At 43.8% G+C, this 538,890-nt stretch overlaps 21 protein-coding genes and 2 long non-coding RNA genes across 57 annotated transcripts in view; 14 read left to right on the top strand and 9 right to left on the bottom strand.

Moving 5' to 3' along the window:
• Positions 1-18,784: 18,784 nt before the first annotated feature.
• RIMKLB (ribosomal modification protein rimK like family member B) lies at positions 18,785-69,184 on the bottom strand. 7 transcript variants are annotated; one of them, XR_005626561.1, is made up of 10 exons: positions 68,980-69,183; positions 67,543-68,042; positions 61,213-61,433; positions 36,894-37,124; positions 34,894-34,980; positions 31,823-32,026; positions 25,892-30,428; positions 23,447-25,500; positions 19,225-19,290; positions 18,785-18,976 (listed from the first exon to the last, which is right to left on the bottom strand). XR_005626561.1 is itself a non-coding variant. In XM_039699614.1 (8 exons), exons 4-8 carry the CDS (start codon positions 61,385-61,387, stop codon positions 29,965-29,967), a joined length of 1,161 nt encoding a protein of 386 aa, XP_039555548.1. In that variant the 5' UTR covers positions 61,388-61,433; positions 66,603-66,681; positions 67,543-68,042; positions 68,980-69,184; the 3' UTR covers positions 28,535-29,964. The 7 variants fall into 7 exon arrangements, 6 of the variants coding, with proteins under 6 accessions (XP_039555548.1, XP_039555549.1, XP_039555547.1 ...); XM_039699614.1 differs by lacking the exons at positions 18,785-18,976; positions 19,225-19,290; positions 23,447-25,500 and adding an exon at positions 66,603-66,681 and having other exon boundaries at positions 28,535-30,428; positions 68,980-69,184; XM_039699615.1 differs by lacking the exons at positions 18,785-18,976; positions 19,225-19,290; positions 23,447-25,500 and adding an exon at positions 66,603-66,681 and having other exon boundaries at positions 28,535-30,428; positions 61,213-61,430; positions 68,980-69,184.
• Positions 69,185-82,186: 13,002 nt separating this feature from the next.
• MFAP5 (microfibril associated protein 5) lies at positions 82,187-95,132 on the top strand. Of its 2 annotated transcripts, none has more exons than XM_039699656.1 (9): positions 82,187-82,862; positions 83,241-83,303; positions 85,970-86,017; positions 86,878-86,904; positions 89,130-89,165; positions 89,942-89,977; positions 90,706-90,793; positions 91,481-91,554; positions 92,163-95,132. In XM_039699656.1, the coding sequence occupies exons 1-9, from the start codon at positions 82,556-82,558 to the stop codon at positions 92,279-92,281; spliced, it is 798 nt and encodes a 265-aa protein (XP_039555590.1). In that variant the 5' UTR covers positions 82,187-82,555; the 3' UTR covers positions 92,282-95,132. The 2 variants fall into 2 exon arrangements, with proteins under 2 accessions (XP_039555590.1, XP_039555591.1); XM_039699657.1 differs by lacking the exon at positions 82,187-82,862 and adding an exon at positions 82,881-82,971.
• Positions 95,133-106,741: 11,609 nt separating this feature from the next.
• AICDA (activation induced cytidine deaminase) lies at positions 106,742-109,103 on the top strand. Its single transcript, XM_039699638.1, has 4 exons — positions 106,742-106,927; positions 107,390-107,660; positions 107,813-107,928; positions 108,219-109,103. Exons 1-4 carry the CDS (start codon positions 106,742-106,744, stop codon positions 108,270-108,272), a joined length of 627 nt encoding a protein of 208 aa, XP_039555572.1. The 3' UTR covers positions 108,273-109,103.
• A 4,902-nt stretch (positions 109,104-114,005) lies between these two features.
• LOC120497750 (DNA dC->dU-editing enzyme APOBEC-3F-like) lies at positions 114,006-134,370 on the bottom strand. The gene is made up of 10 exons (XM_039699637.1): positions 134,115-134,370; positions 130,171-130,571; positions 129,524-129,639; positions 127,993-128,004; positions 120,320-120,356; positions 120,134-120,235; positions 118,728-118,755; positions 117,992-118,380; positions 116,729-116,847; positions 114,006-114,434 (listed from the first exon to the last, which is right to left on the bottom strand). Exons 1-10 carry the CDS (start codon positions 134,318-134,320, stop codon positions 114,408-114,410), a joined length of 1,437 nt encoding a protein of 478 aa, XP_039555571.1. The 5' UTR covers positions 134,321-134,370; the 3' UTR covers positions 114,006-114,407.
• Positions 134,371-158,815: 24,445 nt separating this feature from the next.
• Positions 158,816-162,805, top strand: LOC120497754 (homeobox protein NANOG-like). Of its 2 annotated transcripts, XM_039699643.1 has the most exons (6): positions 158,816-158,884; positions 158,984-159,050; positions 160,040-160,123; positions 160,426-160,700; positions 161,450-161,539; positions 161,910-162,805. In XM_039699643.1, the coding sequence occupies exons 3-6, from the start codon at positions 160,045-160,047 to the stop codon at positions 162,330-162,332; spliced, it is 867 nt and encodes a 288-aa protein (XP_039555577.1). In that variant the 5' UTR covers positions 158,816-158,884; positions 158,984-159,050; positions 160,040-160,044; the 3' UTR covers positions 162,333-162,805. The 2 variants fall into 2 exon arrangements, with proteins under 2 accessions (XP_039555577.1, XP_039555576.1); XM_039699642.1 differs by lacking the exons at positions 158,816-158,884; positions 158,984-159,050 and having other exon boundaries at positions 159,928-160,123.
• A 5,332-nt stretch (positions 162,806-168,137) lies between these two features.
• LOC120497780 (homeobox protein NANOG-like) lies at positions 168,138-175,473 on the bottom strand. The gene is made up of 4 exons (XM_039699696.1): positions 175,293-175,473; positions 170,317-170,591; positions 168,925-169,014; positions 168,138-168,500 (listed from the first exon to the last, which is right to left on the bottom strand). The coding sequence occupies exons 1-4, from the start codon at positions 175,471-175,473 to the stop codon at positions 168,138-168,140; spliced, it is 909 nt and encodes a 302-aa protein (XP_039555630.1).
• A 19,805-nt stretch (positions 175,474-195,278) lies between these two features.
• LOC120497763 (solute carrier family 2, facilitated glucose transporter member 3) lies at positions 195,279-206,208 on the bottom strand. The gene is made up of 10 exons (XM_039699658.1): positions 206,050-206,208; positions 203,089-203,184; positions 201,666-201,826; positions 201,135-201,375; positions 200,799-200,961; positions 199,966-200,153; positions 199,493-199,597; positions 198,958-199,059; positions 198,533-198,736; positions 195,279-198,019 (listed from the first exon to the last, which is right to left on the bottom strand). Exons 1-10 carry the CDS (start codon positions 206,062-206,064, stop codon positions 197,825-197,827), a joined length of 1,470 nt encoding a protein of 489 aa, XP_039555592.1. The 5' UTR covers positions 206,065-206,208; the 3' UTR covers positions 195,279-197,824.
• Positions 206,209-236,559: 30,351 nt separating this feature from the next.
• Positions 236,560-237,917, top strand: LOC120497749. Its single transcript, XR_005626562.1, has 2 exons — positions 236,560-236,880; positions 237,104-237,917. It is a non-coding gene; the product is annotated as an uncharacterized LOC120497749 (long non-coding RNA).
• Positions 237,918-240,613: 2,696 nt separating this feature from the next.
• FOXJ2 (forkhead box J2) lies at positions 240,614-267,760 on the top strand. 4 transcript variants are annotated; one of them, XM_039699675.1, is made up of 12 exons: positions 240,614-240,755; positions 240,868-241,816; positions 256,351-256,703; positions 257,260-257,334; positions 259,284-259,352; positions 259,690-259,830; positions 260,231-260,429; positions 262,257-262,577; positions 262,976-263,077; positions 263,539-263,739; positions 264,475-264,573; positions 265,159-267,760. In XM_039699675.1, exons 3-12 carry the CDS (start codon positions 256,371-256,373, stop codon positions 265,245-265,247), a joined length of 1,629 nt encoding a protein of 542 aa, XP_039555609.1. In that variant the 5' UTR covers positions 240,614-240,755; positions 240,868-241,816; positions 256,351-256,370; the 3' UTR covers positions 265,248-267,760. The 4 variants fall into 4 exon arrangements, with proteins under 4 accessions (XP_039555609.1, XP_039555608.1, XP_039555610.1 ...); XM_039699674.1 differs by lacking the exon at positions 240,614-240,755 and having other exon boundaries at positions 240,824-241,016; positions 241,692-241,816; XM_039699676.1 differs by lacking the exon at positions 240,614-240,755 and having other exon boundaries at positions 240,824-241,816; positions 260,234-260,429.
• Positions 250,522-257,371, bottom strand: LOC120497779. The gene is made up of 3 exons (XR_005626568.1): positions 257,236-257,371; positions 251,087-251,128; positions 250,522-250,998 (listed from the first exon to the last, which is right to left on the bottom strand). It is a non-coding gene; the product is annotated as an uncharacterized LOC120497779 (long non-coding RNA).
• A 312-nt stretch (positions 267,761-268,072) lies between the features above and the next one.
• Positions 268,073-277,244, bottom strand: C3AR1 (complement C3a receptor 1). 2 transcript variants are annotated; one of them, XM_039699683.1, is made up of 3 exons: positions 274,594-276,474; positions 270,098-270,262; positions 268,073-269,932 (listed from the first exon to the last, which is right to left on the bottom strand). In XM_039699683.1, exons 2-3 carry the CDS (start codon positions 270,253-270,255, stop codon positions 269,137-269,139), a joined length of 954 nt encoding a protein of 317 aa, XP_039555617.1. In that variant the 5' UTR covers positions 270,256-270,262; positions 274,594-276,474; the 3' UTR covers positions 268,073-269,136. The 2 variants fall into 2 exon arrangements, with proteins under 2 accessions (XP_039555617.1, XP_039555616.1); XM_039699682.1 differs by lacking the exon at positions 274,594-276,474 and adding an exon at positions 276,701-277,244 and having other exon boundaries at positions 268,075-270,262.
• A 267-nt stretch (positions 277,245-277,511) lies between these two features.
• Positions 277,512-284,326, top strand: NECAP1 (NECAP endocytosis associated 1). Its single transcript, XM_039699684.1, has 8 exons — positions 277,512-277,702; positions 279,023-279,123; positions 279,274-279,378; positions 279,771-279,852; positions 280,255-280,363; positions 280,450-280,636; positions 281,903-281,996; positions 282,112-284,326. Exons 1-8 carry the CDS (start codon positions 277,605-277,607, stop codon positions 282,158-282,160), a joined length of 825 nt encoding a protein of 274 aa, XP_039555618.1. The 5' UTR covers positions 277,512-277,604; the 3' UTR covers positions 282,161-284,326.
• Positions 284,017-341,543, bottom strand: TCAF2 (TRPM8 channel associated factor 2). 3 transcript variants are annotated; one of them, XM_039699670.1, is made up of 10 exons: positions 340,979-341,433; positions 333,192-333,311; positions 331,738-332,371; positions 328,346-329,316; positions 326,321-326,415; positions 325,164-325,377; positions 323,510-323,749; positions 321,306-321,643; positions 319,624-319,746; positions 284,017-284,451 (listed from the first exon to the last, which is right to left on the bottom strand). In XM_039699670.1, exons 3-10 carry the CDS (start codon positions 332,352-332,354, stop codon positions 284,374-284,376), a joined length of 2,676 nt encoding a protein of 891 aa, XP_039555604.1. In that variant the 5' UTR covers positions 332,355-332,371; positions 333,192-333,311; positions 340,979-341,433; the 3' UTR covers positions 284,017-284,373. The 3 variants fall into 3 exon arrangements, with proteins under 3 accessions (XP_039555604.1, XP_039555602.1, XP_039555603.1); XM_039699668.1 differs by lacking the exons at positions 284,017-284,451; positions 340,979-341,433 and adding an exon at positions 341,447-341,543 and having other exon boundaries at positions 318,175-319,746; XM_039699669.1 differs by lacking the exons at positions 284,017-284,451; positions 340,979-341,433 and adding an exon at positions 335,806-335,897 and having other exon boundaries at positions 318,175-319,746.
• Positions 291,978-301,597, top strand: LOC120497777 (C-type lectin domain family 4 member A-like). Of its 2 annotated transcripts, XM_039699692.1 has the most exons (7): positions 291,978-292,236; positions 294,085-294,388; positions 297,062-297,178; positions 299,708-299,800; positions 300,125-300,276; positions 300,504-300,625; positions 301,331-301,597. In XM_039699692.1, the coding sequence occupies exons 2-7, from the start codon at positions 294,322-294,324 to the stop codon at positions 301,476-301,478; spliced, it is 699 nt and encodes a 232-aa protein (XP_039555626.1). In that variant the 5' UTR covers positions 291,978-292,236; positions 294,085-294,321; the 3' UTR covers positions 301,479-301,597. The 2 variants fall into 2 exon arrangements, with proteins under 2 accessions (XP_039555626.1, XP_039555627.1); XM_039699693.1 differs by lacking the exon at positions 299,708-299,800 and having other exon boundaries at positions 291,991-292,236.
• LOC120497778 (C-type lectin domain family 4 member E-like) lies at positions 305,823-324,989 on the top strand. Of its 4 annotated transcripts, none has more exons than XR_005626567.1 (7): positions 305,823-306,096; positions 307,002-307,097; positions 307,938-308,030; positions 308,990-309,141; positions 309,362-309,492; positions 312,913-313,109; positions 324,071-324,989. XR_005626567.1 is itself a non-coding variant. In XM_039699695.1 (6 exons), exons 1-6 carry the CDS (start codon positions 306,057-306,059, stop codon positions 312,953-312,955), a joined length of 555 nt encoding a protein of 184 aa, XP_039555629.1. In that variant the 5' UTR covers positions 305,823-306,056; the 3' UTR covers positions 312,956-314,197. The 4 variants fall into 4 exon arrangements, 2 of the variants coding, with proteins under 2 accessions (XP_039555629.1, XP_039555628.1); XR_005626566.1 differs by lacking the exon at positions 324,071-324,989 and adding an exon at positions 315,384-316,522; XM_039699695.1 differs by lacking the exon at positions 324,071-324,989 and having other exon boundaries at positions 312,913-314,197.
• A 51-nt stretch (positions 341,544-341,594) lies between the features above and the next one.
• On the top strand, positions 341,595-361,471 carry FKBP4 (FKBP prolyl isomerase 4). Of its 2 annotated transcripts, XM_039699679.1 has the most exons (10): positions 341,595-341,845; positions 345,253-345,397; positions 346,601-346,743; positions 350,382-350,502; positions 351,077-351,233; positions 352,277-352,367; positions 352,714-352,797; positions 353,375-353,560; positions 354,087-354,326; positions 357,547-361,471. In XM_039699679.1, exons 1-10 carry the CDS (start codon positions 341,762-341,764, stop codon positions 357,643-357,645), a joined length of 1,350 nt encoding a protein of 449 aa, XP_039555613.1. In that variant the 5' UTR covers positions 341,595-341,761; the 3' UTR covers positions 357,646-361,471. The 2 variants fall into 2 exon arrangements, with proteins under 2 accessions (XP_039555613.1, XP_039555614.1); XM_039699680.1 differs by lacking the exon at positions 352,714-352,797.
• Positions 361,472-361,539: 68 nt separating this feature from the next.
• On the top strand, positions 361,540-375,874 carry ITFG2 (integrin alpha FG-GAP repeat containing 2). 3 transcript variants are annotated; one of them, XR_005626564.1, is made up of 13 exons: positions 361,540-361,681; positions 362,909-363,004; positions 363,437-363,478; positions 364,307-364,478; positions 364,782-364,921; positions 365,328-365,476; positions 366,537-366,631; positions 368,390-368,440; positions 368,936-369,027; positions 369,531-369,648; positions 370,233-370,406; positions 370,554-373,814; positions 374,183-375,874. XR_005626564.1 is itself a non-coding variant. In XM_039699677.1 (12 exons), exons 1-12 carry the CDS (start codon positions 361,568-361,570, stop codon positions 370,706-370,708), a joined length of 1,398 nt encoding a protein of 465 aa, XP_039555611.1. In that variant the 5' UTR covers positions 361,540-361,567; the 3' UTR covers positions 370,709-375,874. The 3 variants fall into 3 exon arrangements, 2 of the variants coding, with proteins under 2 accessions (XP_039555611.1, XP_039555612.1); XM_039699677.1 differs by having other exon boundaries at positions 370,554-375,874; XM_039699678.1 differs by lacking the exon at positions 362,909-363,004 and having other exon boundaries at positions 370,554-375,874.
• NRIP2 (nuclear receptor interacting protein 2) lies at positions 374,915-391,413 on the bottom strand. Of its 3 annotated transcripts, XR_005626565.1 has the most exons (7): positions 391,144-391,413; positions 386,449-386,625; positions 381,947-382,029; positions 381,386-381,513; positions 379,460-379,512; positions 378,502-378,646; positions 374,915-375,048 (listed from the first exon to the last, which is right to left on the bottom strand). XR_005626565.1 is itself a non-coding variant. In XM_039699689.1 (6 exons), the coding sequence occupies exons 1-6, from the start codon at positions 391,372-391,374 to the stop codon at positions 378,554-378,556; spliced, it is 765 nt and encodes a 254-aa protein (XP_039555623.1). In that variant the 5' UTR covers positions 391,375-391,413; the 3' UTR covers positions 376,019-378,553. The 3 variants fall into 3 exon arrangements, 2 of the variants coding, with proteins under 2 accessions (XP_039555623.1, XP_039555625.1); XM_039699689.1 differs by lacking the exon at positions 374,915-375,048 and having other exon boundaries at positions 376,019-378,646; XM_039699691.1 differs by lacking the exons at positions 374,915-375,048; positions 378,502-378,646; positions 379,460-379,512 and adding an exon at positions 379,551-379,584.
• A 635-nt stretch (positions 391,414-392,048) lies between these two features.
• On the top strand, positions 392,049-420,373 carry RHNO1 (RAD9-HUS1-RAD1 interacting nuclear orphan 1). Of its 4 annotated transcripts, XM_039699686.1 has the most exons (4): positions 392,049-392,180; positions 396,571-396,686; positions 417,151-417,419; positions 419,579-420,373. In XM_039699686.1, the coding sequence occupies exons 3-4, from the start codon at positions 417,252-417,254 to the stop codon at positions 420,227-420,229; spliced, it is 819 nt and encodes a 272-aa protein (XP_039555620.1). In that variant the 5' UTR covers positions 392,049-392,180; positions 396,571-396,686; positions 417,151-417,251; the 3' UTR covers positions 420,230-420,373. The 4 variants fall into 4 exon arrangements, with proteins under 4 accessions (XP_039555620.1, XP_039555621.1, XP_039555619.1 ...); XM_039699687.1 differs by lacking the exon at positions 396,571-396,686 and having other exon boundaries at positions 392,066-392,180; XM_039699685.1 differs by lacking the exons at positions 392,049-392,180; positions 396,571-396,686 and adding an exon at positions 415,533-415,783.
• FOXM1 (forkhead box M1) lies at positions 405,435-415,357 on the bottom strand. The gene is made up of 9 exons (XM_039699671.1): positions 415,188-415,357; positions 413,303-413,900; positions 411,476-411,624; positions 411,052-411,270; positions 410,523-410,651; positions 409,890-409,934; positions 408,878-408,944; positions 408,267-408,448; positions 405,435-407,069 (listed from the first exon to the last, which is right to left on the bottom strand). The coding sequence occupies exons 2-9, from the start codon at positions 413,850-413,852 to the stop codon at positions 406,020-406,022; spliced, it is 2,391 nt and encodes a 796-aa protein (XP_039555605.1). The 5' UTR covers positions 413,853-413,900; positions 415,188-415,357; the 3' UTR covers positions 405,435-406,019.
• Positions 420,374-420,405: 32 nt separating the features above from the next.
• Positions 420,406-453,002, top strand: TULP3 (TUB like protein 3). The gene is made up of 11 exons (XM_039699667.1): positions 420,406-420,706; positions 433,937-433,988; positions 438,748-438,910; positions 440,806-440,982; positions 443,054-443,184; positions 444,946-445,140; positions 445,652-445,764; positions 446,146-446,260; positions 448,135-448,233; positions 450,120-450,291; positions 450,829-453,002. Exons 1-11 carry the CDS (start codon positions 420,666-420,668, stop codon positions 450,960-450,962), a joined length of 1,392 nt encoding a protein of 463 aa, XP_039555601.1. The 5' UTR covers positions 420,406-420,665; the 3' UTR covers positions 450,963-453,002.
• Positions 453,003-456,573: 3,571 nt separating this feature from the next.
• Positions 456,574-507,561, top strand: TEAD4 (TEA domain transcription factor 4). 3 transcript variants are annotated; one of them, XM_039699628.1, is made up of 13 exons: positions 456,574-456,786; positions 457,124-457,196; positions 470,829-471,083; positions 487,284-487,348; positions 487,972-488,034; positions 491,871-492,005; positions 492,805-492,848; positions 493,399-493,454; positions 494,173-494,303; positions 495,252-495,425; positions 503,023-503,163; positions 504,563-504,715; positions 507,320-507,561. In XM_039699628.1, exons 3-13 carry the CDS (start codon positions 471,077-471,079, stop codon positions 507,431-507,433), a joined length of 1,083 nt encoding a protein of 360 aa, XP_039555562.1. In that variant the 5' UTR covers positions 456,574-456,786; positions 457,124-457,196; positions 470,829-471,076; the 3' UTR covers positions 507,434-507,561. The 3 variants fall into 3 exon arrangements, with proteins under 3 accessions (XP_039555562.1, XP_039555563.1, XP_039555561.1); XM_039699629.1 differs by lacking the exon at positions 457,124-457,196; XM_039699627.1 differs by lacking the exon at positions 456,574-456,786 and having other exon boundaries at positions 456,890-457,196.
• A 7,014-nt stretch (positions 507,562-514,575) lies between these two features.
• The window catches only part of TSPAN9 (tetraspanin 9), a 169,034-nt gene continuing 144,719 nt past the window's right edge, over positions 514,576-538,890 (top strand). For 2 of the 7 annotated variants that reach the window (XM_039699625.1, XM_039699621.1), the window contains exons 1-3: positions 514,576-514,693; positions 520,987-521,131; positions 524,489-524,532. Coding sequence is in view for 1 of the 7 variants with exons in the window: in XM_039699619.1 (XP_039555553.1) it covers positions 515,079-515,186; positions 524,489-524,532 (152 nt within the window). In the remaining 6 variants the exon portion in view is untranslated. Of the gene's footprint in view, positions 514,694-515,032; positions 515,187-520,983; positions 521,132-524,488; positions 524,533-538,890 lie in introns of those variants that run through there. The other 5 variants (XM_039699622.1, XM_039699620.1, XM_039699623.1 and 2 more) reach the window with 5 other exon arrangements.

The following is a 538,890-nucleotide window of genomic DNA, read 5'->3' as shown; positions in this document are numbered from 1 at the left end:
CTCTTTTCCTATTTCTGAGCACTACTAAAAAGACTCTGCCAGGCAAACTTACAAATCTATGTCTAAAACCAGATTTTCCTACAAAAAGCATGATCCGGATCAATCACAAATCACAGCCAGAGAGGTCCAGATGCTGGCAGATTTCTGGCAGGAGCTGCACCTGCAGGGGCCAGCACTGGGGAGATCTCTCTGACCCTGTCCCACCATGCCCTCCTACCATGTTTGCCCAGGTGTGCTCTCTATTCCTTGTTTAGCATTGGCAAACCTGGCTTTTGGTCACATGAACATACATTTGAAGCATCTGCATCAGAGGCAGTGACTGACAACCACACAAGTGTCACGAACTCAAAGTCTCTGCAACAGAGAAAACAAAGCAAGGCTGTGCAGCCTTTCTAGTTCTTCATTTTCTTTCTCTAAATGGACTCCAAGAAGGCCTTTGTGACAGAATTGTTGAGCCATGATTCCCATGGGGAGTAAGAATCTATTCCTCCTGAAAACACACTTCAGCTGGAGCAAAGAACATAGTCCATTCTGGCAATACAAAACCATATAGAAACCTCTTCTCCACAGTTAACTGAATCAAAAACTGAAAAGGAAGAAGATAAGTCTTAGTAAAGGTCATACATATGATAAATTGATAACATTGTCCATGGTTCAGAATATGGAAAAGGACCTTGGAAACCACTCCTGTGTTCTAATATCTTTGAAGAAAATAAAAAGGCCGTGGTCTCAATGAACTGCATGAGAAGAGTATCAGAGAAGTACGGATGTCTGCAGAGCACTTTGATAGGAGACTGTGCAGAGAAGAGGAAGTCCTCACTTTCTTTGAAGAATCACATCTGTTGGGGAGCCTGTTGTGCAGAGTAGTTCATCAAAGCAACTGAAGCACTCTTCATCCTTCTCTAGACACTTATCACCAATCTCATACAGGCCTTAGGCCTCCTCTGTTGTTACCTCCTTTCCAATCACAAATTTCATGCTCCTCATCACTGACATTTCCAACTCACCTCTTACACACAGGCTCACTCCTCCATAACTGCTGTGTATCATTTTCAAAGACAGTGAGATTTGTTATCCTTGAGTTCTGATAGTGAAGTAAACTTTTGCATTAAGGATATTTCATAGCCAACTCACCTCTTACACACAGGCTCACTCCTCCATAACTGCTGTGTATCATTTTCAAAGACAGTGAGATTCATAAGGTGAGATTCGTGTAAGGTTCATAAAAATCTGCCAGGCCTTAGTGTTTCAGCAACCTGACTAGTATCCATAACATAATGGAATTCCTTTAAAGAATCTCTCCACAATGGTAAGGTAGACTGCTGCACTCTCTTTCTTCTGCCTTGACAGCAGATTTGTCCATTGCACCAAAACCAAGCAAGGAATTGAGAACACACCTGGACAAACACAGCAGAAGGAGCAGGAGCTGACTGGGTCAGAAAGCTTGAAGGCAACATAGTGTAAACTGTTCTATGCTTTTCTCAATGCTTGGCCCCTATACTAAAATAATTCAAAAAGCTGCAAATCTCTTTTCTTTTTTTTTTCTTTTTTTTCTTTTTTTTTTCCCTTTTTTTTTTCTGTTTTTTCTTTCTTTTTTTTTTCACCAGTTTTTAGACTGTAGGCTTTAATTTCTTTACTTGGAATTCAGTTTGGGCAAATTTCAAAATTATGCCCAAGGAATTTTGGAAACTGTCATAAGAAAGTACTCAAACCACGGGCAAGGCATGGATCTCTCTTCAAAGGATGCATGTGAACCCTGAGATCTGCAACTTTGCGTACTTCTCACAAAGGGAGCAGTAATTAGTGCACCAGCTAATACTCAGAAAATCCACACATGCCATTGAAAGAATCTATTCCCTTCTGAACCTTCTTGGCCCAACACCAAACCCCTGGCTCTTGCTTCACCTCTCTTGCCTACCCCATCAAAGGGAAGAAATCTCAGCAGCACTCCAGGCATGGTGACTTCTCTTAACCACAACATCCTGACTTGTCTGGTCATCAAGTAGATAAGCACTCACAGAAGTTGAAAACTGTTTACAAACTGATAAATTGGCTCAGCCAAACCCACAACAATTTCCAGATCTTTACACAGTGGCTTAGGAATCACCTCTAGTCTTAACAAAGAATCAACACCCAAAGTGGACTCTAGTGGTAAAGTCTGGGGTCCTACATAAAGCAAGATCCACCTTGAAAAAGCATGGTGGAGGTTTAACTACTTGTAATGTATTTGTGGGAACATTTGTCAGGTCTTAGGCTAGATTATTAATTTTGACCAAGCCACTTACTTTCTCAATTAACTGGCAGCTTTGATCACATCCATTGAACTCCTCAGCGGAAAAACCTAACAAAATTCATCTTCCATGGAAATAGTTCTAGCAAACTGACCTGAGATATTACAGAGAAGAAAGCAGACCCCAGGATAAAGGCCTACAGAACTAAAAAAAAAAAAAAAAAAAAAAAAAAAAAAAAGCATGCAATTTTACAGGCTCAGGTTCAGACATTAGAACCAGTTTTCCATGTTCACTTGCATTATTCACTGCTCTAGTGACACCCCACCTGGAGTGCTCCATCCAGTTCTGGGGACCCTGGTACAAGAATGACATTCACCTCCTGGCGCGAGTCCAGAGGTATTGGAGGTCACCAAGTTGATCAGAGAGCTGGAGACAGGCTGAGAGAGTTGGGGTTATTCAGCCTGGAGAAGTGAAGGCTCCAGAAAGACCTTAGAGCAGCCTCCCAATACCTAACTGGAGCTTATAAAAAAGGTGGAGACAGACTTTTTAGCAGAGCCTGGAGTGACAGCACAAGGGGCAAAATTTTAAACTGAAAGAGGGCAGATTTAGTTTGGATATAAGGAATAAATTATGTAGCATGAGGAGGGTGAGACACTGTTTTGTTTAAGAATAGAGTCAAGTAATTACAGTAAAATGTTAATAAACCCCTACACCTTTACTACAATGTCTTAAAGGCAGACTATTGAGGAAGCAAAAATCAGTGGTGAATGTCCAGAAAACACTTTACAAAAGTCTTCAGCCAGTTTTTAACAAGAGAGGTCTGTTCGTGCCTCGACAGAATATTTCCTTTTTTTTTTTCTGTTTATTCACCTGGTTCAAAGTACTGACTAGCTTATTCAAATTGAAAAAGCCTTTGGGGACTGCAAAGCATGGAAATTTCTTTTGCCCTCCATATCTGCAAATAGGAAATAGTTATGAGGAGCTAAGCTCTATGATTTCTGAAACACTGAGGAACACATTGACCAGAAAAAGAGAGTGGAAAAAAAATCAATCAGTTAATTATTTTTTGAGATATAAATCTTGCCTTGTTTAAATTGAATCCATGAAAATGTCAAGTCTGTTTAGACAAGCTTACTTTCAGTGAATCCAAAACATCTAAGTTAGCTTTATTTAATGACGAATTTTAGGTGCTGAGGGATTTGTGCAGTAATTGAAGTCTAGATTCCATTAAGCTGTACAGGAATGGATTGTGGAATGAAAAAAAATTATATTTATCTCATTATATTCGTGTCATGAAAAACTATAAAAAGTGCATGCTCTAAAACATTAACCTCGCAGTGTTGATCAAACATGCACAGCCACAGGACACACTTTTGGATAGTAAAAATAGGTTTAAAAGGCAACGTTGACAATATTTGTCCAGTGTGTACTGGTTACCTGCTCAAAATAAGATGAAATTGATTAAATAAAGTCTTCTTATTTGTTTGTTGAAATCTATTTAACCAAATAATTTATAGCACTTCAATTGGCATCAGTTGACCTTGGAAACATGGTAGTCGTGACTCCAGCTCTTTTCCCAGCACTGACACCTGCTGTCCATTGGTGAGGGGCTGACAACAGAGTCAGAGGAGGAAAGAGGGAAGGAGAGAGAGAACTTCAGAGCTAGGACAAAGACAGGAGGAAGGCAGAGTCTAATCAGCCAGACCTACACTATTTCCCCCTCCTTGAATCCTTCCCCAGCCCAGCAAGACATGCCTTCCTAATTATGCCATCTAATTCAGAAGTGTTACTGCATTCAAAAGGATCCAGTGCCCTTCACTTCAGAAGCAAATTTGCATACTTTCAACATCCTTCTCGAGGTCAAGGAGTCTCTGAAGATTCACAACAAGCCTGTCATTCCCACTACCTGGAGAAGAAGTGCAGTGCATGTCCAGTTGAAAACTCCCCTCTCTGAAAATCTTTCCCATTCCTTCATCCTCTATTAATGACACAAAAAATACACTGAGATCAGACAGCAAGAAGTGCAGCAGCAAAGAAATGCACCTGAGGATATCTAAACAATGAGTGCAAAGGTTACAGCTAGTTACTATGCCTGGGAGAAGAGGAGAACCAACAGCTCGAAGGGGTGGAGAGATGCTGTGGGACAGGAGGAGAGCTGACTGCATCCAACAACCACCTCAAGGGTTGTCTGAGCTAAGCACAGAGCACAAAAGCTGCACTCAGGACCACTTTTGCCATTGCCCACAGCATCTTGGCTTTGGCCACCACTGCCTCATACACAAGTCCCCCTCCCACTTCTCCCCAAGAAGAAGTGATCCACAGGGTCAGGATCACAATCCATCCAGAGCCCCTGCTCCAGTCCAGGCCAGCACCCAAAGCACACCCCTGGCTTTGAGGTGCCTCCTGAGGTGCTGCAGTATGGCTGCAGGTGTAAATGGCCCCTCTGACAGTACGACCCCAGCTCATACACGTGATTCCTATGTGCAAACTCCTCTTGAAAAGAAAATGGAGGAAAAGAAATAAAGACAGACAGCTATGCAGTGAGAGCATGACCTGCTGAGTGTGAGATTCATCTTGGCCATCTTTAAGCAGGTGTATCTGAACTAATTCTTTAGGCCTTCTGGGACACTGTGGCAGTGACTAGCTATTCCTTGTAGGGAAAAATCCATGGCAAGTGGGATGAGAGGAGGAGGCTTTCACTATCCCTCTCCTCTGTTTCTACCTTACAAAGAACAGGAAAGAGAGGGTGAAACTGGAGAGGAAAATTGTATCCACTTGAGTAGTTGTATCCGAAGTTTCTCAGCACAAGACTGCTAGTGGCTTTTCAAAACCCCTGCTACAGTCCCCCCAAAACAGTTATGCTAAATCACAAAAATGTCCATCTTCTCCCTCCTGAAGGCCTTTTGGCTGCTCTACCCATGGGGGAAAAAAACACCTCATTACTGCTCTTTGTGGTTCCCATATCACATTATATCCAGCGATGTACACCCACTGGGCACCTACCACATCCTCAACCCCTATGTGAAGAATAATACATGAACACTCAAACCAAGCTGCCAGTCTCCTTCCCTTTCTTCTTCCCATGGTATTCCCTGTTCCTTGGCTATGCTTTTGCCATCAGACCTTTCATCCAACATCTATCCAAAGCTGTAAAGCACTTGAGTAGGAAAAATTCCTGAATATTACCAGGTAGGTGCTCTCAGCTGTTATGAATAGAAAGTTGTAAATTTTTTTGAGTTTCAGAGTTAAAAAAAACAAGTCAGACCTCTTTGGTTTCGCTGCCGGAGAGGGGCTCCTTAATTACCTGTTAATGGCCGGTGATTAACTATTGTTTCCCTGATGCTGGCTGTGTGCCAAGAAGACACCAGGACAGACCCTCCAAGGTAAAGAGAATGGGCAGTGACATCAGAGCCAGTATGCAGATGAGAAATGCATTGCGCCCCGAATTTTTACAGTTTTACAGTTTTTACAAGAAAAACCCCTAAAATCACGAGCCAACAAGTGACTTAAGTGACGTCTAAGGATGGGAGTGTAGTCCCATACCTGCTTGGACCCTTTTGCTTCTCACCCTAACCTGAAAAGATACTGATTAAAGAGACACCCCGGAGTGTTAAACAAACAAGCAGGAATCTACGACTCTCCCGTGAGGACAGAATCCCCAGCTCTGCCTGCAGACCAGCGGACAAAGCTGCATCATCCTCCTTCTCCGTGCCACGCCTGGGAGCAGCAGCGGTGCGGGCGACGGGGCAACCCGTCGATTTCTCCCCACCTGAGCTGATTCTTCTTAATAAAGGCATTAAAAAAGGAGAAAGATCTTCTGCCCAATTTATTTCATCAGCAGACCAAGCTCCTGTCTGAAACTCACCAGCACAGTAGAACAACTGTGCTGTGGCTGCTATTCCCAGTGAGCCTGAAGTGGCAGAAGATCACAGGAGGTATGGAGTTTGACAGCTTATGTGAGATTTAACAGACAGCTCAAAGGTACTGATTGCCTCACCTAGGAAACATGGTTCCATGACACACAGAGCACAGTGTCCTGGGATCTCTCCCAGATACCTTGATTTGAGGGAAATCAAATTGTCACTAGGAATCGATCTGGCCTTACAGCTCCAACTTTTCAAGTATGCCAGTTTGATCCTGGAGAGGCCAGGGCACAGTCTGAGTTTTTGTCACTGGTAGGCACCGCAAGGGGCAGGTGGGACAGACTGAAACCTTTTCAGAAGCTAATCGCTCCCACAAAGACAGCACGATAACAGGGAAAGAAAGGAGTAAACAGCTGAGCAGCTGGATGAACAGCTCGTTTAGCCAGAGGAAAGCAGTTGCTGGAATGAGGCTGTTCAAAGGGGAGGCTGCAAAAAGTTGACAGAGAACAATGGAAACAATTCTCCACTGCTCAGAATGAGCCTTTTCTGAAGATTATCTACAGATTTAAATTTTGGAGAGTCTACTGCTTGCTGAGATTCAGATCGTAAAAGTTCTCTTTTATTGATGTATGCAGGTTATTTTTTATTCATCTGCCTTCTATTAGGTGTTACAGTAGCCTGAAAGTTCCAAGATTCCAACAAAAGTTGCTTATATCCCTCTTTTTGCATGCTGAATGTACTCATATGCCTAGACCTATGATTTCCTTTGTGGCTTTTTTTTTTTTAAGTCTTCTTGCATATTTGCACAGCACTGTAACCTTGAATGACCACTACTGCAATTTTCCAGTCACAAATATTTGGAAATCAAGATGTTATTGGAGTTAATAACAGGGAAGCTCCTCTTTCAACACACTTCAGTCACAGCTAATGAACCAAGGAACACAAGTTTCAGAAATAAGTTATAATTCTTTGTATTGACAACCCCATACCAGCATATTCTGATTTTTCCTGTCCTTGCATAGAGGTAGAGTGATTTCTGGGAAGCACCCCAAGAACCATGGGAAGAGTTCAAGAAAGTTTTTAACCCCATTGCAAGGCTAACAGCCACAGTCCCCACCAGCTGTTGGGTGCTGGTGTTTTTTGTTGTTTGGTTTGGTTTGATTTTGGTTTTAGTTTTGGTTTTGGTTTTAGGGTTTTTTTGGGTGGTTCTTTTTTTGTTTGTTTGTTTTTTAAAAAAGCTTGCAATTAGATATAGGAGACTTTCTCTTTTTAACTTTTAACTACTTTTTAACTACTACTGCCTGATTCTCTCAGCTAAACAAAACTGCATGCTCTGAAAATGGTTCTACTCTTCTCAGTGGCACCCTAAATCCAAACTGTGTTCTCAGTGTGTCTCCAGGCATCTTGTAAAATACAAAGAATGTCTGTCCAGCTGAAATGATCTCTTTTGTTTCAACTTGTGTACAGGGACTTGGCATTCAGGCCCTTAGGACATCAGAGTTTCCATGAAGCCACATTTCACTATTTCATTTATTTTAACATGCAAGCAGCTCTGGCAGAACTGCCTGAGGATTTCCAGTTTAAAGTGAGGCAGGACAGTGAGGAACACAGATAAAAATCAGAAAGGCCAGAGAAGGGCAGATAAAGATTATATCTTTTTACAACACTTTTTTTTTTTTGCCTTGACATGATTTTTTCTTCATAAAAAGAGCATGAATTTCAAGGCAGGGAAGCAGAAACACAACCTAGAAACTATGTGAAAGTTGTTGAGATCAAGGCAGCAGAAAAATGTTTAGAATAAAGCTGAACAGTCAGAGTAGGTAAAGCTGAAGGGTGATGGCAAATTCAGGCTGAACGTCAAGAAATCCCGTTTAGCAATAGGATTTCTCAGCAATACTGATAAGAGCAATAAAAGCTATTAAGAAAACTGCCCCTTCATTTGAGAAGGAGACCCTATCCTGAAGTTTTTTAAAAACATTTGAGTTGAAGTGTGGTCCACTCAAAGACCCTTGTGTTTTATGACAGGTCCCCAAGACCACGTGCCAGGAGCAATAGATGGGATGTTCTTCTTGCATTGTCTCTTTGCACATCTTTTTCCCCAAGCTGCTTTTTCTCATTCTCCAATGTTTTGTCCTTTGCCTTCTCTGCATCTACTTCAGATCTCCTTAGGAGTCAAACCTGGCAGGCAACAGGTGGAATAAAGTTTCTGACAAACTGAGATTCCAAGAAACCTCCACTGAGCACTTAACCTCATATTTTAAGGCAAGAGTCCCACAATGACTGCAAATAAACTCTGGGAACTTGATATCAATTTCCCAGGGCTGTTCCAGCATATGGAGGGAACTGTGGCCATCTTGTGTTACATGTTCAGTCCCCAGCATCTCCAGGTGCTCTTTTCTCTGAAACTGTTCACAACCACCGTAATAGCCATAGGAGGGAGTGGAAAGTGCTTAAATTATTTGCTATTTGCATTGAACACCTTGTCTCCACAAAGTAAGGCAGCCAAAAAGGGGAGGTAAAAAGGACCCAGAGACCCTTCAAAGAGAGCATTCATATACACTTTGCTGCCATCAGTCATGGGTACAAGACATAGAGTTTCATTGCTGACAGGGAACTTGCAGCTGGCATCACTGTCTAGACATCTCTTGTGATGTCTAAAAGCTGCATGTTCCAAGAATAGGTAATTTCTTCAGTAGTTTTCCTTAATTCAGAGAACCTAAGTCCATTGCTTTTCATTCAAGACTTTGCCTAGAACTAACTATTGATAATTTTACAGTTTAATTTTAGTAGGGACTTAGAAACTACAAAGGCATGTTCAGAAATTGCAGACAACAGACTTGGAAGACAGACAGCTCTGAAGGCAAAGCACTTCTCTGCCTCAAAGCAAAATGAGATCAGCTGCAGACAAATAATGAGATGTTGAATCAATTAAGAAGAACAAAAGATATTTTTGAAGTCGGACAACAACATCAGATAATAAAAATCAAGGGAGCATTTTACTATAGAAATCTTTACTGGGCTTTTAGAATCCTCTTTCTCCTCATCTGTGGCCTAAGCAAAATACCTGGCACTTAGGATTTCTGCCCAGAGCTGGCTCCACTCAAATACTGAAATGTGGATAATCAGGAACTGTTGGGCAGTTTGCTCCCTAGGAAACATCTGCTTTCTGGAGAAAAGGAATGTCTAATACAGCTGTGCCTTGCAGGCAAACATGCCCTCTTTACACAAGGGCTGAGCAGTTACTGTTTCAGAAGGGATTACCTAAGGAGATTCCATGATTGTGGCTTCAGCTTTTACTTCTGGGCAAACTTGGGGCTCATTCCACGTGTGCAATAACTATTGGGTGTGTTTGCACACACGTAGGCCCTGCAAAACCTGTTGCTTACACAGGCCAGAAATTACTTGAGAGTCCAGGTTAATTCTAAGCAAAATTGTAGCACCTCATTAAGGTTCCTTCTCTTCACTGTAGCCAGCTGTTTTCAGCTGCAGTTACTGGTCCTGGGTCACATTCTTCAGGGCTGTATTTTCCTTGCACCAAACACTTTGAAAGCTTTTGCCACAAAGTGCAGGCTTTCCCAAGTATGTTACAAGTTCCCAAGAAGGTAGGGAACTGTAACATTGAATTTCAACATCAAAATTTCCTGGAGATCCTTCCTTATACCTGGCTCACGTTGGAACTGCAGCTTGGAAACAAGGACAGGCTCACTCAGAGCATGCTGGATTTTAAGGGGTTGCTGAAGCCCCTCTGCTAGTCCTGACTAACCCACCACATGTACCATCCCCACACAGCAACTTGGCAAATCCCTTTTTAGCACTCCAAAAGTGAGGACAGATGTAGCTTCAATAGCAAGAAGCAAATGCCTGTGTTGAGACAGCTATTGGCCTTGTCTGCTCAAAACCTTCACTTCCTTCTCTGCATTACCACTCAGTAAGTGAAAGGCAGATGATGCTCAGCTGCAGAAGTGTCAAAAGCAGCACCCAGAGGCGCACATAAGGGGTGGATGACTGCAGGACAGTCTGCAAGCAGCAGCTGTGAACTGCTGAACTTGGCCACTGGTTCTTCTCTAAGAACCAGGACCAGCAGGACCAAGACTACATCAAAATCAGGGAAATAAATTATTGGGAAGTTTATATATACAGCCAGAAGCCAAGAAAGTGAAAATCACTGAAAGGTGGGGGACAAGAAGCTCTCAGCCTTGAAACCAGAGGGAACAGGGAAACAATCATGCTGAGCCACCTCTGTGTTCAGCTGCAACTTCTCAAGCGCCTGCAGACACACAGGAGCTGCACACACAGCAGCTTAGAAATATTTCTGTATCAAGGATAATGTGTACCCAACATACTTTTTTTGTCCCACTCCCAAGCAGCAAGGAGTAGAATAACCCCTCCTGTCTTTACTTATTTCTTATTTTTCTAGAATGTTAGTCACAGGCAAAGTACAAGATGTGTCATGGGATTTGTATTTGCCGAAAACCATTAATAGATCATAAGTCTTGGAATTCAAAAACAAACCTTTGTTTTGTGGATCCCACTTATGGTAATGAGCTACAGCTTGGTCTTGGCACTGCACTGAGTTGGGAGTTCACCCTTCCTACAACTGGCAGGTAATGCTTGCAGCAGCTCTGGAAACTGCTTAGGGGACCATGGCATGGAAGATTCCGCTTTTTTATGGAATTAGCTATTCCAGCTGGTTGTGTCTGCTGGCCTTTGCTCCAAATGTTCTGTCAAAAGGAGGTATAATCAAAGAACCTGCTGCTAAGGGATGGTTTTTTGGGGTTTTTTTTGAGTCTTAGGGCTTAGAATTCACAAGGGTGAGACAGTTTTGCTCAATTTCAGAATGATTAGGCTCATTGGGAAAAAACTCAACTACACAAAACAAACTTAAAAGCAAAGGCATTCCTAAATCTTGATCATCATGAAAGTCTGGCACCATTTTTAGATAAACATGGGATTATGTTTTGTGGTTCTGAATAGAATACTTTGGAAATTTTGATTTTGACATACAGTTTGTCTTTGCAAGCTGTAATAATAACCACTAAAAATGCATCTTTGGTAATAAGACTGAAGAAGAAAACAGTGGTCCAAACAGTGTTTTGTAAAGGGTTGAAAGACCTGAAGTGCTATAGGGATGAAATCTTCCTGGCTTGGTCTGAGACACTGGATTTTTATTGCACTGGAAAGTAGCAGGCAGATATTGCTATTGCTGTATTGCTATCTCCTACAATAAAATAAGTTCTAACAAATGACAAAGACTCTGAAGCAACTGAATGTGAAGATTGTCTAAAGAACTTTCTTTTTCAGCTTTGAAAAATATTTCCACTTAACAGTTCTGGCACAGAAGAGCTTTGCTGTAGCAGTGTCTAGGTATCTGTAAAGCAATCTAGTTTTCATAGATGTCCCTCAGAAATACTACACACTATGAGCTGAGGAATATCAGTCTTGATGGAACAGTAATTCTGAATTCTGCACCACACTATGATTTTGAGTAGCAGTAATGACTTCTGATTGTGTGGACAGAGAATATAAAACCCAGAGCTCTCAGGGTTAAACTGAAATTGATACCACTGTGCACTGTCTTCTCTACTCTTTCTCTGAACCCCACTTGCACTGAGAGGTGCTGTGTAACAGCTAAGGAAATCTCTGAATTACCTGCTGTTGATATTGAGCTATTCTGTAAAGAAGAACAAAAGGAAGACAATCTGTGTTGTCTTTGGTCAGAAGGAGGCCCACCTTGGAGGAGATAAGTATCTATGGAATGCCCAGAGTACTACAGGTGCTTTAGGATCAAAATACACCTGCAGAGATCATTCCTGTGCAGAATACAGAGGCTGTCTTGCTTAGATGGTCAAGCCAACAGCTGCCCTCCCTGCAGAGATGCATAGCCAGTGAATGTACTGGATCTATGATATTCAGATCTCAAAACACATTAGCTCTCAAACTTAAATAGTTTCATTCCCTGTGCTTCCTTAATGCTGCCAGACAGTCCAGGCTCTGACACACAGTGCTTTTTTTTTTCAGAGAGCTAACTGTATTCTGGGCTGCACCAAAAGCAGTGTGGGCAGCAGGTCGAGGGAGGAGATTCTCCCCCTTCACTCCACTCTTATGAAACCCCACCTGGAGTGCTGCATCCATCTCTGGTACCCCCAGCATAAGATAGATGTGGACCTGTGTCACAGACATACTGTATGAAAAACCTTTTTGTCAGGATTTTTTCTCCTGAGAAGCTGGGAAGCTTCAGCTTCTCCATGTTTTGCTGCTTTGGAATGTGATTTGGAGAATTGTTTACCCAGCATGTGAAATTGTTTTTACTTGCTGGACAATGACAGCCACCTGTGTCAAGGCTGTGAGCAGCCAGAGGCTTTTATTATCATTCCTTTGTTTTCCTTTCTAGCTTTCTGATGGATCCTTTCTCTCTACTCTTTTTAGTTTAGTTTTAGTAAAGCATTTTAATATAATATCACAATATAATAAATCAGCCTTCTGAAACACGGAATCAAGATTCTCATCTCTTGCCTTGTCCTGGGACCCTCAAACACAACCATAGACCTGCTGTTCAGAGTCCAGAGAATGCCACAAAGCTGATCAGGGGGCTTGAGAGCCTCAGCTGTGAAGACAGGCCAAGAGAGTTTGGATTGTTCAGCCTGGAGAAGAGGAGGCTCCAGAGAGACTTTAGAGCCCCTTCCAGTACCTAGTGGTGCTACAAGAGAGCTGGAGAGGGACTTCTCACAAGGGATAGCATGCAGTGATAGCAAGAGAGGAAATGGCTTTAAACTGAAAGAGATCAGTTTTAGATCAGATATTAGGAAGGAATTATTTAATGTGAGATGGTGAGACACTGGAACAGGACAAGGATCAAAGTTTTAAACTGAAAGAGGGTAGATTTAGATTGGATATAAGGAATAAAATCTTTATTATGAGGTACAAGTTTAAATGTTTCTTGGGATTGTGAGAAAGTAGTAGCTTCAGAAGCTTGGTTTTGAGGGGAAAAAACCATCAGCAGTATTAACTCCACACCAGCAGAGGGAAACACAGCCTCAAGAAAACTAACTCGCCCTCTTGGGAGATGTTTTTTACCATCACATCCACTGAAATGGACTGATTTAGCCAGGGATAAATTAAACCCCTTGTGATGCAGTGGGATATGCTGTCTTGTTTCCTGTATTTACTATATACACCAACAGAAATAAAGAAATCTCTGCTTTAAGATGTATCTGTTAATAATACGTGATTCAGACATCTTGGGCTTGATTTTTTTTCCATGTTTGTGTTTCCAACTCTCCATTAAGTTAATGGGTCCAAAGTGAACTTGGCAAAACAAGATCCAGTCCAGCACAGTGAGAAGTGACTTAAGGACGTTGGAATTCACCTCTTTCACCCCGGAAGATGCCATTCAAGCACCAGTCATTGGTAGGTGCCTGTGACAAAACCACAGCTGGAAACAGACACGATTGGCAGCTCTTCTGACATGCCAGTGAGAAAAACAAACCCTGCTGGCCCACACCCTCTCCATGCAAAAGACAAGTGCAGGGTTAGGATAGGTTTTATCAGAAGTTCAGTGGCAGGGGAGCATTGCTGCCCTGAGGAGGGGTATCCAAAACTCTGTGATGATTTCCAGAAGCAATGGGGAAGATAGGAATTGTAGAAAAAGCTTCCAAGAGTAGCATTGCATATGAGCATGAATTTCACCTCTCTGGAAGCACTTCACCATTCTGGGCTCACAACAGCTGCTTCCAAATCCCTGCGAACCAGCTTGCTTCTCATCCTCACTGTTCCAGCTCCTAAGGGTTACATCTGTTAAAGGACACTTCCAAAAACACGTAATTAAAAGATGCTGAACTCCTCCAGGCAACCAAAGCAACACATTATGACCTGCTTGCCAACTACAAAAACAAAACAATGCACCACAGTGTGTTCTGCTCCAAGGGATACTGAATGCAGTGACATTAAACACCAATCATGTGGGCTAAAGGAAAAGATGGAAATTTAATCAAAAGTTGATGGCTATGACTAGCAATTTTGCAAGACTTGGATGCCTTAAAAACATGCTCAAAAATGGGTCTGCAGTGTCCTCAATGCTAAATTCCTGGTGCTGCATCCTTGCTTTTCTTGCTGGCATCTTCAGCTGCACGTAGTTCACTGGGGGCTCCCTTTGTGACAAGGAAATGCACCTGAGCCTGGGCAGGTGGGTCCCTGCTGCCCTTCCTGCCACTGCACAGTTGCTCAAGAACAAACATTTCTACCTGCAAATGTGGTGTGATTCTGGCAGTAATTCCCTACAAGAAGGTGAAAAACAGGATGCATGCAAAGAACAGTGGCCAGCCAACAGACAGAATCTTGGCTGTTTTTCATCTCTTTCCATCCAATGGACTATATAGCATAATGGATAGCTGCCACTGCACCACAGATGAGTTACAACTCTTAGCTACTGACATGCTCTTTTCCTGTGTCCTGTCACACTTGTCATCTGCTTTGGCTATTTGCCTTCCAGAGCAGGCTCATTTTTGGTTCCGTCTATAGTAAGACATGCTGAATGCCAGCTTCATCTCAATGAGTAAGTAAACTTCCAAGGAAACACAGCTAACTCGGATGGTGCAAAAACCAGCAGGGGCTCCTGCAAAACTGCCTTGCACAAAAGGACATTAACCACAAAACTGAGCAGAAAAATGTAATTCTGTGCCCCAACCCCATCCTTCCAGGTGAGGTAACAGATACACAGATATCTTTAAAACAATGGACAGTCTCGAAACCTTAATTTGCTGGCAGGAGAGAAATCTGCAACAGTTAAAAACTGTCAACCTTGGAAATTAAAATAAAAAAGCCTCCTAGCAAATTACAATGCCAAAAGGTATCTCAGCAGAGCAATGGGAGGAACAGGAATAGAGTTTAGACAGGAAAACATCATTAGGAACCCGTCTTATCCCTTTGCTTCTACACCAAACAGTCACCTGCATCTAACAAAGGCTGGACTCCTTTAACATCTCCCACCTGAAATGGTTCCATGTGACAACTGATGGTATCAGAGCCAGCAGTGTTATAACAGAAAGTTGCACACATACCCCTGACTAAATCTGGAAATTCAGACACTGAAAACACTTTCTTTCCTTCCCTCTACTGGGCCTCCTCTCCTGTTTCAAGGGTTGCTTGTTCCAGAGTGAAGTCTCATAACTGGGCTGCAATTCTTCATTTCCATTCACTGCTCACAAATTCAGCTGGTTTCAAAATACATGAGCTGTTACTAAGACTGGGCTAAGACAAGAGATCCCCAATCCAAGACACAGAAGTATTCAGGCTGCAGAGAGCACTTTGAATGATTCTGAGAGTACTTCTTCCCTGTCTTACCTTGCGTATAGGACTACAGAAAGTTGCGCAAAGGGATGTTATAGGGAAGATTAGGCAGATATTCTTCCCTGTAACACAGCACCATCCACGAGTCTGGAAAGAAGGCACTAGAAAACTGTAGAGATTGTTTTTTTTTATTTTTCCAAAAGCCGAAGTTCTCCCTCATAACCATCCTGCCTCATCTCCACAGAAATGTGACTTCTGGTCCATTAGTGACATCACAACTGTAAGGGATACTGTCCCTTCCTTCCCTGCTTCTTATATCATACTGTTAGAGACAACTGTTGTTACTGCCCAGCTGCTGAACGTGGATGGTTACCAGGAATGTTAGAGAGCAGCCTCCCGATCTTTTCCCTTCAAAGAACATCACTGTATCCCTATCTTTTTCTCTTCAATCTTGGGGGCTGTAGGGAAACAGCTGGTTCTTCCCTAGAGACAGCTCTGGCAGCTGCTATACATGCCCTCCGGGAAGGAAAAGATGAGCAGAACTAGAAGGAAGACTTTTGCCTTCATTAGAAATCTTCAGAAATGTCATTATAAAATATACAAATTATTTTTTTAATTCAAATGCTGAGAAAAATATGGAGGTGTACTCCATCTCTGACAGAAACTCTTCCTAATGTGTTTAACATGATTTTGGAGCCCAATACAGCTTACTCAACTCCCTTGCACCGACTGGGATTGTAGATCCAAAGCAGATGAGGGCAAACATTCAGGAGACCAAGGAGCTTGCCTGAATCTCAGCCCCAGGCACATGCAAAGCACAGAAGAGCACAGCAGCAGTGACCTGGTGATCACTGATGTCCATGACCGGCCATGTCTAGGCTGAAATGCCCAAGCCAGGAAGCAGTATAGGGGTGAGCTTATCAGCCTGTGCTTATCAGACTGGCCTGTGCACCACCAGCTAAACTAAGGGGGTCAATGCAGGGGAAAGAAGCACACAGTGGCAGCCTCTCTCCCAAGGATTCCACCCTTGAGGCTTTTGAGGTGACCCGGTCATTGCACTGCACGTTCTCCCTTCTCAACATTACCATCGCATACTAAAGTGATGACAACATGGGATGAGAGCGGCAGAGAGATGATGATGTGATGTCTGATTCCAAACCTTGATTTTGCAGAGCACCTAGAGGTAAATGCACAGTGATAAACCAAGTTGTCTAGACAGGGAAAGAGTGGATTGGAGAAGCAACCAAGGTGATAAGGCAAAATATAAGGAAAACAACCCAGAAAATAAAAGAGGACAGTGGTCAAGACAGAGCTGTCTGTTTACATCATGCACAACTGGGAATGCAGTCCAGACAAGTTACAGAAGTTTTCCAGATCTAATGCTAAACAAAATTACAACCTCTCTCCAAGTCTGGCCTCAATACAAATACACCCCACCCCAAGATCTCATCACACTAAGCAAAACAGAGTTTTACAAGTATTCCATTTCTGTAGCTGGCATAACAGTGCAATTCCAATTAATAGGAAATGCAGATGTGCAAAAGGAACTGTTTACACCCTGATCATCACAGCACAGGTCAGTATTATCATTACTGAACTATTATTACTGTTTTCACTATACTGTATAAGTAATATCAAAATATTGTATCATGAATGTCCAACTACTATTTAATTGTTGATACCCACTACTTAAATTCAAAGGAAGCTAAAAAAGACAAAGGAAAGCAAAACATTTCATGACACCAACAGATTCTTCACCACAGCTCTTGAATTTGAACTTTTAAGTGAGGTACATGAAGACACAGATTACAGGACCAATCCCTCTCGACAAAGATTGATAAATAAGTGTAAAAGCCAGGAACCTTCTCCTCAGTATTGCAATTTGCTAACTTTCACTCACTACTAAGACATTACACAGTGATAAATTTGTTTTGATTTCTATTTTACTTCTAACACATTCAGGGCTGTGAAATACCAAAAGGAAATGTACTGTAACAGAGCACTTCTCACTCTGAAAAAAGGAAAACACACTTTTAGAGTAATACAAAGAATGGTTATCTGTGGTAGACACTGAGTAAGAAATATTCTTAGGCTACCATATGTGCGTGTGTGCTTGGGACAAGGATAAAAACATGTGGGGCCAGTTAAGAGCAGAAAAAAAGACCAGGGGAAAAAAAGAAGGAAAAAAAAATAAAAGAAAAAAAAAGACTATGAAGGCAGGAGCAAACTTGAGGCAGCAGAACAGAGAACACTGCTGAACGCTCACAAAAAAATAAGAGAAATGAAATACATACAGGGCCGGGAAGCAGCTTAGCAAGATGGGATATATGAAACAAAGAAGGAATTTAGAAAGTTCTCAGCTGTTCTACCTTTTAAGAATAAAATATTAAGGCAGAAAAGCACTTAAGGAAGCATTAGCGTATGCATCAGCACACAAACAGGCACTGAACCACAAGGGATTAAATGGCCATTACTGCGTTGGGGCAGTCATTCCACCTGCTCACAGAGGTGCCAGAGGAACAGCGTGACACACAGATCTACAAAAATCCCAACCATAAACTGCAGCTACTGGAGCAAAGGCATAGCTGCAGACAGGCTACCAGCCACATTGCTAGGTTACATTCACGTGTAAAGTACTAGAACAAGCACAAAGAAAACAGGAATTAAAATATACATGAAATGAATATCCATTAAAGGAACAGGAAGAATGTCAAGGATAAGAGGTGTTTACTGATTATGTACCAACTCAGCATCTTGCTTCCTTTTTTTGCTTCACTTTTATAAATTTTGTACAAATTTCAAGTAGGCACATCATGGAAATGCCATCAGTGTGTGTCTAATTCTTTACAGTCCTTTACTAACAACAAACCAAGAGAGCCATGTGCAAGATCTATAATCCATGGTAAGATTAGCTGTCTTCAGAAACAATAGATAGTAGGAATGTCCATGTCTATAGCAAGACCTGCCACTGTGGCTTCAAAATGCAAAGCCACATTAGCTCTGGCAGGTTAACCAAGTTGCTTCTCTTTTTCTCTAGCAGTCACCAAAGTGACCACAAAGTATAGCATCATCAGTATGGTGACTTCACTTTTGAAACTCAGGAGACTTGTATCCTCAGTGACTTAGGTGAATTTGTAACATGGCTGATAAAACCAAAGGCCTGATGCTGAAGTTTCTAAGGCATTTGGGAAGATTATTCATGTCAATGTAAACATTTAGAACTCTTAGGAATAAAATTCCTGTAGGGAAAAAAAAACGGTTAATAAAGTGAAGAATACCCAATAGGTTTTACTCTTCTGGCTTAGCTGCAGCTTTGATACCTTATCAACAGATTTCTCAAGTTAACCAGCCCTTCAAGAAAGGAGAGAGGGTGCAAAAGGTACCAAAAAGAATCTCATACTCTCATGAATTACAATTCAATTTTTTATTCAATTCTCCAAGTTAGTGGGACAGGGATCATCATGACTGTTAACACCACATGTGGACATCACATCCCTGCTGATCCATCCTTTCTTCCCTTCATTGTGAAGGAGGTATTATCAAAAGGCTAAGTGTTCCCATGAGAGGCAAGAAGATCTGCTGCTGCTGTAGAAAAACCTAAAGAAATAAATCAGTGAAGAAGTTAGTGTTTGCTCCAAAATATGAGTACCAGAAATGCAAGCAGACATCATAAAATCTCTGTATCCAGCACCCATCTGGCTTCCCTCATAGCTGCAAAACAGACATACCAAGGACTAAGGCATGGGTAGCAAACTCCTTTTCTGACCTTGGAAAAGGCCTTTCCAGGTCAAGGAGTGAGATGCAGTGTGGGTTGTTTTCTGAATATAAAATCTAGTTCCTGTTACCTTTACAGTGGGTAGAGTTCAATCTCTGCACCTGGTGATCCAGCATCTTCCACATGCCTTAGATTCCTGTGGAAATATTTCATGTGGAGGAAAAATTGTGTAAAAGTTTAGCAAAGTCAAACTGCAAGATTTTCCTGCCTAGTTCTCCCACTGATAAAACCTCAGTACTTGCCATCCAGTAAACAACCATTTCCATTTGGGCATGTACAAGCATTCCTATATCCATTACAACTGCACTACCCCTTCCATACAATGTTGTAAAGGTCGGTGGGCAGGGTAACCGTAACATTTGTGTTGTTTCTGTTGCCTTGTGTTGGTTAGATGCATGGGAAAATATACACAAAAGCACACCGAGTTTCCTCCCAAAATGCAAGTTTCAGGTCTAATGCACAATACCACTGAACAGAAAGAATCCAGAGAATAAAGACTACCAGGCAGTGCTCTGCACAGTAGCAGCAAGGAGGGGAAACTGCACACACCCTCTTGGACAAACCACACTTGTTGTAAATGAAACATTTACCAATATGAAACATATACTGCTGCACGGTCAGTGTGACACTCCCATTCTTCATGAAGGTGTAACTGAAACATTCATCTGGACTCCTGGCCTCCCACTATATTGGTATGACAGAACCAAAAGAATAATCGTGCATACAGCTACTGCTTAGGCTTCTTTCTCTGCTTCAGAGCACCTTCCCATTCAGTACATGTAACACCATGGACAGTTCTCACCTCTGCAGTTCCTCTCTCCCCAAAATGTAACTGTTTTACAACACAGATGAACTAAGCATCAAGGAAACTCAGCAGTGTCACTGCTTCCAGGAAATCTGCATAGAAGAAATGCATGGCTGGCCAAAGAGGTAGCAACAACTGGGTTACTGGCTTATGTAACATGGATCTTCCCTCCCTGTCCAACAACAAATGATAATTTGTACAAGAGGGATTGTCCTAATAAATTCTGGAAATTAGCACATATGCCTGGAAATTTACAAATGTGATAAATTAATTAATTTATTGTTTAATTTTATATATTACAACAGTGAATGAGGTTCACATTGAATGCAAGAAGGAATTTGTTCACAGAAGGACTGTCAAACATTGAAATGGGCTGCCCAGGGAGGTGATGGAGTCACCATCCCTGGAGGTGTTTAAGAAAAGACTGCATGTGGCACTCAGTGCCATGGTCTACCTGAAAAGATGGTGTTTGTTCAAAGGCTGGGGCATGATGGTCTTAGAGGTCTGTTCCAACCTAACTGATACTGTGATTGTGAAATCAGTTTCTTGCTACTAGAACACTTTATTGAAAAAAATTCCAATGACCTTTTAATAAAACATTTATTTTTCATTTCTGTATTAAAAACCTCAATTATATTGTAATTTGTCTAACACAAAAATGCTTTTTCTTAGCTGTTCTGCTTCCTATTGAAATGGATAACAGTATTATATATTTAACTGCCCACAGTTCCCTCCCTCCAAATAAGCAAAAGTATGTATTACCTTAAGACAAAATACTGTACATAGCTGCATACAGCAACCTACCTCCAAATAAAAAAGCAAACACAGAAATTCACATAAATCTTTTATAAGCCCTTCATGCACAGACTTGGCAGAGCTTAATACAGACATATTACTATGCAGACTGTATATTCTAGTAACACTTGTACTGTTTCTTAAGGGAACAAAGGAGGGACACAGAAATACCTTGAAAATGCCTTGCATGGGTGCAATGTGAATTTTAACTTTTTTATCAGCCTAATCCATCACCTACTATTCAGTCAGCATGAGGAACCTGTTCATTTCCTCCTTTCACAAATGTCACCCCTTGCCTGCCTGTGAAAGTCTATGACAAGAATGGAAAATAATCTGTCTTCTTCAAATCTCTACCACATCAAAACAGCAGAAAACAGGATGCTTTGGGGTATGTCACATCTAAAAGAAAAAAAACCAAAATCAGAACTCTTTTGTACTGACAAACACATGGAGAAGCTTGGAGGATCTGAAAGTGTTCTAAATGCCTTCCTGTTTACAACAAAAAAAATAAAATTCTTTCCTGACCAGTGACTAAGTCACCTTGGTCTCTGCTCATCAAAAAGCTCACATACATTTATGTGCCTCTCTCCTACTGCACTGAGAAGCAGCAGTTACAGGCCCATGTCCAGGGCCAGAGGAACACCCTTCTTCTCAAATGCTACCGTCATGTAAACTCAGTGCAGTAACACCTTTAATCCCTATGACCCCTCATGCAAGTAGGCAGGTGCTACAGTTAGTTTGTGCATCAATGGAACTTTCAGCTCTTCTCCCCAAGATCCAGTTCCCAAAGGCCAGTATGCCTAGCATATATTATGTACGGAAAGTCTGGTGAGATTCCTCCTTACAGCAACAGCTGGGAATGCTCAAGATCAGCAAAAGCTGTTTTCCTGCCTCATTTCTATCTCTGATGACAGACTGACATAGGCTTCAGATTCCTTTGCTTCTACTATCAGAAATTATTTCTCTTCATCACATCTCCAGCCTAACTGGATTTAAAACCCTTTCTCTATGAGCTTCATCTCACATACAGACTTTGCTCATTATTATATTCAACAAGATTCCAATCAATTCTCTATCCAAAATATTTTCCATTTTGCACATGCAATCTCATTTCACTCTGTAAAAATTCAGTTCTGGGATTTTCAGCCTGTGGTCCAGAGAATACTTTCAAAGGCTGTATGGTAACTAAGAAGCTAAAGAGAAAAGCACACCAGTTGTCCACAGTCCTAAGTGGTACCTGATGTGCACTGGACACCATTTAACTGTCTGGATATCAAAATTCAGATCCAGCTTAGCTGCTGTATGTAAGTGTTGTTCCTGATTTTAGTGTGACTAAACATAACAAGAGAAAACAGAATTTGGAATTTTTTGACTAATACTTAGCTGTAAATGAGGTAGAAACATTTATGGAAATACAAAAGCTACTGCTGTATTCTGCATATTAATATATATTTTGACACAATTCCTTTTTCGCAATCCACTTGGACATGTTTCTCCACATTATCAGCTGATCCAGATTCAAACTTCTCCTATGTCAGGCAGTTCATCAGTGCTTCTTCCAGTGCTGCTCTCTCCTCTTACTGTCTTTTCAGAAGGAGCAGTCATCCTACTAGAGAGTCAGCATTTTAGTCTCTATCAGGAGAATTACTTAGCATGGAGGTTTTGTTACAGTGGAACATCCTGATAACATCTGCAACAAAAAGTATTTATAGTGTCTACATCAGTGGTCCCCAAACAGGAGCCCACACTCCCCAGGAAGCTTTGCAAGACAATCTGTAAGGCTGCAGGGTGACAATGGTTTTTTCACCATTAATGAATAGTAAAGTAAATGTTTCAAAAATAGTCTTCATTTAATCTTTACCTCATTCTTTTTTAACTTCTTGGGTTTATGTAAGTTTTACAATGTATGTAGTAATAAATGTACGTAACTTGGGAAAACTATTTATTGGGGTGCATGCTCCAAATGTTTTTTTCTGATAGGAATGTGCAATCAAAGAAGTTTCAGAGCCAGTTAGAACTGAAGAGGTGGCTGAAACTACCAACTCTTAACCACAAACTCAGAAGCATTATATAATTTGCATTTCCCACTTCCAAAAATAATTTTAACTGTTGATGATTCAAACCTTTTTTTGCTACCTTGAGATTTAGGAAATCTCCATAAATAACACTGTTCTTTATTATCATGGCATTTCTAAGGCGTACATATATATACATATGTAAGCACATGTTGCTCCTAAGTAGCAAAAAAAGCAGTTGGGCTCTCAGCCTATGAGGCTGAAATGGTAAGGATGATGGTAAGGATGTTTTTTACCTTCATAAAAAAAAAATTCCATAGGATTGCAGAATCTTCCTCATTTATTCCTTGGTTTTTAAACTAGGTTACAATAAACATTTCACCAATGGCACAAATATGAACAGTCTTCTGTGGAGCACAGAACAACTGATGCATTCAGGGCTAGATGCATTCCTTTCAGCCTTATTTTCCAGTACTCTAAATATGTAATGATTTTGGTGAAATTTCGTTTTTTTAAGACAAATACTGTGTCTTATAAAGGCAGAGGGGAAACTGGAATGTTCAGTCAAAGATGACAATTAGGGCATCAGGTAACCAAACACCAACTGAGACAGATCAATGTGCCTCTTGTATTACAAGCAGTCTTTTGATGGTCAGAATTCTGTAAATCAGACTCACCATTCAAAGGGACAGTTCAGGGACTCTGTCTCTCTTCTCCATTCCCCTTACTCCAGCTAGTACTTTGCAATCCATTTCTCCCAGTACTGGAGGTTTCTCAGGTCACAGTCATGAGTGTCTTCTGCTGCTGCTGCTGTCACCTACCAGTTTTATTATTCTGTTGCAGCAGAAGGGCATATAGAAGAAGTTCTAGTTCAGCATGCACATAATCATCATCCCTTGTCTAAGAAGTCATGGCCTATTCAAGTTCTACATTTCCCCATACACCAGGCAAAACACTGGGCACAACCAAGATCAACACAAGGCTTTGAAAGTCATTCCATAAAGAGGAAGGAGCATGACCTGTTAAAACCACTTTTCAAGCTACAGTAAATATTAAAACTTTAAATATTACAAAATGCAGTAAATTTTGGTAAACTCTCCCCACTAAAGATGAATTGCAGACTCTGCAAAGAACTAGTACTGTATTTCTTTCAAGAAAATGTTCACATAGTAGATATCTAAAGTCAGGTTAGAGATGCAAAACTGTGATCCAACATGAATAAATTAATAAATCTGAGGAAAAGAAATTTTTAATTTAGACATTATTACAAACCCCAAAAAGACACCCAACCACATGCCTGAAAGTGTTACACCCGCGTCCTATAGCAGCTGATGCACAAAAATATACACAAATAAAGGAATAGGCCTGCCCAAAGCTGAGACGCAAGAAGTGGGTGTGTCTGAAAGGAAAAAGCATTGGAAACATAAGTATAACAGGTTTGTAAAATTACCTTGCAAGTAAAATTAAAAGATACAAATTATACACTCAATTATACCAATGAAATCAGATATCACTCTACTGACTTTCACAGAGTGATTCCAGGTTTATTTCAGTGTAATTGAGAGCAAAATTTGGCTCTAAAATGATTCCCTCCTACCTTAATTTGAAGCTACAATTTATTATATTGCTGGTAAGTTTGCTTTCTTTCAGGAAATATAAACTGAGACTATGAAAAATTGACTATTGTATGACGGTATAGAGGAGTAATGAATGTACACAGAAAAATAATCTGAAACAAGAGCTAATTCTTTACAGATGTCATGGGAAATATAATACTGCATTAGGAAAAACTTGGAAGCCTGTTTTTAGGCTAGTATTCCTTAACTTGGAAGAGTATTCCAATTGTCTGATATTTTACCTCTGAGTAAAACACAAGATTCTCCCCCTTAAATTAAGTTAAAAAATATTAAGTACCCCGTACTTTTACATTGTTTGAGATTAAGGGAGAGAGTTACCAAAGAAGGATAAAATGTACAAGCACTTTGATACAGCAGTAAGGGCAAGATAAAATGTGTCACCCCATCCTCCACAAACAGAAATGATCAGCTCAACAGTCTTTTACTGCAGCACACATATTGGTCCATCTGTCCTTTTTACAGGATCCTGCTCTATTGAATTGTAATAGAATTAACATTCTTAGTACTAGTTTTTCATTCCTATGAACTACTTATTTCTGCAGTTATATTTTATGTTCACTTAGCAAATGGAAAGCACTGTATCTTTCAAAAATCTAAGCGACAACGGTACACTTGAAGATAATCTAAAACTGATAAACAGGAAGGGAAATTAATGTATTACAAAACTATCCCTCATACAGTTGCATGGTGGACTCACTTTTGTCTCACCTGAGTAAAGTAAAGCACAATGACAGTTTTCTTAAAAGTCAACAAGTATAAGGAGGAGAAATAAGGAAATAAAGCAGGGTTTTCTCTAAATCCAGTTAAAGAAATCATTCAACAAGTATCACCAAAATGAACTGATGGGAAGAAAGGAAGGCAGACAAGTTAGCAAACTTATGAAGGTTAGAGTAAGAGCAGAAAAGTGTCAATTTACCTGACAATAGGTTGGTTTTGGATGTCACCAAACTGCTGCATTTACCATTTTACCCGCTTGCATTACTGGGGGGAAAAGTTTAGGAAGGAACATTCGCAAGGATTTTTCATAAGTTCTCACTCGTGCCATCGGAAAGGGGAGAAAGGGTTTTCTCTGGATTGTTTGACTTTTTTGGCTCCTGAAAAGTTTTGCAAAGAACAGTAACAAAGTGTGAACTGTTAGAACACATTTCTGTAAAAAAAGGGAGAATAAGTCACCCAAAATAGCACAAAAACAAATCCCACCCAAAATCCACACAGTTAATTTGTGTCATTGTTTTAAACAAATAAACAAAACAAAAGCTTTTCAACTCAAATTAGAAACATGGGAGGCTTGGAGACTTCCAACAGCAGATCCACCATCAGAATGCTCCAAAAGTCACCCTCAAAGGTTAAGAAAGATTTAAAGAAATAAAACAAAGGAAAAGGCAGCAAACATCTGGTTACAAATACTGCAATGTTCAGTTTAAAACAATTCCTAAAACAGTGAAAAAATTAAAAATTAAAAAAGACAGTAGCAACAGAAGTTACCTGTCCAAGCACCTACTATTCCATAGAGAGAACAGGAGTGGGTCGTGTGTCTCACACCAGCCATAAAGCCCATAAACCTTCTCAAAAAGAGTGAGCCATGAGAAAGATACTGTACGATCTGTTTTCAAAGTCTCTCTAAGCCCTTATGGTCCCTTATGTATTTAACTGACAGATTTTTGGAATGAGGGAATTTAGCGAGCGTCACTGGTTTCATTTGCTGGATTGTGCAGTCCGGTATAACATCTGAAGAAGTATCTCCTTTGCGTCTGACACACCCAGATGTTCCAGAGGTTATTTCCCGAGTAAATATCACACAGCAAAGATAGCATACGAAGTGGGAGAAAGTCATCTCAGAACAAAAAATGTAACAGTCAATGTAAACATCAAGCATTGACACTGTTTTACAAATAAGGTGTTGTAACATTACAAGAAAGGATTTTATAAAACACATTAAAGCATTAAATACAAGGATTAAGATACAATCCATACACTGACAGCAAGACATCAATTACAAACACAGTATGCTGAACAGAATAAAATCTCCAGCGTTACAAAGAACAAAATTTCATCAGATGTAGTTTAAAAAACTTATTCTTGCAAACAAGTTTCTAACTGGCTCTTTCAAACATTAAAATATACAAAAATAGTTGTATTACCATCAGCTGTATTGGCACCACTGTAATCCACCACTATGTTGACCATTTTTTCAGCACATTCTTCCAAACCCACATAAGGAGGTAGTGTTAGTGCAACTGTATGGAAGTTTAGCATGTGATTTTCAGCACACTGATCTGAAGAAAATAAAGTGTATAAAGCTGACATCTGTGGAGTTCACCATCAATGGGAAACACTGCCTGGTTACCACAGACTAGCTTTGTTGGTATTTTTCCCTTTGAGTAAAAACAAGATACCCTGCTTTCATCCCCAGGCCATTCTTTGCATTTCACTGTTTCAGGAGCAATGGGTAAGTAGGGAGTAAATACATGAGACAAATGTGCCCATTTGTACAAATGAACTCTCAAGCAAGGTATTCACACAGCATCAATACCGGATATCCAAACACACACACATGATGTTTCAAATCCTGTCTCCCTCTGTGACCACTATGCATAGACTTATCTCCAAACTAGTAATGGAAGCACCAATCAGAGGAGCAACTTATCAGAAGGCAGTCAAACTGCAATTCTCTCAACCCACTTGGGTCTTTTTTTAAAAAATCTTATGTTTACTTCAAGAATTTTACAACTGTGAGGTGTAACCTAGACATTCTGAAAAGGTGCTAGAAATGTAAGGCTCCTGTAAGCTACAAGATACTATAGGGACTCAAAAAAACAATCCAGAATATTCTGTTAACTTTCATCTAAAAGATGTTTCCTGTGATAGAAACACAAAGGCCTTTGTATACCAACTAGCACCTGTTTACTCCCTGCTGTTACTCCACATGTGCTCAACGTATGTCACAGCTAGAAAGGGAAGGATTGATCCTATCAGCCTGTCACGGAATGCAGGCACCTACCAGTAAAAAGGAAGAGACAAAAAAAGGAAAAACAACAACAACAAAAAAAGAGCCACCCTCCACCCCAAATTCCCCTTGGATAAACAAGCAAGGGAAGTAGAGCTCTTGGAAGAGACAGTTTACTGCTCAGTGACTAGATAATTAGGTTACTTTCATGTTCTGTCATTCTGTAACTCTTCACAGAAGCTGAAGACCTTTATATTCTTCAGGTATAACCTGTGCACTTGAAGGCTCAGTAAGAAGAAAATACCTTTAAAATACCTTTACTGCTGAAGATCGTTTTTTTGCTGGACCAGCTGGTCCACCCTCCTGCTTAACACCAACAGTCAACCTTTCACTTGATTTTAATAATAATATTTAATTCTACAAAAAAAAGCCATTTTATTACATTCCTTTTAAAATAAAAAAAAAAACCAAACTGTACAAAGAAGCATGATCAAACCTCCATAAAGTAGGTTAATATTGTTCTGTTTATTGCCTCTTGAAGACTCTCTGCATAGTGTCCGTGAGTTGTGTTTAAGGTCCAAGTGAAGGTAAAACAGCAGAGCAGCAGAGAGGTGAGGAAGGGCCACAGAGGTGGGCAGTGCAGAACCTCAGAGGGTACATGAGACATGCTCCATTAAAGTATCCAGAAAACAGCAGCATTGCACACACACAACCCCCCTCAAACAAACCTAGTTTCACAAGATGATTTTTCAATTGTAAACGTTTTACTTTGTTTTTAAAAAAGAGGCTTATCTTTATATATATATTTATATATATATATATATAGTTCCAGGGCTTTATGAACCCCAAGAATAAGAGGGAATGAAAAGGGAGAAGGAGGAGGAAAAGGAGGAGGAAGACAGGGACTGAAAAATGGACTCAGTATCTGTTTTGGTTATCTGTTTTCCAAACCAGCTCAAGGCTAATGACAAAATGCACAGCCAGAAGGATTAAGGAAAATCAGGAAGTCTGGAAAAAAGTTAGGAGCTAAACAGCCAACACCCTCAAAAAAATAAAGCAAAACAATTGTGCACACACAAACACACACAAGTGTGCACACTCACACCACACACATGTAAGGGTCTAGGATCAATCCCTTAATTGTTTGTGGACCTGGGTTGTTTTCTTTTTTTTCTTTTTTTAAACTCTGGCTGAGCTCTCTCTTTTTTTTTTTTTTTTTTTTTTTTTTTTTTTTTTTTTTTTTTGCCTTTTTCAAATCTGCCACGTTTTCCAAAGCTAAGAAGTGAATTTTTCTCCCCAGTTATACTCTTTGGGTTTATGCCAACATGGTTTTTTTACGTTCAGTGGGGAAAAAGTAAGCCTGGTAAGTATTGTATGAACTGCAGCTTTATTCTAAAAGTCCTCTGGATGACTAATCACTTTTAACCAGCTCTTCCCTCCTCCACACCTTACACATTCCTCCCTCCAAAAAAAAGCAAACAAAAAGAAACAAACAACCCCCCCACCAGTGTACAGGCTAACTCAGTGTTTTCTTAACAAACAGTCTGCGGTGTTTTCACTTTGGCCACTGTTAAAGATGCAGGCATAGAGAAGGGAGTGTTGGACTAGCATGTATTAAAGAAAAAGGAACATTAACATTGCAGATCTCTCTCAGAAAGACTAAAACACTAACAAATACAAGTCGTTGCACGTTTGCTTTAAACTAGTGTAATTCTTTTTCACATTTTTAGATTAAACATCATTTTGTATACCAAACATTACAGTGCTGTTTATCTCCTCCAATCATGCAAAAAATAGTTAAAAACGTGCCATTTCTGCCCACAAATAGATATGACCAATTCCCCTATATACCTTCCAAAATCAGGATTTGAAATGAGAAAAACATAAGTATCCTCCTTTAAAAGCTTTATAAAGGAATTTAGACACAAAAGCTGCCACTTAAAACCAAGATGATACAATTTACAGATTTTTACAGAAAGTTCACATTAAGTTAACTGACACTTCTCACAGCCTCATCATTTGAAAGGCCGTATCCTGCAAGGTCAGAAAGTGATGACTTTAAAAGGATCCTGAACTTACAGCTCCCATCTACAAGAGTAGGAACAGCAGGTGTCCAGAAATTTTGAAATACTTGGTGTTTAACACCTTCAACTCACATAAAGAATTTGAGGCACTCAGCAATTTACAGGATCAAGCCTTACAGAGGTAGAAGAGACTTAACTGGTGCAGTAATTCACAGAAGTTTCTAGAGAGCTGCCAGACAACTTTCTGAAAATCTTCAAGTGTGAATCACGCTTCAATGCTTGCCTGTGAAGACACATGAACTGCAATATATCTGGGACCAAAGCAGCATCCAAATAAAATTGCTGCTTGGTTACGAACTGAGCATCTCCACTGTAAAACTGATGAAGAATTAAGACAATTTAATGTTCTGCAAATGAGTAGGGACAGCAATCACAGCACATGTGCCTTTTACTTTTGCTCTCTCAACTGATATACCCACCCCCCTTTCCTCACTCCTCTGAGTGTTTCTGATAAACAGCATTGCAAGTTGGTTTAAAAAAAAAATTTACAAGAGAGAGTTCTGTTGGTCACCTATTTACACGTGGCATCACTCCACAAGGAGCTTGATCTCATTGGCTAGTAGCTGGTTCATGTTGAAGAGAGCCCCCGGGAGCTTGGTGAGCAACTCTCTCTCCGTGGTCTCAGGGTCGCTGTCGACAGAGCTGGAGCTAGCACTCATGTTGTCGACAGCGGCCCCAGCTGGAGGGCCCAGCTCTGGCTCGCTAGTCTCGCTGGCCGTGGACACCACGGAGAGCAAGGACATGCGCCGCGTCAAGCGGCCGGGGGCCAGCAGGGAAGCGGCATAGTCCGCTATGATACCAGCTACATCTAAATTACAAGCCTTGTCAAAGGCAATGAAACCTACATTTGCATTGGCCTCGCAGACGTAGAATGAGCCGTCGTCCTTCATCAGCAGGTCAATGCCGCACACATCCATGCCCAGGATGTTTGACACTTGGACTGCCAACTGCTTGCCTTGTTCGCTCAGTGAGCACATCATTCCTACGCCACCTGGAAGAAGTGAAAAGAACTTGCTGTCTGCACTCAGGTCACAAGTGACTGACAATCCTTCTCAACCGGGCAGTGCTTTTTGACTGGGAAGCTTCAAAGTCAGCCTGCAAGCACACTGCTCATGACTTAGAAAGCGACCTCCTTTCCACAGTAACTGCTAATGAACTTGATGCCACACCAGGATTTCAAATGATTATGACTTGTTTAAAACAGTTAAGCGATGACTTTTTAGTCAACAAAATACACATTTTTATGATCCCAGGATATTAAAAAAAATGAACTAACAAACCACCCTTGTTCCTTCTAAGGTAGAGGCTTTCCTTACATGTTTGTACGAGATCACAAGAAATATTTCAGCAAAATTAAACCTAGAGCTCTTGGCAAGACTAACTCTAACTGTATATATAATTGAGGGGAATGGGGATTAAGACATCATCTGCTCACATACCTCTCAACTTCCTACCACAGGTTACTGTCTCTAAAGCAAGAATTAGGGAACTTCTGTGTCTGAACCTCAGCTCATCAGGTTGACAGTCCACCAACTAAGTATTAACTGGCTCAGCTTAACCTATCACAATACTTCAATTGAAAAATAACCCAAATAATAAGAGACCAAAAAAAATAGCAGAAAAACCTTTCAGACTATATTTCCTCTGCATGAAGTAGTAACTGAAATCTCTTAGGCATTTTGACTAACCAAAACTGCACTATACATGAACACATTTTATCCCATCCCTGCTCACATTCAGTACAGTTTCAGCCAGGCACCCTCAATCATCCTTCCTCTTTCTACCTGCAGAAACCCTCAAGTCCAACACCCAAACCTATGCAGAATCTCAGTTCTGAGCATGCTACAATCAGTACAGTAACCTACTCTTTCTCCTAGATATGGTCTTGTGTAGCAGGGAGGAACCTGACAGACTTAAGGCAGCACAGAAAATGCACAATGCAATCCAATTGTTTACTGCCTTCAACAGCTTCCTCACTTAACATTTTCTTCTACTCTCTTGCCAAATGACTGACTTCTCCACCTCGCTTAAGTGTTGCTTTCTGTCTTCCTTAATTTTCTGATCCTCTCAACAGGATGAAACAAATGATAACATGGCATTAGCATCACACTGCCATTACCACATCAGTTGCTCCATTTGTGTTCTAGAACTTTCCCCTGCTTGTCATCATCCCATCTATCAAACACTCTGAGCAAAGATCATATCTCCTTCTGTGTTTGTTCAACATGCTTCTTACTTAATCCTTATTCTTGTGTTTCCCCTTTAAACCCCAGGGGTAAGCACAATTAACAAAAAATAACACCCGCAGCTTATTTCAGTCAGCTTTGTGATTTTTCATCTGGGTTGAAATATTCTGATCAAAACTATGAGCAATGCTTTTCCTACCAAGTGAGCAGTTACTCTGCATCCTGCCATCTGTCGAGCAGCGGAGCATGGTGCCCACCACACGGCCTCCCACTACGATGACGCGCACATCCTTCCCATGGGACTCCTTAACGTATTTTTGAAATAAGTAAGGGGCATCATGACGGATCAAATGGCTTAGGTCTGCCAAATGGTGCTTGTCTCGTGCCAGGAACACAGCTTTACCTGTATGGAGGAAAGAACATCGGGGTGTTGAAAGCAGCTACCCATCTGAACTGCATCAATTATTCAGCACATGAAAGTAAAACCTCTGACCAGCACACTGTCCATTCTCAGAGGCCCCATCTGTAGCTTATATCCATTTACAAATTCTTCCATGGACAACAGTGTTCCACTGATTCAGTGCTTTTAAGTGTTCAAGTACTGACAGAGCTGAGGAGACATGAGTTTAAAAAAAAAAAAGAAAAAGAAAGAAGTAAGGAAAAAGAAAAAATCTTTAGATAAAGGAGATGGTCTTGCAGTTTCAACTTCTTTTGGTACAAGTCCTTAGTGAGAGAAAAAAAAAGGAAGAAATACTGAAAGAGCAGCCGACATGTAATTAATAGCAATTTTGTTCATCCAAGAGGACGGGACCCACAGCCTACAGCTTTGACACACAGGAACCAACAACATGAAACTGCTGAACACTGGGCATCTAAGAACTCTGAAGTCTCTGGTGTGCCACTGCAAAACCACCCACTTCTCTTAAAAGGGCTCACAACTCCAGAATGAGGTCTGCAGTGGAACAACTACATTCAGAGGAAAATGTTCCACTTCACAGTATCCAAGATAATTTAGCAGAAGATTCCACGAGACATAAAATGGATAGATTGTCCTTCAACTGAAAAAAAAACCCTCTTGACAAATCACTACATTTTCTGCAAGCAAACATCTCTAGGACTTGGATTTTTTAACCTAAAATAAGTAATTTCATTTCCTTTTATTTTTAGAGCACGCCAAAGACTTCTTTGTTCTTTTCCAGTTGTATTCACACTGGTTAAAGTCATCCCTGAACTACTTTCTATCAAATTTCCAGTCTCAGAAGACTGCATCCCTTTCCATCTTTACCTACATTTCCCAGCTTCTTTTCCCCTTTCTTAAGGGCTCTATGTCATATTAGATTTATGTTTTGCAATAAGGCTGCACACTTTCTCTTGAAGCAGAACTGTCATTCAATTCTGTTATGGTGCTAACAGAGTACAAACATAAGTTCATAAACTGCCCTCCTTAAGTAAGAGAACAGAAATGCAGCAGTAGCAGGACTAGGATAAATAATGTGTAAAGAATTCCACCAAGTGTTCCTATGCCCTACTAGAGTAGTCTCTGTTTAGACAGGATTTAAGGTCTCCATAACACAGAACACTGCTTGAGGAACATGGAATTTCTCATTACAGAGACATGAGAATGCAAGCTTAAAATTCACAAAAAGAAAAAACTTCCATGTTCTTTCTCCCACTTCAAACTTTAACTCTTCTACAGGCAATTAATAATCCTGCTGTATTCCTGAAATGGAAAAGGAAGAATGATGCCTTGGAGACAAACTACTTAGTTCTTGCAAATTATCCAGTATCATGACATCTTGGTAAAACCAGGATTGGCTTGTTTGCTGCAGCAGCAAACTGTGCAGAAAACTGGCCTAGAACAGTATGACTTTTATTCATCAGCCAGTACCTATGACCACATTTGCCTATTTATTTTAAATATAATTTGCAAATGGCTGCTCTTCAATTAATTTGAAAAAATTTTCCCAACTCTCTTAATGTGAAAAGATATGTACTTTGCATAAATTTGCATTAAAATGCTTGGAATTTCAAGTGCTCTAAAGCAAACCTTGTAAACAGATTTACAGGAATCCTAGATAAAAAAGGGAGAAGAAAATCAATAGCTGGAACTCTAAAATTATTTAGTAGATCTTCACTGGAGGCAGTTAAGTCAAATCCACTGTCTCAGATATTCCACAGCTGTCAATTTGACCTTGCTGCAACACCAAATTCCACCTCGGCTTTAGAGCTCCACCCACCCTTTAAAGCCACACTAACAGGTATTGCTGCTAACAGCAGCAGATCTGATCTTCCTCAGCCCCAGCATTTACATCAACACAAGCCATTGTGCGAGTAAGAGCTAGGTCATGTAAGGAATTAATCTGAGTAAAAATAACCCATCTAGATCCATTCGGCATCAGTTCCTGATCCATTTACTACATGGCTACAGAAGCACTCATGCCAGCAAAACAGAAGCATCAGAGCAGCAGAGAGTGAGAGCAAATTGATGGACAGAAAGAAAGAAGTGGTATCCTCTAGTTATGATTTTGTTTGAAGTACCTTCTGGTTTTGTGCCTTAACTTTATTTTTAGTCTCTTTATAGAACAAGTATTTATTAAATTTGTTTTAAAGTATATTAGAAACAAAGCAACTTCCTGTGCAAATAACCTCTGAAATTGATTTAAACATGGTTTCCTTTAGTAACCACTATTTAACACTAAATTAAGTTGATATTTGTTTTATATTCAACATTTAAAACATAAGACTGGTAACAGAGCAATTTAATCTGAACCTGAGGTAATACCACCAGCACTGTCAGAGGTATTTTTCTGAAAAGCAGAGATTCAGTTTTGCAAACAATACATAAGATTTTAATTAAATCAGAATCCTAACTATAGACAAAGTTGAGTAGGAAAAAAGTCACTGAATGAACTGAGATTTCATTTCTTAGGCCTATTTAAAAACTCCCCTAAAATCCATGTAGGCTTCTTTCAACTTCACGAAGGCCAGACCTCCCATTATTCCAGTTCAAAGCTTTCCTCATAGAAGTCATCAATGCACCACAATTCTGAATGCTTTGCCCCCTGCCTTTGCAAGACTGGGTTCTACTAAAACTGTTTCCCAGTGCTGCAGCCTATGCAACATTCAGCATTCAAGAGTGGTAGAATTTAGATGTATTTGAAAGAAGTCCAATACCTAACAGATCTTCTTAACTATCACTCCTTGATGAGACAAAATGTTGGGAGTGCTTCTCAGAACACTCCCTGCCCTCACCCCTGCCCTCACACCCACCTCGATGACCCCGCGTGTTCTTCACCACCATAGGGAACTCCAGCACTTCCGCCTCATCAATCATTTTGGAAAAATTCTCATGACCACCTGGCAAAAAGAAAACCAACAACATTATGTGCCACCAGTCTGCTGTGGCCAAATTTGGGATGTACTTGCCGTACATTCCTCCCACCCTTACAGCTTAGATAATGCAGAGAAATCATCAGTTAGGAGGACCTTGGTCATGAAGCATGATCAGACTTTGAAGGTGTTTGTGACCTGTGGGATACTAAGACCTACTTCCTTTTGAGTTGAAGACACAAATTGACAAAGGCCGCTTGATCACAATCCCAAAAGACTCACTCTAATCTTCCAAATCCAAATGCCCCAATTCTACCATCTTGTTCCAGTTTATCACTTCTACTTTACTTCCATCTTTTCAAATGTCTAACAGGAAAACAGAAGACACATAACACTAGTAACAGTTCCAAACTACTAACCAGGAAAGCAACATGGAACACAATGACAAGGCATAATTCACAGAGCAGCAGCAACCCAGACCTTGTCAGTCCACCTCCCCCTTCTCAAGGCTTAAGTCTCCTGTATCTCATTCTGCCTATATCCTGAAGTAGTTCTTCAACCTTTTAATCTCATTGCATCTGTAAGGACCTTAGAGAGTAGCTTTTAATGGCCATTCACACAATTATGTTTGATACTTCAAGGTTACTTGAGTTCAATTCAAAGAAGGCTGACCACAGCACAAGAAATACAGACGAGAAAAGTCAGCAAACAAAGGTATGAGCCCCCTCTAACACATCATGCAGTAAAGTGCAGAAGTCAAGCCAAGACACAAAGTCACAAAGCCAGCAACAGCCTTCACGACCCTGCCATGGAGTTTAATGCTTGTCATGGAGTAACATCTCAGTCAGCACACGCTGCTTTACTTGGCAAAGTCAGCCCTCACTGATAACTTGATACTTGCAGTTTAAAAAAAACAAAAAGAAAAAAGAAAAGAAGAAAGGAAAGTCATGCTTCTGTCAAATTCCAGAGGCAGACACTAACAGAAGTGGGAAGGCATAATGACCAAAGAGGTATGTTCTGCAATTATTAAGCATCATTCCTGGTCTCCCCTTCCCCCAAAAAATTAAAAACTCATTCCTTTCTCAACAAGTTAAAGCAACCACATCTATAAATAAAGGGTATATTTCTTCTCAAATGTTTTTTCACAGTAATTGATAGAAAAGCCACGGTTTTGTCCATTTTTTTTCTCATTTTGTCACATTCCCATTACAAAAGTCTATTGATGCAATCACACAAAGGGGAGGAAAGCACTGGTATTCCCAGAAGGAACAGAAGGTTGAGAAGTATCTACAGTTCTTTAACAAGTTGTAATTAAAAGCAGAAATAGCATCAGGGTAGCTCAGACAAATGGTTCCTCCAATCTAGCACTCTGTCAGGAACCAGATATACCAGAGATTCAGAGGTAGGCACGATAAACAATAATTAACTGTTTTGGCGGGAAACAAAGCCTAAACTATTGTTAAAAGATGAACACAAGGGCTCATACTCCTTGCTAGTCTTGTCCTTTCACAAAAACTGATGTATTTGCAGACATTTTTATTCATATAGCAGTTTAATCTACTTTCAGGCTGTACCAAAGTCCAGTTTTCTGCAGTACTTATGACACTTAGTACCCCAAGCTCTTGTCTGCTGTTTTGGGCAATTGGAAAAGAACAGAAAGAACAGAAAGTATTATAGCACTAACAGCCAAAGTCGGCTGCTTGGAAGGTTAAGGTACAGCTCAAGTACTCTTTTCAAAGCATCAAAAGCCAGTCAACAAGGACAAAACCAGAATCTGTGTATCACGATTTTAACCTCCTTTTTGGTTACTCAACACTTAGCTGAGGAACTGGCCTCATGCTACTTAAATTTCTATGGATTTCCAAAACCTAAATCTTTTGCACTGCAAAAGCACAAGTTGTCTAGGCAACTATGCTACCCTTTTCATCCAACAGCCTTACCATATGAAAAAGTGTCTGGAAGAGGCACACCATGGCCAGCAAGTTCTTGAAACGTCCAGAACTTGTTGACACAGTTGAGGATGGCTTGAGGACGATTCATCAATCGACAGCCCATCTTCTCTAGGTGGCGAAGGACTGTGATGTCGCTGTCACTCTGGACCCAAGGTGTTGGCACACGCACAACCACCACTTGTGGGTAAGCAGTAATGAGCTCCCCTTTCACCCGGAGACCTAAAGAAGGAAGAGAGAAAACAACCCAGTCTTAAGTCATAAGGTCTCCAAGAGAAGGTAAACAGGCACAGCAATACTGTACTATCTGTGATCAGAGAGATACCAGACTTCAACAGAGTGTTAAAACAGCACAACTCTCCCTAGCACACATCTTGTCAGCTATGCTGTTTCACTCATGTCACTCTTAACTCACTTAAAACTAGGACCAAGCAAAAACCAGACTTAATTAGGGCACACAGTCTTGGGCTCCTTCCCAGGGTGATGGACGTTTGTTTACAGGTTGACACTCCATCCCTTCTACAGTGTAAGCTGTACACTACACTCACATCAGCTGTACCAACAGCTCAGGAGGTTCCTGCCTCCCACTGCTGGTTCTTGCCTACAGGATGCAGTTCATACCTTTCCCAGTCCCAGCTGTATTGATCCCTCTGTTTGTGGCACCACATTACACAACATATTGCCAAAGTAACAGAGACTAGATACGATCCTTAAAAAAACACAAAAAACCAGCAGTATTTTTAACAGGTCATTTCAACAATCTGATTTGTATTAAATTAAGTAGTCAGAAATAATTTTATCAGCTAACAGGGAAGCACCCTGTGACAAAGGCAGGAACTAGAAGGAAAGCCAGCTTTGCCAACAAGATCAATATATTACTTAATCATGACCTATAGTTTTACAGGCTAATTCTCTGAAAAGGAAACACTGAAAGACGAGCTGCAGGAATAGGCATACAACAGAATTGGACAGGAAGGCATCAAGCTCAATGGAGACAGTCTGGCATCTGAGGACTTTCTTTGTTTGAAAAGACAAACAAGGTTTGATATTTACTTTATTTGCCTTATGTTCAAAGCAAAAATTTATGACTTCAGCAAAAAATACTCAGCTCACACTGTTGTCAGCACCTTAAGGGTTAAAAAAATAAAATAAGAAAAAGTGAGCTGAGAAATCACAGTGCCTCTGCAGCTTGTGCCTACCAAAGACCACCTGTAACTTGTGAGATCTAACCACACTTTATTACCTGATTAATATATTTCAAAGATGCTACATTACAAATACAGACTTATATTTACTCTGCATGAAGGCACTGATTGCCAAGCTATATATTGCATTTCAAGGTGCATTAGAATTAAGTGGGGGAGAATTGGGATGGAGAGGGGAGAGAAGAAGTGGGGGTTTCCCCCACTCTGTACTTCCCTTTTTTCTTTTCTTCTCCCAACCAGGATGTATATTAGACTTTGCATTAAACATAATGAAGCAACCACCTAACTCCCAAAATGGAAGTTGAAATGTGCTGCCCAGTCCTCAGGAGAACACAGAACCACACTCTGGAAAGGCCAAAACAGAGCCACATCCAATACAAATCCCTTCTTCCAATCCCCACAGCCATAATTGCACAGAGATGAGCAAACATAAGCAGACGGGTGCTCTGGCTGCTCACCTCATTAGCACCAAGCACTGCCGCATTGCAGCTGACATGACTCGCGTGTTTAAGCAAGCAGGCTTCAGACACACACACACACCCCATTTTAGAGAGGCATCTCAAGCAATATTAAAAACAAGACACTGCTACAAACCTAAGCAGACTGTGAACAGCACAAAATGGACTACCATCTCCTTTAGCCAGAAAAGGAGTACAGATTCAGCAAGCAGAGGATTTTTTTACTTATTAGTCAGATTCCACCTTACACATGTCTTTTTCCATTTAGGTGCATGCCCAATTACACCCACTTTTTGCCAATGTAATTGCATGCACGTCCTGACCCACATGCAAGCTGTGCAACAATCATTCTAAAAAGGACTGCATTTTCTACACAGCCCCAAACTGCCACCGTTATCTGTGTTGTGAACCAAAACGACACAGTTTTCAAATTCGTAATCTCTCAGTCTATTTTGTTGTTTTGCTTTAAAGTCACGCCACATGCTGAAGTTTTGCACCATGGATTCTGAAAAAGAAAAACAGCAGTTTGAGGAGATGTGTTTGTCTCACCTGGAATTCTTCTGAGTACCTCTGTTAGGCTTGACTATCAGACTGGTCACCAGTTAAATTCAGCCAGGTCACCATCCCCCCTGAAAGTGGCTTTGGAAGTACAATGATGTTATCAACAGAACAGTCTGAGCTTTTGTTTCAGATTCAGTCATATTCTCTGGTCTGGATACTGTTCTCCCCAGAACGAAATTCCTCTCCCCTTACAGAAGGCAGTTTACAAACAAAAGAAGAGCTATTCAATGAAATGTATAATGTGAGTCACTACTACTGATATGCACCATAAAAATTAGCTGCAGTCTCCCAGCAACACAGAAACGGAAGCAGCTTTATTACAGTAAAAAGGAGAGGCAGATTCTGCCATTTTGGAACAAGTGTGCCTTCAGCATCTGAGACCCATCAGTTAACAATCAGGTTATTAATGGTCATTATTGCCAAGTGGGCTGATAAAATAATATTTATTCACTATAATGCACTGAAAGCAGTAACACAGAAGATACTAATGCATACGGGTAATTTTTTTGCGAAGAACTGATTCATGAATGCAAAGAATAGGGGAAAAAAGACTACAGAGATGTTGCATAATGGTTAAGAGGTAATTTTTTTTTCTTTTAAAATCATAGATTGTGCTAAGGGACCCACAAGGCTCATCATGTCCAACTCCTATCATTGCACAGAACAGCCCAAATAACCACACCTTGTACCCAGGAGCATTGTCCAAACACTTCTTGAACTCTGTCAGGCTTGGTGCTATGACCACTTTCCTGGGGAGCCTGTTCCAATGCCCAGACACCTCAGTGTGAAAAACTTTCTTCTAATACTCAACCTGAACCTCCCCTGACTCAGCTTCAGGCCATTCCCTCAAGTCCTGTCACTGGTCACCTCAGAGAAGAGATCAGTGCCTGCCGCTCTGCTTCCCCTCATGAGGAAGCTACAGACTACTCAAGGTCTTCCCTCAGCCTCCTCTTCTCCAGGCTGAACAAACCAAGTGACCTTTTTCAGTGTGGTACACAAAACTGCACACAGCTGAGATGAACCCTCTTTTCTTTGTAGTTATAGGGTCATCAGGATCCCAAAACAGAAAAGCAGGTTACACTCACTGTTGCCTATGGACAATGAACTGACCTCACAAATACACAGAAAGCAGACACTCAGATCATACAGAAATACCTTGACAAATAACAAGTTAATCCATTCATTGACATTTTCAGTGGATGCCCATAACATTGCAGACACAGCAAAGAGACAGCTATACAGTCCTTTGAATTACCCATAACATAAGCCAGGAAAGGAAAATTCAAGCTTATCCAACACTGTGAACTTTCTCATCATATAACAACCATTTTACCAGAGCCTGAGGAACAATTTTTTAGGTTATCACAAAATATTTGGTGTTGTTTGGTTCTATGATATAAAGACTCATGAGCTGGAATATCACACAGTAAAAACAGATGTAAACCCTGCTCTTCAACAAGACCTATTCTTTTACTCAGTTCCAGCTGTCTTTGTTCTTTCTCTACAAGACAAAATTCTCCAAAATGGAACATGGTACACCTATAACATTAGACACTAATCACCACAGTATTCAGACAAAGTACAGAAGGAATTTTTGCAATGTGAACTGTAATCACCTGGGAATAAACCTCACCAGTTACACCATACCCCTCAAAGTCAGAGCCTCAAGTTTCTTTCAAAACCAGCTCAAAGTAGCACATGATAGAACTGAGTGGGAAAATTCATGATTATTCATCAGTTGGTCCAGCCACTCCTCCTGCTTTTCACTCTCAAAGAACAGCAGGCAAGCTTAAAATGCAAAGCAGCTGGTCACTGCTAAAAAGGATTATTTTGACCCAAAAGGAGAAGCCATCACATGAACCTGTGAAAACCACAGAAAACAGAGCATTAAACTGTACTGAAGACAGAAGAAAGAGGCAGAGATGACTACTGCTGTTATCTGTGAAATCAGAAGATGTGCATCTACATCCTTAGAAAGCTCCTGAGATACTAACCTCCAGCACAGCAGAGCCTATTTACATAGTAAGATACTCAGGATGACAGCTGTCTCTCAGAAACTGATTATTTAGTACAATTTAGGGTGGACAAACATTCTCTGGACAAACATACTCACAATGATGGCATCATGGATAGCTAAAAAGATCAAGATTTCAAGAAACTGTGTGTGCCTTCTGAACATTTTAATACACATCCAAGCAGTATTTTAAATTGCTTACATTTTTGAAACTCATTATATTCCATTTGCAGCCTACACAAATCCCTTCCAATCTCTACAAGACTCATTCATCAGCAGATTAGTAACTACTGCAAAGCAGTATCTCATGTCCAGTTTGCATGTTACAAACAACTGTACTTTTAGTTGAAACAATGCAAGCGCTTTCACAGAAAAAATGTCATTTCAGAATGTAAGTCTAAAAATTCCAAGACTGCAAGGACATCAAAAATATTTTCAGATGCTTTATATATCTTGATTTAGCAAACATCAGGCACTTTTAACAAAGATTAAACCTCAGTAATATTAAATAAATTTATAAAAGGCAAAGCTTTCCACTGTGCCTGGAGACAGCCGGTGCACTGCCTTGCTACTCATGGAAGCTCATGACCTATCAAATCTATTTCTGACCAAACAGATCAAAAGAGCAGGAATGAGGCACAAAAGGTGCATCTTTCAAATTGACTTCCGGTATACATTTCACAGAATTTGTCTGAGAATTGTGTGGCTATGAGAAGTTCCCAAACATGACAACACAGTTAATGTACACGTAATTCAAAAATCCTCACTGTGTGGCCTCAGCTGCCACAGGCTGCCATTGTAACTTCAGTGACTACCTCTGCCTTTAGCAAAACCCCCAATAAACATCAGCTCTCTGAAATACGTAAGTAAAACAAAGCAGGAAAAAAGTGTTTCAGTATTCAGACAGATCCAGGATGTGAAATACTTTTTCTAACAGGCATACCAGCATATAAGTGGTTGGTCATCATGCATGCAGCACTACAAAAAATAAAATCTAAATCAAATTTCAGTAGCACAAAACATACATCAGCTCCCACCACATTTCCAACAGGAGCTAGCAGGGTCTGGGAACTTCCAGATATATTACCCAGATTTTTCCTCAGAGGCTGTAGGCTACCCCGAAAGTCTCCAGCTCTCAGAACTTTGTTATACAAATTTATTCATCCACCCATCCATGGGGCTGCTAATGTTTCCCAAATGAACAGTCACTCAGCAAGCAGGCTATAATGAATTCAGCTCAGTCAGCTGGGAGAAACAGGCAAGCCTTCTATCACACTAACCTTTCCTCATATTTTGATGATATTGCATCCTGCTACTTGCTCTTCACAATTCACCAGTTGTTCTCACAGACATCACTGAATTTTTCTACAAGCCTGGACTGACTCCTGCTCTCAAATCAGTGCATTCCTATTTCATTTGTCCTCCCAATATCTGTCACCCACAAGACACTGCACAATATTTGCATTAAATCATTATAAAGTGTTTAATAATTACTTACAGTTTACTTGCAGGAAATTAAATGTGTTTCACCGTAATTGCCATGTTAAAGCAAGCTTAAAGCTCAGAAGGGAGATATCCCAAACCTAAACAGCAAATTACTGCAATAACAAGTTATACATTACCTCACTAAACTCCATCACAACTAAATCTCTAAAATTTTCAAAACTTAGCATACTTCAAATATACATTCTGCCAAGACTGTGTCAGAATTAAGGAATAATTAACAGAAGTAGAATTAACGTTAATGAAATACTACTCTATATCTCAAAAGCTTGCTGCTATATTAATTTAACTTTATGTATCTATTTATAACCCAACTATAAACAACATAAAGTTTCCAGAAATTGGATGATAAACATTCTTTTTTTCCAACTTCTTTTTTCAAACCTTCGCTGAAAAACATAACTTTATTGAAATATACAAGCATTTTGGGGCAATTGGCAATTCCTGGGGATTTTGCCAAAGACAGAGGCAGTCACTGAAGTTAAATTCCTCTTCTGAGAAGTGGCTGATTGTGGCAGCTGTATGCTAGATAAAGGATCACACTTCAAATGCAATTTTATTTGAACCAGAACTTAAACCTCTGAAAGGCAGCTAAGCACTGAAATTTTAGAGAATCACCAATTTATTAACACCAAACTTAACTTCCCCCTTTGAAGTTGCACAGGAATTTTGCTATATCACTTATCACCTGACAGCCACAGTTTATTAGTCTGAACATTAAGTTGCCACAATTCCTCCAAAATGTCACTGCCATGTAAAAGCCTCTTTAGTATCTAGTATTACCAAGCTATTTTTGACTCTAGTGTCCACAGAAACAGATTTCTCCAATAGTTCTGTGATGGGTGTTTTAAGTTCAAATTTTCTCCCTTCCTGTCCTGCTCACTAGTTTTTTCAAACCAAATTAACAAGTGCTAATATTCAACCCTATGTGTTTAATATGACTTCATCCTACTTCACTACAAAAACTTAACCAGAAAGGCTTCCCACCAAGACACACTTCCATAGCTCAGCAGCACCAAGGAAATCACACAGAGCAGAGACAAAATTGATCTCTCTAGAAGAGTACTATGTCACTGTATTCAGAAAAAAAAAAGTATTTTGGAAACCAGGAGCTGTAGATTTAGCAAACCCTTTGATGAAACCTTTACCTAAACCCACTGCTCAGCACAGATCACACTTCAAAAGCAGACATCTGTTTATAATCCAGACATGATATTTTAGTTCCTATATGGTTTAGGTGAGGCCTCTTTATATCTCATTAGGACTTTTGTACAATAGTTCCACAAGGTGATCTCAGAACATTCCTGGGTCAAGTAAGCATGATTGACAGAGTTTTAGATGTCTAAAGCATCCTCAACTGAGAGAACATCTACTTTTGGCAGGTCTGTCCTGTATCATCTATCCAGAGCTTACCGACACTAAGAGCCTTAGAAATAACAAGTTCTGGAATCCCTTCCCCAACTCAAATGCAGAAAGTCATAAACACTAAACAATCCCATCCTAATTCAGTGTTACAGAACAAGAACAGAATCATAAAATCATTAAGGCTGTAAAAAACCTGTAAAGTCAAGTCCAACTATTAACACAGAATTGCTAAATATATGTAAACTAACCTTACTGTAAACTAACTCCACTCTTAATACTCAAGTCTTTCCCATGTTTTACAAGTGCTGTTTCTGTTCATTCTGAACAGCAGATGAAGAAAATAAGTTAAGGATACAACTGAAAAAAAAAAAAAGGCTGACTGAAAAAGTCTTTCCAAAAGCAGAAACAACTCCCAAGGAAGGTTTCAAGCAACCCATAATAGGTTCTCCTCCCATCTGGGATCAATCAGATTTGTTTCCTGTAATATCAAAACCTAATAAATACCTTTAAAATGCCTAACATAATGCACCTCATCTCTCTCTGCTACCAAACAATACCTTCTGACACCAGGAGATGCCATTTTTTACTTAAGCAAAGTGCTGAAGCAAAGTGGAGAAGCATCCAATGCAAGTTTCAATTTGTAATGAAGACACAGATCCTTCATATCTGTCTCCAGTAACAGAAAAGATACCTAAAAGAATGTCTACACTGTCAGAAACTTTTAATAAATTCTAACCAATTCCCTGTCCTTTCCAATTTTTCCTACATATATTTAGCTAAGCCTGAATTCCAGCGACTGGAAAGATCCTCTCAGTTTATTGTTTTGACCTGTCACTGCAGTCTAAGGCCTTCCTCATCAAAACTGTATTCAATTTATGAATTGGAAGCACTTATTTTGGAAACAAATGTATCCTTCTTAAAAGAACCGATTTAGCTGTGGTATTTTGGGGAAACAAATAGCATTAAAACTGACTCTAAAGTTTGCAGAGATAGTATCAATTCCTGTCAATTAGGAGAGTCTGTTGTTTTGTGGGGGTTTTTTAATGTGTCAGAGAAAAGTTTGTACTTGGATATACAGTATACAACAGCTCAATTGCCCTTGTGAGTACAGTATTTTCCTCCACTAACACCTTCAGTCCCCTAAAAAAGCTGTTCTAGACCAAAAGCTATAACCCAAAATTTCTTAGTTTTGACAGACATTAACACAGAACCATACACAAATCAAAGGTAGAGAATGAGGAATTCCATTTTTCTTACACCTCTGTAAACAGACTCACTCTCCTCTTTCTGACTTTATAGGGTTAAAACTATACTGCAATAGCTGTACATATGCTCATGCCCATACTGTAATGACAATACAGATATAACACTGCAGCACTATTTTGTACCTGATCTGGATGCAGAAGCTTCCACCTAGTCACAAAAACATGTTAACTAATTAAGATACTTACTTAGTATGCTCCCTAATTAATACGCTCCAAACAATCTATAGCTTTCTTCTAGAAAGAAAATGTTCCTCATTATTACACATTACAGTCCTTCCAACCACTCCAGTCAAATAAGAAAACCGTTAGTGGTAGTACTGTATTCACAGATACCATGCTAAAGCAAGTAGAAGGGACATCCCTCCCATGCAGCTAGTTTTGACCTTTGAAGGTAACACATTTAAGAGATCAGCCAATTTACCACTAATCTCTAGACCGTAAGGGGAATTCTGTGTTTACCAACCCCTACAAGCTGGTAAATATCTTATAAACATTTAGTCTACACTACAAGTTCTGAAGCTCTCTTGTCTTTTCTGAAATAATCACCCTCCCAATTTACAAAGAAATAAAAACTACTAAGGGTCAACAGTTCTCACCACAAACAAGTCAACGGCAGAGAAGAGAAACAAAAGCTTTTTTATCACTTCAGGTATGGTAAGTCTCCTTAGCTCATTTAGCTCTTCCACAGATTACTTAAATAATCGCCTTTAAATATTTGCAGATTACATTTTTCTTCAAGTTCTTCCATTTTACACAACACAATCATAGAATTTCATTACCAAAGGTCACTCTTGATTTGTTCTTAGTTACTGAATTGCAATTTACATTCATTCATAGACTCTGCCTCTAACAACTTAAAAAGATTAAAAACTCTGAAAGGAAAAGGTCTGACAGCATGCTACGAACCTTGGAAGACCTAAGCAAGAAAGTGGAAGAAATGAGCACCTCTTTAGAAATCCCCATGCTGAAGAAAGCACTCACATAAGGTTGTGGTTCTAAGACGATTTTGACTTAAATCCTGTTGCTGCCAACAGTTTTACTCTCCAGCTCCATGCAATCCTACAGTGGCATGTAGTACCACCCACTCTCTATCACTCATACACAGACCCACTGTGAGCTGGTAAGCTTCCCACACCAGCAGGAAACTTCTGCTCTTCTGTGGAATTCAATTTCTTGCAGGTGTTGCAAACTGAACAAGCTCACTGCAGGATCTGATGAATCCAGGTGTCAACTGAAACAGAGAAACCTGGATCACAGCAAGGACAGCAAGGATCCCAACAGTTTAAATTGGCAAGATAGTGCTGTTTTGAGACTAGACTTACCTACAGCGAGGTGGATATTCTTTCTGCATTTACAACTTGACGGTCACTATGCTAGCTCAGCCTCCAACTTGGTAAAACCAAACCAATCAGACTGATTTCTGTTTCTCCAACTCCTGTCCTATGCAGGTAATACATTCTCCAGTGGTTTCCATTCTCTCAGGTTAAGAAAAAATTGCAGCAAAACTGCTACAAAGGCCCAGTTGACAGAGTTGTTTGAGTAGGACTAACAATTACAAGCAATAAGACATGCAGTTTACATGTACAGAATCTTTTCTGCCTGCAACCACTGAACTTATTCAACTCAAAGCATCCACAAAGGGCATGCACTTTCAGAATCCTGCCTCACCTTTAGTCCCAAGCATGTAAGGAGGAGTGCACAAAGAACCATTTCAGTCTTAGGCCAGAATGATCCTGGGAAGATTGACAGAAAAACAAAAGGAAGCAGGATATGAACATGCACATTTCAAAAATTTCCAGTCAATACTAAGTTATTTCTACCTTTCTACCTGCACTTACCATGACTTCAATCCATAATCTCTCCTCAACTGGCAGCTGGATAGTTTGCATGCCTGAGGTACTGTGGTGAATGGATAAAGGCTCCTTTAGAAGGACAGGCTGTGAATATGAGAAGGGTTTGTGTCCCACACAAAGGAGCAGATCACATGCATGCAGCTCTGCTTTGGAGTGCACAGAGCTAGACAAGAGCCCAGCAACCGATACAGCATGCTAACACATTGTGACCATATATTTGGACCACCCACCCATGAGGGTGGTCTAACGTTGTAACAGACTGAGAGGCTGTGGCAGCTTCATCCTTGGAGATATTCAAAACTTGACTTCATACACCCCAAGCAACCTGATCTAACTTCAGAGCTGGCTCCAGCTTTCATGTTGGCCGCTGTAACTAGAAGGTTGCTCCAGACAGCTTTTAAAGGTCCCTTTCAAACTCAATTATCCCTGTGATTCTCTGGGGCCTCCTCCTGCAGTATGCCTGGGGTCTTAAGTTACTTATTGTTATGCCCGGCTGTAACAGTAGGATGCTTGCTCCACAATGCTCTGTTTCATATCTCAAACTAGATATGTGGGTTCACTGGGCAACATCCTTTCTTTTGCACTATCAAGATCATCTGACAAGTTCTTACAATCATTAAAAAAATTAAAGATCAAGTTCTTCATGCTAGAAGTGGAAAGTGCTTTTATAGGTTTGACAGTTGCAGGGGAGAGACAGGACCCAAGGCCTGATTCTCTGACCACAAGGAAACTTGGGAAGACATCAAAGAAGAAATTTAATATATGGTAAAGGCAAATCCTGTCTGGAAAGCAAAATAACAAAGTGGAGAAAAAAGTTGTAAGCTTTTACTGTTAAGTTCTAAAGAAAGAAGTGAAAATGGACCTCACACATCATCGTTTCATTTTCTTAGTGGATGTAGTCATCCAACAAGACAGGCTTCACAGAAAGATGCAGGTGCAGAAAACTGTCAGAGACACAAAGGGTACTCCCCTCTAGGTCCAGAGTTGAGTTTGAATCTAGTTTTGTGGAACAAAAGCTATTTCAAACCTTAAAAGGATTTTTAAGATACACTTACTGAAACTCTGTTTCACTGGGAATAAGCAGAGATGGATTGCACTCCAGACAAAGGAGAGTCAAGCCTTTACTCTGTGTCTACAGGATATTCCTGAATGTTGTCTGAGTCAGGGGAACAAGGACACATAGTAACACTAGCAGGAGAACTTGGTATGGCCTAGTCTGTTATTAACAACAACCTTCACTGAAGAAAAAGACACGACAGAGGAAAGAAAGCTGCCCCACAACACAGAGGGGCAAGATTTGCATGGCTCTGCTTTCTAGAACAGTGTGGTTGGTGCAGGGAATCTGAAGCTCACAAAAAATAATTTCATGATCATAACAACCAGCTGCCTCTGCCACTGCAGGCTCAGCAAGGCTCACTAGTGCTCCCCTCCTACTTCATATTAAGCAAAATCTCAACTCAAAGCAGGGCATCTTGCCTGACCACAGAACTAAGAATGCAGTTCATCCAGTGAATCTGTTCCTCATCCAGGAACAGAAGGCCCAGCACTTCATGTTGATGTCCAAAAGTAATGTATTACTTTTTTATATATATGAAGTTATCCTTAACCATGAAAAACAGCCTGCAAGGCACCTCATAAAATATGAAATATAAACACTGAAAGCAGTGCTGTCACAAGAATGCAAACTGAATTCCAAGAATGGAATAGGCCAATTTCCAGAGTAGCTGAGTACAACAACAATGGGAACATGCCAATTTACATATTCATGAAACAAGTATAAGGGAGAACAAGGTACAAGAGCAACTCCCCCAGGTATTTAAGTAAAATTCCTTGGTCTCACTGACAGAATACATATTATCTTCAAGGTAAATTGATCCATGGACTACTATTCAAAGACAAGAGTACTAGGTCACCCTAGTAATTAGATATCATTCCAGCACTCCTGGTTCCCCTACATCTACATTTTTCAAAACCTGGATAGTAAACAGTATTGATGCACCCAACACAGTCCCTATGTGCACAGACTTTACAAAGAATATAGGCATTCAGTATTACATTCAAAAGCTACATTATGAGAAAACTATTGCAGCCACAAAGTCAAGCACACAAAGGTTAGAAAAAGAACTAAGGATGTCTGTAGCACTGATCTACTACCCCACATTCATACTGTCTTCAGCTGCACAAACAAACATTATTTTTTCCCATAGCATACACCTCATGTGCACAGAAGGTACAGCACCTATTTAACAAGCAGTGACTGAGGACTGTATCTTCTTTTGCATTATTTAGTGTGCAATCCATGGATTGGTATACTGAAATCCTTGCTTAAAACACACCACTCTTTAACTTCTTCTTGAGTTTTATGTATTGTACTTATCACAGTAATATCTAAGTCCTTCACAATCATAATCAATTTTGTTAACACCACGGGAAATCAGTGAATACTATACTGATCTGCCATATGGGGGAGTGAAACCCAGAGATAAGTGTTGACAAAGGAATTCTAGATGCCACATTTGGGACACCATGATTTCTCAGTTGCTCATGCTGTTCTGATTGACTTCATTTGTGGATCTAAGCATTCAGCTCTTTTACAAAGCTGATCCTAGCACCCAAAGTCTGGGCACTCAGAAAATGCAAAAACATGCAATTAAAGGCAATTTCTGAGCAGTTCAATTTAAATCACCAGACTAACATTTTTTCTTTCAGCAATGTTCTGCTTCAATTGTCACAAATTTTTGTAATCACAAAAAGGCATCCTACAAATTGTCCTCTCCACCATACTGCAAGTTACATTTCCAGAGCAGAACACCATATACTTTAAGGAGGCTGACAAAAAAGTAGCAAGTAATTGAGTAATTTAAAATGTAGTAGTGAAAACAAATACACAACAAAGAAGACAAAATTCCAAATATGTTTTTACCAATTTCTAAGCTTAAGTCATTTGCTGCTGCTACTCATAACAGAATTTTATCTTCATACTTGCAGATAATCAAAAGCAAAGTCCATCCTTTGGCACCTAACACCTGACATGGTGGAATAGCATGTGAGGGTGAGACCAGCTTGCTTTGCCCCAAATTCTCACTCCCCACTCACCCTCCCATAGCACTGATCCCCCAAGACATTCCATTTCGTTTCCAAACCATGGATTTCTCCTACTGTCATGTCGTTTCTCTGCCTGCAATTTTGAATACCACTGCAACCACTCACTTGCCTGCCTTGCCTTCAAACTTGTTTCCCACTTGAATCTCCTTGTTCAGTTTTCAAGTTTCAACACAAAACCCATACTCCCAGTTTCAATCTCCAATTTCCTTCGTGAGGGAAGCAACTCCTTATCTAGCAAGAGTTCCTCTGCAATCACTTCCTGTTACTGTTTCTTGTTCCAGCATGTTTGCCAAGTACACTGCCTTCACACCACATTTTTCTTCACTGACTCCTCAGTCCCCAATGCCAAACCAATTTCAATCATCTTAATCATTATATTTGGATGGACCATTCAGATCTTTGTGTCAGAGAGAAGAGGTAATATAAACAATATGAAAGAAGATCCCTAGTTTAAATTGTATGATCAGACCAAACTATACCTTCCATCTCACAGCAGACAGATGGCTACAACACCAGAGGTCCTTTCTTTTCCATAATACACAGCTATGTTTCAAATGTTTTAGCTGTGAAGCTTAAACAAGTCGCTAAGATGCTTAACAGATTATTTTTTGAAATGGTAATAATTTGGGACAAATTTATGCCTACTTTCACTAGCAAAAGCCACTTCAGCCAAACTGAGTTCCTGTTCCAAGCTTGTCCTTCCAAAAAGATACTTAACAGATATGGGGTAAAAAGTTCCTTCTTCCTTGAAGTGCCCTCCTTCCACTGCATGACTTGGCAAAAAATTCACAAGACTCCATCAAAGAGACATTTAAGACTTAAGAGTCAGATGTATTATTAATAAGGAAGGACAAAACCTAAGCAATAAAAATCTGATTCAAAGGTTTAGCCCACTGTTATGTTAAGATGGGTGATTGTGAGACCCATCTGCAATGTCAAAAAATCACCCCTCACTCAATGTTTTATCAGATATAAATACATCATTTAAAACATGATCAGTACTAAAACTCAAAATTTCCTTACTCGAACTAGGCAAAGTAACAGTTTTTACCAGTGTCACCTGTCTGGCCAACAGATGAAACCATGTTTTTATTTTGTTTCATATATAAGATAGAAAGCAAAACAATATGCTCTTCTTACTGGAAAGCAAGGAAGAAGGCATTGTAAATTAGGACACATCATCCATTTACCATCTTGAGTGTCTCAAATTATACTTTTAAATAAATCCTGACTTTACCAGGAAGTAAGCATAATGTCAGGACATCAGCAATTTCAGCAGTTAGGTCACCATTCAGATGTCAAAGCAAGTAACTTTTACTGGGGGTAAAAGTTTTACTATTCATAAATTCAAGACCTTCACAGTACTATCTGGAGCATAACAAGAACCTTGGAAGAAGCAGCTTGACTTTTCACACTAGATTCACAAAGGGATTCTGGCACTTTTCACAGTAAGCTAAATTGCTGGTGAAGACACCCTTTTACCTCATCATTCAAGGACACTTATTTGGATATGGAACCCAAATACTGACACAGACATCAGACCACTGTGAGTCTTCCTAAGCTGATCTCTCGCTGAATCATATAGCTCTGTGTTACATAAAGCACAGAACTAGCACATCAAAGATTAAAATATTCCATCTCCAAGGTCAGAGCACGAATCTGGGAAGAATTGTACTTACTGCTTCAAGCAAAGACAGATGCTAAACAAGTCTAACATTGATGCAAATGCCCCAAACTCCAGATTCTATGTACTCACAGCTCTTTTCTCCATGTGATGGATCAGTAAACTCCTGGGAAGGCTCAGCAGAGATAAGCAAACATTATGTGCCTGTGAAGCTCTGGGAAAATATGGAAAGTGACTGCCCACAGCAGTGGCTAAGCAAGTTAACCTTATATGATGACTAGAGGGGTGGAACACCCTGTCCATTAGGAAAGGCTGAGAGAATTGGGAATGCTCAGCCCAGAGAAAACTTTCAGGTGACCTAATTGCAACCTTTTTGGTACCTGAAAGGATACTACAAGAAAGATGGTGAGTATTTACAAGGGCACGTAGTGACAGGATAATGGCTTTAAACTGAAAGAGGGTAGGTTTGCTTTAGATATTAGGAGGAAATTCTTTATTATGAGGTGATGAAGCAATGGCATAGGTTGCTTAGAGAATTTGTGGCTGTCCCTTCCCTGGAAGTCTTTAAGGGCAGGTTCGACAGGGCTTTGAGGAGCCTGCTCTAGCAGAAGGTGTCCCTGTCAACAGCAGGGAGCATGAAATGAGATGATCTTTAAGGTGTCCCTTCCAACTCAAACCATTCTATGACAAAAGAGACCAAAAGGTGGCTTTTAAGATGAAGGTTTGTAACACTTAGGAGATTGTTTGACTCTCAGCTGAGTGAATCAATTGCATGTGTAAATGTTTGTCCAGGAGAGCAGCAAGAGCCTGAATGTCTTCCCAAAGTAACTAAACCAGCATGGGGGAGTGTATCCAGGGCTTAGCCCAACCTAGAGGATAAAACCAGAACGATTAGCCAAAAGAGTTTTGAAGAGAGCAATGAGCTTGAGTTGACTTAAACCCCCTTTATGCCTTCCCAGGGACTGGGAATGCCCAGTGCTGTGATGGTGAGCATATCAAAAGGACTTGTAATGAGAATCACCTTTGCATTGTGCTCCAACAGCTCTGTCTATGCTCTATTTCTAAATTGCTTCTCAAACAATTCATACCTGTGTATTTTGAACAGCTAAAGAGAACACTTACAAACCTTTTTAGAAAACACTTCTTCTTCTGTCCTTGAAAAAACTTAAATTAAAAGGAAATCATCCCCCTCAAAGTTGCCCAGCATTGTACCAACACAACAAGACAACTGACGTGACACCTAGAGGATACTTTCAAATCAAGTTCTTAGAACTCAAGGGAAATATTTATTGATCTTCTGACTGATGTGTTTCCCTACCAGATCTAATTATTCTTTAGACAGACACTGCCAAGAAACAGGATTTGAGAGCATGGATTTTGAGCATATTATTTCATGGGTGTTACATTACAACTATTATGGTGAACAAAATCTTTGACCCTAATAACTGTGTCAGTGGACTCCAACCTCCTTCTCAGCTAAAAAATCTAAAGCACTGGCATACCTAGTATTTCTACTTGACACCTTAACAAAATGGATCAAATCACTAGTGTGTCTCTTCCAATATCTGTTCTTCCATGCTTTACTCACACATGTGTCAAGATGGGTAACAAACACAGTAAGAGCCCCCAGCTCAATACCTGCCCTATACTGAAGTACAGAGCAAGAAAACCTTTCTGTATAGTAAGAAAGGTTTCCTACAAGTTAACACAATTAACTGGTGTAATTCAAGCAGGGTTCCTCTGACAACAAAAGCAGAATACCTTTGCTGTCAGGTATTCTGCTCAAGTTGTCAGAGCACCTGTAACACATTCTGCTTCAATTTGCTTAACTTTTGACAAATAAAAAGGCATTTTATCAGACTTTTAATCCTAAAATGGACTAGATCTTTAGAGAGATGGAAATCATATAAGCTCTACTACTCAAAGAATAATAATTACAAGGACACCATTACAGATTTTTATGACATTGTAAATGTTAATTATTTACAATACAAGGAAATAAAAAATAATTTATCATTTCAGTAGCGACATTCTTTTTGTTGTTGTTCTGCTCTTTGTTCCACTCTTTCCATGCAGTAAAGGGCAGATATAAAAGGAAACTGTAATTCTTAAAACCAGTATTTCACCAAACTTTACATGCTAGAGTTTTATAAAAATAAGAAAACTAAGTGACTTGTCCACGGACACTGGTACTCCTAGAAGTCCCTGTCAATCCAACACAGGTCTGCACACTGGAAAACCATCTCAATACCGGTCAAGGTTCAGCAGTACCAGTCTCTCTCACATTCATAGTCACTGAGAATCAACTACCCATCATTCATAAATGGACAGCCACCAGACTTGAGAAAAGGTGGACAAAGTCAAAGCCACTGTCCTTAAAGAACAAGTAATAAGAGTACTCCTCTGATCACGAATCTGGGAAAGCAAGCATAGCTGTCAGTTCTATAAAAGAAAGCTTTTCACATCAATACTTGTGCTATCTTCTAATCTCTCCCACTCCAACACACAGTTTACCTTTCTGATTTAAGTGCTGAAGAACTGTTTGTGCAGCCACACTGTTCCCTGACTCGGAGGGCTCATGAAGTCTAAAAAAAACACCTGCCACCAAGAACACACCGGTTTAAAACTACATCAGTATGCAGACCCAGTTCACAATACAACTGCTCAGACAAATGTGCCAGCAAAACTTGCTTAGGTGACACAGCACTGGAACAGGGATTGTTGGAAAAGTGACACAGAAACCCCTAGCCAGTTAAAGACTTGTCTTGTGAAATGTTAGGCTAATTTTCATTTCTCAACTAGGATGTATGGAAACACTTCTTTCATCTTGCTTTTGTCCCTTTTTACATTGTTTTGTTTATCATCCAGATGGTCACTCCTGAGAATTCTTACAACAATTAAAAATCTGGCAATGCTTTCTGTCATTTTCAGATATGATGACATGCACGTATGTTCAAGATGATGTGCCCTACAAGTCTGCTTTTCCTGGCTAGCTGTTCTAGAACACATGCAAATGAAAAACTTCAGGCCTTAACACAGCCCTCTGAAATTAACATAATAAGATATCTCCATGCAGAAACATTCCTACACCTCTACCTTGCCAAGGTGGCTTTGGACTGAGCGCATACCTACAACTGGTGACATATTGAAGAAACAGAACAATTTTGAGGAGACCAAATTCACTGTTACCCTTTGTTATTTTAGCGTCAGTTTAAGATGACAATCATTCACATAAGAATAGAAATCCCTGACAGGAAGGAAGAAAACTGCAAGAACAACCGGGATGGTTACAGAGTATGAATCCTTTCTTTCTATATGCATTATAAGAAATTTGTCTTTGGTGTCATAGTTCTGTAAAAAAAAACCAAACCAGTTCTTCTTAACATACATGGCAGCTGTTGAAAGGCACTGTTATTAAAATATAATAATAAAGCAAATGTTACATTTTTTTCTAGTAGATATGTGTTTGTCTTGGGTATTTAATACTGGAGTGTCACATACTATATTACACTCACCTCTAAACACAGCTACCATTCCAAGATCTCCTCTATATAGCCCACAGCTGCCTAACAGTAATGCTTATGGTTTTAGCACCAATCAGACTGGAAGTGATCAATTTCCACAGTGAAAGAACATAAAAAATGAAGTTTCAAGTGATTCTAAGCCCAGCACTTTCCACAGTACAAAATCCACTTCATGTCTAACTACCTTCCAGTCCTTTGCACACAATGCAGTTCCTTTTCCCACTCTCACTTGAGTCACAAACCAATTTCCCAACTCTGCAGAGGAAGTAATGGCTGCTCTGGATTTAGTTAATAGCAGGAAACAGGCCAACTCTGCAGTGCTCAAAAAGGCACCTTGCCAAGGCTGCCTGCCTCTGTTCCATCACTTCCAAAGCCACTGCTGCATGCTGCAGGAAAAGCTCTGACATTAAGGTGCACTGCTGGACTAACAAATGCCAGGGGACTACCGAAACAGCCAGAAGGAAGAGGACGTGACTATGTTCCCTGTGTAAAGAAGGCAGTCTTTAGGTGACTTACAAAAATATTAAGAGTTTTGTTATTTTGATATGGAAACCATTTTATATATGTAAAAGCCCTCTCTTACCATGGATCTAGCTGATTCAAAGTGTTTTTCTTACCATTACATGAAAACACAAGAATTTGTTATCCACCTTAGTTTTTTCCCCCATCAGCTTTCTCTACTTTACAGAAATGTTTCAACTATGCCAATTCCTCCATGTTTATTTCAAATTATGTCTAATCCAGTGTGTGAAAAAAATCAAAGATCACAATTACTCATTACTAGTTCAAACTAAATAAGAAATGAAGGGCAGATCATACAAAACAAAAGCACATCTTGCAAAATGGAAGACTTAAACAAGACACTGCCTTCTATTGCAAAGTTCAGGCACACACTGGAAACCCTAAATCAGATGCCTAAATCAGGACACCAACCTTCATCAAATTAAAATAATCCGTCTTCTAAGTACTTCCTCTGCAGAAAAAAATGAAGGCAAGAGATCTGTTTCCAGATGCTACCCATCTGATTTAAGAAAAGTCAACTGACTGTGCACAATGTATTACTGTTTTAAAATACATGACTATTATGCCCTTTTTATTCCTCACCTAAGCTGACCATTTGGTTTCACATTCCCGAAAGAAAAGCCAAGGAAGTCTTAGGAAAAATGTTTTATACTTTAGTCACTCCAGCATCTTCAACAGTTCAAAGTTCATGACAGCAACTTTCCTTTATACTATTTTCCTTCACAGGACAGTATCAGAAAATATGGAGATTCCAAAAACCTACAATAAAGGTACAAGTAAATTGCTGACTCAGTTAATTCCAATTCTGGCTGTTCTGGTAGCAAAAAATTTTAATGAAAATATCACTATATATCATTTTACTGGGGGAAGGATCCAAATTTCCCAAACACTTTCTTCACAAAAGAATAGTTCTTGAACCATGCTGCCCTACAGGTAAGGTGTGGAGTCTGTAGGGAAAGGTACTACTCAATCCTAGACACATGGAGGGAAGAAGAAAGAATATTCAGAATGAGGAGACAACCCATGGATATGTTTTGTCTCTTTGTCCACAAAGTCCCCCTATAGGGTGGGATTTTCCTACCAGCTTCCTTCATCTGCACCTCATCCCACACTAAACACTGCTGCTCACAAGCTGTAATTTGTTTAGCAGCAAATTCCTCAAGCCTGTTACATCAGTGCATTAGCAAGCTTAGACATATAGTTTAAAAGTACACATTTTGACAGGACTCACTGCTAAGACTTCAAATAAATGTCTAAAAATGTCCTGCAGAGTTTTGTTGCAATACTTGCTATTTGTATTTGTATTTCAAATAAATATAGGAATTGCCAAACTAGATTAGAAAACTAGACATTTCAGTTTGTAATCCTTACATCTGGTAAATATCAAATGCCATGCACAAACAAAATAATCCTAAAGCTGACACTATCAGACATCCCAACCACAAGAAAATTCCTGTTTTGAAGTATTTCTGGAGTTATAACTAAATCAACATAAATACAAGCCATTCCCTGAAAGAACCCCATTCTTCCTTGCCTGTGAACCAGAGCTAGGAACTGCGTGACCACAAAAAGGGTTAATGCAACAATCTACTCGAACAGAAAACTGTTAATTACTTGGTGGAGTTAATCTTCCATTGGGTTGGCCAACTCAACTCACACAAATGCAAGATCCTGCAAAGTAGCAGACAGTTTGGTAACCTTTTTTTTTAATTAGCTGAGGTACAACATGAAAGCAAGCCAAGAGAGACATGAAGTCCTTTACAAGGCAAGCAGCAACAGCAATGCTGGAAAGGGACAAAAGGAACACAGCTGCTCCACTTGGCAGTAGATTGTCCTAGACTGGTTAGTTTCAAGAATTTAGCTCTTAAGAAACTTAGCATACAGCTACACAGTGCAAGTTTAAATCAAACCAGCCCACTATCACCCTCCACTTTTTTCCACACATGCATTCTTGTCCATTCCTGTGCAACAATGTTGTGCATATCTGATTCAGTAACCATCTCAGCAGGCCTAACCCACCACATAAGCTGAAAAAAAAATACTTATACAGCTCGACTCTTCCTCTTATTTTTTTATCAGCTTTTGCCTTGGAAATCTACAGAGTACTACTGCCACTGTGGAAAAGATAAAGAAGTGTATGGCTTGGGTAAGCAGACACCTATTCAAGCAAGGCATAAACCACAGTTAATTTCAAAAAATACATGTTGAACTTATTTTCAAAATCATTTAAGCAGAAATCAGTTTAAGAACTTCCTTTTAGACTAAAAAGGAAAATCTTTAATTCTACATCTTTTAACTTGCATTTACAATCACTTCTGGACTCATGCTGTGTTGAGGTACCTAATGTGGACCTTGAGCTGCATACAGGTTCATCATGTGGCTGGTAATACGGGACTGCTGTATGGGGTGCTTGGGATTTTGGCTCATCCTGAGTTTCAGCTGTGAAAGAAAAGGAACTATCAGGGATTGCTGGGCCTACACTGTTGGTTTGCTTTGGGCATCCAGCCACACTTGTCATCGGGCCCTGCAGTACTGCAGAGACACACCCCAAGGAGTGGCTGCTGCTGAATCCACTGAGTGAAACAACCCCCCCTCCTCTCCCTTTCTCTTTGGCCATGGCAAATCTTGTAATTTCTGACAGACACAAATTCTGTAAATCTCAGTATCACAAAAGCTTCTGACTTTGGCCTGGGCATCAGTGATACCTGCATCAGTGTGCTCTACTGTTAAGGTATAAACCATGTGGTTTGTGAAAGGGACAATTTTCACATGTATGTATCACATGGTTCTGCTCAATTTTCCTAAATTTAGAAGTGTCTTTTCCACTCTACCCTTATGAAGTAAATAATTTAAGCTTTTGAATATTTTATACTGAACTTTTGGTCTCTGAAGTCTCCAGCCATGTTCCTGACACTCAGCAAGCCCACAAGAAGGATTACTGACTCTATAATCTAAAGAAATACACATTTTTGAGATTTTAAATAGTACCCTGTAGTATCCAACTTAACTGTGTAAATTTAACATCCTTCTAACAATTTACTTAAGAAATTGTCTTGGCTTTAAAGGACCAAAAAAGCTCCAATCAAAGTGTGAATATGTGGAAAAAACCCAACTATTACTTCCTCCAATGTCATGTATTACCTTCAGAGTTTGAGCCTTGAATTGCCAAGCTTTCAAGACAAATAAAAATAGAAAAGAAAGGAAAAGCATGTGATTATCCACTGAAGATACATTCTCTTCATCAACTCCTCCATGTCATAGAAAATTTTACCCAACCTGGATCCCTCATCCAACAGCAGATAACAAAAAGGGTACAGAATGCACTACCTCCTGGATTTTGTTACAGGACACCTTTTCCTAAACCAACTGAGGTTTTTCAAAAGGAAAATGAAACACAAAGCTTTTGCTTGTGTCCTGTAGCAGAAATCTTTATCAAAGCATGTCCAAAAGCTCTAGAAAAAACACAACTGGAAAATTAAGAGGGAAGATTTTTCATTACTCTCCAAGAGAAATAATTGATTAGACAGACCACACTACTTATAAAAAAATTCTATCCACAATCTTTCACCATTCTTATCTCACTCTTTTTCAAATGGTCAGTTATTTACATCATATTGAATGAGCACTTTGTATGAGAATAATTTCCCTTTTCTTGTATTTTGTTCTAGTAATTTTCTTAATTTTTCTTGTTCTTGGACTACACATTCTTCAATATTAGTTTTCCAACTTGTATTACTTTTATCTTTTTCCTTGCAATAGACACAGCGCTACAAGACATTAGACAGAAGAGAGCAGAAAGGTCCACAATTTACACTTGCCCTATTTAATTCCCCAAAATGAGACAGAAAAGAAGAAATCACCAAGAAAACAAAAACAGTACTGAAGTGCTGAAGGACTAATTGTGCATCTCAGAGACTGCAGCTACAGTCCAGGATGGCAGTGTTCCCATTACATGCTGTCCAAAGGAAAGCACACTCAGAGCTAAGACTTTCTGACAAGAAGTTACCTTGATTTGAAGACATCCTACAGAATTTCTATCTGTGATAAAAATCACAAAACTCCTCAGATTAAAAGGCAAAATAAGCAAACAGAAGTTTAGAAATACCAGAATAAAAAACACTGGATTTACCATGCATATGTTTTTGCTTGATTGATTCCTGCCAAAATAGGGTATAAGTTCTGACCAAAGTTCTTCCCCAGGGTCAGTTTTATGATTCCCTTCCCACATATGATTTCCCAAAGAGGAACAAGGTATACATGGCAGCCTGTTCTTCATGGCTGAGGGTACTTTAATATTTTCTTCCCACACAGAATTACTGTAATTCAACTTTCAGAAATATAATTCTTCCCTGGGCCTCCAGAAATACGTTTTTTTGACTGATAAATGGGGAAGAGGAATTAAAGAGTTAAAGGTTAAAAAAAAAAAAAAAAAAAAAAACACTGCAATCTACCTATTTGCTTTAGGAAATCCAAATTAAAAAATGTTGAAACAAAAATAAATTATATGTGTTACACAGCTTGACATTGATGGTATTAGTATCTTCTCATCACATAAGCTTACTATTTACAGTAAAAGATAGTAAGTAATAAGATAGTAATAATCCTTTTACTTAACATTTCTAATGCAACTTAATATTTTAGTTATCCTTTTTAATCACCAAAGGAAAAAAAAAGCTAGAATGAAAATAGAACAGAAATCTTACCATTAAGTTTTAAACACTGTAAATTGTAGTAATAACTCAAATTATTTGATGCCCACACTTTATCAGCACTGCTCTTTTTTAGAATTCACATAACTCCACATCCGTACAGCAGCGTGCTTTAGTTACATCACATTATAACTTCTACTTCCATGACACTTCATACTGTTCATGGAAAATTCCTTTTAGATTATTTCCAGTGTTTTCTATTTTGGAGCCAGAACACAAACAGAAGGAAAAAGTCCCTCTGAAACTCTTAAATGTGACCCACAAAGTTAAGAACTGAAGCAAAAAATGAGCTCCATGATTTCTTATTAATTCAGGGTCTTGTAGTCCTTACCCTGAATTCACCAAAATGAAACAATCCTCTCTTTTCTGCAGAGGGAAAGCAAGAGTGGTTCTAATGCAAATTAGCAAACTGAACAATTATATTTGATTAACATAATACATTCTAAAAAAACCCGTAATGGTGTACATCTACATTATTTAGATGATGAATGGTAGATAGTCTGGCATACATGGAATTTGTTATTAAATAGTATTGATGCTCCATTTTATAATCTTTTCCCATGTACCCCTTCAGCATACTCCCAGCTTTAGTTCATTCTCACCAAGATTTCCATCCTCAATGGTCAGCACCACTTCATCCATCACCAAGGCCCGGAAATCCAGCTCCTCTTCACAGCACTTGGCCTTCAGTGCTCTCAGGATCTCCTGCTGAGGGTAATCTTCTCTGATGCGGCGGTCTGTTAAGAACCACAGCCTGGGAGCAACAGAGCTGCACATCTTGGACTTGTCTTGCAACCTTCAAGGCTTCCTTCCAATGGAACTGCTAGACAGTGGAGAAGATGAGACTCTGTTAGAGTATACAGGCTCTTATCTTCATGATCCCTGCTGTACTAAGTCCCACTTCCTCTGCACAAGCCAGTCCATTTCAACAGACTTCGACTTCCAACCTCCAAGAAGCAAAACAATGTCTACACCTACTCTGCAACCTAAAGTACCAACTACAGAAACAAATCCATTTACATTACATCAATGTTAAATACTAGAAATTAGGTCTTGGTCCTCATCCCAGCCTTCTCCTCAAGAAGTACACAAAGATGTAACTGAAAACAATTTGAACGGCCATGTCTGAAGGCCAGAATTTCAACTTCATGATTAGGATAATTCTTTCTAGTGAAATAACTCCTCCCTTCTCCTAGGCACTGCTGAAATACCCAGCGACAGACTTGATTTGTCTCCTTCCACCATATATGGAAGAGTAGAGTGTGACAAACTCTTTATGTTAAAAAAGCAGACCAGCAGAAGAGAAACTCATTCCCACAGAATCTTCCAGGTTACTATTTTGCTGTTTTGCTCTCACAAATATTTCACATCTGCCATGAGATATACTTAGATATATATTAAGTAGTATCCAGAACACATAATGGAAAAACCAATGGAACAAGGAGCACCAACAAAATGCCAGGAATACAGAACATTAACACATGTAAAATAAAGTAAAATCGAGGCCAGAGTTTCAGTGGTAGCCCTTTCTTGGTTCATATAAATTTTTTTAAATCACCTTTATACATAAAGAGCACTAATGAATTCAGGACCAAGAACCAAAAAAACAGTTCAAAATGAAGAATTTCAATTGGGTTAGAACAGATAATAGCAAGGTACTTCTCCTTTTGCTTTGGAGGACTTGGACTATTTTTGACAGAATATATTTCTACTGAATTATTTTTAAAGCTGTAAACAAGTTACAGGTACGTAAATGGACTACTCCTTTGTGTTCAAGAAAGACAAGCATGGTGTAGGGAATAGGAATTCTGGAGAAAACCAGCAGAGTTTTCTGTGCCACCTTTCCTATTAAAATAAAGAGCCAAAAATCGTAACTTTCACTAATATCACTGACATAAGTTCCTAGCAGAACTGAACTCTGAGTAGAAACAGGAGTTTTGCCTAGTAGTCATAATGACTGCTGCCAGCAGATAATGTAAATACAAAAACACCTTCAGTACGTAATTGCTATCACATGCTATTACAAAAAATTTTTGTTTCTGCAGCAGGTCTTGGGACAAAAGGATTGTTTAGTTACAACCATAAAAACCAGCTAGGTATTTTCTAGCATCAAAAAACCATTTTTTTTCTACCACAACAGCTTTTTCTTAATAAGAAAATAAAATTTTCAGTGGACATATTTATTCCTGGTACTGAGAACCATAGTAACAACACACAAAGACTGTAAGTTTTTTCTCATTGATTTGGTAAATGAGGTACAATAATAAAGCGAAGGACTACAGTTCTTCATACCAACAGACTGGAAAAAGGCAGAAGCTATGGAATCACAATCACAGCTCCAGACCAGCTCTTCAATGCAGTCAAGATGTTCAAGGTAAAGCAGGAAAAGAGTGTTTGCTCCCTGCAGAAAAATGGGTGTGGGAGGTTATAAGTATCTTTTGATCTCTCCAAGAACCTCTTTGTTCTTCAAAGCAGCTCGAAGTGAAAAGGGCAAGATGAGGCTTGGGCAATGGCTGACATCTCTCAGACCCTGCCCCACTTGAGTCTCCCTCAACAATGCATGCCTGGACGGGGTGGTTTACACGGAACTTCCTGGAACAACATGCTGTGCTGGGCAGCGGGACAGACGGCTTGGCAGGAATGCCCCGCCGCGGGCCCGGCCCGGGGGCCGCGGGCACTGCCCCTCAGCGCTGCCATTTGCACGGGGCCGGCGAGGCCCAGCAGCGCCACCTGCCGTCCCTGCCCGGCAGCGCCGCTCCGCCCCGGCCCGCACCCGCGCATCCCACACAACGGCGGGAGGACGCCGAGGCCATGGGCAAACACACCACGCACGCTTCGTCAGCGCTAAACAAAAGGAAAGAAAAAAAAAAAAAAAAAAAAAAAAAAAAAACACATAAATCACAAACCATCATCAGAAACTGTATTTTCTGCCTGTTTGGGGTTTTAGTTTGGGCTTTTGTGGTTTGAGGCTTTTTCCCCCTCAGTACTGGTTCTAATGCTAATACAAGAACCAAGTATTTTCTCCCCATTTTTGCTTTCTTTGCCAGTCTGCTTCAGTTTTTCTCAAATCTCTTCTCTATGAACCCCCACCTCCACCCCCTTAAATACACCATCACCTCTCCCTGACTGTAATTTCAACACTTAATTACTTAAAAATCAGCAAAGGATCAAAGAAGAAAGAAAAAAAGGTATATTCTTCTCTTTCCTCCATCTTCTACTATTGAAAGAAATTACAACATTGCCAAGAAGGGCCATCCATATATATCAATGAGGATATTAAACCAGCATGTGTATAAAAATGCCTTGGATATGGCTATTCATCTCTCTCCTAATACTACATGTCATTTGCTCAAAATCTTAATGGTTTTATAAATGTTTATTTGAAAGCTTCCATCTTATTGTAAGAAAGGAAGGCACCAATCTCAAATCCGCAAGTAAAGACTGAGAAGCTCACTTTAGAATAAGATACAAGACAGCAGCAGAGACAGAAACTAACAGTCCTAAGTCTTGGATCCTTCACCTCCAATCCAATACCATCTTTCTTTTTCTACCCAAAATAATTTCTTTTTCTAACATTCTGCTCCTAAAATCAGAATATATTCATCAGTTTCAGCCTCACCTTAGAATCTATTTTCATTGTGTAAGAAATCTCACATAACAAAACTTGCATTTACCCTATTAATCAAACATCTTAAAAATCCCTTTCACATTCTCAAGAAAATCTCAAGAAAAAGGAAAGCTGGCCTTGCAGTCAGATGCACAAAAGCATTATGCTCTGAATTTGGATCTTACTGCCAGAATTCTTCCCTGAAAACCAGCTCCACCCATTTCAATCTAAAAGACACAGCCTCAGACAATGCTGGGTGTGCAGAGAATACTTCCTAATCCATGAGAGCATCTATTGCAAAGCAACTATGGTATATATAAGGGGAAGAGCAGATGTTTAAATAACTGCAAAATGGCCACTTCAAGTGCACTTTTCACTCAAAGCTACTACAGTCAAAGTAAGTACAATCTTTCCATAACTACTTCACAGATTTATGAAATTAGAAGGCAAAAAATAATCACAAACTTAGTTGCATGTAACAGACTGGAAGAGGGAAAAAGGATGGTATCAAAGTAAAAGGGTCTGTGATAAAAATCAAACTGTCACAGCAGCCAAGCAGACACTGCCACAACTGCTTCAGGAATACACTGCCTGGAACAGACTCCTTGCATTTACAGAGGGAATGAACGCTCACCTCAACTTTCAGCTGTGGCACCCTTACGCTGCTTAAGCCAGGCTTTACTCCAGCAATCACACAGTAGCTTCCTTCCCTCCCTAGCACATGCAAACCTATTTCCTCCCACATTCCTTCAATCTGCAGTACACCTCTAGCAGCTATTCTAACAAAAGCACTCACTGTGCTCCTTTTCAACTTTACATCATATATGAATATGATTTATTGAAATAACAGGGAATTCAGCCAATCAAATCACCTGTCTAGAGAGATCTGGAAATCTCTGAAGACCACTCTTTTTACCTTGAAGGGGGTGCTCTCTTCACAGAGATTAGAGACCTCCCTCTCCCTCCAGGAATGGGAGATTGGTCTCCATGGCTCATTTACTCGTTCTCCTGTCTTCAACACCCAAAAGTACGAGAAAAATAGACTAGTTTCTTTTTCTTTTTCACCACGATGTATTTCCCTTAAGATGAAGCAAGAAACCCATTTTTAGGAGACACTGATTAATTAAGGTATGATTGATGAATGTGTAAGAGAAAAGGCATCTAGTAAGCAAAAAAAAAGTTCAATATTCTTTTTGTTCACAATGCAACTACCCAATGCTTTTGTAAATTAAAAAGTCTAGGTTGTGCCTTCCCTATGGGAATAATAAATGGAATCCCAGATGTTTATAGCATGAAGGATCAATGTGATCTAGCTATTCCACCTGCTTGACCTGTGATCTGATGTTGCAGCACACTGCCACTGCCTACAGTGGGATCAGGAAAACACCTCAGTGGAACAGCCCCTCCCAGAATCACCCCTTTTTTAGAGCTTGGCTCAGACTCCCAGTTACAGCACTGTGCAGATAACACCAACTCCACAGATTGCAGTGTTTAAAAGAGAGGTAAAACACAACCTTAGTTTTAGCAGACCTCTAGACATGTTTAATCCCTACAGCTGAGATACTGACAATAAAAATCTCAGGGAACTGAGAAGGAATAAGCAAGAGACTGACAGTCACAACCGCCATGGGAAATGGAGAACTAGGAAAAACATTGCTCCAAGCACTCACTTCGCTATGAGTAACATTAACACCATTAATGTTTATCCCTTAATACTCATTTTCAGAACAGTGCTATTCAAGCTGCAAAAGGTATTTTGACTTCCTTTTCATCATAAATTAGATAAGGCTTGAAACTGAGTACACATTTCCAATAAACCAATCATCTCTACCATTACAGCGATTTCTAGAATGGCTGGAAGGATGCATTTCAAGATAGTGAAGACCCAAGAATGGTTGGCAGATGCTTGCAAGTTATCTCCTTCAGGAGACACCTCAAGGCAGACCTGAATTATAAAGTCAATCTTAGATAGCAGACCGGTTAAACAGCTAATGAACAGTTGTCCAGCACGTGACCCAGCATGTAATCCATCATACACTGTCATGGAAGTCTCTGTCTCATCTTAATGAGAAGAGAGCAGTATTTGAAACATCCTAGAAATAGGACTTTCTATGTCATAGGGAGAGCAGGTCTGCAAACAGTTCACAGCTGTTTTGAGCATAAAGCACAAGTGATTTTTTTTTTTCCACACAAAGGTACCAGAATGATGATCATTTAAAGAAAATGTTACGAAATATGTATGGATGATGAATATATCACATGGTGAAGGAGAAAAGAACTGACATCTTTAGAAAATAAATCCAAGATAAGTCAACTCGTTCCTGACAATGCTGCTTCATGGTGATGCTTAAGGCCAACATCAAGAAAAATTCCTCTTTTACGTACCAGAAACTAGTTTTCCTAAGACTGTCACATAACTGTTTGAGAATCTTTGGAAAGAACACATTTTTAAAAGCTGAAGAATCTGAAAAATTAAAATATTTATTTAAATGCATTTTATATAATATATTATAAGCTGCACCACAATCTGTCCACTGCTGCTGCATTATCATCCACCCTCTACACATGCATCGGAGAATTGAAAGTCTCTGCAGGCAGGTGAACCCCAAGCACACCTCTTTGAAAGCACATCACAGTATTCACCTCTTTTTCCCTTTGAGATTTGCAGATTGCAACAGCCAAACGATATGGGAATATATTAATTGTTCCCATTCATTCCCACCCCTGCACACGGGCAACTGCACTCCCCATGATGGCTTTCATCTCCTTGTCTCCACCTTTGCACTGAGTGATGTTCAAGATGCTAGCAGCAATCCTCCCAGGCACAGCTGCCTCTGAAAGGCAGACATCCACACCCCCCATCTTTCCTCCTCTGTGTTCATGCTTGCAAGTAGAAGGCAAGATTCCTCATTAACACACCCCACTTCCCGATCACCACCGAATAATCCATTCTCTTTCCTCCCCGCAATGGGAGCCCAGTACTGGTCCAGTATCAGCCATCCTTCTACTTTGGTCTTGGTATTTTTTTCAACAACAGGCTCTCAGCTTTTTCACACCCCTCCACTGTCCCTAGGTGTGCACGCACGCCCGTGTGCAAATAAAACACACCATTTCCTCCCACATCAGCTGCTTTTCCACCTGTGCCAGGTTCCCCTGCAGTGTGGTACAATATACCTCCTCTCTTCCACATCCGATCCGTGTGTACACAGCCAGTTTTCCCTCCTCCCTTCCCCCACCCCACAGCCTCTGTGCATGCCTCTCCCAGCGCCTGGAGTGGGGGAAGGGAAACATGCACTGCGTGAATGAATGGGCTGAAGAGACTTACCAGAAATTTGGTGAGGAAGGAGTGGAAGACGAAAAAGACACTAAAGATGGGTGTTTCCTTCAGCGTGCCAAGTGCTGCTTCAGTTCTGGCTCCCTTAAGGAGGTCACGTGTCTTGCTAGGTACCCCTTTTCCTGGATCCTCTACACTAAGCAAAAAGGGTGGCACGGAAGTCTTCTGCCTCCCTGCACTACACCCCAAAGGAGAAAAGGGTACTACTGAAGCTCCCAAAGCAAGCAAGCAATGATAACGTTCTCCTGGTCCTGTCAGGCACTGTCTAGTGGATGCCTCTGGGACCAGGGCAGATTTCTGAGGGAGGGAAGGGGGAGTAAATGAATGTTTAAAATAATTCCCAAATTGTTCACCCCTACGGAGCAGGGAAGGATGGGAACAAGTAAAAAGAGTACTGGTGAAGAGCTGTAGCTTTCTATGCAAAAGAAACTCAATCCTTGTGTCTCTATTTCCTCAGAACTAAACCCCTAAATGACTGAAGTCACCAACACCTAGGGAGGAAAAAGAAAAAAGAAGAAACATCCCTATTAGACATAAATATGCAAAGGTATGAAATAAACTAAATCCCAAAGGAAGAAAAGGTGCTATTCAAAACACTAAGCAAAGTCAAAAGAAAATGATAACATAAACATAGTTAGGGGAAATGCGCAACTTTAAGTATTTTACACAAATATACTATCACAGAAACCAATTTTAAGGGGAAAAATCCCACATAGCTAAGCAGTTTGTTCTTTTATTTAAGAATGTGTGTTCAATGGATAGAAAAATCTGTACCTACAGGGGAACATATGAGGAAATTAAGTTTCTAAACCAACAAAAACTATTCCTATTTATTTGTGAGCCTCTAAACCTCTCCCCTAGAATAACCCCTAGGATTCAGATGAGACTGGAGAAAAGTACGTTTCAGTTCAGAAGCGTGTATTCCTATGCATTAGGAGCATGTACTCCTCCTATGCATTAAAACCCACGCTGCCACAGAAAACAAACAGCGGTTTACGAACGGTGACAAAAAAAAAAAAAAAAACAAAAAAAAAACCCAAACCAAAATAACATGTCTAGAGGATGCTTGCTTAAATTATGAAATCAATCCAAGATTAACAGAGTGGCACGCTTGGAACACGGAGCCCCTGGTAAGAGCTCAGGCAGTAAAGACACCGATGTGCCACCAGCTCTTTTTGAAACACCGGAAAACAAAAGGGGAGAGAAAACCTAGTTGGGAAGATCTTGCTGCCAGACCCAACGCCAGCCACACACCCCCCGGCTGCATCACGTGAAGATCAGCCCCCACAGCCACCGCCGATCCCCACGGACCCGTGCGGGGACGCGGCCGCCGAGCGAGCCCGCGGGGCGGCGGCCCCCACCCCGCCCTCGCAGCGCGACCGACCCGCCCGCGGAACGGGCTCGCGCCCGCTCAGCCCGACATCTCACCCGCCCCGGGCACCGCCGAGCCTGAGGGGACCCGCGGGGCGCCCACCCCCACCCCCTCCGGCACCGGGCCTGGGAAGGAGGGCGCGGGGCGACGAAGGCTCCGGGGAGACGCGCCCCTTCCTCCCCGCCGGCGGCGCGGTCCTAGAGGGAAGCGAGCGACGCGACGCGACGCTCTGCTCGTCCCCCCCACCACCACCCCGCCTTCCCCCCTACTCGGTGTCCCTCCTCCCCGCGGCTGAGGCGAGGAGGCCGCGGCTGTTCCCTGCACCGAGCCCCCCGCCCGCCGCCGCCTCCCGCGCTCGCTCCCGCCGCCTCACAGCGAAGCGGCGGCGGAGCCGTAACGGCCGGGCCGGGCTTGGCACGCGCGGGGCAGGCACGGGGCAGCGCGAGGGCGGCGGCGCCGGGATGCCTCGGACCGGACCGGGCCGAACCGGACTGGACGGGGCCGAACCGGCTCGGCCCGAACCGGATCGGCCCGAACCGAACTGAGCTCGTGAGCGGCGGCACCACCGCTGAGGTAGCTGAGGCCACTCCTAACGGCTGCGGCCTCCCACAGAATGGGTCAGGTTGGAAGGGACCACAGTGATCATCTGGTCCAATCTGCCTGCTCCAGCAGGCCATCCCAGAGCACGTGGCACAGGATTGCGTCCAGACAGTTCTCAAATATCACCAGTGAGATACTTCTCAAATATTTCCAGTGAGGGAGACTCCACAACCTTTCTGAGCAATCTATTCCAGTGCTTGGTACCTGCACAGCAAAGAAGTTCTTCCTCATATTCAGGTGGAACTTCCAGAGCATCAGTTTCTGCCCATTGCCTCATGACCTAGTGGTTGGCACCATCAAGCAGAGCCTAGCTCCATGCCCTTGGAATCCCCCCTTTAATTGCTTATAGACATTGCTTAGGTCACCCCCTCATCTTGAGGCTGAACAGGCCCCACTCTCTCAGCCTTTCCTTGCAAGAAAGCTGCTCTAGTGCCCCCATCATCGTCATTCCCTCCCTGACCTGCTCCAGGAGCTTCATGTCTCTCCTTACAGAGGATCACAGGCTGGATGCTGCACTCCCAATGCAGCCTCACTAAGGCCAAGTAGAGGGGCAGGATCAGATCCCATGGCCTGCTGACAAAGCTCTTCCTCGTGCTTTTCCTCACACCCACTCCCGCCCTTCTCCCCTGCCCCAGACTGGGCTTCGGTCCAGCTCCTACTGCTCTGGCAGACCCCAGCCCAGGTCCTGCCATACCCACCCGGCTTCTCCTGCAGCTCCACCTTCCAACCCTGGCTGCCCACTGGTACAGGCACCAGGCCACTGCCACAGGTGACCGGCCCCAGCACAGCCCAGGCAGCTGTGCTGTCTGGCAGCGCAGCAAAACATAGAACACCTGTTGTGCGTGTCACTGCTGCTGTTGGCATGTGGTGTGCAAAGCCAGAACCCTTGTACTTTGTGTGACAGGTAAAGGTGTGACAGAACCACAGAATCAATTTGGTTGGAAAAGACCTCTGAGATCACCAAGTCCAACCTATGACCGAACACCACCATGGCAGTAGACCATGGCACTGAGTGCCACATCCAGTCTTTCCTTGAACACCCCCAGGAGCAGTGACTCCACCACCTCCCTGGGCAGATCTTTCCAATATCTAATTACACTTTCAATGAAGAAATTCTTCCTAATGTCCAACCTAAACCACCCCTGGCACAGCTTAAGCCTATGTCCTCTCACCTTATATCCTGTGACATGTGCCCCATGCCACACATCATACAGCATCATGTGCCTGACATGCCCAGCCTGTAGCCAGGGCTGCACCAACCCTTGCTGCTGTCACGTCTCTAAAATAATAACTGCTGGCAGCAAACAAATCTGACACATCCCCTTTATCAACTGACACACCTTGTTGATCAGTTTCTGTGGCACACCTACTCAGTTTCCTTGGTACCACACCCTTTTCATTCACTATATTGTGTCAGCTGCATATTTCACATTTTCCTCTGTGAACTTCACCCAACTTTCAGAACCTCTAGACCCAACACACACACTGCACACCAGGGGAACAACACGTGTGTTCCTCAATAACCTGTGTTGCACTGCCAGCTTTGCAAATATGGGGTACAGCCACTGGTCATTCCCAAACCATCCTACCACAAATGTTCCCATTCAACCTGCTTTCTTCTACCTCTTCAGCATGTGGCAGTTCTCTCCTACCCATCTTAATTCTCTCACCTGAACGCCAGTTTATTCATTTTGTTCTACAAATATCTGGGTCCTACTCTGGAAACCTCACATGTGAGGCAGGTCTTCTGAAAACTATTTGCTTAATGAGTGTGAGGCAAGGCTACCTCACAGATTATGTCAGAGGCCAAAATCCCTATTTAGCAGACATCATCCAATGCTCTCCTGTCTGCTTGGGTTGCTTGCCAAGACTTCTGGCTTTTCACAGCTGCAAGCCAGAGACCACTTCCAAATTCAGGTTCCCCTCCTTCTGACTCTGTACAACAGTATAAGGAAAAAGATACTATCACCCACTTCAAAGCCAACTTGAAAGCACAACTTGAGAGCAGGAGGCAATCGTAGGCAAGTACCAGCAGAGTAAACCAGTAATAGATATTAGATATAGATAAAGAACACCAAAATGCTAGATAGCATTTTTGTTGTTTTGACAGTAACAAAATACTACTTTCTTTGACAGAATTACTACACTCTAAGCCTTCTAGAACAGAGTTCCCATGTGCATGAAGTTTGCACGTTCAAAAGTTGTAATTTCAGGCTGTGAGGTGCACGGGGTTTGTTTACACAGAGAATTTGCTAACAAAGAGCTACTGTGGTATCACTGCTCTGCTGAAGATTGTGCAACAACTGCACATTGCCAGCATGCACACGTATTTCAGAGTAAGAGTTGCATGCTGGTTTTAAGACAGCATAAAGCAAAGAGGAAAGGAAAATGTCTGCATTAGGATTTATATAACTACAGTGACACAGTAATAGCAGAATTTTTTTTTAATATATCAATAAGCAGCCAAGTGGTAAGGCAGGTGCCTCTGCTGCTCAAACACAGTTAGCAGTTTGTGGAAAGAGGAGAATTGCACAGTTGGGGAATTCAGGAGTGTAGATTTTTGGCCATACAAATGCATGTTTAGTTATAAGACATCTGAGAGGAAGTAATTCTACAAGTACAGGAAAAATACTCGTCATGGTAACAGTAAGATATTTGATCTCAAACCATTTGTGATACTTCAGCTGGGTGTTACAATTATCAGTAATAATTTATTCTGCCACTTACCTCTTACCTTACCTCCATAGCGCTCTCTCATGCAAAAATGTAGCTCTGTATCCTTTTAATTACTGTTTGTTGAGCTGCTGGAATTGTAGTATGTTGAGTTTTGTCACAGTTTGGATACCCTATATCTTTAGAACAATTTCCTATCATCTAGAAAATTAAGTTAGTTTGGAATGAGTCATAAGAGTCTTTTGCCCTTTCTTGCAGAGGTAGAACAGAAGAAAGGGTTAATTTATTACTTAGGATGTGCCAACCTAGGATGTGCCTATTGCTGCAGAAGCTTTTCTTTTTTTTTTTTTTTTCTTTTTTTTTTTTTGGCCGGTGAAGGCAAGGTCTCTCCTGTTATCTCTCCTGTTATCCATAAATCTATTCTCAGGACAAAATTCTTACTATTTTATTGTGCAAGAACGATATTGGACAGTGCCCCCAGTGTCAATGCTCCAGAATACCAAACTTCACCCTTTAGTGAAGAATTATAATTGTAGTATCAACAAGGAATGGATGCCTCTGAACACTAACAAATCCTGGCACCTTTCTCTTGAGATTTTTCCCATGCACTCTGTAATGCATAATATAAGGACTGGTCCAAAGCCTTAATGTATGCAAAATCTGATTTCACGGTTGATTCCATGAAACATCTTTTATCACTGAGTTCACTACAACTGCAAACCAGCTGTTTAGTCCTGAAGCCAAAGCCTGCAGGATATTATCCCATTATTCACATTGTAAAGTTTCATATACTGTCTCTGGTTGGGTGTGTGACCTTGTGATGCAACAATGATGGAAAGTCCAGCCTGCAAATGTTGCTAAGCCTAATTATTTATACTCATTTTCCTGTGTGCTGACTGTGTGCTCCCCTGTGTCTTCAGTAGCTACTCATTTGGTCAGCTAAGTCTCAAGCGATGTTTCTGCTTCCCACTTGGATGGCTGAATGGTAAAAAAAAAAATATTTATAAGGCAAGGTATAGGCCTGTGTTCACACATGAATGCTTGGGTTCACATATGACACAGATGGTCCAATGAAGGGAAACAACTTCTGGCCCGTGTTTCAACAGGAAAATGGCCGTATCGTTCTTGTTTCATACCATGTAAAATGAGGACTATGCCAAATGGTGCAAAATCATCTTTAATTTCATACAACCCTAGCTTCTTATTGGTTCTGCTGTTATACTAATTGCTGTTCTGAATTAACTACTGTAAGATAGCAGAAAATGGAGAAACTACTGCGAACACAAAGGACTCGCAGCTAAGGGGACCTGCAGAAAGTTCCAGGTTTCACTAAGCCCCACACCATGCCCTCCAGAATGTGACACCCCAGCTTGCAGGTGGGTCTGTCGCCCGTGTTCCTGACTCCAAGTGGTTCATCACACCAAACCCACCCATGTCTCTGCATAAACACCGTCCATTGCCCTACACATACGGCCTTCCCATGCCAGAGGTGGCCCTTCTCCCCACGTACAGCTCCATGCCCTGCTGCCCGTGGCACCGAGTGCCGAGCTGCTCCTCTGCTCCCACGTTCGGGTGGGCATCAGCCCGGTGGGGACTGCCCGCGGCTGCTGCCGGCACGGACACACCGAGCGGCAGCAGAGGGCTCGGGGGGGGAGGCTGCGGCTCCAGCGGGAGGGTCCAGCCCCAGGCTCGGCCCCGCTGCCCACCCGCACCCGAGCGCGCATCCGCATCCTTCTTGCCCGTGTGCGGGCGCGGGAGAGCGAGGCGCTGTGGGCAGCGGTGGCGGCGCTGGTGGCGGCGGTGCCGAGGAGCCCAGCCCTGCCCATGGCAGTCGGCTGCGACGGCGAGGTCTCTGCCGCCGGGCTGGCTGCCAGCGCCGCCGTCCTGCCAGCGGCAGCGCGGGCCGGGCTCGGGAGTGCCTCGGGGCGGGGAGCGGCGTGGGGGCAGAGGGGCTGGGGCAGCGCGGGTGATGCTGCCCGGGTAGCGGCGTTCGGGGTCCTCTGAACCCCTGCTGGGATGGACGGGCGGCCGGTGCCGAACGCACTGGCAAGGGAAAGGCGCCACTGCCCGTTTTCTATGCCAGGCAGTGGGAAGGGAGCCAGCAGGCTACTGTGGGGGGAAATAATTATTTTGCTGTAAATACTGGGACTAAATAATAGTGGTGTCCACATGTGGAATAGAAGGAATGTGGAATAGAAGGAATGGGAACCCCCTTCTTCACAGCATTTGAGACGAGTCTCAGGCTCAGGGTACAATTGTGACAGAAGAAAAGGGCTTGCAGGGGCATTGAAGGACCTTTCCTGACAGACAGCAACCGTTTGGGGACATAAGGGAGGAGTGCATGCATCTCATTGAATAGGTAACTTTGGAGAAGGTCAGAGGCTTCTGTTATCCTTATTCTAGGCACAGTTTGAGGACTGAGAGACACAAAGAAGCCCAGGCGGGCATAGTTGCACACAGAAACAAAGGGAACGATGAATAGCAGCTGGTAAGTTTCAAAGACTGGTATATAACCAGCAGCTCCCACTTCCACAAGACAGGAGTGCATTTCTCCCAACTGATTTGCAGTTCTGCTGCAGGGAAATAGAGAATGGTACTGAGGAGCTGGACAGAAGGATGAATGCACTTTCGATAGAAACACTCATTTGAAAGGAAAACACTGTGTCTGTATCTCTCTTCTCCCAGTCCATGTCGTCTGCCTGGCCCCTTCTCCAGCTGTTTTTCCCAGTCTGCATTTTTTCCTTTACCATTTTGAGAAAGTTCCTGCCTGCCTCAGCCTTTGTTTCCTGGTCCTTTACCTCTTTTTGACTCCTGTTTTGCCCTTCTCTGTCTCCTTCTCCATTGTCTTTTGATGAATGCTGTTGCAGTGATGACTTTGGATTTCAGTGCCTGTTGGGAAGGATCTGATGCAACCACAGGATGGCTATATCTCGCAGGCACTTTGCTGCATTAAGTCTGATAAACATCTGCCCTCCAAGCTAAAGAGCTTCAGGCAGCAGGTTAAATGTCCTCGAGTTTATCCCAGCCGTGTTAGTGTTTTCCTCCTGTGTCCGGCAGTTCTGTCAGCAGAGCTGATGAGAGCTGGCAATCTGGGGGGTTTTTCTCTCACTCGTGGGGAGCGGTTTCTTCATTTTCCTTCATCTAACTGGTGCCCCCTCTCGCAGCTAGCAAGGGCGCTTACACACCCCGCTCCGCTTGCCTGCCTTGAGCCCATGGAGCTGATTAGGGGCGGGCGCCTGCATCTCCAGTTCTGGTCTCCCCTCGCAGGGTCCGGCGCCATGATGGGAGCAGTGCTCGGGAGGCTCCCTGCAGTGCCAGGGGACCCTTCCCCTTCCCTTCTCCTGCGCCAGGTGCTGAGGGAGGAGGGGCACAGAGGTGCCTCGCAGGGAGGCCAAAACTAGGTCAGTGTAGCTGGAAACCGCAGCTGGTGCACTGCGATGGGGGGCGGAGAGCCAGCTGTAGCCGGAGGGGGATGAGTGAATGGCGAGAGGAGGATGAGTGGATGGCGGGAGGGGGAAGGGTCTCCCCGCGAAGTTGTAGGGCGGGACAGCGGTCTCCGGGCTGCTCGCATGGCTGCCGGCACCCCCGCCCCGCTCCCCATCCTCCCCAGCCCCGCGCTCCCGGTTCCGCCGCAGGGCGCCCGCCGAGCCCCTTCCCTTCCCAGCGCTGCGCCTGCGAGGGGGCAGGGGAGAGGGAGAGGAAGGGAGGGATGAAGGTAGTGCTGGAAATGGAGACATGGAGGAAAAATCTGGGCAATGAATGAGGAACAGATGGAGAAATGTATATAAAAAAATAAGAAGAAGAGAGAGAAGAGAAGCGTGAAAAGCAACAAACAATGACAACTCATGTTTCAGCAGCACTTGCAATTGGTTCATTGGGGAGGAGGTCATCTGCATTCCTCACAGTGCCCAGGCAAAAGGACGAATCACCCTTGCCAAAATCCACAGGGCAATGAAGCCGCTACAGCCAGATGCTGCAAGCTCCATCACCAGTAGCTTCGGCCGCACAGATGTACCTCGCTACTGCCCAGAGGTCATCCTGTTACCACCCTTCGGAGTGCAATGAAAGCCCATTTCAGTACAGTTTGCAGCACGCTTTGTTTGACCTTTTGAGTGTTTCTACATCAATACTGCCTCCTCTGTTACCGCTCCAAAGAAATCCAGATTGCCAGAGTTGTGTCCTTTTGTCGTTGATGTACGACAAAAGACTTATTTTCTCTAGCTCCGACTTTCTCTCCTCCTCCCTTTCCTTGTGTCATTTCCATTTTCCCCGCCTGTCTCCCCTGCTGCCCAGTGCCAGCCTTGCCCCCACTGCCTTGTGCCTCCATCATTCCTGGGCTCACCAATCTGATCGGAGCCGTGCTGCCTGCAGAAACGCACGCTCTCCCAGCCATGCCCTCCCCATCCTCGTTTTCCAATCCCCCCTTCCTCTCTCCTCATCAGCCCCGTTACATCCTTCCTAGCCTGACGCTGGCCGCGAGTCTCCTCCCTCCTTCCCTCCCTCTCTCTTTCCCTTCCTTCCTCATCCCTCCCCCTCCTCTCCCTGCAGTGCTTCCCAGCCCTCGCTGCAGTGCAATCCATCACTCCCAGCAAGGTCCTCATACCAGGGGAGGGGGAAGTCTGACTCCCTGTGAGGCAAGGGTGGGTGGGCAGAGAGTGCAACTATCTCCTCCTTTGCTAGGAAGTGAGAAAAGCTCCCAGAATACAGACCCTTCTGGAATTGAGACCTCCCATCTGCTTCCAGCTATTTTATTTATTCCTTTACTTATTTAGTCTCTTTGTTTTCAAAGAAAAATATGTTTCTGCCAACATTCCAGTGAGGGTGACTGAAAGGAAACCAAGGAGACAGAGAGAACGCCAGAGTCAGAAAAGCTTGTTCAGATAGAAGAAGCGGGAGACAGCACTGGAAGGGGAGGGAAAAAGAAGAAAAAATTAGAGAAGGAGAGAAAGAAAGAAAGAGAGAAAGAAAGAAAGAAAGAAAGAAAGAAAGAAAGAAAGAAAGGCATATACAGAATCAGAGGAACAAATGCAGAAATGGGGGGGGGGAATATTAGATGCAGGAAAAAGAAAACATAGCAAAAAAACTCCCAAAGAATGAAATTTGAGAGAAACCTGAGATGGCAGACATAGCAAGAAAACTCAAGGAGTAAAAAATAAATAGCCAGAGGAGCCTTGCTAAAGAGGTTAGACTGATATGATTAAATGACACTTATATTTTAACAAACATAGTGGGCTTTGATTTGAAAGCAAATATTCTATACAGCTGCATGCAAATAAAATTACTTTTCTTTTATTCTAAGAAAAATAACATAATGGGTAAATAGTTGAAGGTTTTTTTCGTAAGAGGATGCGTATCAGTGCAGTTGCATTAATGGACACATTCAAGAAATTATTAGAATAGTGACAAAGTAGATTTTTCAGCTACCAGTGTTGCCCTTTTACAGGCATGTTGTGAAAGTGCTGTTGATGTTGATATATAGAATGGTCTACATTTGTTGCTTTTCTCATCTCTTTAAAGCTAAGGTGAGCTAACGCAATGCAGGCCTTTTACATGTACACATTTCACATCAGGACAGATTTTCATTAACATTGCTTGCCTTGACGTCAGTCTGCCATTGAAGAGAATAGTGACTACACCTGGGAAAGGTCAGGTGACCTGGTTGAAGTCAGCAGTACCTACAGGAAACATAGTGATTTATATCAATGTGGTTGCAGTAATGTCCAAAATCTTTGGGCAGATTCCTGTAATGTCAACTGTAGAATAAAACATAAATGAATATTTAAGTCAGACTTTACAGTCCCTGTGAAGTTATAGGAAATGGAGGAATGCAAACCTGAAAGCGGTGCTTCCTAATTTCCCCACAACGTAAACCCTCATCAATCTGTTGGCTAACATATAACATCATTTGTATTTCTTCTACTCAGTACACCTTGCTCTTCTCTCTTAAATCCTTGCAGAAGCAGGCTGAGTGCTGTCAATGCTGACACAGAGAAGGACTTCAACAAGACAAGGACTTCAAGTTTGAATATTTTGGATGTGGCCAGTTTTAAAAAAGGCTTTGACCACAGATCTTTCATAAACATTACAAAATTTAAAGCAAATGGCTTTTAAAGTTGACAGCTTTGCCCCCTTCACCAATGATGTTTAAAAGTTTACAGGGTATGCTATTTGAAAATATAGTTAATATAGTTTTGCTGGCTTTGGACTGTTAGGTAGACAAAACCACTAAAATCTGTTCCACCATGCAGGACTACTAAATGACAATAAAACTGTACAAGAGGCTGGACTTTAAGTAAGACAGATACTGTATTGTTTGGAAAGCTCAGCTGTGACTTGATCTGTGCCAGAGCAGCTCTGTGAACCTGTCTGTGTTGGTGTAAGACACAGCTCTACTTCTAAGTCACAGCAGTGACTTCTTCAGCCAGCTCTGGTTACTGCTCCAGGGCACGATTGCTGTGCTGCAACAGGAGGATTAATCCAGCTGGCTTTGCTCCAGGGTTTGTGATGTCCAGAAGAGATGGGAGAAAGGGAGGGAGAATCCATCATGTCCTTGTTGGTGTTTTGCTTGTGTCTGCAGCCTCATCTGTATATAAGATTGCACCAGTTGGATTAAATATGGTGTTTCTATGTGCTCCAGAGTCTGTATGGACGCACACAACTGAGCCTGCAGGTGGGATTTGTATGTTTGTTAAGCTTAAAGTGTTATGCATCCCCTGAGAGAACAGTTTTGGAAAAATTTCCCTGAGAAAAGCCGTATTTGAGCTCAGCTCTGTGGAGAAAGGAGAGGGTGGAGGAACAGATGAAACAGCCAGGAAGAATTGACCCTGAGACAGTACAAAGGATCAGAAAGGAAGGATCTTTATGATAGTAAGAACTACAGAAAGAGCAGAGAAGGAAATCCCAAAGCACAACCAGTGAAGAAGGAAGGCCCTGACAACTCACCATAACCACCTTGGCCATGAGAAGCCTGAAGCACAGGGCCAACTCAACCAACCAAAGAGCTCACTGATTTCCTCTTCTTGTGCTCAATTTTTCACAATGCTGAACGGATTTCAAAGACCTGAGCCAGTATTAATTAGAGTTTCATGGACTACCTTAGTGTATTTTGTGACTGCAAGACTGCCTGCCTCCTAAGCACTGCCTTATTGATTTGGAAATACAGGGATGAAGAATTCCTTACTTTTGTAGATGGGACAACAGAAAACATGACTGAGTAAAATAGAGACAAATTGTGTGTCTAGGCTCCTGTACTTGGCAATATTCACTCTTCTGCAATATGATGAAGATGTGAAGCTCCAAAAATTGGGAATAGATGGATCTGGCCTTTAACTCATGTCCCTTCCCACTGATGACCTCAGCAACACCAGTATGATGCAACTGCAGTATGGTGTCAGACCTCAGGTATTAAAGGAGCCCATCAGCAGTGGGGTCCCAAGAAAATTTCAGCCCCAATTCACGTGACTACTAGAGCTGCATTATTGACGTGATGCATTTACAGATCTCACAGCAGTTCATTAATTTCTTATTACTCGGATTAACTTAATGCCCTGTTACCATGAGGATATGTGAAGGCCAGGGAAACAAAGAGGAGAGGTAAAAGTCTCCAAGACCTTTGCAAATAGCATGCCCCAGGACCACTTAAACTGTCTGTTCAGGTACAATAGTCTACAGGGTGAAATGCACCAGGAGATTTTCATTTCCAGGAAGGCTGATTTTGTATCTCATCCAGAATATGCTACCATTACTACAGCATCCCAGACAAACATAATGGGATCAGTACCAACTGGAAAGGAAGATAAGTTTTGCTGAATCACTGTCACTGTATCTGATCTTAGGTAAACACCTACGGGCCCTGGGTCAGCCCTTGAGGGAATATATGTATGGAAGTGTTTCCTCTATGAGTCAGCCATGCCATTTGCCATGGCAAACAGTTCTTTTTTGAACAGTTCTTCCCCCCACATTGTGGCACTGATACCTTTTAAACTTTTAGAAGAAAGAGTGCTTTACCTTGAGTCACCAGCTGTAGATGTCCCCTAAGGTACCCTGTGATGGAGGACAGCAGCATGCAAAGCAGAAAACAGCACCATGAGTGAGAGGGGAACATGCAGAAGTATGTGAAGTATTCATCTCTCCCAGCCATGAAGGGCATCCAGCAATCTTTGTCAATGTCATGATTATTTTATAGCACAAGAAAAACAACTTGAACAGTTGCTAATCCAGTAGGCAGGAAAACAGGAGAGAGCTAAGAGGAGATGCTTCATACGAGAGGAAGGCCTGCAGATGCAAGGCCACATCTCTTGGAGAATGTGCTTGGATTGCGAGAGAAAAAAGGGGCGTTCGCATGCCGGTGTGCTGCGGCTCCCTCCGGCGTCCACCGCGAGCAAGAACAGCAGGACACCTCCAGCGATTTCTCTGCGGCTTGTCTGGTATGTAAAACACCGAACAGCTTCCCAGCCAGCAGTTCCATCACCAGCAGCATCGCCCCATCCGCACCAAGCTCTCCAAATTGAGGGGTTCTGCTAGCACAAGGGATCCACCCCCACCAAGCAGCTGAGGGAGAATGTCTTCCAGTTTGAGAGAAAAATTTAAAGCTCAAAAGCAATCAGCACAAACCTCACCCACTACTGGCTGTGGATGCTGTGTTCTGTGGGAGATGGTGGTACATCAACACATTGGTAGACAAAAACATTTGGAATCAATGAAAATTTCCAAATAAATGTGTTGAAGACTTACCAGGCCTTCAGGATGTTTTTGTTAGCCTCTTAAGCAGGAGCAGCTCAAATGACAACACAGAGGCACAGAGAAAAACAAAAGCCAAACCAAGGTGTGTGGAAATTTGTCCAAACATACTGCTATGTGGACTTCCAAACAAAAAACCAAGGATCTGAGAGGATTGCTCAAACTGGTGTGTAGTTATAACTTCCATCACAACCTTCTGTTTGTTTAATGACCTCTTGAGCATTTCCAATGGACTCAGTTTTAGCGAGTCCCTGAAAGTGGGAATGGTGGTGTCTTGCTCCAGTAAAACAGAGGAATGATGGTTGGGTTCAGAGGGCTGCCCTGATGAGCAGGGAGATGCTTCACTTTCCCCAGCCCCTCTGCACCTCTTCTGGTATGGTCCACCACTCGTACATCCTCCAGGAGTCTTGGGAGGACCACAAATAAGAAGGAACAGTCGTTTTCCTCTTAAGCTCTGCCAAAAACAATGTTCAGCCACTCTCAGGTAAGAAGTGGTGGCTTCAGTTGTGTCATGTGTGGGCAACGTGGGTCTCACGTGCCAGGGAGGACATAGTGAGCATTTCCTTAGTAACTGTTATAAGGCATTGTAGGATTTTATTTTCAGTTTGCAATTAGTTGAGAACAAATGGGGTTACCAAGCTACCAGGATGAGCCTTAGGGGGCACAGCTTTTCCTTATAAGATTTCTGTCTTTCATTGCTATATGAAGTAGGGAGTTGGGATCACTTCCTAGCCTTCTCCTTGGCTCCAGGACTGAGATTGTGTCTTGAAGCTCATCCAGTGCCTCCTCAAATCCAGCAGAGCTGTTAGAGAAGCAGTAAAGGGAAAAGAAGGCAATGAAAGCAACAAGAGGATGTCGGATCCCGGGGCTATTGGAGGAAGAGTTAGGGGAAAGTGGCTATTCCAGTGGGACTTGTGGGGCTTGCACCTCCGTCAATCATAAAACACACCGTGCTTGGAGGCACAGGGGAGTCAGGAGGATGGCAGTGAAGGTCAGGTCTCATTCATCATCTTCCTTCTCAGTTTGTGTCCTCTTTATATATATACATATATATATATGTATGTGTATATATATGTATATACATTTTTTTTTTTTTTTTTTTTTTTTTTAATTGCCTGCCTTTCTCAGGCCAGCACGGCGGTGGCGCTGCAGGACTGGCCCCGTGGCCGGTACCTGTTCCCGTTCCTTGGTTCCTTGTGCTCCCTGCCCGCCACCAGCCTAGTCCAGCGGGAAGCCCAGTCCCTCCATCCCGCCGGGAAGCGCCAGCGAGGCGGCGGGGTGCTGTGACCGCTGTCGCTGCCCGCCCATATCCCGCCATCCTGCCATCCTCCTGCCGGCCCGTGTGCCCGCCAGCCCCGGCCCCGCTCGGCGCCGCAGGGCGCGTCCTGCGGGAGAACGGGATGCGGGCCCCGCGGTGTCCCTGTGCCACAGGCAGCCAGGGAAACGGGGAGGAGGAACGGAGCGCTGGGGTGCGGACTGGCGGCAGCTGAGACGGGAAACGTGGCTAGAGGTAGCGGCCTGAGGAGAAGCCGGGCTGCATACACGGGCAGGACGAAACGGGACACCAGTGTGCAACGCAGACCCAAGAATCCATCCCTGGTGCTGGGCCATCCTGGGGGAATGGGAGGAGCCCTTTCGGAGGACAATAAACTCTGGAATGAGGGTGTGGGCTGCTGCTCCTCGCTCCCCCCCTCATTCCACATGCATGATGATACCATATCCCTCCATTTCGCTGGCTTCTTGGGTTGTTTTTTTTTTTTTTTCTTTTTTTCCCTCTATTCCCAGAAATTGTATTTTGAAGACAACCAAAAGGAGAACGTGTTCTGGGTGTGGCTGCATGTGATTTACCCAATAGCCAAAGTGGGGGGGAGCCGAAGGGGAAAAACAGAGAGTCTGCTGCTGAAGGGAGTGGAAGCTGAGGGCTGCAGTAAGTGATGGGAACCCTATCTTTTCTTTCAGTGCTCCTCGAAATAATTGAAAAGTAGAAGAGAATGGAGGGAGAGAACGTGGGGGAAACTCTTCATTGCATGCTGATGGTGTGTGTGGTGACATCTAAATGGGAAAAGAGATGGGGACTGAAGAAAGGAGGTGGAAAAGAGGAACAAAGCAGGTGGTGTTATAAGTTCAGTCCAGAATGTTTCAGAAATACCTGGAAAACTGGCCACATGAGGAGGGAGAGGGGAAGGGAGGCTGGGAAGACCAAATGGTCTTGAGAGGAAAATGGGTACAACAAGCAAAGTTTCTGAGGTGTAGGGGAGGGTATACCAGTTCCTGCCTTAGCTTTCCTCTGTTCTCCACTCCACAGGGATGAAGACCTCTGGAACCTGTATACTGTTTTGTGTCTTAACGCTCTTCTTGTCCCCAGCTGGTGAGTCCTTATGCCCCGGGGAAGGATTTTTTCCCCATCTGGGCCCCATGGAGTTTCCTACACAGAATAATGTGCAATGATCTAAGGACAAAGATATGTGAAGGGGTAGTGAAGGGGGAAGGACTGAACAGGAAAGGCAAGGTGGATATAGGATTGTAAGGAGAAAATTAGGAACTGGAAACAGTTTCCCATCTGTGACGCTCTCTAGTAAGTACTGGGAGTCACAAGAGACAGAGGTCCACAGCTTCTACTGCAGGTATGTTATAGTAGGCAAAACATCCTGTTCAAGCTGAGAAGGAGGGTTAGGTGTGCTTTGTGCTTACTGCTGTACCACCTGTGTAAGCATGATCTGCACAGCATTTCCCAGAGCTCTCCAAAATTTGTTCTGTCACAGTTGTAACGCATTTGCTGTCACTAGTAGTTCCTGCTGGAATGACCTCATTCCAAGCCACTCAGCTGCTGGAAGGTTTTGTAGTATTTGTACAGCTGTTTTGAGAAACCTCACCTCTGTAGTTCAGACCATTTTCTGCTTTTGGTAGTGGTGGTTGTTGTTATTCTGTTTTGTGTCTCCATTACTTTGTTTGCTTGGAGATACTTTGACAAAAATTCCGATCAAATTTGTTTTTTTAAAACAAAGCCCAACAACAACAAAAAAGAATAAAACAAGAGTGCAGCATCAGACATTATAGTCAGAAGACTCAGGACAGATAGTGAAAGATTAATTTCAGTGAATGGACAAAGCTTTGTCCAGGAAAGACTGTATGTATCACTTTCAAACTAGGTTATTCCAATATCCTCCTTGATCCTCCCCTCATGCTGAATCCTGATTCTGTTCCAAATAGCACTTTTTCCTTTAAAGGTGCACAATAAACAATGTCATATTTATGACTGTGAAGCAGGGAGGTGAGGCATCCAAGACATGAGCTTATAGGTGGACTACAATTTGAAAGAGGAAAAAAAAAGGCCATGGTTTTTATGCATGAAGGAAGCCTGAAAGGAATATTTCTTACTTTTGAGTATTTTGCTTTAGCGCTTCTCTTTGTGTTTGTTTGTTTTAACTTGGAAAATAACAGGAATCACCAGCTGGTGTCTCATTGTTTCTTTTGGTTTTGGGTAAGATACAGATTTGGTGAGTTAAGGTTGCCGTTGCCGTTCTAGATCTCAAGGATAAATTTACTGCAGCTTGGATAAGTCCAGTTGTTTAAAAGGCTTATTTATTGGGTACCATAGTAATTATAAATTGAAGTGATTGAAGGTGGGATAAGAGAATCACCCTTTTTGTGTCCTTGCCTTGTATGCAGAGATTTCACTTCACTTATGTCCTTTTGTTTTAGAATTGGACTGGTTTTCTATTCAGCCCCTGGGGGAAAAAAAGATTCATAACAGCTGACTTTTCAAAGTTAGAAAAGGGGGAGGAGCCACCCTATCTTTTCTACACCTCTCTTCAAATCCAGCACTGGCTTCTGCAATGGTTTCAGGATTTTCATCCTTTCTTATGCATCAGTAAGAAATGAGAAAGTGCTCAACACCGTTTTCTTCCCTACTTGTTACAATTAAGAGATTAGCCAGAACAGGGGAAGTTTTGGGCTGTATCAAATTGTGTACTTAAGTTATTATGCATGTCTGACTCTCCCTGGCTTAATCGCCAGCAGCTGGCAGCTGGGTGGGGAACAGAATATCAGGGTCCAGCAACTCCTGTAATGCTGTAGAGCAGGATTATGTAGGGGTCCCAAGAGACCCTCTGCGGCCTGCAAGTAACTGCCCTTGGAATGTGGAAGAACTATGACAAAAACTCCAGACCTGACAGTTTTTATCCACACAGTGCTCCCACTAAGAGCAGAAAGCTGCAGGCTGAGGTCGCAGGACATAACGGGATGTACTGATTGTTGGGCTGGTCATGCACACATCCCTGCAGTGCCCCAGATCACTGCCTTTTTCCTGACAACTCCTTCCTTCATTCCACCCCAGTTATGCAGACATTTCCCTCGTCTGTGGCTAGCAGGAAATATTTTCCTATTCCTGGCTGCTGTAAGGAAGCTGCTCTGTCACTCTTTATATTTAAACAAACAAACAGTCTAGCCCAGCTTCAATTTCTTTCATGTAGCATGCACAACCAAGCCTTCATCGTTCCCCTTCTCCAGTTCACCCAAAGGCTGAGAAGGGAAAGATTCTTTGCTCTGTGCTCCATACCCAGGCTGAATGATTTGCCTAAGGAGCTACAAAACCTGCAGTCTGCTTTTTACTGTACCAATGACTCAATCCGTGCCTCCAAGCGAATAATTTCCATGACTCAGTTTCCTCTTTTATAAAATAGAGATAGGGATTTTGCTCAGCCGCCAAAGCAGGGAGGCCACATGGATTTTTTTATTTTCCCCAAAATGCATCAAAAGAGGTTTCAGAAGGGCAAAGTCTGGAGGTATTTACTAACTTGTCCCTGTGTCTGGCCATTGCCCCTGGTGGAAGCAGCAGGGATAGGATCAGGACCTGCTGTATCCACGAGCCTTTAAACAGCAAATGCAGCCAGCAGTGGAGGCTGAGGCTGAGTAGACAGCATTTCTCCCTTCAACAGAGGGCAGTGGTGTCTCTGGATAAACACTAAAATTTCATAAAGCCTGCAGACTATAAAAATCTGTCTTTCGTCATGCCCCTCTCTTCTTCTCTTGCAGACTGGTTTCCATGGATGGTCAATGGGCAAGAACTGGAAAGTGCAACTGGTAAGTATTACAGGCATGTGAATGTGCTGAAGATTGCTCATGTGACCCAGCTGTCCTGTGGAGTTACAGCCTGTTTATTAGAAAATACTGTTCTGTGTTTCTTTGCCTCTAACATTGTGAGCTTACCTTTCAGTGAAGATTAAACAAGCTCTCCAAGACAACCTGCTAAGTGTTACATGCTCTTTACAAATAATTCTCAAGTGCAGGGGTCCTGAACACTTAGCTGAAGGGTACAAAGTTATGTTCACAGTCAAGGGTTGTAGGAGGTCCACAAAAGCTGGTATGTCTTCAACCATGAGATGCTTGGGGAACTCTACTGGTACTCAGAAAAATCCTAAAGGAAATGGTGCACAAATGGCATGGTGCTTTAGTGAGGCCATTGGGAAAGAATAGTGACTGATCTTCTTACTGGCTGTATTGTTGAGGGTGAATTGATTTATCCTTCTGGACCTTAATCCATTTTTGCCACATGGTAAGATAAAATGAATGTACATTTACTTCATGCTTCAGCACCCAAAAGGACCACAAGGGCTTGCCTTTTCTTCAAACCTCAAGTCCCAGGCTAAGCCTGGAGACGTCTCCCAGCTATGATCCTCTGATATGCAATATCTGCAGTTTCCCTCATATCAACTATGAGGGTTGATACAATATGTGCACCAAGAAATCCAATCCCAGCTACCAGAAAGGGGAGTGGATACGGATGGGTTGAGGGTACTGTGTTTGATTATGTATTTGCTGGTTGGATCCCACTGTCTCATGAACTTATGATGGCAGGAGAGGTAATTCAAGCTGGCTCTGGCTGGCTGTGTAAGGGACCATAAAGTAAAGAAAAGCTTTTTCAAGGATATTCTCTTTTCCAGGTGGAGTTACCCCTGACAGCAGCTCTGGTAAGCTCCAATCTCTTGGCATCTTCATGCTTCTTTTTCCCTTTTCACCACTGCTGCCTACACAGTTGCAGAAATTACCCATTATGCCCAGAAACTCCTCGTCCCACTTCTGATGTGCAGCAATGTTCTTCCAGCACTTATGGCTGTCTGGCAGTTTTTTTGTGCTCCACCCAGGGAGATGAATTTAGGGTGACTTAATGGTCTGTTGTCCAAGGAAATACTAATCTCACTTCATGTAACAAGACTCCCTGAAGATGTTTCCATTGAAGGAAGCCATGAAATTTAAAGCTCACACATCCTTGGCTTCCAGAGAAGGTGGCAGGAACAAACAGACTAAATGATGAGGGTGAGAAATTGGACAGGTTCAAACTGGGACACAGGCTGTGTGTGTGTGCCTGCTGACGGGTAGCAGATGTGCTTCAGTTCTCAGGAGACAGAGGTGCCAAAAATCCCCTGAAAGTAGCAGCGCAAACCCTGAGCATTGTTGGAGCGGGGAAGTGGAAATTCTGTTCTTTCAGTACTGTCTGCCCCACCGTGCCTGTGGCTGTGTCACAGGGGAGCAGCAAAATGTCTGAGAAGGGAAGTGTAGATGGAGGACTTAGAGCTCATCCTTAGAGAGGGGAGACGGCCCCAGGAGAAGGACACAGAGCTGATGGAAGTATAGGCAATTCCAACAATGGGCAATGGAAGAAAAGAGAGGCTCAAGAAGGGGCCTACCCACTTTTTCCAACCCCACTCTTAGTTCAAATCTGTCACTGCTGGCCTTGGGAATGGTTTGTCTCTCTGCTGGAGCAGTCTCCCAAACATATCCCTCTGAGAGTGGTAAAGACCAGGCAGGACAGGGAGAGGGAGAACACTTGTGGTCGATGCTATGGGTCAGAGAGAGGCAACTATGCATGGCTGTTTCTGGGGAGTGTGATCTGAGTGTATGAGAACTCATCTGGGAGTGGTGTCTTGTTCTCTAGAACACCAGCTCCACAGTTTGTCCTCTGCCCTGACTCTGCTCATCAGCTGGCTGCAGTATTTGTTGTGGGTCAGACTGCCATGAGACTGAGTCAAGAGGCCAGCTGGAAACCTAATTAGGGTAATTGAAAACTGCAGATGAGTCGAGGGGCCAAAAAGGAATATAATTAAGATAGTAAAAGACTGTATATTTTAGTTAAGATCTTAAATAAGTTAAAGAGTTAAGTTATAAATGTGGCTAGCAAGAATCACGTACTCTAGTTAAAGTGTGGCAAAGATATCCAGAAGTAAAGCTAGGAGTGACAGGGGATAGATAGAGTATTATAGAAGGGCAGAAACCATAAAAATAACTGACCTCTAAGAATAATCAAACAAGAGAGACTTGGACTGTGACCAGCAGGTCAAAAAGTCCTGCCAACTGGACATAGGTGAGAGTTCACCATGAGGAAGACGCCTTTCTTCTTCCCATATGCCACTCCCTTCTTTCAAAATCCCACTGACCCAATTAAGAGGATACAATTGCCCAGCCATAATAGATATTCAGCTAATTATAATATGAAAACAGGCAGGTAATGATTATGTATCAGGCATCCATAGAAACCACGTGAATATATAAACCTTTCTTAGATAAATAAAGAGCAGGAGTCTGTGAGTTCTCCTCTCACATACCTTTAGAAATTATTCCACATGTAATAAATATCCTTCTTTTCAACTTTAATTCGTTGAAGAGTCACTTTTCTGTGCTTCAAGACAACAGTGCAAGAGGAAACTGGAAGCACAATATTGTATCAACAAGATGTATGATCTTTGTGGTTGGGATGGGAGGTGGAAGCAGCTGTGTTCAGCATATGAGGCCTGACAGTCTGTAGGAAGGTAGATAGAACTTAGTGCCCAGACCAAACTGGTGGTGACTGACCTACATCTAAAGGTTAAAAGACTAAAAGTGAAGCCTTTACAGCAAACTTGGGCTTCAAAATGCTTACTATTGAGGGGTCAAGCAAAACTCTTCACAAAGGATGTGCCATTGGGATCCATTTTTGCCCTCCAGCATCCTATCAGCTCTAGCACACCCAGCATATTTGCAGGGAAAGCCTGCAGGTACTCTGGCAAATCAGATAATAAAAACAGCACAATCAGCATTGCCTATGAACCAGATGTGAGATGGCTACTAGTCAGAACTGGTAAACCATCAGCAGAAAACTGGCAGGAGGGAAGAGACTGTAAGCTCAAATTAAGATCTTCCAGTATATCTCTTTTTCCAGGTGCAGCTGCTACACCACCTGTGCTTCTTGCTCCTGGTGAGTTTATTCTCAGTTTGCAGCCACGTATTGTAGACCCTCCTTCCCTCTCCTCACACAGTCCCTTACACACCTGGAATCCTGCCTTCTCTGAGTGCCCCTAAACCCCACACTCAAAAGATTCATTCTCTTTAACACGTTTTGTCTAGTCTTCTGGCTAACACTATGGCATCTGAGCAGAAGCAGAAGTCCTCTGTAATTGCTCATAAGAACTTGCACCTGGCAGTCAGTTCTCTGACTTCCTTTCCAGTTTGTTACTGGGTAAATTATAAAATGTACTGATTTGCTGTGGTACAGAGGGGTTACTTTATGAGAGGGAGTGACAAATCAACCTCTTTTTGACCCCTTGTCATGGACATTAAAGAGCCAGTGGTGTTGGGATGCTGTTTCTTGAAGGTGTATGTCACTGTTCCTTATGAAGGGCAGTCACGAAGTCCTTCACCTCTTGACTCAATAAAGGGTGATCACAGCAGCTAAAGAAATTTACTTGACCTTTTAACTCAGAATGTCCTTACAGTGTAATTTTGAACAGTAGTGATAATGCTTTATGGGAAAGCTTAAGCAAATTTTTAGCGTTGTTGACTGCATAGCTGGCATTAGACTCACATCAGATTTGTACCTTATGGTTTCACGTCAGTAACAATAAAATATTTTTCCACATTAGAAGTTACAGTGGAAGGCTCTTGAAGGAGTTTTCCAGATATTTGTTTTGATTAAGCTGATTTCTAGGAAGAAATCATGGTAACTAACTAACTTTACTACCCTCTGTCTTCCAGTTCAGTCTGACAGTGAAACCACAACGTCTTCCTCAGGTCTGTTTTAAGTTTGCTGACTGCACCCCCTCCCAGACCCATTTTCACCCACCCTATTAGCTCTCCAGTGAGATTCTGGCTGGGCACAGAGCTCTGTCTCCTGCAAAATTGCTTGAAGTTGGTCCTTGAGTTAGAAGTACTGGAGAGTGATGGTAGTGGAAGCTGAAGCCTTCTCCTGGATGGCATGCCTCGGAAGGCAGGAGCTGGCAGATCAGCAGACCAGATACAATGGATCAAAAATATGTCAGTGGCAATGGCCAAGACTTGGCATTTCAGAACAATGTGCAAGAAAATCCATTATAGTTAGTTACAGGGTTGGTTGTTCAGAAAAGAAAGGAATTAGATTTGTGTCCTGAAATGTGATAATTGCACATCTATTAGAAACTCACGTCTTAAATATGCAACTAAAATTTACATTTTGTTTATATGTGTCTGTCCCCTTTACAACATGTGCCTTCTGTATTCTGGGTGTCCAGTGGGCTTGGTTTGACTTTCACTCAACTTTCCCTTCCTTTGTCTTGCAAAGCAAGGGGGTTAGAAACAACTAAAACTATTTTCCTCTTCTCTAAACCAGCCCCATCTCTCACATGAGAGTGACAATGGAGGCTGGGGTCCTTCCCTAGAAGCCTGGAGGACTGTACCTAGTGATTAGGTTATATCTGTGCCTGAATGAGTGCACCTGGCCATGATGCTGGGTTGCACCTCCGTGTCTGTGTGTGTGTTCTCAGACTGCCGTGAGGAAAAGTTCCCTTGCACGCGCCTCTACTCTGTTCACAAGCCAGTAAAGCAGTGTATCAGCTACCTCTGTGTCACAAGGTAAGAAACCAGCAGTCCCTAAGAAAAGCACTAGAAACTGCCCAGAAATGGTAAGTCCGGTTCAGCAATTGTTCCCTTTGAAGACTAGAGATTTTCTCTGGGAGCCTATTGGTGAGATGAATCCTATCCCCAGAGTGTCCTTTTAGGGTAATTATTTTAACAGCACAATGGCTTCAGTCTGTGCAGCACTAAGGAGCTGTAATGTGCCCATATTGTAATCGAACAATGTTTTAAATGGGCAAATAATGATAAGACAAGGGGGAATGGTTTTAAACTGAAAGAAGAGAGATTTAGATTTCTTGTCAGGAAGAAATTCTTTACTCCGAGGGCGGGGATGCACTGGTACAGATTGCCCAGGGAAGTTGCCAATGTTCCATCTTTAGGAGTGTTCAAGTCAAAGTCCTTGAGCAACCTGATCCAGTGGGTGACATTCTTGCTCAAGGAAGTGAGTTTGGAACTAGGTGATCTTCAAGGTCCCTTCCAACCCAAGCCTTTCTATGGTTCTAAGATTTCATGAAGCCATTGCAAAGATTCCTTTGCTATTGAGTGGCCTTATTCTTGGCAAAGAAATCATAAAAATTTAGGATTTGCCTGCTCACTAGTGAATATACATGGTTATTCCCTGTTCCCCTTTTTTGTTTCTTTGTGTCACTGTGCTTTCTGCTGCCGATCCCGGTGATCCTACAGTGTGCGTCGTATGTACGTAATAAACAAGGAGGTGTGCACTCGCATTGTCTGCAAGGAGAACGAGGTCATGCAAGGTGAGTGCTATCACAGGCTAGCTAGAAGGATAGCTGCAGCCATCTGATAGAGTTTCCAGGCTTACTAGTTGGCTTAGACCCTGATCCACATGCAGTATCTTCCCTGGACTTTGGAAGAGCTCTGATGCAATGCAGTCTTGGACACAATACTGCATTGTGTCCAAGATAAAAATGCATGCCATGATAAAAAAACTGGGAAGTAGATATTGTGCTATTAAAAAATATGATAGCTCTCTATTCCTCGATCTTGATCATGGTCTAGTAGTCCCAGACACACCCTTACTCAAAGCTGTACTCCTTTGAGGTTAAAGAGTAAATATCACTATTTCTGTTCATGAATAGAAGCAGGATCCAGTCTAGATTTTTTAATGCAATCTTTGTTGCAGCAAATTCAAGTGGTTTTAATATGTGATGTACATGAATAAAGCCAGAAGGAAATTCATAAAAGCTTAAGGACTTGCTTTGCTTGCCTCATGTATATGAGAATTGAGCAGTTTCAACAGTTTCTGTAGATGCAGTGAAGGATGTACCTGTAACTATTCTGCTGGTGAAGAATTTGAAGGAAGCTTTGATTATCTGTCAGCCTGTGTGTGTCTGCTTGTCTTCAGATGAGATCTGTCGCCAGCTGGCTGGCCTTCCTCCTCGACGTCTCCGCCGCTCCGGGCAGCCCCTGCCTCTCCCTTGCAGACAACTCCTGGAGCAGCAGCGCAGGCCTGGTGCTCTGTGAGCTACCAACATAGGAGAGGAAAAGGAAGAGAGAGAAGAGAAGTCATCATCCACTACCTACAGTCCAAGACAAGTGCTTCTTGTTTGCTATTCCTCCATTATTTCCTTGCTTCTATGCCACCTTTTACATCTTCTTCTTCAGGTGCTGCAGGGCACAGAGTACCCTCTCTGCCAATCTGTCATGGTAGCTGTTGTCATCTTTATAATCTGTTACTGAGGATAGGGGACTCTCCCCTCTTTTCTCTCACACTCTGCCTGGCAGGCTGTGAGCTGCTCATTTCCCAGAGGTCCTTATAAATGTGCTGCACCTTCTCTTGCTTTGCCCCTGGAGAGAGCCAGAAATGGGGACAGGATGAAGTCCTCCCCAATGGTACAGATGCCTTAAGCCGCATCTCACCTCACCTTCATGCCCTGGGACTCCTGCCCTAGATTCCTTGCCTGGCATCAGCATGAGCTCAGATGTGGTTGGTCAGCCTGAGCCTCTCTGATTCTCCCAAGCCACCAAGTTTGTTGTGTGATAGCACATTCTCCTCCTTGTGTCTGCTGGCCTCAGGGAAGTGGTAGAATTGGGAGATGAGCTGTCCTGAACCCAAGGCACCCTTTCCTGGGTGGCAACAGGTAATTTATAACTACCTCTGGGAAGTTTTTGTCTCAAGCCCATTGCCTCCCTCACACACATTTCCTACCAAAAGGAAAAAAGTCTGGATTTAGTATGGCATTATATTTTTCTCAAAAAGATTATGTTGGATCAGAGTGCTGCCTCTCCTCCTCTCCTCTCCTCTCCCCTCCTCTCCTCTCCTCTCCCCTCCTCTCCTCTCCTCTCCCCTCCTCTCCTCTCCTCTCCCCTCCTCTCCTCTCCTCTCCCCTCCTCTCCTCTCCTCTCCCCTCCTCTCCTCTCCTCTCCTCTCCTCTCCGTTCTTGTTCCTCCCTTCCCACTGAAGACATCTCTTGATGCCCATTCCAGGCAAATTTCAGGGAGCAGTAATTACAGCTGCCTCCACTCCTAAGCCCAAGAAAGCCCATGAAGAACCTGTATGACCTGACATTACTGAGAACTTGCAATGAATTATCTTGTCTTGGTGTCTTGGTCTGGCTACCTCCACACTCTCCAGTTGCTGTGCCTGCTTTCAATCTCCAGTTGAGTTCCTACCTCCTGACCTGGAAGCTCCTGCACAAAGCAGGAAGAAGTTGCAAATTGGAATCAGATGTGGGAGCACAATCATTATCTGGGATTGCTGTTTACCTGGGACCTGGGATTTTCCTGCAGAATCTCTGACTGTGCTGACCTGCACAGAGCCAGGTGCTGATGGGGAAGGTAAACCTATCTGCAGGTATAAGTGCTTGTACAGGCCAGCCTGGGCAGAAGAATTCACTGTGGCAGCACTGGATGCCTGGTCTGCTCAAGGACTTTGTTTTCTAGGTATATGGAGAACATTTCCAGGTATATGGGCAGTTTTTGTGATGAGACCAGGTAGGGTAAGTGGGGAAGAGTAGTCTGAATTGTATTAATCACTCCATGTGACTCTTAGTGGCACAATTCTGTGGGGCACCAGAGGATTAGCAAGACAAAGGACCTCTCTGTTATTCCCAAGTAACTGAAGGCCAGTTTGCTAGATTTGGCATTCACTCCCCTCACATTGTCTGCTGAACCCTTCAGTCTTGCAGGAGCACTGCCCTGTTGCACAGAGCCAGGCTCACATAGTATTGGGGACAGTTTGCTGCACAGAGGCAGATGTCCCAGAAAAAGAGCAGAAGCAATTAGTGTAGGAACATCTCACCAGGACCTGCATTTCTGCTGTATGCAGCAAGAAGCTGGTCGCATCCTCTGTGTGGGGGATATAACCCTGTGCAGACAGATTCCATATAAGGTCAAAATTAGCCCTAGATGTGCTAAATCTCTCTATATTTATCCAGTGTACAGGAGAAAGAATTCCAAATCATGCAATGACTAGAATTTTATCCCACATACAGGAGCACTGCACTGCTACTCAGAGGATGATGCTCCTCTGGAGTACTCCAGGCTCATGAGACTAGGAATGAAGGAGGGATTTCTTTGTACTGAGAGGGTGCACATTTCTGTGGAGAGGAGGGTACTGAGAGCTTGAGCTCAAAAACATTCAAGCCACTGGCCACCACTGGCTTCCATGCCACAGGGATACCTGTGAAAATTGCCTGTGTGGAGGAAGGTAGGATGGAGATGGATCTTGGAAATTGGACTGGGTCAAGTCTGCTCTCTGTATTTAGAGGTGAATATTCATCACTATAGATACATAACTGGGTAACATAGCTACTGTACAACATATAGGAATATAACTTTCATACAGGTTGGGAAGTGGTTAGAAACCTTTCTGTTGCTTGCTTTCAGCAGGGACAGGAAGAGGTGCTCCTGTCCAGGAGAACACTGTTTTAATGCTAAAGTTTATATAGTCCATATTAAAAAAAAAAAATATTTCCTGTTATTCTTGGCAACTCTCATGTGTTTGGGTTTATTTGTCCCTTGCTGTATTTCCTCCAGATTTGTGGGGAGACTTGATTCCAGATCAAATCTATCATCTGGAACATTTTACTCCCTACTAGCCTAGTCCTCTGCTGTCACCCTCCTCTCACTCATGAATCACAGGTCTTCCTGGGAACTCTTTTTTTTTTTTTTTTTCCTAGAGAAACATAACATTTTCTCCAGTACTTTTTACCATGGATACCTGTGCTAGATTTTCCTGACAATTGTTAGCTGCTGAACACAGAGATAAATCCTCCCAGCCCGTGAAATCTGGGCAGAGGACACATCTTTTTCTGTGCACATTCCACGACTTTAATTAACATCTCCAAATAAAATGGCAAGATGACTGAAATAAGGGAAAAGCTGTAATAAATATCACATAAGCAGAGAAGAACTTGTTCACTACAACCATTTAGCTCAATAATGGGAATATCTGAGAGACCACATTAAAAATTACACATCTATGTCAAAAGGATTAGGAAAATTTCCTTTTCATTGATTTTCTGACTTTTTTATAGTTTCATCCGGCATTGACTGTACATCATATTTTGGTTGAAAAGGTGAAGCACTCAGACGTGGGGGACTCTGAGCAGTATCTTCATGTGCAAGCAGTCAAGTCTGCATTTAGATGGTATTTCTAGAACAAAAGTGGCTGTGGGCCAAATTACCCATTAAGGTGCCTCTGAGAGTGCCCCATAGATCTTCAGGACTAAACCACACAATGCAGATTACTGCACAACACTCTCCTCTACTCCCTTTCCTGGCTGAAACTGTGGTGTCCTGGTCTTGGACTGTTGTAGTGGGTACAGCCTCAGCCCCAGTGGCTGGAGACACTGCTCCCACCCACATAGGCCAAACCTTCTCTGTCTCATAAACTCACCCTTTGCAGTGCTCCTGCACTGGCACTTTCCCCTGGCTGTGTGAGCCAAGCACAACGTATGCCGTCAACTGTTTGTAATTCAGCTTATTCTTCCTTTTCCCTTACACTAGAGTCAGCCCACACTTCATTGGCACTTGTCCCATACCTACAGTTATCACCTCTGCCACTACAACCCTAATTGCCACGATATCTGGACATCACTTTCTGTTGCAAGCCAGGGAAGTGGTTTTAAATACGCCTCCAGGTAGGTGTGCTGCTCATGCACTTGGGCTAGCCACAAAGAAAGCTGACAGAGCTGTTTTTAGAAGCATGATTCTGCATTTGTGGCTGATTTTCACAACCTCTCCTGACCTGGAGCAAGAGGTAGATGCCCAGTGGTCACTTCCTACACAATGGCTGCTCCTTCTCCTTTTGCTGTCACAGCTCCCTGGTACCGATCTGTGTGACCAGTTTGAAGGCTGCTGGTTAAAGCCAGTGCTCCAATGCCTGCTCCCAGTGAAGCGGTGCCTCACTGCTGGGCATGTGGAGCTAACAAGCATGGCAGGACTGTTGGAAGCAGCTGACATGTCCATGTTGGAAGCTTCTGACATGTCAGAAGCTCCTGAAACTTGTTGCCTGAATCCTGTCCACAAGAACCCACAGGGTGAACAAAGAGCATTGACATCAGGCATCTCAGCTTGGAAGGATCCCTCAGAGATGTACTGCTGGCTGCTGTGTAGACTGGTCCTTGCCACCCCCACAAAAAGAGCTCCTCTACTAGACAAAGAATAGCTGGATTGAAACCAAAAGGGATTTTAGCTTTAATTTTTTTTTAATTGTTTGGGTATTTTTTCTGGAGGTATTTATGTACACGATCCTGTAGTATTGACCCCTGGCACCACATGGTGACATTGTTTGGCAGTGTACATTTGTCCAATTGTGAGCAGCTCCTTGACTGGAGCACAGGAAATCTGAATTCCAGTTCTGAATCTCTTCACCTCCTGCTCTCTGATCTTTAGCACATTGCTTTTTTCTCTCTGTTCCTGCCATCCTTAGAACCTGTAATGCAGCAAGTTTGAATAAATTCCCACAAAACAGAGAGCTGGATTTTAGTCCATTAAAAAATGTTAATTAAAAATGTGTGGGGAGTACCAGAAAGCTATTTGATTGTCTACTCTTGTTATTAGTGTAAATTATTTTCTCAAATAAAAACATGTTCAATAATGTGAATTATATCAGTTAAAATACAAACAGCATGTGCTTGTTGCTAGTATGCTGAAGTATGTTTAAAAAGTGAATTGTGAAAAACATTCAGTTCATTTAATGAATAAGAATGCAGTTTGGGGCATTTTACTAAGGTTGCAATTTCCATACAAATACAGGTGGTCACAAATTAGCAAAAAGGTGTAATAGAGAAGCATATGTAATCCAATGTGTCTAACTAATAAGACATGTCAGATCTCACCTGCTTAAATATAAGAATAAATGTAGGTTAAGCTGTGAATTTTTTTTAATAAATGTGGATATTGAGATAGCATATGTTCCTAGTTAAGATCACACATAAACTTACATTAAAAGTTAACATGCAGAGCTAACTTCAAAGCTGCTCAGATTGCTCAGAGCCTTCTCCAAGTGAGTTTTGAAAAATTCAGCAGGGGATGGAGAATCCACAACTTGTTCTAATATTACATAACACTTAAGATGGAGAATAGTTTCCTGATGTCAGATCAGAAATTCCTTTATTGCGTCTTTCATCTGCTCCCTCTGTTCTTTTTGCTGTGCATCTCTGAGCAAACTTTGTCTCCCCTACAAATATTGCTGCAGTCAACTGAAGAAGATAACAAGAAGAAACTTTTAATTAATACAAAGCACAAGTTTACTTGCAAAACAAGGCACTAAAATTATTGAAATAAATTCTCTTCCTTTGGGGAAATTGTGTTAAAAAATGCAAAACATTACAAAAAATTATGTTAGTTAAAGGATTTGCAGTCTGTGTCCCTGCAGCAGGCCACTTTTTCTATGCTCACACAGCATCTACTTCTTGTGCACCACCTTCTCACCCTGCGATCACTTTCAATTTCTCTGCTTTGGGTTTGCTAGCCTTGGGTTCCACTGTTTTGCCCTTAGCTGGATCTTTGCCTCTTTTGGTCTGTCAGTTTTCATATTCTGTAGCTATTTCTTAGCCATCTTGACTTTCCTTGGTACTTTCTTCGCCACCAGAGCTAATCAGGGCTCTTTGGCAGTGCCAGTCAAGGGCCAGGTGGGTCTTGGCCTTTGCTGCCTTCTTGGCACCTTCAAAAGTGTTTCTTTTCTGCCTGATGCAGTGAGTCTAGCTCCTCCTGAGACTCTCTGTGCTGTGGTGGTTTTCTCATCACCCTGCTTGAGCCCAGCACTGTCATCACACAACATCTCTTGGCTCCTCTGTCCATCAGCTGCTCTCTTTGTAGCTGCTTGTTGGTTTAGCTTAGGAAAGATGTCTGAACTCTTTGTAGTCTCTGCAAACCCCTTTGCCATTTCTGTTCCCTGAGAGTCCCCAGGGGTACTGCTTCACAGTAGATTTTTGCCTCTCCAATCTAAAAAATTTCCTTGTTCCCTATTTTCCAAATTGGAACAGGACCAAGCTATCCACCCTTAAGTAAATTTGCATGTGCCTTACCTGTACCTGCACAAAAATGATAGAAGAGAGGAGTAGACCTGATGTCCCCATGTTGAGCACAGACTGGGTGAAATTAAATTACCTGGCTGTGTATGAGTGCAAGATGAAGAGATGCTCACGAGGACTTCCAGCCTAGGAAACCTTGTACAACAGCAAGGTGCTCAGCATACGACTGACAGCCAAGGAACATCCAACACACGATTTCTTACTGAACTCCCAACACTTCTGTCTCAGTGTCTCTAGCAAAGCACTTCTCCAAAGACAACAGGAAAGTTAAATTCAGGATTTACCACCCAGACCTCAGCTGCAAGCTCTTTTTGCACTGAGTAGCACGAGCTGCAGCACTGCAGCTAATCAGAGGCAACACTGGTTTGCAAAACCATAACCACAGCTAGAAGGTGAGCCTCATTCTGAAAAACAGCAGCACAAAACCGAGTTTCTCCCTGTGGCTAGGAGATGGCTGCAGAGATATGGAGCCAGCAACTTCCACTGAGGAGGGGGAAAATCTGATTTGAAACAGGGTGTGGGGTGCCCAGCCCAGGGAGCTGAGCTGTAGAAGAGGGGAGTGACGCTGGAACAGGGCCTGCAGGCTCCCTGAGCACACAGAGGGTGCTCTCCAGGTCAGTGCAGAGTCAGGAGCCACTTGAGACGGGCAGGGCATGCTGGAGGCTGAAGCTGCAGGCCCTGCAGTGGGAAGCAGCAGGGTGCCAGCAGCTCTGACAGGTACTTTAGCCCCATCTCTCAACATGGGGATGGCAGTTCTGTTTTCATCAGAGCCTGTTTCTCTTAGCATAAATGAGATGAGCTACCAACCGTGCCATGGCCTCAAGCCACAGAACATACTAAAAGGACATTTAGCATAAGTTTATGGATTTTGGTCACATTTTTTATCTGCATTCATGATGGGGAAGCCATTCACTAGGTCTCAAACACCTCAACGCAACCTAGCCCCTTTCCTGCCGTCCTGCTGGTGATCTCAGAAGGTGTCAGGCTCTGGTAGCCAGGGCTGGAAGAGCTGTGGCCTAGAGACATGGTGGAGGGTACTAATATGGGCAGGGAGACAAAATAATTGTGGGGCCACAGGGCCAGAATTAAGGATTATTAGTTCCTGTAAGAAGCCCTGGGCTGGGCTGGCAAAGAACTGCAGGGCACAAATGAGAAGCACTCACAGAGCTGCGGTTTAAAATGTATACTCAATTCAATAGTTTCACCCTAATTTGCCTTGTCCCCCAGCACCAAAACAAGTTCAACAGTGAAACAAAAATAAACTGCAGGTCAAGCCTCCAGGTAAAGATTTTGCAGTGCAAGCCTGGAAAGCTGAATTACTAGTAAAACACACAATAACATATAACCTTAATGCACACCCAGCAACCAGATGCCCTCAATTCTGCATCAGTGGCATCATTGACAATCCTGCAGCATGCAGCAGTGCAAGTTTTGTAAACTCACTCTCCCACACGTCCTGAACTCCTGCCTTTCCCTGCTCTTGTGTAATTTAGATGCAGCCTCTGTGACACTCACCCCACAGTGCTTTGGCTTTGTATTTGCAAACCCCACCACCACACCATCCCTCTCTGGTGAAGTCCACCCCAGGCAGACTGCACACACATCCTCACAGCTTTTATACATCTCTGTGGTGCTGCACATTCCGCATAAATCACTGCTTTGCAAAGCAATGGCTGAAACCTTCTCCCCAGGCATGGCATCCACGGCTGCAGCACAGGATGAAGTGGCAGCTCTAGGGACAAGGCTCTCTGCCCCATGTCCTAACAGCAAGCTGCTCTACATCTAGTGTGGAGTGGTTTTTTGCACCCAGGACTGGAGTAATGGCAGTGGTGTGCCCGGCAGAGGGGTCTGAGCAAGTGCACTGCCTTTGGGTTGGGTCTGTCATTCTAAGTAGGGTGAGGAATCTTTGTGAAGTGAACACAGTGCAATGTGTGTATAATAAATAAGCATTTTGATGCATAGTCTCAGGCTTAGTATATGCTCATATTAAGTGAGCATATTCTATGTGCTTATAATAAATAAGCATAACAGCTTATTTATCTGCCAGTGTCTTAGTGCAAGGAGCTCCACCATTCCCCTGCTCAGCATCTCTGTGCAAGTCAGTGGCTGTGGTGCCTCAGCACTTGTGGAGCAGAGAAAGTTTTTCTGTTTGAGGTTTTCTCTTGAGGCCAGGGGAAGCAGGTGTCTGCGTTGCTTGTGTTCAGTGCAAAACCAACCAACTGGTGACAGAGGCGCTACTTTCAAAAGGCGATTTCTGAGCAAAGGGTGAATGGAAAAAATAAATATATATTTATAATAGTATGCACCAACACATGACTTCCTGTTGACTAAACAAGCAACCTCTCCTCTGCTTTGGGGCTAGATAATTTAAATTATTCATTGTATTTTTGCTGTCTAATTTCTTGGTAATTTGCATTCTGAATATTTCGTAAAAGTAATGGTGGCATTCCTCCTCTCACCCCACCTTACACCTGACCATTGCTCTTCAGCCAGTAGTTATTTCTCTGTTCTCACTCCAAGACAGAAAATAAAGCCCTGAGCACAAGAAACCTGGAGGGATGCTAGAACATTCTTCCATGATCCCGAAAAGCTGGAGCAGTGCCTCTTGCTAGATAACACTCCAAACACAGCAGCACAGGGACCCTCTCCAGCCTTCCCCACCAGCCTTAAACTGACCCAGGCTTTGATCAGAAACAGTGGTGGAAACATCTTCAGTATTTTCCTCTCCCATCTCCAAAGAGGTTTTCACTGAGCAGAAAGGACAGAAAACTGAAGTGGTCAGCATATCCCCTTGTGTGTTAGCTCTCAGCCTGTGCCTGACACTTGTAACAGATTTGGCAATTTACAACCAGGGAGAAAACTGGACAAGCAACCAGATCAGGGATCAGCGACCAAGATTTTGCTGTGGCAAGAGAGTGCAGCTCCTGTTTTAGGCAGAACTGCATAGGAACTGAAGGTCCCTATTGAAATGTTCCCTAGGCTTGCTACAAGACACTAAAGCACACCCACACCAGCAGGTTTCTGCTCTGAGGATTAGAGATAGAGGCAGAGAATCTCTGCCACTGACTTTGTGTGCTTGGACCTCACATGTAAAGGAAGTTACCAGTCTAAATGAAGGGCATTAGAAAGCCTCCAGCAGTGCTTAGACTTGAGAGCCGTGCCATTAATTATAGTTCATCTGTTTGTTCATCCATTCTTTCCTTTTTATCTCTGTGGACAGCAAAGAAACTCTCAACATTTAAGGGAAAGAGAATGTTTTAAACATGGAAGGACAAATTCCACTTACAGGCAGGACCAGAGAAAGGGTCTTGTTATACGTTTTATGAGACTTGACATGTAAAACCTTTGAGAAAATAATTTGCACCAATTACATTTATGAGGAGGACCAGGCTGGCCATGGAGATATTTCTTGACTCCTTTCAAAGTAGAAAATTTCTATAAAATTTTGTGCAAACTTTTGGCTATGAAAATTGAGAACCAGCAGAAGAATAAAGGTGAATTTACTTTGATTTATTGAATGAAACACAAACAGTTGTGATCTCTAAGAAGCAGATTTTCCAGAGTGTTTTGCTTTTTGTTTTTGCCTTTCTCTTTTTTTTGGTGTCCTGTGTAACAAATGTCCTCTTTGAATTATTAAAAGAAAATCTAGTATTGAAGCATGCTGTATTGGTCTGACCTAGGAGATTTGTCACAAGGTGCTACTAAGAGCAAAGGCTGAAAGGGGACAGCTGTTTCATTAGCCAGAATGTTCTCTTAGGCTCTGTTAAGTAGGACAGGGATTCTCAAGGATTTCAGTCTCTTATAGCTTTGGTCAAACACTAGGAGCCAGATCCTCAAGGAGGATAATTGCAACAGTTCTTGAGACCAATGCAGCTACCAAAATGTGTGTTCACTGAGCATGTGTCTGACCCAGGCATTTCCCCGAGGAGTAGGACAGCCCATGCCTGGTCTTTGCAGGAGCTCTTCTCCTTTTCCTGGAGTATGCTATGCTCTCTGCTCTCAAAAACAAATCGTCTCCAACTGCAGGGCTAGAGAGTCTGCTCTGCTCTGGCAACTCATCCCTCCTTTGCCTGTTTTTGCATATACTGGTTTCACAAAGCCTTAGCATTCTGAAAACCAGTAAAATTAATAAGGAAAGTAAATCAAGCAGAGAAAAAAATGAAGAACTACCCTAGCGTGAGGTAAACAAAAGCTCTGCTTCTCAGCCATGGCCCACTGGGGGCAGAAGCAGAGCAGAATGTCCCCTGGCTGCTCCTCAGCCTGGCCAGCCCACGGCCCTGCCCCAGCCCTCGCTGTCCTTCAGCCCTGCACAGGGATGGCTGCCAGGGCAGGAGCTGAGCCTGGGCAGCCCAGGGCAGTGCTGGCAGAGTAAAGGGTGTGCATCCTGACTGCCAGCCTGGCTGTGACAGCACAGACCTCAGGCAGGGGTCCTGACTGTCACCCTGCCACCGGCAGAGCTTGGTGCTGGTGCCAGTAGCACCTGGAACAGCGGGATCAGGACCAGAGTCACTCTCCACTGGTGTTTTGTGTGCAGCAGTGCAGGTCTGCCACCACTCCTGGGGTGCTGACAGGGCTCAGACACCCGTGACAATGCTCAGGTGCCAAGGTGAGGCCGGCCGCTCCCTGTTGAACCTTGGGAGCTGAATTCCTCTCCTCTTGTCTTCAGCTTCGGTGCTGCTCCATGCAACTGCCAGGGCTTTCAGGGGGTCACAGAGGAGCAGGGAAAGTCTGCCCACAAGCTGGTGTTCCCTGAGCTCCTTCCAGCAGGGTGGCTCCAGGCTGCTGCACAGAACTGCCTCTGCGGTGGAGCAGGCAGGGTCACCACCATCCCTGCACAGCTGCGTGATGTGAAGCCCAGAGGGATGGTGTGGTTTTGCCCACATTCACACTAGTGGTACACAAGCTCTCAGGCCCCCCTCTAACCACTAGACAATGTTTCCTGCCTTGTTATGCTATTGATATTATTTCAGAATAATTTTGGGGGGGGCGTGCCGGTAGTAGTGCAAGGGGGGGTGGTGGCCAATGGGTGCTGAGCATCTTTCAGAACTGATGCCCCTTTGCATCTCAACACTTTTCTCTTCAGCTCCTGCAGCTCCAGAGACCCTTCTAACTCCTCCCTCAACCACACTCCGATGAAAGCCAGCAGGGAGTAGATAGGGGTGAATGGGGAGGGGACACACAGGCCAGTCCACCTTTCTGTACATCAGGTCAGAGGGCTGCACAGAGTCTGCGAGACAACATCTCTGTAAACCCATCACCTGCGAGAGACCCTGGGACTCATGGACAGGTAAAAGGAGTCGCTCTAGTTTCTTGCTCCTATGACAGATGAGAGTCTTTCTGTCAGAATTAACTTTCTTTCCCTCTGGTGTTGACCATCCCTTTCCCTTTCCCCATCTGACTCACTGATATAACTCCCTGCCTGTCCTGCTCTTGCAACTTGCATCTTTGTGTCTCTGTTGTTCTTTCTCTTTGACTGTCTGCCACCTGTGCTCTTTTCCCTTTCTCTCATTACTTTCTTGTGGCTGTTCTCTGTTCCTTTCATTGTTTTTCTTTTCTAGAAACAAAGGATGATAACAAAAGGATGAACAGTCAGATGCTATCTGCTGCTTAAACCCCTCAATCCTCTACTTGCACTGCAATTAGTCCGTGAGCTTATTATGACTAATCACTCTCCACAATTGCATACTATGCACACACTCAGGGGACTTCACTCTGATTTCATGAATATTTACTTGAGGAGAAGATCTTTGTCCAGGCTGCTTCTCCAGTGCCCAGGTGTAATCACAGCTCCTGTGTCCTTGCTTCTTTCCCTTGAGCTATGCTATAGCCATAGGAGTTGAATGTGTATCCAGCAGTTTACACCTAGCCAGACATCTGCTCAGTTGCTCCACTCAACATCTGTTCATTCATTGCTCTGTTTGCACCATCCATATTCTCAAATCCTCCCTGGGGGGAAAAAAAACAAAAAAAAAAAAAACAACAAACTCTGGGATGGTGAACTCCAGAGGAAAAGGAGAAAAAGAGCTGATGCTAATGAACATTTCTAGTTGAACAAATGTCTTCTGTGATTCAAATGGTCTTCAATTTGTTCTGAAATGGAAAAATAATCTAAGTGATGGTAATTTTATTTTTCTGTGGTTTGGGGTCATTTCTTGTTCTTCACTCTTATTTGCATCCACATGCGACTCTGAAGGGTCAAAAACATTGAATAGAGAAAAAAGGAATGACATGAGAAAAAGGGCAAATAGAAGAAGATTCAGAAACATTTTGAAAGCAAATGGTTTTGCCCAAAACGTTTTAAAAAATAGAAAAGGGAAGGTCTGTTTTCCCTTATGTTTTTGATGTGATAAAATTTGTTTTTCTGTATGGGTTTAATGAAATATCAACATAATTGTAATTGTTTTCCACCTGGCTTATATGTTTCTTCAGCAAGCAATTGCCTTGTGCACAAGGCTCTGCTCTGTTTTCTGCAGTTGTGGCACATTCCGGGTAAGTGCTTTGCAAACCTCTGACCTATCACACCTGTGCAATTTTCTGGATTATCCTTTCTGGACAACCTGAGGACCTGTCACCACAGAACAGATGCCCTCTCCAGCATCTCTGTTACAGGACACAGTCTTTTCTATATCCCTGCAATAACTCATCTAAGGCTTACAAACCTGTGATGAACCACTGGTTGATAATTTTGTGGGGACACCAATGTGTGTGTGAGTGTGTGTTAGGAATATACACAGGTGTTCATTTGTGTTTGCACAAAGCCAGGGAAACAGGGTGAATCTAAGGTGGTAGGGAGTGAGTCAGCTCCAAGAGTGAGAAAGGTGGTGAAGAACACACAGTGGGTATGGGAAACAGGCACACACCAAGAACAGCCAGAGAAAGGGGTGGTGGAATGCAGTAGAGCTCGTGCTCTACTCCTGACACAACTTGCAAGTCCAACAGAGCAGGACTGCAAGAGTGCTTAGGGGACAGACCTCCAGGAAGAGCCTCAGACTGTTGTTGGGCTTAATGAGATATTTAATGGGGATGCCTTACCCTCCTGAGTGTGTGCAGTCTTCTCTATGGACTTTCTTCTAACAGAACACATGCTGGAATGTGATGTGCTCCTGCAGGAGCCATCAGCATAAAGCATGGCATAACAGAGAATGTGTGTGCTTCCTCTTTCTGTGTCAGCAGCACAGGTATTTTTGCACTGCAGGCTGAGGGAGACAGGGCAGGAAAGAGTCGTTTGCCTGTCTGTGGGACAATTAGGGGAGCAAGGGTGCCTGAGGGAGTATGTCTGTGATGCAGGTGAGGAGCAGCAGGGAGTGACACACAACCTCAAAGCACATCACTAGGTAACAAAAGTTAAGAGGATGTGCATGACTGTATGAATGAGTACCTGTGATGCAGTGGCCATGTGTCAGGGTGCACAAGGGACAGAAGATGCTGCAGGGGCAGAGAGGATGCCTGTTAGCTGGTCATTAAGTGCTCTGCAGTGCTCGAGCTTTATGGTGACATTGGCAAACAGATGAAGGGTGTATACATGTGCCTAGACTCTCAGATTTAAATTCCTAACAAACCCAAATTCCCCTTTTCTACACTTCACTGGAGATCCTCCAGAAAACCCAAATCAGTATCTCTTCAACTTACCCCATCTTTGTGCTGAACATCAGCCTAACAGTGGGAAAAGATGACAAAGGACGTGATTATTTTTAACCTATTCACTTCTGTTTTGCATTGCTGCGGGGGAGGTGAGTATTTCACCTCAATGAACCCAGCTGCCTGTGTCCCTCCACTTGGCTGCAAGGCTGTTAGATATGGCTCATGACTACCTTACACCCTCCCTGTGTTCCTGCTGCCTCTCCTCAGCATGATCTCTGGGCATGGGAGCAGGTCCATGCCAGTCTTGATGTCTGTCTGCTGTGGAAATGGTACTTGTGTCTGGAGAGGTGTCAGCATTTATATATTCCGTCAGCTACTGGATGGCATCTTTCCCTAGTCTTGCACTCTTTCAACTCTCCTCTTTTGGGCAGTGCTTGGAAGATATTCAGTCCAGTCTTCTCTGGACAGATTCTAATTTGTTCTGTCCCTTGCCCCAGCGGATTTTCTGCATTTCATATAGCAAAAATAACACCTCTTGATGGCTGAACTCCACACCCTCTCATCTTCACAGGCCTTCTCAGATGCCTTCATCCTCCTCCCTCACTGGTGTCCATGTTCTGGATATTTTCAGATATTTTCACACTCTGCCCAGCCATAGTTGCTGTTTGACTAATCACCATTAATTCACATACCATTTCCACTCACAAGGTCACCTGCTTCATCCCCAGAGTCACGTCTGCATCCTTTCCCTAGAACATTTCATGCAAATTACTGACACTCTTCTCGTACAGAGAGGCTTGGATATGAAGAGGATATTTTTGGTGCTGAGCCCTCAACTGAGACATGGTAAACTGCTGGCTGCATGAGTAAATGTAAATTCTCTCTTGTCCTCTCCTGCAGCATCCTCATGCAAAGGAGACTCTTCCTCTACAACTTCAGGAACCTGCGCAAGGCCAAGGGCCGGCGTGAAACCTACCTCTGCTATGTGGTGAAGCGCCGGGACAGTGCCACCTCGTGCTCCCTGGACTTCGGATACCTGCGCAACCAGGTAGGGGAGCACCCTGCCATCCTGTCTGGAGCCTGCAGCTCTGCTTTGCCTGGGGCAGCAGGGAGCAGAGGGCTGTGACAGCAACGCAGGCACAGCTGGGCGCTGTGCTGGTACACTCTGTTTGAGGGATGCAGCCTCCGGGTAAAGCTGTACTTTGTGCTATGCCTGAGTGTGCTCCCACAAGACATCCACACTCCCTGCTGCTTTCCAGTCTCCCTACCTTCCTGCTTAGTTCCCACCCATCCTGTTCATGCATCCCTCCACACCAGTGCCTGCCAGCGCTTCTCCAGTCCTTAAGTACTACCGTGCCTTGTCCCTGTGTATGCCAAGCCAAGAGCACTCCCTGCACCTTGTTTCTCCTCCCTCACACCGAATCCACACCAGCCCTCACTCCCTGCCCCCTGACACCCTGCTCCCTGCCCGCCACCTGAGGCCTCATCCGTCTCTCCCGGTTTCCCGAAGATGGGCTGCCATGTGGAGGTGCTCTTCCTGCGCTACATCGCAGCCTGGGACCTGGACCCGGGACGCTGCTACCGAATCACCTGGTTCACCTCCTGGAGCCCCTGCTACGACTGTGCCCAGCACATCGCCAGCTTCCTGCGCTCCTACCCCAACCTGACCCTCCGCATCTTCATGGCCCGCCTCTACTTCTGTGAGGACCGCAAGGCTGAGCCCGAGGGGCTGAGGCGCCTGCACAAGGCGGGGGCACAGATTGCCATCATGACCTTCAAAGGTGAGTTGTGCAGGCAGGAAAGAGATGATGAAGGGGTGTTGGGGATACCCAGGAGAGGGGGAGAAAGTAGGGTAAGGAGCCAGAGAAGATGATGCAGAGTGTGATGATCAGTGTCCTGTTGAGCACCTGTAACTCCCCCATACCTTGCACAGATTACTTCTACTGCTGGAACACATTTGTGGAGAACAGGGAACAGGCATTCAAAGGCTGGGAAGGGCTGCATGAAAACTCTGTCCATCTTGCCAGGAAACTTCGACGAATCCTCCTGGTAAGGGCCAATTCTCCTTCTCTTTCCTCTTCCTTCAGCTTATTCCTCTCTTCCTCACTGTAATTCCTGTCTGCTCTTGCTGCTCATCCCTGCCATCTGCCATTTCATTCACTCACACGTCTTCATCTTCCACATCCCTTATGCCTCTTCCCCCAGCTTTCTTCATCTCTTCTCTCCTTGTTCATTTCCCCTTCTTCCCACTCTCATCTCATCTCCTGCCATTCCTTCCTCATATTCGTGGGTTCCTGCTCACTTGACAACTGACCTACCGTTTCTATTTTGTCCTGCAGCCGCTGTATGAAGTAGATGATTTACGAGATGCCTTTAAAATTCTGGGACTTTGAAGTGAAAGTCATCAGCAATCAGAAGACTTCGCAAGCACTTGTTCTTTGATTTCCAACTCTCTCCCTTACAACAGACCTTTCTCCTCTTTCCTCCTTACATCTCTCTCCCTTCCAGCCCTGTGTCTAGGGATGAGACTATCCTTACTTTTTATTTCCAAGGAGAATTAGGCTGATCTTGTGAAGATACCTTCCCCAGGCTCACACCTTATCCATTGCTAACTGGGAATAGCCAGGACTGCAGTGACATTGCCAGAGAATGATTTGCCCCCCCTCAGACCCTGCAGAGCTAATCCAGGTGATCCACTAAATGGAGCTCTGGATTTAGCCTTGCCCAGGTGGGAGCAGACAGCCTGCAGAGCTGTTTGTGCAACTGTGTTCTCACTGGCACTGCACTGACCTGCACATTTCATGAAGGCTTCAGGGAGCACATTTTTTGGCTCTTAGAGCTGCACTGCACTCAGCTGCTCTGTGTCCTCCCCTGTGAAATGGTTTATTTGTCCTTCTGGATGTTGGTAGGAACTGAAAACCATCATGACTGAAGTGGTACAGCCTATGCATTAACAGCAAAGTTGGCCAGCCCCTGAAAAGCTCAGCTGAGAGTGTTGAAGTGAATCCTTCACAGCCCAGGTAGCTCAGCTTGAAAACCTCACGTGAAGCCAGCAGGTCTGTCGGAGTGGATTGTGTGCAGAGCACCACAGCTCTCGCTGTGTGGGGTGCTCCTCATCCTCTGAGCATTTCCCCCTAGACCAGGCATGCAATGTGCTCCCTCCCCAGCCAGCTGCCTCTGCTGGAGGCACCTTTACAGTCCCACAGTCTTCTGTTTTTCCAAGACTTTTACTGCCCTTAATATGGCCAGCAATGTCCAGTTGGTGACTGTATTGAGAGCTGCCCAGAAAAAAATCCTAGCATATGCAAAGCTCTATGACCTGTAAATAGGTATTTTCTGTAGGGGCCAAAATCCAGCCATCCTCCTGCCTGGCAATCACTCTGTCCACTAGAGCACCCCATTAGCTCCTGATCTGGTGGACACAGACTTTACAAGCTGAAGATACAGGTTCATAGCACATGCCTGCTCACCACCACCTTCCCACCACCTAAATTACAGCTGGATTGCTCTCTCCAGTCTAACCTCTTGAGGCTTGGACAAGACTAAGTGTGTCCCACACCCTGGGTGTGCTCTGTCATTTCCTTCATGATGGCTGCAAGTTCTCTGCTCCATCTTCTTTCTGGATGAGGCTGGAGGCTCCTCAGAACACCTCCCCTGGTGCTAGGCCAGCTCAGCAGGACAGCAGAGAGCTCTGCTCCTGCAGCACCTCCTCCTGCTAGCAGAGGTCACAACCAGGTGCATCACAAGCTTCCTACAACTTCAGGCTCCCAAGGCACTCTCAGCTTGGGGAATTTTGACCAGGAATAGCAATGACAGTCCTTTGCAAAGCATTAATTTGCAAGCATGGTGTTGTATATTTGTTCCATATGGTGCATATTATTTATATGAATAAAGGTCTTACAAACAAGCCTCTGGCTTTGTCATCTTTTTGGTATCCTGTGGGTGAAGGAGGTAAACTGGACACAGAGGATTGACATGTCATTTCTTCTTTCTGATTTCTGGAGATACAACCTGGAAATACTAAAATGTCTTTTTACCTGTAGCTTTGAAGTTATTGAAAATATCACCCAGCAGATCAAGGCAGATAAATTGTTCAGGTACTTTGGACATGCTACCAAAAATCTCTGAAGTTATTTGAGATGCTTCTTTCCTTGATGGCCAGCCTATTGTGCCCATTCATGACTCATAATTGACCACCCTGGACACAAAAGGGCTGACCCAATATGCTCCACAAAACAAGAAGAGAAGCAAAGGTGTATAAAGAATCTTCATCTTTCAGTTTTTGATATTGGCCTGTACAACAGCATTGTCCTTCTCAGCGAAATTCTTAGAAAAAAATAGCATTTTGTTAAAAAGGAGTTGAGATTCCAGCCTTTGCTTAAATTCTGACTAACACTGGGTTGAAGATACTTGTTGAAACATGATGACAGATGACATTGTACAGGAGGAGACAAAATGTAATGAGTAAATGCAAAGAATCATTAACTATATTAAGAATACATCCTATGTTTAGATTCTTCTGAACATAAATCTTATTAAATTCAGAGTGGACTCTAGAGTTAATCCATGTGATTCAGCTATAGAAATTTAGCTCTTTTGTGCACAAGATTGTTTTAACTGCACTTTTTCTGTTCACAAATACCAGTTCATAGTTTGTTACAAGATATTCTTTAATTTGGTTTTCTAAATTAATTCAGTCTCAAACACTTCAGTGTCTCTGCCAAGAGTTACTCTCTGGAGGGTGACTGTTATACAGTAACATTACTTTACTAACCCAAGATATCCTTCTTGCTTTGGAGACTGTTTATATAGTGAACATTTCGCTACTGATTGTATATTTTTGAGAACCACTTATCTTTACAGCCTTGTGGAGATTGTAGGTGTGCTATTCTAGGTGTCTCTCTCCTTTATATGCACCTGGGCAAAAGCTAAGCTCTCAAGGGGATTGTGGCAAATACACCTCCAGTCCCAGCTGCCTGAGCTGTGGGAAGTGGGGGCTTGTGGTCTCTGGGAGTGCATTTCCTCCCAAAACTGTGGGGAACAGTCAGATCAGGGGCCTTGGTGCTCACTGAAAACCCCAGTCTCACTTGATCAACACTCCACAGTTTGCAGCAATGAACAAGGCACAGGCACATCCAGGTAGCTGTAGAGTCCTTGCTAACAGAGGAAACAGGAAAAACTGGGATGGCAGCTGGTGTGGACAACTGGGCATGGCTGACATCTCCTGGTGCACGGGGTGTCTGCCACCCTGCTGAGGGGGGTGTTGCCTTGAAGGGATGTTGATCCATGCTGCAAACAGCTCCCAAAGCCTGTCTCTGAACACCCCCCAGAACATGTCCGCAGAAGAGCAGGACACTGACATCATTCATTCCCACAGCTGCACACAGCATTACTCCAGGTCAGTACACGGTGTCCTTGGACTTTGCAATAATGAGAAACAGATTACCACTAAACAATGTAAAGGCACACTCCAGACCCTTGCAAACACAAGCATGTCTTCTCCCTCCTTTTCTCTTCCTCTCCTGCGTGCTGGTACTTGGAAATCAGGATAGAAAGGGATTTCAGGGTCATGGAATTTCCCTTGCTACTTGTCCCTTCAGGGGGTTTTCAGTCTACATGTATTTGTGTCCAGCATTGTGTTTGAGCACGTTTTTCTACTCTCCCTGGTGCTGACCCTTTAGCGTTCCTATGGGCAGAAATGTCATTATTTCATCACATATGTATTAAATATTCACAGTGATGGAAATTAGATTTGGTTCATAGAAGAAACATGAAGGGATTTGGCAGAGAAGAGACCCCTGGTTCAGACAACGTGAGCAATGATGAGCAGAGCCCCTGCTGGGGAAGGAGAAAGTGGGCTGCTGCAAGACCAGAAGTCACAGCAGATGGGGAGGCACCAAAGGGTGACAAGTATTCTGAAGGCTGCATTTGGCTTTTAAGCCTCGCATACACTTCTCTCTTAGCCAGGTTTCCCATCAGGCTTCCAAACCCACATCAGATATGGCTAAAACTCTGTTGCTGTTGCTGCTGTTGCACCCAAGTTCCAGCACAGGGAGGGTGTTGATGTCTCCCCACTATAATCTTGTCATTAATTCACACTTAAGAGCTATCCCAGTCTACGAGTTGGCACAATGTTTTTACCAGTCCAGAGGGCCAGTAGAAGATGAGAGCAGACCAGCTGCCCTCTGTGGTTACCTTTAAAGGCTACCAGTGGGGTAGACCCACTTCTAGGTTTCACATGCCAGTAGGGGCACAGCAGTGATACAGCAGATTGCAAATTCACTCTGGCAGATAAAACTAGTGTGAAAAACTTCACTGGGATGACTTGGCACTGGCAAGCTTCCAAACAGACCAGAGAAAGTTTGTCCTCCTGCCTTCAGTGGAAAGGGCTAAGCCCTGGGCACGAATGGTTATGGACCCTGTTGTACTAAGCTGCATGTTGATCAAGTGATTACATTGCTCCCTAAGGAAACAAGGACTAAACACTATAATGTCCAGAAAGAGAGCATGTGACATCCAATACGAGGCCCTGGACAGGGGGAAGAAAACTTTAGCTGTGCTATACGTTGTTTGGAGTTGTTTTATTCGACTAACGTAGTAGACACTCCCCAGCCAGCTGTGCTCAGCCTTAGATACACTCTCACACTGCGGGGACTGGAGCTGCTTCCTCAGCCTGCAGCTTTTCTGGCTGTCTCTGTCTGCTAAACATCTGGAGATTTTTGCCTGGCCAAAGGACGCTGTAAGCATAAATAAACTGGAAGAGATAGACACAGTTCCCACCAGCCCCTGCCTTGTTCTTGAAGTTACCATTTGTGCATGTTGTGGATCCCAGCATCAGCACATCCCCCAGTGGGATGACACAATAGCCTTCCTGCTTGAAGAGGGTGGGAATCATGACACATGGGGGTCCCCACATGATTCATTCAGATGATCTACATTATTTGCTGTTCAAATTCAAAACTGCTGCAAAACCCAACACACCTGTATCTTCTTTTTGCCTTCTTCCAGTAGAGAGAGCTCAGAGCTTTCAATATCTCCTACTTCACCATTCCACTCTGTGTTTACAGCTGGAAAAGTAGAAACGTTTTACTTTGGTTCCCCAGTTTGCAATTGTGGTAAATAGGTGTGCTTCATGCTGACAAAATTGAAATGGTAATCAATATTGATACAATAATTAATATTTGGAAATAGTAAAACAGTTAAAAGTGTAATGCCAGAAGAAGGAGGAGCTCCCTCCCCTTTTTCCTTGCAGACGTTCAGGACAGGAAGAAACAAAAGATAACAATTACTAAAATTAACCGAAAGAAAGGAAAATTTGGTTGGGTCCCAGGGAAATGTTAATTATGTGAGATTTATTGCTTTGATGCTAGAACATAATATTGGCTTATATTATATTAGCTTTGGCTTACATTATACCAGCTTGGTGCGCATGTGGAATCCAAATGGTGAATTAAAGGACATTGAGAAAAAGGAGAGGCCTTCATCAGGGACAACCCCCAAAGAGTGGTGTGACCACCTAAAAAATGGTGGAGCATGCATGGTAAAGGTGATGATGAAGGCGGTGAAACAAGTGGGACGAATAGAAAATGGGAGGAGATGGTGATGACATAGAGCATAAAAGGGGGAATTTTGGCTTGGCGAGCTTGTCCATGAGGTGACAGGGTCAAGCCCTGCACTCCGTACCCCACATGGTTATTTTTGCTTATGTGCTATTATCAGAACCAAATTATTCCTTATTTTAACCATATTATATTGTCACTATTTTGAGTGTATTCAATTTTATATATATTAAGCTACTTAATTAAAATTGCTGCTACATTTAATGTTGTTTGGTTTTCGTTTATGATTTGATAATTGGGCAAATATAACACAATGAACACCCATGTCTCCAGTGTGTGGAATTACAAGGGAAGGATGTCTGCCAAGGAGCTGAATAAGAAAAGCAAAGTTTCCACAATGTTGACATCTTCCCTTTTATTACACTGGTTTTACAGTCATAAATAAAGTTTACACTCATAAATAAAACCTTAAAATGAAGTATTATTACAGTATTGCATAAATAGTTTAATAGTATGAAATATATTCTGAAACATACACATGTAGCCATAAAAGTGATCTTCGTAAGAAATTCTGAAAGCAAGAATGCATGGCTGATTACTTCTTTGGAACAGATCAGAGTATGAAAAATGTTACATGCTGGCCTCTCAACTTGCAGAATCTGATTGCAGTTGTGGAAGGCCTGATTATGGGGCATGGTCTCCATCCCACTGGACTCTCAAAAAGGTCTGTAAAGACCAGAATGTCCTGGGTGCCTGGCTGCATCATCCGAGCTTCCTGATGGCTTCTCTTGTGCTCCTTCTGTTCTGTTCAATACTTAGCAATGCCCAGACAGTGATAGGAGTCTTCTCTGGTGGCAGCAAGAAACTTAACAAGGCTGCAGAAGAAAAGACTGCCAGGGACTGGTGTTTCTGGTCCTGTATAGATGCACAAACTGAGCTTGGAAGCATGGTGGTGATGCTCATTAGCACTCAGTATGCCAGAAATGGAGGAAGCCCCTAGGAGGAAGAAAAAAAACATTAAAAATTTGATACCAAAATCTTAAGCTGTCTCTTCAGCATGATAGAGAATTTGAAAATAAATCATCTGCTTCAGAAGATCACTCTGATCCTCCTTCAGTGTGTTAAATAATCTCCCTCAAGATACATTTTTCCAGACAACAGGCTAGCACCTCATAATTTACTGTGCCATGTACGCCACTCCTAGAAATACAGTCCATTTAGAAACAAAAACATTTAAAAGTTGGCAGCTTGCATAGCTGAATGCAGGGGAAGTGGAGTTGGATTCTGTGGAAAGGCAGATTTTTTGGGGTGTTAGAAAGGCCCCTGCCAGAGGTTTCTAGTACCACGCCAGATTTGGAGCATGAATAACTCCAAGGCTGGATCTGGCAGCTCAGAGGAAAGTTCTCAGTGTCTCCAGGGATGGAGGTGACAGCCTCTCCACGTTCCAGTACAGCACCATTTTCAGGGGAGACTATTTCCTTCAATCCTGCTGGAATTTCCCTCATTGCGTCTTGTGTGTGTTGCCTTGTTTTCTCTCTCTGCATCACTGAGGAGAGTTTGGCTTTGTCTTTGCTGCCTTTATGTAGTGGAAAACTGCAGCTAGATCCCACTTAGCCTTCTTCTCTATAGTTCAAGGAAAGCCTGTTCACTCAGCCTCTCCTCATAGGGCAAGTGCCCCCATTCCCTGCCCTTCGCAGTGGGGCTCCACCAAATCCTCTCTGCTTCTTCAGTGTTTTTCTTCTGCCAGGGAGGCCAGGGCTTGATGCAACAGCGTGTATTTCTCTGGAGCACATGCCTGGACCTCACTCACCACATTATTCCTCTGCATAATTAGTAAAACGGGGCAGGATGTTCAAAGGGACTGAGCACAGAGACATTCCCATTCCTTCTGTGGCAGGCTGGTAGTTAGAACTACTGATGATAGGCCCTGTTCATGTTCATTTGAGGGGTGACTTGTGTCTAGCTGAGACAGCAGAGCAGCTGAGCAAGTGCCTGACTTCCAGCAGGCTTCCCAGCCAGCAGGACTCTGGAGGAATCACCAAGGCTGCCTGGCTGGGACATGCAATTTGTTAGCTGGCTCTTTAAAACCAAGACCTGAAGGGCAGATTGCCCTTGTACCACTGCTGAGTCAGCAGCAGTTTGTCAGCACTCAGGAGCTTGAGCAGACAGCTCTGCTCAGCTCCCGGCAGGCATCGCACCATGCGCTTGATCGTGCGTAAGCTGCTAAATTATTTAATCATCTTGGGCATTGGGAGACTCAGAAAGGCTGAAATCCAATGGGAAAATGTCTCCTAAACCATTACATTGCATAAAGTACTTTGTTAGATCAGCTGATTGACTGGATATTGCTACTGACTGCGTATCCTGTCACCTGAATGTCTCACTCAGACAAGAAATGGAAAGGTCAGGTCTTGAGGTACTGAAAGTCCTCTGTAGTATTTGGGGTGGATGGAACTGAAATGAAGTGTAATGTGTACCTTTTCCCCAGCCAGAAATAAAACAAGACAATCACAGCATCCTACAAACAGGTTAGGTTTGTGTCTGTGACCCCAAGTTCCTGCCAGCAGTTTTGTGCATCCCTTCCTCCACCTCCTGCCATCCATTCTGCACAGAGGGACCAGTTCAAGCAAGAACTGGCTTGCCCCACAAAGCAAAAACTGCTGAGCCCCGCAGTTTACTCCAGTCCTGGTCTTCTCTCCTATTCAGGAGACAACTTCCTCTTTCTGAGTAGGATATCAGACTGTACAAATAACTTCTGCAGCTGTATGGGTTGCAAGAAAAATGGAAAGCAGATCTTGGCCATATTATACTCTAATACGTAAACTCTGATCCTGAAGGTAAATGCACCCATCTGGGCTTTTGAACTTGCTCAGAACTTAACTGAAATCCATGGCCCTGTCCTGAGGCAAAAAGAGAATACTTGAATCATGATTACAGAGCTGAAGGAGCTTTTCAGGTCAAATAGCTCCTGTAAGCTGCAAGCTAATGAAGCTGCAAGCTGATTCTTGCAAAGGGTTGAAATAACGTACCCTTTCCTTAGTTAAAATCTGAGAGTAGTGCTAAATCTCTTCTCTTCTCTGCTCCTCACCACAAAGGCACAATGTAGCAGTATAGTCCTCTAGCAATCTCTTGCCTTCTTGGCTCTCTGTTTATGCAGCTTCAAGCCGATGCTTATTTTTCCTACTATCATTTCTGCTAACACCATTGCTGTGATCATCCAAATCTCCTTTTCCTTGGATTTTTTTTGTAATTATTTTCACTCTTGGTGTTTTTTTCAGGTGTCTACTTACCAAAAAGATATGTAACAGTTCTATGCTATTCAGAATGAAGTGTACATTGATGTTCTGGGACCAATAGTCATCTTCTCCAGCTTGGTATGCAACAAAATTTCTCCAGCAGTACCTGTAATCTAAGAAGAGAGATACCCATTCACTCTTGATGAAAGGATGCCCAGTTCTTTCTTCATTATCATGTCAATGAGTCATTTGTTTCTCAGGAAGAATACAGTAAAGGACAAAGATACTCATACAAGGTGTGCACAAATAACTACACAAATAAGTTAGTGGAAAGGGGAACCAAAACTCTACAGAGTAGCAATATGTCTAAAAATGAACTTCCAGAGACAGAAATTGATCATTGTGGTGGCTTGGGTAACCCTTATCACAAATAGCATGCTCTGGCATAAAGCCAAGAGAGAAGAAATCAGCAAGTGGCAGGAGTGAAAAGAGAAGTGGGACATGCAGTCAGAGCTGGCCAGGCTCTCCTTTTGGCAGCCTTGTGCTTGACAACACAGCTTTGGTAAGAAAAGTTGCTTCAGTCATGAATCTGTCTGACTTATCCCAATGATCAGGGGAAAACTGGAGTGAGCACTCTTAACAGTTTCATACTGATCTTAGTGTTGATAGGATGGCCAGAGCTTCTGTCAGTGCTCTGGTGCTACAATCCCAGAGACAGCAACCCAATTTAAAAGTAATGTCCTTTAAGATCACGTTTGATCTGGTGGGTTTCATAGCTCCACACTCCAGTGGTAAGTATCCACACAGGTATGTGAGGTTCATCTCTTCAAATATACATTCCTGTTTGTGAGCTGCTTGCCTGGACTGTTTTTACAGCCAAACATCACCAGGCAAGTAAGATACACTCACAAAAAGGCAAGACATGTACAAGACATATCTGCTGTGATGCATCATCTGAAATTGTCCTTTAGACAAGTTTCCTTCTCTCCTTCAGCTACCAAGGGAAACCAATTACTTGATGCAGCTGGCAAGCTCATTTGCATGTGTATTCTAGGAGGGGCAGGATTTTACACTGCATATAAAGGACGTGTGGATAGCTAGAGAAACCTCCACACCTCCATGTTCAGATTTGGCAAGAGGAAATGACCATGCTGGTCCTGCTGCTATACAGGACTGGGGAAGAAACAAGGCAGAAGAGAGTGACATTTTTCACTCACTAGTCCTCCCCAAAGCCAGCCATCACCTCTGTTACAAACTAAGAGTGCACATAATCCTAGAACTTTCAATCCACACTTAGACAAAGAGTAGCTGGGTTACCTTCAAGATTCATGATATGCACAGAGACTCCATTCATTATCAGGTTGCGGAGTCCTTGTCGGTTACGGGTATCGTGGTGCCTGAACACCTTGGCTACATATATTTCCAAGGTCACGTTAGGGTGTGACCTCAGGAATTCCAGAATCCTTCTGGAGCACTTTCCACAGGGACTAGTTGAAAGGAACCAGGTGATGGAGCAAGAAATTTGTGGCCTGTCACTGAAGTGATTTTCCAGGAAGTTGACTTCAGCATGTTGCTCAGTATTGTTCGTACACCAGTTCCTCCAGATGGAACCGTTTCTCCATCTGATTTCATATAGCAGGCACACCATCCGTCCATTTTGTCTGGGCGAATAATTTCTTTGGAAGTCTCCTGGCTGTATCTTCCACCTGAAGGAGAGTACCAGAAATACTGTGATCCCAGCACTTCAATGATGTTCGGACTCCCACTCCCAGCTTTTCCCATGAGAAATGAGTAGTTTGAGAAATGTTGCGATTAGCGATCTAAAACTGGAATTTGATGAAAGCTTCAGAACACCCCCAGCACCTCCTGGAGAACTGTTGGGTGGGTAAGCAACCTCATCGCCACTCAGAGATCAGCACCAGTCAAAGCAGCAAGGCAACTGGAAAAGGAAGATTGAGGAGAGGAATAGTAAGGATAAAACAAGGCACAAGGCTGTCTCTGGAAATTGGCGAGTAGCTCAGGCAGCAGTGAGTGACAGAGCTACTTCTCTTACCCATGGTTGTTCTCTCTGGATGAGGGATCTGTGTAGAAAAGATTTGTGTGTCACTGAGGATAGCAGGTCAGAAAACAAAATTTCCTCTACCCTTTCTGTCCAGACCCCTTTTAGTTCCATACACTCCCTGTCAAATCTCTTCCCTCTGAAAGGGGTCAGTAAGTATTCACAGCACAGCAGGATAGGCACTCTGGGATTCAGGAGGTGTGGACTTCTACCTGGAAGTTGAACTTGATGGTTGTTTAACCTAAGTTGTACACCAACTCTTGATCAGTTTAGCACATTAAGGTTGATTGTGTAAAACTCGAGTTTAAATTCAGCAGTACTGCATCTGTTCTTCCCTGACTAATCAAAGAGCAGAATCAAATGTCTTATCCCTTTAAATCTTCCAAACCACTTCTACGAGACAGGCAAAGCTTAAGCAGTTTTCTCATTGGTACTCATAATCTTGGCAATCTAGACAAAAACATTTCCACAACCGGCTTCCCATCTTTACTTTCCAAAGATCTGTAACTTTCTAAAAAACTTTAAAAAAATCAATGCCAAGCTAAAAAATACCAGTACAGAAAGGAGGGTAACAAATACCTACAGGTGGCAACACAGACCTGCCTGATTATACACATTTTATCTCCCATAGTGGCAAGAAATTTTGACCCCATGACTTATTCATCCCTTCCCAGCTGAGTGTCTAAAGGAAAACAGTTGCAGGAGATCAAGGCTACTTATTTATTTTATAAAAATCCACCAATAGGAAACGTAAGGATCTAGGAACCATAATTTTATTTGATAAAATAATTTTTTTTTAATTTTAAGTGTATATAAAATAAAATAATTCCATTTATTTTTCTTTTTTGTTTTTATTAATTATACACAATAAAGATTTATTTTAAAATACACTTAGAATTAAGATACTAAAGGCATTTTTCTGCAGCTTAGCTCTTGAAGATGAGAAATTCTGAATTATACAGAGTAAAATTACATGTTAACACGAAGAAAATAGTTTTCCACATCAACAGAGATATGATCAAGTAATTGCACAGCCTTATTGCCCTGATTCTTTAAGAAGAATATTCTAGTTATTTATCACAGTGAAAATAAAATAGATCAATATATAAGCTAATTAAATGGCTCAATTCTTAAATTATCTTATTTGAGATTTCTTTTCACAGTAAAGGTTCTTTTGGATTTTGAATTCTCCCTACCATACCAAGGATAACAAAATTATATTGATATTTTGAAGCTGGATCCAAGACTCAAAGACATAAAACACAAATCCACATCTGTCTCCTGTGTATCCTCATGCCAATAAAACACATTTGTGTCTATACTCCAGTCCTCTAGATACAACTCCAGTAAATATCTTGATTATGGGGAAATAGGCCTACCTTTCACATGAATGTACTTACCTCTGGCACCGACAGCAGCCATGGGTATTTCTGGATTCGTGTATTGCTTCCTGGGAGACTGGTGTGCCTTTATAAGTCTTATGTTAGTTTCAGTTTCTATTCCTGAATCATAATTCTGATCTTTGGGCCTTATTAATGCTGCTGATTAGCTGAGCATTTCCTTATGGTGACTTTCTTCACACTTACTTGTACTATCCAGCTGGCTGAAGCTGAAAGCAAGCCCCTGGCAGAAAAGAACTGCAAATGGGGGTGATCCCACTCAGAAACTGATCTGCCTTTGAGTACAAGGTTACCTTCCAGAAGCTGTGATTAACAAGTGAGCCACTTTTTGCACTGCAGACAGAAATAACAGAAATTACAGACAGAAATGTCTTTTTAAACTCTGTCTCCAGAAGAGAATCACAAATCTTCTCTAGTCACCCCAATGTGACAAGACAGAAAAGCACCTACACAAATGGCATCAAGCCACATAGCTGTGGCATGGCATGTCACTTCTCTGACACCCAGATGCCTCGAGGAACTTGAACAGAGCCCAATGGAAAGAGGTAAACAGAAGACATCATGTGCAGAGCCCGTGAGTCTGTGGAATCCAGCAGATGGTGGTGGTTACCATTCCCTTTGTGGGACTTCTCCTGTGGAGTTCCAAGGACCGCTCACACCCCCTTGAGCCTGAGTCCTCCTGTAGTTAAGGAAGACACTCCATGTTTGTGACCACTGAGCTTCGGTCAGTGACTGGGCAGCCACTCTCAGGCTGACTCTAAGCATGCTTCCCACCACCCAGGAGAGTTTTTGGCAGTGGACACCTTGTTGTGAGGGAACATCCAGATATTTTTGTAATATCACAACTGAGAAGATCTCTGTACTCATGTGGACACTGAGAGCAAGACCTGAGCCACTTGTGGAGTATCTGCAGAAGCTATAGGTCATGATATCAGTCCACTGCAAATAGAACAGGCATTTTCCAGTGCCCTGAGAAATCTGGTCAGCATTATGAACTGGGCATCACCTTACTGTAATCAGTTCTGTAACTCTCACAAGATGCAGCAAAAGAGTATTTCCCATTTAATCTGAAAAATGCTGGTTTCTAGTGAGAAACTTTCCTCTGACACACCCAAAACTGGCTTGCAGAGGGAAAGGATCACAAAAGAATTCTTCACATGGCTTAGGTAGAATCAGTCTCTGTCACTCACAGTTTTTTCTGGCTTTGTGACACAATTATTTTTGGCCTGATGCACGATGTAGAGATTGTCTTCCTGGGTGCCAAGCCGGATGTGGGATTTTAAAGTTAAGGGAGTGATTTATCTGTATTATCTGCAGCAAGCTCTCAGTATTCTGCTGTTAAAAAGTATTCCGTTTTCCACCAGGGCAGAAAAAACCCTGGAAGTGTACACAAATGGCGAAGTTCAGAGGGAATAGGGATTCAGGCACTGGCAGGACTCTCTGTCAAGGAGAAGACTGGTTCTGGCAGGTCATTAGGCAGTGCCAACACAGAGTCGGCCCTTGAAGCCTCTTCTGCTGCAAGGTCACTCTTCCCTTCTCAGCACAGAATTGTTCCCTGCTGGTTGCATTTTTTCCAACCATAGAAGAGTGAAGGGGAGCTCAAACATTTAAGAGGTTGTTGAAACAAAACCGTGATTGGCTAATTAGGTTTTGAGCTCGTGGGCATGATTCTTAGTGAGAGAGGAATGCTTTGGTGCTGTAGTACTCCCTTCACTGCCCTGTTCTTACTGTACATATTTACAAATAAGCAGGGGTGAATTAGGCTTAGAGATTATGAATCTGATCTGCAAGGACTGGTTTGATTAGCAGCAGTAGTTCCTAACAGGAAAGCAGCAATGGGCCACAGAAAGTGGAGAAGGAAAAATGTTCAAGCAAGAAATCAGCAATGCAACACTTTCAAGTGTCTTCAGAAAGCCAAAAGGAAAGAAAAAGAAAAAAAGAAAATTGGAAATATGGCTCTGTTAGCATAATGTGAGAAGACTAATCCCTTCCAAATTCAGTAGTTGCTTTAACCCTAATAAAACCAGGAAGACAAGGTTGCCACTTTCAAGGTTGCCATTTTCATACTTCTAGAAGAACTTGCACATTCTGTTTATGGGGACCGTGCTTCAGTGAGTCAAGAGGAGGATGATGACCTCCAGAAGGATCATACAGCTAGGTGGGAAACCCGTTCCTTGGTTTTTATGAGAAACCAGCATTAATCCAGTATTCCTTTAAATTGCTACGTGTCAGTAGCAAGGGTTATCTACATAGGTGGAGTCTCGTATTACTCAACTGTGGTAAAAATTTTTATTCTACTTATCATGCAGTCAATTATGTCCCCTCACAGAAACTGTTTAAGGTAATGTAAGAGATAAATATGGAGGTGGTTCATGATGCTGAGCTATCAGTAACATCTGAATGTATCTCAACCACTCCAGGAAAAGGATTTATTTTTTTTTAATAACCACCACCCTCATATGCATGCCTCATGAACCTGAATGCATTTTGGAGGAACATACGCAGCAAAGAGTACAGAGAGTGGTGGACAGACACTTACTCATGACTTCTTTAAACACCAGGTTCCTTAAACCTTCATGAGAATATTGCCTATGGTGGTAGTAGAGACATGCTGCATACATATTACCAGATTCACCAGGGAAAATAATCTAAAAGCATCATAGTTCCTTCAGAACATTTTACAAAGGGCCTCCAGGATGCTCACTGAGTGACAGAGAGGTGGAAGGAGCATCAGGGAGCTAGGTCCCTTCAGATGTCTCCCAGGAAAGAGATTGCAGCAAAACAGGTCTGCAGCATGACTATTACAGAGGTGCTGTCTGCTGATGTACCGCTCCCTTTTCTCAACTATCTTTTGGCTTATCTGACACTTGAAACCCAAGAAGTACATCTGGTAACAAATTTGGGATGGGACAGAGTCATAGAAATGCAAATATATGGAAGAAATTAGGGAAGATGGACAGGTTAGAGGAGAAAGAGGAGCACAGAAGGAAAGTTAAATCGGACATCAAAGAAGACAAAAAGGGACAAGGTTTGAATCAGCTAAAATCCTAATTTGCAAATCTCTGAGGATTTTACAGGTACTGAGCTTTTTATTCTCTAGCTGGATGATCTATTGGAAAGAGGTGAGAATCACCAAGTGGAAGTCTGGAAGCAAAGAGAAAGGTTAAATTTAAATGTGACAAAAGCCTGGGGCTTATGACACAGAGGCTTAAGTCTCAGCCTCCACTAACAGGCTGCCTCCTGGACTTAATTTGAAATGGTAAATCCTGTGTTAGTTCAAGTGTTCTGCTGCTGACACATTTGACAGTAAAAGGAAAATCCACTGTGTGTTTACTTGGATTTAATGGAGTTTTCTTAGTAGGTATCTATATATTTTTTATTGAAAGAAAAACCATACAGAGCCTTTTGAGATTTGTTCTGTGGCCTCCACATTTAAAAAAGGCTGAAATGTGTTTATGTATGAACCTATAAGTATAAATTCACACTCATGAAGATATTTACGGATATGTGTATGCACAATAATGCAATAATGCGTATGAAAACAAGCTTGTAGATACACAAATACACCTCCTTGGTAGTAGATTACTTTGCAATTCTGGTAAGCACATGCACCCATGACTCTTATCTCTCCCAGTACCTTTGCTTTCATTTTCTCTGCAGTCTGCACAGCGTCACCATACTTAACTGAGACTCTTGCTCAGCCTCCATATGTGGAAACCGAAACATAAGAGATTAAGATAACTGGTGGCACCCTGCCACTGCTGGGTGAGCTTTATGAGGCTGACTCTGAACTGTGAAGTGGAATGGCAGCCAGCCACAAGGATGTGCAGGCAGAGCTCTGATCCAAGCAAAGTGAAAAATAATTGGCTGGTGGGAATGGCTTATCTGCATGCTTACTTCGGTAACAAAACATCCTGATATCCTTGTAATATAATTCTTTCACATTATCTGGTGAGGTTATAGAAATCAAAGAATTTCCCAGCTCATTAAAGATACTTCATAAGGAGTCAGCATGGAAAGAAAAAGCTGCAAGTGAACATATCTGTATTTTGGAAAGTTTTTCTACTATAAGCAGTCCTTCTACAGTCTTCTCACACTACTTTGAGTCACAGAAGTTCTATATATTCCTCTTTCTTCTTTTGCTTCATTTCTGTGTCTTTGCTTCAATACACACACTTTGTCAAAGCAGGAAGCAGAACAATAAATACCCCAACCCTGTGGGGATTAGCATCCATGGCCTGCCTGAGAGCCTGAGTCATCACACAACCACCAGAGTTTTAAATATGAGGGGGACCACATAAGCAGGTGGAGTTCACTTGAGAGACAGCAATGATTTTCTATAGGTTGTACCAAGGAGAGTGTTCAGAGCAGCTCTAGGAACTTGCAGCTCAGAGATTTTCTTTCCCAAGCACTCGGGGATTGCTCAATGACAACAATACAGGGTTAAACTCTCTCCAAAATTCACCTGGAAAATATAGCTGTCATGGGAGGTAAAACCTCCATCAAAAGCAGAAAATATCTACCAGGATCAGGCATTACAACCTCTAGGCACCATCAAGGATGGAGTTAATTTTCTTCTTTGCAGTCCATACTAAACATATCTGTTCCTGGGCCATCTGTGGGCAGTGTGTCACTGGAAGCCACAAGTAAGGGCGCTCAAGATAACAATTTTTTTTTCTTTTTTAAGTCCTCAGGGCCCCAAGAGGCACAGACCATAATAATTCTTTTGTTCTTTTTTTATTGTAAAAACAATTTGGGGTTCTTTGCTTGTGACCTTGGAATACCACAAGCTTGTTTTGAACAAAAACTGGTTGTGATGTAAACCAGCTGAGCATGGCAAGACAAGGCCAACAGGACAGTATAAACAAGGACTAAAGAAAATGAGCCTTGGCACAGACAGGGCATCAACAACCACCCCCAAAGCTGCTGGGAAGGTTATACTGTGATATCCTTTGTTTGGCAGCCTGTGCCAACAACTAGTTAGATTGGAGACTGAAAGGGAAACACTTGGTCCACTTTATAAATTTTGTTTAGCAGTTTCACATCATCTGTGTTTCTCTTCCCCCCCCCAGCAACTTTTGTGATCAGTTTTCTCTGCCTCTTTAAAAACATCTTAAAAGCACAAGGAGTTTCCAGTGGCCCAGTTCCAGGATGGACTTGCAAATAAAAATAATTACTTACTTCTTTTAGCTATCTGAGTGGAGATGCTGAAATGCAATGACCATGGGTACTGTAATTATCATTCCGCAGTCATGGATGGGGAATTTGCTCTTGGTGGATGGGGAATTTGCTTCTGTTGAACAGAGCATCTGTGGATTTTTGAAGCTGCATTTTAAAATCAAGTGCTGCTGTTGGTTACATGTCAGAGCTCCCACTGAAACAGTGGGAAATCCTCTAGGTTGGCACAGTCTTTCTAATGCAGACTAATGATGAGACATTATTACAGCAAGAACTGACACTTACTGTAATTAGCTGATCAGTTTAAAACAGAGACAAGTGCTTATTTGCATGGCTAACTACAAGCTTCTGGAATTTTCTGCTCCAGTAATCTGTGGATACAGATGGCAGCACAGGGTGAAACTAGGTCCATATACAGACACTAAAGGTGAGATGCAGGGTTCCCAAATGCAGTCATTGAGGGTATTGAGGTAGTGGGGCAGATAAAGACAAACCACAGATGGTGGCCAGGATTGCCTGCTCTCTGTGAAAAACAACCCCTGTCACAGTGTCTGCGCTGTGCTTTCTGTCCTGATGGGGCATTTTCTGTGGTCTTAAATTCACTTCTGTTCCTCTTGAATCATGAGGTAGGAAACAAGGCTATCTGAGAGGACAGCAAGTCTCCAGAGATGCTCATTTTGGCATCCTGCCCATTTCTTGCCAAATGATGGGCCCTGGGACCCCAGGAGCCCAGTGCTGGAAGACCACAGCTGAGGGGATGATAAGCCCAGAGACAACTTTGAACTGGTTCAAGAGTGGCTGCCACAGATGGATGCACACAAATCTATGGGGCCTCATGGGATCCATCCCAAGGCACTGAAGGAGCTGACCAACATCATTGCAGCACCTTGCATCATTTTGCAATGGTCTTGGAAAGGTTCCAGATCAAGTGGAAGATGACAGTATTGTTCCAGTGTTTCAAGAATGGTAAGAGGAAGACCCTGGTGATTACACCCTGTCAGTCTCAATTCAGTGCCTGGTAGTTATGGAGAAGGTTGTTCTGAGAGACAATTACCAGGTCCTGAGAGGGATGTCTGGACCACCTCCTCTGAGGTAGCCAACATTTGGAATAGCCTTGGGCGAAATTAAGGCAAAACAACACCAAGCAATCAATTAGAAAGTTTTATTTATAGGCTGCAGCAATTGAAAGTGTGTGATCGGTTCAACAGACTTACCAGCAACAATTTAAACTTTCTGAACAATTGCAGATTTAACTTTTCTGAACAACATGTGGCAACAGCGATGTTTGGGCAGCCTGTGGCAGCAGTGAGTTAAACTTTTAAACAGAGGGAAAAAGGAAGAAGGAAAGACAGAAAAAATAGAGGTAGTGCAAAACAGACCTGGCCTTGTCCAGATTCTAAATACAGAAAGGTGAATACTTGTTTCACCAAAAAAATTATACATGTATCATATTGCTAATAGCACTTTGTAAGTGAGGCTCAAGGGCCCTTGTTCAGACCCCAGGACTTCACCTTCGGGATAAAATGTCCAGCACACAGTGAGATAAGTCCATAGGGCTCTGGGTGAGCAGCTGAAAAATCATTTGGCTCAAAAAGTTACAGCCAAAGGGTTTACATCAGGCTAGTGACTAGTCACCACTGGAGCTCCCTGAAGCTCATTTTTACAGCCAGTGATCTTCAACATCCTTATAAATCATCTGAATGGGGGAATCAAATGTAGGAACCAAAATTAAGCAATCTTGCCAATGATACTAAACTAGGAGGACCTGTGGATTCCCTTGAGGGTGAAGAGGCCCTCCAGAGAAATCTGGATACTGAAGAGCTGAGCAGTCACCAATTGTATGAAATATTACAAGAGCAAGTGCTGCATTCTCCACTTGGGACCAGGTAATCCTGAAATTGATGTAATCCTGAAACCACTGATCAGTGGACTGGTGTAAACGGAATGAAGCTGCATTAGTGGATGTTCAGCCTGGACATTAGGATAAGATTCTTCACTGATGTCAGAACCTAAGCCCACTCCTCTTAAATTTTTAAGAGTTTTAGTGAATGATAATAGGGGATAACCATAAAGCAAAACTTACAGCATATGCTGGGTGCATGGCCACAGCCAGGCACATCGACCTCTTCTGTCTGCAGTCTTTATTACTGCTACAGTTGTATTACTTCCTCAGAAGATTTTGCAGATTTATTTTGGGCTGGTTGACTACAATCCTGTTTCAGATTTTTGCGCACAATTCAATTGTTGCAGACGTCAACAGTCTAGGGTGGTCTTCGGATGCCATTTTAAGCTTGGTACTCTTCCTTTCTGGTCTTCTGCTCTTCACTTATGCTATCTTCCATATACATTTTGCAACAATAATCATATCTTAAACACACCTTTCACAAGCCCACTTACATCTTTTAAAAGCCTTATTTCCCCTTTTATATTGCCCACAAGCAATTACAAATTTTACCACACTTAAAAGCAATTTGAGACTTACACTAATTATCTAAAAACAATTACAATTTTTAAATAAAACCAAACAAATTATAATGAAATCAAACTACTACATAACTGTTTATAACAGGGATGATGATTTTAGTCATGTTGCTTCGTTTTAAGTAGTCATGCAAGGAGAAGGACTTGATGATCTTTTGGGTCCCTTTCAACTTGAGATATTCTATGATTCTTTGATTCTACAAATGAAGACCCTGAAATGGAAATAGAAGTATGACATTTAGATCCTCCAATTGCACTTTGAACCTGCTGTGATTTGAAATGGACATAGCAGCAGCAGGCTATTGGTTGTAGTAGCCCAAGATGTTACTTTTCCACATATGCCATATAGAATGGATTTCCCAAATAACCAATGACCCACATAGCCACAGATTTCTTTCACTCTTGTTCACTAAAAGTAGCATTTGTCAGAAAATTCTAATACATTAAAATCAAAATGCTGAAGCACTTATATTAGTTTTGTTAGATTTTTTTTTAAATACAGTCCTTCCCAGACAAGGATGTGGACCTGTTCATCCAAGCAAAGTGTTTTGTCTCCAGGGCCACAAACTTCCAGCACTCTTGTTGAACACACCTTTCTCTCTCCTGCCTTTCAAGAGGTCTGGCACAAAACAGAAGCAAAGGCTGAGTTTTCCCAGGGTGCAGCCATTCTGTTTGAACAGCTTTTCTCACCTCACAGAAACTGCACCCTTCCAACCAGTCACAGAAGTTACTGAATGGAATCTGGAAGGGACTTTAATGAAGTATGCAGGGGCCCAGTAACTGGGGGGTGTCAGACCACTGCAGACATTGAGAGGAAGGGGCTGAATAGTACCATTTGGCACACTGAAACCCATGCTCAGATCCAGGTTAAAAAGGAATCTGGTGGAGGGTTTCTGAGATGAGACTAGAGTTCCAGGTACAAATCAAGGAATTTCCCACCCTGAAACCCAAAGGAGAAAAACTGCATAGATTTTCCTGCATAATATTGTTGCCTTTTTCAACCAAAAAATGAAACCTGAGATAATTTTAGTATAGGAGGTAATATGTAAGTGGATTTTTATTTGGAGGCCTCCAGGGGCACTTATGGAGAATGTCCACAAAAGCCCCCCCACACGAGGTGAATCAAAACTATATTGTTTTGATTGGTTTTAGGAAATTAGCATAATTGATAAAAAGCCCCAGTTAGGAGGACAAGTAGCAATACAACTCCCCCCCAGGTCAAGCTCCTTCTCTGGAGCCCTCCCTTGGTACTAGCTGCATTTGTTTATGAAAATGAGTCTCAAAGACCTTGCTCTCAACCTTGGTTCCCAGGAAGAACCAAGATAGGAGGCCTTGTACCCCTGTGGCTTGGAGCTCTGGAATTTGTTTTGTCTTCCTGCCCAGGGAAAGGGCACAGAAAAGTACTGAGAAACTAGCTAGAATACAATAATAGGCTCCAGAGCTCCAAATATGTGTGCGAATATATACAGAGAACATATAAAAGAAAAAAAGGCAAAAACAAAGATGACATCAATATGATGGAAAAATAACCACAGTGCTTCTCTCCCAGTGGGACAGGATAGTTCCCATGATTTTAGTACATTACTTTTCTCAAAATCCTGCTGCAGTACTCTTTACAGTCCAACTAGAGCTACATGTGGACAAGGGCTTCTTTCCTGCTCCTTACAGCTCAGTTGCCCCAGACTGCAAATCATTCCATGTGATCCCCTCTGTCTCTCAGAGTGTACTGACCTGAAGGATATCCTCGAGCCTCGAACGATTCCTCTGTATCTCTGATTTAAACTTCTTGGGCGAGAAATCATAGTTGACACCTGGTTGTATAAAGGTCTCCCAACAGTCATCATAGTCTGGAGAAATAGAAGCAAGATAATTAACCTGAGTTTATTCAGATACCAGAGAAGCTCAGGGGGCAAGACTTCTTAAGGTCTTCCTTGGGTCCATACCACAGAGACAGCTTGGCCCTGGACAGATCAGCTGATGGATGGTCTCCACTCCATATTTGGAACGAATGCCATTTACTTTGGGCAATGTTATTCCCTCCCTTAACTGCAGGGAAGCTCTTCAGCCAGCCTGATCCCAGCGACTGGGATTTAGGACAAGGGAGAAGGACCATATCCCCCATTCCCTCAGGAGTGACATAAGGATGGTATCTCTAAACAAAAGAGAATTTTCATACAGATCTGGTTCGTAAGGGTCCTGCCCCTCTTCTCCTGCACTACTTAAACACCTTTTTTTGGGATGTGACTCTCATTCACTGCATGGTGATGGTTGTGCCCCCAAAGAAGCTGAGTAGACACGGGGCACCATAGAAGCAAGCCCATTCACCCAATTCACCCATGCACAAAGTTCCCCAGTCCCAGAAAGCATGGAAACCTTGCCTTTGGCTTCCATGGCTTTAATGGTCACTCCCTGCAAGTTGTTAAGCTGCCTCAGGCCCATGCGGTTGCTCAGATACTTGACGTAGTAGAGCCGTGCCACGCGGATGTCTATGTTCACATTGGGCTGCTCCTCCAGGAAATCCCGTATCACACCACTGCACTCCCTACAGGGGCTCCAGGACAGGTACCACGTCATGTCACAGATGTTGTAGCTTCTTGGCTCAAAGATTTCCTCCAGGAAGAACTGCTCCACATGGCAATCGTTATAATCGTCGTTTCTGAGCCAGTGCTGCCAAAACTTGATGCTCCCACGCCACTGCAGCTGGCACAGCAGGTACGTCTCATTCGGACACTCACGGGGGTCAAAGTGTTTCCTTAATGCCCTCTTAGAGATATACATGCTGAAACAGAAAAGTCAAGGAATCACTGGTTACACTTTGTTTTCAGTAGTACTCCAGTACATTAAAAAGGGGGAGGGTGGAGGAAATCGGAGGAGAACCAAGAAGGGCAAAGCACGAGACAGCAACACAAGGAAAACAGAGAGGCAGGCACCAGGCAGGGTAAAGGAACAAAAGAAACCAAATCCTAAACTGTTAATCCTCCCCTCCTCTACACCTGCATGCAGAACTTTCACCACCTTCACCCTCCCTATGCCTGTCCTCTTTCCCATCAGTGGGAGTACTTCTAAAAGCTCTCTATATTTTTTGTGTGTCAGGCATTTTTACAAGGCTCCCATGTAGCTATTTTCAATGTAGGGAGCTGTTGTGAATTTTGTAAAAACTAATACCAAAAAAAAAAAAAGTGCACTGATACACTGTGAAGTTGAATATTTTTCCTTATTGAATTCTCTTGCTGTCTGTACTTTCATAAGGATTAGCACATTCAGCACTACCCTACATGAGAGAAGAGGAAAGAAGTGTTCTATGCAAAAAGATGCAACTCCCAGGATGAATATTTTCTGAGTTCAGAAAGGACCTCTAAATACTGTCAGTTAAGGACCTATACAAAGTCTGTCAACAGTCTTGAATATATCTTTTATACTCAGTAATTATCCATAATGCACAAATAAGGAAATCTCCAGAGGCACTATGTAGCCTTTGTACAATTGCCTAATACAGAGATTTATATGAGAATGCACTTCAGATATATGTTTTTCCACATTAGAATAATTCAGAGTTAATCTAGTAGACAACTGATCAGATTCTGAAGAGAGACGCAATAAGCTTGTAAATTGCTTTATGCATTAGTACTCATTAGTAACAAAAACCCACAAACAAACCAAAACTCAAACCAAACCAACAAACAAAAAGCACAACAAAAAAAGTTGCAAAACCCCCCAGTCTGAGCCACAGACAAATTAAATTTTGCAGAAAAAGTAACTGTCACGTATTCTCTATCTGCAGGACTTATCACCTATGTTAAAAAGTATCTCTTTTATCTGAGTCAGTCAGAAGGCTTTGTCTTCTTACCCTGTCTTCTCCCTCATCCCAGCCTCCTATACATTAAAATACAAATGCACAAGAACCAGTTTATAAACAACAGGGTGTGTCTCTCTTTATCTTCTCCATGTAAACTCCATTTATATCAACCAAAGAAACCACATATGCAGATTTATTTATCAGACTTTCTACTGAATTTATGAAAATGTAATAACAAATGTAAATGTCACCAAAGGTTTAATAATGGTACAGGAATAACTATTTTATTATACGTAATTCCTTTAGTAGGTTGTTAAAAAAAACACTAAGAGAGACAAAATTGAAGCACAGACTCAGATTTTATGCTTTCTCATTTCAGGTGTTAAAACAGATGAACTTTTTCTATTTATATTATGTTATTTGGGAGTTAATGTCCACTAGCTTAAATTTTTGTAAAATTCAATTTTTAGGGAACATATATATAATATAATTATATCTAATGTTCACAATAAATATATAAAATATGTGACTGGTTGAAGTTCACCAAAGAAAATTCATTAAACTCTCAATATTCAAGTCAAGTCAGTTATTCTAATTTTTACAGCAGATATCTTTAAGGTTTTGGAAAGCAATGTCACAACAGATTACAGAGATCTGATTCGTTCAAAGGTGCCTGTAGATGCTCCCATCTGATTATAACACACAAACAAGTTGAAACTTCCAAGTTTTACTTAAACAGGTCTTAAGCACCTCTTGCCTGTGTTTTGACCATAAAATACTGCATTCTGGACAAGCTACTGCAATGTGTGTCCTGTGTTCGGGGACATAAAGCTATTTCTTTAGAACAATGTTGAAACAGACTAATCTTCAAGATACAGACACTTTAGGGATGTGTTGAGCCGAGTGAAATTTACAGTGTAATCAACTTAATAAAATATGACCAAAAGTCTGCATTCTTATTAATATTTCCTACAGCTGTTACTTGCTATTCTTAAAATAGTAGATTAATGAAAATTTAAACAACACTACCAGAAGGACAAATGATAAATTTTAAAACCGTGATAAAACATTCACAGACTATAGAATATATACAGAAAGGCAGCGTTCATTTTTCTCCCCAAGTCAGATAAGAGAATACCTAAATTGTGAGTTTACAGATACATTGCCCAAATTCATGCAATCACCTCGACTCTTTTTAAAAGTGTTTGTAGTTATCCCCAAGTGTTCTTCCTGTTCAGCATTGTTATGCATGGTACACGTATTCACATAGAGCCTAACTAAAAAAAATCGATCACATAAGAGCTATTGATACAAATATGAGACAAAATTCATAGTTACCAAATAATTAAAGATATAAAGAAGAAAACATTATTTTTCTTTCTAAATCAGGTTCGTCAATCTCATAGAGGTGAACTTGTAATCCTTTCAGAATTTGAGAGCTGCAGAGAAATGCACTGTAAAGACTGATAATATGAAAGCTGGATTGTACCCCAAAATGTTTAGAGGAATTAGGGCAGAAAACGGTAGAGGGATGACAGCCAATGTAACTATCTCTTTCTTTATTTTCTTTTTTATTAATATGCAGCTGCTACGTAAATATGCATTAAACCTTGAAGATGTATTGAGTGATTACAAAATACATTTCAAAATGTGTTAATTATACATTTCCTATTGGATGGTCCCACCATCTGTAACTTGAACAGGAATGCAATGAGATTATTTTAAAATGTACTAATTTCACAAAACCAGCTCCTAATATGAATATCTCTCTTACTAAAACTGTATAATAAACTGTATCATCATAGATATTTAAAAATTTTCCTTCCTTCCTCTAACACTTTTTATTAGAAACCATTTAAAACTCTGCTCATTGCAAGATAATAACAGTAATAATGATAATGTCTAAAAATACATGAGCATAAATTTGTCAAAACTTCTTTAATCCACGTTTTTTGTCCCTTGCTAATGCTCTGCACAGCCGAGGCACTTCTTTACTAAGCGCATTCTTTACACTCCTCGACTTCTTTCCTTACTTACATTAAACCTTCCCCCTCCCTCGAACAGAAGGTGGTCGCAGACACTTTGTTTTGGGTGGTAAGAGCTGTCCCAAGACCTCGAAAGCGCCGAGCGAGGAGGAGGCACTGCCAGCCCCTCACAGCACGGCGTCGGGGCCAGCCAGTTCCCGCCTCGGCCCTTCCCCAACACCCCACCTTCCCCGGGCTGTCCTGGGTGCCTGCTGCTCCTTATGGCTCCCGGGCCAGCTTCCGCTGCACTGGCAACTTCCCCAGCAGCCTCGGACCGCAGTGCAGCCCCTCGTCCACCGCAGTTAAGTGGGGACAAAGGTCCCGCTCAGGTGTGCAGCCGCCAGCCTTGCCCTCGCCCTGCCCCAAGCGCGGCCGAGCCGGCACGGACACCGACCCCAGCCCGGGGCTGCAGAGCCAGGGACGCCCTCGGGTCCAAGGAGCAGCGACAACACAGAGCTGAAGCTGGACTGCTTTTTTTCTTTTGGTCAGCAATTTCTTTTACCCTCTCATCTTTCTCCTGTACATGGCTTCTCCTCTCCCGGTGGGCTCTCGTGGTGCTGTGCTCCGTCGTGTCCCTGCAGACGGGGCTGGAAGCACGGGCAAACACAAAGCACAGCCCCGGGCTCCGCTGGCACAGGTTGGTGAAAGAGGAAGCGGGAGAACTTCGCCGCACCACACTTGGTGCCTCTCAATGACGTGTCCAAACATGCCTGCCCCCCGCAGCGCTCTCTCCTCCTTTCCGCACGCCTCAGCTGAGCTGCGGGGGGCCTGACGAGTTCCCAGCTAAAAAATGTAATAATTGGAGCATCTCTTTGAAGCCTGATTCTAAGTTTCAAATGGATGATAATGCATCCTTGGCAGAAAAATGTGATTTATTCTTCGGTGTAGGACACTCCTCTGTGAAATACAAAGCTGTGTTTCATGTCAGGTGCATACAGGAAACGCATGTATTTGTGATTGTGATATGTGTGGAAACCGACCATGGGACAGTTATAAAGATGAATTCTAATAAATAACTGAGGAAGTAAAGCATGGAAGAAGGCCTTTGAACCTATCCTTTGTTCACAATTAACCTTTATAAGTCTTAAGTTGATTTAGGAGCATTTGAATTAAAGCTTTAAGGATGTTGCTGTTTGACAGGAACTTTCTGCTTGTAGCTAAGCCGTAAAGAGTTTTGCAATAATAACCTTTTGAAGTATAATTTTAGAATATTGCTTGTAGTAAGGATCTTTGAAACTATAGCTTTAGAATATGTAAAAAGGAAACATGCTTATCTCAACACCTTAACAAAACACTGGATAGCAGACTGAGAAAGGAAGATGAACATCAACTCAAGGATTGATAGTTTTGACCAAGGGAAGCTGGACATCACTGTTATGAGATTTATAGTCCTTGCAATGGACTCACATCTGGAATCTGGACCTCACCAGCTGGGAGACTTCTGTCTTCTTTCAGAAGCTGGACCCCACCATCTGGGGATACTCCTTTCTGGGATACATCCTGAGAAAAACTAAATCACAATAGTGTATGGAATTGTGACGTAAAAATTGGGAATAGAAACTGCTGAGAAAGCTTATGACTACCACTATAAATACCTGTAAGCCTCAACTATCAGTGTGCAGTTGGAGGGAAAACTTCCCCCACTGTACCCAGCACTGTTGCTCATACTTTATCATATTAATTAACAAATTGATTGCTGCTTGAATATTGGCCTAGTCAAGCTCCTCATTTATAACATCTCCCAGGGTCGCAGCCGTTCTCTGTGGCATACAGACCTTCCCTGAAACACCTGAAGCTCAGCTCAGTGGAAAGCATGGTGCTTCTGCCTTGTGTGTTGCCAGAACTTTCCATGCTGTCACAACTTTGTCAAAGATGAAATGCTCACAAATACCACTCATGAGAGACTTCACTCACAAAGTATCAGCAAAGCTTCAACACGTTCCCTACCAAACCAACAGGGTTTCCCCTCTGGTCTTGAACAATGCTGCCTGAACACAGGGTGCCCAGCATCTGAAGGGGTCTTAGATTTACTTGTTGTCTATACTCCTATTTCTATTCTATTTTATTAAAACAGCTTTAACTCATGTCTTGTCAGGCTTTTCTTACTGAGATTAGGGTCTGCTGGTAGATAAAACTAGCAGTGGGACACAAAAGAAACAATGGGAAGGATTCCACTGATTGATGAATGGAAAAAGATATTTGCTTTTACAAATAAACTTTAGGTTGGCTGATAAATGAAATTAGACATTGAAAGATGAAAGAAGCAATGGGGAAGAAAAACCCCTAAATTCCATATCAATTAAAAATTAAAAGGGAGAGTTATGCATTAGAGGGAAATCGTCGGTATCTCAGCCAGTGGGGAAAGAAAGAAGGGAAATGCGGCCGGGAAATTAGGATAAAAAGGGAGGCTGCATCCTCCAAAAATTTGAGAGACCCCAGGGGAACGCCCCATGGCCTCTCCCTTTATTCAAATAAAGTAAAAGGACTTCTCTGTCTCCTTTTTGGACACAAACCTCTGATGTTTGTGGATTAATTTTCCTAACACTGAGAACCAGTATGTACCCTGCACCATCTCTCTTGCACATGGCCAGGCCACTAAGATGCACACATCTTGGAATTGGACTTTGATTTGACCCTTGTGGGTCCCCTCCAATATATGATGCTGATGAGTATATGGATAAGAGTTCAAAGGGGCAAAATCCATTTATTTTGAGATTTGTAAAAAAAAAAAAAAAGCCTCCCATTGCCTTTCTTTATGGTCTTTTGGAGTGTTGTTATAGGAATTTTTTGTGGAAATATTTAGGAAAGATAGTAGCTCCCAAGTCCCACACAGGGACCTGGTAGTTAGGTGCTGTTCACCCAACCATTATGCTGGAAAACACAGTGCAGCTCAGCAGCAGTGCCAGCCCCCTTTCAAAAACATTTCCAAGGTAAACCTCACAAATCTGGGAAGACACCAAGAAGTAGCTGCAGTTAGCAGCCACTCAGCAGCGTTCTGCCTGTGGATTAACTGCAGTGTGGTGCAGGGAGCTCAACTGGCTCCGTGCTGAGTCTGGCTGGAGCACAGCACTGCCTGATCAGGTCTGGAAACATTACAAATGCTTTTGTGGGTCACCAAGCCTAATCTGCGCAGGACTAGATATGCCTAGAGAGTGCTGCAGAGGTTCGGCAGGTGTGTTCCCCAGGCGAGGAGCCCAGGAGAGCAGGTGGCCACAGGACCCAAGTGACCATGGACCATGAAGGAAGCAGCTCTGCATCAAGGTGAGTGATGGCACACTAGGTGTGCCACCAGCAAATAATCAAAATACATCCTTGCACTAATACCTAGCAAAAAGTTTAATATCTCCAGGAGAGCAGGTTACCTCAGACTCAGCACTGCCTGGATGCACAAAGCCAGCCTTGGACTACAACAGTTACAGAGCTATTTGTCCCTCCAGGAACTGGCCTTGGGGCTTTTTCCATTACCTGGGATATCCCAAAATGGCACAAGTTGACAGTATGAAGATTTCAGCTTCCATTTCTCTTTTTATGGAGTATCTGAAGAAAATTGCTGAGCCCTGTTTCTTTTGAGGGACAAGGAGCTCCAGTGATTACAGGACTGATGCTGAAGCTGCTGTCAGATGTTGACACCAGCTTGACTAACCCTCTTGGATTGATAAAATGCACTTCTATCATAAAAAGCAGAACACAAATGGAAGTTCATGGTGGAAATTAATGAATTTCAAGGTTGTGATAAACTCACCTAACTTGGAATGAAAAACTTATATTAATAACGAATGGGCTTATTTGCAGCTTGCAGATTGAGGTGTCTTACACATTTAAGATAAGGTGGTGACACTCAGCCTGAATGGACTCAGCAGAGATTTGATGGGAAATCTTCCTGCAGGATAACGTGCAAAATGAGTTTGTTTACATGATCCATTCCAGTGGCTCTGCTCTGACAGCAATAGACATGAAGTCCATGGCACAGGATGAAGTCAAGACATGGTATAAGTACTTTCCTAAACTGCAAAAGCTCTGTTCCCTACAATGTGTTTGTCAACAGCTTTCTCCAAAGATCTACACAGAATGTGATGGGCTGACACTAAGCCATGCCTCTATCTCTTCTCCAGAAGCCGTTTCCCATTTGTCACCTCTAGCTCCACAAACCATATGGCTTTTATCTGTGACTCTTGCAAGTTCTTAGTGGACAGACACACATTCACATTGTTATGAATATTTTGATCAAATAATCAATTAAGTAATATTAAAGGGCTAGCTATGATCATAATTAGAAAATTGCAAAATATAAGTTATAGAAATATCACCAGTCTATGTTTGGAATGTGTAACCTTATAAACCTCACCAAGAAGTTACTGGATCCTTATGTTTCAATCAAGAAGCTATGGAGACCATCGTGCTCACCAGTTATGCTCCCTGTTGGGGAATGAACAAGTTAATTTTAATTGGTATAGGAGCAACTTACTTGGTATTAATTATGTGTAGATAAAAACTTAGTTTGGAACCTGTAAGCATTATGGGTGTGATAGGGAGGAAAGAGAATAGTCTTTTCCTTTACAAACATTACTATTTAAGTGAAGAAAACAGTGGGAGACACACCATTGTGTATGTGCCTGAATCAACAATGCCCTTGCTGGAAAGAGATTTATTGGGAAAATCGGATGCTTAAATAACTTTTGGTGATGAAGAAATATAAATTAAAATACCAGAATCAAAAGCTGTTGAGGCAAAGATTTTTACATTACAGGAATAAAAAAAGAGCTGGAAGAAATCCCAGAGGAGACAGAGAATTAACCCCACTGGTATAGATGACTGAGATGCCTGGATGATCAAAAGTGGCTAAACCAGTAAGGATTACTTTCAAACCTAAATTCAAACTGGTAAAGCAAAAATTATATCCTCTTAAGTGGGAGGCAAGTAAAAAGCTGGAGAAGCTTATTGAAATTTTTTTAGAATATGGGTTATTGAAAGCGTGTGAATTAGAACATAACATACTGATATTACCAGTTATAGATTAGTGCAAGGTTTAAGGGCTATTAATAATAAGTACCTGATATTTATCTAGCAGTAGCTAGTCTGTATACACTCTTGACAGCATTGAAAGGGGAATATAATGGTTTATGATGCTTGATCTTAAGAAAGCTTTTTCTGCAATACCTCCTGACACAGATAGTTAGAAATTGTTTGCCTTTGCGTGGGAGAGTCCAAACACCAGGTGGAAGGTGCAGCTGACACAGATTGTGCTCACAATAAAAAAGAAAAAAAAAAAAAAAAGAAATTGGAAAGCTGAAAAAATTAAATCTTTATTTTATTTTATTTTTAAAATAAAATAAAATGTGTGGATGATATTTTACCAGCAATCAAGACTTTTACAAGCAATCAGTGCCTCGGTGCTAGTGTAAGCCTCTTAAATTTCTTGGGACTATTTGGATACAGGGTGTCAAAAAAAAATGGCACAAATAGACAAAGAAGCATATATTTTAGTTTTGAGATCTTGCAGGAAAAAAGAAGATTGGGAAGCAACTGAAAAGAAGCCATTTGCCAGACTCCAGAGGCAAGGAACACAAACCTTCTTAGGTACAGCCGGGTGCTGTCAGTTATGGATTGCCAGTTATGGGGCACTGGCAAAACCCTTGCATGGTTCTCCACCAAAAATACTTGGTATAAACTCCTGGAGTCAGAGGGTCTTTAAAGCCCTAAAAGAACCTTAATGCCAACCCCTGCATTGGGACTCTCACACTTAAACCAAACCATTTGAGTTATTTGTGCAGGAAAGGATGCACCTGGCACTAGGGGCAGCCTTTGGGTCATGGAAGTATCCTGTCCAAGCAATTGGACAATGGAAGTAAAGGTGGATACCTGAGAAAGTTAGTAGCTGCAGAGCAGCACAAAAGCTGCCACATACCCCACATGGGCACAGCTGGTTTGGAACAGAAAGGAGGACATTGGGCATTGTCAGCAGGCTGCTGCAACACCAGGTTGCTCTATTGGAGCAGGACAATGTTGAGCTTAAAGTAACCACTGCTTTAAACCCAGCCAAGTTTCTCCAGGCTTCAGAAGAAGCCCAGAGACCTTTTCTCATGACTGCCTCGTGAAAGGAATGAGAGGGAGGTGTTTTTACAAATAAACTGTGTGCCTCTTGTAGGTAAAGCCAGATACTAGTAGGTGAAAGAAGCAAAGGGAGAAACTATAAATTCCAGAGGAATTCCACTAATTAACACAGACTGTTGCTCACTCAAGGTCACACTAAATTCCCAGACTGAGAAAAAAAAAAACAACAGAGCTACAGAGAAAAAGAAGGGATGGGGAGTGCACATTAGAAGGGGGTCTATATTAGGAAATTTAGGAAGTCTGCACCTCTCAAGTATATCAGCCAAAGCGGAAAGAGAGAGGGAAATGAGTCTGGGAAATTAGGATAAAAAGGAGGCTGCACCCTCTAGCAATTTGAGAGGAAATGTTTCCGTGGGAAATGTTCCCTGGTCTCTATCATTATTTAAATAAAGTTACAGGACTCCTCTGTGTCCTTTTTGGACATAAACCTTTGGCATCTTGAATTAATTTTCCCCACATTGGTAACCACTGAGCAGGTGTGTTTTGGCAGACCTGATGTCAAGAGCAATCCCATCCCAGACCCAGAACTGGACCTGCACTCCAGCAGAAGCAGTGTGGTACAAAAGAGAAAACAGGCAGCTGGTTATGCAGTAGGAACCTTGGCTCAGGTCATAGCAGGCAAGGCTTTACCTTTGAACACACCAGCTAGGTGTGTTCTAGGGACCTTACACTGAGTGCTAGAAATCACTGAAGGAAAAAGGGTAAACATATGGACTGATTTAAAATATGGGTTTGGTATAATACACCATGAAACCACATGGGGAAAAAAGGAAGTGTTATCAGCACAGGGGGCTTCTATTAAATACAAAGAAGAAATTAATCAACTACTGCAGAGTGTGCAAAAGCTGAAAGAAGTGGCCATGATGCCCTTGTAAAGCTCATCAGTGTTGAGACTCCCCATTTAATACAGGGAATCAATTCACTGACAGAACAGCTAAAGAGGTTGCAGAAAAATATATCCTTGCACTAGTACCTAGCAAAAAGTTGAATAACTGGGAACAAAAACCAAATTATAGCAATCAGGACAGCCAATTAGCCCTATCTTAAGAAGCTATGGAAAATCCCAGCAAGTGACTGGTAAACTCATACCTCCACAATTCATGTGTAAGATAGCTAAGATAAAAGAACTAAAACATCAGAAAACACAATAGGAAAGAGAGAATACGGAAACTACTTTATAAAGGAATATCATAATCACAAAGATGACAGAAAATAGATCAGTTGTCGAAAAAGATGTGATTTGTTTTGTGAAATAATCCCAAGGAAGAAGGAAGGCCACCTCCAGGGCTACTAAAACACAGGAATTTACATGCAGATTATTGGCAAATTCATTTTCAAGAATTTCCCAGGCAAAATGGGGACTGGTATATTTTGTTACTGGTAAATACTTTTTTGGGATGGCCAAAAACTTTCCCATGTCACACTAACAAGACAAGAGAAGTCTCAAAGCTTTTGCTGAAATTAATAGCACTGAAACTAACTCTTTAAAGTTTAAAAAGATACATCACTATCAACAGATCAGTAGGACTAGAGCTGCTTGTACATAATTTCTGACCAGGAGATATGGTGTGCATCAGAATCTGGAATTCTGGACCCGTCCAGGGGAAGTGGAAGGGACCAGATCAAGTTCTCTTGGTAACCTACACTACAGTCAAGGTGGAAGGAATTGAACATTGGGTTCATTACACACAGGTAAAACCAGCAACCACACATTAAATTCAGCAGAGACAAGACTAACTAACACCATGGGGTTTACGTACATGCATACATACATACATACATATATATATATATATTACTGGTTTAGGTATGGAATATGATTTTCTAGAGGGATACTACTTACTGGATTTAGATAAAGATGATAAATAATTACATATTAACAGTAATAATAATATAAACTATGTTTTTAACTTTTGGGAAGAGGAATGTGGTTTTAAAGTTAGTACAAAATTTTGGCAGATTATAGAATGCAACTTCTGTAATATATTGCCAATGCAAATCTCTACAGAAAATTCAGTTCTGTGGGGCTTTAGTCATCAATTTGACAAAAATTTGGAAATTAATGTTAGTGGAAGCCTGGGGCAAGGTAAAAACTGAACAACAAGAAGTTTCAATAAGAGATGGAGAGCCATTGAAACTGAAGTGCGATTTTGCTCAGATTCCAAACTTCAGTCCTGGTAAATTGAAAGTGAACTGGGAAAAAGAGATAGAAAATAATTGTTTTTAAAGTTAAATGCATAGGTAAATGACACGGTGGCACACCTTATCATCCTGAAGGATGACAGTCAGTATTGTTGAGTGAAGGTGATTTTTGTTGCCAGCCCATTGAAAATAAGGAACAAGTGACATAGTGTTACAAAGTCCAAAACAAGAACTGGTTTGTAGGGAATACCAAACTTCAAGGCAGGGATGTTGTTGAGAATTGGAAAGAGACCAAAGAATTTGATTTGCCAACTCAGTCATTTGGAAAGAAGTGCACCCACCCAGATCAAGAAGTAAGGTCAAATGAGAATTAAAAATCAAACAGAAATAGGGCAATTAATCCTCTTCCTCAGAAAAACTCCAGAGGAGAATTTGATGTTAGGATTAATCAAGGAGTGTGCCAATTTGCAGGATGTGTCACAGCTTACTGCTTGTTTACCAATACCAAGAGCAGTAGATGAGTCCATTCCATGGGGAATTTTAACCATGCACTTGACTAAAAATGAAACCACACATTGTGAACAGAAACCTGTAATTAGATGGAAGGAGCAGGTAGAGAAAATTAGGAAACAATGCTAGTCTCCAGGGAATAGAGCTGATTGTGAGAAATTTCCAAATTATATTTTCACGAAAATAGGTAGATTTCAGACAGTAGGACAGTGTTCTTAACATGAACAAATAAAGAAAAATGTGAGCCAAATGTTTATGGAATGGACAGGTGACAAAATTAATCAAACAAAATAAAAGGAGGCATACTGTGACTCCGTTTGGTCTATGACAATATTTTCTGAATTTCAGTATATGGCAAAGGCCCCTTAGTGATTTACTTGGGAGGGATTGGTTTTTGCAAATTGACCATTTGTGCAAGAAAGGAGAACCTGATATCAAGTAAAGGAAAAGCCAGTGTTGTGGTGGAAATGTGAGAGAATATATAATGGTAGTCCTGTTGATAAGGTAATATAGGCTATTCCTTCTTTAACTGCTGCTTTAAAGCATGGGTGTTCTGAGGCCTCAGAAATAACCTCCAATTGACTGATGGAAGAGGAACCTGTTTCTTTTTAGTTGCAGTAGAGCTACATTTAGGAGCCTTGGACATTTAGTATGGGCAATGAGTGATGTGACTTGGGCAACTCCTCTACCTTTAGATGGTAAAGTAAAGCAAGTTACATTAGGTATGACATCTTTATGTCCAGTTGGGAAGAAAGCTCCTTTAAGGGCAACAGTAGAAAACTTGCCGTTGGAACATGTGAGAAGATCAAAAATGGATGAAGGACAGAATGAACCTTCATCTGGAGCAAAAGTTAGTTGGGCCTTAGAGTGTTTATTGACTTCTTTAGAAATATACAGGCATAAAGAATGGATATCAACTCACAGGACAGGCAGAAAGGCTGGCAAACGTGACAGGAAAGGATTTACGGATTTAAACATGCAGTTACAAGCAACCTCCAAGGTGACTTTATAAAATGGAATGGCTTTAGATATGCTCTTGTTCAAAGAACATGGGGTTTGTGGATACTTAAAAGATAGAATTGATCATTGCTGCATGCACATTCCGAGTGTGACACAAGATGTAGAGCATGAGCTGGACTTAGTAAAAAATGTAGAAGAAAATACTCATGAGTGTCAACAAAATATGTAAGAAAATGGGATAAATAAAATTTTTAGTGGATTGGGATGGAATCTGTGTTTGAGTTAATGGGTAAAACCACTGATAAGCACAATTTTGTTAATAGTCTTCCTAGCAACTATGCTGATCTACTATTGTTTAAAGAAGCAAATTAACAACACTTCATGGAATTGGATAGTCATCCTAGCAGTAACTAGACAACCAGAGGCAAAGGAACCACTTCCAAGTCTCCCACCAGCATGTGGTGAATAAGATTCAGATGAAAACACTAAAATATTTTTCAAAATTTTAAAAGGGGAAAATGTTATTCATATTTTGATAAAATAATTTATTAAATCATTTTAAAGGGTTAGCTACGATTATAAGTAGAAAATTGCAAAGTATAAGTTATAGAAATATCAGGAGTCTTGTGTTTGGAATATGTCACTTTACAAACCTCACAAGAAGTTACTGGACCGTTAGGTTTCAGTCAAGAAGCTGTGGAGACCATCATGCTTACCAGTTATGTGCTTGGAAACCCCCTCCACTTCCCACCTTGATTTTAGTATTAAGAATTCTTTTTAGTAGATCTCAGAAGAGATGACCAATGATTGTTTAGGCTAAGAATATTGATGAAGCTATTACCAATTGGAACCAACCAATGCAAAGAACGTGCATAGTATGCAAAAGAACACATGTACCGATGATTCAGCAGAAGAAATGTATAAAATGTATGGGTTTGATTGGTGAAGTGGAACATGTTTTCAGAGGAGCTGTTCCCCATGTTCCTGGTGCCTGAATAAAGTAGTGTCTGCTTATCCACATCAAACTGGTGTTGGATTAAGTCTCTTTCATCCCATTTGGTAGTGTAAGATATGATTTGGCATAATTTGTGCTTATGTGAAATATACTAGAAATATACGAGAAATATACGATAAATAAGTTATGCTTGTAAGATGCCTGTAAGAAATATTCTTAAAAGTTTTAAACCCACATGCCGGAGCCGGGGAGATTGCCTCACAAAATTGTGAAACCACAGATGGCAGCGGAGAGAAAGACCTAATTAACAATCCAAAAGACGTGGCTCCTACAAAGATGGGCTCCAGGAAACACCCAAGCGATGAATACTCGATAAGTATCGATGAAGAAAATGCATCCCAATGTCAGGTTGTACCTGGACATCAGCATTCATCTCTTACCAGAAACTGTTTTGTCCAGCCCAACACAGAGAAAGGAGACAACATGAATATGTGAAGCCATGAAAAGAAAAGGACAGACTCTGCCCCAGGCTGAATAAACTGCATAAAAAAACACCCAGAGAGGGACAGCCTTCGTGAACAGAGGGGATCCGAAGCAGTAGAGCTCGGATCACAGTTCACCCAGCACCGATCCCGGGCTCGGCGCTGTCCCTTTGGTTGTGGCTATCGGAGACCGAATCTCAGTCACAAAATAAAATCTATTGTTATTAATTATTAATTTGCCTTTATCGATTATTACCTATAACAGCAGCAATATAAAATGCAACACTTATAATTTCTTAGATTAGTAGATTTACCTGATTATTCTCACTCACATGCTCTCCGTCATGTAAACAACATTAGTGAATTACACAAGAGTATAAAATTAACACAGCCTGAAATGTAAGAACGTAGCATGTCCCAGGTCAGGTTCTCTTTCAGTCTTTCAGACTTAATATCCTGCATACTGAAACAGCAGCATGACATGCTGACCTGGATTTCCCACATCTTAGGGAAAGGGCTGCTTTCACTGTGCTGTGACAGCTTCACATCACATTGTCATGCCACAGGTTAAGATTCTCCAAGTGAGCTGGCAACAAAAGGCTGGATGCTGAGGGCTTTCAGTTTCCAAATACCTGGGGCTGGAACTGCCTCCTCCTGCTGCTGCAGTGTCCTAGGAGTGGATGAAAATTACATGCTGGACTGCTGAGATAACATTTAACCATCTCCCCACTGAATGGTGGCTGCCTTCAGAAAAAGCCAGTCCCTTCCTGGGAAACTGCCCAGACATCTGCTGTGTGCAACAGGAGTGGATCATTGCAGCATGAGCCATGCTCAGGACCACCTGGAGCACCAGCTCCTCACAGGCAAGGCATGGCACAAAAATGTGCTAGCGCAAAATCTCAGCTGGGAGGAGTCAGCAGAGCCCTGTCAGAACTGGCCTGAACCAGAGCAAATCCACAGCACCTACCAGGGACCAACAGCACTGCAAGGGTCTGGCATTAAGGAGGTCTAGCTCAGGAGTCTGCTGGGTAAATAATAAGCATTATTACTTACAGGGATCTGATTGGGCTATAGATAAAGAAGGTTAGGTAACTGGATTTGTAGACAGCCAACAAATAGAATATGAAAACTGATGAGTGATCAATGTGCCCTCAGTCATTTGGCCTCTTAGGCACTCTGGTCGTATTTGTTATTTCAGTGAAAACTTGAATATGGCAATGAAAAACATTATGTGAGATCATCAGCATGTAGGTAACTCAACTAGAAGTACAAAACATCTTGTTCTGACAGTTCAGTCATAGGACATGAGTCATAATGTTTTAGTTCAATTTATAACATTCAATATGCTGCTCTTTATCTTTATTACTTGATGAAATGGAAATCAAAACATAACTGCATTTTTGTAATTTATTTTCCTCTTTTGAAAATTTGCAGAGTATCAAGAAATATTTCCTATGAACATATTAGATGTTGGTCCCCCAATAGCTGGGCCTTTCTGATCCTATATCTATTATGAATCCTGTTAAGGAGGCTTTATCACCTCACAGAGTTGGATAGGATGGGAGAATCTGTACAAGCCAGGATCTTTATAGAAGACAATTGTCACCAAAATCAGCATATCAAAAAACTACAGCAGTCCCTAACACATATCTCTGCGGCCTTTTGGATGTTGTTGACCTTTGCTGTCACATTCTGAAGGTTTTTCCTACATGTCAGCCCCTCTAGCTTCAGGCCTGCATCACAGCCACTCATCTGACATTAAATATTTGTTCAGGCCCATGGGACAAAGAACACTAAGGACAGTTCAGAGCTCAAAAAACAAAGGGCAAATAAATACCCCAGAAAAAATTACTGATCCCATAAAAAGACTGTTTTGTCTTTTTATTAAGCATATGTCTCCTAATGATTTTCAAAGGGTGGAAAGACAGTGAAATAACTTCTGTTTTGAAAGCTGGTGTTTGAAAAAAGAAAGATGGGGAAAGTCTGCCTGAGCAGTACAATAGTGTAAAGTATTTCCCCTCACTCTTTAAGGGAGGTCTCCCTTTTCTGCATCATTCCTGTGCTATCCGGACACTTCTCACTGCCAAGAGACTGCCCTAAATAGCGACACTTCCCCTTGGTAACTCCAGCTCATCAAGGAATCTCTTCCCATACCAAGGGATCATAAGTCAGACAGGCAAAGAAAGCCAGGCTGGGATACAACACACCTCCATGCAGCTCTACTTGTCCATTTGCAGGGCCCTTCCATTACTAGAGGAATTTCTGGGAGTGGTAACAGAAGTCAGTCCACCTCCCAGCACTTCCCCAGCCTGAAAATGCCCTGTCCCCTTGCAGCCCACAGCCAGCCCTTTGCTGAGCAGCACCAACAGCTCTGGGGAAACCCCTGCCTGCCCTGTGGTTAGACCCTCGTGAGTGCAGCCTTCTTTTCAGATACAAATGCATGAGCACAAATGCAGAGGCAATGTATCTAGGCAGTGGAATTTGTCTCTGATCTCCATCCCCAAGTCACCCTGTGTCATCTCCTCTCTTGAATCTGTGCATCTCCAGAAGGAAAATTCAAACTGCAGCAGTGGGTAGTAGTGAGTGAAAGGAGACACAGAGATAAAGAGTTTCTCTAAGGGCATAGTGGCTGTGCAGGGGATGGCAGGGCAAAGGGTTTGGGCAAAAGGACAAGATAAGGAAAAAAAATCACAATTCAAGTGAAGTCAAGTCTTGTTCTGTAAGACAAGGAATGAGGAAACTAATTTTCTTCTCTCTGGCCCCGGTTCAACCTGGTCTTTAGCCTTGGAAAGATACATGAGCCAGGATAGTTTTAGCTTTACTTCAAGCAACAGTCTGTCTGTACGGGGATTCTGTAGCAATACCTAAAGAAGGAACAGGGTGAGCTGTGAAATGGGCTCAAGTCCAAATCCCAAAACAACAGTCCAAGTTATTTGGCTTGCATCATAGCTTTGCAGATGTTTTGAAGCAGGATAGCTCCCCTTATCATTGCACAAATTATTCATATGACTGCAGCAGGACTATCTCTGGCAATTTATTGTTGCTGTTCTGCTGCCAGTTGCCACCCTTGCAGTTCTGTTATCAGGAGGGACAGGGTAAATGGTCTTTCCATAGGTTTTTATAACGTTTAATTCTAATCCAGCCAGTTCTGCAGAAGGTAGTAAAATAGTCTGGAGAGCAGCTTGGCAAAGTAACAGACAGATTTTGGCAAAAAACAACTGGGCACGCAAGCAAACCAAAATGAGACATGAAACAAGGCATCACACACCTGGGAAGTTCAATTTTCCCACAAATACCTTTCCTGACTGACTTCAGCCAAGCTCAAATACAGTTGGCCATAAATCAGGAGTTCTGTTTCCTGAAAAGCCTCACTCTAATGAGATGCTTTTATTCTGACTCACAGCACAAAGAGACTCCCTCCTTCTCTCCCAGTCTCACTGGCTTCTACCCCACATCCTATGTTGTCCTATAAAACAGCTGATAGCTTGTGGCATGCACAGGGATGCCACAGAGCTGGGTTTAAAAGGAGGTATGAGCCCAAGTCTTACCCAAGACAGCTAATCTCCTCCTCTCCACAGAAACCTTTTGGTTCTTTCCAAGCAACTTTTCCCGGTGGAAGCCAAAGGATCTGGCCAGCTCAGCTGTCATTCCTACACACAGTGCTGTATCCCCAGGAGAGAAACCAACTCAAAGGGCTGCAGAAAAGATTGTCTTTATCTGAGAAGAGCAAAAGCTGGGACTAAGCACACCTGGGTGGAATTTACCTTTTGACAGCTACATCAGAAGGCTGAGGCTTTTAAACATACAAACGCTGAGGCTGGAGCAAGTACAGCTCACACCTTTTCTTCTGCTGTCCCTCACACCTGTCACTGCCATTGGGGCAGGAGAGTTCCCCAAGGGAAGTCTCTGAGTTTTAAATAAGAGGTGAGCACTGTCATAACTGAAGGAGCTGCTGAGCTGGTTACTGCCCACAACACACTGAAAATAGTATGGGTATTACACATTATAGGGTGGGAATGTCCTCCTGCCCCCTGCCTACGAAATAATAAATCTCACTGTGCTACAGCCACAGAAACTTTCTGGGATCCTGTCATCCTTACTGTTAGGCAGGAAAGGACTACCCGTGAGGCTTTCTAAGACACAACATCACTTGACACACACACAGGAAAAAAAAAAAAAAAAAAAAAAAAAGGATCAGCACACAGGAGAGCATAGAAACAGCTGAAAGTTGGAGATTAAAAAAATATTGTTACTTTAGATCCTCTGAGGACGCAAAGAAGCCTGATGCAATCTGACTGTGATCTAGGAAGAAGAGCTAGAAAGCAGATGAAGCTGCCAGGTTGATAGCATTCCCTTTCTGATTGGATCGATTGTCACCATGCCAGAGAGGCTGTCACAGCAGCATGGTCGGTGGGCCGTTCTCAGCACTGATGTCCTTAGTGGTGCCAGCAACATGCATGCTACGAGCATCTAACTATCCCCACAATATAAATGGACAACAGTGAAGGAGGACCACAAAACCATGAGAATTGTCCTTCTCCATGAAAAAAAATGGTGCCTGCATCCTTACAGGTGATGGCAAACACAGCTGCAGCTGCAAGCAACTGGTGCTTCAAAATCAGCTCTCTCAGAGATTTTGTTTGTCTTCAAATGAAGTTTGCTTTGGTTCGTGGCCACAGACCGCTGCACATCACACAGAATCAAGGAAATACAACAAGGAGATACAGTCAGGAAGGAAAAAAATACCGGGAGATGAGAATTTAAAGTGACAGGCCATCTGGAGAAGAAAATGAACAGGAAAAAATGCAGGGGAGAAGTGAAAGCAAATAAGAGAGAGAACAAAAATAAGTGGAAAATCCTAGGGGGAGATCAGTGATGGGCCAGAGACAGCCACACTTCCATCCTGACTGTGAAAGGGGAAGAAAATGCTGGATTGTCTACAACTATAAAGTTTATTCAGTCCATGCACAGGAGGGACAGACCAGAAGATCTTGACAGCTGGTGGAAGAAAAAGAAATCCTTCTCCTAGTGTGCCTGAAGCCCCTAATCTTTGCCAGACTGGATTCTGGCATATGCTGCAGTCCTACTGGGAAATGTTAGCAGCATCATCCTAAAGGAGGGGAAGTTCAGCCTCCTTTCATTTAGCCTTGCTTGATTCTCAAACCAATGAGCCCTCCAGGACCTCAGGCCACATACCCCCCAGAGTTTACACCCTACAGATTAAATATCTCCTGAAACTATTCTGGCTGAAGTGCTTATTTGCACAGGAAACTTTTCCCAGTTGGAGCCTTTATTGTATGGGTCAAGTGGAAACTCTAGGCATGAGTCACTTGCCTGCAGCACAGGGAGCAAAAAAATGCACCCATTGAGAATGTGAACGGCCTGCGGCAAAGCCAGGAGCTGGTAACGGTGTCATACTAAAAGAAACACAAAAGGAGCGAGTCTCAGCTGCCAGGAGAACAGAACAGCCAAGACAACACCTGCACAAGATTCCTAGAGTTATAGTTTGCCTTTCCTTTGCCAAAAGAAGGTTGGAGTGTGGCTTGTCGTGCTCGAAAGGACGCTAGTCCCTCCCTCTGTGCCCACAGGCGAAGATGTGCATTTTGCAGCAATGAAGCTGGGCAGCTTGCAGTCAGTTACGTCGATGCCAGCTCATTTACAGAGGCTGCGTCTGGGTTTGCTACAAGCAACAGGAAATCATGTCCCAAGCACAGGGGCGAGCTGTGAGCCTAAAGAAGGGAAGTCAAGGGCAAGGGCAGAAAGGCACAAGGAACGCCGTGCTGGGCCAGAAGCTGTGTTTTCAAGCTTTAATTTGGGGTGCAAAACAGTGTAAACACAAATCCCTGGATTTAGGTGCTGTTGTGGCTGATATCACTGCACATCATGGTGGGGTTCACCACGCTCCCTTCATGTCGTGTGACACGTCCTCGACAACGATAAGGATGGCGCCGAAGCCGCTCGGTGTCCGCGGGAATTCGGGCGGGCACCGCTGGTGCTCCGCTGGCCGGCGGCGCCGGAGGGGCGGGAGCTGGGACGCGGGAGGCGGGATGCAGGATGCGAGATGCGGGATGCAGGATGAGGGAGCAGGAATGCGGGAGGCGGGATGCAGGATGAGGGAGCTGGGATGCGGGATGCAGGATGCGGGGTGAGGGAACAGGGATGCGGGAGCCTCCCGCCGCCGCCGGCGCGGCTGTCTGCTGCCGCTCGGTGGCCGCCGCACGGTGCAGCACAGCAGGGCCGCGCTGGGGGGATGATCCCCGGCCCTGCTGTTCAGCTTTCCCTGATAGCCACCTGTCCCAGAAAGATGCCGTGCCGTGCCGTGCTGTGCCGGAGGAAGCTTAGGTTTCCCAGAAGCGACCCGTCTGTGAAAGGCTGAGCTCCTTCAGGGGTCCTTCGCCACCTGTTGCTGTGTCCCAGGAACGGCTCTCCCTCAGGGAGGGGGTCACTGCCACCAAACCTGGATGGGCTCCCTGCCACGGGGCTGGGATACAGACAGGGTTACCCCTTTTTCTTCTTTTGGGGTGTGGGATGAAGCTGATTGCATAACGCAGAGTCCCCTGAGGAGCTGAATACTCGGGTCACCGCGCTTGCCTGGACTGATGGGAAGTGACTCATTCTCTGCCTGAAATGGCGCTCCCTCCGAGGCTTGGAGGGATTTGAGGGTAACGCCAGGATGGCCCCTGTCCCTGGGCAGCAGCACAAGACAGGAGCACACAATGGAAGCTCCACAGCTCCCTGCGGCTGTGGTTTGGGAAAGGAACCAGCCAGCTGCCACGCTGCCCTCCTGGCAGGGCATATCTCTCCCAGCAAGGGTCTGCAGGAGATGCTGTCATAGCACGTCTGTGACAAACCCAAGCAGCCTCCTCTGTGCAGTGCCGGGCCTCGGGCACAGACAGCAGCAGTGTCACACTCAGTGACACTGTACACACAGCCTGTACACTCCTTCCCTAAGCACAAATGGCAGTCTGGGCAGGAAGTGATGCCACAGCAAATCCTCACTCTAATAGAAGAGGGGTCTTCACTTCTGCTCAGCCTAAGAATGCAAGCTGTCAAAGACTTGTGAACCATCTAAAGCTTCCTCCAGGCCTGGCAGGAGTGCTGGGCCACCACACAGTCTTGTGCCTCAGTCTCCTGGCATGTGGGTGGGGGAGACAACAAACAAAGCAATTGCAATTACACGCTGCTATGTGCACTGCTGAGGGTGGGGAGGTAGGCAGTGACTTGTTTCTGGGAAGTAATTAATTACGGCTGTATTTTTCTTTTGTCGGTTATACTGAAGAGTTGATGTGTTATTTTCAATCCTTCCCCATACCTGATAATTTGACCATTTAGCTCACACTAGACCAGGCCAAGGGCAGATCATTTTGCCACAGAACTACTCAATGTTCTTGCAGTTTAGATACCACTCTTTCAGATCATTGCAGGAGTGTTTAACCAGCATCTCAGCTGGTACTTTTTTAGCTTCAAACTATCCAAACTCCATCATTATCCATAACCAAACCACAGAGTTAAGAGCTGGCTTGAAGATGTAGCCTAGAATAGCAGTTCCTGATAAGGTAAAGTCTTTCTCTAATATGGAAAGTTACCTGGTGAACATGGGTTTGTGAGGGACCCAGCACAGTGAAATAGCAGATATCCCTCAGTTATCTTGCACATTTACTGTATTCTAAGTATTCTACAACCCAAAATACTGGATCAGACCAGCTGGACAACTGGATATTTCTGCTGACAAGTCATATAAAATGAAACTCTCCTCCCCTCCAACATCAGCTGGCAAACTGCGTAGGCAACCTCCTAAGTCAGTAGACTTCAGAGAGCACAAGGCCAGGACTGGGGAGTGTTTCACCCATCCCTGGACTTGCTTTTCCTTGTATCTGAGCTGTGTTTTCTAACTGAGGCTGGCCCCTACCTGCCACACTGCCCAGCTCAACATCTTGATGTACCCAGTGGCCCCAAGTCAGTATGTAGAGGTTCTTTTAGTCTCTGAAGTTGACAGCTGACATCTACTGGTCTCAGCAGTTCCACTGCACTGATAGCAGGAAGCTCTCTAGCCCTGTGAAAATGTAGTCTAAGCAGGAAGCAGAGGTGTCTCAGGGGTCATAATAAGCCCATGCTACAGCACACCTCTTCCAAGTAAAAGGGGCACCTTTCCAACACACTCCTCAAATACAGACAGTTGTGAGCATATTATGAACAAGCCCCAAACCCAGGCCTGCTGAGCCAAAGTTAAATCTTCCACAACAAGTGCAGCTGCCTCCCTGAGGAGAGGATGAGAAAGAGACAAAGAACCACATGTGGCAGATCTGAGTCAGGCTACTGAATACTCCACCGGAAAATGCTCAGACACCATAACGATGAAGGCAATCTAGGAACCTGGACCTAATAAAATGGTTTTCTGTTCTCTTTTTCTCTTACCTCCCCTCTAGTTACTGTGTCTCTGGCTCGGCTTTTTCTCAGTGTGTCTAGCTTTATTTCTTTGTCCTGGAATGCATGTGTTGCCACATGTAAACAAAGGGTCAGAGTGTGCCCTCAGGTGCGCTGCTACAAGCACAGAAAATGTCAAACTTCAAAAAAATCTCAAACTTCAGTGCTACCCAAGTCAATATGTGTCTTTGACTGTCATGGGACAAGAATCCCTCCCTGCTCCTGGTTACACAGAGGGAACAGAAATCAGCACCTGCCCCACTGGATTAACTCCCTCCCTTTGGGCCTTGACTTCAGGAGACTGAAACAAGGTGTTCATGTGTTTCACCATAAGGGAAGTTTTAAAGCTACAAAGAGGGTGTTACATAGAACAGCCTGATTCTGAGAATTTGCTTCTCCTCCTGTTCCCTAGTGCCACAGCAGATTGCTGCTAAGCAGGCTGCCAGCAACCCTTGGCACTTCCATGACTGCATCATTCAGCGCCTCAAGGACAGCTCCAGGTGCTCCAAGCAGCTCTCTGGAGACACAAGAAGGTCAGTACACCAAGAGGACAATACTGAATCCTGTGACCAGTGCACATGTATTCTCTGGGGATCAAATCACAGGAAAAGAGCACCAGCACATTGGTTCACAGAGCAGGTGGATACTGACAGAAACTGAAATCTTTGGTGGTTTGTGTCAATGTGCTGTCTGTGAACTGCAGGGGCTGAGGAGAGATGACTTACACCTGACTTGACCATTTCTGCTGGAGAACTGGTGAAGTTTGATGGGTGCAGTGAGTGAAGAGAAACGTCTGAGGCACTTTCATGTTAGAGAGCCCTGCTGGATCACAACTTGACACCTGCATCAAAGCCATTAAATACTCTGCAAGGTTACTTTGCATCTGCAAGCATTTTTGGCACTATTATTAGTCTGTTTATAACTACAGCAAAACAATATAGTCGTGAGTGGAGTTAAGAGAAGGTGTTCTCAGGCCTGTCTTAACCCCAGAGTTTGCATGAAAGACACAACTGGGGTTAAACAACGAATTTTTAGCAAAATGTTTTTCTCAACACAGACAGTCATGGCTCCATCATGACTAAGCTCTGCTGGAAAAGCATTTTTATTTTGGCACAGTAGTCTGGGGGTCTGGAGCTCTTTCACTGTATGATTCTGTGGCTTCTGACCTCGCACCTGGGGACAGATGCAGTTCATACTATGGTCTCTTCGGTATTTTGTTGCTGCCCCCGCACGATGTGCTTTCACAGCCTAATTTGAGCTCCGTGGAATTTTAAAAAGATGAAGTACAGGTCATTTTAACCTTTACAACAGTAATGATGGCAGTGCTATGTTCCCCTGTCCACTTTCCACCCTTCACTAGCTTTAATTCCTAGACAAATGACACCCAGTTAAGAAAGCTCCTCTCACTGTTCGTCTCTTCTTTGTCTCTTTCTCTTTCCATCTCAGCCAGGTCGACCATCTAAATATCGTCAGACAAAAGCAGGTAAATCTTTTTCTTCCGTCAGGCGGCGCAGACAACATCCACTTGCAGATCCCATTCCACAGCCCTGGGCTTACCGGCTCTGCCATTCAGATGTAGAGCGGGTGCCAGCCAGGGAGCCTCAGGCTCTAACACTTGCTAATCGCTCATGAATACATGTGCAAGAGCCGCTCCTGGAGAAAAGCGGAGGGTGTATAGGTGGGGACGAGGGCCAAGTAATGGGGGGATCCCTGTCTCAAGCCCTGACAGATTTGAAACTGAGCACCATTTTTCCTAACACCAGCATTCTCTGTAATAAGACACTTGCATCACAGGTGATCTGCTCCTTTGGGGACTTCCTGGGACTTAAAAAAAAAAAAAAACCCAAACAAGCAGATAGCACAGATTTGGCACTGCCTGAAAAGCATGTGCTAACTTGGAAGAATTTGGTTGTGGGACGTGTATGTGTTAGAAGCACTTCCAGACTGTATGCCCACTTATGGCCTGCACGAGTGTGATTACAGGCACCCACTTGGCACATAATCCTCATTAGCTCTGTCCTGATATTAATTTACCATGGGCACATACATGGGATCACCCTCAGACGAGAGATGTGGGAGAAAGCAGGTGCCATAATACGTGGTGAACTTGAGAGAGCACGAGATTCAGCCAGCCCTTCAGTGTCCCACTTGAACTGAAGGCTCTGGCAGCACTGCATTTTGTAGGAAGCTATCCCTATGAGAATAAGGAAGACAAAGAGGTGTCAGGGGAGGGGGAAAAACCCTTCTATGTAATTTCAAAGTTCAGGAGTGGTGTGTGTTTGGAGAACAAAAGACCAAGTGCTTGATGTAGAACAGCCTTTCGAGGAGAGTGGGGGAGGTGGCTCACGCCAAGCACAGGGCCTTGGTACAGTGCAAAACACGGAATTTGTCATTCCCCCCTTTGGGTGGAAACGGCAGAAAGCATTGGAAGACAGCTCTGTCTGCTTGCTTTTAGTGAGAGGACTCTAACTGAGCCTGTGGGAACACCCACACCAGGGATAGCGGGGAGAGGGGAGGATTCCTGCAGAGAGGATGCTTGGAAGGTTTTTGCCCGATATGCACATCTCTCCACGTTCCCCAGGACTTCACATAACCCTGGCTCCAAGTTGTTTGCAAGACTGCTCCGTATCCCAGCTCATGGGCACTGGTAGGGGATGCTTCTTGAGATGAGTGCTTACAGCTATAGCACTCTGGCATCAAGTGCATGGCAGGCATGGATGAAGGATTGCTAAAGAAAGAACAGACCTATCAAACCCCAGAATTTCATGCGCTCCCTAGCCTGCTTCCCACCTGCTTTCTGACACGCAGCTTTCTTGCCTTTTCAGGGAAGCACTTGGCTTTGTGCCATGGATGCCCGTTCCAGTCTGCCCCCACAGAGCTAACAAAAGGCCACATCATCCAGTAATTCTCAGGGCATTGAGAGACTGGGCTGCCGGGGGAGGGACAAGATTTGTCCTTTTCTCTACCTGCTCCTCTAAAGAGTCAAGAGAAAGAAAAACTGTATTTTAATATGAATGAGGACCTAATTTTTGTTTTTCTTTCTCAATTCCCTTCCTTCTACAGTCAGTCATCTTGGCTCCAGACTGCAGACTATGACCACGCTATCTGGGACAGGCTGTCCAGAGCCAAGGGCTGGGCAAGTATTGAGGTCTGCAGGGCAGGAGTGTTTTCATACGTCTAACCTGGGGGGTGTTCGCTTACAACAACAATAAAATAATAAAATTAAAGGTGCCTGCTGGGGACGAAAGCTCTGACAAGCTCAACAGAATACAAGGCAAGGATTTCTAGTTGCCTTCCCCAAGCACCCACATCGCTGTCAGAGGATGGTGGTTCCCAGGAAAACCCCCGAGGGGCAGTGGGGCTCTGGCCGTGGCTCCCTGTTCAGCAATACCGAGCCAGCACCCTGCTGCCCCGCTGAGCAGCACCAACAGGAGCAGAGTGGCACAGCGACACGCAAAGGCACTGCACAGATATTGGTAAACCAAAACACAGGGGATCCCACGTTACAGCCAGCTGTAGGAGGCAGGAGAGCACCTAATCTGTGTAAAATTCGAGACGATCTCTACCACTACAGCATTATCCTGTTGATCAAAATGAGTTAAGCGATGCTCTGAGGTAGGAAAAGCCCAGCATTTCTGACCCAGTGGTGTGAGCTCCAGAGCTGGATTTACAGCATTAGCCAGCTGGTGCTTCCCCAGCCTCCATCTATGTAAACTGGTGGTTTTGCATCACTTCAGAGCAAGCTTGAGCTCCAGCCCCCTGAAGGTAGGGACCCTACTGAGAATAATGGGAGATCCTTGTCGGGGGTACTTCCTGGATGAAACACCTTCCAGCCACAGTCCCATCTTCTTAGACAAGGAAACCAAGACTGCTTTTGGACCTGAGCTTCTGTCTCTGCTGCTGGAGCACTACAGAAAGGGCTTGTTAGAGCATGCTACAGCCCAGAGAGTGGCTGCATTCAGCCCCATACACTTCACAGGAGAGATGCATGCTAATGTCTTTACAAACAATTTCATGGGTGGGGGTATGGGTGTCAAGAATAAGTCATTATTCTTATTACTCACCTGACTAATGCTCCACAGTACATAATGAGCGCATAATGAGCTAAGAACTGAAAAAGAATGGGGTAGCCACAGAATGAAGGGAGAGGGGGACACAATCCAGGGTCAAAACACAAATTGCTCCTACTATTTGGCCCTGTTGGGAAAAACAGGATTAGACTAGATCTGACCTGTGTTGCTGTTTCAGCTGAAAACAGTTCCAAAAGGAACACAAGTGGATACTTGCATCTGCTCTGAGTCATTCCCAACACTTTTTAAAAGCACATAATCTCTACAGATTTTAACATTTTAAATTTAAAAAAAAATTCCTAACATTTTTTTAAAAGCACATCAGCTCTAGATATTCATGGGCAGTATATCCAGTCTGAAAGCTGATGATGCCACAGGCAGATGTTCCAGACCTCATCATCCCGTGAGCTTCCTAAATGTCCACATCATGTTTCCCATAGCATTCCCTGTGTATGACTTCTGGATTTACCTTTGCAAATGTTTCCATGTGTATCATTTATTTGGGGGAAAATAACTGGATTTATTTTCCTTAATAAATTCTGACTTTAGATGGTATGGTTTTATACACTTACACAAGTCTTATTTCTCTCACAATTACATTTAAAAAGATATGTTTGGTGAAGTGATTGGTGGTACTGTTGGGTGAGGGAACAAATTATCCTCACTCGAAGGGGACGTGTGGAAAAGAGATTTGGTGGTTAAAGCATAAAAGAAAGGGAATGGAGGACAAATGGGATGAGAAAACGAAAATATTAACAAAGACAAAAAAAGGTGGGGAGGAGAATTAAATCAGCTGCATGATCACTACAAAGCAGGTCTGACCCCGGGACAGAAGCTGGTATATACACCAAAACTGATCTATGTATGAAAATTGCAGAGTGTGAGCAGTCCTGCTGCCTCTCCAAACACACACGCGCAGCTCTGCGAGGGAGGATTTGCTGGCAGAGGCGGTGTTACTCCGTCTCTAGAACTCTAATCCCTCAGCCGCGTGTTCTCTCACGACTCGGGGGTTCCCGCAGCCTCTGGGGCCGCCGAACACCAGGGCTGGGCTTGCACAAACCCCGCGGCTTTTCCCGGTTTGCAAGGGGCTGCTCTGGCGACCTCGGGGAGCGCCCGCGGGGATCACGCGTGTCCCCGGGCAGCCCTGCCAGCAGGGGACACGGGGACAGGCGGCTCTCTGCCCGCCAAGGGCAGCAGGACGGCTTCGCCTCCGAGGGAAAATCCCTTCCCGTTCGTGCATCTGCTTTGCGAGCACCGAGCGAGTGACCTGCCCAAAACCCACAGCCCGGCTGCCTCTGCTTGCTCCGGGGCCAGAACCAGGCTCAGGCTCAGGCTCTGGCTCGGAATTTTCAGCCCTCGCACCTCGCCATTTTCATTATAAGAGATTATAACCTCTTTCTCCCACATTCCTAATAGTCCTGACTGGATCTTGTGCGGATTCTGAGAAACGAAATCATTAATTAGGAGATGATCAAAAGTAAGCCCGGCAATGACCCTTCCTTGCTGGCTCAGGGGAGCAGCCGGGGCTCGTTAGGACTCAGGATGGGAGGAGGAGATAAATTGAAATCAAGGGAGGTCTTTCTCTGTCAGGTCCCAAAGACGTTTAGCAGTGCAGCAGGTTAGTAGCTACATCCCTGCCTATGTCCGGTTTCTCTGCACTGGAGGAGGTGGGGAATTTGCTTGGTGCATCACATGCCTTCTTTTGTACTTTTTCCAGGTGGTTTTCCAGATTTTGTAACTCCCGGGGTGTGAGTTCCTACCGACAAGTTTTTTATTTCCTTAAAGTAAGCAGTAATAGCTTGGGGAGGAGGGTGGCATGGGAAACAGTTTATTCTCCCCAAGAAGGCCATAGGCCCTAACTTCAAATCCTTAAGATCTGCAGAGCTCTTTTACAGCTGCAGTGCTCTTGTCTCCTTTTGAATTTGACCCGGTGATTCCTATCCCTCCCTGCTGAGTAACAATTTTTTAAAATTTTTTTTGTTTTAAGGTATCACTTTTTAGTAAGTCTTAAATGGCGGAGGAAAGAACCTTGGAAAATATGCAGAACAAGACTGCCTGGCTCAGCCTTGGGCGAGCCGCTGGGAGAAGCAGCCTGGCTTTCTTTGAGCCCTTTTCCCGGCCATACAGACACGGCTCTGGAGGGCCATGCCCCCTGCCCCCAGTCCGGATTCACTGGCGGGGAGGTGGAGGGCTTATCTCTCTGCAATGATGGTTGCGATCTGCAATGCAGACGCACAAAGTCTCCTCATGCCCCGCGGCGGGTTCCGGGGCCAATTCTCTCTGTTTGGGTGGGGATCTGTGAAATGTGGGGGTGGGGGGTGTGTGCCCAGCTCCGTCCAACTCACCGGGGAATCCGCTCAGCCCCGAGGGCAGAGCGAGCGCCTCCTTCCCACGCCCCAGCGGGGAGTGATGGACTCATCCCCATCGCGGCATCTACCAGCCAAGCTGGCAAGCGCAGCTCGGTGTCTCGGCCCTCCCCCGGTGCCTGAATACCCTCGAAGTCCCTTCCCCACAATCAACTAACTTTTAACATGACAATGGCCATCACAATACCCTCCAGTCAAGGCCAGGCTGGGGCGGACTTAAAGCATCCCCCCCATCTCCCCCCCAAAGGAGTGCCTGTCCGCGGCCTGCCGCCAGTCTCGACCGTCACCTCCACTCATGCTTGGGGCAGGGGGACCCGGCCGGGCTATGAGCACCCACCTAGCCACGCCGCAGTATGTACTCTACTCTGGCGCGGCCAGGTACGGGGACTACTACTGGTTCTCCGCAGGCAGCATGGACGGCGTGCCCACCGAGGAGGCTCCGGCGCCCGACGCGCTCCCGCTGCCCGCGGCCAAGACACCCAGTCCCTCAGGTACGTGGCCGAGCGATCGGGATGCCCTGGCCCTGGCCTGGGAGCGGCCGTGTGCCCCGGAGCTGGGAGGCGATGCCGATGCTGCGGGCGGCAGCCGGGAGCCAGCGTGGCCACTGCCCAGACGGAACGGGACGAAGGAGCCCATCGGCTCCGCTGCCGTGAGGCGACCTGTGCCCTGCTGCCCACGGCTGCGGGGCCCCAGGGCACTCGTAATCTCAAATTCTCCCGATAAGTTGGGCTTTCAAGGTTTTTTGAGTCTTCCTTGATTTATTTTGCTCACCGCAGTTCTCTTTTCTCCTCAGTTGACTCTCCAGCTTCCTCCAGCTCCGGGACACTCACGCAGTACCACACCCCCGACTCCGCCACCAGCCCCACCGCAGCGGGGAGCCCGTCACCACACTCCTCTCTCCCGAAGGTCAAGGCGCAAGGCAAGGGTGTGGTGAAGACAGGCAAGAGCCGCACAGCCTTCTCGCAGGAGCAGCTGAAAGCCCTGCACCAGCGCTTCCAGAGCCAGAAGTACCTCAGCCCCCAGCAGATCCGGGAGCTGGCTGCTGCCCTTGAGCTCACCTACAAGCAGGTGAACCTCTTGCTTTTAGCAGCAACTGATTTGGGGGGTCTTTATTTTTTTTGTTTTGTTTTTGTGTTTCGTGGTTTTTTGGGTTGTGGGGTTTTTTGGGTTGGTTTGGTTTTTCTTGGACCCCAGAGCGAAATTTCTTTCATTATCTTGTAAATTGTACCTCTTACATGAGAGAGCAGAGGGTGTGAAAATCTATGACTCAGCCTTATGTTTGGTTCCAGCACTATCCACCCACTCCGTGCAGGTGTTTGAAAGGCCCTGCAGAGCAGCAAAGCAGGGCTGTGCGGAGCCAGGTTACTGTTCTGCTGGACATGTGTTGTCTCTGAGTGCAGAAAGATACTTGCACTGTGAAAGTGCAAGTGGCCTTTCCTAGTCGGAGTGGCGCCGTGGGCTCTCCCTAGAGGGAGGGCCCTTGCCCCAGCAGCTGCTTGTGTCTGACTAAAGGAACGACTCACTCCTGAGCCCTGACCATGGCACAGCAGTGAGATGGTGCTGTACAAGCTGATTTCTGCAGTTTTAGTTAGGTATGGATTTGAAGTCCGGAAAGGTCAGGTGGTGAGGAGTAGGAAGGTTTGTTTTCATGTCTCAGCTCAGTGATTTCACAGCCACCTGCATCTGCTGCACGTTGTTAGCTGCTGAAATTATTTACAGTATTAAAAGTCAGAAACGGGGTTGTAGCAGAAATAAGGATGTGTAGTAAGCTCTTAATAATTAATTTCTAATTTATGCCTTGTATGCATCACTTGTAGGTGAAAACATGGTTTCAGAATCAACGGATGAAATTTAAGCGTTGCCAAAAGGAGAGCCAGTGGATGGATAAAGGGATGTATTTACCACAGGTGAGTAAATTTCCCCATCACCACCAGTCACGGCTCTTCCAGTCTGCGGGGAGAAGTGTATCATGTCCAACTTGGTAATTCAAACAAGCCACAGGACTCAATATTACCAAGCCAGTTGTATTCCTTGTAACAATGGTTTTTAAGCTGGTTCCCCCCGACCCCATCGTGGTTGTTCCTGGACACGTTGAGCTGCAGATAGCTGAGATGAGCGGTTAGCAATTACTGGTCTATTGGGAAGACAATGGGCATGAAAAAGACTGCTATTGTTAGTCTTGGAGGGGGGGGGCTGGGGGAGAAAGGAGGGGCCCATCCGAAATAATGGGCCGTTGGTGTGGTTCTGCACTGCTGAACGACTTTCTTTGTCTCCTAGAATGGGGTTCATCAGGCTGCATACCTGGACATAGCACCCACGTTCCACCAGGTCTTCCCTGCCGGTTCCAGCAGGAACTTTCAGGCTGTGCCCAACGTGCACCAGGCTTACAGCAGCGGACAGACATACGGGAATGGGCAGAACCTGTACTCGTTCCCCTCCGTGGAGGATGAGGGGCTCTTAGGAAAAGGTGGGACAAGCTGCAATACCCAGCAAACCATGGGTTTATTAAGCCAGCAAATGAACTTTTATCACAGCTACTTTGACAATATAGATTATGTCAGCGTGGAGGTTGAAGATGCCTTCAACTTTCAGAGCACCTCTGACACTGTCACATCATTTTCGAGCTCTCCTATACAGAATCAATGCCAGTTACCTTGGCATCCCATGGGGACCCAGAGTGGGTATGAGTCTCAGGTCTGAGAAATTTTTTTCTCCAACCTCTTGTGCTCACCCATGGGATTTCCAGGGTTTTGAAGTCATGTTCTATTTGTTTTTCTTGCTCCTCCTGCTACTGTTGTTTAAACTACTGGGGGGGCTCAGCACCCTGGTGCTAGTTTCTTATTTAAGTGTGCCTGTCTGTTCATAGCTAACCCTTGGCAAAGATGCTTTGGGTATTGATGAGTTTGAACCTCATTCATTGAGGCCAGTGTGCAATGTTGCAGCTGTGAACAGCAGAGGTTGTTAAGGTCTGTTCCCTTGTTCAAGTCTCACCTTCTTTGCTGCCTCTCTAGCAGGTGATCTCTGGTCCTTGCCCTGTGTCTTGCAGCAGAGCTTCCACTGCAAAGGAGGTGAATGTTTGTTGTTGCTGAATAATTTTTTCATAAAGTCTGTTTTTTGCAGTTACCAAATATGTTTTATGTTATGTCCATGTTTTATTGGTTTTTCTGGTTAATGTTCAGTGTTCTTAATGTTCTTACAAAGTTTGAATTGAAAATAAATTACTTTATTTTAATAATCAGCCTGTTTTTAATATGCAGGTGTGTAGCCTACTAAGGAGGGTGGGGGAGGCTCTAGGGCTAGGCAACTGGACAAGCTGCTGGCTTGAAGTGATGTGCAGCCCTGTAACGTACTTCTATTAACCCTTGAGGCAGCAACGCTCCAAAAAAGTATTGAAGGAGAATGGAGCAAAAGAAAGTGTCCTGGAGATTGTGTGGCCTCCTGCTGGTGCTCCAGAAGCTCACAACTGGAGGTCTGGAATTCCGCTTCATTAAACATGCAGCTCTGTTGGGGTTCTTGTGCTGATCTCAAATGGCAACAGAAGTCTGCGACTAAGTAACTAAATCTCCTGCCTCCAGTATTGAAACAAAACCAGAACCGAGTTGCTATTTAGTCATACTCCAAACTAGCAGAAATTGTGTTTGGTTTAATCCCGCGTTCTTCAAAGCACACTACACCACTGAAACCCTTCATTTGTCCAAAAAGGAAAATTCCATGGGTCCTCCCACCGAGCACGATTAGCTAAACTGCCAGCTGACTGCTCAGGCCCAAACTACTGCAGGTCCTTTGCTGAACAGGACCTGCTTGTGTGGGTGCAAAAGCATATATCCCCTCTCTTCCTGTTGCTGTGCTGCAATGCTCTGCTCCTGAGGCAAGGTACAGTAGGTACAGGAAGGAGAAAGGAGCAGAGGCTGTGTAGAGAAGGACAAAAGAAGAAGTCACTTATATATATGGGCTGCCAACTTTAAAACGGGAGAAAAAGGTAAGTCTTGCCCAGAAGAGGGGGAAATGCCAGGTTGATGTGGTTTTCTGTATTACAGAACAAGAGCTCCTTTCCTATCTGGATGGGAGATTCATATCCCAGTAGCATTGAATGAATTTTGGGTAATTCTCTAGCAATAGTATTAATTTCAAAAATTGCCTTGAAAAAATAAAGCTGAACCATATAAGTCACCTCTACAAGTCATACATACTATGCTTTGTCTTTCAGCTTTAAAATGAGCAGCTTATGATTTTGGGGTTCTTTTAAGATGCAGTCTTTAAAGAAATAATATACAGACCTCTGTAAAACAATTGCAGAGGGTGCCTGCTGCAGTTTACCTGTGCTGCTTCATGTGTTTTGGTTCCATGTGTCTGCTGCAAGGGTAAGGAGATAGCCAGAACTCTGCTGGCAGATGTTCTTCTGCAAAAACATATTGTTGCTAAAACAGCCCTGGGGCTGAGAATGATTGTTCTGCATGTTGTGGTTTGTTGCTCCATGTACTGTGGGAGTGTTCTGAGGAAATTGAGTGTTCCCTCATGGCTGTGTAATTCCCCCAGTTGCTCAGCCTGGGCTGTGTGCAGGTTTGGCAAGCACATGTAGCTGGAGGGAACATGCGGAGCAGCTGTTCTTTGAGTTTTGGAAGGTGGGCTGGAAAGGACTCCTAGTTGCCCAGGAAGTGTTTCTAGAGCCTGTGGAATTAAAAAACAGGACTCTGTCCACAGAGCTGGTGGTCTGTTACTTTCACATCACCATGTGAAACAACTGCACAGGTAATTGGGCACTACTACCAAAAGTGGTGGAGATGCAGGTGCCCCCAGCCTCATACTTGCAGAAGTGTTGGTATTAATTCCTTAGAGGAAGAAAGTGCATGCCAGCAAAAGGTCTTACTGCTAGGATGCATTACACCTCTGTTAGGACTGCTGCTTCTTGTGACTGCTGTGTAACAGTGATCTCTGCACACTGCAAACATGATTTGCTTTGCTAGCAAATCATTTTAGGATCATGCTGTAAGATGATTTGGAGCTCTTCTTATGTGTTACAGCTTGTGGGAATACACTCTTCATTTACAATATCTGCAGTGACAAAAAAGCTGCAGATGTAGTTCCAGTGATATAGAATCCCACCTAAACAGAAGAAATTGGGTCTGGTACGGGATTTTACTTTGTAGTTCACTGGGTTCCAGCTGTCCCATAGGGAAAATACCAAGAGCAGTGGAAACAACCTCATTCCTTGCTCTCCATGTCAGTGTGGCCTGCAGGGGTTTGACAAGCTACATGTTTTTTCCGAGTGATCCAGGAGCAAGGGTTCACAGCCCCATTTGTCTCTCTAGTGCAGATAGAAGTAATGATCTTTGCTTTAATAAGCTCTTCCCTACAGGCATATGTAGGCATATTTAGCTATGTAACTTCACCTCATGACTCTTAAGGCAGAGCTAACAGGGTTTTGGAAATTTTCAGTCAAGCTTTGCCACACGTCTCTTGCCTGGCCTGTCATCAGAGGGCAGCAGCATATTGGCTGATATTGAGTAGTCATTGAGGCATGAATGACTAAATCATTGCACTTGGACATTAAAACAAAAGAAAGAAAAAAAAAAACAAAAAAAAAAACACACAAAAAAAAAAAAGAAACCCAAGAAACTACACTCCCAAGTCTTTTCCTACCTGTGAGGGTCATGTATTTTCATGCTGTCCAAAATTTTGAAGAGTACCCTCGGGTCATATCTGAGAATCTCTTTCATAACCAGGCTAGAATTAATTTCTCATACTTGACAAAAGTCCATCTGCTGTGTAGCAGCTGGAGAGTGTCCAGACCATTAAATCTTTTACAAATTACGACGCTGGGAATTTTGCTTTGGGGGAGCCCCAAGATCCAGCTAAGTAATTGCTTAGATACTCAAGAAAGACCAGAAAAGAAACCCCAGTGTCCCTCTGGCTGGCTGTGGCTGAGGGACTCCCTCTAACAGTAGCTCCATTCCTGCTGTTTTTACACAGAACATTGGGAATGCAGCTCCTGATACAGCAGACATCAGTGATCTCCCTTTCTGGGAGCTGCTTACTTGCCTGTTTGGAATTGCTGCAGGCTTTTGGATTCCATAACCACCTGTGGCAATAAGGTCTATCTTTGGATGTTACCTCTGAAAAATTGTGTCTCTGAGGAAACCGCAAGATCTGGTACCGTTTGTTAGCACTACTTTGCTGTGGAGGCTCTGGGACTGACTTGCAGAAAGCTCCTTGCTATTTGCCTCCACAGCAAAATCCTGCCTGTCCTAAAGCATCTCTGAAGGAGCAGGACATGACATGTGACTCCTTTTTGCCCAGAATTAATAGTGAGGACGTGCAGCAAGCTCAACTTTTTTCACCTACAGACGCCTTTGATGGGTTGGTATGGAAAGGTTTTAGATTATATTCAGGTAAGTAAATACAACAGTTGGCTTGAGAAGAACTGAAAAATATCTTCATTCTGGTGTGAGAGCCCTGATAACTGCCGCTATTGTCCACCCTCCGATGTTAGCCAGCACCTTTTCAGTCGACTTAATTGTTCCCCACCCCTCTGATGCTTTCAACAGTCTTGCCCATCCTTAGCCACTTGATGGTTGCAAGAGGAGAGGGCAGGGGCTGTGCCAAAACAACATGACTCACCATCCAAAAGGCATTATCTTTCCTCAAATCGGGCCGGCCACGTGTTCCGGTTCAATGCCAGGCAGCAAATAAGCACCATGCAGCCACTCAACTTGATCACTCCCCACCACTGGGTCGGGGGAGAGAATCAGAAGACTAAAAATGAGAAAACTCATGGATTGAGATAAAAACAATTTAATAGGTAAAGCAAAAGCCGCACAGAAACAAAGCAAAACAAGGAATTAATTCACCCCTTCCCATAGGCAGGCCACCTCCAGGACAACAGAGCCCCATCCTGTGTATGATCCCTTAGAAAGACAAAGGCAATCACTCTGGATGTCCTCCTCTTCCTCTCCCCCCAGTTTTCTACGCTGATCCCAATGCCATACGGTATGGAATATCCATTTGGGGTCAGTCTTCCCAGCTATGTCTCCTCCTAACTCCTTGTGCACCCCCAGCCTTCTGGCTGTCAGGGAGATAATGATAAGCAGAAAAGGCCTTGACACTGTGCAAGCTCTGCTCAGCAGTAATGAAAACATCTCTGTATTATCAACTCCATTCTCAGCACAAATCCAAAACACAGCCCCATCCCAGATACTGTGAAGAAAACTAACAAACACAGCCAAAGTCAGCACAGCATACAGTTTACAGTAGTCAGAGTGTCTGCATGAGGGAGTGAGAAAGGGAACAAACATGTGAGGCACAGGGACATAAATCAGCTTTGCTAGTGGAAGACCATGCCTCTTATTATTCCAGTCACAGAAATCACTGCCTTCATTTTATGCTCCTTTTTTTTAACCATGGCAGCTACTTCATTGCATTAAGAGAAATTCGTTGTCATCAACGTGATAGAAAATGTGTGACTCAGGGAACTGGAAGCCTGTTATTACATATTCTTTGCTACACACATCTGGTTTTAGGTACTTAGACACTTACATAGTCAAGTTTAGAAATGATAGTACCTCCATGACAGTCCCTGTATTCAATACTGCTGGATATGGAAAATTCTTAAGGTGGGTGGCAGTTACTCACCTGTTTCTTTGACTGGAGATATCTGGCATTGCCAAGAGCCATGAAGCTGATCCACTAATAACACAGAAAATTTTCTGTTTATAGTTTCAGCATCAAGTAACAATGGCATACTGTTGCTATGGCTATTTATGTTCCATCTGTTTTTTATGTTGCAATGCTCTATTGCAGTGGGGAAAAGAGAGATGTATATAAAAATACATAATGCATCTTAAAAAGTACTCTTTTTATTTGCCAAATTGAATGCACTGTTAGGTTTTCTCAGGGGGAGGCAGAGAAAGATACAGACTAGAAGGAAGGGCTTACAAGATCATCTTACCAGCCTTTCTGCAAGCTACTTGTCACAACTCCCTTCATTAGACGCTTCATGGCTGATATACACAACTGATGGTTTACACTTCAAATGGATAACTGGCACGTGGCAATAACTTCTCCAACTTAAGTTAAAGGTAAGTGACCAGCACCTCTCCATAGAGCCCCTGGCTTCATGTGTTATGTACACACAACTGTACAGTGATACATAGAAATGAGATTCCCAAAGGAATCTGTGCTTCCCCTTAGACAAGTTACATTGTCCATAATTAAGAAGATCCAGGGCATAAGCTGGGTAGCCAGATCTTGGGCTTTGTTATAAGGCAGCTTGGTTTTCTGTGCCAGTCAAGACAGGAATGTGTCTATGCACGTGTACGGGCACTGAAATGAAGGGCTCTGTGTACCTGGGCAAATGGGGCTCTGCACAGCTGCGTGTCTGCAGGCACACATCTGGATGCCAAAACAGGTTTCAGCTACAAGGTGTCGCTGAGGTGGCCAGCACACAAATAACAAAGGGAGAGATGAGAATAAGATTTGATTCCTGGCTGCCCAAGTACCCCACAGTGCTTAGGAATGATAAAGATGATGGCTGGCAGCAGTTGGGAAAGGAGCTCCCATAGTGGCTGAGTGGTGAAAATTACAACCATCACCTGTCTTTGAGCTTGGATATTCCACACTGCCAGGATAGCTGTGGTAAAAGTCTACTTTGTGCTGAGCAATGAAGCCCACTGTCTGCTGGACACTGCAGGTCCCCCCGCCTTTGCCAAAGACTCCTCCATCCTCGCTGGTCACGATTGTGTAAGCGTTCTGCCCTGCTCCGTAGTGCTGACAGGGGGCAGGCATGGCTTGGATGTTGCCAGCTGTGGTGATGGGGTAGCCCTGGTGGAATTTGGGGTGCACGTCCAGGTAAGTACCGCTCTGGAAGCCACTCTGAAAGGGAAAGGCGGAGAGTCAGAACACATAGCTTCTCCACTGGTGTCCACAGGCCTGACGTGTACTGGGGCTCTGTCCCTTCACATTTCACATTGTCTGTTCACCAGCAGCAATGGCATGGAGGGCAAGAAGAACTATGTCCATTCACATAGCTCAGGGGTGGATACACAATCATATATACATTCATATACACATAAGAGGAAAACAGCTTTTCCCTGGAAACATTTCTGTGGTATAGCCAGCCCACTTCTGGGCTACCACCAGTACACATGGTGTGGTGCCAAGTCTGTGCCTCTGTGCTGAGCAAACCAAAAGGCCAGGTCTGTTCACACTTGTGTGCTTAAGCTGTCCCCATGGAGGAAATATGGGGCTGATCTGCCCAGACAGAAGAGCCATGATGAGCCATGGGCTGTGTTCTTACTTGCGTGAGACACTGAGCCCGTTCGCTCCACAGGCTCTGCTTCTGGCACCTTTTCAGCTTCATCCTCCGATTCTGGAACCAAGTCTTCACCTGGGAGGGGAAGGGAAAGCAGAGAAAATGTCAGCAAAGGAGAGGGAAGAACAAATGTAACCAAATTTACAAGAACCAGAGGGAGTGACCAGATGGCAGAGATACATGGGCAGAAGCAGATAAAAGCCTTTAAGAACTCCTGGGGGGTGTTGCCACGGGGAGAGGTCTGTCTAGCAGCCTCAGCAGGTGGCTAGTGCAACTGTGTGATGGGGGAGGGGTGGTCGGTGTCAAGGGACAGTGATAGTTGGGACAAATCGACTCATTCCAAACATGGAGGTGAATGACTGGTGTAAATCAAGATCCACGACACCTCTACAAGCCCCCTGTACTACAGGCAAACTTTTAAGATGCTGTTTCTGCATATTTGCAAACAAACCTGCTCCTGGTCCCCAGCAGTTCCCAAATTCAAAGCTCCTTGCTAGGGCAAATTCCAGGGCCATTTCCCCCCGGGGCTGTGTCTGCACTGTGAAAGCAGCCTTTGCAGGGATGTGGATTGAAGGCGATAGCAGACTGTCCCACCTGCCTTGTTCCTGACTGGAACCAGTTCAGTGTGTGCTGTATGCATGCACTTACAATGCACGTATAACTTTTTTAGTCCCAGGGCATCCCGGCCATCATGCCCAGCTCTGAGATTCAAATTTCAGGAAGCTTTTCGACTTATAACTGCGAGCTCGTGCCCCATTGCCCAGCCTCCTGCTTTAGGAAAGCATAATTGGAGGCAGCATCATTTCACTACACACAACCTACCTGGAGATCAGCAGAGACCCTAAAGGGCAGTGATGTGTGAACCTAGCAGCACCCACGGGGAGGAGGGAGCACGTGTCAAGCAGCCAGGCAGTGCTGAGTGTGGAGCATTATTAGATACTGGACAAGATAAGACCCGGGAGACACTAGCAAGAGCTTTCAGCATGTCGCAGCAGCAGCCCCGTGATTCAGAGAACAGATGCATGCCAGGATTTCTGAGAAGTTCACAGCGTATGAAAACATCTGTGAAGTGCTGTCAAGCCCGGGGTAGAGACTGTTTGTGGTGAAGAACATATTCATCACTGGGTTTGCAATTCTACTACGGGTGTTGGTAACAGAACCCTTAACCGACCCCTGGCTTGGGAGACCTAAATGAGGTGCCAGTGACCCCTCTATCTGCAAAGTGCTTCTGATCTCTGGGCATGCATAAGCAGGGGAGCAACTGTTAGCTGGCACCTTTGCCTCAGTCCCTACTGGGGACTCATCTTTCCATCCTGGCACTTCCTTAAGTGACCACTGTGAGATCGATACACTGTGGGTCAAAGTCTCTGTGTTCACCTGCTTGTAGGTGAGCCCCAGGGCAACAGCCAGCTCCCGGATCTGCTGGGGGCTGAGGTACTTCTGGCTCTGGAAGCGCTGGTGCAGGGTTAGCAGCTGCTCCTTGGAGAAAGCTGTCCGGCTCTTGGTCTTCCTGATCCCCTCCACGCCATATTCTCTGCCCTCCTGAGACTTAGCTGTAGGCTGTGGGGATGAGGATGAGGAATGTGGACTGGTGGCTGAATCTGGTGTGAATTGGCTGAAATTCCCAGAACTGGATGAAGCTGGAGATACTTCTATAAATAAAAAGAAAATGAGAAAAGGTGTAAGAGACAACATGTTTAGCTGTAAGGGTATAAGCGTGCTCCCTGCCTGCTGTAGAGCTCCTTACCTACCAGAGAGGAGCTTTTTTGAAGCAAAGGCTTGTGTGACGCTCGTTTCTTCACAGACCTGTGAGCACAGACAAGCACACTTGAGAGCGAGCAGCTTCCTAGCTCAGTCCCCCCTGGGATCTTCATGACTCCCTTTTGCCAGGCAGAAAAGCCAGGACAGGGACCAGTACAAAAGCGTGGTGCACATTGGTTCACAGCGAACTCTCCTCTTCCAGATGGCCTCAGTAATATTTCAGTCTGATTGTGGTGTAAAAAGTCCTTGTCATGACTGCAAGCATAGCTCTGGTTGCTGGCTGGGCTCCCCAGAACTGCCTGCCCAGCAATACCAAGGCACTCAATAGAGACAAAACAAGTTCTGAGCAGGGTGTATGGTGGGGCAGAGCAGCCAATGCTCACAGTGAGGGCAGCAGGTGGAGAACATCAGGCGCTGGATATTGGCTCAGTCTTCTTTGCCTTTGTCTCCCACCACACACCACCACAGACCATGCCACTGCTGGAGATACTGTAGGTGGAAGGACCTATTTGTCTGAGAGGGGCTTTTGATGAGAAAAGAATGAAGGGGAGAAATTTCACATGGAAAGGGAGAGGGAGAGGAAAGGTGAATGTGTGAAACAGGTGAAAGGAGGCAGCAATCCTGTACCAGGGACATAGGGGACAAAATTCAAGAGTGCAGAGAAAGACATTCAAGCCCCTTCTCATTTGTCCTGGTACATGTCTTAAGGGATCTCTGTTGATGGCAAAGTTGAGACAAAGACCTAAGGAAAAAGTTTCCTGAACAATCTGGGCTCCTAGTGAAGACAAAAACCGCCAAGATGCAAAGTCATTCAGGCTGCAGGAATAAGAAAATGTGTCACATGCCAGATTACTGGGGTCTGAGAGAGGCTGAGACCTTCTCAGGCCAACCTGAAGGGCTGTGATACCAGTCACCCCTCTTTTCCCTAACTGCAGTGGTATATCTGCCCATCCCTCCCTGCTCCAGCTACTCCTCTGCAAGCTGTCCTGCATGGTCCATCCCCTCTCCTCCTACTGGAAGTGCAGTGAATGGGGCAGTGCCATTTCAGTACATACCTTCTGACTACAATGTCTCCCAACCTCCTTACCAGTCACCCTGAGAACTGTGACACTGAGACACTCTCCTCAATCACCAGAACATATGTCCAGAGCAAAGTACTGATGTCCCCTGGAGGAATGGGCTTCCCACCCATTCTACAAAACCTTTCCTTCTTCTGTCCTAAGCTGAGAGTTCTGCTAAGCAATCACTGAAAAGCCTTGGAGTCCTGTTGGACCTCAGAAGGGTGGCCACATCTGTGGTACTGTGCCCCTTGTAACTCTCCTTACAGAGGCATGGCTATCTCTGCGGTACCTGCCACTCAAGGCTTGCCTGCTCTGGGCCATTTGCTATCCCCAGGAGATGACACCACCCAGAGCAGGGGTTGGGTGGACAGCCAGGGGTGTAGTGGAGCAGGTTTCCAGCACTGGGGAGTGGGGCCATGAGGATTGCAAAGGGATTCTGTCTGCAAGCTGGAAGAAGCTGTCAGCAGAAGAGGCGCAAGGCCTGTGGTGTTATGTGTGGGGGGCTAGGCTGCAGTGCCTTGAGGAAGCTGAACATCAGTGGCCTAGCTGCATGGCAAGCCAAAACTTCATGGGTTATCACAGGATGCTTGGCTCCTGCAGGCTGTGCAGAAAAAACCTTATAGGGAAGAAATGAGTATGCTGGGAACATGGGCCTGGAAAACAGGAAAGTCTCCTGTTAGACAGGAACCACAGCAGGACACTGTAGAACTAAAGCTCCCCCAGGCTGCTGCTTGACCTTTCATCCCAAAGCCCCATGAAATGTCATGTGTGCAGCTCGAGCTCAGGACAAAAGTGCTCCCATTCCCATGAGAAGAGAGGAAAGGAGAGAGGAAGCAAGAAACACAAACAACAGTGCAACAGACATGAACATGAAAGCCTGTGACAGACCCACTCCCACAAGGCCTTGACATCCATAGGCCTTGACTTCCACAGGCCTTGACTTCCACAGCGGGGCTCTCTCTGAGAGGTATGAGGGTGTTTGAAGATGGGGTTAAAGTCTATGTACTAAACCCAACAGGGGCACACAGGAGTTCATCTGCCCGCTGCCTTTGATGGGCAGGCAGCATGCAGAGAAGCTACATGGCAGGTAGCCACATGCCGAGTATCCATAGGCACTCTGCCTGAGCCTGTAGCTTTCCATAGCAACTGACAGCTTGAAAGTGGCACCCCAAAACCTGGCTCTCCTCCCACCCATTTACCTTGCTAGAGTGTTGCCCTGCTGACCACAATGTGGGGCTGGGCGAAAACCTGCCCTTATCAGCTCTTCTATTGCCCCTCACTGGACTGGGAGAGGAATGGCAGGAAGAGAAAATGTCACTGTGGTGAGGCCTGGGACTTTTTGGTTTAAAAGAGAAAGGCAAAGCAACAAGAGCACAGAAAGAAGAGGGAAATAGAGGAAAATGGCAAAATGAAGGAAGCAGTGCGAGTAACAATACTAGATTTAAAGGAGATCTCCCAGCACCCAGTGATTCAGAGCAGGCCTTTGCTCATGATTAATAAGCACATAAAGGATGCCAGGAGTTTGTAAGGGGATGAGGGATGCCACAAGAAGTATCTCCAGGATCTGTTTTGTAAGGGGATGAGGGATGCCACAAGAAGTATCTCCAGGATCTGTTTCTCTCGATGGCACACATGACAGCATTTAACTAAAAGAAGGCCCAGACATTGCCGCACCAAGAACCATGAACTTCCATAAGACCAAGTTGTCACTTTGCCCTTCAGCCTGGAGCATTGACCTGACAGTGCCTCGACTCTTGCAGGTTCTTCTGAGGTTTAGGAAACCGGTTGGCAGCCACCCAAGAAAAGTACCATGGAAAAGTGGTGTGACTGGCCAAGGTCACCCCCTCCTGCGCTTGCCTACCACAGCGCAGTTTGCACAGGTGACGCACTAAGAAACCAAAGCAGGGAAAGACAAAAATCCGCTAAAAGTCATTTGAGCCTGATCTGGGAGCAGAGTTATCCTGGGTTCTGTCTGCAAGCTGGAAGAAGCTGTCAGCAGAAGAGGCGCAAGGCCTGTGGTGTTATGTGTGGGGGGCTAGGCTGCAGTGCCTTGAGGAAGCTGAACATCAGTGGCCTAGCTGCATGGCAAGCCAAAACTTCATGGGTTATCACAGGATGCTTGGCTCCTGCAGGCTGTGCAGAAAAAACCTTATAGGGAAGAAATGAGTATGCTGGGAACATGGGCCTGGAAAACAGGAAAGTCTCCTGTTAGACAGGAACCACAGCAGGACACTGTAGAACTAAAGCTCCCCCAGGCTGCTGCTTGACCTTTCATCCCAAAGCCCCATGAAATGTCATGTGTGCAGCTCGAGCTCAGGACAAAAGTGCTCCCATTCCCATGAGAAGAGAGGAAAGGAGAGAGGAAGCAAGAAACACAAACAACAGTGCAACAGACATGAACATGAAAGCCTGTGACAGACCCACTCCCACAAGGCCTTGACATCCATAGGCCTTGACTTCCACAGGCCTTGACTTCCACAGCGGGGCTCTCTCTGAGAGGTATGAGGGTGTTTGAAGATGGGGTTAAAGTCTATGTACTAAACCCAACAGGGGCACACAGGAGTTCATCTGCCCGCTGCCTTTGATGGGCAGGCAGCATGCAGAGAAGCTACATGGCAGGTAGCCACATGCCGAGTATCCATAGGCACTCTGCCTGAGCCTGTAGCTTTCCATAGCAACTGACAGCTTGAAAGTGGCACCCCAAAACCTGGCTCTCCTCCCACCCATTTACCTTGCTAGAGTGTTGCCCTGCTGACCACAATGTGGGGCTGGGCGAAAACCTGCCCTTATCAGCTCTTCTATTGCCCCTCACTGGACTGGGAGAGGAATGGCAGGAAGAGAAAATGTCACTGTGGTGAGGCCTGGGACTTTTTGGTTTAAAAGAGAAAGGCAAAGCAACAAGAGCACAGAAAGAAGAGGGAAATAGAGGAAAATGGCAAAATGAAGGAAGCAGTGCGAGTAACAATACTAGATTTAAAGGAGATCTCCCAGCACCCAGTGATTCAGAGCAGGCCTTTGCTCATGATTAATAAGCACATAAAGGATGCCAGGAGTTTGTAAGGGGATGAGGGATGCCACAAGAAGTATCTCCAGGATCTGTTTTGTAAGGGGATGAGGGATGCCACAAGAAGTATCTCCAGGATCTGTTTCTCTCGATGGCACACATGACAGCATTTAACTAAAAGAAGGCCCAGACATTGCCGCACCAAGAACCATGAACTTCCATAAGACCAAGTTGTCACTTTGCCCTTCAGCCTGGAGCATTGACCTGACAGTGCCTCGACTCTTGCAGGTTCTTCTGAGGTTTAGGAAACCGGTTGGCAGCCACCCAAGAAAAGTACCATGGAAAAGTGGTGTGACTGGCCAAGGTCACCCCCTCCTGCGCTTGCCTACCACAGCGCAGTTTGCACAGGTGACGCACTAAGAAACCAAAGCAGGGAAAGACAAAAATCCGCTAAAAGTCATTTGAGCCTGATCTGGGAGCAGAGTTATCCTGGGGGTCAGCTCCAGGATTTGGCTGCAAGGCCTTACCTGCCGTGTGCCTCCTCCCCGGTGCCTCTGGAGAGTGCCTGGCCGCGGCGCCTCCCGCGGGCCCAGCCGCTGTGGGGGCTTGTCCTGCGTCCCCCGCCGCGTTCCAGCAGAGCTCCAGGTAGCCCCTGGCAGCCCCGCCGGGGTACGCGGGGCAGGGGGGCAGCGCCAAGTGCGCGCACATGGAGGGCAGCCGGAGGGGCGGATCCCCCCCTCACAGCAGATGTCACCTCCACCCCGGGGACAGGTCCCAGCACCGAGGTGACGCAGCCCCGAAGCGCAGACAGGCCTTTATAGCCGGCCATTCCCGGCCTGGGACGGCAATATTCACCGCGGCCCGCTCCTCCGGGCTCTTTGTCATGTTAAAGAGGCTGATCGGTGGGGTGGGGACGGAGCAGGGGGGAGGGATAGCAGCACTTGGGATGGCATCAGGGCTGAAATATGTCCGCTCTGAATTCTTCCCATTCTGCAGGTTCCTCAGTCACACCTGAGCAGGGTCTGACCCAGAGCCCCAGGACAACTCCTGGTGCTTGCTTCTGTGGGCTCAAAATCCCGTGAGCGAGGATGTCCCGTACGGGACAGCTGTTCCTGCATTGGGAGAGCCCGTCCCGGCCGGTCTCCAGCACGGGGAATGCACCGCAGCTAAATCTGGTGCTGAGCCGCTCCGAACCGTGCCAGCCAAACACACACCCTACCCTGGGATTGTGGGGAGGTTCTGGGACCTTTACTTTGTGGCTTGTGTCACACTGACACCTCCCCAGGACCCACAGACACCCCCTCCTGACCTGGCAGCACTTCCCATGCTCTTGGTGCAGATGTCAGAGATGGGAAAGGGGGGGAATGAGTAAGAAGTAGAGCTGGAGACTCTGGGGACTTGAATTTTTTTTTTTTTTTTTTTTTTTTTTTTTTTTTTTTTTTGGCCCGTCTTCAACAAGCCTGTGCCAGAGCAAACTCAGAAACACTGGGCAAGTCACATCCGACACCAGATCTCACTTTGCAGAGCGGGCTCAGAAATCTCAGCTGGCTGGTCTCCAGGGGACAACCAGCAGAAACATTTTCACTGTGGAGCTAGGAGAAGATCTAGTGCATGTAAGGTCCACAGCTAACAGATTTGCTTGCCCATGGCCTCTCAAAAGCACATCCTTTTATTTGTGTAGCCTCAGCTGTGGCCTTTGCCAGACTGCTGCAGGTTGCTTGGAATAAAGGAGACAAAGAATTTCCTTTAAGACAGGGTTAGCTGATGTTTCCTGACATATGGCCTACCCAAGGGGGACAGGCACCTGCAGAATTGTTCATTAAATAACTAAAGGTGAGTGAGATACAGAATTCATCTGTGGGCCTGCAGACTAGGCTTGTTTTGGTCCCCTCTCATCAGCAGGTTTTGCTCTACCTGTATTTAGGTAAATTTTATTGATTTAATTTCAAAATACATTGTGAGTCTCTCACTAATGTCTATTTCTCAATAGAGAGATAGAAGTCCCAGTGTTAATTAAAATACTTATTGCTAGAACCAGCCCTGCTTTGGCACCAGGACACATGCATGCCTCCTGTCAGAAGCTCAGAGCTGAAGGTGCTGATCTGCAGAAGTGTAAAATGATTTCAAATGGACAATCCTTTCACTCCTCTGAACCTCATTACTTCACCAATGCTGGTTGCTGCATTACTTTCATCCCAAATCTGTGCTCATCCCAAGCATCCCAGTACCTGCCAGGAGGACAGAGGGGCACCTGCTTGCTGTGAGTGTTCAAGTATCAGCAGGGAGAAGATACAGACAGGTGGGGGAAAGCAACAGAAATAGGAGGTAGAATTTAGATCCGTTTAAAAGGACATAGAACACTACTTCTACCAGGACTTGTGCTGCTGCTCTGTGCCCCATGGCAGGTCACTAGTCCTGGCTTCCCTGTCTGCAGAGACACTTTCCCATGAGGTGCAGACTGAGCTAGGGACCTGGCTAAAGTCTCTTTAACTTGGCACTGAGTTTTATGTTTTCTTCTTGCATGAAACACCTTTTTACTTTACAAACTGCAAAGATTGACATATCTCTGCACAAGAACAGCACGTTTTTATGTTAAATGTACTTGGAAAACTTAAAGCAAAACAAGGGCTTTTGAGCATATCTGACTCAATAGAAACCCAAGAGCATCCTGAATATGTCAATTATGCTGCTACAGCTTTTAAATTTGCTTTGGCTCATGTCTCCCTTCTGAATCATTCTACATTTCAGGGCTGCAGTGCCATAAGAGCTGAGATCACTGTCCTTCACACGTGCCCTCAAGCCCTAGTTAATTAAGCACCAGTTACATGAGTTGTGCAGAGCTTGGGACCCTACTGGGCAGCTCCAGTGCCACCAGTCATGGAACATGTTATGTTCTTCTTATTCATGCCTGGCGTCTTATTGGTGTTCCAATTTTCATGGCCTTAGGTGCAGTTAGGCTATGAAACCAAGGTAGCAGACCTGGGAGGTATCAACATCTCTTTTAGGATTGTTGAACCTGAAGACCTGGCAGAAAACACGGTGTGGGTGGCAGTGGGGGGTCTGCGTAGCTACTGGGGAGTTTCACTGGCTGAGCATTTCACGCTTGATCTCATTGATTTCAGCTGCTTCTGAAGGTGTCTGAGATCTTTCCTACAAGGTGCCCAGAGGCCATAATAAACCAGTGTAGTCACTTGCACTACAAAGTCCCTCTAGGCAGCAGCTGGGGAGGAGGGTGGTGCCACTCCTGGGAGCAGAGTCATCCCCCCGGCTGGACCAGTGAGTGGGCAGCTCGGAGGGAGTCACCTCCCTGGGGGCAGGAGGGTGACAGAGGAGCTGAGGGAACCTCAGGGCCTCACTCCCTGTGGTTTCACAACAGCAGCACCTCTGAGGGAGCAGCTTATGTCCCCCACAAAACATGTGGCACAGATGTGGCTTGGCAGCAAACCAAGCCTGGCTGGTTTGGTACTGTTTTGTTCCAGACCCGGCCCAAATGCTCACTGTTATCTGACAATGCTGAATATGGTTTTGGTTAATTATTCAAAGACTGTTAATACAGTTGTTTTATAAAAAAAAGCTTTAATAGTACTGTTTTATAATATTTCTCCCTTTTTTTTTGAAGCGTCAAACAAATGTCCTGTTTTGTTTAAACATTTGTAGGGTTGTTGTGATCGCTATTGATACTAATGGGTTAATCAAAAGACATTTTAAGAGCAAAAAAATGGAAAAATAATGCAGTTTGAAGGATAAGAAATAAAGTAGCTAAAACATTCCCACATTGTAACATTATCATTCTGTTCCCCTTTTGGCCACTTTGTTCATCATGTTAATTCTTTAATCATAACTTGAACTTGAATTTACCTGTTTTAAAGCACCATACTTTTCTCAGACTTTTCTTTTGTTGATTTTATACATTTTTTTTCTTTGCTTTCTGTGAGACTGCTGTAATCTAGTTAGATCCCTGTGCTTGCCTGGTGTCACAATGACCTTGTACTCTTTATAAATATTGTTAGTGAGTCTGCAAAAGAAAAGGGTGTTTTTTTCCCTGCTAAAACACATGGCTTTGCTGAACTGAGAGTAGGCAGGGGAAATGAGAATTTATTCCAAAAAATCATAAATGTGCTTCTACTTTCTGGGGGTTTTAGGTGTGTCATACTGGGCTGAAAAATTCTGAAAGGGGTAAAATAACTTCCCATTGAGGGAATATAGCCAAATTTCATTTGGGTGATCGTAAAAAGAAAACCAAAAAAAAAGGAAAAATATTAATTTTCCCTTTTTCCACTGTTCTCAGCCTAAAGCTGGTCAGAACTGGTCCTTTGCTGTACATAGCAGCCATCCAGAGCCACAAAAAAGTAAGTTAAGACCCCTCAGGGCAGAAAGTTGTAAGAGGGTCTATGGTAACACCTACCTAAAAAGACTGGGGGAGGGTCTAGAGAGCCTGCAAATCTTAAATAACATTCGTAAGTGTTTCCTAGCAGCCTTCAATTTTTCCTTCTGTAAATGCAATTTAGGACACAACGTCACATGTTAAGTGGTTCTGGTTCATGAAGGAAGGGAACAGAGGGCCCCTTCTCTTAAATTACTCAGAGTAATAAAAGCCCAACTTATTTTACTGTGCAAAATTTTTCAGTAAGATCAGTAAAAGGTAAAAATTAAAATTTGTGCCACAGCCATAAATTCATCTCTCCCCTCCTCTTTTTTTTCTATTTTTTTTCCTTTTTATCTGTGTAGTAAAAAAAAAAATAAATTGTAAGAGTCAAGAAATGAATGGGCTTAGTTTCCAACAAAGCAGTTTAGGACAAGCTGTTGATCATTATTGTGAGATGGATTTTTCTGCTCATACATCCTTCCTGGAGTCCTTCACACAGTCAGGCCCTCAAGAGAAGAATAGTTTGACACTTATGCCAAGAGGAAGATGAGACTGGAAAAAATGATCTGTCAGTGTTGCCAGCACTCCCACAGTCTCCTGGGTCTCACTTGTAGGATTTTCCTTCCCATTTTGCCAGAAAAAGGTGTGATCAGTGTAGGCAGAAGAGAAGGCCTGGACAATATGACCACATCTACTACTTTTAGTCTCATTTCAACATACATCTCTTGGAATGTAGACTCCTCTGCTCTCACAGATCCTTCACAAAGCTCAGTCTAGCTTCTGTGTCTTGTCTTCAGATTTAAAAGGCACCTGTGGTTACTAGCCAAAGCAGTTTCTCTGGCTGTATGGCTACAAGTTATGGCAAATACAGCTAATTCTCATCCAGCCTGATGCTGCTGTGTGTTTCCCATTTCCCAAAGTGCCTGTCTGTGCCAGGCATGTGCCACCAGTTGAAAGAGATGTGAAAATCCAGCATCAAAAATGGTAGGTGGAGATTTCTCCCTATTCAATACGAGTTTTCACTTTGAAGAAATAAGTTTGCATATAAAATTACAGCAAGGCTACACTCCAGATCTACCATGTCTAAGTCCCCTGCAATAATGGATCTTAACTGCTGTTAAAGTAATCTGTGGTATATTTTCTCCTGGAAAGGAGGGGAGCGTTTTTATAATGCTTGCTTCTTTTTTGGTACTTGAACAGTTTCCCCTTGTCTTTAACAAAAGCCATGAGGATTTTTTATGGTGGTTATTGCCACAGCACCATGCTGTCTGAAGTCTTGAAATCTCAACTCACGTTGAACCATTTTGAGTCATGCATAGCGTTTTAATCTAAATGTGCATATGGAGAAAACACTCCCCCACCACTGGAAAACTCATCTGGTCCTACAGAGATGTGGTCCCTCCGTGACATTCCCCAAACTTGCTCCTAGGCAAATTTTCCAAAGAATTCCCACTTAAGTGTAATTTAGAAAACCACAAGTCCCCGTGACTCCTCTGCCAGTTCAGTTGTCAATACCTGGGAGTACAGCCACTCCTCCAGGAATTTGATATTAGGTTTTGACCATAACATTTGGATTGAACTAGGCTCAAGATACGTTTTCCATGTTCCTTCCATGGTTTTCACTCATCTTGCTCCATGACCAGGGGATCAATGCACAGTCTCATAAGGGAATGGTTAAAGGATCTTCAATATCTTGAGAGGATGTGGCAGATGAGTAGAGGGTGAGCTGGTAGGGAAAGCTGCCCACAGAACAAAGCATAAAGGAACTGTTGGAACACCTCTGCAAGGGTGTAAGTTACAGAGAGAGCAGATGATGAATTTTGGCAGGGAGCAAGAAAGTTAGAGGTTTCTCGGTTGCATTAAATGCAGACAAAGGCTGCCTTAAGGGGGTTATAGGCCCTGGAATACTAAACCTTGAAGACCCTTTGACATATCTAAGGCTGGAAGAAGAATGTAGTGGTCTCCTTTTCCAGTCACCGGCTCTGGTATCTGGGATTCCAGCAGCCCAAATGTGCCAGGAATTAAGTCTCCCCAGACAGAGATAACATAGCAGAGCTCTGATCAAGGGACTGATATCAAAGGAGCAAATCTTTCAGCCCCGGGGATGAATCATCAGAGCAGTTTATTCCAACCTTTTCTCCTGCTTTCAAGTATCAGGTTCAATTGCAGCAACGGCAGCACAAAAGGCTTCGTCATTCTAGGTGCTGAAAAGGCAGGGAAAACACAACCGGGAGGAATGGAATTCACAGGTGATACAAGGCTGGGAGTGTGTTGCAAATACCACAGAGAACAAAGAAGTGATGTAAAAGGAACCTATCTTGCTTGGGCAGGGAGGAAGAAGAAAAGATGGGGGCTGGTCATGCACCTGAGGAGAAAGGATCCCTAAGGTTAAGTATTCAAAGGGAGATGTCTAGAAAACACAGCATGGGAGGAAGAAAAAAAAAAAAACCAACAAAAAAACCCAAGAGGTAGACAAAAGAAATGCACGTTTGCCAGCTGAGGTATACAAAATTCAAGCAATAGCAATATTATTTTGCAGACATTCAAGCACTTGACAAAAATCCTTGTAATCTTCCTCTTGGCATAAGTGTCAAGCTACTCTTCTCTTTGAGGGCCTGACTGTGTGAAGGACTCCAGGAAGGATGTATGAGCAGAAAAATCCATCTCACAATAATGATCAACAGCTTGTCCTAAACTGCTTTGTTGGAAAATAAGCCCATTTATTTCTTGATATTTACAAATTATTTTTACTACACAGATAAAAAGAAAAAAAAAATAGAAAAAAAAAGAGGAGGGCAGAGGAATTTATGGCTGTGGCACAGATTTTAATTTTTACCTTTTACTGATCTTACTGAAAAATTTTGCACAGTAAGATAAGTTGGGCTATTATTACTCTGAGTAAACTTATTTTCCTGCGTGGGCAGACTGAGGCTGCATTTGGGCTCAGGAAAGGGCCTGTAATTGTACATCATGGGCCAGCCACTCCTTGGCTAAGCAGAAACAGCTTGTCATTGCAAAAAACCTGTGTTTAAAGCTAAAAGACACTACTAATACTGCCCACAGTTATGGTGAGGTTACACAAAGAAGGTCAGATTCTGTTTTGTATGCCCTGTAAAATGTGGGGATGAGGAGGAAAGAGAAGTCCCAGGGAAGAGCAGCAAGCACACGAGTATTATAAACCAGCTTCTCTCTGCCAAGCAAGTATCAAACCAGAAGTGCAGCATCTCAGCCTCTCTGCTTCTCAGCAATATGTGGATCTAATCTCTGCATACAGGGGGAGATCTGTCTTGTCTGAAGGCATTCCCACTGCCTGTTCCACTCAGACTGTCCTACCTCCTATGAAGCAGGTGAGGACACATGGAAAAAGCTGAACTGGAAGGCACAATTCTGGGAACTCTGATGAGAGCAGATGAGGTTGTGTGCCACTTCAGCTCCACCAGTTATTCACAGTCATCTCACTTGAACAGAGATGAGCTGGAGGGCCAAGCTTGGTCCGGTCCTCTGCCTCATCAGTGTGGGTTATGTCAGCTGATCCTTCAACAGGCTTTCCTGCGACATCAGTCACATCATTGCTGGATCCCAATAAACCATGTTGTCAATGGGTCTGCTTCCCTCGTTCCCTGCAGAGCTGAATTAGCTCTGTAGGGAAAACAGGAGCAAGACCACTGACTCTGCAGAAAGATCATTTATCTCTGGAGCCTGTAGCTCAGGTGCATGCCAGGAGCCACAGAACTTCTGCTGAGCTGTAGTCTGGCTTGGGCTGTGGTTTGGTGCATGGGGATTTGAGTGGGAGGGAAGGAGGTGCATGTTTTGTGGGGTGGTGGCATTGCACTCATATTTCAGAGTGCCCTGTGCTTTGGCATGACACAATTTACCCCTATCAGTTGTCAGCTGCCCTAGAAATACTTACTGATAATTTCATTGCAGATGAATCTAAGCTTTGCAGGAATTGTGGGTGTGGGAGTGACCCACAAGATCAGCCATAGCCATATATATATATATATACACATATATACACACACACACACATACGGCCTCTTTCAGCTATGAGGCATCTGAGAAACACATGCTGCCAGCATGTTGCCACATAACCAGACGTGTTTCCATGCCTGGAAAACAGGGTAAGACAGAGTCAGCACACTCCAGTGAGGCTGCACTCCCTAGCTTGTGTTTCCCCCAGGGCACTGTGCTATAGCAGGAATGAGGCACCTCAGGAGCAAGGAAGAAATTCATGGCCCAAAGGTAATCAGCTTGTCAGGGATGTAATGTTAAACTCATTGGGAAGACAACATGGGGAGTGGAGGAGGGGAGGGATTGGGGTTGGTGGCTTGTGAAAATCTCAGCATGAAAAAAAGCAGGAAAGATTTTTTTTTTTTTTATGAAATTATGGTATACTTTTGGGAAAATACCACATAGTAGAAGGAAAGACCAAGTGTGCTCAGGGGTGCAAGAAAATTATTGAGGTACAAGAGAGGACCCAGAGATGACCAGGTAATGCAAGCCTGTCTTCATCCATACTTTTAGTTTACCCATCTCTGTGCAGTTTTGGCCCCTTTTTTGTTATAGCTGAGCCACTGATGCAGACAAATCACCCTAAGACAGTGTTAGCAAGGAGCATTCAGTCTTTTCAACTCTAGTAATAGAGGCTTCCATGTACAAATACAGTCTCAAGTCTCTGGCTGCTGCTGGAAGAGACCTTGGCTGCCTTGCACTCTGCCTGCAAGGCACCAAGTACATCAGAGGCAAACTACTGGCTCAGCAGGAATTTTGTGTCCCCTTTGCTACAGAGACCACTGAGAGTTTTGTGTGGGGACTAGGTCATTCAGGGGATCTGGGTGAAAACCTTTACTCTGTCTGTTGCAAAGCTGGGCTTGTGTGCATGGCGGTATGATTAGAGTAATTCAGCTTTTGCCTTTAGTTTCCCTGCAGAAGAAAGGAATTTACAGATCTGCAAGCGGGGATCAAGGCTGCCAGAATGTCCCCCTAGATGAGGCTGGGGGTGTGGACACTCTGTACCTTTTTGTAACACTACTGGCAAGAATCAAGCAGTGTTTGTGCAACCAGAGTGCTCACACCCACAGCTCACACATCACACATGGGCTCAGCATGACTGTGCTTCAAAACCTTCCTGGCAGCACCTGGTTCAGAGAGACTGGGAGCAATACAATCACTTTGGCTCCCAGATCATCCAGTCAGCTGGCCCTGCAGCTGCCCAGCACTTCCAGCCCTGCAGTGCTTTGCACTGTGTAGGGAGACTATAACCCCTTTCCCTTATGTCCCTCCTTCACCTTCTTTCCCGTTCATGTCAGGCATGATAAGGAGATGAGGAGCCACAGTCTGTGTTATGCCTCCGCAGTGTCCTTCATGTCAGGGCACTGCACAAGCTAAGGCACCCAGTACTCTGCACATCCAGCATGCATTGCAGCTTCCCAGGAGCTTTGCATTTCCATGGTCTCTATTTTTAAAGTGTCACTAATGTGTCCTAACCCTGCCTTCAGCAGGACAAAGCATGCTCTCTCAGCTCAGTTTAGTTAATAAAAAGGTTAAATCCCAGTCAAGGAAAAAACATGAAAATGTCTTTTCAAGAACCAACACTGTGCACTAAATCGTTGCTAAAGCCTAATTTCTAGTCAGCCCTGTTGGCTACTCTGTCCTAACACACAGTCAGTCAGGAAGTGGACTTTCCAGTCACAAAGAACAAAGAAAACATAGAAAACATTTATCTTCCCTTACTTCAACTTCCCCCCCCCCCATTTTAATTTTCTCATTTATTTCCTTTTTTTTTTTTTCCCAGTTACATTTGGAAAAATAAATCAGATTTGCTCACAGTAAAAGATGGCTCTAAACAGTCTTTTTGGAAACCATACACTAATATGTGTACACATACACAAAACCATACACTAATATGACACAACTTTTCTTTGTATGTGTGACTAGAGTATTACAACACACACCATTACCTATGAACTACATATGATCAGTGTGAATGCAACTCTTGCATCAGAATGAGAAAAAGGAGGAGCATAAAGATGGTGGGGTGCTGCTCCACAAAAGCTTTGTCTCTTTCACAAAACAAGGAAATATACTGGCAAGTATTCCTCTCAACACTTCTGCATGGATAAGTTTTTCTGAGATGGACAAGCCCTGCAGGTTTCAGCAGTGATGGTGTCTGCCCACACTGGGCTTTGCTGACATTGGCCTTGGCCAGTTCTGTTGGGATCTCGTCTTGCAGTGCCTACCACAGGTAGGAAGATACCTCTGCTTTGTGCTTATGGCTAGGCTGCTCTGATTTGCCACTGGGAGACCTTCAGTCCAGCTGAGCCAGCTGTATCTTGCATGCCCATCAGTTTTACTTGCCTGTGGCACTTAGAAGGTCCTGTGCATTTTATCAGTTCCCACTGAGCCCTTTATGCAGGTTGCTCTGAATGGCAGCTGACAATAAATTCCAATGGCCGATACTGTGTGGAAAATGTGTGTTTTGGTCATGTTTTTCTTTGGGTTCATGTGAAAAATCTCATTCTGCAGATAATTGTGCATACTATTTTCTGTTTTGCAGGATGTGAGTAACTTTCTGAAGATGTTGATTGCTCACATCCTGTGGGGCAGTTGCAATCTGGTCTACACGGAATTTAAGACACGGTCTTAAACGTGCTGCTTTCATAACCCAGAGAAAATATACCTAAAATGGTGTGCTTAATTGAAATTTTCAAAGGCCACCTGTCATCTCTCACCACACCCAGCTCCCTCATTGCGGTGGTTGTTAGAACTTGACAGTGCTGAATTTACCAAATCAAGTGCAATCTCTGTGCCAATATGATGCAGCTGCATGGCTGAAAAACTGCTGTGAGGCAGCTAGAGATAGTAGCAGGACAGGTCCCTACTAAAAAAAACCCACCCCACAGTTAATAAATACACGTGGGTGTAGAAACTCTGTAAGAAATACTGAGGCAACATTTGTTCTTCCTGCTCTCCTCCAGCAGTGACTGTCAGCCCGAGTGTAGCTCTGCATTTTTATTTGATAGTGTGAAGATCTCACCCAGATGGGCATGAACTTTGCTCACCGACTTCCCTCGGGCCGTCCCTCTGCTAATGAAAATATCCAGGTGCCATGAAGGGCAGTGTTTAGCCAGGATCACCCAGCCGGTCAGCAGGAGAGTGAGATGAGAGCTGCTCCGAGCGCCTGCTCTGCCCAGGAGGTGGCACTGCCAGCTTTGCTGCCTGGACCGGGCGCTTCTTGCGCAAACACAGCCCGGCCAGCAGTTCCTGCTCGAGCCCCGCCTGCCAAGCACCACCCCGTGATAAAACCTAAGTCATCTACCCTGTTCTGTTTGCTCAGCTTTCACCCTGATTGTCCCTTCTCCCAGTAAGATTGCTCAGGTCAAAAGCCCAGAGAAGACATTGCACACTGGCTCAATTTCTTGCTGCACCCAAAACGCCCAGCCACATTTCCTCTCCTTTTCTTGTCATCCCCCTCCCTTTCCTGTCTTTCCCTACCTCTCTGCTCTGATCTGCTAGAAGTGAGTAGATGCTCCAAACATGTGCTTTGTTTTGAAGTATTGCTGTCTGTTCTTAACTTGCACATCTAAATTTTTTGGAATTGCACTGGTGTTTTCCCAGCCTTCTCATCAATGGCTATCAAGCTCTGCTTTATCCACAGGACAGAGAGGCCCAGAGCACACCAAGTCGTGTTTCTAGCTGCTGAAACAAGATTAGCTAGCCTTCAGCATGCCACTTATTCCAAAGCTGTCAGCATTTTTTGTTCATTCCTACCACCTCAGCGTGCTTGGCAGCCATCTCTGTACCCACAGAATGCTCTTGGATGGACATGAAAGAATTCTTTTGGAGGGAGCATGATGACAAAAAGACAAAGGCTGCTGGGTGACATCAAGTGCTGATCTGCACATTCTTGGTGTATATAGGCTAGAGTTTATTTAACCCTCTGCCTCATGGCTGCCTGTTCCCAGACCACCTTGCAGTCATAATGCCATGACTAAAAAGTGAGGTCTCATACCAAGACACTTAAATAGTTAAAACAACCTGGTGGCCACTCCACCTCACTTCAAACAGCTCTACTCATAGCCACACCACTTTCAAGGATTCTCCTATAAAATGTCATTTCAACCACCATTGCCTTCAGAGATCTGACCACTCTTCTTTGCATTTTTCTCTCTTCTCATCACACACAGCTCCCTCCTGTCTCCTGCTGTAACTGCCAGACACACTGCCAGCAAGTGACCTAATGCTCTGGGTATATCATAATCCTTCTGGCTACCTCACTACAGGGACCATTTCCTCACAGCCCTAGGACTCCATACCAGAGTCACTCACTGTCTCCTGCTGTGTTCATCTCTCAGGGCTTCACTCCATTCCAACCTTCCTTGGCTTCCTCTTACTCAGTTCCCTAAACATCATCTTCAGTATCAAATCAACCCTGTCCTGATCCACCAGTGCCATGCTGACTGCTCTGGGATGGCAGAAAGTGCTTGCTGGGCTTTGGGAGTGCAATGGCCTTCTGCATGGACAGCCTCCCTTGTGTCCACATTCATGTAACACCAGAGAAGGAAGGTAGACAACTATTTGTGTGCCAGAAATCGAGTTCCAGCAGTGCCATCAGTCACTCTTCCACTGATTTGCAGCATCGGAGAATTGTAAAAAGACACTGGCACAGCACAGCTGCTTGCCCTGGCCAACACTGTGCAAGACAGCATCTTCAAAATTTTTTGTGCATCTTCAAACCTTTTATCTTCTTTCTTTTCTATTTTTTCTCTCTCTCTCTTTTGTTGTTTTTGTTGTTGGTTTTTTTTGTGCAGCAAGTCTGGTAATTTTGAATGAAACTCACCCTAACTAAGGAAGGAGCTTCACAATGAATTCAAGTGCAAAAAGCATGTGTGTATGAGCTGGAAAAAAAGACAGGTTATGGAGAAGGAGGTTGGAAGCATTGCTTGGGTACAGAAGGACAAAATCAGAAAGGCCCTAGAGGCCATAGAGATTGTGCAACTATCCCAGTAGCCAGTCCAGGGAAAATACAGGTCTGCTGAGGAATGGGGAGACAAAGCAGTGACCAATGTCTCAGCCTTAGATGAGGCTGAAGTACTCAAAACCTTCTTTGCCATAGTCTGTGGAAGCAAAGCCTGCTCCAAGATTTCCAAACAGCATAATGGTTTGGAAAACTAAGGGACAGCAAGGAGTGGGGCAGCACCAGGCTTGATACTGCTTGGGGAGGTTGACTATATTACAGAGCATGAGATTGAATAGGATACACTTCAGGGGTGCTAGGTGCTGAAAAAATTGCCTGATGTGATTATGAGACCAGAGTCTTTCATCTGTCATCTCTGGCAGTTGGAAAAATGCTAATGTTGCTGTGCAGACCAACCAGAATGAGTCAGTGAACTGCAGACCAGCCATCTGTACCTCAGTGCTGTGTCCTCTTGTCACCCAGCGCCACATGCACCAAGGACAAGGATGTGGTGAGGAAAGGGTGGTGCTGGTTTACCAAGGGCAAACTGACTGCCTTTTGAAATGAAAGGACTGGCTATATGGATTAGGGGAGACTGGCTGATGTGATGCACTTTGACAGGAGTTACACCATAGGCACAGCATCCTCCTTTGGAAGGAGGGGGAGGTATGGCAGCAAACCACTACTCAGCATACTGGGAACTGGAAGATGCAAAATATCCCAGTGATTGTGAATGATGCCATCAGCAGCTCCTCTAAACTGTCCTGTGACATTGCCCAAAGGCTGCTCTGAGCAGCCTACCATGCTCTTCACACCCTGACACATGGTGGAACACAACAGAAAGAGTTGCACCTACACAGATGGGTTGTGCAATAAAATATTCTGTAGCACTGAACGTTGCTCTGGAGACAGAGAAAAAGCTTGACAGACTATACCAAGTCATAATTAATTGACCAAATTTTAGCAAATTTCCCCCAACCTTTTCATGAGTAATATCTGGGAGCAAAAGAAGCATCCCCCATCTGTTACCACCACACACTTCTGATGTTCTGCTGATGTTCTACATCCACTGAATGTTGCTTTACTTGAGCATGTGATTTGAATGAGATGCATTTGCCCATGAAGTGTTTGGCATCTTTAAGAGGCTGGAGGAGATGTCAATGGAAAATTCATAACCAGGGAGACAGAGTGAGGAAGAAAGTCTTCACACTAGTTTTTCAGCTTATGCATAATGATTATCAGCTATTCCTCATAAAACTATCCAACAGTGCATCTATCTAGAAGCTGCTGGGCCCACAAGGCCTCTGTTCTGGCCACTCTGAGACTGCCAACAGGATGCTTCAGTGCTGAGGGCAGGAGCTAAGAGAGCAGGCCATACAGGTTGCCTAGCATTTTTCTGTGCACTGGGGCATGGAACTGGCTAGAGAGATACTGGGAGAGCTGGGTCAGACACTGGGAGGTAGAATGGCAAAGTGCAGCATGCCAGAATCTGCAGGTTAATATGGATCCGGAGTGGCTGGAGATGAGACCCAACAGTAGCTACTCACCCATTTTCTGCCCCATGTGACAGGGTGCTTCAGAGATCAAGGCATTTTTGTTTCATCACTGCAAAGGAGTGCCACATTCAGATTTCTGTCCCAGTCCACTGGGAATTAGGGGCTGGCATTACAAGCACAGACAGGAAAGATGGAAAGGAGGAAGCTTATGGTTTCCTGTTCTCAGGTGATCAAGCTAGAATGGGAAATCCCAGGTAGCAGGACTATTTTGGAGGAACAGTTGATTTTAATAGGCAAATAGAGAGAAGGAGATGGGGTAGAGTCATGAGGAACTCTTCTCCAGTGTTGACCCCTCCTTACAATTCACTTATAAAAACCCCTTGTAAGCTTCCCTTGCAGAGACGCTGCTTCTCTTCACAGTAAGCACAGGCCTAGCTGCTAAGTGATCGTGTTCAGCCCCTCATCACCACTCAGACTCCAGAGCTCTGTAAGAAAAGCAATAAAAGCTGTTCTGAGGGCTTCATATCTGTCCATCAAGGTTTCAACGTGGTTGAAGAGGGCAGACACAGGGGACATAATTCCAGATGATGTTGTTTTAAAAAATGGGAGTGATAGGAAGTCTGGCTGAATCACAGAAATATCTTCTATCCCAGCTGCACTTTTAACACCATACTACCTTGAGCAAGCAATGGTATCTGTGCAACCAAAGTGTTCGCACCCACAAACCACACATCAGATAAGTTTTTATTTAATAAGAAAGACGTGGACTCTTAGCTGGGCTTTGCAGAGTTGGTGGGAAGCCACTTCAAACATGGTTTTCATGGCTGTGCTCCAAAAACCTTCCCAGGAGCACCTGGTTCAGAGAGTCCAGGAGCAGAAGCAGTGCAAACCCTTTGGATCCATCCAGATCTTCCAGTCCTGCACTCCTGTGCATTAGTATCAGGAGGAGATCATGCCTTACTTTTTCTTTCTTTCTCCTCTTTCCTCCTCTTTCCTCACCTTGTCCTTCCAAGTCAGGCAAGATAAGGAGATGAGGAGCCATGCTAGGCCTGCGCAGTGTCCCTCACGTCTGCACCAGCAAATGCCCCCAGTGACTGCAGATCGGAACCATTCCTGTGTCCCTTTTGGCCTCCAGTCCAGAGAGGGCTGCCAGAGAACTGAGGTGTGTCCAGCCTGCCCAGTTCAAGTTGCAGTGGCTGGTTCTGGCTCGTAAGAGCTGTCACCATTTCCAGGCATGAGTCCCATCCTTCCCTCCCTGTCAACCCTGTCTGCAGGGTTTCCCTTGAGCTTTAGATTTCTTCAGTCTCTATTTTTAGTGTCACTAATTCGTTTTGAGCCTGCCTTCAGCAGAACAAAACCTGTTAATAAAAATTAAGTTGCAGTCGAGGGAAAAAAATGAAACTATATTTTCCAGAGCAAACACTGTGCACTAAATCTTTGTTAAAGCTTAATTTCTAGTCAGCCCTGGTGTTTGTTCCTTTGGCTGCTCTGTTCTCACACACGCAGCCAGTCAGGAAGTGGACTTTCCAGTCAGAAGGAAAAATGTTTCTCTCCCTTCACTTCCATTTTCCCCCCCTTATTTTGGTTTTGCTACATTTTCTTTTTGTGTGTGTGTTTGGAAACACCAAAACCTTACACTAATACAACACTTTTAACTTTTTTGTGTATATGTGTGTGACCAGAGCATGACAACACACACCGCTACGTATGAACTACATATGATCAGTGTGAATGCAATTCTTGCATCAGAATGAGAAAAAGGAGGAGCATAAAGGTGGTGTGATGCTGCTCCATCACTCTATAAAAATTTGGTCTCTGGCATGGAATAAGGAAGCTGAAAAGTATTCCTCTCAACACTTCTGCATGGATAAGTTTTTCTGAGATGGACAAGCCCTGCAGGTTTCAGCAGTGATGGTGTCTGCCCACACTGGGCTTTGCTGACATTGGCCTTGGCCAGTTCTGTTGGGATCTCGTCTTGCAGTGCCTACCACAGGTAGGAAGATACCTCTGCTTTGTGCTTATGGCTAGGCTGCTCTGATTTGCCACTGGGAGACCTTCAGTCCAGCTGAGCCAGCTGTATCTTGCATGCCCATCAGTTTTACCTGCCTGTGGCTCTCAAGAGGCATTTTTAGAGCCATCTTTCATGCAAGCAGAGCCCAATCTTTGTGGACCAAGAGGTGAGATCCTACTGTAAGAAACACTGTGACTCTGACATAGCTGTTTGTTTCAGCTGCAAAGATACTTGTGGACACATGGTGGAGGAGACACCTCTATTTCTCTTTCCCTGAAGAACTGATGACCTGTTGCCTGTGATTCACAAGCTTCTGGAGTCCTATTGGGCTTCATTTCATTTTGCGTGCAGGTCAAGGGCCCATACTTTGGTTGTCTTCAGTCTTTCCCTTCCTCATTCTCACACCTGCTTCTTTTAAAGTTCATATTCCTCTCTTTTAGATCCTGTTCTACCTTTTCATACTTTCAAACATCTTTTCTTCCTTCCAAGTTTTGGGATTTTTGGGGTTTTTTTTTTCTCTTCCCTCATTCCCCTGCTACACATCTGTGTCCATGTCCCTCCACACCTTCACCACTGCTCCTAGCTTTCATCCTCTCCTGGTTCTGCATCCTTATGCCTTTCTCAGTGGAAAATTATTCTGGTGGCTTTCCTCTAAACCTTGAGGACTCTTTAGGTCATACACTGGACTCAAAGGAAGGTTATTACCTTAAGACTGCCACTGTGGGTTTTGATCCATACCAGAGAGGAGAGCACTTTGCAAAAAATAAGCAGAGCAAAGGGGAGAAAAAGCTAGTCCAGACCCCAAGGAATTTAATGTAACAAGATAATATGCAGTCTGAGTGACAATGGCACTTGGTGACAGGAATATAATGGAAGCAATAAACATCTGAGTTTGTTTGTGATGGAGAATCAAATTTGTTAATGGAAGGCAAATTAGTTCATGATGGAGAAGACTAAAAAACAGGATGAAACAGAGACCAGAGATGGAAAAACAGGGTGCTGTTTGATCAGGTTGGTCTAGTGATAGTTTAGTTTTAATGTGGATGACCAGTTGCCAGTTCAGAACAGGATCTGCAGTGGTCCCACAATGCATGTCACAGTGACTGATGCACCAGAATGACTGCGTTACAACAAATCCATGTGACCTCTTGCTAAACAGAAAATGGTTGTGCAACATAATCAGAAAACAGACTTAGCGGGTCAGTCATGTGTCTATCAGGCCTGCTGAAGCTTTTGGAAAAGGAAGAGACAGTTCTTGTAAACACTGTGTAATTTAGTGAGGTATGGCATAGAAACAAGATAGATCACAGCAAGTGAATTGTTTTTAAAAGTTATAGCCTGCCTCCAATAGAAACAGAATACATTCAAATAACACAAATTAAATTGTTGTAGCAATATATATTTTAGGAGACAAAACCATATTCTTTCTTTGTCTGACAGCCTGAGTGCTGCCTTTTCCAAACAGCACATTATGAAGACAACTGTCTCTTGTATAGTAATTCACATGGTAAAGACAGAGCCAGGCTAAGTGACAGACCAGACCCCAGGTTTTCCAGTAAGCATCTCACATATCTTCAAAGAGTCCTTCTAAAAGTGAAGAAAATGTTAGAATTGTGTTCTTGGTATGATCTGCAGGAAGTCTGAAAAAAAAAAAAGCCAGAGAGACAAATTTTCTGTGCAACAAAATGTGCATTTGATTTATCTGCTGGCAGGACCTTTCTCACAATGTGTACAGTGGGAGAAAAGCTTGTGGTGAGTCACTTCTTGATGCTGCTCCATCGCGGCCCATCACAATGACATTGGCAGTGTGTCCACACCTACTTTCCTCTCAAATGAAAGCAGTGATGGCACAGTCCCCCATCAAACTCACAAATGTCCCTTCTTGGAGTAACCCTCAAAGAAGGGGTTAGTGACTTTTCCTGGAGGTAAGACTGCAGTCTCCTGCCTGTGCTCTCACCCAGATAGCTTCCCAAGGCATAAGCTGCCATATATCTCCCCAGCTATTGAGGTGTCTAGAATGTGTTCTCTTTTCAGAGCAGAAAATCAAAAATATTTTTGCACTGGACATGCAGCAGGGAAATCTACCCCCAATAAAATGTTGTTTGCTGGAGGTTTTTTTCCCACATTTCTTCTCACAGAAATAAACTGCTGTTCTTGGCTGGTACGCAAAGACATTCATCAGAAATAACACAAGCAGAAAGCAACAAATGTTGGCAGTGTTACTGTGACACTTCATTGTGCTCCAGCCTGTAAAACAGCACTGAAACTTTTGACATGGCTGATGTCACTTGGGACCCTTGGGGTTCTTCTCCTGTCCACTCAGCATCAGTTTCATTCCAAGAACTCTCCAGTAATTCATTTATATGGGGTATTGTGGTGGCCACAAGAACCACCTACATGCTCACTTGGATGTGATGAACAGTTTCAGCTGAAAACAGCCCATCCTCAAACCATTAAATTGTCTTCAAACCATTTAATTGCAAACAGGTTTTCCTTTTGAAGCTTCCTTACAACTTTAAGAACTAACCAGATTGAATCCAAAGCCTTGTTCCCTAACCCAAATTTTATCACAAACACTACATAAAAGATTAATTTAGCGCTCAGAGAATCATGGGCCACAAATTATTTTGTTCTCTGCTTCCACTTTTGACAAAGAAAACTGAAATGCTAAGAGTTAAGTTTGAGCTGGATACACTTATGAGTTTGGATGGCTGGGCTTTATTTTTATAGTTGAGCTAGAACTGAAAAACAATCCTAGACAGATTAGCCCAGGGCACGCCCCAGCTCCAAGGCTGGTTGCATACCAAGCTTAGCAAAACACAGGCGTGAGCTAGGAACACACAGGAGCCAGCAACAGCAGCTTTCAAAAAGGCTTAATGGGATCACTGCTCTGCTGAGCTTTCTCAGACTTCACATTGTTCCCTACCTTCTCCTTGTTTTAGGTTTGAGCAGCCTCCTGACTCTAGTATCATATTAGCTATATTCCTGCTCAAAGGTACTCTGGGGTCTGCCATCTTTTCCTTCCTTTCACTTAATCCCAATCCTCTTCTACTGAAGGATATTTTGTTCACATATTTTTTGAGAGCAGCCCAGAGACCTGAGAGTGGTCCAAAGGATGCTGCAGTGCCTGAGCTATGGGATCAGCTCCTGGGGCAGTGGGGTTTTCTTTCCTCCATCCCCCTGCTCCTTTCCAATATCCGCTACTGAGTGTGCATAGGTACGAGCTCACAGGAGGACATGAAGGTCACATCCAAATAGAGGGAGTAAAGTGTCAGCTACAAAGGAAAGGGGTCCTTGTCCCTCATGGCAGAGAAGGTGAGGAGCACAATGGGAACAGAGCAGGGGCAGAAGTCTCAGGTTCTTCAGCTCTGGGCAGGATTCATAACCTCCAGTCACTTCTCTCCTTTCATGTTACATTGGAAAAGTATTTGCAGACAACCAAAAAGGATTTGGGCAAACAAGAGCCAGAGAAGCACATCTTTTTAGTTTAGAAAGTGCCAAGAAATGGTAGTAAAGGAATTAAAGATGATTTGCATAGATGCTGAGAGAAATCATCACCTCCAGTGGGATAAAACAGCAAATCCAGAGTGCTTAGCTACCTAAAAAGGTTGCAGGATAGATGCTGGTGACATTTCAGGGTGCAGTCCCAGGCTTTGATAAAAGAATAAGAGAAGACCTACAGGATAAAGGTAAAATCCAAATCAGATATTTATTTCATATTTTTTTATTTCAAAACCAGGAAACAACCACATTAATAAGCATATAAAATTCATCCAAAATATTCACAATGCCGTTACAGAAAAAGAAAATAAAGATACCATGTGAGAAAGGCCTACACATTTCGGTCCAAGCCAACACACATCTGATGCAAAGCATGGAATGCTCTTATGCACAGCTGTGGGGGGAATTTCCTAACATACAGATACCCATAGAGAAATATCATGTCTGGATGTGCTGGAAGGTCAAAGAAAGGGCACAGAAATCTATGTAACTGAGCCAGAATATCAAAATTGGGAGAGACATCTTATATAAATCTTCCAGGAATAAATATCTGGCATGTGAGCCTAAATGAAAAGCTTGGGGAAAACTGGATGTAATATGATTGCATTGTGCAAAGCTGGGGCATTTCAAATTAATTCACAGGAAGCATTTAACAGCAGCAAATTTAACTGATCTTTGCAACTGTTTCTCATTAGGGAAGGTAGAAATGTCATCACTAGTTACTGAAAATGTCACACAGACCCCCCAGAATATATATCAATGGGAATTCTTCTAACCTGCTCTGAAGCATTATGTTGGCAAGAAAGCTTGGGCTATCCATGCTACAAAAGTCTTGCTGTCATTCCAACCCTTCTAAGCCTTTCTTCCTTTTACCACCTCGGAATCTGTGGGCCTACCTCTCTCCTAGGATATCCAGTGATGAATTCAGCAGGTCGACCCAAGTTTGACCACATCCAAAAACTGCAGCTTGATCTCAGAAGAGCAGGAGTTTAAATTTGTCCTACCTCTGTGCTACCTTTAGACATTTTGTGCAGGTCTGGACAGGCACAGGCCTGGAGCCTGTCACAGAACGCTGCAGTGATTAAAGCTGCCCCTCCTTGACTGCAGGTGTACCCTAGGTGCTGCTTTTTGCCTGCCTGACCTGAGCTGTGCTAGTTCGGCACACAAACTTGACTGCCCAGTGGAATGACAAGCAAGGAGACCGACATGTACTGATGAACAATGACTGCCTGCCACATCCCTTTGAACAGAGGCACTATAACAGAGCTGTCCACATCTACAAAGCACACTGGTGAGCACCACAACATCATGCAGACCTTCCAGAGAGGATATATGGGGCGAAAAACATCTGGCCTTCAACCAAACAGGGGACTGAGCACTACAGACCTTTCGCTCTGCTAAACCAGCAAATTCCAGTAGCTCTGGTATCTAGTCCTGCATCTCTGCTCTTATGAACTTACATGTACCACATCTGACCACGCCTGTGTCCAGGAGGGTCATGCTACATGCCTCTATAATATTTACAGGAACAGCTGCTAAGAAAACACCGCTCTGAAAAATAATTTTTATCCTTGCACTCCTTTGAATGACAGTCTGCAAATTTCAGAATTTATTACATACTAGACTATAACAGAGAAGCCAAAAAGAAATAAAATTAAGAGAAGCCAGGAAAAATTACCTTCTGGTTTGCAATCACCACCCTCCATCATCCCCAGAATGCTTAAAACCATGTCTGAAAATATAATCAAACAAACCCCATTTTAAGATGCAATATCACACTCTCATCAACACTTGAGAACAATTACTTAAAATAGCCACCAAAATCCCTAATAACAGAGATTTTAGTGCAGAAACATACCTCTTCCCCCAAGTACAGAACTCTTCAAATTTCCTTCCAGAGGGCACAAATAACTTCAAGGTGATGTGCATAATTGGCTCCGCTGTACATACCACCTAAAATGCTCAATCTTTTTAGTACATTTCTCCTTTACAGTCTTATTGCACCTCAAGTCTACAGCATCTGTTGTTAGAATAGCTATTTCTCTTAAACGTCTCCAATTTCTTTATCTGTACATTTTTGTACACCATTAAAAAAATAAATATTTACAAAGTGACATACAAATAAATAAACTGAAGTAAAAGTATGCTTTCAGTCTGTCTATACAAAAAATAAAAGAGCAGGAAAAAATATGCATGTGACTTGGTCCCCTTTTTCCTGAGGCTAAAAAGAGTGCACACTGGATAGGAAAAAGCAAGATGGCTTTTTGGTAAGCTTGCTAAATTCCAGTGTAACACCATACACACGCACACAGTGTAGACTAAAAGGGCTGGGGACTTGTTTAGCAGGTCACTTCAACTCACTACAAAAATAGTAATTAGGTTCAAATGCATTATGGTCACTGTGTGCATAAGTATGTTAACCCCAAATGGCAATTCTATGTGAGAAAAGTAAAAATATTGCCAGCTCTTCTCTGTTCTCCTGATGTTTGTGGCAGGAAAGATGAGATTATTTTTGCAAGTGCCAGGTGCTTTCCAGTATGGCAGATCACCCATATCAGATTTGCTTAATGCTGGCAAGCCTGGCAGAATGGGCGAGCATGTGGGTGAAAAGAAGAATATAGCAGCAATTGAGGAGGGGAAAAACGTCCCAGTTCTCATGGTTTTCTTTGCTCATTCCTTTAATGACTCTTTAAGCATGAACGAGTTAAAGAATGGGTGTGTTGTGGATCTTAGGCAGCTGCTTTGTTCAGCTCCACCATGGGGGTCTTCTGGGGTGACGAGCCGTTGGTTCCTTGTCCTTCAAAGCCTCTGGAGATGTCTTCAAAAGTCCTGCCCCTGGTCTCTGGCACTTTGAAGAAGGTGAAGACAAAGAAGATGACCAGGAAAACAAGGAAGATGAGGAAGACATAGGAGCCACACAGTTTCTGCAGAGACGACAAACACAAAAGGTTTTATTTGTGTATTACATGTAAGGTCATTTGCTGTTGAGAGGTTAAAATTCCAACACTTTTCTCTGACAGTGCCCTTACTGACTTTTTTCTCATCACAGCATTTTTAAAATTGAAATCACATTCCTATGGGCTTCTCTAAAGGTATTTAATCTTCCTGAGGATGACCAAAACTAATGCTTTTAAAGCAAAAGCCCTGATGTGCTAAGTAAGATGGCTCTTCCAAATATTTGTAAGCTGCAACCAATTAAGACAGCAGAATGTAAGGCAAGCAACTGCCTCCAGTAACAATCATAACACTGACTCAGAGACCTCTGGAAGACTCACTAGCCCTCTTCCCAAAGCAGGGACAATTTCCAGGAGAGGTTGGGTTATTAAAGCTTAAATAGTCATATGTCAAATTCTTCAAAGATGCAGATTCTACTATTTTTCTGGATGCCTATTCTAATTCTGCAGTGCTCTCACGCTGCTTTATAAGCCAGGACTTACCTCTGCATAGGGGAAGAGCATTCCCACCAAGAAATTGGAGGTCCAGTTGGAACAACCAGCCACGGCCATGGCTGCAGGTCGTGGGCCCTGGCTGAAGAGTTCTGCCACAATGAACCATGGGATAGGGCCAGGGCCAATCTCAAAAAGAGCCACAAAGCCAAAAGTGGCAACAATGCTGATGTATCTGATCCAATCCACAACATCCTGCAAGGGAACAAAGTATGATCAGCACAATGCCACCTCTAGTGTCACAACTTTCTCAGCTGGACTGCAAACACTGCAGCAGTTCCCAGAGTTATAAAATTGCTCTCTCCACTGCACACTTGGCTCTACCTGCCTACAGGGAAGTATTGCAGAGCAAAGCAGATGTGCTTTCTTATAGGTTTCTGCTGGGGTCAGCCTGGACAGTAACACAAATCACTCACCTTCAGAGCTAAAGCCACAGTCATAATAGCAGCACACACAGCCATGCCAGCCAAACCAGCTAAATGGAGGGTCCGGCGTCCTGCACGCTCCACTAGGAACAGCTGCAAAGGAGAAGGCAGAAGGAAAAGAATGTCCATTACTTTGGCAGCAAAAGCAGCACAAAGATCCTTGCTCAGTATTCTCCTGCATCTGTTCCTGATCTGCCCATAAACCTCAGAGACCATGGTGATCTCAGTGCAGGTCACCAGGCTGCTCCATTGTCAGCACAAGTTCTTCCACTCTGGTTCTTGCTACTTCTTTCTCTCATCACTCTTTTCCCCAACATGCACTCCTTTTCCACCTTCTCTTTCATCTAAGATAACAACAACATCTCTTTCTTCCCATCTCTCCTCCCACCATGCAGTCTTTGGTGCATGCTGGTCTTTGCTCCCACAGGTCAATGCATGGCCCAGTGCTTTGCCACCACCTGGCCACTTGTCTGCAGTCCCATCTGCCAGGGACACGCCCAGGCAGACACAGCCCTGTCCCACTCACCGACACCACAGTGAAGACTGTGTTTACCACACCGGCTCCAATGGTGGCATAAATAGGCTGTGTGATACCGGCTCTTTCAAAAATCCCTGTGGAATAATAGAACACCTGGGAAGAGAAGAGAAAGTTGGACACAGTCATGATTCCATGTTTGAGAGCATGTCCCTCATCCTCTGCCTAACGGCTTGCACTCCCATCAGGGAGTTTCTAAGCAGCACTCCACACTATAAAACAGCATGCTTCCAGTCAAGGCTTATTCACTTGGTGCAAGGCTGCAGTGTCTCACCAAAGTGCGCAAAGGGAAAGCGAAAGCCACAATATCCACTTTCCATCTTAGCACCTTTGCCAGATGACAAAAGAGTGACCTCCAGTCAAGGCGCAAAGATGTTTTGGGACTTAAGAGTTCTCTCCACACCAGTAGCAAGTTTAGCCAGAGATAAGGGAGGCTCAGAAGATGGGACAGCAAGATAACTCACAGCATTGATGCCTGAGAGCTGCTGGGAGAGCTGCAGCATGATGGCAATGATAATGGCTTGACGATAGTTTGGAGAACGGAAAAGCTCTGGCACAGTTGCTTTCTTTTCCTGGGACATTTTAGCACTTTCTTCTTTCATCTCCTCGATGTCTTGAGACACATCTCGATCGCCACGGAGCTTCTGGAGAACTGGAGGGAAGAATCCAAGGATGTCAAGTATGAGATACATACCTACTGGCCAAGGGAGGTGTGTGTGTCCCATGCTGCTACTGCAGGGAGGGCACGGGATGAAGACTGAACACCCCCAGTTGGTGTTGAAGCCTGCTGCATGGGAAAGGCCAAACCCCTGCTGGCAGCCCAGCTCTTCTTTTCAACCCAGAGGTCAGGGTGCTGTGAACAGCACAGAAACCAAGCCCAGGTCCTGCTCATATTCATTGATCTCCAAGCTTATGTTTGATCTCCTGAAATTCTGTTCATGCTCTTGCCAGAGCCGAACCCAGCCCTCCAAGCTCTCTGTTAAATGCCAGCCTATTTCCTGCCTTTCAGGAGAAGCTGGCAGAGTGGCAGCAGCAGCTGGTCCTGCTACATCCCACCAGGCTAGGTGCCACTCCTCACATCCTGATCCCACCTGGAGCCTCTGTTGGGATGCCAGGTTTCTCATGCTTCCTGGCACTGGTGCAACCTAAAGGTTGGGAAGGTAGGCCAGGCCTGATGCCCTCCGGGAGTCACACCCTAATTCACCACAGGCACCAGGATCAGTCCTGGCCTCCCACTCAAGCTCAGTGCAGGCTGGGAGCCAGAACACTGTCCTGCCCCTTTGAGATGAGTTCTTACCTGCTTGGGCTTTCTCCTCCTCCATCTTGTTGATCAATAGGAAGCGGGGGCTTTCAGGGCAGAACAGAAGACCAATACACTGCAGAATTGCTGGAAGGATAGTGAACCCCAGAAGCATTGGCCAAAGTCCTTCAGTGCCCATGATCGCCTCTAGTCCAAAGATCTATACCAAGATCAGAAGAGAAATAAGAGTGACTTCAAACACTTCAATTCCTCACCCCAACCCCAGTATGACAGGACCCACAGTCTGCACCTGATGGCATGTAAAGCCCTCCTCACCTTTCCCCAGCCCTCCCTGCCCCACCTGAGGGCAGGATCAGGTTGTACCAGGCCTACCTGAGCCACCAGGATGCCCACAACAATGCCCAGCTGGTTGAGGGTGCCGAAGGCTCCGCGGACGCTGGTGGGCGAGACCTCACTGATGTACATGGGCACAAAGCCAGTGCAGAGGCCACAGAAGGTACCAATAACAAAGCGGCCAATAATCAACATCTCCACTGCCTGTGCTGCCTTAGAGAAGGCCATGAGAAGGCCACCAGTAAAGGCCAAGACATTCACCAGCAGCATGGAATTCCTCCTGCCAGGGTAAAGATGTCAAGACTGAGCTTAAACTGGCAATACAGCAGGAAAATCATCATGAGAGGAGAAAATGTAAACCTGACCATGATATCCCATCTCAGGGGTGGGAAGAGAATAGTATAATTCCCATTCAGATCCTGCCTTGGCCTGCAATCCTTTTTGCAGCCCACACATTCTTGCTTCCTCCCCTCCCACACATCTTTTCCCACCTCTGCCCTCTTCTTCCCAACACTCCTTTGTAAAGGGAAAAGTTCTCCAACAGCCTGCATCCCCCGCTTCCCAGCTTACCTGCCAAATCTGTTTACAAAGAGACTGACTGAGAAGGAGCCAATCATGCCTCCTACTGAGAAGATGGCCACAGAAAGCGACCACAGAGAAGTGAGCAGTTCTTGGGAGACAGCCGTCCCACTCCTTTCTGACAGGGTTTTGTTGAAAAACTTCCGGATGATCTGCAAGAGGAGTCAGATAGCAAGAGTTACAATCCAGAGGGAGGCATTTGACACTGGAGAGAGGGGATACTATCTTCCTTCTGCTTCCTGCTGCCATGAAAACACAGAGACCCAAAAAGGCAGCAACAAGTTGTACAAGGGGAAGACGAGGGCACAGAAGGAGGAGCTTTCACTGAGAAGTAGCTCAGTATGATGAGTGGAGGGACAGACAGGGTACCCACAGGACAGCAGTGTTTATTAAGGAGAACAGGCTTATCTTCTGAATATTTCAGATGATGTGAGTCACTGGTGGTTCTTGTGAGGAGGTGGGAGACAGTTGGGAATGAAAGGGAACAAGAAAACATGACCAGTGAGTGGATGGGAACATTTCTGGCAATAGCAAAACACTGACAGCAGGGATAGAGTTTCTGGTATAGAAATAGCTGGAGATACACAAGGTTTCACTGAAGTAAGCCTGAAAACGTTGTTTATTTTTTACATAACGCTGTACCAGGGCAGATGTGACAAGGCCACATTGCTAGTTTCCCAGGCATCCTCTTAGCTAGTGAGGTAAATTCTGGCATGGGCTGGGGGGGAACAGAGTGTCTGCCCCCAGCAGATGGCAGCAGGACATTAACTAGGGAGGACTGACCCCATCCCCCATGCAGTCGTGAACATCTCTTCCCGGAGAGAGGGTGGATGTGGTATTCGTGACTCAGTTCTTGACAGAGGAACCATCTTAAAGTTACATGAAAACCACATCTCTCATTTTCTTCACCTCTTGTTTCATAGGCTACAGTCATGGGATGATTTGGTCAAATGTCCGAGTCACAACCCTTTTACAAGCAGTGAATTTATACTTAACACAAGGAATGAATAAACAAGTAAAATAAACTAAATTAGGGCAGCTGTAATTCCTACCAACCCTTAACTGTTTTCTGTACACTGCTTTCTACATTCCTTCTGCCATGGTTGGTTTATTCTGACTCAAAACTGAGGCAGCTCACATTCCTCCACATACCACATATGGCAGATGGAGCCCTCCTGCCCTTCCTGTCCTCCTAATTAAAAGAATTAACCTCTGTTTGCTCTCTCCCCTCCCCAAAACTTTGTTCCTCCTGTTCAATGTTGTATTTGAACAGGGGGGTTTAAATGCCTGACTGACTTCACAAACCAAAAACCAAATTACTGTGTGCTTGGGAGACAGGCCTTCTCCTTTCTACACTATTGTCTCCCAGCAGCCCCTCACCCATCCCACCTCCCCAGTTCATTCCTCCTCTCACCTTCTCAGGTGCATTGATGACACCAGTGTTGTACCCAAACTGGAGAGATCCAATGGCAGCAATGCAAACAGCATAGATAAGAGGCGCTGTGATTTTCTGAGGGAAGAGAGGGAACAATTATTTACTTTATTTGGCTTTCTATGCAACTTGAGTTTCTTTTCAGCATAAAGAGCAGCTGCAGCTCATAGGTGCCATGTGCGAGTGCTCTGAGGGCAGGGAATGGGCTTTCATCCAGCAACGGTAAGTACTAGTTGCATCCCTTGAATCTCCCCCCCCCAAAGGAAGATGCAACTGTACAGCAGGAAAAGTTCTGTGGCTACAAGTAGGAGGGCTTGTCAGGGCCTCCCCTTTATCTCCTGACCTTCAGCAACTATTCTCAGCTCATTAGTAATGAATACACTGCCTGCATTAGTGGCTGTTATTTTGGGTTGATCTGCTTTACAGCAGCTTTCGCTGATCTCTGGCATGGCATGAAAGAAGGGTCTAACTCTTCCCTGAGCCAGCTGACAAGTTCCCATAAATTGAGTCTGAGATCTGCCCATGAGCTACACTGGCAGGCAGTCACTCACAACAGTTACAACACGCACTCTCTTCGGCAACAACCTTGTTTTTCCCAGGCTAGGGCTTCCCATCCCTGCCCCAGGGCACTGGCACAGCAGCGTGCCTCAAGAGGTGGCAGCAGTTGCTACCAAGCTTCCAGTCTATTTTTCTTTAAGCTGTGGCAATAGTTGGCATCTTAAATGAAGAACAATCCCTGAAGTTTCAGTGTACCTGAATCTCTATTAAATTCAAACAAAAACTGTTGAGCCCTCAGAGCAATAGGGAAAGCTTAAGGGTCCAAACTCAGAAGTCCCACAGGCTGAGAAATTTAAGAGTCAGCAAAAGGCATCTGACATTTTATTCATTTTTAAAGCTTGTGGCATTTAAGCCAGCTCTGAGTGAGGGAGGTGTGGGGGAGCAGGTGACTCAGGAGTTGGCACTTAGGCAGCCACTGCCTGAGTTGGCACAATTCAGAAAGACTGTGTTCCTTCCCATCTCAGGAGGTTTGGAAGCTTTTCCAAAAATATTAACAGTTCGTTTTCCAAGACTTTCCAATTATTGTACTTAAGCCTGGCAGAGTAAACTACTAGGTGGGGCCTACTGTCACAGCTCTTCCAGTCTCTCACTTTCTAGCTCAGCTCCAGGAGTAGTAGTGGCTCTCAAAACTGCCCAAAGTTTTTGACAACAACCTTCTGCTGTCAGTGCTCATGCCACCTCCACCAATCTTTCAAGCCCAGCATGTATGTGCTTCTGGCCTGCACAACCCACAGACACAACCAGTTCTGCCTCGATAGAGAGAATTTGGGAAAAGGACTCTCAGGCATGGCTTCCTCCACCGACCTACATCATGTAAATGTCCTCCTGCCCCAGCCAGTGGTGAAGACAAAGTGGACAGGGGGCAGATAAGCACGGACATAGCACTCACACCTGAACAGACCCTAGGCAGTCCAGGCATTCTCCCTGGCACCCTGTGACCACTCCCCTCATTTTTATCTCAAGGAAATTTGGCACAGAACCACAAGGGCATGGTTCTGGATGCCTATAGAAATGTATTAAAATATCTAGGCAGTTTTGGGACTCCAGGCCAGGTCATCTCCAGCCATCAGGTATGGCAAAGCTGCAGACCAGCCCCAGCTCTCCACATAGCTCACACAGGAGCATCTTTCCCCCAGGACTCTGCTTTGTCATGGCTAGCAGTGACCACAGCTGGCCTTTTCCTTCTGGGTGCAGCAGGGACCACGGGGTCCCTGCTGTGTGGGCACCCCTCACTTACCTGGTACACAAATGAGCTGCGGGGTTAGTTCTACCCTCTTTCATACTTCCTTCTCCTGGCTGCTGCCTGCTATTCATCCCCTGCCCAGCCTCCCACCACCCAGACATCACATGGCATGACCCATCCCCTCCAGTGAGCCAGACTGTGATCTAATGTATGGATCATTTGTTAGTGCTGCAAGTGCCTCGCTTCCCAAAAGGCAAACAGGGAGCTCAGAAATAGTACAGCTACACCCACTCTATCCAAAGACTCGAGGCTGAGGTCTGTGCACCAGCACGGAATTCAAACCGCCACCCCTCCCTCCGACCACAGGCGTCGGCAGCATTCATTTTCCAGGAGATGCTCCTCACCAGCTCCCCTCCTTCAGGGCCTCCAACCCTAGAGCTGCACCACTTGTTGAGCCCGGCAGGAGTGGCCTCTCCCCGCTCCTCTGAACGACCTTGACCAGACGCTCTCCTTTCCTCTGCCTCATCCTCTCACACTGCCCTCATCTCCCACCAACATGGCGATGAGAGCCTCCTCCAGTTCTGGCTGTTCCCGCGTAATTCCCCGGCATCCCGCCCCTGTCTCCCTTAGTACGCTCAGATACACGCAGTCATGAGCTCACTCCACTGCTGCACTCCTCCCTCGCTGCTGCGAGGAGATACCGACAAATATCCCCTGCTTTCCGTAGGTGAAGGACACACTCTGCCACCTTTTTGACATTTAAAAACGCCTTTATAAGTCATACTGCCACCACCCGAAAAAATGTCTTTAACATCAATGTCCCGCTTAGCATCCTAAGCCCAGGGACCAACCGAGTGCGGCGCCGCAAGCGAAACGAACCTCGTGATCAATACCCTACAACGCGGACAGCATCATGTGCATCATCAGGCCACGCGCACGAAACCAAAAATCGATCGCGCCACCTACGACAACCTCTCCCAAACTGCGCGGTCCCCCATCCCCCCCACCAGACACAGCGGCCCAAGGACCTAGCAGCGGCCCTGCCGGCAGCACCACCGCATCCATCCCCGCGGCCAGCGGCAGCGAACACCGGCCGCGACCGCATCCCTCCCGCCAGCCCTCCGCCGAAGCGCCCGGGGAGCCGAGCGGCGGCTGCAGCGGCGAGAAAGAGGGCGAGAAGGAGCCCGCATTGGCCCCCGTACCTTTTTGGTGTCCATCGTCGGTGGCTCCCGGTGCCCGACTGCCAGCGAACGAACGGCCGCCCGCCGCACCTAACGGAACCCGCGAGAGGCGGCGGCTCCGCGCCCGCCCACGCCCGAGACTACTGCGAGCCCGCCCCGCGCCCGGCGCCCGCCCATTTATGGGCTCAGCCATGGGAGGGGAGACCGAGGGGCGGGGCTGCTGCCCAGCACCAAAACACGGCAATCAGCGAGCACCCCCCGGAGCTCACGTCCCTCCGTGACGGGGATCTGCGTGCGGGGCGGCCGGGCGGTGATGGAGCGGGCGGGGCGGGGAGGGGATGGCGCCGTGGCCCCGCTCCCCTCGCCGCAGGCACCGCACAAGGACCCGCCACACCTCGGATGCCACGCGCGAAGAGTTGGCTAATGGCACAAGGCAGTGCTTTGGGCGGCTTGCACCGACAGCGGCTGCGTGACGTAAAGAGATGTCTTTATTTATTATTTGTTGTATATAAAAAATAAATGACTTTGTTATTCGGTCTGTAAGCCAAAGCAGCAAGGTGGGCAGTGACGGTGCAGAGGCAGGCACACAAACAGCACGGGCAGTAGCCTGAAGTTGAATGCTGTGCTCTGCGGGTGCTCCCAGCACCTCGCAAAGCTGTGGATGAAATGCAGTTCTGGGTAGCTGCGTTTCGGGGATTCTTTTTGTTTGTCTGGTTGCCAAAAATATATTTTTCATACGATGCTAGAATCTACAGGGCCAAAGTTGAAGCTGGATCTAGTCCCAGACTTATGCCCTTCCTTACAAGGGCATATAGTGACAGCACACGAGGGAATGGCTTCAAAATGACAGAGGGCAGGTTTAGATTAGATAATAGGAAGAAACTCTTTACTGTGAAGGTGGTAGGGAGAGAGATTTCCATGAGAAATTGAGGATGCCCCATCTCTAGGAGTCCATAAGGCCAGGTTGGATGTGACTTTGAGAAAAAAAGTAGAAAGTGTCACCACCCGTGGCAGGGAGATTGAAGCAAAATTATTTTTAAGGTCCTGTCCAACTCGAACCATTTGATGAGTCTATAATTCAGTCAAATGCTACTGTGCTCCACATTTAGTGTCCATCCTTCAGGTCAAACAACTGCCAAACTTCCAGGAGAATAATGAAGAGCTGTGCTTTGAATCAAGCAAAAGCACTGCCAAACAACAAAAGTCGTCACTGAATTAAGAATCTGTCAAGGACTTTGACTTCAGAAAACAGCAACAGCTGGGGGCAAGAACAGTGGAAAAAAAGCTGATTTACCCTGGTTTTTATTGTTAGGAGAAATACCTTGAGACCAGATGCCGCTTTTGCCATCAAATTCTGGGGAACTGGAACAATCACATTTTAAATTCGATTCTGTTGTTGTTTGGTGTTGTCACCTGGCCATACTAACTAAATTAACAGGTCAAAGCTTTCCTTCACTCACTCTCACAACTACCCGTTTATTTCATGGCATTAATGAGGGTGATGGATAAATACCCTCATGGGGCGTTTATGTGTTATATCTATTTGATAAATATCTCATGGGTATTCTGTGTGTTGTTGTTAAAATATTATTTGCTAGCAGAAAAAGTGTGTAAAGGCGTGGGATGCCTGCACAGTCCTCGTTCTTCCGTTGTGTGACAAAAACCCCTCTTCACACCCACACGGGAGCATGGAGGAACAATGGCAGAAGGAGGGCCCCAGTTACCCCCGGCCCCTCACAAGAGCCATTAGCACATCAAAGGTTCCATTTTCATACACCCGGAGGAAAACAGGGACATAATGCCAGGTGACATCCCGGATTAAGGACACCCTGCCTGCACCAGCAGCCCAGGAGAGCCATCATCCCAGGTGTGAAATTCATCACAAAGCCAAAGCTGGAGCACCTTTCAAACGGTGAAAGAGGAGATGTTGTGTAGTGAGGCACAGACACCTTACAGGATGCACGGGAAGAGCATTTTGGGATTGTACGAGATTTACTATGGGATGTTTAGGGGAGGAAACAAGGAGCGGAAAGGGACAGATATGGGGGAAGAAGGGACACTTGCATGAAAATTCTTGGCCGACCAGCAAAAGTGTCCAGCCATGTCCTGCACTTGGTTAGCACAGTTTGCCCTCTCTCGTTATTAAATCCTGGTTTTAGCTGTGAGGTGCTCTCTGCATGGGTGAGTACCACTGTTGCCTGCTTGTCTCTTAAGAGTGAGGCCGTGCCAGGTTGGCTCCTGGGGACACCAGGAGTGTCCTGGCCATCCGTGCACACACCTCTGTTTGTGTGTACCAGCAACAGGAGCAGGGGCTGCAGCCTTGTGCCAGCATCAGTCTGGTTGTGGCCAGACTGCCTGAGCCCAGCTCCTCGGAAGGATCCACCTTATCATATTTATATGTATATTCCCCAGAGCTCCCTCCTGCTCCTCCTGTGAGGTCACTCGTGCTGTTTGTGTAACTGCTCCGGGTGGGTTTACACACGTGCCTACAGGGCATACAGGGTCCTTCTGGCTACTGGGAGCAAGGAGCTGTGTCAGTCTCACCTCTGTCCAGCCTAATTCCCTTACACTTTGTTTGAGTACATTTTTCTTCTTCCTAGCTTACTTTCCATTTGTTTGCAAGCATAGCAAGCTCCACGTTGAATCCGATCACACAGCTGTCCCAAACTCTGGCACTAGCTCTGGAAATATTAATTTACTTGTTAGTGTGAGAAGTTGCCATATTTGTGGAGGCTTTAAGCATATTCACATTTCAGAGACAATCTTTGGACTGCATTCTTCTGAAGTGTCCTCATTCATTGTTTATTCTTAACACACATAAGTCTGTTGCAAATGCTGAGCAATCCAAACTGCAAGATTAGATTAAATACATACATAGCTACCGGTCCAATTTAGAAGCAATAAAAGTTTAGCTGAAAATTAAATCTCTAAGACATAATGCAGAACATCAGGGGTAGCACGTTTTTATTTAACAGAGCTGGAAAAGTAAACAGCAATTAGAAAGACTGTTTCTTTCTCAAGCTCAAAATGCATCACTGAAACCCCAGTTTCCCTAACGAATGTGCGGGAAAATACCCATTTCAGTGAGTTTTGCCCCTGTGTGCTGATGCTCAAATATTTAGATTTGAAGTTTGCATCACAGCCTGTTCCTCCTAAACACCAGTTTTGTTTCTGTCCCAGGACACACACCTACCTCCCACATCATGGCAAATTCCTCTGAAGATCGGCTGCTGGGGGAAGTACCTTAACACCTCCCTCGCAGAGCTGTCTGACACTGCACCAAAACTATCCATCCCGTCTTTTCGTGAGTATAATACTCGTGTATTATGCAAAATGCAGTAACTGTGAGAGGATGGAGGCCCCTGGCATGTGGGCAGCCAGACCTAAGGCTGCTAGGGGAAGGGCCAGGCAGAACCGGTCCCAAGCAGAAGCTGATGCTGGCTGCCCCACATTAAACACCGGTATCCTAACCACACAGCTGTGGGGATTGGGAAAGGCTTGTCTTTTGCTTAACAAGCTTTTTTCTTTTTAGCTTTGAGAACGCTTGCATGTCTAAACTAGTGCATGCCAACTAGCATTTCACTTCCAGGGAGCTTACATTTTCTGAGAAAGGCTGGTTTAATCAGAGAATCCCTATCTAACATTAAGCAAGAGCTCCAACAATGAGCAAGTCTGTTCTTATTTTAATTTATCTCAGGGACTGGAGCTGGCATGTGACCCCACAAAAGCACTCTGCTGTGGCTTTTTGAGAACGTCAGTGGAGGTCCAGCAGGTACAGTTCTCTGGCAAACACATCCCATATACACAAGGCCTTGGCTCAAGGCACAAGTTAGGAGAAAGTGCCAAAAATTAGGTGCTAAAAAAAAATAAACCTAGCTTTTTTGGTCCTGTCCATGCCTCTACAACCTAATGGGAGCACAGATTGATCAACGGGGATTGATTAACCACAGGATCATCACATTGCTGTCCAAACTCCTGGCAAGCTGTATTTCACCTACTTTATTGAATCTGCCCAAGCTGCAGTTCAGTGGTGCTGCCCCATATAATGAAGCTCTTTCCAGTCTCTTTCGCCTCCAAAACTGGGAAATCCTATCTCGTGTTTCTTCTTATTTTGCCTGGAGAACAAATTCTTCAGAGATAAGAGGAGCAGGGACAAGGAGGATTATTATGCAGTGTTTGCCTTGAGAGGTGATTTTGTGCTTTACTGTTTGTTGTGTTTATAACAAAAGAGCATTCAGAACAAAGGAGAGAGAATGAGAGCCAGCATGGGCCAGATGCTTCCCCCTCAAGCCATGAGTAACTTTTATTGTTGAGAGGAGGTTAGGAGGAGGGGGGAAGAAAAGGAGGAAAGATAAGAGAGAAACAAGATGATGGGTGGGATGTAGGTTGGCCTGCAAACAACGGGAGGTTAAGCGAATGAGAAAAGAACCAATGGAGAGACAGAAGCCAAAAACAAAAGGACATAATGAGGTGAAGAAAGAAAATACTAAAGCAGATTAGAAGGGCAAAGCAGAAGAATATAAGAGAAAAGGGAGGAAAAAAAAGCAGCAAAATATCAGAGGAAAAAGGATAACTTGTGAATAGTCAGAAAAGATGAACAGACTGAGAGGTAGAGAAGGAAGCTGCAAAATTACCCAGCTAAAAAAGCACCGACATAGCTCTGGAGAGATCGCAGCAGTAAACCCAAGGCACCTTTAAATTCTGCCCTCAACCACGGTGCAGTGTAGGCTGAAGCTACTCTCTGAAAACTGTGGTCAGTAAACTGGCTGGTTAATCTGAAGTAAACCAAAGTTAAAAGTTTTAATACTTTCACCGTTGGTTTCAAAAGGGGAAGTATCTGTTGTAAAAAAAAAAAAATCACAGGAAACCAATACTTAATGCTTTAACAATGATTCACAAAGAGGAACTAACCTTATTAAAAGAATGAATAGTTCTGCAGAAACCTACATGCTGGAGAGGAAACCAGCATCCCCTTGAAAATCTACCCTGGTGTATGTGAAAGACGTGACAACCCCCTGGAAGTCCTCTAAGGTTTCCTAGTCCCATTTCCTATAACTCTTCAGGCCTTGTCCTCTTCTTTTGTTCTGACTGGAAAAAGACTCCCGGCCTGCATCTAGGCCACAAACATGGGTTTTGGTTTTTTTGTTTTTTTCCTGATTGATTTTGCCTTGTGAAACCAGGCTTTCTAGCAAAGAGAGGAGCTATACCTGTACATTTGCCTTTCCTTGAGCTATTTATTTACCTGATTTTATTCTAGCACTGGTTTGTATCTCAGAATAGCAATAATTAAGTATGTGCATGTGACTCACAGAGAATGTTATAAGTATACTTTTGTTTTACCACAAGCAAATGCCCTTCTTATGATCTCTCTCGGTTTTTGCCTCCTTTCCTCTGGAATGTACAGGTGAACTACAACTGAAGCTGCCTTAAAGCCCATGTGCCTGTTGTGAACTGGGATGCTGCAGCATCTAGGGTGGTGGAGACAGCAGCAGAGCTGTCATGGGAGCTCAAGGGTGAGCTATCAGAAGGCTGCAGGGCTGCAAAAGCAAGAGGCTTTGGCCAAAATATATGTGGTGTGGGTTTTTTTCTGTATCAGTCACTGCATCACACTATGGTTTTGTCCACCCTGAGCAAGAAACTAAATTTGAAGGGCAATGTAAGAAACCAACCTGGATAGTGAAGTTCAATTATAGCCCATCAGCATAAGCAGAGGGGAAAAAAATTGTACCAAGACATGAAATTAAAACGGAAATTCCCTAGCAAAGTACAATAGGAAGATAAACCCAGTTCAGGAGAGTGGTTGGACTAGGGGACTCAGTTCATGAGGAGGTCTGGAGAGGAACAGAAGGTATGGGATAGAGGAAATCAGGGTTGCCACTCATATGAGCCCCCCCTGCTTCCTCCCTTTTCCCAAGGGCTGAGCAGTACATGTGTAAGGACTGAGTTGTTTTTGCTGGGTCTTCACAAAACTAATCTTTACTTCGTATTGGTCAAGAAGTGACTACATTCAGATGGTAAATTGTTATGTCTTAAGAAGGGTGGGGAACATTTTTCCTCTGCAAGACATAAGAAGAAACTCTCTTTGGTACGTGCGGGGCACTGTGCCAGCCTGAGGGAAGGATGATGGGAAGTTTGACGAGTGCAACTCCAAAATGTGCTCTAGCTGCTTAACCAGCTGCAGTGTTTCAGCCACACAGATACCGATCAGAAGGCACAGGCTTCCTCACAGTTTATGCCCAGCCTGGTCAATCCAGCGCCAGTGAATGGGTGCTGGGGAATGCTGCCTTCTGGCGTGCAGAGCCAGTCCGGGCCTGCACCCGTGGCACGGAGTGGAGGTGTTTCATCAGGGTGAGCGGCCTTATCTCACGTCCCCTTTTCGGCGTGTTTCTCACACCCCAACATTCGTAAGAGAGACCTACGGGCAGGGCCAGCACTTACACACACACATACACACAGCTCGGCAGAGCTGAACCCACCCTCTAGATCCACACACGCCCCACAAACACACACAGGGACACGCGGATCCGGCCACAGCAGCTCACACAGCAGAGCACAGACGCAGCGGGCCCAGCAGAGCTGCCGGGCCACAAGCACCGCTTCTGGAGGCATTTCGCAGCTAGCTGACCCGAATCACACCGCATTTTCCAGCAACACAGTGAAGGATTGTAGCCCGGGGCGGAGGGGAACAGAGACTGTGAAAATGGCTGAGATCACAAGTAATTACAGCAGCAGGATTCCCAGGAAAATAACAAAGCCCCTGGCTAACCCTTCTACTGCCCTCACTATTGTAATCTAAAGTTAGCTGTAAACACTCAGCGGGACCTGAGCCTCACCCTATCCCTCTGCGGGCTAACAAAGGCTAAACCAGACTAGAGCACCCGGGTTTATCATTCCTCTCCCAGCAGGAGATGCTCTGAGCTGCCCCGGGGCAGTGCTCCCCTCTCCCCCCCAACCACTGCACCCCTTGCTTGCTGCTCAGTCACCAGGAGCACAAGGAGCAGCCCATGCAGGTCAAAAAAGGGGACGACGGGAAGAGTGTCCCAAACCCCGCACACTGCTCCTGTCCTGAGAACCACGCAGAGCAGATGAGGGAAGACGAGATTAACCCGCTCTTCAGGAAGAGCTGCTTTATGCAGCCAGTCCTGCTCTCTATTGCCATCAGGGTCAACCACTAGAAAGGGGGCAGAAGGGATTCCAGCATGCAGCCCCATCATCCCATCCCATTCCGTCCCGTCCTGTCCCGGCAGTTCTGCTCCACTCCGCCTCAGAAGCAGGTGCCAGCAGATCAGGGTGGGTATCTCCCCTAAACTGTCCCATCATACTTCTTCCTTTTCAGGGGAATACCACGTTTCCTGATTCATGCTCTCTTGTCTCTTCCCCAGCCTCCTTTCTCAGCCTCCAGTGATGCTACCCTGCTCATGTAAACCCCTCTGGCTCTTGTATTTGCTCCCTCTGGGTTCTCCACACGCCCTTTGTCCTCCCCCAGGATCATTCCTTCACCCTTTCATGGCTCACTTGCACTCCCACACACACGTGTACCTGCTTGCCCGTGGCCCTCCTCACCCCTCTGAAAACCAGAGTGGTTGCATTCAGCCAGCCTAGCTGTGCAAGGATGGTGTGCACAGCTGCCCAGGTGTGTTTTGGTGGGCAGGTGGAGGATTCTCTCGGGCCTGCTGCAGTACAGTTGCATTTCTATATAAAATGTTCATATCTGAGTAAACTTGATATTCTGATACATAAACAGACACATAATGTGTGATGTTGCATACTTGTACAAACATTAGCATGCTTGCAATTACCAGTGCATGAATTAGTAATATTAATAAAATGATATTTGTATGCATAAAAATTTGTACATATTGCTTTATGTCAATATTTATGCACATGCTTTTATTTCTGAGCTTACATTTAAATACCTGAAGATATTTGCATACATGCAATTTTGTACATACAAAGGTATGTAGATACACACATGATCATGAGTGTATCCATAATATATAGCTGTATTTTTGCTTCTGTTTGCATATCTCTGCTTGCATTCATATATATATATATAGTTTTATATATGCATCTCTGTGTACTGGTAACCACCTGTTCCCTCTTTGAAAGCCTGCATTTTTATTATTTATTTCTCCTGAGCAAAGTTTACCCAAACTCCAGCTTTTACATTCATAAAAATAAAAGCAAAATCCTACAAGTGAAGTTCCGTAGGTAATGAAGAAGGGTTTTTTTTTTCTTTGTATTTTGTTTTGTAAAAAATATCACTCCTTACAGTGATAAGGTCTCAAACCCGGAAAAAGGGAGAGCTTGAACAGTAAAGATAAGATTTTGCTGAAAGCATTAAAAAAGTTAATGCTATTGAACAAATCCTTAAAAGAAATCTGTACCTTTCCAACCAGATATGAAGGGCAATACTTTGAATATTTTACATGACCATTTGCAAAGGGCAGGTCACAAATGCTGCTCTGGGCAGCTTTACAGTGAAGTGGAAGGAGAGCTCCTTTGTACTCTCCAGTGGCAACTCCCTGCAGAGGTGCCTGGGGGACTCATACCGGAGCTGTGGCTGCTCTGGCCCAGGCTTTTCCAGAGATAGCTCTGGAAACTGGAGAGGTCACAGTCCTGGCTGCATGGCCTCCTCCTTCCAATCCACATAACTGCAGCAAGTCCTCTTCCCATAACACTTTTGTTTGCTCTGAAACAGCTCTCATGGTGGTCCTGTTTCTCAGCAAGGTACAGGCCACCTGCTCAGAGGTCAGGGACCAAGAATAACCTTTGACAAACATCTCCAGTACGGAGAAGCTTTGGATTCAAGTTCCCCAGAGACAAGACGGCTTGTGCAAAACAGGCTCAGCACCACTCCATGGCTTTTGCTCTGTGAGAGCAACAGCAGCCCTGAGAAAGCACGGATACCACTTTTTCCAGCAGGGGCTTCATTCAGGCAAGCTGTACAGGGATGTGCTGCATGGAAAACACCATCACAGTTGGTTCTGACCCCACTGCAGTCTGCCTGAGCAGACCGGCAGGGGCCAGGACAGCAGGGATGAGCTGCCCATGCCACAGCTCCAGGTAGGGCTGAGGTGGTGTTCACAGGGGAAGTCACCACACATCTTTCCAGGAGGCAAAGTGCTTGGCCTCAGGTCAGTGCTTCTGCACAGATTTGTTCCGGTTTAATTGACCAGGTGGGAACAGGGTGCACTTTGTTTGAAAGACATTATACTGCTGAATTAGCTCTCCTGCCAAGTGCATTATCGCTCTACAAACAATGTGAGTATGGGGAAATGCACCTGGGAAAGCAGAGACTAGATGCATGAGGAAGAGTGTAGATTCCTCTGTTGATGACACAGATAAGTAGAACTGGCCATTGAACTAAATTGAACTATTGAATTAAATTGAACTAAAGAAATGAGATGGCAGGTCGAGGATGGCAAGGAGCCACAAGGCAAGGACTACACAGTGGCCAATCCAATAACCCTGGCAACTGACAGAGGTACAAGAATGGTAATCAAGGAACATATTGGGGAAACCACCCACATGGAAAGAGTGAGGAACCCACACAGTCTTTGAACTTTGTATCTTGAGCCAGTGGTCTTCTCCCCACTAAGCACCAATTTTAAACATCAGTAGTTTCCCTTCTACAAAACTCTGCCCCAGGCAGGCCCAGGTGTTTGCACCCGCTGTCCAAGTGCCTTGGTCTCAGTATGTCACATAACGCTCCTCTAGCTAGCTCTTGGCACCTCCTGCATTTGTGCCTTTATTCTCTCAGGCTGTCTTATTTTTCCCTTCTTTCTCTTTCATCAAGTCTGCTTCCATCTCTTTGTGGATTCTCCATCTGTCCTTTTCTGTCATTTTCCCTACTGCTGTGCCTGTTTCCAAGCAGTGTTCATCTTTCTATACACTCTCCCTAAAGATGTTTTTCTTATTTGCCCTTCACATAGTGGCTCCTCTTTTCCCCAGCAACGTTCCCTCTCATCATTCCCCCCATCATTTTTCATTGCGTGTGCATCCCTATTCCTCCTCCAGCCTCTGCTGCTGTGATCCCTCACCTACATTCCAAGGTGAAAAGATATCCGCACAGGGTTAAAAGCACAAGTGGGGGTGGGGAGCTGCCCTTCTCTGTCCTTGATTAGTGCCATCAGCCTTTTGGGAGGCAGCAGGCGCCCGAGGGAGCTGGGCTGCATCCTCATGCAGCCTCTCCCGTCCTCAGCACTTAGGGGAGTGCAGCAGCCCTGCTATCAGCTGGGCCAGTGCCAGGTTGGAGGGAAGTAGGGAGGCCATGTAAAGCAGACTTTTTGGCAGACACAGCCAGTACCACATGTGAAAACTTCCAAACACACGAGGATTGAAGAGGATTGATATGGTGAGTGACTGTACTTTATGCAGCTAGAGGATGTTAAGTGTCGTTTTCCTTGTACTCAGTTGCTCTGCAGAGGCTCCTTGGTCCCCCATGCTGCTCGTGTGTTCCTCTGGGGTGCAATGAGGCTCCTCGAGGCCTTCCCACACTATACCACAGAGTCCCTCCTAGTAATCCTCATTCTGACCCACCTATTCACACATTTGTATGTGCATATCTCAGATCCCCAAGCAGCTGAATTTCTAAAGAAGGGAACACCTCACAGCAGTCAGTCTCACAGACATCCGCCCTGGAAAACCCAATCTCCCTGGCAATGGCAGTGTGAAGAGACAGACAAAACAGAATTAGATTTTTCAGAAGTAAGAGCAAGGAGCAGGCATCTCCTGTCCACATACCCTCCACTCAGAAATACAGCAAGAAAATTTAGGGAGTAGAAATAAAACATGCCAAAAACAAAGGGGACCTGGCTGGGAGAGACTAAGCATTGAAATTTAGGTGTGATACCAGAGAATCTCCCTTTGAGCTAAAGTCCCCCAACTGCAGGACTGCCGTGTTACTTCTACTTCTCGTACAGCCATTTGGAACCTGATATGGGATAGGGCAGCATCTTGCCAGATTCTCAGCCTTCAGGGAATCACAGAACAATATGTTAAGTGCTTAAAAATATGTCACTAATTGTACACCCTCTCCCATCCACAATGCATATACTCATTATACCACTCCTGGAGCACTGAAAGATCTGGGCATCTGACAGTCTTGATTTTTCACAGCACCCCACTGAAAGGAGTAAACAGCCTTTATCAGATGTAGAACTGAGACAAAGAGAAACAAAAAGCAGATCCCAGTCTGAGATGCCACAATGCTGAGTACTGCAGCATTGGGACTTTCTCAGTCCCTTAAATAGAAACCAAGAGCCCAAAAGGAGAAAAAAAAATTCCTTGGGGAGCCACAATACAAAATGACACAGAAGGAAATAGTAAATCCCAGCACTCTCCAGGTTACACTGCAGAAGTCAGAACTGCTGAGAGGTGCCTTCCTTCAGAGGCACAGCCTGCAGCCTCTGCTTTCCTGAACCTGCACTCACCTCTCTCTTACTTCTAAAAAAAGAGCAGATGCTTTAGTAGTTGCTTTTTCTTTGCTGACAGGGTAGCTCTATGGTTGGTGCAATAGCCCAGAACAAGAGACCAGTGTTCAGCTTCTTCATTAAGGGAACAATTTTCTACATTCCCAAACACGGTGTTCATGCATCCACAAGTTGCTATGGAAGGACAAACCCATGCTGCTCTGAATGCTTGATTACATCTCAAAACCACCTGTTGTAGTCCTTAGAATATACATGTGCTCTGCCTAATGAATTTGAACATGCTCATGGTGAAAAAAGACTAGGATCCAAGATCACCTGCTTTCTGTACCTATGCCACATAAGGTAGGAATCAGGCTGCCTCATTCCCAATGCATCCTTAATTATCCTTTGTATGGGGATGTGTCCCACTGCCTGGCCCAGAATTTGCAATCACTAACTTCTTAGCGTCTCCACCATTCCAGCTGCCTCCAGTAGAGAGACAGGCTTCCTATGGAGGCTTTTTAAAATGAAACCACACTAATCACCCCTGCGTTTCATGTCATGTCTGATCTCTAGTACGGATGCAAACAGTATTTTCAGAAATAAAGCTATGACAAAAATTTCCCTCCGGCACATGCAAGTCACTGAGTGTAGTTTTTTTTGGAACATGTTGTTTTAGGTGTAGTTGCCTAAAAGCTGCCTCTATCCTCCTTCAGATCCATAAGCCCCTGTACTGAAGTCTGCCTTAACTAACAAGCACTGTCCAAAGAACAAGCAGTGGTGGAGTTACACCAAATTCTTAGCTCCAGCCAGTGTCCTGGCACTACAGCCACCGTTACACTTCTTTTCTGCAACTTTAACTCATCTGTTTTTCTAGACCTTGTGGCATCACGGTGACTGAGACAATAAAACAGAAAAAGAGATTAAGAAGAATTGAAGCAAAAAAAAAAGAGGAAGGAACTATCTGTCTTACACAAAATGGACAGAAAAAGAAAGAGAAAATGAAGGTGCAGGTTAAGACAATGTGAGAAATAAATAGCTGGGCAAAATAAATATATTTATGAAAGAAAGTACAAGCATGTAATAAAAATTAAGAAAAGGAGAAATAGAAAAAAATGGCTGATATAGAAACACATCTCTAGTAGGCAATAGATATTCTTCTAATTCTCAGAAAGTTGCATGACAGTATAAGGGAAGTATGTTCTTGCAGCATTTTTGTGTCCAGTGAAGCAATTAGTGCAGCACTGGGTGACAGGGACAGAATGTGTGCAGGATTCCTCTACTGCCCACAGAAGGATTTTCTTGTTGGGTGAAAGACCACGATGTCAGCAAGTCAGTAATGTTCAGGTCTTCAAAGGGTCTCTTGGTTAAGAAGTCTCCTGCACTATCCCTGATGTTAAGTGCAGACTGTGCAGCTCTTCCTGTCACAAAGGCACAGGGCAAATTCAGCTACCCTACGCCAAGAGTTCAGGTTTCCCTGGGAATTTGGGACCCTGAGCCAAACCACCTTTAACAGGTCCAAAGACTTATCAGATAACACATTCTTTAGCCTTTCAGAAGAATCACTGGATCAGACAGAGAAGACAATGTGCTAGTCACATGAGACCCTAAATCCTGAACTGACCTAAAAATGCAGTGAAGCTCAAAACTCTCTGAATAACATATTTATCTGCAACAGACTTCTGATCAAGCATTGATGCAAGATTTCTGGGAACACCTTAAACTGCAAAGTGAAATGTACTAGTAAAAGAAATGTCTGACCACTGTTGCCATTATCTGATGTTCATACAACAGACCCAAGCCTCCCCAAATTCCATCCCATTCGGTGCCAGGCTTAGTGAAAGATCTGGAATTATTTTCTCATGGCAGCCACTCCTCTGATTCTTCCAGAGTTCACCCCACAGAGCTTAGGATATTGCAGAAACCAACAAAGGAAACTACTGATGGCATGATCTTCAGAGCTTGGAGCCAGCTAGAGATGCATTATTAATAGGATTAATTAGTCCTCCTAAAGGGTCCAACTTAAATCAGGATGACACTGTAGAAAGCACTGTATGTATAAAAAGACAAGAAGGAAGAGCTATATCCTGAAGACTTATCTCAAGGTCTACATACATAAGGCAAAAGAAGAAATATTAATTCTGTTTTGCTGGTATGGAAACCCGACATGTAGTGACTACATTGTTTGGCCCAAGAGAAGATCTGTGATGGAGCCATAAATCAAACCCCAGTATCCAGAGACCCAGACCAGTGCTTCACCAGCTAGGCCATCCACAGTCTCCTTCTGGACTAAAAGCAGAGACCATGACACAGGCAGCTGCCAACTCTGCTAAACAGAGCCACAAGTGCTGTATGTTCAGTGTTGTTTGTTTTCATTCTTGATTTCATGCTCCTTTACTTAGTTGAAGCCTCTGGCACCAACAAACAATTTTCTGGGATGCAAGAAAGTATGGTTATGGATCATAAACCCTCACTTGCCTGCTGGGAATGTGCATAGCTGATGCTATCGGGGGAACATACACATGTCAGATTCTGTCCATCTAGCCCAGACCAGAAACAAGAAAATGACCTTCAGAGTCAGATGTCAAATCTTTGTGGTTAGATGACTGAGAAACTGATGTTGCAGTAGGACACTCTTCCTAAACTAGGAAGAAAAACAAAGCCACTGGCTGGTGTTGTACACCAAAAGAAGTTAGGATACAGTGATACAGCCTTGGGAAATTGCTGCACACAGCATGGAAGTATTGTTGAGACAGCCTACATGAGCCTAAGCATATTCTTACTTTTTTACTGAGAGAAATAAGAGCTGCTGAGTACTGTGACATTATTCCTAAACAGACAGACTGCCTGCCAGTGACAACTAAGAGAGGACCAAGCTGACACTGAAGAAATCTACTCTTACAGCCCTATGACCTATTCTCCCTCCTGGGATTTTCAAAAGGCTAAACCAAACCTCAGTGGCTGGAAGGGCAGTAAAAGGCCTGCCAGTCACAGACACAACATGACATGCTTGAATACCGTACAACCTTTTCATTCTCTAATTTTGGCTCCCTAATCGCCTAATATCTGGACCTGATGTAAACTGCTGTGGCGAAGCAGGTTTACACCGGTTCAGCATGCTCTGTGGAGATCAACTGTCTCCTCCTGCCAGGCAGCAGGTGTGGACATTAAACCTGCCCAGCCCTTTCCAACCATCAGTTTTCAAGGTACCCAAAAGACAGCAAGGAGGTAATTTTGGATCTTCTGTTTTCTTACAAAAAGGCTACAAAGATCCAGAGAGATGCAGATGACAAACTCAAGTGGCTCTTAGGCAATAATTGGTGCCCACTATCCCCAACAGGTACCAACTTTTCCAGTTTCACTCTGTTTTCCCTCCCATCACAGGCTCAGCTGCTGGGCAGTTATATTTCAACTTCCCCAAACCAATAAAGGTGTTTGAGATACCTCAGTGGGGTAACTCTACAGGCAGAATCTCTGATGGGGAATACAAGGCTCATTTCCATTATGTAAGGTAGATAACTTATTCCCTATGCTTTACATAATGAAAAAGCTTATCCTCCTCTTCTGTTGCCTCTGTACCCCTTTCTGTCATCCTTCAAACAGGAAGGTACAATCAGACAAGGAGCAAGTGCACATGTGCACCAGATGTGGGGGGCATGTTAAGCAGTGGGGGTAAGACACATGGAGCACATGTGGATTTCATCCATGTAGGGAGGATCTTGCAATAGTCCTGACTTCACTCTGGCTCCTCCGCTGCCACATCTGCCAGCAATAAAAGGCATTCAAGTACTACCAGAGCTGCCCCACTTTGTGACCCAACAATGGGAATCTGCCAGCTTCCACCAATGTGAAATTAAGACAGACCCACAGCAGTTTAAGCGAACAATAAATTAAACTCCCTTTCAACAAGGAGATGTCACCTATCCCACTCAATGCACAAATCCTGCAAACACAAGTTGTCACAACCTGAAAATTTGGCTAGAGACCGAACACAGCAATCCAACACAGACAAGTCCGCATCTACTCACTCCAGATACCACTTCTGTCATTCCTCTCTTACAACATATCTCCCACAGGCCTCTTTCCCTTGGGGCCCCCTCTGCCTGCAGCATCTCTCTATTATGCACTCAGGTAATCCTCATGGAGGAGCTCTATTAACATTTGAAATCTTTGCCCTCACCACTTGCCCGATGACATTTTCTTCTTCTGCCTTCCTAACTCCCTCACATGCAACTACCCTCCCATTTTCTAAGCACTTCCCTCAGGGCAACACCTCCTGCTCTGCTCTGGAGACTGATATCTCTGGGCTTCCAGTCTCAGCTGACCTGGCTTGATCTCCAGCCTCCACACAGCCTGCCAGCTTCACCTCATTGAGGAAAAGGTGAAAGGCAGCACAGCAAAAGGGAGAGCTACATCTGGATCGACCCACCAGCTGTGCCATCTCACCCTTTTCCAGATCTTCTCCTATTGTAAGGAACAGAGGGGCTGATTTATTTATACCTGTCCCCTGAGAAAGCTTCTGTTTGCTGCCCTCTCACCAGCACTGACCAAACAGGACTGCTCATCCTGATGAAAAGAAGGCCAAGGAAGCTGGAATGAGGCTACACTGAAGACAGTAACCCAGATTTTAGCACTGCTGGGTCTCAGATCCAATCCAAGATCAGACCATCAGGACCTCCTCTCATTTTCCCTCACCTGTGCTCTCCCTCTCCCCCCCTCATGCCCGAGAGCTGGGGCAGAGTGCTTCTGAGGGGATCTCACTGTCACAGGGACAGAGCCAACATGCCAGCACTAAACTGGGACTAGCAATCCTGGACAGATGCAGTGTCTGCATGATTCCTTGGTTTGCTGTCCTTTCCCTGTTCCCCAGAGGAGCTGGAGGGACAAAAACACTGACCTCACAGGGTTAGCTGGCTCTTTAAACCGAGGTGGGCTGCAGGGGTTCCCCAGTGCCTCTGGGATTGCCAAAGGGCATGGTGAATGCATCTAGGAAAACATGGAAACAAGATAGGGTACCTCCTGTTCTTTAAAGCTTTACAGTTGTATTCTGTTCACAGCTGAAGGAGCCCAGGTGTGCTGACTTGCTCCACCTGGAAGAAGGACTCTGCCTCTATGTATATGCAACAAATGTGACTACTTTGGCATTACTCTTGCTCATGACCCCTGTGAAAGACTGACAGTTTTCCATCTTTTGGACAAGGAGTGTTGGTATCTGCAAGCATGATAAAGCATGATGAGTTTTTCTGACAACACTTCTTTCCACCCCATCACGGGACAAACAAGCACAGAAAATGTGACTCTTCTGTTGTGCATAAGATAATTTAGGCTTTTTATCTGAATTTGTTGAAGTGTAGGTCACAAATGGGCAGATTTTGAGAAGGGTAAACAAATTTCACTTGTAGTTTTTCATGTGAGTCACATTGTCTCAGATCTGTTATAAAAAATCTCTTATCAGCCAGTTTCAGAGTGAATGGTTATTTTGATAGTTACATGATCTGGTTTTGGTGTGCATGTTACTTCAAAGTTCCAAAATTTTTTCCCAGACTAAAAACAGCTTTGAAAGTTTACTTACTTTCACTACTTACTACTGATTGAGGTAGTTTTTATTTTGTATAGAAACAGATGTAAGGATAATCACAGGAGAATAATTATGCCACTAAGATAGAGAGCAGTTTATTTCCCCTCCTAAGTTAGGTACAGCTAGGTTCAATGACAACGTGAGCCACTGTAGCCAGCAAGGCCTTAGAACGAGGGGATCTTCTTGGGCATGTTAATATCACTCCAGATAAAGTCAGCCTTGATTTGTCATTAAGTCCCTTACTAAGAACAGCATGTTAAGGATTGCACAGAGAAACTTTCACAGCACAGTAACAAATATTCCCAACAAAGGTCAGAGTTATTTAACGCCCCTGCCATATGACATGGATCAGTCATGCCCAACCTGGAAATAGACTTCAAGCCTTCTAATTTTATAATCCCATTATCCCCTGCTCCCCACCTCCTGGCACTTCTGTTCTCTTGCACCTTAGCAGCTTTGCAGTGAAAGCTCCAAGGCAGGTAATGTGATGGAAATGGGCAACTGGATCCCCCAGCCTCCCCTTTGTACCTCATGCTCTCATCTCCGTGTGCTGTGTGCTTGCTCTCCCATTCCCTTTCACCCCAAAGTTTGTGCTCTGTTCCATACCCAGTGTTGCACATTATACATCTCCCTTGCCTTTTCAACAGTTATTTTATGCATCATCTTCATCATCCTCTTCTCTCCAGCCTCATTTCTTCCAATACCAACCTCCTTCTCTCTCTCTCTGAGTTAATCTAGTCTGAGCTTAAGGTGTGATGTTAGCCACAAAGGATAATGTGGTCATTTAACCAGCCTGATATGGACTCAGCAGACTGGCTTTAAGTGATGTTAACAATCCTAATTGAGGCAAGAAATCAGGGAAACACTGATTTACCACATTGCATATTTATTAGGTTTTATCAGTTTCTGATATCCTTTCCAAGAGTCCCTCCTCGTTTTTGTTCTGGTCATTATCTTTTGAAACTTGTCTCTTTTTCCTCCCTTTCTGACCAAAAAAAGGCTGCATTGATCATCACACTAAACAGGATACAAGCTGCTTCCCCTTCACATGTGTTTATGTTAATGTGCTTGCTTCTTATTCCAATTTTATCGCTCCTGCTCAAAGATGATTTCTTTTCTTTTTTTTTTTTTTTTTTTTTTTTTTTTTTTTTTTTTTTTTGAAGAACAAAGAACTTGTTTCCGTCTTAGATATGTATAAGGTGAGGCTGTGGCTAATCATACAGGGAGGCAAAGAGAGAACAAAAGTGAGACTAGAAAATACGGCTGAAGTGAAAGCATGAAGGCAAAAGGTTACAGATAGGGCTGAGTAGGAGCTAATATCAAGAACAAGGAGGAGCCCCAAGTCTATCTTCCCACTGGTGCCTTTGGTACCCAGGAACAGAAAGGTGCTGGCAAAAACCAGACTGTGCAACAGGATCCAGCTCACTCCAGCACTTCCCTCTGCTGGCCGGTGTGCAGAGCCCCAGGCAGGGCACCCAGTGTAGGGGAAGGAGGGCTCTAGATTGTCCCACTTTGTCCTGGGACACAAACCATGTGAGGGACCCGAGTGAGTACCTGAACCGTCTGTTTGCTGAACCACGACACAAACCAGGTGAGGGACCCGAGTGAGTACCTGAACCGTCTGTTTGCTGAACCACGACATTCTTCTGAGACTGAAGATGGCTGAATTATTGGGGGAACTTTAGGTCAGTTCTAGGTATCTATATTGTGTTCTCATTCAATTTTAAGGTTAATTAGTAGGCCTTTTAGTAGGCCTACTAATTAGTAATTAATTAGTAGGCCACAAATCTACTGCAATACTCCTGCTTCCTTATGGCACCTAACCATTTCCTCCCATGGCTTCAATTTTCTTACCTCACTGCTGTTGAAAGAGGGCAGAAGCTATGAGGAAATGCTAAACAGGAAGACCCAAAAGGCCAGATCATTTACAAAACAACACATAGGCACATGTATCCATAATGTATTGTGGATAATGCTAAATAGCATGAAAAATAATTATTTGTTTTGCTGTATCCTTTTGTACTTAAATACTGATGTATGATCTTGGTTTAGCAGGCAGCATGAGCTTCTTGGCCTGCTCCCCAGATGTGCACAGATCTGTAAAATTTCCTAGAGCTTTTCTGTTGACAGTGCAATATAGAAGACACTATTTGGCAACAGGAGAGTTCTTGCTGTTTTGTTGCAGGCGTTCTGCAGTGTATGTCATGTCTATTGTATGTGTATTGAAGAGTTTCTAGATTTCCTTCCTACACTGTAAGACTGCAGGTTTACAGCCAAGTCATATTTTTTCCTAAGGTTCCCATCTCTAGATCCTTCTACAACTTCAAATTTCCTTTATCTTGTTTTTAGCTACAAGTTTCAGATAGGTTTTTTGGGGTACTTATATCTTAATAAGCATTCCTTCCAACACGTTCATTCCCCAAACGTCCCACCTCTGGCTGTGCCCCACCCTCCTCTCCGGTGCCCATCACAAAGCTTTACAGCTGTCCTCCCAGTCGATCCCTCCTGCTGCCTCTCCTAGCCACAGTTCTTCCAGCCACTCCCTTTTTCCGCTTCCCTCACCAGTCTCCCCTCCTTCCTTCTTCCCTTTCTCTTCCTTCTATCTTTCTCTGAATGGCTGTAACGCTGCCAGGAGTTGGCAGATGAGCCAGCCCCTTTCTTAGAATTAGCTAAATTAGCTCCATCAGCTGTGTGCGTGACAGGGAAACCCCTCTTTCGCAAGCTCAGTCCTGCCCATCCTGGACACGAGAGGGCCGTTTTTAGGGATTCTGTTTCCTGCAGCCACTTATCTGTCTGACGCTGTTTGCTTCTGAGCCGAGGCTCTGAGGTGTGCAGTGATGTGCCCTGACAGCTATTTATAGGATTTAACAACGGGCCTGCTGCCCCAGGAAACAGCTCAGCCGCTGAGGCAGGCAGGCTTTGCTAAGCGGTGTGTGCTCATGCTTGGGGGCAGGGGGAAGCAGAGCCGAGATCTGGCAGCGCTTTCATCACCTGTTGCAGAGACAGGCAGGGCCACCCCCAGAAGGCACGGGGGGACAGTGATTTATTGTGGTGTTTGACGAATATCTAGCTACTTCTTAGAGACAGTGAGTGGAGGGGATAGCAAGCCAGTTCCCATGGCAACCTGCTCAAGTCATCTAAGGTCAAAATGATGACCGAGGCTGCCAGAGAAAATGAATTTTGATGTGAGGATAAATGCCACATCAGTGACCGCATGACTCAGTGTGCCAGCTCCGGGTGCCCGAGCAGCCCTGCACCCCCCTTTGCCCGCCGTCCCCCAAAAACTGGACTGCACTGCTCCCCGCTATGATGCTTCTGGGGGCCCTCTCAAAGCCTGATCATCTCTCTCAGTGCCTGCCCTGAGTTCACCCCCAGCTATTTCTGTTTCTGGGTCCCCGAGATCACATCTGCACAGCCACAGAGGCTGACTGCAGCGTGGGCTGGCACATCCTCGCTCCTCCTGAAGCCTGTGGGGCTGCCCACAGCTGTGAGGCTCGGGCCACCAGCCCGTCACCGGCCAGCAGAGCCTCAGCTCTGAGGCCACCCCCTCGCTGGCCTCAGGGCTCCGACTTCATCGAAAGCCATCGCGTACGCGCCTAGTGACGACAAAATCACGTCAGCTTTCGTCTTTTTTGGAAAGCAGCTGGAGCTGAGCAGCAGTCTCTGCAGGATGCTGCCGCGCTGAAACGGATTTCTGTTGCCATCTGGTGGCAATTGAAGAGTACTTGGAAGTACAGACAAATTCCCAAGATCCACGCCCCACCATTCGCTGAGAGGGGCTTGCTCTCCTCCCCTGGATTGGAAGGACGTGTCCAGGGAGTCACCTGGTATCCAAGGAACGGCTGGACTTGGCACTTAGTGCCATGGTCTAATTGACAAGGTGGTGATTGGTCAAAGGTTGGACCAGATAGTTTTGGAGATCCTTTCCAACCTAAATGGGTCTGTGTTTCTCTTTATTCCACGGGTCTTTGCTTGGGTCACATTAAAATTTCCTCACTTTAAAAGGGAACAGGAGAGAATGTTAATACTTGATTTGATATCTAGATTCCAGATTATACCTGCCATTGCAAGTGTTCTCCACAGTTTTTAATTAAACACCAGCAATTTTCTTGACTACTCCACGTGCGGTAATCAAGACTCTCTCCTATTATCGCCTAAACCCTGCAGTTTAGCTCACCCTAAATTAGAAACCTTCCCTCTGCCTTTGAGAACTGTTGAATGAATCATCCACAGTTGGTCAGTTAATGAATGTACAATTACCAACCCCATCAGGCTATTGCAGAAATCTCCCTAAAGGATTGCACCCCTGCTTATTGAGAAACATATGAACCAGAAGCCAGCCTCAGACTCCCTCTCTGTCTAGCCCAGGGCCCCATCCCATCTCTGGCTTAAGGGCAGAGGCCTCATGAAGGGCAGAGTTCTCTCATCAGATGGTTTGCCCTGACACATTCCTTTTGTGGGCGCTATTGCAGCCTCCGCTGGAGGCTGGCTTGCCTGCAGCACCAGCATTTCTAAAGTCATTTACTGCTCTCTGGTAGAGACTAATTCCCTTCCTCTTTAAGGAGGGCACCAAACCATTGGACTGCATGGATAATGCAGAAGCAGGGCATCCTAATGGTATTTGATTGTACAGTCCTGCTTTGATTTTTGCTCCCACTTATGCTTAGCCCTGCCTTTGTGCCTTCCCTCATGCCAGTCTTGCTCTTGCCCCTGTTCCCTGCTCCAGCCCAGCCACATCTGCTGGCTGGAACCACCCAACCTCCTTCATGATGATGTTGCCTCAACTCCAACAAACCGCCTTTACCAGTCAGGCAGAGAGCCCACGGAGAGTTTCCCACTCTGTTGTTCCCACAGGCAGGCATGACTCATGACATCTTGTCACTCCCAAGTTAGCTGATGAAATCCCAGGAGCAGCCAGCCATGCTCCAGCTCCATGCTGGTGCTCCAGCACCAGCTTCTGCTCTATGTGAAATAATCCAAGGAAGTGCAGTAGCTCCTTCACTAGCCCTATCTCAGAGCTGAACGTTCCCTTGCCACACAAAAGTTACAATGGCCACTGATGTTGTTTTGATGCTGTTCATCTTTCTCATGGGTTGGTTTTGGCCCAGTCTCCTATGTGTGTTCTTGCTCACCAGACAGAGGATGTGAGTGAGGGCCCAAACAAGCCCTCCCCCGCAGAAGGTGAGGCATTGCTTTTAATCCTTTGTTTAGATCTCAGGAGAAAGCAGTGAGCAGAAGCAGCACTCACAACATTAAACCAAAAGCAGAAGGACTGTGTGGATATCTGGCAGTACTGTGATCCCCAGCATGGTTCCAGAAAGGAGTTATGCAATGGAGCCACCCCACTTCTAACAGGAGCCAATTGGAAAAGCCCTGGTGCAGCTATAAACATCCTTCACTTTTGTTAATTTATTTTTTTATTCTATACATCAGTTCTGACAACCACTTTCAAGACCGGAAGGCTGAGCGTTTGAAGGGCTTGTAACTTGTGGTGATTTTGTCATCCAGTTCTCTACAGCTTCATGTTTCATCTTCATGTTTAGTGCATTCAGAACTGTTACCTCAGGCCACAGAGCAGAGGTAGGCACTAGAGAGTCACACCACAAATGTAGGCAGCCCAACTGACCTACTCCAAAATGAGGAAATCTCATTCTACCACCGTATGGTGGCAGTGAATCACATGGGTCTGAAAGACACAGGAGCCTCTACAAACTTCATAGACACGGGATTTTATTGAGAATGTGAATGGTTTTTTTACAGTTTAGATGAGGAACAGATCTTTCGTCACTGTACGCTATTTTGTCAAAGAGATTAGTTGGTTAACAACAGCACTAGTGAATTAAATGGTGGCTGGGAGTGTTCCTCACTAAAAACTGATTGTTAAAGTTAGTTAGCAGCCCAATAGAAATTGTCCTTACAGTTCTGTAAGGACAATTTAGAAGTTCCTGCCAGTTTAGAAGTCAGCACATGGGAAGGAATGTTCCAGAAGGAAGTCTGCCTGCAGCCAGTCTGTTATAGAGGGTAAGAATTTAACACTATGGCCAGTCCATGCCCAGTAGCCTCAAAACCAACAGAGTTTAATCTTCTGCCAGAGTGAGCCTTACTCTCTGAGTGGGCATTGAATCAATTTCTCAACATTCCATTCACTTTTCATGTGGCCCAATTACTTTAGGTTGTCTGCATGGTACCAAAATAATTTGGGTCAAGGGCCTAATGTGGTTTAGGTTCAAAGTCATCTTTCACTAACGTGTCTCTGCATGTAATGTTTGATTCACTATGATGACAGAGTCAAGTTTATTTATTTATTTACTTTTCTTTAGAAAATTAGAGCTTGTTGCTGGTTTTGAGGATCCAAGTTACTGGGAACACTGGCCAATAGGTCAAGTGTATTGCTCTACCACATTTGTGCTCTTCCCCACAACTCCCACTGATTTGATCCCAGACATGAAGTCTCCCTAAAAGAACGAAAGCCAATGGTGATTTGAAACAAAGCCAGGTTATTCTGAATGCTTAACATAGGGTTTCTTGTTCCCAGAAATTAATCTACAGATATCCACGTTCTTTCACAGTTGGAAAGGAGAGCTTCCTTAAATCTTGTGCTGCCTACCAAGAACTGAAGAGGAAATACTGGGAAATACCTCTTGCATTGCACCCCTGACCTATTGGCTTGCATAGGGCAAAAATCACTAGAAAGCTGGAGTGAAGAAAGCATAATTGTTCTAAATCAAATAGGATACAAATAGTAAACAAGTCTTCCGGGCCAGAACTGGTCATTTGGGGTACATGGATACTCATCTTGTTGACAGTAACTTTTCCAGAAGCTGCGGACTAACTTACCTCTGAATATTTTGCATCATCCCCAACTGCATGCCACAACCTCAGCAATGCCATTTTAAGCAACCCAGAGCAGAACTACTGGCTCATACCAATTTTTAAGAAGGACTAAGAATGACTCACATTAAGATTTCAAAGCTCACAGACTGATCCAAGCCTATTGCTGTTATGGGACACTGCAAATGCTTCTTACCAATTTCTTACCAGGTATCGAGTAATCTCTCTTCCTGACACAGACTCCTTAAGAAGGGGACAGTATTTTTTGGACAGCAGCCATTAAGAAATGCACTGAAAACCCTACAAAAGCCTTTATAAATACTTCCCCGCTTTTATTCATCCTGTGTTTCCTCAATTACTTGAGACAAAAATCTGATTATGCATGGGAACACAGTTGTCCCAGATCCTCATTCCTTGGACAGAAAGACATCTGATCCTGGCTATTTCTATAAACCAAAAACTTTAGAAAATTATTAGCAATGCTGTCAAAAAATCCTGCAACTAATTAGGATCACGTCTGGTCATTGGTAAACTCCACTTGAAGGAGCGGAATGCTTTCAAATGTGGACTGATCAGAAAGCTTGAATAGTTCAAGCTATAGTTCAAGACAAGAAACTGAATTAAGTTAAGAGTTAAATGGCTGTTTCCTTTTCCTGTTTCCACCTCAGGCTTAGTGAAAGAGTAGGACAGCAGATGACTGTCCATGAAAGGAAACACTAGTCAGTCTCCTTCTTGAGCTCTGTATCTTCATTTTAAATTCAGTTATGTTTCAGTGTGACTCACACATTCTTGGGACATTCTTTGTTATCATCTCTCCTGGGCATCAGTAACCTAACAAATAATTTGGCATCTGTAGCCAGGATGTCCCCCCTCAGACCTCTCAACAGCTTGTGGGGACACAACCCTAACAAATACTCCTGCCCCAATTCTATTGTCACTGATGACAGTACAAGACACTGATGAGAGCTGTATAAATTTCCAGTCCTTTCTGAAAACTAGTGAAGAATTTGGGTCAACCACTTCCTTCAGCTCCAGTGTAATCTCATGATATGGAAAAGTGATCCCCAATTTTCACTTCCCAGTTTCATTGAATAGTCCTTTTGTTCTCATGTATATGATACAGGCGAAACAGAAGCTAAGTCTGCTTTTCCTAATCTAACAATTATTTTATAAACTAGCTGTCCACTTTTATATCACTCCTTTTCAAAATAGCAATCTTGGTTTTTCCAATGTCTGAGTTTTTGCATGCCTTAGTTTCTCATGTCACTGTTTCCTGAAGTCTTCTATTTGAGGGCAGACTTCTGTGTTGTCTCCAGAGCATTCATACAACATTATCCTCAATGGTGATGAAATCTCATGCCTATAACTATTACAGAGTTAATTTAAACCCCACAAGGGTAACATCAGCCCTTGCAATTGCACTGTTGAGACTGAATTTCAAATACTGTTGTGTTGTCCACTCACCTTCCCTGTACAGGTCCGGGAAAGACCTTGCAGAAAGTCCTTAATTAATACTGGAATTTTTTTCTTACTGTTCACCCTCACTTTGGGAGGTATTAGTTCTTAAATTTGCAGCATCCTCCTGATTGAAAGCTCTTTTCCCTATCTGTGGATTACCATCAAGTGTGTCTCTGGAAAACCATCAGATGCTTTCCCAGCCCTAATTTTACTGGACAAAGTTTTTAAGCCAAAGGTCTAGGGATAGGATCTTCATTCTCCAGAAGATCCTAAATGAAAACACCTGTTTTTCATTTGCATGAATCTTTATTGAGACTGAATGATCAGAATTATTCACAATATTCTCTATGAGACTTTTTACATAAAATATCTCTTGGTACTTTTCTGTATACCATTTAACTTTTAGCAGTTCATGATGTGTGACCACTTAATACTCAAAGATCCTTTTTTCTCCTTCCCTCTCATTTCCAGTTGGTGAGTTCCCAGGAACAAAAGTAATTAGTCCCTATATCCATGGCAGTAAATTTTGCATACTCAAATCTCATCCAAGATTTCATTTCATCCATCTTTCAGTATTCATTTATAACATCCTGATTATTCTGTCCTTGTACCATCAGCAAATTTCATCCAAATGCTCTTTTTATTTGTGCCAAGGCCATGAATTCAAATATGAAACAAGATAAGGCCCCACAGTGACCTCCATTAGTAATCCCTTTTCCCTATCAAGATTCTGCCTTTGTGGAGCAGTCTCAAAGGCCTTTTAAAAATCAAAATATATCAGATTAAATGTTTCTCTTTTATTAAGTTCTTTGTTGACGCATCCCGAAAACTGAGCAGAGGATTTATGAGATACTCTTTGCTTAAAGAATTAATCTCAGTTATCAGGATCTTCCAGGTGTTTTGACATATTTTTAATTACCATTCTGACCAGCTTTCAAGAAACAGATAAAAGCTTCACTATTCTACTCCCCTGATTCATCCCTAGCACCTTTTTCAAAATTGTGGGTACAGTCTGTGTTGTGTTCCCTGAAGCTCTGATACCATAGCAGCTTTCCATGACAGACCATATATTTTTCTAACCCAAGAAGCCCCACTACTAATCACTTGAAATTCTCTGGAATTCTTGGAGGTATACCATATTATATTTTAAAATTATCAGTTTGGTCCAACATTTCTCATTATCAACTCTCAATCTTTGAAAGCTGCTTCATTGTAAAAAACAGAGTGCATGCAGGACAGGAATACAAAATTCTCAAAACTGAAAGTGTATGTGAAAAAACAAGGTTTTTCTCGATTGTTCTCTTTAACCACCCTTGATCCAACACATCCACTAATTGTTTCACAGGCTTCCCAGTTCTCACACCCAGGAAGATTCTTATTTCTCTTTTTCATTCATTTCATTGTTTGCTCTGCAACTCCCTGTTCTGTCTTCCCTCCTAATTATTAAATGCTGCAAATTCAAGCTTCTCCCTACTGTAAATTTTGAAGAACCTCTTTCTTGACTCTGAAATTATAAGTTAAGTCACACAGGTAACCTATTTTCCTTTTGATCCTCAGGAATGCTTGTCATCCAAGACTATTATTATTGCTGATATCATCGGTATCCTCCAGCACTTCTAAGGATTTTAATCTTTTACTATTAACTCTGATGTCTGCTTCTCAGTCAGAATGCAACGGCATGAACTGCTCATTAGTTTGAGTTATTGCGATCAAACTTTATATCCTGTCTGCGATTTCACACCATCTGCTTTTGAAGTGGCAGATAGGCTGTTAATCAGACTCACCGTGCTTCAGTGCCTGTGAAGTGTACTGGCTCTTTGAAAAGTGACTTCAGGTGGTTCTTCATTTACTGTTTCAAGCAACTTCTGTCCACGCTTACAGGTAGCCAGAGCTTTCCTAGCTGCCAGTCCTGGGAATGTGTCCACAGCTTTCCTTTCTTGCTTAATGCCCAAGATTTGATGCACAAAACAGGGTTCTCTCTTAAGGACAACTATCAATTGATCTTTTGGTTTGCTCACTATAAACATCCAAAACTTAGAATACAATTTTGTCAATTCCAAGGAAGGAGCAGTATCCAGCTTCCTCTTTCAGAGCTATTTATATTCTACAGGGCTAACAAGCAAGAAAACCAGTAAAAATTACTTCAGCCTATCAAGTCGAATTAGCTAAAATGCACCTAAGCATCCTAACTGCTGTGTAAGAAGGTACGTTTATGTGTAGGCATTTCAGAGGAGAATCACTTTACAACCTTGCTGTACTTTGTATTCATTGAGCCTGTGGTAATACATGTGACAGTACCCCAGTGTGCTTTGGGGCCCTAGAATCTGACCTTCAATATCAATTTGTCTGTCTGTCCAACAACTGAAATGTTTCCCTTGTGAGTACTTCGAGTCAAGAAAGTGCAATTATAATGGAAATAATTTTTTTCATGGAAAACTCTTCAGATGTTCTACACTGAAGGAAAAACAGCATGACTTGAAAATGTATGCAAAACAAATTCATTCACTGACACTCCTTTCTCTTCCTAGAAAAGCACCTTTGTCTCACCCAAGTCTTCTAGCATAGAACACAGCAGACCCTAAGTCACCAGAAAAACTTGTGAAGACCTCGACACCGTGGTGTGCCACACCATGATGGCCAGGAGTCCCCTCCCCAGAGCTCCCCTGCTCTCTATCCTTACAAACACTGAGACCACACAGGAGTGTGCATTTAAGTACTACTTAGAATCCTGTAGGCTCGTGCAGACTCCGACAGCTCCGACTTCACCCTCCAGGTTTTTCAGTTTGAACAGAAGCTCCAGAACAACGCAGAAGCTCCTGCATATGATCTTCCTCCACCAACCTTTCCAGATGGCATCGTTCCCAGAGGCCCATTCACAGCACAACTCAGCCACAGAGAACCCATAGGAAGGGCTGGGGCAGACCAAGAACAACACGGTTAAAATATTTTCCCCAGTTTGTGTTAGATCTGTATCCTGACTCCTGCCTCAGCACACTGCTTTCTGTCAGAGATACCACAATCTGAACACACAGTTAAGCATTGTGCAGCAAGTTTTGTCATTTTGTATCTCTCTGGTATCTCCCATGTACTGCCTGGAATGTCCTAATGATTGGGGTTTGTAATCCACCTATTTTTGTCTCTGTGAATATTTAATCAGTCATTCACACAAAGAGGATAAGCTTCAAGGTGTGTGGGGGGGAAGGCATTAAAAAACAATTACGTCCAATTATCCAAAGCTGAATAACAAGAGCATTTGCCTAGGATACGCTGGCACATCTCTCTTTCAAACAGGGCATTTGACCTCGGGACACAGAAAGAGCAGTCTCCCTCTGCTCAAGGTCCTTGGGAATGAGCCCTACTCTGTTCCCGTGCCTGCCTACAGCCACTCTGCCTGTCTGAAACATCAAGGGAAAAACGGGTGAGCCAGGTTTAAACCTCTGCTAAAAAGCCATGAAAAGAATGAATGTCCCTTGCAGAGATCTAAAAAAACAAGAACTCATGTAGGGTTCATGAAAATAAGAGACCAAATACAGGAGACAGACTTTATTTTTGTCCTTGCAGAGGGAAAGGTCACAGTACAAACTAAAGATTTAAAAGGCTTAAGAGAACCAGAATGAAAAGAGACATTACAAATGCACCAATTAGGGGAACAGCTTCAGTTAGAACTTGTGCCTTGTCACTCATCAAAGGATCCAATTACGAGACCAAAACCAGACTTTGTTAGTTCTGCAATTCACAGAACTACCTGCTTCAAAGCACATTAAAGTGCAGCTGCAGCCTGAAAAGTGACTATCACAGCTACGTGGGAAGGCATGGAGCCTACACCGAGTCTTGGAGGAAACAAAGACCCAACCTTCAGTCCCTAAGGAATGAACACAGGGACCTTCCTCGTTTCAACAAAGCCTCCCTGTATTGGAAGTACATCCAGTGGCCCTGTCTTGGACTTCTGAGGATTTCAGGGAGAGCCTGTACTGTTTCAGGTCCCATTTGAAAGCAGAAGTGGGTCTGGAAGAGATGGGACAGTCCATGTGGAAACCATTTTTGTGGGTAGAGAGAGACAGAGGGGCTTCTGTCCACCCAAGATACTCCACTGCCTTTCCCAGTGACCAAAACTCTGGAGTATGACTGGTTTGGGTTTGGCTGGCATTCCTCAGGCAGGGAATGACTGAAAGACAAAACACACCCCACTGCTGGGAGCCCGAGTGCAGTGTGTGGGAAGCGGACACATTTAACCCTGAGAACTCTGTCCTACCGCTGTGTGAATAACTGGATTACATTTAAAGGCTTCCAGGATGAGAGGACATAGTCTCAAGATGTGCCTGGGGAAGTTTAGGTTGGGAGAATTTAGGTTGGAGGAATTACCTCACCAAAAGGGTGTTTAGACATTGGAATGGGCTGCCCTTGGAGGTGGTGGAGTCACCATCCCTGGAGATGTTTAGAACATTGGACGTGGCACTCAGTGCCATGGTCTATGGCCATAGTGGTGTTCCGTCACAGGATGGACTCAGAGATCCCGGAGGTCTTTCCAACATCACTGACTCCGTATCTCCCCGCACACGGGTGAGGCCCTCACGCACAGCGCTGAGCCCCGCGGGGCGCTGCCCTCACGCACAACATGGACCCCCCGCTGCCATTTTGCGGGCGCCGCTCCCCACGTGCCCCAGACACGGGGGACGGCCCCGCCCGCGCCCTGACGTCACGAAAGGCGCATGCGCCGAGGGGAGGCGGGAGGGGGCGCCACCGCCCGAGGCCGCGAAGCGGGTCAGCCGGAAGCCGCCGAGCCCCGCGCAGGAAGTGGCCCCCGCGCAGGAAGTGGCCCCTGCGCGCACACCGCGACCAGCGGCCCCCGGCTGCAGCCGCCCGCGCGGCCCTTTGTGACTCATGTGACTGACGCTCGCGGCGCTGACCAATAGCAGAGGCTCCTCCCTTGCCCGCCTGGCCCCGCCTCCCCTCCGGCATCACGGCCAATCGGGAGGGCAAGGTCGCCTCCATCGCCATTTACTCCCTGATGGATGGGTGCGAAACCCAATGAGATCGCTGGCCCCGCCCCCGCCTCCCGCCAATGGGCGCCGCGCAATGCGGCGCTGGCGGGCCGGGGGCAGCCAGGGAGGGCCCGCTGGACGCCCCCGCCCCGGCGGAGTTGCAGCCGCCCCGCCCTCCCCTCCGCCACCGTGAGGGGCTCCGGCCGCCCCCGGCCCCGGGCAGCCCCGCCGCCCGCCACACGTTCCCTGGCTGGTGCGACACGGGGCGGGGAGGAGCCGCCCGGCCGCTGCGTGCGGGGGCTCTGCGCGCTCTTAAGGTGGCCCCGAGAGCGCGACGGGAACGGGACCGGGATAGCCGGGGTGTCCCCGGGGGGGCGGCGGTGGGAGGATGCCCGCCCGGCCGTCAGGGTGAGGGAGCTGGGTGGAGGTTTGTGCCGGGAGATAAGAGCCTGTCACATGAGGATTCCCGCTGCAGAGACGGGGAGCGGCGGCTGGAGACAGTCTGTGCCTTCCTGTGTGTCCGAGGCTGGGCCAGCAAACACGTCCCTCGACGACTGTCCAGCCTTTGAAACTTCGGAGCTCCCGGCAGGTGCGGTTGGTTCTGGTGGGGATATCAGGTACACTGGCTTCTTGTAGCTAGGATCCTAAACGTGTAATTGAAGCCTTGGGTTTTAAACCACGAGTTTTGGCTTCTTAATTGTGCAAGATGCATCATGACTTGCATGGGTATGTAATTCACATAGAGCACACCAAGAAATTATAAAAGATACACAACGTGAGTAACCAGTAAATCTTTACATACATGTCTACAGAATGACTGCATCTCTGAGGTGGCAAAAGACCTCTGAGAACATCGAGTGGAACCTTTGACTGAACACTACCACTGCAACTAGATCATGGCACTGAGTGCCACATCCAGTCTTTCCTTAAACACTTCCGAGGACATAGGCTGCACCACCTCCCTGGGCAGCACATTCATGTCTAATCACCGTGAAGAAATTCCTCCTGAAGTCCAACCTAAACCGCTCCTGACACCAGCCTGAGGCTATGTCCTCCTGGCCTGTCACTTGCTAGCTGGGAGAAGAGGCCGACCCCCACCTGGCTGCCCCCTCCTTTTAGGTGGTTGTAGGGTGAGGGGGTTACCTCTGAACCTCTTCTACAGGCTAAACAACCCCCGTTCCCTCAGTCGTTCTTGTAGTTGTGTGCAAGTGCATAAACAAAGGTTTTCCTGGCTGAGAAGGTTTTTTTGTTTTTTTTTTTTTTTTAAACCCAAGCCAAACACCTAACCCTGCCCAAGGAAAAAAACGTTAGGATACCTGCATGTTACATAGGATTCCTGAGATGCCTGTTTATTACTAGTTGCAAGTGGAAGGAACAGTCCTTCAACCAGGATGTAGAAGAGAATTCCTTCCCATATACTGAGACTTTCAGTGTCCCAACTGCCAAAAACCAAAGCCACCTCCTACACTTTCCTGGATGCGAGAAGTCCCAACTGCCTGCTACCCATCTGTCAAAATTTATAGATCTCCTTAGACAAATATTAACAATTCAGTCATGCGCAAAGCCTGTGGCATATTGAAAAAATTGGGAGAAGGATAAAATACATTGAATGTAATGTAAAAATAAGCTATGTGGTGACTGGTTTACTCTTTTTCCGTGTGTCTCCATCTGCTCTCCTCTGTATTCTATTTAGCTTTGAAAGGCTTTGGGATGTGTCTTTGTTGTCTGAATGCTGAATATGATGATGGATCACGATACATTTATCTCTGCATTTCTGCCACACTGATCCTTTGCCCTGCCTCCCTAGGGCACTTTTTGTGTTGGATAGTAATTTTTGCATTTACATACTTACAAGCAGTGGAACAAGTTAGTTACATCTTACCTTTTAATTGTCTACAAAAAACAGGCAGTACTTCAGATATTCATTCGAGGAGAGGATCCTGAAAACCAGAAGGAAAAATGAGTAGGGAGCACACATCGGATGCCTGGCACACGCTGAGTCCAACCACAGCTTTTTAACACCTCTGCATTTGGCTACACATCAAACAACTTGCAGATACCACCCATCTGCCTCCCAGCACAATGATGCTCCTGCCTTGTCTCAGTAAAGAGTAGTCTGAGCACTGTGTGGACACAAATCCTAGCTAGAGGGGGACTGGGGAACTTGGAGTAGCAGACACACCCAAAGACCACCTAGCCCAAAGAGAGGTCAGAAGAGAGGCAGAAGAACAAGGGAGTTGAAGCTAAGCTGTTCACGCAGGGCTTGAGTGAGGCTGGGAGAAATGGCAGACTCGGACAGAGCTCTACTGTGGCCGTGGGAGGGGAAAAGATGGTTGTTGGCCCTTGGAATGATCAAAAACACCATAATGGGGATCTGTAGTGAGATAATATGAATAGTATGGAGAGAAAGGCAGGAAACCCTTCCTGACAGAACAGGTAGTAGCATAGGGAGGGAAGTTGTGACTAGAGCTGGCATAGGTGCAGAAGAAGGGGATAGTGTGGGAGAAGGAGGCCACAGAATCCTGAGAGGATGGGGGATGATGACCGACTTCTTGAAATGAAGGTGTAGAACTATGGCACAGGTTTTGACCTGTTGAAGGAATGGAAGGAGTCATTGCAGGTGCAATGGTAAACTCAGCCCTGCAAAAGCAGCAAATTTTAAAACACCCCCTCTGCTATCTCAATTTCCATATTACAGTTTCCAGAAGTTAAAAAAAAAAAAAAATTTCTCAGAAAATGCCATTTCCTCCCAGTATATGTGCTGTTCTCTACTTCAAGCTTTACAGCAGTGCTGCTATTTGGAAGGATTCAGATGTGAAACCACATACAAAAAATGAGATGATTACATACAGGGCGACTTTCAGATAACTGGGATAGGGGTCCCGGGGGGGCTGTTTTGGTCATGCTTTTCAGATTGACACATCAAAATTATGTGCCTGCCACACTGTCTGCAGGTGTATGGGACACCAGGCAGCGCCTGCTCCTCCTCACACACACATTTTAGAGTATTGTTCATTTGGCATGCTTTACTGCACAGCCCCCTTTAACGTATAATGAACTACTGCCTTGGTGTGCATCCCTGAGACACGTCAACAGGAGACTCCTGGTTTTTGGCCTGCTGTGTCAGAGTGGGACAGCACTGAGTGTAATTCACAGTCACAGGATGAGTTAGGTTGGAAGTGACCACAGTGGGTTATCTGGTCCATCCTTGTTTTAGCAGGGTCCTCCCAGAGCGCATTGTGCAGGATTGCATTTAGATGGTTCTTGAGTATCTCCAGTGAGGGAGACTCCACAACCTCTCTGGGCAGCCTTTTCCAGTGGACAGTCTGTACAGTGCAGTGAACCTGCACAGTAAAGAAGTTCTTCCCCCTGTTCAGGTGGAACTTCCTGTACATCAACTTCTTCCTCTTCATCCTAGAGGTTGGCATCACTGAGAAAAACCTTGTTGCATCTTCTTGGGATGCCCACTTTAGATATTTATACATATTAATGAGATAAATTAATGGGGTTTCCTATATGGTTCTAGCTGGCTTTAACACAGAGAATAGATAGCAATGAAGCTTTTAACAGGATTGTGGAAGAAACACCTTTTATTAAGATCTGGTGAAGTCTCTGCAATAGGTTGTGGACACACAATGCTTGAGAGAAGACTACTAGAGAGAGCTGCATTGTTTTGGGGTGGGAGTTGAAGTAGGGCACCACCACAGCCTGGCCGGCGTGAGCAGAGCGGCTGGGCAGACCCCGACCCAGGGTGCCCATCTGTGAGCCCCTGTGCCGGGGCTATGCCCGGCTATCGCTGGGGTGACCCCGCAGCCGCTGCCCTCCGTTTAGAGCGCCGAAAGGCGGCTGATGGCAGCGGCCTGGGGGAGAGGGCCCCACGGCCATCTCCGCGGTGAATCGAGCCTCCCCCCCAAGCGGGGGAAGGGCTCGGCCGGTCCCGGCCTGGCAAAGCGGGCGGGCAGCCGCTGCTCCCCCGGCCCGGCGCCTCCTTAACCCGGGGAGGCGGGGGCGGCCGCGGCCGGGGGGAGCCGGGGGAGGCGGAGCGGCGGCCGGGGAGGAGCCGGGGCCTGCAGTGGAGCCGCAGCCCGGAGCAGCAGCCGCGGGAGCGGCGGGGCCTGGAGAGAGTCAGCGCCGCCCGGGCCGGGCCTCTCGCACCGGAGCCCGGGGAGCCCCCGTGGACGAAGCCGCGGCCCGGCGGAAGGCGGCGGAGGCGCCGCGCAGCCCCGCGCAGGCCCGCGAGCCGCCGCGGCCTCCCGTGGTAGCCGAGCCCGGGCAGGAGGAGCTGGGGCCTGGGGGGAAGCCAGGGACAGCGGCCGGGGTGGGGGGACACCCCATTAGCCTGCCGGGGTGGGGGAGAGACCCTGCCCGCCGCCCCCCGCCCCGTCCGCAGCCGCGTTAGGCAGCCCCGCGCCCGCTGTGAGGACACCCCAGCGCCCCCCCTGCCAGGCCCCTTCCCCGCAGCTGGTGAGGGAGCTGAACACTTGCCCCCTTCCCCACTAACGAGCCAAGGGTGTGCGGAGGCCCCCGGCACCCAGCCCTAGCAACTATCTAGAAGCAGGTCTGCTCTTTCTCGCAGTGGAACAGAGCCTTCTGGAGCTCCCTTGATACTTGTTACCGGGAGAGGGGTCCTCAGACCCAGTTCCTGAGGAGTGTGAGAATAACCTTTACTGCCGACTCCCTCCTGCTGCTGAGAGAAGTCTTCTCTCAAGCCCTTCCCCGGACCAGGTAGTAGTGGGTGTCTTTACAGAGGAAATCCTGTATGCCGAGGAGAGGCAGTTCCCAAGACAGAAATAAGCAGGAGCTCCAGTACTTACTTACCTAGTAATTTTAATTACTTACATCTGCTCAGCAGGTGCTAGAGCAAAACAAGGGAGAGAAAGCAGAGAGAGATTTAGCTAGTCTTTCCTTTTCCAGTTGCTGTTAACTGTAGATAAAGGTAATTTCCAATACTGATTTCATCCTCCTTCATCCCAAGGAAGATTCCTCATCCCCTAATCCCAAGAGGGTTTTCTTCAAATACCCAGTGCAAGGAGAGAAGACACACCTCCTAGTTACAGGGAGAGGAAAAGGCAGATTTCACTGATAATATCCACGGAGATAGCAAGAATTGGTTTAGAGAAAGGGATTTTTTTCCCCTTACGGCAAGGTGTACCTAGAGAAGAGAGATTTCTAGGTAGGCAGATTGGGGAAATAGATTTCTGAAGTAATCTGACCATCAGTGAAAAGGCTGTTTCCCAGGGAACACCCCTTTAGTAGTTAGCTGCCTGACGGGAGAGAGGATCTCCATCCCGGGATAAAACCAGCAGTTTTAGGGGACTGACAACCCCCAAGCAGATTGTTTTAGTACCCAACATCCTGATTTCATCCACAATCCTTTCGCCCTCGAAATATTTTTTGAAGAAGCCCTTGGAATAGCTGACAGCAGCGGTCTGAGTATGGGTCTCAGAGAAGCAGTGTGAAGGGCAGCACCCCAACAACCAGCACTGAAGATAATCCACCTCCCTCCAGAAAATCTTCCAGACAGAGTGAGTGACCACATTATATCACCTCTCTATTCCTAGCTGTCTTCTGTCGCCTTCTGTCCTTGTTTTCTGTATCTCTTCTTCTCTCACTGTATCTGCATGCTTTTAATCGTTTAGCTCTTTCTGTTTCTGGACTTCTCCCCACCTTCTTTTTCTGTGTGTCTCTCTCAATCTCATTCATTTAGCTGCCTTACGGAATTGACCTGATTCTTTCCCTCACTATTTAGCTTATGGGAGATCTTAGCCCTCTTTAATTGTAAGAAGCCTCTCTGCCCTTTCCCTTCTACTTTCTTTCACTGGTTTATTCATCCTAGACTCAGCCTTAATCATCACTGGTGTGAATTAATTTCTGTCACTTAGGGGTCATTGAGAATGATAACAGTGGCCACAAAAAGCTTTGAGGAGACAGGAGCAGTGATTTGTAGTGCCAGTGTCCAAGGATGCACCCATGGGGTGGAGTGTCAGTTCTCCATGTGGGTCCTACTATGCTTGTGACTGTGGGAGTAAAATGACTGTGCAGTGCAGACCTCGCTGTGCTTGGGGTCTGAACCTACAGATCCCCGTGCAAATACTCTGAGATGTGCGTCCTAGTGTACCTAAGGGACTGTGGGATGAATTCTGGAAGGAATGCCCTTGAGAGTGGGTCCTGTGGTGCTCAGGGGCCTGGCAGTGAAAGCTGTGACAGTGCTGGTGGAACCTGCTCTGAAAGCCAGAAGAAGCCGTTCAGTTGCCACCAGTCTTCATATGTGTTTTATGCTGTGTTCAGGGGCTAGGAATGTGAATCCTAGTGCTTGTGCTGCGTGAGCCAAGCTGCTGCTTTTTGTAAATGAGGCAGTTAATTCCCAGCCACAAATGAGTATTCTGACACCAGCGTAGTGATTTCCTGAGAAATCAAGTCTGAGGGAGACGTCGTCTCAAAGCCAAAGCAGATTCCAGTAGCAGAGGAATCTTGGCTATCTCACATGAGGTATTACTGTTTCTGGTGAGATAGCAGTGAGGAAATCCAAGATCAAAGGGCCAGGACAGGGAGCCCTATTGGAGAGCAATGGTTAAACAGGGAGTCCCTGAAGAAGGAACTCCTTGGTGTAATGTGCTTGCAAGATCAGACAAAAGATGCCAAAGTGATTCCCCATTTTGGCAGAGAATTTTGTCAGTTATCCATAGCTTCAGAAGGTGACTCTTTCTAAGGGAAGGCTGAACCATCAAGCGTACATATGTTCTGGGGGTACTGTTAGATGCCCTCCTACCTGTTGCCCTATAGTTATGCAATCAGCCTGTTTTGAGTAGAGCTGTGTTATCTAGCACAAGGGAAGAGATAACTGAGGCATTTTGGCCTTTGTACATTCAAGGGGATAAACTGACTTTTCATGCTTGTGAGGTTAATTTACCTCACGCTGCCCCCTTCCTCACAGTCATGACTTGACATTTTTCAAGTGCTTTTGCCTCTGATGGATGCCAGGGCACTTTACAGAATATATACACCAGCCTTGACAAAATTCTGCTCTTCCACAACAATTACTTTTGTGCATATGAAACATTTTTTTTCTTTGATTGATGATAAAGATTCTGTATTTGCTTTCTGAGCTTTAAATGTTCATTACAGACATAAAAGACTGGAAGTGGTGTGCTATAGACTAATTGTTATTTATTTGTTAATTGCTGACAAGGCATTCAGTACTGACTTGGACAGCAAATTAAGACAATTTCTGCTCGAAAGATCTCATAATCTAAAACACAGCTATACAAAAGCTGGGACATACTCATAAATTTTAGGGAATAATTTTTTGTGAGCACAGCTCTTAAAAGTGATCATGGTATTCACATCAAATGTTTATCACAGGTGAAAATGCAGCTTCCTCTGAGATGGAATACTGCAGCTGCTCTGCACCATTTATTTTATACAAAAGTATCTATGCAAGAAAAAGGGAGAGTATTATTTATCTTCATGAAAGTGCAGGGTACTTTATAAACACATTTATATGGAAGTGTTACGTCTATAAGAGTTTACATTAAGAATGTTAAACCTGACCATCTAAAATTAGACTTGAAAAACCACATTAATGTACCTACGTAAATAGCCTAATTATTGTAGATGCCTAGGAACGTGGAGTTGACTTCAAAAGAAGCAATGAAGTCTTCTACATTTGAGGAAAAATACACTTAGTTGTGCGTATATGGGTTTGTAAATTTAAATTTGAACGTTCATGCTTCCAAAAGTTGACTTTTTAAGTTGAAGCAGTCTGATCCTGTCCTATGGGCACTCAGCTCCCCTCTGAGAACTGACAGTGTGGCATTTCTCAGGTCAAGCCCTTAAGCAAAATGAAATGAGACGGTCCAAAGAGTTATGGGAAAAGAATTATGTTACTGAAAGATCATGAGGTTATAATAGTGTAAGTATGTGTTTTATAACTTCTTGGGTTTTATCTTGAAATGTGGTTTTGTAGGCAAGTTTCTAGGATAGAAAAAGGAGTCCAAAAAGTTGGAATAAAAGAATGAAGCATTTTGAGGAGTTGAGATATAAGTTTTCAGTCTGAGAGGGGGTTGTGACTACTGTAGTCCTTCTGGTTTGGGGTTTTTTGCTCAGTTTTTTTTTCCCCTCTAAAAATACAGCTGAATGTTGGTGTCTCTGAAGTTTATTCTTATCACAGAGGTACAGGTTACTACCTCTTTCACTAAACTTCAGCTGACCTTCATGTAAGGGGAGATTCAGTCTGCATCCCAGTTTGGATCTTTGGCCCTTTACTTCAAATGTCAGAAAGGAGGAGTGGTTAAGGGCAACTGTGATATGGACAGCTGTCCCTCAAGAGCAGGACTGAGCTGATTATCTCATTTTACACAGCTGTCAGACAGGAATTGGATCTCAGTCATTAGCAACCAAAAGATGAAAAATGCTTCTGGACTCATTTTTCCATTTGCTTCTCCCAACCTTGGGTAGAAGAGTAACCAGTGATTTTCATGTGGAGCCTTCTATGTTTTTGTAGTACTCCATTTGCAGAATCTGTTTCTGAGTGATGCTTCAGAACCGAAACTTTGAAGGATACTGATTTTGGTCTGGGAGGCATCTTAGAGAAGATGAGTAGTCCCTAGATTGATGGGCAGCCCCATGTGATAGCTAAAATGTTTGAACTCTCCAGCTGTGTTAACTCTGAAACCTAAAGCAAAGCCTTTAATTTGTAGTATTGTTGGTGGTTGCACACGTTATTTTAGCAAGAACATCCAGTTGATGTGTTCAACCTCCAATTGCTTATTGTCTTTGTGGGAGGCAGTATTGCTACTTGCTGTTTGTTTTACTGGTTTTGTTTCCTTCTTCCTCCGAATGGATATATGATGAACATAAAAATCTATAACATATTTCAGCCCTGAATGCATGTTTCTCACTTCTTAAAGGCCGTCTGTGTATGTGTATTACTGAGAGAGAGCAAGCATTCAGCAGTGTGTTTTCACAATTAATTAATTGCAAATTTTCATCTTAAGTTTGAAGTGCAAATGCAAAATACTGTGAATGTTTCAAAATTTGGAGATCTCACAGCCAACTTTAAGACCAATTTAATGCTATATCCTGTGGTGCTTTGCCAAGATTTAGACTAGACTGTTGTTTTATCCCTCTGTCTTTGACCTGCCCAGGCTTCCTATTATGAACCTGACACTTCCTTAGGTAGGCAGCACAGATTTAAAGGTAGACAGCAGAGATTTTGGTAGTGCCTGACCTTTCCTGAATCCCTGGGCTCCACAGAATCATGTGGCACTCATATTCCTCTCCTGCACCTTTAAGGCCCAGCATGCTTCCAGCCTGCCTACTTCTTGACTCTCATTTCCTCCTACTCCTCTGTTGTTCCTGCTCTTTGCATCTCTTTTCTCTTGTGGTCCCATTGGCATTCTGTCCTGTGGTCCTAGAAGACCAAATGCTGCTTTTCTCTTCATCAAGCAAGCATCCCTCATCTCCTCACTAGGATTCTTCACTGGCAGGAGTCTTTTACTGCATCTCACAGGCTCTGGTCTTACTTCTACACTTGCATTTTGACTTGTTCCTGGTTTCCTTTTGTTAGATTATATGCCTGTGGACATAGGATTTTTTGTCTGAGGTTATCTCAAGAAACTGCTTTTTTTAATCACTGAAAATAACCAGTTTTGCTTGCCTGGGGAATGGCACTCAGTCTCCATAGTCCAACTCAATTTCATTCTCCCACCCTCCCTTCTCTTCTGGTCCTTCTCCATCCTCAGGAAGTTAGTTAGAATAAACCCCCCTTCCATTACATTCTCTGGTTCACTCTAGCACTTCAGGATCTTGGTTTTCAGAACTGGGCTGAGCATTTTGTGCAAAGCCCAGTACCTCATTCCTCATCTTTCTGAGCTGGTCAGTTTATTTGATGTGAAATCAAGAACTAAGGGAATGTGTGTTCTTTTTTTGGCCTTTTTTATGTATCAGAGAGACTGAATAATGAGGAATGGGGTGAGATGATGAGTGAGGGCTTTTATACCTCGAGGAAAAAATATTTGCTTTTTTGTTTTTTACCATTAGCAATTCAAATTTTGTGTATGCTCTATAAAAACTGTGGCTGATTATAGCAGAAATATGTAATTACTGTTAAAAGTTCAAATCTGAATAATTGGGAAAGAATCTGAACACTTTGTGGTCACAAATTAAAGGAGCAAAGTTCCTGAATTTTCAGTTTCCCTTAAAAAAAACTATTGTTAAGTAAAACCAAGACAAATTCTCCCTCCCCATCAGGAACTTGCAGAGAAAAATAAACAAGCTGCTAGAATAGTTATATCTGAAGTTCTTTTTATCTCTACCTGAACAAAGCAGACAAGGTTTGAATGTAGAGAACTGGTCTGGGCTTTGGGAGAGCAATGTTCTCTGCAAAGTTCTGCTGTTTCTTTGCTGGCTGACCTTGGGCTGCATGCTTCTCCATGCATGGCTTCCCATTTATCCTGGAATAGGTTATTGATCATTTATAAGGGTTCCAAAGTATAAGGATGAAAACTACTTTATAATGGCTGCCTGCTCTTGCTGCTGATTGCCTTAATTACAATGTGATATTGAACTTAAAACTTCTATATGCTGGTTTTTGTGGCATTAGGAAACAGTAAAAGCCCCAATGAATTTTTGTTTCATTGAAAGACCAGTCACTCCAAAATGGCAAGATTCTGTATGATTGTGTGCAGTCTAGAACTTTTTTTATAAGTTCACTTCAGTATAGATACTCTCATTCCCTTGAAGCTTCTCCTGAGATCTCTGATGACCTTTTCTTGGCCAAGTCTCAGGGTCTCTATTCCATCTTCATCCTTCTTGGCTTCCCTGCTGTTTTTGACACTTGATCATGCCCCGTCTTGAAATCTTGTCCTCCCTTGACTTTTGTGACAGTATTTTCCTGGTTTCCCTCCTAACTATTCTAGTCATTCATTCAGTACCCTCTGCACTAAGCTGTTTACTTCCCTCAATTTTTTTTCCCCATAACTTAGACACAATGACCCACTTCTAGTATCCTCTCTTTGCTTTTCTTTACCTCCTTCATGCCAGGGATGTTAAATGATGCAGCTTTGCATACTATCTTAACATATTTTTTAATTAATTGCTGCAAGTTTAAGATCCCTGAGGCCAATATGGAACTTGAGAAAGCTCCTTCGAGGTTTGCCTTTGTTTCCTGCTTTCCTCTGCTGCAGGCTTCCACACTTGGGCCTGTAACATGTTCTTGCTTTGAACATGCAGTGTAGGACTCACCTTCCTGTTCATGGCCTGAATGTTTTGCTGCTTCTTTGAGTCTCTTTGGGTAACCCTGATGCTTCCTCCTTCATTTCCCATCTCTGTTACTGTGAGCTATTCTTGCTGGCCTCTGACAACCGTGTTACCTTCTGGTCTTGTTAGCAACACGATTGCTGGAGCTGTCCTCCTGGCATGTTTTCTCAACACGTTGCCATCTCCTCCTTGACAAGCCTGTGCTTTGGCTATCATCCACCACATAAGGTTCCAGCTTGTTGTGCTCACTCTAAGGGGCCTTCACATTTCTGTTTCTCCCCTATTTGTCGCTGTCCCTTACTGCATTGTCCTTTGCTCTGCCAGCGACACAAGCATGACATTGTGCTTTTCCATTTTTTACATGAACATCTCTTTGCATTCTTCCTCAGCTGACTCATATCTTGATACACAGAGGAATATTGCCAGCCAATAGAAGCCAGACATACTGGAAAGTACTTATTTCATAGATCCCTAGAATCATTAAGGTGGGAAAAGGCCTCTTAAGATTATTGGGTCCTACTGTTAATTGCATATTTGCAATTAGCTGTTTTCAAGTATGCAGTAGCCATTATTTGCATTTTTAAAAATTATTCAAAGGTCTAACTGATACTCAAATGTAGTCATCTACTGTATGTACCCCAGTCTCCCTGGCTCCTTTTGTGAAGAAGCATGATTGCAAAAGAAATAAAGATTGTTATAAGCAAAGACACAACATCTTGAAGACTGGAATGTTCAAGGTTAGAGCAGAATAATATTTACTTGCAGCTGCAAGGTGACAACTGTGGCAAGCGTGTGTGGAAGAAAGACTCCTTTCAGTATCTGTAAGGAGATGAACAGAAGATTTAGTTTCAGGATGATACACAAAATGGAGCATTTTGTGAGTAGGATGCCAAGTAGCAGTACTAGTGTTTTAAGCAAAAAGAAACCATTAATTGGTGTGTGTTCTGTGGTAGTGTGGTTCTGAATCCTCTTGAGCTTCAAGCGTGGTAGAAATCTTTTCATGTTGTGAGCCAGGCAGGGATTGTCAGGTGTTTTGTCTACTGGAAGAGAGTTCTGTCAGTTTGAGAATAACAGCTAACAGAATAGTAAAAAGGAATTATGTTAAAACAGTGGTTGAGACTTAATTTATGCGTCTCACACAGTATTATTTGATTCTTCTGATCATTCTCCAACTTCAATTTCAGCTGTGCTTTGCTCTTAGACTCCTCTTTAACAGGCTTCTCTGCAGTGCTTTGGTAATGTCAACCCATGTGCTCTATGTACACTTTGGGCACTTGGTATTCAACTAATCTGCACTTGATGCTGATTTCCTTTTTTCCTATGAATTCAGTACAGAGTTCTTGCTACTGCTTGATACCCATTTCCACGAGTGGGTTGTGGTTTGTTTCAGCAACTATAGCAGAGTTCATATTGACTAACCTGTTTTCAGTGGTTCAGCCTTTGGTGAACAAGTTCTGACCACTTGCAGTCAGATTTTCATTTTCCCTGTACGTGGCTGACGTTCCTTTCTCTGCCATAGAAGCTTTTCACTATTGCTGTCATTAAAATGCAAGGCTAACTGTAATTTTTCACGGAGAGACCCATTTTTTAATGTGAATAAGAATACAGTTTTCATTTATAAGCATGTTACATTCTTTTTGCCTGTGTTTCTGTATATGTCTTTGCAATGCTGTGTAGATCTTCTGGGCAAGATAGTCTGCATGCTGATCTACTTCTGGTGTTGTGTCTAATTTTGGAAACAATCTGGGTATTAAATTGGTGTTTACATGTCTTCTGGTGCAGGTTTATTACTGGATGTGATTCTGATAGGCAGGTAAATTTGAAATCCTTCAGCCTGGGGGCTGTCATAGGGCTGGGGGAATACCTGCTCTTACCTACTGTTTCTCTACAACAGACTTCCCAGTTTCCAAGGGAAAATTTCATTTCAGATATGTGCTCATAAATTTGACTTATGCTAAAACCAGTTCCCTATACCTTTCTCAGTGTAAGAGTAATTGTTCTGTTAATATTCTTAAAGCAAATGTCAAAGATTTCTCTCCTGCCTTGGCATATGCTTGGAATTGCAGCTGCTACTTCCAATGGTGATTTATTGCGTAGTGGTACTGAGGGTGGAGGGATGCTGCAGAGACACTTCTGCTGTGGTGATGTATTTTCATTGCACTTCTTCAAAGTGCTTGGTTTACTTTTTACTTCAAATCTGTTATTGGGAAGGTTGTCATGGGACATTTGGCTTATTATTAGAATAAATCTTTTCTAGTAGTCTTATTACAAAGGAAATAATTTCCAGCTCAAAAGTATTTTATGTATACCAGTATTGTCAGTATCATTTACTGTTTCTTTTGACAGGTGTTACACATTCCCCACTTTACCTTACACAGCATCATAAATAAACAAACTGGTCCTAACTTTGAACACATATTTTCATACTGTCTTACGAGTGTCTGCAATGTTTGTGTAGTATTTCTCAGTGCTTTTTTTCCCTGTGTGTTTATATAGCAGACAACAAAAACATTTGATTAGTTGGTCTTATTAAAATCTGGCAAGGCCCTAGCTATGCTCAATCCTAGCCTGTTAGGCCCATAAAGATACTCCTTCTCTTGACATCAGCATATTTCAGACTTTGGCTATAATGCCATCTGTTGATAAGTTTAAATAAGCAGGTCAGGTTTTGTAAACTATACTATTTGTCAATTTCAAACAAAGCTAGGACATAATTGCCTTTGGAATTGAATCCTGGTGCACTTCCAACATGAGGGTTTGGGTGACTTTATAGTTCTCGCAAGACTTCATGCTTCATTAGTACCAAAAATGCCTGCACAGTCAGTGCTGTTCATTTACTAAATTCAAAATACAAATTTGTAGCCTGCTTGTGCACCTTTTACAAAATGGAGAGAATTGAAAGGTCCTATGATAAATGTGCTATCATGACATTTATCTAATCTGAAATGACAGTGAAAACAAATTTGTTTTCTTTTTATTTTTCTTTGAGACTTCATATGAACCTTATTTTGTTGAGATTTCTATTCATTAAAGGAAAATCATATCCATATAACAGTTTAATTATAACAAAACAATTAGTCAAGCAATTTATATTAAGCTATACATGGCTTAAAAGTTTTCATCTTCCTCTAACTGATAATTTTCACAACCATCTCAGTGTTTTGTGTGGCTTGGAACAAATTTTCCATTCAGGATACCATAAGCACGGTGCTTCCTGTGTGCCATGAAGTAGCACTGAGCATTCAGAGCCATGCTGTCTTGCACTCGCAGTAGCTGTGAGCAGGACTCGGACCCCGTGGACAGGTGCACACTGTGACAGCTCATACTCAGAGGCAACAGCACGCCGTGTGCTCTTAGGTGACAGTGGCTTCCTTTGGTTGGATCCCTTTTCCCTTTGTGGCTCATGACTAGTGAGAACCATGTGCCTCCTGTTACCACATCTGCAAACCTGTAGTTAATTGGGAAAACATTTTTGGCTTGTTCTACTGCTCCCCAAAAAGGGAAGCATGGTTCTAGGGTATGAGAATTTCTCTTACCTCCTTGTCCCCAGGGATGGGTTTTCCTCCTTTCATGTGGCACTGCAGACAGAAAGGTGCTGTCAGACTGCAGTGCCTTTCTTTTGTCAGTAACATGACACCTATCATTCCTTCCAGGTTAAGTTTCATTTTATGAACAATACCTACCAACCTCTCTTCCTTCATTTGATTCCAGAAATATAAACATTTCCTGAAGGCTTCTCACAAGTACTTACCAAAATATGGATAGCAATTTCAGTCTGGGCAGATAATCAGTGTCCTTTTTTCTTATTTCTTACATGAAACAAGTATTTCTGTGAGAATGTTTGCTTAGAGAAGATCAGATTTTTTTTATTCCTGCCATCTTAGTTCGCACCACCTTCTTTATGAGGGAATGCACATATCTTAAAATGGCAAATTTCTCTTCCTTCTAGACTCTGCAAAATTGATTATTTTCCCCTTTTTTGTATTAGATGAGGACACAGGGTTTTTTGAGTGTGTAATTTACACAAGTATGTCAGAACTGCCTTTTTTTCACCAAAGTAGAGGCTCTCCATTTCTTTGTGCACCTTTTACTCCTTACACTGTGACATTATTTCAGGAAAGTTGTAGTCAAAATTTGACAGTTTTTAAATCTGCTTAATACCTTAAAGACTAGGGGTATCTCTGAGTATATTAAATGGATATTGTTAGTTAGATCACTGGATCTGTGTTTCAGGCTGTAAATACAAGTGGTCACCTGTTCATAGGTGTTCTGCATCAATGTCTGTCATTGCTTGATAGTCTGTTCTGTGTTTTTTCTCTCAAATTTCATGTTGAGAAACTTGAGTCTCCTTTAAATCTTTTTGTCGTAGTGTTTTGTTGGATCAGAATACTAGCAAATAAACCAACAGTGAAAGTAAACACAGAAAAATGTAGATGTAGAGATTTATTCTAGAATAGGCATCTTCTGCAGGCAGTGCACAGCATTGTGCCATTCATTGTATGGCTCCTTACTTCAGTCTAACTGATTCTGCCTGACCAGCCCTTGAATTCAGCCTTAGAGAATGCTTCAGACTATACATGTTTATTAACTGTGTGTTCAGTGTGACCCTTAGTGTGTTGTTCCCCACATTTCATGTGTTTTTCTGTCCTCATAGGCAAGTAGCAGTGATCCTGGATAAGATCTGACTGGCTTAGAGTGAGCATTTGCAAAGTAGCAGAGTACAGATTCCTTCAGCGCTTCTGAGGGATGGCGCTTAGTGTCCCATCGGCAGGAGCCTGGCCTGCATTTGCAGCAGGAGCTTCCATTTGCTACTTGCAAAGATTCAAAGTAAGGCAGCAGTTTTCCCAGAAAGCTGTAGGTCTAGTCCCAAGTGAATTAGTGGTTATTGAAAGGTATTCAATGCAGGGATTTTCTTTAATACACTTTTCTTATGAATTGGACAGATTCTTGTCTGTTTAACTGTAGTTCAGGATCAGTGCTTGGCTGGACTTTTTGCATCTCTCCGACCTGTCTGACTTGGGATTGTACTGTAACTGTTTAGTCCTGAGAAATGAAGACTCTGCAGTCACCTTCCAGCTATTGATGGTGGTTATGACCTTGGCTACCCTACCCTTGCTTTTTAAATTCAGCCAAATATATAAACAGATAGCATTTACCTTCTGAAGTGGGACATTACGAATTCTGGTCTTTGACTTTATTTTTACTTCTTGAAAATGAATTCTGACTTGCTAATGTGGTAGCATTAGGGTAGAATCACCCTTGATTTCAGTTCAATGTATTTATTAGTTATTACTAATTCTTTTAGTTATTACTAGTTCTTTTCTATCTATTAGTTATTATTAGTTCTTTTCTTTGTTTGAGTGGGATCATAAGAGAAGAGTTCAAAAGATTTGCCAGGCAATAAGCTGAGAAAGGAAAGTTGGAAGAATTATCAGCTGCTCTGGTTTGGCTGCAGTCTTGTTTTTTGCTGCTTAGTAGTGTCAAGCTGATGCACCAAACACTTGGGTCAAGTGAATGAGACATGCAACATAAATTAACAGTAATATTTATTGCATAGCAAGTATTCTTTTAAATAATTTAGTAGCCAATTACACTGAATTATTGTTGCCCTGAAAGTGTTCTGGAATTGCCACCTTACCTGTTTGACTGTGCCTGATTATTACAGATCCCCTATTGCCAGCAAATCCAGTAACATGATCAAGTGCAAACTTGGAAAAAAAGGTCTTATTCCATTGCTTTGAAATTTCCCACGTGATTGCTGTTTGGTCTGACTCTTTACTTTCTGTCCTAAATTACTGTCTAGTGTATATGTTCTTAAAAAGCTGCTGTGTTTTACTGAAAAGCGGTTGTTTCAGTACTGGGTGACAAGTGCATATATAGGCATAGGGTTTGGTGGGTTTTTTTTTGTTGTTGTTTCTTTTTTTTATTTTTTTATTTTTTTAAGATTTTTGGATTTTGTTTTCTTGTCAAAGATTTTTATAAGCCAAGGAATGAAAATATTAAATTTATTAGGGTTTGGGTGTAATGTGACCCAATTCTAATTTTGCTTGTCTCCCTGACAGGTGTATTTTATACAAATGCACAGAAGCTTGTGTATTTGATGATGGGGAAGTTGCATATCAGCCTTACATTTTACTGCATAGCCAGTCACCCCAGATGCTCTACTGACATAACCTGGGCAAACATGAAACTCTGTGGAAACAACAGTGCTTTCTTCCGTTTCTTGAATTTCTGATGTTTCACATTGGTATCTTAATCTGCCATAGGCTTTTATAACCTAATTTTTGTGATTTCTGTGCTTGTCTTAAAAAAACAAAAAAGGGGGGAGGGGGTGGATAAATTTGTGTTTATTTTACTTTGGAGTAGTATTGTTGGTGCAGCTGATACTTCATAATGGTTTAACAAGAAGCAGTAATTTTTTGCGCCGTAGAAATTAAAATTGATATGAGACACACTTACAAATTGAAGCATTCGATGTAACATTTAGTTCATGTTTGTTTTCTTCCAAGTGGGGTACTACTTTCAATGAGGGCTTTACCTGTGAACTTACCATGTAAATGTAGCTGTGTTTTTATTGGTCTGTCCATCCCAACTGGATAAAAAGATATTGTTTCTTTTTCCTTGTATTATTCACTCAAGAATAGTCCTGCTATTTTTTAAAAAATTGTGTAAATTTCAAATGTTTGGTACTAGATTAAATCAGTCAAAATGAGTTATTCAATAAAGCACAACTGGAGGGGGCTGAGTAATGGAAAGCCTTTTGCAGCTCGGATCAATTAGTTAGCTGGGCAGCAGGTAGTAATGCCTGTCCTAGGTGATAGTGTGGCAGATGAGTAGAGAGGTAAGTTAGTAGCTGATGGCCTTTTCCTTTCCTCCCCAGACATAAACATGTTTCCACTCGCCATAGAGGCTGTGGTGCTGCAATTGTACTGCTCAGCCTGGGTGCCTGAGATGAGAGTGTGAGTGGTGATGTTAGCTGTGCAATTAGGACGTGTTTCCTGAGGCCAGGGCTGTGAAGCCACTGCCTGTGGGGGCTGAGGGATGGATTTTGTTGGGCTTTTGTGTAGGTGTTTGAGCCCTAAGAGGTGTGGTGAGCACATGCATGGAAATGAAAGGTTTAGCGCATATGAATGCGTTGGAGTATGGACTTCATTGCTTTGGTGCTGTGAGAGCCCTGGAGTGCAGAAGTGAAAGGTATAATGCATATGGGTGTGGGGGAAGAGCGGGTAGCTTCAGTGTCAAAATGCTGGGTGCATCTGTCTCTGGATCTGTGCATCCACACTGTGTTATTGTCAAATGCCTATTTTTAGAACAAGTTTCTAATTGGTATTCATGCAGATGGGTGTCTCCCTGTCTCATCTGATCCACTCATCTGAGTGATGCACTCAGTGGGAGGTGTCTGCTGACGAATCTTTCCTAAGCAGAGTGTGTTTGTGTCAGTCTTTTCTCTCTTACGTGTATGCAAGTGTTTAATTTGCTATACATACCTAAGTGTGTTTGTGTGTTTGCCTTGTCTATGCTCCAGCATGCTCAAAGACAGTACCATTTGATCTTCTGGAAAGACTAGTTTAAGAAATGGAAGGTGTTGAATTTGCATGCCTTCAAGCCATGATTCTTCTCTTTATGCAAAGAGCAGTGAAAGTTGTGGCCTTGGAAATTTAGCTACCTCAGTCCAGACTTCAAGGGATTGCTCCCAGTATAGTAATGCAGCCAGTTGTGAGTAGGAATGACGAACTTTCTGCTGCCTTGTCTACTGCAACAGACTACAGAAAACTTAGTAAGCTAAGTGTGCAAGTTCATACAAGTTCATGCTGCAAAATGTTTTCTTTTCTATAAAATAATTATTACAGGTATACAACTGCTAGCCAGGTGTGCTTTATTTTTATGAGGGGAAGTATATAACGTTTGAGATAAAAGATTCTGAGTCTCTTCCTGCAGCAAACTTGTGTGATTTCAGACAAGTAAGTTTTATCCGTGTCTCAGAATTGGAGAAGATACTTGCCTGCTATATTGTGAATCAAGCAGGATTTAAATATATATGTGTGTATATATATATATATATGTGTGTATGTATGTATATATATTTTTTTTTAAGAAAAACTGGTTATGGCAGGCAAAGCTTTAGCTATTATGAGCTTAATATAGTCTGTTCCAACTTGACATGGTAGATGTAATTATCTATATATAGTATTATGCATGATCTTGGTGTTTTAAAATGAGATATGTAATCCTAGCTGTAAGGAATGGGATTCATTATAATGTCACCTAATGCAAAAAGAGAGGCTAGGCCTCAGAGAGAAATTAATTTCCCCTCAAATTAAGATAGTCCTGACTTTGCAGATGATCCAATTAAATTGTGGTTTGTGTATGGCATGAATGAGTATTCCCTTTTAGCTATGATTTTCCTCTTACCTGACACTGTAAACCTACTGGATTACACGTAATCTTGGTGAAGAGTACCAAGGTTATATGGATTATGTAGTAAAGGAGTGAATATGATAAACCTGCTGAAAGGGCTCCACTTCCCTTAAACAGATCTTGGCTTTTTACCTGGGAGCAGTGCCCTGGGTAAGACTGCCCCAGCAATGTTACCATCAGTGTCAAAAAGCACTGTCCCAGCTGCTCTCAGTACCAATGGTCCTCCCTGAGGCACAGTCATGGACCCTTTGGAATGGTTCTGGCTAGCTGTGAATAAGATGCATGAAGTAGGATGATATTCATACAGGTATTTGTGATAGCGTGAGAAGAATCCAATTGTTTGTTTCTCAGGGATTTCCTTTCCTCTCCTTCATCTTCACAGATATTCCTGGTTCCAGCACTATGGCCTCTGACCTGGAAAGCAGCCTCACTTCCATAGACTGGCTCCCACAGCTTACTTTAAGGGCTACTATTGAAAAATTAGGGGGTTCCTCACAAGCAGGACCTCCAGGGTCTGCTCGAAAGTGTCCCCCAGGCTCACCAACAGATCCCAATGCCACACTGAGCAAGGATGAGGCAGCAGTGCACCAAGATGGGAAGCCACGTTACAGCTATGCCACTTTGATCACATATGCCATCAACTCCTCACCTGCCAAGAAGATGACGCTTAGTGAGATCTACCGTTGGATCTGCGACAACTTTCCCTACTACAAAAATGCTGGTATTGGTTGGAAGGTGAGGGCTTGCATCACTGAAGTACCCTTTTCTGCCTGATTATAAGGCTTACTTTCTTAATTCTATGCACTAATTAAGATTAATTCACTGATTAAAATAAGACTGATGTAAAACTAAGTTGACTAACTGGAGAAAATGCAGAGCCAGCAGTCCCATTTTCTCTGAGAATTTTGTTGAACATATGTGGTGGTCCACTAAGGAGTGTGCACAAAACCCACCACCACCAACCAAGGAAAAAAACCCAAAAAACAAAACAAAAAAAACCCCAAAACAGCAACAACAAAAAAAAACACCCAAAAAACCCACAGAACACACGTCACTACCATCCTCTGCATCACACTGATACTATTTTCATTGCACCTTCTATAAGTGTAGAGCTGGTTCAGCCCAGTATTAACCTCTTAATCTAGCCCTTTCTACAGCTTCTGTTCTGCCCCATTCCAGCAATATGTAGTGAGCTCTGGCTTTTATGTACCATCCTATTTTCTCTGCTCCAGTGCAGAAGACTGTATGTTTTTGTTGTAGCACTTACCTGTATCTCTTACTTTCTCATCAGAACTCTATTCGTCATAACCTCTCTCTGAATAAATGTTTTCGAAAGGTGCCTCGACCAAGAGATGATCCTGGGAAGGTAAGAAATCTGCTTGCTCCTGGGCAAGCAATTTAAAACTGCAGGAAAATAAGCTGGGGTTGCCCTTTCTAACTCATGGTTGGAATTTGAAACCTAAAGTGTAGGCAAAAATGGAAGCAGTAGTAAGATTTACTGCAGTCCTTCAGCTACAGAAGCATTTACTTAAAGGGAACCTGTAAAGGAACTTAAGGTTTTTAGTAGTTATTTTTCTTATCTGTGATCTTCAGTTGACTTTAAAGTTACTGTCAGAAGTCAAAAGTGTGATTGAATGTACTTTATTAATTTTGGTCTTTTTTTTTTTTAATCTTTGTGTGTAAAATGTGGGTATAATCAAACTTGTTCTGTTATAAGAGAGCATAGTGGCTGCTGGTGAACAATAGGACTATGATATGACGTCATGGATTTCATGGAGGCAAGATCCATGGAAGTGAGAGCAGAATTGCTACCTATACAGATGGCAAAGTATTTGGTGTTGGAAAAATGTCATCATCACATAGTTTAAATCTGTAGAAATTATTTACGAGTAAAACTCAAGAATTTAGGAATATGTTGGCTAACTAAGAACTAGTAAAGCTCTGATAATACACATAGATTTTAAAGGGGAATTGCTAGCAAAACCAAGACTTGGCATCTTGGCATGCAGATATTGTCTGAAAAAACCCACAACCAAACAGTAGGAGATGGTAGGGGCAAGAAGCTGTGTATTTAGACACAAGGATTGTCTCTTCCCCCTCATCCTAAAGTTACAAGAAAGGACCATTTGCTCAGGCCTTTATTTCAGGTTCTGTTTAAAGGACTGTGTGGTGCTCAGTTGGCATCTATAAATGGAAATAGTAGATCTTTGAGGATCACAGCTTGAAAATACCATTAATTATGTGGCTTATTCCAGGAAATCCTAACTGACTTAAGGGTATATGCTTGCAGGTGTTCATTGGCATGTCAGGCTGGGTTTATAATGTAAACCTGTGCTTGTTGCCTATTCAGATGATTCAGATCTCGATGGGAGGTTAAAACAAGCTAAATGCACTTTAGAGTTCTTTCTATACTTAATCAGAAAACAACACACATAATTATACACTGTTTTATGGTGAAAGGGAGGTCTAGGAGTTGACATGTACCTCTGTCCTCTCCCAGACAGGAACAATCACATTAGGCTGATGAGATCAGTCAAATGTGATGAGATCAGTCAAATGTGTGTGAGATCAGTCAGATTTTGAATATCTCCAGGGATGGAGATAGCAAAACTGGGCACTTGTTCTAGTGCTGCACCACCATCATTGTGACAAAAGTTTTGTTTATATCTGACTGTACTTTCCCTTGCTGTAACTTGTATTTGTTGCCTCTTCTTGTGCTGTACATTTTTGAGAAGAATTTGATTCTCTTATAATATGCTTACGCAGTTGAAGACAACTGTTTGATCCCCTTAGCTTTTTCTTGTCTGTGTTAAACAGACCTCTCTGTACATAATTTGTTTTAGTTCTTAACCATGGTTTATTTCTTAGCCATCTTGGGCCCTCTGTGGATGCTTGGAGTCTTGCAGTCATGAACAAAGAGCAATCCTTCTGGCTGTCTCTGCCAAATACCAATGTTGAGTTGGTTCTCATGAGTTAATCATAAATTCAAGTCATGAGGAGGCCACTGAAAGGATTGTGCAGGCCCAAAAGAGTTCACTTAGCTTGGATCAAACCATCCTTTTGTGTTCTGTCTCAAGAGTGGTGGAAAGTAGAGGATTCTGCCTTCCACCAGTAGCATTGTTCCTCATACTTCATTGCAACCCAGTGCAAGAAAGGAATCTCTTGGCAACACCAGAGTCTTGGGTGTCTGAGGTTCTAGAGGGTGGTCCTGGTGGTCCTGTGTTTAGTTGGTGCTGCTTTTCTTGAGTCAGCAGCCCCCTACTTCAGGAAGCTCTATGATTTCATCATTCATTCACCAATGGGTTTTCTTTCCAGGGCTCTTACTGGACAATAGATACATGTCCAGATATATCTCGCAAGAGAAGGCACCCTCCAGATGATGATGTGAGTGTTTGTCTTTCCACACAGCATTGAGTGGACTGGGAATTCTCTTGGGGGGAATGTTTTGGGGTCAGGGTATATAGTTGGGTAGACAAAGTCCAGGACTGAAGAAACTAGTATGCATGGCCTGTTGGTTGCCTGTTGCTGCTGCTATTCAGTAGCAAAGTTAATCTTGTTTGAAGTCCTTTATCCTGACTTTTCCGTGACTAAGGCCCAGTCCTCCTCTTTTTTAAGCCATGAACTTCTGCAGCGGGGGAGCTGGCTTCCCATCTGCAGTTTCACTTCTCCATCTGTTTTTGATTTCTGCTCCTTTCCTTGTCTCTTTCTTCCCCATCCACAGATACCACAAGACTCCCCAGAGCAAGAGGCAAGTAAAAGCCCTCGAGGGGCTGTTCCAGTCGGCACAGAAGCCTCTTTGCCACCTGAGGCTACCCCTCAGATGTCAATCCAGAGCACCACCCCCATTGCTAACTACAGTCAGGTGAGCTGTGGGGAAAAGGATAGAAGTGGGAGGAAAAGGAGAGTAGGAGGAGTGCATGAATGGAAAAGCAAAGTGGTGAGGAGAGGGAATTGTGAAAATTGTGATACAGAGGCAAAAATAAAAAGAAGGGAAGGAGCTGAAAATGCAGAAAATAAGGAGGAAGTGAATTTTAGCAAAGGGTTGGATGGGGATAAGGATAAAGGCATAATGGTATTAGCTGAAGAAAACGCTGGAGCCATTGTGCTGTGGTTGGTGTTCCTCAAGAAAGATGGCCTTTGGGAAGATTAGTTGGAAGATGAGCTAAGTGATATGGAATATCAGTGTATGTTATCTAGTCTGATCTCTGTCTCAAGCTGCAAATCCTAGCACAGACTCAAGGTCTTATTTCTGCCTCCCTTAGCAGGGTACAGGGCCTGTGGATGTTGCCTCTACTGTAGCAGGGGGGCAGGGCCGTGAAGGGGCTGATGTGCCACCTCCACTGTACAGTGCCAACCATGACTTCAAGTTCTCCTACTCTGAGATCAACTTCCAGGATCTTAGCTGGTCCTTCCGAAATCTCTACAAATCCATGCTGGAGAAATCATCTTCCTCTCAGCACGGTGAGTAACTACATGCGTCATGTGGGGTGGGCAGGTATCTGCCCACACAGTCTTGTCCATTTAGCATCTCTCAGATCTTTCCTCGTTTAGGAGCCTGTGCAAACAGACTTTCCTTCTTTGGCATGCTGTAATTACTTCTGCCAGGAGCTGATAAGAAATCTGCACGTCCTTTTATGCATTGCTCCCCCTAGTTCTCTCAGAATAAAAAAGCACAATGTTTTAGAAATGCCTTGTGTTGATACAAATGCAAATACTAAAATGGCAGAAGCTGAGAAAAATGAAGTCTTGAAGAAAAGCATGTCAGACAAACATTCACAGTCTGTCAAGCTAGAAACCGTAAGAGGGAGGGGATTGTTGCATCTGGAGTTTGTCAGAAGGAGAGTGGAAAATCATCATTGCTCACATCTGTTAAAAGCAGGATTGTACAAGGCCTTGAAGAATTGAGCTTTGTGGATTGAGAGCAGAGAAGAGAGGGCCTCCAACTCCATTCATATCTTTTATTTCTGAGATTGAATAAGCAGCCAGAAGAGGGCAGAGTCACTTCAGGGATACAATGTCATGGAAAATACTTCAGAAAAACTTAAAGCTCTTTCTGCCCTTAAACACTCTTCTAAATATCAATCTGGTGTGAAAAGGAATATGTTGTTACATGAGCTTTTCACCTGTACTATCAGCCATCACACAGTGCAGGCAAAGTTTGTCGCTTCAGAAAGGATCTCCTGAACTTGAAGCTGCAGTGAAATAAAAATGTATATACTTTCAGTGCTTTCATCATGCTGGCACTCCTAGTAGTAGGAGCCTGTTGTGTGAAGTGTTGTAGTATGAGCAAGCTAAAAAAATGATTTTACAAACTTAGCAGCTGTGTGTTGTTTTTTTCCCTCCAAGTTGTAGGCTGCATGGCAGTTTAGGAAAACTTGCAGTTTTTGAAAAAATTTTGTTGGGAACTCTTGAGTCAGGATGGCAGTATTCATCCTTTTGCCCTAGGATAGTAGTAGGGTACTCAAAGGGTGATGCTGAATCTAGTGAAAATGTGAGGCTTGCTTGCAGATGGTCAAGTAAAGGTACTCAAAGGAGGAAGTGAGTAGCTCAGGTTAATGGCATGCAGTGCCCCTGACTGTGGTTTTCCATGGAGGTTCCTCAGTGTGTGGGGAGAATGAACAGGGGAAGAAGACATAAGAGATATGCTGATCTCCTGGTGTTGGGGAAGGATGGAAAATACCTGATGCTCTCATGTGTAGGGGTTGCCTGAAATACAGGAGGATAGAAATGACACACCCAGTAAGTCAGGAGGAATGAAAGTAATAAAGGAGCCTTGGTGTGTGCATTATGCTCTTTGTACAAAAGCAGAGTCTTTTATGACCTCTTATGATCAATATGAGAAAAATTGTGAAGATTCCTGACCAAACTGCTTGTAAGAAGGGAACTGAAGGAAACAAGCAAGTCAGATGCATTAAGTTATCAGTTTTCTAAATGTTCTACTGTTTAAGTATGCTTAATGTTCATTTATAGGAAAACAACATGTGCTTGACATTTTCAGGAGAGGTTGGGTCTAACTTTGGTAAGTCTAGGAAAAAATCCAGGGAGGAACTTAAGTGCCTAATGCTGTACTAAAATCCTTCTGTGTCTTTGTTGTAGAGCGTTTCGTTTTGTGTCTGGAGCACAGCAAGGGCATAACTGCACAGGTGATGGTTGCTGGCAGCCTGTAGAGGGCACTCCTAAAGCTTCATAAATAGTGGGATGAGCAGTGTGAAATTAGAGCTGGATAATGTAAGCCGAGGTCTGACCCAGGCTCTCTTAAAGCTCCCTCCTCTTTCATTTACTCGGCAGGTTTCTCTTCACTCCTTGGTGACATGCAGCCCTCCAACCACAATTACTACATGTACCAGCAGCAACAGCAGCAAGGCCCCTCCTCAGTAGGTGCTGCTCCCCCACTCCACACTCCATCCCCAGAGGGTTGCCCATCCCAAGGAGGAAAGCAGCAGGGTGGTGAAGGTTATGGCCCCCCACCAGTGATGTCCATGCACCCGCCCCCAATGCAGCATGGAGGTTACCACCAGCATCAACAACATCACCCACACTCCCACCCACAGCAGCAGCCACACCAGCAGCAGCAGCAGTCACAGGCTTCAATCAACAACGCTGGCTTTGGTGAGTCAAGGGTGATGGAAAGCATGAATGGGGAAAAGGGAGCAGTGAGTAGCCCCCAGACAGAAATCCCACAAATGAGCTTTCCCTAAGTAGTGCCTACTTGTGTGTAGAAAATGGGGGAAAGCCAGATACAGTTGAAATCTGAGAAGGAATTTGCTTTCTTACCTGGAGAATGGAGGATATATCCACCCTGGGTTTGGGGTTCTCTTAAGGGATGAAGCATAAAGTCAGGACCTTAGTGGAAAAGGAGATACCACCCCTGGTTTTCCAAGGGAGAAAGGATTTCTAGCTGCTGTAGCATCAGGCTCTTTGGTGAAGAGGGACCAATCTTTTTATATTAAGGGGTGGCAAGAAAGAGTGATCTGTATTGTATTAATCTTGTCCCTCTTTCATTCCAGCATTTCCCCCTGATTGGTGCTCCAACATTGATTCCCTGAAGGAAAGTTTCAAGATGGTAAACCGGCTGAACTGGTCTAGCATTGAGCACTCCCAATTCTCAGGTCAGTGTTGGCCAAGTGACTCAATGACTAGGGCTGTAGTCTACAACATGCAAGTGCTGTGCAAGGATCTATTTTTCAGTGTAACTGTGGCAAGTGCCTGGATTTCTCCATGATTCACCTCACTTTTAAAAAGAGGTGTCCTACTTCATGCGTTCTGGGTTCTGTCAAAGATCCTGAAGCACTTGAATGAACACTGCAGGGTTCGGGGCAGGGAGAATTAAGTCATAAAAGTATGTCAGAAAGCTAACTGAGCTTTTCCCTTCCAACTCTTCCTTGCCCTGCCTGAGTCAGTGTGACAGTATCTTAGATGTGGAGCTCTTCAGGAGTCTGGTGACTGATTTGAAACTATAAAGTTTGGTTTGTGAGGAGGAGGTAGGATTTAGGGACAGAAGACAGAAATTCTTTGCAGGGAAGATCACGGTGCGACTGCTGTCTTTGACACTCTCCTCTGTCCCCTGCAGAGCTCATGGAGAGTTTGCGCCAGGCTGAGCGGAAGAACTGGACGCTGGATCAACACCATATTGCCAACCTCTGTGACTCCCTTAATCACTTCCTTACCCAGACTGGTCAGCTCCCTCATCTGGTTGGCCCACAGCAACCCCCTCGAATCTCTGATTCTTGTGCCCTGAACAGTGGCAAACAGGAGCAATCCATGAACCAAGGTAATTAGGAGGAGTCTAAAATGACATGCAAATGAAGGCCCAATTCTGTGAGTATCCTAAATTACTTGCAGCCTTACCAGGCCATGCAGCACTGAGCAACTCAGAGCTAGGCTGTCAGAACTGTTCATAGCAACTCAGCCTTCTCTGCCTTTAAAGAACTGGGATGTCCTGTACCTGTGGTCTGGACAGACTGCTGTTACGTGATGCGTACTATTGACAGGCAACCTCCAGGCAGGAATACATTTAAAAGACAAACCTGGAAGAGAAGGAGAGGTATTTTTTAGGTGACCAACAGAGACAATGGCAAGGTAGAGAGTTTGTTATTCCAGATGGCAGGAACAGTAAAGGAGAAAGCTCTTGCACCCTTGTTGAAGTACTGTACAAAGGAGAAGGGGATACATTCTGAGGAGGAGATACGGTGGTCTTGGTAGAACTGTAATGGTGTGTGTCATCTAGTACTGAACTAAATGGATGATATTGAGCCAGCTTGTGGTGTTTCTGGGTGAATATTTTCCTCTCCTACAAAAATAGAGAAACTCCTGCTGGTTTCAAGAACAAGATCCCTGACCAAGCTATAGCTTGAAATTAGGACTCAACAGCTGAACATCTCCTCAGTATCCTGTGGGTCTGAGTGAGTTGCTCTGTGGCTGAGCTGCCACCCAGTCAGGGCCAAGACTTCTTAACCTGAACATTAACAGTTGTTTTTTTCTTTTCTTAATTCATTTCCTTTCACAGTGAACTCCTATGGTCAGCCCCAGCCTCCCCATCTCTTCTCCGGGCCATCTCCTATGTACCAGATTTCTACCCAGGACTCTCCAGGATACAATCGCCCAGGTAAGGGGTGATGTTAAGGCATATTGCACCAATGAACATTAAAGAACTGGTTCCCAACCTCTTTGTGCATTTATCCCAAAGCATTTAGTAATCAAATGGAGCACTGTGGGTAGAGAGGGAGCATGGACTGCAAGGGACCCTCCTTTTGGGGCTTTGTTATAGCTCTGGGAAGGTTTAGGATGTCAAAGGCCTGATTTCTTTCACTTCACATAAACAGTCTTCTAGCTTAGCCTCAGCCTCAGTTAGTTGTTCACAGACAGCTGTACATGAGAAGCTTCTGTTGATGAAGTCATTTGTGCTCTATCAGCAGTCAGCTATGAGGTAAGTAAAGGAGGCTGAAACTTAACTTCTGAAAAGCTGCTATGGAGAATTTCCAGCATAACATTCCCAGACACTAGTAGATGGTGACAGAGATTCATGGCAGTGGTGTTCTTGCTTTGTTAAGACTGTTGGAAAGGAGAAGGCCCAAATCACTTTTAATTTCTTTTGCCCAAGGACCCACTGTGTAAAAGCATGTAGTTTTAGAAGAGTTAGATTCTAACTCTTCTCTTTCCTTTTTCTTCTTTTTTCTTGTTTTTGGCTCAGCTCATCACCTGGTCCCTCGGCCTCCAGGGCCTCCTCCAGGCGCCAATGAGGAAATCCCCGATGATTTCGACTGGGACTTAATCACCTAGCGAGTTACAGACTTGATAGCCCGTCCTTTATGAAGGACGTGGGAGGGGAGGGGGACATGGGGTCAACGGTGTCAGCACCACCCTCCCCAGCCTCCCTGCCTTGCCTGTATATAGATATATATTCTCTATCTCCGCCAGAGAAGCCACCGCAAGATGCTGCCGAAGATAATCCTTCCTTGCGTCCTGTTTTATCTTCTTTTCTTCTTTTGTTTATTATTATTATTGTTATTATTATTATTACCAATAATTGAACACAGCCCTCCCCCTCCTCCGGTGGCCTCAGACGCATCGGATCGGCTCTTTCGTGTTGCGCAGTGCCCTGTGGAGGGTGGGAAGATGGGTCCTTGGTGCCATGAAAAGACCTTGGAAGGCTGAATCCTCGAGTGCATCTTTCTCTGCCTCTGTTATTTTGCGTTTAACAATCCCTCTTTCCCTTCAAGGTGGCCGGTGAATCTGTCGTATTGGCTACTGGAGTGAGAGAGCCTAGTGGACCCTGGGAGCCTGTAGTTATGTTGTTTCGTAAATGTTGTAAAGGTCAGGGGGCTGAAGGGACACTGGAGGGGTGATCTTAGCTCTGTGAACTTTGTTGCACCAGCAGGAACAGCAAGAAAGTAAGTGGTGTTCCCAAGTACAAAGAGAGGGTAATCCCTGAGGTAGGGAGAGTTGAGCTGAGCTGGGAGGGCAGACCTGAGTTTGGAGAAAGGAGAATGTAATAGATATGGTATTTCAGCAGAGAAGTTGGGTTTCAGAATGTGGTGCCATCTGTGAAGACTGAGAGATTTTGAGGGATCCTGACCCATTTCCTACACTGCCTTTTGCAGTCTCTAGGTGAAGCCTATATACCCATCAGGTAGAAGAAGCAGTCAGGGGTGTCACATGTGATTCAGCAAATTCTGTTCCCCAGAGCTTTTCATTTCACCCCACACCCCTTCAAGCCCTTTTTCAAAATATGTAGTGAGGCTCTCCCTTTTATATGCAAATTTGGAAGTTTTCTCTCATCAGTATTTGTCCAATTGTTATTTGGTCCTTCACCCCTCATATTTCTTTGGAGGCTGTCCTTGCCTGTGGTTGAGAGTGCCAGCAACAGGAGTCTGGCTGTGTAGGTGTACATCCCCTGTCAGCGGTTCCCACTTGGTGAATGGGCTCGTGATGGGCAGAGTGGGGCTGGACTGGGGGGCTGCTGGTCAAGGGCTGAGCCCCTCTGGTCAGGGATCGAGAGGCCCTTGCAAGCATTTATTGTAAGAGGGGCATTAGGGGAGAGAGGGTGAAGCAGGGCAGGGTTTTGAACCGACCAACCAAAGAGTGTAGTGTGAAAGGGAGGAGGGTGTCTCAGACCCCTTGCAGTTCAGGTGGGGAGATGAATTAACCTAGTGTAAATCCTGAAGGATGAGCTTTGTCAGCACATGCAAATCAGGAAGGTCGGAAAGGTGCAGGAACGGGAGTGAGCATTTAGATGCTTCCTCCCCAAAGTTGTCCTGTGTTCCCCTTCTTTTCTCATATGGCTCCATTCTGTCAAACCTCTTGTTTCTTCTTAATATTTTGTAAAGCCTCCCCCAGCCCTACTCCCTAATTACCAGTGAAGGGAACAAATGTGGAAATAGACTATCATGGCTGCTTGACAGACCTGGAGCACAGGAGTAAAATAATAACCTCTAGTCTGACTGCAGGAAGGTGGGGAACTAGCACTGCTTTTTAAATTTGCTGTAGGGATAAACCAGTTGAAAATTGGATTGTTGTCAGGGAAGTGGACAGAGTCTCATTGCATTGGAAGGGGGGAACAGCACCTTTTTTTCCCTTTTTTTTTTTTTTTTTTTTTGGGTTTTTTTTTTGTTTTTTTTTTTGTTTTTTTTTAAGTGTGTGTCTGGGGGGGAGTTAGTCATTGAGCATTTCCGAGAGAAATGAGGAATCCCAGACAGCTTCAACATGGAGTCAGCTGTTATCTCTGCTGCCTCAGGATGGGAATGATACAGCTTTGGAAGCATGTGTGATAAGTTTCTGTGGAAAGTGGCACCGGAGACAACGAGAGACAATTTACAGCAGGTGCCCCAGTTAGTGTTTTGCAGTGGACATTACTGAGAGCCGGCCCTGTGGAAGTCTGAAAACAGCACCGGAAGAAAAACAAACCAAGATGGTTCCTTCTGCGTATCCAAGTGCTCCTCATTTGCATATTTGCCTCATTTGCGTATTAAGTTGTGCCTCATTTGCATATGTAAATACATGCCGGTCAGTGTGCAAATTAGCCTCGTTCCTCTGCCCCTGAAATCAATGTGTGTTGTTAGTGCGTGGTAAGACATCGATGGGAGGCTGTGGAGCTCTGCGGGTGAGCTGGCACCAGCCTGCAGGCAGGGCAGGGGGGCCAGCCTAGCCCACAGAGGGGTCTTGCAGGCCCCTCCAGCCTGATGTGGCCTCCAATGCTTCGTGTCAGTGGTCAGGGAGAGAGGGGCGTGGTCTCACGAGTTTATTTTTGTGCATGCTTTCTTAATAAAAAGAAAAAGTGAATGTTTATGGTTTAACTCTTTTGGTGCCAGTATTGATTTTTTTCTTTCAGCAGCGCCTGTCAGAATGGCCTGGTTCCCACCTTAGAATTTGGATGTGGACATGGCTAAATGGACAGCCCACACCTGGTTGTTCTTGAGATAGAGACTTCTTGGGATTTTAAGAGCGGAAGTTTCTGCCAGCTGTCTGTTCTCAGGGCAGTGAGATCTGAGAGTCTTTCAATTCATGCTCACCAGAAAGGCAGAGTGAAAACTCTACCAATGCTTAGTGTCTATTTTTCTTAATATTTACTGGCTTTTCTCTTTTAAGGAAGAACTAACACAAAAAACAGATTTTAAACTGCTTCTGTAGAGTACCTAGTAAATGTATTTCTGGTTTTCAGGAGCAGGGAACATTCAACCTTGGGAGCACCCCAAATAGCCTGACTGGATGAAACTTTTTCTCCACTGGAAGGACATAAGAAGCACATCTCTCTTGTAAAGAGAACTTGATGTGACTGAGCCACAGCATGGTCATTCTCTATCTTCTTGGGGTCAGATCGGAGGTTGTCACTTCTCGGTTCCAGGGTTTTGCCAAATGGCTAATAGACCAGCAGTCACCTAATTGGGTCATCAGTGACTGCAGCTGCTCAAATTCTGCTCATGTGCCATCTCAAAATACAGTAGGTACATTTGGATAATTTCAAACTGCTTTCTAAAAGGAAGATGTGGGATTCTGGTGGTGGGGAGAGAGCGTTGGGACGACAGTGAGTGTGCACATGCCAATGTACAGCATGTGCATTGACCACTTACTACCACACAGTGATGGATTTGCCAGAACAAAGGAATGGATTGGGTGTCTACAGGGCACAAAAGCTGAGTGGGGCAAGTGCTGTTTTAGTGCATAGCTGTAAGGAAATGTAGCAGTACCCTCTAGGGAATCTCCACATATTCCTACACACACCTGAGAGCCCTACTAGAGTCAGAGGAATGATGCGATGACCATCCGAGTTATCCAAGTTAGTTTTATCTGCACTTTATCAGAGATAAGAGATGTAGTACACAGACATATGCAAAAAAAATAATATTCTTATCTCAACTGAGAGGTTCAAATTCACGATTCCCACCACAAATCCGTAGCCAGCCCTGCTTTCTTAAAATAGTCTGTGTAGGTTAAAATACTGTGTCTTCTGTTTCACCAGTCATTCCTCAGATTATTACTCTTGGTGCTTCCAACTTCCCATCTCTCTAGTGTAGGATATAAAGGGGGTTATCATGAGCTGAAAGATTGCAGCGTCCTGCGTTGGAGCTGCAGATCAATCAAACATTGGAGCAAAACCACCTGCTAAGCGGAGAGTGATTGATATCCAGCGCTATAGCTTGTTCTTTCTACAGCAGTGATAGGAAGTCCTGCATTACAACGTGCTGCTCAGGTTCTTGTCTGCTGAAGTCTGGCTTCTGTGAAGGGTTGAAGATGTGAGCTCCTCACTAAAGGCACCTTCTAAAATTCTTTGCACCGATTGCCGTACCTTTGCCCTGAAGTCCCGTCCCACAAAAACATAGAGCAGGGGGTTGATGCAGCTGTTGGCATACGCAAGTGCTGTAGAGAGGTGATCCCACAGGGTCAGTGACTCCATCAGTCCTGTTCTAAGACTAGGTACAATGGAGAGCATCCCAACTACATGGTATGGAGCCCAGCAGATGAAGAATGCAGCCACCACACACACAATTGTTCGCAGTGTCCTGTTGTGTGACTTGTGAAACTGATTTGCGTGTGTTCTGAAAACAATGAGGGTGTAGCAAACTGCCATTATGCCAAAGGGGAGCACAAAGCCAAAGACAGCCCTAGTGACGTTTATTACCACTGAGGCAAGGGGTACAGAATCATTACCTTCATTGGTATCTCCCCACAAGTCACTGTCATTGTAGGTTGAGTATTCTTCCCATAAATCATTTACAGACACATTTGCAGATACATTTATAGGATAATCTATGTAATCATCAACTCCATAATTGTACCCACACTCTGTTTTGCCATCGTAAGTGCTTGTCTCACGGTAGTAGAAGACAGGGCAGCAGAAAATGAAGGCCAGCATCCAAATGCCTCTGCATATTAGCGATATAAATTTCACTGCTCGGTGGTTCTGACACCAGACAGGTTTCATCACCAGGAGGCACCGATCAATGCTGATGGCCACGAGTAGGAAGACACTAGCAAACATGGTGAAGATTATGACTGATGGAATGACTTTGCAGAGGAACCAGCCATAGGGCCAGTGTTCATGAAGGGCCAGGTGAACAATGAAAAATGGCAAGGACAAACAGCACATGATGTCAGCCACGGCAAGGTTTAGGAACCAGACAGTGTTCACAGACCTTTTCATTTTCAGAGCAGCTACCCAGATCACCAACCCATTGCCTGGAATGCCTATGATGAAAATGATGGTGAAGATAGCAATGCAAACAATTGATTCTGATGCATAATTCACAGCAGCCTGTTCCTCTGAACTGCTATTGCCCAGAACTTGAGGCATTCTGCAGCTGTAGAACAGAAAGGAAATTAGTAGCAATTCACATCCTTGGTTCTCATGACCCACAAGCGCAGGGCGGGGCTTTCCTGCGGTGAGCGGCGGGTGATTAAAAGACGGCTCTAGGGAGCGCGGCGGTCAGGAGTGGGCAAACAGGGAGGGTCGCAGGTTCCCTCCTGCTAGTGGGGTTTTTAGTTTGTTGTGGTTTTTTTGGTTGGTTTGGTTTTGTTTGTTTGTTTTTGAGGAGTGTTTGAGCCTGTCAGTGGCTCCAGAGGCCGTTGCAGAAACTGCCTGCCGGCGGGGTGAACAGGTGAACGATCTCCTTTTGCTGGTGGCCGAGCTTAGAGAGGAAGTAGAAAGGCTAAGGAGTATTAGGGAAAGTAAAAGGGAAATGGATTGGTGGAATTCCGCTGTTCCTTCCTTGAGGGAGGCCCACCAGGAGTCAGAGGACTCCCATGCCCTCCCACTGTCAGGCAATAGGAGGACACCTGGTGGATGAAGGAGAGTAGAAATGGGTCCCTACTCGGGGAGGTAATAATAAAAATTCCTCCCGACGCCCATCCTCTTAGCTAGGTGCCACTTCAGAATAGGTATGAGGCCCTGGATCTAGAGGGTCAGCCAGAGGACATAGAAGAAAATTATCTGAGTGAGCCTCCCAACTACACTTCATCTGTCAGATGGATCAGCGCCTCTAACATTAAAAAAGAAAAGAAGGGTAGTTGTCGTGAATGACTCCCTTCTGAGGTTAACTGGACTCACCCCACAGGCAGATCTGCTGCCTCCCTGGGGCCTGGGTATGGGATATTACTGAGAGATGATCCCAAATCCTGGGCTGATTTGGCCCTCTCATTATTACCCACTGCTGGTACTCCAGGCTGGCAGGGATGAGATTGAAAAGAGGACAGGGCAATTAAAAGGGTCTTTAGGGCACTGGATCAAGTGGATGATAGGGCAGGAGCACAGGTCCCTTTGGTGGCAGAGAAAAGCAATCAAAGGAATAGGAGAGCCCACATTATCAATAAGTGGTTCAAGGGTTGGTGTCATCAGCAGAATTTTGGGTTCTTTGATCATAAGGCAGCTTTTTCAGCACCTGGCTTGCTGGAACTGGATGGGCTCCATCTCCCTGGTAAGTGTAGAAGGATTTTAGCTTGTGCACTGGTGTAACTCATTGAGAGGGCTTTAAACTAGGTCTGAAGGGGGAAGGGGATGCAACTGGGCTCTCTGGAAGCAGGACCAAGGGTGGTAAGCCTGGATTAGGGCTGAAATCAGCAGCCCAGCTGAGGTGCATGTATGTATGCAGCATGGGTAACAAACGAGAAGAGCTGGAGGCCATGGTGAAACAGCAAAGCTATGATGTAGTTGCCATCACAGAAAGATGGTGGGATGACTCACATGGCTGGAGTGCTGCACTGGATGACTACAAGCTCTTCAGAAGAGACGGGAAAGAGAGAAGGGGTGGCTCTTTATATTAGGGAGGCTTTTGGTGCCATAGGTATTGAAACTAATGACCATGAAGTTGAATGCCTATTAGAAGAATTAGGGGGAAGGCCAACAAGGCTGGCATTCTACTGGGAGTCTGTTATCATCGACGCAGCCAGGAAGAATAAGTGGACAACTTATTCTGTAAGTGGCTGGAGAATGTTTCAGGATCACCAGCCCATGTTCTTGTAGGTGACTTCAACCTACCAGACATCTGCTGGGAACTTAATACAGCAGAAAAGAGGCAGTCCAGGAAGTTCTTAGAGTGTAGAGGACAACTTTTTGTTACAGCTGGTGGGTGAGCCCACCAGGGGAAGGACTATGTTAGACCTGCTGTTTACAAATAGAGATGGATTGGTGGGAGATGTGGTGGTTGGAGGCCACTTGGGGCATAATGATCATGAAATTATAGAGTTCTGTATATTTGGTGAAATGAGGAGCAACATCAATAAAACTCTTACATTGGACTTCCAGAGGGCAGAGTTTGGCCTATTTAGGAGACTTAATAAGAGAATTCCTTGGGAAGCAGCCCTTAAAAAGAAAGGAGTCCAGGAAAGGTGGGTGTGCTTTAAAACAGAGATCTTGAGGGCACAGGACTGACTTGGCACTGGTGAGGCAGCAGCTTGAGTGCTGTGTCCAGTTCTGGCCCCTCAGTTCAGGAAGGACATCGAGATGTCCAGAGGAGGCAACAAGGCTGGCAAGGGGCTTGGAACACAAGCCTTGTGAGGAATGACTGAGGGAGCTGGGGGTGTTTAGCCTGGAGAAAAGGAGGCTCAGAAGTGACCTTATCACTCTCTACAACTTCCTGAAGGGTGGCTGTAGTCAGGTGGGGGTTGATCTCTTTCTCCAGGCAGCAGCTGACAGAATGAGAGGACACAGGCTTAAGTTGCACCAAGGGAAATACAGGTTGGATATTAGGAGAAGTTTTTTTAATGGAAAGAGTGATAAAGTACTGGAATGGTCTGCCTGGGGAGCTGGTGGAGTCACCATCCATGGATGTGTTTAAAAAAAGACTGGATATGGCACTTGATGCCATGGTTGAGTTGAGGTGTTCGGGCATGGGTTGGACTCGATCTTGAAGGTCTCTTCCAACCTAGTGATTCTGTGATCCTGCTCCCCAAATTCTTCTCTTGACCTTCACTGAAGCATCTCTGAGTCAGGTGAAAGTACAGAGCTGTCAGGATACAAAGGCATTGGCCTACACAAATTTGTTACTAGTGTACTTGTTGTACATCTTCATAATTTTCATAGTGGCTAAACCTGTAAGTAAGCTTGCTATTCAAACAGGGGGCTCTATACAGTTGTGTTCTCCTATCTCTGTCATCCCCTTGATTTCCATCTGTTTTTTCTTAGTCTCCAAAGTGGAGCTCTCTATTCACATGGCCATGCTGTCTCCAGGTGTGTTTCCTGGTTGACTTCCTGCTTCAGAAAGGCAAATCAGTATTTTTAGTTCCTCTTTCCTTTAAAATGAGCAATTTCTTCTGGCATAATTGGTGAAGTACATTTAAGTTAAGAAAACAATGCCTGTCTTCCTGAAATAACCCTGCTTCGCTTTCTGAACATTACAAATAGAACAGACAGGACATAAATTCTGTTGGTTAAGTGGTATTTTAGGGAAGTGCCAGTGACCACTTCCTTTTCTTACAGCTATCTGCTGGTTCCTTGGAAAGCTTATCTTGACCAGGAGAAAGGCAAGACATTAATGGTCTAAGATTCTATGAAAGATAAGAAATGAATGTTTAAGAAGAACAGACAGATATTTACTTGTAGAAATATAAATGAAAACACGAAGTAATGTTCTTCAGCCATTTTAGATATGAGGTATCTTACTGCAAGACAATGAAGCTGACCTACAGCATACTTAAGTGACATTTTAAAACTATGACCATAGTAGAGGAAAAATGTTAACTGCTCAATTATTCTTGGACTAGTAAATTTAGAAAGGAGAAGAAAAACAGCAAAGCTAAGATAGAATTGAGAAAAAAAAAACCCTGATCTTCGTCCTTTAGGCATTAATAGAATTGTCTAAAAAATTCCTGTTAACTAAACCCCTGGTGAATTGATGAAGGCAGTTGTATTACTGAAAGGTCCCAAATAATGTTACCAAAATGCAAGGAAACTGAATAGGGAAGAGGTGAATACAGCCTGCAGAAGGAACTGAAAAGAGATAAATAAGACAACTGACCCTTTTTAAACTTCTGTTATGCCAGTATTTAAATACCAGTCAGAGATTGTTGCATCAGGACTAAATATAAATATTATTAAAAAAAAAATCAAATAACTCTTGCATAATGTGCAGTCTGAAAGTGGAGTGATGCATAAGTGTTCAAACTGTTTGACTAAGAAGAAAATAAATAGAGATAAACAATTGTAACAAACATCACCATTTATCAGGTTTTGGTAACATCTGCTAAGAGACTTGTAATACGTGAGGGTGACCTGCAAGGAAAGCTATGAAAGACATTACTGGAAGGCTTAACTTAAAGCTGGAGGCTTAATTTAAAATTCTCCCTCATTTGTTCCATTTCCTGTGGTCTTGCTGATCCACGTAGAAGCAACTTTTAGAGGGACAACTGGCGAACAGTGCTGCAAGAGTTGAACCCTGCTGCCTCCCCATATAGCTACAGAAAATGGTACGAAGAGGACAGGGAAACAAGGAATGCTGTAACATAGTAATGCAAGTCCTACTCCACGAATCGATTAGAAGATACTGCCCACACTATATTTTCCAGAGTGCTAAAAGGGCTGCAATGTGGTTTGAAAATGAAAGGGAGAACTGGAGGAGGGAGAGCGGTTTTCAGGAGTAAAGAATAATAAATGACAAGTAGATGAGGAAAGCAAAATTCTCCAGTTTATGACACCTACCTAAGCGAAGCAGTTATTTCAGTGTGTTGGAGCAAGTACCATCAATCGTCTCTGGAGTGACTGAAAAAACTCTCACATGACATTTTAGGAACTGCATTTTTTTTCCTGCATGCATCCTGTGTGTGCCAAGTGTGTTCTTTCACCCTGATAAAATGACTCATTTGAATGTAATTTCAAAATTTAGATATCATCTGCTCATAAAATAAAGGGTCACACCACAGGAAGTTTCTCAAAACTGTAAAAATAGAATAGTGCTTGAAATAAAATATTAATAGAATTATAATCACAAGCATATACTTTACTATGTTCTGTAAGACAACTGAATGACATCTTGCCTGTTGACACAGTGTGACCTTTGCTGGAAGTAATTCCTAAGTCCAAACCCTGCAGTGTTGCTGTGAAATGTCTGATCTGTTATTGTCTTGTAGCCACTTCCGTGTCTTACCAGGTCAGCACGTTCACGTAGCTAATCTCATTTATAGGATTTTTACCAATCCAGATCAGCTTCTGTCCCAGTTTGAGACAGTTTGCTTCATCAAATACAGAACACTGTACTCACCAAACAGTGACTGATCATGACAAAATGATTTTAACCTGCCCTTTACTTTTCAGGGTATTAAAAGTCTATTTTTTAAAAAGCAACTTGACTGACAAAAAGTTAGAAGTGGTTAACTGAAATGGGTGATTTGCACAAAATGTGGCAAAACAATAAAAATGGAAGACTTCCAGGGCAAGGCATTTCTAATGTTTAACAAGGGGGTTCCCCCTCGCCTTTCACAATTTGGGAAATCAAGACTGCTAGCAGAAATGACAAAGCCCAGACAAACAAGAATCAGCCTCAGTATTTTGGTTTTGGTCAGGAAAATGAACTGTGACAGAGCAGACTTCTGCTCCTGAGCGTGTTTGTGAGAGACACAGATGCTGCCTCCAACACAAAACCAGAGAAAGGAAGACAGGCCAGGGCTGAGCTGTACCCACAAAGATAGACAGGCTGTCAGCAGCCTGCCAGGAAAATTCCTGTAGCTTCATCTTATTCTCAGCTGCCATCCTGCCACGGGGACTCCTCAGGCCCAGACAGGCAGTGCTGATAGGAGCTTATTCCTATGGGCTCCTCTTGGCTGAGGGACACATGGTCACCACAGTGGGACCTGTCAGTCAAGCCCTACTTTGCAGGAAGGTCCTTAACCAGTTCTATCTTCCAGGTTAAATGTTCTATTTCAAGATTTCAACCTTTCTACTGAATCCTTAAAAAAAGAGAAAAGTAAATAATATAAATAAAAATTTAAGATTCAGTGGTTATTGGCAGTGCTTTGTATTTTTTTCTTTTGGTCCAGAGATGCTTGTTTGAACCCAGCTGAAGAATGTGATGTTCTCTGCTGGCTAAGTCTCAATGGAATTGAATGGGAGATGTATTCCCAGCATTCTGGTGCTGCTTGTGAGTCTTTGCTCACATGCCTTATAATAGCTGGCCCTTTGCCACTCCCTCATCCGAGATGCTCTCCTTCTAGAGGGACCGTAGGAGGACTGTGGCACGCTGAATGACAGCACTGTGAAGAGGGAGGTGAAACTTAATACTGCTAATTGTGAATCACTGAACTTGGAAAAGCAGAAAAGCAACTATGCACATGGAGGGGTGTACTCCCAGTAAGTTATTAGTGCTCAATGAAAAAATTTAGCAGTCACTGCAGGAAGTTCTAATGAAAAATTAGGTCAACGAGCAACTCTATCCAAAAGGTAAATGCAAGTTTCTTCTTGAATTCTGAATGCTGGTCCTTTAGGTCGTTGATCCTAAAGTTATAGAACAAGAAAAATCATAGAGAATAGAGACTAGACAGCCATGGCTCTGTCTGCATTAACTAATGTTATTACCCTACTGGGAAAGCAAGCAAACAAACAAACAAGCAAAACCTCTTTGATGGCTGTTTGTCCTGGGGAGATGGTATGGTCTGGTACACTGTTGCTTGCTGAATGGGTAAAGCGTTCACAATAAACAACAACAACAACAAAAAAACAACAACAACAAAAAACAAACAAACAAAAAACCCAAACAAAAAAACCCCCCCCCCCCCAAAAAAAAAAAAAAACAACAACAAAAAAAAAACCACACCCTCAAACTTAGTGGTGTTTCAGTGATTATTTTTGCCTCAACACCTCCAGGGATGATGACTCCACCACTCCCCTAGGCAGCCCGCTCCAGTGCTTGACCTGGAATGCTCAGACATGGCTCTGTGCAATTTTTAAACTTCTCTTTGCCTTTTCTTCCACTTTTCAGAGTAAACACTGGTACTTTTTGAGACTCAGTCACAGGATGCCGCACAGCACTAAACTTCAACACCAGTCTCCTCTGAGAAGCCACCATTAAAACAGTGGTTTAAATGCTGCCAGCCTCATCATTATTGACAAATAAACTAGTATCTACAGTCTTTCTGGGGGAAGACCCACTCCTGAAACGAAGCTTTGCACAGCTGCCATTCCCATCACTTCCAGCAGCAAGCCCTGCTCTGCGCCGCGTTTCCTTTTTGGCTTGCTCTTGTACCACAAAGCGGCCTAATCCACGCACCACAGAAAGAACTGACACTGAGCCCCCCAGGGCGCAGGGAGCAGCTCCCGGGGGATGCAGACGAGCAGGTCGATACCGTGAGGCGGCACAACCATCCCGCCGCTCCCGCCATCCCGCTGCCCGGCCCTTCCCACCACCCCCGCGGCTCGCGCCACCCCCGGGCACGGCGCCCATAGCAAACATGGCCGCGCCACCCCCGCCACGGCACCTGCCAGGCCCCAAAATGGCGCCGGCCGCCGCTGCTGTGTCAGGGGCGGCTCCAAGATGGCGCCCTTCCGCCCCCACTGCCAGCACCCAAGATGGCTCCCCCCGCTTCACAAACGTGGCCCGCGTCTAGCGCGGCCGCGCCGGCGCCCCCAGGCGGTGTCTGCCCTCATCAAAGATGGCGGTGGGCAGCGCCGCTAGTCACTAGGCTCCCGCCGCTCGCTCCTCGCCGGGCTTCGCGGTCGACATGGCGGCGGCCGAGCTGGAGTACGAGTCCGTTCTCTGCGTGAAGCCCGATGTCAACGTCTACCGCATCCCGCCGCGCACCTCCAACCGCGGGTACAGGTGAGGGAGCGTGTGGCGCCCGCGATCGCCCCGGCGCGGCCCGGCTTCCCTCAGGCCCTGCCCGCAGGGCAGCCGGGGGCTGGATTATGCCGTGCCGTGGCCCGGCCTCGTCCCTTGGGAAAGCTGTGTCCTGTGGCCGCGAGCAGGTCCGGCCATCCCCTGAGCCCCTCCAGCCGAGCTCTGGAGGAGCCGCCGGCTGGAATTGCCTCTTGTGGGCAGGTGCTCAGCGCCTGAAGGTAGGGGAGCCTCCGCTCCTGCTGTGGAGGAGCAGGGGCTGCTCTGTTAGTCAGGGCAGGAGGCGGGGGGACAGCTTACTGTTCCAGGCAGAGCTCACGGCTGCTCCCGGTTTCTGGGTTCCCTGGGATGTGACGCTGATGAGGTATAACGGCACGTTGGATTTGGCCTGGTGGCTCTCGCAGTGGCGGGAGGAAAGCAGGGGAAATTCGGGATGATTTTTAAGAAGATGCTGCAGAAGCAGCAGTTAGAAATGCTTTCTCTGGTCAGCCAAAAGCAGCAGAGTGTGACTTCGTAAGATGTGCCCACAGGCCTGCTGGAGGAGCGGGTTTGTGAACTCCCCGAACCTGACAGACTGTAGGCGGGGTGTTGTGCCTGGGCAAGGATGTTTGTTTCCAGTTATAAAATCCTGTAGATTTTACAGCACAAGCCTGCCGGAGTTCAGGAAGCGTTTGGACAATGCTGTCAGGCACATGGTGTCATTTTTGGGGTGTCCTGTGCAGGGCCAAGAGCTGGATGCAGTGATCCTTTTGGGTCCCTTTCAACTCAGAGTATTCTGTGGTGCTGTAGTGCTTTTTCTTTCCTTTTTTTTTTTCCTTCACAAGAGCCTGTGGCAAAAAGTGTGATGGGTGAGTCGAAATGTCTGTGAGTGTGTTTTGGCTAGTGTAAGTCAGCTGCCTCTAGGCTATGAAGTACTCAGTGTTATTTTACAACCATAGGGTAGAATAATGGAGTGTCTTTTCAGCATGTTACGAATTAATTTTTGGGATCTTCCTAATGCTCACAAGTGGCTTTTGTGGATTTTCTGTTCAAATGAGTTTCTGTGCTTCTGTCTCCCCTCTTTTGCAAACTTGTAGAGGTGAGGAGTTGATGTTCTCTGGACTGTGTCTCTTTCCCTTTGCCCAGAGATGCCAGTCAGAGTCACGTGTCAGTTGGCAGCAGCAAGAGAGGAGCTGAGACCCCATGTCTTATTTGGGGAGGGAAGTGGAGCAAGGCAGCTGCAGGGGTTGAGAGTTTGGCAGCAGAGACTTCTGCTGAGGTGGCTGGGCAGAATACATGGTCAGTGCTCACTGCCCTTCCTTTCAGGGCGTCTGACTGGAAACTGGACCATCCAGACTGGACAGGGCGGCTTCGTGTCACCTCCAAAGGCAAAACTGCTTACATAAAACTGGAGGATAAGGTTTCAGGTAAGGGAAAGGCTGTGCCCTGCCAAGGCTGCGACTGTGATTGCTGCCCCTGAGCCTCTGTTTCTGAGCCTGCCCAGAGCTGTGCATGGCAGCCCTGGCCACACTTTAGAAAGGGGTTGCTCTTCCTAACAGCTGATTCTTTGTCTGCAGGAGAACTTTTTGCCCAGGCTCCTATAGATCAATACCCTGGCATTGCAGTGGAGACTGTGGCAGATTCCAGCCGCTACTTTGTCATTCGAATTCAGGATGGGACTGGTGAGTTGGGGGCCAGTGTAAGTGCCAAGTGCTAGGGGTGGAGGAGACCCAGGTGGAGCTGGGAGTGTGCCAGGAGGATGAAAATGGTGTTGGGAATGCTGGAAAAGCCAGGTGGTGTGCCTGGAGGAGTCTGAGGACAAGGCAAACAGAGAAGGTTCTCTACATTGCACAGTGCCCAGGGGCTGGGCTGGGAAGGAACATTTAGTTTCCAAGCACACCCCATGGGAAGAAGGGTGCATCCTGAAGGCTGGGGACAATGAACTGCTGTGAGCTGCTGGCATCCATCTGCAGGTGTGTCAGATAGAGGAAGCACAGAGTGGTTTAGGACAAGCAGAGGGATTTGTTGCCCAGTTGCAGGGCACCTCCAGTGACTCCTCCTGTCTCCTTGCTAGGACGAAGTGCTTTTATAGGCATTGGCTTCACAGATCGGGGTGATGCCTTTGACTTCAACGTCTCTTTGCAGGATCACTTCAAGTGAGTTTCGCTTTTCTGGAATGCTATTCTTCCTCAGGCCTGTAGAACATGGTGGGCGGTGGTGCATGTTCATTTAGCACAGGTTTCCTTGGGGTGGCCCTGAAACCCTGCTCTGGCAAGGGACACTTGTGTGTGCTGCCAGCAGTCGTACAAGCTGAGAGCCCCTTCCTGATCAGATCTGTGTGTCTTAAGCTTGGGTCCTGTGCTGCTTCAAGTGCAGTATCAAACAGCTTCATGGGTTTGTGGTGGTCCCAGCTTTGTGCTGTGTGACACCAGGAGTAGGGAGGTAGCTGGTTTGGCAAGGCAAAGTAGTTTGGTGGGATGGAGAGAGAAATCACACATTTTTTTAAAACACTGTTCGTTTTTGCCACAGGGCCTCATGTTTTCCTCTCTTCTTTTTAGGTGGGTGAAGCAGGAGACTGAAATCTCCAAGGAGTCCCAGGAAGCTGACACACGTCCCAAATTAGACTTAGGGTTTAAGGAAGGGCAGACCATCAAGCTAAACATTGGGGTAAGCAGACCAATTTACCTTGCTTCCTTCTCTAGATGTGCCAATGGAGACTCTTCTTTACACTTTTTTTTTTTTTTTTAACACAGAACATGACATCAAAGAAAGGAGGAGTAGCCAAGCCCCGTGTGTCTGGATCAGGGGGCCTAAGCCTGCTGCCACCCCCACCAGGAGGCAAAATTGCAGTCCCTCCTATACCTCCCCCTTCCTCCACAGCCGTTGCCAACCATGTCACACCACCACCTGTGCAGAAATCCAGTAATGCAAGCAGTGCAGGTAAACCTTAGCACTGAGCCAGCAGGTCGTAACACACTGGCAGGTGCTGCTTCAGCAAACTTTGTTCAACCTAGTGCCAGCAGTGCCCTCTGGACATGGTGTGTTGCAAGGATTTTGGTCTCTTTGGCAGCTCCAGTGGCCCCAGTACAAGAAAGATGTGGAACTGTTATACTGGGTCCAGAAGAAGGCCATGGGAATGGTCAGAATGCTGGAGCAACTCTCCTGTGAAGAAGGACTGAGAGGGTTTGGGTTGTTTAGCCTGGAGAGGACAAGGATCTGTAAAGAGAGCTTGTTTGAAAGATGGAGAAAGACTTTTTACCAGGGCTTGTAGTGACGGGGCAAAGGGTAGAGGCTTAAACTGAAAGAGGGTAGATTAGATTGGATAGAAAGAAGAAATTTTTACCGTGAGGGTGGTGAAGCCCTGGAACACATTGCCCAGAGAAGCAGTGGATACTCCTTCATTACAAGTGTTCAAGACCAGATTGGATGGGACTTTGAGTAGCCTGATTTAGTGCAAGATGTCCCTGCTCATGGCATGGCAGTGGGACTAGATGAGATGATCTTTTGAGGTCCCTTCCAACTTAAATCGTCCTGTGATTCTGTAATAGAGGTTGCTGCAGTCTTCTGGATGCTGTGTTAAAAGTGTGACCATGCAGAGGTGTCTGGAGAGCGGATGTTCCCTCTGTGAAGGCAGAGACTTCAGCAGTGCTGTCGACTGGTTTGAGTGAGAAGAAAACACGAGCTTCTGAATAGGGCTCGTGTGGTCCCAGTGTGTGGTTTGTACTGTTAAGGTGTGCCTGTTTGGCAGCTGTTACGATTGCTGAGCTGGGGTTGAGTCTGAGCCTTATGTCTGCTGGGAGAGGTAATAAGTGACAGGTGGTGTGCTGAGTGGAGACTGAATAGTTCCCTCCATCCCCGAATGGAAGCCTGCTTTGTTCGGTTCCTGGGTCACATCTCACAGCAACCCTTTTGGAAATATACTCGTCATGGAGGCCTTGGCATTGTGCTAGGGTCAAACCGTGACATTCCTGAAGACAATGTATCCTTGCTGGAGGTACAATGTCAGCTGCAGCTGTGCACATTCAGCAAAAGGGGATGCCATTGTAACAAGCCCATCAAAAAGTGACTTCTGCAGGGAATGCTGGAGTCCCTTCAAAGATTTTCTGCCCCTGCAACCCGGAGTTTGTGTAAGGTGACAGTTAAAATGCCTGTAGGGTTTTCTGAACATGCTGATGTATTTTTTTCTCTCTCTCTCCTCTGCCTTAGATATTCTTTTAGATTTAGATGCTCCTGCAGCTGCATCCAAGGCACCAGTATCAGCTACCACAGACCTCTGGGGAGACTTCAGCACTGCATCCAGGTAAACTGTGATGAATGCAACACAAGAAGCGTAGTCTCCTAATGGGTGTGGGAAGAACCAGAAGTTAAGAAGTCTTACTGCATCTGCTCATTTGATTTTCCTTTTTTTGTTTCAGTGCTGTTCCAAATCAGGCTCCTCAGCAGTCCAACTGGGTCCAGTTCTGAATGATCAAAGCAGTGGAATGGGACAAATTGTTGACCTAGAGGCACCAAATGGGATCAGAGGGGGCACAAACCTCTCTAGTCTTCAATCAAATTGGGACAATCCTTCATTTTTAGATCAGACCTTCACTTAAACTTACTATTTTTGATCCCACTGAACCTAAAGAGAACATACTGACTCCTCCCAACATGGGCAAAGAGAAGAGAGGTAGCCGTATCACCTCCATCCACTTGGTCATTACATGGTACATCCTAACTCTTTTTCCCTGTCTTTCCATACAGGGAAAGCAAGAATCTTGAAGAAAGTGGGTACAGGAGGAGGCTGAGTAGGTGCCTCTGGGTTCCTTGTCATTCAAATTTTTCCTGGCTAGGCTGTTGCCGTGCTGAGAACAGCTGCATTTGGCTACACTTGCTAAATGGAACCTCTAAGGAGATAGATCTTTTCTCAGCACAAAACCCTCTTGGATTAATGACATCTGTGTTGAGGAGTGACTCCCCATGCACACACTACTCTTGTGTCTTTGGTGGAATTCTTGGTAGTGCTGCATGTCCTTGTGCTCCTGTGGGAGGAGTCATACAAGTCCTTGAGTAGGGCTGCTGCTGTTGCGCTGTAGTTTCAGGTGGGCACCCTGTCTCCAGGCTCCTGATTTGGATTGCAGGTTCACTGGAGGAACTTCCTCTCATTTTAACTCCTTTCTCCCCAGACAAAGGCCTCACTGTCATTGAGCTGTTTTAACTGGAAATAGCTTTAAGGGAAAAAAAAGGCCTGTTTTTACAATTTGGTAGTTACTTGCACTAGATGACAACCAGGTGATTCCCACCACTCAGCATTTCATGTTCCTGCATCACTATCCTGAGCCCTGGCCTTGTGTTGTGACTTGGCACTGTGTTACAAGTATTGCATATCTACGATAAGAATTATGGTGGGACAATAGATTATTCTCTGATGAAGGGAAAGTTACCTTCCCCTTTTTAACTCATTTGAACAAGAAATGTATAGTAGGCTCAATCCTGAGATCTGTGGGAGCAAAATTCTCCACCTCTGCTCCTTATTATGACTCTTCTGAGTCCAGCTTTTAGGGATGTGAGGTGGTTATTGGAACTTATATTTTTATTTTTAATGTGTCCAAGCCCCCTCTATTTTCTGTGTGGTTCAGGGAGTTAGAAAGAGGTAAAAAGCCATGACTTCCTACTTTTTTCTTTGGGAGAGTTTCCTGAGGCAGTGTGGACACTACTTCATCTTCTGCAGCTGTAGATGTGATCTGGGGTGTAAGTCTGTTGATTACTGTGGGCAAACTCACAGGGCAGGCTGGAAACCTCTCACTGCTGAATTGCTACCCTTCATGCTGGCATAGAAGCCAAAACACTAGCTGGGAAGTTGGTCTCAGTAGCTCTTGACTACCCAGTTACTGGAACACTAGGGCATTGGTGCTTTGCTGGAAGGCTTCTTCCTGTTTTGAACACTCAACACAAAAACACTTTTGTGTCTCTAGCACACCTTCGCAAGAAAATGTTTCCCTTTGGGCAAAAATTTTCTGGTGAGGCTTTTAAAAGAGTAGTTAGATGTATGCACCTTGTATTGGCAAAGGTCTTTTGTCATTTTTGTCTGGCTACAGTGAGGGCATTTTGGAGACGGTTTCAGTTAGACCATCCCTCTGGGAAGCAACATTCTTGAAATAGCTCTAAAGCTGCTGCAGTTCCACTTGTGGAATTGGGGACCAGACTGCTCTTGGATGTTTTTTAAGTAGTCATTTAACCCTGATTCCCTGGCTCTCTTGGTGTTTCCCCCTGCCAGCTCTCCCCTGCCTTCATAGTCACTCCTGCAGTCTCACTGTACTTCAGCTCTTTGACTCCTGAACTTGTGGATGGCTGTAGTCTGCAAGCAACATCACAGACTCCTGGGCTGGCATTTTATTTTCTTTGTCTTCTTTTTGTTTGCTCACATCCTTGTGAGGTCCTGTCATTTCAACTATGTATCAATTCCCCAACCAAGGAAGTTGATGGCACCAACAATGAACTAGGAGCCTCTTCTGTATTGTCTTAGTATTCTGGAGATAATATATTATGTATTTGAAAAGCTGAAGAAGCAAAAATTAAAAATATATGTATATAAAGCATAAGATGTACTGGTGCAAGTGGTAATTAAACAAGTAATACTGGGGAAAAAAATGTCATGAGTCTTCTAAGTTGTCAAATTGTTTTTGCTTTGGAAGTCTCTAGTTGAAGGTCTTCATCTCCCCAGCAAGGTCCTCACAGCCTGCTTGTCCTTCTGCATATCTGTTGTGGCCTGCAGACTGAACAAGAGCAACTTCAGGAGTGATGGGTTCAGGCTCTGTCTGGGCAAAGAGGTAGGAGTGTGGAAAAAGGACACAAAAATGACACCGGTGTTCCCCATACAGCAAAAAACTCACACAACACCAAACACATATCAACAACATGGAAACAGGCCTGAGTGTGGGAATTGGTAAGAGTGTGGATAAAACAAGCAAGTGTGAAGACTTAGTTGCCCTGATATTTAGCATCTCAGACTTTAAAGGCTTCTACAGCCTGCAGATATTTTCAGAAATTATTCTTTCTGTGCTGGTAGATGGGAAACAGTCTCTGCCTACTAGAGCGATGGTCAAGGTGAGCCAAGTGGGCCCTTTGTTAGGGGCAACAAGGACAGGCTGCGTGGAAAGAGAGGAAGCAGGAAGAGTCACAGCAGGGCAGGCAGGGGCAGTAGCCTCACCAGCAGAGAAGCAGTCCTGAAGTACCTAAGCACAAAGATCAGAGCAGGTCAGGATGAGGATTTAGATAGCAGGATACGTGGCCAGGCATGGCTGTGCTAGCTCAGGCAGGGTCCAAGGGTGAGACATTTAGCTATGATAAGGCCAGTGTTGCTGAGGTTTCTCAATGCCAAATACCTCTATTACATGCAGCAACTGTTCTTACCACAGCACACAATATGGATTGCAGACACAAACCTGCCAGATTTCACAAAGCCTTGATGCTGTGTTTGGACTCCTGAAGAAATGGAGAAGGGCTGTACATTGAAGGAAATCAAACAAAAACCAAACAGGAAACCAAAACCCCCAAAGTCTTCCTGAGCTTTGATAATGAGGTAAAAGGATCTGAATCTGAAGTCATCCTGCTAAATCAGCATAAACCTACAAGGTTCTAGGAGGAAGAACAAGGGGCTGTTAATGTATATAAGCAGAGCACTGTGGCCCAAGTGGTTAATACACATTGTAATGCCTCCAGGTCTAGGTAGTCTGATGAGTGCTCATTACATTATGTGAGCAATAGACTGGCTCTGGAGACTGTTACTGGTCTTTTTTTTCCCAAGACAATAGCTCTGTCCATGCTAATAGGGAAAGCACATTGCAGGATGACAGCTTAATTTTGCCACCTGCCATTACCTATAGCTGTATGTCCCCATCCAGAGCTGGGGACATGATGGACATTCATGGAAGCAGAGCATAGGAAGATCAGCCAGTAACAGCTGGACTGTGTAGTGGCTCCTGACCAGAGCTATGTTTTCCAGTCACTGTTTGAATCTTGCACTTCTTGCATCACTTGTGTTTGGGGCAGGCCAGGCAGGTAGCTTGCAATGGATGGCCTGCTCTCCCTTTTCTTTCCCAGGCATTGTAGGATGGCAGCTCCTGCATGTTGAGGTAGAGGCAGCTTTCAAGCCTTGAAGCAGTCTGAAGAGGCATTCCCTAAAGGAGGGAGCCGCTTGGAACTTGCAGCCTTTTTGTCGAGCCTTGTGTGTTAGGCATGTGCAGAGGTGTGGCGCTCCCTGCCCTCCCAAGTCCGTTCTGCGAGCCTAGCTGGGCTGGTGACACCCGCGAGCAGAAGCTGAGTTCAGTCTCACCTGTGGCCGTGTGCTGCCATCTGCTGCCAAATCCCTTTGTTGCGGGCTTCCCCGAAATCCCTGGGCTCTGTCTCCAGGGTCTGGCTGGGCGCCCAGCAGTCGAGAGGATGGCAGGTGGGATGCAAGCAGACATCACCTGAGACCTGGCTAGCACTGGTGGGGTGCTCTCTGAACAGAAGTCGTAGCTGGTGATTTGTAGTTTAATAGTTTAGCAATGATGGAGCTGGTGCTTCCAAATGTAGCCGTGTCCTGCTATTCTACTGCCCTCTGTGCTTCAGTGCCCTCCTGTACAAACACAATAATATAGGGCTTGGAACTGAGCTGTGCCAGGGCAGGCACACATCCCCTCTTGTGGTCGGTGTGCATACAGGTATGGATGTCTCTGAGAAAACTAGGACGAGTTCCATTCCTTTGGGCCTAACTTTAAAGTGGTGGCTATGCATTTGTTCGTGAGTCCATGTTTATGGTGTTAAGCAAACTCTTCAAAGATGTGTGAGATGTTGTGTTGGTAGTGCTACACAAACCGTCCTTTTGATTAGCTGGCAGGGACAAAGAGCTGGATTCAAGTGAGAGGGAAGGGGTAGGAGAGCATTTTCTTTGGAGAATATATGCTAAGTGGGTATAGATACAGCTGTATGTCTGGCCCAAACTTAGGGGCTGCTGTCACCAGTACCTAAAGCTGAAGTCAATACCGTGGGTACATGTACAAAGTGTGCTTGGAAATCACTCTTTTTTTGGGGTAGAAAAGCAGGATAAGCCCTTAAGTGATACATCCCATACAAAAACAGGGTTACTGTAAGCAGATAATATGTCCTGGGTAACAAAAAGTTAGCTCCAAAAGTAGTCCTGATTTGAGCAAGGTTTGAACAAGATACCTCCAGTGTGAAGTATTTCCTAGCACAACTTTTGTGCTCAGCTGTGCTGTGGTGGTCGCACGCTGGGCCAGCAGTGTGGTGAGATGTCTGACCTAGGGGGTTGGTCAGTGAAAAGGAACACAGATCTGACAGTCATCCTTCACCTCAGAAAGGGCAGAGGCTCTGCAAAGAGCAGGATGGTGTGCTGAGCCTGTCCTGTCCAGTCTTGAAATGCTAAATAGGCAAGTAACTGTGATCTGGAGGCAGAGTCTGAGACACACTGAGGAGCACTTTGCCCTCTTTGTCAGTTCCAGCTGGCAGGGAGTCAGCAGCAGGGGCCCTTTGGCCTCTGGGTCAGTGCCAGCTCTGTGGTGGAGGCTGGCACCCTAGAGTGCCATTTGCTTGCCCTTTGCATACCTGTGCTGACTTCAGTGTCCTGGCATAGTAAAAGTGGGTGACACAGGCACCTGGACAGTGGGCTTTTAAAAAAAATTGCTTTTCCCCTGCCGGGGTCAGCTGTCACTCGTCTCTGCCCCAGCACGGGAAAAGGTGGTTCTGGGCAGGCCGCGCTTTTGGAGAAGTAGTCTGGACTCTTGCTTTTGGTCTTCAGTTGGGTTTATTGTTCCTTATCTACAAAGTTTTTCTGTCTGTCCAGCCGAGGTCTGATCAGCAAGACAGCCAAAGGCACTCTCTCCCGCCCACGAGACGGTTGTCTCTTTTATAGTGAAAACTACGTATAAGATATTTACCTTTAACTTCCAATACTTTTCGCCCTTGTTGGCAAGTGCACTTTCCCTATGAACCAATCCACACATGCCAACATCATCCTGAACATGGATGCCAAGGAGAAGAAAGAAGAAGGACAGGGCACGCCGAAATCCCTCAATCTTAGAACCCCTGACCCCCATGTACAGAATTTCAAAACCCCCCTGTACAACATATAAAACCCCCCTGTACAGTGCATTATAATTCAAGTTTTATCAAGTGAATATCTTCCCCTCACCATTCAGGCCTGAAATTCTCTCATTTCCTCACATTCAGGTGTCTTTGGCTTCCTGCCAGGGTTTCTGAGCCCGTGCCAGGGCTCTGAGACATCCAGGGCATCCAGAGAGATGCTCTGGGTTCCGACATTCCCCCTCTGATGGTGTTGACATCTGTGTTATGAGAAGGTTCCTGCTTGGGGCCTCCCTGCCTGGCATTAAAACTTTCCCATCATGTTTCATTGGTGAGGTGCCAAGGAGTGTTTGGTTGAGCTGACTGTACTTCCTGGATTTAGTTCAGCTTTCTATGGTTGTTTCCAGATGGCTTTTGCTTTGTCCCATCCCGACTGGACACCTGGAGGCAGGTGATGTCCCATCACCTCGCTGCTGGCCATCACAAGCTGGGCTGGGAGGCTGCAAATGGCCTGCAGGGCCATTGGCTACAGGGTAAGGGGCAGCACAGGTCACTTTCAGTCTTCCTGATAAATTCAGCCTTGAGGATAGGAGGAGATGAGGGAGTTCTGCAGGGCCAGGGAGGTTTGTGCTGCTATTCCAGTACCACCTTCTTGGACCGCCTAACCAGTACAGCTCACTCCAGAACCTCCCTATGAGAATGTTTTTTACTGCATTCCACTTGCATGCAGAGGATGTGGAGGGAAACGGTTTAAGTTCCAATAAGAGTGGCCCTAAGGTTACAGCGTGAGTCTGGGTGAACTTATGTGACAGCCCCATATACTTGCTTGGTGACTGTGGCTGTTTACCCTTTTTTTTTTCTTTTCGTTCCACTCCCCCCATTCCCCCTTCAAGAAAGGGAGATCACGTGCATTCACCTCACTGGACAGAGAGTGGCCAAACAAAATTCAAGGCTGGAGATGGAGATGTATGCAATCCTTAGAACTGGAAATGAAGCATGAAGAATGCTTCTGTGGACAGGTGTTATGTGGCCACAACTTGTGAGTGTGAATTCCATATGCCCAGTCTAAGAAGATAAACTCCACAGCCCCACTTCTGAAAACAGGCCACTGGGGTCTGACCAAGACTTGGATCTGGCCCATATTTGAAGTCAAGATATGGTGCTGTGGCAAACAACTGCAGTATCTGGTTCTGATCTCCAACATAGCCTTGAGACTTATTACTCAGATCGAAAAGAGGAAGGAAACAAAGGTGAACTGTTCCCAGTAGTGGCTCTGAGGTAACTGCATCTGAATGTGGCCTCTCTTGGCTTTGATTTGGTAATTTGTTAAGTGGGGAAAATACATAAATAAAACATATCTTTGCTCTTCTGAAGAAAATCCTCTGTTAATGCTACATGTAAAGAGGCAGACTGGGGCTTCTTGTCTCTTTGAAGATTCTCTGGATCATGTTCTTCCTTCTCTTATTCCTTCCCTTACACCTGAGGGATTTTGGTAACCTATCGTTACACTAGAGTGAGCACATGACTTTCCCTTCACAATTTGCATTGAGTTTGAGCTCCCTCAGCTCAGGTAACTTTGGGACATGATCTTTTCTGCTTGAAACTCTCAGCACTTACTAAAATTTGGTAGGGGTGTGGCCAGGGGAGAAATACACAAACTGTTTTAGGAAGGAACATTTCTTTTTATCACTCCTACTTTTTTTTTGTTCCCCTGTGTTGTGCATGGTACTGTAACTATAGCGTTGTCTTTCTGCTGACTCAGGCCTGCCTGTGGTGAGGTGCTGCCACCTGCCAGAAACTTGTGCGGCTTTACAGTGCTACCTTCTGTTTAATCCATCCCACTCATTGCCCTCACTCCCCTTTCCCACTGTCCATTCAGTACTTCCCTGTTTCCTCTTCACCACTGGATGCTCAAATGTCTTTTCCCTGTGCTTTCACAGCTCCATAGAAGCCTTTTTTTAAAAACTTGGTCTCTTAGCAACCTGTATGGAACCCTGGTTCATCTTCTATCATTAGAGGGGTTGACTGCCTTCCGGAGGAAGTCTCTTCTCCCTGCAGCTCTGCCCAGTGTCAGCCTTGGCTGAGAAGGACATAGGGTGCCTTTCTCTCAGATCCCAGGAGGCTGCTGTGCTCCCACACTGTCCCCTGGAGCAGTGTGAACTGCAGCATCCTATCCCTCCCCTCCCTTCCCTAACCAGTTCCATGCAGCAGGGTACACAATGGGATCACCTATTGCTAGACTCTCTCTAACCAGCCAAATCCCTCAGGAGCTCTCAAGGAACTCTTGCTGCCTGAATCTCTTTGATCTGTTATCTGACATCCCTTATTAACTGTTCAGTGTCAGGCCCTGGGTCCCCATTCTCCATGTTCCAGTGCCTTTTTATGCTCTTCCCTTGGCTGCTCTGCTCCATAGCCTTAATCCCCGAAAAAGAGCAAGGTGGTGTGGAAAGACCAAGAAAGTGGCATATATTCACTTCCACTTCTGATGCTCTTCTCACCTAGGTGCAGGGATATAAAGCCTGGATTTGGTTTAGGCTTTTATCTAAATGTCTTGGAAGTCTGTGCTATCTACAAGTGCCATAAGAGTAGGTGATGCCAGGACTGTAGGCAAAGACCCACAACAGGCAGGATTTCTTTACAAGAGTTATAGTGACTCTCCCCAAAGTCCATCATTCTTATACACATGTCCATCCATTAATTCTTTTGTTATATTAACTTGACTACTAGAGGTGCCAAACCTTTAACTTCCTAAATCTCCCTGAGACTTCTCCCCTTCTCCTTCTTTATGTTCCCTGCCAGTCTGGGATTTGCTGATTAAAAGATAGTTTAAAGCAAAAGGTGACCCACTGATATTAGCAACTGTTTCACCTTTGAATTTCCTGAGAATCCCTGGGACCATCTTGCCCCAACTGCTAGTTCCATACATTTTGCACAATCAATATTTTATTTTGGACAGATCCTTTGGTTTAGTCCTCCACAAACCAGGGTTCTTGTGTGTGAATTCCACCAATTTATTCCACTGTGACAAATAATTAATTAATCTTTGTTTTGATGTGCTTTTTCTCTCTGACTGCTTATTTTATACCCTGCTCTTCAGTTGCCCTCAAGGCAGTATATCAAATATAAAGGGTTCAAGGAAGTTCTGACACCTTTGCTTTGTTATGGTTCTGCATTTATTGGAGGTCATGCTTGTTTCAATTTTCCTCATTCGGCTGCAAGGTCAGCTTCCTGAAAAATGCATATTGATAATCCCTTTAGGAAATTATTTTAGTCATGTCAGCTTCATTTTGCCTTTTCTCAAATCTTCTAAAGAGGGTTTAGGTATTTGGGTGACCAATGTGATGTCCCTGTGGAACCTTCATGTCACTTGTGATGACTCACAGCCTTCAGCTGAATTCTCTCAGTTGTCCCTCTGAATTCAAACTGGCTTGTAAGAAGTGTGTAATTTCCCTAAAGCTTCCACCACAGCTGTGGTCAATTTAAAAATGGGATTTCTTTTACAATGTGTGGGATCACAGCTTTAGGAATCCAGTCCTACTCTTTGCCTATAAATTTGAATTTAGCTCCTCAGGTTCAGCTGGATTTTCAAAAGAAGTAAGGCATGTGCAATGGCCAGTTTCATCTGCTCACATGGATTTGCTTGCTAAATTGGGTGATGCTGGCTGTGGGCTGAAAGGCTTGCAGATACCACCTTATTCAAACCTCACTGACAGGTAGGGGAGAAAGAGCTTTAGTGCCTCTGCTGCCTTCTCTTTAGGTCAAAGGGTGGCCATGGAGCTTGCAGAGCAACCAGCAGCTGGAGCATGAGTAAGGAGGGAAAGCAGAACTGTGAGTCCCAGAAAGGAGCTGGGGCTTGTGAGGCATGTGGGGGCTGAGAGCATGGGAGGCACTTGACAGTGTGAGGTAGGGCTGTGGGGAAACACAGGTATTTGTGGGAGGACAAGGGAATGAGCAGAAACAGGAAGAGGGGGAATGAAGTTACTGAGGAAGAGCAATGAGAATGCAAGGAAGCAAAGCATGAGTTTTGGGGGTTTTTAAGCAAGATTTTTGTTAAAAATTATTTTTTCAGCACCACAACTGCAGGGTCCAGTTGTTTCTATCTCTCACTCATTCACATACCACCAGCGTGTATGAAATTAAAAGGACAAATTTTTTCCTCAGGAATATCACGTGATTGTTGTTACACATTGGCTCAGCACTGCATGCTGTGGAAGTATGATTCAGTGTTGAATTTTGATAACAAGCAACAACTCTGATGGCTGACAAAGAAGAATTGAGCTGTCTACTGATGTTTCAGTGCAGTGTAATCTAATAAAAGGAGCAGCTAGAGCCTGAATTTGCATTTGAAATGCCTCAGCTGTGTTTGGAGATGTGTTTCAGTGGAAAAAGCTCATGAAGCTGCTCTGTAACGTCCTTCTCTGTCTGCTGATTGTGTTTCCTGTTTCTTCACTGTGGAAATCTTGAAACCCTGCAAGGAAGTAAGTCTTTTTCCCATAAGACTGGGTCTGCTGAGGCTTGGGTGGGGACAAGGGGAAGCATGCAGAGGGTTGCTCTGAGTTCTCAACTTCAATTCTCTGGAATTTGAGGGCTTAACTAGATTTCAGCAGAGACTTAGGGAGGCTTAATTCCAGTGAGAGGGCCAAGACTGAAGACAAAGGGTAGTGCTGGAAGGATGTTGGAAAGAGAAGCAGGCAGCATGCTTGCTTGAGGGACGAAGTTTCTCTTCTGTAGCTGTTCTTATTCTTGTGTGAAAGTCACCTTCTTTGTACACAATACATAAAGGAGAAGTAAAGTTAGCTCAGGACATACAAGACACAAAGAAGATCCTTGGTAAAGACATCCAGTTACTGCCTCACTCTGCTTAGGGGCAGGTCTCCATAAAGTGTGTTCAGATTACCTTCTGCCACATTGTTGTTCTCTATTGTCTGGTGCATGTTCTTCCTTCTACTGCCCTATCTCAGCTCCAACTCTGCTCTGGTTACCCTCTGTGCTCTCTGGATGTCCTGTGAGCATCTCATTCTGCTCTGCCTTAAGGGAATTCCAGCTAGCCATACTAACCAGCTTCTTCCCACTGTTTGTTTTGGAGACCTTGTTGTGGCTTTTTTCAGGCTTTTACAGGGGACTTATAAGAAAGATGGAGAGAGTCCTTTTAATGGAACTGGTAGTGATAAGATAAGGGGTCATGGAGTTAAACTGAAAAAGACAGATCTAGATTAGCTATAAGGAAGAAATAATTTACCATGAGGGTGCTGAGATGCTGAAACAGATTGCCCAGAGAAGTTGGAGATTCCCCTTAACTGAAAATGTTTAGGGCCAGGTTAGAAGGGGCTTTGAGCAGCCTGATGTAGTGAAAGATGTCCTCGCCCATGGCAGGTGGTCTGGAGAAGATAGTCGTTGAAGGTCCCTTCCAACCCAAACCTTAGTGCTATCTGCTGACTGAACCCTCCTCACCCTGCCTGACTTATTGGCATCTGTTCCCAGAAGTATTTCTGATTTAGAATGTCTCTCAGCAGCCATTTCCCTTGTCTCCTTTCACGATCTGCTCCAGCTTGAAATCAGACTAAGCACTGACATTTTGCTCAAGGTGATATCAGAGGTTTTTACCACAAAGCAGATAAGGGAGATAAATGACAGTGTTGGAAAAATAGGAGAAAAATGTAAACCATCCCTTTTCAGCCTCTGAAATGGAGCCTGCACTGCTCTGAACTTCCACAGGCTGTGAATCAGGTTTTAATAGAAAAGTTTTTGTGTCTACTCTTCCCAATAATCTCTCAGACCATCAACATATGTTTTTTAAAATTCCACTTTGCTTGTTCTCCTCTCTGACTCCCACCTGATCTTTCTGTTTCATCATGGATATACCAATCTTCTGATTATTTTTATTGCACTGTCTAAGGCTGCAACTCCCCAGTCTCACTTCTACAGGAACATTTCCTAGTCTGAGATTTGTTCTAGTGCCAGCTTCCAGCCAAGGCTGACTTTGAAGAATGAGACATAGCTGTGACATTTGATGTAGCAAATGCAGCTTAACCACAAGGGGAAATAGGGCAGAATGCATTTTGTTCTGGACTGCAGGTTAAACTGGGCTAGAACCTATGATAGATGCAAACGTGAGAGCAATGGTAGAATTACTAGCAGACAAAGAAACACATGAAAATATGGGGAGATAGTTAAGAAAGAAAGTTAAAAAGAGGAAAAAACCCTATAAATGTCTTGAAAAGGAAGCCTATCAGCTAAGAATCTGATATGGGGAAGGAGTGCAACTTCCTTTTCAGTTGTTAGGTTCTCATTTTTCTTTTATGTCTCAAAATCTTCCATGGTGCCAGGGCTGATTTCCTGGGCTAAGAAACTGAAGATCTCTTTGGAGCATTTCTGAGCTCTCAGGAATTCTCAGATTATCACCAGTTCTTCCAGTGTTCAGCACAGTCTTCTTTGATGGGTAGAGGGTGAATGAATGGATGGGAAAGGCTCAGTAACCGATTCCTGTCACCCTCTGGAAAAAAGGAGCTAAAAGGCCCACCTTTTATGTGGCAAAACTAAGGACAGGGTCACACTGCGATTAAATGGCATCAGAAATCACCTATGCTGAGGTGAAGTTCAAAAATGACTCGTCGGCTCCAGTGGTCAAAGGTAAGGAATGAATGGGATATTTGGGAGAAAGGGAGCTGGGGGGAGCAGGGCTGAAGAAGAGGGAATGAAGATTTTTCCTTGTGTGACTTTGGTTCCTACCTGATCTTGGATTGGTGAGAAAAACGAGCTAAATGATCAGGAGACTGAAGGACTTTTGAAATAAGAGTTTTGAGGAACATCTCCAAGAGGAAAGGCGAATGGGAGTTACAACATGAACGACTACCGGGAGCACAGACAGTAGGTTTCAAATGAGCATTCATTAAAGAGCCTGTTTGTGCTCCCTCAGTACCCTACATGTTATGTGGTCTTGAAAGAGTAATTTGTTGGACCATGCTGAGTACCAGCAGTAGAGACTGTGGTTTATTAAAAACAATCTGATCTGTCACAAAGGTGGAAGGGCTCCCAAGCAGCAAATAAGCCCAAGTCCTGGCTGCTCTTGCCTCTGAGTGAGACTACAGATTGGTGCTTGTGGAGAGGGTAGGAGAATCAACATGCCTGCTTATAGAAGAGAAGTCAGTTGTACTCTGCACCTTCATGAGAAGTGGTACTGGCTGCAGAAACATAGCCCCACTGTCCATGGCTGATTGAGAAATGGTCCTTGAAGAAGAGAAACCCAAAACTTAAATACAGAAGAAGAATTATTTAAGATCTGGAGGGAGATCCAAATCTGTTATAGAAGTCTGCCACTCCTGAAAAACATTTAACATACCAAACAAACAATTTTTTTTTCCATTAAAGTCTAGTCTTTTACTAGACTTCGTGCAAATTTAAGGCATATTCTGGTTAATATGTACTCTGTAGTCATTATTCCACAAGTAGAAACCCATAGAGATGTTCTATGTAAGGCTGCTTTTGCCTGACATGCAGGACCCTACACAACAGCAGGTTCCAGAGTAGAAAATGTATGTGTACATAAATCAATAAAAAATATTTTTAATTAAATAAATAATTACTGCTGTCTAAGTATATATAATAGCTTGCCTATTTACAGCTTTATCTTAGTTTTACAATCCCAAACAGAGCAGGCATCAGCTCCAGGTTATTCCTGGCTTTCTCTGAGGCATGAGTCATGGAAATAAATAGTGTACATAGTCCTGTCTATCTTGAAAGATCACTGTTTTCAGTGCACCAAGATTAGTTGGTTCTGGATGTAGTTAGCATTTCCACAGTGGTGAGGTGGGGGTGGTGGAAGTTCCCCATTGTGTTCCAAATGATTATTCCAAAGGCATCAAGACTGTTGTGTTGTGATCATGCTGGACATGTTACAGAGCGCAGATCAGCTGTGGAAAGCATTTTGCAGGGAGTTCAACCCATCAAGTGTGCACGAGATTACTGCACTTCAGTTGTGTTGCTGAGGTGCACAGCATGCGGTGCTCCCTGTGCCACCCGGGTCTGACTGCGCACAGGTTGAACAATCTCTGGATGTGCTGCATATCAAAAAAATCAGTTGGATTGGTTAGAGCTATTTCTGAAGTAGGTGGTTCAACTCCACCTCTTGAGGAGGCTCCTTGTTTTCACTAAGGCAAAAGCTGGCTAGAAAAACATTATTTGACTGGAGAAACCTGGACCTTCTCTGTCCACACATATTTTCTCTCCACATAATGAAAGATCATACCTTTTCCCCTGCAGTAGCAGTCTCTCCCAAGCCTTTGGGAAGTAGTCAGAAGGCTTCCACAAAGAGCAGGTTTCTTACAGTCTTGCTTACTAGGCATGTCTGGCAGGCACACTTGACTGCTGACGGACCTGGGAGCTTCATACAGAACAATGAATGAAGGCTCTCTAAATCTTATCTTTAATAGTAGTCTCTCCCAAAGTTTCTTTATTTCTGCCCTGCACTGAGTGCTGTTGTCTCTTTACCCTCCTATTTGCCCTGGCTTGTGTACCTGCCACAAGCTAGAACAATCCCCTAATGCATGTTTGCTTCTCCTTCCCTGTGACCCACTCTCCTGCCTGCTCCCAAGCCTCCTCAGTACTGGCAGTATCCCTCTAGACAAAAGCGAGGTCCTGGAAAATCTTTATCTGAGTACTTTACTCAGGCTTCTGGACACAGCCTTCTGCTCTCCCCAAATATCCAGCCTAGCACAACCTAGTTTTATTACAGCAAATCTTTGAATCCTGACTTGGAAAGCAGAGATGGAAGGGAAAATATGTCTTTCAATCTCCCAGTGATGATGTGCGATCACAGCTTTACACAATCCTCACTCAGATTACACCAATCTTCTGCACAGGAAGTTCAAAAAGCTAAAGGAATTGAAGAAGACAGGAAAAGTTTTCTGGGAAGAAGTCAACATGAAATCTTCCCTTATGTCTTAAGTATCGCGGTTTGAGCAATGTTGCATTTAGCAGCTTTGGGCTCAATCTAGAAAGACATTGTTTCACTGTAGTTTTTGAGGCCCTGTGAAGGGCTCACCTCCAAACACCAACAGTTATCATTGTTGGCTCACTGGCTGGGCTGGGAACACACTTACTGAATTTGACTTTTCTCCAGAAACCACAGACATTCCCTACTCTGTCCCAGTCTGTTCTCCTAAACCTTGTAACTTCCATGTCAGAAATGAATTTTTTTTTTCTTTTGAGGAGCTCTCCCTTGAGTATCCTTGGTATGTGGACTGTGGACTGACAGACCCATAGTTGACTGTAGTGTTTTGTTTGTTGTGTTTCTGTCACTTTTAGGACCCCCTGAGACAAAGAAGCCTGAGCAACATCCCCAGAAGTACCCACTCTGGCTGCCATGGTTGATCTCACTGCTGCTTCTCTTGGTGTGCATTGCCCTTGTTGTCGTCCTCCTTGGTGAGTATGTGCAAGGAGATTACAAGGGAGAGGTCTGGGAGAAAAGTAGAGAAACCATGCTTCATGGTTGTCTGGGTTTTGTGTAAGGTCTCAGTTTTTCCTGCCCTGACTTTGTATATGCCTGCATACATCCCCCAAATCTTCCACTGTTTACCCTGAGGCCTCGTCAGTGTGCCCAGATTGTACATTCCAATCTTGCATGGTCTTTTTGGAACTGTGGAACAATTCTCTACCCTCATTCCCCACAAAAAGAACTCAGTTACATTTGACAGATGGGAAAAAGTGGAGACAGAGGCACAAGTGTCTATACAAGCAGCTGAATCTGCACTTAGGCTCTCTAAGGTACTTGGATATGCTTTGTGTCCTAGTGGAAAAAAATGGTTTCTCACAGTCCTGGCATCTCCAGGATTACCTGCATTGTGCAGTTAATTAACTCTCACAGCTTTTTAGGGTTGATTGCAGAATAGTTCATTAGAGGTTATTCCTGGACAATCTGTTTGTAAAGATTGTGATCACTATTTCATTCTCATTTTCTATTAAAGATAATTCATGACATATTTGCACAAATTGCCAATAAGCACAATGGATTCTGGAAGAGGCATCTCATTACAATAAATCACTGCTTTTCCTTAGGCTGCCCTTAGCATCTGAGTCCCAGACATTTGTATTGCTTTGTTCCCAAATGTATAACCTTTCATGGTACTCAGGCGAATGGTTGGGGAGTTTTAGGCTGGGATGTTAGCATCTGATACCTTCTGATACACGTGAAAGGTTTAATTTTTAGTGAAATTTTACTTATCCAAGTTAATTTATGCTACCCAGGATTTTGGTTTAGCATAGCAATACAACATTTAAAGGAAACACCAATACAAATTGCATGCAGCTGAGAGCGGCCACTGCAATGCACAGGTGGATCACAATACAAACATGATTTTAATTGCTGGTCATACAAACATGGAATGATAGAATCATTAATGTTGGAAAAGACAGGTCATGTTGTTAAACTGCTAACCAACCACTGCCAAGCCCATCACTAAACCATGTATCCAGGTGCCACATCTACTTGTCTTTTGAGCACTACCGGAAATGGTGACTCCAACACTTCTCTGGGCAGCCTGTTCCAATGCTTGGCCACCTTTTAGTGAAGAAGGTTTTACTAATATCCAATCTAAATCTTTCCTGGCACAACTTCAGACCATTTCCTCTTGTCCTGCTAGTTGTTACCTGGGAGAAGAGTCTGACCCCCACCTGGCTACAACCTCCTTTCAGGGAGTTGTAGAGAGCTATAAGGTCACTCATGAGCATCCTTTTCTTCAGGATAAACAGCACCAACTCCTTTAGCTGCTCTTCATAGGACTTGTGCTCCAGACCCATTCCCAGCTCCACTGCCCTTCTCTGGACATGCTCCAACACTTCAATATCCTTCTCATTATGAGGGGTCCAAACAAGACATAGTTCTGCAGTATGCTTCACATCAAGACATTGAATGTCCCCAAATACCAAGACAAAATAGGGAAGTTAAAGCCAGCTCAGGCCCGTTGCTTTCTTCAGGTATGTTTTTGTTAGTCATTCAGTTCCTCATGCCATTTTGTACTAAGGTACCCACTTGTGCTGTGCTGGTTTGGCTAACTAGGAAAACATTGCCCTCTTTTTGATCTCTAAGGGAATGAACGCTTCTACAGCTGGTCAATTCCCTCAGCTGAACAAAACTAAAAGCCAAATCTCATAATCCTTTTACTTCGGGTAGAGATAGGGTCACACTTATTGGCAATGGGGGTGGTCAGCCAGGCTTTGCCCTTGCCCAGCTCCTCTGAGCTTCCTCCATTACAGCCATTCACTAATCAGGCACTAGAACCACTAGTATTTTCTGCTCATAAATGAAAAAAGTTCTAATTTAAATGATTGATGAACATAGGCATCTGGATGGTTAAGCACACCCTCATCAGCTCCTAATCCATACTCCTGAATGTCTGAGTCACTTTAAAATCCTTGGGATTGTGGCTGTGGCCTGTCAGCAAGAGTGCCTTCTTGCCCACAAGCTGGAGCTAGTAAGTCCTAGGGCTTTCTGCTGCACCCTGGTTTCAGCAGCTCCATCTGTAAGTGGTTCCCTTCACCTGGGCTGTGTGTTGCTGATGGAACAGGCCCAGCTGAGGGTGACTCCTCCTGTGCCTGTTGCTGTGCAGTTGAGGAAGGGACAAAGGGTGACAATGAGAGGCTGCTTTGTAGACTGGCAGCTGGGCTGTGGGTCTGTGCATGGCAGCTGGGCTACGGTTGGGAGGGCTCACTCCTGCCGTGGGTGTGGGGTGTCCCCAGTGGGATGTGCTTCCAGGGGTCCCTCTGCTGTCTGACCTGGCAGACGGTCTCTTTCTGGCTGGGAAGGCAGCTGTGCCACTGGTGTGGGCCAGGAGAGGTGACAGCTGGGACAATGCTTGCTGGGGAGATGGTGGAAGGAGAGTCAAGGGGCCAGAGATGCTGTGTGAGGAGCTGGGAGCAAGGGCTAATCCTGCTGCCTTTGCTCTCCCTTTGCAGTGCTTCCCTTGTGCCACAGCAGTGCCCAGCCCTCAGCCCTGCAGCAGCAGTTCTTGCAGTGGGAGTGCAACTCAGCGGTGCCACAAGGCACAGGTCAGTGCTCGAATGGCCCCTCTTCCTTGGGGCTAAGGGCCTCAAGGAGGCTGTAGCAGGGCAAGTCAAAGCCCATCCCCAAGAGAACTTTGCAGAGACCTGAGATCCCCTTACTGGGATTACCATGGGTTTGGGTACACAAAGCTCACTGGTCATACCCCAAAGCAATGGGAAGAAATGTCTGTACTCTCCCTGTTTATTCAATCCATTTCTCTCAGGAAAAGTCACTGAGCAGGACATGAGCACTGTCCCTGGAAAACCAGGATCTCTGCACTCACCATCTCTTGTTAGTAGCCTTCATCTCTCTGTCCTCTCCCTGCACAGACCGAGGCTGGACGTGCTGCCCAAAGGGCTGGAGAAGGTTTCAAGGAAGCTGCTATTTCCTATCCACTGATAAGTTGAATTGTGTTAAGAGTGCACAGAACTGCAGTGGGATGGGCTCCCAGCTGGTGGTGATCAGCAGCAAGGTAGAGCAGGTGAGTGCACAGGGCTGAGAGAGGGACCCAGCAGGCAGAGGCACAGTGCTGGGCCCTGGAGGGGACTCAGAGCCCCTCCTTGTCCTGCAGGGGAGGGGGAAGGTCCTGTCTGCACCTCTGCAGCACCAGCCCCCTCTGCCACCAGCCCCATCCCATGTGGACTCCTGATGCCTCTCTGTGCTCAGTTCTGCCTCTCATGGACATTGCACTTTCTCTCTGATTGCCAGGATTTCCTCTCTGAGCAAACAAAACAAACTCCAAACAGAGTGAATTTCTACATTGGTCTGTTTGAAGATAAGGTGGGCCAGTGGCAGTGGGTGGACAAGACTCCATACAATGTGACAGCAGCGTGAGTATTTCTGGCTGAGGAGTGTTTGATGTGACTCCTGGTAGCGAAAAAAAGTATGTAAGATGCAGGTGCATGAGAGGGGGTTGTCACTCTGCTTCCTTGTGGGAGATCAGAGATAAAGCAGGAGAGGGTTGTGTAGGACACCAGTTCACCTGGCTCCATCTGTGCTGGATATTTATTATGAAATAACTACCTGTGACATCGAAATCATTGATGTAGGTGTAGAAAAAGCTGCATCTTGCCATCAGCAAGCGCCCTTAATATATAACTTGCCTGGCCTGGCCTGCACTGCACTTATATGCACAAAATGGCCTCTACTGAAATGCAGGGAAAGAGATGGGGCACAGGGCGAGAGAGCACCAGGACTTTCCTTGCTGTGCCTTCTTCTGGAGAACAAACTTGCCCTGGAGGCCAGCACTGGCCTCTGCAGGGAGTGAGGTGTGTGGGGTGAGTGGTGGTGATAAGTTCCCCCTAGCAGGATGGAGCAGGGCCCTGTTGTGCTGGAAGGCTGTGGGAAGGAGGCAGGTTTCCATGTGACACTGGTGCCAGTGGGATATGGAGTGGGAGGAAGGGCACTGCTTCAGTCCACGAATCAGCATTGGGAATTTCTGTCTGTTCCCTTCAATTCTTGCATCCTGCTGTGGCCTTTTCCAGCAGTGTTTTTACAGTGGTCCCTGGGGAGTAACAAGCCTGTCTGTGTCCCAGGTTCTGGCGAGAAGGAGAACCAAGTCCAGGCCATGATGAGAACTGCACTGTAATCTATGTGTCTGAACCAACTCTCAACAACTGGAATGACGTCAAACCAAATACACAACATCATCGAATTTGTGAAGCTGCAGCAGTAATTGTGTGATGGAAATACCCCTGTCCTGACTAAAGCTGGGAGCTGAGTGGGGAGCTGGGAGCATTGCTGGGAGGGCTCAGGAGCTCTGAGACATCTTCACTGTGTGGGGTGGGACCATGTGCTTGTGGAAGTGAAATGAGCTTTGTCCAGCATCCCCAGTGCATGTGGTGGCTCAGGGAACACAGGGAGGCTCAGGCTCTTTGAAGCAGCTCCTGTGTTCTTGTGTCCTCTTCTCTGAGTGGGTCCAGGAGACTCTGGCTGAAAGGAGATGGACTTCTCCAGAAGGAAGACACTGGAATGGAAGGCAGATATCCAGAGATTCAATATTTTTTTTGTCCTTGAGCAGAGCTGTTTGCTTTTTGTTGAGTGACGCGCCAAATGTCCTCTAGCTGTACTGGTTGTGCTGAACAAATTCTGAAATCTTAGACCAGATAAAATACAATATCAGACCAATGAAGAAATTTTCTGGACACTGTTTCTGTACCTCTTTTTTCCCCCATATCTTAGCTGGAAAGCTAAATACCTAGAATCACAGAATGGTTTGGGTTGTAGGGAAGCTTTAAGAATCAAGTGTCCAACCTCTAGGTCTTGAGCAGGGATCCCTTCCACTGGACCAGTCTGCTCAAAGCCCCATTCAGCCAGGCCTTCAATGCTTCCAGGGATGGGCTATGCACAGCTTCTCTGGGAAACCTGTGCCAGTGCCTCACAAACCTTACAGAAAATAATTTCTTCCTAATACCTACTCTACACCTGCCCTCCTTCAGTTTAAAGCCATTCCCCTTGGCCTTATGCACTAAATGCCCTTGTAAAAAATTCCTCTCCAGCCCTCTTGGAATCCTCCTGGAAGGCTGCTATAAGACCATCTTGGAATCTCCTCTTTCCCATGCTGAACAATGCCAATTCTTTTAGTTTGTGCTCCAGCCCTCTTTCTCTATCCTCATTGCCTTCATCTTTGTGGCCCTTCCCTTGGACTTGCTGCCACGGGAGAAACCATCCACACTGGACCTTCAGATCCACCTGGAGGAAAAAGTCCTCATCCTGACTCAGAGCTGACCCCAGGCAGAAGGCCTGAGGCAGCAGCAGCAGCCCTGGAAAGCCAAATCCTCAGTGGTGCCTGGAACAGCATGCCTGCCCAGGCCAGACCGTGCTGCAGAGGAGGCTGACGAGACAGGGCTCCTGCTGCACGTGACATCCCATCCAGAACATCAGTGCCTATTGCACTGCCTTCATGTCCTGCTGTAGACCACTGGACACCATGGATCTTCCTTTGCTCCATCTCTTCCCACTTCCTGCCTCCTGTGTCCTCACTTCTCTTTCCTCAGGAAACACCAAGTGACCAAGCCACCCTGAGGGAACAGTGCCAGCTCTCCACAGGGAATGCAATTGGGTGTACAGCTCCTGTCTGTGAGCCTCTGTCCTACCTATGGAAGTGAATCCTCCCTCTGTGTCCCAGAGAGAGAGAGGAGAATTCGTTCTGGAGACAAGGTGCCCAGGAGATTGGGCTTCCTAATCCAGGGGGAGCAGTTTATGAACAGCAGTGCAGGTGCTGCAGGTGGCTGCAGGTCCACATGCACAGCTCGAGGCAGCAGGGAGACACAGCATGGAGGGACACTAGGTTCTACATATCTAGGGACAAATGGAAGAAAGAGGACATGTACATGCAAAAAAACCACACAAATCAGCACAGCAGTAAGCGCTGATCCCAACTCACAGAACTGCCTGTTGCTGTTTCCCTATAGCAGGATGAAATCCTTCTGGCAGAGAATTGTCTGCTTACACCTGTACAATGTGGCCCTGTGAGTGAGGGCCTCTCCATCTACACCTAGAAACCACACCCTGCAGTGCACAGCTTCTCGCAGCACCAGCCTGGGCTGCTGGGCTTGCCACTGGTGGGAAAGGCCTGCTTTGTCTGGGGTCTTGAGCACCATTGCCACACGTTTCTGGCTTTTGCCATGCAGGATCCCTGTTAGGCTTCCCCTGTGCCATCACTCTTAGCACACAAGCAGGACAAGGAGCACATTTCCTGCCTTCCCTCCTCCTCCACACAAGAGGCAGCCCAGCACAGGAGGCTGAGGCCTGCTGTGCTGCAGCCAGCTGAAGGTGCACAGTCCCTGAAGGACAGAGCTGACCAGCAGGTTCCTCTGCTGGCTGTCCACTCCTGGGGTCAGCCTGCGGTGAGCAGCAGCTCCTGCCGGGTCTGGACACAGCCCCCTCCCCTTGGCTGTAGGAAGAAGGCAGGATTCCATGCAGGATTGCTGTGCCTAGGAACAGGGCAGGAGGAGAACAAGGGTGATTGGGATGGGAGCTTGGGATGAATCAGGATGTGGAAGAGTCTGTCTCCATGTCCCTCTGAGCCCTGAGACCCCAGGCCCTGGAGCTCATCATTCCCTGGAAAGATTGACAACATCCTGAATCCCAGCATGTCAGAATCACTGCAGACAAAGTAGATCTCAGCCTTTACAAGTCCAACAATTCAGCCTCATTGGTGAGAGTGAGATGCAACAGAGTGCCTCTCATCTTTGGATCCTCCATAATCTGTCTCAGAAAGCTCCCTGAAAAGGAACCTCCAGTGTCCTCCTGGATTGTTTGCACTTTACTGCTGAAAACAAAGCTCAGAAACCACAGCACAAGCTGCAGAGCCTCACAGCTGCCCCTGTGAGCTGTCCTCACACACTGCTGGGGCTCAGGGCTGTGCAACTGGATTTCAGGCTGTGAGAGGGCAAAGCAACCAGGCACAGTGGGAGCACCTTTCTCTGGGATTAATTCTCTCTTCCTGTACAGTCCCTGCTGCTAGCACTGCTCCTGTGCTTTCTGCCTTTCTCTTGGTTAGCATTTCCTTCCAGGCTACTTACCCATATGTCATTGCTGCAGATAAATCTTTGCCTTCAAATAATTTGGAATTCAAGAAAACTGGATAGCAGGACTGCTCAGGGGATTCAGGTTGACGGAGAAAGAGAGAATGTCCTCCACCAAGTGCATTTCTGAACAGGAGCACACTTGCTGTTGTTTGTATTTGGAACCCTCTCCAGCCTTACCCATCCCATTTCATGTTGCTCAGATGGTCTGGACAGCAGCAAGTGATAAAGACAGGAGTGTGAATGCAAACAGCTTTGTGAATTCAATAGCTGCAACCAGGTGAGGGGGCATTTGCCCCAGACTGCTGCTGTTAAAGAAGAACATGACCACCAGCTTAACAGTAACCAGGGCATTAGGGAAAGGCTTCTGAGGCACCAAAGAAGAAACCGTCTGAAAAGAAAGTTTAGATGAAGCAAGAACAACTTGAGAGAGGAGAGCGGAGTGGGAAGGAAGCGCCATCGAGCCCAGGGTGCTCTGCAGCTTGGCCACCTCTGTCCGTAAGAAGCTCCCTGGCAGCTGAGTGCCGTGGGTGACCTCGCTGGTGGCACTGAGGAGTACAGCAGGCACAGACCCACATTCTGCAGTGTGACAACGTCACCCTGTGCTTTCACCTGTAGTTCATAGGCTGCTGGAAGAGCTGTGGATACTCACGAGCCCTCCATCTGCAGCAGGAAGTGTGTGGGACCAGGGGAAGCCCTGCTTCCACAAAGGGGATGTGTTCTTGCAGCTGCACTTCCTGCATGGCTGGTGGGAGGCTGGAGGTTCCACAAGTCTTGTGAATGTGTTTTTATGAGGGGTGAGAGCTTGTGAACGCTGGTTACATAAAGCTGTTTAGAAATGTAGGCTCTGACCCTGCCTGCAGCCTGTTGTGCACAAAGTAACAGAATCAGAGGATGTCTTCCACAGAGAGCTCAGGCTTGTCCTCCCTTGTAAGCAGCTCTGTGCCCTGATCTTCTGATGCTTCAGCTAAAGTGCCTGGGCTGTTGCTATGAGCTCTCTTATTCCTGCGTCTCTGCACCCATGCATTCCTCTCCACACGGAGAAACCAGCTGATGGAACATCTCAGCCTGTTCCATGTATGTCTGCAGCATTTGCCATCACAAATGAGAAGCGAGACTTCATGATTTGTCATGCACACGGACTCTGGCACTGCCAAGTGATCCTTCTGCCCCACCAGGCCAGCTCATATTGAACCCCTTTGCTCAAAGCCCCAGCCTCCCTTCCAATGCAACTAGATCAAAACAGTGTTGGCAAGTTCTCTGTTGTGCTCAGGATGCACATGGGCACTGCCCAGACTCAGTCACAGATATGCTTTCCTCTCATTTCTGGCTCCCTTTTGCAGGCTATGCTCTGTGAGTTTAACTCTTTGCAAGCAAATGCCAAATATACCTGCCTGTGTATGTATTTTCACACACATGGACCCTCAGCAGGAGAGAGCAGGCAGCAGAGAGGGAAGAACATGTATGACCTGTGAAAGTGCCTGAGGCTATGCAAAGGGAGATTGTGTGAGCTGCAGTGATGCTCCTCTTCATCTGTTTTCCTTTGTCTTTGTGACTTTCTGTGTTGCAATAAGCATCTTGTGAAATGTCCTGGCGGGGAAATGATGAAAATTCCCCAATCTCCATGTGCTGTGGGGTACACCAGGGTGGGAGGTGGCCTGTTCAGCAGGAAGGCTGTTTCTGGCCAAACTGGTAACCGGGACACTTGGAGAAGTGCGATCCTCTTGCAGAGATGATGAGTGGCCAAGGGAGAGTCACTGCTGGAAGTGCAGGTAACCCCCAATCCTTCCTTCTTCTCTGTCCTCCTGTCAAAGGGGTTGGGGGAAAGACAGGGCTGGGATGAATCCTGAGCATGGTGCGGTGGCCGCATCTCCTGCCAGGAGATGGGGCTGGGGACAAGAGCAAAGCAGCAGATGAGGGAAGTGGGCAGTGCCAGGCTGGCAGAATGACCTTTTCCTAGAGCCAGGGGGAATGGAAGTCCAGGCAGAGCGTGCCCTGCTGTTCCCTTCAGTGCTGTGTCTGTAAACAATGGGGCTGAAGGGCGCTCTCTTTGTGTCATGGCCCTGCTAAAGCTCTCTGCATCATGCTGAGCACAAGTCCCTGCTCCCATCTCTGCTCTCTCCATGGACAACCCAGCCAGGGCTCTCCCAACAGCTCCCAAGTGCCTTTCCCCCTGTGGAAAAAATCCCTTCTGTGTGTCTGGCTGTGCACACCCTGAGCTGGGCAGTCACTCCTTTGCGGGACTGGGCCACTGCAGAAAGGGTCTCACGGTACAGAGGCAAAATGCAGGTAGTGAGAGAAAGAAGTTCTGAAGAGAGAGGAAGAGCAGGGAGATCCAGAAAATGTGTTCAGTGACAGACAGGATAATGGAAGGCAAGCAGGAAGATGTGTTGAGGAGAAAAGAGGTCTGACAGGACAGAGGTGGAGTAAGGTTTGGGCAGAATACAGGCAGGTCCTGTGATAAACAGGGAAATAAAACAACAGCCTCAGGGCAGCCCCTGTGTTATTGTACTCTCTAGCTCTGAGCCCCTGGTAGTGACAGGAAGCAGGACCTGCTTCCAGCATCTCTGGGGCTCCCCAGTCCTTGTAAGTAGGTTGTTTGGGTTCAGAGCACCGAGGGTTATTCTGCTCCTAACTCTGGGCTGGGACATGCTCTCTCTTGCTTTGTGTTTTTCAGCCCCAGCAGAAAGGAGAAACTGCACCTGGCTGAACACCTGGGTCTTCCTTATTTTTGCCCTTCCAATCAAAGCTGTCTTCGTGACCATCTGCCTTGGTGAGTTCCAGGATGCCTTAATTCCCTCAAGATTAAGGGCTCCGGTGACTGCTTTTTCTCAGGTGAAAACCCATATTCTAGTACCTCTTCCAGGCAGGCAAATGCCCTTCACCAAAACAGGCCCCTCCACTCTTATTAGCTTATCCATGTCTTCTTTTTCCCTTTCCTAGCCCCTTCCTCAGAGGGTTTCTAATCCGGGTTTGTCAGCTGGGCAAGTGAGTCTCTCAGACAACTGAGATGAGAGGAGCTCTTCTGAGGGAAGGAATGACTGGTAGTGGGAGAAGTGGCCTGCTGTTCTCACCTCGTTGCTCAATCCAGATTTCATAGCTTGTTACTATAACAGAGTCTCTGTTGGGGCTCCAAAGCAGAAGCTGGAGGATAGCACAGGTTGCTCATGCACAAGATGAGAAGGATGACTATGGAGGGGTTTGATAGATGGTTTGCAAACAAAGCTGAGTTAATAGAAGAAATAATCATAATTGATGATTTTTGAGTGTATCCCTAGCAAGGAAGAAGACAAGGCAATCAGCATGGAAAGAGATAAAAAAAAATCCATTAACATTTTTGTAAGCTAGGCTACATGCGTAAGTAGACGTGCATACATGCCTTATTAAATTTCTGTAAAACTTTTGCCAATTACATTGACATTAATTGCTTTGCACCAATGAATATAGTAAGTTAATGACTTAAGATCACACTTTGTTAAGGGTATATAAGCTGGAGAACATGCAGAATAAAATCTTTTTTCTTCTTGGACCCTGATCATATTTGTGTATGTCACGTCTGACCTAATGGTAACAGACGACAATAGCACTTTGCTTTGCTTTCCTCTCTTCTCAGTGGCTTTACTTGATGGAAGCTCTGGCCATTACAAGATTATCCTCCAGAACTCTACAGAGTGGTATTGTGTCCCCAGCAGTTCTGCAGAGAAAGGTGAGTGATGCTGAGAGCCTCATAAGTAACAAAAGGACTTCACCAAAATTTTGTTTGGTTTCCCCTCAGCCTTTGAGGTGGGGAATATTACTGTCAATCACAAGTGGATTGTTTGAAGGAAGGAATTGAGGTAAGAAGACACTCTATTGTACATCTTTACTAAGAATGCTGTGTAAACATACTCCAGGTCAATGAAAGAGGGTGGGTCATTCCATACCTTCATTTGACCAACCTTCCTACTCTTCCCCTCACACAACCCCTCTAATGCAAGACTGGTCTACTGATCTAGATGAAAGTGCTTTTATGCTGGCTGGTTCAATCCAGCTCCACTTCCTGTGCTGGCTCACTGCCTGTTCACACAAGCATGATGGTCAGTGTGAGGGAAAGAGGAGGGAAGATGATGAGTTCAGAATAGCTGGAGAGCTGAGTTGCAGTCACACATGAAGTGATGGTAATATGGAGTGCTGGAATGCTGGTAGTGCAAGTTCTCAAACTCAGGTCAGAGATCCCTTCTCATGCAGCCTCGACCTTTGTGAGAACATATCTAGCTTTTAACCCACCATTTGAATCTCTGGGCATAAGGCAGATCTCTTGGACAAGCTGGCTGTGGAAGAAACTGCCTGTGGTGGCAGCAAGGCTGAATCTGCATGAGCTGAGGGCTGGGACAACTCTTCTCTGATGGAAGTGTTTCTAGAAAAGCACAAGCCAACTACTTTTCATCTTGCTTCCTCAAGAAGGCTAAGGCAGAAACCATGTCTCTCACCAAAGAGAGGTTGCATGGACATGGCAGGACAGAGACAGAAAGGGAAGAGGCCCCTTCAGGCGAGCAGAAGAGAGCATTTATCTCTGCCCAGGCTTTGGGTTCAAACCCCACTCCTAACCCCTGGGACCCTATATTGAACTCCCAGTCGTAAAGGACAGCACATCTTGTTCAAAAGCAGGATTTTTTTCTCCCACAGTGGATGGCTGGACGTGCTGCCCAAAGGGCTGGAGAAGGTTTCAAAGAAGCTGCTATTTCCTGTCCCCTGACACGATGTCATGGTCTGAGAGTGAGCAGAACTGCAGTGGGATGGGCTCCCAGCTGGTGGTGATCAGCAGCAAGGTAGAGCAGGTGAGTGCACAGGGCTGAGAGAGGGACCCAGCAGGCAGAGGCACAGTGCTGGGCCCTGGAGGGGACTCAGAGCCCCTCCTTGTCCTGCAGGGGAGGGGGAAGGTCCTGTCTGCACCTCTGCAGCACCAGCCCCCTCTGCCACCAGCCCCATCCCATGTGGACTCCTGATGCCTCTCTGTGCTCAGTTCTGCCTCTCATGGACATTGTGCTTTTTTTCTAGGAGTTCCTCTTCAACTTGGCAAAAGAAAAAGCTACCAACATCTATGAAACAAAATTCTACATAGGCTTATCTGCTTACAAAAATAGGAAGTGGCAATGGGTGGATCAGACTCCATATGAGAATACAGTCACGTGAGTATCCTGGTGGAGTGAGGAGAGCCCTAAAATTCATGCCCTCAGTCCAAGTGATCAATACATTGTGTAAGGCAGGTATTTGTCAGAGTGGGAATTCTGTCTTCAGCTGCTCTGCAAGTCAGAAAACTTACACAATTTTCTATTCAAAACTATGGCTCCTGATTTCTATCACAGTGACTTTCCTTTTCTCTTCTACAACTGTTTGAGGTGACTTCACATCCACTGTCATGCTAGTGCATTTCCAATAAAGGAACTTTATTTTACAGGTTCTGGAAGCCTGGAGAGCCCAATTTACTCTTTGCAGAAAAATGTGCTGCAATTCACGTCAAGGGAAACACAGACCCCAACACTTACAGTAACTGGAATAATGTCCTTTGCTTCACAAATTGCTATCGAATTTGTGAACAGGCAGTCAAACTTCTCTGAGAAAGGACATAAAATCCAGTCATCAAAGTACCTCAGTTCCCAGCCTATGCCCTTCATCCCTTTACAAGCTGGAGATCAGTCCTGGATGAAATAGCTCATGCTGATGTCAAGGACCTACTGTGAACCTTTCTACTCTCCTCCTTCAGAAACAAGGGTCCTAAGGGTTCTCCATCACTTTCCTTGGGTCCTGGCACAGACAATATATCTCAATGATGTGGAAAAAGTCATTATTGTTTCATGAAAGGATACCTGTCCTTCAAATCACTGGAGCAGAATTTGAAAGAGCATTCAGTGGAGTATCCTTGTATTCCCCTCCTCTGAAGGGAAAAATTATTAATGGCTGTAGTGTTTCCTTCTCCTTCAGCACATTGTGTGTGGATTAGTTTTTTAAAAAAAATTAATAAATATTAATTCTGCTCTTTGCATGAGGATGTCTTCTGAGTGATGTGTCCCAGATTCCCACAGTCCAGCCTCTCAACACAGAGGTTTTAACTTTTCAGTGCGTTTAGCACCCATAGATGAGAACATTGCTGAGTGTGCTGGACCAGCTGGGAGCAGGAAGAATGTAATGTTCATATGTAGAGCATGTGAGGAAGGTCCTGAACACTTTGGAGAATCATTTGTGAAGCCAGAAACAGAGCAGGCTGTGTACTATTCAGTGCCAGGCAGTTTGCCCAGGATGTAGCAGAAAAAAACAATGGATGTTGGAGATTCTGCCGAGATGTGGCAGAATGAGGCATGGCAATGAAGAGGAGACAAAGCAATTAAATGTAATAAGAAGGAAAAAAGCCAGAGCCTGCTAAGAAGAAATTTTTAATCAGAGAGAAGGGTGGAAGACCCCTATCAGAGGCATCACTGCAAATCTGACACACAGAAATATTGAGCAATGTTCTTTTCTACTTCTCTAAAATTTCCCAAACTCCAGTCTGTATGTTCCTTCCTTTCATCAATGATATCCATATTCTTTGAGGAGCTGGGAGTTTCCAGTTTGGGACTAAAAATACAACCTGAAAAATCAGTTCTGGGTGATTTTTTTCCCCCATTAGAAATGTGAAAACAAATACAAATTTTTGTCATTTCTGCCTGAAAAAGTGCATTTTCCAGGTTTCTGGTTTAGCCACTGGACCAAAAGTTTGGCTGTTGCAAAGTGTTTGCCTCCTAGTTTCTAAAGTTACTGGATACTTTCACAATAGAGAAAACTATTTTTTGTCCAACATGACCACAAACCCAAACATTGCAATGGACTTCTTGATTTCCCCCAGCTCAGTTCTGCAACCTACAGCAACGGGGTTTTGAGGAAGAAAAAGAGGCAGGTAAGATACGCAGAGAGTGACCAATATTTTACAAGTGTTTTTAGGGGTGCTGCAGTTCTGGTTCCTGGAAAGTTGATGGGGCAGAGCAAAACCCACACCAGGAGACTGGTCTGCAAGAAAACACACGTAACTTGCTAGAAACAGTCTCCCTGCCCCAAATTTGGAAAAAGAAGTGTTTCTTGAGAGATCATGACAAAAGAGGGATCTTGGGAGATGATGCTGGGTTTGCCTACAGCATTGCTGAAGGGATGTTCCTGATCCCCTCTTCAATATGGATTTGGCTGATGGAGGTTCCTATCTCCAACAGATAAGAATCAGTCTTTAGCCTTCAAGTCTGTCTTGATTCAGGAGGCAGCAGATGCCACAGCCAGAGGTGCCAATAGACAGTTAGGTACAGCACTTTCAGAAAGCTTCAGAAGGACATTCCTGCACACTGAACCCAGGGCTTGGGTGGGAAGGACAAAACGTTTTTGTCTATCAGACAAAAAGCCTATCAGTTTATCAGAATAGCAGTCCTTGCTCTCAGGTGGATATCTTGTTCACATCCCAGCTGCCTCTCAGAACAAGACCTGGATGCTTACCACTCCTTAGCACATTAACTTTTGCTTTGGAAAGGAACTCAGGTCTGAGGAAAGGAGCCACAGTGACATTCACTTCTGAGAATACACACACCATTGAGTGCAGGTACTCTGCTGCATCAAAATTCTCTTGTGGTTCAAACCTGAGCTAGCTTCTGGTTTTCCTCCAGAAAGTTCATGGTACCCAGTCTTTGAGTTGCTGCCTTCAGCTGGAAAAACATAATTAGAGCAATGTTGGAAGGACATCCAGTGTTTATTCTTATGGTCAGACTTATTAATTACATCTGTACACTGAGCATGCTCCTCTCTTTATGCTTAGCTCTGACAGCTGAGTCTTCCTTTATAGGATATGCCTGACTTTCTCTAATAAATCATGATCCTTGCCAAGCCAAGTGATGAAATAAAGTGAATGTACGTGTTTTTCTTGGCAGACATTATCTTTTATAAGGATTTAAATTTTTCTCCAAGGGTGTCTGTTCTTTTTTTAGACAATGCAGAGAATTACACCTTTACTTTTCTTTTTCTGTTTTATCCCACCGCAGATTCTCTCATGTTCCCTTACAACATTTATTTCTCCACTTCTTTATTTTCTTTGCACTCCTTCTGTCTCTCATACTGTTTCCCCCTTTATTCCTTTTTTTTTTCCTTTTAAATTTTGTTTCCTTTTACCTTTTCTTGCTCGACCACAGATGAAAAGCATACAATGTTGTTTGGGAGAAATAAAAGAGAGAAATAGCATTTAAAGAAGTTCTGTCACTGGACACACATCTGTTCTGTCTTTTAAAAATTAGTGTTTCTGAAATTATTTCCTTAGCAGTCTTGTATAAGGTATTAGTACTAACCCAAGCACTGTTTTCCTTGCAATGTTCTTGTTTTCCAAGAGATCCACAACCCCCAGTTGCTCACTTGTCCAGTTCATTCTGGTTATCCATTGTTTATCTCAAGTTGTCTAAGACAAATACTATGATTTTAACCTTTATGTCTCTACCTGGTTACAAGGGAATAAAACCATTTTTTAAATTTTATATGGAATCAGTTTAAATACCTGAGCAATCTTTTTCACATCCTGCTGCTTAATTATAAATCATTTATCTTGACAGGCTTTTGGACAATCTGCTGGTTTCCTGGAAATGCCTCAGCTGATCATGAGCACTTCAGCACCATCTCCTGTTCACAGCAAGTCACCTGCACTCTCTCAGTGTCACTGTGATCTACCTTCATGAGATCAGGAGGAGATGCAGAGTGCCTGACTCTGTCACTGCAGTCCCTTGTGGTACATCAATGACTCTACATCAAGGTAAGAATTCTGTAACACTCACTAGAAAAAAAAACAACACAGCCATAAGACAAGGAATTTCTATGTTTAGGATCTCAAAATGCACCATAAAAATTGGCTTGTGCTCTGGTCCATGTTTTAACATAGGGGAAATTCAGCCTAGCATTTAAGAACTGGATATGGATCTGGTTGTTTAGATTGGAAATCAAAAGAGACCACTGTAAATCCACTCCAGTGCTCTGTTCCTCCCATGACATTCAATCCTGCTAGGTGAGGCACCTGCTGTCTTAGATCCTCATGCAGACTGAGTTGCCACAATATTACATGCACAATTTTAGATGTCTGCAAATTTACTCTAGCTAAGGATCAAGGAGGTAAGTTCACTGCCTGAACACTCTTTTGCTTCTGACATGAGCTGAAGCCGCTGTTTCTCACTACAGAGTTGCCAATTTTGAAAGCAGAGGATGAAGGCAACCTCTTTCAGAACAATTAAACACATATGAAGGCTTCTCCTGTGCAGTCCATAAGGTCTTCCTTTAAATTATCATCCTCATTTCTCATGGCTATAGCCATAATTTCACCTGAGTTCTTCCATTTATTTCCAGCTTTTTTATCTCCTAACATGTCTCTGTTTTTAAAGTGACATTTTCCCCCCTTTCCAACTCTTCTCATAATGATTATAATTAACAAATTTTGCATACCTGAAATCAGAGTGAGTCTGGAACAGAGAACATTTTGGAGATAACAAAACAGAGAAAGTAAAAAATGGAAAGGGGTTGATTGGTTTCATTGGTAATAAGAGAGCCAATGTTTCCCCTTCTGTGGTTAAAATTGCTCCTGTTGGGAAAGGAAGTAGTGGGACCCACACAGAAAAAGGCAGATTTGTGAGGAAGCCAAGAACAAACTCTTGTATCACATGTACAATGCAGACACGCTTCTCAGATTCATTAGAACAGCACACCATTCATACACCATTTAAAATTACTGCAGAGCACTGGCTTTAGGACAGACAATCACATTTTCATGAGTCAAAACCTGCTTAGGAGATATATTGCTTCATGGGATCATCTGACCAGATGGGGAAAGAAACAGCCAGCTGCTGGGAAGGGTTTGCCCAGACTGGATATCCCCAGGCCTTAAAGAAACCAGTCAAATTCCTCCTGACCAGATATGAAAAGGTTTCTGCCTGCAGATTCATTTTTGAGTCATCATCATCTGGGAGCTCAGTCATATTTTGGTGTTCAGAAAATATCTTGGTGAAGGCTTCCTATGCAAAGGCCTCTTGCAACTATGAATCACAAGTGACACAGTACAAAATACGTGCATGGAAGTTTAGAATTATTCTTCCTGAATTCTTAACAAAATCTTGTATTAAATTCAGTTATTGATCTTTTCACAGGGCATTTTTCTAAGTGTAGGTACCCTCAAAATTTTGAATGCCTACTGAAGAACCAAAGCAGCCCTTTAACACCATCAGATGATTCAACAAACTAATCTGTCTACTATTCACACAAAACCAAAAATCAAGTACTTATATAAATGCTCTTCATCCTGAAGGGCAGGACTGTGCTCACAGGCTTGTTCCTTACTTTTTTTTTTTCCCCGTTACAAGTGTTCTAAACAAAACTGATAAAAAATATCAACCCACCTCTCCATGCTTATAAGTATGCATATTTTAACTATCTCTTCATACTTAAAATATGTAAGACTCTTCTCACAACACAAAATAGAGGGTCCCTGCCTAGAGACTGCACAGTTGATGTGCCAATTAACCCTGGTTGCTACTGAGTAGAATATTGCACCACAACACTGAAAGACTGGCTTGAATGCAGTATTAGGGAAAAAAAGAGAAAGAAAAAGAAAAATAACAATTTTCAGTGATCAGAAGTCACTCTTGGTAGTGCCCAAAGGCTGTGGTTCACTATCACATCTCAAACCAATGCATTCCATAGAGCAATGAGCCTTGCACTGTGCTGAGATCACAAATGACTCAAAACAAGCACATTTTCTGAGAACTGCTTCAAACACTTTTCCCTGAAGATCTGGTTTTCCTGCCTAAGTGTGCTACTTGGAGACAGATCAGGTCTGACTCATATTGATTTGTGGAATCCTGTGAGCTGGCCCCAGTACACAGAGCTGGAGACTAAGAGTTAACAGACAAGATGATGTGGGGTAGGGATCAAATGGTTGCACGAAGTGAGGAAAGAAGCATCCCTGTATTAAAATAATAAATCTGCAAATGTGTTGCAAGCTTAATTTACCTGCAGATCCATGGTCTTCCTCACTTGATTTCAGATGTGCCTCATCACAATGGGCCTGCCTGGCAACCAGTGGAATATGTGTGACCTTGGTCACCACCACAGGACCCAACACTGACCTGAGGACTGATTTCCGTGCTTTACCTCAGACCTTCCTCATCCCTGGAGACTTGTCCAACCATCTAGACCCTGGATGCTGTGCCAGGTGTGCCCTGCTTGCCCCACTCAGGTGTAGTGGCTGGTCCCCAGCTGTCCTACTGCAGCTGGCTCCTGGCCACCGACCCTCGGGGAGCAGCCGCCTCCACTGTGCCCTCACAGTGTCTGTTGTACTACAAAGCAAATCAGGAACTGGAATTCATTTTATTTTGTTGGTTTTTTTGGGGAAGGCAGATTCTTGTCAGTTTGTTTTAGTAAAGTAGCTCTTTACTATTGAATATTATGTAAATATGGAATATTATTCCACAGCTCACTTGAGCTTTGGGTAGAATTTGCTGCTGATGGCCACCTTCTTCACTGTATTTATCATCACTTTGATTCCAATTTTGCTGTTTTTCATGCTGTTTGTAAAAAGCCTCTTTTTTTAGAAAAGACAAAGTTACTGCACTCCTTAACATCTTCCATGAGCTCCTCAGTATTGCTGACAACCATAATCAGCTTTAAAAGTCATGTTCCAGTAGCTTTTCATATAATTTAGATTATCTTTGGTTCTTTTTCCTTCAGGGACAATTCAACAGGCTAAACTGGTTCCTCATAGCTTCAAAGTAGTGCAGGAGGGATACAGAGCCATTCACATCCTTGAAGTGGTGCTACAGTCCACTTGTTTTAGCAAGTCTGAGAGAAGCTGGAAGAGTTTTGTATGTTGGGTTCCACCACAGGCCACGCAGTACTGCTTGAATCTGTGCACAGGATCTGCAGTGTCTGTGCAAATCTTTTTATCTTATGAGATTATGGGTTATCTTATAGGTTATATAGGTTATCTTATGAGAGAGAACCACATAAATCAATCCAGAAGAAACTGATCGGTAATCTCAACAAAATTGTTGCAGAACCACTGACAGATTACAACTTTACTGTTGGATTCAGAGCCATATGAGGCCAGATGTGATGGTTGATGAATAAAATCCTTCTGACAGAAAGACATGTTTGGAGAAGCAAATGCAGTATGGAAACACAACACCCACTTTTCATGCAATCATGGAGTGGTTTGGGTTGAAAGGGACCTTCAGTGTCATCTAACTGCATTGAGCAGGAACATCATCAGATCAGGTTGCTCAGAGTCCAATCCAACCTGATCTTGAATATTGTCAGGGATGGGGCATCAACCAGCTCTGGCTCTGGGCAACATGTGCCAGTGTTTACACTTGGGCCAGCCTCTCTTGAACCAGTTCTACTTGACTGACAGCAGATATACCATGTGAGTCAAGCTGCTGTGAGTTACTGAGTGGTGGCCCGGCCAGCTGATGAATTTATCAGTTCAAGTTGTAGAAAACACCTCTAGTGCTATAGTCAAGCTGAAAGAACCAGCCAATCCTACTGAGAAAAGTGCAATACTTGAACAAAGGTTCATTGAAAATAATGCTGAGATTTGGCCTTTAGGAGCCTCCTCATCACCCATAACAAACTTCAGTTCCACTAGCCTAGTGAATTGTCTTTAAACAGCAGATTTCTTCAATGACAGACAGCAAAATACTGCTTACAACCAACTCTTTCCCCTACCACTGCCCTCACTTCCCCACTAATGGAAGCAATCCTATGTCTGCTAACACCAGGGTCTTACTATACAATAGGCTGCCTATGTGTCTGTTGCATGCCTTAATTCAAGTTTCAAAATCTCCTTCGTCCTGCCTAAACCAGCTACCTGTGTTTCCCTTCTTTCTGCTGCAATTAGCATAAATTCACTCCCACAGCAACAAGATCAATGTGACATGGTACACGTCATTTGGTGGCCAGCCTCCCTTCACTGGGTTTTACAGTGTCCCATTCAGCAGCAGAATATGCTACTTTTGCATACAAGCTCTTGACATTCACAGAAGATTCTTACTCCCTCCAGCAGTCTTCTTGGATATGGTGGAATTGATCTGCTGATTTGAGGATCTTGCATATTTCCCTTACAAATGTCCATCACAGATACAGACAAAATGTCCTAATTATTATACTTGCCATGTGATATCTGGACATCTGCCACCATCCTTTCTGGCCTTGGAAAATGTTGCTGGAATGGCTGCTGGCCTGGCAATTGCATTCACCATCTTGATGCAGATGGGAAGCAGACTCTCTGGGCTGCCCATGTGGTGTACATCAGCAGCTGGTACTGTCAGCAGGACGTTCTAGTGGCCCTAGCTCAGCTCAGGGGGCTGCTACTGACAGATGGTTCAGAACCAGGCAGAGATTTCAGTTCCCCCTAATCCAGCATTCAGGTGAAAAAAGGCAGCCAATTTAAAAAGAATTTTTAAATGTGAAGAAAGAGGACAATCACCACAGGTAAACCCCTTTGCAACGCCTCAGAAACAATAAATTGGATCTAAACAATAATCTGGATGTCACTGTGTTTTACTGAATCACAGGGAGATCCTAGGATGTTGGCAAGGGCTTCAATCATCTTTGGTGACCCCATGTCTACTGCTACTGAAAGCTGATGATATTCAGTTTTTAATATCAAGCCACGTTAAAGGTGTCTCAGACATGCTTATACTGGGAACATGGAAAGAGATTAATCCCTAATTGAAGGTCTTATCAATATACTTTCTGGGCTAAGAAATGCAAAGCTTAATGCAAAGATTTTCCTGGGACAATACATATTTTGACATTTTCTACACACATGACCACAAAAAGAAGAAAAACCCAGAAAAGCAGGAAAATATGGGTAAGCCATAAATGCAGAAATGCCTCTTTACTACAGCTTGGTTTTGGGACCACTTACCAAGCCTGAAGAATGGAGGCTGCACAGCCTCTTTAATTGTGACTGATATTTGGCCTAATGTGCCCTTCTTTGGCACTGTGACATATATGAGGCCACACCACAGATTAGAGACTTCCATGGTGGTTTTTTTCAACTTTGAACAACTTTACCACCAAGGCCACTTCTATTTAGGTCATTTCTATTTAGGCCTTTTTCTGCTGGACACGGAGACATGAAAATACGACCACAGAAAACCTGTGAGTCTACAGTGATTCTTTTTTTTTTATTATTTATTACTGATATATAAGGAATAGGCTGGGACTAGTGAGCTCTTAGGCTCACTAACATGCTTGCCAAAATCCATAATAGCTGAGCAATCATGAAAGAGCTGGGAGTAACATGAACTTTTGTTGCACCTGGAAAAGGCTGGCCCTCTGTCCTGATGAACTGTTGTCTTCCTTCTCTCTGCTCCCTCAGGCTGTCAGGTCAGTGCTTGTATTTTAACCTTTGATGAGTCCATGAGCTAAACCATTACTGACTACAATCAAGTCACCTCCCTGTTTCCACTCTCTCATCTTCATTGGCATGTATCTTGCTGTCAGGCCATGGTTGAAAGAAACCAGATGAAACTTATAATTGACTTACTCACATAAAGATGGATGCTGGGTCACACAGCCATAGAATGCAGGAAGAAATCTACAGCATTTCAGTATCAACTATGCATTATATAGTCTGTAAATAAGCATTGTAAGGCCACTTTCACAAGAGCTGCTGTGAAGTTCTGCACAATAAGAGGAGTTAAAAATTAGGGATTTTAGGGTAAAAAAATAATTATGAAAATCTCATGTTACTGAGATTATAACTTAAGAATACAATGTTGTGAAGGCTACTATTTGCTTTAAAGATCTCTATTCCCATGGTAAAGTCCTTGAAACTGGCCCAGAGACTGCTCCACCCAGAAACTTCCATTTCATCAGAGAAAGGTTCTGTAGGAACTAAATCTCTGAATTACATTCTTCCTGAGAAGCACCTGGAACAAAGCTCCCTGATTATTTAACCCTTCAGAAGACAGCTTAGGTCGTTGCTGATCTGCTGATCCCAGTTGAAATTCTACTGGGGCTGGCCTCCACTGGCAGCAAGAACCTGAAGAATCCAGCATAAATCCAAGCTCATAGTGAGCTATCATGTAGCACATAAGGAGAAAAAGATGATAGGCCATAGCTAGTATAAGAACCAGGATTTAGGTAGTTTTCCTTTATGGTCTATAGGATCTCATTGGATCCTGTTCCCAACTGGGTAGCGAGGACAGTTCCACAGACAGGTCTTTCTTGATAGGCCATCCCCAGGCTGTAAAGAATGGAGCCAAATTCTTATTCACCTGCTGAGAAAACTTCTGTGCCCACAAGTTCATCTTAGAAGTGTTGTCTTTTGGGATCGTGGACATTTTCTGGTAGTCAGAGAAGAGGTGGGTGAAGGGGTCCCAACCAAACCCTTCCTGCAGCTGATGAAAAAGAATACAGTGTACAAACAGTTAAGTTATCATTTAATTGGCATTATTCCTGTGTTACACACAGTAGAAAATTCCATGGGTTTCCACAGTGTCTTTTAGAATGAATGTAAATTTAGATGAAAGCATCTAGGCTTTTCAGGCTTCAGAGTATAACTAATAGCACTAAAGTACAGAAAAATACTTCCCCATTACACTGATCTCCCAAAACAAACAGAGATCAAAGATACATTCAGAGTAGCCAGAAGTGTCAGCAACCTATTATATAAGCTGCTGCTTTGGAGACAGTGAAAGCAGTATCAGAGGGGACACTGGCAGAATAGATGGAAAGAAGGGGCACAGGAGAACAAGGAGTATTGAGAAAATGGGAAGGAGAGATTATGAACAGGGTATGCTTTGCCTAAGAATAAGAACAAAAGGAGTTCATACAGAAAAACTGCTGCTGCAGAATTAGAACTATTCTTCCATGCAACACTTATTCCAGCAGTCCTGTTAGTAATCAAGCAGATGAGACATCCCAGCCTACAAATGTGGGTGAGGCAGTGAGGAGTGGCCAAACTGGTAAGGTATTGTGGGAAAATTTCTCCCCTTAAAACTGTTCCTTCTGTACAAATATTTTGTTATTGGTTGCACCAAAAATCCCCAGAGGATGACTCTTCAGCTTGACAATGCAGATGCTTCTCTGGGATGTGGAGAAGTCAGGATTAATACTCCTCCAGTAAATATTCTTTTCCTTATATGAAGTGTGAGAGCTCTCAGACAAGGGAGCTGAGGGACACTCATCTCACAGCAGTCAGTAGCTTAAGCCATCATGATGGACATCTGCTTTGCACTCCCCAGTTAAAATCAGGCTAAGTGCTCTCTCCATTAGGCTAACAGTTTCTAGGAGGATTAAGGGAAAGGGGGAATCTGTCTTGCATGCTTCCCAAAAGAATGCACTTCAATCTAGGATAGGGTTCCTGTTTCAGAGTCTCGACCACAGTCGAGAGGGATCCAGTTCTGTGTGCAGGAGGCTAGACTGAGCCCATCCTCTTGCTACTTGATGGACTACACTGGCTGCACTCAGTGCACTGGATGCTATGAACACCCTCCTCTCTGTAAGCTTTTTAAAAGGCCATGTAACTCAACAGGAGACTGTTCAAAGCCTGGCTCTTCTAGATGCTTTACAGTGCCAAGGTTTTTTGACAACTAGCCCACCGTCCCAGAGGAAATCTGCTGTGGATTAAAGAGCTGTGCCCAAGTTTGATCCTCCTTTTCCCACGTTGTATAACAAGCGGCAGTTCCTGTTTCTCTTCCAGGGAGAAAGGTTAGTACATTGCACTGAGATATCTCCCCGAGCGGCTAAGCCCAAATCTGAAAAAGGAAGGTTTTCAGGAGATGTGAACTTTAGGCACTCTGCCTCTTTACCTCTCAGGTGCATTCTGGGTCCAAGATAAACCCTCTGACAGTAATCAAACACAAGGCTTCACAGCTACAGTCAGCAGGCTGCAGACATCCCTCTGACACAGGCTTCAGTGACTGCACTAGGAACACACACACATTTTCCCTGTTACCTGCAGGTATGTCTCCAGAGCAGTCCACACGTTCCAGTCCTTTAGCTGAGCACCTTTCTTCAGATAGTCTTTTATCCTTTCCTTCCGGCACTGTGGCCTGAGTGCCTGATGGGCCTGATGCCTGGGAATGCCCAGCACCTCCTCATGAACATAGACAGACCAGAGGTTGCACGTGGCCTCTGTGGTGTGAGGGGGAAATTCCCATGCCTGCTGCTGTTGATTGTGTCCCAGCTCATGGATGGGACCCCAAAGACCAGTAGTTTGCATGTGCTTCACGTCTAACATCTCCTTCACTGACTCCAGGTGGCCCATGATGGGGTAGCCAGCATGCATCCAGCCTGCAGGAGAGACAAGTAGCAACACACATCATTAAGTGCTCATCTCTGTACTTCTTAGATGTAAATGATTATTGTTTTTTTTTTCATTTCTCTAGTGCCTTTCCTCCATCTCACAAATAACACTTTTTTATTACCATGAATGACTTTCCCCAGTGTGACATAAGGAAATACATCACATTTCACCCTAACAGTCACCCTTAAACAGTCAAACAAGTAAAGGCAGGACTGAGCCATCAGTTAAGTGTAGTTTTGCCTGCTTTCCCTTTTTATATATAAATGTACACTCATGGTTGGACTGAGGTTGAGGTTGTAGGATGAGGAGAAAAGCCTGACCATTCAGAACACACCTGAACTCCCACAGGCTGAGCACAGGCGACACCAATGCAACCATGCAATGATGTGATTGAGCACCATGGCACTCCTTGAGTGCTCCTATGGAGAGTGTGTATACTGCAGGCCTGCACTCCAGTGGTCACTGGTGTGGATGAGACAGATGGAAAACAGTTTGTCATGCTTAAGGACTACACAGCCTGTCATACTTAAGCCTGTTCTTAACCCTGCAGGATAGCTATTCCATAAACTTCCCAGTAGGTTGCTAGGCAAGAAACATGCACTGCAAGGGATTTTACTCATGCCTCTTTGGTGTCTTCTTCCCTAATTGGTCCTCCTGGAAGATTCCCAAAACTTCATGCAAGAGCAATGCCCCCAAATTCAAATACCTGTTTTAGCAGGGTATAAGCAGCCCTTTACACAGAGGGAGCCTGGTGAATTAACAGGAATGGCAATCACCTTCCTGCAGGAGCTAGTGAACATAGAACATGAATGGCCTGGAACTAGTTTCTGCAGGACCTAGTGAAGATCTTGAGATTCCTCCTTTTTAATAAGAGGGATATATGCCATTAGCAATCACTTGCACCCAAAAAGTTCAGATCCAGAAATGTGAGTAAAACCATTTAGTCCACTCAAGCAACAAAAAAACCCAACAAAGTCTGTAGACTATGGTATTTTTAACAGACATTTGTTCGGCATAGCAGAACCTAACACTGCCAAGATGTGCCACAAATTCTTTCCATTGTAACTTAGCAAAAGTTTAGGGCATCAGGATTCATGCCAAGCCCTTGCCTCATTGTGGTGTGGGATGATGAATTTAACCATGATGAATTTAAGTTGTTTTTTTTTTAAAAAAACAACTGAGAAAAATTTTTATTGCAAAGTTCCATGTTTACTATATAATTTGATTCTTGATCAAAGGCACTCAGTTCATAACTGGAAAAGCTGGAGCGGGGTAACATCAGCTGCAAAAATACACACTCCTGGGCTTTGACAGCAACACTGGATCTGCTTCCAGATGTGTGCCATCATCTCAGGCACGCATCTTTTTGGGCTAAGCTTTGCCCACAATAACCTTTGTGGAGGCCACATCCAGCAGTAGGCACACGGAGGTTTAAAAATTGTCACTGAACACATGAGAACAGTCCTGTGGCTGAGCCAGAGAGAAAATAGAAATCAGGTCACTGCTTCCCAGCTGCACTGGCTCTGCAGTGCATTCAGGAGGGATAACTGCATGTGAGCTAAAGCCGCTGCAGTCAGAAGCTCTGCATCGTAACACACCCCAACAGATGAGGAGACACCACCAGTTTTGAGAGCAGGGAGGCATCTGCAAAGGTCAGTATGTTTTTCAAGCCCTGCCTTACCACATTTCCACCCTGATGGAGTAGCTCACAATTATGCAGGGGTCACAGTCATTTAACACCTCACATATGTTCCCAGTCTGGTTTTAGCAAAATAACCTTGAAGGAACAGACACTGCTGCTAGAGGCCACTTGCCTCTTAGCCCAAGAGAAGGCCATATGTCATTGTACTTACCACATGAGATCTGGACATCTGTTACAATCCTCTCTGGCCTAGGGAATTTTGCTGGCACGGCTGCCAGCCTGCTTATTGCCACCATGATCTTGTCCCACAGGGTCAGCAGTGGCTGCGGGTTCTCCATGTAGCGGATGCTGTCAGAAGGCACCGTCAGGATGAGGTTCTCAACAGCCAGCTCTGCCCAGGGAGCAGGGTAGTGCCGGATACAGGCCTCCCACTGCCTTTCACAGGTCTCCCCTACAGCAGCAACACAGAACATCAGTTAAGCACAACTCTGACTTTTGAGCATGCTCACAGACGTCAAGCTCAGAGAAAGAGAGCAGGTCATGAAAATTTCTTGGAAAACAGTTATGTGGTAGTTGCATGACTGTGGGTGGTGGCTGTTAAATAGCCAGTGCTCAATCTGTTCTTGGGAAGCCTTCTGAGGCTCTCTAATAGGTAGGAAACAAAAAAGGACTGGCATAAAACAGAGTAGTATAGCAAGAACAGATCCCATTTTGTATCAGAGAGCAAGAAGCATCAAGTTTCTCCAGTGTCTCATTTTGTTTTGTCCAGCAGAGTTGCTGTTTCACATAACAATGCTGGTTCCATTCCGAGAAGAGAAGAGAAGAGAAGAGAAGAGAAGAGAAGAGAAGAGAAGAGAAGAGAAGAGAAGAGAAGAGAAGGCTGCTGGGAACATGGGTAATTCAGCAGAGATGTCTTGTAGGATCTAGAGATGGCCATATGAGGGCACAGTAAAGCAAGCAGAGCATAAAGCATGCTTTGCCGTGCAGAGATCAGTCTCCCTGTCCCCAGCACAACAGTTTCCATCAGAAATAACAACTCCAGCTCCAAGAAATGTTGGTGTGGACAAACCCTGCCCATTTTGTGAAAGTTCTTTCACCTACTCCCAGCCATGTAGCAGGCTCAGAGTGACTTACCCAGAAGCAGAGATTCATAAATTGTAGAATAGTTTGGATGGAAGGGATCTTAAAGATCATCTGTTTCAACCCTCTTGCTATGGGCAGGGGTGACATCTTCAACCAGATCAGGTTGCTCAGAGCTTTGCCCATTTGACACTGAATGTTTCCAGGAATGAAGTATCCATCATCACTTCTTTGAGCAAAGTCATTTCAGTGTTCCACCATCCTCATTGTAAAAAACTTCTTCCTTGTACACAGTCTGAATTGATCCTCTTTTAGCTTAAAACCATTGCCCCTTGTCCTACTGCAACAGATCCTGTGGTAGGGTCTGTCCCCATCTTTCTTGGACTTGCCCTTGGTGAAGCCGTGCTGGCTGTTCCAAATCAGCTCCCTGTCCTCCACATGCCTTAGCATAGCATCTAGTAGGGTTTGTTCCATGATCTTTCCAGGCACAGAGCTGAGGCTGACAGGTTGGTGATTCTTGGGGACCTCCCTTCCATCCTTCTTAAAAATTAGTAGAAAAATGGGAATCCCAGACAACATAATAAGGAAAATAAATCTGGGTATTCCTAAATCCCAGCATTTTTAAGACCTTCCTAAGCACAATCCTGGCCGGCTGACATTCCCCGCTGGGCTTCTGCCCTGAGGGTAATACCCAGCCATACAAGAACATCTTTCCTTTCAGCCACTAGGACAATGACATCTGTGAGCAGCCCTCAGGCAAAAAACACCAAGGTAAACAAACCTACCAAGCTTGAAGAAAGGAGCTCTCACTGCCCCCTCCACCGTGATGGGCACGTTGCCCAGGACACTCTTTGCTGGTACTACGATGTAAATGAGGCCACCCCAGAGGCAGGAAATGGATTGTTTCTGGCAGGCAACATCACAGGTGCGGATTACCACTGGTGCCCGTTTCAGCTCCTTGGCTTTAGAGAGGTCATCCGTGTGACACCCAACCTGCACCTGGCAAGCAGAAGTGTAGGAACAGCTGGTCAAAGGTGTGCCAGTGTGACCTGGCAGACTGACCTCAGCACCCACTGAGCTCTCCACTGCAGCACTGTCTCTGCAGAGCATACACACAGAAGCAGCTTTCTGACTCCAGCCTATCCTATCTCAGTATTACAGCTCCCCTCCCACTATTCCTGGCTTAAGTGCATCCTTCACCAGCAGGTCAGAGTCCTGCAGTTACTTCTTCCACTGCACTGCACTTGTATTGATCATTCCTCCACCCTTGCCCAGCATCAGAGTCACTTCCTATAACATCATTTGAAGAGATGTGGTCATGACTGGCTTCTTTTATTGTGCCTCCTCCTTAGAGCTCTTATAATAAAACAGACAGCACGTGGCTGCAGGATGAGACAGAAGCATCTGAGTTAACTTTGCATTTCAGCTGCAGGGAGGTCACTGCAGAAAATATCCAAGCAGGTAAGCATTTGCTTCTGTTGTATTTTGCAGAGAAGAGGATCCCAAGTAACAGTGCCTATCTTGTCTGAATAGATCTACATGAGCAGCAGTGACAGCACTGTCAAAGGAATTTATGAGAGGTCTGGAGAGATGGAATCAAGTTTGGTTCACAGAAGGGCCCAAGTACTTATCCTGGACCTGAAAATCATCTTGATCAGGTTTTTCTGCACCATAACAGAACAAAAACCAACAGCCCTCAAGCAGCAGCCACACTCAATTACCCCACCAGCACACAGAATGGGAGGAATGCAAAAGAAAAGCGTGAGGACACAAGGTGAAGAAATGATGACAAAGCATTTAAAGTGCCACAGGGTGGCAGCAGTAGGAAAGGGCGGGAAAGGAAGAAAAAGTCATAAAGGAGAAAACCCTTCCCAGTTCTACTTTTGAGCGCTCATCCGACAAATACACCGGTGTAAACCAACGCCAAGCAGAGAGAGTTTACCTTCAGACCAGCACCGACCACCAGGCAAGGGCACGTTATCACTGCTGTGCGCCCTTCGGGGAGGTAGAGCCCTGTGCTCCTCCAGGCTGTCTTTCCTAAAATGCAACAGAACACAGTCCTGAACAGTCAAGCACTTCTTTGTCCAGACCATTACAGATCCTGGAAATTTCAAGTTGCAACAGGAGAATAATTTTCCATCCTTTCCTTTTCCCTTGCTCTACACTCACAGAACCATCTCGCATTTACCCAACTTGTCAGAAATACAGTTTCAAAGAAATGAACAGAATCATCACACTATTTGCAAGCAAGCCCATCCAGATTTACATTTCTGGAAACTACAAGCTTAAATGTGTTTAGTAGTATCTTCTAAAAATTAAAAGGGAAAAAAAACAAAAAGAAAAGAAAAGAAGCCAATACTTCAACACTTCCTACACTTAGACCCTCTTATCCTAAAGACCTCTTAAGAGGTGCCAGCTTTGGTGGGATTACACAATTTAAGTTGTAATGGTCATTAAACATTTCCCAAATAACAGACTGATGGTAGCATTGCATTTTTCCTAAGAGACTGGTCCAGAAAACTGGAGCCCACAGGAATTGTAATTTCTAGCTGACTGAAGTGATGAGAAAACCTCAAGAGACCATTCTGTGCTAGGTGTACCTGCAAGAAGGGTACCACTACAATTCAGCATGTTTCTAGACAGTCTTCCCATGGAAATGCAAGTCTCCTCAGCAAAAATCTCTTTAAACACTTGCAATTTACAGAATTTACAGTGCAAAACTGATCCATCTCTACTGTACTGGCAGATTCCACTCCCTAGTTGTGACATAAAGTTTACTTAAGGCATATTTCAATTTAAACACCAGAAGTCTTACAAAGAGCTGAACTGTCATAAAGCACCCAACTTACAACATTTCCTGTCATCCAAGAAAGCAAAACCAGTTTTGTCAAGCAAAACCTAATCCAATGAAAAATGCAAATAAGACTATATATGACATTGTGTTACCAGTTCATCTCAGTTTTACTGAATTTGTACCAAAGGCAGTTTTGAATGATGCTAGCTTTTCTCTCTTTTTCGTTTATGTGAAATGACACAAATTCTGAGTATTTTCTGCTTTTGTCCTGACTCATTAGTGTTAAAACCAGTGAGAAGTTATTCTACAACTTTCCTCTCTGCACAACCACTGCACTCAGACATTGACATTCCAGAACAGCCTCCTTTATCTCATTGTAACAATTTGGAAACAACTCCTCTAAAACATATTCTAATACCAAAAAAATCTGTCCAGGGGACAAAAGTTACTAGTGGAATTTAACCCAGAGTTTAAACATATCAATTGTGAGCAGGAATCTCAGCAAGCTGGTACAGATACAAGACCTAAGCTTAGACAAATAACTTATGGTGTATTTACTCAATACTTTGGCTTCAGTGGCGGTGTCAGCCCAAGAAATTCCCACCATATTTCCAGCCTCTTTCACCCCCAAAACCAGATCTTCCCTCCATTGTGCTGATACACCAAGCAGAGGGACTGTGCTATAACTCAGGCTGAAATTACCTAGATAACAAATAAACTTTTTATTTCAAACTCTCGCCTGTTTGTAGGATGGCTCCACAGACGGCTGTATCAGCAAAACTATGGGAACAGCAACCTGCAGTGTGCAGTCCAGGGTTTCTCAGAGAAGCTTTCTTGCCAAAACCATTGTGCCATGCAAGTGTCCTGCAGTACCACTTGGTGGGGGTTCTTCTCCTGCCAGTGCCTGTGCACCAACAGGGAGGAAGCAGGACTTCCATGGGGTGTTTCAAGTGCTAAAATCAGGACTAAAATTGGCCACAAAATCAGTGCTAAAATTGGCCACAAAAGGAGCCTGTCTACCACGGCACTGTGCTCAGTCTCCTCTGAAGCCCAAGGTGAAATTGCACATCTGTGCCCATGTTCAGGCATACACAGACACAGGCACACTGTGGGCGGGCACCCCAGTGATCCCAGCAACAGGACGTCTTGAGAGGAAGAGAGATAACTCCTCACCTGGGTTTGTGCCATCGATTTCCACAGTGACAGGGAAGGCACAGACCCCAGCAGCAGATTTCTGCACCAGGGCCGTGCTGTCTGTCATGGTGAGGGACAGCTCAGTGGCCATGCAGAGCAGCACTGCCTCTTTGGAGTTGTTCTTGACCGGGCAGTGCCTGCTGACCTGCGGGATCCCGGTCCTCTTGAGCACTTTGGTCAGGATGCGGTGGAGCGAGGCGTATGCCGGGCAGTCGTGGGCTGGGATGTGCAGGAAGGCAGTGCAGTCCTGTGCCAGGAGGTGCAGCCAGTCCTTCAGGGGCTCCATGAGCTCCTGATGCCCCTGCAGCTGCGTGCTGAAGAGCAGGAGCGCCCTGCGGAAGTGGTAGTGCTCCCCCGGCCCCACAGGCAGGTACTTGGCTGCCTGGCCACTCTGCCCCAGGATGCTCAGCCCAAAGCGGTTCAGGATCCTGTTGCCAGGATATTTTGCCACGGCGGCTTTGCCAGAGTTCTGGGAAGCCCAGTACCAGGCCTGGCCCCCCACCAGCAGGCCACCTCCTTCTGCCACGAAGGCGTGGATCCTCTCAGCTTCTCCGGCACCGTAAGAAGTGCAGCAGTACACACTGATGTCACCTGCCAGCTGTGACACCTGCGACTTCACCTCTGCCTGAGACAGCAGGCTACACAGCTTCTTCAGGCTGGGATTCACCCCCACCAGCCCCTTCCTCCCAGCATCCAGCCAGGAGACAGCATTGAGCAGGAATGTGGCCAGTTTTGGGGACAACAGTTGGCTCTCATGGGTGGCCACCACCACGCGGCCACGGCCATAGCGTGCAGCAGCCAAGAGGCAACGCTGGGAGCTGTCCAGGCACAGTGGGAAGGAGAGGGCTCCGTGCACCAGCAGGGTGGAGGGTATGCCCCCTGTCACCAAATCCAGCTCTGACACACTGTGCAGGAGAAACTCAGCGTCAAGGCTCAGGTTGGCCTGGTGCCTGCAGAACCAAGAGAGCGCAGGTTAGCACCCAGCCCAGAATGCTTGACACAAAATTACTGGTGCCATAGCTGAAACTTAAGGAGCTCTTTTCTTGATTTCACAGAATATTCTGAGTTGGAAGGATCACTGAGTCCAACTCTTAAGTGAGTGGTCCATATAGGCATCAAACCCACCTCCTTGACACTATTAGTAGCACCATGTGCTAACCAACTGAGCTATTCTCAGTGGCCATCCTTGCCTCTTCTTGTTCCTTCATCCCAGACATCATGCTGTCAGTTCTTCCGTTTAAAAAAAAAAATAAATCCTTCAATGCCTCATTTTTCTCCTTTTAAAGCCTAAGTTGTTACAGTCAAGCAAATCTGTAGGAATCTCAGCCCTCATTTAAAAATTGGAATAAATAGGTCAAAAGGAAGCTTCTAGACCTCAGTCTTTGAAGTGCCACTTGAAAATCTAAATACATTGCAGAAGTTAAAAAATCAGACCCTTCATAGTTTTTAAAACTTCGGATTTAAACTGTACATAATATGGGAATTGGCTTATCTGCTTTAAGAGAAACTTCCTCTCTTTGCCCCACCCTAGCCTTTATGAACTAGGCAAGCCCAAAAGATTCTGTGTCTTTTCCCAAGCTCTGCCACTGTTGAGAACTGAAGAAAGGAGTGCTAGGACAGATGGGCTACACAAACAGGCAGACACACAGCTAGACAAATCATGAGTGTCTGGAAGTTGAATTAGAGCCTTAACACAAACACCTCACATTACCTCACATTGTCGGACTCCACAATAAAAACAGATTAGGCTATACAAGGCTCTCTTATCTCTGCTATTTTCATATAACTCCTATGTGTCACTGTGGAGAAAGACATGATGAATTACTCTTGTTTGCTTGGTGTACACTTTCCCTGGTTCTGCCAAACAGTTTCCCCCCAACACCTGTGAAGTATCTGTTGTTACATAGCCATTGCTGCCAGCTCAGTGAGAATAAATTATGCTGCCCTTCTTCATGCCTGTAGGACAGGAATTAAATCTGCAGCTCTTCTTTGGTTATTACTTTACTGAGACCCTTTGTCACACAGAGCATGTGTCCAGGCATATGGCACAGCTCCTGTCTCAGACTGAAGCCTGATTCTCTGCACACAGATCTGGCAAGAAGACAGAAATTGGAGATCTAAATTTCTCTGTGGCTCTGGATTCAAACAAAAACCCCACACAAGCAACCTAAACAAGGTGTAATTCACCCCTAGCTACCATTTGAAGTCTCGTTAATTGCGATGTATTTTTTCTCTTCTGAATTCCCCACCCCTTTCCCTCTTCCATGCCCTGTGCATGAAGCAGTGGGAACATGCTTGTGCAGTGCAGGTGGTAACAAGAAGCGACCAGCAAATTTTAATTAAGCAACCTGACTTGTTAGCTCTGCCCTAAGCATTTCACTGAATTAAACAGCAGAGCTCTCTACTACCTTTACCAGAAAACAACAGAAAGTATCAAATTTCATTAATTGTTTGAAAATATTAGAAATTTAGCATTCTACATCCAAGGAAAAGGCTGTAAAGGAAATACTTGCCGGGAGTTTTACTGTAATTGCTGTGGCTGTCGCTACAGTGAAATGAAGCTGCCACACAGAGGAAGTGCAGCAGCACCAATGCTTCTTGGAAAACATGCTGTACCTTATGTAACTTAGCAGAAAATGGCAGGAGAAGGAGCCTGGCATAGCCACTGGCAAGGGGAGGAAGAGAGCAGGGCAACATCCAGGTCTCCAAAGCCTGATCAGTTGTGCAATATCAGTCATAACAGCCCTGAGTTTTACACCTGATAATCCAGAACCCAAAGAGCCAGGCTGGAATCCCAAACAAACTGAGATTTCACAGCCTGTTTCAGAAGCTGAGAAGGGAGGCGGCACCCAGCCTCAGCTCTGGCCAGCTCCAGGTGCTTACCTGCAGAAGCAAATTCCTGCAAGGAACAGGCTAAACAGGTTTAGCAGATGTCAGCCAGAGCCTGGCCCAGAGAGCTGTCCTTCTGCTTCATCTCCAACCTGGTTTATAGCTGTGGGAAAGTTGCCCTGAATGTAGGGATGTGTGGGGAGAAGAAGAGGAGCTCCTCCTCCTGTCCCTGTTTTGCTGCATTTCACTCAAGTACACTTGATCAGGCAGGCTGCTCTAAAAGATGGCTCCTCTCATTTCCTTCTCTGAGCATGGATTCCCTGGGTCTGGTCCTGATGCCCTGAAGCACTTGAAGACAGCATTCTTTCCAATTGCAAAGAATGGGAAAGTCCCCTTTAAATTGGAAAGCAACAATTCCATGCTGGTTATTAAAGAACCGGCATCCACCTTCACCCTCAGCTCCCACCTCCCAAATCTTCTACAAACAACTCACCCACACAACCTAACTGGTGGTTTAAAGAGAGGGCAACTCAGGTACTCACGGGACAACTAATGGGATCTTGGGAATCTTCTTGGCGACTTTGAAGACTCCTTTTTCCACAGCGTTTCCCGTGAAGTACACGCCAGCCACGCTGGTCACCTGGTTCCCAGGAAATTCGAACAGCACCTTCTCCTTGCCATGTTGACTTGCCCAGTACCAGGCTTGGCCTCCAACAAGCAGCCCTCCACCCCCTTTGACAAAGTCCACGATGCCTTTGGCCCGGGAGCTGTCATAGGCATCCATACAGAACACCCCCAGGGACGGGCTGGGCTCGGCCCCCACCTGCACTCGGGTGCCAGCCTCAAGCAGCACCTGGCACAGGGAATCCAACTGAGGATGAACTCCAACCAGGGCCTCAGGGCAAGGCTTGAGCCACCCCATGGCATTTCTGAGGAACTGGGAGAACTTGGGGCTCTTCAGGATTCCTTCATGGGAAACGACCACCATCCGGCCCTTCCCGTACTGTGACACTGCAATCAGGACCTGCTTCTTAGCGCTCAGGAGCACAGGGTAGGCGTCCTCTCCAATAAGGAGCAGCTCACAGGGAACAAAACCTCCAGTGAAGTCCCATGGCCCAACACCATCCACTAACCGCTCGTAGGTGGCACAGGGTTTCATCTCCAGGACACTCCTGTCTGGTGGAGAGAAGAACAACCTCCATTACAGTGAAGTTCAGCAATAAGGAACAGCAGTAATAACCTCATGGAGCAATTTTTTTGTTGGCTAGTAGGAACTCCAAACAAAGAGGAGTGAGATTTGTGGATGCAATCTTTTTGGGATTTGATTTGTTTGTAGTTTTGTCTGTTTGTTTGCTTCTTTTAGCTTTGTTATCATAATATTTACACATTTAAATAGAAGTGACAAGTATACCATGATTATGGGGACAAAATGACTGTTTCAACAAATTCTGCATATATTCCTCCATATGCAGCATGGAGGAAAATATGGAAATAAAGGTATTCACTGTCCTATTAACAATTTATTTGAAGAGGGAGAGTGCCAGAGGCTCCAGGAAGTCTACTAGGAACTTGTATGGTAGAGGTGGTTTACACAAGAACAGTCAGAAAATGAAAAGACTGTATCAACAGAATGCACAATATAATTCAAACATGTGGTTCACATTTTAGCTCCTAATTGGTTAGGTACAGAGCTACATGCTATTGCTGCAACATATTGTACTTTTTTACCTCCATTTAGGCACTATAAGCCTGTATTTAGTATTAGGAGGTGCTGTGAAGGAGAGGAAAGTAAGGAAAAATGATGGAGATGACCAGCTTCCCTGCAATAACTGTGAGTTTAAAGCACATAGTACCCATGACAGCACATCTGGGCACAGGAGATTAATGACCTAGTTCCCTGATCCAAACTGTTTTAAATCTCAATAAAATAATTTCTCTTTCCCATAGCTTTGTTTCATCTGTTTTCCCACCTGTGAAGTAAGGAGAGTGTACTGACCTTGACTGCCAAGCCCTTTGAGGTCTGTGAGTGACACTGCTCTGTTAAGGCTCCCTCGGTTTGAAAGTTTGGCTCAGCTTTTTCCTGAAGTTGTCTTCTGCTGATCTGGGGCAGCTGTGGCTGTGCAAACAGGAAGGCTGTGAGGCATGAGACTCTGACCCAGTCCCACCCAGCTTGTGTCATTCAGAATTCAGAAGAGTGACTTTGAGCACAACACCTGCGGCAAGGCAAGGAGGTGCTCTGAAGGGGCGTGGACCTTTCCCTGGCAGCATCCCGTGCCAACACCAGGCTTCACACACACTTCATATCTGGCTAGCTTGAAAGCAAACCCTTGTCATCCAAACACAGGAAAATGGCAAGTCCTGGAGAAGCTGCATCCTCAATCTGGATTTGTCTCAAGCCCCAGGGTGCAACCTGATGTAGAATGGCAGTGTTGCTTATCCTTTCTGGTCATGCTGTTTTTTACCAAAACTATCACGGAACTCCACTATTGTCTTGCATAACATTCATGAGTTAAAGCTGCTGATTAACATGGGATAAAAACTACAATGCCCAGTAACCAAGTGCTTGATTGCTGGCTTAGTCTGAATCCCAGCTTTGTGTCCCTGGTTTTAAAGAAGCTCTACATGTAAAGGCAAATACGAGGTCCTAAGTGCTTTAGGGTGTTTTACTACAAATCATGCAGCAAAGCAGTAACACAGCCCTGGAAAATACTGAAGGTTTTTTTGGTGGTTTCTGGGGATTTGATACTAATGTACCTACGCTGGTACAAGGGAGAGGAATAGCAGGTGGATAGTTTCAGCAACTCAGATTAAGCTATAGAGTCACAACTACTGAACGGTTTGGGTTGGAAAGGGACTTAAAAGAACATACAGTTTCAAACCTTTTGCCATGGGCAGGGACACCTTCCACTAGACCAGGTGCTCAAAGACCCATTCAACCTGGCTTGAACTCTTCCAGGGATGGGCATCCACAGCATCTCTGGGCACCCTGTGCCAGTGTCTTACCATCCTCAGTAGAGAATTTCTTCCTAACATCTAATCTAAACCTGCCCTCTTTCAAGCCATTCCCCCTTGTCCTGTCACTACATACCCTTGCAAAAAGTCCCTCTCCAGCTCTCTTGTAGCCCCCTTTAGGTACTGGAAGTGACTCTACTGTGCTTCTGGAGCCTTCTCCAGTCTGAACAACCCCAACTCTCTCAGCCTCTCTCCATAGGAGAGGTCCTCCAGCCCTCCGATCGTCTTGGTGGCCTCCTCTGGACTTGTTCCAAGGGGTCTGTGTTTTCCTTCTACTAGGAACCCCAGAGCTGGATGCATCATCCCAGGTTGGGTCTCCCAAGAGCAGAGGGGCAGAAGAATCCCCTCCCTTGCCCTGCTGTTCATGCTGCTTTGGATGCAGTCCAGGGCATGGTTGGTTTTCTAGGCTGCCAATGTACATTGCCAGGTCATGTCAGACTTCTGGTCAAACCGACACCCTCAAGTCCTCCTTGCCAGAGCTGCTCTCAGTTCTCCACCCAGGCTGTATTTGTGCTTGGGATTGTCCCTTGGTTATTTTACATGGGGACAAACCACAAGACTAGGTTTGATGTAAGATCAGCAAACTTCTTAGCCCCCACCTTTCTTATCACAGGATCTGAAAGCTAACATCCTATGCTCTCAACCTAGGAACACTCCTGCTCCCTGGCATTTATCCAGAACAAGGAATGGCTGTTTTGGAAAGGATGTTAACTCTCTTGACTGAAAGCAATTGTGACCATATAACAGAATTCCCAATTCCTATGTAATCACAGTTTTTCCATTTAAATTGTATGAAGCATTTCAGAGTGGAGAGAAGAAGTGCACATATTAGACCCTGAGCAGACACAACTCTGTGATCTCCTCTGTCTAGAGACAGAAGGGAGAAAATTCAGCAGGAACAGAGAACATACATGTCTAACAAGAATTGAAGGAAGCTGCAGAAGTCTGAGCTGGCTGTCTCTCACATTAATTAGGAGAAAACAACCACTAGACCTGGGCCCATATAGAAGGCAGATCTTGGTTCCTAGATCTTAACATGGAAGCAAAAATTCTCCATGGCAGTGTCTCAAGACAAAGATTCTGAATTCCTTGTCTTCCATCCCGCACCTTCCACCTCTCACCTCCAGAGAGTTCCTACTTCCCACAGAGCTGAGACTACTTACTGTGAGAGTAGGTATTGGATCAAACATTTATAAACCCATTTATTTAGCCAGAGGACTAAATCTATGCGTCTTTCTTCTGTCTCCAGAAAAGGGACAAAAATGTGATGAGAAGGTAATGGGGTTTCATTAAATGCAAACTTAAGATTCCATCATCTGCTGTCCAAAATCAATCACACACAGGCAAAAGAGATGATTCAAAGGAAGGAATACCCCTTGGTCCACTTAGGAAGAGTATCTGTGAGACAGAGGACCTGGGCGAGTTCTGATGGTGAATATGGGAATAGAGGTTGTGTGTTAAGTGGTCAGTCACTTTCAGGTGAGTCTTCAAGGTTCCCACAAAATATAGAAGGACTTCCATGAGTAAAAATTATGGGATTGTGTAGTATCTGTGAAGTATAGGACAAAAGAGGCAAGACAGGCACTGAGATGTCTCACCTGTTAACAACACAGACAGCCTGAGCGAGACACACCACTTCTAGAGATTTGGCTGTTCTTCCTCATTAGGGTGAGCCCATGGGTTTTCCAGTCTTTCCTCTCTTTCAGATTTGCAATCTAGCTGTCTGCACAGTAAGTAAGAATCAGCAATGTTGCAAAGTCTGTAAGCAGTAAGGAATTGGTGAACTCTTGCTTCTTCCCAATTTATCAACAAATTGGGCAAGGAGAGAAATTATGATCGGCATTTGCTGAAGAGACAAAAATACTTATTTTCATTGTCTGTTCATTATCAACAAGGTTTTAAACTGAAAGAGGGTAGATTTGGATTTCACAGATTTGGCTACAAGGAAGAAATTTTTTATGGCAACAGTAGTGAGACAGTGTAACAGTCCAAACATCCAATCTGACCTTCTTCTGACACAGAGAAAAGGGATGGGGAAGTGGGAGGAAGCCAAGCAAGAAAGCTTGTTTGGGGAACACAAAATTAGGAAAAAAATACATTAAGAACACCTTTCCAGAGTTACATAATAAAAGTAGAAAAAGCAAAGTTAAATATGTCTAAAGGAAGGAGAGCCAAAGAAAAAGTAGATTAGGTTGCAAAATAATGAGAACTCTAAAATTAGATCAAGATAGCAATTACCAAAGGAAGCTACTGCAGGGTATTTATTTATTTTTAACAATGCCAATCCTAAGAGTTATTAGGAAAGATACTGAAAATTGATAAAGCCTGAAAAAAAAAAAATTTTTAGTAGAAGTGCAGCAGAATCAATTAGGCAATTACTATGAGTTATTGGCATTATTTTCATGTGGCACTTCAGAGCAATAGATTATAAAACAATTACAATTTCAGTAGTAAAATGTTGCAGTGATTTAAAGAAATAACAACATCAATTGCCCATCCTTTCTGGCGGTGTTACCATGCAGATGTGAGGGTACACTCACTGGCTAATGAGATGCAAAGAAATAGAAAATCTGATTATCTAAACATATATTTGTCCAGTAACCTTAACTGCTTTCAAGGCAAGGAAAGAACAAAATGAAAGCAACTGATGAAACATGATCAGCATGATCAGGTATGTTTAAATTAATTTTGCATTTGGAAAGGTAAATAACATCTTAATTATAATTCATTCTACTAAATTTCTGTGAGTTGAAAGTTAGCTAATGAGCTATAATTGGTAAAGAGAGGGATACACTGAATCAGAAGAGATGCCTATACAAACAAGTGCTGTTTAGTCTTTTTGAAAATCTTTACCTGGGATCTAAAAAGGACAGCATATATCACATAAATGAAATCACCAAATAATAGAAATCAAGGTACAGAAGCACAGAAGAAATCATAACCTTACTAGAGAACAATTTTTAAAAAATGAGTACTTGTCTAATTTTAAGTCCTACAGTATTGTAATTTTAGAAAAGCGTTAACATCTGTTTGCTGAACAGGGAGCTGAGCAGTGCAGAAATTCCCAGAAAACGCAGACACAGAGCCCTTTTCCAGTCTGGCACTGGAAGGGTTGAGTCTCATCTGCCAGCCTGCTGTGTAACAGCTCAGATCACTCCCCTGTAAATGCTGCTCGGTTTTAAAGCAGGGGATGAGTGAACACCACTGCTTTAGGTTGAAAAGGAGTGGAAAAGAGAGAAGTCCGATGGTCTTTGTGTGCGGGCCATGCCAATCCACTGCAGCGCACAGCAACGCAGTCATAAACATGGAAAAACAACAACTTTATCCCTCCCAAACCAAAAGGATGGCACTTGATATGCTATATCCTGTTGGGGGGCAAGGAAAAGCAGGGATACTGGGACAGCTCAGTGAAGCTGAGACTGAAGAACAGGCAGGGCATAACTCAGGTGACAGGCAGCTTAATAATCTATCACTGACATGTCACACAAAATACAAGTGTAGGGTCAGACTGATGAAGGTTTGTGCTCTATTGCGGACTTCAATGGCAGCACTGCTTATTGCAACAAAAAAATGTGCAATTCCATAAACTGGGCATTGCTTCCTCCTTATCACCATTATTTTTTATAATGCAGCAAGCAGAAATAATTAAAGCTGTCCCTGATCTATTAAGTCACATTCTTTTCCAGCTCAGTATAAGTGTGACACACCAACAGATGAGTATCTGGGGTTTCCTTGGGATTTTGACAGTAACCAAACAATCCCTCAGAAGAAATGTATGCCAATTAAAAAGAAAAAAAAATGAACAAGTTTACTTAACCCTTTGTTACAGTCAATCAATGTTTTAAAGCCTTACTTCAAATAACATGGGTGCACAAAGTATCACTGCTGCCTGTGGTGTATGAGCTATCTTATTTGTACTAGTTTCCCCAGGAAGGTCTTCACCATACTCAAGCCATGCTGGGCTGGATTTTGTGTTCCCTGGCAGCTGGCATTGGGGTGTCCCTGCTGATGTCTGGCTGTCTGTCCACCTGCCAGGTGGTGGCCAGTGCCAGTCAGCACAGAGTGTGTGGCTTTTGACACACTTTCCTTACACCCTGTGCTCAGCCCTTTCTAGCCAATCAACCCAGTGCTCTTGATGAGTGTGGTTTCAGTTCCTGTTCCAATCACAAAGTAATAGTTGGGGTCATTCCTTTTTCGGTTACTCTGTTTGCCGTTATCTCAAAATGTCATCTTTGAGCTTGTGCAGACATGCATTCCTCCCTTCTTTTCCCAGTTCCAGCAGTCTGCCGTGCCAGCATGATCAACACAGCTGGGCAAGTGAACTTCCAGGCCACAGCTTGTCACGGTGGGGCTTTGGTCAGCCCACACAGCACAGTGACTCCAGCCATGGCATGCCTGGGAAGCCAACCCTTTGACAGCTCCTCCCTCCCTGATGGGCTTTAGGCCACCCTTGCCTGTGCAGGACCTGTTGATGAAGCGATGTTTGAGCTGTGTTGCCCTATGCCATCTTCCGTGTTTTAAGTCTAAGCCTTGTTATGTTTAGCAAGTCTTTACATAAACCTATTTCTAAATCTAGCATGTTGCTGACCAGCTTTAGGTTGGCTTCATGTCCTGGGAGGCTGTTCCAGACTCTTGCTGGAATTTGTTGTAATTTCAGGACATTTTACTGCTTGAAATATTCTCTGCTGCCTTAGGCAATCATCTCACTTGTCTTCCGCTCTGCCTGAAAGCTATAGCCAAAATTTTCATTTTCTCTTCACCTAAGCATATCCACCAAGTTCTGAAATCTTTCCTTTGTGTCTCCAACGTACCTTCTGAGAACAGGCCTGACATGAGGTGCCTTTACAGTGCTGTGGTATCATAAGCAAGCCTTAGAAGAGGCTTAAAAAAGAGACTGTTCTGACCTGCCTTCCCTCCATCCACGCCCTACTGGAAGCATTACAGCATTGACATCACCCCAGACACTCACTGTTGTTTTGCTGCTGTCCCTGTCCCCTTTTCCATAAAACCATGGACATACAGCCCTCCGGGAGGCCCTCAAACAGTATCTAAACACTCTTCGAAAAGTTACTAAGGAATATAACTCAAGTACTTGGTATAAATTATTTATGTAAGGGTTTGCACTGCTATGTTGAAAACTAGGGGATGGCTGGAAATATGAGCTGTATAACATCTGTAAATGATCTCCACTAAAAGATCTCCCTTTCTACTACTTATCACTTTATCAAACTTGGTTCTAGCATGTTTGGCAGTTGTAGATAATTTGGCACCAACTACACATACTGCAATTTTCAAATGCTGAATTATGAAGTAGAAAACATGCAGCTGAAAAAGAACCAGTACCAAACAGAAACTTCATTGCCAAATGTCAGACAGAATGACCTGCAAAGATTTATTTTAAACCAACACGGAGTTGGTTTATTATTAGAAGTAGATGAAAAAAAGACGTCAGATGAATTGAGAGCGTAGGAGAACTCGTGTGCTAATGCTGACTGGAGATTGTAAATTTAGCACCCTACAGACTCATTAGATGAAGAATTATCTCCTGTGCTTTTGCTGTGCCTCCCCCAACAAGACCTGCTAGACCAGAACCAACTTAGACACTTCTCTCTGTGTTCCTCAGTGTATCAAGGTCCAGAGTCTATGCACAGAACCAGCTTTACACCTCCTACAGATCTAATCTGCAATCAAATAACTCATCCATGTTAAACTGCAAATTGTGAGCAGCTAGAAGTTTCTGGACCAAATGCACGTAGAAACCACAATCCTCTCCTTCTCTGCCTTCTCCCTTCTTACTCAGATTGAAAGTAAACTAGAAAAGCATATTCTTTCCCAGGGGAAACCTGTAGATTTTGCAGTTTCATCCTGCCGCCAGAGTAACTATAGATTCTTTTACTCTCTTTTGCTATTCCTTTCCTTTGGAATTGGCAGAGCCCACCCACCTCAGGCTCCTGGGGACGTTGTGCACCAGGCACAAACGCAGCTTTATACTGACACAGAGCAGCTCCGGTCAGGTTAGACGCAGCCTGTACCCTCCTCACAGAACAAGGGATTTGCGTTGGAAACGCCGCGAGGCGGCAATGCGGCTTGCAAAGGCAGCTCCGGGACACGGCCCGCCTGCGAGCCTCCTTTCCCCTCCAGTCACCGCCTGTGTTGCAGAGGGCTCAAGCCCCGCGCCGCACGGCAGGCACCGAGCGCGGCGGGCGCAGCAGAAGCGGCAGCTCCCGCGGCCCCGGCGCTGCCCGAGAGCGGAGCGGCGGGCGGGGCTGCGCTGCACCGCCCCGCGCCCAGCACCCACCGGGAAAGCCCGGGGAGCGGGCGGGAGGGAAAGTTCAAGAACAGCCGGGAAAGGTGCCGCCCTATGCGAGGAGTGGGCAACGTTGCAGCTGCGTGGCCGGGGGGCGGGTATTCAAGGATTGCAGTAGAAGGTTGAGCCCGTTTAACACTTTTGCTTTCCTGATTTATGGCGAAGGTGATGGATGCGGGTCTAGCTTGATTTTCTATTACTGGATTTTGCAAATTATTTGGCCGAATGTACCATACCATCCGGAGGGATGAACACATGCTGACTACCCCACAATTAGACTGGTCTGCTAATTCCTGCATATTTGTATTAGTGTTCTTCATATTAAGAGGGAGCTCCTATTTCTATTTATGCATCCCTAAATACTCCAACAGCAGGTTGACACACAAATAGGTGTTATTTTATCTGGATGGATACAGACGGGCAAGTCTCAGAGCATACACTCTGCGTCCAAAGCATGTCTTTACCTTTCCTGGTCCTGGGTAACAAATGGCTTTCAAGCACACGGCTCCCAAGGGGACTCCGATCAAGGGATGCCCGAGCTCCTCGGGCTGCATGCTCGCCGTCAGCACGGTGCTTCTGTGCCCACTTGTACCATCTTTCCCGGGACCATCTAGTACCATGTGGTGGGCAAAAAGAATATAACCCATGCATCTGAACAGGGCTGCTCAAACTGAGGGGCCAGACAAGTTACTTTTATTTTCAGCGCAGCTTATAGCAAAGCTTCCCCAGGGCAGGACGCAGCAGCTCCTCCTCGCTGCCAGGCCGGGAATCCTGCATCACCAGCGAGAGGTGGGCGCACCTGCCCTGCGAGCTCGGCGCCGTAAAAGCGCGCCCTCCCTCCTCTCACGAATAAGCTGCTCTTCTTTTTCCTCCTTCTCTTCTCCTTCGCCCCCGCCACCCCGGAGTATAACGCGGCCAGGCGGCTGCCTTACCCCCGCCGTCCTCTCCGCCCCCGGGGGCGATGCACACTTTCACCCCGGCCCCTGGCACGGCCGGGCGCTTTGCGGCAGCAGCTCTAGAAACTTCTCGGTCCCTCCCTGTCTCCTCCCCTTCCTCCTCCTCGCCGAGCAGGGGCTGGCGCTGCGGCGAGAGCAGCAGGGAAGGAGGCGTGCGGCGCCCGCCCCCACCCGCGCTGCCCGGGGCCGGAGGCGCAGCCAGTCGCTATCGCAGCCTCATCCCGGCCCTCCCCGCAGCCCCGAGCCCGCCAGGCGGCCCTTCCCTGTGCAGAGGTGGCAGCGGCAGGCGACATGACGGCGGAGGAGATGAAAGCGGACGGAGCTCCCCTGGAAGGGGTGGACATCACTCCCAAGCAGGATGAGGGCGTCCTCAAGGTACCGGGCGGCTGTTCCCCATCCCCACCCTCCGCACTAGCTCGGGGGGGTCCCCGCGCCTGCGGGGAGCGGGGGCATTCCTCTTAGCCTGCGAGCGGGTGCTCCCCGGGGCGCCCTGGCCCTACCGAGCCTATTGTGTGCCCCGTGGGGAAGGGGACGAGGCGGTCCCCGGGTATACAGGCAGGGCTGGCGCAGCGCGGGCGATTGAACAACAGCGGCGGAGGGCGGGAGCGCGCCCCGGCTGCGCAAGCGCTGCCCGGCTGGCTGCGGGGACTCCGCGCTCCTCCCGGGGCGAGCTGGAGCCCGGGCTGCCCGCCGGGAGAGCTCGGGATCACGGGGGAGCTGTGCACCGAAAAGGCGCTTCCCCCTGCGTTTGGGCTTTCCTCCGCCGTTTAGGAGAAGATGCAGGAGGGGGAGGCGGGCCGGGGTCTGTGTCTTGGCTTGTGGGGGTCCGGGTCCATCCCCGCCCCCCCAGCACGTGTCCGGGGCCGGGAATTAAAGATGGAGCCCCGGCAGGGCACGTGCGCTCGGTGCCCGTCCCCGCCGTGCCCGGCCGTGCCTCGGCCCCGGGCCCGGGGTGCGCGGTCCGGCGGCCGGAGCGGCCCGGCCGCCCCTCGGTGCCGCTGGGCCGGCGGCCGGGCAGGTCCCCGGGCCGATCCCCGGGCAGGTCCCCGACGTGGCCGAGGCAGAGAGACTGCTCTCCTTTGTACTGGGAAGGCAGGCGATAAGGGCAGCGGGATTTGTACTGTGAGGGGGAGTTGCGCGAACTTCCTCTGTCAGACGTTGCCTATCTCCATATCTCTAGAAACTTCCCTAGGCTCTGCTAAAAACTTCAGCGATTATTTAGAAGCGTTATTCAACCACCGTAATATTTCGAAGTTACGGTGTTCAGGAGGAGAAAGGGACGCCACAGCAATGGCAAAATTCTGGGTTTAACCTTTAGAGCCTTCTAAATTCTGGGTTCATTAGGGAGGCGCTGTCTCCCGTTCAGGAGGGGTATCAGGGAGCAGATTAGAGATGTTGGCTGCTATATTTCTGCTTTTCCATATTTCCTGCTAGCATGTTTAAGTGTGATTTTTTGGGTTTTGCTCACAGTACAGTATCAGGTCAGAGTTCTCATCTGCATGGCTGCCCAGGTCTCCTGCAGCCCATATCCCTTGAGCGTGGTAGAAGGGTGGTGGGGTCTGCCTGATTCATGCAGTACCTACTTTTTGCTGATGGAGAAGCAGCAGGTGTTTTTTGGGTTGTTTGGTTTGTTTTTTTTATGGAGGAGGGGAGTAGAAAACACTAACAAATGAAGTGAGGTTGTGAAAATCCCAAATAAGATACAACAATGACAAGTAAAATACCAGAGAGGTCACAAAGTCCAGCCTTCATGGATTTTATTTTTACATAATGGAGTACGTAAAATGGACATGGAGTGCAAAATGCATCTATTGAAATCAAGCATCTAGCTCTGAACCAACCTACACCAATTTTGTACTGGTATTGTTGCAGTGATTTCAGTAGCATGTTTATTTGCTTATTAGCTGTATATTAGAATAGTATCCACGTTTTTTTACCTGATGTTGCTGCATATACTTGCACAATTCCTAGAATAAGTAATTAAGTTTGGAAAGAAACTATTTGAAATGCCGTATGAACTGAAAAATCCTGTTTCTCCATCTGAAAAGGAAATAGGGTTGCCATATTTACAAGTGAAACTTTTGTCTCTTCAAAATGGAACAAATGCAAAAGAATAAACTGTATAAGTAATGCAAATGGGATATTTGTTACTCTAGAGTACCTTGCTATGGCACTACAAGAATATGGCATTTGATAAAGTTGGGTAAATTTCCATTAAATGCAGTCAGTTTTTCAAAATTGCATCAGACTGGCTGCTTTAGAGTGCTAGTTTGCATCTGCTTTGTGCAGATTTGCAAATTGCATCTGCTCAGTGTGATGTAGGTCAGGTTGCTTACCTGATTCATGTATTTTTCTCATACTTACATGTTTCCTAATCTCTGTGAAGAATGGTTGCTTGAACTTCTGCCTTCCTCGGGGAGACATCGACAGATTAGTTTTGCAACGCTAATAACTGGCCGTGATGCTGGGGTAAAGGGATGGTATGCTGTGTGAGATCAGGTATCCCTTTTCCTGCTGAGCATCCTTCCCTTAGAAAACAAGCAGCCAGGATTTTTTCTAGATTTGGTTTGTTTGTGGGGGTGTTTTTTGTTTTATGCTTTCAGTGAGGTGCTTTCAGCTTGTTAGTCTGGCAGAAGCTGTCGGTGGTGAAGCTTCAGTTTTGGATGGAGGGTCCTGGCATGTCAGTTGGATAGTCAGTGGAAGGGATGGTGGGAGGCCAGGTGGGAGATTGACAGTGGTGGGTTGCAGGAAACTGAAATTTGTGGAGGAGACTCACAAAAGTCTGCATCCTTCAGTGAAAAACATGATTGATATAGAAACATGACATTTAAAGGAGGGATGCCCTGTAACTGCCCTTGAATAGATGTTATCTTCTATAACAGAATGTTTCCCAGCTCTCCATGGTGCAAGCAAATAGGGTCCTCCCTTGGTCCCCTTTTGCCTGGCTAAGATAATGCAGAACTTTGGCTTAGGGCTAGCTGGTTTCAATCTGTATTGGGAGAAATTCAAATCTGAACCTCAGGAATCCTGTTATGGGCAAGGCCTCACATCCTTGCCTGTGAGATATATCACTATTATTCTCTAATTTTATGTAAGCTTCAAATGAACACGAGAGAGATTGTCCCCACTTTCTGAGTAGCGTAGATTCATTTAATCCTTGTCTTGCTGGGCAGGCTAGGGAGCCCCTGAGAAGAAAATCAAATCCTTGCAGCTGTATGTGAGATGGGGGTGCTGACCATCTGTGTCAGAATTGTGGGGAGACAAAATTCTTGCAATATATAATTTTTCAGTGTTACTCTAAGGACTGATAGAACTAACCTGCTTGGGGTGAGACACTGCAAACCTTTGTTAAACTGCTTGGTTTGACTTGAATAATTTCAGATTACATGTTGGAATAGACTTCGCATGGAAAGAACCACCTCGTTCTCTTGTTTAAGTGCTTTGCCTAGAACACTGAACTCGGGCGTGATGATAGACAGGTGATGAGGCAAATGCTTGAATAAAGAAGAAAAAACCCTGCCTAATGCAGAGATCTGTAAGCTGGTGCCAACTGTTGCCTGTTAAATTCTTGTATCACAGCACAGCCATCTTGAGGTTCTGCATTTGCAGCACTGCTAATCTGCAGAAAGAACAGCCAGTCCATTTCCAGGTGACTGAAAGAAACCTGCAAATCCTTTGTCTACTAAGGATGATAACACACATATCTAGGTATTTGTGATTCATATCCAGTGGGCAGGCAGATTGATTTCTGTGATGTTAATGCTAATTGCTGTTTTCCCCAGGCTGTCAAGAGAGAAGGCAGTGGGACAGAGTCTCCGATGATAGGTGATAAGGTGACCGTCCATTACACGGGCTGGCTTCTTGATGGCACAAAATTTGACTCCAGTCTGGACAGAAAAGACAAATTCTCATTTGACTTGGGGAAAGGTAATATCTTGTGTTTGGTGCTGATCAGTTTTTGTAATAATCGAGATGGGATTTCCTTGTGTGGCTCATTTGCTTTTCAAAACTGCCGCTTCAACTTGTTTTCAGAGTTTATTCTCTTAGAATGGCCCCATCAGAATGTCTTGGAGATTTTTCTGAATGAGAGAACTGTGTAGCCCCTTAAAAGGCCTGCTGAAGAATTCACAGGCCTCAGACAAAGCGCACCAGGGGAGTAAATCTATTCTGAAATGTAGAAATAAAGGGCAGTTAAATAGCCAGAATATGCATTTTTTTGGTTGGGGTTTTTCTGGGGGGCAGACCTCAGTTCAGGAGTGCTTAATTGTGACCAGATACTGGGGCAGGGTACTCAGTGGTTGCTGTCTTATGATGAAACACACTCTCTTTTCCACAAAATTCTGAAGTTAACCCAAATAGGAGTCTTTGAGCAGTGCATCTCTTCATTATAAAAATCTTTCCTTTTTGAAAGTCTGAGCATCATTGGTCCTGCAACAATATTACTCAATCTTGTATTCTTCCCTCAAGTTCCTTACCTTTTGCTTTTTAAAAAATAGATAATACCTGCTTTTTAAAAAGAAATAAATTAATTGTACTGCAATTGGAGATGATATTAAGCGTACCTATTAATACAAGACTTATAGAAAGTGTACTTGATGGGTCAAAAGGAGCCGCAATCAGGACAGCTTGAGGAAGAGAGGGGGGAGTTTGTTACAGCTTTTCTTCCCTTTCAAAGAAATGTTACACACATTTGTAACAGAAAGGAGGAAGAAAGTAGTAACTTTTAGTTACCACTGGTGCTGTTCTTTGCCAGCTGATAAAGTATGAACAGAAAAGGCTGTTGTTTTGGATTGTTTTCAAAACAGGAGCAGGCAATCTCTCACCCTAAGGCCTTCCTCTCGGAAGAGTTTATTGTTACTTCCTCACACTTGGGACTGTGCCAAGCACTTCAGCTGGTGTCTGTGTTCTGTTATTCTATGAAAAGAGTTGTTACACCTGGAATGAACAAATGCTTGGGCCAAATTTGGGTCCCTGGGAAGCTTCAGAATTTGATTAGGCTTAAAACTGATGTACATAAGCGTGAGTGAGTACAAGTATTTCTGCTGCCTTGGCTTTTGTATACTAAAAGTGATGATGCTCAGTTTCGCCTGATCATGCTTTTCATGTGTGATTGGCATTTGACTTGTACAGGTGAGGTGATCAAAGCATGGGACATTGCTGTGGCCACTATGAAGATTGGTGAAATCTGTCGGATTACGTGTAAACCAGAATATGCCTATGGCTCAGCTGGGAGCCCCCCAAAGATACCTCCCAATGCTACACTGATTTTTGAGGTAAGTGAGAGATGGTCACTAAAACTATATGCTTGAAAATATGTGTGATGCAATATCTTTTCAGAACAGTACATTTTCTAAGGAAAATAATATGGTCTGTTTTGGGTAGCATGAACAGAAGTTTAGTCTGGCTGCCACTGCTCTGTAATGGCTCAGGTTCCATTCTGAGTTTTTAAAACACTTGAATGATCTTCAGTGTTCAGTTGTAATTCTGCAGTTACAGAGTAATTTGCCGCAGTAAAGTGCAGGCTGGGAGGGCAAACTATTTCAGTGATAAACTGAAGTTGTTAAAATTAAATCTTTAATCCACTTCATAACACTCAAGTAATGTTATATTAAATGTTGTGAGGTTTTCAACAACAGGAAGAACAGTTAATGCCCTCAATTATACATTTTTTTACTTGTGTTGTCTTTACAACATTAACATTACCTCTTATGAGCTGTTTCAAGGGAGAGCAGAGGTAATTGCCCCATGTAAACTGCTGGAATACAATATTTGAACAGCCCTGCAATTATGAACTCTTTTCTGTAGAACTGAGGTTTCAGTCAGCCTCAAAGCACCATAAAACCAGTTTGGATTCAGGTTGCTGGTTCATTGCCAAAGTCTCTCTGCACATCCAGGCTACACTGATCAATCTTGTCCCCATAGATGAAGTCCTGTGCATTCACTGAGTGCTTGTGACTGACTTGGCTGTCTTGAGTTGGGCAGCTGGGTAACCCAGTTGGACAGCTCACGTGACCAGCTGCTCTCCTGGAGATGAGCTGCATGGAGCCAGTTATCCTTGGTGTCTCAGCCTCACCAGGAGAGGAGAGATTTTATTTCCTACTGACCTTAAAAGTAATTTTCCCCCACATCTTCCCCAAAGGGGGTGGAAACAGCAGCTGTCTCTTGTGTGTTATTTCAGAAGTGAGAATGGTTGCTCAGAATGCTGAGACTTGTATTTGATTTTTCCATGTAGGATGACATTAAAGCTGTTTCTGGAGCGTACCCTGACAGTCTCAACAGCGTTTGGAGAGGATGGATTTTTCTTAATGTTGAAACAGTTCAATTTGCCAACAGTTGTTTCAAAATAAATTCTACCTGAGAGAAGGCACACTCTTTTCTTGAGTGCAGTTTTTAAAATTACTTTGCTCTAAAGCACTTAATCAATGGAATAGAATCCTACAATTGGGGGTATAAGGAAAGCTTTAAAACTGATGATTGCTCTGAGATAGAATGTTTTATCTAATATCTGAGAAATGTGAAAATAGCTCATGGAGTTATTCAAAGACTCAAAGTCTGTTTAGATTTTTTTGGAAACAATGAGCATCTGTTATGAAGGGTAAATTATACATAGAGTTATTTAGGTTGGAAAAAACCATCAAGACCATTGAGTCCAGTCATAAATCTGACACTGCCAAGTCCATCAGTAAACCATTAACCCAACCCAGTACCACATCTACACCTCCCGGGAGGGTGACTCACCCACTTCCCTGGGCAGCCTGTCTAGTGCTAATATCCATTCTAAACCTCCCCTGGTGCACCTTGAGGCCATTTCCTCTTGTTCTGTGACTTGTTACTTGGAAGAAGGGACTGACCCCATCTGGCAACAGCCTCCTTTCAGGGAGTTGTAGAAAATGAGATGGTTCCCCCCCAAAGTTCCCCCATCTTTCTCTCCAGGCTAAACACTCCCAGCTCTCTCAAGCAGCTCGTCATGGGACTTGTGCTCCAGACCCTTCACCAGCTCTCTTGCCCTTCTCTGGACACACTCCAGCACCTCAGTGTCCTTCCTGAGCTGAAAGGCCCAAAACTGAACACAGGATTTGAGGTGTGGCCTCACCAGTGCCTAGTACAGGGCGACAATCAGTGCCCTGATCCTGGCCACACCATTGCTGATACAGGCCAGGTGCCATGGGCCTTCACATAATTGGATATTGAATTTGCTTTGCATTTGGATAGTGTATTTGCATTTCTTTTTTTTTCATGGACTTGTGAGTAATAGGATTAAAGATATATTCTGTGTGGAAGGATTAAAAAAATATTGCTAGCAGGTAGTGTCCCCTAAGGGGTTACAGCTTACTCCCTTTGAGTGCATCAAAATTAATACCATTATTTCTGAAAAAGAGTGTCATGAAGAGCTGTTCAAAACCAGCATTTTCTTACATAGAAATCTGACGTTATTCATGGCTTAGTTGTATTGGATCAAACTACACATGCTGCAGTGCTGTGTGCTCCTATGCAAGTGATGCCAGGTGTAATCAGGGCTCAGCTGATGATTGAAGTGCAAGCTAAAAGCTCATGGCCTTCTACCTAGGCAGCACAGTGGGGCGTTCTTAAGGGCAGTACTACAATGGATGCAGGTGGACAGCAGAAAGCAGAGAAGCTTTCATTGTCCTTCCACAAGAGGTAATACCTAAGATTGGGGTAAATAAAAGCATGAACTACAAGATGGGATTTGGTCCATCAGGCTACTCCAGAGTCCGTCCCATGCAGTCACCCAGGTTACTCACTTCCCACTGGACTTCTCTTGATGCTGCCAGTCTGGCCCCTCCATTTTCTGGGTATGCTTTTAGATAAAAGTAGTGTTTCATTGATGACTCTTGATATCCCCTAATGCCTGCCTGAGCACTTATGTTGCAGGGAAGTGGGGAGAAGGAAAAGGACCAAAGCTGCCTGTGATGGTTTTGTGCTTCCCTAACAAAATAGCCTGGGGCTCACTGGCTGCAACAAGTCAGCAGTGCTGGGTGTGTCCTGATTGAGGGTGTGGGTTGGAACTTAGATCCAGAAAATTTTCCCGAATTTAGTAGGTTAAAGTAGTTTCTTGCTAGTATGACTCTCAAGCAGCTAAAGTCTCTTTAAGTTTCCACTCTTAGTTTTACCTAGGTTTATTTTTTATTACTTAACACAGTATCAGCAGGATTCTTTTGCAAGTGACTATCCCCATACCAAAATTTTGTGCAAGTTGATTTACAAAAGATCCTTTAGAACTTGTATTAGGAGATTTTTGTCCCTGTGTCATCACACCAGTGTTTATGACAAGAAGTAATGCATGTCCTCTGATTTGGAAGTTCTTTTCTTTTTTGATCTGGTGGTGGTTTTGTTTTTTCTTCTTCATGATTACTTTTGCTGAGCAATATAAATAGCTAGATTATTACACAGAATAGTATTTTTCAGGCTGAGGTAAAAAAAAAAAAAGGAAAAAAAGAGGGGAGGGGGAGGTACACACCGGTATGGTCATCAGTAGGGTGTTCAGGAATTACTTTTTTAAGACTGATTGAAAAGAAAGACCAGAATATTATTTGTTACTAGGTATCAATTAAAATAAGAAGTGGAAGTACTGGTGGATATTCAGTTCCTTTTGCATTCCAGTTATCTCAAGTCCAGTGTCAGGAACCTCCACAGCATTAGCTCTTAACTTTTTTTTTTTTAATGAGGTTGTCTAAACAATGCTGATTATAATGGCTTGCTTTTTTGTGCTTGGGAATAGTTTTCACTATTGTTTTACTCAAAAACAGGATATGATATTTTCTTTTCTTCACTTCATAGCAGCAATGACAAATACTTTTTGTAACTAGATTCAAAGATCTCTGGAGAATAAATCCTGCGTTACTAAATTGGTCCAATAAGAATAAATGCAAGGCTTTTCTTCCCTCCACAGATAGAACTTTTTGAGTTCAAGGGGGAGGATCTCACTGATGAAGAAGATGGTGGCATCATCCGAAGAATCCGTAAAAAAGGGGAGGGTTACTCCAGGCCCAATGAGGATGCACTTGTAGAGAGTAAGTGTGTTGTTACACGAATACTGAATGGATTTGCAGTGAGGGATGGCAGAACCTTTTCACCATCTACAACTGCATGTCCTGAGGGAGAGGAATACTTGGCTTCTCTTTTCTCTACCAAGTAACTTAACAGCCTAGAGTAAGCTTTCCTTCTCCTGTTTCTAGCAAGGTTTACATTTTCCAGCAGCAACTGTGTTTTCTGGTGATACTGAATCTGTTGAAGTGCTTATCTGATGACAAAAGGTGATTGAGTCTCATAAAGTATTTCCATATGCTGAGGAACAAAAGGGGAAGTCATTCTGGCACTTGTCAGAGTGGGAAAAACAAACACTTAAATGAACAACAAAAAAAGAGGGGTTGTTAAATTGAACAGTAGAAATTCTGTTTGCTGCCAGTAACTGCCATGCCATAGGTAGCTGCTAAAAGAGAAAAGACTGTTCAGAAGGAGGCTTTGGCACTTGCGCATGTGCTGCCTGCCTGTACAGAACTCCTTGTGCACTCCTGGGTACCTGCCCAGTGCCATACATAGATACCTCCTGATTTCTCTCTATGTTGTTCTGGTTTTTGTTACCAGTCCAGTTTGAAGGCCGACATGGAGATCGTGTTTTTGACAAGCGGGAGTTGCGATTTGAGATTGGAGAAGGGGAAAACTTCGATATTCCTCATGGTCTGGAGAAAGCAATTCAGAAAATGGAGAAATCAGAGGAATCTGTGTTCTATCTCAAGCCCAGGTATGCTGTTTCTGGTGTTTGATACAGGAAGGGCTTATACTAATCATCTGGCAAGAAAGAAATATTTCATTACAATGCCTTTCAGCTTTTTTCATCACTGTGGTAAAAACTTGGATTAGCCCCAGAAATTTATGTATGAGAAGTATCATGGTTTGCCTCTTCATAGTGGAGCAGTAGCAGTCCAGAAAAAATTTACTTAAGTCTCTGTAATGTTGACCTCTGAATTTTTCTGGAAAACGTTGTTGCTCTCTAACATGGATTTTTGTGATCCTTCTTCATGACTGATTACTGTAAAACAGTGCATATATAGACTTGGATGTAGGCAGAATTTTCTCTTTATAGTGAGAAACTCTTTGCATCTGAAACAAGTGGAATTACACAGACTGTTTTCATCAAACTTTATTTCATTTTCTGTTGAGTTTTTTTTTTTTTTTTAATGTAACTGAGCCTGATGGGAGCAGGAAAGGAAAGCAATGTGGTCTAGAGAGTTCTCCTGCTAATGTGCAGCTCTTACTGGAGTTGCATTGCAGTACCTTTCTGTAAGCATTTCCTGTTTACCAACTGGTTAGCAGTGTGTTAAGTGTACAGCTGCTCACCTAATCTTGGTATTTATTCTCTTTGCTTTTCTAAGAATAGAACTAAAGTACAGGTGCTCTGAATGCAACACTCAGTTTCAGACCATGAATATTAAATATGATAATTGTAATTTGAAAGCCGGTTGTTTTGGTTTGGCTTTTCTTTTTTTGATGAAGGGGTTACTTGCTTTTCCTTAAAGTAAACTAAAAACCTAACAAAATAATAGGAGCTGCTAAAAGATTAATGAAGTTAATACTAGTTTTCTCTTACTTTCTTCTACCTTGTATTTGCTAATTTTAGAATTGTACCTAGAATTCATCAAGCCTTTGCCTTGTAATAATAACTTATGTGCATCCCAAATTTGCATGGGGGTTTTTGTCTCCATCTTCCTATGTAGCAAATATAGCTGGATGGATAGTTTTGAATGCTATAATTTTTATTTCTCCCTCCCCACCTCCATTTTACAGCTATGGTTTTGGAAGTGTTGGGAATGAGAAATTTAAGATCCCTCCAGATGCAGAGCTGCAGTATGAAGTCAAACTCAAAAGCTTTGAAAAGGTGAGAACAAGAGATGAAATCCCAAAGAGATCCAAGGGTGGGGAAGAAGTGAAGAGTGCAGCTTAAACGATGACAATGGAATCCTTGAATGGTGATGTGAAACAGGCAGGCCACTGTTGCCAGAGATGATGATGACATGCTGGGAGCTCTTGGCTGAAATGGTCCTTATTCTTTCTGTATCCCTGTCTGTTGCCATCTCTCGTGCTGTAGGCTGGTTTCTGTTAGCAGTGCAAAGCTCTGCTTTGCCAGATTTACGTCAACCATACTGTTAGTAGGAAACAGCATAGCTACTTGATTTCCCTAGAAGTTGTATTGAAGGTGACTGGAACTGTTCCTGTTTGGGTAGGCTAAGGAGTCCTGGGAAATGAACACAGATGAGAAGTTGGAACAGAGCAGTATTGTGAAGGAGAGAGGCACTCAGTACTTCAAGGTGAGTTACAGTTCCCAAGTAATAATAGCATTTCTTGGTCCATGCTGTGAGTTTATAATGATGTTTACAGCTTCTGTAATTTCTGGGTAGTGTTCATGGTATTCTGTGAGATTTTACAGGGAGAGCTGGAGGGGAATGTGTCTCATAAAATCAAGAAACTCGGTTGGATTATCCAAAGAACTAACTCTGCAGGGAGCTCTTTATTAAAGCTGTTTGCTGTATCTACAGATAACACTGTAGGGTATTTCAGTAGCTAAAGGAAGAGTTTCCTATTATCTTTGTATTGCATTTTGAGAATTTCCCATCTTACCTTATTTTTGCATCAAAAGTTGAATATAAAGGTAGGAGTTCAGTGAAATATCAATGCTGGCATATACCCCTAGCTCTAGTGGGGAACCAGTTAATTACTCCTAAAGATTTTCTGATCCTGTGCAGGAATGGCTCTCAGAAGTATTTCTGATGATAGATCAAATGGAAAGGTTTTTTAGATGTATTGCTCACAGCAGGCAAAAGGGACGAGAGGGAGATAAAGGTTCCTGTGATGAGCTGTGTGATAATTGAGCTGCCTTGTTTCCAGGAGGGGAAATACAAGCGGGCAGCATTACAGTATAAGAAGATTGTGTCATGGCTGGAGCACGAGTCGGGACTCTCCGAGGAGGAGGAATCAAAAGCCAAAAGCCTGAGGCTTGCTGCCCACCTTAACTTAGCCATGTGCCATCTCAAGCTAAAGGAATACTCCCAGGCTTTGGAGAACTGCAACAAGGTAGTAGGAGTTCATTTATTCTTAAACTGCACAAGCAGTCTGACATTTTGTCTTGCTTTAAACATTTTAGGGACAACAGGCCAGTGTGATGTTTGGTCTTTCTTACCAGCTGCTATTTGGGTAGTATGGAATTTTTAGTGCACTAAAAATATCCAGCAGATTATTTTCATGATTAGTGCCCTTTGAGTGTCTTTTCCTAACTTGCTGCCACATTGAGAATATTCAAGTATTTAGAAATAAGGAACACTTGAGATGTAGTCATGTTGGCAAAGTCCTTTCAAAGAGCAGGATTACTTCCTGACTAAATCTTAGACTTGCTGGTTTTCTTGTCAAATAGCCTACGATATTCATTCCTCTTTGTGCTTACTTCTGCTGTATTCCACTGACTTTATTAGTAAGCCCTGACAAGACTCATAAGTCTACATCAGAAGGTACAGTTCCTAGCAGTCACTGGTGTTCTGACTGCATACAATTTTTATAAAAGAAAAATAATTACTGAGTGTGGTTTTGGTTTTTCTGAATGCAGGCACTCGAATTGGATAGCAACAATGAAAAAGGCCTTTTCCGGCGTGGAGAAGCTCACTTGGCTGTCAATGACTTTGAGTTGGCCCGAGCAGATTTCCAGAAAGTGATTCAACTTTATCCAAGTAACAAAGCTGCCAAAGTGCAACTGGTGACTTGTCAGCAAAAAATACGGGAGCAGCATGAGAAGGAGAAGAAGATGTACGCCAACATGTTCCAAAGGCTCGCAGACAAAGACTTAAAGGTAAGTAACGCTACTCCGAAGGTTACAGGAGGTGGTGTCGTGTAAGACAAGGAACAGTGGTTTAGGTACTCACCTTGCTTCTTACTACAAATAATTATAGCAGGAGAACACTCAAGTAGAACACTGCTTTGGGGAGCAGGGATGGAACTCAAAAATGCCAACAGTCCAAATTATTAGGTCATCTTGTTTGGACAGGAAAACCAGGAGTACCAACCATTGCACAGAAAGCTTTTGTCTATTTCAACTGAATTTGCAACAGACCAGTGTGAATCAGAAGGCAGTTGAAGTGATGAGATGCAAACATGACAATGTTGCAGAAGTGGAAAAAGCACCTATTCCTCTAGAATCTGTTGCAAAGAGCAGGCTGTTCTGGTGCCTGGGTTGCCCATCCAGTGAGAGCTTGTGTCTGTCATACAGAGGGTGCTGAGCACCATCTTGCTTCTCATGGAGACATTAAGGTGTGGTTGATGGTCTCCATTACAAATGTCACAGATAGATTATGAAGTGTCAGAAGATTGATTATTCTGCTGTATGGATGGTTTTCCTAATAAGCTTTCACTAGAATTTTAGTAAATGCTAGTTCAGTTAATAATGGCAGTAAGTGAATACAGGTTATAACAAGATTGTATTAGCTAGCAACAAACATTTCAAGTTACTGGTGAGAATCACATATCCTAAGAAAATCTTCTGGTTCTTTTCCTTAAATCTGATGTTCTAGAAGGACAAGATGGAACTGTAACTTCTCAGACAAATCTGGGATTTATGTCAGACTCAAATTTCCTCAGTAACAGTGGGGAGTACAGAAGCTTGTATCTTGTGAGGTTGTTTTCACCTTTCCAGAATAAGCATGGAGAACATTAAAAATTGCCAGATACTGGTACATTAATTTCCTTTGGTTAACGTGTCATTGAGTATTTCCAGAGGCATGGTGTCCTCAGATGAGTGTATCCTGACAGTTCAACCATTTCAAACTGTCAGCTGACAATTTCCTACATAAATGCTTCACAGAAGAGACAAATGTCTCTTCTCTTTTCAGCTAAACAACCTGATGTCAATGGTCCTTGTGTATTGGAGCTTAAAAGAAAGTATTCTGTCCTTCTAGACACAGTGATGTAAAGTCACACAGTATCTTAATTTTGGTAGGCTTTAATAAAAAAATCTCAGGAATGTAAAGATACAGCAACTAAAGTAGAATTATTTCAGATGTTTAGAATTAATTTGTAGAATTATTTTAAGATGTTGGGCATCTTAACTTCTTGCCAGCTGTCAGGCTCTGTTGTGAAGGATCCCTTCAGCTAGCACAGCTGCTGGGAATTTGGCTTCCTCCACTAGGTGTGGGATACAGGAAGATCTGTTGAGATAGGAAGAGTGGATTGCTGAAACAAGCTATACCCACTAAAACTTCAAAAGCCTTAAGCTTTCTTCAACTCCTGAGACAGATAATTGGTAGAGTAATATTATTGGCAAAAGGCAGACTCGTAGTCTTTGCACTGGAGACTGTTTGGGACATTGGAAAAACATGGCACTTAGTCCCAATTTCCCTATCTGCTTGGGATAGAATCAGTTTAAAGTGATGGAATCCTTTAGGTTGGACTCCAGCCAAATGTAAATGAAGGGTTATTGTTTGGTATATAACATTGGACACAGGATTTGAGGTGTGGCCTCACCATTGTCAAGTACAGGAGGACAATCTCTGCCCTGGTCCTGCTGGACACACTATTGCTGATACAGGCCTGGATGCCACTGGCCTGGTGAATTCTTCCTAGCAAGTTAAATGATCTTGGAATATGCAGTGTGCTGTTTCTGGTTTGTTTGGTTTTTTTTTCTGTGAGCCATCTGGCCTGCCTTAAGTGGATATGGTTTTATATGAAGTGGGACTGATGGAACTATAAACTGTAAAGGGTGCTTACTCCCTGGGCCAGTCTTGAGGTAGTTTTCTTTCAAGAAAAGCTTGTTTTCCTCTTACTGCATTTATAGTGTTGCTTTACCCTAGTTTCAGCAGTGTCTGTTAGTGGTGGTGTAGTAGAAGTTCAAAGTTCTGGAGAAGAGAGTTTGTTTACTAAATGTCTTCTGATTGCTAAGAAGATAGCTTGGATTGCAGTTCTGATGTTCCTGACACAGTCCATTAAATTCAACAGCCACTCTTGCATCAGTAGTTCCTTTCATTACTTTGAAAAATTCACATATGTAAAGTGTGAATTTTTGAAGGTCAGGGTGTTTATCACCTTATCTTAAACCCAGGATTGGTAGCTAACAGATTTTCTGTGGAGAGAAGACTTTTGTGTGCTTTGTGGAATGCTTGTAAGGACGAAAATTTGATCTTTGATACATGAATGTGGTTTTGTGTTGCAGCCAAATTGGTGTAAGATTTTAAGGATTCTGCCTGTTTCCCCCCCATTCCGCTCTTCCAGCATTGTATGCTTAAGACTTTGCTTGGTTTTGTTTGGTTCTCATCTAAGATCATCGTAAAACAATGGCTCAAGATGCTGGGCTGAAGTGGAATAGCAATTCCATTGCACTAGGTTTTGAGATGAGCAAGCCAAGACATTTTTACCTCCCCTTACTGTGCTTGAAAATTATTGCAAGGTCAGGATGTGCTGGTTATGTCCTATTGTAAAAGCTAACCTTGGGGCCCTACCTCATGGCTCTGCCTTCCACACCTTTTTATGAGGAAGATGCACAAGGAGAGAGCTTTAGAGCAGCCACATTCAGATAATATTTTCTTCCAGTTAGGCTCTTGCACAGGACATCCAAATCACTGTTGTTAAGTTTGAAGTGTCTCTTCCCAAAACTAGCTGTCCAACAAAGATATTTTGTATACTGAGTGCAAGTGTGCCTCATACAAGTTGGGTCAGGGTAGGCCATGGAATGGCTGAAAATTGATGACATTAATATTGAAGCAGGGCAAAAGCAGTTCCTGCAGAAGCTTCATAAATGAATTTCAGTTAAAAGACTTCTAAGGAATTGTTGTGTGGCAAGTGGGTGCAGGCCACATAAAGAATCATAACCACCTAATACCAGTATTACATTTTGGCCTCCTCTACACTGCTTCTGGTTTCTTGGATGCATGAAAATTTTTGGTTTCTCTTGGCTGAAGATCCTAATATCTTAATTCAGTCTGGCAGGACAGACAAGCTTTCCAAGTAGTAAGAATCAAACAGTGTTTGTGCTAGCAATTTTGTATAACGTATTAATATATTTTCTTTGTCTCTCTATTTAGTCATCTGCTACTCTTCAGACAAGCCACACTGAAGATGCAGAAATGAAAGATGCGCAGAATGGAGTTGAAGATAAATCAGAAGTTGAAGCAGAAGCATAAGAAAACCCCTATTCCATTAGTTTTGTAAATGAAAGAATTTCCAGTGAATTAGACCTTTATTTTTCTACCTGGTTGGATAGTGGCTTCAAGGGAGCAGAGGCTGAAGCCACCATGCCACAGTCAGTTACAGCTTTACGTGGCTGTTCAAGAAGCTGAGTGGCAGCATAAATCTGGTTTAATCCTGGTGACTTTATTTATTCATTCAGCCTCTGTTACTGTTTGGGTTTTGTCTGGTTTTGCTCTGCTTGTTTTATTTGCATTTTCATAGAATCATAGAATGGCTTGAGTTGGAAGGGACCTCAAAGATCTAGTTCTAACCCCCCCTGCCATGGACAGGGACCCCCTTCACTAGACCAGGTTTCTCAGAGCTCCATCCAGCCTGGTCTTGGATACTTCCAGGGATGGACCATCTACAGCTTCTCTGGGCAGCCTGTTCCAGTGCCTCAACACCCTCAGAGTAAAGAATTTCATCCTAATACCTAGTCTTAACCTGCCCTCTTTCAGTTTGAAGCCATTCCCCTTTGTGCTGTCACTACTTGCCCTTGTAAATAGTCTCTCTCCATGTTTCTTGTAGGCTCCCTATAAGGTACTGGAACGCCACAGTTTGGTCACCCCAAAGCCTTCCTTTTTCCAGGTTGAACAATTCCAGTTCCCTCAGCCTTGTCTCATAAGGAGAGGTGTTTCATCCCTCTAATCATCTTGGTGGGCCTCCTCTGGACTTGCTCCAAAAGGTCCATGTCCTTCCTGTGCTGGGGATCCCAGGGGTGGATGCAGTGTTCCAGGTGGGGTCTCAGCAGAGTACAGGGTTAAAATCCCCTCCCTCCCCAGCTGGCCACACTGCTTTGGATGCAGCCCAGGTTGCATCTGGTCTTCTGGGCTGTGAGTGCACATTGCCAGCTCATGTTCAGCCTCTCATCCAACAGCACCCCCATATCCTTCTTGGCAGGGCTGCTCTGGAAATGTTCATCCCCCAGCCTTTATTGATACCAGGGGTTGCCCAGCCCAGATGCAGCACCTTGCACTTGGCCTTATTGAAGCCTCATGTGTTTCACATGGCCCCACTTCTCAGGCTTGTCCAGGTCACTCTGGGTGCCATCCTGTCCTTCAGGTGTGTCAGGGGGACTGCTCAGATTGGTGTCACCTGCAGATTTGCTGAGGGTGCACTCTACCCCTTCATCCATGTCATTAACAAAGATGATAGTAACACTGGTCCTAGTATGGATCCCTGAGGGACACACCTGTCACTGGTGTCCCTTGGGATGCTGAGCTGTTGACCACTAGCCTGTGGATGTGACCGTGCAACCAATTTCTTACCCATCAAACAGTCCACCCACTGCATCCATCTCTGTCCAGTGCAGAGAGAAGGATGTTGTGGGGAACTGTGTCTCTAAGGCAGAAAATTACAGGAATGAAGGTAAATGACACCTGTAGCCTTCCCTTGTTCACTGATGGAGTCACTCCATCACTGAAGGCCACTAGGCTGCTCAGATGGGACTTGCCCTTGGTGAAGCCGTGCTGGCTATCCCTGGTCACCTCCCTGTCCCCCATGTGCCTTAGCATAGCATCCAGGAGGATCTGTTTCGCGATCTTCCCAGGCACAGAGCTGAGGCTGACAGGTGGGTAGTCCCCGTTTTGTCATCGGTGTTTTTCTTTCTGGTTCCAGCTTACTTTAATCCCAGGTTCTGCTTTCTAAATTTATTTCCTTGATTTGCTTCAAGCAATCAGCTTTTTTCAGGAGTCATCATGCGAGACTTAAGAGCAAATTGGCACTCCCAGTTCTTCTGCCTTGGGATTGCCCTCTTTCCCCCTGTTCAGTAGGGAGTCCCTTCCATTAAGTATTGTAGCCTTTCTTGTATGCCTCCTCTTTGCAAATTGCTGAAGATGAAGACTGTGAAGTCACAGCTTAAGTAATAAAGTTCCAATTAAACTCAAGAAAACGGAACTTTTCGTGGGTTTTTATTGGAATTTGCACAGAATCGAGAGAATATACTGTGCTTTGATCTCTGTTTTCTTGTCCACGTAGCCAGTGTCCTGATTATTCTTCTGTGTTGTTTGTTCATTACCATAGAAAATTCCCACAATATTTGATACAGTATTTACCCATATTTGCAAAAGGGAAAAATTATGTTGCTGGACACTATGCATAAAGCAACTCTGTAACCTATGCATAGAGGCTGTTCTATGTTCATATTGCTACCTTCCTCTTCACCCCACTACATTGTGAAACTGGACCAGAGGGAAAAAAGCCCAAACCAATGTATCTGAAAGTGACTAGCTTTGAAGTGAAAGTAAGGGATAATGGCTTACATATTGCAAATACTTTTAATGAACTACAAACTCCTCAGTGATTCTAATGTCTGCTTACCCAGATCTCACAAGAAAGCTATTACTAAGTATTCTGCTTCTTTCTACAGTTTGTGTGTCTTGTTTGGGGGTGGGTGTGCTTTTGAATTTTGTGGGGGCTTTTGGTTGGGGTGAGCTTTTTTTGTCTGAAGGCATGGAACATAGTACTCAAACTCAAGTGTTGTTTATCCTGTCACATGGTGTTAAATTCAGCATCTCCAGTGTCCTGTTTAGAGACGGGGCAGAAGGAGCAATTTTTTTGCCTGCTCTGCAGAATAAAGGTAGAAAATCTGTTTCTCTCAGATTAAAATAAATGGAGGTTTTTATGGTGAGAAAGATGTCTTTGCATGGCATGCCATGGGCTGGAATTTGTGTGTATATTGCAGAGAGTATCCCTCTTTAAATATGTAATACAATGTGAATTCCTGGTCTCCTTTGCTGAAACAGAAGTACTGTGTAAGCACTTAAACTCGTGGGGCCTGGGGGAGTGCCAGTACCTGTCCTGCAGCAGTGCCAGCCCAGCTCAGGCCCTGGAGCTGTCACCAAGCAAGGGCTGCTTGGAGTGTTGTCCTGTCCCTGGGCCCCAGAGACCAAATTGAGCACCTGCTGCTGGGTTGGAGCTTGGTCAGAGAGCTGGGAGCTGCAGTGCTCTGAATCTCATGGGCTGGGTGGGATAGGACAGAGGCAAGAGAGATGCCTGGGTAGTCACTTCACTTAAGGAAATGCTGATTTCATTTGCCTAATAAAGCCTTAGGGTTGCCAGGTAATGGGGTGATTTTCATGAGCTCTGACTGTAGCAACAGCCCCGTGTATGTGACAAACATACCAAAACACTACCCCCTCTTGTGGGAAACAACACTGTGAGTGTCAGCTGGGGTTAGAAGAAAGGATTTATAGACCTAGAAAAACAGTTAAAGGGGACAGGAATGCCAAGCCAGAGTACTTATTCAGCAAGTAAATACCTTGATTTGCTGCTAATTATTCCTGGAAATAAAAGCCTCTGTGGCTTAATCTGGTTTTGCTGCTAAAGCGTAGGGCCAAGTCCTAATGATAAATTTCTAATTGTTGAACAGCAGTTTTCAAAAATCCACAGGCATGATAGTTGTACATGTTTCTGAAAGCAAAAAGTGATTTCTGTGGCACATCTATAAAAAAATCTAGTCAATGGTGCATCTGTTGTTAAGCGTGAGTAGTCTTGAAAGTACCACTGTGCCCTTGTTGTTACTACATAAACTATGAAATGTTTGAGAATGTAAATGTGTTTAGGACACTAAACATGCCCTGTCCAGGCAGCTGAACGGCTGTTCCGTGCTGTCTATAAAAGTGGGTCTGGTTGCCGGCAGAAGGTGGCAATGCTGATATTTGTGAGTGAGGTCATGCATGTAAACTATAAACTTCGTTATGTATGTCCTTATAGAGGAAAAAAAAAAAAGAAAAGAAATGCTTAAAATAAACAGCTACTGTCCTGACTTTGTAAACCACACCCGCTGTCTCTGCGTGTGTAAATCCTTTCCGGTGCCGGTGTCGCCCTGAGGGGCAGCGGGCGGGCCCTGCCGCCGCCCCGCCCTGCGCTCCCGCCATGCCCGGCGCGGCCGCCATGCGCTCCGTTAGCTACGTGCAGTGCGTGGCGCTGGACTTCGCGGGCAGCCTCTTCCCGCACGCCATCTGCCTGGGGGACGCCGACAACGACACGGTCCGAGCGCGGAGACCGGCGTGGGGCGGGCGGGGCCGGCTGGGAGCCCGCGGGGCCGCCTCGGGGAAGGGGCTGGGGGGAGCACCGAGCGGCTGGTGCGGCCCCAGGGCGGTGCCGGGAGGGGCTGGCGGGGATTCCAGCCTGGGCACACACACGGGGCTTGTCGGGCGCCTGGTCAGAATCCCCCTGGAGTTCCCCTGCAAAGGGAACGTTTGCTGGGCTGCAGCGGATCAGGGCTTCCCTCGCTGTTACACGTGCCCTGGGTGGTGCACAGCCAGAGGGGAGCTTGACTTCTGCTTAATAGACACTCGCCTGTCACTGATGGGTGGGGATGTGGTGGCGCTCTGCTGGGCACAGCAGATCACAAACAGGGTAGAGCCGCGTCTCGGTGTCTCTTGACCTGTGTGATGGATGGATGTGCATTGGGAGTGTTGCTGTTAGCCCCAGAAATGGTTGGTTTGGATTTGTCTGTAACTAGGAAGAGGTTAGCTTAGCCAGCTATATGTCAGCTGTTTCTCCTCAACAGTCAAGGTGTTTTACAGCCTTATCCTGGAAAATGTCATGGTTAGCAATCCAGTAGATGATTAAAGAGATTTCCCCATAAAAAGTTGTTCTCTAGGGTAAGGTGTGCAGGGGGTTATGAAATGCACACCATTTAAATACACAGAAGCATGATGCAGGAGATGGATAATGGGAGTAGGCTCATCAGTATGGGTGGTCGGTGATTTTTAGAAATCTTCTTTAAAGAAATAGTCACCATTCTGAAATCCTTTTACCCCCTCAACAGTGAGATTGGACATCCTGTGTAAATCTGTTGTGTTCTTGCACTCTCTTCCTGGATGGTTGTATTTTTGCCATTGCCATCATCTTCCTTAGGTGATTCAAGTCAATCTAGATTGAAGGATGGAAGATGGAGTAATGATGACAGTTTTAACATCCAAGCAGGATGTTAAAACAGTCAGTGACGCAGCTCTGAAACAGTGAGTGGTGAAGCAGTGGATAACAGAATGTTGTTCTAAGGAGCCGTTCCCCATCTCTTTTATCTGCAAGAATAAAATTAGGGCTTTTATACTTTCTCAGACCTTCCATTTTGATTCAAGATTGTCTCTTTAACTCACTTAGTTTTGCTGCTTCTTCCTACAGAGTGATTTTTAGAGATGAATTCTGAAATTTTTACTGTTAATGTAATTGTGGATTTCTCCCTACTAACCCAATTTTCTTGTACAGCTGAATGAACTCGTGGTGGGAGACACCAATGGAAAGCTCTATGTTTACAAGAATGATGATAGCAAGCCCTGGGCTGTGCGATCTTGCCAAGGAATGGTCAGTTCTTGACAAATTTTCTAAATGGTTGGGCCTTTTGGTGTATGTGCAGCCAGCTATCCTTGTCCTTTGCCTGGGAATACATAGGCTGGAGAGGAATGGCAGCCAGAACTGATTCTGATGTCATTCATGTAATTATTCAAGACTCCACTTTTGCCTACAGCCCCTTGGGCTGGAAGTGATGACCGGACTAATGGACAAAGATGGAAGCTGGGCTTCTGTCTCACCTGCACCCTGCTCTGTGCACTGTGGGGTTTGCCCCAGGCTTTGGCCAGTTGTGTTTCTGTCCCTTGACTCTGCTGTTCTTGTCCTTCCAAAGGCTGTTGGAGTTCAGGAGATTCTTTGTGGGAGAGGAGCGGGTAGGGAAGAGGTGTATCCCAGGGTGCTAGGTTGGGTGCCTTTTCTCATGGATGGCCTTGTTTTCTTTTGCAGCTCACGTGCGTCCGTGTGGGAGATGTGTGCAATAAAGGAAAGGTGAGAGGAGCCAAACTCTTCCCAGCTCTGTCTATAGGGCATGTGGGAGGTGTTCAGGAGATTAGGGTCATGCCATGTGCTGAATGTGACAGAGGAAGACAGATTGCAGGTGCTGTCTCTCCAGGGTCTGCCTTTGCTGTTTTTAAACTGTTCCTCTATATATAACTGGTATTTTTCTGTGAGCCTTACATGGGTTTTAGAGAGCAAGGAAATCCATCCTATCTTCAAAGAGCAGTTTTGATTTCCATGTGCCCTTGTGAGAGCACCACAAGGCTTTGGTGGTTTGAGGGTTGCTCCTTTTGCTCAGTGGCTTTTGCCTTTCTTGGGCTCATGTCTGCTGTGGGCCATGGTCTTTCTGCCACTTGGCTGTGTGCATTAAGGTCATCTAAACAAGACTGAGACATGGAATAGTCTGGACTCCCAAGCAAATTCCACTGGGTCTACTATGACTCCTTTTGTTGGATTGCTGTTTCTGGGGGTTCAGCCAGCACCAATGAGTCCAAAGGTCCCAGTTCAGGCACCCCGCCCATAATACTGTAGCTGTTTTCTCTAGTGGGGAGCAGAGCTGACATGGGCATTGAGAAAGCCGCATGTTGTTTGAGGATTGCACACATATCCACTTGATACTGTAGTATGACAAAGATGAACAAGAAGTTTGGACCCTGCCAGTAGCAGAGAAGTTGGTGTGCTGACCAAAAACCTCCTGTTCTGTAGCCGTCATTGATCTTGATTGATCTACCTATGTGTCTTCCTTTGCCCTCTGTGGGGCAGCTTCTGCAGTTTCTAAAAGAGGAGGAGGAATTACAAGGTTTTTCTTTTCCCTCACAGAATTTCGTGGTGGCGGTGAGCGCAGAAGGCTGGTTTCATCTGTTTGACCTGACTTCTCTGAATTCAAAACACCCAGATGCTTCAGGCCACCATGAGTTGGCAGAAGAGCAGAAGCCAGTGTTCAAGCAGCATATTCCTGCCAACACCAAGGTCATGCTCATCAATGACATTGGTGAGCCACAGAGCTGGTGTGGCAATGCGGGATGAAAGGGTTTGTGTGTGAGGCAGTGGGGAGAGAAGGTTGGCGGGGCATGCAGAAGGAAATTACTGTCTTGCTGGAACTGACACTCCAACAAACCACAGCAAAGTCATGGAAAGGAGAACCAAGAACTTCAGAATTTTTCTGAAGTGCAAGCATTCATTACATGGTTGTGGTCCTCAGAGATGCTAACTATGGAAACCAGCAGAGTGGTTTCTTCATTTTTGGGTTCTTAGGGCTTGAGAGAGTCCAGCCGTCTTTTGCTCTTCCCCGCAGATGGAGATGGGAAGTGTGAGTTAGTTGTGGGCTACACTGACAGGGTGGTCCGTGCCTTCCGCTGGGAGGACTCGTCAGAGAATCCAGACCATGTCTCTGGGCAGTTGATCCTGTTGAAGAAATGGCTTCTAGAAGGTCAGGTAAGGAAAAAGGATGTTCAGAGCAGTACATGTCATGCAGTCTTCAAGAGGTGGCTTTTTCAAGAGAAGAAGCACAGAATCTCAGTCCTATGAACAAAACAATTGTCATGTCGATGGCTTGAGAGGAGATTTGCCCTTAGATTTTTCTGTTCAGCTGGTAGTTGGTTTGAGAAGCGGTTTATTTTGCCTGATGGAAGAGCATTAGTGGGAAGTACTGGTGGTGTTTTAAAGTGGCTTTTGGTAAGGAACCAATCTTTTACTGAGCTTGGGTGTTTTGCTTCCATCTGAATTTGTTCAGCTGCTGCTCAGATCTATCAGATTTGCCACATTCAAATTTAGTTGCAGGGAGCACTGTAAACCTTTTGGAGTTCTTGACTCTATCTGTGTTTTTCCTGTGCTGCTGTAGGTGGACAGCCTGTCTGTGAACCCAGGCCCTGATGGCTCACCAGAGCTGATGGTGTCACAGCCAGGCTGTGGGTATGCCATCCTGCTGTGCACCTGGGACACGGAGCAGCGGGACGCAGCCGCGGGAAGGGATGGAGCTGCCCTGAGCAGGTGAGGGTGTTTCTGCAGGGGTGCATGAGCACATGCCACTGTGGATGCCTGTTACAGGGGGTGTCACCACATCAGTGTTGTGAAGCAGGGGGTGCCGTCGCTGTCCTTGCTTCAGTGACCTGCTGTGCTGATGGCACCTCATCAGTTGAGCCCGCCTACACCCAAGCTTCTGTGAGCACTCTTCATGTCTCTGTCACAAAGATGAATACTGCTGCTTTCCTTGTATCCCACTCTCTTCTTGAACTGGGCAAGGAGAGTGGCAAAACCAACTCCCTGAGGGTTTCTCACTACTGGGAGCTAAGGTAGGGAAGTGAGTGACTAGATTTCCATAGAAAGGTCATCAGATTGCAGGGTAACAGCTGAGAGACTGGCCCAAACCAAATACACCTGAAGTTCAGGATAAAACCGGGTTCCTTCTCTTGTTTTCCTAATGAGACCCCTGGCAGCCAGTGCTGTAAATCACAACCACAGCAATCAAGATGAGCAGTGAGGTGCTTGTTACTGTCTTGATGCTGGAAGGACCCTGGTGGGGAGTTTGGGTGCTTCTGTAGTGTTCTGTGAGACTTCAAGGCAGACACAAAAAACTGCAGCAGGAGGGAACCTAGGCAAGTCTCCTTGATGTATTAGAGAACTCAGTGGAATGGTACCCTGTTAGCCAGAAGCCAGGCCCAGATGTAGTCTCTCACCAACCTGTTCAGTCTGGGCAGATACTTTGTGAAAGAAAAGCAGCCAAGCTTTTGTAACAGTAATGACAAAAACTGTCCTTTTTTTCCTTCATTGGAATACAGGCCTTACTGATTTTTCTTTATTTGAGCTCTTTTTTTTTTTTTTTAATGCATGAAATCATTCTGGGTTTCTGTTTTTAAAAATCAGTATATTTCTTTAATACCTGGGATGGCATGCATTTTCTTCCTTTACTGTTAAAGGGCTCAACCTCTTCACAAACTCTGTCACTGTCTGGATTTGTAGAGTGTTGGAATACACCGCTCCTGGAATTCCTCTGAGACAGTCCCAGGTGTGGTTCCCTAACTTTTCCCTGTTGTCTTTCTCTTTTTCTCAGTGAGGCCCCTGTTCGAGATGTGATTCTACACCAGACGTCTGGGCGGATTCACAATAAGAATGTCTCCACTCATCTGATTGGTAGCATTGCCCGAGGTGAGAGATCAGCAGCCTGGGGTCTCCAGCCCAGCAGTTGCCCCTGCTGTTTTTTCAGCAGTAAATGAAATCAGATTTCCTGTGGTAGAAAAAAACCTGTGAGAGGCTGCTGCAAGAACACAGGGACCTCAGCTTCTCTTAGCCAGCTCCCAAAGACCGTTGGATATTTGCATGTGAGCTTTTTATAGCCTTTGTCCTTTCCTAGGTAGCCCTTATCCTTCACTCAGCACAAGAGTTTTTCTGCAGCCTCTGCTGACCTGCATTTAGTCAGTTTGAATGGCTGCCATGCCATGCTCCTACAGATGTCCTTGATCCTTGCTTCTGCATGGCTGCAGCTTATGACTCCTTCTTATTTCCTAGATGCATCTTTTCCTTCCCACAGCCTCATCTTTGTTCTTGCTTTTCAGCATTTGAATCTCAGTTTCTGATGGCTCTGTGCTCCTCCTCCTTCTCTGCAGCCCCAACCTCTCCATAGCTGCTTGCATATTTCATCTGTATCATTGTCCTCTGTCTTTTTCCACTCTGTTGTGTTCAGGTCTTGTATCTAAAATCTGCACAGCTGCCAGCTTCTCTCAGTCCTGACACACTGTTTCTGTGTCCAGACTTTTCTTGCATGCTGCCACTGCTTCCTCCTGTAACTCCTTGTGCTCTGACCTATGCCTGGTGTACCTGCTGAACCCTCCTTTGGTACCTGTGGAGAATAAACCTTCACTCCTCCTTGGAGTGTGTGGGCATAATAGAAGGCAGAAAACTCTCAGCAGAGATCACTTTCTCTTGTATTGCTCTGCCCAAGTATTACTTCCTGCAGTGCTGTCTGAGAATAATTCAGCCTGTCCAGTGTAATTAGAGGTTGTGGACAAGAGCAATGCACTGAACCCCACCCTCTTCCCGTTCCTCAGAGGACCTTTCTTGCCCAGTTCCTAAGCTTGTCATGTTCTCAGCATCTCTGATGTTGCTATGAGCAATATGGTCAACAGAGCATGAAATCAATTATTTCACTGCATATGAAGCCTTGCATCTATTGAGAGATGTCTGTGAAAAATGAAGGTACACAGAATAAGGGATGAAGAGCAGGCTGTAAAAAAGCCCACTGATGCTGGACCATCAATGAAGGAACAGCTGAAGACTGCCATGCTGACCAGTTTCCAAGGGGGACACAGCAGATCTCTTGGATCAGAGCCTGTCTGGGTGCTTATCATTAGGGGCGGTTAAGCACCCAACCAGGTGGCTTTGCTTTAGGCTGATCTGCAGAAATGGGGTTTGCAGTGCAGGGGGCTGTAGCTTGGAGCTGTCTATGGGCACTGGAGATATGCTTGTGTTGTTAACCACCTCTGGGGAAACTGCCTGCTTGCTTTCAGCTCTGCTGGCTTGCCCTGCCTGCCAGGTTTCCTGGGTTCCTCCTCAGGGAGCCAGTGCCTCTCCTGTGTTGTCACTGAAAGGGTTAAATGGAGCTTTAGTTGAATACAGCTCCAGTCCTCTCTCTGAGAATGTCATATTTTTAAAACTTGACCTTGCATGTCTGTTTTTAGTAGCTAGGTAGAGAGTTTACTGAAGGGCCGAAACAGCCTGGTGGTCAGGGAACTTTCCTCTTCAGATATAATTAGTGACATTTGTCACTGCTGTCCTGCACACAACTGGGCAAGGAAGGGAGGCAGCATGGATCAGCCTGGTTTGGATCTTTTTTTTGTTTTCAGGAGGGGGATGGGACAATGTTTACAAAATGGCATCAAAGCCAGTAATTTTCTTTTGCACTTACAGGCTCCAGTGAGAATAGTGGCTCAGGTCTCTTTGCCCTCTGTACTCTGGATGGTAAGTCCTGCCAGTGTCCTGGAAGAAGGCCTGTGGGGCAGCCAAGGCCTGTGGGGCAGCCAAGGCCTGTCACTAATTCAAAGCAGGGATCCAGGGGCTCAGTGATCCAGGGGCTGCTTTTGGTTTATTAAAAGAAGAGGAAGCGGGGCTTCAGAAACCCTTCAAGGGTCAGGCAAGAGAATTTAATTCCAAGATTCCTTCTGATGTCATATTTTATATGAAGACACAGAGGGCACTGTGAGGATGGATGCTTGTTTATGTTCCACTCTGTCATGGCCAGTGCCCTCTGCCTAGTACTGCCGCAGTATATCTGGATAATGGGAGCCTGGTAGGTGGGGTCAAGTGTCCAGTATGGATTTAGCAGCCAAGTCCATGCCTGTGCTATTAGCAGCTAATTCTCAGCAACCTTGAGTGTTGAAGGAGTAGGGCCTAGCATTACCAAACATCTTACTCTCTTTTATTATTTTCAAAACAGTTGTTTATTTCTTTCTTCAGGAACATTGAAACTGATGGAGGGAGCAGACAAGCTACTCTGGTCTGTTCAGGTTGACCACCAGCTCTTTGCTCTGGAAAAGCTGGATGTTACAGTGAGTATCTGAGTAAGGCTGGGAGAGATGAAGACAAAAACAGCACGGCTTTGTGTAAATGAACTTAGGAAGGGCAGAAGGAGTATGACTCAGTTGGAAAAGGCTGGAATTATCTCAGGACGACACAGAGTGTTCTGGGTGTAGCAGTACATTCTGCACTCAGGTCAGTCTGCCCAGCTGTAAGAGGTTGAACTGTGTCTGCCTGTTAGACCCTGCATCCATTTATCCATTTGTAAACTTTTGTCCCCCAGCTGTTCTTCAGTCTTACTGGAAAGCTGAATGGTTTTGCTCACTGCTAATACCCTGATTGTCTAAAAGCTCTTACAGTATGTAAGGATTGCCATATAGAAGAGAGATGAGCTCCAAGTGCAAAATACCTGGATGAGATGTCTAGAAGTGGCATCTAGACATTAGTGTGTATCTATGAACCAGCAAGAAAGATTCTTGGCTGTCCCTGGGAGTAGGTGACACCTGTGTAAAATGCAGTCCTCTGGCTCCTGCAGGGCAATGGGCACGAGGAGGTGGTTGCCTGTGCGTGGGACGGTCAGACGTACATCATCGACCACAATCGGACTGTGGCCAGATTCCAAGCAGATGAGAATGTCAGTGCCTTCTGTGCAGGTGGGAAGCCTGACTGCAAAGCTAGCCCTCACAGCATTTTCCCCTCAGAGCTACTACTCCCATCTAGGAGACCCAGAATCCGTTGTTTGCCTGCAGTGGGGGATAATTTCCATGTGTGCATATTGCAGAAGGCCCAGCTAGTCTTTCCTCTGGTGGCATCTGGGAAAAGTAACGGTGAGAGAAAGTGATGCTGAGGCTTATCTGTGGTGTCTTGGGGTTTTTTCCATGTCCTTTTTGGAAGTACTACAGAGGCCTCTTGTCCTCCACGCTGCTTTTTTAATTTGCAGACTTGTTAGCTGTTCTTCAGTGGTGATAAGGAGTCCATGGAAGCAGCCTGTTTTGGCTCTGCTCAGTCCCTTCTTTCAGACCTGCAAGAAGCAGCTTGCAAATCCCCAAGCTTCATGTGGTTCAGAGACAGCTTCTTGGATTGTCTCAAAGGGACTTTGTGTACCCAGGCCGATATCTCTGCCCAGGTGTTTGCTGTTTTCTGGTAACAGCTTTGGTACCTCATCATGAAATGTCAATTACTTGCTTTCTCTTTCCTTTTGGAAGTAGTCAGATCTCTACACTTCTCCTTTCTGCAGGCCTCTATGCATGCAAAGAAGGGAGCAACAGTCCCTGCCTTGTTTATGTCAGCTTCAGCCAGAAGATCTACATCTACTGGGATGTGCAGCTGGAAAGAATGGAGTCCACCAACCTATTGAAAATCCTGGATGGTGACCCAGAGTTTGAAAGTCTCCTGCAGCAGCTGGATATAGGTGAGTGCAGAAAGCATGGAGGACATACAGAAAGAAAGAGGATGAGGTGGCAGATGACATGCTGGAAACCAGAGTATTTCTTGAGGAAGAGCCTTTCACACTGCCTGGTGAGAATGCCTAACAACCGGTTTTCTCTCTTTTCCTTAGACAAAAATGATGTTGATGCTGTCAGAAACCTGATTCACAGAACACTCTATTTTCCTGAGAAATACCATCTCAGCAGCCCCTCACAGGATCCTGCTGGAACAGATTCTTCTGCCCACTGCAGTGGCATCCAGGATCCCTTACAACAAGAAGGCTGACATCTTTAATGCCAGCACAAGCTCATCTGCAGCTGGAATTAAGCATCTGATGAATATGACTGTTCTTTCCCTATCTTGTGAAAACTTCCAAACAGGAAAGGGTCTACAGGCTGTGAAGGGATGTTCTTGGCTGTAGGCTTGCCTGTATGTAGTGGGTTGGTTTGCCTTTAGATGAGGCAGCTACAAGAACAGAAAGGGCCAAGGATCGTGCACACAGGCCTTCTGTTGCCAGTTTCCATATTCCTCACTAACTAAAGTGCTCCACTGGCCATTGGGAAGGAGCAATGAGGTCACAGATGGAGACAACAGCTGAGCCAAGTCTCCATTTTGACCTATACTTAGAAGTACTTCAGTGAATACTTCTGAGTTGTTAGCAGGATCACAGTGCAGGAAGTGGGGATGGAGGAACTGGGTTGGGGTGCAGGCATGGGCCTTCTCTCCCACTTAGGTGTATTTAAAGTAGAGCCATGCATTGTTTGTCTTTGCTTTGCTGCTGCTCTTCTGCCAAGCAGTTTCTCGCAGTTCTGAATAGCTGGAGACATACACAACTTGCACTGTTAAGGTGTGGAGAGAGAGCAGATACAGCAAACCCAGCTCTAGTCAAGAGTCATTGCCTGTCTCCATCTTCTTGGGCAAGGTGATTCCAGAGAAGGCTGTGACTTAACAAAACAGCTGTGAAGTGGTCAGTAAGACCAGTCTGACTTAATTGTGGATCTGTGGTGCTATGAGAGCTTGGCCATCCCACAAAAAGCAGTGGAAATGCCACTCTTGCCTCTTGCTGTGGAGAGTGTTATGCTTTGAGTCCTGCACAACTGGAAGAGGTGGGCTGGAAGTGATGTCACACTGGCTGGCACGAGGAGTCTGCTAAAGGGGAGCTCATTTGCAAAAGCCCTGGCATGAACCTTTCCACATGCTGTTGTTACTGTGCTTTTCCCTCTCTTAGCTTGTTTTTTGCCTAATTCAGCTTGTTAGGAAAGGGGCAGCAGGCCTACCTGCTGGCTTGCGTCGATTATCCCCTCTCACTTATGTGATGTGTTATTGGACATAGGTGATGGATGGAGCTGTCCCTTCGCCCTTGCAGCAGCCTGAGTCACAGCAAATACAATTCAGTGATCTGGAGCAAGTGGCAGCATTTAAAGATCCTGTAGGCAGTTGAAAACCTGCTGTGCTTTACTCTGCAAAATATCCAAGGGCAGCCCTAGCTGGGAGAAAATGCTTTGTATAGAGAAAAGGAGTGTCTTGCCCTTGGGTGAAAGTGACCATTGCTGAAGCAGCCCTTTGTGGTAGAAGGGCAGGATCTTACATAATAAACCTTAGCTGTTCTTTGCAGTTTCCCTCTGTAGATTTATATAAGCTTTACAGAGGACAGTGCTGTCCTCTGCATTTGGTAGCAGTGGAAGCTGGAGCATGGAGCAGTGAAATGGTGTGACCTGCTCTGTACCTGCTAGCTTGCTTCTTAGTCCTCTGTATCTTCTGACTCTCTAACTGCAATAGAAGTTTCTCTCCATTTTAATGGCCTTGCTGAAAAGCATTTTTAAATGTTCCCCTGTCCTACTTAGTGCTTGTGTAAAACTGGACCCTTCGGGTAGGACCTTTTGAGTAATAATAAAGCTAATAATAATAGAGCGGCAAGACTGGAGTCTGTGAGCTGTGGAGAGCTGATACCACAGGGGCCATCTACTTGTGGGCTGAAGCAAGGAGTTTGTCTTGAAGCTTGTCAGACCTAGTCTGTAACCTGAACAAATTGTCAGCTCTTGTGACACTGAGATGTGCAGCCACCCATCCCAACGGGAATCATCACCATTGCTTCTGGCAAATAGGGCCTGGCAGGGAAACAGGATGGCCTGCACTCGTAACAGAACAACTAAGTGTTGTCTGTCCATGCCAAATATAAACCTTTATTAGCAACACCAAATATAAATCTTTATTAGCAACACAAGCGCAAGGGGTGTACAAATGGGTGCATATAGCTGGAACTGTTTTATGCAAAACAAACTGCTGTACAGGTTGAATAATTTCCAAGAAAGGAAGGTCAAACTGATCCACTGTTGGACTATTAATTGTTGAGAAAGAATGGGATACAGTTGCTGAGGAAGAGATGACACTTTTCTAGGAACCATCTTTAAAAGAAAATGGGGCAAAAGCCTTGCAAATATTGTGCATCCCAACCCTCTTTTGCTGGCCTGAGGATAAAATTGCTGTGCAAGCCCAGGCAATGCACACTGTCAAAAGCAGGGGTGAGAAAATACAGACACTACAAAAACATCTGTTCCCCAAAACATTTCAGCTCTTAAAAACCATTGGAGAGGAAAAATACTAACATTTGAGGGCTTCCCCTGACATTTTCATATTGTGTGCAGCACATAATAACTTGCAGATGCATTTTGCTCCTGTGCCCCTTGTGCACAAGAGAAAATGAAAAGTATCTACAGAAGCATTTACTCAACATCTATACCGTTCTTAGCCAAAAGATGGCTTTCCTTATTTTTTCTTGCCTTGAACTCCTAAGTGCCAAATACTTCCTGAAATCTGTTATTCAGGCTACTTTTACTGGCAACAGTTTTTCTGTGAAGTGTCCATCTTCTCAGGAAAGGAGCCACTTAAGGCTCTGTCTCTGCAGTGATGGAGTTACATTATACTTTCTTTGTAACTAAGTGTCTGTTTGTCCTTGCCAGCCGACACAAGCTGCAGAGTTGGAGTTAGAAGTGGTTCCCTCCCACACAGCAGAAAATGTTTGCTGTATCCTACTCTAGCAGATTGGCATAACCTGCTGGTGCTGAGAAACTTTTCAACAGGGCAGCGTTTGCAGGACACCTTTGCATGTCCCAGTGCCAGCACACAGCAAGTGAGGAGTCTGACAGTGTTCTCAGGCACTGGGGGTATTTGCAGATAAATGATTCTTGGCTTTGGTTCTGATGCTCAATTTACTAGCAAAAAAATAAAGGGATGGGGTTGCCTTATTTTCCTGAGACGTCATAAACCTGCTCTCTATCCCTGCCCTTGTTTAAATGATCTTTCTGCTATAATTTAGTTATTTCTATAACTCTTTAGGTGTATCCTGACATGTGCCACTGGAGTCTTTGAAAGGAGCACTGAATGCAAACAGGTATGTGGCTAAATGGTCTTCAATGCCATTGCTCACCTGCTGGTAGTAAAAGAAGGAGCAAGCCTCTGGGAATATGTATGGCTGCAGCTCCCATTCTGTTCAAAACCAAATGACCCCCAAGCTCCTGGAAGTGGTCCTGATTGTGGCTTTGGCAGAGTGCATGTTCTCAGGAAGGACAGAAGTCCTTTTCCCCACCCCTGGGTGTATTGCACACTGTTCCAGAGATTTGCCATGGCAGGTGTATCCCTGCAGGCTTTTCCATAGCTGCTGTGCCCTCTATTAGAAAGCAGCCCTGATAGGAACTGACCACCAAGGTGGTTCAAAGAGATTATCCCTAAAATAATAACATTCCATTTTTTATATTGAAGGGACAGGCCTCATCACAAGGAATCCAGTACTGGACACATTCAGGATGTGCCTATGTCCTGTTCTGAGCTGGCAGTTTGTACTGAACTTCTGCTTTCTGTATGAAAGTATTAGCATTTTTTGATCTTCAGTGAAAAAGACCTTTAGATTATTCCTTTGTTCCCTTTATCTCCCAAAAGCAATAGAGAAGACTGGAATTGGGAGTAGGGAAGTATATCTGTATAATAGGCTTTTCCAAGAGAAACTACAATTAAGACGGTCTTCAGCCTGGCCAGCCCACTCAGAAATTACTTACTGTGCTTCCCAGTGTTGGAAGACTTAAAAATTACCATGTTTGTAGTTGGGAGTTGAGTTGGCTTCTTTGAGACGTTGTAAGTCCTATTTTACAATCACATTTTAAAGTCAAGACTTCCTTCTTTCACAATGAAGGTTGTGCTTCAGATGTAACGACGCAAAAATGCTTTGGAGAAAGAAAAATGTTTGTGGGCTGGAATTCAGAATGCACATGTGAAATGCAGTAACAGTGTGTCATTTTATGCCAAGTAACTTGGGGAGATGAAAACCTACCAGGAGCTGTGTTGGTGAGGAAAGCAGGTACTGGCCCTGTAGGATTAGACTGAATGGATTGAAGTGAGGTGTCTGCCATGGCATCATGACCTGCAGTTCTCATTTAGTCACATAAATGGGTTTTTTTCTGGAAGTTCTGCCTGCAGCAAAGCTTGATGGGGAGGTTCCAAGATAACTGTTGGCAACAGATTCCTCAATGTCTGGACAAAAGAGACTTCTACTGAGTGGATCTGTGTGTTCAGCTGACATGGACAGGAGGAAGGTGAAGAGCATGTCTTCTGCCCTGGAGCTGATTTCAGAGCTGAGAAAAGAACTCACACTAATTTAGTGCTTTCTTGGAAACATCCTCTCTGTATCTGAGAATTTATGCATGCAGTCGTTTACAACAAAGAGGAACAGCTCACAAGATGGGAAAGCACAATATGGGAGTGTTTTAGTAGCCAGAGTACAAGGCAAGTGTTAAAAGGATTCTCTGAAAGAGAAAGAATTCCTTTTTGAAAGGAATTTGTCATTTACCAGTGTAAACAGAAGGTAAGGAGGATGCAAAGAAGGAGTCACTAAGCAGAGACAAGAGGGCTGGAGATTTTCACCTACTGTAGCACATTAATTCACAGATGAGCCTGAACTGTTAGTGGTTTAGGATATGAGGCATGTGATCAACAGAAAGGCTTCAAAAAGGCTGGAGGATGTTCTGAATATGACCAACAGCAGTTGTTCCAAGACAGACATGTAGGAACAGCACCTGGTGAATTCCAGCAGCAGCTAGTGTGCAGTATCTGCAGGGCTGCAAGTGACAGGCAGTAGTCAAGACAGAATTGTCAACTGAAAGTCATGGCAGTTTTCTGTAGGATCCCATCCAACACTCCTTTTAAATCACTGGAAAGATTCCTGTTGGCTTTGGTCTGAGAGCTCCTACACCCTTGCCCTAGTCAGAGCCCAGCTGCAAAACTGACACTGGGCACTGCTCTAATGAGGAAGTGGCCAGGACTTGGAGCTGTTGGTGGCTCTCCACTTCCCATGCTCTTGTGGGCACCAGCAAAGCCCAGCAAAAGCTGTCAGACACTCTGGAAGGCAGCAGAGACCTGCCTGGGCACCAGCAAAGCCCAAGAAAAGCCCTGTGGTGATAAGCAGGACCCTGTTTGGGCCTGGCAAAAGCCCTGGGACACTCTGAAAGGGAGCAGGGCCCCTTGCAGGGCAAAGCAAAACTCAGAAAAGCCCCAGGGCGCTCTGGAGGGAAGTGAGGCCCCTTGTGGGAATGATGAAAGCTATCAGATAGGGTTAGGTGGTTGTGGTTAGGTGTAGGGTTAGGGATGTGTTTGGAGTTGGGGTTACGTTTTGTTATATGGTTTGGGGTTTAGATTTAGGGGTTAGTTTTAGGCCTTGGAGTTTAGATTTAGGTGCTGGGGTTAGCTTCGTGGTTGGAATTCAGGGTTGGGGATTATGGTTAGGTTTTGGGATTAGGGTTTGTAGTTAATGTGTTTATGATTCTGTCTTGGGTTTAAAGTCACATGGTAAATGTTGGGATTACAGTGTTAAATTTAGGGGGTTATTTTTGATGCTATGTTTTATAGTTAGGAGGTGGAGATTTGATTTAGGTGTTAAAATTAGCATTAAGTGTTACAGTTTGTTTTAGGGGTAAAATTTAGGATTAGGATTTAGTGCCTTACATCTTAGATTTTGGGTCATTGTTAGGGTTTATTGTGTGGGTTAGGGCTAAAGTCAGCTTTTGGGTTGTGATTTAGAGGGTTTTTTAAATGGATCATAGAAATTAATAAGATTTTAATGGACATGGTATCTGTATGTATAGATTATTTGCCCTTGTTCTACATGCTCTTTTTAGAAGGCAGTGGGAGTTGGAAACCGGGTGAGTTGATACATATAGCAACAGGTGTTTTGTCTATCACAAGCAAGATTTTGTCAGCAGAATTGGCCCAGGCACCACATAGACTGCAGCTAGAATACAAGATGGCTGAGTACAAATGTGAGCTATCTAGACCCCTTGATAGAGATTTGAGAGTCCAGTCAGGCATGCAAGTGATACAAATCCAGGAGGAATTACTGCTACTTTGGAAGACAGGCTCATGGAGCAGGCATGTTTTCCTGACTAAATGAGAGAACCATTGGTGTCACTTGAGAGATTCATGGAAAGCAGTTCATGCAGCCAGAAACAGATGCACAAGTAGAAGAGTGGCAGAGAAGTCAAGGAATGTATCAGAAGCTGCAAGGTATGATGAGTAACAGTAAAAGTCTGCTGCTCCTTGTGGGAGCAGCAGATGCCAGCAGTGCCAACTGTCAATCCAAAATCATATCAGCCAGGCTTTACTCTGATGTCCTTAGCATGTGTTAAACTACAGCGTACAGCTGTAGGGAAAAGAACTAACAAAAAAAAAACAAAAACAAAACCAAAAACAAAACAAACAAAAAAAAACCACAAAAAAAAGGCGCAAAAATGCATACACATATTTTTTGAGGACCACAACAGAGACAATGACCAGTTGGATAGAAAAGGAAGAGAGTCAGCAGTGTTTAGTCCAGGAAAATAGGCAAAATGAGGTTGTCACAGCCTTTTAAATGTGGATAAAGGTATATTTTGCAGTTTGGATTGTGTATCAGTAGCCATGAGGCATGGAGCTAGCCCTGATCTAGTGCATTTTTCATAGAGCTAGTTAAGAATAGATTATGCGTGTTTAATATAGCTATGCTTTAATATGGAAATTAAAAAGAAATTAAGGAAATTAAATAAACCCAATTGTTAAGTGACTTAATAATCACCTTTAACATTCCAGATGAGTTCACAGTTCTCTAATCTGAGCTGATACTACAAATTCTTATTTGGTGCAAGAGAAGCCAAGTTGATGGGCTGTGTGATGCCAGGACTCAAGGCGGATGATGTGTCTGTGTTTAATCACTGGATTTCAAGTTGGTGGAAAGGAGCTGACAGAGCAGAAGACTCGGTGCTGTAATTCATCACAGCATTTAAACTGAGTGGCAGGATCTCTGATGAGGCAGCAGAGGGAGCAGGGATGCAGCTCTGGCAGCTGGAGTGCAGAGAGGAGTGGCCTGGCCAGAGGAACAGGGTGTGTAAATCTGGTTACAGGGTATACACCAAGAGATGGTAAGCATTGCCATTCATATAATATAGCTTAGTGCCCAGAGATGCAATGGCAAAGCCCAAGCCTCTGTCAGTGCTTTAGGCATCTGCACTCAACATTTCTGCAAAGGTTTCTTAGAACTTAGAACTCTAAAACTGTTTTTGCCACAGTTTTCCCAAGAAAATACTTCTGTTCTGCTCTGAGCCAGCAAAAAGCAGCAAAATCCAGCTTCCCAGAGTACAGACAAAGGGAACAGAGCCCTTCTGACAAAGAAACAGGATTGGTGTACGCTGGCATTGAGGCAACAAGAAGGGAAACATTTGTGGTAATCTTTGGACGTCTTTGAAGAAAACGCTGTTCTCCTGTCAACAGAACAACTGGAGATTGTTCACAGAGACTCTCTTGTGAACAGTGTGTTGTAAAGTCATTAAAGGGGTAGCATAAATTTATTACAGAACCAGAAGTTAGAGTGACTAGGGCCAAATAGCAGAACAAGAACAAAATGCCCACTCGGCACATCAGGACAAGCAAGAGGGTCCACTGAAAGGAACGATATCTCAAGTTGAGGCACTCCCAGTGCAAGCACCCACTTGCCTTTTTCTTACTCCCCATTGAATGCCTCAGCCTAGAACTCAGCAAGGTTAGGGGCATGGGAGCCTCACCCTCATCTCTCTCTCATGGCAGCAAGTCTCCAGACATGGGGAATGCAGCCAGTCACTGACCAGGTTCTTCAGAGGCGTGTAGAAAAGGCAGCTCCTCACTCAGTGCTTTAAATCTCAGGACTCCTTCCTCCAAGTCGATGCAACACTAAAGAAGGAGATAGACAGTTATTTTCTGTACATTTCAGATAGCAAATCTTGTGATGTCTATGACTGGGGAGAACCTGTAACACCTTTCTGGGTTTGCAGAGACCTTACAGTTTTCCTTCCCTGTCCCACATGCTGTCTCCTTGCTCCAGTTGCCTGTAGTGGGGTTCATCTACAAACCCTTCACAGGGCCATTTCCCTCCCTTCTTCCTATGACCCTCTCTGAGTTGATGTGCTCACATCACTCAGCCCTTGAACCCATTGTTTTTCCTGTTTTATGAGCCTGGCATGTGGCCACAAATGTGTGACAGGCCAGAGCCAGCTTGCTGCAGTCATATCCTGAGCCACCCAGGAGCCAGGCTCAGCAAAAAACTGACCCTGAGCCAAGCTGACAAAAGGACTCTTTCCACTCATGGCCAGCAAATGTTGACACTGAATGTATCATACAGCTGCATTTGGCTTAAAGCAAAGGCACAGCTTGTTCTCATCTGCTTTCAAAGGGCCACATGGGTCTTACTCGTGCCTTTTCTTGTCTCCTCTTCAGTTTCCTCTTGCTGCTTACATGTCATATGGTGAGGAGTACAGAGAATGGGAAGTGTGATAGTATCCTACTGAGTGTTTTCTCTCTTAAAACCTTTAAGAAGGACTGGAAAGGAATCAGTGACTCAGAGCATACTGCACCCAGTCAGGCAGCTGTGTGACAAGCAATGCCCTGAGAGACCTGGACATTAAGTAATTCTGATGCTTACAACAACCAGATCTGGGAGAGCTTCCTGAGAGGAGCCCTAGCAATAAGCAAGGAACTGTTCCTTACCTTAAGAGACAACAGTGTCTGGAGGCCAATGCAAAACTCCAGCATTTCATCATCTGAGAAGAGAGAAGAGACTGATCAGGCTTTAGATCAGGTGATACTGCCTCGTTAAAGAAAGTGTGTCTCTCCTGTAAAAGGGTATGAAACACAAGAACATCTGATTCATAAATGTTTATGAATCAATATAAAGCAGATAAAAAATAACAAGGGAAAGGATGAGTTAAACACACCAACATTAACAAGCAGATGATAGCAGTGACAATAATAAATCTCTCTCTTCTGCTACTCACTGATGAGCCTTTAAAGGAGCTGTTAGGCACAGTCCTGAAGATGGTCAAAATGAACTTTGCAGCGGACAAGAGAGGAAACCATGATTATCATGACTACTGTGAGATAAATTTGAGGGGGTTTGTGTGACAGTTTGAAACTTAATGAGATATCAGAAGGGGCTTGTGAGATCCCATGAAACTTACTATGGGCTGTGTAAGGGAAGGGCAAAAGGCAGAAGGTAAGCAGCACGATGAATCAGGGAGAAAAAGCATGGGAAAATGGAGAGGAAAGGGGATAAGGGTCACATGCAAGCAGGCTATTCGTTCAGTTTTCTGACCAAAGCCTGCACCTAATGGCTGCAATCTAACTGATCTTATTAAATAATTTTATTAAGTTTGTTAGGTTTTTTTTTCCATGTAACTTGTCTGTCCTACTTGTAACTGCTGCAAGTCTTCAGTGTCAGCAAACAGAAGATGCTAGGGGTTAAAGTGGTAGCTAAGGGGAATTCCCAGGTCCTAGAGTCTACAGTAATCAGCAGCCACTTGTAATTTCATTAACACTTCACATGTCTCCTGGAGGCCTGCTTGCTCTGTAACCAGTGGCTGTAATTTATAGTTTATTTATAACCACATAAGTGAGAGCACTGTGTGCACAGGAAGATGTAAGACACAGGTATAGCAACTCTGCTCCTTCCGGGCAGCCATTTCCATGTTCCAACAAAACGTGTAGTAAGTAGTAGCTATGAGGTAAATTCACCTGTGCTAGTACTAATACAGATTTCCCATGAAGGGCAAGAACAAGCAGAGTGGAAACCAGGAAAAAAGAACAAGCTGGAGTGTGTAAAATGAGGAAGCTCTTTCTAGATAACTTAGGAATGTGGAAAGAATGTACATGAAAAGAGGGAGCAAGGGAGGCCTTGGAAGATGAACAGGACTCATCGAAGATGGGGAAACAGATTAAAGCAAGAAGGTAAGGCTGGAAGACTAATAGGGAGAAAGAACAGGGGGAAAAAGAGACAATCACGTTGTTTTCAGCATATGCACAGTTTGATGTAATGCAGAACATGCAGCCTTTCTGCTGTTTTCTGGGCCTGCCTCAGTGCTCCCTGGCCTGATCTTGTCTCCTATGGCTCCTTCCTTCACAAGATCCTGCTTCAGGACACTGTAGGAGACTCAGCACTCTGGGGCTTCTAGGTTCTTTCGGGGTGCTCCCTGCAGCAGAGGCAGAAGAGCACACAGAGAAGCACTCTAGGAAATAAGCTGTACCCTCTGTTACTTTGTCTGATGAATTCCACCCAGCCAGGGATACAAGTGCCCATTCCATAGGAGAACATAAGGCACCAGAATATTAAGCCATCTGCAGAATTTTGTGAAAGGGCCATTTTAGAATTGAAATGAGAATTTTTCATATCCTTAGTTAGGACTGAAAAAGCACCTAATTTCTCCCCACTTTCAATGTTTTTTGTCTTCTCTGTACTCTTCCTATGCCCTTTGCCTTTGGTTACATTGAGGGTATTCATTGTGTATGGTGATGTTGGTGATGTGGCCACATCACCAACCTTCCACCATGTTATGTTTTTTCCAAAGGTCTTTTAAATGCCTTTGGCATGGCAAGAGGGACACAGGAGAAACAAGGGAGACGAGGGGCTGGCACTCTCACCTACAACCAGTGCTGAACACAGCACTGCCTCCTGGCCAAATTGCAATTCCAAATGTTCTACTCGACCAACAACGCTGGGGATGGGAAGAGAGAGGTCTCCACAGTCCATGGCAGACACTTCTTCCAGCCTGTGGGACACAAGAGGTGTTATTGCCTCAAGTGGAGGAAGAGGAGGAAAACCAGGACTTCTCACTGATGGCAGTTCTTCTGGGTCTCACTGGGAACAGGTCCACAAGAGGGGGAATCTCTTTCATGCCATATGTCTGGAGGCAGATTCAACAAGCAAAATCTCAGCACTAGCCACCAGCTGGGCAGCTTTGCCTTGCAGTACATGCAGACAGAATTGCACAGCTCTGCCTCAGAGTCTGGGGTCTGCACACACCTTTGCCAGTGCTCTAATGGCTTTCCCTGTAGCCCACCCTCTGCATCTTCTCCTCAACAGCCATGTGCACTTGCAAAACTGCCAGTCATTATCCCTGGGGCTGGGACTCAAGAGTGCCTGGCTTCTTGCCATGGTTTTTCCTTTAGCCATCCCTCCTTTTATACTGTGCAAAGACTTACCCCAGCTGGTTTAAACACCTCTTGGAGATGAGGTTTGGTAGACACCCAGTGTTAACTGTCGCTTTCAGTACCTGACCTCGGCACTAGAAAAAACAACAACAGATAATTACTATAGGCTCAAAATTGGCATATTCACTCCTCCAACAGTATGATTTGGATTTTCTGAGCAACATAGCCAAGTTGTGGTGTTTTAGGCAGTAGTCAGAAGGTAAGAGTTTCATCCAAGACAAAGATGGTTTCCCCAGTGCTCTGCAAATCACTCTCAAACACTTCTTTTTGAATTTGTCTTCCTTCATTTGTATTTGATTGTGCAGACACTTATCTTAGTGACTTTAACTTAAGAGTATTCCAGTCAAGAGATGCACAGTTCAAGAATTTGTTCATGAAACCAACATGGACTTTTTTAGCAGAACAGTAAGTAATATGCAAAAGTTTCTGAAGGAATACAAACATGTGCTAGTTTTTCTGGGTTTCATCTCTCCATTTTTTCTGGTATTGCAGGGAACAATGTCTCAGGGCTAAATGTTAGTCCTCAGTAGAAAAGCTGCCAGAGGGAGAAGTCTGAAGGAGTAGCAGGAGCACCCAGGACAAACGCACCTCAAATGAGCTTGAATTTAAGGCAGTTCCCAAGATAAATGGCAAATCCATGTGACTCCTGAATCCAAGACACAACCTAATCAAGAGATGAATATTTTGTGTAGGGCTTACATCATATTCCTGTATAGCTCTTTATGGATATAAGACATGATATTGCAATAGTCACAGCTGGTGTCATTTATCAAAGGGGGAGACTGTGCCCTGCACCCAAGTAACCTGTGCATGATTTTACTGGAATAGTTCCCAGTGCTTTGCTCATTTAATTTCTTTACCCCTTTGCACATGAAAGGGAAAAGAAGATAAGGTTGCCATCTGTTTTCTGTCCCCTCTGTAGAGAGATCCTTAATGGCAGGCCTGAGGTGATGAAGTAGCAGCAGGTCACATTTATTTTAGGGGTCTCAAAACATAGGGTCATCAAGAACATCAATAAGAATTAGGTTGAGGAAAAGGAAAAAAAAGGAGGAACAGGACTTAGTAAAGGAACTGGAAAAGATGGAGTAGCTGTTATCTACAAAATACATCTTTACCTATGGTGCCTAATAATACCTATTCTTGATGGCCTACTTCTTCAAAGCTCTGTTTTACACCACTTCCCAAAAAAAAAAAACCCACCCAAAAAACCTCACCCACAAAATTTTCCTTTTGGGGGGCTCATTGTATTCCTACTATTATTTGTGTTTTTCCTGTGATTCTTTCTCTTCCACCCACTATGGCACTCTGTGACATGAACCACTCAGCAGCAGCAACAGACCTGCCACTTCTTCTCTACTCTTCTGCTCAGTCCCGACAAGTTTAAATGCTTGAACATCTTAAGCAGACCAACATGAGGGACTCAGTGCAGCACCAGCAGGGTCAAGGAAAATGTCTCAATTTCCTGATTTCTTATCTAAGCCTGTGTATGATTATTAATCATCACAGAGAGCTACATCCACTATTTCCAAGACTTCATTTTCAAAAATATGCTAACTGTGAGTATTTATAAAGAGAAAGAAGAAAACAGCTCCTGTGAGAAATACGGGAATGCTGCAAACAGACAATACCAACAGGGTCCCTTTCAGCCCAAACCATTCTATGGCAAAATGTCTCCCTTCTGATTTTAGAGCTCTGCAATGTCTGTGCTGCCTCGTCCTCCCCAACACATCAGCCCTGGCTGAAAAGGCTGTGGCCAGACTAAGCAGAGAGGCAAGAGAAAGCACAGAGTGAAGGTGCATGCCAGACATTGCCTCCAGATCGTTTCTACTCAGAAACAAGACCTGGAGCGTGGATAGCAATTGCTAAGGAATCACTTGGGAGCAGCAGATTGAGATGCATGAGCTGCTGCTGTTACAATAAACCTAAGCTGTATCACTAGGCAGATTAGTGAGTTTTGTTTCAGAGCAGGCTGGGAAATCTGCAAGTTAGAGACTTGATAGGACATAATAGGACAGTGATTATTCTGTAGAAAACAACATTTAATCTCATTGAGTGTAAACAGCTCTTCATCACTAACCATCTCCCTAGAGAACTCACCAGGAGCCTGAGGAAAGTCCTTGGTCCAACATACCAAAAATACCATGTAGGCAGTTCATAAGCACTGCAACGCTTCTTGGACTAGGAGGAGTTTTCATCACTTTACCCACTCTCATCTCTACTCCAGAATTTTAAGTCTGTTACTACCAGTCATGTTTATTTTTTATCTGAATATTAATTACAGGAATTTCCAAGAAAGAGGGGAATCAGTAAAAATCACTATAAAGAGCTGTGTTTTCTGAAATTATGTCAGTTCCAAAGTCAAGCTGCTTTAGCAAACAAAATCCCAGGTCGCTTTGGTGTAGAGTACAACTGGCCTTCTACAGCAGTGAAATTTTTAGCATTTCTTTCCAAGTCAACAAAAGACAAGCCCCACCACAAGACATAACAGCTTGATTTTATGTTGCAGATATAGGCCAGTCATGACTAGTTTTCTAAAGTGCTCTTCAAAAACTTTTACAAAAAGGGGCAATTCTGCTAAAGTACCACCTGGGCAACCCACCTAAGCAAATAGGAGGGTGAGTGACTGCAGTACAACTATTATAGACTGGGTCTGTCTGTGATCTCTGGGACTTAAAAGGCCTTAGACACAGGGCAACTAAAACCTGTTAGAGTGAAACCACTTACTGCCTGAATCTCCATGTACCACTGAAGTCTACATATATTTGGGTTTATTCCCTAGTCAAATTCAGTTACAAGTCAGGTGATGCATTTGTTACCACTTTGAGATTTTCACCATACTTGCCTGTATGTAAATGGTAGATTAGCTTTTCTCAAGAGTCAGGAGAAAAAAAAAAAAGACTTCTCTGGGGCTGTGCTCCATTTCTAAAAAAACTGCACTGTAATCAAGCAGATCTACAAAGGTACCAGCTCACCTCTCTGGTTCAAATGAACTGGCAGCCTGAATCCTATTTCCTGCCACAGCTCTGTTACTGACAGCAGAGGCTTTTTGAAGTTCCTAAATGTGAACATCAAAAGCAGCAAGACAAAAAGAAGGGGAGGAGACCTTCCCTTCCTTCATTGTAAGATCAAGTGTGACAAACAGTGACTGGCTCCTAATAAGGGCAGAAAAAGAGAGAAAAGCCTGTGCAGTATTCAGGAAGAGTTACATGCAGTGTTAGGTCTATTTCCTTGCTTGTGATGCTCATTAACCTTCCTCTGTGAGGGAAAATAAAATGTGGGTGACAGCTGGGGTTCAGTGCCTTAGAAACACAAAAGAGAATGCCTGGTGGACTGTAACGCTGACTTAGCTGCTGCCCCTGGGATACAACACCTGTACATGCCTGTCCTTATTCAGTGTGCATGCCTGGCAAAAACCCCACCCTTTATCACTAAATTGCCTCCTGCAGAACAATAAGGAGCGGCTATTAAAGAAAAACAAACACCTTTACTTGCTCAAAAACAGGCTCCAAGTAATTGGAGAAATTACCCTGAGAGCCATTCATCCTACTAGTCTGTCCCCAGGTGTGGTTATGTTAACCCAGCCATATTAAAGTCTAAAATCCAGGGTAAGCAATGCCTAACTGCAGCAGTAAAGGCTGCAAAACAAACCAAACAGTGGCTTTGCTTGGTACTGAGATACCTGATCTAAGCCTTTCAGAAACTTGCTACCAGTCTGTGTTGCTATTATAATTTATTGTGCTAAATGAATTTTCAAAAGTATACATGTTTTTCTTGGAAGTGTAGCCTTTACACTCGGATATGGGAGACATTCTTTAGGACGGGTAACTGAACTAAAACCAGCTTTAAAATGGGTTTTGTACAACAGGTCTGTGTCTTGGTGAGTCTCATATCTGCAATTACTGGGCAGCTCTAACCATCCAGCTCTCGTCCGTGGGCCACAGCTTTTGGATGTGCTTTCTCTAACTGCAGGGGCCAGTGTGCTCTGCTGTATATAGGAGGATATAAGAAGAAAAGGAAGCTAAAAATACTGCTTCCATCAAGAGATACAGCTGTGCTAATTTGGAGCACAGTTAGCCACTTTGTGAGGAGCTCCTTTGACACCTGAGAGAATCAGACTAGACTGGAATTGGTTAAATGTAAAACAACTAGAGGCACCTGTCTTCAAGTGATAAGGAGACATTCCTTACTTCTCCATACAGTTACAAAATACCTCATATCATGGGAAAGCTGGCCTTCAAAGGAAAGAGATGTGATGAAGGTAATTTATATTCAAATATGGGCAACTAAAAGAAGTCATGTAGCAGAAAGGCTTTCCTCTGGCTTTTGGAAAACCTGCGTCCAGACTCTAGGAGAGGCCATGCATGAAATCTCTTCTTTTTGTCTGCAGCTGGCTTTGCAATTTATAACTCACCATGGCCCTTGGGAGGGGGGCAGCTGGAACTCTGAGCATTTGCCATCACTGTGAAATCAGCAGCACTGTGTTGTTGCCTTACCTGGCACTGTATTAGCAGGGGTGAAGTCTCTTTTCTCCTGTCCTCTCCCTTTTCCATCTTTTCATCCTGGTCTTTTGCCAGTGGAGATTGAACCCGTGCAGACTGACCCCTGGCCTCGCCCCGCAGCTTGTTCAGGTTGCCTTCCAAGAGGCGCCGCTGGACCACACTATGAGGCTGCTGTCTCCATCACAAAGAAAGAGAAATCCCAGCTAAGTATGGAGCTAAGGACAATGATATTTGCTAGCTCAGGGAAGCAGGCTGGAAATGCTTGACCCAACTGATTGTCCTGATGAAAGACACGCTTATGGAAAAAGCTTTCTTTAAATCCCAATATTTTTTTTTGGTAGCTGCTAATTTGGTGTTAAAATGTTGGGATGTCTGTGACAGGCAGGTCTCTGGGATGCAATTAGTGGAGGAGAAGAACATGCCTGATGCATGCTCTCCCCGCACATATCTGTTCCTTCAGCAAAACGTGCACTGGAGAGTCTCATTCCTGTTCAGCATAATGCAATGCACTGCCTGCTGAGTGTGTGCTGACATCCCACCAGCACACTCACACCTTCCAGTGTGGGAGGGCACGAGGAACACAGCATGCACATGTGGGCAAGAAGGCAGACTGCAGATATTTTAGGTGTATAAGCAATTATTTGTAGTGAAGCAGGAAGCTCTCTGAGGAGGAAACTAAAATGAGCTTCTAATGTTCCTTGGAGTCCATCTCTGCTCCCCACCATCAGATGCTCTAGATTTTGCCCACTGTTGATCCATCCAGTCCCTGCACAGCTACTGAATCAACAATGGGCAACATCAATGAAACATATGCCTGTTGCTTTGTCCTTTCTCCATGTACTCAGCCCCATGGCCCTTCTGCATGAGTGCAGCTGCTCTGGGCTGGCCATGGCATTTCCAGTAATAACAGCCTGTTTGAAGAAAGGCAAAAAATCTAAAGCAGTTATTGTGCTACAGTTTAAGTAGTTTTTATCTTTCAGTTATTTCAGTTTATCTTATCAGTTGTTTTTATCTTTCTAAAGAAAAAGAAAAAAATAAGTCATCTCCCAGGTGGTGCAGCAGTTTGATGCAGGATCTTGTCAATGGGCAGGCCAAACACCTGAACTAGACCATACCTGCCAATGCGCTGGGCTGCATTAACCCCACAGGGTTAATGTGTTTCAGACTAGCCTCATGTGTGACCAGAGATCTGAGGCCAGAGAAGTGTGCAGCTGCAGTTTGAAGCACCCTGATTTGCCCAATGGTTGATGCAGGACAGCTGTCACTGGCTCTTTGGCCACACTCAGCATTGCTCTTTGCAAGATGCCAAGTCCCTCATGCCTCTGCTTCCACGCCACTCAAGGAGTGAGAGTCAGATCCTTCAGATGCTGCATGAGAAACACTGCAGCAGTTGAAAAAATGGGGTAAAAATATCCCTCTGTTCCTGGTCTTTTCCCAGCCTGCTGTGCCGGCCCACAGCACAGCTGGCCCTTGTGCTTAGCTCCCTAAATACTCTGAGCACCGTGCCAGTTTGGCTGCCAGCTAACATCTGGGCCGTGGGAAAAGGGCAGGGAACAAACAGCAGGTCTCCAAATTCCCATCCTCCCTCCTGCCTCTCACAATCTGGCATGCAAAGGACCTTTCCCCCTTCCTGCAACCTTTCCCACAGAACGAGCAATCTCTTTGCAGCTGCCACCTCTGTCCCCTTCTTGTCACTCAGGCAGGGAAGAGGCCAAGTGCTGGTGGGGATTAGCTGAGCTTTGGGATTTTGGAGGCATCTGATTCAAGAGCAGACTCCCAGGGCCCTGCCTGTCTTCTCTCTTACCAGTGAGATGGGGAAGTGGAGAGGGCATTGTAGCTCTTGGACTGGTCAGAAACAATTAGAGTTAGAGGATGGTAAGCTGTGAGCTGGAAAGGATGCCCTTTCAGGGCATTTAGAGGGATCAAAGAAGATTCCCAGTGCAACTTAGGGAAGATTCAGGTTCTCCAATGTGAAGACTCCAGGCCTTGCTATGATTAGCAACTTTGTATGAGCTGGGAATCTTGATTTTTGGGAGGTGAGAAGCCAGATCTTCAGACCTTCTTGGTACTTCCAGAATATTTTAGCTCGTGTAGCTTTTCTTTTTTTTTCATTTAAAAAAAAACCAAAACTGATCATGATTATTGTTGCAAATGTGGAAACATGAGATCTCCACGGAAATATATAATTACTCATTATATGAGATATGATGGGCCCATCAAAATGTGGGCACTTCTGGATGCATTGCATAAGCTGAATGCAGAATACACAGAAAAGAGTGGCAAAAAGTAACAGCCTGTGGAAAGTGGGTATTTTATTTTAAATTACGAGGCCTTGCTCTAGTTTTAGGACATGGAGCTGCCACAGCTGGAGTCTCTGGCATTGTCAATGGAGACCTGTTTTGGGCAGTGTAAGTGCTATAGGAGTCAGGGGTGTTTTACTCTCTCCCCAAATCAAACTCTCCAGCACATCCTACTGCTGCTTCATTTTCAGTACATTCCTTTTTTTGTGTTCTTGTCCTTCAGGAGGGAGCCAGATAATTAAGGAAAAAGAGAGGGGGTTTTCATAGCACTGGAGAAATGTCTAGAAAAATAAGCCAAAAGCATATTTGGGACTCTGATTTGCAGCGCCCAAAACATCACAGCAGTATCACAGTGTCCCACTGAGCTGCAGGAACTGCTGAATCCTGCTTGGAAATCTAAGACCTGGTTCTTCTTTTGCTCCAAGTTAAAGCAGAAACAGAGGTATCACATTAACCCCAGGTATGGCACTGTGGCCACACTTTATTTTGTGCCCTCTAACACCATAGCAAAATGTCCATGTGAGAAAAACACCTCATGCTTTATTCACTGCTCCCTATCTCCGTGGTAAAAATGTTTCAGCTATTCTGTTATGGACCAAACATGAGCTTGCAGTGGGTTGCAGTGACCAAACACTGTTGGCATACAATGAGTTCTCCTGCCTGGAATGGTTATTTCCAGCAGGAGAGCTGCTTGTGGCAAGTGATTTAGACAAGGACTATCTTGCTCAAGGAACCCCTTGGGGCTTCAGGGTACCAGTTGTCGCTTTGAGGCACAGTATGATAGGAGTCAATCCCAAGGCAAAGCTGGCAGATGTGTTTCTGCCTACCTTTGTGGCTGGGGTCAGCAAACATGCACCAGAAGTCTCAGAAGTGGCTCGTCCCCATACCCTGCCCAGGGACGGGCCCAGCGCCACACCCGGCTGTGCTCCGCGGGGTGCTGGAGGTGCAGCGCTTCAGGCCCCGAGGGCCAGCACTGGCTCTCCAGGCTCCTGCATGGCCAGAGCTCCTTCCCCATGGGGAGGAGAGTCCCTGCTCCTGGCCAAGACAGCACTGATGTGCCACGGCTCTCGCTCTACAGCCGTGACTCCAGAGGGACAGTCCACACGGGTCCCCACTCGCAGCCGTGACTGCAGCTGCAGAACGTGAGGCGACAGCTCAGGGGGCCTTGGAGGAGCCGCCTTGACCTGCCATGCCAGGGACTCCAGCAGCTGCTGAGGGAGCTGAGGGAGTTGCGGGAAGAGTGGTGGGAGCAGCAGGATGTGCCAGCACAGGAACGTAGCACTGACCCCTCTGCAAGCCACTGCACGCCAAGGTTTTAGCAAGGAGGATTAGCTCCCATTAGTGCCAGGTCCCACACGTGTGCCCTTGTGCCACTGTGTGCCTTGGAAGCTGGGAAATTACTGGAGGCACACACACGAGAGCATCTGTGGTGTTGCTGCGATTGTCTGAGGATACAGAGGGAAGCACAGACTGCAGGGAGGGACAAGATCTTTTATGACACCCACTGTCGCAGACGGAACAAGTGATTGTGTCCCCATCACAACCAGATGTGAGCCCTCTTTTGGGAAAATGGTTTAGACCTCCACATCCTTGAGCAGTTTAATTCTACAGTGGAGAGAAGCTCAACAGCAAAACTGCCAGAGCAAGGAGAATATGTGTGCAGTTGAGCCAATGATAGATCCTGTGGGAATCTGCTTCCAGCCTCAGGGAAGCCCTTCCAGACCACAGGCTGCCAAGGCTGCTGGAACAGACCTCCCTCCTTGATGCTCCCTGATCCACGTCACCACAAGGAGATGCCCACAGGCCTCGCTCCATTGCCTCCTCCCCAAAGGAGTCATCCAGAGTGCCAGGTACTGCATCTGCCTGCCTGTCTGGTTTGCAGTCCTGCCCTTTGCTTTCCCCTCCATAAATCCAGAGAGTAGGGGAAGAGAGAAAAATGCAAAAAGGTGACAAGGTCAAACATAACTCTCTCAGAATTTCATGAATTGTACTTCCCTCCCTGCTGAGTCCAGGAAGCATTCTGCTTTTGAGCTGGATCATGCAGGAATACATCGGGCTTTCAGAGTTGTCCCACATGGAAACATACATGTCACATGAACATACATACTCATAGGTATTGAATGAATGGAAATTTGGATTCTGGAGAGTCCTTCCAGTCCATGCCTGCCTGAGGAGTTTGGTTCCTATGGGGAGGCACAAGAATATGGATGCAAGCAAATGAGTGATTAATGATTCTTTCCCCTTACTCTGACCTGCCCCTAGATGATCCTGAAGGGAAGTTTCATTTTTGCTGAACCTATGATCCTTTCACAAAGCCTGCCAGCAGTTCCCAACTGGAATGAAAGCTATTAGGGGAACCCCCTCCCAAACAGGATCCCACTGGACTCACCAGATCCTTGGAGGTGCCAAGCCTTGTCAAGCCATCCAGGGGCAGCAGATCAGCAGAGTCCTTGTGCACAAACTGGGTAGCCTGTTTGAGGCGCCTCTTCTGTTGCAGAATAGCTTTGTTCCTCAGCTCCATCTCACACTCCTGTCTCTCCAGGTCGGGAGTACCCTCGCTCTGCTTTTCCTCCTGGTCTCCTTGCCCCGGTGGCAGGGGGCAGCTCTTCCTTGTGCTCATGGTGAAGATTCAGACAGAACAGGTCCTTCTTGATGTGCTGGGGTGTTCCCTGAACTCGTCTCCTGGTGTTTGCCCTCTGGAAGCTGACTCAGTCTCTGATCTCCTTTCCCTTTCCCTTCCTCACGGCTCTCCTTCTTTTCCTTTCTGTGCCTTTGCTCCTGCTCTCTCAGTTATAACTCACCCATCTCTGAAGTGTCTCGGTGTCTGTTTCTCCCTCTGTCCTCTCCACTCCTCCGTGTCCCTCTGCTCCCGCCTCTTCCCCTCCCTCACTTCTCCTGCCCTGACTGCAGCTTTGCTTCCTCCAGTCCGTGGGTCCGTGTCGTAACAGAAAAAGCCCCGCGTCAGAAACCGCTTTCCATAAATCACGGCAGAGCCGGCAGGATGCTCCGGCTGGAAAAATCCAGCAGCAGAAGGATGGCCCCGCTGGATGCTGGGGGCTGGACTTACCTCGGCGGGCTGCGCGCACGCACCGCGCGTGTCCGTGTCCGTGTCCGTGTGCCCGCCTGTCCCCGGCTCCTGGGGACACGCTACATCTGCCGGCGGCAGCCTGCGCGCTCCACTGCCTCTACCAGGGGGCTTTGACACTTCTCCGTGTCTCTGTAAATACTGGCAGCAGCTCGGGTCAGCCTGGAAGATGATGCAGTGCCTTGGTAAATGGGAGAGAGTATTCTCTTCAAGGCTCCTGGCAGGCATGCCCAGTCTCATTTCTGCAGAGAGTGTCATGCCTTTGCAATAGGCTGAGCTGAAGGATTTTTCTGTGTAGCTTGAATGAAATGCTGAAGGTCTGGTTTCTGCTTCCAGCCAAGGTAAGTGTGCCCGACTCTGCCCTCACTCTATCGAAGGCAATCCCCTCTGATGTTGCAGGAGCCTAAAATCACTGGCTTGTTGATACAAGCAGACTTGGCTCCCTGTTTATACCAAAAGAGTGCTGACACTGCTGCAGTGTGGGATGTCTGGACCAGAGCAGACATCCCTTCTCTCAAGGGAGACAGGACATGGTAGAGCTCCCTTTTCCAACTTTCTGTCTCTATATTGTCCTGCTTGAAACTATGAATTTTAACTTGAACTGATGCTGTCTCATTTTGATCCCTTTTCTCTGGTTAATGTTCTGCTCTGCTAAGCACTGCGTCTGATATCAGGTAGAGGGGAGGAACCAAAATTTTACTCAGCTGTGAAGCTAAGGACAGCATTACATTTCCAGGAAAGCCAGCAGGGGCTAAAATAGCTTTCATGTGCATCACAGAAGGAATAGCAGCAACTGACTACAAAAGTTACAGCAAAAGGACACTTTCTGTTGCTTCTTTTGTTTTCTTTCTTAGTAGTATGTAACATTCCAGTGTTACTGATACCAATTATTTCTGTGTTCTAAATTGTGTATAAAAAAGTGAGTATTAAATATTAAGAAGCAAATCCAATACAAGGCATTATGGTTTCCATCAAATCACAGCACTAGATTTTTAAGGAGTGGGAGTGAAAATACATTTTAACTACTTTATACTCTAAGGACAAACTTCAATACCATAAGGCAGGCAGAGTCCCAACAACAGCTCAGTGGTGTTTTGAGCTGTCCTTATCTATCTGTGAGTCAAATTAAGAAGAGAATTCAAGTAATGGATATTTCCAGGGAACCTGTGTTCCCACAGTCTTGTTTTCTTGCCTGTAGGTTGCTCTGAGTCCTGTTTTGCACACACTTTTGACCTTCTGTGGCCCCTCTGAGTATCCTCTGAGTCTTGCCATCAGGCCCTTTAACCATCCATGTAAATCAGTACTGAATCACGCACCTCTGCTCTCACACAGGGCCAAGAGGTGCTTCCTCTCCTGCTGACTGTGAATACCTCAGCAGGCCAGCCACAACAAGGCAGATGATGGTAGCAAGGGCACTGCCAATTTTCTTAAAGCTTCAGAATGGACCGTGAGATTGTAATGTGTATGCAGAACATTTTAGGATTGGATCACCTACAGTCTCTGCCTTGAAGTCTATGGGCAGAGTTACATAATTTCTGATGAGATCACCTCGCACCCTGGATGTGTATGTAGGAATGAAGAGGAGAGAGCACTCCTAGTTCCCACTCCCAGAACCTCCTTGCAGCTAGCCACTCTTTATTAGTTTATTTTGAACAGCATTTTGGCAAAGCCTGATCAAAATTGGTTTGCCTTGCAGCTGGGCTGGAGCCATTGCTTGAGCAGTTCTGCTTTTGGGTCTCACCAGTTAGTCCTGGTTCCTAATTCATCAAGTATTTCTCTCTTTGTGCCTCAAAGGGGAGGAATTGTCAAGTCTTGTTTAAAGCTTTCTCTCCTCCTTCATCACTTCTGCTTCTACATGTAGGTCACTTAACTCTTTATATGCTGTCATGTGTTAGTTCCTAGATCTGGCAAAAACCCCCAGCATTTTTATGGGGGTGAAGTCAGCTAAGGTACTATCTTCTCCCATCAGAGGAATGATAGGTTCTAGGTCACTGTTTTTTTTCTATTCAGCTAGTACTTTTTCCACTCTGTTCTTGTTAAACAGACCCCATTTACTAAGTAGGTTAGGTGATTTCTGGTTTTGTGCATTTTTTTTTTTCAGAATGGACACTTGTATCGGTTTTCTAATGATAAATCACAGTGAAATTTACAGTGCAGTAAATTTAAGGGGATTTTGCAGCAGTTATACCTTTCAAAGTCATCTTTTGCAGACCCTGAAAAACTATGTATGACTCACCAGTAGCCTGTATTAGAAAAATAAAACTGATTTTGATGGAAATATTCATACACAATCCCATACATACCAATAAACTATATTCTGATGCAGTCACATCAAGTAATCATAACCCATTTATACCTCAATATTCTGCACCCTTCATACAGAAATCTTTACAGGGTGTGTAACAGTGCTATTTAGACAATAGAAGAAACACTCTGCCTCCACAGAATACATAAGCCCTTCTCCGTGCTCCAGCTACCAGCTTGGCCTTCCAGCTCAAGCAGTTACAGGTCAGTGGGAGCTCTGGGGCAAATGGTTCCAGGTCCTAAGCACTTTAGCTCTGTTTGTGGGTGTTGATCCCTGGACCTGATCACCTCCATGCCTGAGAAACCCTGAAGAAATCAGAAGTTGTGCCCATGCTTCTAAGGAAAGGCACTGAAGAGAAGCATTTCCCAGTAGCCAGTTTGCCCAGCCAAGAAGCAAGAGAAGATCAATATATTCCAGTCAGCTACTCCTCTGTTGGAAGAAATTCATTAATAGTACCTGGAGTAGTAAAGGGGAGTTGAAGGAAGCAACTGGCAGATTAAAGAACGTGAGACAAAGGTTTTACTTCCTTCTGCCAGGGGCATTACAGAGTATCCCAGCTGTTTGAGAAGCTTCTCTGCTGAGGGCTTTTGTTGGTTTGGCTTTAAATTTCATGGACTGAGGTCCTTCAGCCAGAGATTTTCCCTGTATTTCACTTCTGGGAAGCTTTATCAAGACTAATAATTTTTCTTTAAAATATTCTCCTGCTGCATTTGCAACTTCTAACAGTTGCTTCTTTTCCTTAGAGATTTCTTTTCAGCTTTGAATTTTTAACAGTTTGGAAACTATTATTTTGTCCCCCTGAGATTTGACACAGTGCAGGTGGGAGGGTGGATTGTAGATGGAGAGCTTTATATTTCTGTTGACAAACTGGGTGCTTACAGAGCTCAGCAATAGCCCCCACATAATGTAACCAGCACAGAGGTTGTTTTTACAGTACACCAGTTTCCAATGCACCATCTCAGTAGTAGTGTAAGTTTCAAGTGGGTGTAAAAGTGACCCTGGATGTAGCAACTATGTCAAAGCCAGGAGATTCCTTGTGGTGGATACTGCAGGGTAACAATGAGGCAACTTTCTGCTCATTCTCCTGCATTCTCACAGCCTGTGCAGTCTGTGGATGCACAGATGGTGCAGAGGAGGAATGAGAGGACAAACCTTACTCAGGCAAACCATGCATGCTTCTCTCTCCCTTCCATCTCTGAAAAAGATTCTTTGAAAAAAGAAAAGGCTCCTCTGCTTTGAATTCCCTCCAGTTGGTCTATTTGTATAATAAAATACCTTTGTATTCTTGAAATAATAAGTAAAAGGTTGCAGTATTTATATCTGTGAGTATGTCTGGCAAGTTTCCTTGAGATAAATGTCATCTTAGATGTACATAATGTTTAGCTCGGCTGCTGGACAGCCAAGTGTGTCCTGCCAGGAAGGTCGGTCAGAAAGTAGAATAGTTTGCTTAGTTAGGTAATTTAGGGTCAAGTCTCTGTAGTTATCTGCCCTATGGGATATATTTATGGTTGCACCATGGCAAACTTGGAACAGTGTTGTCCATTATGAAATTCTTCTGCTGTATAAATATTTCTTGAGCATTATAATTATAATTATGAATATAATATCATTACAAATATAATTATTTGTGTCCTCTCTGTATTGATTTTATTCTTTGGGCTAAACTGCATTAAAAAGGTGCCTTTTCTGTTTGGTTGGAATAGCTATCATTGCCCCAGAAATGACAGCTGATCGTGCAGCAGGCAGTACAAAATTTCCCCTTCCATTACACAGATTACCCTAGAAGATTTTGCCTTTGTTTTCAGGAGGGGAAAGAATCTCCACTGGTGTGGATCTCCACTGATGCACATAGTAATGGCAACTGTCTTACTCATGCTAGAGCTTCTCTGTGGTCAGCATGAGGTTTAAAGTAGAGAATAATTCCTGGTAGGAATTTGCTTATCCATAGAGGTGTGCAAGGGCCTGAGATGAAGGATAGTTATGCATTTAAGGTTGATAGCACAGTATTTGGAAATGTGTCATCTCAAAGATGTCTCTCCTTTATGTGTCTCTGTGTAGCTGTTTTCATTTTGCTGTCCCTCCACTTCCCATCTGCATGGAGAACAATATTTCCATTATCCACTTAGCTTGAGGCTAAGAATGCACTTGCCATTAACACAGGCAATTTTTTCTAAGTCTCTATATAATGCCATAAAAATAACAATGGAAACTTCACACCATTAAGGCTCCTTCCAGAGGATGTCCCTAGAGTTGAATACTTGAACAGTAAAAGCCAGCACAGTTAGAGTTGCCTGGTAAAGCTTAATTTGGTATGCATATGTGTGGGCTTATTACTAAAACCACCTACAGAGTATTGACAAGGTGCTTTGAATGGCTGTTTATGGGCTTCTATAACAACTTTTTTTGGTTTTTTCCATGTGAAACAGCAAGAGGAAAGAAAAAAGACAATCACCTATTCACTTTTTGCCTGTGCCCAGCTAACTGTAGAATCAGAGCAGATCTCATCTTGCTTAAAATGAAGCCCAGATGTAGTCCTTGGAAGGTAAGAATCTCTCTGATGGCTGTTTTTGCCTCAAGTGTAATTTCTTTTGGAGACAAGTTTTATTTTCAGAGTCCCCAAACAGACACTGTGGAAAACTTCCCTATCAGCAGTTGCCAGGTGTACTGTGATGTTTCCTGGTTTATTTGTTTGTAAATGGCTTCTTTTACACCTTAAAGCAGTTGAGGATAAACAAGTTCTTCATCAGCCAGCAGCATAACTTGCTGAAATTAACTTAAGCAGTGGGGGAGTCAGCCACTCCAAAGGGTGTTGCAGCCCACCTCCTGTTCTCTTGTTCAGGCAGACTTGTATTTAGAAATGCAATAATTCAAGCATCAGTATTCACAGAGTAAATCTTTAAAGTCATGATCCCGTTGTAGATGGCTTTTCAGGGACAATACCTCGGACCTGCTCTGTGAATTGGCACCTTTTCCTGCACGGCACTGGGCCTACCTCTTGTAAAAGAATCAAACCCAAGATGAGAAATAAGAATTTCACATCTCTAATGCTTTTCTGTGGTACTTGATTAATTTGCCCCAGTCTTAAACCTGAGGACTGCTGAATCTGTAGTGTGGTAATCGGCGGAAGAAATGCGGCACTCAATACGAGTGATCAGCAAATCTCAAAACTTTATTGATAGGCACATACATTTATATTGGTGTTAATGAGGCTAATACATATTGCAAAAGGTGAGCTCATTATTGGTTAGTTTCCTATCAGCTAACTACGCCTACCTTAGCATTCTTGTGACTACTATGTTGCAGCTGTCCACATATTTTCTTCATATTTCTAACTAATGATCCTCTCCCCCATCCTGATGTTGCACCAAGGGCACAGTGCCCTTGCCAGGTTTGGACACTGACTGCTGACTCCTATCCTCATCTCCTTCTTGCTTAACTAACGGTATTATATCAGTGTGACCTTTGTCAACTAGCTAGCTGTTCACAAAATCCTCCACATGTAGTCCTTATCGAACCTTTGACTCTTCATGTTCTCAAGCAAACTCAAGTTGTGCCAGTGGAGGTTTGAAATGAATATTAGGAAAAATTTGTTAATTGAAAGGTTTATCGGACATTGGAAAAAGGCTTCCTGGGGAAGTGACTGAGTCACCATTCCTGGAGGTATTTGAAATGTGAAGACTGTGACACTTAGGAACATGGTTTAGTTGTGGGCTTGGCTGTGTCAGGTTAATAGTTGGATTGATGATCTCAAAGGTATTTTCCAACCTACATGATTCCATGATTCTTTGTCTTCTGAACTCTGTCTCCATTTGACTCTTTGAGACGTTTTCATCTTACCAAGATATTTCTTTGTGTCACCCACTCCCTGTTGGCCTGCAGAAGTCCCTTGGACATGAGAGAGCTCATGTTGCCATGCTCTCTGCTGGAAGTCACAAAGAACAAGTTGAGGAAGAAATCTCCATACACTCCAGCCAGTCTGTGCTGGGGCACACTCTGTACTGAATAAATCTCTTCTCAGATTTTAGTTGCCAGCTGACTCTGCTAAGGATGTGAAATAGATTTTTTAAAAAAATATTTGTAACAGCCAAAAACTTGAAAATTTTCACTCAGCTCATATAAAGGGAAACATCAAAGCCAAGAAGGACAACCTGACAAAAATCCTTACAAAGCAAGGAGGTGCTAGGTCTTTTCAAGAACAGGTTTGCTACAAAAGGTTTTTTTAATCTGAGCAAAATATTCTTGTGCTCTCATTTATAGACGTAATTGGGCTGCTTGAACTGCATTCCCTGTGTTCCCTGCCCCTTCTTTTCCCAGTAGAATAACTCTACCCAAGGCTGATATTCAGTATGGCTATTTTCTGCTCAGACAATTCAGGATTTTATGATGGAATCACCAGCGCAGTAGTACTTGTAATGCAGAAGCAGCTTTGTGTACACAATGCACATACAGAGACAGAGGGATGTGTTATTACCCCAGGGATTTGATGGATAACAAAGCTGCTGTAACAATGTAATTTTATTTTTGATTTTAAGTACTGGGCTCTTTTGGTTTCCTAGCCTTTGGGCTGCATTTGTTATGTGCACCAGCTGTTTGTTACATTCTTGATGGTTAGGCCTTGGCATGATTTAAATGGCAGCTGAGATTATCTCATGGTCTCCTGACTTCAAGATTTTAATAAAAACAGCAAATAAATAAAACCTGAGAGTCAGCCATGGGAAACAGCAAAACAGCTCTTATCACTGTAGCATGCCAGTCCCTTGGGAATGCATAGCAGAGTGCAGACGGTCAGGAACTAATTAGCCACAGCATGGAGCTCCTCAGATCAGACCATTCTGTGTCACTGACATCATTACTTGCAAATACTTGGAAATCCATACTGATGCTGAAGGCATCTTCAGTGATCCCGCAAGTTCCAAGGGATGTGCTTTATGGTGTCAGTTCTGCTGCATTCTTGACCTTTCTTGCCCTCATAGAGGGGTTGGATTGGATATTAAATATATCAAATTGTCCAAAACTTTAAGGCTACCATGAGAGCAGGCAAAACTGCTTCAATCAGAAGCTTTCCTAAAGTGAAGCTTAAAGTGGGAAATACATGCTGATACCTCAGGACAGATTAGACCAGCAGACTCATATAAATACTCTTAAATCAAGTGTTTCAGGCTTTGCAATATACATGCATTATCCACAATAGAAGTTTCAGCTGAAGCACAGTTCCAGAATGCAAAATAGCTTTGTGCATAGACAAACATGCAATCTCAGAATTCAAAATAAAAAACCCTAATACATGTAACTCATCTAAGCATGTTGCTTCATGAGAAAGTATAGAGATGAGACAGAATGGTCTAGCCTGTTGCATAATGATAGTATCCAAAACTTTCTCTTTATTAAAATTTACAGAAAAATACATCAAATGTGAAAGAATACAATGCACCAAGAAAAGATACCATACTGGCAGTGAAAAACAGTGTTCTATAGAAAATATCAACAATATTAAGAGATTCTTCCCAAGTCCAATGAAGATGAGTTTTTTTGTCCTGTTGGAAAATTTTCCATCCATTAAACAGTCAGGGTTCTAATGAGCCAATCTCCTGTTTGTAACCACAAATGAGTGCAGAAAACCTACCTTCTACAAATCACACAGCTAAATAAACAGAGGCCCTTGTTGGCAGCAACCTCCTTTACGTGCATGAGAAGGTAAAACAGACCAAGAGCAGGCACTGGAGCATAAATTCGTGTCTGACTGTAGCTCAATAATTTGTGCTGGCTGTTTTCCTTGATTTTATTAAATAACATCATTAGATGTTTCTGGTTTTAAATTTGGTGCATCAAAAAAAAAAGCAGATGTGGAGGATAAATAATTCTGATTATATATTTGTATGCAAACAGTTCATCAGTGTGCTCTATATAATGGCTTCCCACGGATTTTGAGATGTGGAAGAGAATCTGCTTTGCATAATCTTTTGCCTGTAAACTGTAACTGGGTATTTATTATAATTATTTTTCCAAGAAATGTTGTAACTGAAACACAAGGACAAATGTGTCATTTGACCTGCATCAGCAGCTCAGATTCATGGTCTTGATGTTCTAAAACTCTGCTTGTTTCAAAGCAAGAAGCCAGTCTGAGACGAGTAGTGAAGCAGGACATTTTCTTCTCATTCTCAGGCAGCTAATACTTTATTATTCCCTGAATATCTTTTTATCCAGTTGTAGCTCACCTCTTCTGGAAAAGGGGGAGTGGGGAGAGAAACTATTTCTGTTCAGAAACCAGCTCACACTTTTCAAGCCTGTTGTTTTTCTCTCAGAGCCTATTGTGCATTTTAAAGAGTGTCCTGGATTAGGGCAAATCTGGGAGAAAACCTCCAAAAGGGGCCCCCCCAGAAAGCAAACCCACACACAGCCCCTTCGCCCCACCGGTTCGGGAAGGATTCCTCGGAGAGAAGTGGAAAGAACCAGTTTATTTAACAAGCAAAACACTGCCAGCACACAAAATGAACAATATGAGATGACAACACTTTCACCGATCTGAAAAGGATGACAAATTCAGAAAGTCTTTCCTGGGAGTGGTCGCTCTGTTGTTGCTCCCTCCGGCGCTGGGGATAGCTGCTGCAGCCACCAGATGTAAACTCTTGGTGTTTCCCAGGTCCCAGTCCGGAGCAGGTTTGAATGATTCCAAAAAGGGAAGGGAAAAACAGTCCAGGGAAAAAATCTGGACCGCTTAGCTAAACTAACTAACAGAAGCAAAAAAAGCAAAAGCAGAGCGGGAGCAAAGCAGGAGCGAAGCAGGAGCAAGAGCAAAGCAGCAAAAAGCAAAAGCCGCACTATGTACTGTCCCGCCAGCTGTGGGGGAGCAGGCTAATAACAAACCAAAACAAACCTTGCTCTTCAGAGCCAGTCTTGAAGGCACAGTACGTAATATCCAGCACCAACAGAACACACGATTGGGGATACAAGCATCATAACCTCACCCTAGGACAAAGAGGAAGCCAGGTAGTTTACTAAAAAAGAAATTTTCACCTTTGTTAAGAGCTAAACTGCCTTTGGGGAGAAATGAAGGCCTGACATCCTCATAAAAATATTTCTGCAATGTAAAACAGGGTCTCTTTTCTTCCATATGGGGAAGTGATCAAGTTTTTCTGCTACCAGACAAGTTGCAAAAGTAAAAGGGTGGCAATTGTCCTTGCTTATGTCATCTCAGGGGGCATCCAGTCCTTCTCAGCTGACAAAACATAGGGGGAGGAACCCCACTCAACCAATGACAGGGAATTACCTTCTCCTTTGTGTGTCACACTCCGGGTATGGAGCAGAATTGTCAGAGGAGCAGAGCATCCACAGTACTTGCTGGCTCCCTGTAGATTTGCCTGTCCAAGAGCCCCTAAAATTTTTATATTAAATTGTTTGCTTTTACAAGCTGGAAGGTGTTAAAGAGCTTTGTCTATTATCAGAATGCAAGGACAGTCCTGGGATGCTCCTACATGTTACTCAGAGAAGCCCAGGGAGTGCTGTGCAAAGGGTGTGAAGAGCTGTGCCTTCCTGCTCTTGGGTTGATGAGAAGACATGAAGTATGGGCCTGTTCTTACTGCAGGAGGGTGGACAGAGGCATCCATTGTCTGACAAGATCACACCTTTACACTATAACCTTAATTCTGAGCCTGCAGAGGGACAAGTGATAACTGCCTTTCCTTAAGGAAAGCATCCAGGCAGAATATCAGGCAAATATAAATGAAGATAAATAGTAATATTTTGTGAATAAGTCCTCACCACCTGGTGCTTTGAACTACTTTGGCCAAAACACTGGAAAAGCTCTTCTGGCAAGAGGTAGAATTGCTTATTGTATTTTTTTCTGCTGTTCCCTCCACCTTTTTTGATATAATTGCCCTTGAGCAGTGCTCTCACTGGAATATGTAACAAGAAGGGAAACAAAACTTTGGCACTACTATGCTCAAAATAAAATGTGATGGGTCCATCGAACACCTCAGCTGACAGGGACAGCAGGGTTGCACCTCCCTGGAATTGACACCAAAGACAAGAAAATTTCAGTATTTGCTGGAGACATGATCTTATTTAGCTGGCTCTCATGTGTCAGTTATGTGCACACAGCCTCTCAGGAGCAAGAAGTGAGATGAAAGGGCAAGAGGATGCCTTGAAGGAGCCAAGCAGAGTGTTAACAGCTGTGTAACATGTACTAGTAGAAAGTGTGCAAAACCAGGCCTCTTCTGCAGCTTTATAAGCCCACAAAAACTGAAATAACCATTAAACCAAACTTTGGAAACATTTTATGAGGGCAAATAACCTCTAAGTAGTACACAGGAGCACTGCGGTTCTGAAAACCACACACATCCAAAACTGGTTTTATGTTTATAGGAGAAGGTAGAAACAGTTTCAAGCAATATTTGTTTTGCATTTAGAAGATACAGAAATTCGTCTGCTGGTGGTGTTGTGATGTTTGTATGCTTCTGACTCAGACAGAAATCCTGACTCAGGATTTACCCATAAGCAGCAGGAAAAAGTGTGTTTTATGAAGCAGTGGGTTAACTAAATCTAATGTGGTTTGGCCAACGAGGCTTGAAAATGTCCTAATGGTCACTCAGTGATCACAAAGCACGCTGGGGATAGCTGCTGCAGCCACCAGATGTAAACTCTTGGTGTTTCCCAGGTCCCAGTCCGGAGCAGGTTTGAATGATTCCAAAAAGGGAAGGGAAAAACAGTCCAGGGAAAAAATCTGGACCGCTTAGCTAAACTAACTAACAGAAGCAAAAAAAGCAAAAGCAGAGCGGGAGCAAAGCAGGAGCGAAGCAGGAGCAAGAGCAAAGCAGCAAAAAGCAAAAGCCGCACTATGTACTGTCCCGCCAGCTGTGGGGGAGCAGGCTAATAACAAACCAAAACAAACCTTGCTCTTCAGAGCCAGTCTTGAAGGCACAGTACGTAATATCCAGCACCAACAGAACACACGATTGGGGATACAAGCATCATAACCTCACCCTAGGACAAAGAGGAAGCCAGGTAGTTTACTAAAAAAGAAATTTTCACCTTTGTTAAGAGCTAAACTGCCTTTGGGGAGAAATGAAGGCCTGACATCCTCATAAAAATATTTCTGCAATGTAAAACAGGGTCTCTTTTCTTCCATATGGGGAAGTGATCAAGTTTTTCTGCTACCAGACAAGTTGCAAAAGTAAAAGGGTGGCAATTGTCCTTGCTTATGTCATCTCAGGGGGCATCCAGTCCTTCTCAGCTGACAAAACATAGGGGGAGGAACCCCACTCAACCAATGACAGGGAATTACCTTCTCCTTTGTGTGTCACACTCCGGGTATGGAGCAGAATTGTCAGAGGAGCAGAGCATCCACAGTACTTGCTGGCTCCCTGTAGATTTGCCTGTCCAAGAGCCCCTAAAATTTTTATATTAAATTGTTTGCTTTTACAAGCTGGAAGGTGTTAAAGAGCTTTGTCTATTATCAGAATGCAAGGACAGTCCTGGGATGCTCCTACATGTTACTCAGAGAAGCCCAGGGAGTGCTGTGCAAAGGGTGTGAAGAGCTGTGCCTTCCTGCTCTTGGGTTGATGAGAAGACATGAAGTATGGGCCTGTTCTTACTGCAGGAGGGTGGACAGAGGCATCCATTGTCTGACAAGATCACACCTTTACACTATAACCTTAATTCTGAGCCTGCAGAGGGACAAGTGATAACTGCCTTTCCTTAAGGAAAGCATCCAGGCAGAATATCAGGCAAATATAAATGAAGATAAATAGTAATATTTTGTGAATAAGTCCTCACCACCTGGTGCTTTGAACTACTTTGGCCAAAACACTGGAAAAGCTCTTCTGGCAAGAGGTAGAATTGCTTATTGTATTTTTTTCTGCTGTTCCCTCCACCTTTTTTGATATAATTGCCCTTGAGCAGTGCTCTCACTGGAATATGTAACAAGAAGGGAAACAAAACTTTGGCACTACTATGCTCAAAATAAAATGTGATGGGTCCATCGAACACCTCAGCTGACAGGGACAGCAGGGTTGCACCTCCCTGGAATTGACACCAAAGACAAGAAAATTTCAGTATTTGCTGGAGACATGATCTTATTTAGCTGGCTCTCATGTGTCAGTTATGTGCACACAGCCTCTCAGGAGCAAGAAGTGAGATGAAAGGGCAAGAGGATGCCTTGAAGGAGCCAAGCAGAGTGTTAACAGCTGTGTAACATGTACTAGTAGAAAGTGTGCAAAACCAGGCCTCTTCTGCAGCTTTATAAGCCCACAAAAACTGAAATAACCATTAAACCAAACTTTGGAAACATTTTATGAGGGCAAATAACCTCTAAGTAGTACACAGGAGCACTGCGGTTCTGAAAACCACACACATCCAAAACTGGTTTTATGTTTATAGGAGAAGGTAGAAACAGTTTCAAGCAATATTTGTTTTGCATTTAGAAGATACAGAAATTCGTCTGCTGGTGGTGTTGTGATGTTTGTATGCTTCTGACTCAGACAGAAATCCTGACTCAGGATTTACCCATAAGCAGCAGGAAAAAGTGTGTTTTATGAAGCAGTGGGTTAACTAAATCTAATGTGGTTTGGCCAACGAGGCTTGAAAATGTCCTAATGGTCACTCAGTGATCACAAAGCACACAAACATGAGATAAGAAGGGGTTGCCCGTGCTATGGGCCAATCCCAGCACCTGCTAGGGGTGGTACAGATAACACTCAGCTGTGCTCCCACAGAAGCTTTATTGAGTATTTGGATACAGGAGTCACCACTTGTCTGCAAGCAGAAGGATCAGATCTTTGCCATGGCAGTTTCTTCCATGACTTAAGTTCTAGAGAACTAGGAGGAGTTTTTCTATTGCACCAAGCGAGACATACCTTGTGTTTGCAGAAGTCAATTTTCAGTGGAAATATCAGCATTCCCTTTATATTTAAAGGGAATATAATATATTTTATATTCCCTTTTACATTTTGAACTGCTGAGTGTAATGAGGGCAGCTTTAACCATTCAACAGAGGTCCATCTTACTGCAAGTGTCAATACCCATACCTCTAGGTACATAATAGACCTCTGAAATCAGAAGAGCTATATGGCTTGATCCAAGTTCTTCTCCATTCCAGCCTGGGAAAAAGCAGCCAAACCAAGATTTTATGCTGCAATCCAGATAACCTGTTTCAGTTTAACTTGGGTCACATATAAACAATTATTCAGATCTTTGTCCCAGCAACCTTTAGAACAGCCTAGACCAATGTGTTTCTGAAGTAAAAAAAAAAAAAGAAAAAAGAAAAAAAAAGAAAAAAGAAAAAAAAAAAGGGGCTTTCAGCTAGGGTAGAAGAATACAAGAGATGTGAACATATGGTCAACATACTCTAGGTCAAACCCTTACCAAGCTAAATATTCCCATAACCATACAATAATAAAATTATTATTATAATTAAGGGCTAATTTAAGGAATGTACAGTATTTACAGCCATTAAAACTAGACAGAAGATACCGAGTAATAGGGGATATAAAGTAAAGGGATATTAGGACAGAGCTAGGAGGAGATTCCCAGGCTCTTTCCTATTGTACTATTGTTTCCTCTGATACCTTGAATAGCAAATGCCATTCAGGGCCTACCTAGGTGTTGTCATGATAAGAATCCCTGGAGAGAGGCTATCTGTAGCACAAGGCTAGAGAAATTCTATCATCTTGTTCTACTCAAAGTCTACAGCATCTTAAAAGGAAGCCCATAGCAGCTGATGGGGCTGTCTCCCAGCTTAGCAGGAGTCAATAATGCTCTCTGCTCTCATGGATGTGGGAACTAGACAAAAGCAGTTGTCTTAGATTTCATTAATGAATCTCAGAAGAGTGGAGTTCTTTCTGTAACATCAGAATAAGTCAAGTTCATTCCTCAGACGAGTTCACTTAAGTTCAGGTATGAGCTGAGACCAACTAATGTCTGTTCCTAAATTTTCATCCTCAAGACCAGGAAAGCTGATATCTAGAAGGATTTTGCTGAGACTGTCATTCATGGTGTCCAGGATAAGGCCCTCCATGAGTGACCGGTTTTCAGTAAAGCCAGAGGCTGTCAGTTCAACAGAGGATTGCTTGGAAGTGTCATGAATAAATGCTGGAGAGCTCGTGAGGGGCACAAGGACCATGTCACCGGATTCTGTATTGAGCAGTTCTCGAGGAGAATCAAAGAGAGGATTTTTAAGAGGTGTGCTGTTAAAACCCAGCAAGTCCTGGTTGTCCTGGAGGGGTGTGAATGGCAACTGATGGGTTTTCACAGGACTGAAGTCCAGCTCATGACTTCCTTTGGCTAAGGAAGCAGACTTCCAGGGGTCAAGGACCTCTAGTGAAGGGGTAGTAGTGGCTGAAACTTTGCTGGGAGTGGAAGAAATGGGCAATTTGCTGAAGATGTCTTTGACTGGTGTTTTAAAGGCCCCCTCTTCTCCCTGTGAGCAGCTAAGCTGTGATATGTTCTCAAGGGGCTGGTTTTCCTGGGGGAAGGGACGGTCTGCCCCTAACCGGAAAGGGTCAAAGCTGCTGCTTTCTGGCAGAACAAGGACAGGCTCTTCTGAACAAGGCAGTGCTAGGCGTTGTTTCCTTCTGGATCTGCCCACTTCCCGCCTTTCCCTCCTCTTTATAACTAAAGAGTCAGAAACTGCCTTAGATGGGGACTTCAGTGTGGTGAACTGTTTCCTCTCCTTTGTGGATGAGTCTGGGAAGAACAAGCTTGGCTCTTCCTTGACCGTTACGGTTGAGGCAAATGGGGACAGCCAGGGATCCAGCTGAGAGCCTTCTTCCTCCTTCACACAGGCACCCTCTGGGAAAGAAGACAATTCCTCACCAGGCTGGGAGCTGTTCTGTACAGAATGGGTTGGGGAAAATAGACCTGCATCACATTGACCCTCCTCCTTTACAGCAGCTGTGGGTAAAGAGGGCGACTCTTCTGCAGACAGTGACATCTACAGTGAAACACAGGTGACATGCAGTCAGTAAGCAAGGATCTAAGCTACCCAAAAATCCAAATAACAGCGGAAAGAAAAGAAATGCATTTAAGGTCAGCAGAGAGGGTAAGGGGAAGATATTCAGGAAGCAGTAATTATAACAGACTGAGATTGATCTCTGTGAAACTGATAGAAAGAAGCCTAAGGATCACATGGCAAGGATTCTAGCTAAGTCACAAAATCCATACCCTTCAGAGCACTCCTGCCCTGAAGAACTTCTGAGAGTACAGGCAGAAGGAAAGCTGATTATTTCTGGAAAAAATATAACCCCTTTGATTTTTTCTTACATTATCTAAATGGGAATAACAAAATGAATGAGGATAGCTTTCCCAGAAACCAAGGAAAAGGAAGAGAAAAAAAAAATGAGGTTATCAAAAGAAAAAGAGCACAGGAGAAAGATAAGTCATAGCTGGAGAGAACATAAAGCAGCAGGCATACAAAGGAAAATAGGATTATGGTCAGACAGGATGGAAGAAGCTAAAGCTTTACAGTGTCTAAGCATACAAGAGCAGTCAGTGAGACGCCAAGAAAAAGAGCTGTTTAATAGCTGTTTTTCTTGAGCCCAGAATAACTGCAAACTTCACAGAATTAGCAAACAGCAGATACGGAAATCCTCTGGGAAGAGGATACGTGAAATATATTCCCTTTCAGAAGTTCCTTATTGTTACTTGTCTAAAGAGCTATCAAAAATATGAATGTTTTAGGATCAGAACAAAGGCATTCCTCTCATTTTTCTTTCTTCACATCCCAGCAGTAAAGAAAAATTTTCCTGACCAAGCTATAGAGTCCTTTCCTCTAGTGAATTATAGAAACATCCTTAGAGCAAATAAACTGGCAGGTAGTAGTCAGCCTAAAGACAGTAAAGGATAGCAAGGATTATCACTAGCTAGTTCCTTCATAGTAGCTTGGAGTTTTAGAGCACCTAAGTAAAGACGCACAAAGGAACCATATGAAGAAAAGGTTCATTGAAGACAAGAGATATTAAAAAAAAAAGTAAACAAAAAATCCAAACAAACACACACATCCTTAAAAAAAAATCCCCCTACCCTCCTTAGCCCCCTCCTCACCCCCCTAATGAAAAAAAAGACAGGGAAAAAGACAGGAAAAAAACCCCACTAACCCCCCTGAAAACTCCTTGGAAAACATGAAACCAACCTTTGGAGCAATGCACACACACTTATTGCTCTGCGAAGTCTCCAAGCTGTTAAGTGATGCTCCCTGTGCCATGGACAGAGGAACCTTCACAGAAGGCTGCAAGACAAGAGGCTGACTCAAAGGAAACTGGATTGGAACCAGGTAGGAGTTGACACGAGGAAGCAAAGGCTTCATCTTTCGGCCTGGAAGGGAAAAGAACGGACTCACTTTTGCCTGCTCTCCACTGCTATCTCTTGAAACCCAGGCACCTTACAGAAAGTCCTTCTAGACATCCCAAAAGAAACATTTGACCAGATCACTTGCCTTCTCTGCTAATTTTAAGGATACAAATGCCAAGCCAGAAGCCTCATGAACAAGAAAATAACCTTTCATGCAGATCCTACCCCATAATTTTGGGTTCTCATCCCATTATGAGTGCCCAATGCCCACCATCTCACCAGCACATCCCCTCAGACAAAACAATATGCTTTCCATTTCAAACCTGACAATAAGGAGCATAAAAGCTTGCAAACAGGGATAACACACTGCACTTGTATTCCTGAAGAAACCTGGGAGAATGCCCCAGGTTTATTGAATTGATTCTCTTGGCCTAGACTGCTGGGGACACTTACGTGAATTCTGGGGTTCTGTTTTGCTTCCCATGTTCTTCAGAGGATCTGGGAGACGATTCTTTTGTTGCTGCAGTCATTGTGAGATAAGAGGAGGAGAAAAGAAAGAGATTAAAGAATCCACATTTATTTTGCTGCCTCACTGAGAATTGTGAAACCAGAAGTCTGTGCTGGACTAATACAAAGAGAGCAGCTGTTAGCACCCAGCACTCAGGCTGGCTCTAGGTCTGTGCCACTTGCTGGTTTGCAGCCATGCCACCCCAAGCCAGCTGCCCACCAAAAGCTGTGTGGGAAAAGAGACGACATGACAGAGCTGCTCCAACTGCAGACTCTACTGCAGAAGTGAGCTGGTTTTGGCACCCTCAGTGCCCAAGGAACAATGAATAGGATGGCTTTATTGTATATTGGATGTCTATACAAACCATGGACCAGATAGGTGTTCAAAGGGAATACCAGAAGTAACAACGGGATCAGAATTCTGAGCAGATGGAAAGAAGGCCAAGGTTGTAGCTGGGACAGAAAAGTATTTGACTGGATGTTTACAAATTCTTCACTGCTAAAACAGCTGAATGTGAGAGAAACATCAAACAGGTTCATCTTTCCAAGAGTCACTCACAATACAGTGGGTTCCAAAATGAAAAAGGAGCACAGAGAGATCCTATTCTCTCTGCATCTGAGCCCCAGGAACATATTGGAACTGTTGCCATGGAGATGATTTTATCAGAAATCTGTTTGGGCTTGTTCTCTGAAGCCTATTGGTGTCCATTGCAGCCTACTTCAGCAGTAGACTTCCAAGTTGCTCAAAGCTGTCCAGCTTTACCAGCTCAAGAGACTGTACCATCTGAAGGCAGTCAAACACTGGCTACACCCCTCTCCCTGCAAAGGGTAAGCATGGAGCTATATGAGCAGATGCAGCAGTGACCCAGTCCCCCTCCCCAAGCCTGTTGTCCTTTCCTTCCGTGACTGGCAAGAAGAGAATGGAAGATCAAGCCCCGAGCCAGATGGTAATTCTTACTGATTCAGAGTACTCAGGCGATGTTGGTGACCCCAAGTCCAGCGGCTGGTGGCAGAAGGCATTGAGCAGAAAAAAAATTTAAGATTAAGTTATCAACCAAAGAGGGTGACAAATGGGACATTTTAAACTTGTACAATCTGAGCAAACAAAAGTTAATTCTACCCACCCACTGCAGAAAACACAAGAGTCTAAACACACCTATACCAGACTCCCAAGCTCTATTTCCCTAACAAAATCTTCCAAAAATACCTATTTGGGTTAGGACAATTCTATCCTATGACTGACTTATACAGCATAGGAACAACTGGTTGGCCTCAGTGGAAATCTTCTCATTAGGAATTTAAATCAGGCCCATGGGAAGAAGTTGAACAACCTGACTATTATATTTGGCACAACACATGAAGAATAAACACATCCCACAGAAAACTCCAGATCAAAAGCACAGCCACAGCACCTTTTCTTTTAAATGCAGAGCTTGTCTATTTGTCAAGTGAAGTGACTGAACCCAGCTTCTACACAAAGAGGCTGATGTCAAAGCAGCTTAACCTTACAGTTAAAATAAGGTGCATCAGGCTAGTGTGGCATTTAGAAACTGGATAGCCTGTCCTATTTCCTTTACATGAGGCAACTTACCTTAAATACCTGGTCCAATGTTAGGCAACGGTTTGCATCAGGGTGAATAGTCCAGAAGGAGATTTTACCATTGGCAGATGTCTCACGGACAAACATATCATGAAGGGACAGGTTGTGCCGGATGGAGTTCTGAGGAGAAAGGAGTGAGGAGGAGGTTGAAAACAGTAGTTTTGTTATCAGCACAGCAAGGCTCAAACATGGCTGCTCTAGCAGAGGGATTACATTCCAAAGTGCAGACAACACCAAACATTCATGTTCACAGTGTACACAGCCAACCCTATCATCAGTCTCTTATTCTATGTACTCTTGAGATCCCTATTCTCACTCCAGTGATCACACATCCCATCATCTTGTTTAAGAAGGATGAGACAAGAGATACAAGAAGTGGAACAGTGAACATCTGGATTGAGAGTGTATTTAGGGTAGAATGTTTAAATGAGTTTTCATCTTGCTTTGCAGGCTGGGGAATAGCTTTTGATCCAGAAGGCATGTAACATCACCCACAGCAAATTGAGGACCTGCTTGTTACCTTCCAACCTGGCTTAGCTACATGTTTAAAATAAGGGAAATGATCCTCAATCCAGGTATAGATGTCCTTCAGCGTCATGCGCTTCTTCTCCGTGCTGTTGATGGCAAACTGGATCATGGCCATGTAGGAGTAAGGAGGTCGTTCTGACACCGAATCCTGCCATGAGGAGGACTCAGCAACAGTAGGAATAGCAGCAGCAGCAGCAGCTTCCTCTTCAGTCTGAAAGAGTGATGAATGTTCATGAAGCTGACAAAAAGGCCCATGGAACATCCCTGGGTCCTCTGGCTTCTGCTATTGCTATCAATAAAGGTCAAACTCGGGTTACTTAGAGACAGTGATGCCTAATTCTTCCAAGTATTCTGATCCACGTAAATTACTTCCTTATCAAAAATTTTAGCACATACACGTGTATTCTCCTACTCACCTTGACTCTTTCCTGCAGAGGCATCTGATTCTCTTTCTCTGTGTCTTCCTTCACAGAAGAGGGATTTAGCCCATCAGATCTCATCTTCCCCAGCCACTGGATGTTGGTGAGGCTGTTGTCCAACACAGAGCTCATTGTCTCGCCACTGCCTGTTGGGATAACAGGCCCATGTAATAATCACAGAATAATTTAGGTTAAAAAAGTCCTCTAAGACCATTTGAGTCCAGCCTGTGACCAAACACCACCTTATCAACAAGACCACTGACTGCAGCATCCAGTTGTTTCTTGACCACCTCTAGGGATAGTGACTCCAAACCTCCCTGGACAGTCTGTTCCAATGCTTGACAACCCTTTTAGGGAACATATTCTTCATGATGTCCAATCTGAACCTTCCTTGGCACAGCTTGAGGCTATGCCTTTTGTCCTGTCATTTGCTGTCTATGAAAAGAAGGCATCCCCCACTGCTCTACAGCCTCCTTTCAGGCAGTTGTGGAGAGTGATAAGGTATGCCTGAGCCTCCTTTTCTCCAGGCTGAACACCCCCAGCTCCCATAGCTTTTCCTCATCAGACTTGTGCTCCAGATTCTTCATCAGCTCTGTTGTCCTTCTCTGGATGGGCTCCAGCACCTCAATGTCTTTCCTGTAATGAGTGGCCCAAAACTGAAAACAGATTTGAACTCAGAACTCAAGGTGTGACCTCACCAGTGCCGAGTACAAGTGGACAATCTCTGCCCTGGTCCTGTTGGACACATTATTGCTGGTACAGGCCAGGATGCCATTGGCCTTCTTGGCCACTTGAGTGCACACAGGCTTATGTTCAGCTGCTGTTGACCAGTACCCCCAGGTCTTTTCCTGCTGGGCAGTTTTCCAGACACTCTTCCCCCAGCTTGTAGCACTGCCTGGGGTTGTTGCAATGCAACTGCAGGATCTGGTATCTGGTCTTATTGAACATCATGCAACTGGCCTCGACCCATGGATCCAGCCAGTCCAGATCCCTCTGCAGAGCCCTCCTGCCCTCCAGCAGATCCACACTCCCACCCAACTTGGTGTCATCTGTGAATTTACTGAGAATGCCCTTAATCCCCTGATCCAGACATTGACACACAGAGTAAACAGGACTGGCCCCAGCCCTGAGGAACCCCACCAGTGACTGGTCACCAGCCGGGTGCAGCACTGCTCAGCACCACTCTCTGGGCCCAGCCAGTTTTAAACCAGTGAAGAGTGAACCAGACCAAGCCAGGGACTGCCAGCTTTTCCAGAATAATACTGTGGGCGACAGTGCCAAAGGCTTTACTGAAGCCCAGCTAGGCTACAGGCACAGCCTTCCCCTTGTCATAACCCTGCTTTCTCACAAGTAACCCTGCTACCCTTCCATGTCAGCTGCCAAAAGGAAGGCACCAGCTACACTTCTAAAAGATGGTATTGTAACACTAATATTGTTGAAGGAATTCACCTTGAATTCCTGATTTCATATATAGTTGCCCAATTTCTGAAAAGAGCTGCAGTCTTAAAAACAAACACTCAAACCAGACTATTGTCAACCAAAACAGGACAATGTTCATTTAGTACTTCAAGAAAGAGAAAGACACAAAACTTAAGTCAGAAGCTCAGATGTCTTCCATCAAAAAAATATGTCCACTATAATCCTTTAGATTTCACTACATATGCAAAGCTATGTAGATTATTAGAATCCAATAAATAGATATCTTGTAATTATCAAAATATTAATAAGTACTGCAAATCAAGAAGTAAGTGCTGCTCTCCTTGGCCCATTTCACATCTCCTTGTCTGTCAGGACAAAAAACTAAAACAGGTAAAGTCTACATACTGTTGGTCTCCTGCTCCTGTCCAACCACAGGATCAACTCCTGAATGCCAGGGCGCTGTACTGCCTGCAAGAGCAGGCGTCTGTGCAACATTCTTCTCTCTTTCTTGACTGACTGCAGCCTTGATGGCTGCACTGGCTTTCTTCTCTGATGGGAGATGCTGCGATGGTGCTGGACCTGCTGAACGGGATGTGCCCCCACTGCTAATGAGAATGAACTTGTTGGGTCCATTGTTGCCACACTCTTTTCCTTTTGCTGTCAATGCCTCTATGATGCTCTGGATATCAGCATTTGTAGGGATGGCCACCACCTGTGTGTTGGGCATTGTAGGGTGGTCAATTATCTTTATTCCTGCTGGGAATTTCTGCAGGCCACAGTCCCTTTTGTCTCTGGGTTGTCTGTTGTGTTGGTCTTCCTGCCTGTGCTCCTCCTTAGGAGCCTTTTCATCCTGACCTCTGTTCTCATCTCTTGCTGAAGTACTGGATTCATCGTTCTGTGGGAGGGTCAGTTTTCTTCTTTTGAGAATTAAGGGCCTGCGAGGGCTGGTCCTCATTATTGATCTGTACTGTCACTCTCCATTGAAAGAGAGAGGAACAAAATCCTGCAAAACAAACGGTACAACATAAAGGGTGCAGCAAATCATCTCAAGACCTCCCACAGAGCACACATTCTCAGCAGTTGCTACAAAGCTAGAAACACAAAAGGAAAATTAAAATTGAAAGCATTTAATAACGCTGACAAGGCTACTGAAAAATTATACTGTACCTCCCTAACTCACACCTTGTGTAAGCAGGATGGGAGAGAGATTTGCAGAGTAGATAACTTGCATAATGAAGTACATAATAATGAACAAAGTATGTACGTGCTTTACAGAAACACTTAGCTATAGTGCGATTTAACCAGCGTCAGCCAGCAAGCTGGAGGAGAGATAGAATACAGAAATACCCATGCTGATTCTTACAGCTGATTGCTCTAAGCAGCAAATTACATAACCTACATGAAAAGGGAATTTACAGATGGTTTAAGGTATGAGAAGCAGAGATTACCCTGAACGCTACAAAGGCACACAATAAACACACAATAAATGCAGCAGAATTAAGGTGTTTTAAGCTAGACACCAAGTAAATGTGCTTCTAAATCCTTTCATAGATTTGTATAGAAACACATAAATTTGTCATTGGACAGCATACAATATAGATGTAAAACTTTTGGACAATGGGTGGTTTAGACTATAAAGCTGGAAGCAGAGGAAATAAAATTCAGAGATACTGCTTCCAAGGTAAGATGCTGTAAGAATACTGTTAATAATGCCATCAGGAATTCAGTGGACCCTGTGCCCTTCTACAAACTATACCAGAACAATATACAAATTGTACTTATTGTTTATCATTAGAGATGGCAAGCAGAATAGAAACGAATAAAAAAAAATATTAAAAAAAGGAGGCCTTTTACATTGGTAGATTTGACAGGGTCAGCAAGAAAACGAGTAAATTCTCAGTAAGAATCCCCTACACTGATAGAAAGCAGAGTCCAGCAGATAACAAGCCGAGCTGATGCCCTCTGTACAGGGAGCAGACAGCCCAGCGATCACTCCACGCGGGTTCTGGCAGCCGTCACAAGCATGGCCCTTTGCATCCGCTCCACCCCCTAAGGAGACACAGCGCCAAAGGAAGAACCGGAGCCAGCCTCCCACAGGCTGCGTTCCCGTGAGCAGGAACAGGAGCGCGTCACTTCCCAGGGAGGCCCCGATCTGCTACCCCTGTACAGACCCGGGCGCAGCGCTGTGTACGCGCAGCCCCGAGGGGCAGGGAGGGCAGCGCCAAAGCGCTCCCAGCTCCTTCTTCGCCCGCCCCAGCCCCAGCGCTGCCGCCCTGGCCAGCAAGCTCACCTGCTCCCGCGGGGCCTTCCGCCCGGGCCGGGCCTAGGCGCTGCCCGCTCCCGCCCGCGCGGAGGCCTTAGCGCGGCCCTCCGAGGGGTGCCGACCCCTGCCAGGGGCCCGGAAGGGTGGTGGCGGGCACCGGTCGCGGCTCGGCAGCTGCGGGGCCGGGGCAGGGCCGATGCAGGGCGGCGGCCCCGGTTTGAATTTGGCGCCCGGCGCAGCTCTGGCCCGGTCACGTGCCGGCCTGCGCCAGTGAGCGGCGGCGGGGGCGGGGCCGGCCGGGTCGGGCCAATCGGCGCGCAGGGGGCGGGGCCTCGGCGGGCCAATCGGCGGCGGCGGCGAGGGATACGGATGTGCGGGCGGGACGCAGGCCGGGCTGCTGTTGGGGTCGTATTGTCCCGCCTGCCCTTGTACCGGGACGGCCCCGCTGGGACAGTGCTGGCAGCTTCCTTCAGCCGTGCTGCCGGCGGCTGGGAGCTCTGCCGAGCGCCTGGGCCGCCGGCTGTGCGCTGACTCCTGGTGAAGAGCTACGGCGTTTTACAGTTTAACGTGTATGTCACAGCTGCAGCGGGCTAGCGGGGCGTCCTGAGCACGCTGCCACTTAGGTAAGCAGTCAGGCTGTTGCAGTCTCATGCCTTTCTCATGAAATGTTGCCAAATTTCCTTGTGTGTGCCGATCTCTGGTAAGTCAGGTTGGGTGAACATGCGCCATCAGTGTTCCCAGGTGGCCGGGAAGGCCAATAGCACCTGGCCCCTGTCAGCAGTAGTGGGGGCAGCAGGACCGGGGCAGGGATCGTTCCTCTCTAGTCGGCACTGCTGGGGCACTCGGTGTGTCCAGCTCCGGGCCCCTCACTTCAGGAAGGACACTGAGTGCTGGAGTGGGCCCTGAGAAGGACAGCAGAGCTGGTCTGGAGCACCAGTCCATACGGAGTGGCAGAGGGAGCTGGGGATGCTCAGCCTGGAGAAAAGAAGGCTCAGGGGGCCCTTATTGCTCCCTACAACTGCCTGGAAGGAGGCTGTGGCCAGGTGGGGATTGGCCTTTCCTGCCAGGCACCTAGTGATGGAACAAGGAAATATCGTCCTAGGCTGCACCAGGGGAGGCTTCAGTTGGGCATTAGGAAGAAGTTCTTCACAGGAAAGGTGATTAGACATTGGAATGGGCTACCCAGGGAGGTGGAGTCGCTGTCCCTGAAGGTGTAGCACTTAGTGCCATGGTCTAGTTGCCATGGTGGTGTGTGGCTATGGGTTGATTTGATGATCTCAGAGGTCTTCCAAACTAATTGGTTCTGTGATGTGTTTTCCAACAGAATATTAAATACAATGTTACTTCAGTTCAAACTTATTCATTAGGCAAAACAAACAAATCATGCAAGATCTGTAGAATATAGGAGGGAGATGTCAACTGTGTTTTGTAAAAAAGAAAAAAACAAATTTAAAGTCTCTTGAAATTAAAATGTACAGGTAGTTAGCAACCAGAAAGGGAAAGAGTTCTGATTATCTTAGCCCTACAATATCTTGGCATTACAAACAAGATTAAATTGAAAAAAATAAAATAGTTTTTTGCCGGGGTCAGCTGCCAGTGGTCTCTGCCCTAGCATGGGAAAAGGTGGTTCTGGGCAGGCCGCACTTTCAAAGAAGTAGTCTGGACTCTCGCTTTTGGTCTGCCTCTGCCAGAGCTTTGAGACACCCAGGGCATCCAGAGATATCCTGGGTCCTGACAGGTTGTTGTTTTTTTTTTTTCTTTTCATGGCTGATTTGACATAGCTGGATCAATGGTCATCTGCTCCCATTCCTGCAGTGCATTTCTAGATCTACCTGAAAATTGACAAAAGGTTCAAGAACTACTGTTGGGAAAAAGTTTGCCTTGAGATGTGTACGCTGTGCTGTTGCACATTTGTTCTGCTTTTGTTAAAAACTGTATCTGAGGTTTCCAAACAAGTCTGTCTTCAAATCCATTTATTTGCCTTCTACAGATTCAAGAGCTCTTTAGCATCTCCTTGGGGTGCTTCCTTCTTTCTTCAACTGGCTCCAACAAGCATCATGAGGTTTCTAAGTGGTGTTACCACACCTTTTGATGCCTCCGAAGAAAAAGTGTACCCACAAGGCTAGGAAGGCAGAGCTGATTTTCCTTGAGAAGCCACGGGCAGGACCCATCCACTGTTATGAAGCTCCACTGCATCTGGCTGAGAATCCCAGACGTGTGCCTACAAAACCTGTGGACCTGAACACGTCTGCTGCCTGGGTTGGTACAAATTATCTTTCCTCCTGCATCCCACAGCAACAGTTTTCAAGTTTCTCCCGTATGTCTTAACAGAAAGTTTATCTCTTTTGGATATGGAAAATTATTACTCCAGACCTGAATTCCCTCTATCAGTCTAAAGCATAAATAAGTGCTTGAGTTGCTTTACATTCTAAGAATAAGCACTAAGGTCTTGGTTACTTAAAGACATAAACTGTGTGCAATGTTTACTGAGTAATGAATATATATCTTTGAGAAAAATTATTCCCATCAGGAAAACACTGTTTTCCTTGGCAACCAAAAACCCTGCATGAAATAAGTGTTAGGGGAGATTTGTCTTATCGGCTTGCTGTTTGAAATAACTGCTGAACTCTAAATGTTCAGTGTTGAAGTACTGGGTGTATTGTTTAAATCTGACACTGCTAAACTTGGAGAACATAGGTTTTCACTTCAGAATGATTTGTTCTAACTTGCCCTCTTTTCCATTTCTGTTTTGAGTAGTTTCTCTCCATACCAATTTTCTGATGGGTTTCTTTTCTTGGGACTGTTTGCCATGTCCTAAAATACTCCTTAGATCGTGTAATGTAAAGATTTTTTTTTTTTTTAAGCAAACAGCTGCAGCAAAGACAGACTGTTCCTGTGCAACAGTAGTCATCACCTAGGGGAGCTCTGTTTAAACGTTATTGCTGCTTGCCTCTGCTCTTCACAAAGCAAGCTCAGGAAGTGTGGTTTCAGACCTGCATGAAACATTCCTTTGTTCCTGTTGACCTGCAGGTATTTTTGTGATGCCTTAACCTTGAAGTAGAACATCTTCAATTTTTTCCTCTTTAAAATTTTTTTTGTGTCTGCTTGAGATAGTTAGCTCTACAGTTTGTGAATCACTAAGTAAAATAACTGCTGTGAATAAGCATTCATTTTGCTTGGAAGAGGTGGAAACATCCACTCTGGTAGTTCTTTGATTCCTAAAATACAAGTATTCTAAAATTTGTTTGAAGCTATCAGTACCGAAACTGTTAAATATTTCTCAGTTTGGAAACTGTGGTAGGTTTGTAACTTCTGGAGGCATCCTCTGCAGAGTGTCTGTCAACTTGTTTAAATGGAAACTGATTTTCTGCTTCTCTCTTTTTGGCATTATTCAAGTTTTTCATACCTTTTCCGCTACTAGGTTCCTGCATAGGTAAAACCTACCCTACATGTTCTCTAAAGCCAGGAAGACATATCTTTAAAATCAGGGACTATGTTAAGTATGTGCTGGTATACAATTATTACAGAATCATTTCTCTTTTCCTGCACAATGGCTTTGGATTCAAACAGTTCAGCTGTACATCAGACAATCACTATCCTTAGTTAAATTGTACTCAGTGTTTTGAGGAACTGTATAGTAACTTAGGAATGCTGAAGGAGACCTCTAGTTACTGTAGCAAGAACTCAGTTTGGTGTGCTCTTGGGAAAAGAAAACTGGAATCTGAAACAGAGTCAGACTCTTTTGTTGACAACCAGGGAGACAAAGAACATGGTAATAAAAGGATTTCCAGGGTTTGAGTATGAGTCCAGAATAATTCAAAGAAATACAGACTGTTGAGCTTGGACCATCTTTTCTACAGGAAGCTGACTGTAGAAGTGGATTTTGGGTGATCTGTTACTTCACAATACAAAAATTAACTATGTTTTGAAACAAATATATTTAGGGGAAGATTTTGAACACCATATTAGCCTATCTAAGGGGATTGAGCTAAATGGGCATTCTTCAATCATTTTGTGTTGCTGTCCCAGGTCAGCCTCTACTTCTCTGGGGAGGCTGAGGATTTAGTTCTTTGAATCTATTTGAGTTATGCTAAGACACAGAAAAATGATCCATTCTGAACTTTCTTAAATCTGCACGGGTTACATGTGTAGACACCACTTAAATTTCCTTTAAAACCCAAATCTTGAGTTCTTTGTGAGTTGCCAGAAAGCAGCTCACTTGCACCCCAATGACTTTCCAGAGAAAAGTGGCAGAACATGGTGTTGAAATTCAGAGGTATCTCATGTATAGCAGCTTTCTTAATGACTCATTTGCTTTGCTGCAAATTACTCAATGAACACATTGAATAAAGGTGGGGAAGTAGAATTGTCTGTAGGAAAGGGTTGGGTTTCTTATCTTATTATGTCTTTCCCTTCAGGTGTGCCCACAATTTGACACAACTAAGCCAGTGGTGTTGAAAGCCTGCCAGAAGAAGCGTCGTGATCCTCACAAGCCCTATAATCAGGATGCCAACCACAGTTCATTTCATGCAGGAGGAGCTTGTCGAGGAGCTGTAGCCTGCAGATTTCCTCCTTTAACTTTTGAGAATCCAGAAGGACATGCAGTCCCTCCGCTGGATGATCCAAATTGCTTGAGAAAGAACGCACAATGCTCTCCCAACCAGCCTAAGAAAGGGACAGCAGCAAACTCCAACATCCAGGTGCAGAGTCCAGAGGACTGTGGAGAGCTTGCTCCCCAGCCTGTGGAGCAAGAAGTCCCTAATCCATCGGATGCAGAGGCTGCACATGTTCCTTCCCCAAGGAATGGGGAATGCTGCAACACTCTGTCACAAAGCACTCATGCCTGGCATCCAGAAGCAGAGCTGCCATTGGGTATTGATCCCTGTGGGAGAGGGGAGGCGGCAGCAGTACTGGTTACAGACACTCCGGAGCACGCGTACGGCCTCAAGGTCACCTGGAGACGGCGGCCGCACATAATGAAGCACCTGCGGCAGCAGGGCAAGCTGAGCGCCGCGGACATCCTGGTGAAGGCAGACATGGAGCTCCCGAGAAGGCAGGCCCACACCTGACCCGGCGGGAGCCGCCACTCGCTGCGTGCAGGGACACGCCCGAACAGAGGCTGGCGCTTCGGAGCTCAGCAGGGGACGTCATTCAGCCAGGCCCTCTACAGCGCCGGGCAGAGCCGCCGAGAAGCGCCGGGGCGGGCGCGGGGGAGGGTCCAGGTGGGGTCTTTTGGGGCGGACTTCCGTGGGGAAGTGTGTCTGGCAGGGCTTTGTGCCCCGCGCAGTTCCCGCCGGGACTGTTGCCCGCTCCCGGCGGAGGCGGCGGGCGGCCCCCGCACCGAGGGACGGGGGCGGCCCTTGCGTTCCGCCGCGCGTGCGCGGCACCGCGGCCAATCGGCGGGCGGCGTGCTCGCGGCCGCGGCCAATGGCGACGCGCCTCAGTGCCGCGCGCCGTTGCTAAGGGCAGCGGCGGGCGGAGGCCCATAGCAACGGCGGGGCCGCGATGGACGGAGCGGGGGGATCCGGCGGTCCCGCCGCCCACAGGTGAGCGGGGCTGCGGCTGGGGCTGGGGCGGCAGCGTCCCCGGGGCCGAGCAGACCCGGGCGGGGGCTGCCTCGCGTGGCAGCAGCGCCCGGTGCCGGAATGAGCGGCCGCAGCGGGGCCCGGGCAAGCGGAGCCGCACGGCAGCGGCCACGCGGGTCGGCGCTGCCCCGGTGACATCTGCGTCCCGCTGGCGGGCGGCAGCCGCGCCGCCGCTTTATGTGCGGGTGTGTTCTATGTGCTTCGTTCATCAAAGTTGGTATGCATCATCTGAATGCTTTTAGATTAAACCGTTTCCTGGTGTCTCGGTCCACGCTTGGTTTCTGGGCGCTGCTGTGAAGCGTTTTCGCCGTGTTATTCAGCCCCTCTGCTCCTCCTAATGAAGCTCTCTGGGTATTTAGTATCACTCTGGTTGTGCCTTTGCAAGGAAAAAAGGAGGAATAACTGAAACGAACGCAACTGATGTAATAGGAAAAAGAGCTGTGAACTATGGAGAAGCGGTTTTGGAAAGACTTTATGCTTGTGGCACTTAAGTAGCTCAAAATCAAAATTATTTGAAATTAAATGTGAGTGTACTGGCAAGCAGAGAAAATGGATTTTGGCAGAATTGGCGTGATTGTAAAACCAGGAAAATCTATCTTTGTGCCTCTGTTTGGATAGGAAGAAGTAAAGTGAGAAACCTAATCTTTGGGTAGTGAAATGATAATGAACACAGTGTAGAAGAGAAACAGAAATATTTTCTCAAAAATATTTCTCTCAAAAAGAGAAATATTTTCTATTACATACGTTGTTGCATTTGGTAATTAAGGAGGATGAAAAGCAACAATAGAGTTTCAAAGGGTCCTGTAATTGCTTGGATCCACCAAATATGCTATGGAACATTAGATTACTTCTTCATGCAGACTTGAAAAGCCTCGGGTTATCTAGCAGTTCTGGAAACAATTTTTAAGGAAATGATGTCCAGATATGTGTAAGTTTCTCTGCACAGTAGACGTTTAAGTTTGACAAAGTTGACACTACAGGAAATAACACTGCTCTTCTGATAACAGTTCTACTGGCATAGTTTCTCTCTGCTGAGAAACTTGTCTCATGTGCTTTGCTGGGTGCCCCCCAGAAACAGGCTAACAATAATGGCAGGTCATGGGATAGCTGCTTCCCTCCCATCCCAGTTTATTAAATAAACATTATTAAAGAAACATCCATTTCTTTAGCCTTCTTAGTCCCCATGCTTAAGGTAAGAAAACTAGAATACACAAACCTAAAGAAAGGTACATAGCTTTAAAATAGATCTGTAAGGCTTGTTATTTTTAGAGGTGTTAATTTTTCTGAAGCATTCATCAGCATTGTAATAAATTTGAGGAAGACAAATGTCTGTATTCTTAGACAAAAATAGTAAAATTATCCAGGAGTTGTTAATCTGGTTACTAGAACTCTTGTTTGGTGAAATAATTGTCAGTTGTCCACACAGTGGATCTTATGGAAAGGTAAATGTGATACGTAATAATTGGCACTTCATGGCAATGAAGATCCTACAGGTAAAGCTTAACAAAGCTGTACCTGAGAACTGGTTGGCAGCTTTTTTTTTTTTGCCTTTTTTTTTTTTTTCTTTTTTTTGCCATTTTTTCTCCCAGGGGTGGAATGCCTTTACTATTGAACAATGGGAAAAATACACATAAAGATATTGGAAGTATTTAATTTCTGATGGACAGAGTAGAATATTACCAGTCAAAAATTTAATGCATATTGTTTGGTTAGTGTGCTGTGGGATACATGATGATGGAGAGAGAGCAGAGATCTTAGATTTGGGCCATCTACAGGCTGTTACTTGCAAATACTGTGTTGTGTTAGACTTTCTTCCACTGGAACTGGCTGCAACTGGAATTGCTCAGCTTCATTTTAAAGTTTGGCTTTCAGGTAAACATGGCACAACTGTCCTAATGCTTTAGAAAATTATAAGCTTGATATTGCTGTTTTATGGTAAGTGCTAGACTGTCTGTCTTATTTGGGAAAGTCCATTTGGAGACTTACCATGAAATTATTAGTGTAGAAACACTCAGGTAAAAGTAATTCTAATTTACTGTAAGCTTTTGAAATATTGTGACGGAAACTTGTTTCTTATGGCATGTATGTGCTTTAGAATCTCAGAGACCAATGGACTTTGCCCTTTTGCACAGTAACTACGCAGTGTACAGGAATACTTAGAGCTTCCCACATGCTGCATTCCAAATATGCTTCAGCTTCTGACTTGCAGATGTCATCATATAAGAGGAGCAGAATTTTCAAGGGGCAAAAATCTTGACTGAGTCTACAGAGACTACAAAACTGGATGTTAGCTACAGCGGTCCTGCCCTCATTTGGATGCTTGCTTGGGGTCCAGACATGCATCAGTTAGTGGCTTTCAGTTTCTGAACTCTGGAACTCTGGGATATTTCCTCAGTGTCTCCCAAAGTTAATGAAGAAAAACAGCCTGTTGCCAATAAGCTCAATTTCCAATATATTAAGAGCCCATGGATTAAGAGAAGTTGAAAACTTCAAAAGTGGTACTGTTGTCTGGCAAAAAGCCCTTTCCACATTTTAAAAACTTGATTGTAGTTGAGGTTGTCAGGAATGTGCCTGCCGGGCTTGAGTATTTTTTATAAATGCAACATAATTTTGATTTTGAGGAGAAAAAAGACAAAATACTTTGCTAATTATTTTAGCTATACTTGTGAACCAGAGAAGATGGGTAAGTTTAAAATTCCTTTTAAAAACCTCTCAGCATCTCTGTTAGTCTTTGGGCATTTTTATTTAGCCACCAGTGACCTTCTTAAAATTAACAAGCAATGTTTGTTAAATTCCAGGACTACAATTCTGTAAGTCTTATCCTTGGATGAACGAGAATTGGCTTAATGGTCTGTTTGCTTCACCCTGTTCAGCTCTAAAAATTATAATGAAGAAATATGTCTGAAGTGAGATAAATCTGGAAGTATTTTATAAGTGTGGTTGATATGTACTCCTTGGAGTACAGATTCAACTGAAAAGAAAGCCTTTTGCAATTTGATTCTGCTGCTGTTAATGTGAATGAAGGAGTCACCTCACTTCTTCTGATGTAGACAGCAGTGGCAAGAGAGAAAAGGGAACAATATGTGACTAAAATTTCTGAATACAATTTGAGATTCACTTAGTAACAGCAATTGCAAAGAGGTATCCTAAAGTTGAACCTTGTTTGAATTATCTCTTTAGTTTCTAGTTAGCTCTTTTCCCATCTCTTATCGCCTAGAATTTAGGTTACTGGTGACCCATTTTTTCAATAGAGAGCCATTACTTTTCTCTTCTGCTTTTTTTTTTTTTTTTTTAAATCAGGGTGTGGCATTTGTAGGAGGGAAAATTGCGCTGACTTAACATAATTATGACTTTGTATGTGTGAAAGCTTTCTGCAACCAGACTTGCACTGGGATAGCTCCAGACTCTTGTTTTGTTGATGAGGCACAGCTGAGTGATCTCCAAAATAAAACTGTGTTGTAATTGGGTCATGGGATGAATTCTGTTCTAAGTGGATTTGCTGATATGCCTGGAGATGTCGCCTTAGACTACTGCAAGAACATTTACGCCAACTCTTAGTGCTCTTTAAAACACACTCTGTGGGATGTTTGAACTCTTAACTGCCTGTGTTCTTGCTTTAGGAGCCTGGGTGCTTCTACATTCCTTTCTGACTTTGCATTCTTATATGATATCTGAGGCAAAAAGAGCAAGAACTAAAATCTAGCAGTGATATCTTGCTAAGTCACCTAGTTTGAGATCAAAATGACATTTTGCTCTTTCTGTCTCTTTAATAGCTTTGCCTTTCAATTTTTCTAAAGTTAAAAAAATTCTGGACAGGGAATAAATGTCTACAATCAGTTCTAAAGTGTCAGTTCAGAAAATGTAATGTACCTTTGCTTATTTTTAGTTTGAAATACTATTACACAAGTACAATTCCTCTTGTCAAGTGTGATGCACTTATTTTCAGGGAATTTTGTTACCTGGTCTGGGTTAAGCACAAGCACGTGCTATTTAACTGCTGCCTTTATTGCTAGGAGATAGTAATGGCTGCTCTACATTTCACTGGCATCCTGTTGTAATGAGGTAAAATGTCAGCAGAAGTGACAGGCAAGGTTTAATAATTCACAAACAGAAGGTCACAGGAGACAGAATTCCAACCCCCTGGGGATCTTGCTTTCCTCTTTCTTTGGGCTGAGGTGTTTCTATAAGTGAAATGACCACGGGGATTTGAAGCGTGTAGTTGAGAGGACATTAAATAGAAAGGTGAAATTCTGCTTGTGGAATAAATTTCTCTTTCTTTTCCTTAGCAGAAACCTAAGTTTCATTAGGTTCAACTGAATAAACCTGAAGCATAGTTCTCTGCAGTTGCAGTGGTGGTAAGGAGCTGAAAAGTCCTGAATCATGGAGTCCTGAGCTGTGAACTCTTGAAGGAATGTGCCTAACAGGAGGTTCCTTCTCTCCCTTTTCTTGAAAGAATTATAATAAAAACCCAGTTGAAACCCCCTGTTTGGCTACACACTTAAAATATAAGTTTATGTGCATATTCACATGATTGTGGTTTTTTGTGCCACCCTCTCAGCATTATTATGGCTTTGGTTAATGGCTTGTGTGGATTTCTGGCTTCTCTTGGCCTTCCTTCCAGGAGAAGATACTGGTTTTGCTTTAGGTTTGCAGAAATGAATTTATTTGTTTTCCTTAGCCACAATTCTCAATCTCCTTTCTGTTCTCCCAACGTAGTATAGCAGAGAATGGCAGAGGCTTTTGTTTGCACTCTGCTTTATAGTCCAAATAGAAGTCATACTAGCTTCTGTCCAGAGAGTGCTGATTTGTTTTCCTTGCTCTGTTCCCTTGTTCCAAGTAAGAGGAGCTAATCTTTGGTACTTGACAAGGCACTTTTTGAATGGTGTGTAAAACACTAAGCAATAAAGTAGCCAAAATAGTTCTGAGCTCAGTATGTAACCTTTTCATCATGCTTTTATTCCTGTGGCATTTTCTTGCAACAACCTATATTTTTTATTGTCATCTAGTTTGTGCTCTCACACTTGGGATCTATACTTGTTACCTCTAGAACCCAACCAGACAGAATCACAGAGGCTGGAAGGGGCTTCTTGAGATGATCTGGAGCAACCCTGCTGCCTAACCCTGGCTGGAGCATATTGCACAGAATGATGTCCAGTTGGGTTTTGAATATCTCCAAAGATGAAGACTCTACAATCTTCCTGAGCAACCTGTTCCAATATTTGACCGCTTTGTCTGGAAAATTTTTTCTTGGTGTTGGGTAGAATTTCATGTGTTTTAGTTTGTGTATATTGCCTCTTGTACTGTCAGTAGGCACTGCTGGCTTTATTTGCTTTACACCTTTCTATCAGGTATTTATACACATGGATAAGTTACCTCCTGAGTCTTCACTTCTCCAGGCCCAGTTCTCTCAGCCTTGCCTCACGTAGAACATACTCTGGTCCCTTGAGCACCTTTGTGGCCCTGTGCTGGTTTTGCTCCAGTATGTCCATCTCTTTCTTGCTCCCAGAGGCCCAGAAGTGGATGCAGCACCCTGTGTGTGGCTTCACCAGCAGAGGGGTAGTGTCACTCCCTCAGCCTGCTGGCAGTGCTTTCCCTGATGCAGCCCAGGATGCTTTGCCTTGAGAGAGTGAATTGCTGGCTCATGATAAACTTGTCCACCAAAACAATATTAATCAATTTCTGAAAAAATTAATCTCAACAAACGGCATATGCTTCATTCTTTGTTTAACCATAATTCAACTTTTCTCCTATGGACCTTAAATTTCTCAATATTCTGTTACTTTACCTTATTGGGGGTGTGTTTGTGTTGGTGTGTAATAGTGCAGAGAATATCCCACTGAGATTATCATTCTGAGATGATAATTTTATACTGGGATTTTGTGCTTCCACAGATGCCATTTTGAAACTGAAGGCAGGTGTGATCTTTGAGTGGTCATTTTACTTTGCCTGCACAGTTTCATTTTACCTTATAAAATCTGGAACAAGTACTGTAAAGAAAATAGAAGCTTGTGTCTCCTGTACTGATAAATCCTTCTTTTTCGATTGTCTTGGCTGTGGTCAGTCAGTACTAAACTGCATCATTGTTTACCTAGTTACATTTGGCATGTAAACAGTCCCCCCAAAATGGATGCAAGTACGGAAAATTTAGTGCTGCAAGGATAGGCTTGCATAAAATTCACTCCTTCTGTGGGTTTAGCCAACAAAAATAATTATTAACCTGTTAATATTTTATAGCAAATAATATTTGTAGCATGTACTCCTCAGATTAGTTTTGGCTGAATTCCCTTTTTCAGCGCAGTATTCCTGTTGCTATGAGTTGTCAGGGCAGCTGTTTTGCCACAATAGAGGTGAAACGTATCCATATGCATTTAGATACATGCAAAGAATATACATATATTCTTCAGAGCACCAGCCTTTTCAGGTTTGGTTGTTTGGGGTTTTTTTTTTGGAAGAGGGTGGTTAGCATAGAAGGGCAGATGGTGGGTGTTTTGATTTCGGTATTTTTGACATGCTTCTGATCTGTGTGGCTTTAAAGAAAAACACCTCATAATTTCACATTAAAATTCCATTTTTAAGCCTGCAGGTAGGTAGAAGCAGAAGTTTTAAATTACTAGCTTGCTGCTTGGTTTCTGTAGGATCTTCGAGTTGTCAGTTGTTCAGATAGTTGGTACAAGTTATTGGCAGGAATATGTAGTGGTTTCAGGTATATTTTGACACTAAGTAGGACATGCAGCTCTCATGCTTGTCTCTAATTGCTCCCTTAATCCACACTGGTCTGGAGCTGAGTTTATTGTTCTTATTGGTCCATTTTATACTTACTTTCAAATATTCTGAGATAAATCTTGCTCAATCTGCATTATGTGGGGGCATAGTTTCTATACTAAAGCAAATCCAACACAGTTGTTTATTCATTCATTCAGAATTGCTTCCAAAATTAGGTGTTCATTCTTTCCATGCCATTGTTCTCATAATATATTCTAGGTGAAAAACTTCTCAAACAAATTTTGTGAACACTTTCTCTAAACAGTATTCTATTGGCATTAGTGGTTTTGAGGTGCAGAGGGATCAAAGCTCAAACTGATTTTACTTATTTCTGTAAAAAAGGCAGATGCACTAAAACTTGCCTTTATTGAAGTATCACCTGCTTAAAAATAATTTAATGAAATGCTAATGCAACTTCAGCAGTGTCACTTAGAAATAGGTGTGGGATTTTATGGCTGACTTGCAGCAGATCAGTTTACTTTGGAAGACTTACTGCTTATTAATTATGAAGGAAAGAATATCCTGTGTTTGCCATAAAAAGCCACTTTTCTGCCTTGGGGAAGGCAGAAAAATTTGGTAACCTTCACTCTTATGGGTGGTATGCTATGCATTTTCCCAAAAATGTGCAATTACAGCTGTGTCAGAACTCCACCCTTTTGTGGATTGGAAGGTGCATTACAGATAAATTTTGTTCCTCAACCAGTTTCCAGAGACAGTATTGTGATTTTTGTTTGGAATCTATCTTTTGGAAGATAAGAATCCTTGTTCAACTAACGTTTTTTTCTGCAGCTTGTTTTATTTCATAGCTGTAGTTCAGATGAGAATAATCCACAGAAAAGTTTATTGGAGGGTTAAGAGTCAAAACACTTTCACACCAGCAGACTCAACATTTCTTACTGAAGTTGCTTTTACTTGGATTTCTACAGCTAAAAATAAAATCCAGTGGATGAAGATGTGGGCCACAAGCCAAATTCTTCTCATCCCCTGTTTTTTAAATTCTGGGAGTATTGCTCAGAGATATAACTGCAGCTACCACGTTAATCAACTGTCCTGCAAAGGAAGAAGAAATTACATGAGCTTTGGAAGACTCTTGATGGAAGCAGTCCTGTGTAGAGTGAGAAATGGAGCACAGGATATTGGGAAAGTGGGAAGATTTGTGGACCAAAATGGTGTTATTGTGCCTTGGAGCTCCTTTAAAAGGAGTAGAGCAATGGAAACAACTGAAAATTTAAGGATCTTGATTATTAATATATAGATTCATATTCCTACTGGTATCCAAAGATTGTGTTTATTGAAAGGATTTCTGTGACAGACTGATGCAAAAATATCAAGCTTTTTTGTAACAAGGCACGGTAAACTCAAGATCCATTTTACTTTAAAATTATCTGGAAGTTTCTGCTGGACACTTTGCCTGAATCTCTCTGCCAAACCATGGACTATCTGAAATTTTAGTACCTTCCCTAGAGCTGTGCACAAATAGGTAGTAATTCCTCAGTTTCTCTCACCAATAACTGAGTGCATGTACACTGCTGATACGTACTGTAAAGATGCTTAGGACAGTTCAAAGCCAAACAAGCTGTCTTTCCTTCTCTTGGGTCAGATTTTCATGTAAGGTTTGAGTGGGGTTTGCTTCTGTCAGCTAGTTTGACCTTCCTCCTAAAAGAGGCAGCCACTTTTTCTTTACCAAACCTTTAACTACTTGAATTGCAGGATAGAGTTAGCTCACTGGGAAGCCTTTAAACCTGCAAGTCTTTGCTGCATTGTTTGTTTAGGAGGAGAAACTGAGTATAGTATTTTTTTAGTGGAATATAAGGAATATACATTTTATTGAATGCAGGGAAAACTATCATGGTGTTTTCCTTTGTTTAACATATTTCAAATCTGTCTTTCCAGTATATTCTCAGTCATATGGAACATTTTGTCTCTATAGGGTGCTCTTTCCTGTTGCTTTTCTTACTTTCTCTGCTTATTGCCTCTCATTCACAGCGGCCAGTCAATTCCTTTCAAAACTGGTTCATGATCCATGACAAAGACAAACTTTTTTTTTTCTTTTTGCCTCCTTTTAATTTCAACAGTCAGTATATAAAGGGGATTTAATTGAAATAACTTGAAAGAAGAATGCTTAGCTCTCCCAACTGGGATAACCACACCTGAAATAAGAGGTAAACCACAGCCTTAGTCTACAACTTCTAACATAAAAATATTGAAGCTTGATTAAAATCTGTTGTTTTCTGTTGAAAATCCTTAGCTCCATGAGTTATCTGATGGTTAATTAGTCACAATGTTAAATAAAAAAATATTTGCAATCTGAATTTGTTTAGCTTCAGTTATTTATGTCTGGATTTTGTCTTGTGTACCCTCAAATCCATGGACTCCAATGGCGTGTACTGAGTTTCTCTTGAATGAACTGTAGGATGCATTGAAATCTTGCTAAGAGGTGCACTTTCCAATCCTTGGTCAATTTGTTCAGGTTTCTGCTGAACACTCTTCAATTCTTCATTCCTTTCTCTTGTGTGGACCTTGGACAGAATGGAAGAACATTTTTGGGCTGGTGGATTGCTTTTATTTTCTACATTCTGCTTTAATATCAGGGTTTTTCCATTGTTCTCAGAGTTGGATTATACTGTGAATTTGTTTGGCTGATTCAGTAGTAGTTATTGGCAAGTGATTAGAACATAAGTATTTTAGTTGTGTGTGTCTTTGTTTTTTTGTTTTTTTTTTTTCTCCCAAGTACAGCATACTCAGAAACAAAGACAAGCTGCAATGAAAACAAGAGTGTTACCTCTGCTTATCCACAGTTTGTAATGCCAGCATTTCATTGATATTGAAAAATATGTCCATTCTGAAAGAGCTGCCAATAGATGTAGTGTGCCTTTTTTTACAGAAAGGAAAATAAACCACACAAAAAGGAAGCTTCTGTTACATATATTAATATCTGTTAAATAATTTGTGGGTTACATTTTTATTGTGGTTGTTTGCTATTCTGAAAATGGTTAGGAAAGACCAAATATATTTATAATAAATTTGTTGCATGTTCCTATTGCAACACTTTAATTTCTGATTATGAAATGAAAACCAGGCTGATTCTGATTTCAGTTGGAATTTGAGATGCTACCAGTTAAAAATAAAACTTTTTGTTCCATGTAAATTTGTGCCAGATCTGTGAACCCCTTTTCATCTTGCTATCTGCTTCCATGCTTTATTAAATATTATTTAAGGTGCTTCCTCACTCTCATTTTTATTCTGTATCCAGCACTATCATTAGTCTTTCCTTGTATGTTCTGTTCTGGGTGATCTCTCCTTTCTCTGTGGCACATGTCTGTTACCTGTCATGAAGCTTCAGTAGGATTGCAGGTGGATTCTGGTAAATGTTGCAGTTGTGTCTGTGGGCAGGATCGCATGTAGGCTGCTGTGCTGCAGTGGTTGGGAGGAGGACATTGATACAGACTGCTTGAAAATTTTCATTTCTTATTTATCAAGTGTAAATGGGCAACTGGTTTGGTGGTCGTGATTTTTTTCCCCCTGTTTTTAACTGTGATGTTGTAGCTATGGAAATTCTGCTTATTTTTCCTGTTCCTGATGGATATTTACTTTTTCTTATTGCACATAGACCCTTCAAGCAGCAAAGCAAAGGGCACAGTTGTTTGGTGTGGGCATGTCTGATGAGCACTGATGTGTGTTGTCAGTCCAGCTGAAGGAGGATTCCTGTTTGGAGCCTGCAGCTGGATTAGCACACCACTTACATTCCTTAGTGGTGAGCTGTGGGAATGACTCTGGCACAGCGTTTTCCTGGTAAAGTTTGTAATAACACCAACGCTGCTTTCGGGGGTAGAAAAAGGTTTGAAGTGTGGGAATATCTTTTTTGACTGGTTATTATGTTTTCATAATGTTGAGTTCTAGAACAAAAGTTGCAGAAGCAGTAAAAAAAAAATATTGTGAAAGGGGTGTCTTTAAGCTAGTATTTATAGTGCTACATTGTCATGACGTTTGTTTTACTGTTTGTGTGAAACCTTGCACTTAAAAATGGCAAGCATTGATGCTTGCTTTTATTTTGTTTCGCCTGCAACTCGGCAATTTTGGTCTGTGTTTTAAAGTAAATTGTAAGAAAACACTTTGCGATCTTTTTCCTTTATCAAGGTCTGTGACCAGTTAGAATCTTTGTGCTGAAGTATCAGTTAAGTGGCCAGAGTTGAGGCACTGTGTATTCTGTGTTATGTTCCTGTTACATAATGTAACTTTATTTCAGTCTTAGTAGAAAATAATTTAACATATCATGTAAATAATTTTCACTGAAGATTTCCACAAGGCAAGTCCTGCTATTTCAGCACTTTCTCATTTTCCAGGTAGAAAGGAAATCTTGTAAACTTATTTCCTAAAGTGGTAGTGTTTATTTCTTCTGGTTTTTTAAAGAAGAGACTCAAATTGCTTGGGGATACATTTTCTGCTAGGAAAAGCAACAAAACCGCAGATAGCAGCTTGTATCTACACAGGACACCTTTGTGTCCATCAGAACATGTCTGTAAGTCTGCTGTTGATCTCAGGTATGTAGATTGCTTTATAACAAACTCTCAACTGCAGTTAACAAATGTCATCAAGTTCTTAAATTCAGGAGGTGTATGAGAAGAAAAGGACTCTTCCCTCTCCCTTTTGTGTGTGTGGGATTTTTTTGTCATTAATATTTTAAGTGGAACTTTCAGTTGTTTTTCAGACTTTGCTAAAGATGGCCTGTTCCATCACCTATGCTATAACTAATAAGTATGTCACCTTTTAGGCTGAAGTTTCGTGTGACAACTGTTGTATATTGTGCTGCACTCAGTAGATGTGCTTCTGCTTGTTTCTTTCTTAAGTGGTTTTTTCTTTCTTTTTTGTGGCCATTTTCAAGAGAAGATGACTGTATTATTGCAACTGTTGCTTTGGGGATACACAGCTCTTCATCCCTATTCAAGAAAAACACTAATTTTTCCAGGCCCTCCATTCCTTTAGAATCCAAGACACTGTGTATTACAGGTCCATGTGAGGAGTAACATCAGTTTTTAGAAACAATATGTTTTCAAGGTCTTAGAACTGTTGTGTGATACTTCAAATTCATAGGAAAAAAAGTACAGAAATAAGGAAAACTGTGGAGTAAAAAAGCAATGGCAGTCTTAACTTGCTTTAAAGTACTACTTGTTGGGAAGTCAGTATCAACTTTAGAGTGTACAAGTTGTTATATATGATATGCGTATACAGAACTCTTTTTCTGCATATTTCAACCTTCCAGAGCAGAATCTGTGTTTACTGGGGTAGTTTGTCTTTAAAGACCTTTGATTTATCATCTGCTTGCCTGAAGTTGAGTCAAATGTGGGTCTGTTAGGGGTTAAGGGGACTCAGGCTTTTCTTCTCTCCTTAGCTCTCTGTGCTGTAATCCAATTTCCATGGCATGTATTTTGCAGAAACCCCAGCTCTGCTCTCTCTGTCTGTCTCTGTTTTTCCTTGTTAGGGTTATATTCAGCACTAGCTGCCAGCTTGTGACTTCACATCATTGGACATTTATGGATACCTAGACCAGACAGAGAATTTCCTGTTTAAGTTGAAATTGTGGCTTGCCCTGCTTTTCTGCATGCTATTAATAAAATATATAATGTTTGTCTGTTTCCCACATTAAGTACCTTCTTCCTGATTCTTTCTTACTTCCAGAGAGGTCTTTGTCAAAACCGTGTAGAAGGAAAGAGCACAACTGTGGTCAGCAGAGTATGTGCCTAATAGTCAATGAATATTTCCCCTTTGTGGGGTTAACTGCTCTAAATTGCATTTTATGGAATAATTTACTATCATACAAAAGGAAATGGGAAGTCTCTATGGAACACAACTTGGAACAAAAAAATCAGAGTTCTTATGAAAGTTATCTATAAAATACTGAAATAGGGAAATAATTTTTTTTTTTTACCTTTAGGAGTTAATGTCAGGTGTTGCAAACACAGATTCTCTCAGGTATTAACTGTAGTTAATTGAACATCTGTCAGGAAGAGAAAATGATGTAGATTTGACTCCAAGACAACACTGAATTCATTTGAAATCAGGTATCCTATGAAGGAGCAGGGACTTTACTGAATTGATCTGAACTGTGTTAAGCCTTCAGGTGTAAACTGTCTTTTAGCCCCACCTCAGCAGAAGTTTGTAATCCATCTACCAGTGACGAAGTCTTTTGTGCTTTCAAAGTCTTTCCAGAAAGTTTTAGTAAGGGGACTAAACCAGAGTTCAGTCTTATTTATGACAGAATATGATGTTTTATTTTTAATATCTCGTGTCTTGGTCTTCATGTGAGATGGAAGTAATGTCTAACACTCATTTTTAAGTCTTGATGATGAAGCTGTTGTCTGAAAATATCTTATATTCTTGTAATGCGAACTGTTTAATAGTAATAATTAATTGTTTATTTTGCTTTTCCAGCATCTTTGAGGATGAAAGCATGAAACTACGACAGCTGAAACTGCAGAATCAGGTAAATGGTAGTGCTGAAACTGGTAAAAAAAAGTACAGAAAATCAAACAGCCCTCTAAAGACTTGAGAAATGGCAGTGAAGTGCTAAAAATGGTTGGTTTAATGAACTTCAAAGATTTTCATTGTTTTTGTTAGTTCAAGTCAACCTTGCCATGGCTTGTAGATTTGGTGTGTTTGACAAATTTATTTTTCATATGTTCTCTTATTTCATTGGGATTGAGTCACTAGAGAGCAGAAATAAATCAAAAGATGGGAAGACTGCAGGGAATTATCCGTTTTAGGCATCAGAGGAATGGTTTTGCTGACCTATAATGATCTCTTTAACACTGCTGTTGAGAAGGATTTCCAGCCTGTTCTGACCTTTTTTTGTTTCCTACAATGAAAATATTTACAGCCAAGCATGGGTCAATTATCAGGCTATAGGTATCAGTTTCTGAAGTACTGTTTGCTGGATGCTTACATTACCCTATTCTTCAAAGCAATGAAGTATCCATCCTTAATATTCTTTCTGTGTGAAATTTCAAATGCTTGTAAATAGATTAGACAATGTGAGACTCATGATTCTCTAGCTGGCCATTTCACATGGACCACAGATCACTGTCTTGAAATAAACTCATCTTGTTCAAATTAAAGTATGGGTTTTAGGAAGGCATTTTCTCAGCTAGGATCTTTTAAGTCCAGACACAACAGTCCTCAGGGAACTGTTGCAGTGGGTAATAATCCTCTTTACCAGAACCTGGTTATTATTTGTAGTCTGAATTTGCTAGGCTTTGACTTCAGGCACTGAATTTATTACCAACATTATCGGGTCTATATAAGCATTTATCTAAAACACTTCAGAGTCAAGAGGTCAAATTCATCTTTGGTCATATTTTTGGAAGCTACAATGGTCCTTTATCTGTAGACTATCAAGTGACACTTGTTTAAAAACAATTTATTTAAACATAGAATTAATTCAAATAAGCTATAAAAGAGCATTTAGTGTCAAATGCCTTTTGATAAGAAGTTCCAAAATTAAGGGTGGTCTGCTGCTTGGTGATGAACCTCAGGGTCTAGTTTAGAACTGGTCTTGGGTCATAAGCTAATAATAATCACTGTCTCCTAATGCTGGGTACTGTGATTTGCATAGTGTCAGGCCTTGCCATGGGGATGCATGGCTATTCCTCCAAAAAAACCTGCTGGCCTGGGTGGAATTCCCTCAGAGGAGCTGTCAGTTGCACCATGAAGAGGCCAGTTTAAATAATTTGTTTCCTTTTGCAAATTTGTTTCCATCTTTCTTGGATTTGGTTGGGATTGCAATCATCTGCAAAAGAAACAGCTAGAAAATTTCACTGAATATATTTTAACTCCTTGCCCTTCACAAATGAGATTTATTGAGAAGTGCTAACAATCTCTAATTTAGGATTTTAAAATTAGGTTTTGGATATTAATTTTAAAGTCTACTTTTCCATGAATAGTACTATGCCTTCTGAAGAAACAAAGGTCAATAGGAAATCACTACCAAATATGATGGACTTGCTGCTGGTTGTATCTGATGCCTTGCTTGATTAATTGTCATAAACAATTATAGGAATTGGAGTTTAAAAAATGCAAAATGTTTTAATCCAGCAGGATCATTTATAGAATCTCTGGTTTTACAGAAAATCTGGAATAAGCCATAGCAGAGACATGCCTGTCCATCCGTCTTTATGATGGGTTTGGAAACCCTGTAATTGCAGTAAAATATTATTTAAAACAGTGCATGACATCAAGTTCTATCTGTGGGCCTGCCAGGATGCTTTTTTCTCCTGGACTACTGCCTTTTCCTTGAGGCAAGAGCATGCGGTTGCTCAGGCGGTACTTATTTCCTCATTAGTAGAAGATTTTTGAGTCTTCTTAGGCATCTGCAGCTCCGAGTGCAATGCTGCCATCTACCTGTGCAGCGGCAGCAGGAAGCCTGGCATGTTTCTGCATGCACCTGGTGTGGTGCATTGTTCTTGACATGGAGTTTCACTGATGCCACCATCACTGCCATTGTCACCACTGCCCCAGCGTGAGCTAAGGGGCAGCTGGAAGAGGAGAGGATGTTCCCTAGCTAGGATCCATCCTGTATGGTGTGCTGGGGTTAGGACTGTACCAACCAATAAGTAACACAGGATTGCACCTTCAAGGCTGGAGTGGTTGGAACTTTTCTGCATATCAGCTTCCTGCCATCACAGCTGGAGAAAGAGAATACTAAACTAGTTGTCTTAACAGTACACTAGATATTCTCATGTGACTTCTTGGAAGCTCATTTGAACTGGAGCTGGTGGTTTGTGATCCTCTAGTCATCCTATATTGTGATGTTATGGTTTTCTAAGGTGTTTCTGGAAGTATTTAATTCATGGAGTGCACCAAATGCCAAGCAAATAATGATAATTAGTATTTGTTATTTATTTAATGGGTTGTGTGTTCTGGTGTCCTGTTCATGAGCTATCTACATTTTATGTAGTGATATTATATGAGTTTTTACTGCAACACAGAGCTGAAGGAAAAGGCTAATTAGTAGACAAAAAGAAACAAAATACCCGTTTCCTTTTTCTACTTCCGTAGTGGAATACAGCTGGGAATACGGGTTAGTGAAGGGCAGGCTGCTCTGCCACCGTATGGAGAGAAAATGAACTACTGTCCTTTGCTGTCCTGACAGTGGATTTGCACATATTTTTCCATCTCAGTATGCAAAGTGGTAAACAGAAGCCTCTTTTAAAAAATTAACTTACTATCAAGTTTTGTCACTTTTGTTTATCCTGTGGTCCTTGCAAGAAAGGAAGATCACTCACATCTACCAGCAGTAAACTGTTTTAATATACGCTGATCCTATTGGATTGGTGAGTCCAAGAAACCCTTTGATGTAACACAGTGTATAAGAATAATAATTAGAATTTAGACTGGTGAGCAGTGAAATGTTTAAAAAAAGCTTATCTAATAGAATAATCCACTAAATAACTCTTGAAATTACTATATCCTGTGTTGATCCCAAATTCAGTTTTGCATTCTAGCAGTAGCTGTATTTTTTCTTACTTTCTTACTGCCTTTAGGTTGTGTCTGTTTTGCTATGTTTTTTTTTTTTTGAGCTTTGTTGTTTTTTTTTTTTCTTGCCTATTTGTCAGGTAGAGAAGCCTTGATAACAATTCTTCTCAAATCCTTATTCTGAGTATAATGTTCCTTTCTCCTTTGGAGAATTATAAAGTATCATGACTTTTTTTTTTATTTTTCCTCAGCTTTAATTTAAAAAAGGAACAAGCAACACAAACCAATGTAAATTCTTCTGAAAGGTCTGACTACCTTCCTAGAAAACACATCTGTAATTAGCAATTTCTAAGAATTTGACTTTGCTGCTTATTTTTCTTTTCTTATTCTAGACAAGTGTGATAATCTCGTTGGAATTCTATGTAAATTTTTCTCTGCAGGATAATCTTTGTAAATAATTCTGCAGTAGAAAACACTACTGTACTGCAGTCCAGTCTTCAAAGGGTAATTCTGAGTTTAAATTTAAAAAGTAATTTTGTTTCAAGGTATTTGTTTTTGTTTGTTTGTTGTATTTGAGGTTTTGTATATTTGCTTTTGTTTGGGTTGTGGGTGGTTGGGGTTTTGGTTTTTGTTGTTTTTTTCTTTTACATAAGTGAAAAAAAACAGACAGAAGAATCAAGGGCTGAGTTATGTTGGAATTCCTCAGGGGCAGGTTGCCTGAGAAACTAATCTCAGCTGAGATAAAAAGGCTAATAGCAGAGGGAAAAAACAACAAGAGAAAAAGAATAACGGGAGAGAAAAGGGCTCCAAAAATGTCTGTGTCTCAAGTGAACTGTATTGTTGGTACTGATGAATTGTTTATCTGATAGTGCATTGAGACTAAAAATAATTTGATGGAGAAATGGTTTCTGTCATCAAAAACAATTTTCAGGAGTGTTCAGGTACCTAAGAGACAGCCATGGATAAACTGCATCTATTATAAGAAGGTTGCATATTATTTGCATAATGGTGCAGAATATTAGAATATTATTTTTCCTTCTTCATACATCACATTTGTTTTTAAGGACTAAGCAGGTCTGTCTAAAATGGCAACATGTCCCTTTTTGCCTTGATTTAAGTCTAGAAGTTGTTTCTGTTCTTGTTGAGTAGGAAATCTTAAGTATCAAATCTATATGTGTTTTGGAAAAATAATGTTTTCATTTTTAGCATTTGGACATAACAGTCTTTCCTTTCAATCCTGAATTATATGGAAAAATTTTGCAAGGTAGACAAAATTTCTTTTTAGTGGGTCATTTATATTTTAATTACTGTTATTTATTTATCTCCCCACCTTAAGTCTCTATCTCTCATCATTGCTTTCTAGGAACTATTTGCTTTAAGTTTTCCTGATAAGGTGATCGCTTTTGAAATAAAAACCTTTTCCTTTCCAACTCCTGACTTTCATACTGGATTATGGATGACTGCTGAAACTATCTATTTGTGTTAAGGATTGCTGCAATTAAGACTGGGTGAAAGGATTTAACTGGTAGTCTCAAGAGGGGTCAGAAAATAAGGAGGTCTCCATGTCAACCTCTCGTGGAGAATCAAAGTCAGTATCTCACTCCAAAACCATGATGGTATCTGTGTGTGGGATTTTTGTAAGAGCTTGCAAGAATATTTCAGGTTTATTTGACATTCTGATCAGAGACATGTCATCGCCAGTGGCTGAGGCATGGATTCTGCCTCTCTAGATGTGGTTACTCATCTGTTTCCTGTTTTTCTTTATTCCACAGAGAGCCCTTCTAGAGAAGAAGCAGAGGAAGAAACGTCTCGATCCATTGATGGTGCAGCCAAATCCTGAGGCCAAGCCACGCAGGTCAAAGCCCAAAGGGTGCGAGGAGCAGACTCCTTTAGTAGAAACTCCTACCCCTGTCCACAGTGATGTTGTTTTACATGGTAAATAATCAACCTGATTGCAACAGGGTTCTTCAAAATCCCAGTGCATGCATTATGTCACAGATGGCTGCTTACATTGCTGTGGTAGGGATCAAGTGATAAGATTGAATACATACTTTTCTATATACAAAAGTTGAATTGTAATACAGTATGGTTGAGCAATACTAAACTGTGAAAGCAAGCAAGAACCTCACCTTGATTTTTGTGATAGCTGTAAATCTTCACATGCCCTTGAGTAATGTCTCCCTTGGGTTAGGCTAGAAGAACTGTAGAAATGGGCTGACAACTTCTATAAAGGTGAGGACATACAAATCCAAAGTAAAAAAATCTTCTAAAGCTGTGAGATAAAGAAAATAATTCAGTTGCTGAATTATTTCACTATAATAATAGTGAAATATATTTATTTCACTGAATATATGTGACTGCTTGTATGGTGTTTCCTTATGGTGTCAAGGCATATGCCACCTCAAGATTGCATATGACTGAATGATAAAGTGGAAAAAGCAAACAAAAAGTGTTGTGAACACTGTGTTAGGCTCTTGATGGTTTTTACGTCATCTGTTGTTTTTTGTGGGCTTCATTCAGACAACTGAAATGTTACAGGTTATAGTGGTCCACAAAGTCATGGCTGTTGGGGCCAAATGCAATAACTTGGTGGCCTCAAAACATTGCATAAAAATAGTGACCATTATTTTAGGAGTGAAAAGAAATGCAATAGTGAGAGCCTTAAGCCTCCCATGTCACAAGGAGATAAAAAGAGCAGCAATGAAATCCTTACATTCTAGTGGAAGTGTCAGGAAGTTGTTTATGAGAGCCAGGATCCCATCAGCCTTTTAAGAAAGTAATGGGAAACATTCTAAGGCTTTGAAATGTGTGCTATTGCAGGGTGTTGTGATACAAGCCTTGTATTGATAGCAAATTAACATGCACAGTAGAATTTTAAACCTCCAAACAAGGGGTGTTACCTGGTTTGAAGATCGCAGTTGGAACTATGTTATCCCTTCTGTCTTGAATATTTTTCTTGTTCTCCAGATACCTTTCAGGATCATAAGATGGGAAGGAAAGTGGTGATGTTTATGGTAGCATTTATGTGTTTAAAATAAGGTGTAAGAAAGCTTCTATTAAAAGGCCATTTCAAGTCAATAAGAGAATGAGAGATAGGTATAACTTTTAAGGTAGAAGTCTTCAGTATAGCTCAAATGAAAACAAAACTGCTCATTCACTAAGTAAGAAGTGATAACAGCAGTAAGCATGTCAGAAATACAATGCCTAGATAAAGAAGTACAGTTTTAAGAAGGAAAACAAGAAATCCAAAGCTGGAACTACACTTAGGCATTGTGTGCTACATATTACGTGTTATGCCATACCCTGACATCAAGATGCTTCCACCAATTGGGAAGTGTGGTACACAGCTGTGTTGTATGGTTTAAACATGGAAATTTCATTCTAACAGATAGAGGGGTTTTTTCTGTCTATGGCTGTGGATACTTTTATCAAGTTGATTTTTGGTGTTCACTGTAGAGTACTCACTGGCATAGGAGCAAACAACAAGAATGGAAAGAAAATAAGGGAGGTGTCAGTAAATAAATTAAAAACTATCAATGTGCATGACAAATACAACTTGTTGTAATTGCTTAAGCCCTTGTAAAAAGGTAAATAAAATCACTATATTTAAATGGGGAGAAACTGATAACTGATATGTTTAAAGTAATAGGCAGTCTGTACCAGAGTCAGACCTGGCTCCTCCCAAGCCTTCTGAAAAAAACTGAACAAGTATATTTCAGTACTTTAAAGAGATGCTAGAGGAAGGGAAGATGAAAAGAGCCGCCATCCTGGGATGTATCTTTGGCCATAAAAAAATAGACTTTGGAATTTTTTTTCATTTTGGCCTGCAGGCATTGATGGACCAGCTGCTTTCCTGAAATCAGAAGTACAGGATTTGGGGACCAAGCTCCAAACTCTCTCTGTTGGATCTACCAAACCAGTAGACAGTGCAGATAAGGAAAATGATGGAGCGGCTGTAACAGACACAGCAAGCAAGCCAGATCTGCAAGAAATATTACAGAAACGAGGTAAGAATTAATAATGGGTAAATGTCTTTTTTGGGGCTCTTCTACTTTTATAACTTTATTTCAGTGGCATTAAAAAATGAGGAATCATTAAAGAAATGTCTGTGGGATATCACTTTTAAAAGAGCTACTAGATTCTACAGCGTGTGGAAGTGCAGTGCTGCAGTTCCTTTTCCTGATATTATTTGAACCATACCAGTTATATTTTAAGTGTTTCTCAATGTATTGTATAATTTCTGATCTTTCCAAGGAAATTGCTGACAAAATGCTATACCACATTTTGGTAAAGTTTGGGGTGTTTTTATTCCAGATATGTTTTATCTTGATAAGGTGCTTAAATATTTTCACAACAGCAGGACCCTTCAGTAAATGCCATTTAACTCTTTAGGAGACTAACAGGAAAGGTGTTTTTTTCTGAGTCAGAGGCTGACACAGTCAGCGGTTTTCAAGTTATATGTTCAATAGTTATATCCCATTGAGTAATTTCCTAGTGGAGTGTCAAGCCAAGTATCTTAAGTTGCTGCCAGTACTACAGGAAACCTTTTGTTGTTGCATGCAGCCTAAGCACTTTGCAGTAAAATAATGGCTAGTGTTTAATTTAGTATACAGCTTGTTTTTATTTTACAGAGCTTGTCTCCCAGAATGTTTCCAGTACACTTCAGGTATTGAGGTCTATCACATTCAGAGGTATTGTCATCCAGTTTTCAGATGGCACAGCTGCTTACCTACAGATAGCAACATTACACAAGAGTCAGAAAAGGAAAGAGGAGAGAATATCCAGTAACTTCTGGGGAAATTAGTGGAGGTAGAATATAAACAGTGAATTTTGAAATTGGCTGGAGTACCAGGGTGAACGCCTTTCCTCTTCCCAAATGTCCCTTGGGAAGTTTACTGACAGGTTGTTAAGACTGGATTTTTCTGTTTTATCTGAGACTTCCAGCAGTGCCCCTTTGCAGTGCCATGTCAGAGCATTGTTATAATATATGTTCTCAGAAAATAATTCAGTTAAGCAGGTCATGTTCACTGTCTGTAATGCTTTAAATAAGTTTCCTTTCTACAGCCAAATTAAAGAAAAGAATCACAGAACAAAATCTCGGATGCACAAAACGAATTTGGTTGGAAAAGACCTTTGAGGTCATTGAGTCCAACCTATGATCTAACACGACTCTGTCACCTAGACAATGGCACTAAGTACCACATCCAGTCTTCCCTTAAACACCTTCAGGGAGTGACTCTACCACCTCCCTGGGCAGCTCTTTCCAACTCCCAGTCACCCTTTCTGTGAAAAACTTCTTCTTAATGACCTAATTGAACTTCTTCCTAATGACGTTCCTAATTGATGATGCAGTTCCAAGTGGAAGGACACACACCAAAAAGTGATGTGTACAGAACCTCTTCATAAATGTCTTTATGCAGAGTTATTTTAGTTATATACCCACAATCATCTCTACATGACTGTGCTTATGTTAAGATTAAATAAGTCCTGAAACTTCTCGGTCTGTGCTTCAGTTTTAGAAATCAAATCATTATTAGCATTTATGGACCTGAGTTTTTGGTAGTGATGTAAGAACAGGAAGGGCACTTACTGAAAAATTGATATACTCTGTTTCAGCAGAGGTAAATAGTAAAGGATGTAAACTCTACAGAGTCCAATTTATGGGATAGGTGTCAGCATATTGATTTGGATTTCCTTTTATTGTTGTTGCTCGTAAGACATGGAGGACTTTTCTGCATGAAAATATACAAAATTAATTTAATGACAACATAAACTAAGCAATATGTTATGTCATGGAATAGCAAGTAAAATCCATATTAATGAAGGCCCGACAGCTGCTTAATCATCTGCACAGTGACTGCTGCAAAATATCAGTAGGAATTTGAATTTCAAGGCTCAGGAAGAGATACAGCACATGAAGAAAATCAGCAGTTGAAACAGAAATTAAGAATCGGTAGTTGAAAAAACCAGAAATTAAGAGTGCAAATAGGTATTCAAGAGTCATATATGAATTAGTGATGCCATAAACTTGTGACACCTTCTTTCAGAGATTACATGCTTAATCCTGTATTCTGACAGGAATTTCAGGCAGTTTGAATTTTGATGAGGCGGACACAGAAGAGGAAGAAGCTAGTAAAAGACCAGTATCTCATTCACCATACCCTGAATCTGAGAGGCCTAGTTCTGCATCCAGCGAGAAGTCTTTTGCAGTAAGTGTCTTGAAATCCATTTCTGATAAGCACTGGGCATGTGCCTGATTTTAGTGATAACCCCTGGAGCACTGGGTTGAAATACAGTAGCTGCAAGTACAGTAGCCAGCAATATTATTCCCTGAAAGCAGAGTAAGGTCAAGATTGTCAGGCTATCTGACTGAAGAGACACTGAGTTAAACATAAAGACTTAGCAATGATCAGAGGAACAATTGTGGGTGGAGGATCCCAGGGAGCCTAATCAGAGAATATGGGAACACAATGAGTCAGCACTATCACCCCTAAAGGAGACAGACTGGGCCATTGTCTCTGAAAAATTCACCAAAATGACTCAGAGAAGCTCTGAAATGCCATGCAAACATAGGAGGGATTTCTTCCTGAAGGTTTGTAGCATTTATTGTGGGATACAAAGAGAAACAGAAATCTGGAATGGAACAGAGAATGCTGGGATTGGACAAAGATCATATGGGATGTTTGAGGGAAGAAACTTAAGAGGGAAAAGAAGGGTATCAAGGTGGATCAGGGAGTATTAAGCATGGAAAGACAGTGATTAAAGGGGATAAAAGGCATCAGACATGTAAGCAACTGCAGAACAGTATGATTGTCTGCCCAAGCTTTGTGCCTTGATTACTTCAGCATGTCTCACTCTCTTCTGAAACTCCACTTCTAACTATTTCTTGTGTGAATGTGTTTGTGTGTGTGTGTGATATACATACATATGTTGACAAATTATGTGCTGGACTTGCCAGTAAGTTGGAAGAGACCAGCATCAGGAAGACACACGGTCTGAGATAGCTCAGACCACATAAAGACCATGGGGTTTGAGCATGGATGCTGGACACCCTTCGAAGTCCATGCTGTGGGGGACCCACCTGAGTGTATTTGTGACGTGACTGTGTATATGATGCCCAGCACTAGTAGTGCAAGAGGTCTGGGTGTCAGCTTCTTGGGAGACTGGGCTGTGGGTGCAAAGTGCTGGAGATACAGGGTGGTGGGTGCTGGAGGGGGGAAGGGGTGAGACCCTCCAGTGAATTTCAAATCTATGTGTGTATGTGTGCATGCTATTCACTCAGATTTCTTACTGGCTGTAGCTGGGAACAGGGATAAACCTGCAACTTCATCTTGAAGGCCCAAAGAGGAATCTCTTGGGTACTACAATTCACAGGATTCAGCTACCTCTAAAAAAAATAATTTTATTGACCTGTACCAGATGTCCATTAGAATTTTAATTCCTTTGATTACTCTGCACATCCTGACTATACACATTGTTCTAAGGCTCTTCCAACATTTAGTTGATATGGTTCCATCAGCAGCTGACTCTTTCTGCTACTGTTCTGAATCAACATAATCTCAGCACTCATTTCAGTTACAAAATCCCAGCCTGTCTTACTGCAGCATCCATCAGTCCTGCTTTATCCTACTCTTTTATTTTCCACAGCATTTAAAGTTCTAAAAGCAAAGAGGTTCTTTGCTTAGAATATTTACAGCATTTCATTGTACTTCTCCCTTTCCAGCAAATCACTCATGTCTGCTTAATGAGTGCTTTTTCTCTTTTCCCCTTGGAGACCTAGTCTTTCCTCAAAGTAAAACCTTCAGCTGCTTTCTTCTGAGGAAACACAGGTGATACCTTGTTTAACCTTCCTTTCCCCAGTATATTCTGGAGACGTGATATCTTATGTTTCAACAAAGCACTATTTTGTTATGGAATACCGGAGTCTCTGATCTGATATTAATATGCAAATATGATACTTCTTCCCATAGGAAACAGGTGCTTCCTGTAGTCCATCCCCTCAGGCAGATGCACAGCTGGGAGTAGAGAACTTGGAGGATTTTGCATTGCGCCCTGCACCCCGTGGAATTAGTGTCAAATGTCGAATCACTAGAGATAAAAAGGGAATGGACCGAGGGCTCTTCCCTACTTACTACATGCATCTGGAAAGAGATGACAACAAAAAGGTATTGGAAGCAGCACACATTATCTTGGCTGTTTTACTCCTACCAAAAAATAGTTTTGGTGCAATGGAGAGCTTTTGGTAGGAAACCAGTAGTTGAGGACAGCCATCATGCAGATGAGGACGGGATATATTTGGCCAAGGTACTAAGGAGGGAGTTAGCATGTAATTGGGATTATATTGTGATTTAAGAGCCATAATACTGTGAAAGATGAAATTGAAAAAGAATAAAAAAGTTCAATGTTAAAAAAGAACAGGAAGACTGAGTTGCTCCAGAAGAAAAGGAGGGAAGACTAGAAAGGACAGGTTCATTAAATCTAGACTGCCAAGTGAGCTGATGGAGGGATAGGATTTCAGTCTGGGCACTTTGGAAGAGAACAAAATTGTGGACACAGTAATACTAGCACAAAACAAAAATGGGAGTGCATACAGGAAATGGAGAGATAACAATTTGGATAGCAATGCCTCTGCATTCTTACAAAGCACCAGTCTTGATCAAAGTTCTGTTTTTCCAGACATTCCTTCTTGCAGGAAGAAAAAGAAAGAAGAGCAAAACATCCAATTACCTCATATCAGTTGATCCAACTGATTTATCTCGGAAAGGGGAAAGTTTCATTGGAAAACTCAGGTGAGAGCCACAGATGAAAATTATAGACAGTTGAGGTAGGATTTTAATTGAGTTATGGTTATGACTGGCAATCTGGTTTAAATTCTGAGAGAATGAACTTGCATTGTTCTGCTCCATGTAATCTGTATTCACTTGGGTTGGCAGCCTTCTTCAGCATTACCATTCACTGTGGCAACTCAGAGAAGAAATTGTCTAAATGCTTTTCCAGGATAGGTTATAGGCCCACATGGGCACATCACAGAAGCTCCTTACTGAGCTGGCAGCAGGAAGATTCAGATGGCAGGAGCTGTGTGTTTTCGCTGTGTTGTACAAATACTTTTAGAAGATGACAAAACTTTCTACTGATGCCTCTTTCTGTGTTTTTCCATAACCTGACATTAGGTCAAACCTCATGGGAACCAAATTTACAGTCTATGACCATGGTGTTAACCCAGTCAAGGCACAAAGTGTAGTGGAAAAGGCTCATACAAGACAGGAGCTTGCAGCTATTTGTTATGTAAGTACTGCCTCTCCCTTTTTGCCCCTTTCTTTGTGCCTGGTTACCAAGGAAACACAGCTTGCAAAATCATGCTGCTGCCAGCCTCCTCCACTTAACTTTGAAACCAAGTGACCAATTTCAACCAGATACAACAAGAGGCAGAGGCCTCACAGATAAATTCTTACAAGTTTAATGAAAAAAAAAACCCAACAAAACAATGTCAGGAGTGGGAGAAACATCTAAATGAACATCCTTATGACCTTCTTATCTGGCCAATTCAGTGTGTGGCCAGTCACACGAGTTTTACATGGGCCAGCCACAGCATGAACTGCCTCTGGCCCAGCTGTTATCTAGTAGACCCTGAGAAGGAGCTGGAAGTACCCTGTGAAACATAATTAGTTTTTGCAGAAGCAAAGGCATTTTGAGGGATAGGAGGGAGCTGGTATTCTTTCAGTAGCAGCTTGTTGGTGGTAAGGATGTGTTTCCAAGATAAATTGTGATTCAATCTAGCTCTGTTTTAGAGTTCTTCTGCTCTTGTGAATCACCTCAGTATAGGATTCAGAGTAAGGAGGCACTTGTGCAGACTACAGAATTACATGAGAGTTCTCATGTCATATTACTTTGTATTCCAGTCGTACAGTTTGAGTAAAATTTGAGGTTCTCTATGAAACAGTTGCTGTGAAATATAAGGATTTTTATTTTTCTCAGAGGTGTTTTTACTTTTCTTACAGAAGCTTAAAGATGCATTAGCCTACTGGAGCAGTGTCTTGATTTTTTGCTTTTGCTCTTCATCTTAATGGCACTTAGGAAGAAATTGATGTGATAATTCCAGTACTAGCCTGTTGACAGAAGTATTACTAGATATTTTCTTTGTGTATAGTATTCTTCAGTTTCCTACTTAGCTGGACACCGCAAGGTGTTAAAATGATCACAGACAGTTAATATAAAGTCAGCTTTTCTGAATTCTTTACAAACTCCTTACATATAAAAGTTAAGTTTAAATATGAATGAAATCAGTACCCTCATACATGCCCCTAGATTTTTTGAAGTGACTTAATAGAGGTTGCAGCTCCAAAGACCTTTGTCAGTATCTGCAAAATGCTTTAATGTGTTAGGAGAAGCTGTATCACTTCTGCCAGTCAATTCAGTACTTCTATAAGATTCTGGCTTTTAATTGGTTTTTAAGAATGTTAAAGTTTATCATGGATATTGTTACAAAACACTTTAAATGGACCCTTGGATTTTGGCTGAGACTGTTAAATGAATGGTTTGAGAGTACCAGGACTTTTTTCCTTTGCTTTTTGTACTCAATCCACTTGGAGCAGTCTCCTTTAGTACTCTGGAAAAATATGCTTTAGATTGAAGCTTGGATAGTTGCTGAATACTTCCCTTCCTGAGCTTGTTCTTAAACATTTATGAAACATTATGATTTGAGAGAAAATTGTTAGTGTGTTCTTAAACACAAATAAAAGCACCTGAAGAAAAATGTCATTCATTGCTCAGAAATATTTTAGACTAACTGGTGATATACAGACAACATAGAGTCAAGTCAAAGATATTTTGCCTTCTGTCATGGTTAAGGCTTGTTCACTAGCAATATTTCAACACATTACTGCCTCAGGTGCAAAAAACATATGTCTGGAAATTGCACTTGTATAATTTTGTTGTAAATGTTTTAGTAGGTAAGAAATGCACTCCAAATTAGTTAATACCATGCATATCTCCTAGCAGTGTTCTCTAAATGAGAAGGGCGAGAAAGCACTTCCCTGTGTTGTAGCCAGCAAAATTCTAGTAACTGTAGAAATGGTGATACAAGTTCAGTTTTGCTGTCTTTCCTTCCCTGAGGTGAAGTATCTCATTTACTGAAAATAATGTCTTTCCTTGTCTTTCAGGAAACTAATATCTTAGGATTTAAGGGTCCCAGAAAAATGTCTGTGATCATTCCAGGAATGAACATGAATCATAAGCGAATTCCAATCCGTCCACGAAATGTGAGTTATGAGGTTTGGTCATGTTTCAGATTAGAGGAAGAGGTTAAAACTTCCCTGTAGAGGCCTGGGTGTGGCTGAGAATCAGGGCTTTTAGGAGCCAGGGCTTTAGCAAGTCTCCAGGAGAATAAATACAATTTTGCCTAAATGTGTTGATTAATTTGTTCTTGCCTTCTACCTAATCTGTAGCTTTCTGAATAGTATTTGTGTCCTTATGGGTCCTTAGGTCAGCCTAAATATGATATACTTATCTCTGTCATTGCTGTTGCACCTGCAAGCTGCCCTCATGGTGAGACCCTATTGTGCTAAGGGCTGGATGAACACTGGACACGCTTGCTTTTTCAGGAGTTCACATTCTTAGCCAGGATGTGGATTATGACAGGCAATAGACAGATAAGGTACTGCTGGTGCAGTGGCAAGGGAATAAATAAATTTTTGATCAGAATGCTATTAGCCTTTTTGTAGGAGTAGCAGAAGAGAGGATTCTTGAAGGAGGGACGAGGAGAAGATGGATTTTTGTTCTGACTAGTGAAGATTTCTCATGGATCTGAAAGACATTAGAGCTAAAACCTTACAGAACAGTATTTGAATGTATGTTAAGGTGTGTGATGAAAATTGTTAGGTTCCCTTAATGTGGGTTTTATGTTTGGTGAGAGAAGACAAAAAGGCAGAAAGAAGAGGTACCAAATGAAAGGTGTGTTTACCTCAATGTTTTAAGCTAGAAAATTGTATTTGCAGCTATGTTGAGAGTAGATATGATTAGGACAAGAACGTGTTTCCTGAGGTCAAGAGAAAAAAAATCTTCAAGAATGGAAGTAGAGAGTCATGGGAGCTCTGAAAGGAGATTTAATTCTTGTGAATGGTCAGAAAAATTGTATCTGGAAGTGCTCATTTATTCATTGCCTTTCAGTTGGTGTTGCATCTCTCCCATTAGTACAGTTATGGTTCCAAGGACCTGCCTTTAATTTTCTCCCCTAAATCTAAATGCACTCAGTTGATGCCAGTTCTCAGGGGTTTGTTTTGCATTTTTAAAAAGTAAATAAAGATAAAATTAAAAAGTAATAAAATGAACAGGAAGTTTTATTTAGGTTATCCTCAAAAATCTGCTATGGTATTTTATATATTACCAGAGCATATACTATAGCCATATCAGTCAGACCTCCACAACAGGTGGTTTCCTGAGCATTTTTTATTAGTGCCTTAAGGTTGGATACTTTTTCTTCAGTTTTAACATATATAGTTTTGATTTTATTTGTTGCAGAACTTTTAAAATTAAATCATATGTCATGTTTCACTACAGCCTGAATCCTCTTGTAATTCATAGTTTGTCAAATTTAATATGCTGGTTTACTTCCTCTTTGTATCTTTTTGGTTTTATTTCTCTCTGGTTTTCATACTGAGCATCACTCATTAGACCCAACACAATGACCTTTAACCTTACATTTTACTGCAGTCTTTGGACTTTCTACTGAAGCACCTCAAGGCCTGGCACTATGCAGTTAGTTGTAGATTATTTTCTTTTATTTCAAAGTTTACAGTGTTTGAAATGGAAACTGGATGCAACAGGATCAAAGATTGAGACTCAGAAGGGATTCATGCCAGCAGGATGGCAATTATCTGTGGACTCTGAATTGCTCCCTTTCCTGTACACACACTTCCTTCCCTATCACTCTTTTTACTTTACTGAGTGAAAAGGAGTGCTTGGACTGGGAATCTATGAAAGTATCTTCCTGGTACTTGCAGAAAGTATTCAGTAGGACTGAGTTTAAGTGATACCAGTGTGTTTCATTAAACAGGGAATTAAGTGATAGAGTGCACACACAAGAGAGGTGGTACTCAGAGGCAGAGACATTCCAAATCTGATGAATATATTTCTTTCTTTTGAACAGGAGCATGAGGGTCTGCTGTCAAAATGGCAAAACAAAAATTTAGAGAACCTCATTGAATTGCACAACAAGGCTCCAGTCTGGAATGATGATACTCAATCCTATGTTTTGAACTTCCATGGGAGGGTCACTCAGGCCTCAGTGAAGAACTTCCAGATTGTCCATGACAATGACCGTAAGATTCTGGTGGAGAGTGTGTGGGACTTACTTAAACAAGGAGAACATAATTTATTTAATGAGGGTTACAAGGAATAGGACACCCTTCCTAGAGGAGGGAAACTGGCTAAAGGAAGCTAGTTCATTATTACTGGGGACTTCTAAACTGTCAGGAAAACTATATAAGGCCCTCTTTTTTTCTGGGGTGGATGCAGACTCTGCTGTCCATAACTGCAGCAAAAGAGGGGGCAAATGAAAGCTTCCTGAAGTGAAAGAAAATGTTTAATACAGCACCTTCAGGCTTGTAAAAGAATGGTTTGAGCTTTGGTTCTGTGAAGAAAAATAATTTCTAGAATAGTGAAGTCACTCTAGAGGACCGATTTCAAGGCCACTCTGGTGAGAAAGGATGGATACACCAACCACATATATCTGGGACTGGCAGTTGGGGGGATGGGTTTGTGGTTGGGTTTTGTTTTGCTTTTTTTGTTGTTGTGGTTTATTTTTTTCTTTGGCTTCACTGTGAAATTGTTCATCTCTGAATGTCTTTTCTCCCCAGCTGACTACATCGTGATGCAGTTTGGTCGAGTAGCAGAAGATGTGTTCACTCTGGACTATAATTACCCTCTTTGTGCTCTTCAGGCCTTTGCTATTGGACTCTCCAGCTTTGACAGTAAATTAGTCTGTGAGTGAGAGCAACAGACATGAAACATGGAACTCAATCCCACCCCTACATCTTGTAAGAGTTGCAGGTGTAGCAATGAAGAGCATATTGGAAGGGAAATAGAGGACAGACTTCTGCAGGCTATTAGAAAACCAATTCCAGCCTTCAGAGCATTGTGGGAGTTGACAGCAGACTACCTTGGGAGCAGCCTCTGCATGAGCTGTGGGAGACCAAGAAATCTAGGTGATGTTTCTGTCAGTGGTGTTGATTCTGCTCTTAGAATTCTTGTTTACAGATGCTGCATGGGAGTGGGCCAAGCCCACTTATTGGAACTCCTTGCAACTAGGATTAGAAAAATAATGGCTAAATGTTCATTTACCTTGAAGCTTCTAGAAAGCCTGGGAGATGATACTAATCAAGAGTTCCTAATCAGATGAACTCAGAAAAAAAAGAGAACAGCTGGAATTGGCTGTAATACAACACTTTTACTCCATGGAATGATTGTCTGCTAAGACTGATACTCCATTTCCCTTTCAGTATTCTAATTTCTCTCTATCCCTTGACAGTCTTTTTTACCAAATGAAGAACAATCAAATCTCAAACACTCGCTTTTCAGTGGCTGACATTATATTCATTGCTACTCTGTTACTTCTAACCATGTGAAAAATGAGACTGAGTAGATGACAGAATCTGGCTGAATTTGGCAGAAGATGGTATTGTAACAACATACACTACCACTTCTGAAAAGCAGTGTTCTGATTGGTAGAATCTAGACTGTAAACTGATGAGAATTTTTTTAAATTATGCCATTGTTCATGAAATTTGTTACATTTTAGGTATAAGTTTGTGACCAATTTAATTTTTTTCGTGTGAGATTATCTCAAGGCATGACATAGTAAAGTAGATTTTGTATAAACAATTTTAACCTGCCTATAAGAAGGAGTTACCTCAAAAAGAGATTACAGGTATTTTCAAAGGCATCAGTAAGTTTAATGTAATTGTACCACAAGGCTTTGCAATGTGTCCTTCCAATGTTCCTTTTTTAATACTGGATGTACAGTATGGAGACTGTGTCACAGCATGGAACACTTGATTCATGTGGCCTTAACTCACCAGAGTGGATTGCAGCACGGTGTGGCCTGGAGGCCTCAGTGCACACATCTTCTGTGAACTGAAGCACAGAACAATTACTGTTTTGCCTGCTTCTTGCCTATTACCTATATTCACAATGGTTTGGAGAAGTCTGTCCGTCTACTGAGACAAGAATTAGGTGTTCTCCAGCTTTGGATATTGTCCTTGTCAGCAGACTTAACTCTGTTTCAAGCTGCAAAGAGCAGATATATTGCTTTTGGTCTCTGGAGTCTTTGCAGCAGTAAATATCAATTGTGCTTTCAAATTAACAAAACTTTGTGAAGACGTTTTCTGATATTGCCAGAAAGAATAATGAATGTAATCACAAAGTAAATGCTGTATGTAACTGTCAAATAATGAACTGAGGCTGAGAAGTCCAGCTCTTGTATCTTTCAGATGAGCATTTTTCAGTAGCTGCTGAGATTTTTCCTTGAGATGATCTTATCAGAAAAGCAGTCTGTGAAGAGAACTTGAATACTGATGGATCTGTTTTGTGCCTTCCTGCTCATCAGGCTGAGGATGACACCTGGCAGTGCTTTCCAACTGTGCTCTTCTAAAGTCTTGGCTGATGGTTCTGCATTCCCTCTGCCCTTCCAGGAAAGGAAGTCGGTTTGTGTACCTGTCTGATTATTCTTTTGACTAGGAATGTATGAAAGAAACTGCCTTATGTTATTTTGGGGTGACCTGAAGTTAGGATGCTAATTTCTGATTCAAGATGATTTTCTGTGTGCCCAGAAAGCATCCTTTTACTTAATTAGCCTTGTCAGCAGTGACTCTTCAAGCTATTTCTCAACATCAAATGATCATGTCACAGCCCCTCAGTCAAATTATGGAGACAGATGAACTGATTCAGTCATCTTTATCAGATACTGTTTTACATTAATTGTATTTATAACTTTTATATCTAAATGAAAATAAACTAATTTATATATTGAAAAGCCTTTAATTCTAAATGACTGGTTTTATTTTGCTGTCACTTGTGCGTATACTTTGTTCCTTCTCTGTAACTTATTACCTCAGTTTCTTTCTATTTCTTGAATATCATCTGTCTTCTTACTATTTTCCTTTGTAATTCTCAGTTCCCTTTCTTTGTGGTGTTGGATATTTTCCCCATACACTTGGAAATCTGGGAATAAATGTAAAGGTAGTCTCTCTAACACTTTTACCCCCTCCCTCCCCCAATATTATCAGGTCCTACACTATAGTTCTTGGTTTCTATTTTGATTGTTTAAGCTAGTTCAATCTCGTTGCCCTAGGTTTTCAATGTTGTTCCCAGCATCCAGCTAGGGCATTTGAGATGGTCCTTACTGCATTTTTCCCTCCTTCCATCTGAGCACATTCAACTGTTGAAGCACATTAACATATGTTTTCTGAATCAGATTCTGAAGTCAGACAAGGCTAGGAAGGACATCAAGTTGAAGTGGTCATATTTTCACTGAGAGATGTATGAATTTCAATAACAGGAGATATGATGGATCTGATAATCAGAAACTGGCACAGCTCTCAACATGCAATCCCAGTTCTTCAAGCACCTCTGTTTTCTCCATTATTTCCACCTGAGCCAAATTAGTCTTAGAGGAGAGAGAAAATTAAGTGGGAAACATGACTGGGTATTTGTTCTTAACACAGTAATATTGGTTGCATATGTGCAAATGTAACATTCTAGAAATCCCAGAGAGATCTTAAAGAAGCATATTAAATGGTTAAATTGGAGTCCTAAAGGCAAGCCTAGCAGATGGAAATGGCTCCTAGGCTGCTATAGGCTTGTGAGCTTACAAACATAAAAGACAGTGAATGATTTCTTGTCCTTTTAGGGCTGAGTCTCACTTTCATTGAAGTTTTGCTGCTGAATTTGGTAACAGTAGGACAGGAGGTTTTGCTGCTGTTAGCATAATTATTATACCTATACTAATAATTAATTAGTGTGCCACTCTACTTGCTGGGATTAACAGCTCTGTAAATCTCTCAAGTAACATTGAGTTAGGTTTCCTGTTCCTTGTACAGAAGACAAGAAAAACCCTTCCCCGTGATTCACAAGTTGAGTTAAGAGTTTGTGTGTAGTCCTGTAAAAAAAATCTATGGACAGATTCCTTCTTTTGCAGAGTCAGGAATCTCACCTTTGCCACAGGATCAAACTGTTGTACCTCACTGCAGTTTGGAACTAGTTCAGAACTAAGAAAGTTCCTTAAGTAATCCTAGGGCCAAGAGATTTGGCCCAATGTACAGTTATGAAAAAGAGTAGAAGAGCAACACTGATGTGTAAGGGCTCTCTTACTAACAGGGAAAACAGGTGGCTCCCACTGTGAGGAACAACTCATGGCAACAACTGAAAGCCCTGCCAGGAAAGAAGGCAGAGATCTTGTACCAGTGTTAACTCTTGTATCTTTTGAACTGTACACTTCATAGTTTGTTTTCTCATTGCATCCCTTAAGGTGTTCTATATTGATTATTATTTCCTCACTGGAAGCTGGAGGTCACTTCTTCTGTTCCAAAATGGGAGTAAAATTCAGAAGCAAACTAACTTCACCAACATGCTTTAAGGTAAAGGCTCTGGTAACCATAACCTGCTCTGGCAATTTAACATTCAATTTCGAGAATGCATAAATGGGTGAATATATTCTAGAGGCTGAAATTTTTGATAATTTAATTTGATTCAATTAACATCTCCATACAAGGCAACTCATTGCACTGTCTGCAATAAAACAGCTGAAAATTTTGGTGAAAACAAAGGATTTTTTTAAAGCCTATTTGAATTGAGCCCTTTATTTATCATAGGGAAAGTAACAATAATCTACTATGGGGGGAGAAAAAGGGCTTTATTTTAAAAACAGCATAAGAAAAATAATGCTGATAGAGTATAAATAGGGTTGGGGAATTAATCTGATAAGTTTGCCCAACTCTCCCAGCTTTCTGTTCTAAGCAGAATTGTTCAGTTCTGCATTACCTCCAATAAAAAAAACCTCAAACAACCCACCACTAAAAAACCTGTATTCTCCTGAGTGAATTTCCATCTGCAACTGACTGAAGTCCTGCAAACAATTTGGGTGATGATTCACAGGAAGGAATAGGTTTAAATTCCTTCTCTTTGAGCTCTGTTGGTTTGGCAAGGAAATGGGAGCAAAACAATGTTAGTCACATAATTATGAGACCTGGCCCAGAATTCCCACTGAATATATGTGATGAGAAGTGAATTACCTCTCATATACATAGGGTTCTTTTAAAATACAGCTTAATAGAAAATATAATATAGCTTTTTAATTATATCTTAATAGAAACAGTAAATTAATTAATTACAGGGCTTGATATAAAAAAACCAACAAAACACACACACCCAACCAAAATCGTTTCACTGAATGTTGTGACATCATCTTATTTATATTGTATATACTCTTAATTTCTACAGTTGTATCAGAAAACCTTAGTTTTATGAAATTGATGGGTCTTGCCATCTGGTTTCTGAGGCCTTAGGACACATTTAGGATGTTTCCAGGTCTCTGCAATTTTAACTGGAATTTGAAAGAGTTAGAAACTTTTTTAGCTTTAGGTTCTTACGAAAAAACCCTCAGTTTCTTAGATGTACTGAAGTTATAAAGAAAGCCAACCATGTTATATAACTCTTCACAGGTAGTTCCAGCCACCTGTGACAAAATCACCTGCCGGAGCCGTGGAAGTTTGGTTTGCTGCTGCAGCTGCATTCCCCGAGCTGCTGCTAGGACGTAGCTACATTTACTAAACTTACTGGTTTCCCACTGCTTTTGTTTGGGGGATGTGGCTTTTTAACCCTCGTGCGATTCTCAGGCCCATATCAGCATTTTCTAGCACAGCACGCCGGCATTCCTGTATGAACAGGTAGGAAAGGAGCAGCTCCGACGTGAGACTGAGAAAAGCCACGGGGAGACACCGCTTTGCGGGTGGCTGGGCGAGTACTTGGCTGGGCTGCCTCGTCGGGCTGGGGCTGCTTGTTTCGCAGCGGCTCCGCGGTGCTACCTGGGAATCACGGCCGGGCTCTGCCTGGGAATCAATCACGGCCGGGCTCTGAGGGGCTCCGCAGCCGCCGGGCCGCGCCTGGCGCGCAGGGGGGAGCCCGGGAGCCGCGTCCCTGCCCGGGCGGCGCGGGGGTGTCCCCTCACGGACGCTTGGCCCGTCGCCTCAGGGAAAGCACCAGGCAAGGGGCGGCGTTCCCGGGGATCCGAGGCCGGGCCGCGCACTCCGAGTTCTCCCGCGCCGGGAGCCGTGCCTGCTCTCGATTCCTGGAGGCGGCGGCGTCCCGCCCGCTCCCGGCGCTGCCAAGCCGCCCCCTTCCCCCGCTCCCGGCCGCCCGCCCGGAGTTTCCTTCCCCCGCCCCCGCGGGTCCCTCTTCCGGCCATTGCCCGCGTTCCCTCCGCCCCGGTCACACTCGGCCCCCGGCCGAGGAGCGTCCGACCCCACTGGGTTTTGTTCCCAACTCCGCCTCGGCCCTTCTCCCGCTGCCCCCCGCCCCTCGCCAGTCCCCTCCCAGCCCCGTCCCAGCCCCTGCCTTAGCCGGCAGTCCCTCCCTCCCTCGGCCGCCTTCATTTCATACCAACTCTCATTCCTCGCATTCCTCACTTCCTCCTTTCAAACTCCAGGGGAAATAAAAACCCTCCCTTTTCCTCCCAAACTCCTGCCCGGCCGCCCCCCCACCCCGCCCCGCCGCCGTCCGGGCTCGCCGTCCCGCCGGTCGTGCCGCGCCGCGCTCCTCAGGTGAGTGTGCGCTTTGTGCCTCCGCTCCCGCTGGCCCGGCTGCCCCCCCCCGCTCCCATTCCATCCCATCCCCTCCCGGCCACCCGCCCGGCCCGGCATTGTTCGCCTCTCTCCACCGCCGCGGGACCGGCAAGGGGGAGCCCCGGGCCCACCCGGAGCCGCTCCTCGCCAACTTTTTTTCTCTGCGACTTGGCGGCGGCGACGATGCCGAGCGGGAGGCTGAGCCGCCCGCTGCCCCGTGCCAGCCCCCGCTGCCACCCCTGCGGGCTCGGAGGTGGGGATCGGGCGGGAGCGAGGGGCAGGCGCGCAGTAACAGCGCTCGGTGCTCTCTTGGCAGAAAGTCCTGGAGCTGAAGGAGGATTTGAAGCCCGCTGCCCCTGCGGAACAGCAGCCGCTCTTGCCTCGCTCAGGTCGGGACACGCTGCTCCGCGATGGCTTTGGCGCGGGTGCTGCGGGAGACGGGCTGGAAGGGAGGGTGCGGAGCCGCCCGTGTGAGACAGGCGAGGCACAGGCGTACAAAGGAAGCGATGGGAACATCCTCAGTGGAGCCTCCGGCGGCTTCCCCCGCCGGGAAGGGGCTGCCGGCGTTGCCCCTTCGGGAACTCTGTCGCTGAAAACTGCAGCGCTAATGGGGAGGGAAAAAAAAAAAGCGGTTTCTGTATGGTTCGTAGAAAAGCGCTTGAAGAGGGTGAAAGGAGGAGCAGTACTTAATGTAGTAAATTATAATTAAAATTATGGAAGATGATTTTTGGGGGGAAAACAGACAAAAAATTATAAGGAAGCCTATTTGTGAGAAAGTACATGGGTTGTTGTAGGGCATTTACCGAAAGATGAGGGGATGTTTTCCCGGTTCACTTATTCTGAAGTTAGAGTTGAGTTTTGGTGGCATGCCACAGGGAAGGATTAAAGAAACCCCAAACAAACCGAGCACACACAAAAAAGCCAAACAAAAAGTTTTCTGGAGTAATCTTTTATCTTATGCAGATAATTCTGTTTAAACCATTTCTTGCATGGCATGCTAAAGATGAGGCTTTTTTTTCAGAAGGGGGAAGAAGTGTAACTCTACATGTTCTAAAGACTTTCGTATTTTACAGTGAACGATCACATATGTTAAATAAAAACCCTAACAAAAACTCAGAACTAACCACAACTAATTACCAACTTTGTTTTTGTTTAACCTGGAGTTACACTCATGGTGCTTTCTAAACTTAAGAGTTAGGTTATGCGATTCCTTTACGAATTACCAATGCCAAGTAATTTTCAAGCGTTGAACAGCAGGAAGGGAGATTTAGGGATTTGGTTTATTTTTCTCTTTTCCTGTTACTGGGGACAGGTCGGCTTTGCCAGGACCTGAAGGCAGGGTCTGTGTGCGGAGCAGAGCATTGGTTCACCTGTCTGTCCATCTGTCTGGGTGTATGTGAGAGGTTTTATTGTTCTCCCGCAGAAGGAAGTGGGCAGCAGGACAGGGCAGAGAGTGACGGGGAGGAGCGAGAGGAGCAGAGCAAGGGGGAAAGCAGAGTGCGTATGCAGCAAGGGCTGGGCTGATGCTGCTGTACACCCACCAGTTAAAACCTTTTGGTTTCGATAGCTTGTTCTCGTGACAGAGAAGAAAGAGCCTGGGATCGTGCTGTAGTCAATACAGAGGGATTTCTTTATTAGGGCTGCTGGTCTCTGAGGGATTCTGGTTTTCTCTGGAATTCGGGCTGGCAGATTGAAGGGCAGCCAGTCACCTTTTCAGGGCTTTTTGCAGTGGGTGCAGTCATCTTTTCAGGTTTTCCTAAATCCCAGTGGGAATGGCTCCCTCAAACTTAAGCATGCAACAGTCTTATCAATCTCTAAACTGGGCTATCAGCTCATTGTTTGTGTCCTCTTGGAGGTGATCCTGGAAGCAACTAAATGTGTGTGAGAATGGTTACCAGGAATTTCTCCACTGTCTTGGATTCTGACTCTATTTTGGATTTTTAAATTACTGCTACCGATGGTTTTGAAGTATTTTAGGCTGCTATTGTAATAAGCATTTCAGCGTTGCTATATTGAAGAATATCTGTGGGAAAATGGTATGAAAATAGTTCTGCCAAGCTTTTAAAAGGGCTCCATGGCACTGTATCTTGTCTGTGGCTTACATAAAATCACAGTTGCTGTTGTTTTTTTTTACTCAGGTACTAGTTTCACATAATTCAAGCAGAGTAAGTAGAGTTTTGAGAGAGTTACTGAAAAGTACTGCTTCCAAGTGTTACAGCTTTCATCTCTGTTTGCATGCTCATTCACAGCTTTCCTTCCTTAGTATTACATGTCCTTTTCTGTATCTTTCAGCTCTTGGTTCCATCCCAGTGTAAGCCAAGAGGTGGGTCCACAAAGGGTTCAGCTGGCACTGCTGTGGATGTGTCCCCAGAGCCTCAAAGTGCCCATTTCCATACTTGTCACATCTCTATGCTTTGTCACTGGTAGGGACACTGGTGCTGCTGTTCACTGCCCCAGGACTGATCCAGAGGAAAAGTTACACTCTTAGCAAGCTTTATCACTTTTAGCAAGTTGGTTTTCAGCCACATCTGTTCATTCTCCAGTTAAGTTGATCATATGGTCATGTGCTGGTGTGTCTGGAGCAGGGGGTGCAGTGACTCGAGGTGAAGGGTGGGAGAAGAATGGGGACATTTTCTTAACATTACCATTTTTCCCCACCTTGAGTAGTTCCTTGGACCATGTTTACAGTAGCTCCTGATATAGCAAAACAATTTTCTGTTTTATTTGACCATGACTATCTTAAAAATGTAAAATTTAGTATCACCATTTAAAAAATAATCTATTATACTTTCCCAATAGCTCATGTTTGTCTTTTGTTCATTTGTTATGTTTGGGGTTTGGTGTGGTTCTTCCCTCCCACTCCCCCATGGCATGTAAAAGTTTTCTGGGGCAAGTTTTTCATCACCCAATGTACATCAGAAAAGTTTTCTGATGTTTTTTACTGCACCAGTTTTTGCCTTGGTGTGTATTTCTCTAAAATGATTGGTTATTGTTTCTCTCTGCATTTGCATCTTCTAAGTTATTAGAAGCTACTAATGAGGGTATAATAATATTTTTCAATTGTCTAGGTCTAATTATTGGAGGTTTTTTATACTCTTCACTTCCTGCAGTTTATCTGTGTTTTTTTGTCAGAATGAGATGCAATATTCCACGAGTTGGAGTGATTAATATCTCTTCCTTGCCTGAAGTAATATCTGAGCCCGGGCAGATTAAAGTTATATTGGTCATTTTGCAGAAGCATTTGCTTTGTAGACAACTCTCTCATTTGTTTAGCATTCTCACTCTTGCCTACTTCTGGCAGGGCTTTTTCATTGATTTTATCTCCGGGTTTTCTTTGCATTACTTTTCCCACATAGTCCTATTTGTCTCCCTTGCTTCTTTTGTTTTCTTTTTTGCACTGATACCCTTTGAATTGTTCCTACCCACTGGTGCTTGTAAACTTCACCGATAAGTTTCATTAACATTACTTTGAGTCAGTCTTCCATTTTTAGGATGTCAAAGACAACTGGACTAGCAAAGACCCCTGCAGCAACCCAGTGGATGCCCTCTCTATCTGTTGGTTCTGTTTGTGCCTCATATATCACATATAATATTATGCATAGTTTTGAAGACATTAGTCAATTTTTAAATAATATGATCAGTACTCTCCAAAGCCAATCTGAAGTAATTTTTAGCTGTGATTTCCGTAGAGAGTAGCAAATGTTATTTTACATCTAAACTTATTTCCTTGGTCACTGTGTTCTTTTCATTCTTTACCTTCACAGCATTTCTATTTAACTTTGAGGAGCAATCTGATTTATTAGGATTTACAGTAATGGATGTTCATATATTTGCAACTTCTGCCAACAACCATGCTAAATAAATGCGCGTCATGTTCCTTTGCAGAGCCTTGTAAAAAAGCCATGAGTTGGCATGCATGGGGCTCATTACAAGATCTAAGACTAGATTATTAGAAAGAGTTTTTTTAGGGGTAGGCAGTGGTGTTTCGCGTACTTGGGTTTTTTTGGGAATGGGGGGAGGGTTTGGTACGTTTTTGGTTTTATTGTTCCTGCCCCTTGGGTCCTCCTTTTTCTGGAGATGATGCAGTCACTCCCCTTTGTTTTTAACACCATATGAATTAGACGTTTTCCTGCTAGGGAGGGGCAGGTTTTCCAGTTCCTGGTGCTACTGGCTGAGTCACTGGCTCTGTTTTTCTGTTCTCTTGTAGGTTTATAACTACCTTGTTCTTACCTTTGTTAGAATGTGATTGCCAAAGGGTAGGTGTTTTACCCTCCTGTATTTCTGAGGCATGAGTGCCAGCGGCTTTCAGAGCCTGGGTGCAAGCCTTTGGAACATCTGCTTCGCTATTGCCAAAGAGAAAACAAATCAGCATAGCACTCAAAAGTGCCTCCCTTCCAACAGTATGGTAATGACAGATGTCCAGGCAAAGTGTAATCTCTTGTAACCTGCACTGCTTGAACTAAGGAGGAAATGTCAAGAGAATGTGGAGCAGGTGTATACTGAAATGGAAAGGGAGGATTTATTAATGTGTCCTAAGTTCATTTCTGATCATACATCTCTGTAAGCTCATTGAAATAAAGCTCATTTGTACCAGACTAGCAGGACTTAGGCAGGTTTTTTGGTTTGAAAATCTTGTCAGCTTAGGGGGAAAAAAAGATGTAAAAGAGAGGTTTGTGTAAGAAGGTTATATCCAAGCACACTGTTCTTTGAATTATCTTTATGAAAATAAAATAATAAAATTATATTTATTTCTCTGGCTCCACTTGTTTGTGAAGGATCTGTCTGATCAGAAGAAATTAACTGCAGGTAGAACATGTAAATCTCTGCATCATCCATCCAGTATGCAAACTGAAAAATAGAGTAGCAGCATCTTTTTCCACTGCTTTTGGTCAGAGGTTTTAGTTGTAAGAACATGCTTTAAAAACTGGAGCAGAGTCTGTGGTTGGCTGTGTCCCTTTAAGAATCTAGTTTTGCTTGGCTAGCTGCCCTTGTTCTCCTGTAGATTAATCCAGCAGAAGGTATATAACCTGTTGACCTTCCTGGCAAGAAGAGTCTGGAAGGGCAAAGAGATAAATCAGAAGGTTCCTACTTTCCTGTAATATGTGGGGACAACTTTGTTTTTCAGTTTTTGACATTTCTTTTTTTTTTTTTTAACTGATTCCTGCTTGAGGGTTGGGGGTTGTAATTACAGATTCTCATTATGATTTTCATTTGCTTCATGTGAAATCACTCTGTGTTCAGCAGGTTGGAGATGATGGCATGTTTATGCCACATTTAGAGAGAAGAAAGAGTTCTGAACTCAAAATTACACTGGTCTGAGTTGAGGGTGGCTTTACTGTCTCTTGTATCAAATGGGTAGGAGCACTAGAATCTGGCAGAAATGTCTGGTGTGTGTTTGCTAGGAAGTTTCACACTGTTTTACAGAAACATTCACTTTCTGCAGTGTCAGCCTTTAGAACTGAATGTGTAAGCAGTGAATATTGATCTGCTGCATGATGCAGATGGAGTGTGTACCCCAAAACTGAGCTGGGGTGGTGTCTGGATACCCCAGGAGAGTGCAGCTGAGTTGGTAGCCATGGGTAGGCTTCCTTCATTTGATGCAGGTGTTTCATCATGGCTGTTCTTTGCTTAGGCATTGCCTTATGACAAGCCCCTTTAAACTCATGCCTGACTGCTGTAAAATCAAAGCACACATGTAATTGGTTGACTGAAGGAGGGAAACTCAAAAGAGCACTGGGCATTGGTCCCACTTTATATACCTGCTCTGCCTGTTAGTGATTTGCATTTGTCTTGAGCCTTTAGTAGGGGGCTTAGTCCTGACCAGACAGGTCATGCCCACAACACAGACCACCTGCAAGCACCACAGAAGGGGAAATTCAACTGCATTCATGGGTTGTGTGATCTGTCTATTCTCTTGGAGATCTCATAGCCCAGGTTCAGCTATTTCTTTTCTTGCAGACTGACTATGGTTTTGGAGCTAAACATTTTCACTGCATTGGATGAGATTTGCAAACATCTGTCTCTTGTCTGAGCTCGTGTTCAGTTCTGCCATTAGTGTCATGGGAAGCTAGGTATGTCACAGTTCCTTTGCTGGAACATCTATCTTTGAGTCCTAGACAAGAGATTGAAAGATGCCATGATCAGGAGGCAGGATCAGGAAATAAGAATTTGATTTTGATATCATAAAGTGGGCATTATAGATCTCAGCTTAGTGTTACTTCTCACCAAACCCTTAAAAGATGCTCTATTTCCAGACATGAGCCCCTCTGAAGTTACCACTTGCAATTGCAAATCACTTTTAAAGTTAACCTTTTCTTGCCTTGAATGATTGTCTAGATTTTAACCGTATTCTGATTTTTCCATTGGGTGGTTACTTACATCTTCATCCTGTATTTTTTTCTGTAGGTAAAATGAGGGGTTTTGAGCCCATTGGTGAGATTCAGAACAACTGAGTTTTGGCAAGTTTAGGAGCAACCTTTTTTTAGGTTGCTTTTGAAGGTTCCCTATCCTTTAATAATTAAGTGAATAATACTCTTTGGGAAGATGCTCAGCTTGATTTATTTGTCTCTAGCTTGGTTTGGTCATTATCAAGTAATTTTAGTCAGTCAGTATCTACACTTGTCTGTACCTAAAGGGACAGTTACAATTTTCCTGTGTTAGCTGACACTACCGATGCTTCTGTGAAGGGATGTGATTATCTGACTCCCTCCTGGTTCCTTGCTTTCTAACCAGCTCCAGGGAGAATGACTTCTGGTGGCTGCTGCTGCTAGCACCAGGGTGACTGACCATTTTCACCCTGCCACAACCTTCATCTGTTTGGGAAGCTGTGAAACACATGCCACATGTCTTGGAAAGTCAGGGAGAATGGAAGCTCTGGGAACAGTTCCCACATGGGAGATAACAGTGACTCCCCAGGAATTCCACTGTTCCTTTGAGAGCTGGGGCAGCACGGTTGACACCTGGCAGTGTCAATCTGTACTGCCCTTGCTGGCTCATTTTTCTCTCCCAGCTGAGACATAAATGACCCACTAGTCATTCTGTCAGTCCCAGGCTGGTGGCCTGTGATGTGGCCTGGAGCTGGGCAGGAGCTGCCCATTGCTCAGGATGGATCCCCAAGCTGGCCAAACTAGAGGGATCAGAGCTGGCCTTTGGGTTTTGTTGTTGGGTTGTGGGCTTTTTTCCTCCCCTCCTTAGGGCAGCAAGGCTCTGTGCTCTGTTTCCTTTATCTCAAATGTAACTGGCTGGATGGTGTGCAAGGCCACACACAGCCTTATCTCCTCATATCCTGTTTGACTGCATTATCCAGGGCTGCACCGATGGCAGCTTTCCTCTTGCTTTGATTTATATCACTCTGCTGGACACTACATCCTCTCTCTCTTTCAGCCAGAGCTAGCTGCTGCAATAATTTAAGAGTTGTTTTGCTTTGCTCGGGAAGTCAGGTGCCTTTTGAACAGCAGCTGCTGCAGGCAGTTTCGGTGCAGCAAACAAACCGAGCTTGATTTTGTGTTAGGCAGTGTGACTAGCATTCAGCTGGAGCCCAGCCTCGTGTTGGATATGATCTGAGGCAAGCAGTGTTTGTTCCTTTGTAAACCAGTCTTACTGTGTTGAGATAGAGACAAAAATCTCACCGTGCAGCCTGTGGATGTAATGAGTGTATTACCTCTCCCAATACAGAGAGGCGAATCTGTTCTTTCCTCCTTGCCTGGCACTGCTGCTTGCTTTTAGTCCTCTACAGCCAGTGACACCTTAACTGGTTTTATTCATGGGATTATGCAGCATTACTCTGCTGTCCTGAGTGGATAGGGCTATTCACAGGGAATAGCCAACGTTACTCAGGATTTCAGGAGGCCTGAGGCAAAAAGTGAGATGACAGCTACGCTCAGCCCCTGGCTAAGCTATTATGGAGTGTCTGAATGAAGCCCTCTCGAGAGGCCCGGTGAACTGCACCCACCCATCTCCACTGTCTCCAGGTTATTTAATGAAGGGAGTGCAGCTCCTAAGGAGCCTGGGGAACTGGTTGCTGTCGAATGCTGCAAAAGTGCTTTTACCTTCCTAGGAACAGTGCAGCGCCAGTTGGTCTTGCTTCAGGTACATCTTATTTTTTTTCTGTAGAGACCCTATAAACATATCTGTGATTTTTGTCCTCTTTTGTCTGTGAGCCTTCACCAGTCTTATTTATCGTTGAATACTTGCTTTCCCCACCTTTTCCCTTTCCAATATGTTTTTCCTGCAGTCCTTGAGTTGCACCTTCTGGGTGCTACTCATCTACTGATTGCCCTAATTTTTCTCTTTCAGTGGAACTAATAGAATTTCTCAGTCTTCTTCCTCTGGTAATTTTGACTGCTGTCTTCCGTCTAGTACCTTGAGTAATAGGTTTCTTAGTATTTCAGACTGTTGCTTCCCTAAACTCAAATCTCCTTGTGTCACTGCATTGTGCAAGTTCATTTGCCAGGTGTTCTAGACGGGAGTAAGTGGCTGCTTGCTCCTGTTTCCAGGTTTTTTTATTGCTTTATATATATATATATATATATATATAGTAAACTTTACAGCTTGAGCAGCATCCATCTGTTATGGCTGAACTGATTTTTTCTTTTTGTAAAATTTCTGACTGCTGATCAGATAGGAAAATGTTGTGATTCGAATCCTCTATAGCAGGAGTATTTGGCTCATGTTACACCAAGGTAGTGAATACGGGAGTTGTTTGGCTTTGTTTGCATTTCAATGACACCAAGGAGTACCTGTAAGGTGAAGCAATCCCTGCCACCAGAGCCCGCAGTTCCAGGGGATGAGGCCGAGGGTGCAGGGATGTTCTGGGTGAAGTCCAGCGACTTTCCAGCTCCGGAGCAGGAGTGGAAGTGCCTGTCGGACTGCGCACGGCTGTGCTGGCAAGTGCCTGGGAGGGGTGAGTCAATGGGGACCTCTCTGCCTGCTGTATGTGCTCCATTCCAGCAGGGAAAGGGGGTGGCCGTGGAGTGGGGGGAGTCTCTTGGACAGAGCAGCTCTAAGAAAACTGAACAACTGGAGGCAGCTGGCTGCAATTTTTCGGATCCTCAGGAAAGTACGATTTTGTGTTGAGCAGCTGCCACAAACACTTAAGAGGGAGCTGTTACTAACAGTAATGACTGAGGGATTAATATTAGAAAGCAGATGTGTCAGACTGTGGAGTCTGTTTAAAGATGTGCTCCCTGTCAATAAGACCTTGCTGAAGGGCTCTTGGCAGCTGTCTAGCCCTGCAGGATCTCTGAATCTCAATGAGATAACATGTGTGAGAGGAAAGAGGGCTAGTGTTGAAATTATCAGAATTGGCACACTTCAACCAAAGCTGCTGGAGCTGAAAGATTTTTGTGTTTTCTCCATGGTTTTGCTTTGTGAGTGACTTATTAAGAAATGAGCGTGGCAGAATGAAAAACAGGGAGCAAGAGTGAGTAAGAAACAGTATTTGGACGGAGGGAAACATTAGGAAGGAAGGTAGAGATACTGTGGTGAGGAGGTGGATGTGCTCTGAGGGGCCTTGTGTCTTTGAACCTGGGGGAGAACCTATAACTGGACCCTACAAAGAAAGATAGTTAATCATCTCTAGGTAAAATACAAGTGAGATCAGGATAAAGAAAACTGTAAAGTACGATTGCAGTAGTACAAAAGGCAAGGAGTGGGGCATAAGTTCAGGCTGAGGGAATCTCAAGAGAACAAACACCAAGCCACGTGACTGGCAAAACTTGGTATTATGAATATGGGACAGCATCCTCTGACTACTCTGTTCCTAAGAACTGTGCCTGGTGAGGGAATTCAGGTGGGAAAGGAATTGTCTGAGCATGTTTGGGATGTCTGCTTAGTGCTTTCAGAATCAAATTCCCTCCACATCAGAAGAAAGTTTTGTAATTACAAACTCTTGCACAGGCAGAACTTAAAAAAATCAACAAGTACTAAAATATTTAGTAATATTAGAACATTTAATAATACAAATCACCATTAAAGTTACCAGGCTGTATGCATGCAGTTGCTATTGAATGGAAGATAGAGGCAAACGGAAAGTAAATGCTAACTGAAACATTTGTATTTTGTTAAACAAATCTAATGAATATTATTGAAGCTTTTCTTATAAATAAGACATTCGACATTCTCATGCTTCTGAAAAATCCTCTGCTTTTTACCTGATTGCTCATTCAGTGGGAAGGGATTCCACTGCCAGTTTTCCAATTTGCCATCCTAATAAAGTCATCTAACACCACAGAGTTTAACCCCCAGCTTCTCTTTAGTTTGCTTTGTTTAGTTTAATGAGTGGTCATCTTGGCCACCGAGTTCAGATCAACAGTGCAGGAAACAGAAGGCTTGAAAGTGTTGAGCCAAAGCAGAGACCAGCAGATCAGATAGAACTCAACCAGGACTCCCTGAATTGCTGGCTATTGCTGCTGGCACAGAGTATTGCCTGGGACTGCACATGGGGCTTACTAGTTAAGCAACATTATTTAAGACAACTTTGCAGGCCTTTTAAGCCTTTGGCGTCTTAGTGATCTAGAGGCATAGAGTTATAAGGATTTCCATGGCCATTTCAATCTATGGAATTTCTTCAGAAGTTATCAAATAAAAGTAAATTTTTTGCTAGTGTGCTTTGTAATCTGAGTAATTACAGAGGTTTTAGCTGGAGATGCCAAACATCCTTGATTTTATAGTCTGTATGTTTCCCCATTTTTTGTCATCCATTAGGGATAGCTTTAGTACCAAGAAGGGAAAGCAGAATCGGGACCCAAGGTGTAGAAAAGTTGGGATTGACCACAATAGCACATTTTGGTTCTTGATGACCTAGATGTAACTTGAGATTAAACATTGCTGGGCAAGGCATGAAGAGTAAGAAGCATAAAAAAACCTGTCTGCTCACTTCAAGATTCATATGATTTCTTCTGCCACTGCTATTATGTTTCACATCTCCCTTGATTTACACCAACGTGAGAGGAAGTTCACATATTCTGTTGCTTGCTTTGTGGATTTCTCTTAAGGTACGAATGACATCTGCTCAAGTCGGTGCAACTTTTCTGTAAAATTTGGAGAACAGAGTCTGGAGAGTTGACACTGCACTGAATAGGACATGTTTTCTCCTCCAGTTATTCTGGAGCTTGGATTAGAATGGACCCGGATTTCTCTGTGTCACCAAAAGCACTTAGTGCAGATGCCAAGTCTTGTAAAATATGAAATGATCGGGCAACAGCTCCCAGGGTGTGTGATGTGGGGAGGAGAGTTATGCCTCAGATATATTTATTGAGTTTCAATTTAAGAGTGTGCCATGATGAAATAATCTGCTAGGTATTCCCCTGTGTCAGCATGGACACTAAGGAGATGAAAATAACTGGATTCAATGTAGATGCTTTTTATGTTTGTGATGCTCCTTCATTCCCTAGGAGATGACATTGCCTGTGTGCATTGCTAGGGTATTTGGCTTGACAGCAGACCTGTAGCTTCCAGTGACTGTGGCCTCGGGAGTCTTGTAGTTGAGCAGTTGGAGATGTTTTCACTTTATGTGAAACCTGCTGGCTCCTGTGAGATTTGCAGTTTGCAGTGCAGGTGGTATGATGAATACACTTGCTGTCACACCTTGGGTTTCCTTCTGAACCCTCTGTTTTTCAGCCTGTCATCAGATGTTAGAACCAGCCTGGGCCTCATGTTTGTGGATATTTTAATGTGTGTTAACTGTGGAGGGTCTGCAGAGCCTCCTGGGACTAGAGGCGCTTGGGGAAATAAGAAAGGAAGATTTGGAGCAGGTAACTTCTCTTTCCCTGTCAGTTTCTCCCTGTGGAAAGCTTACTCCTCTACACCGATTCCCCAGCAGGACAATCTCTTAAATACCCGTATAATTTTTTATTAGCGTCTGTCAGTGAAAGGGGGAGTGTTTGGTGAGAGAAGCAACTGTTACCCTTCGTTTCAGGGTCTCTTAAGTCGCACTGCTGGCCTTGGTGTCACTCACAGTGTGCTGGGATGTCTGCCCCAGTGGTAAAAAGCCAAGTGTGAGTTCCCCTCTCTGCCCCTCTCACCTCCCATTTTATTATTTCTTTCCATGTTCATTAAAGCTCTGAAACTGTATACCGTGGATGAAGAGGGTTGAAATAATCTCGTGTAGGTGCTGAAATGAATGAATGGGCAGTGGTAGACCATTCCAGTGGTTTGTGTGTTTCAAATACTCTCACAGGAAATAAGTCATATACTGGGTTTTCTAAATGTCTTTGTGAACCATTTGTTAAAATGCTGCACAGTGCACTGTGTCTAATTATTTGTCTAATTTATATTGTCTATATTGAAATTAGTCAAAGACACAGTATTGTATTATTTCCTTAGCTTTTGGTAGGTTTTGGAGGTATGAAATATGTATCTGCTGGTGTCTAAAGTCATTAAGGAGCAGCAAAACCTTCTGAGAGCCACTGTTGCCAAATCTTTACAATTTCAAGCTTTGAAATGTTGAAGTTCTTAAAGAATGTCAGCTTTTATTTATTTTTAAAAAAAATCTGGTCGTTATGGTCCTGAAGAAGATTTTAAACACACAAAATCCAAAGAGATAAGAAACTAAAGAAAGACCTGAAAAAAGCTTGTCAGGAAAGTTTCTGGAGGTATGAGCCTTGAATTTTTGAAGTTCTGAGGTTGAATGAATGGACTGTTTTCCCCCTGTATCAACTAGGGCATGGTATAACTGCATAGTTTGTTTTTTTCCTTTTTTTTTTTTTTTTTTTTTTTTTTTTGTTTTGTTTGTTTGTTTTTTACTACTAGTTTTTTACAAATACCACATCCAAATTTCTCCTCTGGTCCCCTTTACATTTTCACTGTGGTATTTCTGAGCTAGAGAGTTGCCATGTCAGACTAATCTCCTTACACGTGTTCAGTGCAGGTTTGATGATTCTGCTGCTCTTGGAAAAAAAATCCGTATTCTGATTTTCTTGCTACCCAGCTCAATGTGAGGGAGAGAAGAGGGAGGGGAGTTTTGAACTCTGGCTGGATTCTCAAATGCTGGCTTGTGAACATTCTTTGTAGCCCAGATAACAAAGCTATTAAAATGATAAACAAACGGCTTTGGGATTAAGGCAGAAGAATTATCTGTCTCTTTAGAAACCATTTGTCTCCTGCCTGGTTGACTGGAAGTGTCTGTGTGGTCTGAAGTCAATTTCTCAATGAGTGTTTCAGCAGCTCCACTCAGAGGCTTCAGCCTCTCCTGTAGGCATTTTATAAGTAGACTAATTTATTGTCGTTTTCAAGAGCTAGCAGCTGCCTGCTTAGGTTCAATGAGAAACCGATTGCTGCTCCTGCCCACTGGCAAATCTAATAGCTTGAGACTAGTAAGTGATGAGGGAGCAGAGAGGCAGAGGAAACTTGAGGAATTTGCCCAAAGTCGTTCTGAGGATGAGCAGTAACAACAGGCTAAGCACCTTGGTTCTTGACCTGCAAGCTGGGGCTGTCATCCCTGTATTCATGGTACCTTCTGCTCCTGCCAGGTTATGATGCTGGGGTTTGGAAGACACTGCATTAAATTGTCTGGCTGCAGGAATGGCTTTTTAAAAGCACAGCTGATCCTTGAGAAGAAATGCCAGTGTTAGAAGTGACACCAGCTACTAACTCTGATCCAGTGAAACATTATCTAAGAAAATTTCAACCCCGGTGCTCAGTGATGCCTGGATAATTCATCATTGCTTTAGTCTTTCCCACAGACTGAATCCCTCTATGTGTGCTTTGGAAAGTTAAATAACAGTTAACTGGATAATGACAGTGCAGGGAGAAAGAAATAAAGGAGATAAAGACATGAGAAGACTCCTGAGGAGAACTGGGAAGTGAGAGTTAGTAAACCGAAGAGCAGGCTGTTTTTCAGAAGGATTTGTAGAAAATGTTTTAATCTCAACACAAATAACAACCCAACATGTGGTTGAGCTATTGTTCAAGATAAACTTGAAGTAAAACACCTCCTAACTGAGATTTTTTTAAACTTGTTTTGCTTTAGTATCTCCTTGGAGGGTTTCTAACTGCCCGCTGGGATGTGCTTGCCGTTGCAGGTTCTGAGTCTGCTCCTCCGCGTGGCACCTTGGAGTTTCTAGCTGGCACCATTACCTCCAACGAGTGGAGTTCTCCCACCTCCCCTGAGGGGAGCAACGACTCGGGGGGCAGCGAGGCCTTGGACAAACCCATTGACAATGACGCTGAGGGCGTGTGGAGTCCGGACATCGAGCAGAGCTTCCAGGAAGCGCTAGCCATCTACCCGCCATGCGGCCGGCGCAAGATCATCTTGTCAGACGAAGGCAAGATGTATGGTAAGGAGAGAGAGAGAGAGAGAAAAGCCACCACACGACGCTCCAGACAGCCTGCCCTGTGCCCCAAATCATGCTCTGGGTGAATTCCCTTCTCTCAGGTGTTCCCAGGCTGGTGCTGTTGGTTGCCTGGAGTTGTTATTTAGGAAAATGGGTGTGAAGATTTTGACATTCACGAAACAGAAAGAGTTATAGGTTTCTTTTTCAGGGGACTACTCATAAGATAGATCTCAGAGCTGAGCATGCTACTGAACTAATCTTTACATATAAATATATGGCTTCATGGTGTGACAAAGCCTATTTTTTATGGTATCTCTTGCTGCTATCTTCACTGTTCTTGTTGGGGGTAAGAACAGGTCTGCATGTCTGGTGCTACAGGACAGAAGTTCAGCTCCTGAACCCCCAATGGCTCTGCTGCTGCGCAAACACCTACACTTTGTTAACTACCTACACTTTTCAGATGTTAAGGGCAGAAAGTTCAGTGTACTCTTTTTATTGTACTCTTCATTGTAGTTTGCCTTCTCACAGCCCTGGCACAAGTATCTTTCATCTGTGGATTCTTCTCATCTAGCTAACTAGATACCCAGCCCTGAGTACAGAGAGGCTCTGGCTTGCAGCTGCAGCAGAAGTCAATTTTGTACATGGCAGACATGCTTTTGAATTGGGTTTTTTCCACAGTTAGTATTTCTTTTGATTTTGGTAACCAAAAGCTGGTCTGGCCTGGATTATCTTGCCAAGTGTTGCAAGAAGGCACCTGGTACTTATGTGACTGAAATGCAAAGCAAAAGTTGAATACCCAGTATTTGGTTTTAAGTCCCAATGTAGACAGTTTCTCAAAACACTAGCAAGGATCTTATGGAAGACAGCCCTCTTTCTACCCAGTCGGTGCTCGCTTTTTTCCCCTCCCATACATTGGAATCTGCCTGTCTTCACAGGCCCCATCATGGGATGCTCCTTGCATGCCCCGGAGCTTCCTACGGAGCACTTCACAAGTAATTCTGCAGGTTTCTGTCCACCCATCAGGCCATTGTTCCCTGAGCAAGGGAATGGATTTCTGTGATTGTGGGAGCGTGGGTGGGGTCTTGTTTACATGGCCTTATCTACAGTGGATGGTTTTACTGGGTAACACACATCATTGTACCTGGGAAGAGCAATAGGGTTTGCGTAAGGCTGTTCACCCTGAGGCTAATCTGGGGCCAGTATTCTCAGGCAGACATCGATTCCTGCTCTGAGCTGGCGCAGACACTTTTATGGTTGTGCTATGGAACCAACTGGGGAACTAATCCAGTTTAAAGCTAACATGGCCAGAAAGGGGAAGAGATGTGAACTTTAATTTGGATACTGCCCCGCATCTTGTGCTGGTATTTAGAGAAAGGATGGTGAGACTGGGAATGAGGTTAAAGGAAGACTGCTCCTTTAGGGACTGATGCTTGCTTAAAACGTTACTCTAAAATATTACCTGAGAATCCACCCCACGATTATTAAGCATGCACTAGTGACGTGCCTCTTGTCGCTCTATGTCTGCACTGCTTTTCATGATGGGTGACTTTTAAAATTGCTGGTGAAAAAGTTGTGTTGTAAGAGTGTATTAAATTACTGAACATTTTACACGGCCCCTGAAGTATTTCAGCTTTGAAGAGTGAATGTGTCAGAGCAGAGAGTGAAAGACAAGGAAAGAAATGAGAGCAAAAGTGAAGCACAAAGGGATACAGAAACCAGTGACACTTGGCTGGGCCTGACTTAGCATGGATTAGTGTTGAATGGAACACACCCAGTTGACTGGACTGGTGAACTGCAGAAGGTAAATAACCTTCTTGCCGGGTGAAAAGTTTAGGGTAGGCTCAGGGAGAAGAAATAAAGAGCTTTTCTGCAAGCCTTCCCCCACTACTCCAAATGGGACAGTGTCCCTGCTTGCCTTCAGTGCACCTGTTCCTGGTGTGGATGGTTGGTTCAGTGTGCTCCTGACAGAACCCAGGCACTGATTTATGCCCTCCTTTGCTTACTCCTCTCCAGGATCCAGGCCAAGGAAGCAGGGCCATGTCTGGGATCTATAGAAAGATATGACCGGGCAGGGAGAATAAATATAGTCCCTGATTTCATCTTCTGTGCTCACAAGCCAGCTTGTGGAACGGGGCAGGCTTGCTGTGGAGCTGGCCCTGCCTCTGAAGGGATGGTTATTTATCCGACTTGCACAGAGCTCTGTGAACCAAGGGGTGAGGTGTTACATAGAGCTCTATATGCCCCTTTCCCCTGACAAAACTGGGACCATTTCACTGTTTCTCACTGAGGAGTGGCTCGTGTGGTTATGGACAAGATGTTCCAGGTTTTAGAATTTCTTCTATGTGCAATTTATATGCTTCTCATCTTTTGTGAGGCAACCTGTTGTCAGTTCAAAGTTGGCAGCTTTTAGCTGAAGTGTACCGAGGCAATATGAAGAATTTGTGCTGTTTTGCTGTACAGAAAGTTTGTGTTTCAGCCTCTCCACAGGCCTCATGCTCATGTTTCCGTGCCTCTTCAAAGCTGGCTTCTTTACAGCTCTTTAGACAACATTCTGCTGATTGTGAGTGAACACCATTCCCTCTTCACTCCAAAGTCAGCCAAGCTCTTCTCTGTACACTGATAATCTGTGTCCTGATTCCTCTGCTGCCTTTCCTTTTGTTATCTTTTTCCATTCCAGACATGTTCCATTTCTGCGTGGAGGCAGCATCCTGATTGAGTAAGCTCATGGCACAGCCTGCTCTGGGTGCAAGCCCTGTCTGGCCTTTCCAGCAGGCTTTGCTGACACCTGCTTAAGGCACATGCAGCTGTCTCCTGTGACATGGAATGCTGTCCTTTCTCCTAATCTTTGTGTTGACATTAGAAACATTGAGTTTGGGGCACTTCCTGTTCTGATGACTTCTGGTACCACTAAGGTCTTGCAGAATAATTTTATGAGTCCTGCCTGCTAGAGCACCATGGGGGTACAGTATTACGAAACTGTCATTTATGTTTTTCACCTATGATTTTCCATGGGAGAAATCATACCTGTAGCATTTGTACTAAATAAACTGTCACCGAATTAGGTGTTGAGTGTCTCCTGGCATTTTCAGTACTGATGTAGAGAAAGGAGAGGGAAAAAGCTTAATACCTTTGTGAGATTTTCATGGAGATGCTAAACAGAGCAGGGCTCCCAACATTACTGAGAGCAGAGAAATAAAAAATAGTAACTTGCAAAGTGATACCTTTTTTAGATATTACAAGAGAGACAATAAGATCTTGGAAAAAACTCATGATTACCTTAGCTGTCCAGTGTTCCCTTCCACTGCAGGAACACCTGGCTTGGAGCACCTTTTTGCAAGAGGGGCTAGAATTGGTGGCAGTTTGTTGGATGGCTGTTCTGAAGGAGTCAGTAGCTTAGCAGCTGCTTTTTAAACAGCTCAGCCATTTCTGTGCTGAGCAGGGAGGGGCAGACAGCTGGGGGCAGTCATCCATCTCCCAGGCTGGTGCCATCTGTTTGTGAGCTGCTGATAGGAAATACTTAAATATGTCCAAAGCTTAGAGGCTGAGTGATAGAAGCAGGACAGTCAACCATGTTAGTAGTTAAAACTTGGAGCAGACCACAAAGTCTTGAAGAAAAGCAGTCTTGCTTTTACAACATGACTTAAAATGGGATGAAAGGTCAGTCTGATGCTAAAAGCTGCCAGGTCACAGGTGGTCCCTCCCACCCCTATTCTGAAATGATTAGATAAATTTGCAGGATAATGCCTTTATCTCAAAGGGATAAGTTATCATTTAATGTTCTCCCCAACCTCAAAGACTCACTAAAAGTAGAGCTGAAAAGCAAACGCATAAATCCAAAGAAGCATAAAACATACACTGCCTGTCCTGGATCATAAACACTTTCTTCAGGGGAGGGAGGAGCATGGTTGTTATTTAAAATATGGAAACCTACAAGGTGAGAGTCTTCAAATGCTTTCCTCTGTATTATAGTTTAGCATCTTACCTGGTGATGTTTCAGTCAAATCTATTGAAACGTGCTGAGAATGTGCTCAGTTGACACTGAACTGAATGTTCCAGGTAATTGCAAAATTTCTATTTCAGCTGTGATATGCCTCAGAGTGATCCTTCTGAAGCTCCTATCCCTTCCATTATTATGACCTAGTGAACTCCAGAACAGCCCTTTATCCCATGATTTTGGAAGAAAAAAGGAATCTTGTATTTTAAACACTAGAAGACAGATAAAACTTGGATTAGTGGACAATTGGTCAGGATGCAGACTTTGCCCTCCCCTGTGGTGGTAGGTGTGATGTTTTTTGAGTTGCTTAATAATGAGGTTTTATTTCACTCAGTCATCTTTCAGCTTTACTTTTACGTGGCTCTTGTTCTTTGTTGTCAACTAGACAAGCCAGACTTCTGGAGACATTAGCAGTGGGTTAAACTTCTGCTGGAGCTTGTCATGCTTTTCCTTCCATCTCCTTTGGTAAGCCAAGTTTATGGTTCTTTGTGTTAAGCTGTATGTCAATTTAACTGGTGTTTTCTCCATGCAAGCATAAAAAGAAATATTTTTGCATTAATTCCAAGCATTTCCTAAATATTGAGAAATTTACCACTTTTGAAATGCCAACCCACCAGGAATCTTCTTGCAATTAATAGTAGTGGCTGTGGCATCTTTCCTTGACAACATGCTTAGTACTGTACATAAATATAGTAATAGTCTTATTGTGTACTACATGTTACCAAAATTATTGTGACTTCTTTTGTGAGGGCTTCATTCTGTTGGTTTAATAAAGGGCACAATTTTTTCCTGTCCCTTTTGATTTTTTTTAGCAGCTTTGTAGTCCCATATTTATCTGTCAGGCTTAAAAACCAAGTGAGCTGTGTAGTACTGCATTTTCCCCATTGTATATGTCTGCTTCCACAGAGTTTTTATCACATTTAAGTGACTTCATGGGCAACATTGCATTACCCTTATGGCTCTTCCTCTGACTTTTTAATTTTAAAATTTCAAATTTTTTGTAATTCTCTGAGAGTTGATTTGTAGTGGTATATTGTCAGAAAGGCACTTGTTTTTTTTTTCTTTTTTTCCTTTTTTTTTTTTTTTGCATTGCAGATGATACATCCAGTTTAACTGATTTCTAACTTAGTAGGCCAGATTTATGTTTTGTAGGTGTATCCACTCACCCGCCTTTTAACTGAGATACTATCTATATTTCACTTTTCAGCCTTTTCCCTCGTTGCATGTTATTGTTCTCCTCCTGCTCGTCTTCTGGATAACTTTACACATTTCCATTGATTTTCTGAAAAGTTTAGTTTTAAAAAGCCTTAGTGTTCTTTTATATTTTAAAACCCACTTCCTTCTTTCACAATTGGGTTCAATACTATCAGTTGCTAATTTGCTCTTACTTGTATTAATTAACTAAATTATTAATTATTGCTCTTACTCTTATTAATGAACCAGTTATTGTCCTTACTCTTATTAATGAACCAAATATTCATTAATACTTAAAAAATTCAGATTGAATTAAAAATCTGGGAACAAAAACCAGGCATGGAAAATGCAAGTTAATAGTGCCGAGTGACTGGGGTTTCTTCTCTCTTTAAAACCAGTGCATGTAAAGCTATCTTCTGGACAGGTTTCTGTAAACACGTTACCAGAAAGATCTCAAAAACATGGAATGAGTTCTGAGAAGAGCAAGCATACCAGACTTAACATTGAGCTCTGGGGGTTGAAGGGACTGATTTAGGAGGAAAGATTAAAGTAGCTAAATATACATAGCTTGGCTAAGTGATGACTGAAAGGTGGAGGGTGGGGGGACACATAATAACAGTCTAAAAATATTTGAAGGGTGTTAACATTTAGGAGGGAGAGGGATTTTATGTGGAACATGTGAGCATGACTAGGATTAATGGGGGAGAAAGAATATAGGATGGATATCAGCAAAGGCTTCAGGACAGCATGGTGCTCAGTGCTGAGGAATCTCTCCTCTGAAAGGCTACAATGGAAGTGCTGCTGTTGGAAGCTTTTAAAATTGTGTCAGACAAAACTATAAGGATTGTATTTGTAGAACTAGTCCCAGAGAATGGTGTGTGTGCATGTGTATCTGTGTTTTAGTGAATGAGAGGAGGATTCCAGATGGGAAGTGCTATGGTTTTACACAGGAAACAAGAGAACAGTGGGCATTACGTAAATTTACGCTGTAAATGTCTGCATTTTTTTGTAAATTGTTAGTATTGTGATTCATGCTACCTGTGGTTTTGTGACATGAGCATGTTTATTTAAGTGATTGAGGAACCCTTCCTTAGGTCTGAAACAAAAAGAGCAGACTTCTAGGTAAATTCCAGGAGTGCTTTCTCATTTTGTCTTCTGTCAATTAGCCAAATATTGAGTAGAGAAGGATGACAGCATTTCTCAAGAAAGGGTGTGCATATACATAGAGGGAGCTGATTATGTCAGTATGCAGATTGTGTGGACACCTGGCCTAGGAGAAAGGGAACTCCTGTTCCTTCTTCAGTGCAAGTATGAAAAACCTATCAGGTGAACTTCCTTTTAAAGTCTCTTTCAGAGGCATTCCTTAAGCAAAACCAGTGTGAGACAACGCTAACTTTCCATTTTCTAGTACCCAAAGTGAAGCTGCTTGTTCAGAAAAAGCCAGTTTTACAGCCAAAAGAACAAGCAGTATTCTCATTCATGTAGGATCCAGATAATGAGCACAGGAGAACTAGAGCTGTCTATTGGTCTAAACAGTTGCTCATAAGCTAATCCATAACAAACCCTGTATTGTCTGTGTGTGGTGAAGATCTGGGCAGCAAAACTGGGAAGGCTGTGTGCAGTTTGTACCCAGACAGATGGTCTTGTAAATCTGTTGGTCAGTGGCAGAGCTGACTGAAACCTCTGGGGCCTGGGTACACCTGCTGCTGAAGGGTGCATAGCCAGCAGCTGTTGCTCATTGCTGTCACCTTGAACTTGTGACCCGTCTTCTGGGTACTCCTTCACGTTCTCAGTCTCACTCCATGCACATAAACAGCCAGAGTATTGCTCTGTCTCTGGCTTCTTGAACAGGAAATTACACTTCTCATGTAAAATGCCTTTAGAATCACTCCTCTTTCCTCTTGGGTTTGATTTGTACAATGGTTGCAAATGCTTTTCCATGAGTCTGTGGGCAGGAGTGCAAGGAGCATACCAATGCTTGCTGAGGTAACCCAACAGCAGTGCCCACGCTGTTGACTGCAAGTGCTGCAGACACAGGCTGGTTTCTAAGCATGGCAGTGTTGCAGGGAAGCACACAGCATGTGTGGCACTCAATTCATCTTTGCTTTCAACTCTGACTGGGGATTAGGAGCGTTCCTGCATATAAACACGGCATCATCGGCTTTGGTTGTAGAATGATAGAAAATGGTGCTGGGAAAGACCTTCAAAAATAATTTCATCTGCTCCTGGGCCCAGAGGCAATGCCAGCTGTACTTGTGATGTACATTTTTAGTCTGATCCTTTATAGCTAAAGTTGTGGGAAAGTGATTTGAGAAATCTAGATATGTAAGTTTTCATACAGAAGGTAGCTGAAGCACCTAGATTTGTGTAAATTCCCTTCTGGATCCGTGTGCAGTTTCAGGTATCTCTTCAGCTTAAATAGTTTTGTCATTCTCATGTTTCTGCTCTCCTGCCTGAATCATTGTTGCTCAGTTGTCTATCACTTACACTGTGAAACTCAGTCAGGAAGCAGGTACTTAAAGAATCTCGACCAGAATTGTGCTAATGTTAGAAGAAAGAGAGCAGCGTGGGAAGGAACAGGGAATATCACAAGCCACTGTAAGGAATTTTCATGATCTTGGCAGAATTCACCTATTACCCAGACCAGTCCCTGGGTGACTATGCAATTATTTAATCTGTGGTTCTGCTAGGTTTTTCTGTTCACATTCTCTTTTCACCTGTTACAGAGTATGACATCTTTAACAACTAGTCTTGATAAGTTTGGGATGGTGTAGAGCTGTTGTGTTGAGACCAAGAGTATATTTCCTTCAGAAATGGTGAGATGACCTTACAGTTCACAGCAGAAGAGGGAGTTGCCACTCTTGTTTCCTTGCTCCCCCGCTCTGCTTCCAGTTTTGTGCTCCTGTTCTTTAGGCAAACTTCAGTTTCTAATAGACTCCTTGTGGATACATGTTAGATTGCTAAACTGATAGCAACCTAGGTTGGCAAAATGAGCTGGACAGATTTCTGCCAGATTAGAGTTGAACTGACCCAGGGAACAGTCTGGTGAGAGGGATGGAAGGGGAAAGGCAATCATATTTTTCAGGAGTGTCCAGGCATTTGTTTATGCTGATTCTATAACTTAATGGGTTAAAGTGATCACAAGCAGTGGATGCACTGTAAATCATGATGCTGTAAACTGAAGTTGAGTGGTGGCAGCCATTCAATTAAAGAAAATCAGTATTCATTTATTCATATAATGCAAGAACAGTCTCTGGGTTCTTTTGCTCTCCTTGAGGCTGCAGTGTAATTCTCAGTCTTGGTGTGAGTCTTAGGTGCTAAGTGAAGTAGTCATGACTCCTCACAGGACTGAGCCAGACCAGAGCAGCTGCCCTGAGAACTGCATGCTCTGTGCTGGTTTTGCAGCAAGTGGCTGCACAGATCCCACAGACCCCTTTTGGCTCTAATTTCTGTTGCAGTTGAAGCTGAGTGCTTGGTCAGTGTTAAAAACAGTCAGCCTGTCATCGGGGAGCATGCACAAGATGAGCACTTGGGGCACAAATCTGCCAGAAACTCTGTACTCTTGGTGCTGACCAAAAAATCAGTAGAAAGGCTAAGTTTTTGCTATCCCTTAAGACAACATCACTGAGAATTGCTTTCAGATGCCCCACAATTATTAGAAGATACCGAAATGAGCAGACATGTATTGATCTAAGGAAGAATTTAGCAGATGTCCAGGTCTGTAACGTAGAACTTGGACTGATGGTAACTGGAAAATGCTGTTGCAGTTAAACATGGGTTTCAGTGCTGCCCTCAATAGTCAAGTTTCTCTGAACCCGGGCCTTGGTGAGTAAAGTGTCTTAGTGCCTCAATAAGGTCATTCTCAGGTGTCCCAAGAGACTGAAATCTGTTGGTTTGACATGTCTTTCCATGTAGGATTGTTGTTGGCTCTTTCAGGTGTTACCTGATACACTGCCTGGCATATGAAGGACTCATGTTACTATATGCAGCTGCTTTGGTATAATTGTGGGATTTCCCAGCCAAACTGTCTAACCGCTTTCTGGTCCCAGCTCTGCTCCTTTTTCAGCCCTTAACGAGTTTATGAAAGAGTACTTATTGGATGGATTAATTTACATTTCTGTGGCCTGAGGCGATAATGTGGGAAAACACAGCTGATGAGGACATTCAATTTATGCACTGAAAAGCACGATTAAAGACTGAGGTGTGGTGAAGAGCTGCATAGCCTGGAGCTTCCCATTAGGCTGATGGGGAGGGACTCCTGCCTGCATACCGTGTTGTACCTCAGAAAATGCTCACCTTTACAAGGAATAACTCCACATGCGCTCGGGGCAGTAATTAGAAGGCAGTTTAACGCTGTTTAGCCTTTAGACAAATGATGCAAGCTCAGGAAGTGCCTTGCCCATTTTCTTACCAGGCTGTTTGTGTGTGAGGGTTAGGTGGAGTACAGTTCCTGACTACAGTTTCTCTGCTGGCAAAACTGGTTTAAGAAGTCCTGCACTGATTCTTCCTCTGTTCTCTTTGCTGTGCCACTGCTGTGGTTAATGTGACCACAAAATGAACTAGTTCACTAATCCATTTAAAAATAGGCTGATGGGGGGGAGGGGGGAACCAAATCAAAACCAACAAAATCCATATGAGGATGTGGAGGTGGTTTTTTTTTTTTTTTTTTTTGTTATTGGTAATTAGAGTGGTGCATGTCAGTCTTTCCTCCCCTTTTCCCATCAATTTAACTGGTACAGCTGCACACGGGAGTTGATGTAATGTTGCAGGGGGAGGAATGACAAGCTAAGGACAGGGAAACCTCTTCACGTTGTTCTAACTACACCCATGGTGATGGACTTTACCTTTATCTCCAGTACTTGTTTGGAACCAGTAGGAGGCTTCCCCAAAACTGGGTCTGTAACTATTATCACCCAGCCATATACCTTGTGTGAAGCATCATAAGCCGACCATCGAGAAACAGCAGTTTCTAAATAGTGGTAGCATTGTTTGTGTTTCTGGCTGTGAATTTAGGCTGTGCTGTGGCAAAGGAGAGGAGTAAACACCTTTCCAGCAGAAGACCTATTATATAAGAGAGGGTTTCAGTGTTTAGACCAGTTAGTAAATGAGACAACTGAGTTTTATGACCTTGGACACATGAATCACCCGACTGCCATGTCAGGGATTTGACTGGTACATTCTGCCCAGCAAATAAAGCTTTGAATTTGTCATTTCAGAAGAGGAAGGAGTTCAGAACTTGCACAGTCAAATGATGAAAACTGGTATTTTGAGAAAGATCTCACTGTGATGGTGTTAATCACTTCAACGTCATGTTTTCAGCCTTTGGCTGTTTTGATGTTTTTCAGAAATAGTAGCCTGTCCTTTGATTCTTTATCTCAAAACCCCCTTACTGTAGGGAGTGCATGAGCTCAGAGAATCTGTGTGGAAGGTTCATCCTGAGAAAATTCAAGCAGGGAATAAATGATCAGAGTGAGGAAATTTTCTTCTTCCAGCTGGATATAAAACTCACTGGTGTGAGTAACTCTGCTATGGAAACTCAAACCTGACTATTGAGCACTGAAGTTCTGCTCTGGTGGGGTCAAAGATGTCTTCATGGGATGGGTCAGTGCCATAAAATGCAATATGGTTTTCCATGGTCATGGGAAATGATCACTGTGTGATGGTCATAGTGGTGTATTAAGTTCCAATATTGTCTCCTGAGTAGAGGAACCAAACAAAAACTTCTCACCATGGCTCTGGTGAAAACAACATTGTGATGAAAAGGAAGTCTTAATAAAGGTAGCATTAAAACTAGATTATATTAGTAAAAGTTGGATGTCTGTGCATCTTGGTAACCATCTAAAAGACAAAAATGTGGTTTCTGACACATGTAGCCCCATTTCTGGAACAGCTGATGTCCAGGAAGACATTTAGCATAGCTGGGAGGAGGAAGCAGGAATGGAATGAGAGACGGGAAGCAAGGCTGTGCAGGGAGCTGTGGATGGGGCAGACCCCAGTGGCAGTTAATCCTGTGTGGTTATGCAACCACACTGCTTTTGTCTAAAAAGTGTCTGTCTGGTAAAACTTGGTTGGCAGTCAGTTTTGCTTTGTATGCACAGAGAAACACTGACATTTGGCGGACAGATGAGATGTCCTTACCTTCACTCTTTAGTCTAGATTTATTTGTCTGACGCACACAGTTCATTGTGTTTATGCTGATTGTAACCAACAGTTAATTAAATAAATTCAAGGAGATAGTCATGTCCCAGGAGATATCAGTAAGTGACATAAAGAGATTGAAATGAGAGTTGAGATGGCTTTCTTGACCTTGCTTTGATAAACCTTTCACTGGATACAGCTGGATAGTGCTTCTCTTACAGAACTACTTACAGGTAGTTGTAAGTGCAGAAAGATACTGAGTCTGCTAAGAAACAGACACTTCCATGCCATTTCCCACTGGAAGGATTTTGATAACTGAATTCTTTGATTTTAATTTCTTTGGCAACAGGTGTGTGAGGAATAGTAAGTCCTAAAGAGATACTGCTTACGAGAGGCAGAAAAATTAATATACCTTTACTAACAGAAAGTCAGCTTGCAGCTTTCTATGGAAAATGCTTTCATTGGTGATGGGAATTCCCTTTGATTTTCCCTCCCTCTTCCTTACAGGAAGACACTTCTGCAGTTATATTCAAAGGTGCACAGGTGTAGAATGAAGAATCCAAAAGCCTCCTTATTCACTTCTCTTAGCTATTCCTTTCTGCATAACTATTGAATGCAAAATTTTGCAATTTAGTGTAAGATGGAATGGGAGCCAAATTGCTGCCCTTGGAAATGTATCTGTTAAGAACGAAAGGTAAAGAACACAGGCAGTATCTCTTGACTGCTTTTTTTTTGGTGCCATGCTTCCCAGGAGAAGGCTCCGTGGAGGAGAGAGGTGCTGTGCCACGGTTGGAATGTTGGCTGGAGCTCCGTGAAACCCAATGCGTGGTTTCGACAGAGGAGTCACAACTGTTGGCAGGTTCTGGTGACCACGGCAGACCTCAGTGGGAGTTATTCTAAGAACACAACATAGGATCAGATTACTGAGGGACACTTTACAGGCTCTAAAAAATGAACCATCTGACAGTTTATGACAGCTCTGCCTGTTCCAGCCAAGTGGGGAGTGTTGGTGTTTGCTGACCCTGCAGCCAGGGTTGTGAAAGAAGGTGCCTTCCAGAGCCTGTGAGCCTACAGACTTCCAGCCACATAACACCTGCTCCCATCTAACTACTGATAAGAAATACAAAAGACATTTAGGACTTGCTTCTCTTGTAGTTTTGATTCATGATAATTTAATATTGCCTTGTTGCACTTTACTGGGCTTGGGCAATTTACATAGTTCTATATTTAGTAGTCTCTGTCATGAATGTCTTTGTAGAGTGGTCTGTTTGTTGGTGGTTTTTTTTTTTTTTTTTTTTTTTTTTGTGCGACCAGTATCTTTATTAGCTTAAATTAACCTGCCATTTTTCTGTTTTAACCTGACTGTGAGAGGACATACTTCTGGAATATGAAGACTGTATGAGAGATATTAGCAAGTGGGAAGTGAATTCTAAAAATGGAAATTTTTGTGATCCCCAATTAAATGCTCTCATGTAGAGAACATAGAGTTTCTTCCTAGAGAATTTCTGTACTGGTGTCCAATAGATGCAATTTGTACGACAATTTCTCCTCCCACTAGTCTTTTTTGGTGAAGTGCGTGGCCTGAGAGAACTTAGCAATTTTTGCTGCTGCTGTTGTCAAAGACAAACAGTTAAATGCACACTTATGGAAATACCTCCCAGTTTCCTAGGCCTGACTACAGTTATTGTCTCTCCTCCCTGTTTCCTACTCTGTTTCCCTTCTTTTGTTCTCTCTAACACTCAGTCCCTCTTAATTCGTTTGATCAGGTGTTGGGTGACGCAGAAGATTGGCATCACTGTGTAAAAGTCTCTTTTTGCCAGTTCCTGCTTTTTTTTGATTTTGTTTTGTTTTGTTTCCCCTCTGGTGCTCCTTGTTTCTAGCTGTTTCTCGTCTCTGCATGTGTTTTCACTGGGCTGCAGTCCTTTCAGGGTTGTCTCTGCTCTGGCATGGGTGCTCAAAGTGTTCTTCTGTCATGGAGCAACTTTTTCCAAGATGACTTTTCCAGCCACATCCCCAGGAATGTCCCCTGTCACATGTCACCTTTTCTCAATATTCATCTTTTTACTTATTTTGTATTTCTCCTGTGCATTCTCATGTCTCTTTTTGTGGTTCCTCTTGTGTCCCCTCATGTGTTTCCTGTCCCTACTGGCTCTTGCCCCTTCCAAAATACATTCGAGCAAAGGTATCTTATGCTCTTCTGGTTGAGGATTTGATGGATTGATTGTTTTTTCATCCAGTTTGGTGGTGGCTGGAATTGACTGTGACTGGCACAGAGCTGTTCATGGCATCCTATCATACCGATTACCCCTGCAGCGCCTTACTGCTACAGCAGAATAATGTTCTGTCAGACTGTTCAGCCTCCATAATTTCTTTATTTGATGCACTATACACATGAATTTGCTCCATAAAATTTATTGTATCTGGTTGAGAATCCATTGAAATTAGTTTTGCAAGGATGATCCATAATTGAGCCAGGGTTTGGAGAGTTCACGTGTTCAAATTTTCAGTATAGCCTGATATGTGCCCTTTAGAAGTTTGCCTGAAATTCTCCACATCTGCCTCTTCTCAAGGCTAGTTTTCCCTCTCTTTTCCATTAACTCATTCACCTTGGCTCTCAAAGGGTCCTCTTGTTAAAACAAAAATTTTCCTTCTTCTTACTTTATAGATAATAGGGTTTGAGTGCCTTGTTTTGTTCAGCACATTTCCCATTTCTGATGTGTGTCAAACAGTCCTTCTGAAATTTCTTATATGTCAGCATCTGTCTGAGAAGAATCACTTCAGTTGTTTCTTACCTTTCAGCTTGTATCCATGTCTAAACAGATGGAAGCTTTGAGAAGCCATAAATGTTATTGTTGGCAGTAGAGGAAGGTGGTGTGGATGTGTGTTGCTATAATTGGTCTTGGCTTTGTGAGAATGGTTTATGTGGGTTGGAAGAGCAGCCAGGTGAAAGGTGGCAGAACAGCATCTGCTCCCACCAAACTCTCCTAGGCAGTCACTGTGCTCAGGCTGAAACTGTGGGAACTGAAGAGGTCAGTGCTTACATGGCAGGGTATTGTGTTTCTGGCAGAGACACAGCTCTTAATTTGTGTTTACAGGAGCTGGAGCTGCTTTCTCAGCTACAGACCTGTTTCTTCTCCCAGGGGAATAAGAGGTGCTGCTACAATGACACCATTAGGGAAAGATTAAGATCTTTGTATGTAAAACGCTTTCCCATTGCTATGTGTGCATTGGTTGTGTTTCATGAACCTGGCCTAACTGCAGCCATGGACATTTGCATTGTTCTGTTTCAGAAACAGGTGGAATTAAGGGATTTGCCAGTCCTTCCCTAACTTCTCCCTGGTTGAGAGGTTAATCTCAGCAGTCTTTTCTTGCATTCACTTTATTTCAGGGTTGAGTGAAATAAGAGTTTAAAATAGAAAAAAGTTACTACTTTTTCATTGAATATTTAACTACTGGAATAGTTAATACTGATTTCACTGCTTGCCTTTTCATGTCTGTTGTGTCCTAATATACAAGTTCTTTGCCCACAAACTTTCCACAGACAATTCTGGGGTTTTATAATTTTGTTATAAAAAAATGTCCCAAGAGCTGTGGCTTTGTTTCCTGGTTCATTCCTGCTTCATTCTGCAAACACTTGCAGCCATATCAAGATTTCTCACAGCCTCACAGCTCCTACTCCCAACTTTTTATTGCAGTGCTGTCTTGATACTACTGTGGTCACCACAAATGTATTATTTTTGCAGAACCTGTTCTTTCTTTGTTGTGTTTTCTGCTTTGAACCATCTTTGAGTTCAGACATGTAATTTTTGCCTTTCTGTTTCTGCTCTTAATTCCTCCATCTCCACAAAGACAATAAAATCTGTGTGACTGCTTAGATGTGTTATGTTGGGAGCCAGTGTAATAAAGCTGGATAGTCTGCCTGCAGGAGCCTGAAAGCACATGTAGCTGTTTCCATGTGCTTCCCCATTGTTGTTTATTTTCTTGGACTCAGTTACACAAAATGACAGGCTCCTTTTGGTTAGAAGGGATCTCAGACTGCCTAGTCTGGCCCTGCTGCTCAAGCACTGTCCAGTAGGTTGTTGCTATCCTGCAAGGATGGAAACTACGGTCTCTCTGGGTAGCCTGTGCAAATGTTTAACCACCCTTAGAGTAAAAAAGGTTGGGGTTTTTAAAATTATTTTTTTAAATTGTTTTTAGACAGAATTTGATGTGTTAATTTGTGTCAGTTGTTTCTCATTCTGTCACTGGGCGCTGTTGAAAGGAGGGTAGCTCCCTTTTTCCCTTCATTGCCTCCCATTAGGTATTTATTTATTAGTATCGATTAAAAACTGCCCCTGAGTCCTCTCTAGACTGAACAGACCCAGCTCTCTCAGCCTCTCTTCATAGGACAGATGCTCCAGTCTCTTAATAATTTTTGCTGACTTCTTGCTGGACTTGCTCCAGTGTGATCACACCTTTCTCATGCTGAGGAGGCCTGAACTGGACTCAGTACTCCACATGTTGCCTCAGCTGTGCTGAGTGGAGCTGAAGGATCACTTCCCTTGACCTGTTGGCAATTGGGATTTGCCATAAGGGTGCATTGCTGCCTCACTGTCAGCTCATTGTCACTTAGGACCCCATCCTTTCATTCAGCCAATTTTTACCAAGCCACCTTGTCCAACTATCTAGCCCAAACTTTGTCAGTTTGTCTATGAGGATGTTATAGGAGACTGCTCCTAAAACTCAGACTTCTACCTTGTGCACTACTAAGTTCCGTTCTAAGAAAGAAAATATTGTGACAGAATCATCCTGCTCTGTAGATACACAATGGAATTAACTATCTTTTTTGCTGGGGTCATTGCTTTCTAAACTTGTATTGCATTATTTCTCTGTTCCAGGCCGAAATGAGTTGATTGCCCGCTATATTAAGCTGAGAACAGGGAAAACACGCACAAGGAAACAGGTAAGTGTGCAGTTTTCCCTGGAAGAATTAGCTTCTTTGGACCTCTAGAGATTATGAGCGCTAATGAGAACAAATTTCTTGCTGTTCACTTTTTGGTAGTTTGCTGGAAGGAGGTCGTTGTGCTGAGCTGGTTAATAAGAATGGCAGGAAGAGTCAGCTTGGGCATTTTACAGGAGATTTATAATGCTCATGTCTGCCAATCATGTAGTGACAAATTTTTGTGCTGTTAAATATTGTTATTTTATTTGCTTGGCCTACTAATGAGTGTTTCAGGGAGCACCACTGGTTCTCTGCATGAACATTCCTTGTTCAGCCCAAGCAGATAAGGCAGCAGTGATGATTTTGAAAGTACCTGGCACACAAGATGAAAAAGGAATCTTTATAATTTGGGCATGAATATCCACACTATGCTGGACAAAGCACTGAGCAGCCTTGACCTGCCTTAGATAGCCCATCTTTGCAGGCTCTCTACCCTGTTTCATGGCACTGGAGTTATGTTCAGGAAAGCAGCTTATTGTTACCCCCAATCCCTCCTACCCCCAACCCTAAATAACTGCCTAATTCTACAAGAGGCTACCAAGTATTCCTCTGGAATGAACCTGGAATTTTGTCTTTCAATGCAGGTATCTAGTCACATCCAGGTCCTGGCAAGGCGGAAGGCTAGAGAGATCCAAGCCAAGCTCAAGGTATGATGGATATCGCTTAGTATATCACACAAGCGCCCCCCCCCAAGTCAGCTATTTCCTCTTTGAATAGCCTTTAAAAAGCCTAAGATCAGTCACTGAACTGTAGTAAGCTGGAGAGGAAAAGGCTCTTCCCAGGAAATGTTGTGTAAACATTCATTATTGTTGAAGCTCTGTGACGTCTGTAGCAATTCTATTTAAAGAATAAAGAAACAATAACTTTTTAAATTTCATGTGTCTTATTTCTACCTCTGGTCTATGCTGTTGTCATTCAAATCTGAAAGACCCTTAGACGTAGGAGTGTGCAGAGAGTGTTTACCTGAGCAGGTATTGTTTATGGTTACAAATGCTGACCAGTAAGCAGTTGCTGGTGTGGTGGTGGCCTTGGGAAAAGGTGGCCTTAGAGTTATCAGAGCACCAGCTCCACCTCTACTAGAGGTGGTGATGTGGAGTTGTCCACTGAGAGGAAGCAATAAAGCCAGCTGGCATCTTTTCAGGTAAAATGGTGCCAGCTGAATAGACTTTGCTCCTTGATTAATTAATTCAGGCCTGATTTGAAGAGGCCAGAGCTAACGAAAAAGAGAAAATGGTTGAATATTTGCTTGAGAAAAGCTGTGTTTTCCTTTCCATAGGAAGAGCTCCAAGATCACCCTAATGAACCTCTTGACATTTATTTCCACTCGGATTTGATGTGGGGAAATGGTTTATGTGCTCAGACTGAATTGCCAGAAATGTTGAGAAGGTCAAGTTTGTATGTGACAATTGCAGAAGAGGGTGTCTGTCCCCTGTTAAAATGTGAGCTATCCAGAAAGGGCTTGCTGAGCAGGATGTGAGGTCTGACCCTTGTTATGTTTCACTGAGACAGCCAGAGAAGGAAGGTGAATGCTGACCTTTCTGTTTGGTATGGCCCTAAGTAATCTGGAAGGAAGAGAGTTTGCTTTCCTGGTCTTCCATGCTTCAGGTGACAATAGCCATGACAGCCCAGCCCTGACTGCTGAGGGGTGGTTGTTAGTATGTGCTTTCTCTTGGCTGCCTGGGCAGCTCCTCGCTGGGCACCAGGGCAGATGGACTGTCCTGCGTGTGAGCTCTTGGCACTGAGCTGCGCAGTGCTGATGTGCGTGCAGCTCTATTGCAAGCAGTGATTGTCTCTAAGCCATAACTGCACCCCCCCACATCCCAGCCCCATTTTAGAAAGCTGTGCTGTGTCTTTTATTAGCCTATTGTGTTACCAGCTGCTCTGATAAAGAGAAGGAGGCACAAATTACAGCTATCTAATTCAGTGTACCCAGGTGAAGCTGCCTCAGCTTGAAACCTGTGGTGCTGTTAAGTGATCAGTTCAGGTGGAGGCCTGCTGGAGAGGCATGTTAGAGCGAGCAGGAAACAACAACTGCCCAGGGTGTTAAAAGCCTCACTGCTGCTTACATCTGTAACCTTGATTCTGTTCCTTGTGTGTCACAGCTCTGGGGTTGGACATGATTGAAAAGCCAGTCAGCCGAGCCTGTTTCCAGTTAGCTCACAGGAGCTGGCCAGTTTTGTTCTCAGGGAACGAAGGTGTCTCGGGGAGCTCCATGGAGCCATTGGCTGCTGTCCTTTTATACCACCCAGGCCCTGCTGTGAGCTCTGCCCAGCTGCCTGCAGAGAACCCTTCCCCAGGACCAGGCTGCTCCTTTCCGCCTGCAGTGGCAGGTCGGGAGCACTGATTCAACTCATTTACTTCTCTGCTTTTGCTGGCTATTTCCATAGAGCAAGGAAATGAAATCACAGAAGCTGCTGCCCTTCCTCCAAGGTCCTGCTGACAACTGTGTGCTCTTTTATCACTGCTTATTTTCTATAGCAAGTGCACGTTTTTGTGTTTATACCCTAGCGATCAGAGCAGCTACATGATGACTTTTCAGAGTAGTGACCACAATATTTCCACCTCCTCACAAACTGGACATTTTTTAAATGTCCACTGTGTCTGTAAAAGATACAGCTGGGAAATAGGGTAAAACATGAAGAAAACTCTCTCCCCAAAAGTCACTAGTTTTTCTATGCCATGGGTGGCTAATAGATATCATCTGCACTAAGGAAAAAAGTGGGAAATCCTGGTGATAATATCATAAATCCTGGTGGCATTATCATAATCAGCATCATAATCGCCATCATCATTATTGTGTGTTTTAGAATAATAAAATACAAACATTGCAAATGTTTGGTCCAAGTTTCTGTCATTTCTTTTTTCCATTTCTTTTCCTTCTTTTTCCTTTTTATGCTGCAAAACACTTAAAATGAGTATAGAACTGAAACAGAAAGATGTCTTTTCTTAAAACATGCTCCTTCCAGCAGTCTGTCAAGCATTTAAACAAAACGAAACGACAGCAAAGGTTAATAGGTAACATACTTTCCTTCCCTAATTATTTTACATTTTCTTTTAACTTTTAATGCCTCCACAAGTAAATGCATCTTCCCGATAAACTGAGGTAGACAAATACAATTTTTCCAGTGAGAAAATAAGGGAAGGAAAAAAATCCTTTAATGCAATGGCACATGGGAAATAGCCCTTATATATATATTAAGAAAAAAACCAGAAAATAATAATTTCCCTTTAAAAATGTAGGTAATCCTTCAGTTATTCCCTAAGGCAGAATTTAAACTGGATTCTGAAAACATTTCCCATAGCTTTGGAGAAAATTAGGAACTTTCTCAGCATTTAAAATGTTTTCCTTCCATTCACTTGAATGGTACTAACAGTAGTCAGAAATGCTCTAAAAAAGAAGAGGTGTAAGTTTTGCCCATTTCTAGTGATCATTCCACTTGAACATTAACATTTATTATTGAGATTCTTTTTGGATGCCTCCTCCACATGTGGTTTTTTTGTTTTTTTTTTTTGGTGAGACACATTAGAATATTTGGGCTTTGAACTTTAGAAAACCTTAGATAAGTTGGAGGGGTTAAAAAGAATGGAGGCCCCAGGGTGAGAATTTACTGCAGTTCAGTGAATGCAGGTGGGAAGTGAGAATTCCTGAAGAAGACAGCAAGGGCTGTTGTACCTGTTTCTGCAGTTTCTTCAAGCCATGAATTATGAGTTTTCTGTGGTAATTATAATGACACAGATAAATGTGGAATGTTTGAAATATGAAGATTAATTGTAGGGGATGTAGGAAGAAAGGCAGAATATGGGGAAGTGTTTCTGTTTGCCTATTTATTCCTTAAAAGAAGAAATTAAGAATGCTGTTTGTTTTATACATAACTCAGACCCACTAATTGTGGCACTGTCATTGCCTGTAAGAATGTGTGTAAATCTACAGTCCTGTTAAAATGCCAAAAGGAATGTCCCTCCATATGTGCCCTGGAGATTATGCAGGTTTCAAGTTTCCCTAAAGATGGGGATAAAATGATAAATTCTACCTAAGACTAATGCAGTCCCAAATTGAGGTAGTCATTTTTGCAGTAATTATGATGGTCTCTTTTTGTGACCTTTTCCTAAGAGAGTTTTTTTTATAATCAAGAATCCCATTGAATATTCTTATCAATTATTAAAACACAAGAGTCAGCTAGGGGTGTACTTTCTACAACAAAACTTTTCAGCTGTGTGGTTGAAAGCCCTCAGACAGAAAAGACAAATGCTTATCAGTCTTTAAACCAGCATTTCGGAAAGCATGATTGTTCACATCTGAAGCTATAGTAAGGCTTACAGCTTTAAGGAGTTCTTAGGACAGTTATTGGTGAATTTGCTGCCCAGAATTTCAGAGATGCTTGTTCCTGACAGAGAAGCTGATGAGAATTCTGGATATAGACCATTAGAGCTGGCAACTAGTTAATCATTATAATAATCCTGTCTTTTCTATTCTTGCTCATAGGATCAGGCAGCTAAAGATAAAGCCATGCAGAGTATGGCTACAATGTCATCTGCCCAGATTATCTCTGCAACTGCCTTCCATAGTAAAATGGCCTTGCCTGGTCTCCCACGACCAGCCTACCCTGCTGTTTCTGGGGTGAGTGGATCAGTGTCATGGTGGAGTTTTGAGAAGACACTTGACTTTTGAAAGGATGTTGGGACCTGCTCAGGAAAATCCTGAGAACTGAGACAGAAAATGGGCCAAAAGGTGTTGTCTCTGTAGAATAAATCTGTCATGTGGCTTCAACAGTTTTGACCAATTCTTTGCTCACACTGATGTGAAACAATAGTTTTACTTTGTATATTTTTTTAATGATACAAGGGAAAGAACAATCAGTTCCTTTGGATTTACATATCACTTTCTTAGTCCAGCATCTTTTTGGAATAAATCTTTTTGGGCCATCCTGGCTGTTTTTCAAGTTGATATTTCCCAGTCTTTTTCTCAGCACTTAAATCAGATGGCTCTTACATAAATTCCTTAATAGAGAAAGGTCTGTCAGCATGTCCATGCCTATGAGTAGGGCCTAGTGAGCATTTGGTGAGTATTGATTTCTGCCAAAATAACTCTGTGAAACTTTCCTTGGGAAAATGGTCCTTCCAAGAGAGTAAGCATCACAGAAGCTATGGAGACAGAGGCACAAGGTGCATGCATAATATTTAACATTAAAGGTCACTTTTGGGTCAGTGTTTTGCATATCAGTGGTGTTTAGAATGAAAAAAAAAATAGACCAGTCAGCATCTCCACAAGAATGAAACGAGGAATGTAAAAAGAAGAGAGAACTCATTCATATATTTTAAGATCTGTGAGTTTGCAGTTTGTTTACCCAGAAAAGAGCAAGCCTTTTCATCTCTGTCCTAAGAGTGGTGACTTCTGCCTATGTGTTGTTCTCTTGCAGTTTTGGCAAGGATCATTGCCAGGCCAAGCTGGATCTTCCCAGGAGTAAGTATTCTTTCATGTGAGCATCCAAAGCAGGTGCTTCTGCTGCTTTCTCTGCTGCCTGAGGAACACCATTAGCTATCACAAGACCTGTGAAATGCTAAGGCCTTCATTTTTTTTACAGTAGTGTTAAAATGGAGCTGAGCTCTCCTGAAAGCTGTGTTTACTTGTGGGTGTTGAATGTCTCTGAATTTGGGCCTGAACGTCTGAGAGGCATCCAGACCTATATCCACTTGCATAGATAAAAAACTACTTGTAGTTGAAAGGAAAGGACAAACAAATAGGCACTGGTGTATTAAGAGGCTGATAGGGATCTCAGAAAAACAAATCTGGAGGGAGGGCCTGCTGAACACCTGCAGGGAAATCTTATTGCTTTCTGAGTGTTTGCCCATGACCCTTGTCTTGCCCAGACAGAAAGATAATTTCCAAAAGACACTTAGGCCACTTTCTCTCTGAGGAGAAATACTTGATCTAATCTGTGCAAACAGTCAGTGAGGAATATTTTTTTGTTTGGTTGTGTTTTTATTAACCACCTCTCTGTCTACTTCTGTAGCGTGAAACCTTTTTCTCAACAACCTTATGCTGTACAGCCTCCACTTCCAATACCAGGTAGGTAAGGAAATGTACTTCCTTCCTTTCAAATTGTATTCCAACTTCGAAACCAGCCAGCACTCTAAAAATCTTGAAAGTTAATTCAAAAAAAACCAAAACCTATTGAAACATTTCAAAGAGCCAAAACCAATTTTTATATAATTTCCTCTTATTACCTGTTCTCATCCTTTTACTGAGAGAGTTGAAGCTTGTAAATTTTGTTTTCTTCCTGTTTTATATTGGTTGTGTTGGTCTTGGCTCAGCAGAGGATAAAAGTTTACATGTCTACTGGTCTTTCACCATGCTTCATGCTATAGAACACTGTTCTTTGTCATAACATGATTGTGTTCCTAATTTCTCATTAAGTGGAATAACAGATGTCTTTTCCTTCTCAAGCTTCCCCATTTTGAGAGATTAATGGTGATACATCATTCTGATACTAAACAGTTTATTTCACTGCTCCTTTAGGCTCTTAAAATTGCTGAACATGTTTTCTCTGGTGTCAGACCTGGGTAGTTTGTCTTTTACATCATAACCCCTGGTAGTGCTGTCCTAGCAGAGGGTGACTGGCAAGCCAGTTAGAGCACAGGTAGACTGAGGACCTTGTGAATGATATTTTTGTGATGGTGATTGAAGCCATAAGAAAATTGTGAGTCAGCTTTGACAGTAGGTGCTCTACTGGACAGCCATTGCCATTTTTTTCTAAATTATTTTAATATAAATCCTGTGTGCTTAGGGTTTGAATCTCCTACTGGCCTCTCACCTTCCCCATCAGCACCAGCTTGGCAAGGACGAAGGGTTGCTAGCTCCAAACTTTGGATGTTAGAGTTCTCTGCATTCTTGGAACAACAGCAAGACCAAGACACAGTAAGAAACACACATTGCTTCCACCCCTCATTAATTTTGCATCTTTGGACAGCTCCTGTTCATCATGGATGTGTTGTACTACTCTATGTGTATGGAAATACTTAATTTGTTGCTCTTCAGAGAATAGAAAGGCATCTTTGGGAAACACCAGATAATATCCTCTTAGAGGATAAGTAGTGATAGAATCAGGTCTGTGCAATGTGCTTCTGGCTTCCCTGTCTAGGGTCACAGGCATTCATTCACCAGAGCCCAAGGCACTGAGGTCATAAGCCCTTGCCAGGCTATTCTGGCTGTCCTGTCCAGCCTTGTAATATAGACTCCAGTATAGAATCCAAAATCAGAAGTTCCTAGGATCACAGAAAGCCATGTGTTTCTCTGGTGTGCTGAGAACTTAAAATTGGTGGCAACTGTGATGAATTTGCATTAATCACTGTTTCCACAGTGAAATGGAAGTACTAAGATTTGCTTCTCTCACTAAACCTTTTGATTCTCTGTCTTGAGATGTGCTCTGGTGATGGACTGAGATAGGAAAGTTCAGAAAAGATAGTATTATTTGCCTGGGATTTATCTGCTGTAGGATTTCAGGCTTTTCATAGGACATGAGCATTGATATTTGACTGAGTGACCTGTCACAGGTAACACTCTGTGTCTCAGGCTTTTGCAGACTATATGGCAGCGCAAGGCAATGATTTAGCAGTGAAAATAGGAAGAAAAAATCCAAAACCAGTGTTTCAGAGAAGGAAGAAGCATGAATGTATTGATAGGAAGGAAAGAACAGCATGAGCTGGTGTTAGCAGAGATATTTCTATTGATTTCTTCTGCTCTTTTAGCAAACTCTATCAAATCTTCATTGACTTCCAGCAGTCTTCTGTGAAGGACAATGGATGTTCAGTATGTACTGATGGTACTGAACAATTCTCTAATTCCATGTTTTTCCTCTTTTTGCAGTATAACAAACACCTGTTTGTGCACATTGGGCAGTCAAGCCCCAGCTACAATGACCCCTACCTCGAGGCAGTGGATATCCGGCAGATCTATGACAAGTTCCCTGAGAAGAAAGGGGGCCTGAAGGAGCTCTTTGAAAGGGGGCCAGCTAATGCCTTCTTCCTTGTCAAATTCTGGGTAAGGGAAGGGCCCTTTGTAGGGTACCCATTTGCTATGAAGTTTGTCACTTTTAAAGCTGTGTCCTCCCTGGCTGTTAGAAAACTGCTGTCTCACAACAAATTTTTCCCTGTGTAGGCAACTTAATACAGCAACAACTGTCATTTTTATTGACCTCATAAGATCTTCCCTTAACCCCACAAGGCACACTTTTTGGCCTGCAGCAAGATGTATCTTTCACCTTGCCCATCCGTAGAGTTGTTCTTGACTACTGTCTGCAGATTTGCTAATGGTGACTTGGACCCTCTAGAATTTTTATTCATGTATGAGTAAAGAATTCAGAGGAAATTATTCTCTGCATAATCTTATGCATTCACTTCTCTCAGTGTTGTGTAACTCCTCTGCCAGAAGGAATACTTTTCCATCTCTTCTCCTGTCCCTGTAGCTGCATTTTGTGTTATCCAAGTACTAATAATTTACAGATGCATACTTACTGCTGGCAAAGCAAAAGATAAGAGAAAAATATAATGAAATTGGATTATGCTGATAATATATTACTGAAATAACTTCTGGTAAATTGGTAGAAATCAGTCTGGCAAAAGCTTACTCACTCAATTTGGATTTTTGTGATTTAACTGAAATTTTCAAAACCTGTGCCATTGTGCTTCAAGGTACAAACAAAATAGCTTTGGTGATCGATATTATCATAAGAATTATGAAATTAAAAATAATAGTAGCTCAGGGCAGTTGTACAGTAGACGGCTGAGGGAATGTGTAATGGGATTTGGAGCCTTTCAGGAGTTTACCACATCATTCAACCTGAAGTCAGAGTGAGATGATGAAAAATGAGCTTTTATATTTCATTCCCTTCATACAAAGTGCCACTAAAAAGCCTCCTGACTGTTGCTTTCAGAAAGAAGAGTTAAGTGCCTTGAGATGCAACTTCCCAGCTGTCCCAAGCCTAGCCTTTCCAGAAATGAGTTGGAGAATGCTGGCTGGGAGTCTTCTTCTCAAGTGCCTGTGCCTAGAGTGTTGGTTGCTGATAATTTTTGGGGACATACAATTCTATTACCTGCAGTCTCTGTGCTGCTGAGCTGGGCCCTTCATGGGATTAGCTCCTGGCAAAGTACAACAAAGCCTGCCTGGGGTGCTCAAAACAAAAGGTGGAAGATCAGCTCTGTTCTGGCTGGGAGAGAAAACAGCACCTTGCTGAGAAGTTTATCCTTTGACAGGGTATTTTGAAAGGTATTGATTGCCTTTTGTTCTTTTTTTTTCAAGAACCAAAAGGAAGGGCTTAGAGGGAGGTGTTACACAGAGAGAATGAATCACTTTGAACTCCTTGACTTTTAGAGAGAGAAATAATGAAATTTTGATCTGGTGCAACTGTGATTTTATCTATCAAAATTGACAGTGTGCTATTCTGCTTTTGTGATTCAGTTTGGGGATTGTGATAACTTGGTTTTTAATATCAGAAGTATAAATGTGCCCTACGCACCATGTCAGACTAACCTCTGTCAGGGTTTTGGAAGATTTAGATGGTGGCATGTCATCAAGTTGGGTTTCTTCCGCTCCCATGTGAGGTGTTCAGAGGGTATCAGCTCACTGCAATTTGGCTTGATTAAAGAGATGTGACACAGGATTCGAAACAGCTTTACTCCAATGTGTGCACAATGCTGTGGGGCTCTACAACTCTGTACTTAAAAGGACAGAAATATTTCTGGGCTTGGTTTAATACTTGGGCTGTCTGATACTTTTTTTGGTACCCTTGCATCGTTGAATCCCATCTGGAGTTAGCATCAGGTTTTATTGGTGGCAACATTACAGCTTGTCATGTAGAAACAGGCGAAGTTTAGAAGTCAAGTCATTAGTTAAATAGAAGCTTGTAAGACTTTTAAGAAGCAAATAAATAAACACCTTGCACAAATAAGGCAATTTGATTAAAAAAAAAAAGGAAGGAAATTAGATTTCAGCAGAAATTTTTATATCCCTCTACATTTTGATACTTTTGTAACAGTATGTGCTAGGGTGCTTTTTTATTATGCTTCCTGATACCTCTGGACAACTGTACAAATATACTGTTGATGTTCAAAGATGTATTGGATAAAGCAATTACTACACCGTTGAATTTACAGCATCATTTTAGCATAAAATGGTAAGTAGAATTAAATACTTGAAGGATGCTTTGAGACATGGTGATTGATTTTTCAGAGGTTCTGAGTTGCAGTTGTGGTTGCAGGTGACAAAGACTTTAAACAAAGCAAGGAATGAGTAAGTTGGGGTTGTGTATCTGCAGTTTTAGGCTTGAAGAACCTGAGGCATCAACCTGCCATTGCTACAGTAAACATTGAATATACCAGATGATCTGTTGTGTACCAGAGACCTAATTTTAAACAAGCATCCTTAGTGGTAGCACTGAGGATCTAGTATGACTAAGAAAGAGATGTTCACATTCGTTCAAAGGTGCTTTAAACTATCTATACAATAGCTAAGAGTTAAAAGTTGATGAGTTTGAAATGTAGGCAGTGTTGCAGTGTTTGCAATTCTTCCTTGATTTTGGCATCAAAAATTTGGTACAATGAACTGATTTTTGGACTTGGACTGGCAAGTCGTGTATGACATCTGTGTGACATTTCTCTGTGCTCCAAATGCATTCTAGCACACGACAATGAATGTGTGGCATCAGCCTCTCAACACATGGGCAGTGGCAGCCCTGCTCTTTTCCTGGCTAATATTATCTCTGCCACCTGTTCCTTGCTTCTCCCCATGAACTCCTCCTCCATGGATTGTTATTAATAGTTTGGGGAAGAGGCGTTCTCAGGGCTTTGCACGTTAGTAGAATGGTGCACTTGCATCTTGGAACTTTCAGAAGTTGTGAGACTGCATGGAAGAAGGAAGATGACAAACCAGGAATTCAGGACAGGTAGTACTTTGCACAGAGCACCCATCTTCAGAGACATGAATCATGGGAATTTCTTGTCCTGCCTGTGAAGAATGTATGTAGTAATTTCTTCTTGGTGATAGGCAAGCAATCTTCTGAGCATCTGAGCGCTTCTTTCAGCTAAATGGAATATACTTTTGTGGGAAGGTGCTGAAGGGGTGGGCTGGAAACTGCTGTCTTGCACCTGGCTTCTCTCCTGTCATAAGCAAATCCAGTCAAAACAGCAGCAGTGTAAATTGCCCTCAGCACCCTGCCTTGCCCACTGGATGCTTTCAATCATGGAACTGCCTGGAGAGCAAGAAATGGCAATTTGGTCTCCATGTTCATTCTGTTCTGGTACTCCTCAGACAGCAAACAAGACAGCAGCTAGAAACATAGAATTTTATGATTTTTACACACATTAATTCCATTTGCCATCACCAGCACCACCTCCAGTTGCTGCCTTATGTAAGGGGAATCTGCCAATGGCAATTCTTCTACCAAAGTTGTCCCCCACAGTGTTCCAACAGTGTAGAAATTATTAGCAGCAAAAGGCAGATTGAAAGATTGAATTGCTGAGGAATTTTCAGAGTCTTTTCCAGAGATGGAGGGGAGAGAGGAGCATATCAACTTGTGGAGGGCTACTATGCTCTTCCCAGAATAAATCCCTTCTCTTCCATCTGGAAGTCTTTTCTTTTTTTCTGCTTACTTCTCTGGAAAGGAGGAAATTGCAGATGTTTTCCCCCCCAAGCAGGCAGATTCACTCTTGTATGCAGTATGTGAATATCTGGGATGTGCTATATCGCAGATATCTTCAGTGACTCTAGTTTCAGCATGTTTGGAATTCATCAGGTAAGCTATGGATAAGTGTGTCATCTGTGTTGAGCTTGCACAGCAAGTTGAACACATCCCAGACACATCAGATTTCTGCTATGCCAGAGTATGCACAGGTTTTTACATTTGGAACTTGTGGGACAGAAAACAAGAACCCTGATTTTGTCAGATAAAGTAGTATGGTCCAGCTGGTGGCTCATAACTCAGATTTAGCTTGTAATATGCCTTGTTTATTTGATCTTCTACCTTTGCCTGTAAGAGAGACTGAGAACAGCTGTTTGAATGCTGGACACCACCCAACAGCCTGAATGCTATTGCTGCCCCTGCAGTCCCACCCTGTTCTAGCCAGTGGCAAGTAGGAGCTTGGGGGGGCCAAGCAGCTCACCCCCCAGGGGGCTCTTAGTGAGACTTTCCTAAATCCTGCCTGTGTCTCCTTTGGCTGCCTAGGCTGGGGTAAGAATATATTTAAGACCATCTAATTTGTTGTTGGACATACTAGGGCATTTGCCAGAGAGGAGTTGAGACACCTGGGTTCTAGTCACATCCAGTTACATTTTAAAAAATTCTATGCATTCCCAGACTATAAAGTGAAGATTAGCTCTCCTGCTTGATGGAATTCTGGGAAGATGAATTTCCTTTGAATCATAGTCACTATTATTCCCTTGTGTCTTTTCACAGTGGAATGTACTGAACACAGTAAGTCAGACCTGTCTGCTCACCTTGGGTACTTGTTCCAGGACTGAATGTGCTCTGACACAAGGTCTTCTGTTGAGAAGCAATGTAGTCCTGATGGTCTAGGTGTTGTGAGGAGCTCACAGGAATCTAGGCATGAAGGCCACAGTGTTTTTAGATGTTAAGCTAAATGCAGTAGCTCTTTTGGTCACTGCGGTCTTGTCCTCATGCAATCCTGAGAAGTTTAACTGCACCCTTTTGTGAATTATCCCAGTGTCCGGTTGACATTTAGAAGTTAATTTGGCTATGACAGATTACACTGTTCTTCCTCAATTTTCTGCCTTGTCTCCCTCCCTTCAGGAGGTAATCATCTCCACAGCAGGGAAAGCTAAGAGATTGGAGTTCCACTTTTGTGTTGTTCCTTGGTCTTGTATTCATGTACACCATTGCTGTTTTCAGTTCACATGTATAAACCAGGTCGCAAGTAGTTCAAGAGCAGATATGTGTGTGCTCAATAATCTTTGGTACGGGGGCAGTGCCTTGCTAGAGAAGGTGGGAACCAGCAGCTGTAAATAAGTGGAAAAGCTGTAAGTCTAAGACCAGCAGTGTCTGGGGTGCTCCAGCTGCATTCTCCTGCAATCATGAACTGGAGCCCTCAGCAAACTGCTATTGTCATTCCCTGGAGTTGCTGAAATTCCCTGTATGTATGTTTGTGAGATCTGCAAAGGTAACAGGAGGTGAGTACATAGTTCCTGGTGACTGATCACTCCATATCTGACCGTCATAGCCCATAATACGGGACAAGCTTTAGAATAAAATGTGCAGTGTAAATGTGAGGGAGTTCCAACATGATCCTGCTGCTCTACTGCAACAGGGCTTCCAGATACCTGATAGTACATAATGTCAGTGAATGGTGACAACTCCTTAATTCAAACAGTATTATCGTAGTTTTGCCATTAATGTTGATTATTTAGATGTTAATTTGCTGTGAAATTCTAGTCTGGCCTTCTGGTGGGAGGCTTGTCAAATTGCGGATGCACTTAGAGTGGCTTCTTAGGGCTAGTGAAACTTTTCTCATGAAGTGGAACTAGCACCTTTCTTCTTTGCCTCGTATTGAGTGTATTTATTTTTTAATTTTACCAGTGAATCTTTTAGAGAATGTAATCTTAACTTTACTAACTAGTGAAACCCTGAAAATGTTTGTCTGGTTCTGCAATGAGAGCGTCTTGCTGTGTTTATGTAGCAGTGGCCTGACCAAGTCTCTGTAGCCTTAACCCTTTGTTCTTTTTTGACTCAGTGGGAGAATTTCTTTGGAAGAGCAGAATCAAGTCTATACATTGTGTTTATCACTCCCAAGGGAAATAGCAGAAAAATATTGTGAAGGACTCCTAGTGTAGGTCCTCTCTGGACAAGTGAAGAAGTTAATCTTTATTTAGACAGTTGGAGTGTGGGTGAAATAAACAATACAATTGATTGCATTGACATGGAAGTGAGTATTACAGTATTAAAGTACAGTATTACAGTAAACCAGAATGGAATAATACTGCTGTTCTCTAATACCAGGTGCATTTGTGGTACAAAGAAAGTAGCTGCATAACTACAGTTATTTAATACTAAGGTCTTCAGCATGGCCATAATAATTCACTAGAATAAGCTGTCCTGCCTTCTGCTATCCCTGTTGCCACCCATCTTCCCAACACGTTCTTTGTTTGAACACACACACAAGTGTTTCTGAATCAGGCCAGGGAACTGATCCCACTGAGAACTAACTGAGCAATTCCTCAGTGAGCCTTGTAATGCAGCTACAGAGATGTGTGTCAGTACAGCAGGAATGGGGAAGCACAAACTGCTCTGGAAAACTAAGACTGCTGTCTCTTGGGGTCAGGACCAGCCTGGCATCACCAAACTACAGCTCTGAGGTGCAGTTTCTCAAGAGACTCAAGCCAACCCAAGTATGTGTTGCTATGAAAATAGGCAATCTTTGTGCCCTCATCTTCTGTGGTGTCACAAAGGCAGCAGCAAGCTCACGTGTCTACAGAAGGAGAGAAAACTTGACTGTCGCTTTCTAGACTGACCTAAACCTTTGGAGAAGTTGCTCCTTAAGACAACTAAGATAACAGTATTTATTATCTCGTGGCACTTAAGAGGCAGGTATTTTGCATGGCAAAGAAAGAGGAGTATTCATTATTGTGGTGGTCCAGTTCTACCACATTGCTTGTCCTTAGTGCTGCTCTAGATCACAAATAAAAAACTCTTCACTGATATTGGTTAAGAAAATGCTGCTAGAATGGCATCTAATGCTGTCTTAGTCACACTGTGTCCACTGTAGCAGGAACACATGTTCTTCAGTTTCCTCTTCCCTTAGCTCAACTGGAAGAATAAAATGCTCTGGAGCAGCGTATGGGAACTAATCCTTGCTTTACGCTGATGTGAATTAGCACATGGGCTTGTGGAGCACAGAGAAGCTCTGCCCTTTCAGTTTTGAGGGGGAGAAAGCTGAGCTGGGCATTCCCACACACTAGTGTTTCTAGAGCTTAAGGGAACTGCCACTTGTTTCATAGCTGCGGTTGGAATGACCCCTGGTGGAAGTTTCAGACAGTCAGGATTTTTAGGAGCTCTGTCCCAACAGGAGGCTTCAGTTGGCCAGCCTTAGGCACACACATTTGAAAACTGTGGCTGCTATTGGAGATGAGTTTGAATTCAGGTGTAACTGGGCTGTATCCATCAGTAATCTACATTCCTTATGTTGCATCCTGTCTATTTACATTTGTAGTACCTGAGCCTGACATGTGTGTGTACTCACACATTCCTTTTCCCTGTTGTCTCTTTTCCCTTACCTATGTTCTTAGGGTGGAAAAACTTTATTGTTATTGCTTTACCATTTTTTTCCTTCCTGGTGAGTCAGCCCAGTCCAGCCTGTCTGTTGCACTGCTCTTGACTCTGCAGTCTGCTCTCCACATGCTTTGTGAGTCCCGCCAAGCTATGTCATAGGTTTTTCATGTTAGGAGGATATTCCAGCAGATTTCCCCAATGTATATGCAAAGCCACACCATTTTTTGAAGTGGAAATAGGATTTTATTCAGTACTCTTCAGATTTCTCCCACTTGCTCAACGCACATTTGTCTGCTATGCAAGGTAGTGGTGAGAAAATGCCACAACCATCTATTGATTTTTTTTTTCTTTTCTTTTTGGCAGGCTGATTTGAATACCAATATTGAAGATGAATCCAGATCTTTCTATGGTGTTTCCAGCCAGTATGAGAGCCCAGAAAACATGGTCATTACCTGTTCCACCAAAGTGTGTTCCTTTGGAAAGCAGGTGGTAGAGAAAGTAGAGGTAAGGAGCAGACATCTGGGTGCAAGGTTTCCTCTGGCTGCCATTTTGTCTCTTAAAGTATTTGCATCCTGCCATTGGATCTCAAGGCAAAATACATCTCATGCTTCTTTTCAGGGAGATAGATGCCATAGAAATAAGATCACTCAGCCTGCAAAATGCTTGTCTTAGGATTTCACTGAAGATCTGCTACTGTTTACTACTTTTCAATTAAATCTCAGTTTCTGAGGAGAAGTAAATATGTATGACTCTTAGCTCTGCCGATTCTCTGGGGTTTTTTGGGAAGCCAAGGAAAGCTAGGGAACATAAATGTGTTTTGTAGTCCAGAAATATGAAAACATATAAGCAACACCTCACTCTCACCAGTGTTTGTAAACAGATCATTTCTAGACTATAGCTATTAATTTGACTGTAATAAATTTACAGACTAGTCTTACGATTGTATTAGACCTAGAGCTTATGCACTTACAGCTTGAGCAACTGCAAATAACTGGGTTATGCATAGAACTGACATTGAAGAAATTATTTTTGATTCCACATTCAGCTGCTAAGAGAGCTGCTTTGACATGCCTCCTGCTGCCCTGTTTCTCAAGGAACCTTAGGATGCAGAAGCATCTATGTGCAGAACACCAGCTGTTCTCATGTCAGCAGTCAGTACAAGGTGCATCTTTCCCCAAAGCCGATCTCTAGCCACATGATAGTAGGCATGCTTGAAGTTAAGTGTTTGCAGAGGGATAGAGGGGCTAAAGGAAGATGTCATGGTGCACATGGAAGAAGACTAAGCTTCTGGGGTGAAAGAAGGTTATAGGCATTTAAGGGTCTGCTGTGAAACCATAGATTATGGACTCAGTTTCTCTTCAAAGGCAGATAATATATACAGGAGCTAAGGTGTGAATGTGAGCAAAAAAATCCCTCTGTGTATCATTGGCAAGACCCTTTCTTAAGTGGGGGGCATAAGTTCTATATTCTCTCACACAGGTACCAGAAGGCTTTAGCCTTTTTTAGCTATAAAGCCTCCTGAGCATAGTATCTATGCTCTTCCTGGTCTTGCTAAAACAGTAGTTATTAACTTTTTCCGTTTATTCACACCTAGTATTTTTCCAGTAGAGATGCAGACTGTAGTGTAGGTGTCAATTGGTATGTTCCTCTTAGTTACCTTTCACAGTGCATTGAGGGTTTGCTGCTCAGAAGCTGGAACCCACCATTTTAAAGAAAACAAGAAATCAAGCCAAAGAAATTGAGGACTCAAGAGGGCTGACCTTGGTGCAAAGTACTGTGGTCACTGTTCATAAAATTATTTGAAAGTGCCACTGTAATTTTTCTGTTTTGAGTCCCGTGTTGTGATAGTGTCACTGGTGTGCCAGCATAGCCCCATGTGTCCCTTTTGTGTTTCTCCCTGCAGACAGAGTATGCACGCTATGAAAACGGACACTATTCCTACCGCATCCACCGCTCCCCTCTCTGCGAATACATGATCAACTTCATCCATAAACTCAAGCACCTTCCCGAGAAGTACATGATGAACAGTGTGCTGGAGAACTTCACTATCTTACAGGTAGGAATTTCAGCTGTTTTTGTTGCAACTTGGCAACATGTAAGGACCATGCAGGAGTTCACTGTTGAGAGTCAAAGCAGGTGGAAATCTGCTTTTTATAGCTCAGCAACTAATTGAACTTACTATCTTTCATGTGTATTGCACTTCAAGACCATTTATGGAGCTCTAGGGATGGTAACTCATGCAGAGGAGCAGCAAAAGAATTTGAGAGACCTGGGTAAGAGAGAGATAAAAAGAAAAATAAAGGGAGAGCTCATGAGACAGAGAGGCAAAACAAGGGGAATGATGAAAAAGTCAGTGAAGGAAATGCTCATTCCACTATTTCACAAATATTGAGGCCCTGGCCCTTTTTGCAAGGTAAAGAACCACATAAGAGCACTGTTGATTGGCTATAAATTTTTTCTGTGGGAAGAGTTCTTCACTGACCATATTAGGGGGGAAAGACAGTTGTTTCCTCAGGACCATCCAGGACCTTTACAGAATATGGAGACATGCAAAGGAGTTGTGGGGAAATTCTGACACCTTCTGAATCACTGCAACCTCTAGATAGGTCAGGATTGCAAGGCTACAGCAATTAGATTTCCATTAGTGTTTTGTTATACTGGGAGACTTTCCAGGCTCAGATGCAGGCTAAATGAGGGAAGAGGGCAGACAGCTTAAAAGGTGGATTTTTCTAACAGACTGAATTCTGTGTTCACCTCAGTAAGAGACATCACAGATCTTTGCCCAGAGAACATGAGGCTGGGTAAGTAGAAGAGATGCTGGTAGCTGTATGAAAGACTGGACATCAAAGTGGTTTTCATTCCATTCTCTGAAGATCTTTGATAACTGCAGGCAACTCATTTCACTGCTCTGTGGCTCAGACACATCAGCTATAAACACAAGGTTAATATACGTCACAGAGCATTAAGTTTACTCTTTCATGCTTGTATTAAGATCTTAAACATCTGGAAGAAATGAGGAGTATAAATGCTGAGAGTTCTTTTAGATGAGCAAAAGCATGAGAAGGGCAGAGACAGAGATGGACGACATGTGTACTGTAATCCATACTGGAGAACATTGTAGCTGCCTTCTGCATGTTTCATTCCTCAGTCAAGCCAGCATTTCCTATAAATTCTAAGAAAAAAGCTGTCACATGGTTATACTTCCTCAGGGGCTTTATGTTTTGAGAAATCTCATGTGCTTCCCTTATCTTCTGTCACTGAAGGCATGTCTCAGGTGGGACTACCTTGCAGTGCTCTGCAAGATGAAAGTGCTGCTCCCTGAGCAGCAGCCTGAGCATTTCCCACTCCCCACTGTGGAGCTGAAAAGTACATAATGTCAGGCATTTTGGTAGTCCTCAGTTCCCACTACCACCTTTGAGGCAAGTGTAATTATATTTTTTTATAATCCCTTTTATGTGCTTAGAATACCGCTAATCCCATAAGCATAATTTATCTTGCTTGGCACATTTCTCTGGATCTAGAACTCCCAAGATTTCAGAGCCCATTTTTCAGATAAGGGCCCAGTGCCTTAGCACACCTGGATGTGTATAAGTCACCACATCTTTCAGAAGAAAGGACTTCAACTGCAAATCCAATCATGAAGTAAGAAAAGAAAACAGACCAAAATAAGACTTTTAAAATTAGTAGGAAATTTTGAAAACAGCTATTTTCTTCCTCTTTTCACAAGAACAGTTGGGCTTTGGTACAGCTCAAGCCTCCAGCTGGAATGGTTTTCTTCTGCAGTTGAGTTTGTGCTGCTGCTTATAAAAATCTCTCCTGCAGCAGGAGAGAACTTTAGCTATGGCACAAACTCAGGTGACAAGAACGTGCAAAGTTGTGCAGTGACAGAGAGAGGGAAGCTGAGCTAGGAGTTCTGAGAGCAATATTTCTCTTGTCTCTGCCACCTAGTGCATGCTGCAGAAATTAGGACAACACTGCTCCTTCACCATGCTGCTGACAGAGTCACGTTGTAGAGATGCTAAAGGGTCTTGAAGGGCCATAGGAGAAAAATGGGAGAAAACGAGCTTCTGTAAGAATGCATGAGTGTAGCAGCCATCCTTCTCCCAACATCTACAGTGTATGGAATGGGAGGTGTAATGGAGTCAAATCTGTAAGTCTCCTGTAATAGGAGTTATACTCATGGATTAAATCCTCATGTTCGTGTCTACCAATGACAAGCAGGAGCAGAAGGAAAACAACTGTTTGTGGTTGTGATATATCAATATATGTGTGAACAGGAGTGGGTGTGCCACAGGAGGGGGCTCCTCTGTACCCAGCAAACAGAGCAAGAAGAGCTTTTTTCAGAGTAGAACGCTTTCACTGCTGAAATCTGCAACATCAGGGGTGGGAAGCAGAGAACCTGCATCCCAGTGATGTGAACCCTTCTTGGCCACAGTGGACTTTTCCTCACAGTGAATTTTTTGTCATCTCCCTGTCTCTTCACTGCATTGTAGTTCTGAGGCTGCAAAAATGCTTTGGTTTGTGGGCCAAGCTGTGTATGGATCCTGCACTTCTCTGTTCTTTGTCTATTACTGACTTTCTGCTTTATGTTAAATGTGTCGAAATATGTAAGCAGAGAAATAGCAGTTGCTATTTCAGCTTCTTCTCTTTTTCTGTCTAGGTTGTGACAAACAGGGACACACAGGAGACCTTGCTGTGCATAGCATATGTTTTTGAAGTATCAACTAGTGACCACGGTGCCCAACATCACATCTACCGGCTGGTGAAGGACTAGAGACTCTCTGCCCTGAGTTGTCCATGGAATGCATGTCTAAGAAAAAAGTCTGTGCTCGAACATCCCCTGCCCCCTCCCAAACCAAACTGAAAAATAAACTGCAGATATTGTGTATTTTCAGAAGAGTACCTCTGAGCTGGTTTGTGATTGATAGAGTGAAGTTTCCATCTCCAGGTTTTTGCAAATGGGAAAAATTTCCTTGGCGTCAAGGAAACAGGCAAATGACTGCTTTAGGGTCTCACCACAATCAGCATCCTGTGAAAAGCAGTTCCCACAGTGCACATGCAGGGTGTGATCACACACATAAAAGGAGCATATGCACCTGAGCATACAGGTGGGGCAGTGGCAATAGCAACAGCTTCCACAACTCTGATCATATATGAACAGGTTGAAAGTGTTCCTGCTACACCTGGTCTGAGTGTGTGCACTCATATACATTCATTTGAAAGCCAGCGCATGCAGAGATGTGGTTACCATACATTGATATTAGATATACATGGTCATCTGCCTGTGTGTAGAGGTTGCACATATATCCTGCACAACTGCCTGTCCACATCAGCAGTTGTGCAGTCACAGGCTCATTCAGCCTCGCTCTGTTAGAGGCTTGTTTCTTCTTCCCTCACTTTCATGCATGATAGTGAGAGACCAATCTTTCTTTTGTGTTTTAAATAAAATTATGCTTAGAAAATTTGGTATGTTAAATCATGTTGTCTTGCCCAGTAGATTTCCTCTATGTATCAAGTCTGATGACTTGACAGACTAAAATAATTCTTGCTGCTTTTGCTTCTGTTCTCCCTGCACAGCTACCAGTGCTCAGTGAGCCAGTCTGTGCTCTTGTGCACCAGCAAAATAATTGTTCACAGAAGTCAACTTATTCCACCTGTTAGTTGCAGACAGTGAGATGCACAAGTATTGCACAGGATGTCATTTGGTGAGCAAACTGGAGAAAAAGAATGAGAGGGAAGAGTGAAAACAGCTTAGCTTTCTTTGTTTCCAAGGCAATCAAACACAGCCTTTCTCCTTTACTTGTGAACTGAGGTTGTCTATTCAGAGAGGAGTCACTGAGAGGCAATAATCTTGGTCCCCACAATGCTGCTGATGTGGGGGAAAGATGCAGCCATTCAGGTTGCTCTGAGGAAAGGGGTGGTTTGCATGATGCTTTGGCAGCGGGTGAACAGGAAATTTATTAGATGGCCAGGCAGAGTCATGTGGCCTGGACAATCAATTTAATGTGGAAGGGGGACTAATTGACTTGCTTCCTCATTAAGGACGGCATGCCAGCTGATCTGTTGTAACTAACTGTAAAAGTGTGGGTTTCCATTTGCATGTGGGAGGTCCCTGGCAGGGATGAGTCTTCACCAGGCATACCCTGTGCTTTGAAGCATGGGAAGAAAAGGACAAGGGTAAGGAGGATAGCAAAAATGATGCCATGAAGTCAGAGCTGGAGAAGGATGGCTTGTTTCCTGTTATGGGAAAAGTGCTCCATAAATTTTTTCCCCCCAATCTTGCAGATGCTGCATTCTCAGAGCCTATTTTTAAGGACCTTGCAGGGCTAGTGCTGTTAACCTTCTCTGTGCAGGAGCCAAAAGTGGATGGTCAAGAACAGAAAGTTTGCTTGCACCTATTAAGCAAAATCTACACCAGTTTCCAGCTCTGCCTGCTCTCTCCAAGACAAAGGAAATACCTTCAAGAATGGATTTCATAACTAATACAGACACACAAGATCCCAGCAGCTTTCCTTAAGATCTGCATGGCTGGTAACCAGAATCTGTCAAGCCTGGAGAAAGATGAGCCAAGTACTTTAGACACCTAGAAAACAAAGCATCTTGAAATACCTGCTGTTCTGTGCTACACATGAAAAATCCATGCAAGCATAGGCTGCCCTTGCCCATCCATTGGGTGTTATTGCTAGTCCCAGCCAGGTGACCAACTACATCTCTGCAAACCAGGCAGCTCCTCCAGCTGGCCACATAGGTATGAATGGCAACAGCTCTCTACAGTCCATTGCTGATGGATGCACCTGCCTGCTTCAGCCCTGTGCAATCTCCTTCCTGATCTCTGAACCATGTGTGGAGCAGGCAACAAATCAAATAAAACCTTGCTAATAAGAAAAAAGACTGACCCTTGGGAAAAGTATTTTTGGCCAATGGAGACAACAATGTTTTGAAATTAAGCCTGTACAGAGAAAGTCTCCAGCAATGGAAAATTTCTTATGATGTGTATTAGTATTCTCCTGCAAACATTAGCTTGGTGCCTTGCATGCTTTCACTGCCGGTTTACACCACAACAGCAGACCCTATGGAAGTGAGTCCCTGAAGATGAGCCCTAGAAGTTCACTGGGTCCATTACTTGATCATTAATAAAACCACATTAAGCAAAGTTATAGGATGTTATCAAGGCAGTAAACATGAACCAACAGGCTGAGGAACAGAGGAAATCTTTGCACAGCTGATTTTGGGACACTTACGCAGGGATTATTTTCAAATTAATATCAGTGGAAGATTTTTCTCTGGCAGTGTTCCTTTCTATGCTTCTCTTGGAGTTCAGAGCTCCCTGGTGTCAGTAACCAGGGTTAGCAAGAGACATCTACCTGCCTTTGAAACTCGCTAGAGAAAGGAAAAGAAAATTTGTGTGTCTGGGAGAGTTCACTTTTGTAGGCCAAGAGATGAAAAAGATTTAGGAAAGCTAAGGGGCAAAAGAAGTACTGGAAATTTTGATCTGGACTAAAAGGCTTCTGTCCCCTTGCAGAATGGGTGAGATCCATGCAAAAATACTTCTAAGACTGGAAGGACTGTAGCTGTCTGTCCCCAAGGCTTCCTTTCTTGGAATTTCACCAGAAGAAACCAGACAGTGCATCGAACTAAAAGCCAGCTGCAATTTTGCTAAAAATAAAGCAAAGCAAACACAAAATAGAAGCATATGTAAAAAAAAAGAGCCTAGGTTCAAGAGGAAAGGCTAAATTGAACTCTAAAGAACTGACAACAAATGAGGATATCAGAGTGTCTTACAAGTTTAACTTCTGTTGGGGCAGAAATACCAGAATTTTTAACTTAACCTGTAAGAACTTGCTGTAAAATCAAAGGATGAAACATTAAAAGCCAATTCCCCATGTCACTTTACAGCCACAACACTGAGACCTTAGAAGGTAAAGTGACAAAACAGAGATCTAAATATCCATGTTTTCTTTGTAACAAAGCACTTAGAAAGTTTTCATTTAACTGATTCCCTTTTTTTTCTAATGTACATGCTTCAGTTTATCAGCCCTAATTTGTGCAGCTACATCTGCTTGTGGAATCCTGTCAAACTGAATTACTAAAATGATTCCACTTACTGATAGTCTTCTGAGATAAGACAGACCATGGGTCTGAGTAACACAGAACTAGGCAAGTCAGGAGCTCTCCCTTCATCTGCACTTCAAAGCAAAAAGGAACACTTCAGGTAAGACAAGTTCATTTGAATTCATTCATGTATTTGTGGTGAGGGGGTGGGAACTTCTTAAGCTGAGATTGCCAACCAAGAAAACATGTAGGTGGGCCTAGAGTCAAAGGTAGGGATTGAATTTAAATCTCTTTCTACTTCAATATCTAGACCCAAGGATCATTATTTCCTTAAGTATTACACACATGCTTTAGCCTTTGGTGCAATGGTTTGCCAGTGCCTTTTCTTCCCCATTAACCAGCTCATTTTTGTCTTGCTTCTTTGACATCTTGGACCAGATGAAGAAGTTAAAGATTTTGTATGGTTACAGCAAAGAATAAGAACTAATTCAGACAGGTGAAAACACCCTCAAACTTGCTCTAGAGCTGTAGAAACGGCAGGAAACACATGCTGAGCCTTCAAGAACCTGCCAGGGGGTCATGCTGTTTCATGCAAGCAGAATGTCCATCAAAACCAAGCAGGAAGGCAGCGACAACTTGCGTGCTTGTAATGAAACAGCAAGATCAGGGCTACTCTATGAGGGAAGGCTAGCCAGAAGCTTAGGTTGACCACAGCTCTGTCCATAACGTCACAGACCATGGTGCAGTCCCAATCCTCTTGGACATCAGATCCAGATTACACTGGAAGCCATGTTTGCCTGATGGTTCAGCAATTAGTCAAGACTCCAAACCTTGACTCCTCTATTTAAGAGGCCATACAATTTTGGCCTCTTACATGAGCCAAGAAAGTACTGGTGCTCATTCTGAGGAAAACTAATACAGCATCTTTAGAGAAAAGCACCTCCATCATCTCCTTCAGGTTCAAAATACAGCAATAATGATGGAAAGAACATGAATATAAGCAAAGTTAGAAAGTCTAGGTGGATGATCTCTTTCTGCCAAAAAGAGAAGCAAAGACTTTGATTTTCAACCTCCTTAATTTCCCCACAACACTCAGCTCTGTTGCTATATTATGACTTCATCTGAAATTGGTGGCTGAGACCAAAGCCACAGACTTGCTATTACAGTAGAGGGGGTACATCCTGTGAATTACACTGGAGAGCATTCTTTTCTAGATGCATCAAATGCTGCTACTCAAAACTGTTCTCAGAAGCTGCATGTAGCCTTCAGGTTTGCTGGTCAGGTGCCATGGATTCAGGTACACAGAATCACAAAATAATTAAGGTTGGAAAAGACCTTTGAGATTGTCAAGTTCAACCTATGACCTAACACCACCTTATCAACTAAAGCATGGCACTAAGTGTCACATCCATTGTTTTTTAAACACCTACCGGGGATGGTGACTCAACCACCTCCCTGGGCAGCCCATTCCAAAGCTGAACCACTTGTTTTGTGAAAAACATTTTTCTAATGCCTAGCCTAAACTTCCCCTGCTGCAGCTTAAGACTCTGGCCTCTTGTCCTGTTGCTGGTTGCCTGGGAAAAGATGGTGATGAGGTGAAACACCTTCTGTTCCTCACTGTATGGACAACATCAGAACACCCCCACGTTAGATTCAGTTGCATGTGGAAGATGGCTAGTTGAAGCTGAAACACAGTTCCAACAGACTACTTTCATAAACTTAATGGCATAATTGAGAAGAGACCTGCAGATAAATGCAGTTTCCTTGGTACAAAGTGTATCTACAGCATCAGTCACTCCAGTCCTCAGTTCACAGTGATCTTCAAGCTCTTCCCTAAATCATCAGGTTCATACAAAGCTCCCATATATGTTTTTTTCTGTTTTTTTTTTTGGCCTGTGCACATTTTACCTTTTTTCCAAAGTAAACACAAAATGATGACTTGATTTCGCATATTGATTTTTTTACTTTGACTTGAACTATAGAAATCCTATATACCTGGTAAAGCTGCTTTGCTTATGCAACAGGTAAAGAACACAACATCATGCTGTCTCTTCTAGAGTAACAAGCAACCAACAATAACACCACCACCAAAAGTGTTAAATATGTTCCCATTGTCTGCTGACTTCCTGTGCCACTTGTCTTTCAGGAAGTTGTTTATTTCCAAAGTTTAAGTTACTAAAGATTGGCATCAATTCTGGAATGAAGATCCTTCAGTCCTCAGGTCTAATGGGATTTGTTGCAGCAAGCAGCAAGTTAGAGCTACAGCACCCAGAAGATGGACTTTTCTTGGAGTCTGGAACCAAAGATCCATAAGAAGTTGTCTCCACAGATCTCTTCATTTCTTGGTGCATTGTAAGACATATTTCCTTCATTGCTTGCTTTAAGGTAAACACACAGCAATGTTTGTGTACTTCTGCACATAAATAAATGACTAACAGAGAACTGCAGCACATACTTCTTTTCTGGGAGGGAGAGAAACAAACATGCAGCAAATGATAGTTGTGTTGCTGGCAGCACTGCCACCAGGATGCTTTGAGTCTGTTGAACCAAGCAGTTTATAAAAATCCACTTAGGACATGATGGAAAGTACAAGAGAATATATTTGTTGTGGACATCCCCTTGAACTGAGAAGTGTGACAGCAGCAGCAGCACCAGAAAAGGAAATGAGAATACACAGGGGACCTAGGAATGTGAAACAAATCTTCCTTCTGCAAAAACATTTATGGTAAAGCCTTGAGTTGATCTTCATACACTGTAAAATACAGTTCCTCTCAGAGGAGGCTTATGTCCATAACTGCACTGCTCTACTTCTGTAGGCATCTCTGCCCCACTTCTAGGTTGTTTCCTCAGCACTCAACACTTCACTTAGTGGTCCATGACAAAACCTTCCCCAGCTCTGTTAAGAGAACTTGAGAGAGTCTTCTGCTGGAGGGAGTGTTTGAAATTGACTTCATTCAGTTTCTGTTGCATTTCCACTGACACCCAGAGGAAGACAGGTGGGGACTTTCTATATGATGTCAGAAGATCTCCCTTATGCCCTGTCTCTCATAGCACCACAGATAAGAATCATTAAGATTGGAAAAGATGTCCAAGAGTCCAGCCATAAACCCAGGTCAACCACTAAAACAAGTCTCTAAGCACCATTTTTTGAATGCTTCCATGAATGGTGACTCCACCACTTCCCTGAGCAACCCGTTCCAATGTTTGAACATCCTTTCAGCGAAGAAATATTTTCTAAAATCCAATCTAAACCTCACCTGGCACAGTTCGATGCTGTGTCCTCTCGTCCTATCACTTGTTACCTGGGAGAGGAGACCGACCCGCACCTGTCTACAACTTCTGTTTCGACGGCAGCAAGCTCGGGGGAGCACTCAGACACGCTCTCCCCCTGTGCTAGAAGCCATAGCAACACACTGGTTGTCGTGGTAGGCTTCGGACCAGTGAGCATCTCAGCCCGGGTTTGCCGCTCGCAGCAGAGGTCAGGGCTGCGCTCCGGGCCGCCTGCGGGCACGGGCACCACCCCCTGTAGGGGACGTCCAGCCGCGGCTCCCTCGGGACAGGGCAGCTGAGCGGGGCCGGTCGGTGCCCCCCGCCCCGGCACATCCCGCCAGCTCCGGGAGGGTGCGCCGGGGGACGCTCCTGGCGCCCACCCAGGGGTTTCTCTGAGGGTACCACGGGCGGCAGGGGGAGTGGGGCGGGCTTCAGGCAGAGGTCTGCCAAAGGGACTTCGGCGGGTGCAGGACGGAGCGGGTGGGGTGCTGGAGAAGCGGGCCGGCAGCGCTCCCTCCCCTCCATCCCTCCCTCCCCTCCTCCGCGGGGCTGGAGCCTCCCCTGGGCAGCGCCCCCAGCTCCTCCCCGCTCGGTAACGCTGGTCCGAGCCCCTCCTCCCGTTTCCGCTGGCAGGAGCTGGGGCCGTGTCCTGCCCTACCTCCGCCGCTCCCCCAGCACTCGGCCCCATCTGGCCCGGCCCAGAGTCGCGCGGGTGAGACCCGGCGCCGCAGGGGGCGAGGGGCGGCGGGGACCTGCGGGCGATTCCAGGCCCCGGGAGAGGGGAGGTGGCAGGAGCGGGGCGGCCCGGGGCGGGGGTGCCGGGGTCTGCCCGCCACGGGGGTCGCGGGATGCCGGCCCGGCCGCCGGAGATGCTGGGCAGCGGCGGGGTCCCGGCGGGATGAGGGTGCGGGTGGCTTGTAGGGGTGAGGAGTGTTTACTGGAAACAATAACCCCCCCACCCCCTCCTCCGGTGCCTGTGTGATTTTTGCGGAAACAGGAAAGTTAGTTCAGAGCGATGAGATGAGCCCAGCGGCGTCTGCGTGCACGGTTCCGCTCTCGGCCGGGGAGCCCGCGGTGCCCATCCAGCACGGGAGTGGATGGCTTCGGCTGGGGATGGATTTGTCCCCGCCGCCCGGGAGAACACCCTGGGACAGCGCTGCTGGCAGGCGGGGGCTGCCTCTGCTGTGGCCTTGCGCGCCCTCGAGGTGCGGCGGTCGTGAGGGGCTGGGGGCACGCGTGAGGGGAGGGAGGCTGAGCCCGCCGCGATGGGAGCGAGCCCGCCCGGGGCTGACAGCTCCGCTCGGCAGCCCCCGCGGACGTGGTGCCAGCGGTTCCTGCCTTCCCCCTTCTTATGTAAAACTTGACTCCAGCGTGGCCTTTTCCTGTTCGAGCTTTTGGAAAGTTTCTTGCTGAATCTTGGGATATCCGCCTGTCACTGTGCTCCTGGTGGGAGGTGGGAGCTCCGTGAGGTTTGCCTCTCGGGAGGGCCTTCAGCTCCAGGGTTTTCTGATGGGCAGGGGAGGACCTGTGGTGTGGGATGTTGTGTTAAGAAAAAAAAATAGACTGCAAGGGTGAGCTGCATTTCTCTTCCTGATCCTTCTATCAACTCTTTTGTTCTGTGCTTTTACACTGTATAGTTCTGTGGTTTGAACCACAGGAATGGGGCACCTGATTTTCCTACATGACCTGAACTTACTTTAAGAGTTGGGCATAAGTCACCTGGGATACGTCTGGGTAGAAGTTAAATATTCTCTAGAACAGCCATGAGAGTCAAATCACACAGTTTGTTTGGGCTCTTGGCCGATTCCTAGATGGGCCTAAATGTTGCCTGTGGAAGCCAAAACTTAACATGTTCCTGTAGCAAAGTTGTTAGTAACAGGTGCCACAAATTGTTTTAATGGTTTGTTTGTTAAGCTTTGTAGCCAGGGTGTATAATTGCAAAGGATAGCAGCCACTGAAGTGTGCATTCACATGAGTTGTGTTGGCATGGAATGTGGGGCCAAAGTTGGCACTCAATAACTTTTAGAATATTAAAATATAAATTATCAATGTAATGTTGAGAACACCAGGGAATAAATCTGTCCTTGCAGTTTTATGTCCTTTGCTTCCATTTTGCATTTTTCCTGAGCTCCTAGTATGAAAACTGATGGAGCTAATATAGCTTCTGCCTCCAGATCTTTCCCTTTCACATTTTTAGACCTGTGATGATCAAATTACAAATCCTACAGAAAAAGCCTGTTCTATAACAGGGCTGTAAGACTTGTGGCATGCTTGGTTTTGGGTGCCTGCACTTTCTTTAAACCTAATTCTCATTAATAAAGCTGCATTGGGGTCAGAATATAACAAATGCAATGTTATTTGCGTTACTCAGGCAAAGCTCTGAGGTTAGAATGGCCTTGTTCATCTCTGTTGAGCAGGATAGAGGGTTAACTGTGAGTGGCAGTGTTATCTTAGCTATTTTGGTTATTTTAGCAGAAAGTAGCCATCAGAGATGCATATCCCACAGTCTTTGCTTTCTGTGCTATTTTAAGTTATTTTCTTCCAAAGCATGCCAAACCTCAGCCTGTCCATGAGGGTATTTCCATCACAACTGTGTATTTTTAGTGTTTAACCCTTGTCTCCCCAAAGACACAAACTAAGAAACTGCAATACAAAAGTGAAACACAGGAAGAGCACAGATTAAAATAGCAAACCAACACTGAGGCGGCAGCACTGACTGGAGGAGTTACTTTCACATTTGTGTCACAAGTGAAACTAGCAAGTTATCGCTAGAGAATCCAAGACTTTGTCTTGGTGTTGCTCTGAGAGAGCTGGAGCAGAAGTGGCTGCTTATCTTAGAAGTGGAATGTTAACATTCCCCAGATACTTGGGTTTTACGATTGAAAACCCACCTCAGTTTTTCCCTTTTATCATGTTTCAGGATTGTGCTGTTTGCAAATGACTGATGCCCCGTTATTTTTCTGTGTTGAATGTCACTAGATTTACTGATGCATGACAAAAAGAGATGAGAATGCTTTAAAGAGGCTGAGCATGAGCCAGTGTTGTGCTCTGGAAGTGAAGGCAGCTGACAATACTCAGGACTATTTTCATAAGACTGCAGCCAGTATCCAAGGAAGTGATTACCTCAGGTCAGGGTCTACATCAGTGGGGTTCAGGACCAGGATTCACACACGTGGCTGGAGGCAGGGCACAGCTACAACACAGGTTGGGCAGGCACTGAAGGCCACAGGCAGAACTAAAGTGGGGTCCCTGGTGCCATAAGCAGAGGGCAGATGTGGATGTGAAGCTAAGAGAGCATTTAAAGGCCTTTCAGTGCTCTCAGAGCCCTGGTACAGCATGAGGATCATATGCTGAGGGAACTAGGGTTGTTCAGCTTGAAGAAAAAATAACTTTGATGGGACCTGTAGAGACCTCTTGGTACTTTGAAGGAGGTTCTCAATAAGACAGAGCTTCTTCACTTTGTTGTATGGTGACTGCATGAGGGACAACAAAGGAAAGTTGAAATGAAGTTCAAGATAGATGTCATTTCCCACAAGGAGACCAGTCAGATGCTGGAACAAGTTGCCCAGAGGGGTTGTGCAATGTCTGTCCTCACAGGTTTTCAAGGCCAAAAAAAATTAAGGCCAATTTTTTTTTGGGACCTCATAGCTGGCCCTTTGTAAGGTAGAGCATGATAGAACCCCCAGAGGCCTGCTCCAACATGAATTCTCTGATCCTGAGATCAAGCAGCCATTTGGTCTGAGAAGGAAGGAGGTGTGTAAAACAATATCAGTACTTGTAAATACCCCAGATGAAGAAATGAAGGAAGGCTTTAGAATGCTTATGTGTTGCTAAGATGCTTAAAGAAATTAAATTAAAAGCTTTCCTCAGTGTGCTCACAGCTTATGCTGGGGAGGTGTGTGTGGGGGTAGGTGAATGGTTTGTATTTGTAAACTCACTTTCCTTTTCTGTGATTCTCAAATGCCTTTTTGGTGTAACATCACTTCAAGATGAATTCTGTGATGGATCAAACCATGCTCTTTCAAATTTCATGTAGGAAGTGTGATAGCAATAAAGCATGATGCTGAGCTTGGGGAAAGACAGTGTATGACCAGTGAATAGCTCTTATCTGAGGGTTGTCTTCTTTGACTCTCTGAAAAATAGAATATTTTGGATCAATGCCAGGACCAGTAGATCATTTCCCCATTTGTGCTGTGGTTGTTAACAGACCTTAGGATTGAGTCAGTCCTGGTAAGGCCATCTTAGCAATACCCAGAGAATGTGAGTGGATCAGAAATAGATATTTGTCTTCTCTCTCTACATGGCAGCGAAATTGTAGAAAAGTGGGGATGTGCTCAGGAAGTGCCATCTCTTTGCTCAATGCAATGCATGCTAGAATTTAATTTTGAGAAGTACTTGTTGGGAAGATAAAAACTTTTGTATATTTTATTCAGGTGTTAAGAAGATACTTTATTGGAGACCACAGATATCATTAGTGCCCTTCCTCTTAATCTCTCCTGATCTCCTAAAGCTGATTTCCAGAGGCTGTTTCTGCTGCTCCTTGTAGCCTCCCTCAATGAAACATGCATTGCTGAATGTCAGTGTTGTGTTTCCTGGGGAAAAAAACCCCATCAAATCTGTCCTGTGGGTTACTTTTTGTGGTTCAGTGACATGTTTTCTGTGGTGTGTTTGTCACGAGGCTGGACTCTGTTCTGCAGTGAAAGATGTTGGATGGTTTCTTCATTACATTCCCAGAAACATTGCAGTGTTTCTGGGAAGGTGATGTCTCTGTGAGTTAAGTGTTAATACAGCTGGACAGCATTGTTGCTTAAATATCTTTCAAGCCCTACCTCGCCTTTCCCTCTGTTTTCTGATGATATTCCACAGCCTTGCATTTATTGCTGTCAAAAAATAAACCTTGAGGGCTAGAGTTTGTAGAATGAGGCATGATCCCTGGGCAAAGCCCAGCTGCTGCAAGGTGTCACTGTCTGCAAGCCCAGTAAGAAATGAGGCATCTGACTGTGCTTCACAAGGAAGAAAGAGCAGATAGGAAATGTGGGATCCTGAGTAAGTCATGAGCTGTGTTTTGGTGCCAGTGGGATGTATTAGTCTGTTAGACTACCTGTTGAGGAGGGGTAAAAAAATTCTGTTGTTGAAAAGCTTTTAAAATCAAGAGTAGAAAACAGGCATGTTGTAGGGATAGCTCCGGGTAGACAGGGCAGATTAAATCATAAACATATGCTCCAGTAAGCCTTTAAGTGGACAAAAGTATTAATTAAGCTTAGCATTTCTTTACAGTGATGTGAATATCATGTTGTAATATTATGATAGCCATGAAGTAGTAACATACATTTAAAAGATTTGAAGTTTACATTAATCTTTGTTCGAAAAGGTGTAACAGGAAAATTTGTTAAAATTTTTTTGAAAGCACTTTCCCCTTTTGCTGTAAGAGTTCTCCTTTCTAATGCAAATACTGTCATGCTGGTCTAATTCCTGGTATTTCTGAAGGTGGAAGTGACTAGTAGCTGGGTGTTTATTTCCATGAACCCTGCTACAATTGCAAAAGGGGAAACAAACTGCATTAACTAGTAAAAAGCTGATGGTATTTTTGGGGCTGAGTCACTGTATGTCTCTAGAATCAGCTGAACTGTGTTAACTGGGCTTTAGTTTCTGCTCTGATATTGCTCAAGTAGAGCTGCCTTCCCTCTGGGCTGTCCTCACGGATTTACAAGTGCTTGGATTGGTCTGTGTAAGCTCACAGTGAAGGTATAATGGAACATTTCAACCTCATGCCAGGCAGAGGACCACAGGAGCTGCATTATCCATGTGGGGTGTGTCTGGGCAGGAGGCTGGGCTGGACTGGAGAAGGAGCTCAAGGGGAGTGGGTGGGAAGGCAGGAGCCTTGAGGAGGCACTAGGCTAAGGGAGAGGAAGTCTGCAGCCCTCCCCTGGGAGGAAGGGCTGGAAAGGAAGGATGAGGTGGTACACTGAACAGAGAGGTGAAATGTCACACCCTGTCAGCAGGTTTGAAGGAGACTTAGCTGAAATTTTTGAGACTCTTTACTGGGGAACAGGGATCAATACAAATTTAGAGAGCACAGGTCTCTGTGAGCTCTCCTGTATTTGGTGTTCTTTAATTTTGCTCTTACTTAAATTCATTTGACTTGAAGGATTGAGGGAGGCAAAGCCTGAAGTTGGAGGAATCCTGGGTTTAGGCTGCTCTGGGAAGAACCCAAGCGACTTGTCTTGTGCAGTTGGATAGTCTGTGCTGTCTCCTTGAGTGCCTTATGGCAGTATGCTGACAATGACATTTATGGTGATTGCAGCTGTACTTCAAACTCATGTTGAGCACAGGCAAGGAGACTTTCTGTTTTCATTTGCACGTTTCTAAAGGTTAAATAATTCAAGAATGCTTTTGAAAGCATACTTTGTTTTCTGTTTCTCTACTGGTGTTTTTTACCTACAACTCTGCATACAGTTCAGTGTAAGGTGGTTCTGCCAGGATGTTCATCCACCTTTGTTTTAAACAGTTCCTTGATTTTGTAAATATATACTTATCCCAAAATCAGCTTTTCATTCAGTTTTATTTTAAGACTGTAACCATATGTGAATGAAGGTTGTTACCTGACTTTATTTGAAGAAACTGCAGCTGAAGTTGTGAAGGATTGAAAGCAATGTTCTGAGAATGTCTAGTACATTGTTTCCACTGGAGGACAGTCTGCACAGTATTGTTTATATGTATTTATATACATGTGGACAAAATACCATTAGGGGAATGGGATAATGGTTCTGGCAGTAGAAGAGACCTGTACTAACATGCAGATGGGAGCATGTCTCCTTGTAAAATAAAAACCTAAATGGCTGGCCTAAAAGCCTGTAAAGAAAACCTTCCAAGTATAAATTGATTTTCTTTTGTACATCAGAGGTTTTGGATCTCTCCAGTGCTGTTTTGCTGTCTCACAAAGTTTTGCCAAGTAACAGTGGCTCTGAGTGTTAAAAAAGCTCTTGCTGCTCTGTTTCCCAGCAGTGGAGAAAGCAGCAGGACTGGCAAGACTACATTCATAGAACCTGGGACACTGTGGACAGCAGCAGAGGCATCTATAGGGAGGATATACATAGCACGGACACCTAACACTGAGCTATTGGGTGCCATCAAAGACGAAGAGCAAGGGGTAAGAACTGCAAGTCTGGGAAAATTCCCAATGTATTTCCCTCACACCTACTCAGGATGGAAGATCAGCTAAATCCCACACACTGAAACTGCTCCTGTTTCATTTGAGAAGACTGAGGATGGTGTTTCAGGTGAATATGGTCAGAGATTAGGATATGAAGGCTGTGGTAAAAGTAGTTGCTGGGACCAGTGATCTGTAGAGTGATTTGACAATCTGTAGAGGAAGAGACTTCATTGAGAACAGGAGCTTCTTGGATGTGTACTCTTTTCTAGTTATATAGAAGGCAAAGTAAAATGGACTATGAAGTAGAAAAGGGATTTTCTAGGGAGAACCAGGAGGAAGAAATGAGAACAGAGTCTTAAGTTCCTGCACCAATGCAAATTCATCTGGATAGCTTTCAGTTTTCCAAGTTCTATGTTGATTCACCATTTTCCTGGTGAATGGTTGCCACAAAGTACCTCTCAAGACTTATACAAGAAGCTCTCTCCTTTTCATTCTGTTTTTCTTAAAATAATTTCTGAAGACATCTTTCTTAAAGCAGTCAGTTTTTCCTGAAAAATCCATCTTCAGCTGCTTACTCTCCAGGGGCACCCAAACAATCTCTATTCCATCTTGATTTCTTTTATGAAAGAAATTGCTTTGTTCCATCATAGCTTGGTTTCACAGCTATTTAGTCTCTATCTTCAGTTTTTCCTTCTTAGTCTGTTCTCCATCAGTTCCTCTTTGAAGAACTGAGCAAGTTCATTCTATGGTAGAACAGAACAGTTTTGCTATCTTTAGTCCATTTCTTCCTTGCTGTTTCTAGATTAAAGCACACAAAGGAAACAAAACTGATCCAAGTCTTTTAGATATGTTGCTGGGTTTTTTTTCTGAATTGCTTTTTGAAGAGCTCTTTAAAGACAAATGTTATTTCATTTAGGAATCTCTATATTTCTTCCTACTTTAGCAAGTACTATTTATTTCCTCTGTTTTTAAAATTTGAAAGTAATTTATCAAAATCTTCTTAAGACCCTTGTTTGTTGTGAAGGTGCTAAGTCATCCCCCTCCTTTACTTTAAGAGATACTGAGAAGTGGTGTTCATTTCTCTGCAGTGTTCTTAAGTCACTACCAGACCATTTCTGCTTGTATCACTGGACAGCCCAATTTCTGTTTCAAAGGTCTGTAAGTGGTTAGAGCTGTAGCTTTTAATTTTATTAATAAAATGCACTCATACTTCAGATACAAAATATCCCCATGGTAAGCTCGAAATTGTCAAGGACAACCAAAGCAGATACTTAACCTGTGATGATGACATTGGTCCAAAGCACCTATTTACAAAAATAAACAGACTTTGCTTGTCCTTGGGCCATGGTTTGAGGAACTGGAAGACAAGAATGCTTTGATTTAGAGGACAAGGTGTGGTGATGTACCCAAAGGTTACCAGAAGGTAAGTGCCTACCAGTCACTGAGCTTTCTGGAATAGAAAAGATCAGCATTTTCTTCTTCTAGGTTTTGTTAGGCCTTTGGTTATAGGACTTCTACTTTTGAAGGCAGACTTTTCTCCTTACTTTCTTCTGCTGTGAACTGTGGATTGAACAGGTTGTCTGGCTGCTGACTACAGTTCCCTACTCTTGCAAAAAATATTGTGAAAGATTCAAGTTTTGGAAGGATTTGCAGAGTGTCTGTTCCTTGCATCATAGTTTCTGCAACAATCTTGTACCTACCCATGTAGTGAATCATTGGGGGTATGAACTGAGCTCTTCAGTTACATCTGTTTGTGAGTTTTCATCTCACCAGTTCTGGTCTGTCAGATGAGTCTTGTTTCTTTGAGTTTATTATTAATGTTTACTTTGGCCAGCAACAAGACCTCTTTAACAGTTTTCTTGCAGGCATTTCATTTTCCTTTCTTAATTTTACTGTGTAGAGCTGGCTTTTGTCATGCCAGACAGTGTACCTCTGATATGGCTAGGACTTACCTGTTTTACACGATTACACAACTTGAAGTGCTCCTCTCAGACCATTTGTGTCTTTGCTACAGATTGTGCTGTGTTCATAACCAGCTTACATCAGTGGTAAAGAAAGTTCATCTCTAAGTATAGCTGACAGCATGTTGTGTGTGACAGCAGTTTGACTAACTAGCCCACATCTACACAATGGAACTGTGGGAATCTTGGCTAATTTAATTCTTGATTTACAAAAAACAACAAAAAATTTATTATTTATTAATTATTGCTTAGCTACCCTTGACTTCAATATGAGTACTTCAGTGGCTGAAATGGCTGTCACCTGTGTCACTGGGGAGCTGGTTAGGTTGAGTGGATGCCTGCAAGTGTTTGCCATGGAGTGTGACATTGGTGATGAGTTAATATAGTATTTAGTTCACTTTAAGGAAGATGTATAGAAGTGATGTGTATGATCTCTTGAAGTGTCCATGTGCTGAAGCACATCAGTAAACAGACTGTGAAATCAATAGCAGTGTTTCATTGTCTTACTTGATACAGTGAAGAAGGCAAAGAGAAAACATTAATTTAAAAATCAACAACAGTGGAATGATGGAAACTTTTCCATTTACCAAGTTTGGTGAATAATCACAATTTTTAAAAAATACTTTGTAATTTTTTTTGTTGTTGTTTGCAGCTGCAATAATATTGATGGGCTTTTAAACAGTGGCGATGGTGCTGTTCCATGTCTTTCCTCCATGTGGTTGAAGGAAATCCTAGTCTCACTTTGCTAGCTGTAGTGCCCTTCTAACACTGGGGTGGTGCTGTTACAGGCTTGAAAGCTCCAGTATCAATTGGATAAGATGGGGTGCTTTCTGTTGTGTGGTTTTGTGTGGTTTTGACTTCAGCAGTTGTCCTAGAAGCAAAGGACTCTATGTTGTACTAGAAGCAAAGGTGACATCTGTCAGAAAGCAAGGCTGCTGGAGGAGAGTTTACCAGGAAGGGTCTTGCTTAATTTCTAGTTTGGCTGCTGTTAGCAAGTCATCAGGAGTCGTGGTGATAATGTAGGACCTAAATGCCAAGGGGTAGAAGCACTGAATTTTTTGACTAGTATTTCTGATTTAATAGACACACAGCTTTTGCTTTTCCCTGTGATCTCTGTTTTCTCTTCAGTTTCTGTAAATCTGTTTTAATATTTTGCCTACTGCCATTATTTAAACTTGAGTCCAGATCAAATCAGTATATTATGCCCTGGAGACCACCTTTAAGAATTACTCCTTTTGCTCAGGAGCAGGTGGAATTTGATATACCTTTTCCTGTTTGTTTTTTTTTTAAATCTCCCTGAATCTCTCCTTTCTGTCCTAAGCTAATTATGTTTGTGGTGGGAAGTGGGTCCAAAAGACAAATAAATTAATTTTGTTCTTCTTCTTTTTTCCAGGTTTGGTCTGTGACTTCTTCCTTGGTGTACATCCAGTTACCTCAGTAAGTAAGATCTCAGTGAAGGATTTTTGGAGTCATTAAGCCTTATCTTTAATACTGCTCACATTGGCGTTGAGGGAAGATGAGTTGGTCCAACCCTGAGCCCTTACAAAACCTTTTTGTAATCTGTTATTTTCTTGCCACAAATGCTGAGAGAGACCAGAGTAACATGGTTGTTGTTGGGATCATCTCCAAGTGATGCCATAAGTACTGAAGGAAATTTAACAGAGGAGGACAATAATCCTTTTCATTATATGTAAATATTCCTCTTCCTCTGTTTTCTTACCTGTGACATTTGTAGGGAAAGGAAGCAGGGAAGAATGAAACAAGGTTCCTACTGAAAGCACTTTTTGTTAGTGCACATAAGTTGTACCCTTTTGTGCAAGGCTAGTTCTATAAACAGGCTTAGAAAAACAGATTCATTTTGGAGGAACCCAGGGCTACCCTGGGGTTAGGTGTCTTACAGTTGCAGGCCCATTGCTTCGTATTTTTACATTCCCTGTGTTCTTCAGGGCTTTAGCCTTGGCTAGGAGCGAGTGGCAGATATGGCACTGCTTACCTTTCATTAAGTTTCTGACACAGTATAAGAAGCAACTTCTGCTCCTTTAGGGAAAGCAAGGTGATCCACATTTCTGCTGAATGCCATGTGTTCTGCCAAAGGCTGCAGGGAGTGCAGTTTGATAAATCCAAGCAGTGAGAGCAACAGAGAGCTAATAGTCTACTCTTGTACTTGGCTTGCCAAGAACTGTTTCATATTTCTGTGCTGCTGTGTAAAACTTGTCATGACAGCTGCAGGCAGCGAACATCTACTGTTGTACATTTTGGGATGAGTGATGAGAGATTATGGTCTGTGAAGGGAAAGAATCTCCTTGCAACTGGGAAAAGCTAAGATTATGTTTGGTGAGGCTATGAAAAAGGAATGCTGGAGCTTTCCTTTCCTCTTGTGTAAATCATCATTGGCGGTGATGCTGCTCAATGGCTCAGTCTTGGGGATACTGCAAAGACTTAGGGATACTGTTTATTTAAGAGAGAACTGGGAAATATCCTGAGAGGGTTTTCAATGTCAAGGCAATAGTTCTGTTGTCTAACTGCTGTGGAAAATTTCACTTGTAGACTTGTGTGTTTTCAAGAGAAAAATCAGTAATAGGAGGTATACAACTAGCTTAAAATCTGTACATTTGATGTTGGACATGGCTGTGGTTTAACCCCGGCCAACAGCCAGGCCCCATGCAGCTGCTCGCTCACTTCCCCACCAGTGGGACTGGGGAGAGAACTGGAAGGGTAAAGGCTGGAAAACTCATAGGTTAAGCAACAAGCAAAGCAAGGAATTAAATCACTGCTTCCTGTGGGCAGGCAGGTGTTCAGCCATCTCCAGGAGAGCAGGGCCCATCACATGTAATGGTGACTTGGGAAGAAAAAAGCCATCTCTCCAATCTTCCTCCCTTTCTCCTTCTTCCTTCACTTGATATGCTGAGCATGATGTTATATGATATGAAATAACCCTTTGGTCAGTTGGGGTCAGCTGTGTCTCTTCCCAATTTCCCACATACTTCCAGTTTCCTCGTCATGGCAATACAAGAAGCAGAAAAGGCCTTGTCTCTGTGTAAGCCCTGCTCACCACCACCAAAACCATCTGTATATTATCGATCCTCTGTTCAGCACAAATCTAAATCACAGCCCCATACCAGCCACTGTGAAGAAAACTAATCCCAAAACCAGCATAGATGTGAATAGCTTCCTGATATTTCTGTTGCAAGACAAATAATGAAAAGATAGGTGAGGGGTGTTAGGCATCGACAGAGTTAACATCTGTATTGTAGTAGATGAGACACAATGTTGCAGTGTGTAAGATAAAGAACCTTTGAAATTTCATGCTGTAGAATTTAAGATTGTTATAAAGAGTCTTGGCTTGGTCATAAAATGTCTCTCTGTAGGGCTGCTGTGTGTTTGCATCTTGCAATGATTTTTCTGATTACCTTTTGCATGTGTGCCATGCTCTGAATCACACAGAATGGTGGTTGGTTGATTACTGTGTCCTAGGAGAGCTGGGTGATTGAGTGCACTAGGGAAAAGATAGTTGGGGAAGATTGAAATGGTTGTTATTTGTTCCAGGAGTTTTCTTTCTGTTCATTCTAGTGCCACTTGAAATGATGGCTGTATTGTGAGCTCTTTCATCTTGTTTCCACACCTTTAAAATTTGATACTGCAGAAATTAATGTAACATCATCTATAATGTTTAAGCTGCCTCATGTTATGAAAGTGAGAATTCCCACAGCAGCCTTAACTCTGCCCCCAGAAGAGAAAGCGAATCAAGTGAGTGTCTTAAGTTACACCATTGTGTAGCACTGGGCATTAGGATGTACAGTTTGGCAAATATTTACATTTCAGATCTGGTCCAAGTCCATGCAAGTAATGAAATATCATGCGTTAATTATGCTAAATGATCATATTACACTGGTAAATGGGAATAGGATTGATTCCCAGAATGCTGATCTGTGATTCATATCATCAAGGAGTACAAAAGAATCCACATCACTTAGAGAGGGAAGAAAAATAGGATATTTCAAACATTTTTCTTGCATGCATGGTAATATGCAGTTTTCCCCCTTTCCATTATGTTTTTGAAACCTGTTTCACAGCAAATTGAAAAATTAGTATCTCATCTCTAATGGAGGTTTAGAAATTACCCCAGATTTTTTACCTTGCTTATCAGTGTTAGTTACTGGATTTCAGATACCTTTTTGTATTAATTCAAGGATTTTCCTTGCAAAGTGGTCTGTTGCTGCGAAGAAGATAGGACTTGAACGTGTTGAGCAGAATGGGAAACATGCTTTTTGCTTTCTATGAAACATACTCATGCATATTAAAAAGCTTGCCAGACTTGGATTTCTAGAATGAACAACAAATTGTTGCTAAAATAAAGTGATTGAATGCCTTGCTGATGTGTGCTATTGAAGTTGAGTGAAATGCTGCTACTCATCACTCAAAATTAAATAGAGTGTATTACAAAAGCTATTGTAGGAAACTGCTCAGTAGAGAACTCAGTCACACACTGAATAGTGAAGACAATCTTCAGCTATATCTAAAAACCACCACATACTGTGGGGATTTTTAAATGTCTGGATAACACTGTTGTGTAATGAAATCAAAAAGGGTGTGTGAGATGCTTTGTGATGGGTTGTTTTTGGCAGGTAGCCATTCTAGGTGAGATGGACATTTTAACATATAGAATGTATTGAATAATGGGTTTTAAGTGTTTAAGGTGCTATTGTATGGCAACAAGTTGTGACTGTGCCTTACCCATGTGGTGGACTGTGAGTCCTTCTGGGCTGATCCTGGGTACCTCACTGGGTCAGGGCTCTTCTTCTTGTGTGTGGTTTGTGTTGGACTGGGAGCAGGGTCATTGCTCTCAAGGTCTTCATACTGTGCCCAGCAGAGTGAGGCACAGAGGGGAGGACCTGGGACCTACTGAACAAATACAGGCTATAAAATTTAATCCAAAATGAGATCAGGCAAGCAAGGTGAGAAAGAGAAGTGTGAGAAGAGGTTTTGTTAACTTATATTGGCTGACTTACAATCATAAAAATAACTGGATGACCCTGTTGTGCCAAAGGCACAACATTTTTAAAATGTGTGAAATGTGCTCAGATGTTCCACAGTTGGGCTAACATGTTGTTCATGTCTGATTTGAATGAGTACTTGGCATCAGTCTCTGTTCTTTGTCATAAGAAGGCTTGTCTAATTAAATGAATAATGTTAGACCACATCTTCAGGAACATTATTAGAAGTTATGCTAAGGTAGCCTGAAGAAAAGAAAGTTGCTGTGGGCAGTGGCCTTGGGATTGGCATTTGTCCAGGTCAGGGTAATTTGATTTTCAGAGTCTCAGTCTTAAGCTGGATTCTGAGGCCTTGAGGCAAAATTGTAAATGATCCTGTCCTGTAAGTTACTAAGTAATATGATACAGCTAAACTTTAATGTGCCATAAAGTTAAATCTCCATGTATGGAGCACCCCACTGGCAAAAGATAAATTAGTTATGGGGAAAGGAAAATTATTTGTCCCAGAGATAGTTAATTGCTGGTTCTTCCCAGGTTGCTTGAACCTGGAATATTTGTCCCCATCATTAATTAACATGTTTTATTATTGCTTCTGCTCCCTTGGAATATCAGATTTGTGGCACTTTCCCATGGGTGGATTTTTATTATTTTTTAATATGGAGAAAGATTTTCACTTGAGTATTTAGTCACACTTACAACCAAATCTTCTGAAAGATGGGGTGAGGTTGTCTCTTACTTGTTTGTCATGTGAGAGAAGGCATGGAGGAATGTGTTGGAGCACGATTTTCTGCTCTTACTTAGCTTGTTGTCCTTGTTGCCTGTCACGAGGCTCCCACAGAGCAGTTCTTGGGCATTTTGCAGCCCCTGAAAGAAATTGCAGGGTCTGGCCCTCTGGGCTGAGCCGGTTTGTGGTATGTGTTTCGTTGCATGCAGTGTTTTGTCTGCTTCTCTGTGATGGTTTAAAAAGGCCTCATTTTAAATAGTGCTATGTACATGTTCCTATGGAAGCCTATTGGACAGCTGTGAACTAAACTAAGTTTCTTAAAACAGTAGTTTTCATTTTTACTGTTATCAGACCTTAAGCATTTCCTGGAGAGTGCTGTGTACTCAGTTCTAATCCACTTTGATTTCTGATTTATTGTCTGCTGTATTTAAATTGTTGACCCAACTATTCATTTCTGCTTGGTGTATATCACACTCATGCAGGTGAACTTCAGAGAGGCTGTGAATGGTTAGGTTTTTTTGTCTGTAGGAAGCTCAAGGAACTGATCTTACCAGAGTAGCAAAGCTTTGGTTGCCAGTGGATTCTTTCTTTCTTTTTCTTCTCTTGCATGAAATTATTGCTCTTGTAATCCCTGAACAGTTTCTTTCAGTGTAGGAGAGAAATCTGTGGCTTCATGTGGCACAGGTGGGAATTTCAGGAGTTGCATTACTTTCCTTGCTAGTAGCCCTGGAATCCTTCCCATCATTTACGAAAGGATATTGCTGTCACTTAGCAGAAGCATTTGTTAGTATCACAGAGGTTAGAGATGCCAGTGAGGAAAAAACACTACACTTTTCAGCCAGCCCTCTGCAGAGCCAATATCAAATTTCTCCCTACTGATGTGTTTCTTGGCACTTTGGTTCAGTTGCTGTGGATTTTCCAGCAACTGAGTGCCCCTCAGGAAGGTAGGTTTCCCCCTAGCTGAGGCAGAGAAGTGTATTCCTAATGCACTTGATCCTTTTTTTGCAGTGTATCATTATCGAGTGTAAAAGTCACTGCCCAGATTTTTTCCAAGCCAAGTTCAATGGTTTTGAAAAAAAAGGTGAGGATCCATGTAGGTGTCAACAATAGCTGTTAATCCTGGATTTTTTCCCTTTTGTCAAACTAATTAATCACTCTCCTGGTTTGTGTTCCTGCCATGGCAGTATTGGGGGGCTGTCTGCTCGTGCTCAGCCCCGTGCTGTTCCTGACTGAACTGTGCTACTCAGCTGCTTTATCTTTGCCATCCTGCCAGTTCCTTCTCTGCCTGCCTCTGTATTGCCCTCAGGCTGACATGGAGATTAACTGACCCAGTATCGTAGGATGTTTCCTCTTGCAAAGTCCTCTCTCCAGCAATGTTTAAGAAGGAAAAAGGGAAAGTTTGAAAACAACTAGTCAGCTAGCTAGGATTTGGTGTGCAGCATCTGAGAACAGCTAACACAAAGCAGCATTATTAATGGAAAAACTATGGCATAAATGCACTATTGCTATACAGAGCAGAAGATGTGAGAGATGGAAGCCTATTGTATTTCCTCAGTTTGCCCTCAGTAGTGGGTTTTAGAGGCTCGTGCACAGATCTCATTGTTATAAACATATAATATCGGCTTTTTGCAAGTATGAAAATGGATGCTATATGTATAATGTTAAGGTAACTTTGCTATAAATATATAGTTTTTATTTCTGCTATTAACTAAACTGAGACATAGTAATGAAATAGTTGATACAGTTGCACATGTGATAATCGAGCTGCTTGCTTGGTTGGACAATACCCAATGCACTTATGATGAAAACCCCTGTTACTGATATGCAAACTATCAGCACCTACCCTCTGTAGGAAGTATGGACCAAAGCCCAAGCTGGAGGTGATAATAAAAACAGAATAAAACCACAGCCAAGAAACATGCATGCTCTTCTTCAAAGAGAAGCCATGCTAAACGGTTCTCGGAACATGTAAACTAGTTTTGGGAAAAGTTTAAATATGCATAATTGTTTATGAATATGCAATAGGCTGATGCAATAGAAAAGGTGTGTAAAGGGTGTCTCTAAAATAGCAGGTGTGCTCCTGGCTGAATGCCAAGCACCTGGCTGTTAACTTTGCTTTATTTCTGTATCCTATTGTCATTTATTAAGCTTGTAAATTTTACCTGGAGAGTGAATCTCGTTTTTCACATCCTGAAGTAACTAATCAGGAAACTTCTTCTTCTAAATGTTCTGCATCAAGCAAATCGCAGAACCATAGCTGATTCAATTATTTGATTGAACTGAGAGTGGATAAAACCTGTTTGGGGCTTGATAAGGTATTCAGTAACAAAGCCAGGCAACAAAGTCAGATGGAAATTGAAAGACACATGAACTGACAAGAGCCTGTCACATGGACCGGGAGGAGGTGAAGCTGCAAACATTTTGAAGTGGCCTATTTGATGCTCTGCAAGATGGGTAAAATTTGAGCTGAGGCTTGCTAGCATTTGGCCCATATTTGTGTGTTTATTTTTGCCTTCTGTTCCAGGGGAGCACATTAGGTCAGGCTTGACTATACATTGCTAGCAGTGCTGAGAGTGACGGGAAATGCTGTGGGCATGGAGAGTGAGTCGTGTATGACTAAGAACAGAAATAGAATTCTGTGCCTGTGACTCTGAGCAGGACAGATAACACAGATTTCTTTGGAGCAGTTGCAAAAGCACAGACTTTTCCTTACAGAAAAATTATTAGAAGAAAAAAATTAGTTTGAATTTGGTAAGAAAGTAAGCTTAAAGCGCAATCAGGCTTCGCAAAGAGTTCTGTCTCTGAAATGAATGCCTACACAGAGAGTTGACACTAGTTATTTTGGATTGTTCTCAGGCTAAACAAGCTGAAAGGTGATGGAGTTGTCACATAAAACTGCTGAAAATAGGTATGTTAATGCCAATTACTCAGCAGAACTCGTATCATGATGAGTATATTTTTGTCAAAACAATTTTTGTAATCTTTTGAAAGCATTGATGCAATTTAAGCTGAAAACAGAAAACTAGATAGTTTTAGATGTCATGGTTTGATTTTAAAATGTATTTTCTTTTTTAAAAGCATATTTTAAAAAATGTAATTACTACAGTTAGTTCATCTTGTCTTCAGTGATTTATTTTTAGCCTAAATAGTGTTTATGTGCCTGGTTTATGTTTAAGTGTTATATGCTTCTTTGACAGCATTGCCTGCTTGTTTCTTACATGCTTTGTGCATATCAAAAATAATATAAGAACAGTCAGGAAGAATGTAGTGAAGGCTGCATGTTGTGGCATGTATGTTTTGCTCACTATGTCAGGAAAATCCACAAATGCCAGAGGTTTATGTACAAAAAGGATAAAGGGGAATCCTTCAGCTTTATTTGAATAAGAGTCCACTGGGGCACACACCCACAGGGTTTTCTCCCAAGGGGTTTCGGAGAGGCACAGCCTGCCTCGATCCTGAACTCCCAGCCGCATGTTTCCCTCTTCCTTCCCCATTGCTGAGGCATTAGGAAGGTACAGCCTTCCCGAACCGCCTACCACATATTGCCCCCTTGAACCTGCTGTTTTACCCCAAAGCTCAGAAGTTCAGGCTTGTGCAGCCCCTTGTCTGTTCCAGGGGCCGAGGTGTCAGGGCTCTGCAGCAAATCTGCTGCCCTAAGTCAGCAGAGACATGAAGACCCAATTCAGAGACATTAACATCCATACCTTCACCCATCAAACTCTTTGTAAAGACATGAGCTTCCCTCTTGACTGTTTTGTTGTTAAAATTTTTAATGGTTGCTGTGCAATTTCAGCTTAAGGCCTCGTGAACAGTGTTACTAGAAATATGCATCTTTAAGCCTGTTTGTTTTTCTATTGTGCCTTGTGATTTTAAGTTCTGTTCACCTACTGGAAAGTAAGGATTTGCCAAGAGCTTATTTTTGTCTGGGAGCATCACACAGAGGTGTCAAGTGTGCTCTTTGTCCAGCCATACCTTGATGCTGTTTGGGTCATTCCAGAGGCATGCAAGATGGGAGGAGGACTCCAGGAGTAAATTGAAAAATTAATAATTTGCAGTTTTGTATGAGTAATAAGCATGCTATTAAAACTAGTATTCTTCCTTGTGATTTATTATTATAACCTTGGTACATAATTAAACAAAAAAAAAAAAAGAGAATCTCTGGAAAGCCAGTGAGTATGTCTGTATAACAGTACTGATTTTTACCTTTTGCATTTGCTGACATTTGTATATATCTGGCTTTCAAAGCTGACAGCTGAAATAAAAATGTTGTTTTGGGGACAGCATTGACCTTTGTTAAGGTTTTTTTCTTGTCACAATTGTTTAGTGCTTTAGTCTTCAGTCTGCTTGAGTGTTTTTCTTTTTCTTTTTTTTTTTTCTGGAGTAGTGGGGTGGCTGTTTGTTTGGTTTGGGTTTTGTTTTGGTTTTTTGTCATTTGTTTTTGCTTGAAAGCTGCTCACAGTGCACTTTTTATTTATTGGTGTGGTACAGTACACAGTGAAGACTGAAGCTGGCAAAGAGCTGGTGCCACGGAATGTACTTTTTTACTGTTTCCTGCTTTTGTATTTTCATGCGAGTGCTTCCTTTGATAGTAGCCCAGAACAATACATAGCCTAAACTCTAATTTTTTTTTTTATTTTAACAATTGTTACTTGTTCAGGAACAGTGCTTTACAGTTGGCTAGTACCAGTCATCCACAACTGGTGGATATGGGTGCAGTTGAGGGAATCCAGCCAAGCTCAGACAAATTCCTGTTTGTTAAAGCATCCTGAGCTACCCAACTTAAAATGTATTAGATGAGACTGATGAGCCTTTGATGAATGAGAGGATGTAGCAGATGTGGAAAGAAAGTAGTTTGAGCGTGGACTTAAGCGAAGGAGTCTAAAGAGAGAGAAAAAGACTAATCTTCAGCATTTGTATAGGTTAAAATAGTGAAGTGACTTTGTCCGCTTTTTGTTCTCTGCACTCAGATTAAATGAAGCTGTAGATCTGTTTGTGTACCCTTGTTTCAAAATAACATCTGCTAATTCACCTTAAGTTAGTCTATTTACATTATCATAATTCCATGGATACCTAACTGGAACAAATATATGAAATACTTAAAATTGAAAATATGTCATATTATTATGCATGCCATCCTATCTTTTAATTTAGTAGTCTCCCAAGGTTCTTAAAAGAAAGAAGGGGAGGTTCACTGAAATGCAAAGATGGTAAAACCAAGATAATAGGGTGGTTCTTTTCATATATCATATCCTTATTGTAGGTTGTAGAAGTCAGGGTTGATGGTTGGGCTGTGAGTTTTGTGCATTTAAAACAGTTTGAGGTTATAATTAATGAATACAAAATATAATACACAAGAATTCATAACTGACGTGGGATATTAAAACTTGTTTCCAGCTCTCAAGTCTATTTTCCACTTACTAAGTTCAATTAGGGATTTTCAAGTATGGACCATTTTTCTTTTTACTGACTGCTGTGAGGTTCTTGTCCTGTTTGAAGACAGCACTGGGTGTTTCAAGGCTGCACATGATGTAATCTTTTCTTCAGTGCAGCACCCTCAGACTGTGTGTTGTGGTGCATCTGCTCTGATCTGATCTGACCATGGTGCCCACGAACAGGAAATCTGTGGGCACCGATGAAATTCTGGTAGTGTGGGAGCACAGCTCATGACTGCATCACCATGTTATCGGAAGATGGCCACATCTGATCAGAGGCATGCTTATTAGTCAGCAAAAATGGAGGCATTTTCCTCTTGTTTCAGAGCCTTCTGTCGTGAAACCAGGGTGTATTTTATGTGAGTGTCAGGAAAGAGAGAGAAAAGAAACAGGCTGTATGCCCCTGGGGAATTTTTCTACCCACAGCTGTAGGACAGTTAACAAAGAGGATGGGAAATTGGGTTACATGAGTTGTTCTGCGAAAGTGGATGGATGCCAGACTAGATGCTGTATTAACTCAGAGATTCCCAAAGGATGGCACATGTGCTAGTTGTGGTATCTGAGCATGCCCAGGCAGCAGAATTGTATTATCATGCTGAGAATGTTCATAGAGCAGCAGCACTGCCATAAAAGTATGTAGCTGACCAAAGTGATTTTGAAACTTTTGTCCTTGATGAGCTCTGGTCAACTTCAGAAACTTTGACATTCCTATCAAATATTTATAAACATCATTCTATGTTTTAAAACTGTATTTGTCTTTGTGGTCCTAAAGATCTCACTGGGCTTCAGAGATCCAGTGTGCTACTGTGATGTAATGCCTTCTTTTGATACTGGTGTGAATAGCATTGAATTTTTTGACAGATTTCACAAAACTGCTCAACAAAAGTAGCTGTGTAGTGTGGGTGACTGTATCTGTATGTCATGGGAGCAACTTGAAGCCAAGTATTACATCAGACGCTGCATTCCAGGCAGTGATTTGGTTTGGCCCTGCTGGATTATTGCTGCTCTCAAGAGTTTGTCAGCAAATTTACTCATGATTGACATGAATTTTTAGTCTAGATTAATGGAATTAAGTATATGCCCCATTGTTGACTATCGTGATCAGATACTTGACACTATTCTACAACTGGCACCCTTTAAACTGGCAGCCTTTATGCCAGTGGTGGTTTTTATGGAGCAGACATGGTAAGGACAATGCCACTACAGATATGATACCCAGGCCAGGGTTCACCATCTGTGTCATGGAAACTTTCCAAGGACTTCCAGCCTGATTAAAAGCCTGTGTCTATAGGACCTTGGGCATCTTGATACCCATATCAGTATGTTTGTACTGAGGGAGGCATATGGAGGGAGTGGGGATACTGTTCTAAATTTTCTTGAAACAAATGCTGCTAACTAAACAGATAAACTGTAGGTGAAGCAGCTCAAACATTCGTTCATGCTGCAAACATTTGCCAGCACTCCTTGTGCATTGTGTGGTGCAGGAAGCCCTGGGATAGGCATGTATCAGATGTTAAAGCCATTTCAAAAACCATTTTATAATGGTTTATAAAGTGATGTTACTTGCAGAGTCATTCAGGTTGGAAGGGACCTCCAGGGATCATCTAGTCCAGCTCCTACTCAAAGCAAGATCAATGCTGACTTCAGACTAGGTTGCACGGATGTTGTCCAGATGTTTCTTGAAAATCTACATGAACATAGATTCCACTGTCTCTTAGATACCTGTTTCAATACTTCAGAGCAGTGATTTTTTAAATGTCCTGTGGCAACTTCAGTTGCCTCTTGTTCTCCTACGACATACTTTCATAAAAAGCCTGGCTCATGTTCTTGGTAACCCTCTCTTGGGAACTGAAAGTTTTCTGTTGTGGTCGTCCAAAGCCCATTTTTATCAGCCTTTCCTCACAGGCTCAGAGCTCTAATACCCTTGAGAAACTTCGTGACCTTTGGCAGGACTTGCTCAGGTTTCTCATGGAATTGTTTGGGTTGGAAGGGACCATTGAAAGGCCTTCTAATCCAGCCACCTGCAATGAGCGGGGACATCTTCAACCAGACCAGGTTCCTCAGAACCCCACCAACATGGCTTGAATATTTCCAGGAATGGGGCATCTGTCACTTCTCTGGGCAACCTGTGCCAATGTTTTATCACCCTCATTGTAAAAAAGTTCATATATCTAATCTAAGTTGATTCTCCTTCAGTTTGAAACCTTCCCTCTTTGTCCTATCAATGTAAAATCTCCAGCTTTCAGGCCCCATTTAGGTATTGGAATGTGCTCTAAGGTCTTCCTGGAGCGTTCTCCCGGCAGAACAACCCCAACTTCCAGTATGTCTTCATCAGAGGGGAGCTCCAGCCCTCCAGTCATCTTCATGTGCCTCCTCTGGCCTGACTCCAACAGTTCCACAGCCTTGATCAACACTTTCTTTTACTGGAGGCTCAGAACTTGATTTAGTACAGTGTTGAGTAAAGGAAAACAATCACTTCTTTTATCTACTGTGTATTTTCTTGTGGATACTGTACAGTAAGCTTTTAGCCTTCATTGCAATTCCAAATCCTGTTTAACCCCATCTCTACTGGGGCCCACAAATCCTTTTCAGCAGAGGTCCTTTTCCTGGCAGCCTGTTTATCTGGCCTGTCTGGATTCCTCAAAATGGTAGCTCTGCCCTGGAGCTTACTGTCTGCATCTCCTAGTTTGCTGTCATCTGCAAGCCTGATGAGAGTGGACTATGTCACCTCCTCCAGGTCACTGACAAAGGTGTTAAACAGGACAAGCCTCCAGATAGACCCATGCAATACTCTCCTCATTGCTGGCCCTAGACACTTCAACCACTGTTCTTTGAGCCCAGCCTTCCAAGCAGTTTTTTACCTGCCTGGTTGCCCACCTATCCAGGCTGTCAAAAGGCTTGCTGAGGTAAATCACATCCACTGCTCTGCCATTGTCCATAAATCCAGTTGGTCAGGCATTATTTGTCACTGGCTGACCTGTGTTGACTGGTCCCATTCATCCACAGCATGTGCATATGCACAGGAATGTGTTCCAAGAACACCTGGTTCATACTCCAGTTCATGCTGACCCTCTGGAAAACAGCTCTGTCTGACTGATGCCAAGCTGACCATGAGGCAGCAGTACACACAACTTAAAACTTAGCTTATCTATTAGAACATTTATCCTTCTATCAGTACCTAATATTTTTAGGAGTTTCACTTTTTGTTATATGAACTTTGTTTTGTTATTGGTGCTCAAGATTTCATTGAATTTGCTGATAAAGAGCTCTCCAGAGAAGGTTTCCCTCTGAGCTTTCCTTTTTCTGCATGCTAATTAAGCTCAAGTTGAAATTTATATGTGGAGCCTGAGGAGGAAAATGATAATTTTTCAACCATGCTTATATATAAACAGTTTAAGTAGAGTGAATTACAAAACCCAGTATTTCTTTAATTTTAATATTTGCTTATCTTACCACTTGGGTTATGAAAATAGATGATGATTCTTTTCTCTTAAAATTCTAATCATTTAGGTTTTTTATCATCAAGCAGAACTTTTCTTTGGGCTGAAGCTGAGTAAAAGACCTCCCATAATTTCATGTGGTTAGTTGCTGTGGGGCAGAATTGCATGTTACAGGAAAGGTTTGAATACCTTAATTTTAAAGAAAAAATTCTCCCCGTGCTATTTTAAAATTTACTTTTTACTTTTTAGTTTTAGAGTGGTTAAAAATAAACCATAGTGAGTAATTTCTTAACTCAAGCATCTTTTCAGCCTCTCTCTTGGCTTACCCGTGCATTCATTTTAACACTAGAGGGCAGCTGAAACTCTTCAGTTCTTTCAGAAAACCTTCTTTAGGAGAACAGCTTGCATTCTTCTTTACCCGAAGAAAGGAGTTTTGTTAGCTGCCTATATTATGACGTTTATTTTAGCAATTAATTTGCTTTCATTCTTTCAGGTGTTTTATAAAACTTTAAAATCGAGGTTTTAACTTCCTAACTTTCTTTGTGCCTCTATAGCTGTATCATGCAGTTAAAACTGATCAGCAGTTGAATTTTAGTAGCTGTGAACACATACTGCTTGTGCTTCCTGTGTGATGGGTATTTTGAACCACCTTGCTTCAGAAACAATGAGAGAGATGCCAGAGATGGGAAAGTGTTGAAGATCCTCTCTTAAATTTTCTCAAGAAAATAGAAGTTTGACTTACAGCACTTACAATTTATTTCATAGTTTTTGTTGATATGTAATTTTAAATTAGTTTCCAAAATACTTCAGTTGATCTTTTCTTATTTTCTGCTTTGCTTTAAAGCCATCTCTTTTTTTGTAGCAGAACTTCAAAATGGCAACTTCTGTCCCTCCAGATGTTATTCTATCCTCTCAGCAATCAGGAAACAATCCAATATGAAGGCTTTAGAAAGGAAAGGTCAAACCAATTAAAAATTACTATTTTCACAGCTCATGTGAAAATTGCCTAAGAAGTTCTTGACTTAAACCTGAAATTTGAAACATTTTTATTAAAAAAGTAGGGTGAAATACATGTAAGTTGCTTTAAGGGTGTATTGTCAGAGATCGGATATAAGTATGTTCTGGCTCTAAAGTAAGAATATATTCTGTCTTGTGAGTTGGTTGTTTTTCTATCTTTTTGAGTTTAATTTCCTCTCTTCCTGTTTTGA

The sequence above is a fragment of the Passer montanus genome, unplaced genomic scaffold, assembly GCF_014805655.1.
Source record: "Passer montanus isolate IOZ18808 unplaced genomic scaffold, ASM1480565v1 scaffold137, whole genome shotgun sequence".
Taxonomy (NCBI): Eukaryota; Metazoa; Chordata; class Aves; order Passeriformes; family Passeridae; genus Passer; species Passer montanus.
Note: the sequence above shows the minus strand (reverse complement) of the source record. Positions and strands in the feature narration are given on the sequence as shown.

What these genes read in the sequence shown, in the direction of transcription:
- RIMKLB (XM_039699614.1), bottom strand. Translation starts at nt 61,387, where the DNA reads ATGTGCAGCTCTGTTGCTCCCAGGCTGTGGTTCTTAACAGACCGCCGC. An exon ending in TCCAGACACTTTTTCATATG is followed by an intron (nt 34,981 to 36,893) that starts GTAAGGCTGTTG and finishes TCTTTTTGCCAG; the next exon opens with GTGGTCATGAGAATTTTTCC. An exon ending in GAACACGCGGGGTCATCGAG is followed by an intron (nt 32,027 to 34,893) that starts GTGGGTGTGAGG and finishes TCCTCCATACAG; the next exon opens with GTAAAGCTGTGTTCCTGGCA.
- MFAP5 (XM_039699656.1), top strand. Translation starts at nt 82,556, where the DNA reads ATGGGAGGAGCCCTTTCGGAGGACAATAAACTCTGGAATGAGGGTGTG. An exon ending in AGTGGAAGCTGAGGGCTGCA is followed by an intron (nt 82,863 to 83,240) that starts GTAAGTGATGGG and finishes TCCACTCCACAG; the next exon opens with GGATGAAGACCTCTGGAACC. An exon ending in ACCTGTGCTTCTTGCTCCTG is followed by an intron (nt 89,166 to 89,941) that starts GTGAGTTTATTC and finishes TCTGTCTTCCAG; the next exon opens with TTCAGTCTGACAGTGAAACC.
- AICDA (XM_039699638.1), top strand. Translation starts at nt 106,742, where the DNA reads ATGAGTAAATGTAAATTCTCTCTTGTCCTCTCCTGCAGCATCCTCATG. An exon ending in TCGGATACCTGCGCAACCAG is followed by an intron (nt 106,928 to 107,389) that starts GTAGGGGAGCAC and finishes GGTTTCCCGAAG; the next exon opens with ATGGGCTGCCATGTGGAGGT. An exon ending in AACTTCGACGAATCCTCCTG is followed by an intron (nt 107,929 to 108,218) that starts GTAAGGGCCAAT and finishes TTTGTCCTGCAG; the next exon opens with CCGCTGTATGAAGTAGATGA.
- LOC120497750 (XM_039699637.1), bottom strand. Translation starts at nt 134,320, where the DNA reads ATGTTTGGACACGTCATTGAGAGGCACCAAGTGTGGTGCGGCGAAGTT. An exon ending in TACAGGAGAAAGATGAGAGG is followed by an intron (nt 130,572 to 134,114) that starts GTAAAAGAAATT and finishes TTTCTGTTTCAG; the next exon opens with CATGTATATCTCTAAGAGGG. An exon ending in AACTGTTACATATCTTTTTG is followed by an intron (nt 114,435 to 116,728) that starts GTAAGTAGACAC and finishes TCTTCCTCCTAG; the next exon opens with GGGCTTCCTCCATTTCTGGC.
- LOC120497754 (XM_039699642.1), top strand. Translation starts at nt 159,928, where the DNA reads ATGCTTGGGGCAGGGGGACCCGGCCGGGCTATGAGCACCCACCTAGCC. An exon ending in TTGAGCTCACCTACAAGCAG is followed by an intron (nt 160,701 to 161,449) that starts GTGAACCTCTTG and finishes CATCACTTGTAG; the next exon opens with GTGAAAACATGGTTTCAGAA. An exon ending in AAGGGATGTATTTACCACAG is followed by an intron (nt 161,540 to 161,909) that starts GTGAGTAAATTT and finishes TTTGTCTCCTAG; the next exon opens with AATGGGGTTCATCAGGCTGC.
- LOC120497780 (XM_039699696.1), bottom strand. Translation starts at nt 175,473, where the DNA reads ATGTGCGCGCACTTGGCGCTGCCCCCCTGCCCCGCGTACCCCGGCGGG. An exon ending in TGGGGCTCACCTACAAGCAG is followed by an intron (nt 169,015 to 170,316) that starts GTGAACACAGAG and finishes TTCCCCTCCCAG; the next exon opens with GTGAAGACTTGGTTCCAGAA. An exon ending in GGGCTCAGTGTCTCACGCAA is followed by an intron (nt 168,501 to 168,924) that starts GTAAGAACACAG and finishes TTTCCCTTTCAG; the next exon opens with AGTGGCTTCCAGAGCGGTAC.
- LOC120497763 (XM_039699658.1), bottom strand. An exon ending in TGGGCATCCTGGTGGCTCAG is followed by an intron (nt 200,962 to 201,134) that starts GTAGGCCTGGTA and finishes ATCTTGGTATAG; the next exon opens with ATCTTTGGACTAGAGGCGAT. An exon ending in AGCTCTCAGGCATCAATGCT is followed by an intron (nt 199,598 to 199,965) that starts GTGAGTTATCTT and finishes TTCTCTTCCCAG; the next exon opens with GTGTTCTATTATTCCACAGG.
- FOXJ2 (XM_039699675.1), top strand. Translation starts at nt 256,371, where the DNA reads ATGGCCTCTGACCTGGAAAGCAGCCTCACTTCCATAGACTGGCTCCCA. An exon ending in GGCACCCTCCAGATGATGAT is followed by an intron (nt 259,353 to 259,689) that starts GTGAGTGTTTGT and finishes CCCCATCCACAG; the next exon opens with ATACCACAAGACTCCCCAGA. An exon ending in CCATTGCTAACTACAGTCAG is followed by an intron (nt 259,831 to 260,230) that starts GTGAGCTGTGGG and finishes TGCCTCCCTTAG; the next exon opens with CAGGGTACAGGGCCTGTGGA.
- C3AR1 (XM_039699682.1), bottom strand. Translation starts at nt 270,255, where the DNA reads ATGCCTCAAGTTCTGGGCAATAGCAGTTCAGAGGAACAGGCTGCTGTG.
- NECAP1 (XM_039699684.1), top strand. Translation starts at nt 277,605, where the DNA reads ATGGCGGCGGCCGAGCTGGAGTACGAGTCCGTTCTCTGCGTGAAGCCC. An exon ending in ACCTCCAACCGCGGGTACAG is followed by an intron (nt 277,703 to 279,022) that starts GTGAGGGAGCGT and finishes CCTTCCTTTCAG; the next exon opens with GGCGTCTGACTGGAAACTGG. An exon ending in TCGAATTCAGGATGGGACTG is followed by an intron (nt 279,379 to 279,770) that starts GTGAGTTGGGGG and finishes TCTCCTTGCTAG; the next exon opens with GACGAAGTGCTTTTATAGGC.
- LOC120497777 (XM_039699692.1), top strand. Translation starts at nt 294,322, where the DNA reads ATGGCATCAGAAATCACCTATGCTGAGGTGAAGTTCAAAAATGACTCG. An exon ending in AGCGGTGCCACAAGGCACAG is followed by an intron (nt 299,801 to 300,124) that starts GTCAGTGCTCGA and finishes CTCCCTGCACAG; the next exon opens with ACCGAGGCTGGACGTGCTGC. An exon ending in TCAGCAGCAAGGTAGAGCAG is followed by an intron (nt 300,277 to 300,503) that starts GTGAGTGCACAG and finishes TCTGATTGCCAG; the next exon opens with GATTTCCTCTCTGAGCAAAC.
- LOC120497778 (XM_039699694.1), top strand. Translation starts at nt 306,057, where the DNA reads ATGATGAGTGGCCAAGGGAGAGTCACTGCTGGAAGTGCAG. An exon ending in CAGCAGTTCTGCAGAGAAAG is followed by an intron (nt 308,031 to 308,989) that starts GTGAGTGATGCT and finishes TTTCTCCCACAG; the next exon opens with TGGATGGCTGGACGTGCTGC. An exon ending in TCAGCAGCAAGGTAGAGCAG is followed by an intron (nt 309,142 to 309,361) that starts GTGAGTGCACAG and finishes CTTTTTTTCTAG; the next exon opens with GAGTTCCTCTTCAACTTGGC.
- TCAF2 (XM_039699668.1), bottom strand. Translation starts at nt 332,354, where the DNA reads ATGAAACCCTGTGCCACCTACGAGCGGTTAGTGGATGGTGTTGGGCCA. An exon ending in AAGATCCCATTAGTTGTCCC is followed by an intron (nt 329,317 to 331,737) that starts GTGAGTACCTGA and finishes TTGGTTCTGCAG; the next exon opens with GCACCAGGCCAACCTGAGCC. An exon ending in AGCTCCTTTCTTCAAGCTTG is followed by an intron (nt 323,750 to 325,163) that starts GTAGGTTTGTTT and finishes TTGCTGCTGTAG; the next exon opens with GGGAGACCTGTGAAAGGCAG.
- FKBP4 (XM_039699679.1), top strand. Translation starts at nt 341,762, where the DNA reads ATGACGGCGGAGGAGATGAAAGCGGACGGAGCTCCCCTGGAAGGGGTG. An exon ending in GTGTTCTATCTCAAGCCCAG is followed by an intron (nt 351,234 to 352,276) that starts GTATGCTGTTTC and finishes TCCATTTTACAG; the next exon opens with CTATGGTTTTGGAAGTGTTG. An exon ending in CTTTGGAGAACTGCAACAAG is followed by an intron (nt 353,561 to 354,086) that starts GTAGTAGGAGTT and finishes TTCTGAATGCAG; the next exon opens with GCACTCGAATTGGATAGCAA.
- ITFG2 (XM_039699677.1), top strand. Translation starts at nt 361,568, where the DNA reads ATGCCCGGCGCGGCCGCCATGCGCTCCGTTAGCTACGTGCAGTGCGTG. An exon ending in GGGACGCCGACAACGACACG is followed by an intron (nt 361,682 to 362,908) that starts GTCCGAGCGCGG and finishes TTTCTTGTACAG; the next exon opens with CTGAATGAACTCGTGGTGGG. An exon ending in TGCGATCTTGCCAAGGAATG is followed by an intron (nt 363,005 to 363,436) that starts GTCAGTTCTTGA and finishes TTTCTTTTGCAG; the next exon opens with CTCACGTGCGTCCGTGTGGG.
- NRIP2 (XM_039699689.1), bottom strand. Translation starts at nt 391,374, where the DNA reads ATGAGCACAAGGAAGAGCTGCCCCCTGCCACCGGGGCAAGGAGACCAG. An exon ending in CCCTGCTAATACAGTGCCAG is followed by an intron (nt 382,030 to 386,448) that starts GTAAGGCAACAA and finishes TGTTTTTTCTAG; the next exon opens with TGCCGAGGTCAGGTACTGAA. An exon ending in AGGTGTTTAAACCAGCTGGG is followed by an intron (nt 381,514 to 381,946) that starts GTAAGTCTTTGC and finishes TGTGTCCCACAG; the next exon opens with GCTGGAAGAAGTGTCTGCCA.
- FOXM1 (XM_039699671.1), bottom strand. Translation starts at nt 413,852, where the DNA reads ATGAGGACCAGCCCTCGCAGGCCCTTAATTCTCAAAAGAAGAAAACTG. An exon ending in CATTGGACCAGGTATTTAAG is followed by an intron (nt 409,935 to 410,522) that starts GTAAGTTGCCTC and finishes TTCTGCCACCAG; the next exon opens with CCGCTGGACTTGGGGTCACC. An exon ending in CGCCTGAGTACTCTGAATCA is followed by an intron (nt 408,945 to 409,889) that starts GTAAGAATTACC and finishes CAATGACTGCAG; the next exon opens with CAACAAAAGAATCGTCTCCC.
- RHNO1 (XM_039699686.1), top strand. Translation starts at nt 417,252, where the DNA reads ATGCCTCCGAAGAAAAAGTGTACCCACAAGGCTAGGAAGGCAGAGCTG. An exon ending in TGAACACGTCTGCTGCCTGG is followed by an intron (nt 417,420 to 419,578) that starts GTTGGTACAAAT and finishes CTTTCCCTTCAG; the next exon opens with GTGTGCCCACAATTTGACAC.
- TULP3 (XM_039699667.1), top strand. Translation starts at nt 420,666, where the DNA reads ATGGACGGAGCGGGGGGATCCGGCGGTCCCGCCGCCCACAG. An exon ending in CCAGCGAGAAGTCTTTTGCA is followed by an intron (nt 443,185 to 444,945) that starts GTAAGTGTCTTG and finishes TTCTTCCCATAG; the next exon opens with GAAACAGGTGCTTCCTGTAG. An exon ending in AGTTTCATTGGAAAACTCAG is followed by an intron (nt 445,765 to 446,145) that starts GTGAGAGCCACA and finishes ACCTGACATTAG; the next exon opens with GTCAAACCTCATGGGAACCA.
- TEAD4 (XM_039699629.1), top strand. An exon ending in AAACACGCACAAGGAAACAG is followed by an intron (nt 487,349 to 487,971) that starts GTAAGTGTGCAG and finishes CTTTCAATGCAG; the next exon opens with GTATCTAGTCACATCCAGGT. An exon ending in GCCTCCACTTCCAATACCAG is followed by an intron (nt 493,455 to 494,172) that starts GTAGGTAAGGAA and finishes CTGTGTGCTTAG; the next exon opens with GGTTTGAATCTCCTACTGGC.